At 45.2% G+C, this 416,475-nt stretch overlaps 3 protein-coding genes, 2 long non-coding RNA genes, 1 other non-coding gene and 4 pseudogenes across 68 annotated transcripts, besides 33 other annotated features; 6 read left to right on the top strand and 4 right to left on the bottom strand.

Annotated features, from left to right (window-relative positions):
* RN7SKP119 (RN7SK pseudogene 119) lies at window positions 6,320-6,548 on the bottom strand (annotated as a pseudogene).
* Window positions 15,730-16,406: an enhancer, noted in NCBI's record as "H3K27ac-H3K4me1 hESC enhancer chr2:47596083-47596759 (GRCh37/hg19 assembly coordinates)". NCBI's record gives its function as "activates a minimal SCP1, AML or CMV promoter by ChIP-STARR-seq in primed H9 embryonic stem cells {active_cell/tissue: H9 hESC(primed)}" and the evidence as "EXISTENCE:reporter gene assay evidence [ECO:0000049][PMID:30033119]".
* EPCAM (epithelial cell adhesion molecule) lies at window positions 16,097-33,806 on the top strand. The gene is made up of 9 exons (NM_002354.3): window positions 16,097-16,367; window positions 20,249-20,356; window positions 20,594-20,834; window positions 22,020-22,085; window positions 23,800-23,863; window positions 25,739-25,840; window positions 26,555-26,755; window positions 31,952-31,996; window positions 33,358-33,806. The coding sequence occupies exons 1-9, from the start codon at window positions 16,292-16,294 to the stop codon at window positions 33,397-33,399; spliced, it is 945 nt and encodes a 314-aa protein (NP_002345.2). The 5' UTR covers window positions 16,097-16,291; the 3' UTR covers window positions 33,400-33,806.
* Window positions 16,407-17,082: an enhancer, noted in NCBI's record as "H3K27ac-H3K4me1 hESC enhancer chr2:47596760-47597435 (GRCh37/hg19 assembly coordinates)". NCBI's record gives its function as "activates a minimal SCP1, AML or CMV promoter by ChIP-STARR-seq in naive and primed H9 embryonic stem cells {active_cell/tissue: H9 hESC(naive and primed)}" and the evidence as "EXISTENCE:reporter gene assay evidence [ECO:0000049][PMID:30033119]".
* Window positions 24,461-24,556, top strand: MIR559 (microRNA 559). Its single transcript, NR_030286.1, has one exon. It is a non-coding gene; the product is annotated as a microRNA 559 (primary transcript).
* Window positions 49,629-49,678: an enhancer, noted in NCBI's record as "active region_15732". NCBI's record gives its function as "activates an Ori minimal core promoter by ATAC-STARR-seq in GM12878 lymphoblastoid cells {active_cell/tissue: GM12878}" and the evidence as "EXISTENCE:reporter gene assay evidence [ECO:0000049][PMID:35858748]".
* Window positions 49,683-50,393: an enhancer, noted in NCBI's record as "OCT4-NANOG-H3K27ac hESC enhancer chr2:47630036-47630746 (GRCh37/hg19 assembly coordinates)". NCBI's record gives its function as "activates a minimal SCP1, AML or CMV promoter by ChIP-STARR-seq in naive H9 embryonic stem cells {active_cell/tissue: H9 hESC(naive)}" and the evidence as "EXISTENCE:reporter gene assay evidence [ECO:0000049][PMID:30033119]".
* MSH2 (mutS homolog 2) lies at window positions 49,853-356,616 on the top strand. 60 transcript variants are annotated; one of them, NR_176244.1, is made up of 23 exons: window positions 49,942-50,188; window positions 55,187-55,341; window positions 56,880-57,158; window positions 59,200-59,346; window positions 61,055-61,204; window positions 63,082-63,215; window positions 76,528-76,727; window positions 92,334-92,443; window positions 109,817-109,940; window positions 113,444-113,594; window positions 117,751-117,848; window positions 121,811-122,056; window positions 123,153-123,357; window positions 125,058-125,305; window positions 127,482-127,657; window positions 159,089-159,206; window positions 254,178-254,367; window positions 279,588-279,671; window positions 303,986-304,078; window positions 305,818-306,042; window positions 307,759-307,900; window positions 325,035-325,117; window positions 325,886-326,006. NR_176244.1 is itself a non-coding variant. In NM_001406633.1 (19 exons), exons 1-18 carry the CDS (start codon window positions 49,978-49,980, stop codon window positions 325,066-325,068), a joined length of 2,928 nt encoding a protein of 975 aa, NP_001393562.1. In that variant the 5' UTR covers window positions 49,942-49,977; the 3' UTR covers window positions 325,069-325,117; window positions 325,886-326,006. The 60 variants fall into 60 exon arrangements, 39 of the variants coding, with proteins under 39 accessions (NP_001245210.1, NP_001393562.1, NP_001393561.1 ...); NR_176248.1 differs by lacking the exons at window positions 303,986-304,078; window positions 305,818-306,042; NR_176241.1 differs by lacking the exons at window positions 254,178-254,367; window positions 279,588-279,671; window positions 303,986-304,078; window positions 305,818-306,042 and adding exons at window positions 310,157-310,268; window positions 312,131-312,184.
* Window positions 50,394-51,102: an enhancer, noted in NCBI's record as "H3K27ac hESC enhancer chr2:47630747-47631455 (GRCh37/hg19 assembly coordinates)". NCBI's record gives its function as "activates a minimal SCP1, AML or CMV promoter by ChIP-STARR-seq in naive H9 embryonic stem cells {active_cell/tissue: H9 hESC(naive)}" and the evidence as "EXISTENCE:reporter gene assay evidence [ECO:0000049][PMID:30033119]".
* Window positions 50,469-50,528: an enhancer, noted in NCBI's record as "active region_15733". NCBI's record gives its function as "activates an Ori minimal core promoter by ATAC-STARR-seq in GM12878 lymphoblastoid cells {active_cell/tissue: GM12878}" and the evidence as "EXISTENCE:reporter gene assay evidence [ECO:0000049][PMID:35858748]".
* Window positions 73,044-73,543: an enhancer, noted in NCBI's record as "H3K4me1 hESC enhancer chr2:47653397-47653896 (GRCh37/hg19 assembly coordinates)". NCBI's record gives its function as "activates a minimal SCP1, AML or CMV promoter by ChIP-STARR-seq in naive H9 embryonic stem cells {active_cell/tissue: H9 hESC(naive)}" and the evidence as "EXISTENCE:reporter gene assay evidence [ECO:0000049][PMID:30033119]".
* Window positions 119,488-119,652: a silencer, noted in NCBI's record as "fragment chr2:47699841-47700005 (GRCh37/hg19 assembly coordinates)". NCBI's record gives its function as "represses an EF-1alpha promoter that drives an FKBP-Casp9 reporter gene in an ReSE screen in phorbol 12-myristate 13-acetate-treated (for megakaryocytic differentiation) K562 erythroleukemia cells {active_cell/tissue: K562(+PMA)}" and the evidence as "EXISTENCE:reporter gene assay evidence [ECO:0000049][PMID:32094911]".
* Window positions 150,535-150,634: an enhancer, noted in NCBI's record as "active region_15734". NCBI's record gives its function as "activates an Ori minimal core promoter by ATAC-STARR-seq in GM12878 lymphoblastoid cells {active_cell/tissue: GM12878}" and the evidence as "EXISTENCE:reporter gene assay evidence [ECO:0000049][PMID:35858748]".
* On the bottom strand, window positions 156,076-217,771 carry KCNK12 (potassium two pore domain channel subfamily K member 12). Its single transcript, NM_022055.2, has 2 exons — window positions 216,727-217,771; window positions 156,076-168,594 (listed from the first exon to the last, which is right to left on the bottom strand). The coding sequence occupies exons 1-2, from the start codon at window positions 217,115-217,117 to the stop codon at window positions 167,693-167,695; spliced, it is 1,293 nt and encodes a 430-aa protein (NP_071338.1). The 5' UTR covers window positions 217,118-217,771; the 3' UTR covers window positions 156,076-167,692.
* Window positions 167,725-167,994: a silencer, noted in NCBI's record as "silent region_11464". NCBI's record gives its function as "represses an Ori minimal core promoter by ATAC-STARR-seq in GM12878 lymphoblastoid cells {active_cell/tissue: GM12878}" and the evidence as "EXISTENCE:reporter gene assay evidence [ECO:0000049][PMID:35858748]".
* MSH2-OT1 (MSH2 overlapping transcript 1) lies at window positions 174,323-175,950 on the top strand. Its single transcript, NR_120602.1, has 3 exons — window positions 174,323-174,590; window positions 175,087-175,154; window positions 175,853-175,950. It is a non-coding gene; the product is annotated as an MSH2 overlapping transcript 1 (long non-coding RNA).
* Window positions 181,421-181,936: an enhancer, noted in NCBI's record as "H3K27ac-H3K4me1 hESC enhancer chr2:47761774-47762289 (GRCh37/hg19 assembly coordinates)". NCBI's record gives its function as "activates a minimal SCP1, AML or CMV promoter by ChIP-STARR-seq in primed H9 embryonic stem cells {active_cell/tissue: H9 hESC(primed)}" and the evidence as "EXISTENCE:reporter gene assay evidence [ECO:0000049][PMID:30033119]".
* Window positions 216,142-217,011: an enhancer, noted in NCBI's record as "H3K27ac-H3K4me1 hESC enhancer chr2:47796495-47797364 (GRCh37/hg19 assembly coordinates)". NCBI's record gives its function as "activates a minimal SCP1, AML or CMV promoter by ChIP-STARR-seq in primed H9 embryonic stem cells {active_cell/tissue: H9 hESC(primed)}" and the evidence as "EXISTENCE:reporter gene assay evidence [ECO:0000049][PMID:30033119]".
* Window positions 218,165-218,695: an enhancer, noted in NCBI's record as "H3K4me1 hESC enhancer chr2:47798518-47799048 (GRCh37/hg19 assembly coordinates)". NCBI's record gives its function as "activates a minimal SCP1, AML or CMV promoter by ChIP-STARR-seq in primed H9 embryonic stem cells {active_cell/tissue: H9 hESC(primed)}" and the evidence as "EXISTENCE:reporter gene assay evidence [ECO:0000049][PMID:30033119]".
* Window positions 218,189-218,348: a silencer, noted in NCBI's record as "silent region_11465". NCBI's record gives its function as "represses an Ori minimal core promoter by ATAC-STARR-seq in GM12878 lymphoblastoid cells {active_cell/tissue: GM12878}" and the evidence as "EXISTENCE:reporter gene assay evidence [ECO:0000049][PMID:35858748]".
* Window positions 218,696-219,224: an enhancer, noted in NCBI's record as "H3K4me1 hESC enhancer chr2:47799049-47799577 (GRCh37/hg19 assembly coordinates)". NCBI's record gives its function as "activates a minimal SCP1, AML or CMV promoter by ChIP-STARR-seq in primed H9 embryonic stem cells {active_cell/tissue: H9 hESC(primed)}" and the evidence as "EXISTENCE:reporter gene assay evidence [ECO:0000049][PMID:30033119]".
* Window positions 239,916-240,210: a silencer, noted in NCBI's record as "tiled region #1309; HepG2 Repressive non-DNase unmatched - State 23:Low". NCBI's record gives its function as "represses a minimal TATA promoter and a strong SV40 promoter by Sharpr-MPRA in HepG2 cells {active_cell/tissue: HepG2}" and the evidence as "EXISTENCE:reporter gene assay evidence [ECO:0000049][PMID:27701403]".
* Window positions 305,100-305,159: an enhancer, noted in NCBI's record as "active region_15735". NCBI's record gives its function as "activates an Ori minimal core promoter by ATAC-STARR-seq in GM12878 lymphoblastoid cells {active_cell/tissue: GM12878}" and the evidence as "EXISTENCE:reporter gene assay evidence [ECO:0000049][PMID:35858748]".
* Window positions 305,290-305,339: an enhancer, noted in NCBI's record as "active region_15736". NCBI's record gives its function as "activates an Ori minimal core promoter by ATAC-STARR-seq in GM12878 lymphoblastoid cells {active_cell/tissue: GM12878}" and the evidence as "EXISTENCE:reporter gene assay evidence [ECO:0000049][PMID:35858748]".
* Window positions 310,774-311,275: an enhancer, noted in NCBI's record as "H3K27ac hESC enhancer chr2:47891127-47891628 (GRCh37/hg19 assembly coordinates)". NCBI's record gives its function as "activates a minimal SCP1, AML or CMV promoter by ChIP-STARR-seq in naive H9 embryonic stem cells {active_cell/tissue: H9 hESC(naive)}" and the evidence as "EXISTENCE:reporter gene assay evidence [ECO:0000049][PMID:30033119]".
* Window positions 311,276-311,775: an enhancer, noted in NCBI's record as "H3K27ac hESC enhancer chr2:47891629-47892128 (GRCh37/hg19 assembly coordinates)". NCBI's record gives its function as "activates a minimal SCP1, AML or CMV promoter by ChIP-STARR-seq in naive H9 embryonic stem cells {active_cell/tissue: H9 hESC(naive)}" and the evidence as "EXISTENCE:reporter gene assay evidence [ECO:0000049][PMID:30033119]".
* On the bottom strand, window positions 337,453-338,069 carry RPL18AP6 (ribosomal protein L18a pseudogene 6; annotated as a pseudogene).
* Window positions 337,748-338,414: an enhancer, noted in NCBI's record as "H3K27ac-H3K4me1 hESC enhancer chr2:47918101-47918767 (GRCh37/hg19 assembly coordinates)". NCBI's record gives its function as "activates a minimal SCP1, AML or CMV promoter by ChIP-STARR-seq in primed H9 embryonic stem cells {active_cell/tissue: H9 hESC(primed)}" and the evidence as "EXISTENCE:reporter gene assay evidence [ECO:0000049][PMID:30033119]".
* Window positions 341,318-341,861: an enhancer, noted in NCBI's record as "H3K27ac hESC enhancer chr2:47921671-47922214 (GRCh37/hg19 assembly coordinates)". NCBI's record gives its function as "activates a minimal SCP1, AML or CMV promoter by ChIP-STARR-seq in naive H9 embryonic stem cells {active_cell/tissue: H9 hESC(naive)}" and the evidence as "EXISTENCE:reporter gene assay evidence [ECO:0000049][PMID:30033119]".
* Window positions 342,283-342,332: a silencer, noted in NCBI's record as "silent region_11466". NCBI's record gives its function as "represses an Ori minimal core promoter by ATAC-STARR-seq in GM12878 lymphoblastoid cells {active_cell/tissue: GM12878}" and the evidence as "EXISTENCE:reporter gene assay evidence [ECO:0000049][PMID:35858748]".
* Window positions 342,951-343,495: an enhancer, noted in NCBI's record as "OCT4-NANOG-H3K27ac-H3K4me1 hESC enhancer chr2:47923304-47923848 (GRCh37/hg19 assembly coordinates)". NCBI's record gives its function as "activates a minimal SCP1, AML or CMV promoter by ChIP-STARR-seq in naive and primed H9 embryonic stem cells {active_cell/tissue: H9 hESC(naive and primed)}" and the evidence as "EXISTENCE:reporter gene assay evidence [ECO:0000049][PMID:30033119]".
* Window positions 343,496-344,039: an enhancer, noted in NCBI's record as "NANOG-H3K27ac-H3K4me1 hESC enhancer chr2:47923849-47924392 (GRCh37/hg19 assembly coordinates)". NCBI's record gives its function as "activates a minimal SCP1, AML or CMV promoter by ChIP-STARR-seq in naive H9 embryonic stem cells {active_cell/tissue: H9 hESC(naive)}" and the evidence as "EXISTENCE:reporter gene assay evidence [ECO:0000049][PMID:30033119]".
* Window positions 345,129-345,673: an enhancer, noted in NCBI's record as "OCT4-NANOG-H3K27ac hESC enhancer chr2:47925482-47926026 (GRCh37/hg19 assembly coordinates)". NCBI's record gives its function as "activates a minimal SCP1, AML or CMV promoter by ChIP-STARR-seq in naive and primed H9 embryonic stem cells {active_cell/tissue: H9 hESC(naive and primed)}" and the evidence as "EXISTENCE:reporter gene assay evidence [ECO:0000049][PMID:30033119]".
* Window positions 347,853-348,396: an enhancer, noted in NCBI's record as "H3K27ac hESC enhancer chr2:47928206-47928749 (GRCh37/hg19 assembly coordinates)". NCBI's record gives its function as "activates a minimal SCP1, AML or CMV promoter by ChIP-STARR-seq in primed H9 embryonic stem cells {active_cell/tissue: H9 hESC(primed)}" and the evidence as "EXISTENCE:reporter gene assay evidence [ECO:0000049][PMID:30033119]".
* On the top strand, window positions 352,254-352,822 carry NME2P2 (NME2 pseudogene 2; annotated as a pseudogene).
* Window positions 355,877-356,186: an enhancer, noted in NCBI's record as "active region_15737". NCBI's record gives its function as "activates an Ori minimal core promoter by ATAC-STARR-seq in GM12878 lymphoblastoid cells {active_cell/tissue: GM12878}" and the evidence as "EXISTENCE:reporter gene assay evidence [ECO:0000049][PMID:35858748]".
* Window positions 365,667-365,716: an enhancer, noted in NCBI's record as "active region_15738". NCBI's record gives its function as "activates an Ori minimal core promoter by ATAC-STARR-seq in GM12878 lymphoblastoid cells {active_cell/tissue: GM12878}" and the evidence as "EXISTENCE:reporter gene assay evidence [ECO:0000049][PMID:35858748]".
* Window positions 368,266-369,071: an enhancer, noted in NCBI's record as "NANOG-H3K27ac hESC enhancer chr2:47948619-47949424 (GRCh37/hg19 assembly coordinates)". NCBI's record gives its function as "activates a minimal SCP1, AML or CMV promoter by ChIP-STARR-seq in naive and primed H9 embryonic stem cells {active_cell/tissue: H9 hESC(naive and primed)}" and the evidence as "EXISTENCE:reporter gene assay evidence [ECO:0000049][PMID:30033119]".
* Window positions 371,031-371,480: an enhancer, noted in NCBI's record as "active region_15739". NCBI's record gives its function as "activates an Ori minimal core promoter by ATAC-STARR-seq in GM12878 lymphoblastoid cells {active_cell/tissue: GM12878}" and the evidence as "EXISTENCE:reporter gene assay evidence [ECO:0000049][PMID:35858748]".
* On the bottom strand, window positions 378,188-378,821 carry RBISP5 (RBIS pseudogene 5; annotated as a pseudogene).
* Window positions 394,932-395,085: a silencer, noted in NCBI's record as "fragment chr2:47975285-47975438 (GRCh37/hg19 assembly coordinates)". NCBI's record gives its function as "represses an EF-1alpha promoter that drives an FKBP-Casp9 reporter gene in an ReSE screen in HepG2 liver carcinoma cells {active_cell/tissue: HepG2}" and the evidence as "EXISTENCE:reporter gene assay evidence [ECO:0000049][PMID:32094911]".
* Window positions 398,999-399,098: an enhancer, noted in NCBI's record as "active region_15740". NCBI's record gives its function as "activates an Ori minimal core promoter by ATAC-STARR-seq in GM12878 lymphoblastoid cells {active_cell/tissue: GM12878}" and the evidence as "EXISTENCE:reporter gene assay evidence [ECO:0000049][PMID:35858748]".
* LOC105374589 (uncharacterized) lies at window positions 402,265-407,277 on the top strand. Of its 4 annotated transcripts, none has more exons than XR_940070.3 (3): window positions 402,265-402,433; window positions 404,475-404,579; window positions 406,993-407,277. It is a non-coding gene; the product is annotated as an uncharacterized LOC105374589 (long non-coding RNA). The 4 variants fall into 4 exon arrangements; XR_940067.3 differs by lacking the exon at window positions 402,265-402,433 and adding an exon at window positions 403,449-403,490; XR_940068.3 differs by lacking the exon at window positions 402,265-402,433 and adding an exon at window positions 403,449-403,490 and having other exon boundaries at window positions 407,047-407,277.
* The last annotated feature ends 9,198 nt before the right edge of the window (window positions 407,278-416,475 follow it).

Here is a 416,475-nt window from a genome sequence, read left to right on the forward strand (position 1 = left end):
TAGGCGTGAGCCACTGCTCTTGGCTGATTTTTGTATTTTTTGTAGAGATGGGGTTCCACCGTGTTGCCCGGGCTTCGCTTGCTTTTTTTAGATAAAATGTTGTCTCCAGGCCAGATGTGGTGGCTCACACTTGTAATCCCAGCGTTTTGAGAGGTCGAGGGGGGAGGATCACTTGAGCCTAGGAGTTTGAGACCAGCCTGGGCAGTATAGTGAGACCCCTGTTTCTACAAAAAATAAAAAATTAGCCAGGCGTGGTGTTTCGTACCAGCTACTTGGGAGGCTGAGGCAGGAGGATTGCTTGAGCCCAAGAGGCTGAAGCTGCAGTGAGCTGTGAGTGTGCCACTGGACTCCGGCCTGGGCAAGAGAGTGAGACTCTGTCTCAAAAACAAACAAACGTGGCCGGGTGCGGTGGCTCATACCTGTAATCCCGATACTTTGGGATGCTGAGGCGGGCGGATCACTTGAGGCCAGGAGTTCAAGACCAGCCCGGCCAACATGGCGAAACTCCATCTCTACTAAAAATTCAAAAATCAGCCAGATGTGGTGGTGTGTGCCTGTAGTCCCAGCTACTCGGGAGGCTGAGGCACGAGAATCACTTGAACCCAATAGGTGGGGGTTGCTGTGAGCCAAGATCATACGAATGTATTCCAGCCTGGGTGATAAGGCAAGATCTTGTCTCAAAACAAAAAACAATAACAACAACAACGAAAACACAAAGAACAAAACAAAACCAAAGAAACACAAACTTTGTCTCCAGAAGGCCTCTATTAGAATCTAAATACCTAACCTTCGAGGTGTAACTCACTAGCACGTTGTCTCTCTAACAGTTTCCTAGCAGACAGTTCAGGTCTAGGATTGTATCCAGGGACAGAGCTAGAGAAGCCGGAGCCCCACTGTGGGGATGCTGATGAGGCAGACCCCTCAGTGAGGCCAGTGAACAGATGAGTCCACTGGGCTGGGCACCTGTGAGATGGGGCAGAGGAACACCCAGATAGGTTAAAGGGCATCTTGACACAACCAGAGTTTATCTGTAGCATAGTCTTCACAAACCAAGCCAGAACCCAAGCCAGAGCCGCATGAGAGTGAATTCCCATCTGGCTTTGGGGGACAAATGACTCATCCAAGGCTACACTCAGCGCTGAGTGGTGACTGGGAGCCAGTGCGCTCTGCTGACTGCTCCACTTTCAGAAATACTTGCAGATCTCAATTATCTAATTGCAATTGCAACGAGAACCAAAGCAGGGGAGCAGAGACAAACAATTTCTGAGGTAACCAGATGGCTTTATTAACTCAAGTTCTCACCTAAAATTGCCCTCAAGAATCCTGTGGGAATGGGTTGCAGTGGTGTGGCCCTGGATTCACAACCGACAGAGCTTCTGAATTCTGAGTGATCTGTACACAAACACACCTCTGCCTGGGTTACACGGTAAGGGCCTCATGTACATAATCGCAGCATGCTTTCCTAGAAATCGCTTGGTAGCGTGATGGGTGGGATTCAGAAGTCAGCAGGAACCCAAAGTGAGTGGAGAGGTCATGGCCATGAGTCAGAGGCCTCTATCCTTCAGCAGCCTCCAACAGGAAGCAGACAGGGAAGGTTCCTATAGTTACAAGGGCTTGGCTGGTTTATTACTTTCATTCTAATGGGCGTTTTTATAAGACATAAGCAAAGTACGAAATATTTTATAGCCATTCGGAGAGGAAGTCCGCCACACATTTCAAAGAATGAATGCCCTCTGTAAGGATAAGCAGCTAACTACAAGCTTCTTTTGGAATTGACTAGAAGTTATTAAGTACCAAAGCTTATCTGATACTCAAATAAATATTTCTCTAAGTTTTGACTCTTGAGAGGTAAACTTCAAGGTTGACAGCACCGAGGCTATGTGGTATACTAAAAGGGTGTGGGATTTAGAGTCCCACAGACCTAGGATCAAGATTTATGGCCACCATTCACCAACACCAACAATAGGATCTTGGGTTTTACTTAATTTTGGTTAACTAGTTTTCTCATTTGTAAAATAAAAATAAATGATACCTAGCTCACAGTTTCTGTGAAGATTAAGTGAGATAATATGAAAGAAATCACATTGTACTTACCAAATGTTTCGTGTTCTTTTCTCTTCCTTCATATGTGTTAAGCTGAATTAACAAACTACTAAGTAAGATTTCTTTTTTTTTTTTTTTTCCCGAGACAGGGTCTTGCTCTGCCGCCCAGGCTGGAGTGCAGTGACATGATCATGGCTCACTACAGCCTTGACCTTCACCTCCCAGGTGCAAGCCATCCTCTCGCCTCAGCCTCTCATGTAGCTGGGACCACAGGCATAAACCACCATGCCTGGCCAATTTTTTTAATTTTTAGTAAAGACAGGGTCTCACTGTGTTGCCCAGGCTGGCCTCAAATTCCTGGGCTCTCCAATCACATTTGGGATTAGGTAAAAAATTAAAAACAAAAAAAAATAAAAAAAAACTTCTGGGCTCAAGTGTTCCTCCCACATCAGCCTCCCAAAGTGCTGGAATTACAGGGATGAGTCATAATGCCTGGCCTAAACCACTTACTCTTTTTTTTTTTTTTTTTGAGACGGAGTTTTGCTCTTGTTGCCCAGACTGGAGTGCAACGGCACAATCTTGGCTCACTGCAACCTCTGCCTTCCTAGTTCAAGTGATTCTCCTGCCTCAGCCTCCTGAGTAGCTGGGATTACAGGTGTGTGCCACCACGGCCAGCTAATTTTGTATTTTCAGTAGAGACGGGGTTTCTCCATGTTGGTAAGGCTGGTCTCGACTCCTGACCTCAGGTAATCCGCCTGCCTAGGCCTCCCAAAGTGCTGGGATTACAGGCATGAGCCACCATGCCCAGCCTTTTTGTTGTTGTTGTTGTTTTTGAGACAGGGTCTTGCTGTGTTGCCCAGGCTGGAGTGCAGTGGTACGAACTTGGCTCACTGCAACCTCTTCCTCCCAGGTTCAAGCCATTCTCCTGCTTCAGCCTTCCCAGTAGCTGGGACTACATGTGGGCACCACCGCACCTGACTAATTTTTGTGTTTTTAGTAGAGACAGGGTTTTACCATGTTGGCCAGGCTGGTCTCAAACTTCTTCTTTCTTTCTTTCTTTCTTTTTTTTTTTTTCCTTGAGACAGAGTCTCACTCTGTCACCCAGGCTGGAGTGCAGTGGCGTGATCTCGGCTCACTGCAACCTCCACCTCCTGGGATCAAGCAATTCTTCTGCCTCAGCCTCCCGAGTAGCTGGGACTATGGGCGCACGCCACCACATCCAGCTAATTTTTGTATTTTTAGTAGAGATGGGGTTTCACCATATTGGCTAGGCTGGTCTTGAACTTCTGACCTCAAGTGATCCACCCGCCTCAGCCTCCCAAAGTGCTGGGATTACAGGCATGAGCCACTGAGCCCAGCCCTACTAAGGAAGATTTCTGGCCAGTAGCCAAATAGGACTTTGAAAATCTTTAAGAATAGGAAGAATCTGAAAAATAATCTTCAAAAAAGAAAGCAGCATGTTTCATGAAAATGTGTAATTATGTATAACTGGTAGTGGCCAGCCAATGCTAATTCTACTAATTCTGTGTACTAGAGTTATCTATGTGGATATCTAGAAACTCCTCAAGGGAATGTGTGAGGATGGAGAATTCATCTTGTTGACCATGAATCTCTACAGAACTAAGTACAGAGCCTTATAGTTTGATAATTCATTGAAACAGAATCATTTTATATCCCCTTCGCACTAACTGGTTCTGAAATACCATTCTCCTTGGGTAATTTTGTTTTTTTGTTTTTTGTTTGTTTGAGACAGTCTCACTCCGTTGCCCAGGCTGGAGTACAGTGGTGGGCACTATATCGTCTCACTGCAACCTCCACCTCCTGGGTTCAAGTGATGCTCCTGCCTCAGCCAACCGAGTAGCTGGAATTACAGGCATGTGCCAGCACGCCCGGCCAATTTTTGTTTTTTTAGTACAGACGAAGTTTCACCATGCTGGGCAAGCTGGTCTTGAACTCCTGGCCTCAAGAGATCTGATTGCTTTGACCTCCCAAAGTGCAAGGATTACAGGCATGAGCCACTGTGCCTGGCCTCTTCAGGTAATTTTGGATCCCCTAAAGGCTCACTCACAGGCCGGCTCTCACATTTTTGCCCACACTTTATGTTCAAAACATGTATCAGTGGTTACCTATGCTTTCGGACAGAATATTCCTACAAGAGTGAGCCAGCTTGCACCACAGACAAGCCAAACTATGCCTGTGTCCTTATCTATCGCTGCATAATCCCAATGGTTAGTGATCTCCATTCCACGGACCCCGTGCTGTCTCATACAAAGCATTTCGGACTTAAGGATAGAAGCAAACTGCCATGTCCTCTATGCCATGATGCTTACTAATCCTTTACCACTCTGAGATTTTCTTGGAGCTATTTATAGCTGATTTTCCTGGGCTGACTTTCGACCAAAGAGGAGATGGAAACTTTGTTCTTAACAGTGCTCCAACTGTGTGATTCAACTTGGCTGCATTCCAGCAAGTTCTGTGAGTTGTTAATGGAGGTGAGAAAGGAGTGGGGTGGGGAGTCACAGGGATGCTAACTGTAGATCTGCTTTTTCTCTTTTTTTTAAATGTTTGTTTTTAGAGACAGGGTCTTGCTCTGTTGCTGAGCCTGGAGTGTAGTGGCATAATCATGGTTCGTTGAAGCCTCAAACTCCTGGGCTAAAACGATCCTCCCACCTCAGCCTCTCAAGTAGCTGGAACTACAGGTATGCATCACCAGGCCTGGCTAATTAAAAAAAAAAAATTTATAGAGACAGGGGTCTTGCTATGTTCCTCAGGCTGGTCTCAACTCCTGTCCTCAAGCAATCCTCTGACCTTAGCCTCCCAAAGTGCTGCAATTTCAGTTGTAAGCCACCATGCCCAGCCCTGCAGATTTGCTTTTTTTTTTTTTTTTTTTTGAGACGGAGTTTCGCTGTTGTTGTCTAGGCTGGAATGCAATGGTGCGATCTCTGCTCACCGCAACCTCTGCCTCTGGGGTTCAAGTGATTCTCCTGCCTTAGCCTCCTGAGCAGCTGGGATTACAGGCATGCACCACCACGCTCGGCTAATTTTGTGTTTTTAGTAGAGACGGGGTTTCTCCATGTTGGTCAGGCTGGTCTTGAACTCTCAACCTCAGGTGATCTGCCCACCTCAGCCTCCCAAAGTGCTGGGATTGCAGGCGTGAGTCACAGCGCCCAGCCTAGATTTGCTTTCTATAGGACTTTATATTGTCATCCTCATCACCACTATTTTAACAAGCTGCTAGTTTACCTAGTAAATCCTACATGAAATAGAAATGTGGTCATTATTGGCTGGTGCAGTGGCTCACGCCTGTAGTCCCAGCACTTTAGGAGGCCGAAGCGGGTCGATCACAAGGTCAGGAGTTCGAGACCAGCCTGGCCAACATGGTGAAACCTCGTCTCTACTAAAAATACAAAAATTAGCCAGGTGTGGTGGTGCGCACCTGCAATCCCAGCTACTGGGGAGGCTGAGGCAGGAGAATTGCTTGAACCCAGGAGGCAGAGGTTGCAGTGAGCTGAGATCGCGCCACTGCACTCCAGCCTGGGGGACAGAGCAAGACTCTGTCTGCGTGGGGGGGAAAAGGAAGAAGTTTGAGACCAGCCTGGACAACATGGTGAAATGCTGTCCCTGCTAAAAATACAAAAATTAGCCAGGCGTAGGCCGGGTGCGGTGGCTCACACCTGTAATCCCAGCACTTTGGGAGGCCAAGGCAGGCGGATCACAAGGTCAGGAGATTGAGACCATCTTGGCTAACACTGTGAAACGCCGTCTCTACTAAAAATACAAAAAAATTAGCCAGGTGTAGTGGCGGGCGCCTGTAGTCCCAGCTGCTGGGGAGGCTGAGGCAGGAGAATGGCGTGAACCCAGGAGGCAGAGCTTGCAGTGAGCCAAGATCATGCCACTGCACTCCAGCCTGGGCAACAGAGCGAGACTGTCTCAAAAAAAAAAAAAAAAAAAAAAAAAATTAGCCAGGCGTGGTGGCTGGCGGCTGCAATCCCAATCCCAGCTACTTGGGAGGCTGAGGCAGGAGAATCACTTGAACCCAGGAGGCAGAGGCTGCAGTGAGCCACGATCACACCACTGCGCTCCAGCCTGGGTGACAGAGCAAGACTCCATCTCAAAAAAAAAAAATGTGGTTATTACTTTATCTATTCACAACACTTCCCTACAGACTCCTGGAGTTCACCTTCTTTCCGTAAACAGGGAACCAACCAACAGACACGACATATCCTCCCTCTCCCACTACTCTATCCACATTCTTGGTTTCCTTTTTTCTTTCACTTCCTTCTGGAACTTGAGAGCTTGTTTGGAGGTTCTAGCAGGGGAGCACAGCTACTTGTATACCCTTGACTGAAGACCAGTCCTCTATCGGGGCTGGTCGTCCTCTTCGACCTAGCATGCAGCTTTGGGAGGGACGCACATGGAGCGGTGAGAGAGGAAGGAGACACCTACCTATCCAGCCAGATCAGCTGAATCAACCCTGGCGATCAATGGGGTGACAGATGTCGTAGGAACCTTATCAATCTGGGTATTCTGAGTCAGTTTCGTGTACAGTGATGATGATGATTATGTATAGCTCAGCCAGACTATGACACTTGACAACTCCCTCATCCTGAGTAGGAGTACAAATAAAATTAAGTTTGTGACATTTAGTTCATTCTTTTTTTTTTTTTTGAGGTGGAGTCTGGCTCTGTCACCCAGGCTGGAGTACAGTGGTGCAATCTCAGCTCACTGCAACCTCTGCCTGCTGGGTTCAAATGATTCTCCTGCCTAGCCTCCCAAGTACCTGGGATTACAGGCACACACCACTATGCCCGGCTAATTTTTTTTGTATTTTTAGTAGAGACGGGGTTTTGCCATGTTGGCCAGGCTGGTCAAGTGATCCAACTGTCTAGGTCTCCCAAAGTGCTGGGATTACAGGCATGAGCCACCACGCCAGGCCCGTTTAGTTCATTCTTACTACACACCTTGATTTTCCATGAACATCTCAGGAATCGGAACATACAGATAATTCCAGAAAGGAGAGGAATCTGTGTATTTTTCTTCTTTTGTTTCCTTATTATGCCTTGTGAGAGGCCAATGCATGAGTTTTTAACTAGGTCCATGAGAACCCACAGAGACAGCCTCGTTTGACCCAGTCTGGTTATCAGAAGAGGGAAGTTCCTTATAATTGTGTATGTATACCTGGTTGGTTCACAGATGTCCTTAAACATGAGAACGACTATGTCTGAAAAAAACTCTCAAGTTTCACCGGGGCTGTTGCACACCCTATAAATGACCCATCATAAAGACCTCACCCCTCTCTGATAGGATAAGGCAAAGGTTAAGGTCCATCCTGTTAGCCACACTCTATTTTCCTTCTAGCTAGGCCAGAACATAATATCTGGAACCAACTGTTCTCTCTCTCAGCTGGCTGTAAGAATGCTGTATGCTTTTTTTTTTTTTTTTTTTTGAGACAGGCTCTTGCTCTGTCGCCCAGGCTGGAGTGCAGTGGTGTGATCTCGGCTCACTGCAGCCTCTGCCTCCTGGGTTCAAACGATTCTCCTGCCCCAGCCTCCTGAGTAGCTGGGATTACAGGCACACGCCACCATGCCAGGCTAATTTTTATATTTTTAGTAGAGACAGGGTTTCACCATGTTGGCCAGGCTGGTCTCGAACTCCCGACTTCAGGTGATCCGCCCCCCTCGGCCTCCCAAAGGGCTGGGGTTACAGGCTGTATGCTTTTTATAGTGTTGGGTGGTTAAGTCTTACACAAAGTAAATGCCCAGTAAATACTTATTACTGGTCATGACTCAACCATTCAGGTTGTTACTAAGCTAAGACCAGTCACCCCATAGTCCCTGCCATACCATATGCTCCCAGAGAGAGCACTTCTGGCCCTCCCTATGATGGCTGCCACCACCACTACTTTGTGGGGAAGAATAGTCATCCTGACGGTTAGTCATCCCTAACCTTTGGACTAACTATTCACAATTCAGTTTAGGCTGATTTCTCTTTGCACCTTATATTCCTATGTGCCTCAGTCACTAGAAGAATAAGCCTTCTAGATCATCCAACATGGATAGATCATCAACAGTGGATACTATCCCAGTACCCTGAGTCCACTGCTAATCTGATCAAGCCCCTCTCCCTCTCCTTCCCAAATTCTTCAATGTGCCTTTGCAACTCCAGATCTGTCGCCATCAAATGTCTTTGTAGCCTCGTCCTCTTCTTTGAATGTTCCCTTCACCACTTGGCAATAAATGAACCTGGCTGTCCCTGAGCAGCCCATCTCCTGAGCAGTCCTCTGAGGTAGAAGCTGCTTTACTTTTCCCCTGACATTTCAGGCTCCTAAGGGCCAGGGGGTATAGTAGGTTTCCTACTTGCCATTTCCAAACTGTTCCTTGCCTCTCCTCCTTCAGACACGCAGCTTCTTTGAAGCCTCTCTGATGACCTCCTAACCTTCCAGCTCACTTACTCAAGAACTCCCACTGTCTCAGTTCTTCAACTGTATCTGACACCATTTCTCTCTTCTCTTATCTTCACTTCCCAACCTCACTTAAGTTCCAGGGCCCAGCATTTTTATTCCACATTTGCAAATACTGTCCACAACAAACTTATCCTTCTCTCTTCTATCGTATTTTATTTCTAAACAGAGTCTCGCTCTACAATAGTCACTTTTAAAATTATTTATTAGCCAGGCGAGGTGGTTCATGCCTGTAATCCCAGCATTTTGGGAGGCCAAAGCGGGCAGATCACCTGAGGTCAGGAGTTTGAGACCAGCCTGGCCAACATTGCGAAACCCCATCTCTACCAAAAATACAACAATTAGCCAGGTGTGGTGGCACGTGCCTATAATCCCAGCTACTCTGGAGGCTGAGGCAGGAGAATTGCTTGAACCTGGGAGGCGGAGGTTACACTGAGCTGAGATCACGCCACTGCACTCCAGCCTGGGCAACAGAGCGGGACTCTGTCTCAAAAAAAAAGACTACCATTCAGACCATTCAGCAAACTCCAGTGCCCAGGCGGCCTGGTCCTCCATCTCACCCTTCGCTCCATCTTGCCCTTAGCCTGAGCAACCCTGCACCCTGCTCCTTCTCCCCCTGGTCATTTGCGGTCACAGTGCACCAAGAGAAGAGGACGCCACCTTCCTGGTCTCATCCCTACTCAGGTGTGCACCCTTTGCTAGGGCCCGTGCCTCCACCCAGGTCAGAGCTTGGAGATTCACCCTCTTGCTTTCACGTTTAAATAAGATGCAAGCAAGGGCCGGGCGCAGTGGCTCACTCCTGTAATCCCAGCACATTGGGAGGCCGAGGCGGGTGGATCACGAGGTCAGGAGATCAAGACCATCCTGGCTAACACGGTGAAACTCCGTCTCTACTAAAAATACAAAAAATTAGCTGGGCGTGGTTGTGGGCGCCTGTATATTCCCAGCTACTCAGGAGGCTGAGGCAAGAGAATGGCGTGAACCCAGGAGGCGGAGCTTGCAGTGAGCCAAGATCACGCCACTGCACTCCAGCTTGGGCAACAGAGCCAGACTCCGTCCCAAAAAGAAAAAAAAAAGATGCAGGCAAAGGCTGCTGTAGAATAGGCGCTGCACACTTGCTCATAAGCACTTGGTAGAAGCACATAATAGGTGCTTAATATTTACTGAAAAGTCTAGTCCCTAGTAAGTGCCCAAAACCTGGTGAAAGGCCAGGTGCGGTGGCTCACGTCTGTAATCCCAGCACTTTGGGAGGCCAAGGCGGGTGGATCACCTGAGGTCAGGAGTTTGAGACCAGCCTGGCCAACATGGTGAAACCCGTCTCTACTAAAAATAAAAAAATTAGCTGGATATGGTAGCAAGCGCCTGTAGTCCCAGCTACTCGGGAGGGTGAAGCAGGAGAATTGCTTGAACCTGGGAGGTGGATGTTGCAGTGAGCCGAGATCGCGCCACTGCACTCCAGCCTGGGTGACAGAGTGAGACTCTGTCTCAAAAAAAAAAAAAACCACAAGCAAAACCTGGTGAAAATAAAGCACCTGTCAACAATGCTTGGTGCCCAATGCCTGGCACTTAATATATGCTCCATGAGTGGCAGTTATAATTGTTGCTATATTCTATCAGTGTTCCACACTAATTGACATAAACTTTACAAATATGCTGAGTTGGCCAGGTGCGGTGGCTCACACCTGTAATCCCAGCACTTTGGGAGGCAGAGGTGGGAGGATTACTTGAGTCCAGAAGTTCAAGACCAACCAGAGCAAGATGGCGACACCTCCAACTACATTAAAATAAATAAATAAATAAATAACATTCAAAATCCTAACCTTTCCTTAAGGCATTGTATAAGCTCACACCTGCCCTCTCTCAGTCACCACATCTCTCTCAATCACCAAACTCCAGCCCCATTGACCTCCTTTCTGTTCTTCCAGCATACCTTGTCCATCTTATCAATAGCAATATGACACATTAGGTCAAATGTGTTCCTGAAATCAAGGTAGGTTATTATTTAAAGCAGTAGCTCTCAGTCAAAAGTGGTATTGCCATTCTCAGAGGGCTGGGAAATGTGTGGAGACTTTTTTGAGGACTGTCAAAATGACTAAGGGGATTGAATGGGTAGAGGTTAATCTCCATGAAACGTTAAGAATATCCTATCTAAAATTCCAGTAGTGCTCCATGTAGAGACATTTAGTGCAAAACATTCTTGTGTCCACAAAAAGACTTGTGTAAGAATGTTCATAACAACTTTATTCATAATAGTCCCAAATTGGAAACATCCTGCATTTTGCTAATTTGCTGCATTACGTTGTTGTTGTTGTTGTTGTTGTTGAGATGGAATTTCGCTCCTGTTGCCCAGGCTGGAGTGCAATGGCAAGATCTCAGCTCACTGCAACCTCCGCCTCCTGGGTTCAAACGATTCTCCTGCCTCAGCCCCCTGAGTAGCTGGGATTACAGGCATGTGCCACCACACCCAGCTAATTTTGTATTTTTAGTAGAGACGGGGTTTCACCATGTTGGTCAGGGCGGTCTCAAACTCCCAACCTCAGGTGATCCACCTGCCTTGGCCTCCCAAAGTGCGGGGATTACAAGTGTGAGCCACTGCACTCGGCCTTGCTTTTAATTGTAATAGATATCACTTAATAAGCGTCTACATGTTAATTAACTAAACTTTAGTTTAAGTGCTTACTATATAGTGCTTTATATTTTACAAAAGAATTTAAAGTGGAAAAAGATATGAAAAAGGGCTTTTTTCATGGTAAAGGGTTAGAAGTTTGGCTTTTGGAAACAAAGCTAATTTTTAGGCTGGACGTGGTGGCTCACACCTGTAATCCCAGCACTTTGGGAGGCTGAGGCCAGTAGATTACTTGAGGTCAGGAGTTTGAGACCAGGCTGGTCAACATGGCAAAAACCCATCTCTACCAAAAATACAAAAATTAGCTGGGCGTGGTGGTGCATGCCTGTAATCCTAGCTACTCAGGAGGCTGAGGCATGAGAATTGCTTGAACCTGGGAGGCGGAGGTTGCAGCGAGCCAAGATCCTGCCACTGCACTCCAGCCTGGGTGACAGAGTGAGACTCCATGTCAAAAGAAAAAAAAAAGTTGGCCGGACGTGGTATCTCACACCTGTAATCCTAGCACTTTGGGAGGCTGAGGTGGGCAGATCACTTGAGGTCAGGGGTTCCAGACCAGCCTGGCCAACCTGGCAAAACCCCCGTCTCTACTAAAAATACAAAAATTAGCTGGGCCTGGTGGCATGTGCCTGTAATCCCAGCTACTTAGGAAGCTGAGGCAGGAGAATCGCTTGAACCCAGGAGGCAGAGGTTGCAGTGAGCCAAGATTGTGCCACAGCACTCCAGCCTGGGCAACAGAGTGACACTCCATCTAAAAAAAAAAAGAAAAGTTAATTTTTAATGACAGATACAATGACATGGTAGAAATTCTACATATACATTTACATATTATATATATATTAAGGTGAACTCTGAATGTACAGATGCAAACTATTGTTATAAACTTAAACCAACCAAATATTATCCCCCACTCTGTGGAGTATATCCTATGAACCCAGGTTCTTTGGGATATGTGAGAAAAACTAATGAACAAGTAGCATAAATATAAAACTATTAACAAAGAAGATCTAGAATAGAGAGGGATTTGCTGCATAGTGGTTAAGGACTTTTACTCTTCATTCTATATAAAGGACTTTTGTTTTCTACTCATCTATTACTCATGGGATAACAAAAATTTTTAGAACTGGTAGTCTAATTTTATATATATATATATATATATATATATATATATATATATATATATATATATATATATTTTTTTTTTTTTTTTTTTAGACAGAGTTTTGCTCTTGTTGCCCAGGCTGGAGTGCAATGGCATGATCTTCGCTCACCACAACCTCCGCCTCCTGGGTTCAAGTGATTCTCCTGCCTCAGCCTCCCAAGTATCTGGAATTACAGGCATGTGCCACCATGCCCAGCTAATTTTTATATTTTTAGTAGAGACAGGTTTTCACCAGGTTGCCCAGGCTGCTCTCAAACTCCTGACCTCAAGTGATCCACCCGCTTTGGCCTCCCAAAGTGCTGGGATTACAGGCGTGAGCCACCATGCCTAGCCTGAAAATATTAATAAATGTGCTTAAATATGGCACTAGAACTACAAAAGATTCACAATTAAAACATAAAACGAGTAATTTTGAGCAAAGAATGACAAATTGAGAAGGTGTTAATGAGGTACTAAAATAAACAATACCGGCCGGTGCAGTGGCTCATGCCTGTAATCCCAGCACTTTGGGAAGCTGAGGCGGGTGGATCACCTGAGGTCAGGAGTTCAAGACCAGCCTGGCCAACGTAGTGAAACCCGGTCTCTACTAAAAATACAAAAATTAGCCGGGCGAGGTGGCAGGCGCCTGTAATCACAGCTACTCGGGAGGCTGAGACAGGAGAATTGCTTGAACCCAGGAGGTGGAGGTTGCAGTGAGCTGAGAACACGCCATTGTACTCCAGCCTGGGTAACAAGATTGAAACTCTATCTTAAAAAAAAAAAAAAGGCGGACACGGTGGCTTGCACCTGTAATCCCAGCACTTTGGGAGGCCGAGGCAAGAGGATCACAAAGTCAGGAGATCAAGACCATCCTGGCCAACATGGTGAAACTCTGTCTCAACTGAAAATACAAAAATTAGCCGGGTGTGGTGGTGGGCGCCTGTAATCCCAGCTATTCAGGAGGCTGAGGCAGGAGAATTGCTTGAACCCAAGAGGTGGAGGTTGCAGTCCGCCAAGATCATGCCACTGCACTGCAGCTTGGGTGACAGAGCAAGACCCCATCTCAAAAAAAAAAAAAAAGAAAAAATACCCTGGATCAGCCGGGTGTGGTGGCTCAAGCCTGTAATCCCAGCACTTTGGGAGGCTGAGGTGGGCAGATCACCTGAGGTCAGGAGTTCAAGACCAGCCTGACCAACATGGAGAAACCCCATCTCTACTAAAAATACAAAAAATTAGCCGGACGTGGTGGCACATGCTTGTAATCCCAGCTACTCAGGAGGCTGAGGCAGGAGAATTGCCTGAATCCGGGAGGCGGAGGTTGTGGTGAGGTGAGATGATGCCATTGCACTCCAGCCTGGGCAACAAGAGCAAAACTCTGCCTCAAAAAAAGAAAGAAAAAAAAAAAAGAAAGAAAAGAAAAAATACCCTGGATGTATACTCAGATACAATGAGTCAGAGATTAGTCTGGTATTTTGTCATTTATTTAATAATTATGCTTACTCAATTCACTTTATTGTAATTAACAATAAATAGCTGTCCAGTTATAAGAAGATGAAGTTCTCCCGATTAGGTAAACAGATTTAGACCTCAGAATGGAACATTTTGCCAATAAAGCCACAATAACCAGTTAGTTTATTCTTGGGAAAAGTATATGTAATTTGGAGAAAGGCAAACTTCCTGAAAACATCCAAAATTCAGCAGACAACAAAAATCTGGTTAACTTGTTCCTGATTTGTTAGTACTATTCTTTTTTTTTTGTTTGTTTGTTTTTTTTTTTTGAGACGGAGTTTCGCTCTTGTTGCCCAGGCTGGAGTGCAATGGCGAAATGTTGGTTCACTGCAACCTCTGCCTCCCAGGTTCAAGTGATTCTCCTGCCTCAGTCTCCTGAGTAGCTGGGATTACAGGCGCCCGCCACCACGCCTGGCTAACTTCTTGTATTTTTAGTAGAGACGGGGTTTCACCATGTTGGCCAGGCTGGTCTCGAACTCCTGACCTTAGGTGATCCGCCCGCCTCGGCCTCCCAAAGTGCTGAGATTACAGGCATGAGCCACCGTACCTGGCCTAAATACCTTATTTCATATACCACGTGAAATTTAAATTATACAAAACAAATTATAGAGGTACTTAGAACAGCATGACTATTTACATTAATCAACTTGCCGGCACTTCAACAGAATACAACATAGAAATGATTGTTTTAATATAAACATAAGCTTTGATTTGACATATACTTGTAGAAATTAATCAAACTTAGCTGAATCTTAAAATTGCTTTTTTACCTTTCCTCTTTTTTTTTTATTTTTTTATTTTTTGAGATGGAGTCTTGCTCTGTTGCCAGACTGGAGTGCAGCGGTTTGGTCTCGGCTCACCGCAACCTCCGACTCTCTGGTTCAAGCGATTCTCCTGCCTCAGCCTCCTGAGTAGCTGGGATTACAGGTGCCTGCCACCACACCTGGCTACTTTTTGTATTTTTAGTTGAGATGGGTTTCACCATGTTGGCCAGGATGGTCTCGAACTCCTGACCTCGGATCTGCCCACCTGTGCCCCCAGCAAGGTGCTGGGATTACAAGCATGAGCCACCGTGCCCAGCCTCCTTTCCTCTTTTTAACTCTTACTTTTATGATTTCTTTAGTGGATAAAAAGCTTTTAAAAAATAGGTTACAATGATATTACAGCTAACAAAAAATAACATTTAAAAACACTAAATAGTATATATATGAAGTATTTATAATTATTTTAATATTGTAATAATATAGTGTGTTGTGATTTGAATTCATCTGCACGGAAATCGATTACTGTCCTTTCTTTCTATTTCCCTATATTTTCTTTCCGAAGGCGTCATCAACATTTTGGTTCTTTAATAGTAACCAAAACCCGAAATCATCTCGGTTCTCAGTATTTGGCTCTATGGGAACACCTTTTCTTTTCTCTCTTTTTTTTTTTTTTTGAGACGGAGTCTTGCTCCTGTCGCCCAGGCTGGAGTGTAATGGCACGATCTCTGCTCACTGCAACCTCAGCCTCCCCAGTAGCTGGGATTACAGGCATGCGCCACCACGCCCGGCTAATTTTGTATCTTTTAGTAGAGACGGCGTTCCTCCATGTTGGTCAGGCTGGTCTCGAACTTCAAACCTCAGGTGATCCGCCCGCCTCGGCCTCCCAAAGTGCTAGGATTACAGGCGTGAGCCACCGCGCTCAGCCTGGGAACACCTTTTCTTACATCTTCAAGTGCTAGAAATGCTTATGAAAACGAAAAAAGAATTATTAAGAGTAATTATAAAGAAACACTCATTTTCTTCCCAAGAGAGCCAAGATTTCTTCTTTCCTCTTCTTTCTTTTTTTTTTCTTTCTAATTTCAAAGGAGTATAATTAAATTGCCAGGTAAAAGCTCAAAGGTCTTTTTTATAGTGTTCTGGAAGGTTCTCTGCCTGTGTTTGTATTTCCTTTAGCCTCCACGTTCCTCTATCCAGTTCCCGCACCCTTCCCCCCAGGCCCCATTCTTCAAGGCTTCAGAGCAGCGCTCCTCCGGTTAAAAGGAAGTCTCAGCACAGAATCTTCAAACCTCCTCGGAGGCCACCAAAGATCCCTAACGCCGCCATGGAGACGAAGCACCTGGGGCGGGGCGGAGCGGGGCGCGCGGGCCCACACCTGTGGAGAGGGCCGCGCCCCAACTGCAGCGCCGGGGCTGGGGGAGGGGAGCCTACTCACTCCCCCAACTCCCGGGCGGTGACTCATCAACGAGCACCAGCGGCCAGAGGTGAGCAGTCCCGGGAAGGGGCCGAGAGGCGGGGCCGCCAGGTCGGGCAGGTGTGCGCTCCGCCCCGCCGCGCGCACAGAGCGCTAGTCCTTCGGCGAGCGAGCACCTTCGACGCGGTCCGGGGACCCCCTCGTCGCTGTCCTCCCGACGCGGACCCGCGTGCCCCAGGCCTCGCGCTGCCCGGCCGGCTCCTCGTGTCCCACTCCCGGCGCACGCCCTCCCGCGAGTCCCGGGCCCCTCCCGCGCCCCTCTTCTCGGCGCGCGCGCAGCATGGCGCCCCCGCAGGTCCTCGCGTTCGGGCTTCTGCTTGCCGCGGCGACGGCGACTTTTGCCGCAGCTCAGGAAGGTGAGGCGCGGATTGGAGCAGAGTTGTGGAGCTGGGCTGGGCTGGGGGGCAGCGGCCCCCGGCCCTCGGCCCCCGAAACGGGCATAATAGGGAGGGGACCAAGAGGCCGCGCTTTCCAGCGTGGAGACCGGACGGTGCGGCCGTGCTCCGGCTCAGGCCCTCCGCGCGGTAGGAAACGGCGAGGGCCGTCCCGGGGAGCAGCCTCACTTCGCAGCTTTGCTCGCCTTGGTAGGGAAATGGCCTTGGGCGGAGGCGGGGGACAGGCAGGGAACGGAGTGGCCACGTCCAGGTTTCCTGCGGCCACCGAACCGGTGCCTCGCGCCCTGGCGCACCCACGTCCTCGGTTCGGGGTGGACTTGGGGTTCCAAAACAGCCCCAGCCGGTGGCGGAGTCTTTACGACAGGGACCAGCGGGCTCGCCCTTGTCCTTGCAGCGGGCCCCGGATGTGGGCCTCAGGCGGGGACAGGCGCCCGCAGGGAGGCCTCCAGGGCCGCTATGCACCTGCGCGCGGCAGGCGGCCCGGACCACACAGGGCGTGTGGGTGTTTTCCCTTTTCTAAGGATCATATGAGTAATGCCAGGCTTATTGTAGGGAACGCAGAAATAATAACCGTAAAGAGTAAAAACATATAATCCCAGCATTTTGAGAATCCCATAATTAGTAATTAGGTGTATCTTTCTTTCTTTTTATTTATTTATTTAATTTTTTGAGACTGAGTCTTGCTCTGTCGCCCAAGCTGGAGTGCAATGGCGCGATCTCGGCTCACTGCAACTTTCGCCTCCCGGGTTCAAGTGATTCTCCTGCCTCAGCCTCCTGAGTAGAGTAGCTGGGATTACAGGCGCGCGCCACCACCCCCCGCTAATTTTTGTATTGTTAGTAGAGACGGGGTTTCTCCATGTTGGTCAGGCTGGTCTCTAACTCCTGAGCTCGTGATCCGCCCGCCTCGGCCTCCCAAAGTGCTGTGATTACAGGCGTGAGCCACCGTGCCCGGCCTATTTTATTTTTTTATTTGAAACAGCCTTGTTCTGTCACCCAGGCTGGAGTGCAATGGCAAGATCTTGACTCATTGTAGACTACGCCTCCCGGCCTCAGACCATCCTTCTGCGTCAGCCTTTATGCCTGGCTAATTTTTGTATTTATTATTTATTATTATTATTATTATTTTTGAGACAGAGTTTCGCTCTTGTTGCCCAGGCTGGAGTACAACGGCGCGATCTCATCTCACTGCAATTCAGGCGATTCTCCTGCCTCAGCCTCCCGAGTAGCTGGGACTACAGGCATGCACCACCACGGTCAGCTAATTTGTATTTTTTGTAGAGAGGGGTTTCGCCATGTTGGCCAGGCTGGTCTCGAACTCCTGACCTCAGGTGATCCACCGACCTTGGCCTCCCAAAGTGCTGGGATTACAGACGTCAGCCACAGTGCCAGCCGAATATTTGTATTTGTAGAGACGACATCTCACTATGTTGCCCAGGCTGGTCTCGAACTCCTGGGCTCAAGTGATCACTCCGTCTGGGCCTCCCAGAGTGCTGGGATTACAGGCGTGCATCACCACACCCGGCCTTAAAAACAAGATTTAAAATGGTGACTGGTATGTTGCACCGTTATTCAAATGTTAGACATGTAGTTTGATTTCAGTTTCTCTTAACTGTGGAATAAACAACTTGGCTGCCGTCTCTCTCTCTCTCTTTTTTTTGGAAACAGTGTCTCCGTCTGTCGTTCAGCCTGGAGTGCAGTGGCACATTTACATGTCACTGCGTCCTCCATTTCCCAGGCTCAAGCGATGCTCTTACTTGGACCTCCCAAAGTGCTGGGATTACAGGCATGAGCCACCGGTCCGGCATCTCTTGGTTTATTTGTAAGATGGTGCCTAGAAGTGGAGTGGCGTTTGCCAAAGGTCTCTGGAAGGGCTTTTACACTTTCACCAATGGAGTGGCCTAAATTCAGTAATTATACTCTCAAAGTAATGCAGTTTTAGTCAACTCATGTTTTTCTGGCTTCAATCTGGGACTACGTACTTAATGTTAAATTGCTTTAAAGTGGTCATAGCTGCTACAGGTTTGTGCTCAGAAAGTCTGCACCTGACTGGTCTGATTTAAATTTTACGCCCCTTAGGTATGAACAGTGTGTTTTAAACAAGTACAGGATGGGGCTGCAGAAGATTTAAACGCTTGAGAACAAGTGCTGTATTTTCCCCTTTTGTGACCCCAGTATTGAGTTTAGTGTTGGGCAGATTAAAGGTGGTTCATATCGACTATAACTTGAACAGGGAAAAATTGAAATCAACTTAGGGTACTTGGGATACGAAGGATCAATATAAAAACTCTGGTTTGTCATGCTAGCTTTTTCTTTTTTTTCCTCTTCAGTTGAACTGAGGAGATAGTTTTTGTTTTTAATGATTGTGCTCTTTTAACTAGACAAAAGGAATTAGATAGTCTTGCCTATTCGAAGTTAAATGAACTTTTGAGGTTGTTAAGGACAAAACTATTAAACTGACATCAATAATACAGAATGGGCTGCTTAGTATCACTTTCCTTATCAGGTACTAGGATTTAATTTAGTTAGGAAACTCACTTAAAGGGAGGACTATAACTGCAGTTGAAAGTGTAATTTTTCCAAGATATAAAATTGTTTAAAGATTGAATATATTCCTGTTAAGCCCCAAAGGAAACATCCCTCATTTAAGAAAATGGGGTGGGAGAGCAAGAGAAGGTGAGGATTCACAGATCCTAGAATTGGAATAGTTGATTTTTTTTTGTAAAAGAGGCGGTGACAGCCGGGCATGGTGGCTCACGTCTGTAATCCCAGCACTTTAGGAGGCCGAGGTGGGTGGGTTACCTGAGGTCAGGAGTCCTAGACCAGCCTGACCAACATGGTGAAAACCCGTCTCTACTAAAAATAGAAAAAAAAAGCCGGGCGCGGTGGCTGACACCTGTAATCCCAGCACTTTGGTAGGCCGAGGCGGACGGATCATGAGGTCAGGAGTTTGAGATCAGCCTGGCCATTATGCTGAAACCCCGTCTCTACTAAAAATACAAAAATTAGCCAGGTGTGGTGGCATACCCCTGTAGTCCCAGCTACTTGGGAGGCTGAGGCAGGAGAATCGCTTGATCCTGGGAGATGGATGTTGCAGTGAGCTGCGATTGTACCACTGCAATCCAGCCTGCACGACAGAGTGAGACTCTGTCTCAAGAAGAAAAACAAAAAAAGGCAGTGACTAACAGGGATGTTACTTAGCAGGACAGGACTGTGGAAGGAGCTAAGACTGGGAGTTTCACAAAGACAAAGCTAGAAATGATACTTGGAGAGCTGTGTTCTTGTTTTAAAAAAATTGTAACAGGAGGCCAGGCACAGTGGCTCATGCCTGTAATCCCAGCACTTTGGGAGGCTGAGGCAGGAGGATTGCTTGAGGCCAGGAGTTCAAAACCAGCCTGGGCAACATGGCGAAACCCCGTATCTACAAAAAGTTAAAAATTAGCCAGGCATGGTGGTGCATGGCTGTAGTCCCAGCTACTTGGGAGGCTGAGACAGGAGGATCACTTGAGCCCTGTAGGTCCATGCTGCAGTAAACCAAGATTGTGCCACTGCATTCCAGCCTGGGCCACAGAGTGAGACCCTATCTTTAAAAAAAAAAAAAAAAAAAAAAAAAAAAAACAGGAATGCATGCAGATTAAACTATGTGTCTGTATACAGTATGCAAACTTTAGCAAGTGCCAGGCACTTAGGCAGTAGTCTATAGCTGAAAAATAAAACATTCAGAACCACTTTTTAAGGTTTTGTGTCCTTGTAACTTTAGGCATTATTATTACAATATAACTTAGCTGGGACATGAGAGTTAATAGATCCACATTTTAAAGTAGATTTTTTTTTTAATTTTCTAGAATGTGTCTGTGAAAACTACAAGCTGGCCGTAAACTGCTTTGTGAATAATAATCGTCAATGCCAGTGTACTTCAGTTGGTGCACAAAATACTGTCATTTGCTCAAAGCGTGAGTAAAATATCCTAATTACCTGTAAGCTTTATTTTGACTTAATACTTCTTTAATTGATGTGCCTTGAGTTGGAAAGAGTTTTATTGGCTTAAATCTGAATCATGTTACAAAGTAAGTGTGGGAACACATAAATTTCAAATAATCTTTGACCCTGGAACTTTAGAGTTAATTTTTTTTTTCCCGTAATCATGAAATCAGTTATTTTTCAGTTTGGCATTAAGGTTTCTTTTTCAGTGGCTGCCAAATGTTTGGTGATGAAGGCAGAAATGAATGGCTCAAAACTTGGGAGAAGAGCAAAACCTGAAGGGGCCCTCCAGAACAATGATGGGCTTTATGATCCTGACTGCGATGAGAGCGGGCTCTTTAAGGCCAAGCAGTGCAACGGCACCTCCATGTGCTGGTGTGTGAACACTGCTGGGGTCAGAAGAACAGACAAGGACACTGAAATAACCTGCTCTGAGCGAGTGAGAACCTAGTGAGTGGGGCTGCCTATACTACTTGTTTTCATGCTGTTCAGATTCATTTAATTAAATTTATTTTTGATTATGTAATATGATTTCATGGTTTAGAATTCAGAAGATATGAGTGTCCAGTGAAAAGCTTCCTTCTCATTCCAGTCCCCCTCGCTACCCATTGGACCTCCACAGAATTGATGTTATTGATTATTCTATAACCTTCCAGAGATAGTTGATGAATTTGTTATATATCTGTTTTATTATTTTTACATAAATGATAGCATACTAGGTATAATTTTTCTTTTATATCTTTACTTAACATTATTCAGTATTTCATTGTTGCATTAGTAGTAAATGTATGTAATTTAACCTATGTATTTGCTTATTGATTGTGTTTTAAAAGTGAGATATGCTTGTTTTAGGGATTGTTTAATGAAAAGGCACAGAAACCCACTCAAGCTAGCTTAAGCAAAAAAAGACTTCATTGGAAGGGACTAGAAACTGGAAAGGATGTCAGGACCAAAGTGGGCACTTTGTTTTTCTGTTCTGGTCTTCTGGAGCCTCGTTGTCAGTTTTCTCTTTGTGCCCTTTCTTTTGTTTTTTCTTTTTTCTTTTCTTTTCTTTTTTTTTCGAGATGGAATTTCCACTCTTGTTGCCCAGGTTGGAGTGCAGTGGCACAATCTCAGCTCACTGCAACCTCTGCCTCCCGGGTTCAAGCAACTCTCCTGCCTTAGCCTCCTGAGTAGCTGGGACTACAGCTATACCACACCTGACTAATTTTTGTATTTTAGTAGAGATGGGGTTTCACCATGTTGGCCAGGCTGGTCTCCAACTCCTGACCTCAGGCAATCCACCCACCTCCACCTCCCAAAGTGTTGGATTACAGTTGTGAGCCACCATGCCCGGGCCTTTCATGCCTTTTCATCTTTTTAGTTGAACAGGGCATGACACTGCCAGCTAAACTTTGACTTAATGTGACTTTATGTATTGTGTCCAGAGAACAGAGGGTCAATATTAGAAAAGGTGTTCCCTCCTGGGTGTGTCCTTTATGAAGGATGTGTAAGGGAAGAAATTATAGGAATAGCTACTGCATAAATTTTTTTTCTCTTAGTCCTTATAATTCGAGAATTTTAGGATTAGCTTATTAGGAAAATAGTATGGAAGACTGAGTTATAGTCAACTGACATTGTCTTTTTACTTTATAGCTGGATCATCATTGAACTAAAACACAAAGCAAGAGAAAAACCTTATGATAGTAAAAGTTTGCGGACGTAAGTGCAATTAAATGCATCATATTCTTGCACAGTTGGTGGCTCAAATCTTCCATCCTACACCATTAGAAAAAGCAAGTCTAAATGCTTTTTTATATTTCTGAAAAATAAAGTTACTTGAAATAGAGTTGCAAGAATAGCACAGAGATTCTGGGAATACACTTCACTCAGATTCACCAATTAACATTTTGGCACATTTGCTTTTTATATGTGTATGTGTGGATGAATATGTGTGTGTGCTTTACATCAGTGTATCTATGCATGTATAAATATTTTTCCCAGAAGCACATGAGAGCAAGTTGTAGACATCAGGCCCCTTTACCCCTAAGTACTTCAGTGTATGTTTTCCTAAGAACAAAAGGCATTCTTTTATATAAACCACTATACAACGATCAAATTTAGGAAAAATTTTTTTTTTTTTTTTTAGACGGAGTCTCGCTCTGTCACCCAGGCTGGCGTGCAGTGGCGTGATCTCAGCTCACTGCAACCTGCGCCTGCCGGTTTCAAGCGATTCTCCTGCCTCAGCCTTCCAAGTAGCTGGGACTACAGGTGCCTGCCACTACGCCCTGCTAATTTTTGTAGTTTTAGTAGAAACAGGGTTTCACCATATTGGCCAGGCTGGTCTCGAACTCCTGAACTTGTGATCCTCCCGCCTCTGCCTCCCAAAGTGCTGCAATTACAGGTGTGAGCTTCCGCGCCCGGCCAGGAAATTTAACGTTATATCACGTTGTGCCCATTTTCCCAATATTGTCCTTTGTAGTAATTTTTCCCCTCTGATTCAGGACCCAGTCCAAGATCCATGTATCACATTTAGTTGTCATGACTCTTTAGTCTCTTAATATCGAACAGTTTCTTGGCCTTTCTTTGTCTTCCATGAACTTGCTATTTTTAAAGAGCATGGGCAAGTCATTATATATAATGTCCCTCAAATTTTGATTTGTCTGATATTTCCTCCTTTTTTTTTTTTTTTTTTGAGTTGGAGTTTTCCCTTTTGTTGCCCAGGCTGGAGTGCAATGGTGCAATCACGGCTCACCGCAACCTCTGCTTCCCGGATTCAAGCGATTCTCCTGCCTCAGCCTCCTGAGTAGCTGGGATTACAGGCGTGCGCCACCATGCCTGGCTAATTTTTTTTGTATTTTTAGTAGACACGGGGTTTCTCCACGTTGGTCAGGCTGGTCTCGAACTCCCAACCTCAGGTGATCTGCCCACCTCAGCATCCCAAAGTGCTGGGATTACAGGCATGAGCCACCTCACCCGAGCCTTGATGTTCCCTCTTAACTAAAAGCAGGTTATGCATTTTTGACAGGAAAACTACTTAAGCGATCTTGTGTCCTTTATAATACTTCACATTAGGAGTTGCATGATGTCAGCTTGTCCCTTTACTAGTAAAGTAAACTTTGGTTAAAGTGGTATCCACCAGGTTTTTCCACTGTGAAGTTACCATTCTCCCTTTGTAATCCATAAATAATCTATGGGCAGATACTTGGATACTAAGTAAATGTTCTTTTTCTAATTAAACTGGTACCCAGCAGTTTGAATATCAATGGATGATTCCAGCCTGAATCAATTATTATTATGATAGTTGCAAAATGGCAGAAAAATTTTAACTTTAATGACAGTTTTAGACCCTGAGCTGTCTGCTTAAAGAGTAGTGCTTCTTACTGTTGTGTGGTACAAACATTTTTTTTTAATACAGATTTTAAATTCTTTACAGTGCACTTCAGAAGGAGATCACAACGCGTTATCAACTGGATCCAAAATTTATCACGAGTATTTTGGTATGATTTTTTAATAAGTGAGCTTTAGCAGACAGTTGGTGAGACAGTATGTTTTGAGTATAAGGACAGCCAGTGATTTAAGTGGTGGTTAAATGCACTTACTGGAGCAACAGTTTCGGATCTGGGTACTTAATGTGAATTTCCTGTTACTGTTTTTTTTTGTTTGTTTGTTTCTTTAAGACAGACTATTGCTCTCTTCCCCAGGCTGGAGTGTCATGGCAAGATCTCGGCTCAATGTAACCTCTGCTTCCAAGGTTCAAGCAATTCTCATGCCTCAGCCTCCCGAGGAGCTGGGACTACAGGCACATGTCACCATGCCCAGCTAATTTTTGTATTTTTAGTGTCGGCGGGGTTTTGCTATGTTGGCCAGGCTGGTCTCGAACTCCTGGCCTCAAGTGATCTGTCTGCCTCAGCCTCTCAAAGTGTTGGGATTACAGGTGTGAGCCACCACGCCCGGCCCATTGTTTTTGGTTATCGTTGTTTTCCTTCCATAGCCTTTGAAAAGCCTAGTTTTACTCCTAAAGAAAACGTAGTATCTCTTAGTATCCCTAAAACATTTGAGTTTTCTTATCCTGGAGAACCTGTCCCTGTGGATGAGCTCCAGTAACATCTTAAAGTAAATATGCACCAAAATTACTTTTGGTAAATACAGTTTTGGTGCATATTTACTTTAGGATGTTACTGGAGCTCCCATCTTCTCTGCTTTAAGGAACTAGTCCTTAACTAGTTAGCCCTTACTTAACTCTTTAAACTCTGGTTTAAAAAATAAAAAGAAGCTTGAATAGTGTGACGGAACTCTTTAAAGGTAGTATGAATTTATTCAAGAGTCTTTAGAAAGAATGTACTTTTTTTACTCTTTAAAAACAAAATGATGGCCGGGCACGGTGGCTCACGCCTGTAATCCCAGCACTTTGGGAGGCCGAGGCAGGTGGATCACAAGATCAGGAGATCGAGACCATCGTGGCTAACACAGTGAAACCCTGTCTCTACTAAAAACATACAAAATAGCCGAATGTGGTGGTGGGCACCTGTAGTCCCAGCTACTCGGGAGGCTTGAGGCAGGAGTATGGCGTGAACCTGAGAGGCGGAGCTTGCAGTCAGCTGAGATTGTGCCACTGCACTCCAGCCTGGGCGACACAGCAAGACTCCGTCTCAAAAACAAAACAAAAAAACAACATGGAAAATGCATGCTGCGTTTTACCTTGCATTTCTTTTTCTTTTCTTTTTTTTTTTTTTTTTTTGAGACGGAGTTTCGCTCTTGTTGCCCAGGCTGGAGTGCAATGGCGCCATCTCGGCTCACCACGACTTTTGCCTCCCAGGTTCAAGCGATTCTCCTGCCTCAGCTTCCCTGGTAGCTGGGATTACAGGCAATGTGTCACCACGCCTGGCTAATTTTGTATTTTTAGTAGAGATGGGGTTTCTCCATGTTGGTCAGGCTGGTCTTGAACTCCGGACCTCAGGTGATCCGCCCACCTCAGCCTCCCAAAGTGCTGGGATTACAGGCATGAGCCACTGCACCCGGCCTTACCTTTCATTTCTTTAGTAATTTAGTTTTAAAGTAGTTCTAATCCAAATAAAATACTTTCATATCTTATTTAAAAATCTTTTCAATATAAGAAAATCCTCTTAGGAAAAATTGTACATTGTAATTATGTTTGGTTGCATGGCTGTCTTATTTCCCTTTGATAGATTTAGAGACCTCCCAAAGATTTCTTGATTAGTGATAAACTTAGTTATCCACTAATGGAAAGGAACAGTGATGCATGTAGATTATAGAAAATCAAACACTGAATATTCTGATTCTCAATTAATGTTATTTTCAAATGATTTTGATTATATTAGTATTAATTTGTATTATTCAATTTTTTTCCCCAGTATGAGAATAATGTTATCACTATTGATCTGGTTCAAAATTCTTCTCAAAAAACTCAGAATGATGTGGACATAGCTGATGTGGCTTATTATTTTGAAAAAGATGTGAGTATCATCTTCTTTATTCCTGTGTTCAGGAATGTAGTCTATCATGCCTCAATGAATTAAATATATTTCATCACCTTTTTATCCACTTACAGATCAACCAAATGGTTCGCTGCTGCCGTTAATTTTGTCCTCCCTGTCACTCACATGCATCTTGCTTGTTTGTATATTTATGCCTCTTATCAAATTGTTCTGCCTAAAATATCTCCCCTCTTTCTTATAATTCTTATTTATTATCTACTTGGTGGTTACTTAGTTTGTGCATATATGCTCCCCTATGATATTTATAATTTACACAAATAAAAGTCTGTTAAAAAAGACTGTAACTGATATGATTAAAATATTTTGTTGAAACTTTAATATATTATAGTGAGGTATTTTCTGCTGAAATATGAGGTTTGCTTCAAAATAATCTGGGCGGGGGTGAAAGGATGAAAGGAAGAAAAGATGAAGTAAGAGAGGCTATGTGTTGTTGGCCTTGCATCTGGGTGATAGGTACATGGGCATCATTGCACTACTCTTTCTACTTTCGTGTATGTTGAAAGGTTCCTGTAATAAACAGTTTTTTAAAGTTCCAATAAATTAGATTGTTATCACTAAAACCATAAAGATTCTTGGCAGCGGTTCTTTTGGCATACAATTTGTATGTAATTATATGTGGCCATGGTTGGTTTCCTTAAATATTTTTAATTCCTTTTCTCCTTTTCAATACAGGTTAAAGGTGAATCCTTGTTTCATTCTAAGAAAATGGACCTGACAGTAAATGGGGAACAACTGGATCTGGATCCTGGTCAAACTTTAATTTATTATGTTGATGAAAAAGCACCTGAATTCTCAATGCAGGGTCTAAAAGCTGGTGTTATTGCTGTTATTGTGGTTGTGGTGATAGCAGTTGTTGCTGGAATTGTTGTGCTGGTGAGTACAGAACAAGTAAAATTTCATTTAAGGGTATATTTTTTCAAGAAAAAGTAATAGTGGCTGGGCGCGGTGGCTCACCACACCTGTTATCCCTACACTTTGGGAGGCTGAGACAGGTGGATCACTTGAGCCCAGGAGTTTGAGACCACACTGGGCAACATGGTGAAACCTTATCTGTAGTAAAAATACAAAAATTAGTCAGATGTGATGGCTTGCACCTGTGGTCCCATCTACTTAGGAGGCTGATGTGGGAGTGGTCAGTTGAGTCCAGGAGGTCAAAGCTGCAGTGAGCCATGATCACACCACTGCACTCCAGCCTGGGCAACACAGCAGGACCCTGTCTCAAAAAGAAGAAAAAAGGAAATATGAAAAAGTAACATCCATATTCCAAAACATTCAGGGAAAAAAATCTTCATTTTTAAATAATTTTTTTATGGTGAATGAATCTATTGTATCTCTGGTCTCTTTTTACAAAAGTCATTTTATGAAGCAAGAAAGGATGCTAATATTAAAAAGCTTGTGGCTGTGCACCTCACAGGCCAGTTAAATTGCCATCTAGCAGCAAGCGTCTTTCAGTTGTCACTGCAAACAATTCAACACCTAGTGCAAAATACCTGAACCCCCAAACCACTCAATAAGATGGAACAACAGAACACAAAGTTAACGTTAGCCATACAAAAGAGTTAAAAGTGATATGTGAATCAATACTTCCAAGTAAAGATGAGCAAATTGAATTTAACAGTGCTTCAGCAAAAGAATGTATTGCTTGAAGAAGTGAAAGGTTTATTTTAGGAATGTAAGGATGCTTCGGTATCAAGAAATCTTACTAACACTGGCCAGGTGTGATGGCTCAGGCCTGTAATCGCAGCACTTTGGAAGGCTGAGGCGGGTAGATCACTTGAGATCAGAAGTTCGAGACCAGCCTGGCCAACATGGTGAAACCCTGTCTCTACTGAACATACAAAAAAATTAGCTGGGCGTGGTGGCACATGCCTGTAATCTATTCGGGAGGCTGAGGCAGGAGAATAGCTTGAACCTGGGAAGCAGAGGTTGTAGTGCGCCAAGATCATGCCACTGCACTCTAATCTGGGTGACAGAGCAAGACTCTGTCTCAAAAAAAAAAAAAAAAAAAAAAAAAAAAAGGCCAGGCACAGTGGCTCATGCCTGTAATCCCAGCACTTTGGGAGGCTGAGGCGGGTGGATCACCCGAGGTCGGGAGTTCGAGACCAGCCTGACCAACGTGGAGAAACCCCATCTCTACTAAAAATACAAAATTATCCGGGCATGGTGTCTCATGCCTGTAATCCCAGCTACTCAGGAGGCTGAGGCAGGAGAATCACTTGAACCCAGGAGGTGGAGGTTGCAGCTGAGATCATGCCATTGCACTCCAGCCTGAGCAACAAGAGTGAAACTCCGTCTCAAAAAAAAAAAAAAAAAAAAGAAATCTTACTAACACAACAGAATTCAGAAAGAGGTTTGAGGGTATTTAGGAACTTAGATTTCCAGTTCAATCAACCATGTTTGGCTATCCATCTGGAACAAAATGAAAGTTGAATTCCTATTTCACTCCACCAGGCTGGCCATATTGCCCAGCTGTGTGAGGGTGGCATGTCCAGAGCACAGTAGTAGGAAAGGCGTTGGGCAGTGTATCCATTTTCAAAGACATTTACATATTTAAAAATACAAAAAAGTAAACTCCCAAGAAAATTAATTGAGGGAATGTTTGTACAACCTTGTGGTAGGGGAAATTATGTAAGGCAAGAAATCTGGAATCCATGAAAGAAAAGATACATATATGTGTATGTATATTTTGAGAGAGGGTCTTGCTGTGTCACCCAGGCTGGAGTGCAGTAGCATGATCATAACTCACTGCAACCTCCAATTCCTGGACTTAAGTAATCCTCCTGACCTATCCTCCCAAGTAGCAAGGACTACAGGTATGTGCCACTATACCTGGCTAATTTTTTAATTTTTAGTAGAGACGAATTCTTGCTATGGCTGCCGAGGCTGGGCTTGAACTCCTAGGCTCAAGCAGTTCTTTTGGCTTAGCCTCCCAAACTGCTGGGATTACAGGCATGAGCCATTGCACCTAGTCCTATATATATATATTTTGGCTTCATTAAAATTAAGCATTTTATATGGCAAAGAAACTGTAAAGTAAAAAATAACGATGGGCATGAAAAAAATATGGCGCATAAAGCAAAAATGGATATTATACATAATATACAAAGAGTTCTTACAAATTGATGAGGAAACCTAAAGAAAGAATGACAACAGGTAGGGATAGACAGTTAATAGAAATTTCAGATGGCAAATGAACACAAGTGGTTAATGCTGGAAGTCTAATTGTTCTGTAGAAATAAATGAAAACACAAGTGCAATAAGGAAGCACATTGTTATTGTATCATAGCATTGCTTGTAAAGGTGAATCTGGCCAGGCGTGGTGGCTTACGCCTATAATCCCAGCACTTTGGGAGGCTGAGGTGGGCAGATCACCTGAGGCTGGGAGTCCGAGACCAGCCTGACCAACACGGAGAAACCCCGTCTCTACTAAAAATACAAAATGAGCCAGGCATGGTGGTGCATGCCTGTCATTCTGGCTACTCAGGAGGCTGAGGCAGGAGAGTCACTTGAACCCAGGAGGCAGAGGTTGTAGTGAGCCGAGATCATGTCATTGCACTCCAGCCTGGGCAACGAGAGCAAAACTCTGTCTCAAAAAATGAATAAAAACAACAACAAAAGTGAATCTGGAAAATAGCCTGAGTGTGTATCAGTAAGAGAGTAAATTATGTTTATTGTATCTACGATAGGGAATAATGTGAATGGTGAATGAGTTCGATCTTTATCTTTGGATCTGGAATGGTTGCTATGATGTTGATACAAGCTGTGCACAGGTGGTGATGATACTGCATGGTCCCATTTTTAGACCCCAAAACTTAGATGCATGTGTTTATATATGATATTTGTATTAGTGTGGAAAAGGAGGATGTGGAAGAATGCACACCAAACTGTTAAATTTCTTTCTTTTTTTTTTTTGGAATGGAGTCTCGCTGGCCGGACGTGGTGGCTCACTGCTGTAATCCCAGCACTTTGGGAGGCCAAGGCAGCTGGGTCACGAGGTCAGGAGATCGAGGCCATCCTGGCTAACACGGTGAAACCCTGTCTCTACTAAAAATACAAAAAATTAGCCAGGTGTGGTGGCGGGCACCTGTAATCCCAGCTACTTGGGAGGCTGAGGCAGGAGAATGGCGTGAACCTGGGAGGCGGAGCTTGCAGTGAGCCGAGATTGCACCACTGCACTCCAGCCTGGGTGACAGAGCGAGACTCCATCTGAAAAAAAAAAAAAAAAGAAAAGGAGTCTCTCTGTGTTGCCCTGGCTGGAGTGCAGTGTCATGATCTCGGCTCACTGCAGCCTCCACCTGCCGGGTTCAATTGATTCTCCTGCCTCACCCTCCCGAGTAGCCGGGACTACATGCAGAAGCCACCATGTCCAGCTAATTTTTGTATTTTTTGGTAGAGACAGGGTTTCACCATATTGGCCAGGCTGGTCTCGAACTCATCACCTCGTGATCCGCCTGCCTCGGCCTCTCAAAGTGCTAGGATTACAGGCATGAGCCACTGTGCCCGGCTTCTTCTTTTTTTTTTTTTTTTTTTTTTTTTTTTTTTTTTTTTTTTTTTTTGAGATGGAGTCTTGCTCTGTTGCCCAGGCTGGAGTGCAGTGGCACGATCTCGGCTCACTGCAACCTCCATCTCCCAGGTTCAAGCCATTTTCTTGCCTCAGCTTCCCAAGTAGCTGGGACTACAGGCGTGCACCACCATACCTGGCTAATTTTTTTGTATTTCTAGTAGAGATAGGGTTTCACCATGTTGGCCAGGCTGATCTCGAAATCCTGATGTCAGGTGATCTGCTCACTTCGGCCTCCCAAAGTGCTGTGATTATAGGCGTGAACCACCATGCCTGGCCTAAACTGTTAAATTTCTTTAAAGATTATTCATTGTTTCCTTTTTTTCTTTCTCTTTCTTTTCTGTTGTCCCATTGGATCCAGCATTGTTTTTGATTTTGATTTTTGTTTGTTTGTTTCACTTGTCGTGGTAGACTTTTTTTTGTTTAGTAGTGAAAGTTTTTATTTTATTTTATTTATTTATGGAGACAGAGTCTCCTTCTGTTGCCCAGGCTGGAGTGCAATGGTGCATGATCTTGGCTCACTGCAACCTCTGCCCCCCAGGTTCAAGCTATTCTCCTGCCTCAGCCTCCCGAGTAGATGGGATTACAGGCGCCTGCCACCACGCCTGGCTAATTTTTGTATCTTTAGTAGAGATGAGGTTTCACAATATTGGCCAGGCTGGTCTTGAACTCCTGACCTAAAGTGATCCACCCACCTCAGCCTCTGAAAGTGGTAAGATTACAGGCATGAGCCATCATGCCTGACCTATTTTATTTTATTTTAATTTTTTTTTAGAGATGGAGTCCCACTCTGTCGCCCAGGCTGGAGTGCAATGGCGCCATCTCGGCTCACTGCAACCTCTGCCTCTCGGGTTCAAGTGATTTTCCTGCTTCAGTCTCCCAAGTAGCTGGGATTACAGGCGACCACCACCGCGCCTGGCTAATTTTTTTGTTTTTTTAGTAGAGTCGGGGGGTTTCATCATGTTGGCCAGGCTGGTCTTGACCTCCTGACCTCAAGTGATCCGCCCACCTCGGCCCCACAAAGTACCGGTGAGCCACCACGCCCAGCCCACCTTATTTATTTTTAAGAGACAGGGTCTTACTCTGTAGCCCAGGCTGGAGAGCAGTGATGCCATCTCCACTCACTGCAACCTCTGCCTCCTGGGTTCAAGCAATTCTGGTGCCTTAGCCTCCTGAGTAGCTGGGACTACAGGTGCGTGCCATGACACCTGGCTAATTTTTGTATTTGTAGTAGAGATGGGGTTTCACCGTGTTGGCTGGGCTGGTCTGAAACTCCTGACCTCAGATGATCTTCCCGCTTCGGCCTCCCAAAGTGCCGGGATTACAGGCATGAGCCACTCCACTGGTGTGAAATTTTTAATTTAAGAAGCAATAAATGTTTATGGATAGATGTTAAAATTAGTTTTTTTTCAGATCAAAATTATGTCCATTAAAAGCATATATGTCTGTTTAGATAATCTTTTTTTGAATAGCAGTCCTAAAACAATAGTTGTCTTTCTTCCACTCAGGTTATTTCCAGAAAGAAGAGAATGGCAAAGTATGAGAAGGCTGAGGTAAATGGATTACTTACCTAAATAGAAAGGCCCTGTTGAATCTCTTACTCCTAATCACTCTACCTTCCTACACACTGATGCATTTCAGTTATACTGGAGTCCCTTTATACTGTTGTCTTTAGGGTCTTAGGGACAGTCTTAGAATGTACTCTTACCTAAATATTCTTGCGTGAGTTCCATGGCAGATCACCATCTGTTTTCTGCCTCATAGAAGAGTGGAATGGGAAGCCTATGGTTTTTATTCTACAAAGAGTCAACATCTAACAGAATCTTCTGAAGGCATACTCCAGTGGATTCACCTTGGAGAAACTCATTGTGACTGATGATCTGATTTATTATCTCTATGCCAGTGAAATAATCATTTAATATGAACTTAATTTGTCATAATCTATTGTGTACTAACTAGTCTATACTAGTGTGACATCAAAGTGTCAGATTGTTAGTGTGTTTCAGTCCCTTGGAATTGAATATGAACACTTATCCTTGAACCCTATCAATAACATTTTTCACATATCTCAATTTTTGTGTGTCTTTGTAGTTGTATGTGGGCCACTTACTAATATTTTAGCAAGTAATAAAAATAGAAACGTAAAGGAATATTGGAAAAAGTCTAATGGAACCAGAAAGTTCTAGCATTTTTTTCCCATTCTGTAGTAGGTCATCTGGTTTATTTGGTTTGGTGACCGCAAGTCTAGAAGACTAACCCTGAATTGAATGGTAACAGACAGGCAGAATGACAATGTAGTGTTGCAGTGCAGAGCAGTACAGACCTGGGTTTGGCTGGGCAAAATTATATAACTTCTTTAAGCCTCCATGTTTCCTCATCTGTAAAATGAGGATAATAGATAGTATGGACCTGTTGCAAGGATTAAACATAATCAGTGTAAAGTGTTGGTCCCATGCTTGCCACATAAGAAAATATTTGTCAACAGAGTGGTAGTTGTCATTATCATTGTCTCAGTTTGCCTGTAACTAGTTGTGTGATCTGAGACAAACACTAATTTTGAACTTGAGTTTCCCCACATGTAAAATGAAAGATTGATAATAGAAAGTAAATCAATTTTTTCTAGCATTAAAAATAGTATGCATTTAATAAAAATCTTATTCTTAATGATCTAGCTTACCTCCAACTTGCCCTAGTCACTTTGGCGATCTTGTCTCTAAATAGAACCTTGAAAACACTTAAATGTGTGTTTCCTTGCAATATAACTTTTTCTTTTTTTATTTAAATAAGTCTTATAAATGTGGGAAAAAATTATCTTGTGTTCCTTTAATTTCATTTTTATTTAATACTATTTTCAGAATGAACAAAAGATTGAAAAATTATTTAGAATTTTTTTCTGTGCTTTTTCCTGTTTCAGATAAAGGAGATGGGTGAGATGCATAGGGAACTCAATGCATAACTATATAATTTGAAGATTATAGAAGAAGGGAAATAGCAAATGGACACAAATTACAAATGTGTGTGCGTGGGACGAAGACATCTTTGAAGGTCATGAGTTTGTTAGTTTAACATCATATATTTGTAATAGTGAAACCTGTACTCAAAATATAAGCAGCTTGAAACTGGCTTTACCAATCTTGAAATTTGACCACAAGTGTCTTATATATGCAGATCTAATGTAAAATCCAGAACTTGGACTCCATCGTTAAAATTATTTATGTGTAACATTCAAATGTGTGCATTAAATATGCTTCCACAGTAAAATCTGAAAAACTGATTTGTGATTGAAAGCTGCCTTTCTATTTACTTGAGTCTTGTACATACATACTTTTTTATGAGCTATGAAATAAAACATTTTAAACTGAATTTCTTAACTTTGACATTTCAAATTTCTTCTTCTTTTTCTTTTCTTTTTTTTTTTTTTTTGAGATGGAGTCCCACTCTGTTGCCAGGCTGGAGTGCAGTGGCACAATCTCGGCTCACTGCAACTTCTGCCTCCTAGGTTCAAGCGATTCTTCTGCCTCAGCCTCCCGAGTAGCTGACTACAGGCGCCCACCACCATTCCTGGCTAATTTTTGTATTTTTAGTAGAGACAAAGTTTCACCATATTGGCCACGCTAGTCTCGAACTCCTGACCTCACGATCCACCCACCTCTACCTCCCATAGTGCTGGGGTTACAGGCGTGAGCCACCGCGCCCGGCCTCTTTTTTTCTTTTTGTTTTGTTTTTTCTTTTTTTTTTTGAGACAGGATCTTGCTCTGTGGCCTAGGCTGGAGTGTAGTGGTGCGATCTCAGCTCACTGCAGGATTCAAGCGATTCTCCTGCCTCAGCCTACCAAGTAGCTAGGATTACAGGCTCCCACTACCATGCCCGGCTAATTTTTGTATTTTTAGTAGAGAAAAGGTTTCTTTTTCTTTTTTCTTTTCTTTTTTTCTTTTTTTTTTTTTGGGGGGGTGAGACAGAGCCTAACTCTGTTGCCCAGGCTGGAGTGCAGTGGCACAATCTCAGCTCACTGCAACTTCTGCCTCCTGGGTTCAAGCAATTCTCCTGCCTCAGCTTCCCAAGTAGCTGGGACTACAGATGTGCACCACCATGCCCGGATTATTTTTGTATTTGTAGTAGAGACAGAGTTTCGCCATGTTGGCCAGGCTGATCTCGAACTCCTGACCTCAAGTGATCCACCCACCTTGGTCTCCCAAAGTGCTGGGATTACATGTGTGAGCCACCATGCCTGGTCCTATTTACTCTTTGTTAAGTGGAAGTGGATCATCATAAAGGTCTTGATCCTCATAGTTTTCACTTTGAGTAGGCTGAGGAAGAGGAAGGGTTGGTCTTGCTGTCTCTGGGTCGCAGAGGCAGAAGAGGTGGAGGAGGTAGAAGGGAGGCAGGTGCACACTGGGTGTAACTTTTATTGAAAAAAAATGTGTTCAAATATACCCGCACAATTCAAACCCATGTTCAGGGTCAATTGTAGTTGTGACAGACCCAATGACCCACAGAGTCTAAAATGTTTATTGGAAATGTTTGCTGACCCCTGCTCTAGGATGCTGGGGGAAAGCTATTCCTAGGTAGGTGTCTCAGCAGACATGGAAAGCAGCCTATAATATTGCCCCAGCAGGTGGGGTATGGAACAGATGCTCAGGGAGGCTGCTGGCTGCTGTCCACTGCAGGCCCAGAAGCGTCCTGGAGAAGCCACCCCATGCTGCAAGAGCCAGATCATGGAGCAGCCCTGGATGCTGCAGGAGCCTGTCAAGCCAGGACACCAGAGCTAGGAAACAAAACCTTCCTTTTCAGTGCCTCTCTAGCACCCTCTGCTGACAGAGCTTCAGATCCATTTTCACAGAGAGGTGCAAAGGGTGAATTTGTTTTTTAGGTTTGTGTGTGTGGTTTTGTTTTTTTTTTTTTGAGACGGAGTTTTCACTCTTGTCTCCCAGGCTGGAGTGCAATGGCATGATCTCAGCTCACTGCAACCTCCACCTCCCAGGTTCAAGTGATTCTCCTGCCTCAGCCTCCCAAGTAGCTGAGATTATAGGCACCCACCACTATACTTGGCTAAAATTTTTTTTTGTATTTTTAGTAGAGACGGGGTTTCACCTTGTTGGCCCAGGCTGGTCTTGAACTCCTGACTTCAGGTGATTCACCTGGCCTGAATTTGAACTAAGAGGCAATAAGTTAATAACTGGCACACTCTTCAACCCATTGCCTTCTAGACGCTGTCCTGTCTCTTCTGAAGCTACTTTCGCTAAGGTCAACACTGACCTGCTAATTGCTAGTGATCCTCTTCCCCCGGTGTTGAATCATTTGCTTTCTCTGCAGCCTGTCACCAGGATGACTTCCCCATTCTCTACCCCACTGTGTTTTCTTTTTTTTCCTTTGGCTTCACTGGTATGAATCTCTCCTGATTTTTTCCCTCTTCTACTGATTGTGTAATACTGATGTTCCCAGGATTTGTCCTTAGTTCTATTTTTCCTCCCTTTTTCTTCCTGGAGGATTTCATCCACTTTCTTGCCTTTATTACCTTCTGTGAGGCTCAATGAGAACAGAAGCACCATCTCCATTTCTGTTCTTTTTTCCTGAGATCTATAGTAAAGTATGTATATTTCACATAACTAGTTTTTAATGATTTGATCATCTTCATCCACAAACATATTTTATGGCTTGTATTCTCAGAATCAATTGATGGCATTGCCATGAACCAAGTCCCAAATTCCTTCTCTTTTACTTCCTCCATTGTTTTAGTCACCAGAGCCTGTGATCCTCCCCGAGAAACAAATGCTCCTCTAATCTGCCTTCTCTTACACACTTTCCCTGGTCTCTTTATAAACAATCTACTCCCTCTCCAGCCCAAACCTCATATTGCTCCCAGGATTATTTGCCTAAAGTTGATCACAGCACTTTTTTACAACATAAGATGTACCCCTTTCCCCTGCCAGAGGGGCATATATAAAGCCTTTCAGTGTGGCCCTGTAGTGTGAACCTTTTCTCCTTTTGTCTGTCTGGCATCCCATTTCCTCTGCAATTTGGGAAGAATTGTCTGCATGTTTTGTAAGAGCCAGGTCTCTACCTCCCTCTTTAGAAGTTTAAGGGCAGAGATCCTCTCATGGCTCTCAGCATCCAGGGCACAGGCACCCCCACATAGTACTTGGAATCTTGTGATGGAAAGAAGTAAGAACAGTTGAGAAAACACCCATGGGCAGTGGTGGCATGTGACCAATGGCAGTTATAGGCATGTTGCAGTGGTGGCATCCCAGCCCTTGGTCATCTCTGCCCTACATGACCCTGTGGCCATCCAGCTGTGGTTGCTCTGCTTGGCCTCCCTTGGCTGCTGATTCCTCTCCCCTCCCATTGCCAATACCCTGCTCCAGAGCTTTATCACATGCCTGGATTAATTTAATTTCCGACTTTCCCAATACCAAATTCTCCCCACTCTCAATCCTTTCCCAACGTCATTCCCAGAATAACTAAAATCTAGTCACAGTCTACCTTATTTCTCACTGTACCTCCAATACATCAAATTTTCCTGCATTTAAGATTTCCCTTCCCATTCCTCCAATGTTCCTTCTTTCCTTGCTTCCTTCCTTCCTTCCTTCCTTCCTCCCTCCCTCCCTCCCTCCCTCCCTATCTTCCTTTCTTCCCTTCTTTTTTTCTTTTTTTCCCTGGACAGGTCTTGGTCTCTTGCCCAGTCTGGAGTGCAGTGGCACAAACACAGCTCACTGCAACCTCTACCTTCAGGGCTGAAGTGATCCTCCCGCCTCAGCCTTCTGAGTATATGTAGGATCACAGGTGTGCACCACCACGCCTGGCTAATTTTTTAAATTTTTTTTTTTTTTTTTTTGAGTCAGAGTCTTGCTCTGTAGCCCAGGCTGGAGTGCAGTGGTGCAATCTTGGCTCGCTGCAACCTCTGCCTTCTGGGTTCAAGCGATTCTTGAGCCTCAGCCTCCTGAGTAGCTGGGATTACAGGCGCCCTCCACCACACCCAGCTAATTTGTTGTATTTTTAGTAGAGATAGGGTTTCACCATGTTGGCCAGGCTGAAATAATTTTATAATTTTTTTGTAGAGACAGGGTCTCACTGTGTTGCCCAGGAGTCTCGAACTCCTGGACACAAACCATCCTCCTACCTTGGAGGATGCAATACTGAAGTGTTAGGATTACAGGCGTGAGCCACTGTGCCTGGCCCCTCTGTCCTTTTATACCTTGACTTGGGTTCTATCCTGCCTTTGCTTATGTTCTTTCTTAGGCTTGGGAAACCCTCTGCTTAGTCAAGGCCTAGCAGAAGATCTTCTTTTACAAATCCTTTCACCACTTTAACCTCATCTTTTTCTACTATCAACACTCACAGCACTTTTGGTAGATACACTTTCCCAATTCTTTCCTATCATCCTAAGACATGTTCCCCCTCCCTCATTAAAAATTCCCACTGAAGGCTGGGTGCTATGGCTCACGCCTGTAGTCCCAGCACTTTGGAGGCCGAGGCCAGCGGATCACCTGAGGTCAGGAGTTTGAGACCAGCCTGACCAACATGGAGAAACCCCGTCTCTACTAAAAATACAAAAAATTAGCTGGGCATGGTGGTGCATGCCTGTAATCCCAGCTACTCAGGAGGCAGAGGCAGGAGAATTGCTTGAACCTGGGAGGTGGAAGTTGCGATGAGCCAAGATCACGCCATCACACTCCAGCCTGGGCGACAGAGCAAGACTCCGTCTCAAAGAAAAAAAATTCCCACTGAAGGCGGGGTGTGGCAGCTCAAGTCTGTAATCCTAGCACTTTGGGAGGCTGAGGTGAGAGGACTGCTTGAGGCCAGGAGTTCTAGACCACCTGAGCAACATGACAAGATGCACCATCTCTAAAAAAATAAAAATAAAAATTCCCACTGATCTTAGCCCTCTAACAAGCTACCATTGCCATCTCTTTTTCCTTCTTATCAAACTTTATTTTTTATTTATTTTTGAAATGGGGTCTCAGCCTGTCGCCCAGGCTGGAGTGCAGTGGCGCAATCTTGGCTTATGGCAACCTCCTGAGATGGGATAATTCCCTTGACCTTGACCCCCTTCGTGGGCAGGAACTGGAGTGGCTCCTTTCAGCCCACTGCTGGCCACTTTTTGGAAGAGGAAATGTGTGAGCAAGCAGTGTGGGAACCAGAGTGAGCGAATGCTGGAACTGGTTGGTCGGTCCTCTCTGGCAGGAGCAGGCTCTGTACAGCCCTGGCAGCAGCATCCAAGCCCCTGCCCTCTTGGCACCCGGGTTCTTGTCTGGCATCCAGGAAGAATCAGGACAAATGAATGGATTGAAGGGGTAGTGTATGTGGAGGATTTTACTGGGTGATGGAAATGGCCCTCAGTGGGATGGCAGCTAGAATGGGGATGGTGCAGGAGGTACCCTCCGAAGTTAGCTGCGTCTGCAGTCTCTGACACTCAGTAGCTTCTCTGCTCGCTGCCCAGGCGCTTATGTTGCTCTGCCAGCTGAAGTCATTATGGGCACAGGATAGGGGCATGGCAGGCCAAAAAGGTAACATTGGGCAGAAAAATGGGGTCAGCTGTTTTCACTTAGGGCCATGGTTCCAGGCCTTAGGGGTGGGGTTTGGCCAGTAGCCCAGCCATTCTGTATCACTCTGCGTCCCAGGCTTAAGCCACCCTCCTAACTCAGCCTCCCAAGTAACTGGGACTACAGGAACCCACCACCAAGTCTGGCCATTTTTTTTGTATTTTAGTAGAGATGGGGTTTTGCCATGTTGGCCAGGCTGGTCTTGAACTTCTGACCTCAGATGATCCACCCACCTCGGCCTCCCAAAGAGCTGGGATTACAGGCATGAGCCACTATGCCCGGCCCCTTTCTTATCAAACTTTAGAAGGGAACTAGCCCATTCTGCTTTCAGAATGAACTGTTCAACCTATATAGAGTTTCCGTTCCCCACGTCAACCAACCAAAGAGCTTTCTCAAAAAATGACTTAATGGCTGGGCGCGGTGGCTCATGCCTGTAATCCCAGCACTTTGGGAGGCCGAGGTGGGTGGATCACCTGAGGTTGGGAGTTCGAGACTAGCCTGACCAACATGGAGAAACCCCGTCTCTACTAAAAATACAAAATTAGCAGAACGTGGTGGCACATGCCTGTAATCTCAGCTACTCAGGAGGCTCAGGCAGAAGAATTGCTTGAACCCAGAAGGCAGAGGTTGCTGTGAGCTGAGATTGCCCATTGCACTCCAGCCTGGGCAACAAGAGCGAAACTGTATCTCAAAAAAAAAAAAAAAAAATTCAGATCCTTTGTCTATTTTTACTTTTTATTTTATTTATTTAGAGACAGGGTCTCGCTCTGTCCAGGCTGGAGTGCAGTGGCGCGATCTTGGCTCATTGCATTCTCCTCCTCCCGGGTTCAAGCCATTCTCCTGCCTCAGTCTCCCAAGTAGCTGGGATTACAGGCACCCACCACCACAGCTGGCTAATTTTTTGTGTTTTTTTAGTAGAGATGGGGTTTTTACCATGCTGGTCAGGCTGGTCTCAAATGCCTGACCTCCAGTGATCTGCCCGCCTCGGACTCCCAAAGTGCTGGGATTACAGGGGTGAGCCACTGTGCCCAGCCGCTTTGTCCATTTTTAAATTGAGTTCTTTATCTCCGTATTATTAAGATGTAAGATATATATGTTCTGGATACACAAGTCTATTATCAAGTATAAATTTTGAAAATAATTTCTTGGCTGGGTGCAGTGGCTCACGCCTGTAATCCCAACACTTTGGGAGGCCAAGGCAGGTGGATCACTTGAGGTCAGGGGTTTGAGACCAGCCTGGCCAACATGGTGAAACCCCGTCTCTACTAAAATACAAAAATTAGCTGGGCGTGGTGGTACACGCCTGTAATCCTAACTACTCAGGAGGCTGAGGTAGGAGAATCGCTGGAACCCGGAAGGCAGAGGTTGCAGTGAGCCGAGATTGTGCCGCTGCACTCCAGCCTACATGACAGAGCAAGACTCAGTCTCAAAAACAAAACAAAACAAAATTTCTCCGATAAATAAATAAATAAGTAAATAAATCAGTTTCAACACCAGCTGGTGCGGGGGGAGGGCAGAATAAATGGAAATGATTTCTCCAAGAAAATACAGAGAACATAAAAAGATACTCCACATTACTAGTCATTCGGGAAATGCAAATCAAAACACAGCAAGATACCATTTTCCACACACTAGGATAGTAATAATCAAGAACACAATATAATAACAAGCATTGGTGAAACTTTGGAGAAGTTGGAACCCTCACACATTGCTGATGAGAAAGTAAAATGTTGCAGTTGTTTTGGAAAATATTTTGGCAGTTACTCAAAATGTTAAACATAATCATATGGGTTGTAGTTTAACATAAGTATTACAGTTAAACATATGTTAAAAGGCTGGGCCTGGTGGCTCACGCCTGTAATCCCAGCACTTTGGGAGGCTGAGGCAGGCGGATCACCTGAGGTCGGGAAGTTCCAGACCAGCCTGACCAACATGGAGAAACTCCATTCTACTAAAAATACAAAATTAGCTGGGCGTGGTGGCACATGCCTGTAATCCCAGCTACTCAGAAGGCTGAGGCAGGAGAATCGCTTGAACCCGGGAGGTGGAAGTTGCGGTGAGCCGAGATCTCGCCATTGCACTCCAGCCTGGGCAACAAGAGTGAAACTACGTCTAAAAAAAAAAAAAAGTTAAAACTATGAGCCAGCAATTCCACTTCAAGTTATACATCTAAGGGCAATAAAAACATGTCCACATACAAACTTGTACACAAATGTTCACAGCAGCATTATTCATAATGGCCAAAGAGTGGAAATAACCCAAATGCCTATCAACTGATGAAGAGATAAATAAAATATAATATAGCCATACAGTGAAATATTTAGTAATAAAACGATGTGAAGTACTGATACATGCTACAACATGGATGAATGTTAAAAATATGCTAAATGAAAAAAGCCAGTCAATAAAGGCCCTATATTGTATGATTCCATTTATATGAAATGTCCAGAAGAGGCAAATCTATAGAGACAGAAAGTAGATTAGCGGTTGTCAAGGGCTGGGGAGGAGGATATGAAGAGTGACTGCTAATGAGTATGAGGTTTCTTTCTGGAGTGACAAACTTCTAAAATTAGATTGCAGTGATGATCATGCAACCCTGTTAATATACTAAAAGCTATTGAATTGTACACTTTAAGTGGGTGGATTGTATGGTATGTGAATTATATCTCCATAAAGCTGGGTTTTGTTTTTTGTTTTTTGTTTTTGTTTTTGAGACAGAGTCTTGCGCTGTCACCCAGGCTGGAGTGCAGTGGCGCAATCCCGGCTCACTGCAACCTCCGCCTCCTGGGTTCAAGCAATTCTCCTGCCTCAGCCTCCTGAGTAGCTGGGACTACAGGTGAGCACCACCACGCCAGGCTAATTTTTGTATTTTTAGCAGAGATAGGGTTTCACCATGTTGGCCAGCTGGTTTTGAACTTCTGGCTAACATGGTGAAACCCCATTTCTACTAAAAATACAAAAAATTAGCCGGATGTGGTGGCACCCTCCTGTAATCCCAGCTACTCGGGAGGCTGAGGCAGGAGAATAGCTTGAACCTGGGAGCTGGAGGTTGTAGTGGGCCAAGATTGCACCATTGCACTCCAGCTTGGGCAACAAGAGCGAAACTCTTGTCTAAAAAAAAAAAAAACCCACACACACACACAAGATTATTTAGGCCAAGTGGGGTTGCGTATGCCTGATGCCTGTAATCCCAGCACTTTGGGAGGCTGAGGCGGGCAGATCACCTGCGGTCAGGATTTCAAGACCAGCCTGGCCAACATGGCAAAACCCCATCTCTACTAAAAAAATATAAAAATAAGCCAGGCATGGTGGTGCGAGCCTGTAGTCCCAGCTACTTGGGAGGCTGAGGCAGGAGGATAGCTTGAACCTGGGAGGTGGAGGTTGCAGTGGACTGAGATTGAGCCACTGCACTCCAGCCTGGGTGACAGAGTGAGACTCCGTCTCAAAAACAAAACAAAACAAAACAAAAAAAAACCCAGCCATGTTGGGGTGATAATTTTACTGGATTCTATCAATCATGCTATGTCTTCCAGTTATATTTTTGCAAAATTCCTCTTAGTTATTTTCAGAAATTCAGATTACCATGTGGGAGTGGAAAGTATATAAAATATCTGTAAGACAACTGAGACATGAATAATACAGGGTTGTTGTGGGAGAATAGAAAACTCCAGGCAGGAGGCCGGGCATGGTAGCTCACACCTGTAATCCTGGCTCTTTGGAAGCTGAGGCAGGCAGATCACCTGAGGTCAGGAGTTCGAGATCAGCCTGGCCAACAGGGTGAAACCCTGTCTCTACTGAAAATACAAAGATTAGTCGGGCGCGGTGGTGCACACCTATAATCCCAGCTACTAGGGAGGCTGAGGCAGGAGAATTGCTTGAAACCGGGAGGCGTAGGTTGCAGTGAGCTGAGATTGCACCCCTGTACTCCAGCCTGGGCAACAGGGCAAGACTCTGTCTCAAAAACAAAAAAGAAAAAAGAAAATTCCAGACAGGCATTTCATATGACTAGTAAAAAGGAAACTGTTGAAATAGCTGCATAAGCTAGAGGCTGATTAGACCCTGAGAACCAGGATGTGGGCCAAGCTGGCCAGGTCCCACTGGATGTAACATGGCACTGGATTTGACCTAGGTTTCACCTGGAACCTCATTGTTTGCTCATTAACATATTCAGTCACACCCCCTCGGCACCATGACAGTTCCGAGAACACCTGTATTTGGTGTAAAAATGGGTGGCACCACAGTTCAAGAAATCTTCACCTTTTTCCAGAAATCTTCATGAATATTCCACTCCCTGGTAAAAAAAAAACAAAAAACAAAAAACAAAACCCATAAATAAAGAGGCCAGATGCAGTGGTTCATGTCTATAATCCCAGTACTTTGGGAGGCCAAGGTGGGTGGATCGCTTGATCCCTGGCGGTCGAGGCTGCATTGAGCCGTGATCGCTCCACTGCAATCCAGCCTAGGCAACAGAAAGAGACCCTGTCTCAAAACAAACAAACAAAACAGAAAAACAAAAACCCATAAGGATAGAAACCTCAAACCCCATAGCATGACATTCTTGAGTATGCTCACACTCCCCTTTCTTGAGTGCGTACTTCTCGATTTGCAATAAATCTCTGTACTTTCACTATTTTCCAATTCGTCCCTGAATTCCTTCTCATTTGGTGTCAAGAGCCTGGACACTGGCTGGGGTCAAAGTCCCACTGGAATCGTGGGACCTCCCCTAGTCCCCCGGTATCACAACTGTTTGATATACTTTTTTTTTTTTTAATATTTATTTATTGGCCAGGCACAGTGGCTCATGCCTGTAATCCCAGCTCCCTGGGAGGCCGAGGCGGGTGGATCACCTGAGGTCAGGAATTTGATACCAGCCTGGCCAACATGGTGAAACCCCGTCTCTACTGAAAATACAAAAATTAGCCAGGTGTGGTGGCGGGCGCCTGTACTCCCAGCTACTCGGGAGGCTGAGGCTGGAGAATCGCTTGAACCCAGGAGGTGGAGATTGCAGTGACTGGAGATCACGCCATTCCACTCCAGCCTGAGTGATAGGAGCGAAACTCTGTCTCGAGAAAAAAAAGCCGGCGTGGTGGTGCATGCCTCTAATCCCAGGTACTCGGGAGGCTGAGGCAGGAGAATTGCTTGAACCCCAGGGGCAGAGGTTGCAGTGAGCCGAGATCACGCCATTGCACTCCAGCCTGGACAACAACAGCAAAACTCTGTCTCAAAAAAAATAAAAAAGAAAAAATTATTTATTTATTTATTTTTGAGATGGAGTCTCACTCTGTTCTCAGCTCACTGCAACCTCTGCCTCCTGGGTTCAAGTGATTCTCCTGCCTCAGCCTCCCAAGTAGTTGGGATTACAGGCATGCATCACCACACCAACTAATTTTTTTTTTGAGACCAAATCTCACTCTGTTGTCCAGGCTGGAGTGCAGTGGAGCAATCTTGGCTCACTGCAACCTCTGCCACCTGGGTTTAAAGCGATTCTCCTGCCTCAGCCTCCCCAGTAGATGGGATTACAGGCGCCTGCCACTGCATCTGGCTAATTTTTGTATTTTTAGTAGAGATAGGGTTTCACCATCTTGGCCAGACTGGTCTTGAACTCCTAACCTCGTGATCCACCCACCTCGGCCTCCCAAAGTGCTGGGATTACAGGCCTGAGCCACCGCACCCAGCCTAATTTTTGTAATTTCCTTAGAAATGAGGTTTCACCATGTTGGCCAGGCTGGTCTTGAACTCATGACCTCAAATGATCCACCTGCCTTGGCCTCCTAAAGTGCTTGGATTACAGGGGTGAGCCACTGTGCCCGGCCCTGGCCTGATCTACTTTGAATAAGAATTTATCAGCCAGGCTCAGTGGCTCACTCCTGTAATCCCACTTTGGAAGGGCCTGGGCAGGTGGATTGCTTGAGCCCAGGAGTTCCAGACCAGTCTTAACATGGTGAAACCCTGTCTCTTCTAAAAATATAAAAATTAGTGGGGCGTGGTGGCCTGCACCTGTAGATGCAATTACTTGGGAGGCTGAGGTAAAAGAGTCACCTGAGCCTGGGGAAGTGGAGGCTTCAGTGAGCTCTGATCATACCACTGCAATCCAGCCTGGGCGACAGTTAGACCCTGTCTCAAAAAAAAAAAAAAAAAAATTAAAAAAAGAATTTATCATGAACAGTTAATACACGCACATGGTTGGAAACAAAGGATACTGTTAAAACAGTTTCAGCTGGGCGCAGTGGCTCACACCTGTAATCCCAGCACTTTGGGAGGCCGAGTTGGGTGGATCATGAGGTCAGGAGATCGAGACCATCCTGGCTAACACGGTGAAACCCCGTCTCTACTAAAAATACAGAAAAATTAGCCGGGAGTGGTGGCAGGCGCCTGGGAAGGCTGAGGCAGTAGAATGGAGTGAACCCAGGAGGCGGAGCTTGCAGTGAGCCGAGATCACACCACTGGAGTCCAGCCTGGGCGACCGAGCGAGACTCCGTCTCAAAAAACAAACAAACAAACAAACAAAAAAAGTTTCTTAGACAAATTGATTACAATTGCATATCAAATTTTAATTTCAAGCTTATTTCCTTTCCAAGCAGGCTAAATATTCCTCTTAGACATTTTGTAAAAAAGAAGCATATTAGAATCATCAGTATTAGCCTGGAGAAAGCAAACAATGTCTGGAATTATTAGCTATCTTCTAAGTCTAGTTAAAGGTAACTGTCTTGTGCCAAGACTGACAGTGAGCTAAATGAACTGTTTTTTTTTGAGACAGGATCTTGCTCTGCTGCCCAGGCTGGAGTGCAGTGGTGCTATCATAGCTCAATGCAGCCTTAAACACCTGGACTTAAGGAATTTTTCCACCTCGGCCTCCCAAGGATTACAGGTACATGCCTGGCTGGTTTTTTAAACTTTTTTTTTTTTTTTTGAGACAGAATCTTGCTCTGTTGCCCCCACTGGAGTGAAGTAGTGTGATCTTGGCTCACTGCAACCCCCACCTCCCGGGCTGAAGCTATCCTCCTGCCTCAGCCTCCCAAGCAAATAGAACTACAGGCATGTGCCACCAAGCCTGACTAATTTTTGCATTTTTAGTAGAGACAAGGTTTCACCATGTTGCTCAGGCTGGTCTTGAACTCCTGAGCTTAAGCGATCCTCCCACCTCAGCCTACCAAAGTGCTGGTATTACAGGCATGAGTCGCTGTGCCTGCCTTACAGTTTTTTGTAGAGATGAGATCTTGCTATGTTGCCAGGCTGGTCTCCAACTCCTGGGCTCAAGTGCTCCTCTGGCTTCAAGTCTTCTAAAATGTTGGGACTACAGGCATGAGGTACCATGCCTGGCCAGCTCATTAAAGTGTATCAGAAATGGTAGTAGCTTCTCTAAAGGGATAGCACATGACATCAGACTATAATACTCAGGTTTGAGGCTGGGTGTGGTGGCTCACACCTGTAATCCCAGCACTTTGGGAGGCCGAGGTGGGCGGATCACTTGAGATCAGGAGTTCCAGACCAGCCTGGCCAACGTTGTAAAACTCATCTCCACAAAAATTACAAAAATTAGCCAGGTGTGATGGTGTGCACTTGTAGTCCCAGCTATTTGGGAGGCTGAGGCAGGAGAATCACTTGAAACCAGGGCGGGTGGAGGTTGCAGTCAGCCGAGATTGTGCCACTGTACTCCAGCCTGGGAGACAGAGCGAGACTCTGAAAAAAATAAAAATATAAATATAAAATAAATAAAACTCAGGTCAGAAACACATCTTCTTTCTCAGTATACAGTCTTGCTGCAGATTCTGTAAGCACACAGACGGTTAAGCATACAGAATCTGGAAGAAGACTGGATTCTAGATCTATCACTTACTAGCTCTGTGATCTGGCGCAAGGCCAGGCAATTGAATTTTAATCTGTAGGCCCGAGATTTCTTTCTTTTTTTTTTTCTATGGAGACGGAGTCTCGCTCTGTCGCCCAGGCTGGAGTGTAATGGCGTGGTCTCGGCTCACTGCAACCTCTGCCTCCCGGATTCAAGCGATTCTCCTGTCTCAGCCTCCTGAGTAGCTGGGATTACAGGTGCCTGCCACCATGCCAGGGTAATTTTTGTATTTTTAGTAGAGACGGGGTTTCACCATGTTGGCCAGGCTGATCTTGACCCGCTGACCTCGGCCTCCCAAAGTGCTGGGATTACAGGCGTGAGCCACTGTGCCCACCAGAGATTTCTAAATTGAGCTGATTGTCAGGAACATCCAGGGAGCTTTCAAAAATGATTCCAGGCTGAGGCTGGGCGGGGTGGCTCATGCCTGTAATCTCAGCACTTGGGGAGGCCGAGGTGGGTGGATCACCGGAGGTTGGGAGTTTGAGACCAGCCTGACCAACTTGGAGAGACCCTATCTCTACTAAAAATACAAAAATTAGCTGGGCGTGGTGGCGCATGCCTGTAATCCCAGCTACTCAGAAGGCTGAGGCAGGAGAATTGCTTGAACCCAGGAAGTGGAGGTTGCAGTGAGCTGAGATTGTGCCATTGCACTCCAGCCTGGGCAACAAGAGCGAAACTCCATCTCAAAAAACAAACAAACAAACAAACAAAAAACAAAACCAAAAAAAAAAAAAATGATTCCAAGCTGGGCATGGTGGCTCACACCTGTAATCCCAGCACTTTGGGAGGCCGAGGCGGGCAGAACAGGAGGTCAAGAGATCGAGACCAGACCATCCTGGCCAACACAGTGAAACCCCGTCTCTCCTAAAAATACCAAAATTAGCTGGGGGTGGTGGTGCACACCTGTAGTCATAGCTACTTGGGAAGCTGAGGCAGGAGGATCGCCTGAACCCGGGAGGCAGTGAGCCGAGATTGCGCCACTGCACTCCAGTGTGGTGACAGAGCCAGACTTCCTCTCAAAAAAACAAACAAAGGTTCCAAGGCTCTACTCCAGAAATTAAGACCCATTATGTGTGGGCTGGGCACAGGAATATGTTTAAATCCCCCCCCACCTCCCCAGGGTGATTCTGCTGCTGAATTAGGTTTTGGAACCACTTCCATGGGGAAAGGGTAAACTAAACTGGAGAATGCAAAAACCTTTTTTTTTTTTTTTTTTTTTTTTGAGACAGAGTCTCACCCTGTTGCCCAGGCTGGAGTGCAATGGCGCGACCTCGGCTCACTGCAACCTCCACCTCCCAGGTTCAAGGGATTCTCCTGCCTCAGCCTCCCAAGTAGCTGGGATTACAGGTGCCCACCACTACACCCGGCTAATTTTGTGTGTGTTTTTAGTAGAGACGGAGGTTCACCATGTTAGTCAGGCTGGTCTCGAACTCCTGACCTCAGGTGATCTGCCCGCCTCGGCCTCCCAAAGTGCTGGGATTACAGGCGTGAGCCACCGCGCCCGGCCAGCAAAAACCTTTTCTAAGAGTTAATTTTGCAGGATGGATCCTGAGCTCCTTCAGGTGTTTGATAACATTTTATTTATTTTTTGAGACAGAGTCTCGCTCTGTCACCGAGGCTGGAGTGTAGTGGCGCGATCTTCGCTCACTGCCCCCTCCACCTCCCAGGTTCAAGAGATTCTCCTGCCTCAGCCTCTCGAGTAGCTGTGATTACAGGCGCCCACCACTATGCCCGGTAATTTTTGTATTTTTAGTAGAGACGGGGTTTCGCCATGTTGGCCAGGCTGGTCTCAAACTCCGGACCTCAGGTGATCCACCCGCGTTGGCCTCCCAATACGCTGGGATTACAGGCGTGAGCCACTGCGCCTGGCTGTTTGCTAACATTTTAAAATTTCAACCTTCCTCTTCCTTAACTGGTCTTCCCCTACCCCCCCTCAAGACGGGGTCTCTCGCTCTGTCGCCCCAGCTGCGGTGCAGTGGCGTGAACATAGCTGACGGCAGAAGACCTCCTGGGCTCAAACGATCCTCCTGGCTCGTGCTCCCAAAGTACTGGGATTATGGCGTGTGACACCACGCCTGGCGTCAAACGTTTGTCTTTTTATTTATTTTATTTTGTATTTTTTGAGACAGGGTTTTCAATCTGTCGCCCACGCTGGAGTGCAGTGGCACAATTTACGGCTCACCGCAGCCTCGACCTCCCGGGCTCAGGTGATCCTTTCGCCTCAGCCCTGCTAATATCTGGGATCACAGACGTGGGTTTTACCATGTTGCCCAGGATGGTGTCAATCTCCTGGGCTCAAGTGATCCGCCCACCTCGGCCTCCCAAATTGCTGGGATTACAGGCGTGAGCTACCGCGCCCTGCCACAAACGCATATCTTCTAACGTACCATTTCATTTACTTGCTATATTCATTATCTGAATTTTCTCATATTAGAATGTAAGCAGAATAAAGGCAGTGATTTTTCTTTTTACTGGCGATCCTCAGAGCCAAGAAGAGTCTGGGACATAGCAGGCCATATAAATGTTTTCGAATGAGTGAATCATCAACGAGTGGATGAAACGATAATGTGGCTAACAGGCAGCAGTAAGGAGGCTGTGTAGAATAAACCCGTAATCCCGATGTTGGCAGTTTGCTTAGAAAGAAAAAGGGAGGCAGTCGGAGAGGGGCACACGTTTTAACAAAATACTGGGAGGAGGAGGAAGGCTAGTTTTTTTTTTGTTTTCAAGTTTCCTTCTGATGTTACTCCCATGCTTCCGGGCACATTACGAGCTCAGTGCCTGCCGGAAATCTCCCACCTGGTGGCAACCTACCCTTGCATACACCCCACCCAGGGGCTTCAAGCCTTGCAGCTGAGTAAACACAGAAAGGAGCTCTACTAAGGATGCGCGTCTGCGGGTTTCCGCGCGACCTAGGCGCAGGCATGCGCAGTAGCTAAAGTCACCAGCGTGCGCGGGAAGCTGGGCCGCGTCTGCTTATGATTGGTTGCCGCGGCAGACTCCCACCCACCGAAACGCAGCCCTGGAAGCTGATTGGGTGTGGTCGCCGTGGCCGGACGCCGCTCGGGGGACGTGGGAGGGGAGGCGGGAAACAGCTTAGTGGGTGTGGGGTCGCGCATTTTCTTCAACCAGGAGGTGAGGAGGTTTCGACATGGCGGTGCAGCCGAAGGAGACGCTGCAGTTGGAGAGCGCGGCCGAGGTCGGCTTCGTGCGCTTCTTTCAGGGCATGCCGGAGAAGCCGACCACCACAGTGCGCCTTTTCGACCGGGGCGACTTCTATACGGCGCACGGCGAGGACGCGCTGCTGGCCGCCCGGGAGGTGTTCAAGACCCAGGGGGTGATCAAGTACATGGGGCCGGCAGGTGAGGGCCGGGACGGCGCGTGCTGGGGAGGGACCCGGGGCCTTGTGGCGCGGCTCCTTTCCCGCCTCAGAGAGTGGGCGGTGAGCAGCCTCTCCAGTGCGGAGGCACGGGGGCGGAACGTTGGTGCTTGTGCGGATTCCGCCGTCCCCAGGTTCTGCTTGGCTCCGGAGGGACGCCCCCCTCAGCCCTGAAACCCGTGCCTCTCCAGCCGCCCCGGATCTGAACTTGTGATCACGGAGTGTTTACGTCGTGCCAGGCATTTTAATGCATTGTTCTAGTTCATTTTCCAGCAGTCGCATTCCTCGCCTTGGCCCTACATGTAGCGCTCATTACAAACACGGCCAGAATCTCTTATTAACAAACAGCAGCCAGGAGTGAGATTTAAAATAGACTGGGGGTTTAGGAGACCCTTTTATGACACGTAATTCTGCTCCCACGACGCTCCCATTTATACCGCCGGTCCAGCTAAGGGTCTGGTAATGGAGCGCCGTTGAAGAGCAGTATGATGAAGTGGTCAGGACCAACGGACTCTGGAGCTGGGCTGCTTGGGATCAAGTCGCTGCCCCTCTGCTTATTAACGTGTGACCTTGGGCCAGTCATGGACGCTATCTGCTTCAGCTCAGCATTCAGTGCTCTCCGTCACCCGACCCCATCTATCCAGGATTATCTCTCCCTGGAAAGCTACAAACGTCTCACCCTATGTGGGCCAAATGTTCTGGATAGGCCTAGTTAACCTCTTCTCTCCCTGTTTTCTTTGCGCTTTCTTGCAGCTATGTAGTTATGCTAATGAAAAGAGCATCCTAGGGGGAGCAGAGTTGTGGATTCTAGTCCTGACTAGAGGACTAGTGCAAATGCGATACTCCTGATGAAAAATGTTTCATTCGTTAGATATAAATGTGTTAGGCAGGGTTATGGACACTAGATGAAAAAAGAAATACCTCTACTTTCATAGAGATCACTATTGGACAGCAAGGCAGAAATAATTACAATTCAAGTTGGAGGCTTATGGAGGTGAGCTTGTAAGAGGTTACAAGAGGCGCCAAGGCAGGATCGCCAAAGACGGAAGACTTTGGAAGAGTCTCATACAACGGAAGAGGCGTTATATGAGACACCAAAGTCCACGTTGAGTCTTGGTGGACTAGAAGTTTGCTAGGGAGAGGGCTTGAAACGAGGTAGATTGGCGTTGCTGGTGTAGAAAAGGAAGGAGACTGGCCCAGGTGGGTGGGGTTAGATGACCAAAGGCTTTTAGTGTGGTGTTGAGCTGTTGAAATTTTATGCTGTAGCCAATGAAAAGTCTGAAATGTTTTTTTTTTTTTTTTTTCTGAGACGGAGTCTTACTGTGTCGCCCAGGTTGGAGTTCAGTGGTGTAATCCTGGCTCACTGCAACCTCCACCTCCTGGGTTCAAGCGATTCTCCTGCCTCAGCCACCGGAGTAGCTGGGATTACAGGCACGTGCCACCACGCCTAGCTAATTTTTGTATTTTTAGTAGAGATGGGGTTTCACCATGTTGGCCAGGCTGGTCTCAAACTCCTGACCTCAAGTGATCCACCCACCTTGGCCTCCCGATGTGCTGGGATTACAGGTATTAGCCACTGCACCTGACCTACATAGATTTTACATAAGACTTTAAAACAGGGCGGGCGCAGTGACTCACGCTTGTAATCCCAGCACTTTGGGAGGCTGAGGTGGGCGGATCACAAGGTCAGGAGATCAAGACCATCCTGGCTAACATGGTGAAACCCTGTCTACACTAAAAATACAAAAATCCCAGCACTTTGGGAGGCTGAGGTGGGCGGATCACGAGGTCAGGAGATCCAGACCATCCTGGTTAACACTGTGAAACCCTGTCTCTACTAAAAATACAAAAAATTAGCTGGGTGCGGTGGCAGGTGTCTGTAGTCCCAGCTACTTGGGAGGCTGAGGCAGGAGAATGGTGTGAACCCGGAAGGCAGAGCTTGCAGTGAGCCGAGATTGTGCCACTGCACTCCAGCCTGGGCAACAGAGCGAGACTCCATCTCAAAAAAAAAAAAAAAAAAAAAAAAGACTTTAAAAAAAATTATAAGAAAGGACAGACCAAGTGCAGTGGTTCGTTCCAGCACTTAGGGATGCCAAGGTGGGAGGATTGCTTGATGCTAGGAGTTGAAGACTAGCCTGTGTAACATAGCGAGACCCATCTCTACAAAAAAATTAAAAAGTTACCTTTAGAACTTACGATTTTTATGTGTAGACTCCATATAAGCAGAGGGTCTATGCTTATTCACTATTTATTACCTTCCATAGTCCCTGCACATATAATAGGTGCTTCATAAACAATTTAATGAATGAATAAATTACTGAGAAAACACTGGAAGTTTTTGGGTTAGCATTGTGTTAGGTGCTTGATATGGTCTGGCTGTGTTCCCACCCTTATCTCATCTTGAATTCCCATGTTTTGTGGGAGGTACCTGGTGGGACATAATTGAATCATGTGGGCAGGTTTTTCCTGTGCTGTTCTCCTGGTAGTGAATAAGCCTCACAAGATCTGATGGTTTTAAAAATGGGAGTTTCCCTGCACAGGCTCTCTCTCTTTGCCTGCCGCCATCCATGTAAGATGTAACTTGCTCCTCCTTGCCTTCCTCAATGATTGTGAGGCCTCCTCAGCCATGTGGAACTGGCTGCAGAGTCATTAAACTTCGTTCTTTTGTAAATTGCCCAGTCTCAGGTATGTCTTTTTTTATTTTTTTTTGAGACAGAGTCTGGCTCTGTGGCTAGGCTGGAGTGCAGTGGTGCGATCTCGACTCACTGCAGCCTCCGCCTCCCGGGTTCAAGCGATTCTCCTGCCTCAGCCTCCCAAGTAGCTGGGACTATAGGTGCACGCCACCATGCCCAGCTAATTTTTGTATTTTTAATAGAGACGGAGTTTCACTGTGTTGGCCAGGATGGTCTTGATCTCTTGACCTCGTGATCTTCCCGCCTCCGCCTTCCAAAGAGCTGGGATTACCTACCCAGCTGGGTATGTCTTTATTAGCAGCGTGAAAACAGACTAAAACAGTAAACTGATACCAATAGAGTGGGATGCAGCTGAAAAGATACCCGAAAATATGGAAGCAACTTTGGAGCTGGGTAACAGGCAGAGGTCAGAGCAGTTTAGAGGGCTCAGAAGAAGACCAGAAAATGTGGGAAAGTTTGGAACTTCCTAGAGACTTGTTCAATGGCTTTGACCAAAATCCTGATAATGATATGGACAATGAAATCCAGGCTCATGTGGTCTCAGATGGAGATGAGGAACTTGTTGGGAACTGGAGCAAAGGTGACACTTGTTATGTTTTAGTAAAGAGACTGGTGGCATTTTGCCCTGCCCTAGAGATTTGTGGAGCTTTGAACTTGAGAGAAATGATTTTGGGTATCTGGTGGGAGAAATTTCTAAGCAGCAAAGCATTCAAGAGGTGACTTGGGTGCTGTTAAAGGCATTCAGTTTTAAAAGGGAAACAGCATGAAAGTTTGGAAAATTTGCAGCCTGACAATGTGATAGAAAAGAAAATCCCGTTTTCTGAGGAGAAATTCAAGCTAGCTACAGAAATTTGCATAAGTAATGAGGATCCCAATGTTAATCCCCAAGACAATGGGAAAAATGTTTCCAGGGCATGTCAGAGGCCTTCATGGCAGCCCCTCTCATCACAAGCCTAGAGGCCTAGGAGAAAAAAGTGATTTCATGGGCCAGCCCGGGGTCCCCATGCTGTGTGCAGCCTAGTGACTTGGTGCCCTGCATCCCAGCTGCCCCAGCTGTGGCTGAAAGGGGCCAACCTAGAGCTCAGGCCATGGCTTCAGAGGGTGCAAGCCTGAAACCTTGACAGCTTCCAGGTGGTGTTGAGCCTGCAGGTGCACAGAAATCAATAATTGAGGTTTGAGAATCTCTGCCTAGGTTTCAAAGATGTATGGAAACGCCTGCATGTCCAGGCAGAAGTTTGCTGCAGGGGTGGGGTGCTCATTGAGTTCCTCTGCTAGGGCAATGTAGAAGGGAAATGTAGGGTCAGAGCCCCCCCACAGAGTCCCTACTGGGGCACCACCTAGTGGAGCTGTGAAAAGAGGGCTACCATTCTCCAGACCTCAGAATGGTAGATCCACAGACAGCTTGCACCATGTGCCTGGAAAAGCTGTAGACACTTAACGCCATCTCATGAAAGCAACCAGGCAGTGTGCTGTACCCTGCAAAGCCACAGGGGCAGAGCTGTCCAAGGCTGTGGTTGCCCAGCTCTTGCATCCGCATGACCTGGACATGAGACATAGAGTCAAAGGAGATCATTTTGGAGCTTTAAGATTTGACTGCCATGCTGGATTTTGGACTTGCATGGGGCCTGTAGCCCCTTTGTTTTGGCCAATTTCTCCCATTTGGAATGGCTGTATTTACCCAATTCCTATACCCCATTGTATCTGGGAAGTAACTAACTTGCTTTTGATTTGACAGGCTCATATGCGGAAAGGACTTACCTTGTCTTGAATGAGACTTTGGACTGGAATTTTGAATTAATGCTGAAATGAGTTAAGGCTTTGGGGGACTGTTGGGAATGCATGATTGGTTTTGAAATGTGAGGACATGAGATTTGGGAGGGGTCATGGCAGAATGATATGGTTTGGCTATGTCCCCACCTAAATCCCATCTTGAATTCCCATGTATTGTGGGAGGGACCTGGTGGGAGATAGTTGAATCATGGGGATGGATCTTTCCCATGCTGTTGTGATAGTGAATAAGCCTCATGAGATCTGATGGTTTTAAAAACGGAAGTCTACCTGCACAAGCTCTTTCTTTGCCTGCTGCCATCCATGTAAGACATGACTTGTTCCTCCTTGCCTTCTGCCATGATTGTGAGACCTCCCCAGCCATGTGGAACTATAAGTCCAGTAAGCCTCTTTTTCTTCCCAGTCTCGGGTATGTCTTTATCAGCAGCATGAAGTCCAGCTAATACAGTGCTTGAACATGTAATATCTCAAATCTGTAATGTACTTTTTTTTTTTTTAAGGAGCAAAGAATCTGCAGAGTGTTGTGCTTAGTAAAATGAATTTTGAATCTTTTGTAAAAGATCTTCTTCTGGTTCGTCAGTATAGAGTTGAAGTTTATAAGAATAGAGCTGGAAATAAGGCATCCAAGGAGAATGATTGGTATTTGGCATATAAGGTAATTATCTTCCTTTTTAATTTACTTATTTTTTTAAGAGTAGAAAAATAAAAATGTGAAGAATTTAATTGTGTTTTAGTATTTTAAGTAGATTGTGATAGTAGAATGGTTTGAGACACTTTAATAGCAATTAGCATGTGGTTTTTAAAAAGTTGCAGTTTGGCTGGTCGCAGTGGCTCATGCTTGTAATCCCAGTATTTTGGGAGGCTGAGGCAGGTAGGTTGCCTGAGCCCAGGAGTTCAAGACCAGCCTGCCCAACGTGGTAAAGCCCCATCTCTACTGAAGATAAAAAAATTTAAAAAAATTAGCTGGGGCTATTGGCACACACCTGTGGTCCCAGCTAATCAAGAGGATGAGGTTAGAGGATCACTTGAGCCCAGGAGGTTGAGGTTACAGTTTAACTTTCAGAGGCCAAGGCAGGAGGATTGCTTGAGTCCAGGAGTTTGAGACCACCCTGGGGAATGTAGGGAGATCCCATCTCTATAGAGGGATAGATTAGATAGATAATTTCTGAGGGGAGGGGAGGGGGAGGGCCAGGGAAGGGGAGGGAAAGGGGAGGGGAGGGCAGGGCCAGCAGTAAGGTCATAATAGAGACATGTATCTGTAAGATCCTTATAATAGGTGAGGATGGCCACAAATTAGCGCCACAGATTTGTATTTTTAGTAGAGACAAGGTTTTACCATGTTGGCCAGGCTGGTCTTGAACTCCTGACCTCAAGTGATCCGCCTGCCTTGGCCTCCCAAAGTGCTGAGATTACAGATGTGAGCCACCATGCCCAACCACAAGCATTTATTTATTTATTTATTTATTTATTTATTTATTTATTTAGAGACAGTCTTGCTCTGTCGCCAGGCTGGAGTGCAGTGGCGCCATCTGGGCTCACTGCAAACTCTGACTCCCTGGTTCAAGCTTTTCTCCCGCCTCAGCCTCCCGAGTAGCTGGGATTACAGGTGCATGCTGCAACACCCGGCTAATTTTTGTATTTTTAGTAGAGATGGGGTTTCACCATGTTGGCCAGGACGGTCTCGATCTCCTGACCTCGTGATCCGCCTGCCTTGGCCTCCCAAAGTGTTGGGATTACAGGCGTGAGCCACAGCACTCAGCCAGTTATTTTTTTATAAGAAAACATTTTACTGGCCAGGCCTGGTGGCTCACACCTGTAATCCCAGCACTTTGGGAGGCCGAGGCAGGCGGATCACGAGGTCAGGAGTTCGAGACCAGCCTGGCCAACATGGTGAAACCCCATCTCTACTAAAAATACAAAAATTAGCCAGGCGTGGTGGTGTGCGCCTGTATTCCCAGCTACTGGGGAGGCTGAAGCAGGAGAATCGATTGAACCCTTGAGGCAGAGGTTGCAGTGAGTTGAGATCGCACCATTGCACTCTAGCCTGGGTGACAGAGCAAGACTTCATCTCAAAAAAAAGAGAAAACATTTTATTAATAAGGTTCATAGAGTTTGGATTTTTCCTTTTTGCTTATAAAATTTTAAAGTATGTTCAAGAGTTTGTTAAATTTTTAAAATTTTATTTTTACTTAGGCTTCTCCTGGCAATCTCTCTCAGTTTGAAGACATTCTCTTTGGTAACAATGATATGTCAGCTTCCATTGGTGTTGTGGGTGTTAAAATGTCCGCAGTTGATGGCCAGAGACAGGTTGGAGTTGGGTATGTGGATTCCATACAGAGGAAACTAGGACTGTGTGAATTCCCTGATAATGATCAGTTCTCCAATCTTGAGGCTCTCCTCATCCAGATTGGACCAAAGGAATGTGTTTTACCCGGAGGAGAGACTGCTGGAGACATGGGGAAACTGAGACAGGTAAGCAAATTGAGTCTAGTGATAGAGGAGATTCCAGGCCTAGGAAAGGCTCTTTAATTGACATGATACTGTTTCATTTAAGGAAAAATAATAAAAAAACTCTTTTTTTTGTATCTAATTAAAATAATGTTCTGATGTTTACAGAAACTTTGTATATTTAATTGGACATTAGAACAAGCTGTTTGTTGTGTAAGATTTATTTTACCTCAGATCTTTTCTCCCCCCTTTCCTTTCTGTCTTGTGTTCCAAAAGAGTAATTATTACGGTAAATATTACTGTAATTATGGATTTATCAAATAAGATGCAGTTCTTTAGCATTTTTTGATAAATCGAGTGGAACTTTAGCCTGTTATTTTACTATTTGTTTTATTTTAACTAAATTCTGATTGTGTCATTTTTTTTTTTTTTTTTTGGGACCGAGTCTCGCTCTGTCGCCCAGGCTGGAGTGCAGTGGTGCGATCTCGGCTCACTGCAACCTCTGCCTCCCAGGTTCAAGCAATTCTTCTGCCTCAGCCTCCTGAGTAGCTGGGATTACAGGTGTGTACCACCACACCCAGCTAATTTTTGTATTTTTAGTAGAGGTGAGGTTTCACCATCTTGGCCAGGCTGGTCTTGAACTCCTCACCTCGTGATCCACCCACCTGGGCCTCCCAAAGTGCTGGGATTACAGCCATGAGCCACCATGCTCGGCTTTGATTGTGTCATTTGTATAGGCATGTGGTTTATTATTTAGTTATTTTTTTTTTTTTCTTTGAGGTGGAGTATCACTCTTGGTGCCCAGGCTGGAGTGTAATGGCGTGATCTCAGCTCACTGCAACCTCTACCTCCTGGGTTCAAGCAATTCTCCTGCCCCAGCAGGAGTAGCTTGGGATTACAGGCATGCCCCACCACACCTGGCCAATTTTGTGTTTTTAGTAGAGACAGGGTTCCACCATGTTGGTCAGGCTGGTCTTGAACTCCTGACCTCAGGTGATCTGCCCACCTCAGCCTCCCAGAGTGCTGGGATTATAGGCATGAGCCACGGTGCCCAGCATATTTAGATTTTTTTTTTTTTGAGACTGAGTCTGACTCTGTCACCCAGGCTAGAGTGCAGTGGCACGATCCACGATCTTGGCTCACTGCAGCCTCCACCTTATGGGTTCAAGCGATTCTTCTGCCTCAGCCTCCCAAGTAGCTGGGACTGCAGGCACATGCCAACACGCCCGGCTTATTTTTGTATTTTTATAGAGACGGGGTTTCATCATATTGGTCAGGCTGGTCTCTAACTCCTGACCTTGTGATCCACCCGCCTTGGCCTCCCATAGTTCTGGGATTACAGGCATGAGCCACAGCGCCAGGCCTAGATGTTTCTTAAGGTATGTATCTCCCAAAGATTCTTTTTGTGGTCCTCAAGTACCATAAGCACCGCTGGAGATAACACATGTGATGGGCATTTTTAGCATAGATTGTATCTAAGCAACTTTCCACAAGTAATAGTTCTGTTAAGGGTTGTTATTGTGGCCGGGCGCGGTGGCTCACACCTGTAATCCTGGCACTTTGGGAAGCTGAGGCGGCCGGATCACCTGAGGTCAGGGATTCGAGACCAGCCTGTCCAATGTGCTGAAACCCTGTCTCTACTAAAAATGCAAAGAAAAAAAAAATCTAGCCAAGCATGGTGGCTTGCTCCTGTAATCCTAGCTACTTGGGAGGCTGAGGCAGGAGAATTGCTTGAACCTGGGAGGCAGAGGTAGCAGTGAGCCAAGATCGTGTCACCGCATTCCATCCTGGGCGACAGTGAGACTCTGTCTCAAAACAAAAAAAGAGTTGTTACCGTTGGGACTATTTTTTGAAAGCTTTATGTGAACGTAATTTTATATTTTGATGAAAATTTAGTTTATTGATGTAAAAAGTGTATCAGTACATCATATCAGTGTCTTGCACATTGTATAAACATTTAATGTAGGTGAATCTGTTATCACTATAGTTATCAATGTTATAATTTTCATTTTTGCTTTTCTTATTCCTTTTCTCATAGTAGTTTAAACTATTTCTTTCAAAATAGATAATTCAAAGAGGAGGAATTCTGATCACAGAAAGAAAAAAAGCTGACTTTTCCACAAAAGACATTTATCAGGACCTCAACCGGTTGTTGAAAGGCAAAAAGGGAGAGCAGATGAATAGTGCTGTATTGCCAGAAATGGAGAATCAGGTACATGGATTATAAATGTGAATTACAATATATATAATGTAAATATGTAATATATAATAAATAATATGTAAACTATAGTGACTTTTTAGAAGGATATTTCTGTCATATTTATCTCAAAACCTAAACTGTGTATCAATGATATTAAGCTTTTTTTTTTTTTTGAGACAGAGTTTCACTTTTGTTGCCCAGGCTGGAGTACAATGGCGCGATCTTGGCTCACCACATCCTCTGCCTCCCAGGTTCAAGTGATCCTCCTGCCTTGGCCTCCTGAGTAGCTGGGATTACAGGCATGTGCCACCACGCCTGGCTCATCTTTTTTGTATTTTTAGTAGAGATGGGGTTTCTCTATGTTGGTCAGGCTGGTCTCAAACTCCTGAACCTCAGGTGATCCGCCCGCCTCGGGCTTCCAAAGCGCTGAGATTGCAGGCATGAGCCACTGTGTCTGGCCTATTTTTATAGTTTATGTACTTGGAATTATATAATATATTCTGCCTAGCTTCTTTCATTCAATATTTGTAAGATTTATCCATATTATTGAGTGTAGTTGTGGATTTTTGCATTTATATTTCATAGCACGAGCATGTCAGAATTTATCCATTTTACTTCCCTTCTGCCCGCCACTGCTACTCTCCCCATTTTACCTTTTTTTTTGTTTTTTTGAGATGGAGTCTCAGAATTTCGCTCTGTCGCCCAGGCTGGAGTGCTGTGGCACGGTCTCAGCTCACTGCAACTTCTGCCTCTGGGTTCAGCTGCACGCCACCATGCCTGGCTAATTTTTGTATTTTCAGTAGAGGGGATTTTGCTATGTTGGCCAGGCTGGTCTTGAACTCCTGACCTCAGGTGATCCACCCACCTTGGCCTGCCAGAGTGCTGTGATTACAGGCGTGAACCACCGTGCCCGACCCCCATTCTAATTTTGATGGACATTTGGGTAATTTTCATTTTTGGCTGTTATAAATACTGCTGCAATTACAGTTAATTTTCACAGTTTTTTTTTTTTTTTTTTTTTTTTTTTTTTTTTGAGGTGAGTTTCGCTCTTGTTGCTCAGGCTGGAGTGCAGTGGTGCGATCTCAGCCCACTGCAACCTTCACCTTCTGGATTCAAGCAATTCTCCTTTCTCATCTCCTAAGTAGCTGGGGTTTACAGGCATGTGCCACCATGCCCAGCTAATTTTTGTATTTTAATTTCACAGTTCTGGAGGCTGGGAAGTTCAGAATTAAGGCACTGGCTGATCTGTTGTCTGGTGAGGGCCCACTTGTTCATAGATAACCATTTTCTCACTCTAACCTCACAAGGTTGAAAGGGCCTAATTTTTGTGTTTTTAGTAGAGACGGGGTTTCACTATGTTGGCTAGGCTGGTCTCAAACTCCTAGCCTCGAGTCATCCACCCGCCTCGTCCTCCCGGAGTGCTTGGATTACAGCATGAGCCACTGCGCCCGGCCCCCATTTTAGTTTTGATGGACATTTGGGTAATTTTCTTTTTTGGCTATTCTAAATAATGCTGCAATTACTGTTAATTTTCACCTTGTAAAAACCATTTTCAAATCTCAAGAGATTAACCTTTAGTTTTCTTGGTTTGGATTGGGAAGGAACACCAAGGAAAATGAGGGACTTCAGAATTTATTTTCATTTTGCATTTGTTTTTTAAAATCTTTAGAACTGGATCCAGTGGTATAGAAATCTTCGATTTTTAAATTCTTAATTTTAGGTTGCAGTTTCATCACTGTCTGCGGTAATCAAGTTTTTAGAACTCTTATCAGATGATTCCAACTTTGGACAGTTTGAACTGACTACTTTTGACTTCAGCCAGTATATGAAATTGGATATTGCAGCAGTCAGAGCCCTTAACCTTTTTCAGGTAAAAAAAAAAAAAAAAAAAAAAAAAAAGGGTTAAAAATGTTGAATGGTTAAAAAATGTTTTCATTGACATATACTGAAGAAGCTTATAAAGGAGCTAAAATATTTTGAAATATTATTATACTTGGATTAGATAACTAGCTTTAAATGGCTGTATTTTTCTCTCCCCTCCTCCACTCCACTTTTTAACTTTTTTTTTTTTAAGTCAGAGTCTCACTTGTTCCCTAGGCCAGAGTGCAGTGGCACAATCTCAGCCCACTCTAACCTCCACCTCCCAAGTAGTTGGGATTACAGTTGCCTGCCACCATGCCTGGTTAATTTTTATATTTTTAGTAGGGTTGCGGGGACAGGGTTTCACCATGTTGGCCAGGTTGGTCTCAAACTTCTGACCTTAGGTGATCCTCCCACCTCGGCTTCCCAAAGTGCTGGGATTACAGGCTTGAGCCATCGTGCCCAGCCTACTTTTTACTTTTTTAGAGACTGGGCTTGGTGGAGTGAAGTGGCAAGATCATAGCTCACTGCAGTATTGAACTCCTGGGCTCAAGCGATCTTCCTGCTTCAACCTCATGAGTAGCTGGGTCTACAGGCACAAGCCACCATGCTTGCCTAATTTTAAAATTTTTGCAGAGTTGGAGTTTCACAGTGTTGCCCAGGATGTTCGCTCACTCCTGACTTCAAGTGATTCTTCTGCCTTAGCCTCTAGAGTGGTAGCTGGGATTACAGGCATGAACCACCATGCTCTGCTATTTTTTTTCAAGGTTTTTTTTTTTTTTTTTTTTTTTGAGAGACTGGTATGACTATGTATGCTCCCTAGGCTGGAGTGCAGTGGCTATTCACAGGAAGTGCCATCAGAGTGTACTACAGCTTCAAACTCCTGGGCTCAAGCACTTCTATCATAGTCTCCAAAGTAGCTGGGACTACGAGTGTGTCTCATTGTGCCTTGCTCTCGAATTGCTTTTTTTTTTTTTTTCTGGTTTCAAGCTATCTATGTGGTATTAGTCCTCACTTTATGAATAATTTTGTATACTACTAATAGCAATTTTTTTTTTTTTTTTTTTTTTGAGACGGAGTCTCATTCTTGTCGCCCAGGCTGGAGTGCAGTGGTGTGATCTTAGCTCACTGCAACCTCTGCCTCTCCGGTTTGGGCAATTAGCTGGGATTAGAGGCGCCTGCCACCATGCCCAGCTAATTTTTGTATTTTTAGTAGACATGGGGTTTCATCTTGTTGGCTAGGCTGGACTCTAACTCCAGGTGATCTGCCTGCCTCGGCCTCCCAAATTGATGGGATTACAGGTGTAAACCACTGGGCCTGGCCTAGCAATTTAAAATGACATTCTAAGAAGTTTTATGTCTAAATCTGCAGTAAGTGGCTGGGTGACGTGGCTCATGCCTGTAATCCCAACGCTTTGGGAGTCCAGGGTGGGAGGATGACTTGAGGCCAGGAGTTGAGACCAGCCTGGGCAACATAGTGAGACTCTGTCTCTACAAAAGAAAAAATTAGCGGGGCTTAGTGGCGTGCGCCTGTAGTCTCAGCTACTCGAAAGGCTGAAGTGGGAGGATTCTTTGAGCCCCAAGGGTTCTGGCTTGCCGTGAGCCAGGATGGCACCACTGCACTCCAGTCTGGGCAATAGAGTCAGACCCTGTCTCAACAAATAAAATAAAACTGTAGTAATTATAAAGTGGTTTTGGCTGGGGGAGAAATGTACAGTTGAACATACGGATTAAGAGGTTGAAAGTTGGTCTTAGGAAGAGGAACTTTTTGTGGAAATTTCTTAATATTTGAAGAATATTATGTTATTGTTCCTCTGTTTTTCATGGCGTAGTAAGGTTTTCACTAATGAGCTTGCCATTCTTTCTATTTTATTTTTTGTTTACTAGGGTTCTGTTGAAGATACCACTGGCTCTCAGTCTCTGGCTGCCTTGCTGAATAAGTGTAAAACCCCTCAAGGACAAAGACTTGTTAACCAGTGGATTAAGCAGCCTCTCATGGATAAGAACAGAATAGAGGAGAGGTATGTTATTAGTTTATACTTTCGTTAGTTTTATGTAACCTGCAGTTACCCACATGATTATACCACTTATTGTAATATGCAGTTTTGGAAGTATATGTTACCATTTAACTGTACAGAGTACATAGTAATAGAGTGGTAATTATTTAGATTGATTAAAGAACTCATTTTTTTAAATAAGTTTTTTTTTTTTCACTATAAAAGTTTATTTTATTTGAGATGGTATGGTATCGAACATGTTCATATTGTGTGTAATCGTGGGTAAATTACTCAACCTTTATGTCATAGTTTCTTCACCTTTAAAATGACATTAATAAAAGAGCTACTTAATAGGATTATAAGCATGAGATGATTTAATATACATAAAATACTTACAGTCTGATATATAGGAAGCACTTAACTCTTTATCCTAGAAAAGATTTAAGGTGACCTTAACATATATGTCAGAAAATCTTTAAAATTGTGGAAATAAAAGGTTGTATAATTCTGCTATCCTAAAATTACTAGTATTTCAATATATTTTATTTTAGTCTTTTCTTTTAGATACAAGTTTTAAAACTTTTAAGTGAAGTGTAATATACGTAAGTACTGCTTGATGAATTTAAGGTGATTTCTAAAGCCAGGTTTGTTGGGGAAGAGGAGTGGGATTTAGTGATTTAGAACCAGAAATTGGGGCTGGGTGCGATGTCTCATGCCTATAATTCCAGAACTTCGGGAGGCCATAGTGGGAGAATTGTTTGTGCCCCGGAGTTCAAGACCAGCCTGGGCAACTCAGTGAGACGCCATCTCTACAAAAGAAAAAAAAAAAAAATTAGCTCAGTGTGGTGACATGTACCTGTAGCCCGAGCTACTCGGGAGGCTGAGGTGGGAATATCACCCTGGCCCAGAAGTTTGAGGCTGCAGTGGGCTATGATTGTGCCACTGAACTCCAGCCTGGGCAATGGAGTGAAACCCTGTCTCAAAAAACAAACAAAAAAAGAAACTGAGGCTGGGCACGGTGGCTCACACATATAATCCAGCACTTGGGGAGGTTGAGGCAGGATAATTGCTTGAGCCCAGGAGTTTGAGACCAGTCTGGGCAACAAAATGACACCCCATTTCTACCAAAAAAAAAATTGTTTAAAATTAGCTGGGCATGGTGGCATGTGCCTGTGGTCCCAGCTACATGGGAGGCTAAGGCTGGAGGATTGTTTAGCCCAGGAGGTTGAGGCTGCAGTGAGCCATATTCATGTCCCTGCACTCCAGCCTGGGTGACATAGTGAGACGCTGTCTCAAACAAAAATCAACAGGCCAGATGCAGTGGCTCACCCCTGTAATCCCAACACTTTGGGAGGCCGAGGTGGGTGGATTACTTGAGGTCAAGAGTTCGAGACCAGCCCGGCCAACATGGCGAAACCCCATCTCTACTAAAAATACAAAATTAGATGGGCATGGTGGTGTGTGCCTGTAATACCAGCTACTCTTGAGGCTGAGGCATGAGAATCGCTTGAGTTGGGAGGCAAAGGTTGCAGTGAGCCAAGATTGTGCCACTGCACTCTACCCTGGGTGAGAAACGAGATTTTGTATCAAACAAACAAACAAACAAAAAAAGACGCCCAAAATCAACAACAACAAAAACGATATTGGAATGATTGGATCCCCAAAGATAAATGTTTGAGGTGATGGATATCTCAGTTACCCTGAGTTAAGTATTATACATTGTATACGTGTATTAAAATATTACAAACCCCCAAATGTGTACAATTATGAGGTATCAATAAAAGAGATTGGAAGGACTGGGTAATTTGCAAGTAATTAAGGCAATTTACAATTTTTAATTTTTATTTGTGAATAAGTAGTTATACGTGTCAAAATTCAAAAAGGACAGGTGGATATACAGTGATAAGTCATCCCCCCTTCTCTGTCAGCTCCATAAAGAGCCCCTGTCTTGCATGGCTCCAGGGTCACATTTCCTATTGTATTTTGCCACCACCTGCCCTGGGAGCAACAGTGTTAGTTTCTTGAACATCCTTCCAAGCAGAGTCTGGGCCTACACAAGCAAAACAAGTATGTCTATTCTCTCTCCTCTTTAATTTTTTTAAAGGAAGTGATTGATAATTTAACACTCAAGCTATAGGTCATTGGTTATATTTTTAATTTCCAATTTATGGGAATAGAGGAAGTGTCAGTGATCCCCTTCTGGTTTAAGAACTGGAGGATGCATGTGTTTAGACCCTTTAGAAACCTGAAATGTCACCTAATATAATTATCAGAGTAACACTTTTTAGTAAGCAAGCTATCTATCAAAAGTAGGTTTTTGAAGAAGAGGGTAAGGAAAGGTTACTTTCATGGGACATAGCAATAATTTCTAAAATCTAATGGTTTTACAAGACTTGTTCATTAGAAGTAACATCTGTGAGGATGGCTTTATGAGTCAAAATATTATCTGCTTAATACCCCACCTGTAGGGTAAGAAGAAATGTTTTTTTCTTGGTGACAATTTTTAGCAGCAAGCGGGGAGGGCCTGTGGCTTCCAAGGCCAAACGTTGAAATACCACAGACTAGGAAGAAAAAGATCCACTCCTTATACAGGATTTGTTTGTTTCTTCTTTTTTCTTCATTTTTGTAGAGATGAGGTCTCACTATGTTGCCCAGGCTGGTCTCTCTTTTTTTTTTGAGCCCGAGTTTCACTCTTGACGCCCAGGCTGGAGTGCAGTGGTGTGATTTTGGCTCACCGCAACCTCTGCCTCCCGGGTTCAAGCGATTCTCCTGCCTCAGCCTTCCTGAGTAGCTGGGATTACAGGCATGCGCCACCACGTCCGGCTAATTTTGTATTTTTAGTAGAGATGGGTTTCTCCATGTGGGTCAGGCTGCTCTCGAACTCCCGGCCTCGGATGATCCACTTGCCTCGGCCTCCCACAGTGCTGGGATTACAGGCGTGAGCCACTGAGCCCAGCCATGCTGGTCTCAAGCAATCCACACCCACCTCAGCTTCCAAAAGTGCTGGCATTACAGGTGTGAGCCCCCGTGCCCAGCCTGTTTCTTATAATTATTCCTCTTTCTCAACTCTGTCTGCTGTGGTACCTCATGCTTCCTAGTTTAAGCCTTCTTGGGAGTTCTCAGGAGAAATCTGTTATCTCCCTTACTAAGCATTTGGGATTGATGTTCCTTCCAGGTTACTATAAAACCAAGTTTTTTTTGGTTCTTTTTTTTTTTTCTTTTAAAAGAAATGAGATTTTGTCATGGTTAGCCTGGTTTCAAACTCCCAAGCTCAAGTAATCCACCTTCCTTTGCCTCCCAAAGTGCTAGGATTACAGGCATGAACCACTACACCCGATCTGTACTGTTCCTCTTTCCATTCACTAAAACCTACTTGCAACTATGAGCATATGTTATTGCCATCTAGAAATGAGTTTCTAGGGACTTGTTCCTTTTTGTACTTTATTTAAACAGTCGAATTAGAAATTATTATTATCATTATTTATTTTTTGAGATGGAGTCTTGCTCTGTTGCCCAGGTTGGAGTGCAGTGGCGTGATCTCGGCTCACTGCAACCTCCACCTCCTGGGTTTAAGCGATTCTCCTGTCTCAGCCTCCCGAGTAGCTGGGACTACAGGCATGTACCACCACACCTGGCTAATTTTTATATTCTTAATAGAAACAGGGTTTCACTATTTTGGCCAGGCTGGTCTCGAACTCCTGACCTCAGATGATCCACTCACCTTGGCCTCCCAAAGTACTGGAATTATAGGCGTAAGCCACCGTGCCCGGCCAAAATTATTTATAATAAGCAAGGCATGGTGGCTTGTGCCTGAAGTCCCAGCTACTTGGGAAGCTGAGGCAGGAGGATCACAGGTTCAGGTCCACCCTGGGAAAATAGTGAGAACCTTCCCTATCCCCAGTCTTCAAAAAAGAAAAAAATTTGCTGGAGAAGGTCACACAATGCTGATAGGTCCCATTGTGCTTTCATGCTTTCTAGTTTTCAATGATAACTGGTTGTTACTTTTATTGTCTGACTCATTATAGTGACCAACTCCCGATTTTTTACTTTGCCTTAAGCCTTCAGCTATCTCCTACCTCTAAGCGGATGATTTCTTCCTTAACACTTAAAACCTCAAAATTTATCTGTACTTCCACTCTTTTACTCTCTGGCTCTTTCTCAGAAGAAGAAATAACACTTTTATTTCTTTTCAAAGCCAACCTTTCCATACTTTACTTGGAGACATATTTCTTTTTTTTTGTTTTGTTTTTGTGAGTGGAGTCTCACTCTGTCGCCTGGTCTGGAGTGCAATGGCGCAATCTCCACTCAGTGCAACCTCTGCCTCCCAGGTTCAAGCGATTCTCCTGCCTCAGCCTGCTGAGTACCTGGGCTTACAGGTTAGCACACCACACCCGGCCAAGTTTTGGGTTTTTAGTAGAGACAGGGTTTTGCCGTGTTGGCCAGGCTGGTCTCTAACTCCTGACCTCCCGATCCGCCCGCCTCAGGTGCAAGCCACCGCGCCCAGCCCTAGTGTAGCAATCTTAATCAGAAATATGTCTCTGGCTGGGCGAGGTGGCTCATGCCTATAATCCCAGCACTTTGGGAGGCCAAGGCAGGCAGATCACCTGAGGTCAGGAGTTCAAGACCAGCCTGACCAACATGGAGAAACCCTGTCTCTATTAAAAATACAAAATTAGCTGGGTGTGGTGGCATATGCCTGTAATCCCAGCTACTCAGGAGGCTGAGGCAGGAGAATCGCTTGAACCTGGGAGGCGGAGGTTGCGGTGAGCCAAGATCTCACCATTGCACTCCAGCCTAGGCAACGAGCAAAACTCCATCTCAAAAAAAAAAAAAAAAAAAAAAAGATTGCTATGTTAATCTTATTTATTTATTTATTTATTTTGAGACAGAGTCTCACACTATTGCCAGGGCTGGAGTGCAATGGCATAATCTTAGCTCACTGCAACCTCCGCCTCCCGGGTTCAGGTGATTCTCCTGCCTCAGCCTCCTGAGTAGCTGGGATTACAGGCGCCCGCCACCACGCCTGGCTTATTTTTTGTGTTTTTTAGTAGAGACGGGGTTTCACTACGTTGGCCAGGCTGGTCTTGAACTCCTGACCTTGTGATTTGCCCACCTCAGCCTCCCAAAGTGCTGGGATTACAGGCGTGAGCCACCGTGCCTGGCTTATGTTAATCTTATTTTATATAAAAAGAAATAATATTAAACTAGAAGGCAATAAAAATGCCAAATTCAATACACAAATTATTTTGTCAGCATTTCCACAAGAATAAACTATTTTATATGCTAACATATGTTCAATGTTCCTTACAGAATTCTGACATTAAAAATGAAAAATTACCAAAGCTTCAGATGAATCTATAAATGGACAAAAGAAAAAGCTTAAAAGGATAAAGAGCAACACTCCAAGTGCATGTATAAACATAAGGACTCTTGGGACTTAACCTTTTTAAAAATCTTTAGGCCTAGCACAGTATTTGCTATTTAATGTATCAAATGGGTGGTTTTGACTTCATTAATCCATATATAGGACAGATGAAAAAAAGAATTATAGACTTGTAATTACAGTTCTTTAGGAACCATATTTGCTCTCAGCCTTTTAAATACGCTGTCAGGCAATTCCAGTCAGCACTTTTGAAAAAAACCTACCTACCTACCTACCTACCTATCTATCTATCTATCTATCTAGAGACTGAGTTATAAGACTAGCTAGTTTTTGTATTTTTTGCAGAGACAGGATTTCATCATGTTTTCTAGGCTGTTCTTGAACTCCCAGGCTCAAGCCATCCACCCGCCTCAGCCTCCCAAAGCGCTGGGATTACAGGCGTGAGTCACCATGCCCAACCAATTCCAGTCAGCTCTTAAAATGAAAGCCTAGAAATGGTAGGGTTAAAGAGGGGACAGAATGTTGATTTTAAAATACCTAGAATTTGGCCAGGTGCAGTGGCTGTAACCCAGCACTTTGGGAGGCCAAGGTGGCCGGATTGCCTTGGCCTGCCTCAGCCTCCCAAAGTGCTGGGATTACAGGTGTGAGCTCAGGAGTTCGAGACCAGCCTGGGCAACACGGTGAAACCCCTTCTCTAGTAAAATACAAAAAATTAGCTGCATGTGGCGGCGTGCACCTGTGGTCCCAGTTACTTGGGAGGCTGAGGCAGGAGAATTGCTTGAACCTGGGAGGCAGAGGTTGCAGTGAGCTGAGATTGCGCCACTGCACTCCAGCCTGGGCAACAGAGTGAGACTCTGTCTCCAAAAAAAAAAAACCCCAAGAATTTGATTAATTCTGTTGGAATTTTAAGAGTTAACTGATCCCCAAAATGACTCAGCTGTATGCAATTTAATGCAATATTAATTCGCATGTTGACTCTCAGAATTGCATACAGCTGAGTCATTTTATTGAGTAGGATTGATAAGTATACTATGTTATGCCAACAGTAACTGTGATGCTTCTAAAATTGTGATTTTTAAATTGGCATTGTCACAGAAACAGCAGAGTAGTTGTTTTTTTCTTTAAGCTTCTTTTAGCCAGAAACATAAACTGAAACTGTAATTATTACTGCAATCGTATGTTGAATAGACTTGTGAAACTAGCAATTTATTAGGCTTTTAATGATATCTGGACCAAAGGCTGAGGGAGCTGTGCTGTGTGTATGTTGCTTTGTGCTTTGTTTTTTAGAAGCTTGTCGTTTCTTTGCCATTTTACTTCTTTCTTTTTTTTTGAGACGGAGTCTTGCTCTGTCCCCCAGGCTGGAGTGCAGTGGCGCAGTTTCCGCTCACTGCAAGCTCCGCCTCCTGGGTTCACTCCATTCTCCTGCTTCAGCCTCCCAAGTAGCTGGGACTACAGGCGCCCACCACCACGCCCGGCTAATTTTCTGTATTTTTTAGTAGAGATGGGGTTTCACCATGTTACCCAGGATGGTCTTGATCTTCTGACCTTGTGATCCGCCCGCCTCGGCCTCCCAAAGTGCTGGGATTACAGGCTTGAGCCACCACGCCTGGCCCATTACCCATTACTTGTTTCTTAATGTTACATTCTCTTTCCCTCTTTTTTTTTTTTTGTTTTTTGAGATGGAGTTTCGCTCTTGTTGCCCAGGCTGGAGTGCAACGGTGCCATTTTGGCCCACTGCAACCTCTGCCTCCCAGGTTCAAATGATTCTCCAGCCTCAGCCTCCCAAGTAGCTAGGATTACAGGCACCTGCCACCACGCCCAGCTAATTTTTGTATTTTTAGTAGAGATGGGGCTTTGCCATGTTGGCCAGGCTGGTCTTGAACTGCTGACCTCAGGTGATCTGTCTGCCTCAGCCTCCCAAAGTGCTGGGATTACAGGTGTGAGCCACTGCACCCAGTCCTTAATGCTACTTTATAGGTGAAAATTGTGAAATAACTTAAATTTCATTTTAATTAAAGTTAATTTTTGGGAAATTAACGAAAGGTTGACATTTTATTCTTTTGAATATTGCAGTTGTTATTTGGGTTTAAATTGGGGGGCTTAGGAAGGAAAGAAGCCTGATGGTTGTTTCTGAATTTTCTGAAAATTATGTTTGATATGCTGTATATGAAATCCAGCTTGGAGAGAATATGTCCATTGTTAAGGAAAAATTAATGAAGATTTGATCTAGATAAGGCATTCCAATCATTTGGAAGTGGTTTGAGTATCTTTTTTTCTTTTTTTAATTTGAGACAGAGTCTTGCTCTGTGGAGTGTAGTGGTGCAATCTTGGCTCACTGCATCCTCCACCTCCCGGGTTCAATCAAGCAATTCTCCTGCTTCAGCCTCCCGAGTAGCTGGGATTACAGGTATGGGCTACCATCCCCAGCTAATTTTTTTTTTTGGATGGAATCTTGCTCCCGTCGGGCAGGCTGGAGTGCAGTGGTGTGATCTCAGCTCACTGCAACCTCCACCTCCCAGTTTCAAGCGATTAAGTGATTCTCCTTCCTCAGCCTCCCGAGTAGCTGGGATTACAGGCGTGTGCCACCACGTCGCCACCACGTCTGGCTAATTTTTGTATTTTTAGTAGAGACAGGGTTTCGCCATGTTGGCCAGGCTGGTCATGAACTCCTGACCTCAGGTGATCCACCTGCTTGGCCTCCCAAAGTGCTAGGATTACAGGTGTGAGCCACTGTGCCTGGCTTAAGTTTTGTATTTTTAGTAGAGACGGTGTTCCATCATGTTGGTCAGGCTGGTGTCAAACTCCTGACCATGCGATCCGCCTGCCTCGGCCTCCCAAAGTGCTGAGATTACAGGCGAGAGCCACCGTGCCCGGCCTGTTTGAGTATCTTTTAAAACCAGTAAGGACAAACTAGAGGTGTCAGCTCTCTTCATGGGCTTTGGAGAAACAAGACAAAAAGGAAAGAGATGTTTCGCCGGGCGCGGTGGCTCACTCCTGTAATCCCAGCACTTTGGGAGGCTGAGGACAGCGGATCACCCGAGGTCAGGAGTCAAGACCAGAGCCATTGCACTCCAGCCTGGGCAACAAGAGCACAACTTTATCTCAAAAAAAAAAAAACCAAAAAAGAAACAGGAAAGAGATGTTTTGATTTTTTAAGTCTAGAGTGTTCTGTTCTTACTCTACAGCACTTAGCAGTAGTCCATCTATCCTCCTTGTTTGTTCTTTACAACAAAACCCCATTGGTTCTCTCTTACCAAGTTTGCTTTATTCTTGGTTTATCCTTTGTAAGATGTGAAAGGGATATGAAGAGCAAATAGGAAGTGTTACTCTTGCTGCTTGAGAGAAAGCTGTTTTACAATTTGTTGGCAAACAATTTGTAAAAGTACAACAAAAGTGTGCATTTTTGGCTTCTTATTTATGTTTTATCATTGCTATATCTCATAATTTGTGATTTTTAAAATAACTTTTTATTTGAAAAGCACTACAGGGTCACGTCATGTTTTTAAAAAATAAATTAAGAAGGTAAACACCCGTACTTCTACTTTACCTCTAGTCCTAGTCTATGGTGGTAATCAGTGTTAACAGTTTAGTTTGTGTTCTTACCCTTCCAGGGGTTTTTTTTCTCTATGTATACAGATATATGCATTTTTAAAAACATAGTTAACACTTAAAAACAATATGGGATCGTATTAGGAATACAATCTGTATTCCTTCCCAACAGTATATACAGTTTTTTTCCATTTCACTATGTATCTATTTATAAATTTTTTATTTCTAATAATTTCTCTTGAATAGGTGAGACATCATATAGTATAAAATTCAGTAGAAAATCAGTTTTTCAGAGGTACAAAATTGGCTGACTTTGCACAGACTCCTTTCATTTCACAGGTAGGGATGCACAGCCACCTCTTCCACCGACGAGAGGAAAGGATATGTGTGCCTGTGGGCTCTTCAACTCTGTTGATTAGTTATGATTTATTTTCTGGTCAGTTTGAGAGGAAACAGTGATAAAATACTGGGAACAGGGAAGAAGCATAAGATTATTATTGTTTTTTTTTTTTTTTTTGAGACAGAGTCTTGCTCAGTTGCCCAGGCTGGAGTGCAGTGGTGCGATCTTTGCTCACTGCAAGCTCCGCCTCCCGGGTCCATGCCATTCTCCTGCCTCAGCCTCCCGAGTAGCTGGGACTACAGGCGCCCGCCACCACGCCCTGCTAATTTTTTTTTTGTATTTTTAGTAGAGACAGGGTTTCACCATGTTAGCCAGGATGGTCTCGATTTCCTGACCTCGTGATCCACCCGCCTCGGCCTCCCAAAGTGCTGGGATTATAGGCGTGAACCACCGCGCCCAGCTTTAATTTTTTTTTTTTTTTTTTTTTTGAGACAGAGTCTTGCTCTGTCGCCCAGGCTGAAGTGCAGTGGCGCGATCTCGGCTTGCTGCAAGCTCCGCCTCCCAGGTTCACGCCATTCTCCTGCCTCAGCCTCCTGAGTAGCTGGGATTACAGGCACCCGTCACCATGCCCAGCTAATTACGGGACCTCGCTCTGTCGCCCGGGCTGGAGTGCAGTGGCACAGTCTCGCTCACTGCAATCTGGCAAGTGATTCTCTTGCCTCAGCCTCCAGAGTAGCTGGGACTACAGGTGTGCGCCGCTACGCCCAGCTAATTTTTGTATTTTTAGTAGAGATAGGGTTTCGCCATGTTGGTTGGCCAGGATGGTCTCGATCTCTTGACCTCGTGATCCGCCCTTCTCGGCCTCCCAAAGTGCTGGGATTACCGGTGTGAGCCATCGCACCTGGCCTTCCTACTTTATTAAGATACCTAAGGGATTTCTGTGATTGTTAGGATTCAAATTTCTGTGAGCATAAGAATCAAGCTGTGTGCATAATAATTGCATGGGATTTCACAGCTGGGCCCCATTCCCAGGGATTTTGTATTATCTACCTCCAAGTGATTTTGATGCTGGTGATCCTTGGACCAGACTTGGTGAAGCTCAATGCTTAGCTAGGAAAGCCCCAAAAATTTGCTTTATTGGATTGTGTAATTTGACTACATCCATTGTTTCTTTTTTCAAATGTAGAGTTATATGCCACAAAAATATTTTCCGTAGCAGTAGGCATCCTAATTAATCTCGATGTTTGTTTATAGCCCCATTGATGGGGCTATAAACTTGGCAGCAAATTGTTTTCCCACTAATTTGGCATTTTCCATAAATGTTTGTTTATAGCCCCATTGATGGGGCTATAAACTTGGCAGCAAATTGTTTTCCCACTAATTTGGCATTTTCCATAAAAAACACGTATCTGTTGTTAGCTGCCTAGACGTTAGCTGGACATGGTTTAGGTTACTTTTCTCTTAAAAAGTAAATTTTAATTCAAGTTCCTTTAAGCCAGCAGTCTCAACCTGGGGCAGTTTTTCCCTCCAGGGGACATTCAGCAGTGTCTAGAGACATTTTTGGTTGTCATGCTGAGGAAGAGAGTGTATAGTGGGTAGAATCCAGGGATGCTGTTAAGCATGGAACAGCCCCTTACAACAAAAAATTATGTAGCCTAAAATGGCAGTGTTGCCAAGATTGAGAAATTATGCTTTAAATGTGTTTTTATATATGGCCATTTTGTGTTTACTCTGGAGATAACATGCTTTTCCTCATATAACATGCTTGATAAACATTTTGGTAACACAGGAATTGTAAATGCTGGTGATGTCAGTAAATAGTTAAGAAATTTAGGGCTGTGCGCGGTGGCTCACGCCTGTAATCCCAGCACTTTGGGAGGCCGAGGCGGGTGGATCCCGAGGTCAGGAGATCGAGACCATCCTGGCTAACATGGTGAAACCCCGTCTCTACTAAAAATACAAAAAAATGAGCCGGGTGTGGTGGCAGGCACCTGTAGTCCCAGCTACTCAATTTAGAAAGCAGATTTGTTTCCTTTCTATACCTGTGTAATTTGAGGTTTAGTTTACTGTCACATCGTTTATAAACATAAGGAAGATCGTTGCTCATCTGATAGCATTCCGAACCTTGAGTCATCTGTAATGCCTATGGCCTCCAGAAAAGCTTCTCTAATACTGTACTTAGAGATGTGTAAAATATGTAGGAACATTTTCCCACCTTCGATTGTTAGTTTACCTTTCAGCTTCAGTAATTTACCTTTCAGCTATTACTTTAGTAACATCTTCAACATTGTTTTTCAAACTGCAAGGTGTGACCCAGTAGTGGGTCGTTAAATTAGTAGGTGACAGAGCATTTTTGAAGAATTAAATACAATAGAACATAGCAGAGTGGGCTCACGCCTGTAATCCCAGCACTTTGGGAGGCGAGGCTGGCAGGTCACAAGGTCGGCAGGTCACAAGGTCAGAAGATCGAGACCTTCCTGGCTCTAACATGGTGAAACCCCGTCTCTACTAATAGTACAAAAAATTAGCGGGGTGTGGTGGCATGCGTCTCTAGTCCCAGCTACTCAGGAGGCTGAGGCACGAGAATCACTTGAATCCGGGAGCTGGAGGTTGCAGTGAGCCGAGATTGCACCACTGCACTCCAGCCTCAGCAACAGAGCAAGACTATTTCAAAAAAAAAAAAAAAAAAAAAGAAAGAAAGAAAAAAAGAAAATAGAGTGTATCACATAATTAGAGTAGCAAGTATTGATTTGTGAAACCTATTTTAATCATAGATCTATGTATGTATGTGCTGGATTGTGATGTAAAGACATTTCTTGCTGTGGTTACACTGAAAAAAATGAAAAGTCACTGATTTCCAATAACTTACAGAAGCAGTATGAACTACATATTCTGTCGTTCTTGAAACAAGCTGAGATTTTATTGACTTTGGGAAGCAGTAGAATTATTTTAGTTTTTTAATTAACAGTTTTTGGCTTTGTACTGTCAAGAGGTAATTTTAGAAAGCATTCTAAAAATGTAAGTACTGGATTTGGCAACATTCTTGAACTGTAATTCTGTTTCGTTAAACATCACTATTTACATGTGCAACAGCGTGTCTGTAACAATGTCCCAGTAATGAAATTCTTTCTTCTATTTAAGGCATGTCTGTTTGATAAAAGTCAAACAAAATTGGGTATATGTCAGTGTCTTATGATACTGCTTAATTAAACATTAATTTGACTCTTAGCTAATCAGGAAATGTTTGCCTCACAGTCTTACAGAGCTTTCCACCTTCTAAAAAAGCTAACGTTTCAGAATAGATTCAGGATTCAACCTTCTTTCTGTCTTTTTTTTTTTTTGTTTGAGACAGAGTCTTGCTCTGTTGCCCAGGCTGGAGTACAGTGGCGCTATCTCGGCTCACTGCAACCTCCGCCTCCTGGGTTCAAGCAATTCTCCTGCCTCAGCCTCCCGAGTAGCCGGGGTTACAGGCGTGCGCCACCATGCCCAGCTAATTTTTTTGTATTTTTAGTAGAGACAGGGTTTCACCATGCTGGGTGGCCAGGCGGGTCTCAAACTTCTGACCTTGAGATCTGCCCACCGTGGCTTCCCAAAATGCTGGGATTATAGGCGTGAGCCACCGCACCTAGCCTAGATTCAGGCTGCTTCTTTTTTTTTTTTTTTTTGAGACAGAGTCTTGCTCTTGTTGCCCAGGCTGGAGTGCCATGGCATGATCTCAGTGCACCACAATCTCTGCTTCCCAGGTTTAAGCGATTCTCCTGCCTCAGCCTCCCAAGTAGATGGGATCACAGGCATGAGCCACCATGCCTGGCTAATTTTGTATTTTTTGTACAGACGGGGTTTCTCCATGTTGGTCAGGCCAGTCTCGAACTCCCTACCTCAGGTGATCTGCCTGCCTCGGCCTCTCAAAGTGCTGGGATTACAGGTGTGAGCCACTGCGCCCAGCAGATTCAAGCTTTTTAAATGGAATTTTGAGCTGATTTAGTTGAGACTTACGTGCTTAGTTGATAAATTTTAATTTTATACTAAAATATTTTACATTAATTCAAGTTAATTTATTTCAGATTGAATTTAGTGGAAGCTTTTGTAGAAGATGCAGAATTGAGGCAGACTTTACAAGAAGATTTACTTCGTCGATTCCCAGATCTTAACCGACTTGCCAAGAAGTTTCAAAGACAAGCAGCAAACTTACAAGATTGTTACCGACTCTATCAGGGTATAAATCAACTACCTAATGTTATACAGGCTCTGGAAAAACATGAAGGTAACAAGTGATTTTGTTTTTTTGTTTTCCTTCAACTCATACAATATATACTTGGCAATGTGCTGTCCTCATAAAGTTGGTGGTGGTGACTCACTCTTAGGACACATTCAGATTTCTTTTTTTTTTTTTTTTGAGAAGGAGTCTTGCTCCGTTGCCAAGGCTAGAGTGCAGTGGCACAATCTCAGCTCACTGCAACCTCTGCCTCCTGGGTTCAAGCGATTCTCCTGCCTCAGCTTCCTGAGTGGCTGGGATTACAGGCATGTGCCACCATGCCCGGCTAATTTTTGTACTTTTAGTTTTACCATGTTGGCCAGGTTCGTCTGGAACTCCCAATCTCAGGTGACCCACCTGCCTCGGCCTCCCAAAGTGCTGGGAGTACAGGCGTGAGCCACAGAGCCTGGCCATGTTCAGACTTCTAATAACAGGTTTGTATTGACTCTTAGCCTCATGGCAGAAGCCAAGAGACATGAGACAGCTTAGAAATTTTTGCTTTTTGGAAATGAATGTTAGAGTTACTGGTTTGTGATTAAGGCCTATTGCACTGACAGAGGCAGTGAAAAAGGGTTTGATTGCCAAGGAAGATTCACAGGGCCTAGAATGGCAGTGGTTATGCATCTACAGTTTATTACAGGAGAAGGATACAATCCAGTAGCAGGATTATGGTAAGGATATGCATCACAGTCAAAGGCTGTCATAGCAAGTCATCCAGAGAGTTCGGGTGCAAGTTCCAGTTTTCCTTTGTTGTGTAAAGTCTGTGGTGGGGTGCATTTTCTCTCTCAGAGCAGGATGTGTGCACAGGACACCTTGGAACCTAGGAGCCCAAAATAGAGTCTTCACTGGACTTTTTAATATTTTTCTTGTCAAGCGGACATGTTCCTGTTCTCTAACTAGCCTCTTCAGTGGAGGTCAGAGGAAGAGCCTCATTGAGACCAAGTGCAACTCATCAATCACATGAAACAATGCTGATAAATAAACCACCTAAATATCCCCTGACCCACAAATACAAAACAACACCATTCAATCAGTATTTTTCATGCCTTGATCAGGGGTCATTGCCATGCAGGAACTTTAACAAAACAGTACAGGCTAATAATAGAATTGTTGGAATTAACTCACACAGCACACCTATGAGAGAGAGTTAAGATAGAGGGTCTTGGTGGTCTCTAACAGTTGAATTCAAAGTGAAGTTACCAGAGTAAAGTGAGCAAAGACACATATTAGTACAATATTGGTAGATAAAATCACGTTGCTCTAATAAGCATAGTTTTAAACTTTAACCATGTTTCTCCAGTAATTTTAGTAATTATATTGTTGTTATGTCTAATACATAAAGCATTTTTTACTTTTTTAAAAAATTTTTAGGCAATGTGGGGTCCAAAGTAATTAAAAAAAAATTTTTTTAACATAAAGCATCTTAAAATTTTACTTAATCATGATCACTTAGAACCATTAAAACATACGTTTTGATATTATGGGGAAGCTTCGTTGTTCCTTTGTAGACAGACTTAAAGAAATACAACTTTATGATGACAAGATATAAGATAATTATAGATTTAAATTTTATAGAAACCTTTTCCCTTATCTAGTGCAAGAGGTAGCTAAGTGCTTATTTTCTCAAAGTACTGTGTTATAAAAAGTATTCCTAGTGTAGTCAAAGCTTCTCTTTAGACTGATAAAACTTAGAGCACCTGCATTTACTTCCAACAAAGCAGAATTAAAGAAAATGAGACTTGGCCGGGTACGTTTGTAATCCCAGCACTTTGGGAGGCCGAGGCAGGTGGATCATGAGGTTAGGAGATCAAGACCATTCTGGCTAACATGGTGAAACCCTGTCTCTACCAAAAATACAAAAAATTAGCTGACATGGTGGTGCGCACCTGTAGTCCCAGCTTCTCAGGTGGCTGAGGCAGGAGAATCGCTTGAACCCAGGAGGTGGAGGTTGCAGTGAGCTGAGATCACACCACTGCGCTCCAGCTTGGGCAACAAAAAAAAAAAAAAAAAAAAGAAAAAGAAAATGAGTCTTTACTGGCTGGGCACAGTGGCTCACACCTGTAATCCCAGCACTTTGGGAGACCGAGACGGGCAGATCACCTGAGGTCGGGCATTCGAGACCAGCCTGACCAATATGGAGAAACCCCATTTGTACTAAAAATACAAAATTAGCGGGGCGTGGTGGCGCATGCCTGTAATCCCAGCTATTCGGGAGGCTGAGGCAGGAGAATTGCCTGAACCCGGGAGGCGGAGGTTGCGGTGAGCAGAGATCGTGCCGTTGCACTCCATTCTGGGCAACAAGAGCGAAACTCTCCATCTCAAAAAAAAGAAAATGAGTCTATACTTTGCTGTTTTCATACTCTCTTAGTGTGGTGTAGGCAGCCATGTATCCCCCTTGTGCCTCTATTTCTCCATTCTGTGAATGAGTGTCTTCCACTGCTGTGCTTTTCTGATTCCGTAACCTTTGTTTGTTTGTTTGTTTGTTTGTTTGTTTGTTTTTTATTGATCATTCTTGGGTGTTTCTCGCAGAGGGGGATTTGGCAGGGTCACAGGACAATAGTGGAGGGAAGGTCAGCAGATAAACAAGTGAACAAAGGTCTCTGGTTTTCCTAGGCAGAGGACCCTGCGGCCTTCCGCAGTGTTTGTGTCCCTGGGTACTTGAGATTAGGGAGTGGTGATGACTCTTAATGAGCGTGCTGCCTTCAAGCATCTGTTTAACAAAGCACATCTTGCACCACCCTTAATCCGTTCAACCCTGAGTGGACACAGCACATGTTTCAGAGAGCACAGGGTTGGGGGTAAGGTCACAGATCAACAGGATCCCAAGGCAGAATAATTTTTCGTAGTACAGAACAAAATGAAAAGTCTCCCACGTCTACCTCTTTCTACACAGACACGGCAACCATCCGATTTCTCAATCTTTTCCCCACCTTTCCCCCCTTTCTATTCCACAAAACCGCCATTGTCATCATGGCCCGTTCTCAATGAGCTGTTGAGTACACCTCCCAGACGGGGTGGTGGCCGGGCAGAGGGGCTCCTCACTACCCAGTAGGGGCGGCCGGGCAGAGGCGCCCCTCACCTCCCGGACGGGGCGGCTGGCCGGGCGGGGGGCTGACCCCCCCCCCCCGCCTCCCTCCCGGACGGGGCGGCTGGCCAGGCGGGGGGCTGACCTCCCCGCCTCCCTCCCGGATGGGGTGGCTGGCCGGGTTGGGGGCTGACCCCCCGCACCTCCCTCCCGGATGGGGCGGCTGGCTGGGCAGAGGGGCTCCTCTCTTCCCAGTAGGGGCAGCCGGGCAGAGGCGCCCCTCACCTCCCGGATGGGGCGGCTGGCCGGGCGGGGGGCTGACCCCCCCACCTGCCTCCAGGACGGGGCGGCTGGCCGGGCAGAGCGGCTCCTCACTTCCCAGTAGGGGCGGCCAGGCAGAGGCGCCCCTCACCTCCCGGACGGGGCGGCTGGCCGGGCAGAGGGGCTCCTCTCTTCCCAGTAGGGGCGGCCGGGCAGAGGCGCCCCTCACCTCCCGGATGGGGCGGCTGGCCGGGCGGGGGGCTGACCCCCCCACATCCTTCCCGGACGGGGCGGCTGGCCGGGCAGAGGGTCTCCTCACTTCCCAGTAGGGGCGGCCGGGCAGAGGCGCCCCTCACCTCCCGGACGGGGCAGCTGGCCGGGCGGGGTGCTGACCCCCCCACCTCTCTCCTGGCTGGGCGGCTGGCTGGGCGGGGGGATGACCCCCCCATCTCCCTCCTGGATGGGGCGGCTGGCCGGGCGGGGGGCTAACCCCCCCACCTCCCTTCCGGACGGGGTGGCTGCCGGGCGCAGACGCTCCTCACTTCCCAGACGGAGTGGCTGCCGGGCGGAGGGGCTCCTCACTTCTCAGACGGTGTGGCTGCCGGGCGGAGGGGCTCCTCACTTCTCAGACGGGGCGGTTGCCAGGCAGAGGGTCTCCTCACTTCTCAGACGGGGCGGCCGGGCAGAGACGCTCCTCACATCCCAGACGGGGCGGCAGGGCAGAGGCGCTCCCCACATCTCAGACGATGGGCGGCCTGGTAGAGACGCTCCTCACTTCCTAGATGGGATGGCGGCCGGGCAGAGACGCTCCTCACTTTCCAGACTGGGCAGCCAGGCAGAGAGGCTCCTCACATCCCGGACGATGGGCGGCCAGGCAGAGATGCTCCTCACTTCCCAGACGGGGTGGCGGCCGGGCAGAGGCTGCAATCTCGGCACTTTGCGGGGCCAAGGCAGGCAGCTGGGAGGTGGAGGTTGTAGCGAACTGAGATCACGCCACTGCACCCCAGCCTGGGCACCATTGAGCACTGAGTGAACGCGACTCCGTCTGACATCCCGGCACCTCGGGAGGCCGAGGCTGGCGGATCACTCGCGGTTAGGAGCTGGAGACCAGCCCGGCCAACACAGCGAAACCCCGTCTCCACCAAAAAAATACCAAAACCAGTCAGGCGTGGCGGCGCGCACCTGCAATCGCAGGCACTCGGCAGGCTGAGGCAGGAGAATCAGGCAGGGAGGTTGTAGTGAGCCGAGATGGCAGCAGTACAGTCCAGCTTTGGCTCGGCATCAGGGGGAGACCATGGAAAGAGAGGGAGAGGGAGACCGTGGGGAGAGGGAGAGGAGGGAGAGGGAGAGGGAACCTTTTGTTTTATTCCAGTAGGACCAGCTAGAAACAGAAGGTGATTGACCAGTATTAGGGATGGAATCAGGGTACAATTATGGAGACAGGCTATCTAAACAATTCACTCTCACCATTTAAATCAGCTGTTTGATCATTTTTTTTCCATATATCTTTACCATCGCATAGTAAATAATATCCTTTTTATTTTCAAGAGGGAGTATTGGCCTTAAGTTAGGAACTCTCTTAATTTTTTTCCCCCATCATCCCACCCGCACTTCTTACTCCTTACTTCCTACTTGCTTTTATTCTTTACTGGCTCTTTACCACTGCGTATTTTTAGGTGCATACATCTATTTTTTAAAAAAGCACCCTTGTTCCTGGGTCCTCTTCCAGTACCATCTATTAATATATCTCTCTCCCTCTTTCCACTCCCAGCTGGGTTTCTGAAAGCGTGCACTTCCCATCTTCCATTCATTCATCTGGTTTCCAGCCCTGACCACAGTACTGAAATGGCATTTGCTAGGTGACCTTTATTTTTTTTTAAATCCAGTGAATGCGGTATAGTCCCCCCGCTTTTTTCTTTCTTTTTTTTTTTTTGTTTTTTGTTTTTTGTTTTTTTGAGACAGAGTTTTGCCCTTGTTGCCCAGGCTGGAGTACAATGGCGTGATATCGGCTCACGGCAACCTATGCCTCCCCAGGTTCAAGCGATTCTCCTGCTTCAGCCTCCCAAGTAGCTGGATTACAGGCACCTGCCACCACAGCTGGCTAATTTTGTATTTTTAGTAGAGATGGGTTTTCTCGATGTTGGTCAGGCTGGTTTCGAACTCCCGACCTGAGGTGATCCACACACCTCTGCCTCCCAAAGTGCTGGGATTACAGGTGTGAGCCACTGCGCCCAGCCTTGGTATAGTCTTTAACGAAAGTTCACTGATCTTGAAAATTTTGATCTTGAAACTCTTTTTTTTTTTTTTTTTTTTTTTTTTGAGATGGAGTCTTGCTCTGTCACCCAGGCTGGAGTGCAGTGGCACAATCTCAGCTCACTGCAACCTCCACCTCCCAGGTTCAAGCGATTCTCCTGCCTCAGTCTCCCGAGTAGCTAGGATTACAGGTGCCCACCACCATGCCTGGCTAATTTTTTGTATTTTTTTAGTAGAGATGGGGTTTCACTACATTGGCCAGGATGGTCTTGAACTCCTGACCTCATGATCCACCCACCTCGGACCTCCCAAAGTGCTAGGATTACAGGCGTGAGCCACCATGCCCAGCCTTGAAACTCTCCTAAGGTTATGTTAAACATTTTTGTATTCTTGGTTTTCTTTTTGTTCCATGGGTTATTTCTCTTTATCCTTCTTTTTAGCTTTCTTAAGTGTTCCTTTACCTTATCAAATTCTATTTTTGGCTCCCATTTCACTTAATAAGAGGAAAAGCTGGGATTTTTTTTTTTCTTTTGTGGAGACAGAGTCTCACTTTGTTGCCCAGGCTGGAGTGCAGTGGTGCGATCTCAGCTCACTCCAACCTCCGCCTTCTGGGTTCAAGCGATTCTTGTGCCTCAGCCTCCTGTGTAGCTGGGATTGCAGGCATGTGCCACCACGCCTGGCTAATTTTTGTATTTTTAGTAGAGATGGGGGTTTCACCATGTTGGCCAGGCTGGTCTCGAACTCTTGTCTTCCAAGTGATCTGCCTGCCTGGGCCTCCCAAAGTGCTGGGATAAATTTGAGCCATTGTGCTCGTCTAAGCTGGGATTCTTTGAATGAGTTCTTAGAGGCTTCCTGAAACTTTGTGCAACATTTTGTGTATGTGTATATTTTCTGGGGAAAGGATTTGTAACTTTCTATTTTTTGAGAGGGAGTCTCTGTGGCTCAGGGTGGAGTGCAGTGGTGTGATCTCGGCTCACTGTAACTTCTGCCTCCTGGTTCAAGTGATTCTCCTGCCTCAGGCTCCCAAGTACCTGGAATTACAGGCATGTGCTACCACACCTGGCTAATTTTGTATTTTTAGTAGAGACAGGGTTTCATTATGTTGGCCAGGCTGGGAATTTGTAACTTTCATCAGATATCCCAAGGGATATATGTCTTTCCTGGTAGAGAGGGAAGAAACAAAAAACGTGTGTAAATACCCTCCTCTCCCCCAGAAGGTAAGAAGTACTGCTCTGCACATTCCTTGGGTGATCTTTCTCACTCCCTGGGATAATTAAGGAAGTTAGGGATTGGGGTTGAGGGTAACTTGGCATCCTTCCCCAACCTCCCTGTATAGGCACAGTCTAATATACTTGATGACAGTTTGCAACAAGTCAACAATTTCCTACTTTTCTGGTGTTAGGTTTAAGTTATATAGACCTATGGTGATCATAACATTATCTAAATCAGATGCTTCACATTATAGGTCTTGCAGCTGATGTCCAGTTTAGGTGTTTGAAGTGGCTTAGCCTGGAAAATGTTACAGGGGAAAATCTGCTTTCCATGTGTTATGCTCAGAGCTGTGTTCTTTTCTTTTACACAATATGTTTGACATTTGTTGAATTTTAGGTGTACCCTGGTCATTAGGAACTCCCTAAAGGATCTCTGTGAGGTTTTAAAAAAACAAAACAAAACAAAAAAACAGTGGCATTTTGCAGAACTCAGTATAGCTCTTTACCATACTGACTGCAAGGAGAAAGTAAAAAGTGAGACTAATTTTGCAATTAGTCTCCCAAGTTTCTTTACAAGAAAATAGACCAAAGGTACTATGTTTAAAAGCAAAATCATGGCTTAAAAGTTTTTCTTTTTCTTAATATATTAATATATTGCTATAAATTGAGTATTGCTCTCTTGCTATCTTGTGTTTTTTTGGTTTTTGATTAACTCTAAGCTTAATGTTATTCCTGACAAATAAATAAATAAATAAATAAATAAATAAATAAAGTGAATTCAGAGAGACAGTAGAGGGCAGCAGCCGTTTAGAAAGTAGATTCACATTGAGTGATTACGGCTCTTTTAAATCTTTCTCCACTAAGAGATAGCTAATTTCCGAAAAGGTATACTTGGCCTCCCATATTCCTTATGTCTCTTAAAACTAAAAAAGCTGGGACAAAACTTAAAATAACAGTATTCTACGGTTAGGGCAAATTTCTGATACTGCTTAAAACAATTTACCGAGGTATCTTTATTTTTTTTTGAGACAGGGTTTCACTCTGTCACCCAGGCTGGAGTGCTGGAGCCTTGACCTCCTGGGCTCAGCTCAAGTGTTCCTCTCACCTCAGTCTGCCAAGTAGCTGGGACTACAGGCATGCACCATCATTCCCAACTAATTTTTTAAAATTTTTTGTAGAGATGGGGGTTTCATCATGTTGCCAGGCTGGTCTCGAACTCTTGGGCTCAAGCAATCTGCCCACCTCGTCCTCCCGAAGTACAGGGTTATAGGCATGAGCCACCACTCCCAGCCTCAGATTTTTTTATTGATGAATTTTATTATAACAGCTACAATACTGAGATGCATAACCCTTCCCTTTCCTGATACCCAGTTATCATCTGTTTCTGTTTAATACACTCCTTAAGTACCTCACATTTGCTATTCCCCTGCCCCCCATGGTCTATGCATCTTCTTCATTGAAGTGGTAGTAGTCTTTGTTAGCTCATCTGGTCATGTCATCAATTCAGAGCACATTACCTCTTTAGTTCAGAACACATTAATTGCTTCCCATAATCTTCAGGACACGGCCCCATTTCTTCACGTGGCTTGGCCATTGCTTCCCTGTTCAGCTTCCCCCACACTCCCTCACCTACACCTTCTGTCTCAGTATAGTACTGCTAGTCTCCAGACATGCCATGCCTTTTTATGCTTCTATGCGTGTTTTCCTGTCTTTAATGTCCTTGTCCATGTGATGAACCCCTACTCATTTTTCCAAGATTGAACTCAAATGTCACCTTTTCTGTGAGCTTCTCTGCTCTTCTCATGCAGAGTAGAAGTGTTTATCTCCATTGCCCTTGACCCTAAATAACAGTACATTAGTATAATAATCACATTTTTTACCTGTTTGTGTGCTTTCCTTCTAAATGGAGAATAAGAATATAAAAGTGATTTATTTGGCATTTCTGCAAAGGGAGATGATAAAAAGAATCTGCGTTACTTAGCCTTTTTAAAAAACCCTTAGCCTATGAAGGCTACTATTTAAGGTTTGGTTGGATTTTGTATGTTGGAAATATGTTCTTTAAATCTCATCTTCATCAGTTTATAAAAGCAATATAAGTTCTTTGTAGATCATTATCATGCCATCCAGATGTAGTCATTATTGTTTTGATATAGGTTGTTTCAGTCTTTAAACCAAATTATACACTGTTCCGCTGTAACTCTTGTTTTGAAAACAGATTTGTTCCAATGTGGGTGGTATATTAGGGAACAATTTGAGCATAATGTAAATTTTGAGTTTGCTTATGCACAAATCCCTAGGCAACACTAGGTGAATGCAGAAAAATGCATGCAGCTGAACTCAGCAGTGTAGATATATACAAAAGATACACATACACACGCTCTTCAAATACCTACCTTATTTTCCTGTATGTGTTATGAACCATACCCATTCACATCTGGTATTACAACTTTGCCACCCATTTCAGACAGTATTCCTTTGACCATTCTGCAGTAACTCAGAAGCTGCAGCCCTTTAGAAGTCTACTCCACTGTGGCTCACGTCTGTAATCCCAGCACTTTGGGAGGCCGAGGTGGGTGGATCATGAGGTCAGGAGATCAAGACCATCCTGGCTAACACGGTGAAACCCCGTCTCTACTAAAAAAAAATAGAAAAACCTAGCCGGGCGTGGTGGTGGGCATTTGTGGTCCCAGCTACTCGGGAGGCCGAGGCAGGAGAATGGCGTGAACCGGGGAGGCAGAGCTTGCAGTGAGCCAAGATTGCGCCACTGCACTCCAGCCTGGGCGACAGAGCGAGAGTCCGTCTCAAAAAAAAAAAAAAAGAAAAAAAGAAGGCCACTCCACAAGCAAACCGCAGATGTTTTGCAAGGTGACTTATTTATTGTAATAGTTGTGTATTTCTTAACCATTTCACATGTATAAAACTGTGCTACTACTTTTATGAGGTTCCTGTCTTTATTTTTTTTAACATGTCGCTGGTGAAGGTTCTGAGAGTTGTGGCTTGAACTCCAGTTTTCTCATAAGCACGGTTTTTTGTTGTTTTTTTTTGAAATGGTCTCGCTGTGTTCCCCAGGCTGGAGTGCAGTGGTGTGGTCTCGGCTTTCTGCAGCCTTGGCCTCCCAGCTTAAGCTATCCTCCCACCTCAAGCTATCCTCCCACCTCAGCCTCCCAAATAGCTGGGACTGCAGGCGTGAGCCTTTGCCCACCTAATTTTTATACTTTTGTAGAGACAGTTTTTCCATGTTGCCAGGCTGCTTTGGAACTCCTTAGCTCAAGCAATCAGCCCGCCTTCACCTCCCAAAGTGCTGGGATTACAGGTGTGTCCTACCACACCCAGACGGCTCTGGTATTTACTGCATAGTGTTCTGATTTTTAGGAATACATACGTTGCATTATATAGCAGAACTGGCTGTATTCAAAAGTCTAATAGAAAATATTGATAGGGTGATAATGTATATAGTACTAATTGTCAGTTGCCATAATTTAACTAATATTGTTTTACTTTTTACTTTTTTTTTTTTTGAGATGGGGCCTTGCTATATTACCTAGGCTGGTCTTGAACTCCTGAGCTCAAGGAATCCTCTTGCCTCAACCTCCTGAGGATGTTTGACATTTTTTGACTTTTTTTTTTTTTTTTTTGAGACGGAGTCTTGCTCTGTCTCCCAGGCTGGAGTGCAGTGGCATGATCTCGGCTCACTGCAGCCTCCACCTCCCGGGTTCAAGGGTTCAAGCACTTCTGCCTCAGCCTCCTGAGTAGCTAGGATTACAGGTGTGCACCACCACCACGGCTGATTTTTGTATTTTTAATAGAGATGGGGTTTCACCATGTTGGTCAGGCTGGTCTTGAACTCCTGACCTCGTGATCCTCCTGTGTCAGCCTCCCAAAGTGCTGTGGGTACAGGCGTGAGCCTCCATGCCGGCCGGCTTTTTGGCAATTTAAATAGTTACAGTTACCTATTATAATTGATATTTAGCTAACATCTATTTTTATTTTAATATTCCAGGAAATTATTATGCAGAAACTTTAAAGGTCTGTGTACTTCTCTGGTGTTTTGATTTTTTTTTTTTCTTTTTCTGTGAGTAATTTTCTAAAACTGGTTTCTAGGCCAGGCTATTTATGTCTTGCTTTTTATTTTTTTTGGCGATGGAGTCTCGCTTTGTTGCCCAGGCTGGAGTGCAGTGGCGCTATCTCATCTTGCTGCAACCTCTGCCTCCTGGGTTCAAGCAGTTATCCTGCCTCAGCCTCCCGAGTAGCTGGGACTACAGGCACATGCCACCACGCCTGGCTAGTTTTTTGTATTTTTAGTAGAGGTGGAGTTTCACCGTGTTGCCCAGGCTGGTCTGGAACTTCTGAGCTCAGGCAGTCTGCCTGCCTTGGCCTCCCAAAGTGCTAGGATTACAGGTGTAAGCCACTGCTCCCAGCCTTATTATTTTATTTTTATGGATTCGGGGTATATGTGCAGGTTTGTCCCATGGATATATTGTGTAATGGTGAGTTTTGGACTTCTGTTGTGCCCATGAACATTGTACCCAATAGGTGGTAATTTTTCAATTCTCATCCCTCTCTCTGCCTCTGCCCTTTTGGAGTTCCCAGTATCTGTTAATTCTCTCTGTATGTCCATGTGTACCCATTGTTTAGCTCCTCTATTTTTTATTTTATTTTATTTTATTTTTGAGACAAGAGTCTTGCTGTATCACCCAGGCTGGAGTGCAGTGGTGCAATCTCAGTTCACTGCAACCTTGGTCTCTGGGTTCAGATGATTCTCGTGCCTTAGCCTCCCGAGTAGCTGGAATTACAGGTCCGTGCCACGATGCCCGGCTAATTTTTGTATTTTCAGTAGAGGTGGAGTTTCGCCATGTTGGCCAGGCTGGCCTCAAACTCTTGGCCTGAAGCAATCCGCCTGCCTTGGCCTCCCAAAGTGCTGGGATTACGGTGTGAGCCACTGCTCCTGACCCCATATTTTTTCTTTTAATTATAAAGGTAATAATGTAAAAAGAAGTCAACTCCCAGTTTAACTCTAGCAGAGTAACCAGTGTTAATTTTTTTTTTTTTTTTTTTGAGACGGAGTCTTGCTCTATTTCCCAGGCTGGAGTGCAGTGATGCCATCTTGGCTCACTGCAACTTCTGCCTCCTGGGTTCAAGCCATTCTCGTGCCTCAGCTTCCTGAGTAGCTGAGATTATAGGCGCCCAGTGCCACGCCTGGCTAATTTGTGTATTTTTAGTAGAGATGGGGTTTCACCATGTTGGCTAGGCTGGTGTTGAACTCCTGACCTCGTGATCCACCCGCCTCGATGCTGGGATTACAGGCGTGAGCCACTGAGCCTGGCCAATCCATTCCTTTTTATGGCTGAGTAGTATTCCATTGTGTGTGTGTGTATATATACATATATATACACACATATACATATATATACACGTATATATGTATGTATGCGTATATATGTATGTGTGTGTGTATATATACACATATACATATATATACACCTATATATGTGGTATGTGTATATATATGTGGTATGTATATATATGTGGTATATATATGTGGTATGTGTATATATATATGTGGTATGTGTATATATATATGTATATATGTGTGTATATATGTGGTATGTATATATATATGTATATATGTGGTATGTATATATGTATATATGTGTGTCTGCATATATGTATATGTGTGTATATATACACGTATATGTGTATATATATACGTATATATGTGTATATATACATATATACGTATATATATACACACACACATATATATACACATATGCAGGCACACATATATATACATATATATATATACATACCACAGTTTCTTTATCCACTTGTTGATTCATGGGCATTTGGGTTGGTTCCACGTTTTTGCAATTGTGAATTGTGCTGCTATAAACATCCGTGTGCAAGTATCTTTTTTGTATAATGATATCTTTTCCCCTGGGTAGATACCCAGTAGTGGGATTGCTGGATCAACTGGTAGTTCTACTTTTAAGGAATCTCCACACTGTTTTCCTTAGTGGTTATACTGGTTTACATTCCCACCAGAAGTGTAGAAGTGTTCCCTGTTCACTGCATCCACACCAACATCTATTTTTGATTTTTTGATTATGGCCATTCTTGCAGGAGTAAGGTGGTATCGCATTGTGGTTTTGATTTACATTTCCCTGATCATTAGTGATGTTGAGCATTTTTTTATGTTTGTTTGCCATTTGTATATCTTCTTGAGAATTGTCTATTCATGTCCTTAGCCCATTTTTTGATAGGATTGTTTGTTTTTTTTCTTGCTAGTTTGTTTGAGCTTGTTGTAGATTCTGGTTATTAGTCCTTTGTCAGATTTATAGATTGTGAAGATTTTTTTCCCACTCTGTGGGTTGTCTGTTTTTGTCTGTTTCCTTCTGCTGACTGTTCCTTTTGCCATGCAAAAGCTCTTTTTTTTTGAGACAGAATCTCGCTCTGTCGGCCAGGCTGGTAACAAAGACACAGGTACTGGTAATAACTGCCATGGCTTATTGCCTACATTAATGATGAAAGCAAATGCTAAATTTCAGCTAGAGGCTAGAGAAAATAAGCCTGGAATTTTCTTTTATGTTTATATACTGCTATGAATACCAGGAGTCCTTGGGTTAAGACTGTAGGGCTTTCTAAAGCCTGTGATCACTAGTGGAGAATGTAGCTTTACAAAGTCTAGTTGGAAATTGGCAACTGGGGGTTAGTACAAGTTACAAGGAAGGGATGGAATTTAAGATGCTAGTGAAAGCTTGGAGGATAAGGGAGCAGGTGAACTCATAAGGAAGTTTATGAACTGAGAAGGGCTGCAGCAAAGTGGGCTCATGTGCTTGAGGAGCCAGAGGACATGTTGAGGGTGACATAGGTTCTGAAGTTCGTACAGATACTTATGCAGTATGGATTCTTGGAAAACCTTCTTTAGTCATGTGATAGAAAAATAACAGCTTATGGAAAAAACAGGGTTGAGGCAGACCTGAAAATACATGAAATTTTAAAAACCGCTTCTAACAGAAGCATAACAGACTGTAATAAAAACTGTGGCCTTCCTGGCATTTGCACCCAAACAACAGCATTAGCCAACTCTTTGAAGCCTTAGATCTGTGGCTCTTGTTTTCTCCTTTGAGGTGTAGGTCCTTGAGGGCATTTGCTTCTAATAGAGGCTAGTTTCATCAGAATTAAAAATCTGAACCATGGTATGAAATTCAATTCTTTTTTTTTTTTCTTTTTTGAAAACACTGGCAAATGTTTTGTATCCTTGAGCTTTCCCACATATCTTAACATAGTGAGTGGAAAGTACAGTGGCTGTTAAGCCAACTACTCTGAGGTCTTCACTGCTAAGGCTTACTCTTAATTGTGTGAGAGCTTAACCTTGATCCCTTTAAAACATTAATGGGCTAGAAAAAAAACCATTCATAAACCAGTGCCACCTCTGAATTTTGCTACCACAATTCCCTTATTTACCAATAGTGCATGAGCTAATTTGGAATAAAGAACTAGGCATTGTAGCACAACAGACATTATGTGGGCAAAGTGTTGTTTATATTCTGTCTAAATAGTGCTTCACATGTATGTACTATTTTCTAAATATGTATAGATGCTTTTGTGATTAATAATAAAACATGAATTCTTAAAACAATTTTGCTGACTTCATAGTAGCTTTTCACCGTTTTTTCAGTAGCTGCTAAAATTTCTGGAGAAGTTTGGGAACTATTGTTTTGGAGTGAAATGCAGTGTGTTAGATATCACTTGCAGAATTCTTCTAAGGGTATTTATTGGCGATTAGAAAAAAAATCCTTGTGTTATACCAGTAGTAATACAAAGTAATTGTTCAGCTTCTGTTAAGTGTAAAGGACTATACAAGTATTGTGTATAGTTATCTCATTTATTATTTTCTGGGTAGCTATTGTTATTATTACTTCGTACAAAAAGGGAAAAGGAGGCTCAAAGTATCATGCTCCAGATAACAGAGCCAGTAGGTAGCAGAGCTGGGATTGCTACCCAGGTCTCTAGTCCTGCTTTTTCACACTATATACTCATTGCTTCACTTACTCCTTCATACATGATTCCCCAGCATGTACTCTTTTTTTTTTTTTTTTTTTTTTGTTTGAGATAGAATCTCGCTCTCTGTTGCCCAGGCTGGCAGGCAGTAGTGTGATCTTGGGCTAACTGCAACCTCCATCTCCTGCATTCAAGCAGTTCTCCTGCTTCAACCTCCTGAGTAGCTGAGATTATAAGCCTATGCTACCACGCCTGGCTAATTTTTGTATTTTTAGCAGAGATGAGGTTTCGCCTTGTTGGCCAGGCTGGTCTCAAACTCCTGAACTCAAGTGATCTGCCCACCTCAGCCTCCGAAAGTGCTGGGATTATAGGCATGAGCCATCATGTCCGGCCTCCCCATCATGTACCCTTAAATACCATCAAGCACAGTTCCATTGTGTAAAAACTTGGCTTGATTTAACCTGTTAATTGGAACACTGTCATTAATGGAAATTAGGAATATGAGGTAAGCTAGAGGTTTTATTTTAATGACTTTGGGTTATTAAATCTATAAGAAATGAAATTCATTTAGTCATAATTAATGTCATGTTTCTGCATCTATATTACTTGTTGGGTTTACAGACGAGGTAGTGTATTATTAGTGGGAAGCTTTGAGTGCTACATCATCTCCCTTTCTATAAAATAAATTGAGTACGAAACAATTTGAATTAAAACACCTGAGTAAATAGTAACTTTGGAGACCTGCTGTACTATTTGTACCTTTTGGATCAAATGATGCTTGTTTATCTCAGTCAAAATTTTATGATTTGTATTCTGTAAAATGAGATCTTTTTATTTGTTTGTTTTACTACTTTCTTTTAGGAAAACACCAGAAATTATTGTTGGCAGTTTTTGTGACTCCTCTTACTGATCTTCGTTCTGACTTCTCCAAGTTTCAGGAAATGATAGAAACAACTTTAGATATGGATCAGGTATGCAATATACTTTTTAATTTAAGCAGTAGTTATTTTTAAAAAGCAAAGGCCACTTTAAGAAAGTTTGTAGATTTTTCTTTTTAGTATCTAATTGTAGCACCTTTGTGGACAGTGGATGTAATATTAAGTGACAGATGGGAAAAGGATTTTTAAAAAAATAGCAACTGTTTCAGTGGATGAAATAAAGATTATTAGCAGAGAAAATGAATATTGGGCATAACTGTCCTGGTGAAAGACAATCTCATAAATGAACAATTTCATAATTTCGTAAATGCAACTGCATTTTATTTTCAAAGAGAAGGAAAATTATAGTCACTGGAAACGGAAAGAGAAGTTAGAGGTAAACATAGGACACACAAGAAAACTTTCATTTTGTTTATTTTCTTGTTTTTCTTTTGAGACAGGGTTTCCCTCTGTTACCCAGGCTTAAGTGCAGTGACACTATCATAGTTCACTAACCCCTCAAATTCCTGGGTTCAAGTAATCCTCCTGCCTTAGCCTTAGTAGGTGTAAATACAGGTGTGTACCACCATGCCTGGCGAATTTTAAAAAAACTTTTTTATAGAGATGAGCTCTCGCCGTGTTGCCCAAGCTGGTCCTAAAACGCTGGCCTCAAGCTATCCTCCGGCCTCAGTCTTAGCCTCCCAAAATGCTGGGGTTTCAGTAGAAGCCACCATGCCGGGCCACTTCTGTTTCTTTTCCATGTAGAGTTCTTTGCAGGAGGAGGTTAGAATAGGTGTGCATCTCCTAAATAGTTGTCGAATATAACTAAAAAGTTAACCAGGACTCTAAATACTATTTACTTCTAAAATTTGTTAATTGGGAACATTTAGGGTTTAACTGATCTATATCTTATGTCTTTAACAATTTTGAATGATAATTATATGTAAAGTAAGAACAGTTTGTGAAATAGTTGAAAATATCCTTACATGAAAGTGAATTTTAAAGCACAGTTTATGTAATGTTAATGTTTTGTTTTGTATCTGTTAAAAATTTGTTTATATGAACAAGTTTACAGGTTTACTGTGGTGAGCCCGTTGAATATAGTGGGTTTTTTTTGTTTGTTTTGTTTTTGTTTTTGAGATGAAGTCTCACTCTTGTCCCGAGGCTGATGTGCAATGGCGCGATCTTGGCTCACTGCAACCTCTGCCTCCTGGGTTCAAGCGATTCTCCTGCCTTAGCCTCCCGAGTAGCTGGGATTATAGGCACCTGTCACCAAACCCGGCTAAGTTTTGTATTTTTGGTAGAGATGGGATCTCAGCATGTTGGCCAGGCTGGACTCAGGTGATCCGTCTGCCTCGGCCTCCCAAGTGCTGGGATTACAGGTGTGAGCCACCATGCCGAGCCTGAATATAGTGTTTTTAAGTTGCAGGACTTTAAAAATAATATTTTGAAATTTTTCTAAGTTAAATTCCCTGTTAAAATGGTCATGCAGGAATATACGCTTGCATTATTCATATTAGGGTAACTGTTTGGTTTGCTAGTTGTTAGATTCTTTGCATTCCTTTTTTTTTTTTTTTTTTTTTTTTTTTTTGAGACGGAGTTTCACTCTTTTTGACAAGGCTGGAGTGCAATGGCGCTATCTCGGCTCACCTCAACCTCCGCCTCCTGGGTTCAAGCGATTCTCCTGCCTCAGCCTCCCAAGTAGCTGGAATTACAGGAATACGCCACCAAGCCCGGCTAATTTTGTATTTTTAGTAGAGATGGGGTTTCTCCATGTTGGTCAGGCTGGTCTCAAACTCCCAGTCTCAGGTGATCAGCCCACCTCGGCCTCCCAAAGTGCTGGGATTACAGGAGTAATCCCCCACCCTTTTAAAAAAATGAGACAGAGTTTTATTCTGTCACCCAGGGTGGAGTGCAGTGGTGCGATCATGGTTCACCGCAGCCTTGAATCTGGGCTCAAGTGATCCTCCCACTTCAGCCTCCCAAGTAGTTGGAACCATAGATGTGCATCACCACACCTGGCTGATTTTTAAATTATTTGTAGAGATGAGGTCTTGCTTGTTGTCTAGGCTGGTCTTAAACTTCTGGGCTTCAGCAGTCCTCCTGCCTCAGCCTCCCAGAGTGCTGAGATGATAGACATGGGCCACTGCCCCTGGCCGCATTTTTCTTTTCTTTTCCTTTCTTTTTTTTTTTTTTTTTTTGAAACGGAGTTTTGCCATTGTCGCCCAGGCTGGAGTGCAGTGGCACGATCTCTGCTCACTGCAACCTCTGCCTCCCGAGTTCAAGCCATTCTTCTGCCTCAGCCTTCCAGTTATCTGGGATTACAGTCATGTGCCACCACGCCCAGCTAATTTTTGTATTTTTAGTAGAAACAGGGTTTCTCTATGTTGGTCAGGCTTGTCCCAAACTCCTGACCTCAGATGATCCACCTGCGTCTGCCTCCCAAAGTGCTGGGATTATAGGCGTGAGCCACCATGCCCGGCCCTAACTGCATTTTTCTTAGTATTTGTGGTTTGAGTTAATACTTGCCCTATGTGATGTTGATTTATTATTACTGGATCATTAAGTGAGGTTTAAAGAAGCTAAATGCCATTTGCTCTATGCCCTCTGGATTTTAAAAGTGCATGGGTGTGCACGTGTGTAGGTATAAATGTTTCCATATTCTAGTATATTCTGTGTCAGTGATAGAGCAGTCTTAGAGCTGTCTTTTCCATTTACTTGTAGGTTAAGAAGCCAAAAAAAGTTGTGTCATCATCCCGTTTAGGAAAACTTACATTTTGGCTATTGTTTCCTCTAGTGCTGCTATTAGTGGAATGATTTTAGGTGTTCAACTTTCAGATCAATGGGAGACAGAAATATTGTTCTGAGACATCTGGAAGCCGAATGTGTTTTATTCCTGCCTGTCTGAGGATGTGGTCTTGCCTTTGATAGGGCAAAGTTATTTGTAAACATTGCTTTAAATAAAAACATGTAAAGGTGTTTTTGATGGTTAACAAAAACTATGAGTATAATAGAGCCTAGTCCCTATTACGGACTGGTATTGATCTGGTGTGGGAAGAGTATTGAGCTTTTCAGTGTCACCTACCTGTATTCCCTTGAAGGGACCCAGAGCCCAGGCAAAGCTCTGCTGAGGTCGGGCGTGGTGGTTCACGCCTGTAATCCTAGCATTTTAGGAGACCAAGGCGGGTGGATCACCTGAGGTCAGGAGTTCAAGACCAGCCTAGCCAACATGGTGAAACCCTGTCTCTACTAAAAATACAAAAATTAGCTGGGTGTGGTGGTGCATGCCTGTAATCCCAGCTATCTGGGAGGCTGAGGCAAGAGAATTGCTTGAACCCAGGAGACGGAGGTTGCAATGAGCCGAGATCATGCCACTGCACTCTAGGTGGGTCCCTGAGTGAGACTCCATCTCAAAAAAAAAAACAAACAAAAAAAAAAAAAAAAAAAAACCTCTGCTGAAATGCTACAGTTAATTTTGCCATTTGTGGTCAGCATTCTTCTTCTAAATTGCTATAATCTTGCCTTCATATTATGTGTCTCAAATTTAAGCAGGTATCAGAATGTCCACGGGAACAAATTGCCATGGCTCTAAGCCCAGAATCAGATTCTTCAGATCTGGAGTAGGGCTGGGGAATTTGCATTTCTAACACACAAGTTTGTTGATGCTGTTTGTCTGGGGTCCACGCTTGCCTAACTTCTGATGTGATTTATTTCTGCCAGTTTCTTTTTTTGTTGTTGTTTTATTTTTTTGAGATGGAGTCTCGCTCTGTCACTCAGGCTAGGGTGCAGTGGCATGATCTTGGCTCACTGCAACCCCTGCCTCCTGGGTTCAAGCGATTCTCCTGCCTCAGCCTCCTGAGTAGCTGGGGTTATAGGCACACTGCACCACACCCAGCTAATTTTTGTATTTTTCGTAGAGACAGGGTTTCACCATGTTGGCCAGGCTGGTCTTGAACTCCTGACCTCAGGTGATCCATTGGCCTCGGCCTCCCAAAGTGCTCGGATTACAGGTGTGAGCCACCCACCATGCCTGGCCCTTCCTACCAATTTCTATCCTCCCTGAAATGCTGCACACTTAGGCAGTCACTGGACAATATCTGCCCCAAAATTGGTTTGTATAATTGAGAATATTTAAGAGGTTGTTAAAATTTGAACCACTTTCTATTCTTCTATTAAGTGTACACATCTATTAAAGATCCCCTTGTAGCTCTTTTTATCTGGGCCATCACATTTCTGCCCAGCAGATGCAGAGGCCCTGTCCTCTCTTCCACCTCCCCACTACCTCTCCTTCCCTACTTTTGGACTGTAAAAGCTGTCTTTCTGCAGTTAATTGTTTTATTCTTTGTAGGTTCTACTCGTTGATAATGTTATCTACTGCTATAATAATTACAGACGGCAACAGGATGATCAAATCTTGGATATTTTAAATTTACATTATGCCTTTTTTATTTTATTTTTTTAAAGTCTCTGCTTGACAGCAAATAAGCCTAACGTTCCCTAACAAATGATGATGTCCCATTAATGATTTGATGACTTCCTGTTTGTAGTTTTTATTTAGAGTGCTTGTGGGTAGTTTTTCATAACGACATTTAAAAATCAGGATATAAATAATTTTTTAAGTTTTTTTTTTAGGCGGGGCACAGTGGCTCACACCTGTAATTCCAGCATTTTGGGAGGCTGAGGTGGGCAGATCTTGTGAGGTCAGGAGTTCAACACCAGCCTGGCCAACAGGGCGACACCCCATTTCTACTAAAAATACAAAAATTAGGCCGGGTGCGGTGGCTCACACCTGTAATCCCAGCACTTTGGGAGGCCGAGGCAGGCAGATCACAAGGTCAGGAGATCGAGACCATCCTGGCTAACACGGTGAAACCCCATCTCTACTAAAAATGCAAAAAATTAGCCGGGCATGGTGGCAGGCGCCTATAGTCCCAGCTACTCGGAAGGCTGAGGCAGGAGAATGGCTTGAACCCAGGAGGTGGAGCTTGCAGTGAGCCGAGATGGCGCTGCTGCACTCCAACCTGGGCGAGAGTGCGAGACTCTGTCTCAAAAAAATAAACAAATAAAAAATAAAAAAATTAACCAGGCATGGTGGCGCATACCTGTAGTCCCAGCTACTTGGGAGGCTGGGACAGTAGAATCGCTTGAACTCGGGAGGTGGAGGTTGCAGTGAGCTGAGATCACCCACTGAACTCCAGCCTGGGCAACAGAGCAAGACTCTGTCTCCAAAAAAAAAAAATGTATTTTTCTTTGAAGCTTTTCTACTTTTAAATGTAATGTATAGTATTATAACAAGTGAACAAAATGATACAAAGAAGTATGGCGGGAAAGGTGTGGTAGAGATGGGAAAACATATTTCCTCCAGCCTCTTAGGTTCATTGGAGGAGCTTGGGAATTCAACTGACACACGACAGATTTACAGGAGAAAAGTTTTATTTCAAGTACACATGAGAGCTTCATAGAAAAGAAGTGAAGACCTAAAGAAACAGACTGGAGAGTTCATATGCCATTTTAATAAAGGATAATGTATTAGTCTGTTCTCATGCTGCTAATAAATACATACCCAAGACTGGGTAATTTATAAAGAAAAAGAGGTTTAATCGACTCACAATTGCACATGGCTGGGGAGGCCTTACAATCATGGCAGAAGGTAAAGGAGGAGCAAAGGCACATATTACATGGTGTCAGGCAAGAGAGTGTGTGCAGGGGAACTGCCCTTTATAAAACCATCAGATCTCGAGAGACTTATTCACCATCACAAGAACGGCATGGGAAAAACCTGCCCCCGTGATTCAATTACCTCCCACCGGGTCCCTCCCATGACACATGGGGATTATGGGAGCTACAACTCAAGATGAGATTTGGGTGGGGACACAGCCAAGACATATCAGATAATAAATTGTGGAGAGGCAGTAAGATTGAAGAAAAGAGGTTTGAGCTTCGAGGGGTGGTAAATTGTGGGAAGGTAATTATTTGGGGCAAACTAATGGCACATAAGGATTGTTTTAGTAAGGCTTGTTATGCATACCCAAAACAAGTGCCATCTCCAGTAATTTAAGAGTCTATGGTGATCAAGAGTAGTTCTCTTCCTGCTAGAAGAGGGGTGGGAGAGAACACCTTCACAAAGGGAAATTTATATTCTGCCTTCATGCAGAAAGGGGGCGAGCAGAGAGTTCCTACGTATACTGTTTCTTCATTATCTTCCTCTCAAAAGAATACTTAGGCTAAAGTGGCATGATTTGGGGTGACATTCTGATCCTCTTCAGTGACAATCCTTGATATTTTTCCTTCTTTCTCTCCAGGTAAACAGTGTTAACATCCTGGTATGCTTCCCCCAATTCCATTATACTAACTCTGTATTGTGGGTTAAAGATTTTTTACTTTGATCAGCAGTATTTGAAACATACCTGTTATACTAGATGTACTCTGACTGTAAAATAGTGGTCAGTGTTACTTCTTTAATGATGCTGTGGGATTAAAGGATTTTATTATAAATGCTGGGAAGAGCCTGGATTTGAGGAAGGTAAGCAGTGCAGTTAGGTGGATGTAGACTAGAAGAGGTCATTTGTTCTCATTTCATTGTTGCCCCTATGACATGCCCGTTTCTTTCTTTTTTTTCTTTTTTTTTTTGAGACGGCGTCTTGCTCTGTCGCCCAGGCTGGAGTGCAGTGGCGCAATCTCACCTCACTGCAAGCTCTGCCCCCCGGGTTCATGCCATTCTTCTGCGTCAGCCTCCCGAGTAGCTGGAACTACAGGCGCCTGCCACCATGCCCAGCTAATTTTTTGTATTTTCAGTAGACACGGGGTTTCACCATGTTGGCCAGGGTGGTCTCAATCTCCTCACCTCATGATCTGCCCGCCTCGGCCTCCCAAAGTGCTGGGATTACAGGCGTAAGCCACTGCACCCAGCCTACGTGCCCATTTCTTAAAGTAGAAAATTTAGTAGTTGATGATGTCAGGGAAGAAAAGCTTTTTCTCTGCCTTACGTTAAGTAGTTGGGGGCAAATTAAATTAATAAAAGACAGATTAGTGAGAGAAAAGGCTGTAAGAATTTGGACTTTATATACCATCATAATAGAGGAAGTAAAGGGAGATGAAGGGCACTTAAGGGAAAACAGATGACTTGTAGGAAAGATAAATGAACCCTTAAGAGAATAGATGAGAAATATGAAGGTTTTGTGACAATGTCTGTTTAGGTGGTTACTTCTCTTCTTGTTATGAGAGTCAGTCTTCTGGTTGCTGGAAACTGCTAGGAGATTTATAACAATTGGGCTCTTTCGAGAGGCTCTTCTTTTAAGCAGATAAGGGAGTTCACAAAAAAGCCTGTTCTCAAATGATTTCAGCACACACACACACACACTTACGACACAGTTAAGTACTGTGCCAGTAAGATGTGAGTTGTGCATTTCTTTTTTTTCTCTGAGTAGACTGTTTGAGGTTATTTATATCAGGACTTGTTATGCAGGTAACTGAAAACTCAACATAATCTAGGTTATGTAGTTAAAAGTATGGAGAGAAGGTAGGCTTTATTTAGAGTTGCTTGATCCTGTAGATCTCTTCTACCTTTTGTAATTTTAATTTCAACCAAGGATGGTTCCCTTTTTGGCCCTAGGACCAGTTAGCAGTTGGGGCACCATTCCAAGCAAGAGTCCTGCAGTTTGTAGTGATGGGACCATTTAAACAGTGATTGTGACCAGGGACATAGAATGGGATGATTGGCCCGAGGTAACCATGGTTGGGTATGGAGTCAGCTTCCCTGTAGGAAGAGATAGACAAAGTCTGAGCACTCCTGGGAAGGGGGAGGAAGGGAATAACTGTTGTGTAAATCATCAGCAGTGTCTACTAAGATACCATCTGTAACCATAGGCTTCTATGTTTTATAATATAAGGCTGTCTTTTAAATAAATCAGATTCCCTGTTAAAGATCTGTTCTAGATTCCCTAGGGGGTTGACCTCATATAGTATCTTCTTTTTCTTTGGTTACAAACTTTTAAACTTGTCTGAGGTTATAAGGTGAATTCAACTGTCCACTGTCAATGTAGATATTTTTAATGGATTTAGGGATTTAAATTACATGATTCAGAACCACTTTGAGGAAGTCTAGGGAATATCAGTTGTTTCTGTATAATTTCTGAAAGCTTCACTGTTTTCTAGGTGTGCACTTAATTCATGTGATGAAGGGAACAGTATTTACATGAGTGGTTTGGTTAATTTTTCCCCTCCTAAGCTTAGCTTTGTGTATCGTGCGTGCTTCCAGTGTTTTTGTGGCTGCTTTACATAAGTCTTTTAGAAGTATTTTCTATTTTTGAAGTAAATGTGGATCAAAACCACCCCAAGACAGGATTGAAAAAAAGACAGTTTTTCGCAAGAAAGTAAATAATTTTATTTAGCTTGGGACTTTAAATGATATGTCTTAAATGTAAACATTTCTATACTGCATTTTGGCCATCTTTTGATACTAGTTTTCAGATGCATATTGTTATTTCATTTATTATTGGAAAAGTAGTAACTTTAAACAAATTTTTATTGAAAATGCTGACAGAGGCCGAGTGTAGTAGCTCACACCTGTAATGTCAGCACTTTGGGAGGCCGAGGCGGGCGGATCACGAGCTCAGGAGATCAAGACCATCCTGGCTAACACGGTGAAACCCCGTCTGTACTAAAAATACAAAAAAATTAGCCGGGCATGGTGGCAGGTCCCTGTAGTCCCAGCTACTCAGGAGGCTGAGGCAGGAGCATGGCATGAATCTGGGAGGCGGAGCTTGCAGTGAGCCAAGATCGCGCTACTGCACTCCAGCCTGGGCAACAGAGCAAGACTCCATCTCAAAAAAAAAAAAAAAAAGAAAGAAAATGCTGACCAAAAAAAATGAAATAGTTTTAAAGAAGCCACAGTTGTGTGATCCTGATACAACTATATCATTATTGTATGAGTATATATGAGTTATAAAAATAGTATATGTAAATGCTTCATAATTTTTATTATTAGAAATGAAAAAGTATAACAAGGGGGGTATTCATATTCTCTCCACTTAGAATTAACCCTCAACATGTTGACATCTTTGTTTATAGTAATCCTTTTTTGTTTTTTTTGTTTTTTATTATACTTTAAGTTCTAGGGTACATGTGTACAATGTGCAGGTTTGTTACATATGTATACATGTGACATGTTGGTGTGTTGCACCCATTAACTCGTCATTTACATTAGGTATATCTCCTGATGCTATCCCTCCCCCCTCCCTCCACCCCTCAACAGGTGTGTGATGTTCCCCTTCCTGTGTCCAAGTGTCCTCATTGTTCAATTCCCACCTATGACTGAGAACATGCGGTGTTTGGTTTTTTGTCCTTGCGATAGTTTGCTGAGAATGATAGTTTCCAGCTTCATCCATTTCCCTACAAAGGACATGAACTCATCATTTTTTATGGCTGCATAGTATTCCATGGTGTATATGTGCCACATTTTCTTAATCTAGTCTGTCATTGTTGGACATTTGGGTTGATTCCAAGTCTTTGATGTTGTGAATAGTGCCGCAATAAACACACGTGTGCGTGAGCCTTTATAGCAGCATGATTTATAATCCTTTGGGTATATACCCAGTAATGGGATGGCTGGGTCCAATGGTATTTCTACTTCTAGATCCCTGAGGAATCGCCACAGTCTTCCACAATGGTTGAACTAGTTTACAGTCCCACCAACAGTGTAAAAGTGTTCCTATTTCTCCACATCGTCTCCAGCACCTGTCGTTTCCTGACTTTTTAATGATCGCCATTCTAACTGGTGTGAGATGGTATCTCATTGTGGTTTTGATTTGCATTTCTCTGATGGCCAGTGATGATGAGCTATAGAAATCCTTTTTAGAAACAACAGAGCCTTGTTGTAAAACAGGTAAATGTACGTGAGGACTTCAAAAAGTTTGTGGAAAAATGGAATTAAAAGATAAAATTTAAAAACACATTTTAAATTTATTTCCCAACATAAGCTCCTCAAGTTCAAGACACTTTTATAAATGATGATCTCAGCTGTTTAGTTCATCCGTAAAGAACTGAGGGTACTAGAAATTTTACCATGTCAATGCAGTCTCTTTACATTACTAACTAAAGAAAAATAGGTGCTCTTTAAAGATCTTTTAAGATTAGGAACAAAAAGAAGTCAGAAGAAGCCAAATCAAGGTGGATGCTTAACGACTTTCCATAGAAACTTACAAAATTGGCCTTGTTTGATGAGAAGAGCGTGCAGGAACGTTGTCATGGTGGAAAAGGACTTTGATGATGCTTTCCCTGGCATTTTTCTGCAAAAACTTGGGATAACTTTCTCAAAACACTCTAATAATAAGCAGAGCTTATGTTCTTTATCCCCCCAGAACATCAGCAAGCAAAATGCCTGAACATCCCAAAAAACTGTTGCCATGACCTTTGCCCTTGACTGGTCCACTTTTGCTTCGACTGGACCACTTCCATTTTTGGTAGCCATTGCTTTGATTGTGCTTTGTCTTCAGGATGGCATTGGTAAAGCCATGTTTTGGCTCCTGTTACAGTTCTTTGAAGAAATGCTTCAGGATCTTGATCCCTTGTTTAAATTTCTATGGAAAGCTCTGCTCCTGTCTGCAGTTAATCTGGGTGCAACAGTTTTGTCACCCATCAAGTGAAAAGTTTGTTCAGCTTTAATTTTTCAGTCAGAATTGTGTAAACTGGACCAATTGTTGAGATGCCTGTAGTGTTGGCTATTGTTTCTGCTGTTAGTCATTAGTTCTCTTCAATTAGGGAATGAACAAAATTAATTTTTCCTGAAAAATTGATGTGGATGGTCTGCCGCTGTGGGCTTCATCTTCGACATGGTCTCATCCCTTGTTAGAACAAGTTATCCGTTTGTAAACTGCTGATTTCCTAGGAGCATTGACCCCATAAAATTTTCATAAAGCATCAGTTATTTCATTATTCTTCTATGCAGACTTCACTATAAATTTGCTGTTTGGTCTTACTTCAATTTTAGCAGAACTCATACTGCTCTGACATCTAAACTGATGTCTTAGCCTTCATAGTGTCTCTGACTAGATCCTATTCAGACGTGTTATAGCAAATTAGTAAAGTTTATTTTGGTGCCAAAAACTTTTGAATCCACGCATAGTTTTTTCACAACACATTTTCCATGAACTTTTTGAAGACCCTTCATATATTATAAGAAGAAAGTTAAAAATATCCCCTGCATCTACTACTCAGAAATAACCACTGTTAACATTAAGTCTGTTCTCAACTCTAGGCATTATTGAGGGTTTTGAGGACAGGTCTTGAAAATTTCTATGGCTACCTTTTACTGGGTGGAGACTAGCATGTATAGTTGACCGCATAGGTTAATCCCTCCACTCAAAAAGCCACAATTTTAAAGTGTAGTATTCACTAGCATTTAGTATATTCACAGTGTTGTGAAATGACCACCACCATCTAGTTTGAAAATATTTCATCACAACCAAAAGAAAACCTCATATCTATTAGCGGTCTCTCCTGTTTCCCCAGACACCGGCAACCACTAATGTACTTTTTGTCTCTGTGGACTTGTCAGTTCTGGACATTTTATATAAATGGAATCATGTGACCTTTTATGATTGACCTCTTTCACTTAGTATAATGTTTTAGAGGCTCATCCACATTGTAGCATGTGTCAGTACTTCATTTCCTTGTGTATTGGTCCATTCTTGTACTGCTATAAAGAAATAGCTGAGACTGAGTAATTTATAAAGAAAAGAGGTTTAATTGGCTCATGGTTCTGCAGGCCGTACAGGAAGCATGATGATGGCACCTGCTCAGCTTCTGGGGAGGCCTCAGGAAATTTAAAATCATGGCAGAAGGGGAAGTGCGGCGTCTTACATGGTGGAGCAGGAGCAAGAGAGAGAAGGGGGAGGTGCTCCACACTTTTAAACAACTAGATCTCAGGACAAGTCAGTCACTATAATGAGAACAGCACCCAGGGGAAACCGCCCTCACGATCCAGTCACCTCTCACCAGGCTCCACCTCCAGCACTGGGGATTCCAGTTCCAATTCAACATGATACTTGGGTGGGGGCACATATCCAGACCATATCTCCTCGTATAGCTGAATAGTATTCCCTTATATGGACATACCACATTTATTATTAATTTATTGATTGATTGACAGGATCCTGCTCTGTTGTCCAGGCTGGAGTGCAGTGGTTTGAGCATAGCTCACTGCAGGCCTTGAATTCCTGGGCTCCAGTGATCCTCCCACCTCAGCCTCCTGCGTACCTGAGATTATAGGTGTGTGCCACCACACCTGGCTAATTTTTTTTATTTTTTAGCAGAGACAGGGTTTTTGCTATGTTTCCCAGGCTGGCTTTGAACTCCTGGGCTCAAGCAATCCTCCTGCCTTGGCTTCCCAAAGTTGTAGGATTACAAGTGTGAGTTTAGAGAGGTATAATTTCTTACTCAACTTCAAGTATTTTATTTCTCTTATCATTTGTTGTTTGGTTTGTTAATTATTTGGAAGTATATTTTTAAATTTCCAAGCTTAGTGTGTGTCAGTTTCATAAAAGTTCCCCATGTATTTAAAAATTGGATGTGTACTCTAATTTTGGGATTGCTTTTTCATTGTCTATATATGCTTGCTAATTTTTGATCTGCTGGGTTACTGAGAAGGATGTGGGTTTCTCCATCTAGTTCTATTTTTGGTTAATATGTTAGGCACAGAGCTGTTGTTTTTTTGTGGTGAATTGAATCTTCATCATTCTTTAGGGACTCTGTCCTTAATAATGCTTTTTTTGCCTTACATTTTGTTTCATTGTAAGAGAGCTATGTCAGAGTACTTTTTAAAACACTTTTTAATATGGTATATATTTTTTTCTTTTTTAATGAGGTTTTTTAACCGTAAGTTTAAGCAAAATAAAGCTTAATAACTGGATTTTATTTAGTTTTAAATTTAATTTGATTTTTTTTTTTTTGAGACTAAGTCTCACTCTGTCGCCCAGGCTGGGGTGCAGTGGTGCGATCTCAGCTCACTGCAGCCTCCGCCTCCCGGGTTTAAGTGATTCTCCTGCCTTAGCCTCCCTAGGAGCTGGGATTACAGGCGTGCGCCACCACGCCTGGCTAATTTTTGTATTTTTAGTAGAGGCGGGCTTTCACCATGTTGGCCAGTCTGGTCTCGAACTCCTGACCTCAGGTGATCCACCTGCCTCAGCCTCCCAAAGTGCTGGGATTACAGGCATGAGCCAACACTCCTGGCTAATTTAATTCGATTTTTTTAGTAGCAGTTTTAGTCTATTATGTTTGTTGTAGTTACTAGTATCTTTGGATTTATTTCTACCTAATTATTTGGTGATTCCTCTTCTTCCTGGTTCCACTTACACATTAAAAAAAAAAACAAAAAAAACTTAGAATAGAGATGGTGTCTCACTATGTTGTTCAGGCTGCTCTCAAACTCCAGGGCTCAAGTTATCCTCCTGCCTTGGCCTCCCAAAGTGCTGGGATTACAGGTATGAGCCACCATACCTGGTCCCCCTTGCCCATTCTGTTTTACTTTTGTATTGCTTGGGTTTCTAAAATTCCATTTTGTCCTCTCCCTTTGCTCTTCCCCAATCCTATCTCATCACACACACTGGTTTGGAAGATAGCCACTTTTTTTTTTCCAATGTGTTTACTTATCTTATCAGAGTCAAAAGCCTATCAGTATCTTCTCAGATATCCCAAAAAATACTAGGACCTTAAGACACCTAAAATCAGGTTACATTTCTTCATAATTGTCTAGTATTCTAGTTCTATCAGTTTTACCTCTCAGATCTCCATTCTGTAAGTCAATGTTAAGTTTAGATTTGTCCATATGCATACGAGTTTCTTTGGTATTCAATACTTCCTGTATATTTTTAAGAAGTTCCTTTGTTGGAGGTCTGTTAGGTTTTATTTGTTTGAAAATGTCTGTATTTCACCCTTGTTCTTGAAGGATGGTTTTTCTAGGTATACAGTTCTTTTTTTTTTTTCTTTGATACAGTTTTGCTCTTGTTGCCCAGGCTGGAGTGCAATGGTGCGATCTTGACTCACTGCAGCCTCCACCTCCCAGGTTCAAGTGATTCTCCTGCTTCAGCCTCTCGAGTAGCTGGGATTACAGGTGCCCACCATCACACCTGGCTAATTTTTGGTATTTTTAGTAGACGGGGTTTCACCATGCTGGCCAGGCTGGTCTTGAACTCCTGACCTCAGGTGATCTACCTACCTTGGCCTCCCAAAGTGCTAGGGTTACAGGCGTGAGCCACCGTGCCTGACAAAGGCCTAACTTTCCTTCCTCATTCTTTTCATCTTGTTTCTTGGTTTCATCATCCCATTTTTTAGTTTCTTTTCAGTCTCCTTTTGTGTAGCCTGAAGCAATAACTGTGTTTCTGATGCCTAGGTAAGTATACTGTAGGTAGGCTGATACTGTTCAGCTAGTACATAGTAGAAGTCAGATGTCACATTTTTAGAATACTCCAGTTCTAGATAAGAATACCTTGTTGGGTGATATATTTTATTATCCTGGATTGTTTGGCGGATGTAATGGATTGCTGAAGACGCCCAGTTTCCTGTGTGGCCCTTGAGTATTTATTTTAGTAAGTTAGAGGCTAGTTGTTCACTTTTCCCTTGTTTAACTGGGGACTCCTCAGCAGCCCTTTCAAAACAGTATAACCTCATCTGAGAAAGGAAAATGTAAGGATATTCATTAAGTTTTCTTCTCTCCAGATTTGGGATTATTTTTAGGAATTCTCAAGAGTTTTGTTGACTTACCAACTAGGTTTCTTGAAGATGGTGAGTGAGGATAGGAACTTGGCCTGGTTTGGCTCACCTCTCAGATTCATTGGAAGAGGCAAGTTCATTAGCACAGTTTCAGTCCACCATTACAGCATTTTTTTCCTGAATTATTATAAGTCTTAGTCAATATTTCCAGATAATCATCATTATCTGTTTAAATTACTGCACAGTATTCTATTTTACTGATGTACCATTGTGCAAATACTATGATGTTTTATTATTTTTAAGTTTTGCTATAACAGATAAGTCTGCAGAGATTTTATTCAGCTCTGTATTGTTTTGCTTCTGTTGCATTGTTTCCTCAGATTGAATTTCTAGGAGTAGAATTGCTATGTCAAAGAGAATAACAAGTATCTCTGAGCCTTGCCGCATACTGCTTTTTTCATTTTTAAAGGTTATACCAAGTTAGAGTCTCACTAGAACTGAATGAGTGTACTAATTTTACTGTAGCTAGTTTCTTTTTTTTTAAAAAAAAAAAAAGCTGTAGAATAATCTCAAGGTTGCTTAAATATTTCTGTCTTTTATTCTTACAGCATTTCCTGTGGATTAGTTCACTACTTATTTTCTTATCTGTGAGTTGTAAGTGCTTACACATGCCCACTTGATGACCTTGATGTTTTCTTACACATGGAAGCAAGTGCTTTTTGTAAAAGAATATATTAACCTTTATCTTTTTACATTTTGTGAAGCTTTTTTTTTAATGTTTCATCTTTTAAAAATTAGGTTTATTCAGAATTTTAAATTTTAATATTATATTGAATTTCTTTTGGTTGGTTTAAATTGAGAAAGTTATTTTATGTATATTCTCTTTTTTTGCTAGCTTTCTGTAATTTGATTTTAATTCCTTATTCCTTGCATAGTTTGCTTCTGGTATGTTAAAGTGTGCTCTCTCTAAGTGGGTAGTAATTAGGAACAATTTATCTCAACCTCATTTATTGAATGTTTTAAATCAAGAGAACGGACTCTGTTATATTAAGCTTCTATATATAATTGTCTGTTTCACTGTAATGCCTAGTAAGGATACACTTCATTCTTTTTTTAGATGTTCTTTCACAATTTCATGTAAATTTTAGTTGTTTTGTTTCAAAAAACAATTCCTATTGAACAATCTCTAGGAATAGATAGCTTAATAATAATATTAGATCTAGTTTTCTCTTTTCATAGTTTACCTCTTCTTTCTTTTCTTTCTTTTTTTTTTTTTTTTGAGACGGAGTCTCGCTGTGTCGCCCAGGCTGGAGTGCAGTGGTGCGATCTCTGCTCACAGCAAGCTCCGCCTCCCAGGTTCGCGCCATTCTCCTGCCTCAGCCTCCCAACTAGCTGGGACTACAGGTGCCCCCCACCACTCCTGGCTAATTTTTTTTTTTTTTTTTTTTTTTTTTTTTTTGTATTTTTAGTAGAGACAGGGTTTCATTGTGTTAGCCAGGATGGTCTCAATCTCCTGACCTCGTGATCCGCCCACCTCGGCCTCCCAAAGTGGATTACAGGCGTGAGCCACCGCGCCCAGCCTCTGTCTCTCTTTTCTTTTTCTTTTTCTTTTCTTTTCTTTTCTTTTCTTTTCTTTTCTTTTCTTTTCTTTTCTTTTCTTTCCTTTCCTTTCCTTTCCTTTCCTTTCCTTTCCTTTCCTTTTCTTTTCTTTCTTTTCTTTTCTTCTCTCTTCTCTTCTCTTCTCTTCTCTTCTCTGTCTTTTTTTGACGAGTCTCAGTATGTCACCTAGGCTGGAGTACAGTTGCACAATGTTGGCTCATTGCAACCTCTGCCTCCCTTGTTCAAGTGATTGTCCTGCCTCAGCCTGCCAAATAGCTGGGACTACAGGTGCGCACTGCTACGCCCGGCTAATTTTGTATTTTTAGTAGAGATGGGGTTTCACCATGTTGGCCAAGCCGGTCTCAAACTCCTGACCTCAAGAGATCCACCTGCCTCGGCCTCCCAAAGTGCTGGGATTACAAGTATGAGCCACGATGCCAGTCCAATTCTTGTGTAGTTTTTTAATCAGCTGAATTTAACATTCAAATTCTTCTTTTAAATCTTCCAATAGGCAGTTATCTTTATAAAGATCCTATATAATCAAGACTTTGTTTCTGAATATTTTATGTATGTTTTTGCTACTGTAAATGAGATCTATTTCTCATTGTGGTTTCTTGCTGTTATTACTGGTAAGAATTTAGTGAAACAAAGTACTTAAGAGTATGTCTTTAAATTGTGAGATTTTGATGAACTTTTAAGAAATAAAATTCTTTAGTTTCTTAGAGCTTTTTGAGATTTCTAAGGTAGATCCTTGGTTTGGGCAACATATAACTATTACAAGTTTTGCACATTGAACGTTATTTGGTAATTTTTAGAGAGGACATTTTAAATGTTTAGGAAAAATATAAATAAAATGTAGAATACTATTGGGGGCATATACATCATCAGCACTGTAACTGTTTCATATGAATCATTTTTGTACATATAGAACTCTAAAGTCCTAATGAACAGAATTTTACATTTCTATAAATAGAAAGTCCTTAATAGTTGTGACTGAATAACTTATGGATAGCAAATTATTTAACTGAAAACAGTAAAATTTAAGTGGGAGGAAATATTTGCTTTATAATTTCTGTCTTTACCCATTATTTATAGGATTTTGTCACTTTGTTCTGTTTGCAGGTGGAAAACCATGAATTCCTTGTAAAACCTTCATTTGATCCTAATCTCAGTGAATTAAGAGAAATAATGAATGACTTGGAAAAGAAGATGCAGTCAACATTAATAAGTGCAGCCAGAGATCTTGGTAAGAATGGGTCATTGGAGGTTGGAATAATTCTTTTGTCTATACACTGTATAGACAAAATATTGATGCCAGAATTATTTTATAAGTTCCCTGTCCCCAAGATGATGACTTCACATCTCTGTCAAACAGAAATCGCCCAACAGGCCCTTGTATGATGTCATTTAAACAAGCCCTATTTTAAATGTCACCTCCACTGGTAACAGGATACTCCTAGGAGGATCACCAAGCCCAATTCTTCTAGGAGTAGTGCATTGATTAGGCTTTGGGGTTTCCAAGCAGTTCATTAATGTCACTTTTGGAAAAAGTCTGTCTTTCATACCAGCTTATTAATTCCCTATGGGTTCACACGGTTTTTTTTCCTGGATTTTCATCAAACATGTGTAAGGTACTCAGTACAAAGAAGTTTAGAAATCCAGAACAAAGCAGTGTATTTAAGTAGTAGTAAACTTCCAGATAATCTGATGCCCATATCTACATATATAAAAAATTTGCAAATAGTTCTGTAGAGAGTCCAAACATGGAGTAGATCCCTAATTAAGAGCCTTTGCATTAAAGTCCACCTTCCTCATTTCATAGCTAAGGATATTGAGGCTCAGAGAGTTTATGTGTCTGGAGTTAAAGTTATTTTGTGTTTCCTTAATTTTTGACTTACTAGAAAGTTAAAGTACCTACAGATTTCTGTGTTTCACTATATGTTAACTTGCTTGGCTGGAAGTTTTTCTGCTGATAATTGGTTTTATGAAGGAAGAATCCTGTTAAGAATGCATCATTGGACTGGGTGTGGTGGCTCACGCCTGTAGTGATCCTAGCAGTTTGAGAGACCGAGGTGGGCAGATTGCTTGAGTCCAGGAGTTTGACACTAACCTGGGCAACATGATGAAACCCTGTCTCTACAACAAATACAAAAATTGGCCATACATGGTGGCACGCACCTGTGGTCCCAGCTACTCAGGAGGCTGAGGTGAGAGGATCACTTGAGCCAGGGAGGTTGAGGCTATAATGAGCCATAATTGCACTACTGCACTCCAGCCTGGGTGACAGGGTGAGATCCTGTCTCAAAATAAGAAAAGAGAATGCATCATTGGCCAGGCACAGTGACTCATGCCTATAATCCCAATACTTTAGGAGGATCACTTCAGCCCAGGAGTTCAAGACTAGCCTGTGCCACATAGACCACATTTCTACCAAAAATCAAAAGGAAAAAACTTGCTGGGTGTGGTGATGCACACCTGTGGTCCCAGCTACTCGGGAGGCTGAGGTGAGAGGATTGCTTTAGCTTAGGTGGTTGAGGCTGCAGTGAGCCATGATAGCACCACTGCATTCCATCCAGCCTGAGGGACGGAGTGAGAGCGACACCTTGTCTTTAAAAAAAAAAACAGAGGAATGCATCATAGTATATATTAAATTATTGCCTATTTTTTTATCTATTTTATTGAGTGCTAATAAGAAAATTAATGGCAAAAACTTGTTTTTTACAGTATAAATTAAGTTTAATTTCATTTTAAAATTAAGTAAATTTGTTTTATTAAAAAGTATGTTGAAAGCAACATAAATAGCACTCAAATTGAGACAGAAACTGTAACTGTAGTATAAGAAGCATTAGGCTGGGAATTGGGAAACACGAGTTCTAGTTGCAGCTTGGAAACTTTTTCTGAAGCTCTTTACAAATTACTTAATTTCTCTGGTTTTCACCACATTGTTCTATAGCATTAACATGTTGGATTCATTGCTTTAATTCTTAGACCTACGTGTCATCAGAAATGCCATTACACTTTGAGGATTTGAGCCTTATTTTAAATAAAGTTGTGATCCTCATGGCAGCCTAGGTTTACATGTGTTAAATAAACAGTATTCTGTAAATACCATTGTCTTTCATGTTTAGTGATGTTGCTGTTGTTAACACTGCAGTGAAATGCATATATAAGCAAACTACATTACATACTCATGAACATGGTCCTTTGTTTTGAAACTTTGATCACTGATTGTTCGCAGTCTTTCATTGTGGAACTACTCTTTCACTTTGAATGTTTTGAGAGGTTCCTTTGTTCAGATCAGTCCGATTTCGTTTCTGGGTGGGTCTCTACTTTCCCTTTTCTCACTGGTCAAGCGAGGTCTGTCTAATTGTTTGCTACTACTAACATTTGATGGCCACGCTTCAGCAAGTACATTTGTAGATTCTCTCTCTCTGTCTCTCTTAATTTGTGGTCTAGAGATCATATTGGTTAATGAAATTATGAAGAGGGAATGTATTTATAAAAACTCAAATTCTTGATGCAGAAGGTCTAGCTGATTGTGAACCCAAAATATCCGAGACAGGTCACAACCAATTTAGAAACTTTATTTTGCCAAGGTTAAGGATGCATCCATGACATAGTCTCACAAGGTTCTAATGACACATGCGCAAGGTGGTTAGGGTACAGCTTGGTTTTATACATTTTAGGGAGACATGAGACATCAGTCAACATGTGTAAGATGTACATTGATTCTATCCAGAAAGGCAGGACAACTTGAAGCAAGGGGCTTTCAGGTAATAAGTAGATAAGAGACAAAAGGTTGCATACTTTTGAGTCCTTGATCAGCCTTTCACTGAATAAACAAGCTTAGTCTTGTTAGTGAATCTGCGTTTTTACATAAACAGTAGGTCAGAGGAAGCAATCAGAAATGCATTTGTGTCAGGTGAGCCGAGGGATGACTTTCTGTCCCTCACCTGTGAAGATAAGCTATCAGTTTCCATTGCTAGGGTGAAATTCAACAGAATTGTTTGAGAGTGAACATCTGGAGGCCCACAAGGACTTTCCTTGTGGAGGGGAAGTATGTAGTGAGGGAAGTATGTAGTTTTTAAATCTTTGTCGCTATCTTATTTAGAAATAAGATGGAAGGCAGGTTTGTCTGACATAGTTCCCAGCTTGACTTTTCCCTCGGCTTAGTGATTTTGCGGTTCCGAGATTTATTTTCCTTTCACATATCAGTCAGATCATTTGGTTTGTGAAGTTTCCTATGCTTAACAGAAAATATGTGCACTAGTTTTCCTAGAGTTTCATTGTCAGAGTCTCAAGTTTTTGTTTGGAAATTGTATTTGGTCACATTAATTATACTCTATGTTAGTTCCAAAGAAATACCTTTGGTTAAGAAAAGAATTCTCATGCATAACTCCTCGAGGGTGGGGTTACACCTTAATCCATCCTCAGGTGCTCATGGTAATTGGGGCAAATATGTTGCCCAGTGCTGGTGCTCTGCAGCCTTGGATGGGTTTACCCAGAAAGCAGCTTTCAAGTCAGAAACTAACATTCATAAGGGAGTTAAGGATTTTATAAATAGATATCCATAATTCATGTAGTTTTCAAGTAAGTAGTATTTGAATCTTTTCTGGTTAGATAATAATTGTGAGTATGTTGTCATATAATAACAGTATGTTTTTCACTATTTAAATAATTTTAGAATTACATTGAAAAATGGTAGTAGGTATTTATGGAATACTTTTTCTTTTCTTCTTGATTATCAAGGCTTGGACCCTGGCAAACAGATTAAACTGGATTCCAGTGCACAGTTTGGATATTACTTTCGTGTAACCTGTAAGGAAGAAAAAGTCCTTCGTAACAATAAAAACTTTAGTACTGTAGATATCCAGAAGAATGGTGTTAAATTTACCAACAGGTTTGCAAGTCGTTATTATATTTTTAACCCTTTATTAATTCCCTAAATGCTCTAACATGATGTGAATGTTCTATGATAAGTTTTACTAATGTAGTCATCAGGTAAGAGTCAAGCTTTCTTCCATAGAGCAGTCAGCTGTCGCAACACCATTTGTTAAATAGTCCGTCTGTTCTCCATTGACTGAAGTGGTACTTTGGGTCTATTTTAAAGACTCTACTTTTACCTCGTCTCACCATTCTTTTGTCTACACAAAATATATTTTATCGCTTATTCTGTGTTACCATATCTATTAGAGCTAGTTCCCCCTCATATCTCTGCTTTAGTTATTTTCACATGTTTCTTTTATCTTTTTTTTTTTTGGAGATGGAGTCTCGCTCTGTTGCCCAGGCTGGAGTGCAGTGGCATGATCTCGGCTCACTGCAAGCTCCGCCTTCCGGGTTCACGCCATTCTCCTGCCTCAGCCTCCCGAGTAGCTGGGACTACAGGCGCCCGCCACTGCGCCCAGCTAATTTTTTGTATTTTTAGTAGAGACGGGGTTTCACCGTGGTCTCGATCTCCTGACCTCGTGATCCGCCTGCCTCTGCCTCCCAAAGTACTGGGATTACAGGTGTGAGCCACCGCGCCCAGCCTTATCTTTTTTTTTTTTCCCCCTGAGACAGAGTCTTGCTGTGTCGCCCAGGCTGGAGTGCAGTGACGCGCAGTCTTGACTCACTGCAGCCTCCACCTCCCGGATTCAAGCGATTCTCATGCTTCAGCTTCCTGAGTAGCTAGGATTATAGGCATGCACCACCACGCCTAGTTCATTTTTGTATTTTTAGTAGAGATGGGTTTTCACCATGTTGGACAGGCTGGTCTCGGACTCCTGGCCTCAAGTGATCCACCTGCCTCAGCTTCCCAAAGTGCTGAGATTACAGGTGTGAGCCACCGTGCCTGACCCACATGTTTATTTTTTCTAAGAAAACTTTACTATCATTTATCAAGTTAAGAAAATTATTCTGATATTTCAATTGGGTGTTTAAATTAGTTGAGGGAAATATGAGGCCATTCACTAGATGATAGGTTTTTTTTGTTTTAATCATGTTTCATGTTGAAACAAAAAAGTTTTTTCCTGCCAGTTTTCTGGCTAATCTCAGGAAGTCCCTGAAACAAATTATTGATAAGTAAAAAAAATTATTTAAAAAATTTTAAATTATATTTAAAATCTTCTGTGACTTATGGTGGGGGGAGGCTAAAGCCTTTCTCCTTCTGTACTGTTCTGGAAACTATGGCCTGTTCTACTCCCTCCCCTCCTGAATTTTCCCAGAACTTTACAGGTAGCTTTTATATATATGATCCCCTGTCGTCTGTTTAACAAGTACTTTGAGTGTCTATTATATGCAGACATTCTAGGTGTTCAGACACCCTAGTAATTAGTTTGTTCCTCATAATTCTCAGTAAAGAAGACATGTATATTTCTCATTTTATAGGTGAAGAAGCTAAGACTTTACTTTTCCTCAGTTAGACAGCTAGTGCTGGTGGGTGCCTAAACTTAGATCTTCCATTGCCAAATCTAGGTGTGTTGTTTTTCCAGCACACTAGAATCCTCCTGGTTCAAGAAATGTATATATTTTAGCTTGGATAAGATACAACTTTTGGAGTGTTCTAATCATCTTCAAGTTTTTCGTGGATTAGTTATAACATATGAAAAAAGATAGGGCTGAATGGGCCACATGATGCCAAAAGTGAAAAAGTCACTCACTAGATTATGACCTGCAGAATCTGGTCCTTGCCTGCCTCTGCTTTTATATTTTGCAGCTTGTCCCTTCACACAGTGGTCTCACTTTTATAATGTCTTTCCCTCATGCATTTCTTTAATTCTTTTTATTTGCCTGTTCCATAGTAGTCTGTTTGTGCTGCTACTTGCCCCTGTACTGTTCTTGAGCTATACATATACATGTCTGCTGTGCCATTGAGTGATTCCATCAAGGCCACAATTATCATCTTGATGAACTGATTTTCTCCCACTGCTGATAATTACTTCTCTCTCCTTTCTTTCTCCTTTACATCACCTCTTTTTGTTCTTAATTTCATTCCCTCCTTGATGCCAGTGAGTATTTTTTTCTTATTTTATTCTCATCTTCCTTGAGTATTGTTTATTTCAACCTCTTTTTTTTTTTTTTTTTTTGGAGAAGGGTTTGGCTTTGTCGCTCAGGCTGGAGTGCAGTGGCACAATTTTGGCCCACTGCAACCTCCACCTCCTGGGCTCAAGCCATCCCACCTCAGCCACCCAAGTAGCTGGGACTACAGGTGTTGCCCACTGCTTTGTATTTTTAATAGACACAGGATTTCCCCATGTTGCTCAGGCTGGTCTCGAACTCCTGGGCTCAAGCAGTCCACCTGCCTTGCCCTCCCAAAGTTCTGGGATTACAGGATTACAGATGCTGTGCCCGGCCCAACCTCTAATTTTAATTTTCTCTTCAAATTGTTCAATAAGATTTAGTTTCAAGACATTTTCCTGGCCGGGCATGGTGGCTTACGCCTATAATTTCAACACTTTGGGAGGCCGAGGCAGGTGGATCACTTGAGGTCAAGAGTTCAAGACCAGCCTGGCCAGCGTGGTGAAACCCCATCTCTACTAAAAAATACAAAAATTAGCCGGGTGTGGTGGTACATGCCTGTAATCGTAGCTATTGTGGAGGCCGAGGCATGAGAATCGCTTGAGCCCGGGAAGCAGAGGTTGCAGTGAGTTGAGATGACACCACTGAAATCCAGCCCGGGCAACAGAGTCAGACTACGTCTCAAAAAAAACAAAACAAGCTGGGCGCCGTGGCTCACGCCTGTAATCCCAGCACTTTGGGAGGCCGAGGCCGGTGGATCACGAGGTCAGGAGATCGAGACCATCCTGGCTAACACGGTGGTGAAACCCTACCTCTAGTAAAAATATAAAACATTAGCCGGGCGTAGTGGTTGGTGCCTGTAGTCCCAGCTACTCAGGAGGCTGAGGCAGGAGAATGGTGTGAAGCCGGGAGGCAGAGGTTGCAGTGAGCCTAGATCGCGCCACTGCACTTTAGCCTGGGTGACAGAACAAGACTCCGTCTCAAAAAAAAAACCATTTTTCTTATTTTGAAAACTTTTGGTATTGAAAGATATTTATACTACAGTAATGAGAAATACTGTGTGTGTGTATATATGTTTGTGTTTTTTTTTTTGTTTTTTTCTTTCTCTCTCTCTCTTTTTTTTTTTTTTGACAGAGTTTTGCTCCTGTTGTCCAGGCTGGAGTGCAGTGGTGCTATCTCGACTCACCACAACCTCTGCCTCCCGGGTTCAAGTGATTCTCCTCCCTCAGCCTCCCGAATAGCTGGGATTACAGGAATGTGCCACCACACCTAACTTTGTATTTTTAGTAGAGACGGGTTTTCCCCATGTTGGTCAGGCTGGTCTTGAACTCCTGACCTCAGGTGATCCACCTGCCTCGGCCTCCCAAAGTGCTGGGATTACAGGCACCCTGCCTGTGTTTGTGTTTTAAAAGGGGTAATAGCTTCAGTCTTTTTTTTCTTTCTCTGAGACGGAGTTTTAGTTTTGTTGCCCAGGCTGGAATGCAATGGTGTGTTCTTGGCTCACCACAACCTCCATTTCCTGGGTTCAAGCGATTCTCCTGCCTCAGCCTCCTGAGAAGCTGGGATTACAAGCACGCGCCACCATGCTGGGCTAATTTTTGTATTTTTAGTAGAGACGGGGTTTCTCCATGTTGGTCAGGCTGGTCTCGAACTCCTGACCTCAGGCAATCCACCGACCTCAGGTGATCCACCCGCCTCAGCCTCCCAAAGTTCTGGGGTTACAGGCGTGAGCCACCACGCCCGGCTGTCTTCAATCTTAAATAAGGATTCCATTTAAATATTTTGTAAAAGGACACAGATCACAGTTTTACTCAGGGGAATATAATTGTTATAGCAGGAATTGTGCCATTGCGCTATTCCAAACAGTGTAAAAGAACATTAATAAATTGAATTCTAACTACATTTGTCCCTAAGGAGTTGTTCGTTTTCCACTTGTATTTCCATTTTAATTATCATTATTTGGATGTTTCATAGGATACTTTGGATATGTTTCACGTAGTACACATTGCTTCTAGTACACATTTTAATATTTTTAATAAAACTGTTATTTCGATTTGCAGCAAATTGACTTCTTTAAATGAAGAGTATACCAAAAATAAAACAGAATATGAAGAAGCCCAGGATGCCATTGTTAAAGAAATTGTCAATATTTCTTCAGGTAAACTTAATAGAACTAATAATGTTCTGAATGTCACCTGGCTTTTGGTAACAGAAGAAAAATCATGATATTTGAAGTGTGTTTTGTTATTTTCGCAAGCCATTACATTCTGACTATTTAATATGTTAGGTTTCCTATATAAAATAAGGCATGGTATGTTACAGTAGGACACATAACTGGAAGTTACTCTTGCACATAGAAACAAAAAATGGCAGAAAAGCACAAAACTTACTATAGTTGTAACAGGGAAAGGAAACACTAGGGCCTACAACGTACTAATGTCTTGGGTCATCTATGGGCTCATGAGGCTCTAGGTTATGGAAGTAAATACCACTGAAAAGCAAATATTAATTACACATGAGGCAAGCCTTTTTGAGTTCTGTATGTCATTTTGTAGATTTTGAGTTCATTCTAGTGGCACCATTTGAGATCATTTTCATGTAATTAAAGGAACACAGCAACCTGGCACTGTGTTATTGCCCTTAGAATGGAATGAATATATGTTTAGCACAAGGTAGGAAGTGATGCGTTAAGTTGGAAGGCTTTGCCGATCATGGTGTGTATGTTGACTAACCTTTATTGTGCCTTTAAAAAATATACTCAAGAACTACCTTAACCAAGTAATTAAAGTCAAGATTACCAGTTGTGGGACAAATGACATGTACTTCCTGGTGTGATATAGAAGGAAGGACACAGTATCACCTATATAGTATTCTTGACCAGAATATTTAACCTGATTTTAAACAAGAAGTAAAAATTCAAATAAATTTAGATTGTGGTGCATTCAAGGCCTGAACTTTAATAAATGTCCATGTCACGGCAGCAAAAAAGAAATCAACAGGTCTTAAAGAGACAGGGCAACCAAACGCAGTAGGCAGTAGTTGATTAGATCCCAATTTAGAGGTTGGAGTTGGGGAATAGCTATAGAGGACACTATTGGGGCGAATTGAGAAAGTTTAATATGAGACAATATGGTGTTAGTGTCAGATTTCTTGTGTGAAATGGTAGTGTTATGATTAGGAGAATGTCCTTGTTCTCAGGATATGCATGCTAAATTATTTAAGGACAAATATTTTTTTAAAAGGTTATGTGCATGAGTAATTCTATAAATTGTGTTGCTATTATGAATTGTCATGGTAAATCAAAAGGAAACATAAAACTCAAAAGGTTTTATTTTAATACACTTTATGTATTGAAATGAATGGAATTGATTTGTAAAGATTACATTTTTGCTTGTTGGTGTCAGATAACTGTGACGTAATAATCTTTTGCTGAATTATGTTTCTTAGGCTAGATTTCATTTTAAAGAACCCTGTAAATACCATTTATTTGAACTGTGGATCTTCCTTAAAAAATAATATTTATTAAGCACCTAGCAGGGTAAAGTTTTTAGATTTTAACATTTAAATTGAAGGTTTTATATTAGAAGTCAACCTGAATTTAAATGAAACTTCTTCTTGGTCTGATATTACATATTATGAGCTATTTTTATTTAAAAATGTAATGGCGGCCAGACATGGTGATTCACACCTGTAATCCCAGCACTTTGGGAGGCTGAGCTGGGAGGATTGCTTAAGCCCAGAAGTTTGAGACCAGCCTAGCCAACATAGGGGGACCCCAACTCTACAAAAAAATCCAAAAAATATTAGCCGGCTGTGGTGGTACATGCCTGTAGTCCCAGCTACTCAGGAGGCTGAGGCAGGAGAATCACTTGAACCCAGGAGGTCGAGGGTGTGGTGAGCCATAATTATGCTACTGTACTTCAGCCTGGGCGACAGAGCAAGACTCCCATCTCAAAAAGTGTAATGGATCACTTTAATAATTTTCTATCATACAATTAAGTCATAAAAGGTCATGCTATTAAGAGCCAGTTATGTGACATGCCAAGTATAGACTCTTAATTAAGATGCTTTGGTTTGCTTTTTATTTATTTATTTATTTTTCAGATGGGGTCTTACCATGTTGCCCAGGCTTTAGTGCAGTGATGCGATCATGACTCACTGCAGCCTCAACCTCCTAGGTTCAAGGGATTCTCCCCACTTAGCCTCCCAAGTAGCTTGGGACTACTACATGTAGTAGTGCCACCACACCTGGTTAATTTTTTTTTAATTATCTTTTGTGGAGATGAAGTCTCACTCTGTTGCCCAGGCCAGACTCAAGCAGTCTTCCTGCCTTGGCCTCCGAAAGTGTTGGGATTACAGGCGTGAGCCACCCTGCCCAGCCTAGTTTTCTTTTTTTTACTATAAACTTATTCTTGTCAGTATGCTAGCAATTTTACAAGTTTTAAAGTAGTTATAGCAAGTACTTCACTCATGTTTAATTCTTAAAGGCTTCTATTGCTATATAATAGGGTAGTCTGAATTCTTCAAAAGTGTACTGAGGCCAGGTGCAGTAGCTCACACCTATAATCCCAGCATTTTGGGAGGCCGAGGCGGGTGGATCACCTGAGGTCAGGAGTTCGAAACTGGCCTAACCAACATGTTGAAACCCTGTCTTTACTAAAAGTACAAAAATTAGCTGGGTATGGTGGCAGGTGCCTGTAATCCCAGCTACTCAGGAGGCTGAGGCAGGAGAATCGCTTGAACCCAGGAGGCGGAGGTTGCAGTGAGCCAAGATCACACCATTGCACTCCAGCCTGGGCGACAGAGCAAGACTCTGTCTCCAAAAAAAAAAAAAAAAAAAAAAAAAAAAAGTATACTGAAACAGAGGAAGATAATTAGGTCTGCTTGGCCATTGTTAAGTTGATTTTTATTTTCAAAACATTTGATCACTGTTGTGGGGAACAAGGGAATAAAAAATAAGTTAAATTTCCAGCCCCTAGATTAAACTAATAATTTTTGGTTTTCCTAGAATTAAATGCTTTTATCTTGAATGTTCTGTGAAGCTTTTGACATGATTGATAGCTGTATGATAGTCTGAATGACATGTGGGTCATGCACCAGCCCCTCCAACCTGTTAACATTTAGAATCTATTCAGAAAAATTTAAGCATTGTTAATTTCCTTTGTTTTTTGTCTAGCATGTGTCAGATTTTTTTAAATGTATTTATTAATAGCTTTTAATGTTAATACTCTAGAACAGTAGAATCTTGAAAATGTTTTAAGTGACAATTAGAGATTTAAATTTATGCTGACATCCTCTGCATGTGATACTGATGAGGAAAGAAAGCCAAACTGTCTTACGGTCAGTTCGTACAATATACCAGGCCTTGATGGTCACATTTCAACTTGCTACCTTTTTGCTTACATTTTTCTTATGGTGATTTTGAGGTGTCATTCTGGTTTCTCAGATACTTAAAATATAGGAAAAGGTGTGTCTTAAAATTGAGAGAATGTCTTGGATAAGCAGCTGTGTAGTTTTATATTTTGCTGATAAGGGAAGGTACTCTATTTTTGTTTTTTGTGTGTTTTTGTTTGTTTGTTTTTGAGACAGAATTGCCCAGGCTGGAGTGCTGTGGCGCAATCTCAGCTTACTGCAACTTCCACCTTCTGGGTTCATGCAATTCTGGTGCCTCAGCCTCCCAAGTATCTGGGTTTACAGACATGCACCACCATACCTGGCTAATTTTTGTATTTTTGGTAGAGATGGGGTTTCGCCGTGTTACCAGGCTGGTCTTGAATTCCTGGCCCCATGTGATCCCCCGGCCTCATGCGATCTGCCCGCCTCAGCCTCCCTAAGTGCTGGGATTATAGGCGTGAGCCACCCAACCCAGCCAGTACTCTGTTTTTGATAGCTATTCACAATGGGAAAGGATGTAGCAACACATTTTAACCCTATGTTGAGTTTTAGGTGGGTTCCTTTGAAATTTTGTTAAGGCTAACTTTTGTTAATTTTTTTAAAAAAGTGTAAATTAGGAAATGGGTTTTGAATTCCCAAATGGGGGGATTAAATGTATTTTTACGGCTTATATCTGTTTATTATTCAGTATTCCTGTGTACATTTTCTGTTTTTATTTTTATACAGGCTATGTAGAACCAATGCAGACACTCAATGATGTGTTAGCTCAGCTAGATGCTGTTGTCAGCTTTGCTCACGTGTCAAATGGAGCACCTGTTCCATATGTACGACCAGCCATTTTGGAGAAAGGACAAGGAAGAATTATATTAAAAGCATCCAGGCATGCTTGTGTTGAAGTTCAAGATGAAATTGCATTTATTCCTAATGACGTATACTTTGAAAAAGATAAACAGATGTTCCACATCATTACTGGTAAAAAACCTGGTTTTTGGGCTTTGTGGGGGTAACGTTTTGTTTTTTTTTTTTTTTTTTTAATCTTGGAGTAGAAATATATTTAAAATTGATGGAGAAAATTCCCAGTTCTTAACATTAGAAAGGGAATATATTATTCTTACCAGTTAGTAATCTATTCACATTTGGTTTAGAGGGAAGATTTAGAAGGTGAGATAAAAGCTTGTGAGAGAATAGTGTATTCATGTGAAACTTCTTCCATGGGTTCAGAGCATTTAGAAACAAACATCCCTTCACACTCAAAGCTTACCTTTGAGCCAGTCCTCCAATAGTGAGGTCTTTGAAGGTCAGGCCAAATTGGCTGTGGGAGGACCTCAGGTTAGGATAGGAATTATTTTAAGACATGGCACTATATTCATGTGAAACTCGCAAAAACTAGCCTTGCATATAGGCTCATGTATCATGTCTCAGCTGAGATGTTTGAGAGATCTTAACTAGATTCTAGAAAACAAAAAAGGAAGTAGTTTTGGGGCAAATATATTTGGGAAACAGTTTATTGTATTTCCTTTCCCCAAATGGATTTTCAAGTTCTTCATATAATCTAACCCCAACAAATAAATTGCCTGTTTTTCAAAAGAAAGATCATGTCTTCAGGTTTTTGTGTGGGGTTTAAATGATTCGAAAGATTTGACCATACTGATACATTCACTAGTAACCTTAGTTACTAATGAGTAATGGTTTTGAGTTAATCAGTTAGGCCTGAACTACTTTTCTGGAAGTTAGTAAATTATCTCACAGGCAGCCCTGTGAGCCATGGGAAAATGTGTATATGGTCTTTCTAGGCCACAGTCAAATTACAGGTATATTTGTCATGGCTTCTCTTGATGAAAGGCCCAGTATCGGTTTGTCTGAAGATATATAATAGCATTGCTTTTGGGGGTAATATGGGCAGTAACTCTGTCCACATCTTTGGGCAGGCTGTGGTTCTGCCTTTATATGCTATGTCAGTGTAAACCTACGCGATTAATCATCAGTGTACAGTTTAGGACTAACAATCCATTTATTAGTAGCAGAAAGAAGTTTAAAATCTTGCTTTCTGATATAATTTGTTTTGTAGGCCCCAATATGGGAGGTAAATCAACATATATTCGACAAACTGGGGTGATAGTACTCATGGCCCAAATTGGGTGTTTTGTGCCATGTGAGTCAGCAGAAGTGTCCATTGTGGACTGCATCTTAGCCCGAGTAGGGGCTGGTGACAGTCAATTGAAAGGAGTCTCCACGTTCATGGCTGAAATGTTGGAAACTGCTTCTATCCTCAGGTAAGTGCATCTCCTAGTCCCTTGAAGATAGAAATGTATGTCTCTGTCCTGTGAGAAGGAAAAGTATATTTGCAGATTCTCATGTAAAAACATCTGAGAATGTTTGTCTTAGTTTAATAGTTGTTTTCCTGTGGACTTTATATACTTTGTATTGTCTTAAAAGAGTGATTGATGGTAGCTACGGAAAACTTTGATTTTTAAAATTGTCTCTTTAAGTAGACAATTTATAAGCTACTGGTACGAGTTCACCTTATAAATCTCCACTACCATGTTTTTGCTTGGACTGTTCACACTTCCTGGAATGGTCCTTCTTGCCGTTTATCCAACTTCTTTCTAATTTTTAAGTCCCTAATGATGGGAATTCTATTTCTGTAGTGATTTTTCTGGTCATACGACCGTAAGGTCATGGGTGTTTTTCTCTGAATTCCTCTTGAGATGCCTGTAACTTGAACCACGTTTTTATTCTAGACATTACTGAAATGTTTTGTCTTTATTTCACTTTTTAGGAGCTTCCTTGAAGGTAGGGACTATACCTTCTATTTCTTGGTATCTTTTTCTTTCTTTTTTTAAAAGTTTTTTAGAGAGACAGGGTCTCACTCTTTTGCCCAGACTGGTCTCGAACTCCTGGGCTCAGGTGATCTTCCTGCCTTGGCTTCCCAGAGTGCTGGGATTACAGGCATGAACCACCGTGATCCTCCTTATTTCTTAGTATCTTCTAAAGAACATTAAATATAGTAGGTGCCTAGTAAATTATGTATTGATTTAACTTCTTTGAGGTTCTGTTGTTTGTGAAGAATTATAAAAGCAATACAAATGTTTGTATAGTAATTAAGCAACAGGTTAATATTCATGACTTAAAAGATTAAAGAAATAAGCAAAACATGTTAGCTGGCAACTCACAGAAAAAGAATTAAATTGCCAATGAGCACACGAGCACATGAAAAATTAGCAAAAGTTTCACCCCTTTACATATATTTGGTTAAAATTGAGAAAAGAATAGTAATAGATGGTATTGGTAGGACTGTGGCAGGCACACAATTTACATGACCACCAAAAGTGTATGCAGGTATCCATGTCACCACACCCTGGTCTCATCTTCATTCAGTTTTATTTATTTTTTTTAATCTCGGCCTATTTGATTGGCACGAAATGAATGATAGCTGCCTTATTTGGAATTCCTTTGATTACTACTAGTGTGCTTGATAATGTAAAACAATATTCAAAATCTGTTTTTCCTTTCATCCGTTGTTTGTTCATGTTCATGACCTTTTTTTTTTTTTCCTATTCTCCTCCCTCCCTCCCTCCCTCCCTCCCTTCCTTCCTTCCCTCCTTCCCTCCTTCCCTCCCTCCCTCCCACACAAAGGTGTGTGCTACCATACCTGGCTAGTTTTTAATTTTTTTTTTTTTTTTTTTTTTTAGAGGCAAGGTCTCACTATGTTGCTCAGGCTGGTCTGGGCTCAAGTGATCCTCCCACCTCCGCCTTCCAAAGTGCTGGGATTACAGACGTGAGCCATCATGCCTGGCCCTTGCCCATTTTTCTATTGAAGTTTTAGTGCTTTTTATTGACTTTGTTTATATATTAAGATAATCCATTATGTTTGTGGCATATCCTTCCCAATGTATTGTCTTAATTTTGTTTTTGTATGTGTATGTTACCACATTTTATGTGATGGGAAATTTCATGTAATTATGTGCTTCAGGTCTGCAACCAAAGATTCATTAATAATCATAGATGAATTGGGAAGAGGAACTTCTACCTACGATGGATTTGGGTTAGCATGGGCTATATCAGAATACATTGCAACAAAGATTGGTGCTTTTTGCATGTTTGCAACCCATTTTCATGAACTTACTGCCTTGGCCAATCAGATACCAACTGTTAATAATCTACATGTCACAGCACTCACCACTGAAGAGACCTTAACTATGCTTTATCAGGTGAAGAAAGGTATGTACTATTGGAGTACTCTAAATTCAGAACTTGGTAATGGGAAACTTACTACCCTTGAAATCATCAGTAATTGCCTTATTCTAAGTTAGTATAAATTATTGATGTTGTTATAGAACCCATTTACCCCTTAATTCACAGTCTGGGGGTAGGAACATGTACATCATATTTCTGTATCTCATAGTAGGACCACTCATTCTAAAGCATTCACAGAAAGAATTATCTGTACTCTTTTTGGGACAGAATCTCGTTCTGTTGCCCAGGCTGGAGTGCGATCTCGGCTCACTGCAACCTCCGCCTCCCGGGTTCAAGCGATTCTCCTGCCTCAGCTTCCCGAGTAGCTGGGATTACAGGCGCCTGCCACCACACCTGGCTAATTTTTATATTTTTAGTAGAGACGGGGTTTCACCATGCTGGCCAGGCTGGTCTCGAATTCCTGACCTCAGGCAATCCACCCGTCTCGGCCTCCCAAAGTGCTGGGATTACAGGTGTGAGCCACCACGCCCGGCCAGAATTATCTGTACTCTTGAACATCACCATGGAGGCATTTTCTGCTACCTCCCATGGCAGTATGTTTTCTTGTTGAATTAGGATAACAAACAATATGCTTTCAAGTTCCAAAGTTCTAGCTGTTATTGTTTAACAAAATCTTCATTATAATTAGCTTATTTTGTGTTTAAGAGTGTGTTATAGAAACAGGTTCATTTAAAGCTGGGGGTTCCAGAAATCTTGAAATAGTAGTTATCACATGCAGAGTGACTTATCTGTTGTTGTTTCATCCTTTCAGGAAAGTTTGTCATTCGTGGGCTTGGGATCTAGTCAGATCCCTGTATTGATGAGATTCACATGTTATAAGGCTTTCAAAGGTTTTAAAAATCATACTATAAGGATTGATTTCACTAGTCACCAGAATAACTTTTTCAGATAGCGCTCTGATTTTCCACGAACACGTTTTTCTGCATCAGTTGGTTGCACATGAGTGAGATAATCTTGGTTCTTTATCCTTTGTTATTTGTACTTCATTGGGAATCCTTTTGAGTTAGTATATTTGAGTCATTATTATTATTGCTGTAGAATTCAGGAACTTTTAGTAGATCTGGCAGCATAAAATTTTGCTTTTAAATCATTGTTTGTGTTTTGTATGCTATAGAAATGGGTTCAGAATATTTTTTAAAAGGCCAGATGAAGTGTGAAGATAGAAAAACTTCATCCTTCACTGTGAATGTTTAACAAACATTTGCTTCTACTTTATTTTTGTTTGCTTCCTTTAGTTGTGCAAAGTATTCAGTTCTAGAATGCATGAGATATATGACAAAGCCAAAAAATTCTTTATAGTTGATAAATAATTGTGGCAAAAACAGCTGTATAGTAACTTTGCAAGCATCATTTGATTAAATGCTTAAAAAGTCTTGACTCAGTTTTAACTATTTCCTGCAAATAATCAATATTTAATTAAAGCTACTCCAAATTAGTGACACTTTACGTGTCTGTCTTTCTCCCTCCCCTTCTCCCTTCTCCCTTCCCCCTTCTCCCATTCTCCCATTCTCCCTTCTCTCTTCTTCCTTTCCTCTTCCCTTCCCTTCCCCTTTCCCTTCCCCCTTCCCTCTTCTCTTCCCCTCCCCCTTCCCATCCCCCATCCCTTCCCTTCCCCCATCCCTTTCCTTTCCCCTTCCCTTCCCTCCTCTTCCTCCTTCCCTTCCCCCTTCCTCCTTCCCTTCCCCCTTCCTCCTTCCCTTTCCTCTTCCCTTTCCCCTTCCCTTCCCCCTTCCCTTCCCTCTTCCCTTCCCCTTCCCCTTTCCCCTCCCCCTCTCCTCCCCTCCCTTACCTTCCCATGAAATGAGAAAGCCTCAGAGATAGTGGCTTGATTAATTTTTCTTTAGATTAAGATATTTGTCTAAGCCTTTAAGGTTTATCTATTGAGCTTTTTTGTCTCCTATTTTTATTTTTCCTACTATGTTTGTCGAGGATAAAATACAGCACTGTGTGCCAAGTCATAATCACTTTTCATTTGAGACTTAATTAAAATGCCTTTATTTTAATGATATATTTGGCTAATGTATTTGAAGTAATCCGAAATTAAGTTTTCTAATGACAAGGTGAGAAGGATAAATTCCATTTACATAAATTGCTGTCTCTTCTCATGCTGTCCCCTCACGCTTCCCCAAATTTCTTATAGGTGTCTGTGATCAAAGTTTTGGGATTCATGTTGCAGAGCTTGCTAATTTCCCTAAGCATGTAATAGAGTGTGCTAAACAGAAAGCCCTGGAACTTGAGGAGTTTCAGTATATTGGAGAATCGCAAGGATATGATATCATGGAACCAGCAGCAAAGAAGTGCTATCTGGAAAGAGAGGTTTGTCAGTTTGTTTTCATAGTTTAACTTAGCTTCTCTATTATTACATAAACAGGACACTAAGATGAAGGTTTTTTGTTGTTGTTTGTTTTCCTCTGTGTTTCTAGTGCTTATTTTTTAATCAGTTTTTTTGATGGCAAAGAATCTATCTCTGTGTTATTTTGATTTCTGCAGTATATACATCTGCATGATCAATATTCGATTTCAAGTACCAAAGTAGGAGTAAAGGAATATTAACCTAGGTTTAAAATTAGTCATTTCACTAAAATTAGTTATTATGGACGATAGATGTCTAGGTATATCTTTGTTCATAAACGAATATATCAAGTTCAGTTATTAAATTACACATTAGGTAAGAAAAGGACAAAGAAATAAAAAAGCATGATTCATAATTCCTGCCCTCTATTTGTCTAGAATTTAGTTGGGAAGATAAGAATAACGAACGTGACACAGAGAATAAAGTGGCATATGACAAATATTTATTCAAGAAAGCTATATGTGGACGGGATGTTTCAGTTCTCATGGGAGAAGTGGATTTTATGGTGCCTTTGAGTAATGGGTCATATTTGGGCGTTCACACAGAAAGACCCAAGCATATGCCTAATTTTTTATTATTATTATTTTTTATTTATTTATTTATTTTTTAGACGGAGTCTCGCTCTGTCGCCCAGGCTGGAGAGCAGGGGCGCGCGATCTCGGCTCACTGCAAACTCTGCCTCCTGGGTTCACACCATTCTCCTGCCTCAGGCTCCCGAGCAGCTGGGACTACAGGCGCCTGCCACCACGCCCGGCTAAATTTTTTGTATTTTTTAGTAGAGATGGGGTTTCACCGTGTTAGCCAGGATGGTCTCGATCTCCTGACCTCATGATCTGCCTGCCTTGGCCTCCCAAAGTGCCGGGATTACAGGAGTGGGCCACTGTGCCCGGCCCTTTTTTTTTTTTTTTTTTTTAAATTAGAGGATTACTAGTTCTCTTCAATTATAAAAATAAAAGAATCTTATTTCACTGCCTGGTCCTGGAAACATGTACTGCAATATACATTGTGACAACTTTTTACCTGTCATGTTTTTAGCTTTTACCTGTGAATGTCTTATCATTGTTCTTATCTGAAGGATAGATAGTTGCTACAATAATAATAGATGGTGTGTATGGTTTTTGAGCCTAAAAAGTGTAGTTTTATCTGTTGTACCTATACAAGCAGGAGAAATATAACTTGTTAATAATTTTAGGTATGGCAGGCTGCCATCCTAAATATGAAGTGGTCTTTGTATTTGCACTTTAATGTGTTGAAATCATAGCTTTCAGTGATCCAGGATTAGGCAGACTCTTTTATGCAATCTCTTGTTTCCAGTTAGAATAGAAGTCGTGTACTTTTGATAACATTAATTATAATATATTTTGAGCCCTGTGAGGTTGGTAACATTATTCCCATTTTATGAATGAGGAATGTGTGTTAAGGAGTTTGCCCAAGAGTCACATAGCAAGTCATAGTCATGCTCTCTGAAGCAGCAATAACTTGGCAATAAAATAAAAATGAAGCATCTTCTGTATGTGTTAACTTTTCAGTGACTGTTTATGCCTTCCAGTATTCTTTGTAAACCTTGAATTCTTTTTTTCACAGATGATTAAAGTTTATCAATTGTAAAGGTGGAGGAATTTGGGAACTAGACAGTGCACACATAAATAATAAATATGTTCTTCAAATATTGGGTGGGCTAATGTGGGAGGAGTTTGAGACCAGCCTGGGCAACATAGTGAGACCCTCGTCTCTAAAAATATGAAAAATAAAAAAAAAATTTTTTAAATGTGTGATATGTTTAGATGGAAATGAAACAATTTGTCACTGTCTAACATGACTTTTAGAAAAGATATTTTAATTACTAATGGGACATTCACATGTGTTTCAGCAAGGTGAAAAAATTATTCAGGAGTTCCTGTCCAAGGTGAAACAAATGCCCTTTACTGAAATGTCAGAAGAAAACATCACAATAAAGTTAAAACAGCTAAAAGCTGAAGTAATAGCAAAGAATAATAGCTTTGTAAATGAAATCATTTCACGAATAAAAGTTACTACGTGAAAAATCCCAGTAATGGAATGAAGGTAATATTGATAAGCTATTGTCTGTAATAGTTTTATATTGTTTTATATTAACCCTTTTTCCATAGTGTTAACTGTCAGTGCCCATGGGCTATCAACTTAATAAGATATTTAGTAATATTTTACTTTGAGGACATTTTCAAAGATTTTTATTTTGAAAAATGAGAGCTGTAACTGAGGACTGTTTGCAATTGACATAGGCAATAATAAGTGATGTGCTGAATTTTATAAATAAAATCATGTAGTTTGTGGAATTTGAGATGCATTGTAGTTCTTCGCAGTGTGACTTCAAATATTTTGGAAGAAACAAATAGCTCAGAGACCTCGTAAAATATCTTAAACTGGAGGGCTCCATGGAGATCATTGCGAGTGACTCCCCCAGAATGTCCATCTGTTGACAGGAGCCAGGCTGGCTGCATACGAATTAGCTAAGGAGCTTATTATATATCCAGAGTCCTACCGTGAGCCTCCATCCCGTCTGCCATTCTCCCATCCCTGGTCTATGATAAGACTTAGAAATCTGGATTTTAACAAAACGTTTCAGATTGAGAACCTTGATTTAGTCTACTTCTCCTATTTTACAATAAAGAGATGAAGCGGTTAAGAATTAGCTAATCCTACGCAAAGTGAGGGAAAAAGGACAGTCTTTTTAATAAATGCGGCGGGCTGGTGGGGTATCCATATAGGAAGAAATGACATTGGACCCCTACTCCATGTCATATATAAAAACCTCCACTTTGGGAGGCGAAGCAGGCAATCACTTGAACTCAGGAGATCAAGACCAGCCTGGACAACATGACGAAACCCCATCTCTACAAAAATAAATGCAAAAATTAGCCGGGCATAGTGGTGCTTGCCTGTAGTCCCAGCTACTCAGGAGGCTGAGGTGGGAGGATCACGTGATCTGGGAGAGGTTGAGGTTACAGTGAGCTGCACTCCATCCTGGGTAATACAGTGATAACTGTGTCTCAAACAAAACAAAACAAATCACCTTCAGTGATTTTTAGACCAAATGTACAAGGTAATACTCTCAAGGTTTTAATGTTTTATAGTTCTGCAGAAGATAACATAGGAAAATATTTTTATGTCCTTGGCTTTGGGAAGAATTTAAGTCACAGAAAAACACCATCCATAAAGTTTGACTTATTTAGCTATTTGAAATTAACAACTTCTATTAAAAGGCACCACAAGTGAAAAGACATGAATCGTAATGGAAGAACATACTGGTACGTTATAAAATATCAAAGAGTTGGGCATGGTGTCCCATGCTTGTAGTCCCAGCTACTCAGGAGGCTGAGGCAGGAGGATCACTTGAGCCCAGCAGTTCAAGTCTCAGCAGTTCAAGTCCAGCCTGGGCAATATAGCAAGACTGCATTTCTTTTCTTCTTCTTTTTTAATACCTGGAATAAAGAACTCCTATAAAATCACTAAGAAAAGGGGTCACTTAAGAATCTCATTAACAAAAAGAATTTGAATATTTTTCCAAGGAAGATATGCAAATGGACTGTAAGCACATGAAAAGATGCAGATCAGGGAAATGCAAGTCAAAACCACAATGAGCTACAACTTCACACTGATTACGATAGTTAAAATCAAAAAGTCAGATGGTAAGTACTGGCAAGGAAGTGGAGAAATTGAAACTGTCATGCGCTCTTGGTGCGAATGTAAAATGGTGCAGCTGCTTTGGAAAACAGTCTGGCAGTTCCTCAGACAATTCCACTCCAACGTATATCCAAGTGGAATCACAACATATGTCCCCACAAACTTGTACATAAATGTTTATAGCAGGATTATTCATAATAGCCAAAAGGTGGAAACAACCCGAATGTCCATCAGCAGATGAATGCATAAATGAAACGTGGTCTATCCATACAATGGAGTATATTATTGAGCCATTAAAGGAATGAAGTACTGGTACATGGTGCAGCTTAGATGAACCTTGGAAACATTGTGCTAAATGAAAGAAGCTGGTTACAAGAGTCAACACGTATGATTTCATTCATGTGAAAGTTCAGAATAGAGACAGCAGTAGAGACAAAGTAGCAGTTCAGGGTTGGTGCCAGGGAATAGGGGGTAGGTGGGGTGAAAGCTAAAGGATACGGTGTTTCTTTGTGAGATGGAAATTCTAAAATAGGTGATGTTTATACATGTCTGTGAATATACTAAAAACCATTGAATTGTACACATTAAATGGATGAATTGTATAGGAATTATATTTTAATAAAGCTATTTAAAAAAATCCAGACACTTCACCCAAGAGGAAATCTAAGTGGTCCATAAACATGAAAAGGTCTTTAATCACCAGTCAGAAAAATGAAAATGAAAACCATGCCAGGCCACCTCCCACCACCATAGTGACAAGCATTTCAAGTGTGGCAGTTCCAGCTGTTGTTGAGGATGTGGAATAACACTGGTAGGGGTGTTAAGATTATCTGGTGAAATTGAAAAGACGCATACGACCCAGCAATTCTGCTCTTAAGTGCATACTCTGGAGATGCTTTTGCCCATTGTGCTGCGAGATGTATACAAGAATGTTCCTAATACCTCCACACTGGAAACAACTCATCAGTGAAAATGAACTACAGCTACACAAAATGACATAGATGGAATCTTAAAACGTTTAGTAAAAGAAATGATACAAAAGGATACAGTTTTTTTTTCATTTATGTGAAGTTTAAGAATAGGTGGTATTGTTTAGGGATGCAGTCTTTGGGATGGCAACTGTAAAGAAAAAGTGATTGTGTTAATCAGAGTGATTGTCTTTAGGGAAATGGAGTGCTGATGGGGAGGGGGCACATTAGGGCTTCTGGAGGGCCACAGTTCTGGTTTTTAACCTGAGTGGTGGTTTTGCACGTGCTTGCTTTATAGTTAGCTGCAATTTTTTTTTTTAATGCAGTTAAAGTTTGGTATGAGAACAAATGTATGACCGATGAGTCCTTTCAGTTTACCAAGTTCTTTTTCGTCATCGTTAATTTAGAGTGGGTTACATCAGTTTTTCTTTTCTGGCTGCCAAAGGCTTAGGAAAAAGGCAAACTGACAGAGGAAGATTTTAAATGTAGAAATATTTATTGGTTTACAAATCCTTTTAATCACTTATACATGAAAAGCTTTCATATAATTCAAAAAGCAAATTTTAAATTCCAATGAAATAGTTCATCCCGTGGTTGTGAAAGAGTGTTTTTAGATTGCTGCACAGAAGCATGTTTAACGTGGAAATCAGCTCATGGTTTTAGTTGTTAGGGCTACAAGAAATTGGGGGAGACTTCATTCCAAGAAAACATGTAGTCTGTCAGGCTGTTTTCATTCCTCTAAAAGAGACAGTTTTCTAAGATGTTTTTGAAAATGAGAAAATACGTAATAGATCTGCTTAAGAAGTTTCAAACTTAATCTGTGCTTATTACATGAATATGCTAATGTAAAACCAGGCCTTCAGTTAGTGTTTCCTTCCTTTTAGAATGGTGTATGTAAAGCAAAATATAAACTAATTTCTGACCTGTCAAAGGTTTTTTCTTAAAATTTAAATTTATAATGTGGTTTGGTTTTTCTTTCCCACTCAAACATGAATTTGGGTAATACCAGAATAAAGCTGGATATATAAATTTTATCCAAAATTTAGAACTCTGTTGTTAAGAAATCTGTTGACCACATAACCATGTTTCTGAGAAAATACATGATTTTTTGCATCTTTAAAAAAAATTAGCACTAAGAAGCTAAGATGAAGTTGTTTTTGTAATTTGATTTTTTTTTCCTTAAAATACTGTTTTGGAGTTAAAAGTTGTAGCAAAACTGGTATAAGAAAGATGTTTTAAGATATATTTAAGTCTTGTCTCATACTCTATTGACTAAGCTAGCCCGGTGACTAGGGTAGATGTATTTAAAGAATAACTTTTCCCCCTTAAAATCTCAATATTCCACATCCTGTTAGACTTCTTGAGTATTAAATACATCTTCTATCCTTGGTCTTTCTGCATTTAGCTTTTTTGGGAAGTATGTTTTTACCCAAGCATATGGTATGAGCTGCTGATTCAGTATTGAGTGGCTCTTTAAGCTTGTTAGTTACATTCTGCTGATTAAAATGGTGTACAGAATAGTCAGGAAAAACCAGTCCCTGGTCTGAAATAAACAATGTTAATTAGCTTATGGGGAAGAACAAATGAGTAAGGAGAATTTTCATATACAAAGGAAATCTCTGATTGTCTTTCTGGACTCAGTGTGTTTGGGTTAAGGAGATAGGGTGCGGCTGGAGAAAATGATGAAAATGTTCAGAATGTTACATGTATTTTTACACTGAAACTGGAAGTGGAAGCCCAGTGTGATAGTTTTCTGCCCGATGTTGGCCTGTCTTCACACCCACACCACTTATCTTGATTGATAGAGCTACTACTTCCTCTTATACTGCTTCAGAAGTTAACCTCTGTGGTGCAGTGCTAGGATATCACAGAGGAAATAATCCCTTGTAGACAGTGTCTTGTTGCTGGGAGTTATCAGTGCCTCCTGTTCTCTCTAAGGAGGGCAATGGGAAGCCCTTTCCTTGCATTTGCTACAGCCGTTTCCTTGACCTCCCTGGAAGAACAGTATTTCATGGTGTCAGACAACATTCAGAACATGCTCAAATTAAATGTATGTCAGTATGCATTTGCTTTGGTGTGTGGTTTGTCCAAACCAAAGTGCCCATACATGTCTCTGGTCCAGCCATGTGGGAAATTCAGCAGTGGGGTGAACCATATGGAAATGGCAGGTGTTGGGCAGCCTTGACTGGACTGCCCTGGTCTTACTTCTGGATTTGGTGAGTAGAAGATCACACTGTTGCTTGCTGCCCTGGGTTCACCTCAAAGAGGGAAAGAAGAATTAGCAACTTAAATGGTTAAATTTAGAAACAAGAAAAAGTTCTGTCAGTGGGCAGTTTCTTACGTCTAACAAAAAAAACAACAGCAGTGAATTCTTTTGTGTTCAGAATTAACCAGTAAACACAACCTTAGCAATTAACCTATCACTATCACGATTGTTTATTTCCTGGAATTTTGTTGACAGAATTAGTCCAATAAATGTTATGAATAATAATTTTATGAATAGAGATAGGTTAATGCCAAATTAAGTATAATTGAATCTGAGACATTAATGCAACTGTTTTAAATTCAACCACTGACCTGCAATTTTTATATGCCTTGTCCATCCAGCAAGATACATTTTGTCCATTTTTTTCATGTTTAAAATTTAATATTTATTGTCAATTCCAGTGTGTTTCATTGCTAAACATCAGGCTCAGCCAAAGCAATCACGAAAATGACTCCACGTTGAATCTTTAACATCACAATGTGGATTAACAATTTGGCAACATTTGGCTGGGCGCGGTAGCTCACCTATAATCCCAGCACTTTGGGAGGCCGAGGCAGGTGGATCACGAGGTCAGGAGATCGAGACCATCCTGGCTAACACGGTGAAAACCCGTCTCTACTAAAAATACAAAAAGCCATGCATGGTGGCGGGTGCCTGTAGTCCCAGCTACTTGGGTGGCTGAGGCAGGAGAATGGCATGAACCTGGGAGGTGGAGCTTGCAGTGAGCTGAGATCGCGCCACTCCAGCCTGGGCAACAACAACAACAACAAAATTGGCAACATTAAATACTTTGTCAGTATCTGAAAAGTGCAAAGTACTGTGCTTGGCTCCCCAAAGGCTCCTCTTAATCCTGAAAGGCAGGTGCTTTTATTATCTTTTATCTTATTATCTACATTTTCCAGATGAGGAAACGTAGGTACAGAGGTTTAGTAACTTGCCCAGGTCACATAGCCAGTAAGTGGCAGAGCTGGGATTTGAACCCCAGTACCCTATCTCCAGCGAATCTGAGATGTACATGTGATAAATTTAATCTTTCTCAATAAATTATTAAGTGTCAAAGCAAGTGGTATGGGCAATGCACCAGGATTAAGAAAAACAGTGTGTGGTAAAGATGTAAAATATTTCTAATTCTGTTGTGGGCTGTGGCACTCCCGTGGAAGGCTTGCCACAGACACAGCCAGAGGCATCCACGTGGGCCCCTGCTGCACACCTGGTTTGCTGCTACCAAGGCTGCTCTCCCGAGGCTTGTTCACACAAAGGAAAGTGAGCAGCTAGGAAGCTGCATATTTGAAAGTTGACTAGTCACCAAATGCTGGCATCCAACCAAGTGATTGCATTGTACCCTGTTTGGATGAAAGATTGTGTTTAAATGAAAAGAGAGATGATGAGCCAGAAGTGTGGCAAATGAGTTAAAATAAATTGTCAGCAGTGTTTGAAGCAGGTTGCTGAGGGCTGGTGTCCTGAAATCCGGTCACTTGGAGGATGTATATGTTCCATCAGGGGCCGGAAATGTTTTATCCAAGCTTTAGGGAATAACCCTGGAGATTCTCTTCGTTACTCTACTGTTAAGTACGTGCTTACGGAGTAAACTTCGCATGACTAAGGTTTACAGGCCTGAATGTGCAACTGAGTTCAAGTAAGCAGCAATGTGGTGTATTAGGAAGACTGCTTGACTTGGGTTCTAATCCTTGCTTCACCACCTAGCTGTGTGACTTTAAACATCACTGTTTTTCCTCCTGCCTTCCTTCTGTAACTTAAGGGGGTTGGATTATTAGAGTTCTCAAATGCCATACCTTCAAGGCCAGGTGCAGGATGCAGAGAATAGTGGGTTAAAGTGAACACCTCAATGTAAAATCATTCAAAAATTTAAAAACATCACGGACCAAACAAATATGTCTTTAAATCTGAATTTGGTTAAAGGTCACAAGTTTATGCCCTTTGGAGTACTCTCTGACATTTTCATGATGATATGAAAGGATTTTTCCATACATACTCAAAAGGCGCTCACGCCTCTGTTGCAGTCAGTCTGGCCACTTCCAAATAGCCACCCCATGTTGGTCTCCACTTCTTCCCTCCCTCTTTAAGTGCTATGTTAATAATCTAGCTTATAATTCTCTAATCAGCAGTAGAGCACTTTGCTACTTTATTTTTTATTGTTAGGGGTGATCTTAGCAGCCCAAGTATGCTAAGTCTTAGAAATATTCATCAGTGATGTTTTTCCCTGAAGCTCGTTTGGTGACTGCTAAACTAGAACCAGAATTGGAGAAAAACGACCCTGTGAATTCCAAGCCAACAAAGCCGGGGAAGAGGCATTGAGCAACCTGTGGTTGCCTGAGAAACAAAAGGCAAGGTGGTTGGATGAAAGCAACACTTCCAAGCCTTTTCCAGCTTAACGAACATAAGTCTAGGTTTTGGGGAGAGCCTATCTTAGTGAGAGTGAACAAATAAAGTAGGCTGTATCTTTCAGAATTGGGTATGACTCAAATAACTTTTTTTTTTTTTTTTTTTTTTTTTTTTTTTGAGACAGTCTCACTCTGTTGCCTAGGCTGGAGTGCAGTGGCATGATCTCAGCTCACTGCAACCTCCACCTCCTGGGTTCAAGTGATTCTCCGGCCTCAGCCTCCCGACTAACTGGGATTATAGGCGCCCACCAGCACGCCCAGCTAATTTTTGTAGTTTTAGTAGAGACAGAGCTTTACCATGTTGGCCAGGCTGGTCTGGAACTCCTGACCTCAGGTGATCCACCCCCCTGGGCCTCCCAAAGTGCTGGGATTACAGGCGTGAGTCACTGTGCCTGGCCTCAAATAACTTTCAAGATTGAATAATAGTAGCTTGAAGCAAGTCTAGAGACGAGCCAGCTGGAGGACAGGGCCAGCAGGAAGGAGGTATGCAAGGAAAAACCTGCAATGAATGGACCTACTGTGTTTGAGGGTACTGAGAGGAGTTTGGGGTTGAATTAATACCTACAAAGCATCCACAAAGCAATTGGGAAGAAAGGGTAGGGGGACTATTAGGCCTAGTCATATCAAACTTTTTTTTTTTTAAAAAAGAGTAAATGTCATGATAGTATACTGCCCACCTCAATTGTAAAATTTTATTTTATTTCGTTTTTAGATGGAGTCTTGCACTGTCGCCCGGGCTGGAGTGCAATGGTGCGATCTCGGCTCACTGCAACCTCCGCCTCCTGGGTTCAAGCAATTCTGCTGCCTCAGCCTCCCAAGTAGCTGGCATTGCAGGCACCCGCCACCACGCCTAGCTAGTTTTTTTGTGTTTTTTGTTTTTTTTTTTTTTTTTTTTTTTTGAGACGGAGTCTCGCTCTGTCGCCCAGGCTGGAGTGCAGTGGCGGGATCTCGGCTCACTGCAAGCTCCGCCTCCCGGGTTCACGCCATTCTCCTGCCTCAGCCTCCCAAGTAGCTGGCACTACAGGCGCCCGCCACTACGCCCGGCTAATTTTTTGTATTTTTAGTAGAGACGGGGTTTCACCGTTTTAGCCGGGATGGTCTCGATCTCCTGACCTCGTGATCTGCCCGCCTCGGCCTCCCAAAGTGCTGGGATTACAGGCGTGAGCTACTACACCCAGCCAATTGTAAATTTTATTCATTTAAACACCAACAAGTGATTTAAGAACAATAATAAAATAACTGTAGCTGGTATGATGGCTCATGCCTGTAATTCCAGCTACTCAGGAGGCTGAGGTGAGAATTGATGAGGCCAGGAGTTCAAGACCAGCCTAGGCAACATAGTGAGACCCCCCCCCACCCCCGTCTCTAAAAAAATAATTAAAAAAAAAATAACTGGGCATGGTGGTAGTCCCAGCTACTTGGGAGGCTGAGGTGGGGAGGTTTGCTTGAGCCCAAGAGTTAAGGCTACAGTGAGCTGTGATCACTGCACTCCAGCCTGGGTGACAGAGCAAGACCCTGTTTCTAAAAAATAAAAATTATATTGGGATGATGGAAAGGTATAAATCTGCTCTTTCTGTAAGATGATGTCTAAAATTGGAAAATAAATAGTGGTATAAGCATGTTATTTAAAAATTTAGAGGTAAGTGATAGAGGATTGTGAAAGTGGCTACCTCTGGGACAGTGAACAGGGCAGCATTGAGAAGGGAGCTGCCATTTTTCATCATAAGCCTCATGATGATCCTATTTGATTTTTTTTAAAGATTTGTGTTCATAAAAATGAATATTGAAAGTGAATGCAGGAAAAAAACTGTCTAAAAGTATATTTAAACAGTGACATTCACTTTGCACATTGACACCTTAAGATAAATCCAATGCAATGTCATACTCTTACCCCAAATAAGTTGCATTGTAATGTAAGGTCATTCTCTTGGGGAGAATCTAAACTGACAGAAAAATCTGTCTTAAGGAGTACCTATGATCACAAAGTACTTCAAGCACCCTTTAAATTGTGATTAAAGATAATTTGTTGTTTAGAAATATATATACCTAGGTCTGGGGAGGAATAGAAGGGAAATGGAGAGTGACTGTTAAGGTTTCTTTGAGGGATGATGAAAACGTTCTAAAATTAAGTTGTGATAATTGCAAAACTATAAATATATTAGAAACCACTGAATTGCACATTTAAGTGGGCAAACTATTACGGCATATCAATTATATCCCAGTAAAGCTGTTTAAAAAATAGTAGCATAAATAAGATGTAATAATAGCCAACATTTGTTGGGAGCCAATAGCCTGAGTGACCAGCTCAGCATTCTTGATAACCACCCCCTTCTCCCTATCTCCTTTACTCAATAAATATGAAGGGCTCTAGAAGCTCAGGGCCCTTGTTCCCTAGAAGCAAGGAGCCCCCGACCCCTTCTTCCAAACACACTCTTTTGTCTTTGTCTTTATTCCCATGTTCATCCTCCTTTGTTCAGTCCAGCATGGTCTGTGGCAAACATTCAACAATCTCTAAGGTAGATAATATTATCCCATTTTATAAATGAAACGGGCCTAGAGGAGCTAAATGACTTTCTTAAGACCATCAGACATGAATAGATTAGAAATTATTTTTCTTTCATGTAAAAGAAGTCTGGAGGTAGGCTGTCTAGGGCTAGTAAGGTGGCTCCACGATTATGCAGCAGAGACCCTGGAACCTTTGAGTTGGTTTCTCCACTGTACATGGCTTCTCTCAAGGTCACCTCATGGCCCAAGATGACTGCCAGGGCTTCAACCAATGCATCCACATTTTAGGCAGCAAGAACGATGAGAGTGCAAAGATGCTTATCCCACCTTTAAAGAAACAAAAGTACACAGCTTCCACTTGCATCTTCCATGGGAGAACTGAGTCACACATCTATGCTGTTGGAGCCTAGGAAATGGAGTCTTCACTCCCAAAACTCATTTTGAAAAGCATTCGCGTTTTGTGAATGGCAAGGAGTTTCCGGTTTGGTGCTTGGTAAATGCTTTGAGATGATGATGTCTCTTCTGCCCACCATCTTCACAGCCTCACCTAGTCTTTCATATTTATTTCCGCTCAAAGCTTCATTTGGCCTCTGGTCTTCCTTCTCTTTCTCTCACAGCTTTTTTGGACTCTATCCTGTAATCGCTTTTCCACTGAATCCAACTAAACACTCAGTACCTTGTCTGTCTCGTTCATCGTGCTAGGCACAGTGCTAGGCTCTCAGGAAACATGCATGGAGTGTAGGTTCCTTGGGGGATGTGAATTATCAACACCCTTGAGCATGGCTGGAACGAATCGCCCCTCCCGAGGACAGACAGGTAGAGCCAGAGTGCAGGGCAGTCTCCCAGCTCGCTGGAGGCAGAGCTGGCCTGGAGCCTGGCCTCCTGACCCTCAGGTGCCTCCTCTCACCCTGAGCTTCCCAAACACCGATTTCCAGGCAAAGCCTCATCACACAACGATATTAAGTAAAGTAAAATAGGAACGGATAATAAATTTTTATGTATGCAGAAATTGTTTCTCTCCTCCCCTCCTCTTGGGGTTGATTAACTTAGCTGGAAGTAATGAACCTGAACTGATTTTTTGAGCACCAGATCTAAGTGGTAATTACTGAGTTGGTACCTTGTTTATAGACTTTCAGAAGACCGTAATACTTACTAAGAGAATCCTTTTCTCCTCTACTCCCACCAGTTTCTCCCTTGGCATGAGAACCGACAAACCAGAACATAAATGAGCTGGAGGAGAGAGCCCTTTCTTTTTTTTCTAGGAGTTGTGTCATATTTCTAAAGGGCAGCACTGTAAGTACTCTGCTCCCTTCAGGGAAGAAATTGTGCTTCCAGGACCCCTCACTGAGAGCAACGCCAGGGAAAGAATGGCCGGCTCAGGACTTCCATCGCGGTCATTGGCCAAACTCCTTCCTTCTGAGAATCTTACTGACAGAGGCCCCAGGGTCATCTCATGGGGCTTTCTGAGGCCAGTACTGCTTTCTTCTGACTTTCCTCAGTAGACATCTATGGCTCTTTTAATGACATTCTCTCTCCAACCTGCTTGGACTCCATCCACATCTTTCTTTGGGTTCCTCCTTCTATGAAGGAGACTCCTGTTTGTCCTCAACTGGCCTCTCCTGGGGTTCAAAGGCAGCCCTTCCTTCGAGTCTCTCGTGGGTTCGTGAGCACTCTACCTGCTTGTTTTTGGGTACTTGGTAAGCCCGGCATCACAATCTCCCCTGGAGCTAGTCCCATGGTGACACCTGCCCAGATTCTGTGGTCACCAGAGGTTTCAGGTGATGGTTCAGAGAGGGCACCGTTTCCCGGGAGGCTTGGGGACTTGGCAATTCATGGGCTTTATATTCTCTTGTATATCCCACCTGGGCCCTGGAAGCCCAGTAGCTAAGTGAGGAGAGGCACAACCTCCTGGCCTGAAGCTGAGTTGCTTCTATTCCACCTACAGGTTTTCCTCTCCCTGTTCCCTCTCCTGGAGCTTCCAGATCTCTGCCACCCTGTCCCCCTATTCACCCCAGTGATACAGGCAGCCCGAGGGCTGAGTTCTGTGACAGCACCCTCACCACTTCAAATATGCTGACATCGGTTCTTCAGGCCTGGGCCACTCACTGAGCAATTTGATCTTCCATTTATGCCTCTGCCCAGCTGCGTCCTGATCGGTGGCTCTGGCCTGCTCTCTTCTTGTCCTGGCTTCAGCCCTTGCGCCTGCCTCTGGCCAGCCGAGCTTCAACAGCCAGAGCACCAGCTCCTGCACAGGTCGAGGCTCAAGCCGTGGCAGGGCCCCTTCCCCAAGCAGTCTTCATCTCATGTAGCTGTGACAGTCCTTGGATGATCCGAGCTGGGAGGGGCTTCAAACAACTGTATCAAGTTCAAACCCTTGATTTAAATGTGAGGAAACCACCGACCCAAGGCCACACAGGTAGTGTGAGGTGGCCATTGCCAGGAAAGGAGGGATGGGCAGTTGTGTGCCCCATCCTGAGTGTCTCTGGCAGCTGGACTGGATGACCACCACTAAGCCTTCCACAAACTCAAATCTGCTTTGACAGTGAGGAGATACCTGATGTCTTGTTTGTTCCCCAGTCCCTCCCTGTCTTTGCTGGTTGCTGCTGCTACCAATCACATGGCCCGTTGTCCTGCCCACAGAAGTGGACCAATGACCCAAGCCATGTCATCAGCTTTAGATTCTGGGAACGAGAAGCTCTCCTTCCTCCATGATTATTGAGCTTGTATGCTGCTATAGCCGTCTGTGGGCATACCCCACCTCTACCTCTTCTCATCTTTGTGTACCCTACCCAGCCATCCCGGGGAGCCTATCAGCAGTGGGAAAGAATGAGATCAACATAGACGAACTATTCCATGTTGATGGGGAAAGGGGCATGGTGGAGCAAAAGTGAGCTGAGCACATTATTGGAGTCCTTGGGCTACGTCAGGGAGTCTCTAGGTCACCAAGCCAACCAGTTCCTTTTTGGCTTAAGCTGCTCTCTTATTCTCCTACACCAACTGGGTATCCAACAATGCAACCCAATCCTGACAATAACTATCCGGACGGCATAGGTTAAGGGCTTGGTCCCACAAGACTGTCCCCACTTCAGACATCAGCTGCAAAGAAGGTGCCCAGGCTACCCACATTTCTGCCCAACTGACTATAAATTTGGGGGTTCCCACCAGCCCTCTTCATGTTTGATAATTTGCTAGAACAACTCACCAAACTCAGGAAAGCACTTTACTTACTATTATTGGTTTATTATAAAGGCTAAAACTCAGGAACAGCCAAATGGAAGAGTTGCATAGGGCAAGGTATGGGGATGGGAGTAGGGGTGGCTCAGAACTACCATGTCTTCTTGGGATGCATTACCCTCCCAGCACCTTGACATGCTCAGCAACCTGTAAGCTCCCTGAAACTTTGCTTGGGAATTTTTTTTTTTTTTTTTTAGATTCCATTAAGTAGGCATGATTGATGAAATCACTGGCCATTAGTGATTGAACTCACACTCCAGACTAGGTGTGGTGGCTCCCATGTGTAATCCCAGAACTTTGGGAGGCTAAGGCAGGAGGATTGCTTGAGGTCAGGAGTTTGAGACCAGGCTAGCCAACATAGCAAGACCCGATCTTGACAAAAAAGAAAAAAAATTAACCAGTCATGGTGATGCAAACCTGTGGTCTCAGCTACCTGGGAGGCGGAGGTGGGAGGAGCCAAGGAGGTTGTTCTCTCTTGAGATTGGAGGGTGGGGCTGAAAATTCCAACCCTCTACACACAGGGTTAGTTCTGGCTACCAAACCCTGTCTTGAAGCTATCTAGGGTCACCTCATTAGCATAAACTCAAGTATAGTTGAAAGGGGCTCATTATAAGTAAGAAAATACACTTCCATCATTCAGGAAATTCTCAGGGTTTTAGGAGCTCTGTGCTAGGAAATGGAGACAAACACCAAACAAATTTTATATACCAGAAATGCTATAAGTGCAGTTTCTGTTGCCTGTGACCAAAGGGTCCCTGGATGGTTCAGGCACTGATGGAGCCAGAATGAAAACCCATGACAACCAACTCCTAATGGGCCTCATGTTCTGTGAACTACTCAGATTCCAAATGCATCAAAGACACCACTATTGAAGGCAAGTCTGATTGTTTTGTGGGCTCTTGCAGACCATAAATGTAGCCTTGCACGCGTGGGTTTGATCGAAGTGAGGTTCTATCAGTAACATGTGACTATGCCTCTTTCATAGGTTGTTGCTTCAAAGAGAAAAATAACCACTTCTGTGCTGTTCTATGTGTACGGCATCCAGCATGGGTGCTCAAGTAGAATGAAATAAATTCACCCAAGGGTCCCTACTCTGCCTCTGCACCTCAGACCTTTAACCTCATTTGTAGAAGGAGGGTGACAATCGAATCGATGTAATTTACCTATCTACTAATAATCAGAACTCTTTTGCTTTCAGGTGAGAGAAATGCAACCCATACCACCTTCTACCCTAAGAACCATCTGAGGTTAGGGGTGCTGATCCCAGGCCCAGCTGGGTTCTAAAACTGGAGGGGGGCATGCGGCCTCATCCTCCCTCGCTTCCTCTCTCATCCTGAGTGTCATCTTTGTCTTTCGGTTCCTTCATGTGGCAGGGGACGTGGCCACTGAAAGCAATAGGGTCAGATCCTTACAGTATCTTCTTTTTCTTTTCTTTTTTTTTTTTGAGATGGAGTCTCACACTGTCACCTGGGCTGGAGTGCAGTGGCACGATCTCGGCTCACTGCAACCTCCGCCTCCTGAGTTCACGTGATTCTCCTGCCTCAGCCTCCCGAGTAGCTGGGATTACAGGCACACACCACCATGCCCGGCTAATTTTTTTTTTTTTTGGGGGGACAGAGTCTTGCTCTGTAGCCTCGGCTAGAGTGCAGTGGTGCGATCTTGGCTCACTGCAACTTCTGCCTCCCGGGTTCAAATAATTCTCCTGCCTCAGCCTCCTGAGTAGCTGGGATTACAGGCGCCTGCCACCATGCCTGGCTAATTTTTGTACTTTTAGTAGAGACGGGGTTTCGCCATGTTGGCCAGGATGGTCTCAAACTCCTGACCTCAGGTGATCTGCCCGCCTTGGCCTTTCAAAGTGCTGGGATTACAGGCATGAGCCACTGCGCCTGGCCCTTACAGTATTTTCTCAGAGGGAAAGAAGGCCTCTGTCTTCAGGGGCCACCTTAGATCCCAGAAGGATTCTGACACCTGGACCAGAGGCAGAGACCGCCAGGGCAACTCTACCCGAACCAAGAGGAAGTGGGGACAGATACTCTCCTTTGACCAAAACTTTAATGAGGCTCGTCTGAGACCTTCCTGACCAGGCCCAGCCTATGTCCTTGCAGAATTCAGTTTGAGCAAGAATCCTGCCGAGTCAGGGCAGGGAAACGCCCCCAGCCTTGGTATCTGACCACTGTCTACATCTTATCAGCCTGATCTGCCTTCAGCAAGAGTCCTATTGGGTTGGTCTAACAGGATTCCCCTCTCCCCGATGTTTTCTCTCAGTTATTTTCCATTCACTGACCTCCACCCTGCTTCATGGCTGCAAGTCCCCACTTGCCCATGCTGTAGTCAGAATCGAGTGCAATCTCTCCCCACAACTGCAAGACCACACTGCAGTGCAGCTTGTTCCTCTGACCATGGCTCCCCTTGTGTAGTCTGCCTTACTATCCATAACAAGTGTCATGAATAATTTTTTCTTTAACAATACCCCCCTCCAGGCTGGGCACGGTGGCTCACACCTGTAATCCCAGAACTTTGGGAGACTGAGGCAGGAAGATCACTTGAGCCCAGGAGCTCAAGAACAGCCCAGGCAACATAGTGAAACCCTCTACAAAAAATGCAAAAATTAATGGGGTGTGGTGGTGTGTACCTGTAGTCCCAGCTACTCGGGAGGCTGAGGTAGGAGGATCACCTGAGCCCAGAAATTTGAGGCTGCAGTGAGCTGTGATCATGCCACTGAACTCCAGCCTGGGTGACAAGAGTGAGACCCTGTCCCAAAACAAACAAAAACAATAAAATAAAATATCCCCCTCCAAAAAAGTGAAGGGTTGACAGTCTGAGGAAAACAGCTTGTGTCTGCACATATATATTTTTTTTTAGGTAGAGTCTCACTCTGTTGCCCAGGCTGGAGGGCAATGGCATGATCTTGGCTCACTGCAACCTTTGCCTCCTGGTTCAAGTGATTCTCCTGCCTCAGCTTCCCAAGTAGCTGGAACTACGGGGTACATGCCACCACACCTGGCTAATTTTTGTATTTTTAGTAGAGATGGGATTTCACCATGTTGGCTAGGCTGGTCTTGAACTCCTGATCTCAAGTGATCCACCCATCTCAGCCTCCCAAAGTGCTGGGGTTACAGGTATGAGCCACCACACTCAGCCATCTGCACATTTCTTTATAGGAGACTTGTGAGGATTCTAGGAGAGAAGGCATGAGGAAAGCTGAGTACAGTGTCCAGCTCCCAGCAAATCCTCAACCAATGTCAGTTGCTGCCACAATGATGACGGCAGTGGTGATGAGGAGGGGAGGTGGGATGGGGAGTTGGGAGTTAATGTGCCCTGTGCTTTGATGAGGGCGGCCAGCGTGTAGCCCAGTGGAACTGCACTCCAGCCTGCAAGCTGCTACATGCCAGGGTGTGTGTGGTTTGTCTGCTCAGAGGGGTGCCTTGTTCTACTTCATGCTAAGGCACTGCAGGAGCTCTCAATGGTCCTGGGAAAAAGAGGATCTCCTTGTACTAAGGTATGAAGAGCTAAGTTCCTTTGCTCATCAAAGGCCAGAAGTGGGGAAATGATTTTAATGTCTTGTAAGAGATTGCCGAATTGGAGCACAATTTGCAACTGATGGTGTAGTGAAATGAGAAAGGTTTTGGAAAATCATTTCCAAGGCCCCAGAAGCTGCTGAGCCTGGATGGCTTTCTAAGTGGGAACTGAAACTGGCCCAGTTGTCCTATAGAACTGATGTTTACTGTTTTTTTGTTTTTATTTTTGTTTTTTTTTTTTTGATAGACTGTAGAAATGGAGCCTCCTGCTCTGAAAGGTTGAAACTTACATTTGTCTTATCTGAGTTCCTTCCTCAGGAAACTGACCCTCAGGCCTGGCAGATGTTATTAGGAACTGAAACTTACCAGATCACCACATCAGGGCAATGAGACACCAGACCCCTCACGCATCATGATTGCCTAAGCAACCATCTGTTGTTTGACCAACTCGTTTTCCTTACCTCTCCCTAATTCCTGTTTTCCCACATGTAGTTACAATTCTTCCCTGCCACATGAACTCCTAAATTCAGCTGGTCCAGCTGATCAATTTGAGACTGATCTCCCATCTCCTTGGCTGCAGCACCCAAATAAAGCCTTCTTCCCTAGCAATGTTCCTTGTCTCAGAGATCAGCTTTCTGTGCGGTGAGCAGCAGGACCTAGACTGAAGCCCTGGTGTTTCGGCAACAGAATCAGCCGCAGGCATCAGAGGCAGTGGGCACCTAACAATATTCTGTTGTTTTGAGCTTGGGGATCCAGGCAGATCCTTTGCCTCCTGAACTCGGCTGAGGGAGGCTCTGCTGAGTGAGGACGGCAAACATCTCTCAGAAGGGAACTAAAATCTATTGCACACTTGGTTTGTGGTCTACACTCTGCATGGATGATCTAATTTCATCTGTACACAACCGGTAATGCTCACAGACAAGAACAAGGAGGCTCAGAAAAGGAAAGTTATTCACTCAAGGACACTGAGTCGATGGAAGGAAGGAGGACTGGCTTCCACTGTGCCTCCTCACCTCCTGGGAGTGGCTCACAGAACAGTCACGATCACTGTCACTCTGGCACTCAGACAAGCTGGTTGTGTAGGCAAGGTGTGTGAAGTCCTCACAGCCAAGTAAGATAATACACAGAGATGTATATATGTATGTATTTATTTATTTATTTTGAGACAGTCTCCTCTGTCATCCAGGCTGGAGTGCAGTGGTGCAGTCATGGCTCACTGCAGCCTCGACCTCCCAGGCCCGAGCAATCCTCCCGCGTCAGCCGGCCAAGTAGCTCGGACTACAGGCACACGCCACCACATCCAGCTAATTTTTTATTTTTCATTTTTAACTTTTTTTTCAGAGATGGAGTCTTGCTCTGTCACCAGGCTAGAGTGCAGTGGTGTGATCTCAGCTCACTGCAACCTCCACCTCCCGGGTTCAAGCAGTTCTCCTGCCTCAGCCTCCCAAGTAGCTGGGACTACAGGCGTGCACCTCCTTGCCTGGCTAATTTTTGTATTTTTAGTAGAGATGGGGTTTCACCGTGTTAGCCAGGCTGGTCTCAAACTCCTGACCTCAGGCAATCCACCTGCCTCAACCTCCCAAAGTGCTGGAATTACAGGCATAAGCCACTGCGCCCGGCCTATTTTTCTATTTTTATTTCTTTTGAGATGGAGTCTTGCTCTGTTGCCCAGGCTGGAGTGCAGTGGCACGATCTCGACTCACTGCCACCTCTGCCTCCTGTGTTCGTGTGATTCTCCTGCCTCAGCCTCCTGAATAGCTGGGCCTACAGGCATGTGCCACCATGCCTGTCTAATTTTTGTATTTTTCGTAGAGACGGGGTTTTGCCATGTTGGCCAGGCTGGTCTCAAACTCCTGGACTCAAGTGATCCTCCTACCTTGACCTCCCAAAGTGCAGGGAGTACAGGTGTGAGCCACTGTGCCCTGCCTACACAGAGATTTAGAAAGCTAAAAGGACTCACCCAAACTCACACACTTGAGAAGTGGCAGAGTTGGGTCTTCTGTCTCTAAATCTACCACACCAAACAACTCAACTGGCAGCATTTTCTCAGCAACATCTTTGCAGGAACCTTGTGGTCAATTCCTCCTGCAGGGGTGAGTGGCAGCCTGCAGAGAGTTCTGTGAGTCAAGTGTTTCAACATATGGATGGATTGTTGTTTTTTACTGTGGCAACAAAAGGTGTGAGATTTTTGTCTTTCATCAGCTACAAACTACACTGTTGGTCAGGCACTTTTACTGGGAGATGTTTTTCCCCCGATTCTTCCTGGGGTGACTTGAAATGTGGGCAGGATCCAGGAGGTGGAGAGAGAGGGGTCTTTGAAGGGGTGGAGGTGGGCTGCTGACACTGAAGAGCTCTCAGCTGATTGACTCACCTGCACATGACTGTGTAGGGAATGTCTGGCCCAAGGAGGCTTCCTGTAATGTATCTATCATCTCTTCATTTAGCTCATTTTTTGGGTTTCAGAATCCCTCGTGGAAGGTCCATTTAAAATCTTGGAAGAAACCTGGGCTCTGCAGATTGTCCTCAGTGGAGCAACTAAGAGCTGAATACAGTAAAATGAAAGGCAAGACAAAGTCATTTCCTGGGTTAGGATAATTAGAATTTGAGTCACCTTCCTGTGTAAAAGGAAACAAACATTCTGATGGTCTTCATCAGGGAAAGAGAAATGTTTTATCAAATAAAGTGTAATCCTGGCAGTTGGCTTCAACTGAGGCTTGAAGAGAGGCCCGGGGTGTTTAATCTCCTGACATTTTCCCTGTACCTCTTTTATGACACTTTTCACTTTTTGCCAAGTTATTTATACCATAGCCTTTATAGTTAATTTTTGCTTCTAGATTATATATTTCCACTTCTGTGGACAACTTGCAGCAGTTTGTGCATAGTATGTATTCAAAAAATGAAAAAATATAAATACATGGATGAATTACTGAATGGATGGATAGGTGAGTGAATGGATGGATGAGTGGATGGATGGGTGGATGAGTGGATGGATGGATAAATGGATGGATGGGTGGATGGATGTATGGATGGATGGATGGATGGATGGATGGATGGATGGATGGATGGATAAATGGATGGATGGATGGATGGATGAGTGGATGGATGGATGGATGAGTGGATGGATGGATGGATGGATGGATGGATGGATGGATGGATAAATGGATGGATGGATGGATGGATGAGTGGATGGGTGGATGGATGGACGGATGAGTGGATGGATGGACGGATGGATGGATGGGCCCTGGTCATGTTCACATAAGAAAGGTTGAACTTGTGGGAGAGGAGGCAAAAAGAGGAAGTGATAGTCACTGAATGTGTGTGCTAGACAGTATGTCTGGCACTTTATAATCATTTTAGTTAATCCTCACAACAATGCAATAAGGTAGATTGCTTGTTTCCCCATTTCAAGATGTTGAAACTGATTCTCAGAGAGGTTAAAGAATTTGCTTAATGGGACCCTCATCTAGATCAGTCTGAATAGAAAGAACTACCAGACTCTTAAAGTCAGCCTAGCACCAAGTAGACACTAAAACATTGATTTTTGTGATGTTGTTTCCCAGAAACATTGAGTCAGAAAGCATGTGGATGCAGATTAAAGTGGAACAGGCTCGGCCATGACTGAGCATCTGCAGGAGGAGCTGAGGAAAGAGCTGGCCTCCTCAAGGCCTGGGTGACTCAACTGTCAGCCTCCAAAGCCCATTCCCCTCCTTCATTGGAGAGGAGTTTGAGGACAGTTGTGGTTGAACCCCCAGCAAAACTATTCCAAAACGCCGTGTGCTGGGGCAGGTGGGGCCTAGGCCAAGGCCATTTGGCCCTGCCTGCTGTGGCCCTTCTCCCCTCCCATGTCTTCCAGCCTTGCCTCCCCCACAGGCTGCAGATGACACCCTTCGCAGTGCTTATTCTGGAGTGTAAGAGCTGAGAGCAGGAGCTACCTGGGGGTTGAGGGGTGGGCAGGCTTTAGAGAAGGGGAGAGAAGAGGCCTCACTGTGGGAGCTGGGGGCTCCCAGGAGCCACATTTGCCAGGCTTGGCTTCAAGCTGACATCACTATCAGAGAAGACAGGTCTGGGGAATGAGAGGGCCCAGGAGTTCAGGAGCCCAAACTGTCATTCAGTTTTGGAAGCCGAATCCCCAGCACAATTGTCCACCTTGCTGGCAGCATCCTGGTTCCCAAAGCCTGTCAGCCCGGGGCTGCGGGCCTCTCTCTCACAAAGCCTTGTCTAGGTGACTTGGGAGGTGAGGCCCCTGTTGGTCAGCCCCGTTCCTGATGGAACAAGCCACCCTAACCGCTCTGTCCTCTCAGGTCAGGCTTCTGACAAGCCACAATGTGGGTGAGCCTTTGTGCACTGCCTGCCCACCTCTCACCAGGAGCCCTCTCTCCCCATGGCCTCAAGGTACCAGTGAGGCTTTTTTCTGTCTCAGCCTGGCCATAAGCAGCCCTCTGCAAGAGTTCCGTTACCAGTCATTTGCATTGTAGTATAAGTGGAAACCACAGAATCGCCTTCCTCCCCAGTTATTTATACTTCAAGTCATATTGTAGAGAGAAAATTTCTGTCAGCAAAAATCTCAGGAATCCTCCTCATTTCTATTTGTATGGCTTTCAATCGTTGACATGATTTTTTCACATATGTCATCTTCTGGGGATGGATTCGTATAACCCTGCTTCACTTGCTTCCCTGTGGGAGGCTCACTTGCTTCTCGACAGGCTCTGGAAGAACTAGGCAGTCTGGTACATGGTTGTGCAAGAACCCTTGAGGGGGCCTTGGAGTGTGTGCTTGGGCCCTGGAACTCATGCCTAGGATGGAGGGCTGAGATTGCCCCTTCCCATCCACCAGGGAGTTGACAAGGGGGAGAAGAAACTTCTTGTGAGCTTGCGATGACTTGTGGCACTTGCATCAGACCTTGGAGTTCCCTGGGGAGAGGCACTCTTGGGTATGACACTGTATAGTGCCACCTGATTGCCATTTGACCCAGTTTGGCCCTGGATCCTTGAGCAAGAGGGCTGGAAAGAAAGACAGGCCCACTTTTTGGGACACTATTAGGGTCTGTAGCATTGGTGGGGAGAGAATTCCCCCAACCCCCAAAAGAGCTGAAAATGAGACACGCGTGGAGGGGTGAAAGTGGAGTGTGGTCAACAGTGTGGTTACAGAGATGTGTGTCGGGGCCACTCCCACTCACCAGGGAGACTCATGAAGCAGAAGGGATGGGGCACAATGTGGCTTCCATAGGCACACCAAGCCACCTGGAGAGCGCATCAGCCCTTTGGGTACCCCCAAGCGGAAGGAGGTTGGGTCTTTGGGTCTGGGAACTTTGGTGCTTGTTCTGGTGGGAAGGGCAGGGAGTCAAGACCAGCTGTGTCTTCCACTGCTCTTCTTGTCCACTTTGGTTACTGGCCTCTGTTGGCATGAACTGGGGAGGCAGAGGCTACCTACAGACGAGGAACTGTGTGGAGTGCGAGTGTATGCAGTAAAGGGTTAGCTTAGCTGACTTGAGGTACTCACACCCATATTCCGAAGAAAAGACTGGCCCTCAGCCTGAGCCTCCGAAATAATCTCTAAGCCCTTAGAATACCCTGCTTTGTATTCAAAGAGTATCTTTGAATGCTGAACTTAGAACCACTCTAGAAAATGTATGCTAACAATGCGATTTATGATGAACACTTGTCTTTGTTCCCCTGGGGCCCTGGGCCACATTGTATCAGTTTGAGCCCTAGAGGGACAGAGAATGAGAAACTAAGATCAGTCATGCAGGTGCTCCAGGCCTATGTGACCAACCACCAATAAAAACCCTGAACATCAAGGCTCAAGTGAGCAATACAGCTGGTCCCAACTTACAGTGGTTCAACTTGTGAGTTTTGCACTCTACAATGGGTTTATTGGGACATAACCCAGTGGAGGAGGATCTGTACTTCATTCACATGTGTTGTCACATCATTACTGGGAGAATTAAGCACTGTCCACGTGAATCCACTGGGAGAGGATAACTGGAAGCTTGCACCTGGCTTCTCCTGGATTCTGCTCTGTACGCCTTTTTCCCTTGTTAATTTTAATCTGTATTCTTTCACTGTAGTAATCTACAACTATAAGCAGAATAGCTTTTCTGAGTTCTGTGAGTCTTTCTAGTGAATCATTGAATCCAAGGTGGTCTTGGGGACCTCTAACAAAAGATGTCTGGACCTGAACTTCCTGTTGTTTCAAAGATCCTATAGCAGGCTGTCTTACCAACTTTCAGCATCAAGAAGCTGGTGGAGAGTGGGTTAGTTTAAAAATGAAACTGGGGAGAGAGATGAAGCCGGGGGAAGATGCCGTGAAATCTCACCTTATAGGCAGCCTCTGATTCACCTGAGGGTTTTTCCTTGAATACTTTCTGGGTACAAGTATTTGAGACAGGTGATGTGCTGGTCACTTTATTCTCAGCTGCTTGTGGCCTAGCCCTAACATGGGCACTGGAAACAATGGGGGTAGGGGTTGATGATGGAGAAATGGGGAGTAAAGGGATTTAAAACTTTGAAAAACTGAGCTGTTTCCATGATTTGTCTCTTTTGATTCTCACAAAACCTTTATGAAATATGTGCTGACATTTTAAGCTCTCACTTATAGTGAGAAAAGCAATCTTCAGCAAGGTGATGACTTGTCCAAGGGAAGACATGGTCGCCCTTGTTCCTTGGGAGATTTTGTGCTCCCAGGGGAAAGCATAAGCCCTCAGGAGCCATGATGAGAACAGCTGTAGAACAGCAAGTGAACAGGTGTGTATCAGTCAGGATAGGCAAGGCTAAGCTGCAGTAATAAATAATCCCCGGATCTCAGTGGCGGAACATTGAGGAGGTTTATTTCTTCTTTATACAAATATGCTGTGGATCAGGATGACTCTCCAGGCAACTGTCTGTGGGACTGTCCAGGTGGGCTTGGATCACCTGGTGTTGGGCCTTGAAGTCGGTAATGGAGAGGACATGTTAGAAGAGAAGGAACTTACAAGCAGTGGGAGTGCAGCGCCCTTTTGTGGATAGGGGTCAAGGCAATGCTTTCCAAGGCTATGACTTGGTGTGGTCGAAAAAGTCAAGCAGTCTTCACTTTTTGCTGTGGTCCCAGCAAATCTGCTTCCAATCCAGGCTTCTCCCATATAAAAAGCCTCCTTTGTGTACAGTGAGTGAACTAGAACAGGGAGGAGATGCCAGTGGAGCTTGGCTTGCTCCTTCTGTGGCCAGCTGGCTTGTTTTACCACTGCCTTTGGGGTACAGTGGCAGCTGTGGCAAATCTCTCTGGAGTTTCTCTAGCGGGAGCGAAGCACCTAAAGCACATGGGTGCAGGAGCAGCCAGGCCTGCACCCATAGACATGGTACAGAGAGGAGCAGGGAAGCCCGCTGCCTGCAGACTTCAGGAGGAGAGAGGTAGGGGTGGTGCAGGGGAGAGGGCCTTAATGCCTTCAGGGAAAGGAGTCAAAGAGGAATACCCAGGAGACAACTAGACTTTAGAATTCTTGGGGCCAGAAACTTGATTCCACCTCTAGTGCTTTCTTTTAGATTTCTTTCTCTCTTTACTTTCTTTCTTTCTTTCTCTTTCTTTCTCTCTCTCTCTCTCTCTCCCTCCCTCCCTCCCTCCCTCCCTCTCTCTCTCTCTCTCTCTCTCTCTCTCTCCCTCCCTCTCTCTCCCTCTCTCTCTCTCTCTCCTTTCTCTCTCTCTCTTCTTAAGACTGGGTCTCGCAGTTGGGCACAGTGGCTCATACCTGTAATCCCAGCACTTTAGGAGGCTGAGGTGGGTACATCACATGAGGCCAGGAGTTCAAGACCAGGCTGGGCAACACTGTGAAACCCATCTCTACTAAAAACACAAAAATTTGCCAGGCATGGTGGCAGATGCCTGTAATCCCAGCTACTCAGGAGGCTGAGGCAGGAGAATCGCTTGAACCTGGCAGGTGGAAGTTGCAGTGAGCCGAGATTGCACTACTGCACTCTAGCCTGGGTAACAGAACAAGACTCTATCTCAAAAAAAAAATAAATAAATAAAATAAAAGGGATACCGGGTCTTGCTCTGTGTCCTAGGCTGGAGTACCATGGTGTGATCATGGCTCACTGCAGCCTCCACCTCCCGGGTTCAAGCAATTCTCCTGTCTCAGCCTCCCAAGTGAGTACCTGGGACCACAGGCATGTGCCACCATGCCTGGCTAATTTTTAAATTTTTTGTAGAGATGAGGTCTTGATACGTTGTCCAGGCTGGTCTTGAACTCCTGGGCCCAAGCAGTCCTCCCACTTTGGCCTCCTGAAGTGCTGGGGGTACAGGCGTGAGCCTCCACCTGGCCAGCCTCCAGTGCTTTTGCATCCTTCCTGTTAACTTGTGTAGGAATAAAACATTGTCACAATAAGATTTTTTTCCTTTTTATTGTTTTGATTTTTTAGCCAATGAGAAGGAAAATTCCTTATTAGGGAGGGCGAGGGTGAGGATATGTGGGGTGGGGAGAAGCGAACGTTCCAAGTTTCGAAAACAGCGACTCTCTCTTGGACTCTCTAGCCAGTAGAAACCTCCCTCCCACTCTCTTGCCCCAAGATCTGGTGCTTAGAAGAGAATCAAGGGAAGTTGGAACCCAGAAGACGGAGACAGATTGAGGGACTGCTGTGAAATGTTGGGGTGTTTGGTGAATAATATTAGAAGTTGGGCTGGCAGAGACCCTGTCACATAAACATTAAATCAACACTGGAGACTGAGCATTTGTTAGAAATGTAAGCGGGAATGGCAGAAAACTTGTTTTTAAGGGAAAGCATGTTACGGCTTATGTTCAGCCTCCATCCTCTGAAGGCAAAAGTTAGCAAAGTTGATGTATGGCGTTGCTTTTTCTGGGAACTTTATCTCGTTTGGTGGGGTTCCCATCTCTGTCTCCCAGGAGCCAAGACTTTCCCCTCCCTCTGCTCCAGCAGAAGCCAGTCTCAGGCAAGGCTCCCTGTACCTCATTTACACTTTGGTGTGAATATGTTATTGTAACCTCTCTCCTGGAGGTGTCTGCATTCCAAGACTGAACTTTTCTGTGAAAGTTACTGTCACTGTGAAAGGCAGTTCAGCCCCCAGGGATTGAAAAAGGAAATCATTTTGGGTAAGGGGACAGTTAGTCCAGATTTTTTCAGTTGCAAGTAAACCTAACTCAGCCAGTAGGCAAAGGGGGAAATTGCTGGTTTGAACTGGTGGGAAGAAAGCTGAGGAAACTCCTACACTTGGGGGAAGAACTGCAGGTGCCTGGCTGCAGGGAACGCAGCGGGGGCTCAGGACCAGGCAGATGCCCTGCCTCTGCTTCCCTTGGCACAGTGGCCTCCTTCTCCCTTCAAGTAGGCAGATGCTGCCTGTGGCAGAGGACAGCAGCTGATTGGCAGCCCAGCAGGGAGGATGTGGTAGACAGGCACTGAGCATCTCTTCTACCCTCCTTCTAGAGGGCTATCCTGTACTGTTGAGGCTAAAAGACTGAAAACCACATTTCCCAGCCTCTCTTGCAGCTACCAATCTGGATGAGAGTTAGATTCTACACATTAGATGCACTTTAGCAAGATTTTCAAAAGCAGATTGGAGAAGGAGCCCATGCTTCTGCTGGTTTTTTTTGCTGGCAAGTGAGGGGTTCTGTTTTTCCTGGAGTGACTTTATCATGGTGGCATCTGAAAAAGGCTATTTCTTGATCAGAGAGACAGCAACCCTCTCAGTGACCTAGTTCTGTGGGTGTGTCTCTCCTGAGAGTTAATCCCAGAGCTCAAACTAGAGCTCAACCCTAGAGTCTCTTCAGGCTTCCCAGGGGTGGGGGTGCATTTAACAGTCCAAGTTAAAGAGAAAATAAAGGCCATTAAAGACCAAACATTGAGCACTGAGTGAAAAAGTTTTATTGCCAAACAGGAAACCTGATTCAGGCCAGGGTCTTGGAAGGTTGTTCAGGATGAGATGGGGGAGGTGAAATGGGGTAGGTCTTTGAAAACCAACAGATTGCAAATTCTCTGTCCCATAGCAGGAAACCACAGTCTCTGATGTCAGCTGGCTGCCAACACGTCAGTTGTATCAGCATTAGCTGGCTGGAGGTGGCCTGCTGTGTGCAGATGGTACCTGGTGCAGGATTGTGGTGTCCAGGTGTCTCTCCTTAGCACATAAGACCCTGTCCGAGGACTGTGGCATGACGTGCTGGAGTCACGATTCTGTCACCCAGTCAGGTCATCAGTGTCAGAGAGCTAGGTGGCCAGGTTGGAGTTGATTGCCAATGATAGGTCTTTTTCTGCTTAAATCAGCTGGACTGGATTCTATTGCATTAACTTGACCCTGACTCATGCCGCCAGGCCTAATTTATAAACCAAGACAAGAAAGGGCTACTCCACCCCCTCCAATTTGTGTAAGGCCAGGGGACTTCCCCCCCACTCCCCAACCTGAGGCATGCACCCTCCCTTAGATCAATGGCTGTTTCTCTGAGAATGCGGAACCGTGATTAATCCAGCCTTGATGGGGAGGCAGCAGGAACTGTAGGCATTCTCACTTCACACCCATCCCAATCCCCTCCCCCTTGCTGTCCTCTTGTACAGAGGACTGAAAGCACAACACTCTCTCCCTCCCTCCCTTATAGGTGGTGACGATCATGTGACTCTCTTCTGGTCAATGAGATGCAGCAGAAAGTCCTAGGGAGGTCTAGGAAAAGTCCTGTTGGGAGAGAGCATTTTTTACCTTCTCCCTGCTACTTCTTGCTACTAGTAACATGGATGTGAGCCTTGGAGGGGTAGCTACCATCTGGCACCTGGGGTGGCAAGCCAACATGGAAAGGATGGCAGAGCGGGAAGGAGGAGCCAGCCTTACCGATGGCATCACTGTCACTGCGCTAGCCCCAGACCACCTGCTCCAGAGTTCTGGTTATGGTAATGAAATAAACCTTGATTTTTATTCCTTAAAACTACCCTTCAATGGGTTTTCTGTTCATTACAGTTGAATGCTTTCATAACTGATACAGGAGGGACCCTGTGATTGGCAGTTCCACTAGACTGCATGGAGATGGGTGGAGTTATCTAAAAGAACAGAGATAGTGTCCCTAGAAGAAGGGGACAGGAAAGCATCCTGGGTACACAAAAGTCAAGGCTCCAGGATCTGCCCTGGGGGCTATCTCAACACCCCTACACTCTCACCGCACGTATTTGGTCAGCTATGAATATGACCAACTCTCGTCGTTTATCTCTATTCAGTGGAACACAGCAGCACTGTGACCTGCCCACGAGAAGAAGGATTTTTAGAACTTATCTTAGGGCAATTTTAGGTAGAGGAGCAGACAAGATGGTGTACAGGAGAAACAGGTCTATTAACCCTGGTATTAATATTAACTGGCTGCCCAGAATAAATGAAGAATAGCTTATTCTTTGCCAGGTTGAAGATAGAAAAGGAATGAAGGGCCGGAGAAGTACAGCTGGGTGAAGCACAGAGCAGCCTAGTGCTTGGCATGGGACTCAGATCTGAAGCAGCCTCTCCGGGACTTCTCTGAGCCTGCCCCTGGTGGTATGACTGTGATATCCCTGCTTCTATAGTTGGCAACCAACATGTCCTAGCTCCTAGACCATAGAGGGCCAGATTCATGTCTCATTGACTGTGTAATCTCTGTGTGGCCCAGTACAGAGCATGCACACCGTAGGTTCTCACATATGTTTGTTGAGTGAATGAATACAATACCAAACGAATGGACAGGACAGAGCTGTGGGCTAGCAGGAAGGATATCTGGCTTTTGCTTGAATTAGCTAGTGAATTGCTGTGTGGCCTCCTTACTGAGCCTCATTTCCCTCTGTCTGCAGAGTCAAGCAAATCTTCCATTTTTTGTTCCCCTGCTGCCAGAGCATGGCAGAGTAAATGTGTGAGTTGAAGGGAGCAACCTCATGAGGTTTTGCTTTGTGTCTTAATTACAGCCATTTGTGGAATTAGGCTTTTAATATAAATATTTGTGTGCCTGCGCCTGCATATATGTATTTGGACCAATGCTCTCATGTGTGCAAATACATGTATTCTAAAGAAATCTGTCCAGAACCCCAGCATCTGTGGTGTCTGTGGTGGGAGGGGCTTCCATATTACAGAGAGATGCCCACAGTGCATGACGTTACCCGCACAGGTGTGACATCACAGGGTAACCAAATGCTTTTGCCCTGGGGGTGGGAGAGGGATGGGTGCACGGTGAACAGCAGGTGGGGGTCTTTCCATAGGGGATGAGGAAGACAAGGCCACTTGGAGGCAGAGGAGACCACAGTGGGGCATGATGGTTGGGGAAGGCCTTTTACTTCTGCCCCTTAAGGATGCCCTGGAATTCAGGCTTTCGGATCCCAGAGCTCTCATTAGAGCAGCCCTGCGTTGTAGACTTTTCTGCAGTGACAGAAATGTTCTATATCTGTGCTATCCAATATGGTAGCCACAAGTTACATGTGGCTATTGAACACTTGAAATGGGGTTAGTGCAATTGACGAGCTGAAAATGTAGTTTAAATTCACTTACATTTAAATAGCTGTGTGTGGCTTGTGGCTGCCTATTGGACTGTGCAGTTCTGGAGAATGGTACTTTACTTGTCCTTGGGGAAGCAGAAACAAATGAAAACGAGGATCTGGAGCTCATGAAGTTTCTCATGGGGTGGGGTATGTGTGTTGAAGCTGCACCTTCAGCAGGAACCTGGCCAGTCCTTAGTGGAGGACATTTCTTTCCATCCTGCATCCAGATGGCTGGTCCTGCTCCTCCCAGTCCATGGAGAAAAAAGAATTGAACAAACTGTCTAAGCTGGGTCAGGTACTCTGCAGATGTTTGCTGAGTATCGTTCTTGATGGAAATCCCCGTGGAACTCCTACATTTTCTCCTCTCTTCTCCTTCCTTTCAGAACCTCAGAGTGACAGAGCCAAAAGACCAGTGCCTCATTTTGCTGACATGGAAAAGGAAACTTCGTGGGGGAAAGAGATCTGCTTGCAGTCGGCCAGAGAGACAGAACCAGGGCAGTGGTGAGCTCTCATGACCTGGTGTCTGTTGCCTTCTGGTTAAGTTTTTCATTTGTAATTCTACAAACATCCCTTCTGTAAACATTTCCCTCAAAATGGAGCAGGAAGCTCTCAAAAATGGACCAGAAAGGGGTCAGGAATATAACTTTCTCTGCCCAGATTCCAGGACTTACAGTGAGAAAGCGCCTTCTGGGAACTTCACAATGGCTAAAGTGTGCTAATGGGATGATGTGCCCTTGTACACCCACTGCCTCTGAACTCTGCTCTGCATTGCTGAGCAAACTACATTTCCCAGAACTCCTTGTTGGATTCCTTCCAAACAGGTTTACCACTGGGAGAGCCTGTTGGTTGGGGAGGGCAGGAAGAGGGAGGAAAGAGGAAGGGACTCACTTCCTGTTTCCAGCTGAAGTCTAAATCAATCCACTATCAACAGGTAGCTATCATACTACCCTCATTGTCACCCCTCAGAGGTCCCACTGCAGCTGCATAATGTCCCCTCAGTGGCCTGAACATGAGATGAACAACACTCTTCTTGGGAGTACCAGCCTTGCTTGGTTCATGGCCACTTTTCCTGATTATCTTGCAGCTATATTAGGTCATGTGACAAAGTTCTGGCCAGTGGCAAGGGAACACAAGTGATAGGTACAGATAGAAGTGTCTGATACTACATAGATTATGCTTGCACTCACTCTTAAGAGAGAGACATGAACTTTTACCAACGGAAGCCAGTATTATTTTGAACCTCTGTTAGAGTGGCTTGAATCTGTATCCTAACTTGTATCCCTAATGTGTGACCCATGAAAATTAGCCAGGCAGCACCAGTTCCAAAGAAGCTCACACTCCCCTGCGGCTGCTTCTGCCAAGGTCACTGATATTTCCCTTTGCTAAATCTTGTGGGTGTTTTCTTCAGTCCTTGTCTTAATCACTCAGTGGCACTTGGCACTTATTCCTTCTTGAAACCCTTGTTTCCCTTGGCTTTGTGGCATCCTGTGCTCTTGGTTTTCTCCCATATCTCTGACCCTCTTTCCTTAGTCTTTTTTCTTCTTCCTCCTGTCCCTTAAATGCTGGTTGTGATCCTCTTTTTATCTCATTCTACACACTCACAGCCTGAGTAATTCACACCATCTTGATGCTGAGAACTTCCAAAATGTTGGTCTAGCCTGGGTCATTGTTATGAGCTCTAGACTCACAAGGCCAATTGCTTGGTGGGAACCCCTCCCCCATGGTTATCTCATGGGTCCCTGAAGTCCAACTTCTCCTTCATTGAACTCATCACCTCTTCTGTTCCTCCTCCTGGGTTCCCAGGCTCAGTGGTGGCACCACTGTCTACCTGGCTGCTTAGCCTGAGACCTGGCTCCGTCCCAATTCCTCTCTCTCAGTCTTATCATCCCCATCCAGGCAAATCATTGATTCTGTGGACCTACTCTTTCGGGTGTCCCTCAAATCTCTCCACGTCTCTGTGTTCTCACTAGCACTACCTTGGTCCACCCTGCCATCTGCTTTCCTCCTCCACTCCTGCATTCTGAGTCATTTTCGGCAGCACACGCATCCTTAAAACCCCTCCACTGGCTTGCCAGTGTCCTCAGGATTAGGCGAAAAGTCTTTGCTTTGTTTTACAAGGCCCTTCGCTATCTGGCCCCCTCATTACCTCCCTTGCTCTGCATGCTCCAGTCCTGCAGAACTACACACAGTTCCCCCAACAAGGCCCTGCTCTGTTCTTCCCACACACTGCTCCTCTGCCTGGGCCACTCTTCCTGCTCCTTGTCAGCAGGCTTGCTGCTCTCAGGCTCAGCATGGACAGCTGCTTCTGAGAGCCTTCTCTGCCTACCCAGGCTGGGTGGCTGCCTCTCTTTGGTGTGCCCATGGCAGCCCAGAATGCCTGGTGGACAGGGAGCCCTCAGCAGGCCGTACTGCAGCGCCCTGCCCCCGTCAGCCTCCAGGAGCCTGGAGTCCAGGGACATCAAGGGCGGTCCTGTCTTTCTCACCCTTGTCTCTCCAGCCCCTAACACAGGGGATGCCTGACCCCAAACTAGACGAGTTACTTGACCTCTCTGACCCAAGACAAAATGGGAGGAAAGTGCCAAATTTCCAAGATTGGCCAGGGGATTAAATAAGATAAATATGCAAGTCTCTTATCTGGGGGTCTGGCTTGGTAAATATAAAGTTCTTTTTTCTTTTCTTCCTTTTTCTTTTTTTTTTTTCTTTCTTTTTGAGACAGGGTCTTACTCTGTCACCAAGGCTGGAGTGCAGTGGCATGATCATGGCTCAATGAAACATCGACTTCCTGGGCTCAGGCGATCCTCCCACCTCAGCCCCCTGAGTCTCTTGGACTCCAGGCGTGCACCACCATGACTGGCTAATTTTTTGTATTTTTAGTAAAGACAGGGTTTCGACATGTTGCCTAGGCTGGTCTCGAACTCCTAGGCTAAAGTGATCCACTTGTCTCAGCCTCCCAAAGTGCTGGGATTATAGACATGAGCCACCATGCCCAGCTAAAAGTTCCTTTTTAAAATCTGCTTGTTAGATACACTCATAGAAAGGTAACTGGCCACAGAAGGGAGAGGAATGGCAGTCCATCCAGGGATCACTGGAGTGTCATATGAAATGTTATAGGAATCACAGGCCTTAGAACTTGAAAGGAACCCAAGGATCATCTAGGCTACTTTATGCAGGTAAAACAGCCACCTGTGCCCATCACATAGCTGGGGCACAGCTGGAGACCCCAACAGAGAGGAGAGCTGATGGGTGACGAGAAATCAGGCCTCTCCGCCACGGCAGCCTAGCTAATGGGTCTTGGCTGGAAGCTAACAGGAAGGCCTCTTTCCAGAAACACTGTAAGCCAGTGTTTCTCAGATTGCTGGGTGTAATTCATAGGCAGATCATGAAATCAGTTTAATAGCTTTGACCAGCATTAACCTATTTATGCCTAGCGTTCCCTTATTGGAACACTAAGTCTGTGAGAGTTATTTACATCCTACTGCTTAAGGTCATCGCCAAAATCTGATTTTTTACACAAAAAATTTGCAACCTCCAGCATAAATGGGTTAAAACAAGACAAAACAAAACAATACCAGAATGGAAAATAGTGCATGATCTGTACAGTATAGTTGTAGAAAACTTCTTGTTTTATCATTTGATGTCATGAAAGTCCCTGCTGTAGATAAAAGATGGAGCTTGTGCTTCTGAGTGGTCATGCTCAACAGGGTGGGGAGCCCAGGGGAGTGGGGAGTGATCGTATAGACAGAGGTGGGTGGGGCCAGTGTGAGCCTGATGGTCAATTACTTCTCATTTCTAGGGAAAATTGAAGGAAAAGAAGGAGGGGGATGTGGAGGGGAGAGAAGGCCTCAGTAGAGTTTGCACTATTATTAGGGCAAGTAAGCTGCTTCTGAAAAGAAGGGGTTTGCAAAGCCAACCCAGGCAAAAGCAATCTGCTGGAAGAACTTCATCCCCAGCTGACACTGTGGGAAGGACCCCATGCAGAAGCAATAGGGCAGCCTGGTCCCATATCCTCATGAAATGCCTCTTATAATTGTGACATCTTGCAATTGTGGAGGACTTTACACTTTTCGGAGTTCCTAGCCCCTCACTTATTTCTCGTAAGACCGCTGGGAGGTGGGGGGATGGTATCATCATCCCACTTTAGAGATGAGGAAACAGGATCAGAGTGAGCTAAATGACTGCCAGATCCAAAACTAGAATTCAGACCTCCTAGTTTCTAAGTGGACGCTCTTTCTACACCACCATAATGTGAGTGTTCTGTGTTTACAGGGTGTATTCAAGTCCATGACTGCCCATTAGAATCCCCCCAAAAAATTCCAGGACTGGCCTGAGTTGCTCCTTAGACCAATGAAATCAGACTCCTGGGAGTACGGCCCGGGCCTCGGGATCCTTTAAAGCTCCATTTGGAGAGCCTCGGGCACAGCCAGGTTGGATCCATCTCCCAGTCCCCCAGCCTTGGCTCAGCCTGGCCAAGCTGCCCAGGAGGTCCCTTGGTGCCCTGGGCTCTGTTTCACTGTTGTTTTGTAGAGCAACTTCCCAGTGATGCTGCCACTGGGCCCCATCCTAACAGTGAAGTCCCCCGGGCCCTCCTGAGAGGAGGTGTGAACTGGAAGATGGGGAGGCAGGCGGCTCTGACAGACAGAAAGCAAACAGCTCAGAGGGGTGGCAGGCTGCATTTTATTCATCGTTAATTTAAACACCCTTCAAGTCCTCTCTTGGAATGCTGCTCAGAAAAATAGATGTATTGTTTGAGAAACCCTGCAGGCTTGTCCCGCATGCTCTAGCCCCCTCCTGAGAGAACAGATAGCATAAAAAATGATTTGTAAAGCAAGGGGGAGCTTCCTTAGGGAAGAAGGGGAAGGGGAAGAGGGTTTGGGGCCAGGTCCGAGTGCAGAAATCCTCAATGCATGAGACTAGCGTGGAAGGTGTAGCAATTGTGCTCTGGGGTGCCTGAAAGTGCCAGAGCTGCTTCAGGGGCAAGAGTCCAGGCCCCAAGTCCATGCTGATGAGCCCACCCTGGGGGTCAGGAATGGCCTCAGCAGGCCCTCCCTCCCTCCCTCTCCACCCTACAAAGTGAGGAGCCTTGAGTCACCACCAGCACATTATACAACAATACAAGAACCCTGCAACAGATAAAGCCCCAGCGCCTCTTCTGGACTCAGATGCCCTAGGCTGGCTGTCTGGCTGTGCTTTCCAGACAGTGTGTATGTGGAATTGTGCTTTTTGTTTTTTAAGAATGTAAAAAGTTACAGTAAGATCGAACCACAGGGCCCGTCGCTCCTATGGTCTCTGCCTGACTGGGCTGCCGTCTGCCTCAGTTCCCCAGAAGCTTCTCCTTTGGCCATGAGGGCTCAGTCATCCCTCACCCCAGAGTCCACAGGAAGAGGGGGTCTGCTGGGAGGCCTGTCTGAAGGACGGAGGATCCTGGGTCAATTTAGCAGCTATTTTCCAGGGTTTGGCTTGGGTTTGGATGCTGGCTTCTGTGTGAAACCTGAATACATGCAAATTGTACATAAAACTCCCCCAAGGCAGAGAGGGATTTTCCAGGCCCTGGTACATCTCTAGAGAGTTAAAAATGGGAAATCTTTCTTCTTAAAGTGGCCCAGACTGAGACTTTTCCTTGGGGAAAAGGGTTAGTAGCTCTTTGTAAGGCTGGTGTGTATGTGTGTGTGTATATATATATACATATATGCATGATGCTGTGCAAATGCCCAGGGCTGTCTGGCATTTTCCACAAAATGAGAGCCTGAGATTGCCTAAGCCTTCTGATGCCTTCTCCAGGCCTGGAGGCACTGCTTCATTCAGAGGACACAAAGGCCTGACCACCTGGCTTTAGCAAGCTAGGACACCCAGGGTGGCTTCTTTACCTTTCTCCTCAGCTCTGAGAAGGCTGCTAGCCAAGACTCTGGATTCTCTGTGGCCACAGTCATATGGTGAGGGCCTCTTGGAGTTCATTCAAACTTTAAGGGAGCCCCACAGCACCGGCATGATGGGTAAGTCCAGGCCTAAGGTTAGGAAGCAAATCCTGGAGCATGAGGAAATTGTAGGCTACAGTGAGCTACCAGTGGTGTGCAAACTGGAGACCCCCAAGACAGTGAGAGAGGCCACAGCATCTGAGGGAATGGAGCTCTTTCTTGGCCTGAGGTTCAGAAGAACCTGCACCAAAGAAAGGCATCCCTATCAATGTCACTGTTCCTGAAATGATGGGAGAACCACATCCCTGCTTCAGGGAAGCAGTCCCTGTCGTCTGGGGCGCTGAGCCCTTTGGCCTGAGATGAAGGATGATGGTGTGATGTATCATGGCAGTGTGACTGAGACTGGATTGGGGGATGGGGACAGGGGAACATAGGCAAAAATACACATGTGCCACTGGATCCTGAGCTGCCATTGTACCTTGGAGGACTGGCGTTTCTCTGGGAAGTTGGGAGGTGGGAAGAGGAAGGGTCTCATTTTCCTGCCCCTTGAAACCATGCTTACCATTCCTTTAGAAGATTGCTCAAGCTGCCTCCAATTGCCTCTTTCCAAAACCAAAGCATAGGAAAACAAGTAAAAACAGCTGAGGCTGCAGCATAAGCAACTTAGGATAGAGTCTAGGAAGCACCGCCAACAGAGAAGACTGCCAAGAAACATTTTGAGTTTTTCTTCTCTGGAGGTGGGTCCTGGTTCCTCCCATGGAGACCACGATTCTGTGTAGTCCTGCACGCTGGGCGGGGGATTGCCTGGAGGTTTCTTTAGACCTGTCTAGCTCACACAGTCTTGATGCCTGGGTTTTAGGCTGCTGTACTGTTGCTGGGGCTCACTTCCTGTGGGTAGGCTGTTATTTTGCCCGCAGATCAAGTCCTCACTGTCTAGATGCCTCTATCATGGGGATCTCTTCTTCCCTCTCTGGATGGCTCTGATCCCCAAGTTATTTCCTGTTGCCTAGGTAACACCTCTAATTGGATGCCTTTTAATCGTTCCCTTTTTTAAAGGGATAAATGTGGATTTTATTTCCAGGTCCTGTCAGAGGGCCCTGCCCTAGAGAACACGTGCGCCCCTGCGTGGGCAATCCCTTCACTGTGACCGCAACCATGGGTTGGATGGGGGGCACTCACTGGGCTGGCCTGACAGTCACAGTGAATCCTGAAAGCATGGTTTTCACAGGAACCCACCTTCAGGATTTAGCAAGACTGACGTCTCTCCTGGCCAGCGCTGCTTCACTGGCTTCACCCCAGATTAGGGCCTGTGTTTAAAAACCAATCCCAACTCAAATCAGAAATTACCCAAAATAGCTGGAGAGTCACTGAGATCTCAGGTAAGCTTTCCCTTCCTGCCATGAACTAGAAGGGGAAAGAAGAGTTTGACATTCAAGTTTGACTCTAATGCTGGGTGCGTGAGCGCATGCGTGCATGTTTGTGTGTGTGTGTGTTCCACGCACATTTGCCAGGGAGAGAGATTTCACAGCATGGCTCCAGCTGGAGGCGGTGAGGCGGTGCTTTTCTAAGACTTCCTATCAGAAGCTGTGCATACTGGTGGGTCACGCCGTGCCTGTATAAACTCTGGCACCTGTCCTTGCCCTCATCATATATGAGAAAAATGGGCAGAGAGAGTGTTCGTTTACACCCCCAGACCACTATCCTTTCAATGAAGCCTGGGTATCTGGCCTTCCTCCAGGTCAGGGACCCCCTATGCTGCAGAAGGCAAGTCTGGGAGAATCTGTCCCTCAGCCCGAGAGCAAAACTGTAATCCTAACATTACTTCCATCCACCAGTTTCACCAGCTACCTCCCTCCTGCCTTCCTCTGCCTCCAATAGGCTGTGCATGGAGAAGACAAATCCTCTTGATAAACAATATTTAGAAAGGGATTCTATCTTTCCTGACCCCAAACACATCATGGCCTCTGGAGCCAAATACCCTGACATTTGCAAGATGGCTTCTTTTGGGTTCCTGGTGCTGCAGGCCCTGGTTCCCAAGGACGCAGCTGGCAGAGGTGCCTCCTTCAGAGGAGGAGGAGGAGAAGCTGGAGGGCTGCGCCCGGCAACCCCATGATCTCTTAAAGGGGGAAAAGTTGAACTGATCAACAGTAGTTAAGAAAAAAAAAATCCACACCAACAAATAAATATCTTGTCTGAGAAGACTCAGATATTCCTGGTTAATATTGAAAAGCACTGCTGTGGATGAGCTTGTGAAAGAAAGGACGGTTGGGGGATTCAAGATCTGCCGATCCGAGCCTGGAGATCAGCCAGCTAAAAGCCCAGCAGGGCTCCTGCAGCCTCACCGCTCCCCTCCTCACAGGTGCCCTGGACCGCCCACCATTAGAAGTAGCTGCCCTGTGCTCTGTGCTAAATGGACTAACTCTGAGCTGAGAAAGGCCAGCTAAGCCCCTCACCACTGCAATTTCCAAATCTGGGGGAAATGCCACAGTCCGCAAGTTGGTGCTATGTTTCATCTCATTGCATAATACTACACCATTCTCTGTGTGTAGTGGCTGTTCTATATATATACATCGGGAGGCAACATATGGCTGTCCCAACCCCCACCTGTCAAAACTGTGACTATATCACTTCTGACGACCAGAAGGAAGCTGCTAGGCTGGGCCAGGATTCTAAATGCTGAGGAGGTAATTCAGAGCCACGAAAAGTTGCACCATATGCTTTGGGGTTGCCGGCTGCTTCTGTGCATGGGGACGGGGTTTAGTGCCAGTCTGCAAAACCCTCCTCGCTGCGGTATGCCCTGGGTGTGGGCCTGGGGGGCCACGTTTTCTCTCCCTGAAGGAGAATCTGCTGGGGGCCACGGTTCTCCAAGAGGGGACTCACAAGGAACACAGGCGTCCCCAAAACCTGCCCTTGATAACATCAGGCCTGGCCAAATAGTATTTCTTTAAAAAAATTTTTTTTGTTTCATTTTATTGGATAAAGATTAAGAAAGCGCCAGCAGTGACTGAGAGAAGCAAACCACGCCCGGCGGCCCCGCGGCCTGGAGAGGGTCCCCGGCGCGGGCGGACGGGCGGTCTACCTGGAGGCGCTGGTCTCGGCCAGCCGGTTGTTCATGATGCCCAGCGCGCCCACGCCGCCCGAGAAGCCGTTCTGGCGCGTGTTGACGCACACGCTGCGCGGGTAGCCGTTGGCCGTCTCCGACAGCTGCTTCTGCAGCAGCGCCAGCGACACCTTGTTGGAGGCCGTGAGGTCGCGCATGGAGATGAGCTCGCCCGAGAGGCGGCGGCCCTCGGCGTCGCTGTCGCGGGCCGCGGGGTCGGCACCGAGCGCGGCCAGGCGGCGGCGCAGCCGGGAGCCTGGGGTGATGGCATTGCGCCGGGCCAGGGGCGCGCCAGGAGCCGGGCAGCAGCGCGCGCAGCAGCGGCAGCTCAGCTTGCGCAGCATCCAGTTGAGCACCTGCTTGATGAGGATGGAGATGACGTTGAAGAGCGAGTAAATGCAGCACACGCCGAGCAGGATGAAGAGGAAGTTGCCCAGGCGGTAGAGCCCCTGGTTCCGGTAGGCGGCGTGCTGGCTGCTCACCAGGTCCCCGAAGCCGATGGTGCTGAAGGTGACGAAGCAGAAGTAGAGCGAGTCCACGTAGTCCCAGCCCTCCACGCTGGTGTACATGGCCGAGGCGCAGCAGGACAGCAGCACGGCGAACAGGCCCAGGATGAGCAGCACGTGGTACACCGAGGGCTTCCAGCCCGCCAGGCTGTCGGCCTCCGAGAGCGCGGAGCCGCGGCGGAAGGTGGCGGGCAGCAGGCCGCTGCGGCGCAGCTGGCGCTCCCGGCAGGCGCGCATGATGAAGGCCAGCAGCGAGATGATGCGCTCCAGGAAGAGGTTGAAGAACAGGATGGTCCCAGCGCAGCCGAACAGCCCGTAGGCGATGAGGAAGGCCTTCCCGCCCACCGTCGCGGGGGTGGTCATGCCGAAACCTGTGGAGACAGGGCAGGGTCAGCGCGGTCCTGGCCGCGCAGGTGGTCCTCACTGGGCGAGGGTGGGGGGTGTGGGGGCGGGGGCATGCAGGTGCTTGCGCGGCTCCTATCTCGAGTGGCACCACTCAGGTGGAGGAAGAACAGCACTTAGTCATTTATCTCCCTTGGTGGCACTTAATAGGTTTCCTGATCTTGGCAGCCCCTAAACTGATGGAGGAGACATGGCCCTTCATCTTGGGGACCTATAAACCCAAGTGGTTGGGACAGGTAGTCACTAGGAAGGACCCATCATGACACAAAAAATAGAAACCACTGCTGCACAGGTGCAAACCACTGAGCTACCCACAAAGCCAACAAGGGACACCTGCTCTCCCACTCCTCCAAATTTTTTTTTAAAAACTGTCATCTTTATTTTAGTTCATAAATACATTAATATACTAGTCTAGGTGAGTTTTGTTGGGTGAATTACAAATATTTACATTAGAAATCAAAACCAACATAGATCTCTTCAAAGATATCTAGCTTCTTATGTGCTTGTGCACTTTTTATACCAGTCTTGTTACTTGGAAACTCCACTGCCTACTTGAGAATGGTGAAAAAAGCCAAGTAATCTTAGTGCTGTGACTAATTTTCACTTTACAGGCACTTCGAAAAGGCCTTTGGTCAAACGATCATATTTTCTTTTTTGGGGGGATAGGTTCTTTGTCACCCAGGCTGGATGCAGTGGTACAATCATAGCTCACTGCAGCTTTAAACTCCTGGGCTCAAGTGATCCTTCCACCTCAGCCTCCCAAGTGATAGGACTGCAGGTGTATGCCACCATGTCCAGTGAATTCTTTGTTATTTTTTCTAATGGCAGAGAAAGGACCATATTTTCTTAGTCTGCCAACATTTCATGCCTCTGGAATTGGGCCTAAGGCCAAGTGGGTAGTCCGTCACTTCCCTAGTTCTTACAGTGTGAATATGGGGTGACAAGAAAATGTGCATTTCAAATCAATTCCCAGATGACTCCAAAGTCTTACATACTAGAATAGCAGACTTTTCTGTTCAAAGGGCAGTTTTTAAAGAGTTGTCATATGTGCCCAATTTTTTTTCCCAAGTGTGCCATAGATTTTCGGTCCCTCCCTGTTATTAAAAAAAAAATCAGTTTACCAACTCTGCCTACTAACTAAAGGACCCCAAAATTAAGTGTCAGTGCTCAAAAGTCAACTGCAGCTCCTCTTCTTTCCTCAAGTTATTTGGAATTGTGAGTGAATCCGAGCCGAACAACTGTTGACTACGAGTTTTTCTCCAAAAGCCTGGTTTTTAAATGTAACCTGTAGTACACCTGGGCAGACAGCCTTGTTAGGGAAGCATTCCATAGGGCTTTGCCTTAATTGGGATTGTTCACTCTGGGACCAGGTAGAGTGTAACCAGGTAGCTAGAGTTAATGGTCTCTGAAAAGAGCTTTGTGAGGCTGACAAAAGGATTGCTTGAGAGTAGTCCACCCACACCCTTCAGAGACTGAGCATGGCTCTGCCATTGGGTGCCGGCTCCTTCTCAACCAAGGATCACCATCAGTCATCCTTGCTCACACTTGTGGCCAAAGAAAGGCTCTGGCCCAGCTGGGTCCTGTGCTGCTGGTATATCAAATTGCTTTGTTCTGGGAGGTCTATACAACTGCGTATTGCTTCAGGCCCTTATCGTTGTTAACTTACCACTTGTTCAAAGCACAGGCTTTAAGGGTGTCTTTATCAATTGATTTCTGCAGAAGGTGTGGCTGCCTGCCAGTGTGCTCGCCCATGCCATCCAGGGCAGTGCAGAGTGGCAGCTCTGCCTCTCAACTGAGCTCCCTGCCCAGTGCTGGCTGTGGTCTGTGGGACCCGTGGTTGCCTGACTCTGGTTATGGGAGGGGGTTTCATCTCTTGGTGGAAAGATTCACTTACTGCTTGGAGTCTGAGCTGAAAAAATGGATCATTTGAGCAGCACCATGATACTGTTCAGCAAGTCTGGCAGCGATCAGGGGCATCCCTGTTTAATTTGTGCCCTATGGCAGAAGGGCTACCTGTGCTCTGCCAGTGGGGTGGGGCCAGCCCTGGGAAAGTGGAGAAGAGTTTGTCCTATGTGGCTTACTAGTTTCCTAAACAGACTATAGAAAATATTTCTTGTAATACTTTCAGAGTACATTCCTTAAGCCTATGTGCTAACAATCATTTTCTAGACTGTCTGAAGGAAATGCCCAGTTGCCCGAGTGTGGTGTTGATCTTACGCTTAATGACTCAGGTGAGGGGAAAATCTTATGATGTTACCCATGTTGAGGAAGATGGATTATGTCCCTAGATTTACAGAAAGTGAAAAAAACCAAAATAGCTGTGTAACCAAGAACTTGATAGAGGGATTTTGCTACATTTTAAAGCCACACTCAAGTTCTTGAGTTTATAAAGAAATCAGCTCTGAATTTACATGGCTATAAGTGGAGTGGGAGTATATGTGTATATTTATAAAACGTTTTAGACCAGTAACCTAAATGTCTAACAACACAACTAAATGATTGTCTATTCATAAAAAGGAAAACTATACAGCAATTAAAAAGCATGAACCATAGCTACTTGAAACAACATGGATAAATCTCACAAAAAGAATGTGGAACAAAATAAGCTGGACACAAAATAATACATTCTGCATTATTCCATTAACATAAAATTCAAAATCAGGCCAAACTACAGCCTTTTTTAGGGATGCATGCATGGTTGGTAAAATTATAAGGGAAAGCAAGGAAGTAATTTTGATAAAAGTCAGAATTGGGATTTCCTCTAGAGCATGGCAGGGGGTAGTAGCTGAGAGGGGACATAGGGGACCTCTGGGGTGCTAGAAATGTTTTTGTTGACCTGGGTGGTAGTTACATGTGTGTTAGCTGTGTAATAATCTGTTAAATTGTATGTTTTGTGAGTTTTTTTGTACTCATAGTGAGAAAAAAATTTTAAACTTCTAGACTGTTAGAACTCTCAGATACCCAATTCTGACGTACCCATCACTGTATAGGTGAGGGAGTAGGGGCTGAGGGGCTGTGACCTGCATGTTGGGGACAGACTCCCACCTCTTTGTCCTGGCTTCAAGCCTGGTGCATAGATCGGTATACAGAACACTGCATCTACTCACTGAGGGAACACAAAGTCTCTTATAGAAGGATAACTCTGTTAAATTCCTAAGGTAATTGAAAATCCTGGGCCTGGAAAACCAATACTTTGTCTAACTAAGAAAATACTGAATTGGATTTTTCAGCTAAAGCCTCAAAGCTGAGAACAGTATGTGTACATTTCTCCCCATTCTAAAGAGAAGTTCCAGACACATCCATGCTGGACTTAATAAAACAGCAAAACAGGTCTGGGGCTAGCAACCCCCCACACCCCCACCTCCAGGCTGTACGGAAAGGCTGGGGATTGATGGGATCTTCCATCAGTTGGGAAGTTGTTATGGGTAGTTGTTGTGGCAGTGGAGAGTGCTGTGGATTCTTTCACTCACCCCCAGGCCAGGGGATGGTTGGAGCAGGGAAGGTCAAGAGGACTTATGGAGTGTCAGCAAGAGCCCGGCAGCTCACTTCCTAGCTGGCTGGGCACAGCCGCTCACAGGCCTACCCAGAGTGGAGCATGGTGAGGGTTCTGGGAGAACCCGGCAGTGTCCCCTGGAGTCCAGAGCTGTGCTGGAGAGTTCTCTGGGTGGGAGGCTGACTGGGGCAGCCCCCACAGGCAGGGGAGGAAGAGGGCAGTCCCAGGGGCCATCTGTACTTCAAGGGCTTGCTTCATCAGGAGATGTGAGGGTGACATGGGTCACCAGAGGGTGACAAGTGGATACTGAAAGGAAGAGATCTGAAGAGACTGCTCAAGAGGGCTGCCTGCTGGAGCAAGGGGGCCCTAGGAAGAAGAGGCTGAGGGGCAGAGGGCTGGGGACAGCATGAGAGGGAGTCACAGGAGGAGGGATGGAGAGGGCAGTGCCCACTCAGGGAATGGGGCAGGGAGTGGTCCCTGTGCAGGGCTCCCAAGGACCCATAAATAGATGCCGTGAAAGCACATATGCCTGTTCTAACAGGGAGCCTTGCAGCCCCACCAGCAAAAGTTAAGAAGGAATGATAGTGGCTCCAGTGATGTAAGATCACCCCCATGCCCCATCCACTGCGGGTCCCCTGAGCCATGTGTCAGCCCAGAGCTAGAGGGGGAGGCTAAATAAGCTCTGATTAGAAGTGAATTTGAAGATTTGATTAAACAACTGAGAACGAGTCTCAATCTTAAAACTGGTACTTAATTAACAACAACAACAACAACAAAAGAGGCCGGGCGTGATGGCTCATGCCTGTAATCCCAGCACTTTGGGAGGCCAAGGTGGGCAGGTCACTTGAGGTCAGGAGTTCAAGACCAGCCTGACCAATATGCAAAAACCCCGTCTCTCCTAAAAATACAAAAAAAAAAAAAAAATTAGCCAGGTGTGGCGGCGGGTGCCTGTAGTCCCAGCTACTCGGGAGGCTGAGGCAGGAGAATGCCGTGAACCCAGGAGGCGGAGCTTGCAGTGAGCCGAGATTGCGCCACTGCACTCCAGCCTGGGCAACAGAGTGAGACTCCCTCAGAAAAAAAAAAAAAAAGAGAAAGAAAGAAAAGAAACAAAGAAACTGGCTGAGCCTGGTGGCTCACGCCTGTAATCCCCAGCACTTTGGGAGGCCAAGGTGGGTGCATCACTTGAGGCCAGGAGTTCAAGACCAGCCTGGGCAACTTGGCGAAACTCCGTTTATACTAAAAATACAAAAATTAGCCGGGCATAGTGGAGTGCACTTGTAATCCCAGCTACTTGGGAGGCTAAGCCAGGAGAATCGCTTGAATCCGGGAGGCAGAGGTTGCAGTGAGCCAAGATCGCGCCACTGCCTTCCAGCCTGGGCGACAGAGCGAAACTCCGTCTCAAAAACAAACAAAAACCCCAAAACACAAAAAGACATAAAAACTATTTGGATAACTCTAGCATTTACCCAAGATGTTAAGGAATCTAAAAGGGAGTTCTTAAAGACAATAGATGAGACAAAGCCATTTCCAGTGTCGGCCCATTTAATAAACTGGTTCCACCTGGATTTTCTCTTCATTGTGGTGAAAGCCACCACCTAACAATGCTGGCCCTGCCTGCATCATCGCATGTCATCATGACAACCTATGGGGGAGAACAGCTCCATTCAACAGATGCAGAAACTGCAGGTTAAAGGGTGAAAAGCAGTTGCGAAGTCCCCACAGCTTGGAAATGGTGGAGCCGAGACTGAAACCCAGGTGTGCTAGCATCTAAAGTTCATGCTCTTTCCACCACATTAGACTGTATTCTGAGGGCACCAAGGAAGCTCCATTTTTCTTAAGAAACCAAATTGCAGTCCTCCAGGACCACAGCCAGGGGAGCATCTTCGTGGGAGAGTGGCTGCTGCTCAGAGTTGTGACTCCCATCCTTAAGAGTCCTCTGTCCTCTCTGGCCTCCTTTCTACTGATCATTGCTGTCCCCTTCACAGGGGAGAGGGGCCATGGCCTATCCCCTAAAGAGTCTGCCAAGGTAGACTCATAACCTCCCCGTGGCACAGCTCAGACAAGCTGGGCTATTTACATAAGACTTGACCCAGGGCTTGAGGACAGCGCGAGGAATGAGGTGCAGAGGAGACTGCTGCTTCTGGGTGACAGTCTGCCTGGCTGACCACAGCTGGGGTACTCATTGGCCTCTTGAGGCCCCCCACAGGCCTGCCCTGCCTGACCTACTCTTGTGAGGCCAAGGCCATCTCCTCCACTCTCTGGGGGCCTCTTCTGACTCCTCCAAACTCTTCCATGTCTGGACTCCTGGCTTCTGCCCAAGGCCATCTATTGGAGTTTGGGTTTCCAGTTGAGGATCTGCCTTTTTCCTGGATGACCAAACCTAGAATGTGACCGGCCTCATGCTCCCTCCTCACAAGGGTGTGGCTTTATCCGAGGGCCTCAGCAAGGCAACCAACACCAGACATGAAGCTGGTAAGACCAACATCCACCTATTCATTCCTTCAGCAAACATTTACTGTGGACAGCATCAGGTTGGCAGTATCATGCAAGGCTCAGAAATATGGTGGAAAACCAGACAGATGCAGTTCCTGTCCTCAGTCTCTAGGCTGCCTTCCTAGAGGCCCCTCACTGGGTTTCTTAGCAGTTTTGTACAGATCCTACCCCCTTTGCTGCCAGCAGGCTCACCTCTGGGACAGGGCGCATATAGTCTGGGCCAGAACTTGTCCTGGGGTCTTCTTACGGCCCTGGTTCAGCTTGCATTCAGCATAACAACTTAGCTAGGGAGTGCTGCAGGCCCCAAATGATGCTAAATACTAGACTAGCTGTGTAACACCATCTGCCCAGAATGAAGGGACAGGTGAGGCAGAAGGGTCTCCGACAGCGCACAGGGCAACCAGTGAAAGCGTCCTTACTGTCCTGTTCCTGAGGTCTCTCTGTGCCTGCTTTACTGCCCTTCGCTTTCCTACAGAGCACACTCAGCTCATCCTGGGAGACAAGGTGGGGGTGGAGGATGGTCCATCCTTCTTCCGCATCAAGGTCAGTAGGTTCAGAGCTCTGGGGGGGTGCTGAGACCCTGGGACAGGCTTCCTGCTGAGGGCACTGGGGCCTATGCTTGTGCCACTGCCTAGCCAGTTGCCTCCCAGAGTAGAGAAGCAGTCTCCCAAGCTCTTGCAATTTGTGGGGAGCCAAGCTGCTCTGGAGAGGGGCCTCAAAGCTTCAGCCAGAGAAAAGGCAAACCCAGCCACCCTGAGAATCTCCTCCTCCCCCTCAATCACACCCTGCAGAGGCGTGATCTGTCCCTGGGTTCGCACCAAGCCTGCTATTTTGTTTATGCCACAATTGATCTGCCATCCCAGTTTGCAAAGAGCAGACACTTGGGGGCTTTATTATGCCACTTTGACAAAAGCTGTGAAGCTCGTTCCCACAGCCTGTCTGGTGCCGCCTTCGCAAATGGGGCCCTGGTGATGGGGCCTTCGGAGTTCAGCTCAGAGAGCATGGAAGTGAGATGGAGAGGCCAGCACTGATCTGTATCGTGCAGCCCTGGGCGGCAGCCTCGGTTGGGCCCTTGACACACTCCTCCCATCCAGGCCCCCAGCCACCCTGTGAGGGAGGCACTATTACGCCCAAAAATGCAGGCAAGGAAATGGGCTGAGGGAGGGGAAGCATTCACTGAAGTTAGTTTGTACGTGGCTGAGCTGGCCCTGAAGCCCATGCCCTTTCCACTTGCCAGACAGATGGGAAGTCTTGACTCATTACCCGCTGGAGACTTTTCCTGCTGGGCTCTGCACTGTCAACTGTGAGAGAGGGAAATAAAACGTACTGTACAGTCCAATCTGGGATACTTCTGAGAGTGAAAGTGGCTCTACTAGTAATTACCCCAGGACAGCATGTATAAACCAGGGCTGTTCCAAGCAACTGGGACACATGATTAAAATGCAGATTCCATGGCAGGTCCCGCTCAGAGGTTTATTTAGTGGGTCAGAAAATGGGCCCAGGAATTTCATTTTAACAAATGTCTCCAGATAAATCTGATGTAAATGGAATATTCCTTTAAGAATGCCATTCCTTTAAGAAATAATGTTAATAAGGTATTCCAGATGACCCTATTGGTTGGAATCTGTCCAACTACAAATATTTTGATTTAAATTTCCATTGACCTAAAATTTTTGTGGTGGGCACTGCAGCTCTCTCCTTACCAATCATTCTCCCAGCCTGTACTATATTGAGTAGCAGCCAGGCTACTTGGAGAACAGACTGAACTCCAGGAATGGGCTCTATTAGTCTAGGCCAATCAGGATAATCCAGTTCCTTACCATGACTGGCTCAAGAATGGGTAGACCTAAGTCAATCAGTGCAGAGCATTTTCATGACTACAGAGAAACCATGGGAAGGCTGAGGCGTGGACTCAGTGGGCAGGGATGGAAAAAGACTCAGAAATACTGGGCATGGCCCATGGCTCATTAGGGTTGCCAGGTAAAATACAGAACACCCAGTTAAATATGACTTGGGTAAACAAGAAATCATTTTTTAAGTATAAGTATGTCCCAAATATTGCATAGGACATACTTATACTAAAATATAGTTGATTATCTGAAATTCAAATTTCACTGGGCATGCTGTCTTTTTATTTCCTAAACCTGGCAACCCTACTCATGACTCCACTTGTCAGCTTGGTACACTCCTCTGAGAAGCTTCTCCCAATATTCCCATCTCATTTGATCCTTCCTGACTGGCCAGTGTTGGGATTAAGAGCCTCACTTTAATCAAGGAACCCAAGGCTCACACAAGGCTGAGCCCTGCCCAGCCAGGCCAGCGGCCAGGCCTCCCCATGTCCCTCTCTCTCCTAACAGGGAGGAGTGGGAGATGGGGGAGGGCTGTGGGATGGAGGGCGGGGCTGCCAACAGCCTGCTCCGTGGCTGGAACTGCGACATCGCCTCTCTGGGAGTAGGAGTGGGCTTCTGGCCAGACTCAGTGGGGGAGGACTGGACACTTGAGAGGGCACTGGGCCAAAGACTTCCCTGGGACATGTGCCCCAGCCCTGGTACCTCAGGGCTGCACATGTCAGCCATCTCCATGTCACACCCCCGGGGAGGACAACCGACCACCGTGGACAAGCCCTGAACCTTTTGGGAAAGCTGGTGCTAAAAGAATAGCTGGAGAAGTCACTACTGAGGACTGAAAATGCGGAGGGTATAATAACTGCTGTTGTGTATCGAGCCTCACTATTTCCACGCACCGTGCCAAGTGCTGCACGCGTATCAATTCATTTAATCCTCACAACAACTGCATGAGGCTCCATGTTTTCACTGATTCCAAGTCACAGCTTTTTTCCTCTCATGTTAACATCTCTAAAATCGTGCATCTTACAGTCAATGGCCTGATAGTTTATTTGGCAGTATTTTAAATTCCTAATGGTACGTACCATGATGGTGTGTTCATAACCAATAGTGTCTTAGATTTGATGAACTATAGTGGGGATGATTATTGTCCCCAGTTGTGAGATTAGTAAACTGAGTTGCATTTAACAGATAAAGACATTGAAGTTCAGTAACTTGCCCAAGATCACAAAGCAAGCACATGGCAGAGATTTGAAACTAGAGGAAGGAGCTTGCAATGTGATAAAGCAGCAAATGTACAAGAGTTTGGAAGAAGGAGAGGTAGGTTGCTTTTGGCAAGAGCAGCAATTCTCAATTCTGGCTGCACAATAGAATCACCTGGGGAACTGAAAATAATCCCCAATCCCCGGGTGCATCCAGACCAGTTTAGGTCAACATCAGAACTGAGGCCTTCCTGGTGGAATGATTAGGAAAGACATATGGAAGAAGAGATATTTGTGTTCAGTCTTAACAACTGGGTGGGGCCGGGCACGGTGGCTCACACCTGTAATCCCAGCACTTTAGGAGGCTGAGGCGGTTGGATCGCTTGAGCCCAGGAGTTCAAGACCAGCCTGGGCAACATAGTGGGACCCCATTTCTACAAAAAATTTGAAAATCAGCTGGGCGTGGTGGCGTGTGCCTGTGGTCCTAGCTACTCAGGAGGCTGAAGTGAGAGGATGGCTTGAGCCCTGGAGGTCAAGGCTGCAGTGAGCCATGACTGCACCCTTGCACTCCAGCCTGGGTGACAGAGCAAGACCCTGTTTAAAAAAAAAAAAAAGATTAGGTGGGATTTCAAGAGATTGACAGGGAGCAGAGGCCTAGGCTTGGGAAAGGCATCCCCTGCTGGGACAGTGCAGTGCCCAGGGCCACTGGGCAGGGTGAGGGGGTTCAGCCTGCTGGTGAAGCCTGGCCCATAGGAAACGTCCAGTGACTCTGGCTGATGGAGCAGGGGAATCTGTGGAAGAAGGCAAGGGACAATGCTGGTGAGGCAGGAGAAGAGGGAATTGGGGTAACCAAAGGTTAAGGCGTAAAAACAGTGGGTGCAGCCAGTTCTAGGCAAGATTAGGCAGCACATAGGCCACATCCTCACTCCTGTGATAAGACAGAAGTTTCCACTTCAGCCTCTGATTGATTGTGGGCCAAGCTGTCACTTCAGCCTCTGATTGGTCACAGGCCAGTCCTTCATGGGGTGTAACTAACCCTAGGCCTCTAAAGGGCACCTAGGGGTGCTAGCAAATTCTTTTAGCTTTATAAAAACCCTGGGGAGAGGCAGAGGTTGCAGTGAGCTGAGATCATGTCACTGCACTCCAGCCTGGGTGACAAAGCGCGACTCCGTCTCAAAAAAAACCCCCAAAAACAAAAAACAATATTCATTCATTCAACAAACATTTATTTGCACACGGTGTAGCAGGCTGTCATAGGCATTAGGGATACAGCTTTAAACAAAACAGACAACATTGACTATCCTGGAGCACACATTCTAGTAACAATAAGCAAACAAACAAATTTGTAAATAGCATAAAAAAAAAAAACCCTGGGGAGCACTGCAGTAGAGAGGCTCTTGGGCCACCTGCTTGAGTCTGCTCCCACTTTGTGGAATGTACTTTTGCCTCAATAAATCTGTGCTTTTATTACTGCTTTTTTCTTTTTCTTTTTTTAAAGTTTATTCTTTGAGACAGGATCTTGCTCTGTCACCCAGGCTGGAGTGCAGTGGTATGATCTTAGTTCACTGCAACCTCTGCCCCCTGGGCTCAAGTGATCCTCCTGCCTCAGCCTCCAGAGTAGCTGGGACTACAGGCACCCACCACCACACCTGGCAACCGTTCTTTTGTTGCTTTGTCTTTCATTGCTTTATTCTTTTGTTGCTTTGTAAGGGTTTTTCTATTCTTTGTTTAACGTGCCAAGAACCTGGACAACTCACAGTCAAGGCGTTCCATCTGGTAACATTGGGAGCACCTCCTAGCCACCTGGGACTCAGGTTGACCCTACAGGAGCTTTGTGAAGTGAGCATTGCCTGGCACTTTTAGGTGCCAGCATCCAAGCCTAGCACCTGGCATTGTGCCCTGCTCTGTAGAAACTTCTAGGATCTGGTAAGCCTCATGTTCAGAAGACAAACTCAGCAAGTCTTAACTCCTGCAGGCTTGGGAAGGGCCTCCCTCGGAGAGCTGAGAGCAGAACTAGGAACAGGGACGGTGGTTTCAGGCTCTGGCGCCTCCACCTGCTAAGGAGGTGACATGGACACATTCCTTACCTTCTCGGACCCTCGCTTCTCCCTCTAAAAATGGCCCAATGCCCTACTTATTTATTTATTTTTTATTTTTTTGAGACAGGCTCACTCTGTCGCCCAGGCTGGAGTGCAGTGGTGTGATCTTGGCTCACTGCAACCTCCACCTCCCAGGTTCAAGCCATTCTCCTGCCACAGCCTCCCAAGTAGCTGGGACTACAGGTGCGTGCCACCACATCTGGCTAATTTTTGTATTTTTAGTAGAGACGGGGTTTTACCATGTTGGCCAGGCTGGTCTCCAACTCCTGACCTCAGGTGATCTGCCCACCTTGGCCTCCCAAAGTGCTGGGATTACATGAGTGCGCCACTGTGCCCGGCCCACTGCCCTACCTCTGAATGTCACTGTGAAGATTAAATGAGGATGTAGTTCCCACATGCATCCCACAGTGCCCGGGACATAGTAAGCTCCCCAAAAGCACCAAGCTTAGCTGGGAAGCACGATGGGTGAGGCATGGACCTTATTTCACAGCAAAGTGGCTCAGGTGAGGCAGGCAAGGAATGGGCAAATCACGACATGACATATGGATTTCCATGGCAGGGAAATGCCCCCGTAGGCACAGTCAAGCCTGGCTCTACCATTGGCTCGCCGTTCTCCTACCTCGCTGGGCCTCCATCTCCCCACCTCTGGCTCACTTCCTGCTTTGGCCCCTACGCTGGGTAGGAGGCCCGGCTAGAGGTTAGGCACCATCTTTTCCAGTCCCCAAAGTGAGAGTGTGTGTGTGTGGGAGAGATATTTTTAAATGGGGCTGTTGTGGAAAAGCTGAGACCGTGGGCTGCTCTATTTGTTGGCGCTTGCTGGTTTGTCTGATTTGCAGAGCTGGATGGACTGCTCCCTGAGGACAGAAGCTCTTGGTTTTCTTCCCTCCGAAGCCAGGCGTGGGGTGGGAGCATCCAGTGCACCCCTCTTGCATTGGGTGCGCAGTGATCCGGACAGAGAGGCTCCAGTCAGCCAGGCACAGAGAAAATGGCCCTCTGCCCCTGTTCTGCTTGTTTTTGTCTTGTTCTCTGGGGGCCTTTGAGGTGACTTTCTTCATTTGATGACAACAAGATGGGAGGCGGGGACAGCTGAGGTGGCAGGAGTAGGGGAGCTAGGGACAGAGGATGAACCCCACAGGCTCAGGCCAGTGACTTCTAACATTAGAGAGGTTTTGGTTAACTGGGAGCAAATGCAAGTGACTTCTTTGAATCGACTTTGTACCTCGGCACAGCCTTCCTTGCTAGCAGGGCTGACTTCAACCACCCCCCACTCTGTGCTTTATCTCTGGGATTAAGGTTTTCTCTCCTCACCAGAAATCATTCAGCAAAATGAGTTATTAAAAGCCGGTTAACCACTCCTGCCTCCGGGTAGCTCCCGTTTAACAACCTCTCCTGGGGAGCAGCTGTCAAGCTCGGCCCTGAGCTGGCGGGAAGATGACTCATTTACATACAGCCCGTCTCCAGGCCCCCCCCACCGCCACCCCAAGATCTGTCCCTGTCTCCCTGATGACTAATCCTTTCCAGGGATGAGATCACTGCCCCTTCTAACCCCCCCCCCCGCCCCCACACACAGAAAGAGCAGAGCCCTCATCTCAGCCCAGAATTTTGGGAGAAGACTAAATCCAAGACCAAGGGAGGCCTTTGATGGGACAAAGACGTGACTGATGAACCCGGAGTGAGGAGCAATGAGATGAAGAAAGCTCTGCCCACCTACCCCGTCCCTCACTCCTCCCTCCCACCTCAGGGCGCTCATGTGGGGCTTGTGTGGGGAACAGCTCCAGGGTCATACCACCTCTCAGAAGGGAGACAGACCAGCCAGGCGTGAGGTGACAGACCAGCGGGCAGCTCAGAGCAGCAAGACAATGTCAATTCAATCACTTTACCTCAATTCCTCTATCACACAGGAGGAGATTTTAAAAGGAAGTCTCTGGTGGTTTGTAAAGCAACAAATCCTGCTCTCAAGTGGATAGTTCCAAGCCCTCTCAATGAATTCAGTTTTATACACCTGGAGAAGCACAGCCTCGTCCTTTCCATGGAGCTACAAGCCACATCTGGGGGCGCTCAGTGCCCAGGCTGAGGGGGCACGCAGAGCCCTCGGGGACGACTCAATGCACAGAGGCCACTCCTTAAGGGCCCGGCTCCCTCAAACTGAGGTGTCCCCATGCTTGGTCTTCCCACAGAAGCCAGCCTGGTTGGCTGCTTCAAAGGAGGAATAAAGATGAGGAGCCATGATGCAAACAAACCCACACCTTTCAGCTGCAGCCAGGGAGGTGCTCTAGAGGCCCACGGAGAGCTGTGTGTCTGCTCTGCTAGCCCGACCTGCACCTGCCCTATGGGCTGGTAAAGGGGCTGCCCACAGCACCTCAGCACATGGGTCTCTCTCTCTTTTCATCCAGCCCAAAATGTCAAAGCACAAGGGTCTCTGTCAGGGCCTGGCTGTGGTCACTGGACTGCGGCTGAGGGGTAAGGTGCACCCCTCCTCTAATGGGGGCGCACCCCTCCTCTAATGGGGGTGGGGCTGGAGCTAATGGCACATTCCACTCTCAGCTGCCACACACAGATGGGGAGGTTGATGGCCCGCACACAGGAAGTGAGGGATGGTGGGGACTGAATTTATGGAGCCCCTATCCCAGACCAAGCACTCTGCTGGTACTTTCACAGGTGTAATCCCCAGAGCAGCTCCTGGGGGAGGTGTCATTATGCCGGTGAGGAAACCAAGGCTCAGAGAAGTAAGGCAGCACAGGTCCCAGCCCCACTCCACCTCTTGAGGCCTGACTCAGCCTTAGGTTCAGAGAATGCAACTGTGATTTTTCCCTGAGATGAGCATTCAATCATACTGCGCCAGGGTACTTGCTGTGGCCAAAACGCCTGCCCTGGATCTGTGGCATGACTTTGTGTCAGACCCTGTGCGATAGAAGGAGATGGAAGCTGAGGTTCAGAGACGTTAATGACCTTGAAGGTCAGGGTCACAGAAAATGGCACAACCGGGATTGCAACTCAGTTCTGCCCAATTTCAAATCTACCTTCCTGCCACCTCCTTGCCTTGCCTATTGTCCCCCTCCCTTCATATGACCTGGGACCCAGACTCCCTGGTTTTCTGGAAATATTCTCTCTCCTTTTGGCTCATTCTGTGCACTGTCCCAGTTGGTGGTATTGAGGCACAGCTCTGCCCAGATCACTCTCCAGCTCAGCTGCCCTGAGCTCCCCAGCCCCACCTTTCAAGGTCAGGAATGACTTATTTCCTTTTCTCTTCGCCTGTCTGAATCCTCGCCATCATCTGACAGCACTTTCAGCTCACCAGGCATTTAACTGTGTGCTGTCTTGTGACAGCCCCTGTCCTGACCATTGTCCCAGAGATTTAACCCTTTGTGTTTTTCTATGTTAGCTTGCCAGTGAGGACATGGCCCATGTCTTGGACTTCTTGCCACCCTCCAGAATGCAGGTCCTCAGGGAGCAGCTGCTAAATTCCCAACAGAACTGACAGTTTGTCCAGTGATCACCAGCAGACACTGTACCAGAAACATTGTCTCCATCTTAGTTTCAGTTAACTCAACATGTTTTTGAGACCTGCTGTGTGCCAGACATGAGGGCAGGGGAAGGAAGACTATGGTGAATAAGATTGCCCACAGACCTCCAGGAACACACCTGTAGTCAAAACACAATTGAGCTTACTGGCTCACTGCAATGAGGAAGCTTGGCCACCATGGATTCTGGGGCATCTCAGTCAGAGGGTATCAAAGAGGGCTAATTCTAGGAGTTGGGCTTGAGTTCTTGAGTTAGGTGATTTATGGAGGACTTAAGGAAGCAGGCTTCGCTCTGGATGGGATGCTGCCAAAGAGCGGAAGTACTTCTATGACTGGGCATCTTAATTCTTAGCTGGAAGATGGGAACGACATAGCGAGGCCAAGCTGTGATTGGCCAAGAAGCAGCAGTTGCTCATACTAACCAGATGAGGGATGTTTGGTCTTTTTAGTGGTTTGGACGATGTTCTTGTTTTGGTCTGTGTTTGGACATGATTATGGGGTGAATGGTCTTGTTTTTCTCTCACTCCATCTTGGTCATAAGGCGGCCTTGCCTGATCAGGGGTTCTGTGAAATGCTTATGCTCCATGGCAGATCCTCCCAGCCCCACTGTGAGTGCCAGGCCAGCTCTCGGCGCTCAGGGGCTGCCTTCATCTTTCTCAAAATGCTGCTGTGCTTTGCAGCCCATAATAGCATTTTACTGGATGCCATTCATTATTTTTTGTAAATGAAATTCTTTCCAAGTGTTCCAATTTACTTGGCTATATATGTGCATGTGTGCACACACGCGTACTTAATTCCGTACATGGAGCACACTGCTCAGTTGTGAAAATGGGTGATTTTCTTTCTTTTTTTTTTTTGAGATGGCATCTTGCTCTGTCGCCCAGGCTGGAGTGCACTGGCGCGATCTCAGCTCTCTGCAACCTCCGCCTCCCGGGTTCAAGTGATTCTCCTGCCTCAGCCTCCTGAGTAGCTGGGATTACAGGCGCCCACCACGACGCCCAGCTAATTTTTATATTTTTAATAGAGACAGGGTTTCATCATGTTGGCCAGGATGGTCTCAATCTCTTGACCTCGTGATCCGCCCGCCTCGGTCTCCCAAAGTGCTGGGATTACAGGCGTGAGCCACCGCGCCCAGCTGTGATTTTCATTTTAAGTTTCTTCTATTTGCTTTTATAAATATTTCACATTTTCTGTGGTGCAAATAGGATAGTTGCTACTTTTGAAACCGTAAGTTCACTCCCAACAAGCACTGTTAAGTTTATAAATAAAAATGAATAAGATATGATCCCTGTCCTCATACATAATGACCACAATGCCCTATGAAAATGACAGTAAGGGAGATGTCAGGGGATTCCGGGAAGCAAGAGAAGCGGTTTGGGAGGGTGCCCCAGAGCAGGTGCCATTGGAACTGAGTAGTGAAGATGCCTTAGCCAGGAGATGGAGGCAGTTGGGCACAAGGTCTGCAAGGTCCAGGTTGGCATTCAAGGGTTCAGGTGTCATGTGGATAAGACTTTCCAGGGAGCACGTGTGGTATGAGAATGAAGGCCCCTGAGGAACTTCAGTATCTAAAGGGCAGAAGAGGAGTCTATGAAGGAGACCACATTCATTCAACAAACATTTATTGAGGGCCTACTGTGGCCAGGAACTGTGCTAGGCCCTTGGGATTCAACAGTGATCTAAAAGACAAAGTCCCCTACCCTCAAGAAGCTTACATTTCAGTATGGGAGATGGAATAATAAACTACAAACAATTACGTGGCCTGTGAGAAAGTGGCAAGTACTACAAAAAATAAAAAATAGAGCAGGCTAAGAGGGTGAGGAGTGTGCGGGCAGGGAGGAGGCAGGTCATGGTTTTAAGTGGGGTGGGTCCAGGGAGGCCTCGTTAAGGAACGGATGTTTGATAAAGGACTAGGGTAAGAGTGTTTCAGGCTAGTCAACAGCACGAGCAAAGGCCCTGAGGCAGAGGGGCTGGAAACAGAGAAGAAAAGAGTGAAAAAGGACTGGGCATGGTGGCTCATGTCTGTAATCCCAGCACTTTGGGAGGCTGAGACAGGTGGATCACTTGAGGTCAGGAGTTTGAGACCAGCCTGGCCAACATGGTGAAACCCCGTCTCTACTAAAAATACAAAAATTAGCCAGGCATGGTGGTGCATGCCTGTAATCCCAGTTACTTGGAAGGCTGAGGCAGGAGAATCATTTGAACCCAGGAGGCAGAGGCTGCAGTGAGCCTAGACTGCACCACTGCACTCTAGCCTGGGTGACAGAGAAAACAATGGACAAAGAGATTAGCCAGCAAATCCCTCCTGCACACTTTCAGGGCAAAGTTTAGGTGATATAAATGTCCCTGAAATGAGAAAAACCATGACTTTCATTTGATTTTAATGTGAGGGAGAAACATAAACTAGTAGTTTTACAAAAAGAAAAAGAAATATAATATTCAAGTAGATTTCAAGCAACAGCAGATATGCTGAATTTATTTGATAACTGTCTTCTTTTTCTCTGTCAGCAGAGTCTCATGCAATTTTAAAAGGAAATTCGATGAAACGAACACCCATCAACATCTTTAATAGCTGCAAGCAATGTGGAGCAAATTTTTTGTCTTATTTAATGTGGTCATCACCATAACCCAGTAAAGACAATATCATCATTGCTCCCATTTTGTAGACAGGGAAACTGAATCCAGGATAAATAATGTAGCTTGCATGACACCAATCTTCCTCAAGTCTGAGCCAGAATTTATATCTCCCATTTCTCAACCTCATCTCTCAAGCCTATAATCTTTCAGTTATAAGAAGGGAAACACTTGAGGGTGTATCAGTTTGTGTTTTGTTCATAGTGTTTATATGCTCTCAATCAAGGACTGTTTATTAAAAAATTTTAGGAGGTGGTAGTCAAAAAGTGTCTCTGGCTGCAGTACTGGGGACAGACTGCAGGGGTGAGTTCAGCGAGTCTAGTTCAGAGGCTGTGGATCAAACAGGTGGGGTGGCCCAGACCAGGAGAGTAGCCAAAAGGGGACTAAGGAAGGGAGGCCAAAGGGAGGCCACAAACGCAGGAGAGGATGAAGGTGCTGAAGCTAGAGGCCATTCAGGAAGGAAGGAATGACGGGGCAAGGGGTCAGAAATTTCTAGAAGAATCTAGTAAGATGGAAACCTAACAGTCCTACTGGGATTTGGCAACTGGGAGGAAGCTGGCTCTGTGCAGGAAAGAAGGGGGCACCGCTGTGCGGACGCCAGACTGCGAAGGGCTGCAGAAGGAGCCGAAAGGGGAAGAAACGGACGCAGGTAGGGGTGGCTGCTGTTAAAGCCGCTTCCCGGGGAGGCCAAGGACATCCACAGCTGAAGTGCTCAGGACCATCCACAGCTGAAGTGCTCAGACACTGCGTTTTCTTTATCTCAGAGAGGCTGTGTGACTTGCCCACGTATGAGTACAGTGGCTAAATCACAAGCCCTGGAGTCAAGGGTTTAGGTTGATCCAGCCCCCACTACTCACTGGTGGCTGTCAGCAAGCTACTCGCTGTGCCTCAGTTTCCCCATCTATCAAGTAGACAGCACTGCCTTACAGATGGTTGTGGGGATCAGAGGGGAGGGGACAGCTGGCGGATTTAGCAGAGTACGTGGCACAGAGGAAACACTAAATATGCTTCTTCAGCTCCTTATCAAGGTTAGGCCTCCACAAAGGGTGGAGCAGGGAAGAGAAGGCCTCACCGGGCAGACCTATCTTGGAGAAGATACAAGCAATGGTGCTGAAGTTTCACAACAGTGTCAACCCCCTCCCTCATGTGTGTACTCACAGCTACTCACTTTCCTACTCTGTGCCAGCCATGAGGTGTAGTCACTGTGCCAGGGGGCTGAGTGTCCGGCCTGGGACGTGAGAGGGCATGGGCTCACCTGCTCAGGGTTTGAATGAGACCCCGGTAACCGCAGCAGTAAAGACCCCTCAAATGCCATCTCTAAATTAAAATGGGTGATCAGAAAATAGCAGGTGAACGATAGTGCCCTCACTGCCCACAGAAGTGCCTTCAGTCAGATTTAGCGCTCCATCTTCTGCCTTTCTGAAGGGACAGTGGAAGCATCCATTTGAAGACTCTTCCTGTGTCTTCTGCAAAACCAAAGAAAAGCCATCACTGCCGATGTCTCTCTTTAAAGATCTGTTAGGCTAGGCACGGTGGCTTATGCCTGTCATGCCAGCACTTTGGGAGGCCAAGGCAGGGGGATTGCTTGAGGCCAGGAGTTTGGGACCAGCCTGGGCAACATGGTGAGACTCCATCCCTAGAAACAATTAAAAACAAACAAACAAACAAACAAACAAAAGCAAGCTGGGCATGGTGGCTCACACCTGTAGTTCCAGCTACTCAGGAGGCTGAGGCAGGATTGTTTGAGCCCAGGAGGTCAAGGCTGGAGTGAGCTGTGATTCTACCACTGCACTCCAGCCTGGGCAACAGAGTGAGACCCTGTCTCTACATAAATCAGTAAGATCCATCTGTGCAATTCCTTCCTCCTAGAATTCAGAATCTGAGGTGCTGGTTTCCTGAGGACACTTGTGACTTGCTGCCTTTTATTGAACTCTGAGTGCCCTATTGCCCAGTTTGAGTGTTCCAATGGGAAGTGCAGAGCCACCGTGGCCATTCATTGCTGTAGAGCTGCGCCCCAGTACCTGATACATCCCTCACCCTTTTCCAATTGATTTTTAGCTTCCTTCATCCCTCCCTCTTTCCCTTGTCCTCTTCGTGTCCACAGGAAGCCTGTTGGGAGCCTGCTATGGCAAGTGCTGTGCTAGGACACGGTCCTGCACTCTTAGAGTTTGTGGTTCAGTTATTCCAGTTTCAGCACTTACATTCATTCAAATGCTTTGTGGAAGCAAGCTGGCTTTTAGTCACCAGCAATAGCAATTTCTGAAAATCACCAAGCCACACCAAATATATGAAATATCTTTCTCTAAGGTGGTCTTTAAAATTTGGGCTGACTCTCCTCCCTCTAGGAATGTTCTGATGAGTTTCAGTCTGAAGGCAGGGAGATGGTCTCGGTGACCTCCTGGGCCCCTGTTCTGCACTGAACTGTATGCCCATACATTCATAGGTTGAGATCGTAACACTCCAGTACCTCAGAATGTTACTGCATTGGTAGAAAGGCTTTTTAAAAAAGGGAATCAAGGTAAAACGAGGCCATTAGGGTGAGCCCTAATCCAATATGGCTGGTGTCCTCACAGGAAGAGTGTATTAAGATACAGACATACACAAGGAAAACCACGTGAAGATATGGAGAAGGTGGTTGTCTGCAAGCCAAGGAGAGAGTCCTCAGGAGAAACCAACCCTGCCAGCCCCTTGATCTTAGACTTCTGGCCTCCAGAATTGTGAGAAAATACATTTCCATTGTTTAAGTCCCCCAGTCCGTGGTACTTTGTTATGGCAGCCGGAAGGAGACTGGGGCCGCCTGTTTGCTTGGCTGCAGAAGCCCCACGTGGCTGCACCCTGGCTCATTCTGTTTTCTGTAGCAGCAGCAGCAGCAGCAGCGGCAGCAGGGAGCCCAGGATGCAAAGCTTGGTTTCTGAGCCCTGATCAGGAGGCTGTGTTTATATTTATCCTGCTAACTGCAGGGGACTGTTTATTCCCAGAGAAATAACCTCCTGGGCAGGATAGGGGCAGCCAAGGAACCAGCTGCTTCCATCAGGCCTGCTGGGCTCCTCCAGGTTCTCATCATACCACTTCTGTCGAGGCTCTCTCTGACGCAGCTCTCCTCACTCCACACCAGGCTTGGGCCCAGGGGCACAGCCTGGTCTTCCTGAGGATGCTCAGACGCAGGGACCGACTGCTCCTCACAAGCACCCTGGCACATGCACAGCCCAGGGACTGGAGCCTTCGCAAACAAGTCACAGTCCTAGTCTGAGATTCAGTGCAACACTAGGCGCTTAGTAGATGCTCAGTAAACAGAACAACAAGGATTTTCTTTTTTAGTTTTAAAACATTAGTCTACCCATGCCTTGATAAACTGTAAAATGCCTCTGCCACCCATTCTCCCTTCTTGCTCCCTTTCATGGGAGCTCTGAGGGGAAGGTCTCTGGGGTGGGTTCCAGCAACCCTGGGCCTGTTCTGGGGTCCTGCAGCCAGGTTGGGCTTTCAGGAGCCTATATTTCATCTGGGCCCCAGTCACACTACATAGATTTTTGTTTTATCACAGAAATCACTGCCACACTGTGACCCTTAAGGTCCTCAGCAGGGATGGCGCGAGGTGAGAGTATCAAAGCCAGGTGAGAGCACTCAGATGGCTTCTGCCTTTGAACGTGTGAGAAGCTCACTCATGCACAGCGACAAGCAAGAAAGACATGGGAAACTGACAGGTTTTCATCACTGGCTAGTGAAAACACATTTTATACTTCTGGGCCAACAAATACTTGGGTCAATTCACACATTGGCTTGAGAATGAGTTCTTTTTCTTTTTCTTTATTTATTTAGAGATGGGGTCTCACTGTGTTGCCAAGCCTGGAGTGCAGTGGCTACTCACAGGCACAATCATAACGCGCTACAGCCTCAAACCTCTGAGCTCAAGAGATCCTCCCACCTCAGCCTCCGAGTAGCTGGGACTGTAGGTGTGCACTACTGTGCTTGGCCAACGTGTTCTTTTTTGAGGTGGGAACTTTAATTTACTTGAGCAGATGTATCAACGTAGCTGTGAATAAGGAGCTACCAGGGCATTAGACTGCAGACTCTGACACAACCACCGTCACCACAATAAATAGCAACAACCACCACCACAACAAGCACAGACACCTACATTTTTTTTTTTTTTTTTAGCTTTGATTACTACACTGTGTTGCTTTCCTCACTGAGGCTTATGTGGGGTTTTCTGGTTTTAGGAATCATTTTCACACACGGTTTATTTACATTTCTTCACAACCACCTAGTGAGGTAAGCATTATCCTCGGTTTTTAGATGCACAATCTGAGGCTCAGAAAAGTGCAGTGTGAGGTCACTTTGTGAATAAGTCATAGAGGTAATGTCAGAATTTGGGTCAGAGACTCCACAAGGGCTGACCCTCCTTGCGGTTCTCTGAAGACACTGTAGAAACCCGTGGGAAGCTCTGCTGTATTGCTGGGTGCTCCTGTTCTGTGGCAAGACAACCTAGAAGGTGATAGGGGGTCTTCTCCGAGACATGTGCTCTGCTGGCTCTTTGGCAGAAAGGGCAGAGTCGGGGATCAGGACGGTCATGCAGGCTGGCACTGCCCAGGGGCTGATCTTCCAGGAGCTGGGCTAGCAAGCTCGGGATGGGGGATGGGTCATTCCCTCCTTCTCCCCACTGTCACTATAATTCTGGAGATCTGTAAAAGGATGTTTAACATGTTTAAAGTCTTTGTTTCCCATCCTTCTGCCAAGGATTGAGACATCGCCCACCCAGCTTCAATCCTCATAGCTACTTCTGCCACTGATGGGAGGAGGATTGAGGTTCTTTCTACCAAGGAGCCAGGAGGATGGCTGTCACTGCTCCTGGAAGCAGGGACTCCCAGATGTGGGGATAAGTACGCAGGGCCTGCCTTCCCTCCACTCTTGGTGGCTTCCAAAGGCCAACATTCTAGAAAGCCAACCACCCATGTCTCCTCTCTTTCTATTGGAGTGACTCTGCTGCTTCAACAGAGTATTAAAAACAAAGACAGCCTTCCACCCTGACGTCAGACACACAGACACACGAGCACGAGCATCTTGTACTACCCTGTGCCCCCATTCCCCATCAGCATACACGTGGTGTTTCGGGGATAAAGCTACACCAAAGGAACCCTCCCATACAGGCTTGGTACAGTCTCAGCCTGTAACGCTTCCCTTTCGAAGAGCTGTCCCTCCAGCAAGGCCTCATAACCCAGGGAACCCCTGGCATCTCTGCCGAGGGCATAAACCATATTAGCTCTGAATCATAAAGAATGTTTACTGAGAACCACATTTGGGAAGACCTTTCTCTTTCAAACCCTTTCTTCCCAGGCCCCCAGTGATGGCTAACACCATTGTTCGCAGCGTTCCTACTGAAACACATTGGTCGTGTGTACTTTCTTGTCTAACTCATAGATTGCAAAAGCTATAATTTCATGGGATTTGTTTTAAGCGCCCTTTTCTGGCAGATGTAGGCTCAGTATGAGCACTCTGTAATTTTCCAGCCTCCTAAATGGCCCCCTGGCAGCTTACATACCACATGGTGTAACCCACCCTTTTCCTATCCTGCAGACAACCCAATTACTCACACAGTCTTCACCAGGGCCCTCCTAGGTGGGTCCCCCAGGCTAGGTCCTGTGGGGGATGCAGTTGCACTTATAACAAACCATGGCACATCCTTTCTGAGGAATACTATGCATCCAACAAGAGGGATGCTTAGAAAGTTGATTCTGACATCACATACCAATACACAAAAACAAAACCCAAAATTCATCCAGAAAATAGACTCAAGGACAAAAAAATCCCTGGAGTACTATTTTAGTGGTGAAGCTAAAGGCTTTTTTTCCCTGTCACTTTTTTTGAGCTTCTCTCTTTTTCAAATGTTCTATAAGAAGTATCTGTTATTCGAGTGAATTAAAGACCACTCGTTTTGTCATTATTTTTAAAGGCAGAGTCTCACCGTCTGGGTGGGGAGGGAAGTCATACACAAGAGAGGAGATGGCAAGGTGCTAGGAGGTTAGATCATCACTGGCAGAAGGCAAATGAAGGAGGAGGCTCCATGAAGCCTGGATGATGAAGGTGGGCTCTGAAGAGGGAGTGGGCCTTAGATACATGAAGGGTAAAGGACAGGCAGGGATGCTCCAGGCAGGGAGAATGCTATGAATGAAGACTGGAGGGACAGTTCAGGGTCTTGCTGACTAGTTTGGCTGGAGGAAAGGCTGCAGTGAGGGTAGCATTAGCCACACTTGGGCTTGGAAAGGCTGGGGACCACTGAAATGCAAAGTAGCTTCCCCTGAAAGAAACCAGGGAGGCTGCTGTCAGAGAGTGGACCCTTTGGGAAGCCTGGATACAGATGGATGTCTTTTCCCAATTCAGTCATTTATAAGTAGCTCATATGTCTCTCAATTCCTCATCATTTTCGCAGCACCAACTTTGTGGGGGAGTAGGGGGACTAGCTGTGGAGTCAGGGACACCTGGGCTAGAATCTCAGCTCTGTCACTTGCTGGCTCTTTGATCTGAGAAAGCCATTGAGCCTCTTTTTGCCTCAATTTCCTCATCTGTAAATGAGATGTGAGCTGTGCTCACCTCCACAGGATGCTGATGAGGATTAAATGAGAAGAAGTGTGTAAAATGCTCAGCATAGTGCTAATAGCATGACCACCTCAAAATGCAAGCCATTTGTGCTAACTGATGGACAGCAAGGAACAGAATTTCTAAAGAGAGTAGATAAGAAAAAAATAGAGAAGAGGAGGTCATGGAATATAAAGCCGAGACTGAATTGCACTTAACTTCTTTTTTTTTTTTTTCTCAAATAATTTGCTCAGGGCTGGGGCAGCCAGTATCATCTACATGCTCTCTCCCTCAGGGAGGAACCCATCCAACACTAAACTTCCAGAGAAAGAGGCAACTATGGACAGGGAAAAGCTGTAAATGAAGCAAGTGTCATAAGTTCTTCAGTAACACCCTCTCTCTTATTCAAAAACTTCCAGTGGCTTCCTAGGGTCTAGAACTGTGAGTCCCAATGATCAGGCTTGGAATCCTTTGGGAACTCTGCAGTTATTGCAAAGGCATATCAATCTACTTGGTCACCAATTGTTGTTTGCAACCTTAACTTTCTCCTACATGGTTATGCTATTACTTTCCAAAAATATGTAAATGGTTTTCTGATGAAGATGCACTTAAAAGTGCTACTGAATTAATTCAGAGGACTTTGTGTGTCAATATGCATTTTCCCTATTAATTAACGGATACTGAAAGTACATGTAACTTCCATCATACAGGTGCTGTGAAACTATTCCTCGCATTTAAAGCGATTCTCATGTTTAAAAAGTTGGAAGCAGCCTAAGCAAAATGGCAAAGCCCCATCTCTACAAAAACTACAAAAATTAGACAGGTGTGGTAGCGAGCACCTATAGTCCCAGATACTGGGGAGGCTGAGGTGGGAGGATCTTTTGAGCCAGGGAGGTTGAGGCTGCAGTAAGCTGTGATCATGCCACTGCACTCCAGCCTGGGTGACAGAGAGAGACTCTCAGTGTCAAAAAAATAGTTGGGAGACTTCTGGTTCAAGATGATTATTTAATTACCTCAATTTACCTACTCTCCCTCTTAAGATCCTATTTAAATGATGGTAAAAGGACATAAAGGTGTAAACTAGCAATAACACAGGGAATGGGCAGAGGGTTTACAGTGGAAGGGCCCGAGAAGTTTCAACATGCTTGTGCAAGATGGACAGCTTGAGAGAGCTGTAACTGATGAAGGCAGGTGGAGAAACCCACAGCTCAGAGGGAGTACAGCTGAGAAGGGGAGGGAGGGAGGGGAACTGCCCTGAAGAACCCTGGAGAGACTTGGGTGTGGGAAAGGCCATATAGATAATGGGTAGCTGCCCACCCTCTGCCCCAAAAAGAAAGCCCGCAGTCCACAAGCCCCACCTATGCACACTGAGTTTCCAGTCCAATTTTCTATTTTTAATTCTTAAATGTGAGTGGACAGCCACAGTTCAGACATTTGAGGAAAGCCTGTAAGCCCTCTCTTGCAGCTCCTCCTAGCTTAGCCTCCTTCATCTTCAAGGGCACTGCGGCTCAATCTTCAGATCTCTTCTTTTCTGGCTCCCACGAACACGCCCTGGGACTCTGTGGTTCTAACCTTGACAGCAACTGAAATTACTCTCATGAGGAGTTTTACAAAATGCTAATTCATAAGCCCCCACTTCCAGAGAGAATGATACAGTTGGTTAGGGCACAACCTGGGCATCAAGGCTTAAAAACTCCCAGGTAATTTTAATATGCAGCCAGGGTTGAGAACCACTCTCCTAGGTGATCTTTTCTTTTTCTTTTTGCGTCTGGGTCTGGCTCTATTGCCCAGGCTGGAGTGCAATGGCACGATCATAGCTCACTGCATCCTTGAATTCCTGGCCTCAAGTGATCCTCCCACCTCAGCTTCCAGAGCCCCCTAGCTGACATTGGCAGGGCTTTATTTATTTATTTATTTACTTTTGAGATGGAGTCTCATTCTGTCACCCAGGCTGGAGTGCAGTACCATGATCTTGACTCACAGCAACCTCTGCCTCCCTGTTTCAAGCGAGTCTCCTGCCTCAGCCTCCCAAATAGCTGGGATTAGAGGCATCTGCCACCATACTTGGCGAATTTTTATATTTTTAGTAGAGAGGGGGTTTCACCGTGTTGGCCAGGCTGGTCTCGAACTCCTACCACATATAAGTGGTTCTCACTCCTGGCTACATATTAGAGTTGATATGGTTTGGATTTGTGTCCCTGCCCAAATCTCATGTTGAATTATAATCCCCAATGTTGGAGGAGGGGCGTGGTGGGAAGTGATTGGAACATGGGGGTGGATTTCCCCCTTGCCGTTCTCATGATAGTAAGTTCTCATGAGATCTGGTTGTTTAAAAGTGTGTAGCACCTTCCCCTTTGCTCTCTTCCTCCTGCTCCAGCCATGAAGGACGTGTCTGCTTCCTCTTTGCCTTCTGACATGATTGTAAGTTCCCTGAGGCCTCTCCTGCCAAGCTTCCTGTAGCTTGCAGAACCGTAAGCCAATTAATCTTCTTTTCTTTATAAATTACCCACTCTCAGGTATCTTCTTCAGTGATGATAACATTGCTTTAGCCAGGGTTAAGAACCAGTGGTCTATAGGCTGGCAAATCCCAAATTTGTATCTCAAACCCAACCTGTCCCTTGAGTTCTAGACTGGCCTATCCACTATCTAACTGGCACCCGGCTTGGAAGTGGAAAAGTCATTTCAGAATTAACATTTCCAAAACCAAGCTCTTGATTCTCCCTCCCAACCAGCCCCTCCTTGATTCCACTTCAGCCTTCCCTATCTCAGTAAATGGCAAATCCATCCTTGCAGTTGCTAAGGGCAAAAGTCTTAGAGCCCTTTTTTATTCTTTTGCTTTCTCTCACACCCTACATCTGATCCAGGAACAAATCGTGCCACCCTACTGTCAACACTTATCCAGATTCTACACACTGACTTTCGCTTCAGGCCACGAGGGCGTAGCTGAATCCAGACTTCCCTCCCACCATAATCAACCAGGAAACCGGAAAAAGTCTATGAGATAATTATTTTCAGACATTGGAAAAAAGGTAGTTCAGGATTATGGTCCCTGAGAGAAGGGAAACAAACAAGGTGAGCCCTTCAAAAGCCCTGGTTTTTGCCTGGTGGCAGCTTTCAGACAGCCATGGGAGTGGAGAGATCCAGACAGAGCCCAGAACTCTTGCTGAATTGAGGGGAGAGAAATTCAGGTTCAGGGAGGATAAAGCAGCTGTCACTGCTTAACTGCTGTAACTACTGTGGAGCACTGGAGAGGAAGGAACCATCAAGAAAAAGGACTCCAGAAATCTACTAGGGGTCCCTCTTTGTTACTCGCAAAGGTCTGAATAACAATCTGTGCAGGTACAGGGTAAAACCTAGAAAAAAATAAGACCAAGGAAAACAACTTCCAGGAAATCACAATTTCCAGAGAGCTGTAAACCAAACAATTTCCAGAGCCCTCACAAAGCCAGGAATCACCTGAGTTCCTATCAGTCAAAGGAGGAAAGGTTTCACTGAATCCACAAGGCATTCAGTAGAGACCCCAAAAAGGTTATTCTTTAATAGTGTGGCTCATCTAGTCCCAGAGAAAAGACTCCTTTAGACCTGCCTTTAAAAAGCTTAAAAACAAGTCTGGAAAATATCAACTGATCTATAAAGAACTGTCTGGCAGAACAAAGTCCAACCCTGCTTGAAAGAGTACAAAACAATCAAGCATCAACAATGTAAAATTCATGATGTTCTGATCTCTAATAAAAAATCAGATATGCAAAGAAGCAGGAAGATGTGACCCAGAAATAAGAGAAAAATAGTCAATAGAAACAGACCCAGAAATGCCAGAGATTATGGAATTAGCAAAGGCATTTAAATACCTGTTAAAATATGTAAAATATGCTCAAGATTTAAAGGAGAAACATAATGATGAGAAAAATGGGAAAAATTTTTTTAAAACCAAGTAGAATATCTCGAGATGAAAAATATAGGGGGCTGGGTGCGGTGGCTCACGCCTGTAATCCCAGCACTTTGGGAGGCCAAGATGGGCGGATCACGAGGTCAGGAGTTCGAGACCAGCCTGGCCAAAATGGTGAAACCCCGTCTCTACTAAAAATACAAAAATTAGCCAGGCGCAGTGGCGGGCGCCTGTAATTCTAGCTACTCAGGAGGCTGAGGCAGGAGAATTGCTTGAACCCAGGAGGCAGAGGTTGCAGTGAGCTGAGATCGCACCACTGCACTCCAGCCTGGGTGACTGAGCAAGACTCCACCTCGAAAAAAAAAAAAAGGAAAAATATCATGTCTGAAATGAAAAATTCACTGAATAGAGTTAACAACATACTAAAGACTGCTGAAAAAGGTTGAACTTGAAGACATAGCAATAGAACTATTCAAAATAAAGCACTGTAACCAAAAAAAGACTGAAAAGAGCCTCAGCTACCTGCAGAACAATGTAAATTAAGACTAACATATGTGCAGTTGGAGTTCAAAAAGAGAGGATAGGGTAGCAAAAATAATATTTGAAGCAATAATGTCAATCTTTCCAAATTTGAGAAAATTTATAAACACGCAGATCCAAGGAGCTCTATAAACACAAAGGAAACTACACAAAGGCACATCAAAATCAACTTGTTGAAAGTCAGGAATGAAGAGAAATCTTAACAGCAGCCAAAGAAAGGAGGCACAATTACTTACAGATAGAGAAAAATATTCACAGACTTTTTTTTTTTTTTTTTTTTTTGAGATGGAGTCTTGCTCTGTCACCCAGGCTGGAGTGCAGTGGCATGATCTTGGCTCTCTGCAACCTCTGCCTCCCGGGTTCAAGTGATTCTCCTGCCTCAGCCTCCCGAGTAGCTGGGATTACAAGCGTGTCCCACCATGCCCGGCTAATTTTTGTACTTTTAGTAGAGACAGGGTTTCACCATGCTGGCCAGGCTGGTCTCAAACTCCTGACCTCAAGTGACCCACCCGCCTCGGCCTCCCAAAGTGTTGGGATTACAGGTGTGAGCCACCACACCTGGCCACAGACGTCTTATCAGAAACTATGCAAGCCAGAAAACAATCTTTAAGGTGCTAAAAGAAACAGGAAAACAAAACAATGAAAAAAACCCCACACTTCAGTAAATATGCATTTCTTTTCTGAAAGATATAATCACTTCTCACTGCCTCCACCAAACATGCCCCGGTCCAAATCATCATCATCTCTCACCTGGAATATTTCAAAAGCCTGCTAATGAGTCCCCACACTTCTATATTTCCCCCGTACAGTTTTTTTTGAACAGCAATGAGTGGTCTTAGAAATCAGATCATGTTATGCCTCTTTTGTCTCCCTGCTTTTTTTAACCTAAGTTTTGCCTCAGGATCTAATCATGCTTCTTCTCAAAATCCTCCCGTGGCTCCCCATTTCACTCAGAGTAAAACCCAAAGGTCTTGCCGTGGCCTGGAGACCCTGCATGACCTAGTCTCTGGCTACTGCTCTGAGCTCACATTCTAACTCCCACTTGCCCCTCCTCCAAACACTATTCCAGACACACTGGCTTCCTTGCGGCTCCTCCAGCAAACCCTGCAAGCTCCTCCTAAGGGACCCTGGCACTGGCTGGAGCCCTCTTCCTCCAGGCAGCCACATGGCTCACTCCCTTACCTCATTCCAAGCCTCCACTCAGGGGTCACATCATCCAAGAGACCCTTTCAGACCACCCTACTTCCATCACTTTATTCTTACCCTGGTTTTGTTCTTTTTGCAGCATTTACCACCACCTGACATTTATTTGTATGTTTATTTTCTATCTCCCCCAACTAGAATGTTAGCTCCATAAGCTAGGGACTTTGTCTACTTGTTCACTGCTGTATCCCTGGGGATTTTCAGTTGCTGGCACATAGTGGAGCGCTCAAGAAATATTTGTTGAATAAATGGATCAATGGGAATCATGTTTTCTGGATGCCAAATTAGAATACAGGGCCTGCTAACTGTTCTGGAAAGTATGACGTGTGAAATCAGTATTACCCCCTACCCCACACGGCACCATATTTTTCTGGAGCTCTCCAGTTCTAGACTCGTTGACACATAAAAATATTTTGGTGCTAGTCCTGGGGAAGGCAGATTATTGGTTTAAGATTCAGTTCTAGCCACAGGCTGCACTGTGCATAAATCTAGGGGACTACATGGAGTTCTGAATGACATGTGTCTCACTACAGTGGCATTACAGAGAAAGCCTGGAAACATTACAAGGGAGTAGAGCCAGGGCCTTGTAGATACTGGCTCATTCAATCCTGCAACCCAGAGGAGCTGGGCCTCCTCCTGAAGGGCCTGCATCACCTCCTTCCTTCTTGTTTGGCCCTGGGGACGACCGGTGGTGGGGAGGTGGGGGGAAGGTCAGGAACTGAGATAGAATTTATCAGCGTGCTGGCTCCGAGTCTGCAGCTAGGATGCCCTTTAGCCACAAACAGCTATAAAAGAATAAGCTTTATGGAAAAACATTAAAAAAGAAATAAAGCAAGAATGTAGATGGAAGTGAAGGGGACTCTAGGGACAAAAATGCTATGAATTAAGGTCATTGCCACACACCAACCTCTGCTGCACCCCCGCCTCCACCAATGGTAGTGCCTTTCCCACCTGCAGGGCACAGGGGGCTGCCCTCAGCAATCTCCGAGCAGTGAGGGGAGGGCTGCCCTGCTGAGCCCAGCTTTGGAGGAGGGGTATCCTCCTCCAGCCTCAGCCTGCTTCATTCCCCACTTCCTTTGTGGCTGCAGCATCTTCAACTGCCTTCCCCCCATTATGAGACATGCCCACAAATCTCCAGATGCATTGTTAGAAACCCTGGGGCCCTGTAGAGCCTGGCGGCTCATGCCTGTAATCCCAACACTTTGGGAGGCTAAAGTGGACAGATTACTTGAGTCCAGGAGTTCGAGACCATCCTGGCCAACATGGTGAAACCCCATCTCTACTAAAAATACAAAAATTAGCTGGGCATGGTGGTGCATGTCTGTAATCCCAGCTACTCAGGAGGCTGAGGCACAAGAACCACTTGAACCCAGGAGGCAGAGGTTGCAGTGAGCAGGGATCGCACCACTCCACTCCAGCCTGGATGACAGAGTGAGACTCTGGCTCCAAAAAAAAGAAAAAAAAAGGAAAGAAATCCCCAGGCCCACGGTCAGCCCCTTTGCCTAGATCTTCCTGTGTGGGCATGATGTCAAGAAATGAGGGGGGAATGGAGAGCAAGAAGACCCAAGATCAGCAGAGGTCTTGTTGAGTCTTGTTGAGTGCCGATAACCAAATTCTGTCTTTGGCTCCTGAAAATATCTCTTACCCCTTTTCTTTTGCTCCTTTCCAAAGGCCACATGATCCCCCAGTTCCTATCCCTAGTCCCCTCTACCCAATTCATCCTGCCACAAATATTCAGCATCCTGGGCTGCCATATAAACAAATGAACAAACATTTACTGGTTCTCAGGCTATGCAAGGGTCCTCCCCATGACCCTGTGAGGTAGACCTCATTGCAAGAGTATATAGCTCTTCAGTCCAATGTGACGAATTCTGCTCTTTGTTTAAAGTGTGAACACCAGTAGCTATAAAATAAAATTATAACGCATAGATTATGAACCACTTAGAGCGCGTAAAGAAACAAGTCATGTTGGCAGTCCTCTTGAATAAGTTTGGAATCATATAGCAGTTCAGAGCTGAATATACAAACTAAGCACATATTCCTCAGTGATTTATCACTGATAGAGATATATAAGCTGTTTTTTTTGGTGGGGTGGGGGGGCACCCAGGATCTCACTCTGTCACCCAGGCAGAAGTACAGTGGTAAGCTCTTGATAAAGTGAGGGGACAGTTGATAATGGCCTGATTTAATGTTTGAGGTGAACAGCCAAAACAAGGGACTTCACAATTATCTGGTTGTTTGAAGGTAGTTCTAGAGACTAACAGTTTAGACTAACGAGGTTGCCTGACTTAACGGCATAACTATATAGTGACTAAAGTGCCAGAATCTTCTTCTAAAATAGTCATGATCACATTACACCCCTGTTCAAGAACTCCAGTGGTTTCCTGTTGCCCCCATACCAAGTTTAAATGTTTCCACCTGGCTTTCAAAGCCCTCCAATATGACCTTAACCTATTGAAGCAGTTTCACCTGTCATTGTTCCTTAACTTGCTTAAGGCAGGCTGGTCCTGACCTCACTCACACTGTTCTTTCAAACCTGCCTACCCTGCAACCTGAGAGGTGGCATCAGACATACTGGAAAGAACAAAAGATCTGGGGTCAGAGAACTCAGCTCAGGGTTTAGCTTTGCCACTTACATGTGAACTCAGCCAGATTATCTATTAATAAAAATATAAGCCCACATTAAAGTGCTTATGAAATACCAGGGCCAGACTAAGTACCTGCATTCATTGTCTCATATAATTCTCCCAACCACCACATGATACAGGTGTTATTATGATTCCCATTTTATAAATGTTAAAATGGAAGCTTTGGAAGTTCATCTATTCAACAAACACAAGGTACTGTGCTAGGCAATGGGAATATAATAGTGGACAAGAGAGACAAGAACCCTGTTCTCATGGAGCAGGGAGTGAGCAGAGGTCAGGGAACAAACAAACACATAAACACGTTATTTGCTCATGAACAGGATGATTTCCAAAAACGGTACATGTTCTAAGGACAATAAGGCAGAATAGTGTGAGGGACAGTGACTAGGGGTTAGTGGGGGACACTACTGTAATCAGGGGGACCAGGGAAGGCTCCTCAAGGGTGACATTTTAGCTTTAGATATGAGGCTTGAATGTGGTTAAGAGAAGTCAGCCATGCCGTGACTCACAGAGCAGTGCGCCAGGCAGCAGGAACAGCAAGTGTTAAGTGCCCAGAAGTCTGATCTGGGTAAGTCCAGCGTGGCTGTAGTGCATTGAGTGAAGGGGAAAGCAGTGCCAGTGAGGCTAAGAGGGGTCAGGGCCAAATTATGCAGGGCCTTGAGTGTCATGGTGAAGAGTCAGATTTTTTGCAACAGGAAGTCACTGAAGGATTTCAAACAAGCAAAGGACTTGGCCTGACTTCCGCTTTTAAAGATCTCTTTGGCTGTGTGTGAAGAACAGGCTGTCAAGGAGCATAGAGAAAGCTGGGGGATTGGTTAGAACGCTAACTTAGTTGCCCCAGCAAGAAATGATGGTGACAGCTGGAGTAGACTGGTCGTGATGGGCAGCGAGACAAGTGGATGGAATCAGAATGTATTATGCGGATTGAGCTGACAAGAGTTGATGATGAATTGGATATGAAAGTTTAGGAAAAAAAGAGGAATCAGGACAACTCTTTATATGGATGACATTTATTGATATGAAGACTCATGGAGCAGTGTACCAAGGAGCAGGAACAGCTTGTGAGGGGAACAGTCAAGAGTGGGATATAGCAGGAATCAGGAGTTCTATTTTGGGCTTTTAAAAGTTTTGATACATATTGAATATCCATGTGGAGATGTCAAGTGGGCAGTTGGACCCATGGTTCTGAAGCTTAGTGTAGAAGATGGGTTATTCATCAATAGATAAATGGGTTTAAAGCCAAAGGGTGTGAGGGGGATCAGAGTATGCCATCCCCAAATATGTCACTTTAGCACAAGGATTGTTTTGAGCTGCAGGCAATTTGGAAGCAGCAGATGCAAAGAAAGCTCCTTATCCTCCCCTATCTGCCTAAAGGCAGGACATAAATTTCCCTTTGCCAAGGTGTCCTCCTTACCCTCTCTGTACTCTTAATCACTGGGGACCCCACTGTCACTCTAGAGATTTTACAAGATTGAGTCTGCATAACAAACCTTACTAAAACCAAAGCTTATTCTCCATTAGTTTCCCTCCTATATTTATCTTCCCATAATTTACCACTTCTAGAAGTCCAAACTCCTTTTATCTCATCATTACTTCACAATTTATCACTCTTTGTTAAAATGGTATACAACTTCTTTTTAGGTAATTCCTTTTCTATGAAGGCCTCCATATGTATATGCAATAAATCTTTTCTCCTATTAATCTGTCTTTTAATTCAGGGCCCTAGCGGCTGAAAATAAGAAAATGTAGGGGAAAAGCTTTTCCTCTACAGGTGAGAGATTGTTTGGAGACAGTCCAGAGTGAGGACTGAGCATGGGGCCCTCTCATACTGAAAGGTCACATAGAGATCCAGCAAAAAGGACCAAGGAAAGCAGCCAGTGAGGATCAAGGACAGCATGATGTTCTGGAAGCCAAGAGAAAAGAGGAGTTTGAGGATAAATGGTCAGCCATGTCAAATGTTGCTGAGATGCTGAGGACAGGCAAGTCATCACTGGATTTTTTTAGGAAGGGGGCCACTAGGGACCTTACAATAACGTAGTCACTGGAAAGGTGGGGCTGGACTCCTGATTGAGGTGGATCCAGGGGAGAAGGGCAGGTGAGGGAGAGGTTGACTACTCTTCTCAGAAGCTTTCCTGTAAAGGAGGGCAGAGAAATGGGAAAGTAGCAGGAGGGTGATGCAGGGTCTATTAAGAAGGAAGAATATACATGTTTGCATACCGATGGAGTATAAATTAACAATGCATGGGGAGTGGGTAATGACAGGAACTAAGCCCTGGAGGAAGTTAGAGGAAGTGAGACCCAGTGAAGCTGGCATTTGTAAGTGGGCACTTCATCCACTGCCACAGGAGAGAAAGCAGCTCCACATGGTGGGTGGATTTAGGGGTGTGAAGATTACTTCTGATTACTTTTATTACCTCAATGGAGTGTGAAAGAAAGGTAGTTAGCAGAGAGTGAGGGGAATGGGAGGCTAAAGATGGAAGAGGGAGGATAAGTGGTGGACACAGTAGGAAGTACAGTGGGATGTGGGGGGTGCTGCCAGTGTGGAGTGTCCAGCTGGTACTCAGGGTCACCAATTTAAAGTTGGACCAGTCAGCATCTCTGCATAGTTTGTTAGCCATATTCAGCTGCTTGAGGGCAGATGAAGAATACGTGGGAAGTTGGTATTTTGATAGGGGTACAACATAGGGAGAGAGGGGCAAGGAAGTTAAGGGTCTCTGAAAAGGGAATGAATCCAAGCTGAGTTAAAAAAGAAATGCAGGCTCAAAGAAGATGGTGGAAAAATAAGAGTGGGAGTGTAAAGGACCTGTAGGTCTTACAGCCAAAGGATTATGATCTCACCCAAACAGGGTGATATCAGAGGATGGGAGCTGGAAGCATGGGAGGTGGTGGTCAGAGGTGAGATGTTTAGAGTCAAAAACTTTGAAGGTAATGCAGTTACTAGTAATAGCAAGGACATACATAGATAGAACCAAATGACCTGCTGGGGTGGGATGGAAAGAAATATGGTTATAGATGAGATGGTTAAGGAGCCCAGTTCTTGGATGCATCATCTGTGGGAGGCTGGAGAAGGCTGGAGAGGAACTCAGTGAGGCAGACTTCAGTGAATGGGCAGGAGATGCATGCTGGCAACCCCAATGACAGAGCTTGCTATGGTTTGAATGTCTCCTCCAAAACTTACGTTGAAATCCAATGGCTATTGTAAGACTTTTAAGAGGTGAGAACTTTAAGAGGTGATTGGATCATGTGGGTTCTGTTCTCATGAATGGATTAATGTCATCATCACTGGAGTGGGTTGGTTATTGCGGGAGTGGGCTCCTGATAAAAGGATGAGTTTGGGCTGATTCTGTCCTGCACTTGCTCACCATGTGATGCCTTCCACATGGATGACTCTTGCCAGATGCCAGAGCCCTCTATCATAAACTTCCCAGCCTCCAGAATGGTGAGTGAAATCAACTTTTTTTTGTTTGTTTTTTTTTAATAAATTACCCAGTCTGTGATATTCTGTTATGGAAGCAGAAAACAGACCAAGACAAGCTAAAATTCATACCCAAGACCAGGGCCCCCAGCATTCTCTCCCTAACCACTACATTGTACTGCAAATTGTCACTTGGCAATGCAGATTTCTTCATTCTTAAAATGGATACATGAATAATGCATACCTGCCCGGCTGAACAATGCACATCAAGGAGCTTTGTAAGGCAATTTCCGTATGTTAGGCATACAATCCAATCTCTGCTTGACTGCACCAAGAGGCCCGAACAACTCCAATCAGTACAGGTGTATGACCCACTTCAGCTCTTGTTATATACTCTGCTGAACTGCCTTCTGGGTCATGTATATTGCTCACTAATTTGATGTTAGGAACTGAGATGCCTTAGGGATTCGGGGACTGTGAAGGTAGAAACGGCAGTAAGGTGGACTTCATGCAGCTGCTGGGTTCCTGACATTGGTTACAAGTTACATCTCTCTTTAAATATAATGGGGTATGTTGCTGCTTACAGGAGCTTTGGAATGAATCCCTTTGAGAAGCAAAGCCTTCTTTTACAAAGCAGGTCATCATCTGATCATCATATTTTACTTTTTATAAAACAGGTGCCTAGGTAGAGTTGGGAATCTTGGAAACGGCCATTCATTCAAATTTACATTGATTCTGAAAATATTTCTGTAGCCCCTCCCATGTGCCATGCCCTGTGCCAGGCACTGGAGACATGGAGGGGAATGGAGGAGATAGCGTTCTCATCTTCCAGGAACCCAGAATCTGGCAAGAGAAGCAGATGCTAAGCACACAGTCACACAAGTGATTCCATGCCAAACCAGCAGGAAGTGTGGGGAGTGACAAAGAGGGTGCTGGCAGGGGCAGGCCCTGCAGTCCCACTTCTGCACTGACACAGGCAAGGACCTCTTCCCTGCCTGCCACTGAGGCTGCCAGACCTTCAGAATTAGCTCCCATGCAATCTCAGCTTTCTTTCCCGACCTTCCATTTTAGAAGAGAACCCAGCAATCCAAACCTGCATGGCCTCCAAAATGCACCCCGCCCCTAGGAAATGCCAACACACTCAGCACAGGCAGAGGCCCGTGCCTACCTTTCCCCCTCGCACCTGGGCTGTCCCTGCAGAATTCCTGGCAGGTCCTGGTGTTAGCAGCTAAACAGGCTCACACGAGGCGCTCAGAATTCAGAACACTTGGCAGCAGGGAAGAGGATCATGGCCATTTGGAAAGGATTAGAGAGGAGTCACGCGGAGTGCGATTCGGAGTTTGCGTTTATCTCAACTGAAACTTTCCAGAAAGCTAGGACAACTGATTCCAATAAAAGCTTCCCCAAGTATTTTTGGAGGCATTGTGATGGTGCTGGGCCGTGTGGGTGGGGGTGGCTTTTCCTGGTTTGTGGAATTGCATTTCATTACTGATTAAACTTCCGTCAAATGTGTGAAGCAACCTCCAGTTTCTAAGGAATGTGTCCTGGGCAGGTGAAGAGAAAAGGCAGAACCACTGGACTGAGAGGTGGAATTGAGCAGGGCCTCTTTATGGCTAAGAGATGTGGCCAAGGCCAGGGCCAGATAGGAAATCTGAGTCAGTGGGAAAACTAGGACCAGAAGCCCCCCTAGTTCAGAACTGAACTTTTCCTACTGCTTTCTGAGGGTAACAAGGGCTGAGGCTTAGAATTGTCTAGTTTGGTTTCAGTCCAGGGCAGGGTCAGGATAAGGACCCAGCTGACTCAGAGAGCCATGGAAACGCACTGCCAGGGAGGGGAGCTCCAGAATGAGCTGGCTGCCCTGCTGCACACCTGCCAGCCACTGAGAGAGCATTAAAGCAACGGCCCAGCAGAGGGGCTCATGCACAGCCAGCCCCTCCAGCTGTAGGAGTGGGGAGCCCAGCAGGGAGGCCCTGGGAGGTTCTGGAAACGTGGTCTGGGCCCAGCTTGCTCAGTTTTTATTTTTTGTTGTTAATTTCCAGCAGTCCAGGGTTTTCAGTTACTCATTCATTCCATCCACTCAACATATGTTGATTAATCACCTACTTTGTGCCAAGTATTATGCTCCATGATTGACAGAAATTACCTCTTTGCTGCACTTCGAAGTAGTCATTCAATGCATAGCTGCTGCCATGATGGTTATTATCATGTTATTAATTGTAACAGTGACAAGCACTACTAAGATGTAGCTTCTGAGGTGGAGAAAGAAGAAACTACGTTTTCTGCATACCTACTATGTGCTGGGCCCTGGGCCAGCTTTAGACACATCTTAACCCACTGAACGGTGGCTTACTTCGCAGATGGGGAAGCTGGCATAGAAACAAATGATTGGCACAGGTCTGAGGGCAGTAAGAGGGACTTCACAGTAGGTCCCTCTCTAGTGGCACCATTTGAGCTGGATCTTGAAGACTGATTTCACCTGGTAGAAAACAGGGAGGAAGGGAAGGGCATTCCAGGTGGAGAGTACAGCATATGTAACAGCCTAGAGGCTTAAAGTGCGAGGTAAGGGGGACAGAAGTTAAGGGTGGCTAGAGAAGAGAGTAGCACTGGCAGGCGCTTGGTGCAAGGTCTAGGCAGGGTCTGTTTCAGGACATGACCTTAGGCAGAGTCTCCCTCAAGCCAACCACCCTTCAGGAGGCGAGTTCTGAGCTGGCTATGTCCCCAGGCTTTCCTTGCTGGTGTGCTTAAGGGAGGCCCTCCTGTTTTTTTGGTTTTCTGTCCCGCCTGTCCATGCCCACTGCAGCTGTTTCCAGTGCAAGGCTGAGGGTTCTCAGGTCTGGGCGGGAGCTCGGTCCTCTTCAACAAGTTCCCAGAGTTCTGGTGAGCTCTGTGGGAAGCACGTGCTCTACCCTCTCCGATCTGGTTGGCAGCCTCCTTCACAGAGAGGTACTAGGTGGCGAAGGATGGGAAGCAGGCAGCCCTCGCTTTAGTGTAGCCACTGACACTGCCAGAAGCACAGCACAGCCAAATCCCAGAGTCCCCAAACTGTGCTTCAGCTCTCACTGATGCCTCCTCATCCTCCTCCTCCACCCACACAACCCTGCAGACCCCAGGCTGGGCTATGGTTCTTCCCCCTCTGTGGAACTGCACAATTCAGAGACAGCAGAGATCTTGAGCAGTCAGGAGCCGTGGATCCTCTATTCTGCCATTGACTGACTTGCTGTGTGATGCCAAGAAAGTTGCTTAACCTCTCTGAGCCTGTCATCTGTGAAATGGGATATAATTTTCTTTGCTGTCCTAGGATTTTTGGGAGCTTACTGAGTAAACACAGATAAAAACACAGTGAACTGGCAAACATGACATGTGGCAGGGAGGGGAGTCAATCAGGGAGACCAACAATGCCTCAGTTATCCCCCTCACTCCCCAGAACAAAGGCATTGGCTGCTGGCATGATGGAGAGTTTGGAAAGGGGAGATACTGGTGGGCTCTGTGGCCTCCCCTGGCCCCAGATCCTGTCCTGCTCCGGGAGGCTTCTGCCTGGGAAGGGGGTCCCGGTGCTTCCTCCACCCACCAGGGAGTCATGGTAGCCCTGGGGTGCAGGGAGCAGCAGCCTGGCACCCACACATGGGGCTATTTGCTGCAGTGCCTTCCTTCAGCGACCTTCACCCAGCAGCCATGACACTGGACCCACCTCAGAGAAGTGTGGCGGGACCTGGCCTCAGCCAGCATCTGGCTTCCCTGCTACTCTTCAACTCCATGACCTCCTCCTCAGCCTAAGCACTGCCAAGAGGCCTCAGCACACCTGGAAACAAGGAGGGTGGCCAGGATTGTGGCTGCCCAGGGCTCTGCTCCGGGTGTGGGGGGCAGAGAAGCACTGGATGTCACTGGTCTAACTCACCACTCAATCATTCATTCAGTTATCCACCAATTACATCCTTGACAATGATTAAAGAGCACTGCGCCTATGAGGGATGATTAAGATATTCTAGTTGAGGACCCAAAGAAAATGCATTTTCAAAAGTACCCTTCCAGGCTGGTTATGTAACAGCATAGGACACAACACACCCGAGAGGCAGTGACCAACCAGAGTGCAGCAGGTGCCACACAGCAGGGGGGCTGAGGCCCAGAGGACTGGACCATGCACAGGGTGGTGTGGCCGGGTGAGCTACAGGGAAGGAAATGTGCCTTGGCCTCCCCTCCTTCACAGAGAGGCAGGGCAGGGCTCACCAACAGGGTTGCCGAGATCTGGGGAGCAGATGCTACTCATGGTTACCAGGCACTGCACCCATGGGTTAGAGCCTTCAGTCTTTAAAGTAACCCCATGGGGTAAGAACCATCATGGTCTTCACTTTAGAGAGGAGGCAACTGAGGCAAGGAGAAGTATATCCACTCACCAGAACCACACAGTTTGAATACTTAAGAATTAGGACGTGAATCCAGGCAAGCAGGCTGGCTGCAGTGCTGGTGTGTTTAGAGTCGACACTAAACTATACTGGAAGGAAGGATATGAGCCAATAGTCTTCCCAGATATAAGAACATCTGAGCTAAGAAGGGGCTCAAAGGACCTTGGGCATTCCCTTCTTTTAGTAAGGGAGAAACTGAGGCACTGAATGGTGATATGTCCTGCCTAAAGCCACGCAGCCAGTTAGTGGCAGAGCCAGGTCTAGACTCCTAGTGCCTGACTCACCGCTGTTCTCTCTACCCTAGCGACTCCAAGTGCATCAGCATAGGCATTGCCAGGAGCTCATGAGGAATGCAGACTGTCAGGTCCCACCCCAGACCTACTCAACAGAAACTACTTGGTAAGCAGATTCCCAGGTGGTTCCAGGCACCTTACAGTTTGAAAAGCACTGCTGCATGCTATCCTACCTTCCTGGTCTGTAACATCTGTTGCTGTTGAGTATAAAGACACTGTGAACATTGTAAAATCTGCAATTACAAGATTCTGGATGCTTCATCCTGAGGTCACCTTGGAATGAGATCCTCTGGGATCTGGAGGAAGCAGATGGAGGAGAAACCCCAGGGCTCAATTTTTCTAAGGGCCCAGGCACACCAGTTACCACTGACCTGCTAGTAAGCCAGGAACTTAGCCCCATGTTGGGGGTTGGCCAAGCGCAGGGAGGAGGCAGCACTCACAAGACAGAGTCCGGAGCATTCTCCACCACAGCCAGTGGCCACTTGGAGAGGGGACCTAGAGTCCCCTGGTAGGTGGCTAGGGAATGGCAGGGTTTGGGGTAGAACTTCCTGGGGCCAGAGTCTCATAGCAGTGGTAGCCAAGAGTTGGCTTAGGGTGAGAGCCAAGGGGCTTCAGTACCCTTCTTCATTCTCTACCAGCACCTCCCCAACCTCCTGGAAACTGCTGTGCTTCCTGCAGTTTCAAGCCCCTCCACCCCCTGTTCCTCACCAACTCTCCCCGTGTAGAAACTCTGCAGAGAGTATGACCGTGTCTCTTAAAAAAACTTTGGTGAGGATCAGAGGCTGGACTCTGCCCAAAGCACCCACCTTGGGCTCCACACACTTTCCGGATTGCTGGCTGGTGGCCCCATGCAGAGCCCCCGACCCCGGAAAGTCAGTGGAACTGGACGGAAAAAATGGAAGGGCCAGAAAACTTGGGGAGGACTCCAGAGCTGGGGGTGACACAGGAATAGACCAACGGCCTTTTGTTGTTTCCAAGATCCTCTGAATCTGAGGCAGCCAAACAAGGCATGGGAGTGCTGCTCCAGGTGTCAGGGATGGGTACACTTACTGAACACTTACCCAAGGCTACCACCACCATCTCCAGATCAAGCAGGAGTTTTTACCCAAAGCCCCCTCACAAGTCACTCAGCCTGCCTTCTGCTCCTCAGATACCCACCCTTCTCTCCAGCTCCTCCCCTCTGTGCGTAGCGCAACACTCACCCCTTCTGGGAAGCCTTGGTGCCCTCTCAGAACTGTACTGGATTCTCTACTTGTCTATGTGAGCAGTGTGTGTGTGTGTCTGTGTGTGCTGTTTGTGTGAGAATTATGTGTGTAAGAAAGGGTGTGGGAGAGTGAGAGAGATACACCTACCTTTGGCAATATTGATGTAACTCTTCTAGGGAGGATGAGAGCGCAAGCTCTCAGGGAATCCCCCTTTGACTTGCTGGGTAACTTGGGCAACCTCTCCTCCTCTCTGAGCCTTGTGTAAAATGAGGAACAAGGGTAAATTCACCCGCTTTGGGCTGGTCTTGGAGATGCTCTAGGGCTCTTCAGAGAAGACTTCAGGGAGCGGGCGGCAACTGAGGAAAGGCCCACTGGTCCGGACTCCAGCCCCCACCCCTAATTACAGCAGCTCTGCTCCTATTTGCTATAATGGGCTGATTGTTGGCTTTTGTTGACAAAATGGTCTACATGCCTGGGGAAAGTTATGAAGGATCTTTGTGGTGCTTCCAGCTAGAATACTCTAGGAGTGTACCTTTGCTCCATTCGGCACAATTCTGAGCTGTTCGACGCGGAGGCCCTTGGGCATAGTCAAGACTGAGTGGAAATATGTTCTCTCTCAGCTGGCTTGGCCCAGGAATAGCGGCAGACCATTCCTGGGAGTCCAGGGGAGAGCAGGGGGATCCAGGTACCTTTCTTGTCTCAGTTTTTGATGGCCTGGCAGTGCCCCCACCTGTTTTTTCTTCTTACCTTTCTCCACTCTCCCAGAACTTCCCAAAGGAAGCTGCTCTCATTAAAACAAGGGAGGTTGAAGATCCTAACGCCACAGGCTTGTTCGGGAGGCAGCTCACCTCCTGGAACTGAGTGCAGTCCTGGAGAAAACCAAGTGGATGTGCGGCCCCTTTCCATGGAGCAATTAGGTGGATAACTGTCCAGTCGCTCCTAGGCTTTGTAGAGGCATAGGCTCAGATACAAAGAGACCAGACAGTCTCTCGCTCCAAAGGGGCTGGCCACAAGCACCATGAAGACAGCAGTACCCACTGACTCAGCAATTTCACCAGCTGGAAGTCATCCCAAGGAGATATCACAGAAAGAAAAGGCCATCTTGCGTAAAGATGATCACTGTGTCATTACTCAAAATAGCCCCAAACTGGGAAACACCCAGCTATCCAGCAATAGGGGTAGTGAATTACAGAACATCAACTAGATGGAATATTATGCACCCACTAAAATTAGACTACGTGAAAACACAGAAACAACATCAGTAATAAAATGTTAATAAAACAGAAGCAGCTCAGTACACATCAGTTAGTTTCCTTTCTTTTTCCTACAAAAGGCATGACAAGGAACTGCAGGGGAACGTGCAGACATGAAGAGTTGTGTTAGTGCAGTGGTATCATGAATGACTTGTTCTCTTATTCATATAATAAATATTGTTTACTATGGGCTAGGTCTGATGCTGGGTGCTGAGGATGGAGCAGTGAATGGTAATACATTTCCTGCTCTCCACCCAGAGTTTCAAATTTAAGGAGATATTTTCTTCCTAAATGTCCTTCAAAGCTGTCACAGCATCATCTTTCAATAAAAAATAGTTGATGAGACTGGGCATGGTGGCTGGTGGCTCCCGGGTGTAATCCCAGCACGCTGAAAGGCTGGGGTAGCAGGATTGCTTGAGCCCGGGAGTTTGACATCAGCCTGGGCAATGTAGCGAGGCCCTGTCTCTTAAAAAAAAAAAAAAGTAGCCAGGTGTGGTGATGTGTGCCTGTGATCCCAGCTTCTTGGGAGGCTGCGGTGGAAAGATTGCTTGTGCCCAGGAGGTTGAGGCTATGGTAAGCTGTGTTTGCACCACTGTACTCCAGCCTGGGCAATGGAGTAAGACTGTGTCTCTTTAAAAAAAAAAGTTGATGAGAGAAATACGCAAGGAAGGATGCGCCTCTCCTTCTGGATAATGTGTTTCATTCCAGATATCAAAACTATCTCCAGCTGGATTACATACATGTTAGAAGAAAGTTGAATGTAAATGTGGTAGTGACATTTTGGGCTTATAATGTCTTAGTTTCCTTTGTAGCAAAAAGAGTTTTAAAAATCCATGTTGAAAAAGAGGGAAAAAGTTAGGACTTGTTACTAATCTCGTGGCTGAATAATTAAGTGTGCCTAATTCTGAAAGTAGCAAGCTAAATTATGCAGTGCCAAAAGTGACAACTCTTATACCTACACCATCCCGTCTACAGCGGCATGATTTTAGCTTTATAGCTAAAAAACGCTGCCAGAAAACCTAATAAAAGGAAGCAAAAATATTTCTGTTTATATCAAGCTGCCATTTGAGAAAGATTTTAAAATATGTTCTTTCCTATGTGTAAATCTGACAGCAGATGCATAATTAAAACCCCAGTGGAGAGTTTCCATTTAATCTTTTCAAAGTTAACTGATAAACATCCTTTAGGATGTGAAGTGATGGGTTAATTCTGTTTGGATTGTTTGGAATATCTCTGAGCTGGAATACTGTCTTCAAGAATATTGTTTCGTGCTAAAAGAACACAAGACAGTTATCTTTATCTTTAGGAGTTCATACAATCACAGGAAGTGCAGACAACATGCCAAAGGCCACACATGCATCTATGATGAGTGATGCTTGTCTTAGATGTTTTTTAATTGGCAGAATGAATAAATGGATACATTCACATTAAAACAAACTTGATTTCAACCCCCAGGGAATATGTCACATAGCATAAATGGGAGAAATAATAATTACCCAGGATTTCAGTTCAGTGTAAGCAATCGGTATGAATAATTTAGACCACAAAGTGGATTTTTATTTCGCTTGAGCTATTCAGATTGACTTTCTACACAGCCTGAACGGCTGCTGAATAATCACAGGCAAAATTTTCCACTGGTACCGCACTGTGTAGACACACGTGTATCTACACGATTGCAAACTGCCCAGCTGTGGATACGGGGCCCTGTTCAAACCAAATATCAGGACAAACATTCTACTTCATTGTGGTGTTCCATGTAACCTTGAGTACACACAGCCATACCTGAACCTTTCATTACGTCTTCCACCAGGTGAAAGCCCATTCCTGCTCCTTCTTCCCCTCCTCTATACACATGTGCTCTCAAGAGTGTGTGTGTGCACGTGTGTACACACACACGTGCACACACACATACACACACTGGTGCAAAAAAGGGCAGAAAGCAAGTGACTTCTGTCCTTAGACCACAGTTTGCCAGAAGTTCTCCTACTTGCTAGTACCCCATCTCTGCCCTTTAGGCTGGCTTTTGCCTGTCTAGCTAACTAAGACCTGCCAGATGCTTCTAACTTGTCTGGCCTGTAAATCTGTCTTGTCCTTCAAGTTTTCTCTGGACTTAATCAGTTGATGACGTGACCAATAGACCAGCAGACCAGTCCCTGCCCTGGTTACACACACATACACTCTCTCTCACACTCAGACAGACAGACATTATTAAATATTGCAATCTCAAACAAGAACGTTCCCACCAATTATATGCATGAAATTGGTGGATATTGCACAACTTGGTTTCTGGACCTAGCTGAACCCCTCATTAACTGTGTGACCACTGACAAGTCCCCTAACCCTGTGCCACATGAGATTGGACCAAAAAGGTCCCCTTCTTGTTCTAATCATCTTCAGTGAGGATGGCCAAGATACGTTGCTCATAAATGCTGTGATCCAGCTGCCCATGTTGGAATATGCCTTAATCTCTGCCATGCAGAGTAAGCTTTAACCTTTCAAAATACAGCCTGATACATACAATCATGTTACGGAATGAATGGAAGGAAAGATTTCCAATACTAAAGTCTAGATGAATCACATATCTGGGTCTACACAACACACACACACATACGTATGTCCTTTTGATTAGGCAGTATAAATAGCTGAATCAAATCATTTTGTTCCCCTGAATTCCACAGCACTGTATGAACCATATACACTGTGATACTCACTCATCAAATAAAACTGAGTATGTGCTAATTTTCCTCTTCATTGGATAAAGAGTCAGATAAAGAATCCTGACTGCCCATTTTTTGTGGACTGAGGTTTTGCTCCCTGATCTGTTGAACCCATACAAGCATCAATAATAATAATAATAATTGTCTTTGAAGATTCAGGCCATTTAAGAGAAAGGAACTATGTAAGCAGAAGAGAAACTGACCTGTGGAGATCTTTACTTAAACCTCATCCAAATGCATTTTGCAAAGAGAAAGCTGAAATGCCAATTATGCTACTTGGGGATTCAGCAGAACTTATCTGACTGATGGAAGTGACCAATTTGAACCACTGACCCCAGAATATCCCAGCAGGGGCAATAATCAGCAGAGACCCTGCTACTTTTGTGGCTGTCTTGGCATCCTCACAGAGGCCTGGTTCAACCCTGAGCTGTACACAGGCTGGTTTAAATGTTTCCCCGCAGATTTTGGAAGCAACGTGCTGGGTCACTCGTAATATAACCACATGCTTCAGTGTAGCCCTCCTACATTGCTTGCCTACATCTGAAAACACGAATCAAGAAAGAGAATATAGCTCCTTTCCACTTGACTAAAGAACAGTCAATCCTGCCAGTAGACTAAAGGCTGGGGCATGGAACAATTTCCCAACACACTGACTTGATTTTGTGTAAACTGCTGAAAGAGAAGCTTTAGAAGCTGTGGCTGGGCTCAGAATCAGTGCCTCCAAAGGAGCACCGAATGACAGATTGATGGAGCTCATCAGAGAGGCACAGAGACCACAGGCCATTGGAATGGGGCCTTATTTGGATGGACTCATGGCCCAAAAAGGAAAGGGACACTGCCAACAGCTTCCCCTTTAGCCTGTGGGTTCCATTAGGAAGCCGGAACATGTCACTGGGAGAAAGTGCTATGACCACCCAATATGTGCACAGGTGCCTCTAGGTGGAAGAAAGGGAAAGGGCGTGTTTACAAGAAGAAGAGCACAAGTCAACAATGAGCTATGGATGCATGATGTCATCCTCTAGGACTAAGCATCCTTAGTACTTTTAAAGCACTTAAAAAAAAAAAAACTCTAGTTGCTATAGCAACTTGATGCAGCTCTTAAAAGGGGATTTTTTTTGAGGGGGTCATTTTATATCTTCTATCACCATAACAACATGATATAGCTTTTTAAAGGGTATTTTTATCCAATTTGTGTGTGCCTTGGACTTGGGCCATATTTGCCTTTTCTATTTAAAATAATCAGATCAAGCATGACACATGAAAAATCATTGAAGGCAAGGAAGTGCTTTCATAGACTATACATATACACTTAGAGAGACATCTCTAGCTGCTCATATGCTGCACATGGAGGCAGCCTCTCTCCCTGCCTCCAACCAGCCATCTGCTGTGGCTTATCCTGGGCAGTTACAGTCCATGCCTCTGTATCTGAACTGGCATACCAAACCACTCCAGAAGGTGTGTCTATGAAATCCCTCACTTCTCAAGCCCAGCAAATCCAGCCCCCTCCTCCAAAACTGCACAGGAGAGAGTGCCTTAGGGTGACTAGAGGTGTGACCAGCCAAGTGCCTTCTTCCATCCTGGGATTCAAAGCAGGAGTGGGGGGACACACACAGCCTTGTCAAGGTGATAAGCATGCGTTTCTGCTGCACTCTATACAGGTGAGTAACCGAGGGTGGGGGCTTTGTTTCACATGACACCCAGGGCCCAGGGAAAGTGGGGGATGGGAAAAGTGAGTGAGAGGAGAGGAAGAAAGAGGAATGAAGGGGTGGATGGAGAGCAGGGGTGGCTCCAGAATTTCTCCACAGGAGCTCAGAGGCAGCAATCTGGCCACAGAGGGAGGGGTGGGGGCCTGAAGGAGTATTGACACAGCATTCTTCATAAGGTTGAGAAAACGTGAACTGTTTATATCCAAAAAAAGAGAGAAGAGATGATGGAAAGAATAGGGGAACTATCCCTGCTCCCAGCTACCCCTTGGTACCACTAATGGTTGGAAAAAGTGGCAAGGGAACAAAAAAAGGGTCAAGAAATTGGAGAAGGGGCTGGGAGCTGGGGGAGAACACAAGGAAGGGAGGCAGAACAACAGCAGCTGAAGTCCTGGCCTCAGGCTAACGGGCTTTACTTTGGGGGGCGGTATAGACTGTAGGAGAAGCAAGTGGGAAGGAGATGTAGGGAAAGTGATCCTGGGGCAAGTGGTCACCCTCTCCAGGGTAAAGGAGTTAGAGGCCACTGAGGGAGAAAACAGGGTAAAAGAAGAAAGCGGGGGAGACTATGAAAAGAAATAAAAGCGCCGAGGGTGGAGGGAGAAGGGGCTTTTGAGATCATCCTGGAGAGGAAACTGAGGCCTGGGGGTTGTGGGTGGAAAACAGGAAGGAACCGGTAGCCCTTGGCACGTATTCTTAGAGGAGAAAACGGAGGCTCACAAAGGTCAGATCACAGAGCCGGCCAGTGTTGGAGCACAGGCGGCCCGGGGTGAGCGCCAGAGGTGGGCTTTCTTCCCTCACTGAAAGCCGGGAGGGAGAGAGAGAGAGAGAACGGGGGCCGGCGGAGAAGAGGGCGAGACGAAAGTAAGCAAAGGGACATTAGAAGGGAAGGCAGAGCCGAGGGACGCGGACCGAGCGGCCGAGCAGTGGAAAGGGCGGCAGGTGAAAGGCACAGAGAGGAAAGATGCGCGGGGGACGCGCCGCTCACCTATGGTTGACACCACGGTGCCCACGAAGTAGAAGGCGCCGGGGAAGTCCCAGCGCGGGCGCAGCGCGTCGGCGCGGACGCCGGCGGCCAGCGCGGCCTCGTAGTGCCGGAGGAAGGCGCGCAGCTCTGGCTCGGCCACGCCGTGCGCAGCGCTGAAGTTGCGCAGCGTGGCGCCCCAGCGCGCCCGCGCCTCCGCCTCGCCGGGGCTCTCGAGCGCCGAGAAGACTGTGGCACCCGCCACCAGGTAGAGGCCGATGAGCGCCGCCAGCAGCACGAAGCGGCCGGTGTCCTCGTTGAGGTGCGAACGGCGGCAGCAGCAGCAGCAGCAGGAGGGGCGCGGCAGGCGGCGGCGGCTACGGCGGGGCGGGGGCCGGGGGCTGCGGGAGGACATGGTCCGGAGCTCAGCCCCGGGGCCGGGGCGGCGCTCGGGGCCCGGGCCACGACATCCCCCCGGCGGGAGCAGGAGCGTGAGGATGGTGGCCAGGGGTCCGGGGCCGCCGCGGAGCCCCTCGCCGCCTTCGCAGAGCCCCTCGTCGCCTTCCCAGAGCCCGGACAGAGGGGCGCCTCCGCCTCCTCCCCGGCGCTCAGGCCACACGCGAGTCCCGTGGCCCAGCGGGTGCCCGGGCAGGGGCGCTCCTCTGCGCGCCCCGACGCCTCGCCGGCTCCCGCGGCTCCTTACCCGCCGCTCTCGGGCGCGGGGCTCCGCAGCTAGGCCCCTGCCGCCCGGTGGCCGGCGTCCGCGGGGCCCCGGGCCTCATACTCCTCTCCAGACAGGCCGCGGGCTGCGGGCGGGGTGGGCCGTGGATCCCGGGCGCCTAGGACCGGGACGCGGCAGCAAGGCGTGGAGAGAGCCCCCGGGGGCGTCCCATGAGGCGTTCGGGATCGGCGCCTCCTAGGTGCGGGCTGTGCGGGCAGTCCTGCTCCCGCCCCCGGGGCTGAGCTGGCGGCGTCGGCTTCAGAGCCTCGGAGCCGAGCCGAGTCCGGGGAAGCGCTCCTTTCTCAGCTCCAGCCGAAGAGCCGCCCGGCAGGGAGAGGCGGAGTCACTGGCGCCCGGGGCGGGGTGTTGGGGAGGGGTGAGTAGGGACAGGAGGGAGGGGGTGGAGAGTTGGGCTGCTGCGACGCCTCCCGGTGGCTCTGGCGGCACCAATGCGGGGCACCGGAGCAGGTGTCCGACTGCGGTGCGGGCTACCACTCCGCCGGGGAACCTCGTCTTGCTCCTCCCTGCGCTTCGCCTCTGGAATCTCTCCCTTATCTCATGCCGCGGTGAAACTTTGCTCAAGTTGGTGGTGCTCTGAGGTCTCCAGGGCTGGAGGCCGCGCGACGCGAATCGCCGACACTGGATTCTCGGGCGTTAGTCCGAAGTTTAAGTTCCCTTCGTTCACTCCTTTGCCCTGGATCGAACCGCAGCCCCAGGACGCAGCGGGTTCCACTGGAAACGGGGAATCGGGGAGAGGCGGTCGCTGGGCTCCGGGCGACCTGGGAACGAGGGCGTTTGCTCCCCCTCCCGACCGAGCGGGCGGCCGGCGTCAGCACCGCGGACAGCGCATCGGTGCCGCAGCCGCGGGCGGGCGCCGCTAGGGCTGCCAGGGGTCCGAGGCGCGGGCAAGGCTGCTCACCCCGCTGTGCTGTGCACCCCAAACCTTCCCTGTTTTCCTTTCTACCTCCCGTGTGCACCCCCCTACCCGCCACCCGAGGCAGGTGCGGTCGCTGAAGCAGGCTGCTGACAGGGCGGGGACGCTGCGGAATAGAGACGGGGGAGGAGTCAAGCGCGGGTAGGGGGCCAAGGTGCCACAGGGAGAAAGAGCCCAGGCCCGGCGGACTGCCGGGCTCCTCGCGCCACCCCAGCTCACCGACCCCTCTAGCCCGGGGCGGGGAATAACACCCTGGGTGCGGTAGAGAGTAGAGGAATAGAGGAGGTGTAGGGGAAGCTCACTGGCAGCTCCCCTGAGGCCGGCGCGGGGAACGGTGTGCTATGGAACGCCCCTGGGAAATGGTCGCCCCCCTACGCCCCACCGCGGCAGGAAAAGACGACGGATGCCCCGCGCGGCTGCGGGTGCTCCTCTGCTGGACACAAGCCGGCTTTGCCGGGGCCACAAAAGTTCTGGCGTGGAACACCCTCAGTACAGGCGGAAAATCATCCTCTTCGGGCAGCCAGCTCCTTCCCTGTCCTCCCGCTTACTATGGACTGCGGGAAGCAAGACCCTGGTGATGATATGATGGCAGAAAATAAAAATAATAATGGTGACTGTACTTAGATATCCCAGGTGGGTGAGCGGTGGCAAAAAGCAGACCCCTGCCCCCTGCCCTACCGCCCATTTCCAATCCCGGGCTAAGGTCAACCCAAAGTGGTGGCAGCAGCGTCAGTCAATTACGGGTCATAGTACTAAAAGTGTTCCCTCCACTACTCACTGAGCATTTCCCGCCTTCGAAACTAGGGCCGGTCGCAGACAGGAGAGCTGCTGAAAGCTGAAAGGCATTTGACTTGGGGTGTTGATTGTCCCAAACCAGGGTGCTCTGGAGATTTGGTTCTTCCCAGATATGCTGCCTCAGTTTATAGATGGAGCCAAGTACACTTCCCTCTGTGGTAGGGACAGATGGGTGGAAACTCCACCACCACCATTTCAGAACTAGGCTTCCTGGCACTGGATGGCATGTGGCTAGTTTTGCAGGGCTCTTCTTACAATGGGCCTAGGGTATCGTTGTGTGAGGGGGAGAATATCTTATCCACCAAGAAAGTCGAACCTCCCTCTTTTCTGGAGCACAGCAGAAGGTGTATACAAACACAAATTTTTGTTATTGCAGACTATTGTTATTATTGCCAAAACAGTCAACTCTTTCTCCAAGGCTTTGGCTCCCCTGGACTCTCCACAGATGCTGCCCTAGGCCCTGTTCCCCCAGTACCCCCACTCTTAACAGCTTCAGTACACAGTGAGGACAGCCCTGTCATGGACCTCTGGGGCTGGATTCCGCTTGGCTGGTCAGCTCTTGACAGAAGCCCTGAGATGTGTCATTCTAGGAGTTGCCCTGGAGACTCCAGATGTAACTGAAGGGCATTGCCAGGCCTCTCAGAGGCTATCTTTGCCCAGACTTCCCAAGCAAACACAGGGTGCTTCGCTGCAGTATTCTCTGCCTCTGGGACCAGTTCCTTGCCCAGTTGGCAGAAGGCCTGTCTTGTCCTCCAACTTGCTATTCTAGCTTGATTAGCAGCAAATCTCTGGCATCAATCTCAGCTCCGAATGACCTAATCAATTTGTGTAATAGGGAAATGATGAGTTCCCTGCACATAGGCACAGGATTTTTAGGGAACCAGCCCCGTGATAAATGCGGCTTTTGCCCACTAAATCAATATTTAAGCTACTGACTTCCAGCTGGCTATGCTCAGAGCCTTTACCTCAGCCCTGAATTGCTGCAATAGACTCCTAAGGACAAGGGCTTGCTTAGTGTCTCCCCGCTTAGGTCCATCCTGCCTGCACCTGCCAGTCATCGCTGTGATCATGCCCATCTGATATGATCATGTGATTGAAGTATCTAAACCACAGTCTCCAATGGCTCCCCTAAAGCTATAAAAATGTAGTCTTTAAACCCTTGAGGCTGCCATTCAAAGACCTTGATGAGGTGATTCCTAACAAATCATTCCAGCCTCTCCTTCTACTAACTTTTACTTATTCCCCAAGTACTCTATATCCAGCCCAATCACCAGGCCTTTACTTGTGCTGTGGCCCCTACTACAGCACTATCTTCTCTCTTCTCTCCAGCTCTTTACAAAAACCAGCTCAACTCAAGTTAGACATTTTTTCCAGAAAGTTTTTCCTTTGTAGGATGTTTTGAGCCAATCACTTTGATGCCATCTTTTCAACTCCATGATTATTGAATCTGCTATGCATGCAAAAATTTCAGATAAGACACGCAAATAGGTACGGCCTCTCTTTCTCTTTTCTGTCTCTCTCTGTGTGTCTTTCTGCCATACACACACACACACACACACACACACACACACACACACATGCACGCACATAAACACAATATAGGAGTGTTAACCCAGAAAATTAGGTAAGGTCAAATGGAACCAGTTGGCAACTCCACTCCTAGGTATATACCCAAGAAGATAAACAAAAATGTACCTTCACAAAAACTTGTACATGAATATTCATAGCAGCACCATTCATAATAGCCAAAAAGTAGAAAGTGATCAATCTGTAAGTCCATTAATTGATTAATAATAAATAAAATGTAGTATATACAATGACATATTTGGCAATAAGAAGGAATGAAGTACTAATATATACTACAATGTGCATAAATCTTGAAAACATACTAAATGAAAGAAGCCAGTCACAAAGGACCACATACTGTATGATTCCGTTTGTATAAAATATCCAGAATAGACAAATCTATAAAGACAAAACACTTAGTGGTTGCTTAGGGGTGGGGGTTCAGGAGAATGGTAGTGTCTGCTAATGGGGATGGGGTTTCTTTTGGAAGTGATAAAAATGTTCTAAAGTTGATTGTGGTGATGATTGCACAGCTCTGTAAATATACTAAAAAGCATTGAATTGTACACTTTAAATGAATGAAGTGTATGGTATGTGAGTTACATCTCAGTAAAGCTGTTAAAAAACAAATACAATGGACCAGGCATGGTGGCTCATGCCTCCAATCCCAGCACTTTGGGAGGCTGAGGCGGGTGGATCACGAGGTCAGGAGATCGAGACCATCCTGGCTAATACAGTGAAACCCTGTCTCTACTAAAAATACAAAAAAATTAGCTGGACTTGGTGGCAGGCACCTGTAATCCCAGCTACTCAGGAGACTGAGGCAGAGGAATTGCTTGAACCTGGGAGTCAAAGGTTGCAGTGAGCCGAGATCGCACCACTGCACCACTGTACTCCAGCCTGGGTGACGGAGAAAGACTCTGTCTCAAAAAAAAAAAAAAAAAAAAAAAAAAAAAAAAAAAGATATGAATTGAGATAATCTTTATCCAAAAAATGGAAACAAATTTATCCCAAGGAGGCCGGGTGCGGTGGCTCATGCCTGTAATCCCAGCACTTTGGGAGGCCGAGGCGGGCGGATCACGAGGTCAGGAGATTGAGACCATCCTGGCTAACACGGTGAAACCCCGTCTCTACTAAAAATACAAAAAATTAGCTGGGTGCAGTGGCGGGCGCCTGTAGTCCCAGCTACTCGGGAGCCTGAGGCAGGAGAATGGCGTGAACCCGGGAGGCGGAGCTTACAGTGAGCCGAGATCGGGCCACTGCACTCCAGCCTGGGCGACAGAGTGAGACTCCATCTCAAAAAAAAAAAAAAAGAAAGAAATTTATCCCAAGGAAAATAATTGCTTTTAGAAATGAGAAAATTTGAAACAATTTAGTTGTGTTACAGAGAAAATTATGAAATTAAATTTGAATAAAGGAGTTTCCTCCAAAATACTTTCTCTTAAAAATTAATCTGTGATGGTAAAATTTTGGTGACAAGTTTTGCATTCCAAGTAGTAGCAGATTCAAAATGTTCTGGTTGCCTTCAAACCTCTTTGATCTTCTTGTTCTCAGAACTCCTCTAGTACTCATTGTCTGCATTACTTATTGGCAATTAGCTGTGTAACGGGATACTTTTTTTTTTAAATATGGAGAAGATGGTTATCGCTATCCTGTGAAGGGTCAGTTGCGTTGCCTTCTTAGTAGTATAGATGCAGCAGCTCTTCTCCCCCCATTCTCCTGGAATTAGGTTTTTATAAAACCTTTTATGTTTTAAGTCATTTGGCAAATGTTTCCTCACACCATGTTTCACAGAGCTGGTAACTGGGAAGAAGTGAACCAGTTTTACCCAGGGCCTTCCAGAATGGAAGGGAAAGACATCTGATTTGTCTTCTGTGAATTTAAGATTAAGGGGTCTTGTTGAGAAAAGCATGGGGAGAGTCTGGTCACAGCCCAGGACCTGGGAGAAAGGCCCCTTGAAATAAAATTATTCTGGGGAAGCAGGAGTCTGACTGGAGGCTTAGACAAGGGTCTAAGTGCTTTGGTGACACAGGATGTAACTGATGCTGGATGCCCTGTAGTTCGATCTCCCTAGAACTGTATGGGATTTGAAGACAAGGGTTGAATCTGGACTTGTGACCTGAGAAGACAGTAGCCTTGGTGCCTGAAGTGGTTCCTTATGATAAAGTGCATCTTGAGTGGTAATAGGCAAGAAATGTCTCAAATGGTACAGCAGCACTTAACGATAACATTTGTAATAGCACTTACAATACTGTCCTCCTTTTCTTTCCATTGGCATTTGGAGGACAGGGTTCCTGTTGGACTGAAAAAAAACATGGGTAACGTGCCTCTATTTTCATATTGCTCTTATGTCTAGATGTTCTATCCATTATTGAAGGTGAAATATTGAGGTCTGCAACTACAAGAGTAAAACTATCTAGTTCTCCCTTCAATTATGTCAATGCTGGTGTCACATATTTTGAGGCTCTGTTGTTTGCTGCATATATGTTACAGTTGTTATAGCTTCTTGATGGATTTACCCTATTGTTAATAGAGATGGTGTCTGATTTACAATGGTTTGACTTGCAATTTTTTGGTTCTACAATGGTGTAAAACCATTGCACTTTTGACTTAATGTGTAGTAGTCAATAAATTACATTAAGATACTCAACACTTTAGTATACAATAAGCTTTGTGTTAGATTATTTTGCCCAATTGTAAGCTAATATACATTTTGGACTTAGGATATTTTCAATTAATGATGGAAATATAAAAGAATTTATCCCAAGGAAAATAATTTCTTTAAAATAAAAAAAAGGGAAAATTGGAAACAATTTAACTGTTCTATAGAGAAAATAATGAAATTAAATTTGGATGTAACCCTATCATAATTTGCGGAGCATCTGTATATGATGTCCTTTTTTGGTCTCTTATAATAAATTTTCTTTTTCAGACAGGGTCTCACTCCATTGCCCAGACAGAAGTGCAGTGGCACATTTATAGCTCACTGCAACCTAAAACTCCTGGGCTCAAGCAATCCTCCCACCTCATCCTCCCAAGAAGCTGGGACTATAGGCATGTACCACCATGCCTGGCTAATTTTCTTATTTTTTGTAGAGATAGGGTCTCACTATGTTGTCCAGGCTTGGTCTCTCAAAGTGCTAGGATTACAAGCATGAGCCACCACAACTGGCCTACAACAATTTTTGGCTTACAGTCCATTTTTTCTAGTATTTGTATAGCCACCCAGTTCTCTTTTGGTTACCGTTTGCATGGAATATCTTTTTCCATTCTTTCATTTTCAACCTATTTGTCCTTAGATCTTCAGTTAGTTTCTTGTAAACAGCATATAGTTGGGTCTTGAGACTATCTTATAACTCAACTTGTTAAAAATTTGTGACTGTTCAGCTGCTCTCTGGTTATTTCCAAATAACTGATGAACAGATTTTTATTGAGAACCTACCAGGTATAAAGCAGTGTACTATAAACTGTGTGTGTGTGTGTGTGTGTGTGTGTGTGTGTGTGTGTGTGTGTGTGTGATGAACCTTACTCTCCCTGCAAGAGCTTAGAGTCTGGCTGGGGTGATAAGATGCACATGTATGAAGCAGTAAGGACTATGATATAGCAGATACAGTTAGGAGCTGACTGTATGGTGCTGGTCACGGGAGGTCAGAGAAGGGAGCCTGTAACAAGGGCTGCAGGAGTCAGAGGAAGCTTTGGATAACAGGAAGAATGGGGGCAAGGCCTAACAGATGGGTAAGGTTTGGATTGACTGAAAGAGAGGGAACATCCCAACCAGGAGTATTGACCTGGGTGCAAATATAGAAGCAAGAAAAAACATATTGCGTTCAAGGAACTATGGTGGGCGCGTGTTGAGTATGGGTGAGAGGAGAGGGAAGAGTCTGTTTCTTATAATCCAGGACCTCCATTGGTGGCCTCTCAGCCTCTCAATACAACTTTAGGGCATAGATTAACCGACCCTGTGAAACCCAAAGGTTAGTTTTTTCCTTCTAAAATGAGAGTCGGATATATAATATATGTGGACTCTGGCTTGATGAAGCCAATTTTATGGCAAACTTTGTTTTCCCACAAACATGGCCACACTGAAAGGCACAAGCTATGTCTGCAGGGGAAAAGGAAGACAAATTGGGAACATACTGGGTGCAAAGTTGGGGGCTCTGGTATTAAAACCTCCTTGGGCTCAGTTGCCATATCTGTCTTTGTGAAGAATGCACTATGTCATCTTTAAGTCACCATAATATTTGAGGATTAATGAAGCTGATTGCTGCCTGTTGATAGGGAGTTTTGAAATGAAGACAAGAATCCCAGAGTGAAGAGGAGCCTTAAAGCTTTGAGGGCAACTCCTTATTTCCTAATCCTCTTGTGTAGAAAGTTGTGGGTTCCTTGTCTGAATGTCTTTATGGAGTCCTGTCTTCTAATGCTGAATCACTCTTTATTAAGAAGTGATTTTTTAAAAATGATTTTTAAATATCTATTTCAACTCTTTCTTATTTTAAAATCTAATCCAGATTTTTTTGTTCTCTAGGTAAGGCCATTCATGTGTTGATTTTTGTCTCAAATGGATTTTGATATAACTTTTTAAGACTGTATAAGTAATGCATAATTAAATTCTGATAAGACTTTTAAAAACTATATAAAGTAATGCATAATTAACTTAGAATAATTGGAAAATTCAGGAAAGCTAAAAATAAGAAAATAAGAATTACCCCCAATTCTATCACATTATGCACAGAAAATTACTGTTATCAATCATTTTAATGATCTTACTGCCTGGTTGGTTGGCTCTATCTGTCTATCTATCTACATATACATACACATATTTGATTTTAGTAAAGTTATAGGATATTTTACATACTATTTTAAACTTACTTTTTTATTTAACATCATACATCATTCAAGACATCTTTTGATTTAAACATATTTGTTGAGCACCTACTATGTGCCAAGCACTGTTCAAGGTACCTGAGATTGTTCAGTGAACATGGAGTTTATATTACTTTCATGTCAATAAATACATATGAAGTATCATTTGTTGGCATAGTGTACTCTAAAATAAAGTTTTAGCTGAATTTCACATTGGTAGATATTGCTGGATTCTTAAGATTTCCTACTCTTCTTCCCTCTTCTCTGTCTTTAGTTCATCACTCTCTTTTTTCCCCTATTAGAATATCAGCACATGTTTGAGTTTGGCTTCTCAATGAGACTTCTAGTTCCCACCCAAATCTCTGTTCAACCTCTTTTTTAGCAATAGAACTCCCATTTTATTTGAGATGTCACTGTGACCAGTTAAAAGACCCTATTTTCCATTCTCCCTTATAAGGTGAAACTGTATTTTTTAATTCTAGCAAAATATTATGTGGGTCTTCCAGGAAGGCTGCATAAAAGAAAGCTAATTCCACAGGAAGGGGGGCCCTTTTGCCCTTCTGCCATTTCTCCTTCCTCAGTCATGCTTCCTAGAATATAGATGTGATGACTGGGACTCCAGCTGCCATCTTGAATCATGAGGTGACTTTGAGGATGGAAGCCACAGTGTGAAGGAGCAAGTTCCTGCATGAATGAGTCTGAGATTGGAATTTAAACCTTCAAATGTGGTGAGACCATCAACAGGCCTGACCTTCATTTGCTTCCATTTTTTCCTCTTATCTCCCAATCTCCCCTCTTCTCTCAGGTATTTGTACCTTGTGTTCTCATCATGGTTGACTTTCCTGTGGGATTTTTCCCTCCACTTGGTTCCTCTATATTCTTGCAATTGGGAGAGATGAAATGTCAATAACTTTTCCAATCCAAAACCAATAGGCTGTCAGAACCAAGAGCAAAAACAAAGCAAGGGAGGAAGGCTTAGGAGAAAGATGCTAGAGGGTTGCCATAGCTAGTATTTCATCATTTGAATGAGTCAGGACTCTATGAATATTGAACTGATCGTTTTAGAGAGTTAGAATATTTGTTTTAGCTAGGCAACTCTAAAAAGGGGATGAGACCCAGAGGAGGAAAGAATGGAAGGTGGCATTGGAAGTAGATAGATTATGGAAGCAATGATTTTTATAATGAAACATTCTCATTTATTAACTTGTCTGTGGATTGTGAAACATGCAAAGACGAGATTTGTTCATTAGACATTAATTAAAACTGCAATGCTGAAAATGGATCACAGCATAGAACATGATGTTTGATGTAAATAAATGCGTAGGAAACTGGGGGTAACTGTTTTACTTGCTAATAGCCCAGAAATGAGCATTGGTGAGTGGGGAAATTGGAGGAGGGGTGTGTAGTAGGAGATGATGTGTGGAGGAGTAGCATTGGTGCAGTTAGGTGTGGGGATGGGTTGGGGAGAAGAGTCTTGGGGATGCCTTTCCAGGTATTACATGGGTCAATAGGGCTTCTAGGGGGAGGAATGTTTCTTGTGAATAGAAGGTCTTCTTTATAGTTGAGCACATGAGTGTGGTCAGTCAGCTTCCCTTTTTCTCCCTCCCTCCCTCCCTTTCTTCCTTCCTTCCTCCTATGTAACAATTTTTTTTTTTTTTTTTTTTTTTTTTTTTGAGACAGAGTCTCGCTCTATCGCCCAGGCTGGAGTGCAGTGGTGCAATCTCGGCTCACTGCAAGCTCTGCATCCCAGGTTCACGCCATTCTCCTGCTTCAGCCTCCCAAGTAGCTAGGACTACAGGTGCCCACCACCACGCCTGGCTAATTTTTTGTATTTTTTAGTAGAGACGGGGTTTCACTGTGTTAGCCAGGATGGTCTCCATCTCCTGACCTCGTGATCCACCCATGTCAGCTTTTAAACCTGTACTCTGTGCCAGGCACTGTGCTATTAAGGATCCTAACTCATTTAAAATTGCCTATATATTAATGACTGGGTAGGAGGGAGGGTGGGAGTACCATTAGGGGCTGTTGGAATAGCAGATAAAGAAACTAAGGCCCTGAAGGGCAGTCAGAGGTACTCACTTAGTAGTGCATTTGCAGTCTCCATCAACCCAACAATCCCCTGGGCCGGCTGGCCTTGAAGTGGATGGTATTCTACCTCCTTATAGTATTGGACCCTCCTGCATGCAAGTTCCTTGGGGCTCTTATTGAATATGCAGGCCTTTCTGTTCAGCATATTCAGCAACTCAGAGCCTCATAGTAGAACAATTGGAGGAGAATTGTCAGATGGTGATGAGGGAGAATGAAAGGGGAGACAGAAGACAAAAGCTGGAAAAGAGAACAGCTTGAGAAAGGTTTCCTGGAAAGTTGAAATCTTTGCATGCATATTGAGCAGGAGCAAAAGTGCTAAATAAATGCATTCTCAGACATTGATTACAATCTGGGTGGGGTTGTCTCACTGTATGAGCCCTCATTATGTTATACTTAAAAAGCATAATATACTGTAACCTGAGGGTAATAAGCCAGCCAAAGCACTTGCAGGATTCACCCTGGGAGCTATAGCCACCCTTAGCATTCTTCATAAGCAGATTTTATCAGGAGAAAACCTCAGGTTGGGGTAGAGGAGGCCCCACTGAGTGAAAATGCCAGGATTCGAGTGACTCTCTCCCCTCTTCCCGGTTCTCTTAACAGAAGCTATATCACAAAGGGCCCCAGGCTCATTGGAAGGATCCCAGTTTGGTTTGCTCATTTCTTTCTCCATCAAGTATTATGGAACACCAATTAAATACTAGATATGTGGCTAGATGCTGGATACAAGAGCCAAAATTGACTTGGTTTCTGCCTCATTCAGCTTCAGGATCAAAAGTTACACAAGTCAATGAAAAATGACCATGGTGACAATGGCTGTGAAGAAAGACTATGTTGTTTCAGGAGATGCATATAGGGATATTTGACTTAGGCAGGGCTGAGACAGGTAGGCATTGACCAGGAAGAGGGTAAGTGAATGACAGAGGGCAGCTGTGCAGCTTGGAATGGCATGCCAAGGCTGTTGGCAGGAGGAGAGAACTATGGAAGACCACTGTGAGGTCATTTGGGGCTGGGCAGAGGCCTGATCCTACAGGGCTTTGGAAGCCCTGTTACTGGAAAGGGGTCCCAGTCCAGACCCCAGGAGAAGGTTCTTGGATCTCGCGCAAGAAAGAATTCAGGGCGAGTTCATAGACTAAAGCAAAAGTAAGTTTATTAAGAAAGTAAAGGAATAAAGAATGGCTACTCCATAGACAGAGCAGCCCCGGGGGCTGCTGGTTGCCCATTTTTATGGTTATTTCTTGATTGTATGCTAAACAAGGGGTGAATTATTCATGCCTTCCCTTGTAGACCTTATAGGGTAACTTCCTGATGTTGCCATGGCATTTGTAAACTGTCAGGGCGTTGGTAGGAATGTAGCAGTGAGGATGACCAGAGGTCACTGTTGTCGCCATCTTGGTTTTGGTGGGTTTTAGCCAGCTTCTTTACTGCAAGCTGTTTTACCAGCAAGGTCTTTATGACCTGTATCTTGTGCCGATCTCCTGTCTCAACTTGTGACTTAGAATGCCTAACTGTCTGGGAATGTAGCCCACTAGGATTCAGCCTCATTTTATGCAGCTCCTATTCAAGATGGAGTTGCTCTGGTTCCAACACCTCTGACAGCCCCATAAGAATTCCTAAGAAAAAGGGGAAGCCATGGTGTTCTAAGCAGAGGGTGATGGACTCACCAGCTACTTCTGCCTCACCCAAGGTCTCATTGTGCATCAGGAGAAGGCTGTTCAGAGCCTTGACTCCCTCTCTCTTGCACTTGCCCCATCTGGGGATACCCAACTGCTGTTTGTCATGCGCATCTGTGTGAAGAGACCGCCAAACAGGCTTTGTGTGAGCAATAAAGCTTTTTAATCACCTGGGTGCAGGCAGGCTGAGTCTGAAAAGAGAGTCAGCAAAAGGTGGTGGGATTGTCATTAGTTCTTACAGGTTTGGGATAGGTGGTGGAGTTGGGAGCAATGTTTTGTGGGCAGGGGGTGGATCTTACAAAGTGCATTCTTAAGAGTCGGGAGAATATTACAAAGTACCTTCTTAAGGGCGGGGAAATATCACAAAGCACATTATCACAAGGGCCGGGGAGAATATTACAAAGCACCTTCTCAAGGGTGGGGAGGGTGTATTGTCAAAAAGTCAATTGATCAGTTACGGTGGGACAGGAACAAATCACAATGGTGGAATGTCATCAGTTAAGGCAGGAACTGGCTATTTTCACTTCTTTTGTGGATCTTCAGTTGCTTCAGGCCATCTGCATGTATACGTGCAGGTCACAGGGTATGTGATGGCTTAGCTTGGGCTCAGAGGCCTGACATTCCTGTCTTCTTATATTAATAAGAAAAACAAAACAAAATAGTGGTGAAGTGTTGGGGCGGCAAAAATTTTGGGGGGTGCTATGGAGATATAATGGGCGATGTTTCTCAGGGCTGCTTCAAGCGGGATTAGGGGTGGCGTGGGAACCTAGAGTGGGAGAGATTAAACTGAAGAAAGATTTTGGGATAAGGGGTGATATTGTAGGGTTGTTAGAAGGAGTATTTGTTGTATAGAATGGTTGGTGATGGCCTGGATGCGGTTTTGTATGAATTGAGAAACTAAATGGAACACACAAGGTCCAAATAAAAGATGAAGAAAAATAGGTATTAAAGGGCTAAGAAGTGGGAGTACCCAGGACATCCAATTAGAGAGTGTCCAAGGGGGTTCAGCATAATTATTTGCTTGGTTGGTGAGTTTTTGGGCTCTATCCTTGAGTTTTTTTATGTTGTCATGTACCAGGCCAGATTGATTTAGGTAAAAACAACACTCTTCATTTAAAAATATACAGAGTCCTCCTTTTTCAGCAGTGAGTAAATCAAGGCCTTGGCAGTTCCGGAGGACAACTGCAGCTAAAGAGTCAACCTGGGCTTGGAGGACAGATAAAGTTTGTGATATATCTGTAACGCTAGCAGAAAAGTCATTAGAGAGGCTGCGGAATGTTGTGACAGAGGTGGATATGCCTGCTATTCCAGTTCCAAGAGCAATAGTAGAGGCAGAAAGTCCTAGGCCTACAAGTGTAGGGATTAGTGGGATGACTCTTTTTTGTTGTGTTGGTGTCATGAGAGGGACAAGCAGTTGTTCATTCCCATCTGCAAACTGGATTTTGGGGGTAAGGAAGACTAGAGTACATGTGCCCATCCATTTGGCAGGTAGGCACATGTAGGTGGAAGAGCCACATAAAAAGAAGAGACCTTGTGTCAGGCAGAACTGGAAATGTAAAGTGAAAAAGTGAGACGGTGTACTCAAAGAGGAGTCCTGCACCTGAAATCTTAGAGATCCAGCAAGGGCAGCAGCCATTAGAGGTTATAATGGGGATTGATGGTGCAACTGCATAGAGGGAGAGGTTTGGTTTTCGTGGTATATGAGAAAGTGCATAGTGTCTATGACTAACCTTTCACTGCTATTCATGGGGCTTGGTATAAGCAAGCAAGAGGAGGGCCTAGGAGGAGATTCAGACAAGCAGGGGGAGGGTAGCCAAGGATGGAGTGAGATGCAGGGTAGGTGTCTTCCTTAACAATAGTGACTGCCAATGTTTTTTAGTTTGTTAATAATGATAGAGGGCTTATCAGTAATGTGAAGTTGGAACGCTCCCATCTCTTTGATAATGTGTGTGGCTGGGTTCTGGAGATAAAGAGTAAAGGAACGTTTGGACGGTGGAAGGTTGCCTAAAGGGATTCCAGTAGGCTGTTGTCGGGAGATGCATAAAGGAGCGGCAACAGGGATAGTTGTTTGTGTGGTTAGAGGTCCAAATATGGCGGGGTGGAGGGGGGTGGAATTGACATAAGGAGAAAGGTGCCGTAAATAGACGTGGAGAAGTGTGGCAGCTTGTTGGTGCAAAATATCTGGGGAGTTCTCACCAAATCTGCCTAGAAAGTAAAGAAGTTCCTCAGATGGGTAAAGATGAGGGCTATTAAAGGAGGTTCGGAGGTATAGGGAGACAGGAGAGTAGCCCAGTCAGCCTGTAGAGCAGGGATGGCTGTGTAAGAGTGGGAAGAAAGGGAAATGCATGGCCAACAATTATTTGCTAGAGAAGGATTGGAGGCAGTGAGGAGAGAGTGGGTGAGATTGATAGTGTGCTGGAGGTAACTAGGGAGAGGTAGAGAGTGACTGGAGAATGGGGGCAAGGATAAGAGTGAGTAGAAAAGTAAAAAAAAAGAAAGACCTTCATCAGGATAGAAGAATTGGAGTGTACCTTGCCACTGAAGATCTTCTATCCACTTCAAGAGAGACTTAGGGGTGGCGGTTTGAGGTAAAACCAGGAGATATCAGTTATGATGGTTTGGAGGAAAAGTGTGGTATTTACGATTAGTTGAGAATGGTGAATAGGAGTGTGACTAGACAGAAGATAGTAGGGATGACAAGTTTTTGGGGTGCAGTCCAAGTAGTGGGAGTGACTGTGTAAAGCCCTGTTGCAAAAAGTAGGGTAAGGATGAATAGACCTAATAGAATGAAGGGATGTATTAGGCTCATAAGGGTTATTACTGCTCTTCAGAAATGCGAGTGAGTTTAAGGGAAGTAGGGGAGAGTACTTGCAATTTCCAGGGGGAAGAGGAGAGATCAGGCTGGCTGTCTGATGGGCACAGCTTTATTCTGGAATGGTGAACCCAATGGGGAGGGTCCTGCAGGAGGACGGCAGTTGTGGTACTATAGATGACTAAGTAGGGTCCGGTCCATCGAGGTTGTAGAGTTTGAGGGGTCAGATTCTTAACAAGAACTGATCATCCAGCTAGGGTGTCTTCATATGGCTGGGAATCTGGAGTAGGCAAGAGAAGATTAGCAGCCTGGTGAATTTCCTGTCTAGCCTGATGGAGGACTGGAAGATAGTCGCACAGAAGGCTGGTGTCTGGGATGAAGTTGGGGCCGAGCAAGAAAGTGCGTCCGTATAAAAGTTCAAATGGACTATACCCTGTAGCATCTCAAGGACAAGCTCTAATTCTGAGAAGGGCAAGAGGTAAAAGTACTGCCCAGTCCTTTTTAAATTGGAGGCTGAGCTTGGTGAGGTGTGTCTTTAAAAGACCGTTAGTCCATTCTACCTTTCCTGAAGATTGAGGACAGTAAGGGGTATGAAGATTCCACTGAATACCAAGAGCCTGAGAAACTGCTTGGGTGATTTGACTAATAAAGGCCTGTCCGTTATTGGACTGTATAGAGGTGGGAAGTCCAAACCAAGGAATTATGTCTTACAGAAGGGAAGAAATTACCATGGTGGCCTTCTCAGACCCTGTGGGAAAGACCTCTACCCATCCAGTGAAAGTGTCTACCCAGACCAAGAGGTATTTTAGTTTCCTGACTCGGGGCATGTGAGTAAAGTCAATTTGCCAGTCCTGGGCAGGGGCAAATCCCCAAGCTTGATGTGTAGGGAAGCAGGTGGGGGTGGCGGGGAGGGGAGCCTGAACAATCCCTGAGGAGTAGTAGAATAGCAGATGGAACACTGAGAAGTGATTTCCTTGAGGATAGATTTCCATGAAAGAAAGGAAATGAGATATTCTAAGAGGTGGGCTAGCGGCTTGTAACCTACATGGAAGAGGTTATGAAATGACGGCAGAATAGAATGGGCCTTTGAGGCTGGAAGGAGATATTTTCCTTGGTCCAAGAACCATTTGCCTTGTGTGAGAAGAGATGGATAGATGGAGGTTTTAGTGGGAGAGTAGGTGGGAGTTACCAATGAGAAGGAGAAAAACTGGCCATGAGGGACAGAAGTTGTAATGCTCGCTGCTTCTTTAGCTACCTTATCAGCATAAGCGTTGCCCTGAGTGATGGGATCTGATGCCTTTTGATGGCCCTTGCAGTGAATGACTCCAGCTTCCTTTGGAAGTAAAGCGGCCTTGAGAAGAGTTTTTATTAAAGTGGCATTAATGATGGAGGACCCTTGCGTAGGGAGGAAACCTCTTTCAGCCCATATAACAGCATGGTGGTGCAGGATACGGAAGGCATATTTAGAGTCAGTATAAATATTGATGCGTAGTCCCTTTGCAAGAGTGAGGGCCCGAGTTAAGGCAATGAGTTTGGCTTGCTGAGAGGTAGTGGAGGGGGGCAGAGTGGCAGCTTCAATGATAGATGGAAGGTACTATAGCATAGCCTGCCTTTGCTGGTTAGTGGCGATTAGGCCTGGTAAAACTGCTGTCAATAAACCAAGTGTGATCAGGGTGAGGAACAAGAAAGAAGGAAATATGGGGAAATGGAGTGAATGGCAGGTGGATCAGAGAGATACAGTCATGGGGGTCAGATGTGGTATCCGGAATAATGTGGGAGGCCGGATTGAAGTCCAGGCCAGGAACAATGGTAATTGTGGGAGACTCAACAAAGAGTGAGTATAGCTGAAGGAGCCAGGGAGCAGAAACTATACATGTCAGGTGTGAGGAAGAAAATAGATTTTGGAAGTTATGAGAACTGTAGAGAGTGAGTTGAGCATAGTTTGTGATTTTGAGGGCCTCTAAAAGTATTAGGGTGGCGGCAGCTACTGCATGGAGACATGATGGCCAGCCTAAAACAGTAGGGTCAAGTTGTTTGGATGAAAGGCTACAGGGCATGGTCCCAGTCCTTGTGTAAGAATCCCGACTGCACAGCCCTGCACTTCTGCTGTGTGTAATGAAAAGGGTTGGGATGAGTCAGGGAGAGCTAGTGTGGGGGCAGTATTTAAAGCTGTCTTCAAGGAACGGAAAGAGGAGTGGGAAAAGGATTTAGGATCTATGGGGTCCCTTTGTGAGTTTATATAATGGTTTCCCTTTGTGAGTTTATATAATGGTTTTGTTAGGATGGCAAAACCAGGTATCCAAAGGTGAAAGTATCCAACCATGCCCAGGAAGGAAAGGAGTTGTTTTTTTATAGAAGGGTTTGGGGTTTGAGAGATCAGCCAGACATGACCGGCAGGGAGAGCATGTGTGTTTTCATGAAGAATTATGCCGAGGTAGGTAATGGATGGAGAAGAAATTTGAGCTTTGGAGGGGGATACCTAATATCCCTTGGAGAATAAATATTAAAGGAGCAGGAGGGTGTCTTGTTGAGAAGATTCAAAGGAGGGGCTACAAAGTAGAAGGTCATCAACATATTGAATAAGGTGAGAAGTGGAGGCGTGGAAAGAAAGTAAGTCATGAGAAAGAGCTTGGCTAAAGTAATGAGGGCTGTCACTGAAGCCTTGTGGCGGCAGTACAGCCCAGGTAAGCTGCTGGGACTGATGGGTGTCAGGGTCAGTCCAGGTAAAAGCAAAGAGAGGCTGGGATGAGGGGTGCAGGGGAATAGTGAAAAAAGCGTCTTTAACATCAAGAACGGAATAGTGAGTTGTGGAGGAAGGTATTGAGGACAAAAGAATGTATGGGTTGGGCACCACAAGGTGGATAGGCAAAACAATTTGGTTGATAAGGCACAGATCCTGAACTAACCCGTAAGACTTGTCCGGTTTTTGGACAGGTAAAATGGGGGAATTGTAAGGAGAGTTTATAGGCTTTAGAAGCCCATGCTGTAGCAGGCAAGTGATAACAGGCTTCAGTCCCCTTAAAGCCTGTTGTGGGATGGAATACTGGCGTTAAAGCAGGGTAAGGGTGATTAGGTTTTAATGGGATAATAATGGGTGTGTGATTGGTTGCCAGGGAGGGAGTAGAGGTGTCCCATACTTGTGGGTTAAGGTGGGGGGATACAAGAGAAAGACACAAAGGAAGCTTTGGGTTGGGGAGAAGGGCAGCAATGAGATGTGGTTGTAGTCCAGGGATAGTCAGGGAGCAGATAATTTTGTTAAAATGTCTCAACCTAATAAGGGAACTGGGCAGGTGGGGATAACTAAAAAGGAGTGCATAAAAGAATGTTGTCCAAGTTGGCACCAAAGTTTGGGAGTTTTAAGAGGTTTAGAAGCCTGGCCGTCAATAGCCACAACAGTTAAGGGGGCAAGGGAAACAGGCCCTTGAAAAGAAGGTAATGTGGAGTGGGTAGCCCCCGTATCAGTTAAAAAGGGGATGGACTTACCCTCCACTGTGAGTTACCTGAAGCTCGGCGTCTATGATGGTCCAGGGGGCCTCTGAGGCAATCAGGCAGCATCAGTCTTCAGCCGCTAAGCTGAGCAGATCTGGGAAGGACTCAGTCAGAGAGCCTTGGGCCAGAGCTCTAGAGGCTCTGGGAGTGGCTGCCAGGTGAGTTGGACAGTCCAATTTCCAGTGGGGTCCTGCACAGATGGGACACAGCTTAGGAGGAATCCCAGGCTGTGGGCATTCCTTGCACCAGTGACCAGATTTCTGGCACTTGAAGCAACATCCTGGGGGAGGAGGCCCTGGAGGAATGCCTGGCCACTGCAATTTAGGCGTTTTGAAGTTCTTGTGTGGTGGAGATGTGGCTGGGGTTTCTCTCACAGTGAAGGCAAGTAATTGCAATTCAGAAATATGTTGCTGCTTGGCTGCCTCTTCTCTATTATTGTACACCTTGAAGGCAAGGTTAATTAAGTCCTGTTGTGGGGTTTGAGGGCCGGAGCCTAGCTTTTGGAGTTTCTTTCTAGTGTCAGGAGCAGATTGAGTGATAAAATGCATATCGAGAATAAGACGGCCTTCTAGCCCTGCTGGGTCCAAGGCTGTAAAGCATCTCAGGGTTGCTGCTAAACAAACCATGAGCTGGGCTGGGTTTTCATCCTTTCCTTGGGTAGTTTCTTTAAGTTTGTCATAATTAACAGATTTGTATGCTGCCTTTTTAAGCCCTTCAACTAGGCAAGCAGTCATATAATCTCACCTAGCTATACCTGGGGGAATCTGCCTGATAGTTCCATTGGGGATCTTCTCGGGGAACTGCTCTAATGCCTTCCTGGAGGCCTGGCTCATGAAGCCGGTGGTTGTCAGTGTGAGATTGGGCTAGAGAAGAAACTCTTTCCTGTTCATCTGGGGAGAGAGTAGAAGTTAGGATGACATTTAAATCACTCCAGGTTAAATTGTAGGACAGAGTTAGATATTGGAATTCCTGTATATATTTAGCGGGATCTGATGAGAAAGAGCCTAAATGCTGGCTGATTTCAGAAAGCATTCAGAGAAAAAGGCACATGTACCCTGACTATGCCTTCAGCTCCAGCCACCTCTCTAAGAGGAAATTTTTGGGCAGGTGGGGAAGAGCTAGTCATGGAACGAAACTGTAAGCCAGACCAGGTGTGAGGAGGAGAGGTGATAGAAGGGTTGTAGAGTGGGGGAGCAGAGGCTGAAGAAGAGTTGGAACCTGATTCAGCCTGGCAGGGAGCAACCTGAGGAGGAGCAGTCTGGGGAGGAGGTGACAGGTCAGATGGGTCGGTAGAAAAGGAAGATTCAGAAGACTCAGCGATGCTTGGGGTTGGTACTGAAGGGACAGGTGGGAGGGAAAGAAGGAGGATTTGGGATGAGTTGCATTGGGAACAGAGACTAGGGAGGGAACAAAGTGTGAAAAATGCCTGGACATAAGGCACCTCAGACCACTTGTCCATTTTTTGACCAAAATTATCTAGGTCTTGTAGGATGGAGAAATCAAAAATGCCATTTTCTGGCCATTTAGAGCCATTATCAAGTTTGTGCTGGGGCCAAGTGGTATTGCAGAAGAAAATAATATGCTTAGGTTTTAGGTCAGACGAGAGTTGAAGAGGTTTTAAATTCTTGAGAACACAGGCTAAGGGAGAAGAAGGAGGAATGTAGGGTGGAAGGTTGCCCATAGTGAGGGAGGCAAGCCCAGAGAAAAGAGAGGATAGAGACACAGAGAGGGGGGTGGTACTTGCCACCCAGGGGAGGTGGTGCTTGCTACCCCAGGGAGGTGGTACTTGCCACCAAGGTGAAGGATCAAGGCAGGCGTCCCCGTGGTGATCAGACACCTCTGAAATGTGGGTGAATAATCAGGCAGGCATCCGCACAGTGATTAAACACCGAGGTAAGACTGTTTTCCTGAGTCCGTGACCAGCACCAGAGTTTTGGGTTCATGGATAAAGCACGTCTCCTCTGTCTCTACCAGAAAAAGAAAGGAACCAAAATTAAGGAAGAAAGAGATTGAAGGGTGGAAGGATGGTGAGAGAGATTGGAGAAGAGAATGAAAAGACCGCTTACCCGATTTGAAATTGGTGAGATGTTCCTTGGGCTGGCTGGTCTGAGGACCCGAGGTCATAGGTGGATCTTCTCACAGAGTGAGGGCGAGGACAGGGTACTGGTCTCCCGAAGGAGTCCTCCTGTCCCAGGTCTTTGGCACCAAATGTCATGCACGTCCGTGTGAGGAGACCACCAAACAGGCTTTGTGTGAGCAATAAAGCTTTTTAATCACCTGGGTGCAGGCGGGCTAAGTCCGAAAAGAGAGTCAGCAAAAGGTGGTGGGATTATCATTAGTTCTTATAGGTTTGGGATGGGTGGTGGAATTAGGAGCAATGTTTTTCAGGCAGGGTGTGGATCTTACAAAGTACATTCTTAAGGGCGGGGAGAATATTACAAAGTACCTTCTTAAGGGTGGGGGAATATCACAAAGTACATTATCACAAGGGTGGGGGAGGATATTAAAAAGTACCTTGTTAAGGTTGTGGGAATATCACAAAGTACATTATCGCAAGGGTCGGGGAGGATATTACAAAGTACCTTCTCAAGGGTGGGGAGAGTGTGTTGTCAAAAAGTCAATTGATCAGTTAGGATGGGGCAAGAACAAATCACAATGGTGGAATGTCATCAGTTAAGGCAGGAACTGGCTATTTTCACTTCTTTGGATCTTCAGTTGCTTCAGGCCATCTGGATGTATACGTGCAGGTCACAGGGTATATGATGGCTTAGCTTGGGCTCAGAGGCCTGACAGTGTTTATTCAGCCTTAGAAATTCCTCTCAAATGGATGTTTCCTTCTTCCTGAGCCTACTGCCTCTGCAAGAGTGGGAGGCCTAGCCTTTCCAAACCTGGACTGTTGCATCCTCCTGTTCCTCCACTTGACAGTCTTCCTCTGCAACCCACCGTCCATGGCTGGTTTCCTTCCTAAAACACACGCTGACCTTTGCCTGGCTCCCCAGAGCCTAGAGGAGCAATCCCAGTCTCATTTAAGGAGCCCTCAAGGCTCTGCTTTTTCTGACCTAACTTACCTGTTGCCTTGTCTCCTTTTTCCCCAAAATCTTCCTACCTTCCCTGTACATCTGATGCTTTAGCCCCAAGGACCTTCTTGGCCTTCCCCAAACAACACACCATCTCTGCTATTCTCTCTTCCTGGAATCCCCTTCCCTCTTTTTACTGGAAAACTGTAACCATAATAGGTCCATTGTCTGTTGTGTACAGCAAATCAATACACCAAGATACTGGGATGCAGCAGAGATAAGAGATTTAATCATAGAGTTGCCCAGAAAAGAGATGAGAGGGAACCTCAAATCCATCTCCCTGAGGAGTTTGGGGCTAGGGTTTTTAAGGGTTTTGGAGTGGGCCAAAGTGTGGAGACCATTGATTGGTCAAATAGTGCAGGGCGAAGTCATGGGACAGGGAACTGAAGAAACTGTATTCTTATGCTAATTCCATTTCTTTGTGGGAGTCTTCAAACTGGCTGGCATCAGCTATTTTGCTGGAATTTGGGATCTGAAAAACATCTTAAGCGATCCTTAAAAAAAAGCCTTATGATTCAAACGTCAGAAATCCTCTTTATAGAAACAATGGGTATGCAAGTGGTCAGGTGTCTTGTGCTAGGAGACTTATAGCAACAAGGAAGTGGGTCAAAGTGCAGCCTAATTAACGCTTAGTTATAACAATATTTCTGTACAGAATTCTTGTTAACCATGTGAGGATGGCGTCAACTCCTTTTCCTCTGTCAACATAGCAAAGGAAATGCCAGAACACTATTGGCTGTCCCAGGCAGGGTAATTCTGCTGCTGCAGGTCCTTTTCCCTGGCTGGACTGAACCTCTTGAGGGCAGATAGTCACATAGTACCTGGCCCATGGTGGATGCTCAAGGGATGATGAAAGGAGAGGTCACATGTTATATGCTCCCATTTTTGTGAAATTTCCAGAGTAAACAAATGTGTAGAGACAGAAAATAGATTAGTGGTTGCCAGGGGATAGGGGGAGGAGGGAACTGGAAGGTATGAGGTTTCTTTCTGGGGTAATGAAAATAGTCTGGAATTAGATAGTGGCGATGGTTGCCCAATATTGTGAATATACTAAAAACAATGGAATTGTATACTTTAAAATGGTTACAATGGTGAATTTTGTCGTAGATGAATTTTATCTGAATGTTTTTATTTTAAAAATGTTAAATAAAATTTATAGGAGGCCATTGATTGAGACTGAGCTCCTGCACTAGGCCCCTGTAGGCCAAGCCAAAATGGAATCCCTTGTGCTAAAGTCTCACATCACCAAACTGAAACTAAATTGTTTATCTTACCTTGCAAGGAATCAGGAGAAAGAGAGAGATAACAAGCAAATCCCCAAACAAGCCAGTGTTATTCCTCACGATAAGGAAGTCCCCTCTTCTTTAACCCTGAGGAAAGGAACCTAAAGTAACTTGATGCTAACCAATCCACTTTGTGTTCCCAGTTTCTGATTTTCTCAGCCTTTTCTGCCTGTAAAACCAACCTCCTCGGCTCAGCTCATCATAGGAATTTTCTAAATTATTGGAGGAGATGTCACCCCGATTCATGAATTGTAAACAAAAGCAAATTCGATCATTTAACTAAATTTGTTGTCATTTTGAATTTTGTCTTTTGACAGAAATGATGAAAAGATGAAGGAATAATAAAATACTTTTTCTTATTTTCTAATTTGCTTTTATCCCAGACCCTTTTTGTCATTCTTCAGCTACTCCCCCATGTGGAACTATTATAATCTAAATGAAAGTGTTTACTCAATCACAGACCACATCTGAATTATAATCAAATACCAATTAGCAGTCTTGGATTGATGGTGTCTGTTACTTTTGCTGTTTGTCCTTTTCCTGCTGAAGTAGAAACTCTGCAGGGAGAGAAGCTGTCTAGACCTGGTGGGTGTCATCTCTAATACATCCATCTGTCTACCTTGCTAGAGACCAAACTTGGACTAATCCCTGCAAAAGAAAAACCAGCAAGGAGAAAAGGCATCATTAGGAATGTAGTTTGTGACAAAAATAGCTCTTCAGAGCTTTTCACACACACACACGGGTTCATTTATTCATCATGAAAACCAGTGCGGGGCAAGGGGGTACCTTTTGATGGGGAAAAAAAGCTTCTGACCTGCCCTCACTAGTGAGTGGGCTGAGGGGGTGAGCTAGGCTCTTCTGACCTGTTGGTTATTTCTGCAGGATAAGGAGAGAGAATGTGTTGAGCTTTCTCTGAGTGAGGCTTGTGCCTGTTACTCTCATTATTTCACGAGTAGAGCCCAGTCTGCCTGGAACATTGGAAAACAACAGGACATACAAGCATTGAAGGCCCCACTGTGGCCACTTCAGGAGAAAATGGCAAAGACAAGTCCTGATTAATGAAGTCACCTATGACAACTCCACTTCAGACAATTAACTCAAGTTCCCATCTTCAGCTCCCGGAGAACTGAGACACATCATTAACTGTAAATTATAGTGACTCCTCCACCCTGAGGTGTCCTAAACATTCTTGTGACCAGAGAATTTTCAGCTGATAAACTTAAGATATGATAGAAAAAAATGGAGTTGGGGAACCAGTTACTCTATGAAAACTTTTGTAAGTAGTTTCCCATGGATTAATAAGAAAATCTCCGCTCATATTACACAAAGATAATTTCAACCCCATTATAGACACATGATGTTATTATTTGTGGTAAGCCAACATTTTCATGGCACATGCGATGTTGCCAGTGACAGAGCAGGAGCATTGCCATCTTGGACAAGCACTGCCATTTTAAAGTTCCCCTTGATCAAAAACTGCCTAAATCAAACCCAAAGGGCATCAGCCTAATGGCTAATGTCAGTATGACCATAAACCACAACTGACATCTCTGACCAGAAACATTCCAACCCTAAGATAAACCCCTCCCCGACCAAGGACATGCCAGCGCCAAGATAACCTCCCCTTTGACCGGAGAAATGTCAGCCCCAAGACAATCTCCTCTCCAACCAGAGACATTCCAACCCCACAATAAGCTTCTCCTCCACACAGAAACATTCCAAGCCTGTGATAAGCTCCCTCTCCCTGAACCCTTAAATATTCTTAGTCTGTCAGAGAGAGTGCTCCTGACCAAAATCAGCCAGAAGCCCCTCTCAGGTTTATTCTCCGAAATAAACCTATCTCTGACTGTTGAGCTGCTTTTTTTGTATTTCTTGTCTTCTTTCTTTAATTCTTACAGCAAGCACTATTTTAAGTGCTGTTGGTAAACTAACCCATTTAGTCTACACAGCAACCCTATAAGTAGATTACTGTTATCCCTTTTTACATATGAGGAAATCGAGGCACAGGTAATTTGCCCAAGGTTACACAACTAGCAAATGGCAGAGCTGGAATTTGAACTCAGGCCACCTGGGTCCAGAGTCCATTCAACAAACAGAGCTCACAGGGTTGTGTGGTTAGTGAGATGGGCAATCCATGCAAGCATGCAATTTGGGCCAAAAGGCTCCCAGTGCAGGACACAGCACACAGAAGTAAATCTGTGTTTAGTAGGATTTCACAGAAGAGTTATTTGTGATTGTGAAAAGCTTTCTGTTGTGCAGTTTTTGTTTTTTTTTTCCCCCAGAGAGGAAACAGATTACATGGACTATTTTCATATGTTTGTGAACTGGCCATTTGGGCCAGATTAAGGGGTCAGGCATTGGTGGGGAAGGGAGTGGAAGAGGTGGGGTCAGCCTCATTATCCAGCCCTTCCATCCTACAGAGCACTCCCCAAGGCTGCATTCTTCATTTGAATGCATTTCAAAGTGCAGCCTGATTAATGCTTAATTATAACAATATTTCTGTCCAGAATTCTTGTTAACCCTGTGAGGATGGCTTCAACTACTCTTCCTTTGTCAACATAGCGAAGGAAATGCCAGAACACCATTGGCTCTCCCAGGCAGAGTGTTTCTGCTGCTGCAGGTCCTATTCCCTGGCTGGACTGAACCCCTGGAGGCCGACACTCACACAGTGCTCAGCACATTCTTCAAATGAAGCATTCTTCATCCGCCTCCTGTGCCTTCCCCTGGCACACTGGATTCCTTTCACATTCAAAAAGACCTCACATCACCTCCCTGTTCTCTAGAGAGAAGTGCCCTGTTTCTTAAGCAAAGTGCTAAACAGAGATAGTTAAATAAATTTTCAAGTAAGTAAGAGAGGGCTTCGGTAGTTCCCTAATGTAGGGGCAAGCCCAAATTATTTTAAAATTGCATTGGAGAGACTCAGCAAATTCTGAGTATAAGTTGGATGCCTGCTGACTTGGGCCCAGACAAAAGACCTAGCACCCACCTTCTCCCTGCCCCACCCCACTCCCACCTCCTGGCTTCCCGAGAAGCTCAGCAGCTGTGCTAGTTCATCCAGGCCCAGGAACTGAGTGGAGAGGGGGGCTGGGGTCCCTGGGATGGGTCATTCCCAACTGCAGAGGACAGAAGCCTTCTGGAATAAAAGCCTTCTGCCAGGCATACCCCTTTGGTCAATCCATCACCAAGTCTATAATCAACACTAAAGTGGTCCTAATTGTGTGGGCTCAGGGAGTGCTGGGAAGGAAGACCTGGTGTGGGCACAGTGATCATGGAGGGAGGTCTTAGAAAGAGGGCTTGGATTCAAGTGTGAGAGAAATGGCAGCTCCCCATGAGGGAAGGGGCATGTTTTCTCTTTCTTACCAGCTGTATTCTCCTGATCCAAAATCATTATTCATCATCAAAATAAAATTCCAGAGGGCCAGCTTGTTCTGGCATGGCAAGGACAGTCAGATGACCTGAGGGGGCATAATGAGGGGAAGGATCATACAGTTAGTGGGGCTGAGACACTGGTGGCATTGGGACAGATGAGTGGAGATCACGCCTATGCCAAGGAACTCATCTTCCCCTCGTGCTGCAGCCTTCAAAAGTATCTCAGCACAAGAAGAGGGAGGGAGAAAGAAAAGCTACACTTTCCAGAGTCCTGGAGTGGACATTGGCTATTTCTTCCCACCCAGACTCCATTGCCCTTGAGGAACACCTCCTCCCCTTTCTCAGCCCCTCTGGTTTGGATGAGGCAGATCCTGTGATGCTCACCCCCAACCCTTGCCACAGGGTCAGACCAGGACCCACCCTGGCCAGTTAGAGCATTTTACCTGCCTGGCCTCAGGGACTGGCTCAGGCAAATGAGACTCAAATTAGGGGCTTTTGATGAATCCACTGGGAAAAGTGAAGCTTTCCTTCAGTGGGGATCACTAGCTCTAGGGATAATGTCTGATGGAAGGTCCAGAAGCCAGCACGTGGCCAAGCCTGCCGAGGGAGCAGCATTGAAGGATGGAGGGAGAGAGACCAAGTCCTGATGAGATCCTTCAAGTGCCTAGATTTGGAGGGCATGGAAGCCCACAAATTCATTTTTTTTTAAATTAACCATCTTAAAGTGAACAAATCTGTGATACCTAGTACATTCACAATGTTGTACAAACACCACCTCTAGCTCCAAAACACTTTCATCACCCCCGAATAAAACCCTGTGCTCATTTAGCGGTTACTCCCTATTCTGCCTCCCCCCAGCCCTGGCAACCACCAGCCTACTTTCTACTTCTACGAGTTTACCTGTTCTGGATATTTCACATAAACGGAATCATACAACATGTGATCTTTTGTGACTGGCTTCTTTCACTTAGCATAATGTTTTAGAGGTTCATCCACCTTATAGCATGGGTCAGTACTTCATTTGCTTGTATGGTGTATTAGTCCATTCTCGGGTTGCTATAAAGAAATAGCCAAGACTGGGTAATTTATAAAGAAAAGAGGTTTAAGTGGCTCACGGTTCCACAGGCTGTACAGAAAACATGACGCTGGCATCTGCTTGGCTTCTGGGGAGGCCTCAGGAAACTTACAGTCATGGCAGAAGGTGAAGGGGGAGCCAACACTTCACGTGGCCAAGCGGGAGCCAGAGAGAGTGAGGGGGAGGTGCTATATACTTTTAAACAACCAGATTTCATGAGAACTCACTCACTACTGTGAGGACAGTACCAAGCAGATGGTACTAAATCATTCATGAGAAATCCACCCTCATGACTCAATCACCTCCCACCAGGCTCCACCTCCAATATTGGGGATTACAGTTTGACATGAGATTTGGCAAGGACACAGATCCAAACCGTATCATATGGCTTAATATTATTCCTTTGTGTGGACATACCACATTATTTACTTATTTAGACACAGGGTCTCACTCTCACCCAGGCTGGAGCGCAGTGGGGTGATCATAGCTTGCCTAATTTAAAAAAACTTTTCTTTGTAGAGACAAGGGTCTTGCTATGTTGCCCAGGCTGGTCTTGAACTCCTGGCCTCAAGCAGTCCTCCTGCTTTGGGCTCCCAAACTGCTGGGATTACAAGAATAAGCCACTACACCTCGCCAACATACCACATTTTGTTTATTCATTCATCTGTTGATGGACGTTTATGTTGTTTCCACCTCTGGGCTATTGTGAACAGCACTGCTATTAGAATTCATATACGAGTATTTGTCTGAACACCTGTTTTCACTTTTGGGGGGTATATATCTAGGAATGGAATTTCTGGATCACGTGGTAATTCTGTGTTTAACTTTTTGAAGAACTGCCAGACTCTCACAGCATCTGAGCACAAATTCCTTTTTTATTGTCCCATTTGACTGAACAAGATCTCGTACATGCCAAGACTGAAACCTTTACTGTCCCAGGGCCTCCAGCAGAATGTCCCTCACTAGTTTGGAATTGTTCCTGGGCTGGTGACTGTGATGGTGCAATCCATAGCCCAGGAATGACCACAGCTAAGAAGCCTTGCCCCAAAACAGCCCCTTTGCAGCTGCTGGGGGAGGCCTGTCTGGCCAGTGACTGTCAGTCATTCTGTCTGTGCCTTCTGCCTGGATGGCCTCCCACAGAGCAGTGCTGAGAGGTCACTGGCTGGTTTGGGCTGAATTTCGGGTAGGGGCAAGGCTGTGGGATGGTCTGTCTCTCCATAGATCCAGGCCTTTGGATGGCCTTTTCCACCCGTCAGCAGGTATGGGAATGCCAAGTATAGGTGCTATGCTCTGAATGTTTGTGTCCCTCAAAATTCATGTGTTGATATCCTAACCCCCAAGTTGATAGTATTAGGAGGTGGGGTCTTTGGGAGGTCATTAAGTCACGAGGGTGGAGACCTCCTGAATGGGACTAGTGCCCTTATAAAAGAGGCCCCAGAGAGTGACCTTGCCTCTTCCACCATGTGAGAAGGTGCCACCTATGACAATGGGATCCCTCACCAGCTACCAAATCTGCCAGTGCCTTGATCTTGGACTTCCCAGCCTCCATGATGGTAAGAAGTAAATTTCGGTTGTGTATAAGCTGCCCAGTTTATGGTATTTTGTTATGGCAGTCTGAATAGACTAAGACGGTCGGGGGATAACCACGGAAAGAGAACCAAGGCCAGGACACTTGTACTTCACCTACCACCTATCCAGTATATGGCATTGAGGAAGTCACTTTCTGTCTCTGGGTTTCAGTTTCTCAAGTGACAAATGAGAGGGACCTATTAAATGATGACATTGACAGTCTCTGGTCCTGGGTGCATCTCACTCCATCCTGCTCTCCAGCTTTCCCCATCTCTCTGAATCTTCATAAAAGTCTAGGATTTTGCAGCTGGCAGGGGCCATGGAGATAATCCGGACCACCTGCCCTGGTGTCTCTTCTCATCTCTCAGAGCTCGCATGCTGGCCGCTGTGTGCCAGGCAGCTCCTGGAGGGCATTCATGATCAGCACCAGCATCTTCCTGTGGCTGTCCCAGCAGATAAAGCAGTTATTACTGATGGAGGGACAATGAGGTGTGCTCGCCACAACTGGCCTTAATGATGTTGGACTCCGCAGGATTGCCTTGGCTAGGCAGCTTCCTGTTTAAATGCAGGGCCTGGAGACACCAATTTCGTCTACACCAACAGCAGCATTGTAAGTGCCCTCAATGCCTGTTGCAGCAGCTGTGGAGTGCTGAGCAACATTTGGGGTGCATTTTCTGTGTCTTTCTTGTACACACACACACACACACACACACACAGAGCTATCATGAGGCTTGCCCTCTACTACATACACCTAAGAGTGCCCCTCTGTAATATTTCATCATTTTAATCAAATGTTCACTCTTTCACAACATGTATAAGTGTACTTGGTATACCAAAAAATGCTATCACAGAGTAAGGTGCTTTGTTATTATTGCTATTATAATTGCCCAATCCTTATAAATCCAAAAGATACAAATGACAACCTCCTAATTGCAATTTCAAGAGGAGTCTCAGTACCAAAACTTTGATGTTCATTCACATGGGAAATCTAATGCTCTTGGACTGGTATTTTAAATACAACATGATAGAGGCCAACACTTGGGCCCTTTCTGTGGGAGTGGGGCAGGCTGTGGTTTGAAGAACATCCTGTTCATGTCATGGACCCCTGCTTTTTGAAGGGCCACTCAATTGCCTTATTGAAAGATGGGTGCTGTATGATCCCTGGGGCTCCATGCCCCATCCCTAGGTGTCCTCTCAAGGAGCCGAGATTACCATGGCTATTGGTGGGCTGAGGGGCCTTGATGACAGGCAGCACCAAGGGGGCCTGGGTAATGAAGGGCAGTGAGGGGGTCAAGGACCTGTGTGGAGAAGACTTGGGCAGTGGCGTTCCTGCTTTTTAAGTGCTGCTGATGTTGGCAAGGGGAGGAAGGCAACGGATGAGGATGGGATAGGGGCAGGATGCGATGAAACGACCCCTAAGTAGTTCCTACCCCGAGATCCAGGGTCTGTGAGTAAAGCTCTGCAGCCCCTGAGGATTTGGGCCATATGGTTTCATCCTGCCCTGGGAGGCACCCTTAGGCCCTCATCTCTCAAGCCATCTGCATCTCCCCAGCCAGGAAAGGGTATGTGGTCTTCTCTGTAGAAGGTGGCACAAAGCAGGCACACAGTGCCACAAAAAGGCCTCGCTCTTGATTGACTCATCAATGCTGTGTGACATGTGAGGAGTGAGGATGTGTGCAGGAGACCCCTGCTCCCAGCACTGTGCTTACCCCACTGGCCCCCAGGCATTCTGCCAGCTGGGCAGAGCAGGACAGAGGCACAGAGAAGGTGAGGCGCTGTGTGTGTGGCTGTGTGCATTTGGGGACATCCATCCATCAATCCAGTCAGACCAGGGCAGGCTCTTCCTTGGGCCCCTTCTGTTCTGTCCCTTAGGCCAGGAATATGGAATGGCCAGGAATATAGACTGGCCAGGGCCACCGGAATCTGTGCTAACGGGAAAGGGCTAACAGAGCCTGACAGTGAGCCAGGGGTCTGCACAATGGAGAACTCTCCACTGGTACTGACCAGGAACCTGTGTTGCCCTTTGACCTAGGCAAAATAGACAGCTGCCTGTGTGGTAGATAGTGAAAATCAGAAAAGACTCCAGTGCCCCCTCAATGTAGTTCTCCTTTGTGCCTGATATCCCCTCATCAGCAGTTCTCACCTTTGAGTTTTAATGGATTCAAATGGATATGTTTCTGGAGAGGGGGAGGGTATCACACGTGAAGACCCTTCTCTTCAGCACTGTATTTCTCCCATGATAGAAGGGCCCTTAGCCCCCACCCCTGCTGCCCCCAAGGCCTAGAGCGTGGTAGGGGCAGGGTGCCTCAGTGGGACAGATGTGTAGAAGTCCAACCTTCTTGACTTCCTTGCTTTGCTGTGAGCATCACAGCAGTGCGCGAAGGAGGGGGCAGGCAGGGGAAAGGGGTAGGCTTGTGTGAATGGCTGCTGTGAATTTTAATTCAATTCAGTCTGGCTGGCTTACTGAATCAATGTTGGGAAAACATAGCGCTCTCCTGGGAGGAGAGGTGTTTGGTATAAATAGAAGGTATTATCATTAAGAGGCAATTAGGGGACGTCATGTCGCTCAATACAGCGCAAGGCAGCAGCCAGAGCCCCAGCCGTGGGCTGCAGAGCTACAAGGAACTGCTTTCATTTACTTGTCCCTGGAGAAAAAGACTTTCCTCCATTCCAGGGCTCTCTCTGGTCCCTTAGCCCCTTCTCTGCTGGATAAATTGAGCCACCTTATTCTCAGGGGTTGCTCGATGGGGTCGTAACCACACCAGTGAACTAACCATAGAAAGGGGTTACCATTCTCCACTCAAACTCTGAGCAAGAGCATTGCCTTCCCTCACATACCACCTTACTCTTTCTAAACAGCTTTATTGAGGTACAACTTACATAGCATACAATTTACCCATTTAAAGTATATGATTTGTCCAGGGGCGGTGACTCGCGCCTGTAATTTCAGCACTTTGGGAGGCTGAGGCAGGCAGATCACCTGAGGTCAGAAGTTTAAGACCAGCCTGGCCAACATGGTGAAACCGTGTCTCTACTAAAAATACAAAAACTTAGCCAGGAGTGGTGGCAGGTGCCTATAATCCCAGCTACTCGGGAGGCTGAGACAGGAGAGTTACTTGAACCCGGGAGGTGGAGGTTGCAGTGAGCTGAAGTCATGCCATTGCACTCTAGCCTAGGCAACAATAGTGAAACTCTGCCTCAAAAAAAAAATAATAATAATAAATAAAAAATAAAGTGTATGATTCAATGGTTTCTAGTATATTCACAGATATATGCAACCATCACCACAATTTTAGAACATTATCACCCCCAAAAAGAATTTTATATCCTTTAGCTGTCACCTGTCCATCTCCCCAACACATGCCAGTCCTAAGCAAAAACTAATCTACTTTCTGTCCCTACAGAGACTTATTCTGGACATTTTATGTAAATGGAATCATATCATATGTGGCCTTTATGACTGCCTTCTTTCACTTAAACATAATGTTTTCAAGGTTCATTTATGTTTTGGCATGTATCGTTAATTCCTTTTTATGGCTAAATAATATTCCACTGTATGGATATACTACGTTTTGTTTATCGGTTCATCAGTTACTGGGCAGGCATGTGGGTTATTTCTACCTTTTGACTACCATGAGCAAGTTTTTGTGTGGGCATATTTTTCCTTTCCCTTGGGAACATACCCAGGCGTGGAATTGCTGGGTCGTATGGTAACTCCATGTTTAATCATTTGAGGAGTTCCTTCTTGCTCTTTTTAAAAAAACTATTATTTTTTTTTTCCAGGACACAGAGATGCCAGAGAAATGCGGTCAGTTCTTCCTCCTCCTCGTTCTTAACAACACTTATTAAATAACTACTACTATTAACTGGGGACCTGCTGGGCAATCATTTAGCAAGTATCTCTTTAGCCCTTTTTATGTTCCAGGCACTGTTCTGGAAGCTGGGGGACAGCAGAATGGTGAATGGTGAGTCAGCGATGTTGCTTCACCACTATGAGGACTTTGGCTTTTACCCTGAATAGGATGCAAATAACTTGGAGGTTTGTTTTTTCTGTACAGGTTTATTGAGATATAATTGACAAAACTCAATAAACTACACACAAAGTGTACAATTTCATGAGTTTTGGTGTGTGTGTATATACACACGAAACCATCACCACCATCAAGATAATGAACATCTTCCCCCAAAAGCTTCATTGTTGTGCTTGGCGATTCCTCCCTCCTGCCTGTCTGTCCCTACCCACCTATCTTGAGTCAACCATTGAGCAAACTACAGATTAGTTGCATTTTCTAGAATGGAATAGTATGTGGTCTTTTTTAGTGTCGCTTTTAAAATTTGGCATAATTGTTTTGAGGTTTATCCATATTGTTGCTTATATTAGTAGTTCATTTCTTTTTATTGTTGACTAGTAGTTCATTCTATGGATGTGCCGCAATTTGTCTATCCATTCCCCAGTTGATGGACATTAGGGTTCTTCCATGTGGGATCTTATGGCAGATGTATGTTTAAGTTTATAAGAAACTATCAAACTGTTTTCCTAAGTGATTGTATTATTTTATACTCCCACCAGCAGTATATAAAAGTACTATCGATTGCAGTTTTTTTCCAACACTTGGAATGGCCCATCTTTTAAATTGTAACCATTCTAATAGGTATGTAATGATATCTCATCATGATTTAAATTTGCATTTCTCAGTGACTGGTGATGTTGAGCATCTTCTCATATGTTTGTTTGCCATCTGTTTATCTTCTTTAAAGAAGTGTCTGTCTAAATCTTCTGCTCTTTTTTTTTTAAGTTGGGTTTCATGTTTTCTTATTATCGAATTCAGAGAGTTCTTTATTAAGAGTCCTCTCAACAATGTTTTGTAGTTTCCAGCATGCATCTCTATAGGATATCTGTGCTCCCACATACCCTGGTGTGGAATCACCGCCTCCTGGGTGGGCTCAAGGCATATTGCTATGGTTACCCGCCAGGCACGGCGGCTCACGCCTGTAATCCCAGCACTTTGGGAGGCCAAGGCGGGCGGATCACCTGAGGTCGGGAGTTAAAGACCAGCCTGACCAACATGGAGAAACTTCGTCTCTACTGAAAATACAAAATTAGCCAGGTGTGGTGGCGCATGCTTGTAATCCCAGCTACTCAGGAGGCTGAGGCAGGAGAATCGCTTGAACCCGGGAGGCAGAGTTTGTGGTGAGCCGTGATCACGCCATTGCACTCTAGCCTAGGTAACAAGAGTGAAACTCTGTCTCAAAAAAAAAAAAAAAAAATAGTTACCCAATTGACTGATACAGCAAGAATTTTCTCCTGGGGCCACTTGCTGGGATCATGGAGATCCTTATTAATACATGGTATCAGCAGCTGCCTATTCTCCCTGCCAGGGAGTACCCTGTGGCCACCACAGGGAATGATGAGCCTTTCTGGCTGCCATCCTACAGACCTGCAAGAGCAGCCCAAGTGCCTTGGAGCTTTATGGCATCCAATTCCAAGTAGCAAGGTTAACCCTATAGGAGAGGAATAGCTTTTCCTCACCCATTGCTAGGTTCACAGCTGAGGTCCCGATAACAAAAGATAGATCAACAAGAGATCTATCAGATCAACAAGAGAAAAGATCAACAAGAGAAAAGTATAAAAGTATTTAGTAAGTTTTATGTGAAACCGATTACAGTTTATAAGGAAATGAAGACACAAAGAAACAGTAAAACCTGTGGATTTTTAATGCTAGGTTTGATGAAGAAGTGAATGACGGCGGTGAAGTATGATTGGATTAGAAGTATGATCTAATGCTAACAAACTAGGGGAGCTTAGCAAGGCCCATTTGTTTGGTTCCCCTCTGTGACCCTTTGTCTTCAGAGATGAGAATGTTCCTTACCTCTCACACGAGGGTCTTCTGATCCGCTGTAGGGGAGGGCAGAAAAATCTTTCCTAGATCAGATGGCCTGCTTCAGGGGAGAAGAGGGGAAGGTGAAAGTGATCTTCCTACTTCCACTGTTTTGCAAATGCCAAGATACCATATTTGGGGGTAGCATGCCCTGAACCCCATCAAGCCAATCTTTCAGAGAGCCAGCTCCTTCCTCCCACATGGCATTGTGCTTCCTGACATGGGCTTGTCAATGCAGCTCTGCCTGTGTCCCCTGAATCATTTTCTTGGCTACTACTATAACTTTTTCCAGGAACACACCCACAGATGAGAAATAGCTAGACCAATGTTGTTGATGCCAAAAGCCAAGAATTAGTGGTGGCAGGGTGAATCTGGAGCCCAGAAGAACTTCTGTGAATCTTCCACGGGGTGTTTCTAAGATTGGTCTACTCCCCTCCCCCATGCCCCATTATCTCATGCTGGGTTAAAACCATAGATGCCAGGCTCATCTCCTTGCCTCTAGACTCTTATCTTTAAGCATTGCTGCACAGTATGGGCCAGATTCATTCTCTTCTGTTACAATAACCATCATCTTGCTTCCCTGTTCAGGAACCATCCATGGCTGGGGACAGCGGCTCACGCCTGTAATCCTAGCACTTTGGGAGTTTGAGGCAGGTGGATCACTTGAGGTTAGGAGTTGGAAATGAGCCTGACCAACATGGTGAAACCCTGCCTCTACTAAAAATACAAAAAAATTAACCAGGCATGGTGGCAGGCACCTGTAATCCCAGCTACTTGGGAGGCTGAGGTAGGAGAATTGCATGAACCTGGGAGGTGGAGGTTGCAGTGAGCTGAGATTGCACCATTACACTCCAGCCTGGGTAACAGAGTAAGACTCCATCTCAGAAAGGAAAAAAAAAAAAAAAAAAGAACCATCCATGACTCCTCTGTGCCCTCAGGATGAGTTCTAAACTCTTGGCCTCATGTTCAAGAAAGCCCAACACCTGGTCCTTCCCTGTGTGTCCCAAATACTCTGCTCCAGCCAGCCCAGTTTTCTTGCAGGCCCCAGCATGCTCCTACCTCTAAGCATTTCTCATGTATGCCCTGTCCTGTCCCTCCCCACACCCACCTGCCCAAATCTCACCTCTCCTTAAAGGTCAGTGCGAATCCTAGTTTTCTATGAAGTGTTACCAACAATTATGGCCGACTTCACCATCTTCTGTTCCTTAGGGTTAATCAGAGGTTTTATTTTAGAACTTGCTTTCACTTTTATTAGTTCTATTAGTTCTTTATTAGTTATTAGTTCTATTTATCAGTTCTATTAGCTCCCTTTTAGTGAGGCTATGCTAGACACGACACATATACACACACACTTGTACTTTTTTTGCTTGGTTTATACATGTTGGTTCCTCATAAGAGTTGTTCTAACTCAAACAGCAAAAGTCTGGACTCCCAGAAACTCTGTTTGTAGATGCCAACATGGGGATTCAGAGAGCCCAGGTAACTTGCTCACGTCCTACAATGAGTGAGTGTTGTGGGTGGGCTTTGAGCCCATGCCCACCCCCTTCCTGCTCTCACATGACCTCCCATGGCCCTGGAGGACAGGCAGGGCTGAGAGCCTCGAGCTGCAGGGGAAGAGAACTGAAGCACAGAGAGGTTGCTCCCTTCAAGGACACATGGGAGCAAATGGCAACCAAACGTGGAAAGTGGGTCCATTTTAAAAAGAATTATAGAAAAACACTACATAAAATTTACTATTTTAACCTTTTTAAATGAATAATTTGGTGGCAATAAGTATACTCCCAATGTCGTACAACATCCTCACTATCTAATTCCAAAACATTTTCATCGCTCCGAAAGGAAACGTTGTACCCATTAAGCAGTCCCTCCCTGTTACCTCCTCCCCCAGCCCCTCATAACCATGAATCTGCCTGTGTCTCTGTGTATGTGCCCATTCTGGACATCTCAAAGAAGTGAAATCATATGATATGTGGCCTTGTGTTTCTAGGCTTTTTCACTGGGCCCTTTCATTTTAATGCTGCACTTGTGGTAGCTCATCTGGGTTGTAGTGAAAAATTATGTGTCAAGTGGCTGTATCAAAATGGAATGAACCTTTTCTCTTGCTGATCTCTCTTTTGTTATAGAGACCTCAGCTGTGATGTTGCTCAGCCTGGAATCTAGGTTTTCTGATGCCTATTGGTGAAGAAAATGCATCCCACTGCCTGCCCCAGTGCTTTAAGTTTGACCCCTAGCCTTGAATTGCCTCTATTTCATGAGGTCTATCTGTCTTCTTGCTTTTCTTCCAGACCCTACTCCCACCCGAAACACACAGCCCCTGACACAGAGCTGGGCATGTGTGGGCTCTCACTAGCGCTGGCTGAACTGCCTGCACCGGCAGGGCATCTGGCCTCCTTCAGCGGAGAGGGCCCAGCAAGCAGGACTCCGACCGCCTCCACTACTCCAGCTGAATTCCAGCCCCTGCTCTCCCGTCTCCAGGTCAGAACATCAGCATTTGAACTTGAGTACTTCCCCCATGCCTGTCCTGCGGGACTTGGGGCTTGTACTCCCTCTGAGGTTGGACCACCCTGAATTGGGGTTTTCCAGCTAGAAGAATCCCTCCACAGAAGCTTGAATTTTCCTTCTGTTCTCTCCTTTGCTCTGTACTTCTCAGCAAAAAGCATCACCTATAAATGTGAAGGCTGATTAATTCTAAGTCTGGGGCTAGTGTTAATACAGACACAGCTGGCGAGATACAGAATTAAATAAACACAAGGTCCTCTGCTGACTCAGCAGTTGGTGGAACAGGGGATAAGCCCTTGGGCATTCTAGAAAGTTCTGCCTGCCCAGTGGTAATTTTCCCTTTCAGGTTTCTTACCTGGAAAGAAATTCCCAGCCACTCTTGCCAGCCTGTCTATTTCACTAAGCCAGAGAACATATTTTGTTGTAAGAGATTTGAACATTACTTTCTGCTCTCAAGGGACCCCCCTCTATCAAGTCCAATTTTCTGTCCCTGCCTTTACCATTAGAGAGTCTCTTTGGTGGAGCAAGGCAGTACCCTCTCTATGCTTTTTTAGTGTCTGGTAGAGGCAGTGCCAAGGGGTGGCTGGGAGGATGGTTAGCTACCAGCTCCATTTCTTTTTTTTTTTTTTCTTTTTTTGAGAGAGAGTCTCACTCTGTTGCCCAGGCTGTAGTGCAGTGGCACAATCTCGGCTCACTGCAACCTCCGCTGCCCGTGTTCAAGCGATTCTCCTGCCTCAGCCTCCCAGGTAGCTGGGATCACAGGCACCTGCCACCGTGCCTGGCTAATTTTTGTAGTTTTTAGTAGAGATGGGGTTTCACCATCTTGGCCAAGCTGGTCTTGAACTCCTGACCTCGTGATCCACCTGCCTCAGCCTCCCAAAGTGCTGGGATTACAGGCATGAGCCACAGCGCCCGGCCGCCATTTGAGAATAAAAACACTGCACTTTATAATGCTAGCACTGTTTCCACCCAAATCTGCCATCGTCCTTCTTCCAACCAATTGCCCTCCCTAAATCCTTTCTAGATAGACATTCCGTAGTCACACCACCCCTCGTATGAATGAGTTGATCAGGCCTTTCCCTTTGCGGGAGGCACAGCTTGCAGGCCCATTTTAGTTGCTGGGTCTCTGCATCTCAAATTCTGGGCATGAATATGGGTAAATTTTTCATCTGTGTCCTACATGCCTCTGTGCACATGCAACGTGCAGACTGTTCACCCCTTCCAGGCAGCTTTCAGACTTTGCTTCACTGTGATCAGCAGTGGGTATAAGGGATGGTGTGCATGTACAGATCCCAAGTACAGCATTGGCTTGGGGTCTCATGCCCTCTGGCTTGTTCCTTAGGCTTTCATAGGCCTACATAAGTGACTGATGTATTTCCTCTCTTTTTTTTTTTCGGGGTCTTGCTCTATTATCCAGGCTGGAGTGCACTGGCACCATTATAGCTCACTCCAGCCTTGAATTCCTGGGCTCAAGCTCCTCCTGCCTCAGCTTCCTGAGTAGTTGGGACTACAGGTGCCTGGCACCAAGGCCACCTTGTATTTCCCCTCTTGCCACCTTACCCTGAATGTGATCTGAGATCCAACAGTTTCTTTCCTGGCCATTTTATTTGTTCAAATTGTTAGGCTGTTACAAAAGATGCTACAATGATCATCTTTGTGCCTTCCATCTGTCATTGAAGTAACCTCAATGGGAGCCATGCAGACAGGGAAGGATGTTCAGAATCCAGTTGGATTTAAATATATTCAAGAGGTGTGGCCCCGACAGATTGGAAGAGCATAAAAAGAATTCAGAATAGTATTAAGCAGTCAATAGAGGACTTTTAATGCAGAGGGGAAGGATCTGGGTTGCTGGTGAGGGGCTGGTTTTGTAAACTCAAATCAGGCTTGATAATTGGGGAAGATATAAAAGGTAAGGAAGATATAACCCAGAGCACAGGCTGTGAGACCACCCCATTTGGAGGGTTTGAACTGGGAATCACAAAGTTTAGGCACAACTTCTACATAATCGGGCTCAAGTTATTTGTTGTTGTCATGAGAAAAATTTTCCTGGGTGTCTATAGCTCCAGATCTCATGACCCAGCCAAAAATATGGTCTATGAGCAACCCAGCCTAACAAGAGGGTCATCCAATTTGCTTGGAATGTTAATCCCAATTTCTTGCAATGGTAAAAATATTTTTTTTTCTTAGTGAATTAGAGTCTTTAACCCAGAGGAAGTTTACACTTAATTGTGGATATAGGCCAGGCTTGGTGGCTCACGCCTGTAATCCCAGCCCTTTGGAAGGCCAAGACAGGTGGATCACTTGAGGCCAGGAGTTCAAGACTAGCCTGGCCAACATGGTGAAACCCCTGTCTCAACTAAAAATACAAAAATTAGCCGGGCATGGCGGCATGTTCCTGTAATCCCAGCTACTCAGGAGGCTGAGGCAGGAGAATTGCCTGAACCCAGGAGGTAGAGGTTGCAGTGGGCTGAGATTGAGCCACTGCACTCCAGCCTGGGTGACAGAGCAAGACTCCATCTCAAAACAAAACAAAACAAAATTAATTATGGATATAAAAATGCAAATAAAAATAATAATATTACTAGTTTTTTAAAAATTAAGTTTAGGAATAATCCATGTATATTTGGTGTTCTTAAAGTGCTTGTTAAGAGTAATTAATAAGTTAGCCTCATGAGATGGTCTTTTCCTACCCCTCCCCTACAGTGCTTAAAACAATAACAGCATTAATTTTGCTCTCTTTACGTAGCAAAATTGAGGCCTGCCCAATTTCAAGGGGAAGAGAAATAAAGCCCCACTTCTTCTTAGGGGGCAGGCAATATTGTAGTGGTCCTCCAGGGCCATCGGCTTCCCCTGACATTCCCCTTGAGTCCCTTTAGGTTTTCATTAACCCCTTCATCAAGATGCTTCCAGCCTCCATTGCCACCTAGTCCCAAGTTGCATTCTTTGGGTTTCATTATGGTAGTATCCCACTTCCAGGTATCTAAGTCTATGTCAAGTATTAATTGCTGAGCAATAAACCATCCCCAAACATAGTAGCTCAAAACAACTAATTTTTCTCATGGGTCTTCAATTTGGGGGAGACTTGGTGGGGATAGCTTATCTCTGCCCCACACCATACTAACTGGAGCAGCTTGAAGGCAGGGGCCTGGGTCCTCTGGAGGCGCAATCACTCACCGATCTGGCAGCTGGTCCTGGCTGTGGACTGGAGCCTTAGCTGGGGCCTTAGCCAGCAAATCTATACCTACCTTCCCCATGTGGCCTGGGCTTCCTCACACCATGGTGGCTGGGTTCCAAGGGCATGCGTCCTGAGAGAGGCAGGTATAAGCAATATATCCTGTTATGGCCTAGAGTCATGAACTACACAGCATTGCTTCCAGCACATTCTGCACAGAAGTAGTCACGAAGGCCCAGCCAATTTCAAAAGGAGGGAAAACAGACTCTGCCTTTTGGTTGGGAAGCAGCAGTGTTCTAGAAGAACACGTGGGACCAAGATGTGGCCATTTTGAGAAATTGTAATCTGTCACAATTTTGTACAGGTCTGTCATCGGCTGTGACCTACCCTGGGGTGGAGGGTGGTGGGGGGTGAATACAAACACCCAGGTGCTTTCGGCTGAGAAAAGGATCTGCAGTAACTGAAAGGTTATCTTCTTAAGATAGTCACTGGTATGGGGTGTTCATAATAAAGGCATATAGAAGTTGAGGAAGAGATGCTCAGAAATACTCAAGGGTAGGTTTAGGGCTTATGGGAAGCATCACCAGTGTCTGCTACAGGATAGTAAAACAAAATACTAGGCCCAGCATGGTGGCTCATGCTTGTAATCCCAGCACTTTGGGAGGCCGAGGAAGGCAGATCACTTGAGGTCAGGAGTTCCAGACCAGCCTGGCCAACATGGCAGAACCCCGTCTCTACTAAAATTACAAAAATTAGCCAGGCATGGTGGTGGGCACCTGTAGTCCCAGCTACTCAGGGGGCTGAGGCAGGAGAATAGCTTGAACCCAGAAGGTGGAGGTTGCAGTGAGCTGAGATCGCGCCACTGCACTCCAGCCTGGAAGAGAGTGAGACTCCATCTCAAAAAAAAAAAAAAAAAAATACTGTTGGTTCAGAAGTCAGGCCCAGCTGTAGTGGTTCGCATCTGTAATTCCAGCTCTTTGGGAGGCAGAGGCAAGAGATCACTTGAGGCCAGGAGTTCAAGACCTTGCTATGCGCAACATAGCAAGACCCAGTCTCTATGAAAAAGTTTTAAAAATTAGCCAGGTGGTATGCGCCTGAAGGCTAAGATGAGAGAATTGCTTGATCTCAGGAGTCTGAGGCTGCAGAGAGCTATGATCATACCATTGTACTCTAGCCTGGATGACAGAGTGAGAGCTTGATTCTACAAAAAAAAAAAAAAAAAAAAAAGTCAGGGTGAATTATATTCCCTCATGTGATCACAGAAGGCAGAGAAGAGGGAACCCGACATCTCAGTCTTTCAGGAAACATTAAGTGACAGAAAATGTGAACCTGAGATCGGCTTGGTGCCCTGCTATAACTGAGAGCTGGCCTGACCCCGTGTGTCCATCTCTCAAATCTTTCTGGTCTCTTCCCACTGAAGGGATGGACCAGTGGCTCTCCACTAAATCATGCCATCATTTTGTCATAACTTGTTTTGATCCAACATAGAGTGTAAATCAATCATTTTGTTTTTACACATGGTCCCATATGCACGCAAAATAAGGAAGTCTTTATCCACTGAACATATTGTTTAAATAACAGCTACCAAAATACATTTAAAGATCTTTATTGGGATACTAAGACTGTAGCATTTTGGGTATGGTGAACTAGCTTCTCTGAGAAAACAATAGGCAAGATCTTTTTTCTAAGGGTGAGTGGGTGGAAGGACGGAAGGTGGGCATGAAGTAGCTAAAGAGCACATGCCCCAGCTGTTAAAGCCAGGGTGTTTAATGTATTAGGTAAGACGGTGCCATGGAATAGAATTTTCCACTATAAAATTTTTCACTCTATACCAAACCTAGAAGTTTTTCTCCTACTGCCAAAACCTCACAGTAAGGTGAGGATAGACCCCTCCACCATCACAGTGTGGCTTTGAGGAAGGAAGTGAGGCCTCACAGAGGGCAGGGAAGGAGTGGGAGCCATTTCTAGACACAGAAGACATCCTTTATTCTAAAAAGTGGTCTCCTAAGGAGTCTGCCACCTCCAGTTCTGACATCACAGGGAGATGAGCCTGCCAAGCTGCCTCAGTTTCCTCAATGCAATGGTGACGTGACTGGTCTGAAGAGACACTTAGTGGGGAAGGAACACTCAAGGATCACTTGTGCTTGGCTGTTTAATTTGCGAACCACACCTCCCAGCCCTTGCCAGGAGGACTGGACAGGCCATGGCGCTCACATGATCTGACAGAAATATCCAGTGGGCATTTCTAGAGGTGGTCAGGCTCCAGCCTCTTTAAGCGCCCAGGTCTGTGGCTGTGACCTCCATGGCTAGATGCTGCCTATTTCTCTTCTAGATCAAGGCTTTCTTCTCCTGGTCCATCTCAGAATCTTTAATGGAGATAATGTAATATACAAAGTACCTTCTTTGAGAAAATTGCTCATGTAATTCCTGGCCTCTGTCTCCTTGGAAAAATAATGAATGGTCCCAAACCATAAGAGAAAGCCATTGTACAACCTCAACACACATGTCTGGGCAGCCCTAAGGAGAAGGACTGCCAACGCCGGAGAAATACAGCGACTTTCCATTGGATTTCAGGGTCATGCTTGGCCCAGCTGCTGTCTCTTTTTTCTTCTCTGGTGGAGGCCAAGGGACCCTTCAGATGGACTCTGGGATTTGTTGCTACAGCTGTCTCCTAGAGCAATGGAAAATGAACCAGATTTGGAAATGCAAGACCTGGGGACAGGCCCCAACTCCCCTCTTACTAGCTATGTAACTGGGGCAAATCCCTTAGCCTCTCTAAGCCTGCCTACCTATCCTCACAGGCTGGAGGTGGACCAGATGAGATGGCATGAGAAAGAGCCTGCTGGGTTCTAAAACTCTCTGTCTGGGCTGGGCGTGGTGGCTCACAGCTGTAATCCCAGCATTCTGGGAGGCCAAGCTGGATGGATTGCTTGAGGCCAGGAGTTTGAGACCATCCTGGCCAACATGGTGAAACCCTGTCTCTACTAAAAATACAAAAATTAGCCGGGCATGGTGGCACATGCCTGCGATCCCAGCTACTTGGGAGGCTGAAGCATGAGAGTCACTTGAACCCAAAAGGAGGAGATTCCTCCTGGACAAAATAAAACTTTCTGTCCATATATAGAAGATCGTAAGTGGCACTGGCTCAGCACAAGGCTTCAGGTTCCTCAATTTGGAACATTGAACAGATCAGGTTCTGAGTCCTCTGCAGGATCTTGAAGACAGAATTGACTATTCTCAGTTGACCCCTGGGCTTCCCTCGGGACAGGCTTTATAGCCTCACCCGCTTAATGCATCCCTGAAGCCTCTCAGGCACACAGCATCTCACAGCAGTGCTATTGAGGGTGGACTGTCTGTGGGTATGGGAATTCCATATGGGTGGGTATGATGGATCCCTCCTGCAACTGGCCACTAACACAGAATATAGAGAGCTGGCTTATGGAATTAACGAAGACCTCATAGAAAAGTGAAAATTGGGATGAAATGCCAACATAGCGCTGGGTGCTGAGATACGATCAGTGAACTCAAATTTGTGGCTGGTTTGAGCTGGGCACTCTCCCTCTTCAGCTGCCCAGAGCTCCCACCTACCAGAACCCACTCTCAGGAAAGGCCTGCTGTCAGCCAGTAACTTCCATCTTTGATATCAGTGGAAGTTACTTGACCCTTCTCCTGTGGGTGTCTGCACTCCCAATGCAGAATGGAAGGCATTGGTCCCAAGTTGAGGACCATCAGCCCTCAACTAGCATGTTAGGGATAATCTTTTGGGGCAGGAGGATTGCCCTGGTGTCCTTAAAATTCTTCCCTTTCTCTGTCTGAGTCAGGCTGGACTTGGAGAACCCTGAGATCTGGGCTGTGAAACGTCTCAGGGATTACTTTCCACTTTCGGATGAAATAAACAAATATAGAGAAGTGTCATCTCCTCCACCACTATAAAAATGGGGAGCCACCCAGCCCCCCAGGGCTCATCTGACAGCTGTAAACACCACCAGCTGAAACCCAGGTGGTGTGCTCAGCTTTCTGTTGAAAGAGGCACTTTAGAATGAGACCTTCTCAAGGTCAAAGGCCTTGAGTCCAGACTGGGAAAGAGCCCAATGTGCGGTGTGATTTCAGGGGCTGGGAAGGAAGCCTCCTCTCCCCACCACCAAACTTGAAAAAAAAAATAGTTCTAATCTGATCCTTGGGCTGTGTTTAAAATGCAAATTCCCCTGGGAGGGTCACAGTACTTTAAGTTTCTGGTGATTTACCTTGCAGTGTGAATGAGTCCCAGACCTATTCTTGGAAGTTTTTATTGGAATAACCAGGTGAGCTCTGAAGGATATTCAAGGACAGAGTTAGCTACGATAATAGAGTGCTGCTGGGGGCCGGGCAGGATTAGACACTAAAGTATATTTTCTCATGTTGGTCTCACAATAACTATGTAGAGTTGGGCTTATCCTTATTGTATAAACGAGGAAACTGAGGCACAGACAAGCAAATTATCTAAGATCAGTCAGCCAGGAGTAGACACAGCTGGGACTGGAAGCCAGGTCTGCTTGGCCCCAAAGCAGTGAGGATCTCATGGGCCTACACTCCTCTAAGGCAGAGGAGAGGAGGGTGCTGATAGTATCAGAAGGGAAGAATGGGATCCAAACAGCAGATGAAACATCATCAGGCTGTGAGCCTCCTAATGCACAGCTCCAGGGCTTCAAGGAGAGGCTGTTCCAAACCACCCTCAAGGCCACCATGTGCCCTGCACAGTGGGTGGTGCTCTGAGTCTAGAAAGGAGAAAACCTAGAGCAGTGGTTCTCAATCTTGGGTGTTGTCAGGGAGCTTGTGGACACACACATTGCTGGGCCCCATCCCCAGAATTTCTGACTCAGTAGGTCCAAAGGGAAGGGTCAAATTTGCAATTTACACAATATCCCAGGCGATGCTAACCCTGCTGATCTGGGGACCACACTTTGCAAACCACCTGAGTTAGTGCCCATCTCAAGGAGTTTCTCTCTGTTGAGGTCAAGATATGTACCGGTAACCAGCAGAGAGATTTAGTAGATGGGAGTGGGGGAAGCTGCTGTAATAAAGAGACCCTACAATAAATCAGTGGCTTAAAGAAGATCAAAGTTTCTCCCTTAGGTGACAGTCTGCAGTGGATGTTGTGGTGCACCACCCAGACCCTTTCTTCATCCATTTCCCCAGCTGCTGGGTGCATTGGTTGTTGAGGGCTCTTAGCTTAGTCCCTCTCTGGGAATTACCCTTGGAAAAAGGGGGCTGCCTCACCCAAGTTGTGCCCCTTTTGGGAGCAGCCTTTATCCAAAAAGGACTAGTAGGTATGGCGTAAAAAGTTTCCATCCCCATGCCTCAGTCTAGGACATCTTGGAAGGGCCATCCCAGGTCTAGAGCTCCCCACTGGATCAGTGCAGGGCTCTTGCCAAACTTCACTGTGGTTCAGTTTCTCCTGCCCTGCCACTTACAGGTGCTCCTCCTGAGAGCTTTCCCCAGCAAACCTCTTGGGGAGTCTGTTCCTAGTCAACTGATCTAAGATACAGTCAAAGTGAGCATTACTGGTTGGCAGGTAGCTTTGCTGCCCTTGATCATTGAGGGACCCAAGTTTTTTCCATCTTGTTCTTTATCCCTTCAGCTTTGTCCCAGGTTGAAGCCAGGTTGCAGGCCCCTCTGTGCTCCAGCTTTGTGGGAAATGGAAAGAGAATGTAGAGGAAACACACTGTGCCTTAAGACATCGGCCTGGAAGTGGCACACATCGCTTCTACCACTTCACTGTTTCTTAAAACATAGTCACGGGGCTCCACACAAGGAGGCTAGGAAGCACCCAGCAGCTGGGCAGCCTGGTAGGCTACGCCTGCTACTTTGGAAGAAGAGTAAAAGAGAGGGTGGTGGGTGGCCAGGAGTCTCCATGGCAACCTCTGAATAAGAATTTGTGTAGCCCTGAGAATCTGTACCACAAAGCTCGTTAGATAGGGCCGCAGGTGTGAGCCATTTACTGGGCACAAAGACCCCTACAGCACTGTCATTCATGTGGACAAAAATTTCTAGAGCTACTTAGGCATTGCTCACTAGGGACTCTCCATAAAAAGCAGCACTGCAGGTTTTGCACAATACTCTTGTGCTGGCCATAACTTGTCATTTCTTCTCCATTCAAGACAGCTTAGCTGGACATAAGTGAGACAAAGTAACACGACAGAGATAACCTTCAACAGACTCAGTCAAAGAAAATGATTCCCAAGCTTCAATTTTTTTTTTTATTAATCACAAATTACTTGTAAAAGTCTTCCATCTGATCAAGACGAGTGGTTGCCTGATTTTGCTTGTGCCCTCCCCACTTGAGAGCGGGGCAAGCAGTGTGGGTTTGACAGTGCCGACGGGGAGGGCTGGCTTATTGCACCCGGATAGGGCAGACAATCCTTGGCTGTCACGGAAGTCTTGTCAAAGGCCCAAGCAAAGGGTCACATCATACTGACCCTACCATCCCCCTGGCTTAGAGTTCACAGTCCGTCTTTGTTATAACTTTGCTGCAAACACCCTCAACTTGTTTGCCTCCCTCCCACTCTGACAAGCCTTTGTCTCCTCCATTCTGTGCCTGAGATGCCAAACATTGCTGGAGAGAATCTTATATTTGGGCCAATTCACTTAATGTTTATTACCCTAAACCTCAAATGTGCAGGCAACACCATGGGGCAGTTTTTGCCTTGCATGCCTCCTCAGGAAATTCCTGCACAGCTTCCCACTCAGCCCCCACATCCACTTTCCCTCTCCATTCCAGCCCTTTGCAGGCGCCTTGTTCTTCATGGAGAAAATAGAAAGCATTAGAGGAGACTCCTTCTCCAATCTCTCACCAATACCACCAGTGCCCACTGCACCTCACCCCAGTCTCTAGTTTCTGTCTAAGGCCAACCCCTCCTCTTGGTCTATAAATCTTATCCCCAAGTCCTGAGTTTACATTGGCAGCCCTGCCGGCAGACTCAATACTGAGCTGTCTGCTCAGCATCCGCACTGGGTGTCCAGTGGCAGAGGGAAAGCAAGGGCTGTGCTGGGGAGACGAGTGATGGGGAAAAGCTGTGGGAGGCCACCTCCACCAGGAGTGAGTGACCCACTGCCTCCCAAATACCTCTGATGGGAGGGTTATGCAAAGCCCCCCTCAATTCTACTCCCAACAGGCCACACTCTTTGGCCTTGGAGCCGATGGCCTCCCTGGAGGTGACTTCTAAGACTGGCTCTCTTCCCGAGCGGGTGGGAGAGTTGGGGCTAGGCTTCGGTGCTTGTCCTTCTCTATCTCAGGGGGTGCCAAATTGCCTGAGGCCCAAGCCGTGCCAGGGAAAATTTGCTGACAGGCCTGTGTCCCGGTGTCCCTTCTGGGGAAGGGAAGGGAGGCACCAGCTGGGTGAGGAGGGAGTGCTCTCGCAGAGGAGCCCCTCCCGCCTGCCCTGCCTGGGGGCGCCAAGAGCTCCAGGTTCTAGATCAGCAGCAGAGGCATCTCAGTAAGAAGCTGCCTGGTGCCGGGTGAGGGGCAGTCTCTTTACTCACCCTGCTCCTGGCCTGTCCTCTCTCCGACTCCCCACACTGTCCAACTGGTTTGTTCCTTGGCCAGCATCTGGGAGCCAATTTATTCAGCCCTGAGGTTTGTTTTGTTAAGGACTTTAAAATGTATTAAGAAATGCGCGAAGAGCTTTGTCATCACTTTTCCCTTTCTAACGTACCTGAGCAATTGGATCAGGAAGTCCTTGCCTGCCTGTCCTCCTGGCGGACCACCAGAGCTAGCCGAAGTCCCAAAATGGGGCAAGAAGGTAGGGCTGTGTCCCCTTCAAGCCACTCCTCTGGCCAAATAGCCTGGGCTGTAGCAATCTGAGCCAGGAGGGGTGTTCATGGAGGAGGGTGTGATGGCTCGTGGCTGTAATCCCAGCACTTTGGGAGGCCAAGGTGGGTGGATCACCTGAGGTCAGGAGTTTGAGACCAGCTTGGCCACCATGCCGAAACCCCATCTCTACTAAAAATACAAAAATTACCCGGGCATGGTGGTGCATGCCTGTAATCCCAGCTACTCAGTAGGCTGAGGCAGGAGAATCGCTTGAACCTGGAGGGCATAGACAAGAGGTGGGCCCAGGTCTCTCTTAGGAGTTCTCCCTGTGGCTGTGGAGAGAATGCCTGATGTTTCTCTCATCTTAGCCCAGGCACTGAAGAGAGAATGCTTGTCTCAAAATGAGTTCAGAGGCTTTTATGGATTCAGTTGTATCTCCCTCCAAAGAGGTATGTTGAAGTCCTAACCCCTGGTACCTCAGAATGTCACCTCACTTGGAAATAGCATTGTCATGGATATAATTAGTTAAGATGAAGTCACGTTGGAGGAAGGGTCCCTAATTTAATGTGAGTGGTATCTATTTTTTTTTTTTTTTTTGGCATGGTCTCACCGTGTCACCCAGGCTGGAGTGTAGTAGTGTGATCATAGCTCACTGCAGCCTTGAACTCCTGGGCTCAAGGGATCCTCCCATCTCAGCCTCCTGAGTAGCTGGGACTATTGTGACCTACCATGATGACTGGCTAATTTTAAAACAATATTTTTTAGAGATGGGGTCTTGCTATGTTGTCCAGGCTGGTCTCAAATTCCTGGCTCAAGCAGTCCTCCACCTTGGCCTCCCAAAGTACTGGGATTACAGATGTGAGCTACTGTGCCCAGCCTAATGTGACTGGTATTTTTAAAAGAAGAGGTCAGGCTGGGCATGATGGCTCATGGCTGTAATCCCAGAACTTTGGGAGGCCGAGGTGGGTGGATCACCTGAGGTCAGGAGTTTGAGACCAGCCTGGCCACCATGCCGAAACCCCATCTCTACTAAAAATACAAAAATTAACCGGGCATGGTGGTGCATGCCTGTAATCCCAACTACTCAGGAAGCTGAGGCAGGAGAATCGCTTGAACCTGGGGGGCGGAGGTTGCAGTGAGCCAAGATCGTGCCATTGCACTCCAGCCTGGGCAACAGAGCAAGACTCTGTCTCAAAAAATAAATAAATAAATAAATAAATAAATAAATAAAACAAAATAAAATAAAAGAAGAGGTCAGAGTCATGCAGGCTAAAGCCAGCCATTTGACAGTGGAGGCAGAGATGGCAGCAACACATCTCTCTGTAAGCCAAGGAATGCCAAAGGCACCAGAAGCCAGAGAGGCAAAGAAGGATTCTCCCCTACAGGTTTCTGAGGGAGCATGGCCCTGTCAACACCGTGACTTCAGATTTCTAGCCTCCAGAACTGGGAGATGATATATTTTTGTTGCTCTAAGCTACCCAGTTGTGGTGCTTTGTTACAGCAGCCCTAGAAAACTAATACAGAGTTGAAAGCAGCTTCACTCCGCAGCACCCATTTAAACAGGATTTATGTCGTCTGTGCACAGCCAGTTAATGGTCCAACACATCCTGGAGGTTCATCAGTCACTCCAGTCCTGAAAAGCCCTCGATGGAACCTAGTCACCATCAGGACAAGGAGGGTACCTGTGTGTCGAGCCCCACTAGGATCTTGGGCAGAGATCAGGCCTCTGGGGTCAGGGTGGTTAATAGACCTGGACCCTAATCCAGGCTTTCAATATGTGTTCTGCAAAGCCACATTAAGGGCCAACCCTGGGAAATCTATAAGATGCACTGTCTTACTCAAAGTTAATGTGCTTCAGATTAATGTCTCAGCAAAACAGCAGGTTATTATTAAAGGTCACAAACCTTTAAATAAAAGGTTCACAAACCTTCAGAGTTGACTAGAGAATATCTGACTCTATGAATGTTACATCTGTGAATGCTGAGGCTATGGCAATGAATGAGGTATCCTGATACATTCCAGCACATCTGCATCCTACCCTAAATGCCCTGGTTGGTCCTGGATGTGCAGACCTGTCCTCCTTTTCCATGCGTCATGCTTGGGGGCTCTGCTGCACAGCTCTCATGCACACCACCAACCCCATGAAAACTCAGCTCTCCCAAAACCACACCTGGCTAATCTGAGAAACAAATTCAGGTCCTCAGTAATAGTAACACGCCCCATTTGTTCACCTCCTATACCCTGCTCCAGGCAGCATTCCATTTTATCCTCACAATAACTCTGTGAAGTGGCCTGTTATCTCCTTCTTACAGATGAAAACACAGCAGCTCAGAGAGGTTGAGGAGTTGACCCAAGGTCACACAGCTGGTGATGGGCAGAGCTGGAACCAGCCCCAGTCCATGTGACTCCAAAGCTGCAGCTGTCTCCACTCTGTCCTGATGGGAGGGTCACTCTGCCCTCCTCCCAGGAGAGCTGCCTACTTCCCGACAGAGGCCTTTTACAAAATCATAATCCTTGAGAATTTTAGGCAATGTGACGTGCCATGGTTGGAAACCATTGGAGAGGCAAGTCCTTCTAGGGCAGTATTTATGCCTATGAATTCAGGAAAGTCTCAATGCTCAGTTCTGGGTCTATTTTTAGCTCCTCTCCATCTTGCCACTGGCCCAGGAGTGGCCTGAAACTCTGTTGGCCTCCTAGGGCAGCACTGCTGAGCAGATTGGGCTCCATCTATTGAAATGCTCATGGCATTTGAGATGAGGTGCTTTTCCCAATTAATTCTAACCTGTCAGTTTTGATTTTTTTCCTTTGAAGCCCAAATAACAACGTGTCACCTTTCTCGACAAAAAGCCAGCATTGGCGTTGACTTTTCTCTTTGGGCTAGACTCATGGAAGGTGCCAGAATCAGGGAACTGGAGCTTGTTTTTGTGTATATAGGGGAAAAAATCTTGGAGTTACATAGATCATGCAGGATCTATTCCATGGAAAGTAATGCAGCTATTACAATGCCAACGTATTTATTAACATGAAAAGGTGTTTATACTACATTGTGGAGTAACAAAAACTGTGTGTAGTATAATCCATTTTGTATTTCTTTTATCTACTTATCTGTTTTTTTTTTAATCCTAACTTTTCTCCCAAATTAAACATGTATATCAGCTCTTCAAGTGGGGGAAATTTTTTAAAAAAGAAAAGGAAAAGGAAAGAAAATACATACGTGTTTAAATTTATAAGTAAATTTAAATACTACAGCAAATTTACTGTTAAGTGTGGAGCTGTAACAGCAAACCCTGGCCCTGAATTTCAGTGGATACTGGTCTCTCAATCAGTTACAATAAACTTAACATTTGAATAAATTTCTGTGCGGACCCATATTCTATTTATTTAAACTTTTTTTTTTTTTTTCCCTGAGACAGTCTTGCTCTGTCGCCCAGGCTGGAGTGCAGTGGCTCGATCTTGGCTCACTGCAACCTCTGTCTCCCGGGTTCAAGAGGTTTTCCTGCCTCAGCCTCCCAAGTAGCTGGGATTACAGGCACCTGCCACCACACCCAGCTAATTTTCTGTATTTTTAATAGAGACGGAGTTTCGCCATGTTGGCCTGGCTGATCTCAAACTCCTGACCTTATCTGGAACTCTAATCTGCCCGCCTTAGCCTCCCAAAGTGCTGGGATTACAGACATGAGCCACTGCGCCAGGACTCATTTAAACATTTAAAAATTTTATTTTTATTGACATATAATAATTGTACATATTTATGGGGTACAATGTGATGTTCTAATACATGTATACATTGTGTAAAATTCAAATCAGGGTAATTAGCGTATCCTTCACTTCATACATTTATCATTTCTTTGTGGTACGAACATTTGAGATCCTTCTAGCTATTTTGAAATATACAATACAATATTGTTAACCATAGTCACCCTACTGTGCAATAGAACGCCAGAACTTATTTCTTCTATTTAATTAGTTGTTTAAATTTTTAAATTTTGAATTTTTGTGGGTATATAATATGTGTATATATTTATGGGGTACATAAGATATTTTGATACATACATGCAATGCATTATAATCATATCATGGGAAATGGGGTATCCATCAACTCAAGCATTTATGCTTTGTGTTACATACAATCCAATTATACTTTTAGTTATTTCTAAATGTACAATTAAATTGTTATCGACTATAGTCACACTGTTTTGCTGTCAATTACTAGGTCTTATTCATTCTAACTATTTTTTTCTGTACCCATTAATCATCCTGATCTATCCCCTATACCCGCACCACTAGCCTTCCCAGCCTCTAGTAACCATCCTTCCCTTCTCTATATCCATGAGTTCAATTGTTTTGATTTTTAGATCCCACAAATGAGTGACAACATGCAATGCTTTTTTTTTTCTGTACTTGGAGGGCTTATTTCACTTAACATAATGATCTCCAATTCCATGCATATTGTTGCAAATGACAGGATTAATTCTTTTTTTATGACTGAATAGTACTCCACTGTGTATATGTAGCATATTTTCTTCATCTATTCATCTGTTGATGGACACCAAGGGTGCTTCCAAATCTTGGCTATTGTGAACAGTGCAGCAACAAATATGGGAGTGCAGGTATCTCTTTGATATACTGATTTCCTTTTCATTGGGTATATACCCAGCAATGGGATTGCTGTATTGTATGGTAACTCTATTTTTAGTTTTTGGGAGAACGTCCAAACTGTTCTCCATAGTGGTCATACTAATTTACATTTCCACCAACAGTGCATGAGGGTTCCCTTTTCTCCACTTCCTCTCCAGCATGTATTACTGCCTGTCTTTTGGATGAAAGCTATTTTAACTGGTGTGAGATGATATCTCATTGTAGTTTTTTTGTTTTGTTTTGTTTTGAGACAGAGTCTTACTCTGTTGCCCAGGCTGGAGTGCAGTGGCACAATCTCAGCCCACTGCAACCTCCACCTCCTGGGTTCAATGATTCTCCTGCCTCAGCCTCCCAAGTAGCTGGGATTATAGGTGCCCACCACGCCCAGCTAATTTTTGTGTTTTTAGTAGAGACGGGGTTTCACCATGTTGGTCTTGAACTCCTGACCTCAAGTGATCTGTCAAGTGATCTGTCTGCCTCAGCCTCCCAAAGTGCTGGGTTTATAGGTGTGAGCCACTGCGTCCAGCCTCACTGTAGCTTTGATTTGCATTTCTCTGATGATCAGTGATGGGGAACACCTTTTCATATGCCTGTTTGCTATTGTATGTCTTCTTTTGAGAAATGTCTATTCAAATCTTTTGCCCATTTTTTTAGTTAGATTATTAGTTTTTTTTCCTATGAAGCTGTTTAAGCTCCTTATATACTCTGGTAATTAATACTTGTCAGATGAGTCGTTTGCAAATATTTTCCCCCATTGTGTGGGTTGTCTCTTCACTTTGTTGATTGTTTCCTTCACTATGCAGAAGCTTTTTAACTTGATGTGATCCCATTTGTCCATTTTTGATTTGGTTGCCTATGCTTGTGGGGTATTACTCAAGAAATTTTTGCCCAGACCAATGTCCTGGAGAGTTTCCCCAATGTTTTCTTGTAGTAGTTTTATAGTTTGAGGTCTTAAAGTCTTTAATTCATTTTGATTTAATTTTTGTATATGGCAAGAGGTTGGGGTTGAGTTTCAGTCTTCTGCATATAGATATTCAGTTTTCCCAGCACCATTTATTGAAGAGACTGTCTTTTCCCCAGTATATGTTCTTGGCACCTTTGTTGAAAATGAGTTCACTGTGGGTGTGTGGATTTGTTTCTGGGTTCTCTATTCTGTTTCATTGGTCTATATGTTTGTTTTTATGCCAGTACCATGCTGGTTAACAAAACTCTGTAGTATAGTTGAAAGTCAGGTAATGTGATTCCCCCGGATTTTTGGGTTTGTTTTTGTTTTTGTTTTTTGCTTAAGATAGCTTTGGCTATTCCGGGTCTTTTGTGTGGTTTTTTTTTTCTATTTCTGTGAAGAATGTCAGTATTTTGATAGGGATTGCATTGAATCTGTAGAGTGCTTTGGGTTGTATGGACATTTTAACAATATTGATTCTTTCAATTCACGAACATGAAATAGCTTTACTTTTTTTGGTGTTCTTTTCAATTTCTTTCATCAGTGTTTTATAGTTTTCATTGTAGAGATTTTTCATTTCTTTGGTTAATTCCTAGCTACTTAATTTTATTTGTGGCTACTTTAATGGAATTTTTTTTTTCATTTCTTTTTCAGATTGTTCGTTGTTGGCATATAGAAATGCTACTGATTTTTGTATGTTGATTTTGTATCCTGCAAATTTACTGAATTTGTTCACAAGTTTTAATAGTTTTTTGGCAGAGTCTTTAGGTTTTTCCAAATATAAGATCCTATCATCTGCACATAAAGATAGTTTGACTTCTTCCTTTCCAGCCTGGGTGCCCTTTATTTCTTCCTCTTGTCTGATTGCTCTAGCTAGGACTTCCAGTACTATGTTGAATAACAGTGGTGAAAGTGGGCATCCTTGTCATGTTCCAGATCTTAGAGGAAAGGCTTTCAGTTTTTCCCCATTCAGTATGTTATTAGCTGTGAGCCTGTCCCTTGTCTCTAATTGTAACTTTGTACTCACTGACCAACTTTTCCCTGCCCCTGCCTCCCTCATCCCCTCCCAAACTTCTAGTGGTCACTATTCTACTGTCTACTTCTATGAGATCAACTTCTTTAGATTCCAAATCTGAGTGAGATCATGTGATATGTGTCTTTCTGTGCATGGCTTATTTCACTTAATATAATGCCCTCTAGGTTCATCCTTGTTGCCATGAATGACAGGATTTCTTTCTTTTCTAAGGCTGAAGAATATTTCATTGTGTATATATATCACATTTTCTTCATCCATTTATCCATTGATGGACACTTAGGTTGGTTCCATATCTTGGCTATTGCGAGTAGAGCTGCAATGAACTTGGGAGCACAGATAACTCTTTGACACACTGACTTCCTTTCCTTTGGATATATACCCAGTAGTGGGATTGCTGGATCATATGGTAGTTCTATTTTTAATTTTTTGAGAAACCTCCATACCGTTTTCCATAATGGCTCTACTAATTAACGTTCCCACCAACAGCGTAGGAGGGTTCCCCTTTCTCCACATTTGTATCATTTGCTGTCTTGTTTTTTGATAGCAGCAATTTTAACAAGTGAGAGATAATACCTCACTGTGATTTTGATATGAATTTCCCCAATGATTAGTGATGTCCAGCAATTTTTCCTGTAACTTTTGGCCATCTGTATGTCTTCCTTTGAGAAATATCTATTCAAATCTTTTATCCTATTTCTAATTGGAATCTATTCAATTTTTACTTGATTTTCTCTTTAGAAAAACTTAAAACCCACAGAAAAATTGCAAGAATGGTGTACCATTACAATCAATACCCAAATTTCTTTCACCTAGTTGGATTGACTAGGATCATTTTGCCACATGTGCTGTCTCCATGTGGTTCTATATATGTCACCCCTCATCACCTAACACTGTGCTGAATAAATGAATGGCTGGAGTGGCAGAAAGGCCAGTCCTTAAAGGGCAAGGGGGGTCATACAGTGGGCACTATCTGAGGTCCAGTGGGTAGCTGGAGGAGAACCAGAAGCAGACAGACATCACAGGCAGAGAGCAGTGTAAGCAAAGGCTCAGAGGGTGGCCAGTGCAGAACTTCAAGGAGGATATAGATCTGGCCAACAGGATGTGAGAGGGAAGGTGGAGATGAGCCCGGAACTGGGGAGATTCCCAAAAGTCTCAGCTACAACCCAAAAGTGACAAAGTGTAAGGGGAGTGATATCATTTAGATCTGTGTCTCCACCAAATCTCATGTTGAGTTATAATCCCCAGTTGGAGGTGGGACCTTGTGGGAGGTGAATGGATCATGAGGGTAGAGTTCTGATAAAGGGGTTGGCACCATCCTCTTGGTGCTGTTCTTATAATAGTGAGTTCTTGTGAGAGCTGGTTGTTTAAAAGTGTGTGGCACCTCTCTGCCCCCCTCTCTTCCTCTCGCTCTGGCCATGTGAACTGCTGGCTTCCCCTTCCCCTTCTGCCATGATTGTATGTTTCCTGAGGCCTCCCCAGAATCCCAGCAGATGCTACCATGTTTCCTGTATAGCTTATGGAACTGTGAACCAATTAAACCTCTTTTCTTTGTAAATTACCCAGTTTCAGGTATTTCCTTATAGCAGTGCAAGAACAGACTAATAATACAGGGAGCCACTGAAAGGAGTAACGTGAGCAGTTTTGTGCATTTTATTTTATTTTATTTTATTTTATTTTATTTTATTTTATTATTTTATTTTATTTTATTTTTTTTATTTTATTTTGAGACAGAGTCTCGCTCTATTGCCCAGGCTGGAGTGCAGAGGCGTGATCTTGGCTTATTGCAACCTCCGCCTCTGGGGGTTCAAGCAATTCTCATGCTTCAGCCTTCCGAGCAGCTGGGATCACAGGCAAATGTAACCATGTCCAGCTAATTTTTGTGTAGAGATGGGGTCTCAGCATGTTGGCCAGGCTGGTCTTGAACTCCTGGCCTCAAGTGATCTGCCCACCTCGGCCTCCCAACGTGCTAGGATTACAGATGTGAGCCACCATGCCCAGCCAGTTGTGCGCATTTTAAAGATCTCTCTGCTACCATGATGAAGAGGGACTTTCAAGGTGCAGTTGGAGGGATGGAAGAGAAGACAAGTTATGGTCCAGGACAAAGACAAGGAGGCCTGAACAGGTGAGAGGGGCCAGAAGGATGTAGAATGAGTAGCTCTTGGAGTGACTGCCTGGGTGTGGTGAGGTGGGGAGGATTCAGGACAACTCCCAGGGTCTGGTCAGGAACACGTGACTAGAGGCCAGTGCTGTTTCTCCAGATGGGCAATACAGAGGAGAAGCCAGTGGTGAGGGAGTGGGGAGTGAAGGAGGCACTGACTTCAGTTTTTGATGCATGGAAGCTGAGTGGCCTATAAGACATTTAAATGGAACACCCAGCAGGCAGTTGAATCTGAATCTGGATCTCGGGGCCAAGACTGGTCTGGGGATGGAAATGTTGGAATCATAAGAGACTTATGGATAGGATGACCGCCATCCTGGATGGCAGGTGCAGCCCCTGTTCATGCCTATGTTCCAGCATATTTATTAATTGTTCCCTCTTTCACTTTTCCAGTTTGAGCAATATTTTGTTTTGTTTTGTAGAGATGGGGTCTCACTATGGTGCCCAGGCTAGTCTTGAACTCACGGCCACCTTAGCCTCCCAAAGTGGTAGGATTACAGGCATGAGCCACCGTGCCTTGCCAAGTTTGAACAATAATTAATACAGTCACCCTAAAAAGGGTAGATCAGTCACTCCCTGTATTCACCTAACACTTGCCACCCCTGGCCTGGCATGGTTCTGTGGGTGTTTCATGCTGTATGTGGTTAATCACTAGAGGTCTGTGGCCTCTGTTCTTGCGTATCTCCCACCGTTCTTCCCTTGCTATCTTTCAGGTAGATGGTGCCTAAGAAATATTTACCTGTCCCGTGGTTGAGAGATTCATAGGCCCCAACCTACTGAGGGGAGAGAAGGTGGGAGAAGCTCTATAAGTTATCTTACTGGAGGCTGGTGGATTAAGGGGCACCCTTGGACCAAGTCCCTACTACATATGGGATTTAGGAAATGTAGAGAGAAACAGGGAATCTAAAACATTCCCTGTTTTCATAACTGGCCCGTGCTGCTCCGCTTCCTTCACCCCTTGCGTGGGCTGTGACAGCTGGAGTGAGTTTGCAGGCCTCTCCCTTTCAGTGCCTCCTCAGAGGCAGTGTGGCTGCCTGGCTCTGAGTGAGACCTTTTGGAACCCACCCTGCTGACAAGAGCCACACCCTGACCGTCCTTGGACAAGCCCTGTCCACCTCCACCTTCTGCTGTTCCCCTCCATGTGGCCTTTGCTCCAGCCACATTCTGAACATATCCTGACCATGTTTGCCTTTGGGACCAGTAAAGCCCTTTTTCCGTACCCTCATTGCCCCTACTCCTATGTCTATTAAAATCTACCCACTTGGCTGGGCATGGTGGTGAGCCACCAGCGCATGGAGCACCTGTAATCCCAGCACTTTGGGAGGCTGAGGTGGGTGGATCACAAGGTCAGAAGATCGAGAACATCTTGGCCAACATGGTGAAACCCCATCTCTGCTAAAAATACAAAAATTAGCCAGGTGTGGTGGTGCATACCTGTAATCCCAGCTACTTGGGAGGCTGAGGCATGGAGAATCGCTTGAACTCGGGAGGCGGAGGTTGTAGTGAGCTGAGATTGCACCACTGCACTCCAGCCTGGGCAACAAGAGCAAGACTCCATCTTAAAAAAAAAAAAAAAAAATCTACCCACTCTTCAGAGCTGACTCAAACATGACCTGGTGCCTAGGAGACTGTCCTGGATTCTCCCTGCTGGAGGCAAGGCTCCCTTCATCCAGAACGCCACTGTGGTCCCCACTGCCTCCTTCATGGTTTCATCTGAGTTCTTGCCTTACTTACTGTTTGGAACTCAGGGTGGAGACGCTTTATTTTACATTTTTGCATTTCTCCATAATGCCAAACATGGGGGTAATTATGGTGTGTACAGACAACATGTGGAATGAACTGCCACATATTTTGTCTCCAGGTAAGAGGGCAGCATTAAGGGTTATGGAGCAGGAGGTAGCAGGGTGAAGGAATTTGCATTCATTCGTTCATTCATTCAGCAAATATTTATTGACAGCTTCTGTGTACTAGACACTATGTTCCATGGTACATTTAGAGAAATAAATCTTCAAGGACCTCATTATCTAAAGGAGAACAAAAAGGAGACATGTAAACAAAGAGTCACCAAACAATGCAATAAGCACCATAAAACAGCAAGGCCAAGTGCACAGATGGAGGAACCCATTCTGTCTCATGGAGTCTGGTAGCGTTTCACCAGAAAAGTAACATTTAAGCTGGGTCTTGAGGCATGCCTAGGAGGTCGCCAGGTATCAAGGAAAGGGTACTTTTTACTGTAGAGGGAACAATAAAAGCAAAAGCACTGAGCCCCAGAGAGGCTTGTGTAGTGGACTGGAAGGCATTCACTGGGGAAGAGGAGAAGACAATAAGCATGAGGGTAGGGGAGGCAAGGGAATGCCAGGAGATGAAGCAAGGGAGGGAGAAAGGAGCCTGACATTGCAGGCAGAGGGCAAGTTTTAAGGTGAGTGAAGTCCTGGTGACCACAGCAGCATTACAGGAATTACAGGCAAGTTTTCAGGTGAGTGAAGTCCTGGTGACCACAGTGGATTACAGGCATGAGCCACTGTGCCTTGCCAAGTTTGAACAATAATTAATACAGTCACCCTAAAAACGGTAGATCAGTCACTCCCTGTATTCACCTAACACTTACACAGAGTGGAAGAGAGATACGGTCCTGAGCACACAGCTGCTCCCCACCCGCATTTACCTGGGGCTTCCCTGAATTGTCAGTCATGACTGCCTTGCTTTGGATTGCAGCTCCCTGCAGGGAGCTGCCCACCTTACACCACTGAGTTGCTGGCAGCTGCCACAGAGGCCAGCCACCTCCTCACCGACTCTCCTGGACAAGCACTTCTGAGGACAGAGTCCTTGTCAGGGCTGGTTTCTTGGCTGAACCCTCCTTTGCCACCAACAGAGAGATGCCTGCACCCCTCAAGGGCAGGCAGATGGCTAGGCCTGCCCTCTCAGCTGGGCAGCACACTGGACTGGCCGTGCCCTTTCAAGTGTGCAGGAGTTGGCAGGAGCCTGCAAGCCAGTATCCACCCTCCCAGGTATCCACGCTTGGCAGCCTCACTTGTCTCCAGCCTGTGTTCTTGCAGATGAAACTAGCAGAAGGAAGGAGCTTGCTGCCAGTTGGCTCCCTAATTTTTTTTAAATCACAACTTTGATGTTTCCTAGTCTGCTGGGTGACACCAGTTGTCCTTGTTTATTACTGCTTAGTGCTCCCAAATGGTGTTGGTCAGCATGGAGTGCAGGGATTGTCTCCTTCTTCAGACCCTAGCACTTACCAGTCCCTGGTCCTTGCTGGCCTGCCTGGAGGCCTGTCTCGTTGTGAATGTTTACACAAATGGAAAATGTCAGTGTTTAATCTGTAAAGGGAGCCCAGATTGCAAAGCTCCAAAAAGAAACATCTAAAGGTGAGCATCCTTCCTCTAGGTGTGGGACATTACAATGTCACATCAACTCACATCTCCACATTCACTTAGCACCTCTGTGGGCAAGAGGATGGGGAAGGCTCCCTGAACTTCCAGAGCTTCCTAAAGAAAAAGACAAAGTTACAACTTGTAAAATCCCAGAGTCAGTGTCACAGTGCTGTGGCTAACTGAACTGTCAAGCAGATGCAACTTGCCCCAGGCATGGACAAAAAAGGTTTAGTGGGCTGGGCACAGTGGTTCACGCCTGTAATCCCAGCATTTTGAGAGGCCAAGGCGGGTGGATCACCTGAGGTCAGGAGTTGGAGACCAGCCTGGCCAACACGGTGAGACCCCCGTCTCTACTAAAAATACAAAAATTAGCCAGGCCTGGTGGTGCATGCCTATAATCCCAGATACTTGGGAGGCTAAAGCAGGGAGAATCGCTTGAACCTGGGAGGCAGAGATTGCAGTGAGCTGAGATCGCATCACTGCACTTCAGCCTGGGCGACAGAGTGAGACTCAGTCTTAAAAAAAAAAAAAAGTTCCCGATGAGTTAGGCTGGGAACTGGGGATGGATAGCGATGGGGAATGGATGGAGATGCTTCCAGGAGGAAAAGGACATGAGAGGTGGTGAGGAAATTTCATGCTAGAGTAATGATAGAACCAGAAGGCTGAGGGGAGAGCTCAGGAACATAGATGATGGGCAAGCCTGAGGGGGTGAGGAGACTTGAATACCTGTCCAGTGAGTTAAGCCCTTCTGTGCTCAGGAGAAGGGAGGCAGGCACACCCAGTCCTGGCTTTGCCACTAATCAGCCTGAGCCTTGGGCAAGATACTTCTCCCTCTGGGTCAGATGAGGGGGGTGGATCACAGCAAAGGTTCCCAACCAGGAGGACAGGGGTGCTTTACACATGCGCGCGTGCGCGCACACACACACACACACACACGCATGCATCTAGAGCTAGTTCTGGGGTATCTCTGGGGATGTTCCCTGGACATGTCTGGGTGTTTAAAGATGCTTGGTGCTTCTGGTGTGGATCACTGGCTGAAGTCATTTCTAAGATCCTGTTAGCTCTAAAATGACCATGTTTCTGAGGCACGAGTAGTTGGTGACATGGCCGGTGTGAAGAAATCACTGGCCAGCCCAGCACTGTCCTTTAAAACCAGAGGCTGTGGATTCACCTCATGTGTAGACAGTGCGACGGAATCACCGGGGTGATGCGGATAATTTCAGAACAAAGCTGGTGCTGGGGGCTGGGGGTGGAGAGAGCCTTTGGGCCTGAATGATCCAGATAATTGCAGTGCTGGTGATGCCCTCTCAGCATGCCCCAGGGTGGGTGGTGGGAGCCCATTAGTCATGGGGTGGGCTGAGGCGAGGTGGCTGAGGAACAGGGAATAAATAAAAGGAGTGAGCAGCCATGTCTCAAGCAGGCCTGCAAGGGCGGGGGTGGCTGCCAGTGTCCCAGGCAGGGTGGCTGAGACATGAGTCACACCCGGAGACGCTGACCTGGCAGCACCCAGCCTCTCTAGGAGAGGGAAGGAGGAGGCGGGCGCTGGGAGTTCTGAATGTCAGGATTGCCTCTTGCTGTATCCTTGGGCTTGAGATCTTTGTCATCCCTTATCACCACCCTTTGCAAAGCTACATGGTGGGGACACCTCTGTTCATAGCTCTTCTGCCACTCTTTATCCTTAGGCTATCAAAAGCTCTACTTCTACCTTAAGGGCCATAGCCACTCCGTTATCATTCTGGACCATAGTAACCAGAGCATTCTGACCTTTAGAGCTGCCCTATGTGACCATTCTCTGTTTTAGACAGCCGGCCTGGTGTGTGAATGGGAGGGAGGAATGAGCTTTGTTACTACCTTCTCAGCAACCTGCTTCTCCCCAAGGCCTCAGTTTGTTCTTGCTCCCCTTCAAGTGTAACCCATGGCCCATACAGGAGATCGTCTTCCCAGAGACGAAGGCTTTCCTAATGTTCAGAGAAGATCCAGACCCCCAACCCCTGGACAACATAGACAGCTCTTCAGGACGCCTGAAAAGCCAGCTATTGACAAATCTGCCTAACACTCTCGCAAACTCCATTTTCTACAGGGTGAGATGCAGACATCTTTCCATGACACCTGTGGATGCTCTACAATCTGGCCCAGGCTGACCATATCCTGCCTGGAGGGCCGGGTAAGTGGGGCACTCAGGCTTAGAACAGCCACATGCCTTCCCCTCCCTGTGGGACCCACTTCCAAGGGAGCCAGCCTGAGGCTTGCATCACTGTTTGGTCTCCTCCTACCCTTCCAGATCTTCCTGGTGCTGGAGTTAGTGCCCCCTTTTTTCTCAGCTGAGTCATGACCCTCACCCAGCCCAGCCCAGCCCCCTACCCTAGATCTGCTCCTACACCTGATTGATGCCCTGGCCTCAGGCAGGGCTGGAGCTTGGGGCTGGTGCCTCGGGCCTTCAGCCTTGCCCAGGGCAGCCTGGGCAGAAGCTGAGATTGGATGTCATTTGTCAACCTTGGCAGAGAAGTACTGAATGCGTCAAAATAATTGAAGGTTATTTGGTGCCTGTGGGAGGGATTTTTATTCCCAAGGATTCTGCTGGACCATTTGGGGCAGCCCTGTTTGGCTAGCTGAGGGTTCCTATGTTTTCCAACAATTGGATGTTTACAGTATCTGTGCTCTTGCTTTTTAAAAATGTCCTCATTTAGAATAGCTTCCTTTTTTTATATGTTTTCCTTTTTATCTTTTAAGTGGGAAATGGGAGGTGAGTATGAGGGGACAATTGTGAAGCTTGCCTGTGCTCCAAGTTAGGGACATGAGACCCCTTCACCCCTGGTTTTCCCCTGTAATCCTTCCAGAGCTATAGAGCTGAGCTTGTATTCAAGCCACAGACAGGGCCCTTGACCTTGAACCAGACAAGGCTGACAGCCCCGGAGCAGGAGCGCTGCTGTGAAATAACTCGGAGATATCCTCCCAGAGCAGTGAAGAGGCTGGAAGGAGTCAGGAAGCCTCAAATCCCCAGCCTCTGACTTACAAAGCACCCAGACCTCCCTCAGGACTAGACAGAGCAGCCATTTCACCCAGAGCTGCCTCCATTCCAGCACTGGGATGTGGTTGGTAATGTGAGATTCTCACTATCCAATGCCGCAATCAGAGCCATATGCGGCTATTTAAACCTCAATTTAAATGAATTAAAATTAAATAAAGTTTAAAAACCAGTTCCTCATCCACACTAGCCACATTTTAAGTGCTCATGAGCCACATGTGACTGGTGGCTGCCTCACTGGACAGCACAGGTTCAGAACACCTCCGTCATCACAGGGCTCTCTTGGCAGGATTTATGGGTCCCCTTTACGCTGAGCTGTCTACCCCTGTTGCCTAAATGCCTTTCCTACCTAACAGTAGCTGTTCAGTGGGTGCATTGGCCCTACAGACTCTCCCAAGCTTCTTTCTCCACCAGTAGAAGTAGCTATGTGGCCTTGTGAGGTCTCCCTTCTAGAAAGAACAGGTAGCATGCCTCTGACAACCACGTTGACCAGGTGACCTGCAAGCATCCCCAGGATCAACTAGCAACCTAAGATTTGCTGCCCAAACTAATGCTTCTCCCTGTCCAGTGGACACTTCTCAACTAGGCTGCCCTTCTGTGTCACTGCTGCTACTTAGTCACTCGTTGACTTTGGAAGAAGAGGCCCTTCAGAGGCTCCAATGACCAAGAACATTCCCTTCCCTACTCCTCAGTGTCACGCCCCGCCTCCTCCCAAGCATCACCATCACCAAAAATAAAACTGCCTTGGTATCCTTGCTGTAGTCCATGAAGCTTCTGTATTAGAATTACTTGGAAGGAAGAGGCTTGTTTAAAATGCAGATTTTGGCTGGGCGCGGTGGCTCACACCTGTAATCCCAGCACTTTGGGAGGCGGAGGCAGGTGGATCACCTGAGGTCAGGAGTCTGAGACTGCTCTACTAAAAATACAAAAATTAGCCGGGTGTGGTGGCGTGAGCCTGTAGCCCCAGCTACTCAGGAGGCTGAGACAGGAGAATTGCTTGAACCTGGGAGGCAGAGGTTTCAGTGAGCCGAGATCGCACCACTGCACTCCAGCCTGGGGGACAGAGAGAGACTCTGTCTCAAAAAAAAAAAAAAAAAAAAAAAAAAAAAAAAGGCCAATTTCTTCTCCCCACAGCAAGCCAATGGAATCAGAATCTCTGGGAGGTGGAGTCTACTGAATTTGAGACCCACTGCAAATGAGGAAGCCACACAGGAAGCACCTTGGGAGTCCTTGGAAACTAGAAATCAACCCCCTTTGCATTCTAAGGTCTCTGGTTTATTGCAGACCAGCTCTCCCCAGGGCTGAGAGCCAGATACTGGGAGCTTGTGGTAGTGGTGATGTGACAGAAATGTTCCCCATGGCCTCCTGTTGTCCTCCTGCCCACCCCCCACCTGCACACACACAGGTGCATACACATATCCACATGCACACACTACTCTCTCAGGAGGTCTGCTGGGAAACCAATACACTTTCAGAAAAGCCTGTTCCAACCCTGGCTTCGTGGGGCATGGTGAGCTCCTGGCCTTCTCTCACAGGCTCTTACTGGGGAGGAAAGATTTCTCTCCCTCACCCATCACTAGGTTTATGGCTGAGGCACCCATAGTAAAAGACAGATTAACAAGAAAAAAGCATACACATTTATTTAATATCTAGGTTTGACATGACATGGGAGCCTTCAGAAATGAAGACCCAAAGAAACAGGAAAACCTGTGTGTTTTTATGCTTAGGTTTGATAAAGAGTGGACAGTCGTGCAGATGTGGACAAAGGGGGTAATACACTAATTTATTACTATTCCAATGATAATAAACTGGCGGGAACTTAGCAGGGCCTGTTCAGAATATTCTCTGTGTCCCTGTGTCCTCAGAGATAAGAACATTCTTTTCTTGTGGGTATAGGGTGGGCACCTCATGTAAGGGTCTTATCACCTACTTCAGAGCAAGATCAAGGAATTCTTTTATGGCCTGCTTTAGGAGAAGCACGGAAGAGGGTCAGAGAGGCTTTTTGTTTCTGCTGCTTCCTCCAATGCCAAAGTGCCATATTTGGGATAGTCTGTTCTGAACCCCATCATCCTGCTGCATGAACCCCCCATGACCTGAGTCTCCTGCCTCAGAGAGACCTTTCTTTACTCTAAATCGGTGTTTTGAAATCTTTTTTAACCCTTGCCCCACTTTGGTGAACACAAAAGTCTGTCTCTGGGATTTTAATATGCCACTTTCTTCTCTCTTCATATCCTCCCCAAATATCCTGCAGTTTGTGTTACAGAAATAAGGTTTTCTCCTTATTTTCCAAATATAAAATTATATGCACACAATACTTGAAAGAGTATAAAGGTAGAGTATATTGCTAGAAAGAAAGTCATACTGCTAGACTCTAGCATGAGCCTGCATCAGAATCACCTCCAGGGCTTCTTAAAATACAGATTGCTGGGCCCTACCTCTGGAGTTTCTCATTCAGGGGGTCTGGGATGCCTGGGGGAACCACACTTTGAGAATCACTGCTCTAGAATGATGATACACACTCCCTAGGGCCAGAAGAAAGGCCAAGCCTTTAATACAACAGACACCAGATCATCTCATGGGGCTCCCGTCTCTCTCTGTGCTCCCTCCCTCTTCAGCGTGGGAGCATCTACCTGGGTCTCAGTAACACTGAGGGCCTCTCCTGGGTGAATCTCTGCATTGTTATGTAGACCAAGTCTCTATCTTGGCAAATACTTCACCCACTTCAGGGAGAAAGGAAAGAAAGAGGTGAGAAATGAAGAACCCTTTCTTGCCAGAGTGATATTGAGCACGTTTTCAAACTCCACATCCGGAAGGCTTAGGATATGTACATGGGGTGTGTGTGTGCGTGTGTGTGTGTGTGTGTGTGTGTATGTGAATGTGCACATGAGACACACATATATGTTTTTTGTTCCTGCGATTTCTGGGCACCATGTGCAGTAACCAAAGCAGAATATTCATCCTGTGAATCTGAACAGCATTAATGAAGAATGTAGGTCTCCTATTCCAGCCGGGACTCAGAGCGGAACAATGGCATAGCGTGCATATTTATTTAGGCCTTGGCATCTCAGCAATGAAAAAGTTCATGGAATAAATGAGCAAAAGATGGAGAACTTTTCTGCTCTGTGTTTATAGGTTTCAGCTGTTCCCAAACCATCCATCTTGAGCTCTCACCGTAAAGCAGGCAAACAGCCCTTTGACGCGCACATCTTGAAAGTTTTACACTATTTATTTTTTCCTCTGGGAAACAATCTAGGTCTCTGCCACTGAGGCTGTCAGGCAGTAACAGAGTGCCTGAGCTCATTCAATTGTTTATGAGGCTTTCTCTGAAATCCTTCGCCCTTTCCTACGGATGGGAAAAGCAATGAAAAATCTCTTAGCAACAACCGAGCAGGGCTCATCTGTCCTCCCTGTCCTGATGCTGCCTCCTGTTTAGTATTTATCACTAAACAGGGATAGTGATAAATGGCTCAGCTGGTCCCTTTCTACCTGGGGCTGGAGCATTACACTCAGTTCAAGAAAGGAACTTTAAGAGGAGAATGACCCATATGGTGAAGAGCTTTAAATTATGCCTTACAAGGAAAGACAGAGGGAACTTGGAAGGTGTAATCTAGAGGTGGACACTACCCCTTGTCATCAAATATCCAAAGAGCTGTTAGGTAGAAGCACCTTGAACTTGCTTCCTGTGGCTCTTAAGGGAAGTCCTATGATGTTCAGGGTTTGCCAGGGTTCCCTCCTCTACCAGGCATTAACGTTAGCGGAGACTCTTTTCTCTTCTTCTTCTCTCTCTAGGCAATCTCATTTCTTCTCATGGCTTTAAATATCATCTTTAGGCTGATGACTCTCAAGTGTATATGCCTAGCCCAGATCACTTTTCTAAAATGAGAGCTTGGATATTCAGCTGCCTACTCACGTCTCCACTTGCTGTCTCTCTGACATCTCCAACTTCATATGTGTAAAAGTGAACCCTTGATCTGGACCCCCTAACCCAAATCTTATCCTCCCACCATTTTCCCCATCTCAGTAAATGGCACCAGCCTCCACCCAGTTGTCAAGTCAGGAATCTGGGTGTCATTCCTGGCATTTCCTTCTCATTCACACCTCACATCCAATCCATCACCAAGTTCTGTTTATTCCACCTCCAAAATATTCATTGAGCTCCTCTATTCCTCTCCACCTTCATATCCACCACCCTCATTGAAGCTGCCATCATCTCTCATGGGGACTATTACAAATGCCCTCTAACTACTCTTCTTGCTTCCATGTTACCTGCCATCCTCCCATCCAACAGCCAGAGAGACACCTGAAAACTCAACATCTGACCATGTCATTCCCCTGCTTAAAACCCTTCAATGGGCTGGGCACGGTGGCTCATATCTGTAATCCAGCACTTAGGAAGGCTGAGATGGGAGGATCATTTGAGTCTAGGAGCTCAAGACCAGCCTGGGCAACATAGTGAGACTTCGTCTCTACAAAAAATGTAAAAACAAAAATTCATTCAATGGTGTCTGTTGCAGTTAGATAAAGTCCAGGCTCCTTCTGAGATGCACAGGGTCCTGCATAATCTCTCTTCCCTCATCTGGTACCACCCTCCCCACTGCTCTACACGGGAGCCACACTGGCCTTTTCAGCTCTTCAAATGTACCGAGCTCCTTCCTGACACCTCTGCCTTGATTTGCCGTCCCCCAGCGCCCCCTCCCCTCAGTCTTTTAGTTCTCATCTCACATGCCATCTTTCCAAAGAAGCCATCAATTTTAGTTATCTTTTGCTGCAAAACAAACCATCCCAAAACTTAGTGGTTAAAAACAACAACCATCTTATTTCTTGTAATTCTGTGAGTTGCCTGGGGCTTAGCGGGATGGTTCTTCTGCTGATCTTGCCTGTCAGGTGTTCACAGTGAGATGGCACCTGGGGCAGAAACATTCAAGATGGCTTCACTCACATGTCTGCCATCATGGCAGGAACATCTCACCTGGTACACTGGGATGGCTGGGCCTCTCTGTGTCACCACAGGGCTCACTCTCCCAGTGGATTCTTCATATGATCTCTCCCAACAAGATGACCACACTGATTTGGGGCTGGAATTATCCCATTAAAAACTTTGTTAGAATAGAGAGCTGTGGATATTGGATATGTATACTTGTTAGTGTGAATAAATGGTTCCCAGGAGTGAATGGTGTAGTATACTGGAAAAGAACAAGGCTTTGGAGTCCAAAGTTCAAATCCCATCTCTACCATGTATGATTCTTGCTTATTCATTAAGGCTACTTTGGTTACTAACAATAGAAATGGATTCTGGCGAACTTAAGCCAAAAAGGGTGAATTTATTAGAATGTATTAGAGTTCTTCAGAAAAACAGAATCCGTAGGATGGATATATATATATATATATATATATATATATATACAGAGAGAGAGAGAGAGAGAGAGAGAGAAAGAAAGAGAGAGATTTACCAGGAGGGATTGGCACACACAATTATGAAGGCTGAGAAATCTCACAATCTGCCATCTGTAAGCTGGAGGCCCAGGAACAGCAGTGGTGCAATTCCAGTCCAAACCCCAAAGCTGGAGAACTAGGGAGTGGGAGGGGGGAGGTGAAGGGGATGGGTAGGATATAAGATCTGGTCTGAGTCAGAAAGTCCAAGAACCAGGAGCACAGATATCCAAGAGCGGGAAAACCTGGATGTCTCGGCTCAGACAGCAAGAAAATATACACTTCCCCTGCTTTTTTATTCCATTCAGGCCCTCAGCAGATTTGATTGTGCCCACCTGCACTGGCAAGGACGATCTTCCTTAGTCAGTCTACCAATTCAAATGCTAATCTCTTCTGGAAACACTCTCACAGACACACCCAGAAATAATGTTTTACCAGCTATATCATAGACCAGTCAAGTTAACACATAAAACTAACTATTACAGATCACATGGAAGGGTTGACAACCATGACTCAGCAGTAGGAGCCTTTTTTCCAGAGTGTTGCTACTAACCTTTCTCAACCTTAATGATTTCTGTGTCTCTCTCTCATTCTTTAAAGTCTTTTTTTTTTTTTTTTTTTTTTTTGAGACAGAGATTCGCTCTTGTTGCCGAGGCTGAAGTGCAATGGAACAATCTCGGCTCACCACAACCTTCACCTCCTGGGTTCAAGCAATTCTCCTGCCTCAGCCTCCTGAGTAGCTGGGATTACAGGTGCCTGCCACCACGCCCGGCTAATTTTGTATTTTTAGTAGAGACGGGGTTTCACCATGTTGGTCAGGCTGGTCTCGAACTCCTGACCTCAGGTGATCCACCCGCTTCAGCCTCCCAAAGTGCTGGGATTACAGGCGTTGAGCCACTGTGCCTGGCCTCTAATTTTAAGTCTTACATTTTCATCTGTCTCAAGACTGTTTGACCCAGCTTGGTTCAAGTATCAAATTCCTTGGTCGGGCCAGGCACAGTGGCTCACACCTGTAATCCCAGCACTTTGGGAGGCCAAAGCGGGTGGATCACCTGAGGTCAGGAGTTCGAGACCAGCCTGGCCAACATGGTGAAACCCCATCTCTAATAAAAATACAAAAATTAGTCGGGCATGGTGGCGGGTGCCTGTAATCCCAACTACTTGGGGGGCTGAGGCAGGAGAATCACTTGAACCTGAAAGGTGGAGGTTGCAGTGAGCTGAGATTTTGCTACTGCACTCCAGCCTGAGCAACAAGAACAAAACTCTGCCTCAAAAAAAAAAAAAAAAAAATTCCTTCATTGGCCAACCAGCTAAGGCTACAGGGTACAGTTACATGGTACAGGGCAGGCTGCCAGGGGCGCCGGAGGATGGGGTACACAGCCAGGAAAGGGAAATCAGCGTGAGGCAGGTGGGGAACCCAAGATGGGTCAACTACACTAGGTCAAGTTACTGGTAAGCCTCAGTTTTCTTACATATAAGGTAGGATAATCTACTTCTTAAAGTTATTGTAAGGATTAATCAAAATAATGTCAAAAAGTGCCTAACACATAGTAAACACTAAGTTTATGGTTAAGTGTTGTTATTTTTAAAAAACAGTGTATTTTATTTATTTTATATTTTTTAAAGAGATGGGGTTCTTGCTGTGTTGCCCAGGCTGGTCTCAAACTCCTGGACTCAAGCGATCCTCCCACCTCAGCTTCCCAAAGTGCTGGGAAAAATAATTTTAATACTGGTGAAGAACTGAATGAACTAGTAATAGCTTCAAAACATCATCATAATCTTAAAGAAAGGTTCTGGGCTCACCTTATACTTGTCTTGATCCAGCCCTGGAATCAGCCATTTCTCCAAGGAGCTCTCATTCCTTTTATGAAAAATGGTATTCAAAAACCAAGACCTGGTCCCTAGATGTGCTCACTGCTATTAGGGTGTCACTGTTTCCAGGTGTTCTTAGGGGACAGAGCTGGGGAACACACATGTGCACACACACATTTATAATGTATAATGTATAATTATACATTATAACACATAATTATTATGTATAATGTGTGCACACACACATTATTTGGCATTGATGGGCGTTCATTTCCCTCCAGCAGAGTAAGACAGAGAAGATGCAGCCTGAGTGGTTTCCCTTCTTTAAAAAAAAAAAATCTGTTGGTGAAAGCTGCTTTCTTGTGTAGCTTTAATTTGCATTTCTCTTACTGTGAGTGAGTTCGAGCATCTTTTCAGAGACTTAAAGCTGGTTGTATTTCTCTTTCCTTGAGTGGTTGGTGCACAATCTTTACCCATGTTTTTATTGGCTTATTGTTCTTTTATTCTTGTTATTATCGTGATCATTGTTGATTTAGAACCTCTAAATGTGATGGCACTTAGCCCTATATGAGTCATAAATATTTTTCCCAATTGGTCACTTATCTATTGACTTTTTTGAAGATAGTTTGCCATGCAGATAGTCTTTGTTATATAATCACATGTACCACTGTTTTATAGCTTTCTAGGTTGTTTTACACCAACAAAAGATTACTAAAATTCATTTCCTTATGGTTTCTTCTAGTATGTGCTTTTAAATTTTGTTTATTTATACATTTAGATACTGGACACATTTGAAACGTATACTAATCCAACTTCATTTTTTTCGCAGAGGGCAACCCCATATATTGAATAATTTCTCTTTCCTTCCTGGTTTGAAATGCTGCCTTTCGTGCACGTTACATTCCTATAACTTCTGCATTTGGGCCTATTTCTGGGATTTCTGTTCTGGTCCATGGATCTCTCACTTTATCTCCCCTATGTCTCTGGCCACTCCTTCTCAGCCTCCTTTTCTGGCCCCTCCTGCCTTCCCCTCCCCTCCTCTTTGTCGCAGCGTCCCCTCCTGTTCTATCAAGACACATTTTCCTTCTCTGTCCCACGCTGATTTCATCGGCTTCAGGGCTTCCATATCAGCTTGGGCTGAAACTAATGTGGCATTTGTATCTCTAGCCTGGCACCCTCTCCTGAACTACAGACTCATGGAGCCAGTGTCCTCTCAGGGGCTCCACTTGGAAGCTTAATCTGCATTTTGAAAATAGCACTTCCTAACCCAAACTCCTGCTGCTCCCCAGAACCTGCTGCCACCACAACATTCTCGGGAAACAGTAGCTCCGTTCTCTCTATAGCTCGAGTCAGAACTCCATGTCTTTGATGACTCCTCTCTCTCTCTCTTTTTTTTTTTTTTGAGACGGAGTTTCACTCTTGTCACCCAGGCTGGAGGGCAATGGCGTAGTCTCGGCTCACTGCAACCTCCACTTCCCAGGTTCAAGCAGTTCTCCTGCCTCAGCCTCCCGAGTAGCTGGGATTACAGGCACCTGCCACCATGCCTGGCTAATTTTTGTATTTTTAGTACAGACGGGGTTTCGCCACGTTGGCCAGGCTGGTCTAGAACTCCTGACCTCAGGTGATCAGCCAGTCTTAGGCTTCCAAAATGTTGGGATTACAGGCGTGAGCCACTGCACCCAGCCGACTCCTCTCTTCTTTGCGACATCCACGCCTATTAAGTCCTGTCAGCTCCATTCTCAAATAGACCCAGAGTTGAACCAGCTCCCCGTCCCATCATCTGTCTCTCCCCGGGCTATGGAAATAGCTCCTAATCCATCTTTCCATGGCATCCCTGGTTTCACCCCCTGACCCCAGGTCCACTCTCCTCTCATCAGCCAGAGCGATGCTCTTAAAATGTAAGTCTGATCATGTCCTCTTCTGTGCAAAACCTGTAGTGGTTCCCAAAGTCCCACAGAAGCCCCAAAAGCCTACCTGACATGGTCCCCAGCTAACTCTTGGATCTTTATCCTCTTCCATGAATCCACTCTTGCTGGGCACTCCGGTCTTCCTTCTGTTCCTTGAACACACAGCAGGACTCCTGTCTCTACCAATGCATCTTCTTTGAATAACTGTATATAAACCTATCGACTTAAACTTCTATAAGACTTACATAAGCTTTAGACTTATGTAGACATAGAAGTTGATCATATATGATACTTGGACATACATTTAAACATGTAAGAAAAATGAAGCTGGACACGGTGACTCACACCTGTAATCCCAGCTGTAATCTACTGAAAATAGAAAAATTAGCCCGGCTGGTGGTGCGCACCTGCAATCCCAGCTGAGGTTGAGGCATGAGGACCGCTTGAGTGTGGGAGGTGGAGGTTACAACGAGCTGAGATTGCACCACTGCACTCCAGCCTGGGTGACAGAGCAAGGCTCTGCTAAAAACAAAAAACAAAAACCTAAAAAGATAAGCAAAATTGAAATTGACGGTAGTCCTAAAATTTCCTCATATTCAGAGCTTATCTCTTCTGAATCTTATTTTGATTCTGACCATTGATGTTCTTGTTTTTCCAAACAACATTGTTCTCTGTGCCTTCAAGAGTGCTCGTTTGATGGTACAGCATTTTTTAAAAGAGTGCCCTACTATTGCCTCCAGGCCTTCTTCCAAGCTTCCAACAATCTTGGCTAGTGCTGTGTATATGGACAGGTGAGGACAACTGCGTCATGACTGTCACCTCGATGACAGGGATGTAAGACACACCTCGATTTCAGAGATGTGTAATTGTAAAAACAACAACAACAACAACAAACAGGAAACAGAATCAGTGAATTATGGTACTCTCTGGTTGGGCTAATTCCCTCTACTTACTCTTCTTTTCCACAATTTTTTCTAGTTATTTTTGCTTATTTTTCCTTTATGAGTAAAGTCAGGGAATGTTATTTGTATAAATAGATGACAAAAAATGGCAAATAAATAAACAATAATAGAAGGCAGAATCAGACCTAATTACTTGGTTAATTATTTCACGTACCAATTCTAAGTGCCTTTTGCCTCAGAGTGGAATTAACAGATACCAGGTAGTCCCCCTACCCTCATCCCATGCTCTTGGCCAATATTGCTAATTCATCAAGGTCCTATTTTTCACTGATACCAGTGGAGGCCTTAGACTCTTTCTCAGCGCAGCATTCCAAGTGGCCATTACCAGTTGATTAGAGTTGGTAAATGGAATTAAATTCTCCAAAGCCAACAGTCACCCAAGGCATGTGGATATGAAAAGTAGAGAAGTCTAAATCTGTTATCAGTTCTTCAACAATGCAGGATGCATCACTACCCTTCCTTTGGGACAAATCATATCCCTGTATCAACTGAAGGACATTAAAGGACTTCCCCATCACCACATATACACAGCTAGACCAACTGAGTTCAGAGCCCTGGACTACCCATAAGTCGAGTCATGCAAGACTCCTCTTTAGCAAAGCAGAAAGGCCAGCTATTTTTAGTTCTACAGTGTTCTCTTTTCCCAGCCTGAAGTGTTCAGCACCTCCGCTTAGGCTCCGATTCACATTGAAGAGTAAATGACTGCTAGCCCAATCAGACCCTCCCAGGAGCCCAACACCTTTTCATAAGCAGTGCTTCTGAATCATCTGGGCATCTTGTTGCAATGCAGACTGTGGTTGGGTAAGCCCGGAGTTGGGCTTGGTAATGCTGGTTCAAAGACCAGAGAAGCAAGGTGCTAAGTATATTTGTCAGCTCATAACAAAATACCACAGTCTGGTGGCTTAAGCAACAGAAATTTACTTCTCACAGTTATGGAGGCTAGAAGTCCAAGACCAAGGTGCCAACAAGGTAGTATTTATTATGATGAGGCCTCTCCTCTTCGCTTGTAGGCAGCCACCATCATGTTGTGCTCTCATATAGCCTCTTTCTTGTGCAAGTGAGGAGACAGAGTGAACTCTGGTCTCATAAGGACACGAATCCTATCAGATCACAGCCCCATCTTTAGAACCTCATTTAACCTTAATTACTTCCTTAGAGGCCCTATCTCCAATTACAGTCACCCTGGGGGTTAGGGCTTCAACATATGTATCCCAGTGGGAGGACACAGTCAGTCCATAACTAAGGAACAGAACACTGGGGAGAAAAATCCTACTTTGTTGGGACACTGGAAAATGCGAGTATTCTCTGGACACCTACACCAGCCTCTCCTCAACACCTGAAGCAACCAACCTGGAGGATTCATCAGTGACTAAGGCCAGCAATGTTGTGTTGCTGGCAGGAAAGATCCATTGTCTAATTATGAATCTCAGCATCCTAGAATTATGGGGAGAAGCCAGTTCTCAATTCGTTTTAACAGAGCTTCTCTCTGTAGCAGTTCCAGCCAAATAAGCCAACTCTGCAGGTTCCAGGCAAAGAAGGGTTTGTTATGGGCTATATTTAGTGCCCAGGTGGCAGGTGGGTATCTGCCATGCTGAGCCCAGCACTACATGCTCACCACTGCAGCATGTCAGGATGACTCCCAAGGGCTTTTGTGGCAACATGGAAGTTCCCATGGCCAGGTGCCTCCCCCTCTACCCTGGATGGCTTTGGAAAACCTGCCTCAGGTGTCACTGTGCCTTTTTATGGGCACCATGCACTGGACCTACTGGCTTTGTAAAGGCCTGCAGAAATGCTCTGGTTTGAATGTGTCTCCCAAAAGTCATATGTTGGAAACTTAATCCCCAATGGAGCAGTGTTGAGAGATAAGGCCTAAGGGGGATGTGTTTAGGTCACGAGGGTTTCTCATGAATGGATTAATGTTGATTATAAAAAGGGCTTGAGCTGGGTGAGGTAGCTCATGCCTGTAATCCCAGCACTTTGGGAGGCTGAGGCGGGCAGATCACTTGAGATCAGGAGTTCGAGACCAGCCTGGCCAACATGGTGAAACTCTATCTCTACTAAAAATACAAAAATTAGCCAGGCTGGTGGCAGACGCCTGTAATCCCAGCTGCTCAGGAGGCTGAGGCAGGAGAATTGCTTGAACCTGGGAGGCAGAGGTTGCAGTGAGCCAAGAACACGCCATTGCATTCCAGCCTGAGCGACAGAGCGAGACTCCATCTCAAAAAATAATAATAAAAAAATAAAAAATAAAAATAAATAGGCCGGGCACGGTGGCTCACGCCTGTAATCCCAGCACTTTGGGAAGCCGAGGCAGGCAGATCATGAGGTCAGGAGATCAAGACCATCCTGGCTAACACAGTGAAACCCTGTCTCTACTAAAAATACAAAGAATTAGCCAGGCGTGGTGGCGGGTGCCTGTAGTCCCAGCTACTCAGGAGGCTGAGGCAGGAGAATGGCGTGAACCTGGGAGGCAGAGCTTGCAGTGAGCCAAGATCGCGCCACTGCACTCCAGCCTGGGTGACAGAGCGAGACTCCATCTCAAAATAAATAAATAAATAAAATTTAAAAATAAATAAATAAATAAAAAGGGCTTGGGTCTAGGGGTTCACTCTCTTGCCTTCTCTTGACCTTCTGCTTTTCTCCATGGGATGGTGCAGAAAGAAGGCCCTTGCCAGATGACAGCCCCTCACTCTTGAACTTCCTAGCCTTCAGAAGCCCAGAGAAGATATATAGCCACTTAATCACTGTGCATTCATTCATCCAATAGTAATTGAGCACCTACTCTGCCCTAGGCATTGGGCTTAGCCTTGGCCACACAGCAGTGAGCAACAATGGATATTCTTTTTTTGTTTTTTTTTTTTTCTTTTTGAGACAGAGTTTCACTCTTGTTGCCTAGGCTGGAGTGCAATGACATGATCTTGGCTCACTGCAACGTCTACCTTCTGGGTTCAAGTGATTCTGCTACCTCAGCTTCCCAAGTAGCTGGGATTACAGGCCTGTGCCACCACACCTGGCTAATTTTGTATTTTTAATAGAGATGGGGTTTCACCATGTAGGTCAGGCTGGTCTTGAACTCCTGACCTCAAGTGATCCACCTGCCTTGGCCTCCCAAAGTGTTGGGATTACAGGCATGAGCCACCATGCCTGGCCTAACAATGGATATTCTTAACTGCCTCGTGGGGCACACAGAAGTCAGGCACAGCTGCTAAGCAGATGTTAACAGGACCACTTGGAACCAGTGGGAGTTGCTGAGAAGTAGAGGTGGGGTTATTGGTCACAGGAAGGGGTATGTCTTAGTTCATTTTGTGCTACTGTAACAGAATGTCTGAGACTGGGTAATTTATAAAGAACAGAGTTTTATTGTAATACAATTCTGGAGGCTGGGAAGTCCAAGGTTTAGGGGCTTACATCTGGCAAGTGCCTTCTTGCTGCATTATAACATAGCAGAAGGCATCACGTTGCGGGTGGGGAACATCCACTTCCAAGATGGTTCCTCACATGCCTGCCAAGTTAGTGCTGGTTGCTGCCTAGCGGCCTCAGTTCATCACCACAAGAACTCCACAGGGCTAAGTGTCCTCCTGACATGGTGGCTATATTCCTCCAGAGGAGGCAATCCAAGAGAGCACAAACTAGAAATCACAATGTCTCATATGACCTAGCCTTGGAATTCAATTCGCACTATGTCATTTCTGTAACGTCCTGTTGGTTACACAGATCGACTCTACTCAATGAGGGAGAGGCCTATACAGTGGTATGAGGACCATGAGGTGAGGATCACTGGGGGGCCATCCTAGAAGCTGGCTACCAAGGGCTCAGGTGTCATGCTCTGTATGTAAGTATGAATTCAGAGGAGGGAACAGTCTCTGGGATAACTAGGATTGGTTTAATGAAAGAGGTTGACTTGCTCTGTATCCTGAAGGGTAAGTAGCAACTGGAGAGTTGTCCGTGGATGAAGGGACATCAGTCCAGGAGGGAGCACAGCATGAGCAAAGGCATAGAGGCAGCAACGGGCATCGTGAATTGTGAATCAGAGAGGAGAGTGGAATGGCTGGAGCAGCAAGTGCACGTAGTAAAGTAAAGGTAATAACACAATGGAGTTGGGTGACATCAAAGTTAAGAGGGCTTTGGAAGCCAGGCAGTGGCGTTCAGTTTTGATGGGTTGTTAAGGATCAATGATGAGTGCTACAATGGTCATGATGATGAAAGTGGTGCTTCAGGAAGCATAATCTAGGGACAGCATATAGACACCTCAGCCTGGGGAGAGACTAAAGGCAGAGGCAGGAGCCTTGACCTTATGAGAAGCTGAATTAAGATACTGGAATTAAGAATGGAAAAGGAGTGGGGCGTGGTGGCTCATGCCTGTAATCCCAGCACTTCGGGAGGCCAAGGCGGGCTGGTCACTCAAGGCCAGGAATTCAAGACCAGCCTGGCCAACATGTTGAAATCCCATCTCTACTAAAACTACAAAAATCAGCTGAGCGTGGTGGTGGGTGCCTGTAGTTCCAGCAACTAGGGAGCCTGAGGCATGAGAATCGCTTCAACCTGGAAGGTGGAGGTTGCAGTGAGCTGAGATCATGTCTCTGCACTCCAGCGTTGGTGACAAAGTTAGACTCTGTCTCAAAAAGGAAAAAAAAAAAAAGAATGGAAAAGGAGGCAGAGTTTTAAGTGTTACTACAAATGAAGAATTGACACTACCCCCAATAGACTGGGACCCGGAGGCTGGGATAAGATGGATTGAAACTCACTTTCTCCATGGTCAAAATGGAGAAGTAGCACTTGCTGTGTTCACCTCCTGGAACTGAGCTGAGCATCACATGAGACAATGGCTGTGAAACCACTTGGATAGGAGAGAAGTTTTAAACACCAAAGGGATTATTGTTATATGAATGATCCACTTGTAGATAGTACTTATTTTAGGACTGAGGGAGGTAAGGTTTGGGGAAGAATAGGGCATATCTGTGAACATGTCTGCCCAGCTCCTCCTCCCTCTAACCTTCCAACCTGATGGATCTCAAACCTAACCCAAATCTTCCCCCCTTTCTTAGTCTTTGCCCACCTTTCTCCCAATGACCCAGCTTCAATCTGGGCACCTGACTCCAGGTATCTTAGGGATCTGAAATGTTCTTTTTCACTCTACTCTACTACAAGCACACAATAGTCAGAAGACTGTGCCAGGGAGTGTGTTTGCCCTGGCTAGCTCTGGCCAGTTACTGCTATTGGCTGCGCAGCTTGGGAGACTGGGTCATGTGGGGCCTGAAGCTGTACCAGAAATGGCCTAGTCAGGAGACACTGACCCAACTGGTGGGCTCTGACCTGCAGTGTCTTAATCTTCACATCTGTCTAATGTCTTCTGGCCCACTCAGTTCCTTGCCAGAAGTTAATCTGCAGTGAAAACAAAGCTGTCTCCTCTTCACTGTGCTCACCCTTCACTGTCCTGTGTTATGCTATAGACTGAATGTTTGTTTGTGTCCCCCACAAATTCACATGTTGAAACCTAATCCCCAAGGTGATGCTGTTGAGGTGAGGCCTTTGGGAGGTGATTAGGTCATGAGGGCAGAGCCCTCATGAATGAAATTGGTGGCCCTATAGAAGAGACCCCAGAGAGCTCCCTCACCTCCCTCCACCATGTGAGGACACAGTGCAAAGACAGCCGTCTATGAACTAGGTTACAGGCCCTCACCAGACACTGAATATGCTGGTGCCTTGATCTTGGACTTCGCAACCCCTAGAACTGTGAGAAATCAATTTTATTGTTTCTAAGCTACGCAGGCTATGGTATTCTGTTACAGCAGCCTGATTGGGCTGAGACCTGTTAACCATGATGAGATTCTGGATTTATACTGCCCTCGTCATTTCCAATACTTTCACAAACATTATCATGAGGGCGTGTATAGCAAAGGTTAGCACTGTTATGCATGGGTTGAAATCCCAGCTTCCCAACTTGCCAACCAATTACTTTGTTCTGCAGGCCTTGGTCTCCTCATCTATGAAATGGGATAGCAATAAGCCTTACCTCTGTGAGTAGCTGTGAGGATTGGCTGAGGCTCCCTGGGGTGCCTGGAGCGTCATGGCAATGGGGCAAGGCCCTCCACTCAAAGTGCCTGTAGGCTGGTTGGAGAGATGTGTGAAAAGAAAAAAGTTGGCTTTTTTGGGCTGCCTGGGCTTTTGTTAATAAATTTCCAGTGGGACGTTTCCGCACTTGCCTTTTTTTAGAGACATGAAGAGAGGAGAATTGAAAACATTTCCTATGTTGAAATGAAAGGCACTATTTAATCTTGTCACCATCTGCCTTGCTCCAGGCTGGGAGCCCACAGGCCCGGCTCCCTGTTTCCTAGCGACAGGGCCGCACACCTTTCTTGGTGCAGCAAAACGCACACCTTCCCCGGTGGAGAAAAACATTCCCTAGGCAACTGCAGGGAAGGCTCTTGCGCAGGGAACTGGGAAGGAGCTGCCCCAGACCACAAGTGTGGCCCAGCCTTCCCTGGGCATTTTTCTCCAACCAAACAGGACACCCTATTCTCCCTTCCCAGAGCCACACGGCAGCAGGGGCAGCCCTTAATTGATTTATGAAGTCCTTGAAGTGACCCTCAGTGCCCCAAGTCCCCTCTTCTTCCTCAGCAAAGGTTTTGGGGCTGCCATAACAAAATACCACAGATTAGGTGGCTCACAATGACAGAAACTTATTTTCTCTCAGCCGTGGAGACCAGAGGTTCAAAATTAAGGTGTCTGCAGGTCTGGTTCTTTCCATGCCCGTCTTCTAGCTCCTGGTGGCTCCACCAATCCTTGGGGCTCCCTAGCCTGAAGGTACATCGTTCCAGTCTCCTCCAGCATCACGTGCCTTTACTCTCTGTGTCTCCTGTCCTGTCTCTCTCTCTCTGTCTTTTTTTTTTCTTTTTTTGAGACAGTGTCTCGCCCTATCCCCCAGGCTGGAGTGCAGTGGTGTGATCTCGGCTCACTGCAACCTCTGCCTCCCGGGTTCAAGAGATTCTCCTGCCTCAGCCTCCCAAGTAGCTGGGATTACAGGCACATGCCACCATGCCCAGCTAATTTTTGTGTTTTTAGTAGAAATGGGGTTTTGCCATGTTGGACAGGCTGGTCTCAAGCTCCTGTCCTAAGGTGATCCACCCGCCTCAGCCTCACAAAGTGCTGGGATTACAGGTGTAAGCCACTGCACCCGTCTGTCATTGGATTTAGAACCCACTCAAATCCAGGCTGTTCCCACCTTGAGATCCTTACTGCATCTGCAGAGACCCTTTTTCTAAATGCAATCACATCCTGAGGTTCTGGATGGATATAATTTTTGGAAGGACCACGATTCAACCCACTGCAGGGGCTATCATTTTACCTGGACTCCTCCTGTCTGGGAGAAAAGATTTAATAAGCTACTGGGAGAGATAGTATGTGGGATACACCTTCATCCATGGCCAAGGGGTGTATATTTTGAAAGTGGGTCTCAGGACAGGGGAACACCCTAACCAAAGAGGACGTCACCCACTTGGTAGAGTATTAGGTATGGTGATATTTTCTGGCTGGTGCCTTCCTGGTTATCTTGCTGCTCATAGAGAACCAGCCATGCCCTGTGCAGCTGTGTAAACAGGAGAGGGTCACCAGCATGGTTCTCCTAGCGGGGAGGCTCCTGTGCCTCTGTCTGCTTCCTGCAGGGCTCTGTCGAAGCCCTTCTTCCTCTGGGGCAGGGTGCCGGTCACTTGAGTGCCCCACCGGTGGTTCTGGCCCACTTGGAATTGGGTGTGTAAGGGGCTCTGGAAAGGACTGCTGCTCTTGACCTTCCCATTTGCTGACAAGACAGCAGCCTGCAAATCCAAGTGGGTCCCCAGTTCCCCAAATATCCCTCGAACTGAGGGCTAAAATCTGGCCATCTGAAATCCATGTCTTTTTGTTCTTATTTTTATTTTTTAAAATGTCATTTGCAAAAACAAAACAAAACAAAACCCCGAAAACACCCCACAAAATGATCACATGTGTTTATTTTTATTTGAACAGGTATTACATTCTTATAGTTCCAGATTCAAAAGGAACAAAAGGATATTCTGTGAAAATTCTCCCTCCCACTCCTGTCTCTCAACCACCTGGTTTAGCTCTCCAGAAACCATCAATATTTCAGCTTTCAGTATTTTGTATTTTCCAGAGATATATGTACAGTCATATATTTTCTTTTCCCCTTCTTCTCTGCATAAATGACGGCTACTATACCTAGTTTTGTAACTTGCTGTTTTCACCTCACAATATTTTCGAGGGTCTTTCCATATCAGCCAAACACAGCCTGACCGTATTTGTATTAAGCTGCAGAAACATCCATTGATACTCCAGTTGATAATCTATTGCTGTGTGAGCATTACCCAATCCCCTACTGATGGATACATAGACTGTTTCCCTATGTTCCCTGCGGCAATGAATAACTATATATGCTCAGGTCATGCATGTGTGGGAATAAATCTATAAGGATAATTGCTAGAAGTGGCATATCTGGGCTTCCCCTCACTCTGCCACAGAGCTTTCAGGCCCTGGACTACATGGCACAGCTTCCAAGGACCCGGCTGGTTTATTTTAAGATGATACGTGCTTGATAGTGCATGAAGGTGGAAATGTGAAACCCACTTTGATGTGGTAGTTACCATTGCGGCGCATTAACGCTGATGTGATTCAAAAGACCATATAATTTTTATGCTGCTATTAAACCTGCCACAAGCTGAAGCCTTGCCTGGTGCAACGTCTGTGTCGAGGCACCTCAGGGTGGACTGGTGCTGGGGATGGCAAGCCTGGGTCCTAGCTCCAGCTCTGCTCCATGAGACAGGGCCAAGTCACTCACCCTTCCTGAGACAGTATGTTAATCCCTTGCAGAGCTTACTGCAAGCCATGCCCCTAGTAGCAATCACATTGCATTTATTAATAGAGCAGGGTGGACAGATCTGTGGGGCCTGGCCCTGCAGACCCAGAAGGTGGAGGAGAGCTTCTGTGGAGCTACCAGGTACAGGTGGAGAGGGCAGGTGTCTGTGAGGATTTTCTGCCTAGAGGGAGATCTTGGATATTGACAACGAACATTTTCCGGGTACTTTACAAAGTGCTTTCTCGTACACTTTCTCAGTTAATGTGAGCTTCCGTCAGAGTCTTCGTTTCAGCAGATTTAAGCAGAAAAAGTAATCTAGAAAGTATTTGGGGGTGTGGGTAGCTCACAGAATTGCCGTAAATTTGAAGCATGAAGCTCAGAAATCAGGTGGGAACCAAGGGAAGAGAAGGCAGCCAGAAGCACAAATCACTCCCCAGGAATGAGAAGGTGAGGACCACACAGCTTCAGACGCTGGATCTTACCATGGGCAGCCTGGCCACATCCCATGCTGGATACCTGTCAACGCCAGATGACCTGTCACCGCAAACTGTCATCCCGTTGCCCCCTCAGCCACCTCGTGGGCCTAAGGGGCCTCCTCTGTGCCTGCTTTTTTATATTACTCACTCCAGAATTAATAACCCTCCTGCCCAGATCCCCAAAGTAAGGCCTGGATCATAGCTGGCACCTTGACTATCAGGGAGGTGGAAAAAAGTGGGTGTCCTTTTCAGCCTACAATGTGCCCATAAAGAGTTCTAGAGAAGGAATCTTCAATCCTATGGAAGTTGGATTGGATGTAGGGCAGAAAAGGGCAACTGTCTACAACCAGCTTGCATGAACACCTTGGAGTCTGGGTTATTATAAACTTATCCTACTTATTGAAGGATGCTGGGGGAGGGGGCTTTATATGAATCAGGGCTACTGAGATCTTTATATCGGGACCTCTGTGCAGCTCTGTCCTGACAACGTCACTTATTGCTCACGATTGGCATACCATTAGGGGATTGTTGGCCATCCCCTCTTCCCTCCATTCTTTCCTATGGGGCTAAAGGCAGGGAGGTGGGTCTCAAGTGGATGTGAGACCTAGAGCACACTCCCACATCCACTTGAAACTCATAGCCCTTACACTGTCATAGTCGTCCCTTTAAACCATAAAATAATGCTCTGTTTGTTTGTCCTTTGCAAAATATTTGCTGGGAAACAAAGACCTTCAGTAGAAGCACAAGATTTTAAAGAGAGGAATGAAAGATGTAGCGAGGGGAAAAGAGCCAGGCTGGGAGGTGCACAGTTCACGCTGCATGGTTCAGCCTCAGTGCCGTGAGCTCTGTGCACGAGGACAGTGCTGAGCAAGGCATGCCTGTGTCCCCACTGGACAGCTGAAGAGACTCAGGCAGAGCATGGACAGACCTAGTTCAGAGCCTGGCTGCACATAGTAGGCCCTCAATGAGAGGTGATGATGATGGTGGTGGTGACGGCAGAGCGAGGACTCACTTTGTCCAACGACTACATATTACAGATGTCAGGTTCACGACTATGCCAAAGGTCATGTTGAGGTCCAGAAGGAGTGGGTGGATGAGCAGAAAGAACATTCAGGGGACTGTAGGCAGGTGAATGATTTTATTCAGCAGCAGCTCACATCAGCAGCTTTCTCACACTGTCTGCCTTGTCTGGGCTGCTTCAGCTGGCAGCTCCCACATACAGCTGTGTGACCGGCTCTCCCCTGCCTTCAGGGTCAGCAGCTTAACTCTTTCACTCTCTGGGCACTAGGGGGCCAAGCTGTGTCCTGGCTTTCCCCGTCCGTCTCCAAAAACGGACATCTCTGGCTCTGTCTCTTTCTCTGGGCACCAGCGCACCTGCACAGGGTCAACAGGGCAGTTGTACCTTTTACAGACAATAGTGGCATAGAGCCAAGTGATGACGTTCCCACGTTATAGCTACATGGCTGTGATAACAAGTGGAGTTATACGCCTGCGGTCTATGCTGAGTCACGTGGGATGTAAACATCCTACCTTGGCCTAACCTTGACCAAAGCACAGCCATGTTCCTTACAACAGATAAGGAAGCCAAGACACAGAGCGAGGGCCAGCGAGCTTTCCGGGGTGATCAGTAGGAAGGGGCAAGAAAGGGTTAAATCGTGGCCCAACACGCTTGCCACTGCAGCTAGATGCTGACACAGGTGATGGTAACAAGGCCCTAGAACTCTAACGGGAAGATGAGTCATCGGGGGGGGGGTCATTAAAATGCAGGCTCTGATTCAGTAGGCCTGGGGGCATTTCCAACCACACCTGGGGGCTGCTGGTCCCAGGCTGCACTTTGAGGAGCTGGGCTCTAGCAGCAGTTTGCCTCCCTGGGAGCACATTAGAATCACTTGGGGAGATTTCACAAATTACTGATGCTTGAGACCCGAGATTCTAATTTAATTTGAGGTGGTTACAGGGTCAGAGGTCGTTTTTAAAGGTTCTCAAGTGTGTCTTATGTACAGTCAAGTTGAGAAGGGCTGTGTGAGTGGCTTGAAAACCATTGGTCGCCTGTGAAGAGGGCTTTTGAGAGCACCTGCAAGGACCGCCTCTCCTTCCTTCCAGCTGCTGCTTTGCTTGTGGGGCAAAGGCTCTCAGTCCGCAGTTCCAGCTAAGTTTAAATATGCAAATACCTCCGAAATGGCAAAGGTGAGGGCTTCTCTGAAGCGTGGCTCCTCACAGCAGGGCCTTCCACAATGAAGGGAAAGTGTACACAAGTGGGCTAGAGCAAGGAGGTAGCCTCCACGACTGCACACTTCTGCTGCTGGCCAAGTGACCCCCAGTTTAGGAGATATGACGTTTGGTGAGCACACGTCAGGACTGACCTGATTGAGGTTTGATACCAGAAGGCTGGAGAAGGGGTGCTGGCACAGAAAAGATGCAACGAAGGAGACTCCCCAGGTAGTCCTGTCTCTGGTTCCTTGAGTTCTACCTTTCCCTCAAGGGCCTCTCTCTCCAGCCACTGCTGCCAGCATGACATTCTCCCAGGGGGCCTGGTTTCCCTTTAAGGTTGTGGCCTTAAAGTGATAATCCCACCCCAGCACACCTACAGCAGGCTGTAATTATCAAGGGGGTTGACATACCACTCAAATCAAAGGCAGAACCAAAAGAAGTAAGTACTCCAAAGGAAAGGACATGGACTGAAGGGCTCTGGTGGTCGGAGGAGGTAGGGAAATACACTATTCTATGTCTTCTTGGAAATTGACAAGGCCCATTAGCAGATTCAGGTTCTGGGAAGTCCTGTGGGAAGTAAACCCAATGAGCTTTGTTCACACTAGTGTCGCCGAGTTCATTTGGCCACGGAACCCTCTTATGGCAGAATAACTCTTTATGTCTGCAAGGCCTGCTTTGGAATTGTGGATCTACTTTCCTGGAGGCTCAGCAACAAGACTGCTGCCCAAATGCCTCCGATCTGGAGGTGCAGGTCTGGCTGGAGGCTGAGGTGTGGCCTTCATCACCTCTCAGCAGCCCTGCAGCCCAGAGAGCCCTCTGTGCCCTTCTTGGGGGACTCAAAAAAGTATAGGGCGCAGGAATGGAGCGTCCACTCCACCGCTCTTATATCTGACTGAGGTGTTAAGAGTATGAGCTGTGTCATCAGGGACCAGGCTTCAAGTCCTGGCTGTACTGCTTACTAGCTGTGTGGCCTTGGACAAACTTAACTCCTCTGGGCCTCTGTTCCCTCACTGGTAAAAAAGGAATCGCTCCTACCTCAGAGTGTTGTTGTGAGAACCAATGAGACAGCTTATATAAAGTACTTAGCACACTGCCTAGCAGATAACAGTTCATAAAATGTTTTTCTAAAATGTTTTGTTTGACCAAAGTAGTTGGCATGAAAAAAAAAACTTTTGTTGTGCCAGTCTCTCCCCATGCAATCCCACCTGTCCTTGGAGGCCAACGCCAGTGCGTCTCCCAGGAAAGCCTTTCTTGACTCCCTGACCCTCACGGAGTGGACCCTTCTCTGTGCATTTGACCATGCTCTGCCTTGCTCCTGGGCCATCTCCCTGAGGGTGAGGGGCCATGCTAGAGGAAGTCTAGGCTGCATAAATGCCGAAACAGTGGTGGATCTAGCACATGAAGAGTTGAGAGCCTGGGAACTAGGGGAGGTGTCCCTCCTTCTTGAACTGTGGGGCTGAAGGGGAACTGTCAGCCTTGAGTTTGCCTCTGAGGTAGCCCCTTTCTTGCTATGAAGAAACCTGTTGTGGTCATTTGACTCATTCTCTGTGTATGCAGCCCTGCATACTTTGGTGTTATTCCTGTTGCAAAAGTCCCGATACTTTTCTCCGTCACTGATGTTTTGTTTTGAGACAGGGTCTTGCTCTGTTGCCCAGGCTGGAGTGCAATGGCACAATTAGCTCATTGCAGCCTTGACCTCCTGGGTTCAAGCTATCCTCCCACCTCAGCCTCCCAAGTAGCTGGTACTACAGGCGCACTCCATCATGCCTGGCTAACATATTTATATTCTGTTTGTTTGTTTGTTTTTTAGAGACAGGGTCTCACTCTATTGCCCAGGCTGATCTCGCACTCCTAGGCTCAAGCAATTCTCCTGCCTTGGCCTCCCAAAGTGATGGGATTACAGGTATGAGCCACTGCACCTGGCCTGTCAGTAATTTGATTATTTTTTAAGATCAACTGGATGACCAGGTGCTCTCAGAGACTACATTTTTGTAGCCTGAAGTCAGTATTTATGGTTTCCGTATAAGGAGGCTTTGGAGAGACACTAAAAGACAAAAGTCAAAGCCCTGAATGCTGACTGCTGTGCACTGCCTGACGCCCCTGCACCACTGAGCGGGTGTGGAGGATGCAGGGTCTCCCTCTGAGATCCTGGCAGGAAGGGAAGCTTGCCTGAGTCTTGTCTTGCCAGGGACTCTGCTCTTTCTGGACAATTTCTCAGAGCTCTAGACCCCTTCTCTGGAGGAAGACCTTCATTACCACCCCAGCCCACCCATACCCCATCCCAGGGTGAATGGAGGCTGGAGCTGGTTTCTTCTTCCTCTGACAGTGTCAGCTGGGTCCCTGCTGCAGTGAGTACTGGAGCTGAGCCCAGTGGGGTCCAGGTGTGGTCTGAGGAGCCATGGAGGCACAGCAAAGTCATCTCCACATTCCACCCAGCCCCTTGTGGAGCAAGGCAGCTCTGCTCCCACCAGGCAATCAGGCAAAGATTCACTAAGTGGGATCCAGCAACTCAGCCACACCCAGAGGCTTCCATGGCTCCTATATTCCACAGGGCTGCCAGGGCACCAGGGGAGAAGGGGAATCCTGATCTGAGACCTGGCCAAGCTGTGTCATCTACTGCCTGTGTCCAGACAACATAAACTGTCTGAGTCCTTAGGCAGGGTCTTTTCTGAATGACGGTTCATCCCACTGAAGTCACTCCTGAGTGAGTCTCAGAATCATGAACAGAGGAATTGTGAAACCTGGTGACTCCCAGGGAGGTCAAATGTTTTGCCCCAAAGCCTCAGCTCGTTAAGGGAACTAGTGGGGTTGGAACTCAAGTCTCCCAAACATTTGGGTCTCTCCCTCTCACTGCCGCGGACTGTTGATGACCAGAAAGGAGACACTGTTTCCACACGGCCCCCACTTGAGAGCCCACACACAGGCAGGCATTCGTGTTAGCATAGCCGCCTCCCCTCCAGACCTGGAGTCCACATGTTAGGTATGAATACCCACATATGTGCACATGTGCACATTTCTTTCTTCTCTGCTTTCAAACAGCAGAGTTTGAGAAATGGAAACCAAGGAACTGCTTTGGTTCTTGATTTTCACTCTGTCCTCCTACCCAGCCTCCTACCCGGCCTCTACCCTCCTACCTGGGCCTGCAGTAACTGCTGCTGGTAACTTGGGGATTCCCAGAAGGGAAGGGGTTGGAGCTTGTATGTACCTTCTTCCCAGGGGAGAGGGGAGGGGTGATGTAGGCAACTTAGAGGAAAGTAAATGACTTGGGGAAAGATGGATGAGCCTAAGAAGAGTAGGTGACAGCCAGTGACAAAGTCTGTCTTGGTATGGTGTCTACCCCCTGTCTCCTGTCCTGTGACATGGGCCAGTATTCCCCTGGTTGATGAGATTCCTGGGGAGGAGACTCATGACCATGGTGTTCTGGTTGGAGGATCTGTCTTTTGGCCGATAAGGGGAGCTCAGAGAACGCCTCTGCCTGCATCTGCTGTCTCCCACGTGCCCTTGGTTGCAAGCAATCAACATACCAAAGTGGCATATTTTGGGGTGGCATTTCCTTTCCTAAACTCCCTCAAACCCAACTCCACCGTCTCCCCCTCCTGCCTGCCTGCTCCCTCTACCCTGATAAAATGATGATGCATTTAGAAGATGAACGATTGCCTGGACCCAAGTGGAACTGCAGAGGACACCCCTACCCAGACCTCCAGTCCCAGCCTGACGTCAGAGGGGATCCGGTCAGAGAGACCTAGTGCCGAGAGGAGCAGAGAGCCCCGAGGGAAGGCTCCAGGGCCCAGGCAAAGCCTTTTTGGCACTACCCCTGCAACACACATGGGTGCCCTGAGGCTGATGGCATTGTCCTCTAAGAGCCAGGTAGATCCCTTCCAGCATCTTGATTGGTGGCTGTCCTCAAGGGGTAACTTTGTAGCCTAGAGCAAGGCCAGGTTGTGATAGTCCTGAAACTTCACCATTAGTGCTTCTAGAGGCACATCTTCACCCCAGACTGTAAATGCACACCCATAGTCAGACAAAATAAGGAGTGTGCCCTGAGGAGACCCACACATGTTGGTAGCCTTTGCCTTGAGGCCCTGGCCATATCCCATGGGGCTGGCAACTCGGTGTACGGCTGCAAATGGGGAGGATTCAGCTTGGGTCAGGCAGAAGAGCATTTTTTTTTTTTTTTTTTTGAGACGAAGTCTTGCTCTGTCCCCCAGGCTGGAGTGCAGTGGTGGGATCTCAGCTCACTGTAATCTCCACCTCCTGCCTCCACCTCTAATTCTTGTCCTTCAGCCTCCTGAGTGGCTGGAATTACAGGTGTGCGCCACCACGCCCGGCTAATTTTTGTATTTCTAGTAGAGACGGGGTTTCACCATGTTGGCCAGGCTGGTCTCTAACTCCCAACCTCAGGTAATCCACCCGCCACAGCGCTGGCCAGGAAGAATATCATTTGATTGTACAGGGTTCTGTCCAGCAAGGCATGCCTCTAGATTTGGGGTGGGGGTAAATGTTCAGTGGATCCAAGAGCCTCAGTGTGGGGAGGTGATGCAGACCCCATCCCCCATTTAACGATTTCCCTAGGGCTAACCCCACGCACAACCCAGAGCATCAGATTTATATCTCAGAAGTTCAACTTTTACTGTACCTCACCACACGTGGCTTGCAGGTCATACATCATTGCCTTCTGTTCTGTTTCCCTTTGAAAAGGTCTATCTTTTCGCTTGGCTGGGATAACTGTCTCCTTATTTTTGTCAACTCCTGGAACTTTTTTTCCTGTGGCTCTAACTTTGCCGTTGTGGCCTGACACAGAAATGTTTCATCTTGAAGGTCTAGAAAAAGCAATGTTTTCTTCTAGCATAACTTGATTCTGTAATCTTGGCTTTTCCTGATATGTCGGAATTGTTCCATGTAACCAGGGGACTTCTCATGCTGTTACTAAGAGCTATTATGCCCTTCCTCAAGGTACTAGTTTTCTTGTTTACATTCCTTAATGTAGTGTATACACATAGCCCTAGACACACTCTGCTTGTGTCTAATTAAATTCAAGTACCTTTTTCATCAGGTTTGACTTCCCAGTTAGCTAAACAGTCTTCCCATAAGGAGAAGCAGTCACAGTACAGGCGGTTCTTCTTTACCTTTTTGGTAACTGGCCTAAAAAACACACACACAGTTTTTCCATTTTATCAAGATAATTCCAGCATTGTCTTTATTAGGTTGAGTACTTAGAAAAGCTGACCTGTAAAAGGGTTAAGGTTTTTACATCCATGTAACTTTCTGTATTGTTTTTAAGGTCTTTTGATGATCACTCTGGTTAAACAAATAAGTATTGTTTTATAATGACCTGTGATTCTGTTTTTATCAAGTGTTTGGAAACTTTTGACATCTTTGATAGGTTTCCCCAGCATCAAAATACTAAATTAAGTCTTTTTGGCCTAGAATTAACTTTGGCATTTTCAAGTTAGGCCCCTGGAAATCTTCAAAGAATGTATCTCTCATCCTGTAGAGATATTAAATGATTAGACTTATTTGGTAAATTGTATGGAATACAGATTATTTTTTCTTTTTCTTTTTCTTTTTTTTTTTTGAGACAAGGTGTCATTCTGTCACCCAGGCTGGAGTGCAATGCCACGATCTCGGCTCACTGCAACCTCTGCCTCCTGGACTCAAGCGATCCTCCTACCTCAACCTCCCAAGTAGCTGGGACCACAGACTCATGCCACCATGCCTGGCTAAGGTAAATTGTATGGGAGGAAATTGTCAAATGATAATTGATGCTAGATCTTCTTTCAGTTACATTTATTGATATAAATGTTCCCCAAATTATATAATGTTATAAAAATCTAAAATGTTATCAGTCATAATTTTGTTATGTTAAATCTTTTCTAAAGTTATATTTGTATAGGTATGTTATTAATGTGAATATTCTAATGATTATATTAAATTTATCAAAGTCTTGACGATCCTGATGTGATATGGTCAGTCATAATTCTGGTTGTTATCTTAAAATGCTGCACATAATAGAAATAATTAAATTTCTTTGTCAGTTGAACACTTTCATAGATTTAACCATGGCTATTTTAAGTTGTCGTCATCCACAGCTATTTTATTTTATTTTATTTTATTTTATTTTATTTTATTTTATTTTATTTTATTTTATTTTATTTTTTGAGACAGAGTCTCACTGTTACCTAGGCTGGAGTACAGTGGCACAATCTCGGCTCACTGAAGCCTCTGCCTTCTAGATTCAAGAGATTCTTGTGCCTCAGCCTCCCGCGTAGCTAGGATTAGAGGCACGTGCCACCATGCCTGGCTAATTTTTGTATTTTTGGTAGAGACATGGTTTCACCATGTTTGCCAGGCCAGTCTCAAACTAGCCTCAAGTCATCTACCTGCCTTGGCTTCCCAAAGTTCTGGGATTACAGGACAGGTATGAGCCACCATGCCTGGCCTGTCATTCATGCTATTGTTTTAAATTCTTCTCTAAAAGCATTTGCAGTGATCTATAGTCCTAAATTGATTTTCATGAAGAATACTCTAATGGGTATTCCTGAATACAGATTTCTGATAACTTTAACATCAATGGACTAAAGAAAAACTTTCAGAACGCCCGGGCATGGTGGCTCACGCCTGTAATCCCAGCACTTTGGGAGGCCAAGGAGGGTGGATCACCTGAGGTCAGGAGTTCAAGACCAGCCTGGCCAACATGGTGAAACCCTGCCTTACTAAAAGAAATACAAAAAAAATTAGCCAGGTGTGGTGGCACGCACCTGTAAATCTCAGGAGGCTGAGGCAGAAGAATCACTTGAACTTAGGAGGTGGAGGTTGCAGTGAGCCAAGATCGCGCCACTGCACTCCAGCCTGGGCGACAGAGTGAGACTCTGTCTCACACACACACACACACACACACACACACACAAAATCGAGAGGATATTTCCTGTCATAGTTGAAGTGTGCACTGGCTTTAAGTTCCCTGCCTCTAGACCCTATTTTCCTGCCTCACCTCCTCCAACTTTCCATCCACCCCTGCCAAACTCTTTTCTTTCCTATTCCAGACCCTCAGTCACTTGAGCTTTTGGCTCCACTGATCTCAAGGGACTGAGGGTCCCCCAGGTCAACTCTCTGAAGCTGAAAAGGAAAAGGGTTAATTAGAAATAACTGGATATTTTATCCACTCAGATGGTCTTTGGAGACATTCAGACAGCTGCTAGAGTCTCCTCAGTAATTGCCTAAAATTTAGTCCACAGCCTCCATATGACCTCTGATAATAAGCAAATAACACCAAAACTCCTTCTGGGAGAAAATATATCCTTTCTCCGTGCCTTTAATATGTAAATTTTCTACCCTGTCTTCTCTAGGACCTAAGCAGCATCTTTTTGAGATGCAAATTTTGGGGAGAAGATGCTCAGAAGAAGGTGGGGGAGGGGAGAAAGCTATTTAGAAACCAACTGGCATTTTTAAAAATTTCAAGTCTTTACCACAAGTAGTAAAAAGCTTTATCCATCTGAGAGAGTAATCTTAACTTATTCCATCTGCCAGAAACATAATTTAGATCCAATTACTCTTTTATAAACTAGGGAGTTTTATGTTACGGTACCTGGCACATGGCTAAAATTTTTAAATAAAAACTTGAAGATTTCTGTTTGCATCTATCTGTTTATGTATATCTGTGTATGTATAGTATGCATATGTGGTGTTTTCTCTACCTCTGGATGGTACTGCCAAATACCAAACTCGTATTGAGTGCTCTTATGTTCATGGCAATAAAGTTATTTGTACAAATTCAATTAAAATCTGTTCTCCTTTTAACAAGATACAATTGGTAAAAGGCCTTCACTGGGATGTCATAGTTGAGAATGATGTGCATAGAATCAGATTTGACTAGATAAGTTTTAAGAAGCTAAGGTTAAATTTGTGGACTCAATAAAACCCCTTGGAAAAAAAAAATCCTGGTACTTTGCATGCAGGGTTCTTTTACATGATTCCCTTACAGGTGAGTAAGGCAAGTCACTTCCGGTCAGATCCAGGAACCTCAGGATAATTTGGGGACCTCGATAAGAGAGGAATTCACCCAGATCTATATGTATTACAGGGAAAATCTGACGGTAAGTCTATAACTTGGCTTCCTAGCCTAGAGTGACTTTTAAAATTATACTCTAAGATTCCTTATGAGAAGTTCTAGCAAAGCAGATTTTAAAAGAGCATATATGATCAATCTATTCTTTCTGTGCTTCTGTAAATAAGTAGGCCAAATACAATGATTCTAAACTGACTTTTGCAAACAAATTAGTCTTACTGTGATTATCTGTGATTGAAATAGGGGTTACTTTAGAGAGAAAAATTATGTTTCAAGAGAGAATTACACTGCATCGTTATTAGATTTGTTAAATCAAGTTTAGCCTAAAGCTGCCTTATTACATATTTCAATACACTTGGTCTCTACCAGAGAGCTCCCCCTTTTTCCTCTAACCATTGGCAACTCAAAACCCAAAATCCAATCTCATGACTTTTGAGTTTATAGTAGGGTGAGAAAACGGTATGTGCTATCTTACCAGGCAACACCAGAATCCTGCTTAGAAAGGAAATTGTCTTGGTTTAGGAAAATACTGTTACAACCATCTGGTTATGAGAAGGTAGGCCCCGAGGCAGGACCTGGAAGGAAGAAGCTGTAGAAAGTGAGGGCTGAATTTCTTTTCACAAGACATGGCAGAATGGGATGGGGCTGGGGGAAGCATTTGCTCATGAAAGGGGAAGGGCAGAGAGACCCAGTGACATGGCAGAAGCAGGTTGGCAGATGCACAGTAGAGACTTTTAAACACAAGCTGTCTACGTTTTAAGATGTTTGTGTAAATTTCCTCCACTTCTTTCAGTACTTCAGTAAAGTTTTCTAAGGCCAAAATAGCCTTTATTTTTATGTATTTATTTATTTTTGAGATGAAGTCTTGCTCTGTTGCCCAGGTTGGAGTGCAGTGGCACGATCTTGGCTCACTGCAACCTTCACCTCCCAGGTTCAAGCGATTCTACTGCCTCAGCCTCCTGAGTTGCTGGGATTACGGGCGCATGCCACCATGCCCGGCTAATGTTTGTATTTTTAGTAGACAAGGGGTTTCACCATGTTGGCCAGGCTGGTCTTGAACTCCTGACCTTAGGTGATCCACCCACCTTGGCCTCCCAAAGTGCTGGGATTACAGGCATGAGCCACCATGCCCGGCCCAAAAGAGCCTTTGGTGTGTGCCTTTTTACTTTTGCTTTTGCCTTTATTTGTTTTAAGATAAGCCAAGGAGAGGGGCCAAGTTCTGTGGCTGGCACAGGGCAGGGTGAGCACATTTGGGATGAAGAGATGCCTTATAAACTGCATCTGTTTCGGGGAGCCTGGAACCTGAGGTGAGTACGACACTCAGTGTTTCTCTAAGTGCTTTTCTGAACACTTTGCTCATAACTTCGTTTAATCCTCACAACAATCCAATGAGGTATAGGTCATTAACCTCGTTTTACAGATGAGGAACCCGAGGCACAGAGAGGTTACCTAACTTGCCCAAGTTCACACAGATGGTGAATTAGCATTCCAACCCAGGCAGCCTGACTCCACAGTCCCTATTCTACTCACTGAGCCACACTGCCCCCTATCCTCAGCCGGTCTGCAGTGAGATTATAAAGTCTGCCTTCTTGCCAAGAATGCAAAGAAAACTCTGGACAGGAATGGGAGTTCAAGGAGTTCTTATTGAACTCTGATGGGGACAGGGTGACCCCAGGTCACACTTGGGCTGTCCCTTGTCATTCCATTGGTCCGTGCCCTCTTCCCAACTCGGCTGGCTCCTGGAGGGTACTATCGGTACAATGTGCCTTTACCAAATAATATCATACCCCACATTTGTAGTGGGATTTATACTTTGTCTATGGCCTTTCCCATATATGATCTAATTTAATTCACACAATGATAGACAGAAATCATTGTCTCTATTTACAGATGAGGAAATTGAGGCTTAGAGAAGCCGCATGGCTTGCCTGCATCATATAGCTGGTAAGTGACAGAATTCTGAGCTGGAACATAAGAATTTTTTTCTTTCTGTTCCTCTGTGCTCCTCAGTAGTTTAACTTATTTTAAAACAGTACCACATCCCCCTCCCCTCAAGAAACTACTGTCTAATTTTCTTTCCATTTTGAAAGCACAGGCCCCCTTTGCAAATGGTCTTTTTTTTTTTTTTTTTTTTTTGAGACGGAGTCTCGCTCTGTCACCCAGGCTGGAGTGCAGTGGCACAATCTCGGCTCACTGCAAGCTCCGCCTCCCGGGTTCACGCCATTCTCCTGCCTCAGCCTCCCGAGTAGCTGGGACTACAGGTGTCTGCCACCACACTCAGCTAATTTTTTGTATTTTTAGTAGAGATGGGGTTTCGCCATGTTAGCCAGGATGGTCTGGATCTCCTGACCTTGTGATCCACCCACCTCGGCCTCCCAAAGTGCTGGGATTACAGGCGTGAGCCAGCGCACCCGGCCTGCAAATGGTCCTGAGCTGGAAATACACAGTATCAGGATTATTTCCTCAGCTTCAGGGCAAGACTCCTTGGGATTCAGCATTAACCACTAATCTTGGGTTTGTCCTTCCTGAAAAAGACTCTGGTCACGGGATAATTGTTGCACGTTCATCCCCAAGGCCATTTTTATATAAGTGCAGAGTTGACACTCAAGCTCTCGCTGTTCTGATTAACATTGCTCCTTGCAAAGAAAGAAAAATGGCCTTCGATTAACTTCTGCTCCAGCTCAGAGACAGCCCAGTCCAATCAAAAGCCACTTTAGCTAAGGGAGAAAGGGGTGGCACAGAGCAGCCATCTCCCTGATCCTAATTGATTTTTTCCTTCCAATTTCTCCTTTATTTAAGAACCTCTTCCTCAGAAATGATAGACTGATGGCATTGTCTTGTATCCAGGGACCTTCTCAGCAAATGCATCCAAGGCTTTGAACAAAGGGGCAGCTGTCCATCTAAATGCTGCAGGCTTTCACAATCATGAGGTGTAGGAAATACTACCCAAAAATATGGCATCTTGGAAACAGAAAAAAGCAGAAGGAGAAAGGTCACTCTCACCTTCCCCTGCCCTTCTTGCCTGAAGACTTTCATGTGACAATTGTCCTACCCTATACCCAGAGGAAAGGAATGTCACACAGAGATGCCACAAAGCACCTGAGCAAACAGATCTTGCTGAGTTCCCCCCAGTTTATTCCCATTAGGTCATGTCCTTCTGTCTTCCCATCATGCTTCTGTATGACTGTCTATTCTTCAGACCTAAGCATAAATATTCACAGATTTCCTTGTTTCATTGGGTCTTCATTTCTGAAGATTCTTGTGTCACATAAAACTTGTATTAAGCAAATGTTTTATGCTTTTCTCTTATTAATCTATCTTTTGTTAGAGGGGTTTCAGCTATGAATCTATCTATGAATGAGGAAAATATATTACTTTTTCTCCCTTACAAAAAGGCACCCACTCCCAAGAAACTAGAATCAGGCCAGTCGCGGTGGCTCATGCCTGTAATCCCAGCACTTTGGGAGGCCAAGGCAGGTGGATCACTTGAGGTCAGGAGTTTGAGACCAGCCTGGCCAACATGGTGAAACCCTGTCTCTACTAAAAATACAAAAAATTAGCCAGGCGTAGTGGCCCACACCTGTAATCCCAGCTACTTAGGAGGCTGAGGCAGGAGAATCACTTGAACTCGGGAGGTGGAGGTTGCAGTGAGCCAAGATCTGCCACTGCACTCTAGCCTGGGCAACAGAGCAAGACTCCGTCTCAAAAAAATAAAATCAAGCATTTCTTGAGTACCCAGGGCATGCTTCAAGCCATACTTGATGCCAGGGAAGGCAAAGACATGGTCCCTGCCCTTGAGGAGCTCACAGGCAAGTATAAGGGGAGTGTAGCGGGGATGCAGCTAATACACAGGAAGAATTGCAAGGAAAACAGTCTGGAGATCAGAGAAGAGAGTTAATGATGGCTGTGCTGCTACTGGGGAGGCTTTTGGGAGGAGTAAAACTTCATTTGAGCCTTGAAGCTCTCATTCATTCAACATGAGCTTCCAGAACATGCCAGGCCCTGGGGAAATAGCAGCAAAGGGAACAGATAAAAATTCCTGCCATCCTGGTGTGGAGAGGGACAATAAGAAAACTATAGAGCAAATTGGAAGACATTGAGTGTGGAGAAGTGAAGCAAGGCACGACTTGGGGTCAGGAAGAGGTTGCAGTTTTAGAAGAGGTATCCAAAGAAAGCCTCACTGCGAAAACAAGTTTTGAGGCCAGGCGCGGTGGCTCATGCCTATAATCCCAGTACTTTGGGAGGCCGAAGCAGGCAGATCACGAGGTCAGGAGTTTGAGACCAGCCTGGCCAGCATGGTGAAACCCCGTCTCTACTAAAATACAAAAAATTAGCCAGGCATGGTGGTGTGTGCCTGTAGTCCCAGCTACTCAGGAGGCTGAGGCAGGAGGACTGCTTGAACCTGGCAGGCAGAGGTTGCAGTGAGCTGAGATCACACCACTGCCCTCCAGCCTGGGTGACAGAGCGAGACTCCATCTAAAACAAAACAACAACAACAACAACAAAAAAAAAAAAAAAAAAAAACAGAAAACAAGCTTTATGTCAAAGTCTGAGGGAGGTAAGGGAGCAGGCCTTGCGGATATGTTCTAGGACGAAGCAACAGAAAGGTCAAAGGAGATGAGCTGGTGTGTGCCTGGAGTTTCTGAGAAATGGCAAAGTTAGAGGATGGACTCTCTCCTGGCCAGGGGCTATGAGGAGGGGAGGATCTGTTTGTTTTTTCAAAGGAGTTCCTCTGGGAGCAATACCGGAAGCATCTGGAAACCTCCACTTCAGCTACCTGGGTGTGTGGGCAGCAGAGTTGGCTAGAAGGTGGGTGTGGGGGAGGAGGGGCAAAATTATGCAGTGGTCTCAGCAGCCACTTTGCTCTTCAAGGGACACTGTGTAAGAGTCAGGAGCAGAGGAGAAGACAAGATCAGACTTTGGTTTTAAAGGGATTACTCTGTGTTACAAACAGACTAGAGGGGGCCATGATGAAAGCAGGCAGAAACATTGTTACCAAGCAGTGGGCTTACTGCCTGGCATGCATAGAAAGCCAATGCTGCCAGGTGTGGTGGCTCACGCCTGTAATCCCAGCACTTTGGGAGGCCAAGGCGGGTGGATCATGAGGTCAGGAGATTAAGACCATCCTGGCTAACACAGTGAAACCCCGTCTCTACTAAAAGTACAAAAAAAATTAGCCGGGTGTGGTGGCGGGCTCCTGTAGTCCCAGCTACTCAGGAGGCTGAGGCAGGAGAATGGCGTGAACCCGGGAGGTGGAGCTTGCAATGAGCTGAGATCGCACCACTGCACTCCAGCCTGGGCGACAGAGCAAGACTCCGTCTCGGAAAAAAAAAAATAGAATTTGCAGGAGTTCTAGAACAGTATGGGCAACATAGCGAGACACTGTCTCTACAAAATAAATAAATAAATAAGCTGGGCATGGTAGCACAGAGCTGTAGTCCCAGCTACTTGAGAAACTGAGACGGGAGGATCCCTTGAGCCCAGGAGGTCAAGGCTGCAATGAGGTATGATGGCACCACTGCACTGTAGCCTGGGTGAAGCAAAACTCCATCCCAAAATATAAATAAATAAATAAATAATTAAAGCCAATGCTATGGCACTGGCTTCTCAGAAAAGAAAGGCTTTAGTGCAAGGTGGACCAGCAAGGAGACAGGAGACGCAGCTCAAATGTGTCTCTGCGATTTGAGGTCTGGGGAAAGCTTTAAGGAGCTGATGTGCAAGGGAAAATATTATAGACGTTGGGTTGGCAGGGTCTGATTGGAGAGCTTCAAATGTGATCATTTATGGTAAGGTATGTGGAGGCAGATTTCAGCATCAGATTTTCCTGGCCAATGGACCCTCACTTCTGAAAGAGTTTTGGTGTTCAGGTTCTGGTCATATATTTCTGGTTCCATAGGAAGAAACCATTGGTTCTAAGTGTCGTTAGAGGTCAAAGCTTTTTCTATTGTGCATGCCCAAGCTACATCACTTGCAGTTTGGGCTGTGTTATACCTAAAAGATAACTAGACTGCAGTTACATTAAGCACAAGAGAGTTGGTAAGTGCATGCTTAATTTAAAAGAAACTGCCAAACCATGTTCCAAAGTGACTGCACATTTTGCATTCCCAACAGCAATGTGTGAGGGGCCATTTGTTCCACTGTAGGGACTGAGGGAAAGCTTCTCCTTCATCCTCTGAAGGTTTGCTGAAAAGCAACTGACAAAAGACAAATGAATAGAAGAAAAGACAGACAAAATTTAATGTCCATAGCACAGGGAAATTGCAAGAGAATGATGACTCAATAACCCAATGGGGTACAGAGGCATATGTACCCTTTTTGATAGAGTAAGGGGAGGTAAGAGAAATGTGGCAATTTTGGGGATAGTACATGATAGTTAGAGGAATGTAATGGCCTTGGAGAACATATAATGGCCGAGGACTAAGTTTATTGGGCCCGCAAAGCAGACAATAGTTTGTGACAAAAATCTGTTCAGGTGTGTTGACAGACTTCAGTCTCTCTTCCTGAGATGTGAGTTAAATTAATGAAAACTCAGGGAAGAAACCAGAAGTAATAGTTTTCTTCTTTGGCAGGTTCAGACTTTAGGTAGATAAGGGAATAGCAGAGTAAAGCTTCTTCCACCATCTGCTGGTCTCCAAGGGCCTTTAATTCATTAATTGTTGAGAGAGGACCTCACTCTGGCACCCAGGCTGGAGTGCAGTGGTGCTGTCTTGGCTCACTGCAACCTTGACCTTCTGGGCTCCAGTGATCCTCCCACCTCAGCCTCCTAAGAAGCTGGGAGTACAGGCACGTGCCACAATGCCCAGCCAACTTTTTGTGTATATATATATATATATATATATATATATATATATATATATATATATTTTTTTTTTTTTTTTTTTGATAGAGACAGGGTTTTGCCATGTTGCCCAGCCTGATCTCAAACTCCTGAGCTCAAGCGATCAGCCCACCTCAGCCTCCCAAAGTGCTGACATTATAGCCACACGCGCAGCCATTAATATAAAGTAATCTGCAATACTACGGTGCCATATTTTGGGATGAAATTCCCTAGTCTCCTTCATTTCCCCAGTCTGAAACTTCCCTAGAAGTTTTGTACACTATAAGTTGAGTTATGGTTGTGGAGAGAGAAATCAGGTTAGTAACTGAGTGGTAAAATATCCAATTAAACCAGTCTCTCATTTCTGGGAATAGGCCAGTCCAATTAAACAGTTGTGTCTCATTTTAGAAAATGGAGTTGCAGATGGGATCTCAAAGCTAGGCCTCTATATATGACGCAGGCAAATATATCCTTAATAGGAGGCATTTTTATGGAAACAGAAGAAAAACAAAGGCCAATGTCTGGAGTGGTCTACGAACTAGTCCCTCTAGAGTCTGGAAGACAGTTAGGTCAGAAGACCAGTAGCTAGCTGACAGATTTTTTCTAGATTACAGTTGGCATGTAAATTTTCTTCAAATATAAGCTGTTGCATTGATTCTTTTTCAAAACCAAGTTTATTAGCTTAGGCTTGTAAGGCCTCATGAAAAAGACAGTTTTAATTTCAGTGAGTCCAAGTCAGAAAATTGGGATAAAAATTTGGAAAAGTTAGTTTGTAGACTTATAGCCAGGAAAATATTCAGGGTTCAGTACAAATTGTAGGCAAATAATGCAAATTCAAAAACAATGAACAGGGCTGGACTCTTACAACAGGTACACTATAGTTTTCTTCTGAAACATATTTTTCTCCTCTCCAGTTGTCATTTCTACCAAATCATAGTAAGATCAATTTCTTTGCAAAATAAGTTTAGTCTTTGGCCTGATTACATACATAAGTTTAGCAAGAATAGTGATTTATCTTATAGGCTCTTTTTTTTTTTTTTGAGATGGAGTCTCACTCTCTCGCATAGGCTGGAGTGCAGTGGCGCGATCTCAGCTCACTGCAACCTCCATCTCCTGGGTTCAAGCGATTGTCCTGCCTCGGCCTCCCTAGTAGCTGGGACTACAGGTGTGTTCCACCAGGCCCAGATAATTTTTGTGTTTTTAGTAGAGACGGGGTTTTGCCATGTTGGCCAGGCTGCTCCCAAACTTCTGACCTCAGGTGATCCACTCGCATCAGCCTCCCAAAGTGTTGGGATTACAGGTGTGAGCCACCATGCCTGGCCAATATAGGCTGTTTTTAAAAGCTTTGCTGGAACTTTTCATAAGGAATCTCAGATTAGACTTTTTAAAGCCTCTCAAGGCTACGAAGCCAAGCCAAGGATTTGACTCATCCTTAGACTATGTCTGTAACACCTGTACAAACTGGATTAATTTCTCTCTTCTTGAGATCCCCAAAATATCCTGAAGTTCCTAGGCCTGTCAGAAAGTGGCATTCTTTACTTACCACAGGGCAACCATGTGAACCATGTATTTAAGGTACTAGGCCAGTTTTTCCAGGAACTTCTATTGGCTTCATAATGCCAACCTCAATTTTTTAAAGCTGTTTGGTCATATCTGAAAATATGACATTCCAGTCAAAGCTTCAGTAAAAAAGAACAAAAACAAACAACAGAATGTCTCCAATCGTGTTGTTAGAAGAACAGATTATTGAACTTATACAAATAAATTTTTATAGTAAACTATATTGCCTTGTACTTACTATATTGCCATAAAATATGAATACTCACAAATAGTTTCCAAATTCTGAAAAAATCAGGCATAAAGAAACATCCGGCCGGGCGCGGTGGCTCACGCCTGTAATCCCAGCACTTTGGGAGGCCGAGGCGGGCGGATCACGAGGTCAGGAGATCGAGACCATCCCGGCTAAAACGGTGAAACCTCGTCTCTACTAAAAATACAAAAAATTAGCCGGGCGTAGTGGCGGGCGCCTGTAGTCCCAGCTACTTGGGAGGCTGAGGCAGGAGAATGGCGTTAACCCGGGAGGCGGAGCTTGCAGTGAGCCGAGATCCCGCCACTGCACTCCAGCCTGGGCGACAGAGCGAGACTCTGTCTCAAAAAAAAAAAAAAAAAGAAACATCCATGTTTCAATTTTGTTCATAAAAGTATACTTTATATGGCTGGGCACGGTGGCTCACCCCTGTAATCCCAGCACTTTGGGAGGCCGAGGCAGGCGGATAACGAGGTCAGGAGATCGAGACCATCCTGACTAACACAGTGAAACCCCTTCGTTCGGGCATGGTGGCAGATGCCTGTAGTCCCAGCTACTCGGGAGGCTGAGGCAGGAGAATGGTGTGAACCCGGGAGGCGGAGCTTGCAGTGAGCCAAGATCGTACCACTACACTCCAGCCTGGGCAGCAGAGCAAGATTCTGTCTCAAAAAAAAAAAAAAAAAAAAAAAAAAAAAAGAACAAGTATACTTTATATTATTCCTGTAAAGCTTAAGAGGAAAAAAAAAAGTTTCCTTAACTCCGGAAAACAAAAAGAACAAAACATAAAAAGAATCAGCAATGTTTCAAACAAAAAAGTCATTAAAAATCATTTTAGTCCTTCATCATTTCAGTCCCATGTGATTAATTCTTTTACTTCTTCTTCTTCTTTTTTCCTTTTTTTTTTTCGAGACGGAGTCTTGCTCTGTCACCCAGGCTGGAGTGCAGTAGTGCGACCTTGGTTCACTGCAACCTCTGCCTCCCGGGTTCAAGCAATTCTCCTGCCTCAGCCTCCCAAGTAGCTCGGATTACAGGCGCCTGCCACCACCACACCAAGCTAAGTTTTGTATTTTCAGTAGACATGGGGTTTCACCATGTTGGCTAAATTGGTCTCCAACTCCTGACCTCGTGATCCGCCCGCCTCGGCCTCTCAAAGTGCTGGGATTACAGGCGTGAGCCACCATGCCCAGGCTTCTTCTTGTTTTAAATAGAGACAGGGTCTCACTATGTTGCCCAGGCTGTCTCAAATACCTGAGCTCAAGTGATCCTCCCTTCTCGGCCTGCCAAAGAGCTGGGGTTACAGGCATGAGCCACTGTGCTCAGCTGCATGTAATTAATTCTTGTTCTATTTGTGGTTAGGTTAGTCTAAGCTTTATGAGTCCAGTTTTGTGGGGGTTTTTTTCATTAGCGTTATGGAAATTTTCACCCAGTTTAATGATAGGATCTCAAAGTTGTCAGAAACCTGTATTTGTCAGCATTCTTTCCATCCTTTCCGTGAACCTCCTTGAAGAAGCAATACTTAAGGATTTGTAAAGAGTTTTCAGGGGGGAAAAAAAGCATCCAAATAAAGCTTGTTGTCTATTTAACTGTGGACAACAAGATTTTAAATGCTCATGGTTAAAGATATGATAAAAATTCATAATAATAATCATGCAATTGATGAGGAAATTTGGCTATTTCTGTAGCAAACAACAATTTAACATTAGAATTATGACTGATGGTACGTACTAAAACATAGATTTCTAGGAATCTCATATGCTTTTGGAACACACATTAATAACACACCTGTACAAGGATACTCACACCTGTACAAGGATACTCACACCTGTACAAGGATTATTTATTTGACAGTGCTTCTTGTATGATGCAGATTGTACTTCCCAGCCTCCCTTGCATCGGGGGGGAAGTGAGGCACCAAATTCTAGCCAATGAGATGAGGTATTTGAGCCAATAGCCAATGAGGTAGTTGAGAGCTGTTCCCAAAGCCTGCTTTACAGGGCTGCTAGCTCGTCCTCTTTGACCTTTCTCAATGTCCTCTCCATCTGGCTTGTTCCACGGAACATGAAAACCACCTTAGACCACACCCTAAAGATGACAGATGCCAGAGCTAGAAGGACCCTGAGCGCCTGGCACCATGGAGTGCTCTAGCAGCCCCCGGACTGCCAACCTCCCAACTTCTTGAGAGAGAAAGGGACATAATTTCTCGTTGGTTTATGCCATCACTGTTTGCTGTGTTGTTGTTGTTGTTGTTACTCTCATCTGAACTATTGTTGAACATCATCTGAACTGATATGGGGAGTGGTTGCCTAACAGATAACCAACAGTGTCTGCTGTTAAGAGCTTCTTGGAGGCCAGGCATGACGGCTCATCCCTGTAATCCCAACTCTCTGGGAGGCTGAGGTAGGAGGATCACTTGAGGCCGGGATTTGAAGACCAGCCTGGACAACATAGTGAGACTCCATCTCTACAAAAAAATTCTAAAAAAAAGTTAGCTAGGCACGGTGGTATACGCTTTCAGTCCCAGCTACTCAGGAGGTTGAGGAGCGAGGATCACCAGAGCCCAGCAGATCGAGGCTGCAGTGAGCCATGATTGTGTTGCTGCACTCCAGCCTGGGTGACAGAGTGAGACCCTGTCTGGAAAAAAAAAAAAAAAGAGCTTCTTGGAAGAGGGCACATAACTTAGCCTCCAGATGAGTAGGATATAGAGAATCAGGGACCAGAACAGTGAACATTCTAGAGTGAGGCAGGATAAGAAGTGAGCCTGGCTTAGAGGCCCAGATTGCAGAGGGTTAGTGGGGCCAGATTGTAGGAAGACTTTGACCATTCCATTGAGACGTGTGCTGGTCCTTCTAAGCCAGGAGAATCTGGACTATTTTGAATGGCCCCTGGAGAAAGCTCATCCCTGTGTTTAACTTAAATGTACCATGTTTCAGTTTGAATCTCTCTTGCCTTATTCACAGTGGATCAAGCCTGGCTTCACCACAGGAAAGCTGAGCCTCTATGTTCCCTTCAACATTATTAAATGTCACCCTCTATCACCACACAGACAGGAAAAGCCCATTTCTTAAAATGATTAAAGCCTCAGTCTTAACCTGTCACATCTAGTACTCAAGATATGGGATTGTCATCCCAAACATCCAAATCCCAGACCAGACTGAAGGAACTGGCAAGGGCAGGAGCCCATCTCCTTCCTTAGCACCTGGCCAAGGCCTGGCCAGAGCTGGGCTCTTCCTTGTTGAGCAACGCCTTCCTCCCTTCCATCTCCCTTCACTCTGCACCAGAGGAGCCAGGAACTAGACCCAACCCCCTCCGGCAGCTGAGCCTAGCTGGACACATGGCAGAACTGTCCAGAGGGGAGTTCATGTCCTGTCCTCCCTCCTGCTTCTCAGAAGCCTCCCTGATATCAATTATCTGAGAGGCAAGACCATAAACCACTGGAACAGCCAGTCCCAGAGTCAAGAGAACATCTTCACTCTTCTGAGCTGCCCAGGCCCCCAGGCCCAGCTGCCAAGGATTTTCTGCACCTTGAAGTGCAAAACAAACAAGTGTTACTGTTTTCATGTGAACTACCTCAATGCACTCTGCTGGCCTTGCACTGGGGCTTTGTAGGTGTATGACTGGGGGAAAAAAGACAGAGCTTTTTCCCTGAGGTCAATCAATGTGCTCTGGACACTGGCCAAGGATGCCTGGTAGCTGGTTCTGTTCAGTTGCAGGGAGGCAGTGAGGGCAGATGGGGAAGAAGGAAGGAGGGTGGGATGGGGGTGCTATTCTCCACCTAGGGATCTGCAGGTCACTGCCCTGAGCACCATTCCCAGCCTTTTCCCACCAAGGACACCTGGGAAGATTTTATCTAGAAGGCAAACTGGATTTTTTTCTAATAATCAATTTGCTTCCAAGTTTTCCTTACCTAGAAGCCATTCTAGTCACCAAGCCAGCTTCAGGTGAGTATGAAATGAACAAGGTTGTTACACAGGTGATGTAATTCCAGCTCAAAGTAAAGAGGCTGGGGCTTCAGTTCGCAGGACAGCCTCATCCTGGGGAATGTTAAGATTTCATTTAGGCTTTATGGAATACTGAAAGTATCTATCTGGTGGGAAATAAAAATAAAATCCTCAGTCCCCCAACCGAATGAACGAACCCCCTCTTGGCCAAGGAGATGGCAGAGAAACCTTGAAAACTGAGTTCCTGGCCATGGCAGCATGGGGGGCTGGACACGCCTCGTTATACCCCCTCCCTCACTACTGCCATTAGGCTTTCTTCCCTAAGGGTTCAACAGAAACCAGCCCTTTTGAAAGACTCACTCCACTGCTGATTTCAACCAGCCACATGACTGCCCTCTCTTTTGCAGTTTCCACGCAATGGGCCAGAATTCCTTCCTGATAAGAGACCACTAACCACAAAGTGGTGTTGGCCATCTATGGACGCTGCAGACAGGGTTTTCGTGTCCTCTGCTTCACCTTTTGACATCAGAAAGTGGAAAACTCCACCCTGAGATCATGCTAACCCTACTGTTTTTTGTACATGTGACCCATGAAGGGGCATGAAGCTCAGTTATGCATGTGTAGGTTTCTCCATTCATAAATGTTCATCACTCCTCTTGTAGCTTATTAAATATGTATATTCAACCACCCTGCTCAGCATAAATTTCTGCTCCCTTTACCCCTCCCTTAAAGTGCCTGTTTCTGGCTTCTGGCCAGAGGCTACAGTTCCCAGCCCATCAGAATGGCCACCCTGCATGCTGCAGCTCTTTATAAGAAACAAAGCTCTGCTTTCCAAATTTATGAACCTTGTCATTCTTCAGTGGACACCGGCAACATCCCCTCCATTCCCACCCTGACTCTTGCCTAGGTTGAGAACCGGGGCCTTAACTCCAAGAAATGACTTTAGGCCAGGTGCATTAGCTCACACCTGTAATCCCAGGACTTTGGGAGGCCCAGACAGGAGGATTGCTTGAACCCAGAAGTTCAAGATGAGCCTGGGCAACATGGTGAAACCCTGTCTCTACAAAAAAAAAATCCAAAAAATTAGCTGGGTGTGGTGGTGTGCACCTGTGGTCCCAGCTACTTGGGAGGCTGAGGTGGGAGAATCACTTGAGCCTGGGCAAGAGAGTGAGAACTTGTCTCAAAAAAAAAAAAAAAAAAAAGAAAGAAAAAGAAAGAAAAGAAAAGAAAAGAAAAAAAAGAAATGACTTTGTACTGCAGCCCTTTGAGCAAGTGTTTCAGTCTGTCATTCAGAGCATCCCAGGGTACCCCGATCATCTGCAGTGTCTCAGGGTGAGTCCTGACCTAGGGTGTCACATTCCTAGAAATTCCAGCAAGCTCTTCCTACACCCAATGGATAGTGGGAAAAGCAGGGTATGTGTTTGCAGTGGAGTGTGGAAAGGGGGAGGGGGCTTTGGTATCTTGAGAAAGCTAATTTCATAACTAATTAAATCAGAAAAGATGTGGAAAATCCTAGCACCAATTTCCAATCCTCTTCACAACATTCCTCATACCTTCAGATGGCACAAAGTGTTGTTTTATACAAAGAGGAGAATAGTAGGTGTTCTGAGACTTTCTCCATCTCTGAGAGGTACTAAGTATGCTTGGGTTTCAAGTTCTTCTCCCTCCCTTACTTACTGTGTGATCTTGGGCACATTACTCAGCCTCTCAGGACCTTATTTACTTACCTGAAAAACAGTGTTGTTCTGAACATCAAATGAAAAATTCACATAGAGCATTTAGTGTCTGTGACATATAATAAGCATTCAAGGCATGGTAACTCTTACTATCTCATTTATCACAAATAATATTCTCTGCCTTTATTATCCTCTCCTCCCACCCCCATCTCCTCCCAAGAGGCTGACATGTGACTCCTGGTCTGCCAGGAGCAATGCCTTCCCTGCTGGAGCTCCCGGAGGGCAGGGAGATGTCCCCTCTTTCCTCTGTGCCACCCATCCCCATTTCTCCACACCATGCCAGTGCTGGACTCAACTTGATGAGGACTCCCTGACCGCTGATGTATTATCTAACAGCATCAAACTTGGGAGATTTTCCTGCAGGAACCCTTGAATCTGTTGTCAGTTTGAAGGAGGCAAGCAATTCCAACTGAGAAAAGTCACCCAGGGAAAGGGTGTAAAGGGGGCAAGACTTTTGGGAGGGCATCACATCTCCATCTGGTGCTTCATTTCCTAGGCCTGAAATTCATTGCTTGTGTACCCAGAAGTGATCAGTCTCTACAGATCATCTCACATAGCCAAGCTCACAAAGATTGACAGGTGAGACAAGCACATGGAAAGCCAAATGGTCACCAGAGGTTGCTTGGTGGGTGTTAGACTCTGGGTAGGTAAAGAGTGTTTGATGATCCTAATGGCTGAAATCAGCAGAGAGCTCAATATAAGGCCTCTATATTGCAGCATTCCAGGGGGTGCCATTCTCATGGTTGATGATGAAAAGAGAGCCCCTTCCTGTGGAGTTGTTCAGTGCACACAGCCCTTCCCAGACCCCAGTCCTGAGAAAACAAGAAATTCAAAATCTAAGCTGTTGGAAGAATAAATTATTGTGAGCTTTAAAGAATGATTAAAAGCCTGAGTCCCATGACAGGCAGCTATAACCTAGGCAGTTGCAAACTTTATTTTCTCTGATTATGGATTAAGCCTTCTTCCTTGCCTACATTGTTTTGTAAAATGCTGTAAATGGCTGAAGGGTGCCAGGGAAGACCCCTTTTCTCTTACTGTTGACTTTCTTTTCTTTTCCTTTCTTTCTTCCTTTTTTTTTTTTTTTTTTTTTGGTTGACTTTCATTATCAATCTCCCTCTTACCTTTCTCACACAAAGACTTCATAGCTACCACATTTTAAGATGGAATGTTAAATATACCCTTTTGAGTTGGAAAGAAAATGAAAACTAGATGTAAAAAAAAAAAAAAAGAAAGAAAACAGGCCATAGTGAGGGAAACCATACTGTAACTAACTAGTTAGTTCATTGTAACTCTTAAGCCAACCTTGCATTGAAAACATTGTAATCCTATTAAACTTCTTTGTTGCAGTGGCTCACGCCTGTAATCCCAGCACTTTGGGAGGATGAGGCAGGAGGATCATCTGAATTCAGGAGTTCGAGACCAGCCTGGCCAACATGGTGAAACCCCGTTTCTACTAAAAATACAAAAATTAGCCTGGTGTGGTGGTGGGTACCTGTAATCCCAGCTACTGGGGAGGCTGAGACATGAGAATCTCTTGAACCTGGGAGGCGAAGGTTTCAGTGAGCTGAGATCGCGCCACTGCACTTCAGCCTAGGTGACAGAGCAAGACCCTGTCTCAAAAAAAAAAAAAAAAAATGCTCTTCATTGAATACTCCTGATATGTCAAGGAAGATGCAACCTGAGAACTGAGCGAAACTTAGCAACATGGAGGGCGTTGGCAAGCTCAAAATTCAGTGGAGGGGGTATAAACCTGATTGGAAGGTTCAAAAGAAAATGGACGGAGAGGAATCAATGAGAAAAATGGGGTAGCAGTTGAAGGGGGATATGGATCAAGAGAGAAAAGCAACTTTTTTTAGCTGAGAAATTATATTTATAATATTTGTTAGAACATATTATTTTCATAATATTTGTATGTTATGGAGAGTGATCCAGTAAAGAAGAAAGTATGCTGATGTAGGGAGGAGGAACCATTGCTGAGTTCTTGAATTGATGGGCAGAGCAGGGTCTCAGGCACAAGTGGAAAGGGAAGATTAACTTTATGAAAACGGAGGCAGTTCATCTATAGTAATAGCCAGGAAGGCAGAGGTCATGGCACTGATGCAGGTAGGTGGGTAACTGAAGTGATGAGAGAGTCTGAAGATGTTCTTACTTCAATTTTCTTGGCAAAATAGAAAGGTATGTACATACATGCATGTTCATGTATGTTTATGTAAGCAAACACCAGGAGTCTAGTCTATAGTAGCATCTGGCTACTTAGGTGAGCATGACAGTGAGGAGAGAGATCCATAAAGTGACTGCCTACAGAGCTGGCTGCACTCCAGGAATCAGCCATCAAAGACGGGGAAGGGTCCGACCAGGCAGGACAGAACACTTTCAGTGGTGATCCTGCATGGGAGGGACAGCAGCAAGCAACCCTTCTCTGTGAGGACTGACCCCTGGGAGTGAGTGGGCTGTGGAACTCATCGCAAAAGGGTGGGATCTTCAGGAGAACTCTGAAATATCAGTTTGAATATTAAAAGAGAAGTGTCCTTATTTTGTTACCCAAAATGACAAATCAGAATATCTTGGTTATACTTATTTCCATATTCTCTGGGTATTTTGAAGATAACTGAAGTATGTACTTAACACCTTAGCAAGTACCTGGGTTACGGTAAGTGTCTGGTAACTCACAGCCATTGTGGTGATGATAATATCATTGGATGCCCATTCATCCACAATGGTTGATCCTGGGGGTGAGGGACTGTCTTATTTTCCATCATAGCATAGTCCCTGACACTTGAAAGGAAAGCAACATTTGTTAAATTGATAAACAAAAATGATTGAATCCCTGTGATCTACAGTGGTCTGGGAACGCATCATAGAGGAAGTAAGCTGGACCTTAAAAAATTAATTTTCCTGCTTTCTATTTCCATATGTTATCTACTCTAGGGTGAGGGTTCAACCCTTTGGGTTTCATTTACTTTGTTTATTTTTTATTTATTTAGTTTTTGAGACTGAGTCTCACTCTTTCACCCAGGCTGGAGTGCAGTGGCACGATCTAGGCTCACTGCAACCTCCACCTCCTGGGTTCAAGCAATTCTTCTGCCTCAGCCTCCCGAGTAGCTGGGATTACAGATGTCCACCACCACACTTGGTTAATTTTTTGTATTTTTAGTAGAGATGGGGTTTCACCATGTTGGCCAGGCTGGTCTCAAACTCCTGACCTCAGGTGATCCGCCCGCCTTGGCTTCCCAAAGTGGTATTACAGACATGAGCCACTGTGCCCAGCCAGGTTTCATTTACGTTAGTTGTAAAGTAGTGATCCTTGCTCCTGAGATTGGGGCCATCTGAAGGCATATGTCCTTAGAGGTCTCTGAGGGCTTTCTGAAGGAAGCAGTGGATGCATCTCTCAGCTCCAGGTCTGATGTTCCCTGAACAACACTTGTGAACATTTACTGTGGTTTTGGGGATCGCTACCTGGGTGTTGACAGCAGCTGTACGTCGGGGCCTCAGCCCTAAATGTTCGGTTGTTACTTCAAATCCATCAAAATGTCAGGGTTTTCAGGAAAGCCACTGAGATGCCATTTCAAAGGCTTCAGTGGGAATGTGCCTTTCTTTCACTTGCCAAACTGTTAAAGCATTAGCTTGTTCAAGTTGCAAGGCCCTTAAAACCATCCATGGATTTCATGGTGTGTTTCTGGTGGTTGGTGTCAGTCCTATATTCTCCTGTTACTGTATTGCTGCTCCCCACTTTCCACCCTTACAAGCCACCACAATCTGTACCAGCAGCTCAAAATGTATGTCATCACTTGAGAGATGACAGGGCTGTGAGGTTCTTACAAATCATCTAGGCCTCATTCTCTCCATCTGTTATCACCCGATGGGTTTGTCCTGCCCACTGCACAGATGAAACCAATTCACAGAGACCATAGCATTTCAGTAAAGAGTTTAATTAATGTAAGGCCACCAAGTGGCAGGACTGGAATTATTACTCAAATCAGTCTCCCCAAGAACTCAGAGGCCAGAGATTTTATGGAAAATTTTGTGGCCATAGGGCTAGGGAATGCTGCTGATTGGCTGGAAATTAAATATCAGAGAAGTGAGGAAAATGGTCCCCATATGTTGCATCTGCCTCTGGGTGGGGGCCACAGGACCAGTTGAGTTATGAGTCACAGGTCCAGGTGTGGTCAGTCTGTTACCAGAATGCAAAAGTCTGGAAAACATCTCAAAAGACCAATTTTAGGACCAGGCATGGTGGCTCACACCTGTAATCCCAGCACTTTGACTGCTTGAGGCCAGGAGGATCGCTTGAGGCCAGGAGGATCGCTTGAGGCCAGGAGTTTGAGACCAGCCTGGGCAATACTGCAAAACTCCTCTTCACCAAAAGAAAAAATAAAAATAAAAATAAGCTGGGTGCAGATCTGCAAGTCTGTAGTCCTAGCTACTCGGGAGGCTGAGGCAGGAAGATCACTTGAGCCCAGGAGTTCGAAGCTGCAGTGAGCTATGATGGTGACACTGTACTCCAGCCTGGGAGATGGAGCAAGACCATGTCTCTTAAAGAGAGAGAGAAAGAGAGAGAGAGGAAGAAAATCAGAGCTAGATGATAGAGCAGTAAAAACAGATTGTATCTAGGACTATTACAATGCAGGAAAGATACCTCAGTATAGAACTGGGCTGAATTCCAAATACAACATGAACAACTGGAGATTTATAGCTAAAGAGCAGAGTAGGAGGTCAGTGGATCAAAAATTACTAAGAGAAAATAACAAGAGTCAAGGGAGGCTGGGCGCGGTGGCTCACGCCTGTAATCACAGCACTTTGGGAGGCCGAGGCAGGCAGATCACCTGAGTTTGAGACCAGCCTGGCCAACATGGTGAAACCCCGTCCCTACTAAAAAAATAAAAATTAGCTGGGCGTGGTGACGGGCACCTGTAATCCCAGCTACTCAGGAGGCTGAGGCAGGAGAATGGTTTGAATCTGAGAGGCAGAGGCTGCAGTGATTGCACCATTGCACTCCAGCCTGGGTGACAAGAGGGAAATTCTGTATCAAAAAAAAAAAAAAGAGTCAAGGGGATTCTGGTTAAAAAGACCTTACAGGATTCTTGATGGAGACCGACCAGGGTGACCAGATGTCACCTGGGGAGTGGTGGAGAATGGGAAATGTGGTCAGATATGGAGGGTAGGGGTTCTGGCTAAACCAATTTAGCAGGACTCTTGCTAAAACTGGGCAAGGCAAAGATGGACAGGGAAGCCCAATGGTTGAAGACTAGTTGAGAAGACAGCTCAGAAGAGCCTGACTAGCCCAAGCACGGTGGCTCACGCCTGTAATCTCAGCACTTGGGGAGGCCAAGGCGGGCAGATCACCTGAGCTCAGGAGTTCGAGACCAGCCTGGCCAACACGGTGAAACCCCATCTCTACTAAAAATACAAAATATTAGCTGGGCATGGTGGCGCATGCCTGTAGTCCGAGCTACTCGGGAGGCTGAGGCAGGAGAATTGCTTGAACCCGGCAGGTGGAGGTTGCAGTGAGCCAAGATCGTGCCATTGCCCTCCAGCCTGGGTGACAAAGCCAAAGCCAGACTCCATCTCAAAAAAAAAAAAAAAAAAAAAAAAGAGCCTGACTGACTAAAGTTTGGTCAAGTAGAAAGTCTTTGTTAAGGTAGAGGGGAGGGAAGTGAGTAAGGCTGTAAAAGGACAAGATGAGGCATCCTTGTGGTGATGAACTTGCTCTGCATCTTGACTGTATCAAGGTCAAACCTGGTTGTGATCATGCATTACAGTTGTGTGAAATGTTATTGTTAGAAGAAACTGAGTAAAGGATACACAGGGTCTCTATTATTTCTTATAAGTGCATGTGAATCTATAATTACCTCAAATTATGAAGTTACTTAAAAGCAGCATTTGAGAAGTTGGGTATTTATAGGCAATTTAATAAAGAAACATTAAAATAAGATTGCATATATATTTTATATATATATATGTTAATACCCTATAGAACAGTAAATTGAAAGCTTTGGGGTTATCTTTTATTGTATACATAAATCACATGCATTTCTGTAACACTCAAATCTTCAGGTTAATATGCTACTTCACAGAATCTGAGCCGTTAATAGTAAATAGCAAAACCAAACAAAGGCATACCATATTCACCTTAATAAAATAATGCTTAAAAGTACAGGTAGTGAATAGAAAAAAAAAACACCAAAAAAAAAAAGCATTTAAAAAACCCCAAGCAGGCCGGGCGCGATGGCTCACGCGTGTAATCCCAACACTTTGGGAGGCCAAGGCAGGTGGATCACAAGGTCAGGAGATTGAGACCATCCTGGCTAACACAGTGAAACCCCGTCTCTACTAAAAATACAAAAAAAAAATTAGCCAGGCGTGGTGGCAGGCGCCTGTAGGCCCATCTACTCTGGAGGCTGAGGCAGGAGAATGACATGAACCCAGGAGGCGGAGCTTGCAGTGAGCCAAGATTGTGCCATTGCACTCCAGCCTGGGCAACAGAGTGAGACTCTATCTCAAAAAAATAAAAAATAAATAAAATAAATAAAAAACCCCAAACAACAAAAACAGTAAAGACAGTAATCTTGGCCATATTTAGAGGTTTCAAATATATATATATATATTTGCCTTTTTTAGTTTTTCTTTATATATATATATATTTGCCTTTTTTTAGTTTTTCTTTTTTAAAATTTTATATATATAAAATTATATGTCATATATAAAATTATATATAAACAGCAAATATACTTTGGATTCTGTGAAATTTCAGGCTTCTAGGGCTGCCCACCTCTCCTCACATGGCCTAGTTCTTGTAGAGATATCCCAGATCCCAAGATGTTCAACACTCCCCTACTCCCCTCCATTTCCCACAGCCCCTGGGTTCTCACCCTATCTTCACCTATAGGTAATCCATCTCAGTTAAGATTTAGCAGGTGGTAGGGGTGAGTACCAATAGTTCTTCCCTCTGAACACATCTTTTATGCTCAGGAAAAAGAACAAGTATTTTTCTCTTCACTTAGTCTCTCAAAAGGAAGGTAATAACCAAGCCAGCGAGATCCAATGCATTGCTCAACTTGCCTAGAGAAGATTGTCTGCCCCGAAAGCATCCCCCAAAAACCATGTGAGGAAGTCCACTGGGTGCTCTGCCCTGCCTGCAAGACCCTGGGCATCCCCCCAACTTCCTCCTGGCCTTGCCCAAGCACCATCAGCTCTCCAGAGTATCCACGTCAGCCTGGCACCATCCACCAGAGTTTCAGCTCTGGGACACAGCAGCAAAGGCCCAGCCTTGAAACCAAAGAGAATCCATTAGGGAAATTAATGTGTCCAATAACTGCTGCCTCTATTTTTATTAGAACAAACTTGCTCAGGAATGGGGAATCTGTCCCTGTGGACAGCTTTTCTGGACAAGCATACTGTCTCTATCTTGTTTCTGAGATTAAAGTGGCCTCTTTATTAGAAAAGTGGTGATTTGGCCGAGCATGGTGGCTCACGCATGTAATCCTAGCACATTGGGAGGCCGAGGCGGGTGGATCATGAGGTCAGGAGATCGAGACAATCCTGGCCAATACGGTGAAACCCCGTCTCTACTAAAAATACAAAAATTAGCTGGGCGTGGTGGCAGGCGCCTGTAGTCCCAGCTACTCGGGAGGCTGAGGTAGGAGAATGGCTTGAATCCGGGAGGCGGAGGTTGCAGTGAGCCGAGATTGCGCCCTGCATTCCAACCTGGGCAACAGAGCTAGACTCTGTCTCAAAAAAAAAAAAAAAAAAAAGAAAGAAAAGTGGTGCTTCCAGCAGAGGTTTCCTTCTTCCAGCACCACTGACAGGCTCCAGTTACCCCACATCTGACCCTCTCAGACATTGGGAGGAGGAGACAGCGTGAATGGGAGGCTCAAGGGCTAGTCTCCTGCAGGGTGAGTCCTGAGCCACTGACCTGGGCTCGGTGCACTCAGGGCCACAGCCTCCTCCCTATATTGGGTTCAGGGTTTACAGTAGGTGCTCACTAAAGAATGCGTATTCAGATTAATCTGACCCCTGGTATTTTCTTTCACACTCAGCTTCTCTCAGCCTCTCCTTCTGCATTGTCCTCCCAGAATGATTAAGCCATTCTCTTTTGAGGGTTCTATTGCTGGTCACTGTTGAAAGATTTTTTTAAAGGTAAAATCATGATACTCATACAAACATAAAATAAACAGTTGTCAAATATTTTATTTAACTCATTAATTAATGAGAGAAGCAGTAGGATGGTAGAAATGATTCAAAGGAGAAGTCAAAGAACACGCATACACATAGGCAAATGGAATACTAAAATGAATTTCCAAAAACAAGCAAAATTGGTCAATGTCTGTATGTATTCCGCTGGGCAAAGTTCATTGGCATTTCTATGGACAAGGATCACTTGCAGTACTCTCAGGTCAGAAAATGAAACACTTACAGAACCTGGAAGAGTACCTGGCACAGGACATAGGACATCCGGAAATTTCTCCATATTCCAACGTCTTTCACAATTTTTTCTGACACCTTCAATTGAAAACAGGCCAGAAACCACATGGCCACCGGGACATTATCAAGCTTCTACCACCCTCACAAGCTGGTCTCTGGTTCTTTTCCTCATGGGCTCTCCAGCTGCCCTAGTCATAACAGCAGGAATTAGAGCAAAACCTTGGGCTGCTGCGGTGGCTAATGCCTGTAATCCCAGCACTTTGGGAGGCTAAGGCTGGAGGACCTCTTGAGCCCAGGTGTTCAAGACCAGCCTGGGCAATATAGTGAGAACCTGTGTCTAAATTTAAAAAAATTTTTTTTTTGAGACAGTCTTGCTCTGTCACCCAGGCTGGAGTGCAGTGGCATGATCTGGGCTTACTGCAACCTCCGTCTCCTGAGTTCAAGTGATTCTTCTCTCTCAGGAACCCCCAACCCCCGCCGCCATCATGCCCAGCTAATTTTTTGTGTTTTTAGTACAGATGGGGCTTCACCATTTTGGCCAGGCTGGTCTTGAAGTCCTGAGCTCAGGTGATCTGCCCGTCTTGGCCTCCCAAAGTGCTAGGATTACCGACACCACTGCACCTGGCCAAAAACATTTTTTTTTTATTTAAAAAAAGGCAAAACCTTCTCAGCTCCTTCTGCTCCCTTGCTGGACCTCCATAGGTTGTAGTCATATCTCAGTTATAGCCCCTTGTATTTCCTTACACTGTTATCTGTTTTCTTGTTCCTCCACCCACTCGACTATGAGCTCTTGTGGGACATGACCCCTGGTTTTGTTTGTTTGTTTGTTTGTTTAACACAAGGTCTCACTCTGTCACCCAGACTAGAGTGCAGTGATGCGATCATGGCTCACTGCAGCCTCAACCTCCTGAGCTCAGGTGATCCTCCCACCTCAGCCTCCCGAGTAGCTGGGGACTACATGTGCACGCCATCATGCCCAGCTAATTTTTAAATTTTTTGTAGAGACAGGATCTCACTATGTTGCCCTGCCTCTCCTTCTGTATGGTCCTCCCCAAATGATTAAGCCATTCTCTTTGTGGGATTCTATTGCTGGTCGCTGCTGAAAGATTTTTTTTAAAGGTAAAATGATGATACTCATACAAATATAAAACAAACAGATGTCAAAGATTTTATTTAACTCATTAATTAATGGTTGTGAACTCCTGGACTCAAGCAAACATTCCACCTTGGCCTCCCAAAGTGCTGGGATTACAGGCATAAGCCCACACCCATCCAAAACCCATGTCTTATTGTCTTTGGCCAGAATGAATAAATGTATCAGTCTGAGTCCCATCAAGAGAGAAAAAAAACAGTAGTTCAAATAGAAAAAGTTTAATATAAAGAATTATTAACCATAGGCTGGGCACGATGGCTTATGCCTGTAATCCTGGTACTTTGGGAGGCCGAGGCAGGTGGATCACCTGAGGTCAGGAGTTCGAGACCAGCCTGGCCAACATGGTGAAACCCCGTCTCTACTAAAAATACAAAAATTAGCTGGGCATGGTGGTAGGCGCCTGTAGTCTCAGCTGCTCAGGGGGGCTGAGGCAGGAGAATCGCTTGAACCCGAGAAGGGAAGGTTGCAGTGAGCTGAGATTGCACCATTGCACTCCAGCCTGGGGGACAAGAGTGAGACTTCGTCTCAAAAAAAAAACACAAAAAACAAAAAACAAAGAATTACTAACCATAACATGGAATTAGACAGAGTAACCAGAGGTGGGGTAGTAAGAAATAAAAAGAATAAAAAAGAATATAGGAATAGCAGATATAATTGATGTGATAATGGCAGATTAATATTCTTAGGCCTCTGAGCCCAAGCCTGTGCTTATACATCCAGATGGCCTGAGGCAACTGGAGAATCACAAAAGAAGTGAAAATGGCCGGTTCCTGCCTTAACTGATGACATTACCTTATGAAATTCCTTCTCTTGGCTCAGAAGCTCCCCCACTGAGCACCTTGAGACCCCCTTTGACTATAATTTTCCACTACCTACCCAAATCCTATAAAACTGCCCCATCCCTAAGTCCCTTTGCTGACTCTCTTTTTGGACTCAGCCCACCTGCACCCAGGTGATTAAAAAGCTTTATTGCTCACACAAAGCCTGTTTGGTGGTCTCTTTACATGGATGTGCATGACAAATATAATATAAAAAGCCACCACCCCAGGGCTGAGATGTAGTACTTACCCTTGGGCTGAGATATAGGCCTTGCTGGAGAAGCATGGCTGTGACTCACTAAATATCAGAGACCTCACTGAGGTGCCATGCCAGTGGAACATGCTAGAAATCTGTCTTCTGGGGTGCTGGGGAGAAGGCTGTTCACAGGGAAGTAACTCAGTGCAGACAGTTCGCTACAAAACCATCAGAATTGGATACAGGGGAAAGCTACTGTACTAGGTGCTGCTGATTACACATTGCAAGAGACAGATACTGAGGAATCCAGCTGTGCTGCTGGAGTCTGGAGAAGCTTCAAGCACTGAAGGAGCTGTGCTGGAGAAGCCACCCTTGCTGCTGGCGTGAGGCACTGGGAAACCACATCCACCGCAGAAGCCTGGTGCTGGGGCAGGCCTCGCACACCGCAGGGGCCTGCAGAGCTGGCAATGGAACCAGGAAGCAAAACCCTTTTCCTCCTGCACTCATTCTTCCCTGGCCTCTACTGACAATTAAGTGCCAGATGGCAAAGGAACAAAATAAAGAAATACTTAAAAGGCCCAGATACGTTTTCACAGAGCAGGCAAAAAAGAATGGCTTTGGAGCTGACAGGCAAAATACCAATAACCAGCACAGACTTCCGGTTCCATTCCTCAGTACATCCACCAATTCCACCCTGCAGGCCAAGCTCATCCAACCCACCTTATTTTGTTGTTCATGTTCTGTTTTGTTTTGTTTTAGGCTTTTAGCAACCTGAAGCCATGGTTTTTAGTTTCTGTCTCTAGTGAAAAGCAGAAAAGAGAGATAAAGAAGGGGCTTTGTTAGCCCAGCCAGAAACAGAAACTAAGAACCCATGGCTGTGTTCTCTCTCGGACACCCCTGTTTAGGCCATTTCCTGCTACTGATTACCTGTTGAATGAAGAATGAATGGCCAGGTGTGGTGGCTCACTATAATCTCAGCACTTTGGGAGGCCAATGTGTGCAGAGGAAGCGGGGGCAGGAGTAGGGGAAATCACTTGAGGTCAGGAGTTTGAGACCAGCCTGGCCAACATGATAAAACCCTGTCTCTACTAAAAATACAAAAATTAGTCAGCCATGGTGGTGGGCGCCTGTAATCCCAGCTACTCAGGAAGCTGAGGCAGGAGAATCGCTTGAACCCAGGAGGCCGAGGTTGCAGTGAGCTGAGATCGCACCACTGCACTCCAGCCTGGGCAACAGAGCGAGACTCTGTCTCAAAAAATAAAAATAAAAAAAATAAATAAAGAATAAATGATGAAGAGTTAAGGGAAGAGCAGTGGTCTGGAAGGATCAGTTATTTGGACGCCTCCTCATCAGAAGTGAGTCATTTACATCTCAGAGACTGTCTAGGCTGAGCGACTTCCTTTGTTTTTGAGTGCCCACCTCTGCAGAGGAAATGCCTCTTTGGGAGCATTTCCCATGCTATAGGGGAGGGACTTCCAAACTGAATTACTCTCCTTTTCCTCAGCCAAAACGCATCTTCATGCCTCATATTTTTTCTTTTCAAAAATACATCCTACTTTTCTTACCAAATATGCACATAGAGGTGTTTTTGCTTATTTTTTTAAATAATGCTATTTTTCAATGTGGCACAGGACATGTTTGCTAACCAAATATCATTCATTCCTCTATAGTAAGTGAACAATAGATAAGTATATACTTATGTGAGGCAATTAATGCTTCAGTATATCTCCTTGTTTGGAAATAATCTATGAATGCAATGAATATCCATCATTTAACTTAGCAAAACTCTAAGGGTGAAAGATACCAAAGAGAGTTGTAGAATTATTATAATTCTCATCATTTTTTGAGACAGGGTCTTGCTCTGTCACCAAGGGTGGAGTGCAGTGGCACGATTACAGCTCACTGCAGTCTTGACCTTCCATGCTCAAGTGATCCTCCTATCACAGCCTCCTGAGTAGCTGGGACCACAGGTGCATGACACCACGCCCAGCTAACTAATTTGTTTGTAGACACAGGTTCCAACTGTGTTGCCCAGGCAGTCTCAAACTCCTGGGCTCAAGCAATCCTCCCACCTTGGCCTCCTAAAGTGCTGGAGTTACAAGCATGAGGTATGAGCCACCATGCTCAGCCTGGAGAATTATTTTTAAATAAACATATTACAAAACATAATGATTGGTGAAAAGATAAACAGATGTGAGATAGAAGCTTATAAATTAACTCAGCTGTTTTTAAACAATCTTGCTTGGATTAATCATAAAAATTCCATGAGACATAAACAGCTAGCCATCATCTTAAATTATTTTCTTGCTGATAAATTTTTTTTTCTGGGGCGTTCCTGAGTTTATTTGGGGCACACCCGGGCGAGGGCCCTGCACCTAGAAGAAGGTGTTGGGCCTCTTGGTGGTGAAGCGTGGCTTGTGCTGACGGCGCAGGACCCGGTGGGGCAGCGGGAACTTGATCTTGGAGTCGTGGAACTGCTTGACAGCCGGCCGGCGGCACTTGCTGGCCGCGATCTCCTCCACCTTCATGATCTGAATGGAGTGGGCCCGGCCGCCGTGCCGGGCGCTCATGTCTCGGTAGCACCGGGTGACAGCGCCTGCGGTGGTCAGGTCCCGGTATTCCCGGTACATGTTGTGGGTGCCGCTCCGGGAGTCATAGCGCAGCCAGATCCCGAAGTTCTTCACCCGCAAGGGGAACTTCTCAAACACCTGCCCACAGTAGACAATCTCCCCTGAAGACTTCTTCATCTTCTTTAACTGAGATACGAAGTACCAGAAGCGGGACTTGGCGACGACATGATTAGGCGCAAAGATTCGCATGCGGTAGAGGGGTGGTGTGTGGCATTTGGGGGTGGGCAGGCAGCGACCCACTACTTTGTACTCTCGTAGTGTGCCCGAGGCCTTCATGGCGTGCTCTCCGCGTTCGCCGCCACCCGCAAAAGGAGACTTGCTGATAAATTTTGTAACATAAAAACAACAGGAACGGCTGGGCGCGGTGGCTCACGCTTATAATCCCAGCACTTCAGGAGGCTGAGGCGGGTGTATCACCTGAGGTCAAGAGTTTGAGACCAGCCTGGCCAACATGATAAAACCCCGTCTCTGCTAAAAATATAAAATTAGACAGGCGTGGTGGCTTGTGCCTGTAATCCCAGCTACTCAGGAGACTGAGGCAGGAGAATTGCTTGAACCTGGGAGACGGAGGTTGCGGTGAGCTGAGATCGCACCACTGCACTCCAGCCTGGGCAACAAAAGTGAAACTGTCTCAAAAAAAAAAAAAAAAAAGAAAGAAAGAAAGAAAAGATGTGATTGACAAAAAAAAAAAAAAAATTTGGTTATTTCTGTGACGTACAAAAATTTAACATAATAATCATTATAATTGATAACATTTACTAAGACATATCAGAATTTTAGGAATCTCACACAATTTTGGAACACATATTAACAACACATTTATACAAATAGAACTCAGAGAAAGTTAAACGCCATTTCTTACTTGACAATGCTTCCTGTGTGACATTTACATACAAAATAAACTTAGTGTGTCTCTCTTGAACTTCCAGCGGCTCTTTTTGGAACTTGAAATTTAATTTTAGGAAGTTTGTTAAATATGAAAGGTTTAAAACATTTTATCAAAATAGGATCACAGGTCACTGTAAAATAATAATCATTCATTGAGCCAAAGTGATAATTCAAAGATTTCAAAAAGCAAAAACTTTACTCTTTGATAGAGAAGAGTCTCATTTTCCCAACAATCAAAAGACCTAATAAAGACAGCATGAGGCAAACAAAGTCTGTCTCTCCCTCTCCCCTCATTTTTTTCAGTATACTTAAAAGTAAACAAAAATCTATTATTACCCCTTATTAATACTAGATGAAAATCTTTTTCAAAATTCTACCTTTGCATCAGTGTATTATTAATGGCAAAGCTAATTTTAACAAAACCTTATAACAAATTCACCCAAATTCAATCAGTTTGACCATACACAATAAGAGTTCCATAAACCTTTTAGAACCTCTTATAATTTTTTTCATTCTCTTTCTTTTAGCTTTTTATATGCATTCCATTTTATCTATCATTCCTTTTATTTCTTAAATTTCTTTTTATTTATGTATTTATTTATGTATTGAGACTGAGTCTCTCTCTCTCTGTCACTCAGACTAGAGTGCAGTGGTGCAATCTCAGCTCACTGCTGCCTCAGCCTTCTGGGCTCAGGTGATCCTCCCATCTCAGCCTCCTGAGTAGCTGGGACTATAGGCATGTGGCACCATGCCTGGCTCATTTTCTGTAGAGAGGGGGTTTTGTCATGTTGCCCATGGCTGGATATCTGTTGTTTTTTTTTCCTTGGTTTTTTTTTTTTTTTTGAGATGGAGTCTTGCTCTGTCGCCCAGGCTGGAGTACAGTGGTGTGATCTCAGCTCGCTGCAACCTCTGCCTCCCGGGTTCAATTGATTCTCCTGCCTCAGCCTCCCTAGCAGCTGGGATTACAGGTGCCCAACACCAAGCCCAGCTAATTTGTGTATTTTTAGTAGAGATGGGGTTTTGCCATATTGGCTGGGCTGGTCTCGAAATCTTTATCTCAGTTAATCCACCAACCTCAGCCTCCCAAAGTGCTGGGATTACAGGCGTGAGCCACCACACCTGACCCTAATTTTTTTATCTTTTTGAGACAGGGTCTCACTCTGTTGCCCAGGCTGAGTGCAGTGATGTCATCACAGTTCACTGCAGCCTTGACCTCCCAGGTTCAATTGATCCTCCCACCTCAGCCTTCCAAGTAGCTGGGACTACAGGCATGCACCACCAAGCCCAGCTAAAAATATGTATTATTTAATTTGTCTCAGCAAAACTCTAAGGGTATAGAGTTACCAAAAAGATTTTAGAAACTTTTTTTTAACTCTTTCTTTCTCTCTCTGTATAGGAGACAGGGGTCTCACTTTGCTGTCTAAGCTGGACTAAAACTCCTGGAATCAAATGATCCTCCCACCTCAGCCTCTTGAGTAGCTGAAACTACAGGCGTATGCCACCACGCTTGCCTCTGAGAAACCTTTTTAAGAAAACACATTATAAAACATAACTATTATTAAAAGTTCATTGTAGGCCAGGCAAGGTGGTTCATGCCTATAATCCCAACACATTGGGAAGCTAAGGCAGGAGGATTGCTTGAGCCCCGGAGGTTGAGGCTGCAGTAAGGTATGTTCATACCACTGCACTCCAGCCTGGGCAACAAAGCAAGACCTTGTCTCAAAAAAAGAAAGTCCATTTGTAAACTTTTATCTCATTGACATTTATTTATTCTTAACAATTGTGTTTGAAAAATTGTATGAGACATGAAACAAATCTAGTCATTATCTCAAGTTAAATTTTTTATTAACTATTTTTATATGTTAGGCAAGTATCAAAAAAGCAAGAACTTTGAAGTTAAATACATGTATAGTTTGCTGATAAGTCAAAAGACATAGTTCTTTTTTTTATTAAACCAACAATATTAAACTAGTCCTTGGCCAGGCGCAGTGGCTCACGCCTGTAATCCCAACACTTTGGAAGGCTGAGGCGGATGGATCACCTGAGGTTAGGAATTTGAGACCAGCCTGGCCAACATGGTGAAACCCTGTGTCTACTAAAAATACAAAAAATTAGCTGGGCGTGGCGGTGCACCCCTGTAATCCCAGCTACTCTGGAGGCTGAGGCAGGAGAATTCCTTGAACCCAGAAGGTGAAGGTTGCAGTGAGCACTGCACTCCAGTCTGGGTGACAGAGCAAGACTTGGTCTAAAAAAAAAATTAAATATAAACCAAAAGACTGCTAAAGTCACATTAACTGGTGTCTTGTGAAAGGGTCATATATACAAAGTGACCCTGATAAGCAGAAGGAGCCAGGAAACTGAAGAAGAAGGGAGACAAGTCCAGCTTGTCATCATAGAGGTGATTTTATTGGGGAACTTACAGACAGAAGTGTGGTGTTGGGCAACCACAAGACAGATCGACCAGGAGTGGTGGCTCACACCTGTAATTCCAGAACTTTGGGAGGCCAAGATGGGTGGATCGCTTGAGCCCAGGAGTCCAAGCCTGGGCAACAGAGCGAGACTCCATGTCAAAAAAAAAAAGAGGGAAGAGGGCCAACAGAGCATTTGCAGTTTTTAGGGCCCAGTAATAATATATGAAAGGCAGGCACAGCGGGAAAACAGAACATCTAGATCTTTAAAAATCAATTCCGGACGGGCGCGGTGGCTCACGCCTGTAATCCCACACTTTGGGAGGCCGAGGTGGGTGGATCACGAGGTCAGGAGTTCAAGACCAGCCTGGCCAAGATGGTGAAACCCTGTCTCTACTAACAATACAACAATTAGTCGGGCGCAGTGGCAGGAGCCTGTAATCCTAGCTACTCGGGAGGCTGAGGCAGGAGAATCGCTTAAACCCAGGGGGCGGAGGTTGCAGTGAGCTGACATCTCCCCACTGCACTCCAGCCTGGGCAACAGAGTGATACTCTGTCTCAAAAAAAAAAAAAAAGAAAAGAAAAAAAAAATCAAAGATTCCACTTTTACACTGAAACCCAAGACCCTAAAAAGAGGAAAATACCACAGGAGGCTGCACAACACTTCCACAGTGCACCTCACTACAAAGATATTCCCCCGAAGCTGGTGGGTGACCCACTGCCAATCAGCCCACTTTGTGACCAGCCCACCTCCCATGGGAATCTTGTCCGTTGGTGGTGAGTGCTCTTACAGCCTCTAAGTGTTCAAACCATGCCTTTCTTAAGTAAACGTGCAAAGAAGAAAGTAGCCCCCTGCAGTAATAACCATTCATTGAAACTGTTATCGGCCACCTCTAAAACTGCAGCTTTCATCAGCAACTAGCCAGCCATCACACACACAAAGGTCAAGTTCTTTCTCACACTACAGCTTACTCCCTGGTACCCTCAAAAGCCAAGGAGAGAGGGGGCCCAGAAGAGGGTTGCCCTTTTCACACTTGAATGCAAAGGGTTTTATAAGAAACCTATGAGGGCTAGGCATCTCATTTGCATAAGATGTGAATTTTTGGTAGCTCCACTCCATCATCCTAATGTGCACCTGGGCCCTTAGCTTGAGTTACTCCAGATTGCTTTATTCCCCTTACTGCGCATGTGTCAGGGGACGGAATTTTGCATTGCAGGCATGTCTGCAAGGGCAAGTCACCTGTGTAGCCTTTCTTATCTATGCGGCAGTGGGCATGTCTTAGGGAAGCCCCTCTGTATGAGTTCCCTTATCTGTGCCTGCAGCATGCAGCATGATTTTTTTTTTTTTTTTTTTTTTTGAGACAGAGTCTCACTCTGTCGCCCAGGCTGGAGTGCAGTGGCGTGGTCTCGGCTCACCGCAAACTCCGCCTCCTGGGTTCACACCATTCTCCTGCCTCAATCTCCCAAGTAGCTGGGACTACAGGCACCCACCACCACGCCCAGCTAATTTTTTTTTTTTTTGTATTTTTTAGTAGAGATGGGGTTTCGCCATGTTAGCCAGGATGGTCTGGATCTCCTGACCTCGTGATCCGCCCGCCTGTGCCTCCCAAAGTGTTGGGATTACAGGCGTGAGCCACTGTGCCCAGCCTCCAGCATGATTTTTTTAGGCCGTTCTTTTGTTTGAAAGAATTCAACTAAGGATCCACTCTGCCTGCCTGACCGGTTTCTTCCTTTCTTCTCTCTCATCGGGTCCCGAGTTCCCATGACTGCAGCTTCCAGAAGAGCAGAGCTTTGGTATCCTACTCACAGCGCCAAAACTGCAGGGGCCAAGGTAAAACTTGCCCTTTACCCTCTGAAGGTTTGCTGAAAAATCAACTAACAATAGCAGATTTATTGGCGAAAAGGAATACAAATTTATTAGCGTGCATATGGGAGAGAACCACAGAGTGATTATCCCTACCATGCAATGGGGTTCTGAAGCTTGTATGTCATCTTGAGGTTCCAGAAAGAATGGGGGCTTTGGTTGTGGCAAAACAGGTTCTGGGAGGGGGAGGAGGCCTGACTAGCAAAGGTGGTCTTGTTATGCAGATGAAACCTCACAGGTAGCAGTCCTCAGAATAGATGATAAATGTTTCTTTTGAAACCACCTTTGCAAAAATTCTAACAGTGAGAAGATTATGACAGTGAAAGAGATCTGACCTAACCAACCCCATCTTGCCTCTAACCTTCAAACTGCCCTTAATCATTCCTGGACTTAGACCAACCTAACTTTGGGAGACATTTAGTTTATAGTTTAAATGATAATAACCCTTACCCAAAACTAAATCACCTTTGTAAAGCTAATGAGAGACTACCAGGTTAGGAGGATGTGAGCAGGCTGAATTCTAAGGTGTAAACATAAACAATTACCAGCCATTATGCTGGAGGTCATAAGATTTGCAACTCTCCCAGTTACTCCTGCAGATAACATCACTATTACTTTTAATCGCAAAAACTGCAATTATTTTGCACCAACCTAATAGAACCTAAGATTGGTCTTTTGTTGTTGTTTTGTTTTTGTTTTTGAGACAGAGTTTCGCTCATGTTGCCCAGGCTGGAGTGCAATGGTGCGATCTCGGCTCACCACAACCTCCGCCTTCCAGGTTCAAGTCATTTTCCTGCCTCAGCCTCCCAAGTAGCTGGGATTACAGGCATGTGCCACCATGCCCGGCTAATTTTGTATTTTTAGTAGGCTAATACTAATTTTAGTATTTTGGTCAGGCTGGTCTCGAATTCCTGACCTCAGGTGATCCTCCCACCTTGGCCTCCCAAAGTGCTGGGATTACAGGTATGGGCCACTGCGCACAGCCAAGATTGGTCTTTTGAGATATCTTTTCAGGTTTTTGCATTTCTGACTAACGATGAACCAATGGCTCCACTGAGACCTGCTGATCTCTGCCACCTGGTCATGTGGCCCCACCCAGAAATAGGCTCCCTGGCCTGCCAAACTATCCTTAAAAACCCTAACCTCTGAATTTTTCAGGGAGATTGATTTGAGTAATAATTCAGTCTTCCACGTGGCGTGGCCAGCCTTGTATCTATTAAACTCTTTCTTTATTGCAATGCTGTGGTCTCAGTGAATTGGTTTTGCCTGTGCAGTGGGCAGGACGAACCCATCAGGTGGTTACACTTTCAGACTTTTAAAGGTGTCAGACTGAAACTGTTGTACTTGAGCGAGTTAGAGAAAACGCCACACTTGTAGACGAATTAAGAGTCTGTTTATTTAGCCAGCGGCCAAGAGACGGCTAACGCTCAAAGTTCTTTAGACCCCAAAGAAGGAGCTAAATTTTCTTTTATACTTTGGTTTAGAAGGGGAGGGGGGGGTCTAGTTAAAACAATTTTACAGAAGTAAAGTAGGCAAAAAAGTTAAAAGGATAAATGGTTACAGGAAAGTAAACAGTTCCAGGTGCAGGGGCTTTAAGACTATTACAAGGTGATAGACGCGGGGCTTTGGGCGTTATTAATCGGGCGTTATTAATGGGACGAATTCCTGGGAACTGCGGATATAGCTCACCACAGCATCTTATCAGTTCATTGCATTCTTGGATGTGCTGGGAGTCAGCTTGCACAGGTTAAGTCCTTGAGGAAGGGGCTGCCAGTGAAAGAGCCAAGATGGAGTCTGCCTGGCTCTCTTAGCTAAGGGAGAGTCAATTCAGGTGGAAACAAGGCTAGGTGATTAAAGGAAAGGGAGAGTCTAAAAACAGGGTTAGTAAAAACAAGGTTAGGCATTACAAAACTGCCTTTGCAAAAATCATAACTGAGGAAATTATGACAGTGAAAAAGGTCAGACCTCACTGATTCCACATTGCTTCTAGCCTCTAAGCTGTCTGTTCATTCCTGGGTGTAGGCTGAGCTAGTCTTGGGAAGGAATTTAGTTTATAGTTTAAACTCTGAACCAACAAAATTGACAATAGCACTTTCTGGAAAAAAACCCTTGCTTGCGTGGAGACCAGTCTGTCTTTGTAGGACTAACTTTCATGCACGTCCGTGTGAAGAGACCACTAAACAGGCTTTGTGTGAGCAATAATGCTTTTAATTACCTGGGTGCAGGCGGGCTGAGTCCGAAAAGACAGTCAGCGAAGGGAGATGGGGTGGGGCCGTTTTATAGGATTTGGGTAGGTAAAGGAAAAAGGGGGGTTGTTCTCTGGCGGGCTGGAGTGGGGGTCACAAGGTACTCAGTGGGGGGGCTTTTGAGCCAGGATGAGCCAGGAGAAGGAATTTCACAAGACAATGTCATCAGTTAAGGCAGGAGCAGGCCATTTTCACTTCTTTTGTGGTGGAATGTCATCAGTTAAGGCAGGAACCGGCCATCTGGATGTGTACGTGCAGGTCTCAGGGGATATGATGGCTTGGCTTGGGCTCAGAGGCCTGACATAATTAGCCACAAGATTAGAAATTATGATTTAGGAGCCATGCAGTCTCTGGCTGGAAGAGTCTCAACCTCCCCAAATTGCTTCTGGGAATAAGATCACTGTTGCAAAACCTAAGATCAGTGTTTGAGATATTTTGCAGACCCTGCATTCCAATGCAGCAGATGACACCACTCAGACTGCTAATCTGGCTCAACCAGTCCTGTGATCCCATCCAGGAACAGAAGTCAGCAAGAACTCACTTCAACCCCCTGTAATTTTATCTTCAATCCGACCAATCAACACTCCCTACTTCCTGAGCCCATACCTGCCAAATAATCCTTAAAAACGCTGATCCCTGAATGCTCAGGGAGACTGATTTGAGTAATAATAAAACTCCAGTCTTCCACACAGACGGCTGTGCATGAATTACTCTTTCACCATTGCAATTCCGCTGTCTTGATAAATTCGCTCTGTCTAGGCAGTGAACAAGGTGAACCCACTGGGTGGTTACAAGACTCTCAGTTAATCTTTCCTAGATTCAGAGAAGGGAAGGCTTTAGAGGAAAGAGAAAATGCAGAGAAAAATGGCTGCATTAACGCAGATTTTCTCTACAGATGCAAATCTTCCGCACAAAAGACAGCTTTGCAGGGCTGCTTCTGTTTGCAGGCCCTCTGAACAGCCATCTCAAAACATGTCAAAGAAGTATATCTTGGGGTGAGATATTTTAATTTCCTTCCTATACATGGGAAATAGCCCAGAGAAAATGTGTAACTCTCCAAGAGGTAGCTTAGAATTCAGGCTTATATTGCATCTTCAGCTAAAAATCAAAGGAAAAAAGTATGGGGGATGCTGGTTATAAGGATATGACCAGGAAAAGCATGGTAAACAAAATTAAAGTTTATCATGCAGATTTAATTTGGTGCCTTCTCCATTGAAAAGAGTTTCCTATGATTTAGTTACCCTTCTCTTCCTGGTGCAGAGAGGGAGACACCCTTACAAATGGAGATTTTCTTTATAGATGTAAATTTCCCTTACAAAAGGGTAACTTCTACTCTGTTTTTAGAGCTTCTCCTGTGTCTGCTGTTTCTCAAAATAATCAGCTCAAAATAGCCTTTATGCCAAAGAGGCATATTTTGGGGTGGCACATTCTGGTCTCCTACACTACCCATTTAAATATTGTCCTTTACCTCCCATTATAGCCTTCATTTTTTGTATTAAATATATTTACTTTTATGGAGATAGTAGATGGTATAAATTTTCTGTTTTTACTTGACAGAGTAAACCTTGCCAACCTTACTGAGAAAGTATACTTCTCAAAAAGTTAAAAAAACATGAATCTCATGCAAATAAAAAAATGAGCACATGTCACATGTTTAGTTAACTCATTAATGAAGGAACCAGCAAAATGGTAAGGCTAGTTCAAAGAGAATTAAAGAGAGTGAAGCCTTTATAGCGGCTAAAGGAAAGAATGTTTGCAAAAGTTTGCCAATTTAGATACAAAACTGGATAATTTTTTTTCTTTTTGAAACTGAGTCTCACTATGTCACCCAGGCTGAAGTGCAGTGGTGCAATCTCGGCTCACTGCAAACTCTGCCTCCTGGGTTCAAGCGATTCTCCTGCATCAACCTCCCAAGTAGCTGAGATTACAGGCACCCACTACCATGCCCAGCTGATTTTTGTATTTTTAGTAGAGATGGGTTTTCACCATCTTTGCTAGGCTGGTCTCAAACTACCAATCTCAGGTGATCCACCGCCCCCTCTGCCTCCCAAAGTGCTGGGATTATAGGCATGAGACACTGTGCCAGTGAAAACTGGCTTATAGTCTACATTAACTGTCACCTTTGGGATTGTCTTCTCTAAAGGACAGAAATAATCAGCATCTGTATAGGACAAAATTAATTTAAATTCCTACTCGTTTTCTACCAGCTAGTCTTCTAGTTAAATACTGTACTCAATAGATTAGCAATTCAAACGAAGGCACATACCCCTAGCCGATCAGATAATCCTTGGGTATGTTTACTAGACAAAGCCCAGTAGCACCCTGAGAAGAAAGGTAGTAATCCCTTTTCCCTATTTCCAAGTTTTGGAAATCTTTCCTTAATGTGCTTTTGGTCACCTAATGGTATTGAGTTTTCTTTGTATCTTTCTTTGTTTGTTTTATTTTTAAATTTTACTGATCCACCCCAAAACTTTAGAACTATTCACTCTAGGAAATGTTTTACATAAGATTTTATTGAAGAAAAATAAAAGTAGCTGGGCATGGTGGTACATACCTGTAATCCTAGTTATTTGGGAAGCTGAGGCAGGAGGATAACTTGAGCCCAGGAGTTTGAGACCAGACTGAACAATAGAGGGACCATGCCTAAAAAAAAAAAAAAAAAAAAGGGAGAGGGAAGAAACATCAAATAAAAATGTTTACAAGAGGCATTTTCTTTTTTTTCCTTTTTTTGAGACAAGGTCTCGCTCTGTCACCCAGGCTGGAGTGCAGTGGCGTGACGCCAGCTCACTGCAACCTCCGCTTTCTGGGTTCCATGCCCGGCTAATTTTTTTGTATTTTTTTTTTTTTAGTAGAGATAGGGTTTCACCAGGTTGGCCAGGCCAGTCTTGAACTCCTGGCCTCAAGTGATCCACCCACCTCAGCCTCCCAAATTGCTGGAATTACAGGCGTGAGCCACCATGCCTGGCCTTCAAGAGGCATTTTCTACTCATTCAATATGAAAAATAGCTTTATTGTATCTCTTGGAAACAGTATATGTTCTCACAACTTTTATAACCTCCCTTGTAGAGTAGAGAAATATTAATGGCAAAATTGACTCTCTTTTTAATCGCTGAACCTATTTAAGAAGGACTTTCTAGGCCGGGTGCGGTGGCTCACGCCTGTAATCCCAGCACTTTGGGAGGCCGAGGCAGGCGGATCATGAGGTCAGGAGATCGAGACCGTCCTGGCTAACATGGTGAAACCCCGTCTCTACTAAAAATACAAAAAATTAGCCGGGCGTGGTGGTGGGCGTCTATAGGCCCAGCTATTCTGGAGGCTGAGGCAGGAGAATGGCATTAACCCAGGAGGCAGAGCTTGCAGTGAGCCGAGATGGCGCCACTGCACTCCAGCCTGGGTGACAGAGCGATACTCCGTCTCAAAAAAAAAAAAAAAAGACTTTCTAGTCTTCTTCCTGGATTGAGATCTCCAGGCCCCAGTTTATCCTGCTAAGGCAGCTCATACTGACTTAGACACTGACTTAAGGGATTTACTGGCAAAACCTCAAAAGAAATGGGGCCCCAGAGGGTCATGATGGGGTAATATTTGGGGGCCAGTGGGAGAAGGGCCCAGAAAAGAAGGCAGGGTTTGGGGCATTGTAATTCTGCAGAGACCCATGCCAAAAGTCCAAGAGTGCTCAGGTGAGATCCTTAAGATAGTAGGGGTAAACTTAACTTTTGAAAACATGGAGCTTTCAAAGCAGCCTATTGGGCTTAGAGAATTTAAAAGGAAAGCATTTCCCTTAAGGACCTAGTCCTTTCTAGATAACTGAGGGCAGGGGATAATATGTCACAGGAGTCCGTCCTCTGCCTCCAAGTCATTATGGGTCCAAGTGGCTGTTATGCTAATGGCACAGTCTACCAAATAAATGTTTTTTCCCTCGTGAATGGCATATATGCCTTCTGAAAATAATGCTTCTATCCATAAGAGTGGCTAATGGTGGGGATTTTAGATACTACATCAAACCAGTGGTACTGATGTTACTGGATGGTATAGTGGGTGGCCTATCACTACCAGTTCCTGTTGTAGCAGACCAAAATGCCACCCCAAAACATGACTGTAGGAGACCAGAATATGCCACCCCAAAATGCGTCTCTTTGACATAAGGACTATTTACAGCTGATATTTTTGAGAAACAGCAGACACAGGAAAAGGTCTGAAAACAGTAAAAATTGCTCTTTTGTAAGGGAAATTTACATCTATAAAGGAAATCTCCATTTATAATGCTGTCTCCTCTCTGTACCAGGAAGAGAAAGATGACTAAATCACAGGAAATTCTTATTGTAACTGAGGAGCTTAGTGGCTTAGCCTCAAACTTTTTTTTCGGCTGGGCACAGAGGCTCACACCTGTAATCCCAGCACTTTGGGAGGCTGAGGCGGGTGGGTCACCTGATGTCAGGAGTTTGAGACCAGTCTGGCCAACATGGTGAAACCCCATCTCTACTAAAAATACAAAAATTAGCTAGGCGTGGTGGTGGGCGCCTGTAGTGCCAGCTACTTCTCCAGCTACTGAGGCAGGAGAATCGCTTGAACCCAAGAGGCAGAGGTTGCAGTGAGCCGAGCATGCCACTGCACTCCAGCCTGGGCAACAGAGTGAGACTCCACGTCAGGAAAAAAAAAAAAAAGTTTTTGTCAAAGATAAACATCAAAACATTCCTCAAAATCAAACTCTGTCTTAAAAAAAAAAAAAAGACAACTTTTTTTTCTTTAAAACTTTTTTTCCAGCCAGGCGTAGTGGCTTATGCCTGTAATCTCAGCACTTTGGGAGGCCGAGGTGGGCAGATCACTTGAGGTCAGGAGTTCAAGACCAGCCTGGCCAACATGGTGAAACCTGTCTCTACTAAAAATACAAAAACTAGCCAGGCTTGGTGGTGCATGCCTGTAATCCCAGCTACTTGGGAGGCTGAGGCAGAAGAATCACTTGAAACCAGGAGACGAAGTTTGCAGCAAGCCAAGATGGTGCCACTGCACTCCAGCCTGGGCAACAGAGCGAGACTCTGTCTCAAAAAAATAAATAAATAAGAAATAAAACATTTTTTTCTTTTTCCATTTGCTCTTCTCCCTGCCCTACCCAGTTTCAAGATGTAGTTCTGAGATAAACTTTACAGCCTCGGAATGTTCCACACTCACTTATCTGGTCATATATTTGCTTCAACGCTTCAGGGGTCAGATCTTGATATGGACCTGACATCTCCAGAAGTCTCACTCTAACAAAAGATGACTTCAAGGCTGGAACCTATTCCTGGCTACTAGATTGACTGTGATTAATTTATAACCTGGTAGGACCCACGATGGCACCAACCCCTTCACCAGAAGGAACAATAATTCAAGATGAGCCATGGGAGCAAATCACACAGCATGGCAGCTCCCAGTCCTCCTGCCTCTTCTGCATTCCAGACCTGCTCTTTAAAAACCTGGGCATTCCCTCCACAAATTGAAGAGTGGAATTTTTTTTCACCTGCTCTTCCTCTTGCTGGCACAGATCATAAAGTCTTGCTCTCTTTCTATCACATCTCATTATTATTTTGGCTTCTTTCTACAAGCAAGGAGCAGCAGGCCCTTTTACATTACCATTAGTGAAGGCACTTGAGTTAAATCCGCACAACGAATCTTACTCTTGCCTGTAATCCCAGCACTTTGGAAAGCCAAGGCGGGTGGATCACCTGAGGTCAGGAGTTCGAGACCAGCCTGGCCAATGTGGTAAAACCTATCTCTACTAAAAATACAAAAAATTGGCCAGGTGTGGTGGTGGGGGCCTGTAATCCCAGCTACTCAAGAGGCTGAGGCAGGAGAATAGTTTGAACCCGGGAGGCGGAAGTTGCAGTGACCCGAGATCATACCACTGCACTGTAGCCTGGGCAACAAGAGCAAAACTCTGTCTCAAAAAAAAAAACCAAATCGTACTCTTGTTTACCATACTTTTCCTGGTCATCTTCCCATAACCAGTCATCAACAGATGATAGTACTTAAGCTTGAATTCTAAATCACCTCTAAATCAATCTAAATGAAATGAGATTTCATCATTTTTCTGGGTGTCTCCCATGTGTACATGATATGTACATGTTAATAAACTTCTGTTTGTTTTTCTTTTATTAGTCTGTCTTTTGTTACAGAAGGCTCCAGCTAAAAACTTGGAAAGGGTAAAGGAAATATTTTTGTCCTACATTATGCTGTCCAGTAAGATAGCCACTCACCACATGTGGCTGTTGAGTGCTTGGAACGTGGCCAGTACAAAATATACAAAGTGTAAAATACACATCAGATTTCAAAGCCTTACTGTGAAAAAAAAGTAAAATATCTCATCAATAACTTTATATTGATCATATGTTAAAATGACATTTTGGATATACTGAGCTAAATATCATTATTTTTTATTTTTATTTTTTTTGAGACGGAGTTTTACTCTGTCTCCCAGGCTGGAGTGCAATGGTGCAATCTCGGCTCACTGCAACCTCTGCCTCCTGGGTTCAAGTGATTCTCCTGCCTCAGCCTCCCAAGTAGCTGGGATTACAGGCACCTGCCACTGTGCCCAGGTAATTTTTTTTTTGTACTTTTTAGTAGAGTCAGGGTTTCACCATGTTGGCTAGGCTGGTCTCGAACACATGACCTCAGGTGATCCACCCACCTTGGCCTCCCAGAGTGCTAGGATTCCAGGCATGAGCCACCAGCCAATATATTATTAAAAATAATTTCTTGCTGGGCATGTTGGCTTATGCCTGTAAGTAATCCCAGCATTTTGGGAGACTGAGGTGGGCAAATCACCTGAGGTCAGGAGTTTGAGACCAGCCTGGCCCACATAGTGAAACCCTGAATCTACTAAAAATACAAAAAATTAGCTGGGTTTGGTGGTGCGTGCCTGTAATCTCAGCTACTTGGGAGGCTAAGGCAGGAGAATTGCTTGAATCTGGGAGACAGAGGTTGCGGTGGGCCAAGATAGCGCCACTGCACTCCAGCCTTAGCAACAAGAGCACAACTCCATCTCAAAATAATAATAATAATTTCTTGGCTCCAAGTCTCAGCTCCCGCACCACCTGACACTGTCAGATCCTCAGGCCATGGCCAACACTGAGAGCATCATTATCAATCCGAGTGCTGTTCAGCACAGCCTGGTGGGTGAAATCATCAAATACTCTGAGCAGAAGGGATTCTACCTGGTGACCATGAAGTTCCTTCGGGCCTCTGAGAAACCCCTGAAGTAGCACTACACTAACCTGAAAGACCACCCATTCTTCCCGGACCTTTCTGAGCACAAGGTCCATTTTGTGGATGGATTGTCTTTCCCCCTTAGGTCTGAGTGCTCAAGCAGATCGTGGCGTATTCATTAGTGTATCCCAGTGCCTGGCACATATTAGGCGCTCAATATAAGTGAAGTACATGAACTCAGGGCAGGTTGTGGCCATGGTCCTGGAGGGGCTGAATGTGGCAAAGACAGGGCTAAGGATGCTTGGGGAGACCAATTCATTGGGCTCTATGCTAGAGACTATTATTCGCAGGGACTTCTGCGCTAAAATAGGCGGGAACGTCATTGGTGGCAGTGATTCATTACAAAGTGCTGGCAAAGAAATGGCTTAAAGAAGAAGAACTGGTTGACTACAAATCTCGTGCCTATGACTAGATCTATGAATAAAAGGAGGTCAAAGCAGCAGTCTGCCTCGACGCCGTTCCTGGGTCCCTAGACACAGCTCTTCATCCCATTGACTTGGAGGCAATAGGATGAATCCTTCTTTACTAATAAAGCCTTTGGAAACTGGAGGCAAAACTTACTTTGTTTCTTTCTACTTTTAAAAATGTGTGTACTGGAAATGTTAAAATGACACAAGTGGCTGGCATTACCTTCCTGTTGGACAGTGCTGGACCACTATCATCTGCTGGCTTCCCACAGCTCTTAAGGTGCAGCAACTCCCAAGCCTGTCATTCCTCCCACCTGCCTTGACAGCCTCATCTGGCACTCATTTGTAGGATGGATGTCTGTTGTCCCAGGTAGTGGTTACTCCATTCATCTCCATCCATGCTCTGTGCAATCAGTGATACGGGAACACACTGTGGAACTGGGGAATCAGGGACTTGGAATTTAATCCCAACATTGCCACTAACTTGCTATGGGACCAGGCAAGTCCCTTAACCAACCCCCACCCAACCCTGCTGTTTTACCTTCCCCACTTTAATTATATAGCCTGAGTGAGACCAACTCCAATATCCCTTCCTGCTCTAGAGGTTCTGTTTTTCCCTTTTTTTTTTTTTTTTTTTTTTGACAAAGTCTTGCTCTGTTATCCAGGTTGGAGAGCAGTGGTGCCATCTCAGCTGACTGCAACCTCTGCCTCCTGGGCTCAAGCAATTTTCCTGCCTCAGCCTCCCAAGTAGCTGGGACCACAGGCATGTGCCACCACACCTAGCTAATTTTTGTATTTGTTGTAAAGATGGGGTTTCACCATGTTGCCCAGGCTAGTCTTGAACTCCTGAGCTCAAGCAATGTGCCTACCTCCATGAGCCACCACACCCGGCCTAGAGGTTCTGTTTCTTTACAGGAGCCTCGGGCCATGTACGTTCTGCTTGGGGATAAAAGGAGAAAAAGGAACTCTTAAAATTATTGTTGGGGCTGGGCTCAGTAGCTCACACCTGTAATCCCAACCCTTTGGAGGCTGAGGCGGGCATATCATCTGAGGTCAGGAGTTCAAGACCAGCCTGGCCAACATGGTGAAATCCGCCTCTACTAAAAATACAAAAATAAGCCAGGCATGGTGGCGGGCACCTGCAATTCCAGCTACTTGGGAGGCTGAAGCACAAGAACCACTTCAACTTGGGAGCCAGGAGTTGCAGTGTGCTGAGATTGCTCTGTTACAGTGAGCCAAGATCATGTCACTGCACCCCAGCCTGGGTGACAGAGCAAGAGACTCTGTCTCAAAAAAAAAAAAAAAGTTATTCTTGGCTGGCCACGGTGGCTCGTGCTTATAATCCCAGCACTTTGAGGAGCCAAGGTGGGAGGATCACTTTAGCCCAGGAGTTTGAGACAAGCCTGGACGATATAGCAAGACCCCGTCTCTACTTTGTATTATATAATTTTTAAAAATAAAAATAATAAAATTATGATTGTTATTTGGCGACCTGTATCCTTTGTCTAGATAAGCAACTGGAGGAGGTACACCAGGCCTGTCTTTTTGACCCTGGGCCCGAATGGTGACTTTTAAGCTTGCTGCATTTCACCCAGGCAAAGTAGGTTCTGCTGCCAGGCTTTTGCCCCCATCAGTCCCTCTCTATCAACATTCATTCAGCCAACTTATATTGAGTGCCTAATATGTGTGAGGCACTGGGATACACTGATGAATACACCACGATCTGCTTGAGCACTCAGACCTGAGGGGCAAAGACAGTCCATCCACAGACAACCGTAATGCAAGGTGTACCTTGTGCTCAGGAAGCTGTTCCTGCTAAGGGGGCTGGGGGTCAGGGAAGGTTTCCTGGGGGAGGGCCACCTGTGCTGTGTTTCGTGGGGTAGGTGGGAGTTAGCCAGCTGAAGAGAAGTGGGAGAGGGAAGGCATTCCAGGCAGTGGGAACAGCTTGAGCAAAGACACAGAAGCAAGGCACAGCTTGGTGTGGGCCGGAATTCTAAGTCCTCTAGTGTTGTTGGAGCTTAAAATTCAGTGGTAGGAGAGGAAGCTGGAGAGGTGGGCAGGAGGCTCTGCTTCAGGGCAGCACTTAGAATTCCTGAGGACATCCAGGCCCACTGCCTGGTTCATTTTCCCTACCTCTTGCCTTCTTTTTTCCTGGTTTAGGAAAGATACAAAATTCTTGTGTGCAGCCTCTTTTGGACTCCAGCTCTTGTTCTCTCGCTGAATCCCACCGCCACCCCTTCAAGTCATCGGCTGTGATTCACCTGTGGGTTTCTGAAGGCTAGAAGCTTCCACAATGAGCCAGGAAACAAGTTCTGATTGGCTGGGAACAGACCTCTGCTCCAAGATTCAGGGCTGGCAGTATTCCTTCTGTTCTGGTGGCTCGATCTTCATTGCTTTCCTCTGGACTTGTAAGTTATTCCAACAAACCCCAGCTGCTCTGCAGTGAAATGTTCCAAATAATTAATATTTCTGCAGGAATTACCTTGTAAAAGATATGTGCTTTTAAGTATTTGGTTATTGTGCAAATGTTTTTGACTACCTTTTGTGGCCAATTTTCTCCTTCAGCGGGCTCATGTATAATTTTAGATAAAAGTACAAGGAAATTATGATTCCATAATCATAAGTCTACTTTCAGCAATACACGTATCTTCAGAGAATCTCAGCCTCCCTGCAGCATCCTCCTGGTGCACAGAAAAACTGCTGAATTCTGGCAAGATACTCAAAGGATTCTGACGGGTGACCATCTCAGGCCGGAGATATGCCCAACCAACTGGAAAAGCAGAGACAGCCATGGACAGATCTGCTGACGCTAAAGTTTATAGACAGCTGAGGTGCAACCCATATAATCACCCAGATGTTATTAGGCCATGATCATTCTGTAGTAAGCTACCTCCCTTCTGTGTTTCCTCTCACCTGACAGCCTATTGTGGGCACTTTCAAGGCCCCACTGTGTCCAAATCACACCACCACCAAAGCTCACAGAAGCACGCTGGTAGATTTCTCCTCTTTGGTGGTTTCCCATGACCAGCCAAGGGAAATACCCAACAATCATTCTCAGTGTGCACAGATTTACCTTCAGCTTTTTTGGTTATATTGTCATTATTATTTTCTTTGTCCAGTGGGAGAGTTAAGGGGCCTGCTATGGACTGAACTCTGTCCCCCTCAAATTCATATGTTGAAGCCCCAACCTTCAACATGACTATATTTGAAAACAGTCCCTTTATGGAGGTAAAGTTAAATGAGATCATAAGAGTGGGGCCCTTGTTCGATAGAACTGGTGTCCTTACAAGAAGAGGAAGAGGCTGAGTGCAGTGGCTCAAGCCTATAATCCCAGCACTTTGGGAAGCTGAGGCAGGAGGTACGCTTGGGCCCAGGAGTTCAAGACCAGCTTGGGCAACATAACAAGACCCTATCTCTACAGAAAAAAATTAAAAATTAACCAGGTGTGATGGCATGTGCTTGTGGTACCAGCTACTCAGGAGGCTGAGATGGGTGGATGGCTTGAGCCTGGGAGGTCAAGGTTGCAGTGAGCTGTGATAGCACTGCACTCCAGCCTGGGTAACAGAGCAAGACCCTGTCCCTCCCCACACCACCCCAACTCCCCCCAAAAAGGAAGAGATACCAGAGTGCACTCTCTCGATCTCTCTCTCTCTCTTCCACGTGAGGACACAGAAGAAAAAAAAAAAAGCCCATCTGCAAGGCAGGAAGACGGCCTTCAACAGCAACGAAATCAGTCAGCACCTTGGTTTGGACTGCTTGGTCTCCAGAACGAGGGAAAATAAATTAAAATAAATGTCTGTAGAATTAAGCCACCCAGTCTATGATGTTTCACGACAGCAGCCCAAGCAGATGAATACAGGGCTATTCATTCATTCCCCACTTATTGAGCATCTTCTATGAGGCATTCTGATGGTTAATTTTAGGTGTCAACTTGACTGGGCTGAGGGATGCCCAGATGACTGGTAAAACATTATTTCTGGATGTGTCTGTAGGTATTTCTGTGAAAGATGAGCATTTAATCAGTAGACTAAGTAAAGATCTGTCCTCACTAATGAGATTAGGCATCATCCAATTCATAGGGAGCCTAAATAAGACAAAAAGTTGGCGAAAAAGTGAATTTGCTCTCTTGTCTGGGGCTCAGACATCCATCTTCTCCTGCCCTTGGATAATGGAGCTCCTGGCTCTTGGGACTTACACCAGGCCCAATAGATGAGAAGCCCCATCCTTCCCCACTGTCTTTATATCCCCAAACTCCTGGCTAGTGTGCAACAGTGTGGCATGGACTACTCTATTCCTTGCTTTAACAATTGAGTTTACTGCAGAGGTGTAAAATATTCATGCTGAGAAAGGCCTGGGAAGCTTCAGTGAATGCTTCCCAGCAGTCTGGCTGTGCCAGAGGCTTGAAGTCAGGGAGAAAATGAACTGCCTCCTCCTCCTTCTGTGAAGCAGTGCTGGGAGAAGCACATAGTTCTCAAGAGAACACAGTGGCCTGAGCATGCTCTGAGCAGTGGTTCCCAAAGGAGGGTTTAGGAAAAAGCCGAGTCGGGACCCTGGGGAGAGACTGTGGCCCCTACTAGAGGGGTCTTCCGAGGCCACGTTTCTATGATGACCTGGAGAATCCAGGAGATCAGTGGGAAGGGAGCTGCCTCCAGAGGGATTCACCTGCCACCTGAACCAGAAGGAGGCAAAGATGAAGCAGTGGGGAGGCCCTTCTTGGCTGGTAAATCCTCCTGGGTCAGGCACTTGTAGGAGCAGCCCTGTGGGATGGAATTGAACTCATTACTTTTACAACATGCCAAGGACAGGGCCAGGTGCTGGAGATACAACCAAGAATAAAATGCAGCACCTGTTCTCCACAGTTAAGTTAAAAGCACAGACTCGAACAGACAAAATACAACTTGGCTTAGTAGTGGAAGAGCACACTGCACCAAACTGGTTGTCCAGCAAGAGGGGACTGAATTAATAATCTGTGATCTGTCTATACCGAGTAATACCAAGAAACTGTTGAAAAAAATAAGGCATTGCTTATTTTATGATCTGAAATGATGCACAAGAAATATGAAGTAGAAAAGCAATGGGAGCTTCCAGGTAGCTGAATTCCTAGAGGGTGGCAAGCCAGAGAGGGCGAGGAAGCTCTGCACCTCTTCCCTCATACGTGCCCTGTGCATTTCGTCATCTAAATCTTTAAGGACAAAGCAAAAAAACTGCCTGACTTCTTGGCTGACAATTTGGGCTGGATACTGGTTTCTTCCTATTATAATAATTATTGCTTTATAAATTCAGGTATATAAGGCCGGGCGCAGTGGTTCACACCCATAATCCCAGCACTTTGGGAGGCTGAGGCAGGTGGATCACTTGAGCTCAGGAGTTAGAGACCAGCCTGGCCAACATGGCAAAACCCCATCTCTACAAGAAATACAAAAATTAGCTGGGCATGGTGACACGCACCTGTAGTCCCAGCTACTTGGGAGGCTGAGGTGGGAGAATTGCTTGAGCCCAGGAGGTTGAGGTTGCACTAAGTTGAGATTGTGCCACAGCACTCCAGCCTGGGCAACACAGTGAAACCCTGTCTCAAAAAAAAAAAAAAAAAAAAATTTCAGGTATATTAAAAAAAACCTAGGCCTGATGTGGTGGCTCACGCATGTAATCCCAGCACTTTGGGAGGCTGAGCCCAAAGGCTGAGCACTTTGGGAGAATAGCTTGAGCCCAGGAGTTCAAGACCAGCCTGGGCAACATAGTGAGACCCTGTCTCTACAAAAGAAAAAATTTTTTTAATTAGCTGGGCATGGTGGTAAGCACATGTGGTCCCAGTTAGTCAGGAAGCTGAGGTGGGAGGATGGTTTGAGCCCAGGAGGTCAAGGATGTAGTGAGACATGATTGTGCCACTGTACTCCAGCCTAGGTGACAGAGCAAGACCCTATCTCAAAAAATAAATAAATACATATATATATATATATAAAATAAAAATTTTAAAATGAGAAAATCTAAAAAGCAAAGCATAAAAACAATATACACAACAGTTTCTAGGATGGAAAAGTTCACTGGGTTGCCCAGGTCAAAACTTATCTATAGCAGCCGGGCACGGTGGCTCACACCTGTAATCCCAGCACTTTGGGAGGCCAAGGCAGGCAGATCACAAGGTCAGGAGTTTGAGACCAGCCTTGCCAACATGGTGAAACCCCATCTCTACTAAAAATATAAAAATTAGCTGGGCGTGGTGGTGTGTGCCTGTAATCCCAGCTATTGGGGAGGCTGAGGCAGGAGAATGGCTTATACCCAGGAGGTGGGTGAACCAAGATCGTGCCACTGCACTCCAGCCTGGGTGAAAGAGTAAGAATCCATCTCAAAAACAAAACAAAACTAATCTACAATTGGTGGGCAAATAGGAAGCACTTGCCTCCAGGGTGCAGGTGGGCCAAGGTTAGTGGGTGGGAGTACAGAGGGAATCAAGGCATTAGGAACCAACTTAGCAGCAGGACATGTGATGCCTAGGTTGCATGGTATCCATGTTAGGAGGGTCATGGGGAACAACTATTTGGGGTGCAGGTGGGCCGGGGCTAGTAGATGGATACACAGAGGGAATCAGGACACCATGAGCCCACTGGCTGGCAGAGCAGCCTGAGGCCTAGGATGCATGGCATCCACTTTGGAAGGACTGCAGTGAGGTGGTTACCAGGCTGGAGCCAGCAAGCTCACTGAGGAACTTTGTGCATTGGACACGTGGTTGTCAGTCATGCAACAAGAGCAAACAAACATACGGGCAAAAATGGAAGCACTGGAGGCCAGCAGGGTGGCACACGCCTATAATCTCAGTGACTCGGGAGGCTGAAGCAGGAGGATCACTCAAGGCCAGGAGTTTGAGACCTGCCCAAACAACACAGTGGGATTCTGTCTCTAAAGTAAAAAGTAAAAAAAAGCCGGGCACGGTGGCTCATGCCTATAATCGCAGCACTTTGGGAGGCCGAGGCAGGTGTTCAAGAGGTCAGGAGTTCAAGACCAGCCTGACCAACATGATGAAACCCCATCTCTACTAAAAATACAAAATTAGCCAGATGTGGTGGCACATGCTTGTAATCCCAGCTACTCGGGAGGCTGAAGGCTGAGGCTGGAGACTCGCTGGAACCCGAGAAGCAGAGATTGCAGTGAGACAAGATCACGCCATTGCATTCCAGCCTGGGCAACAAGAGCAAAACTCCATCTCAAAAAAAAAAAAAGGTTAAAAAAAATATATAGCCAGGCATAGGGGTGCATGCCTGTAGTCCTAGCTACCAAGGAGGCTGAGGCAGGAGAATCCCTTGAGCCTAGAAGCTTAAGGTTGCAGTAAGCTATGACTGGACGACTGCACTCTAACCTGGGTGACAGAGCAAGACCCTATCTCTAAGTGAAAAAAAAAAAAAAAAAAAAAAAAGAAGCACTGGAACCAGGAGAAAGCCAATTTTTCCTACAAAGTCCCTCTAGCCTCCTCTTCTAACAAAAACTAACACTGTTGTCATTGCAAAAGAGAAATGCTTAAAAGATCCAGTTCATTATCACAGAGGCAGATTATGAAAGGTTGATTTAGCACTTAGACACAATAAATTGATACCTAAGTAGCACAGCAGTCAAGGACTTTAAAATAGCTATTATGGCTGGGCATGGTGGCTCACACCTGTAATCCCAGCACTTTGGGACGCCGAGGCCAGCTGATCGCCTGAGGTCAGGAGTTCAAGGCCAGCCTGGCCAACATAGTGAAACCCCATCTCTACCAAAAAATACAAAAATTAGCCAGGCATGGTGGCGCGCACCTGTAGTCCCAGCTACTTGGGAGGCTGAGGCACAAGAATCGCTTAAACCTGGAAGGGGGAGGTTGCAGTGAGTCCAGCCTGGGTGACAGAGTGAGACTCTGTCTCAAAAAAAGAAAAAGAAAAAGAAAAAAAACAGCTATTATGAATATTTTCAGAGATGTAAAGGAAAAGGCAATTACAATGACTAAGCAAATGGAGAATCTTAGCAGAGAAATGAAAACTATAAAAAAGGACCAAAGAGAGTTAGGTTTCTAGATGGGAATAGTTAGTTGATTTTTGACAAAGGATTCAGAGCAATTCAATAAGGAAATAAAAGTTTTCAACACTTTGTACTGAAACAACTGGACAAACATATGGGGAAAAAATGGACTTACCACCACATATAGAAATTAATTTAAGATGGTTCATGAATGTAGACAGAAAAGCTTAAAACTATAAAGCTTCTAGAATAAAATATAGGAGAATATCATAATCTTGGGCTAGACAAATATTTCTTACACTCAGAAAGGAGTAACCAGGCCAGGTGTGGTGGCTCACACCTGTGGTCCCTGTACTTTGGGAGGCCAAGTTGGGAGGATTGCTAGAACCCAGGAGTTCAAGACCAGCCTGGGCAACATACTGAGATCCCATCTCATTTTAAAAAAGGGACGGTGGGGAGTAACCATAAAGAAAGTTGATAAATTTGATTTCATCAAAATTAAAAACTTCAGTTCATCAAAAGACATCAAGAAAATGAAAAGAGCTGGGCATGGTGGCTCACACCTGTAATCTCAACACATTGGGAAGCCAAGGCAGGAGGATCACATAAGGCCAGGAGTTTGAGACCAACCTGGGTAACATAGTGAGAGCCTCGTCTCTATAGAAACTTTTTTTTTTTTTTTTTTTTTTTTTTTTAAGACAGAATCTCACTCTCTTGCCCAGGCTGGAATGCAGTGGCAAGATGTCGACTCAACACAACCTCTGCTTCCCGGGTTCAAGCAATTCTCCTGCCTCAGCCTCCCAAGTAGCTGGGATTACGGGGGCCCACCACCATGCCCAGCTAATTTTTGTATTTTTAGTAGAGATGGGGTTTCACCATCTTGGCCAGACTGGTCTTGAACTCCTGACCTCATGATCCACCCGCCTTGGCCTCCCAACGTGCTGGGATTACAGGCGTGAGCCACCGTGCCCAGCTGAAAATTTTTTTTAAATTAGCCAGCAGTGGTGGTATGTGCCTGTAGTTCTAGCTACTTGGGAGGCTGAGGTGGGAGGATTGCTTGAGCTCAGGAGTTTGAGGCTGCAGTGAGCTATGATCACACCATCACACTCCAACCCGGGTGACAGAGTAGGACCTTGTCTCTAAAACTAAATAAATTAATTTAAATTAAAATTTAAAAAATTTTTTAAAAGAAAATGGAAACATAAGCCATAGGCTAGGATGTGCCTATATCCCATGCCATATTTGTAACTCATATTTCTGACAAATAACTTGTATCCAGATTATGTAAAGAATTCATACAGCAATTTTAAAGAAACAACACAATAAAAATAGTGAAAAGACTTGAACAGACACTTCACAAAGAAAGTGGGCTGGGCATGATGACACATGTCTGTAATCCCAGCACTTTCGGAGGCTAAGGTGGGCTGATAGCTTGAGCTCAAGAGTTCAAGACCAGCCTGGGCAACGTGGTGAAACCTTGTCTCTACAAAAAAATACAAAAATTAGGCAAAGTGGCACACACCTGTAATCCCAGCTACTCAGGGCTGAGGCACGAGAATCGCTTGAACCGAGGAGGCAAAGGTTGCAGTGAGCCTAGATTGTGCCATTGCACTCTGTCCTGGGCAACACAGTCTCAAAAAAAAAGGGATATGCAAATGACCAGTAAGTGCATGAAAAGGTATACGTTACTCCTCAGACAAATAAACATTAAAACCGCAATGAACTATATACCATTTTGCACCGCTATAATGACTAAAATTCAAAAGACAGACGATAACAAATGTTAGCAAAGATGTACAGCAGTTGGAATTCTCATTAAATGCTCATAAAAATGTAAAATGATACAACCACTTTGGAAAACAGTTTGGCAATTTCTTATAAAGTTAGGCAGTTAAACATACACCTACTCTATGACCTAGCATTTCCACTTTTAAGTATTTACCAAGATAAATGAAACTATCCACAAAAATACTTGTGTCCAAATGTTCATAGTAACCTTATTTCTACTAGACCAAACTGGGAAACAACCCAACTGTCCTTAAACAGATGAATTGTGATAAAAATTGTGATATATCCATACTATGATGTCTAACTCAACATTAAAATGGAAAAAAAATTTGGCCAGGCCCAATGGCTTGTGCTACTTGGCCAAGAAAGTTCTATATCTTGATTGAAGTTGTGGGCAGCACGCCATCCAGGTGCCGAGGCAAGAGACCCAGGGCATGAGCTGTTCCAGTATAATAAAATATATGAAACAACAAGAGTTATACTAGATCTGAGTTATACTAGATCTAGATCTAGACGTGATTATATATGAATATCATTAATCATTAGTTTGTAGCAATTACTCTTTATTCCAATATTTTAATAATCCTTGCTCTATAATCATAACTTAGGAAAAACCAGGCCATACAGAGATAGGAGCTGAGGGGACATAGTGAGAAGTGACCAGAAGACAAGAGTGTGAGCCTTCCGTTATGCCCGGACACGGCCACCAGAGGCCTCCTTGGCCTAGCGGTAATGCCAGCATCTGGGAAGACACCCATTGCCAAGCAGACTGTGGTCTAGCAGTAGCGTCAGTGCCAAGGAAAAACACCCACTACTTAGCAGACCAGGAAAGGGAGTCTCCCTTTCCCCGGGGGAGTTTAGAGAAGACTCTACTCCTCCACCTCTTGTGGAGGGCCTGACATCAGTCAGGCCCACCCGCAGTTATCCGGAGGCCTAACCGTCTCCCTGTGATGCTGTGCTTCAGTGGTCATGCTCTTAGTCCGCTTTCATGTTCCATCCTGTACACCTGGCTCTACCTTTTAGATAGCAGTAGCAAAATTAGTGAAAGTACTAAAAGTCTCTGATATGCAGAAATAATGGTGTAAGCTGTCTCTCCCTCTCTCTCTCTCTGTCTCTCTGCCTCGGATGCCTGGCAGGGAAGGGCCCCCTGTCCAGTGGACACGTGACCCACGTGAGCTTACTTATCATTGGAGATGGCTCACACTCCTTACCCTGCCCCTTTGTCTTGTATCCAATAAATATCAGTGCAGCCTGGCATTCGGGGCCACTACCGGTCTCTGCGTCTTGGTGGTAGTGGTCCCCTGGGCCCAGCTGTCTTGTCTTTTATCTTTTTATCTTGTGTCTGTATTTTTACAATCTCTCATTTCTGCACATGGGGAGAAAAACCCACCGACCCTTTGGGTCTGGACCCTACAGAGGTGATGGTTAGATGGGAATATGCATTTGTCATAACTCATTAAGGGCCAGGCACAGTGGCTCACAGCTGTGATCCTGGCACTTTGGGAGTCTGAGGTGGGATCACTTGAGGCCAGGAGTTCCAGATCAGCCTGGGAAACAAAGTGAGACCCCTTGTCCCTAAAAAAAAATTTAAAAATTAGCTAGGCAAGGTGGTACACGCCTGTGGTCCCAACAACTCAAAAGGCTAAGGTGGGAGGATGACTTGAGCCTAGGAGTTCAAGGCTATAGTGAGCCATGATTGCACCACTGCACTCCAGCCTGAGTGACAGAGCAAGATCCTGTCTCCAAAGAGAAAAAAAACCAACTCATTGAGCTATCTAGTTTAAATATGCAGTTTATTGTTTGTAAATTATATCTGAATAAATTTTACTTTATTTATTTTTAGAGACAGGGTCTCACTCTGTCACCCAGGCTGGAGTGCAGTGGTACCATCACGGCTGCCTGCATGCAGCCTTGCCCTCCTGGGCTCAAGCCATTCTCTTACCTCAGCCTCCCAAGTTGCTGGGACCACAGGCATCCACCACCATGCCCAGCTAATTTTTAAATTATCTGTAGAGATGAGGTTGCACTATGTTGCCCAGGCTGATCTCAAACTCCTGGCCTCAAGCAATTCTCCCACCTCGGCCCCCCAAAGTACTGAGATTATAGATGTGAGCCACTGAGCCTGCCTAAATTTGACTTCATAAAAAGAATTATTTGGCAACCACTAGATGCCAGGTTTGTAAGCTGAGAAGAAAGAATGAACAAAGAGGAAATAGTTGAAGATATAGGAGAAAAGGGATAGCAGACAAGGTCCCTGAGAAAGCGAGAAGGAAGGAAACTCAGAGCCCAGACGGAGGAGTTTGCCATGGCTGATGCAGTGAACTCTGAGGCACAAGGGAAGGCAGGCAATGGGAGAGGGAGCTGACTAGAAACAGGTAGAAGGGGCTGGGCATGATGGTTCATGCCTGTAATCCCAGCACTCTGGGCAGCTGAGATGAGAAGATTGCTTGAGGCCAGGAGTTCAACACCAGCCTGAGCAACATAGTGAGACCTCATCTCTATTTAATTTAATGTATATATGACCGTCAGGCCATGCCATAGCCCCGCTGAGCCTGGCGACCTTGGATCTTCAATCTCCCCAAGAATGGAATTTCTCCAGCATTGCTCAGTAACCTGGAGGAGGAGGCAGAGAGTCCAGAGTTTGGGGAGTTGAGGTCGGGCATGGTGGCTCATGCCTGTAACCCCAGCACTTTGGGAGGCCAAGGCGGATCAGCTGAGGTCAGGAGTTTGAGACAAGCCTGGGCCAACATGGTAAAACCCCGTCTCTACTAAGAATACAAAAATTAGCTGGACATGGTGGCAGGCGCCTGTAGTCCCAGCTACTCAGGAGGCTGAGGCAGGAGAATTGCTTGAACCCAGGAGGTGGAGGTTTCAGTGAGCTGAGATCATGCCACTGCACTCCAGCCTGGGCAACAGAGCAAGACTCCATCTCAAAAAAAAAAAAAAAAAAAAAAAAAAGTTTGGGGAGTTTAAAGCAGGTGGCATGAAAGAAAAAAATGGTTAGAGTTGGAGGCATTGACAGGTAACTTGGAAGACACAGCCTTCGGAGGGCTCAGCTGGGTGGGGAAGGAAGTGAAGCCAGGAGGAGCATAGGTAAAGAAAAGGGAAAGCTTGAGGGGCAGGTGGAACAAGTAAGAGTCTGGGGGTAGGAGATGGTGGTTAGGCTGGATTTGGAACTGAAATTCTCTTTAGCTTCTGTCTGCTCCTCTTTAGCTCACAGACAAAGCATTTAAGATTTCTTTGACAACCTGCGTTTCAGTAAATTCCACATATTTGTTGAAAGCCTATTGTATAGGAATCTGAACTGTCTTGTAAAGGGAAGTTTGTGTAGGTTGTTTCTGCCTAGTAGAAGATAAATTCTCCTGCAGCTGTATTCATACAGCTCTGTATCCTCCCACTTCAGCAGCAAACGTCACACTGCATCTTTAAGTCGATAACCTAAATATATATCTCACACCCTTTAGTCCACAGTTTCACTTTTAAGAATTTATTCTTATGAGTGTGTTTGCATATGTGTGCAACGACTTCGATACAAGAGTATTCATTTGAATACCATTTGTAATAGCAGTCCTAGGAGGGCTGACATCACTGAGAGGCTGGTTTAATAAATAATGGCACTTCTGTGCAATGGCATGCCATTGCATTCATCACAACAACAGGAAAATGATTTGGGTACTGATATGAACTTATTTTAAAAATGTATTACTTAGCCTGGGCACCATAGGGAGACTATGTCTCATTCATATATATTAGAGACTCCTGTAGTCCCAACAGCTTGATAGGCTGAGGTGAGAGGATCGCTTGAGCCCAGGAGGTTGAGGTTATAGTGAGCTATGATACCCACTGCATTCTAGCTTGGGCTTCAGAGTGATAACCTGTATCAAAAAAAAAAAAAAAAAAAAAGGAAAGAAAAAAGAAATGTATTGCTTACAGTGAAAATGAAAATAGGGCACAGAACAGGGGCAATGGTGTTTTATCTTTTCTATAAAAATAAAAAACACATATACACTTAGGAACTGGTGTCACTCCTGAGGCAGGATAGGGAGGAGGGACCTTTACAATTTTATGTGATTTTACCCTTAAAATTTGAGGAGAAAGTGAGAGAGAGAGGAAGAGAGACTTCACTTGTTAGTTTCTGGAGGGACAGGGAAAAGTACGACCTACAAAATGAAGCTCTAATGGTGGAATTTCAGGACTTGAACCCCCCGGCATCCCTCAGTAGTCACTATGCTGCTGACCTCTATCCAGCACCTCCCAGAGCTGATAGAAGATATGTCGCTGGCTCTAAACGACTGGACTTAAGAGGCCAGGCCTCTGGAAAGGGGGATGCATAAAGCATCTATGTACAAACACCTCACCAATCCATCACTGAGCTACTCAGCAACCTCACCAGAACATAGCTGAGAATCAAAACTTTTGGTTTTCTTGAGACAGGGTTTCACTCTATTGCTCAGGCTGGAGTGCAGTGGTGCAAGCACGACTCACTGCAGCCTTGACCTCCCAGGGTTAAGCAATCCTCCCACCCCACCCTCCCAGTAGCTGGCACCACAAGCATGTGCCACCAGACCCAGCTAATTTTTTTTCTTTTCTCTTTTTTGAGATGAGTTCTCACCATGTTGTCCAGGCTGGTCTTGAACTCCTGGCTTCAAGTGATCCTCCTGCCTCAGCCTCCCAGATTACTGGGATTACAGGTATGAGCCACTGCACTCTGCCCAGAACTTTTTTTTCTACTGACTCTGAAGTGTTACCATAGATGATACTGAAACTCATACATTTCCTTGCTCCTCAGTCAGAGCCCATGTTCCCCTTCTGGGGATCCACTTGGCCCTCCAGAATAAGTGTGAAGATTATTTTAAACCGAAGACACTAGAGATACAGCAGATGCAGAAAGAAGCCTTTTTGGAACTTCCTTTATTTCACTAAAAGGAAGAGCCTTCTGGGAGTAAAGTTGCCATAAATCTCCTCTCCAGAGGAGCTCACTCCCAGGAAGAACACCAACCACTCATGTAGACAAACATAAACATCAGCAACAAACTCCCATCTCTTCCATTTGTTTCTCTAAAAGTCCATTTGTCTTTCCTCAAATGTCCATGTGTCTTTCCCATAGAAGCCTTTCTCTCGCTCTCTTTTCCTTATTAGGTTGAGATCAATGAGCTTCTTTATCTGAACGTTCCTGCATGCATATAAATAAAACTTGTTTTCTTTTTCTTTTTTTTTTTTTTTTTTGAGACTGAGTCTCGCTCTGTCGCCCAGGCTGGAGTGTAGTGGCGCGATCTCAGCTCACTGCAACCTTTGAACCTACCGGGTTCAAGCAATTCTCTGCCTCAGCCTCCCTAGTAGCTGGGATTATAGGCGCCCGCCACCACGCCTGGCTAATTTTTTTGTATTTTTAGTAGAGGCGGGGTTTCATCATGTTGGCCAGCCTAGTCTTGAACTCCTGACCTCGTGATTCACCTACCTCGGCCTCCCAAAGTGCTGTGATTACAGGTGTGAGCCACCGTACCCAGCCAACTTGTTTTCTTTTTCTGTTTTGTTTTTGAGAGAGGCTTTTGCTCTGCTGCCCAGGCTGGAGTGCAGTGGCACAATCATGGCTCGCTGCAGCCTCAACCTCCTGGGCTTAAGCAATCCTTCTACCGCAGCATCCTGCATAGCTGACACTACAGACGCATGCCACCATGCCTGGCTAATTATGGGATCTCACTTTGTTGCCCAGGCTGGTCTTGAACCCCTGGGCTGAAGCGATCCTCCCACCTTAGCCTCCCAAAATGCCAGGATTAAAGGCGTGAGCCACCTCGCCCGGCCAAACTTGTTTTATTTTTGCCTGTTTATCTGTCTATTGTCAGTTAATTTGCGGGCCCCTGATCATTGGACCTAAGTCCTCAGTAGAGAAAAAGATTTTTATCCCATAAACCTTCCATACGGAGTTTTTAACTAAGCCTGGTTAACAAATTTTCTTTTTCTTTCTTTTTTTTTTTTTAATTGATCATTCTTGGGCGTTTCTCGCAGAGGGGGATTTGGCAGGGTCACAGGACAATAGTGGAGGGAAGGTCAGCAGATAAACAAGTGAACAAAGGTCTCTGGTTTTCCTAGGCAGAGGACCCTGCGGCCTTCCGCAGTGTTTGTGTCCCTGGGTATTTGAGATTAGGGAGTGGTGATGACTCTTAACGAGCATGCTGCCTTCAAGCATCTGTTTAACAAAGCACATCTTGCACCGCCCTTAATCCATTCACTGGTTAACAAATTTTCAAGCCAATGGGGAAAACAGCAAATTACAAGGGGAGAAAGAGATGATTTCAGGCAGAAGCCTTCCTTCAACTTCATTGTGACGGATGACAACCTAGCGTTGGAAGGAGAGAAAAAAAAATCCATTTAAAAAAATAAAAAAGCCAGGCATGGTGGCTCACGCCTGTAATCCCAGCACGGAGGCCGAGGCAGGAGGACCCCTTGAAGTCAGGAGTTCAAGACCAGCCTGGCCAACATGGTGAAACCCCGTCTCTACTAAAAATACAAAAATTAGCTGGGCATGGTGGTGCGTGCCTGTAATCCCAGCTACTGAGGAGGCTGATGTGCGAGAATCGCTTGAACCCAGGAGGTAGAGGTTGCAATGAGCTGAGATCATGCACTCCAGCCTGGATGACAGAGTGAGACTCTGTCGCGAAAAACAAGCCAGGAACAGCAGCTTGTGTCTGTAATTCGAGCACTTTGGGTGGCCACGTCAGGAGGATCTCTTGAGCCCAGGAGTTCAAGACCAGCCTGGGCAACATAGTGGGACCCCCATCTCTACAAAAAAATGAAAAATAAAAAAAAATTAGCCAGGTGTGGTGGTGCGTGCCTATAGTCCTCCCAGTTTCTTAGGAGGCTGAGGTGGGAGGATCACTTGACCCCAGGAGTTCAAGTTTGCAGTGAGCTATGTTTGCGCCACTGCACTTCAGCCTAAGCAACAAAGTGAGACCCTGTCTCAAAAATAAAAAAATTAAAAATAAGAACTTCCAAGAAGTCCAGAATCTGCCATTCTGCATGCCTTCTTGGATGTCATGAGAGCATTAGAGTTGCCTCACAATCCAGGTATTTTCTTAATTACAAAAGACTTTAAACCACCCCTCTGTCTTTTGGAGAGCCTTCCCGCTCCTGCAGTTGGCCAGTATTTACAATCAGACTCCGAAGTTTTCCAAGCTGCCATGATCCTTCAAGCTAACAAGAAACAACAAACAGCTGGGGAATATGTCTCTTCAACCTGCTTCTTTGACTTTAACAGAGCCTCACCTGTAGAGAAGTGGGGCCTTGGGATCTGGGAGCTGCTCCAGAACCCCCAACCTCTAGTCCTGCCAGGGAACAGCAACCTATCCAAGCCCTACTACCCAAGAACCCATCTTTCTTGTAAATCCTACACAGAAGATGCAGCCCCACCCTCCAAAACCAAGGGACCACTCAGTCCTGCTGACTCTATCCTCCGAAGCTTCTTGGATCAGCCCCTCCCACCAACCCTTCTGCTATTTCCATGTTTCAGACCTTCAGATGTTCTACCTCCAGCTAGAGCAACATCCTTCTAACTCCAGGCTTCTTCTGGTCCATTGAGATGACATAAGTCACTTCAGTTTACCACCTTCCAAAGACTCCCCATCACCTTCTGGTTAAAGTCCAACACCCTTGAAATGGCATTCATGGCCCTTCATGGAGCTCTCCTGGCCTGCCTGACCTCTCACCACCTCCTGCCTTGCACTTCACTGCGTACAGTCACTACACTGTCTAATATGGTAGCCACCAGCTGCAAGCAGCTCTTTAAATTTCATTATTTGATTTTAGACAGGGTCTCACTCTATCACTGAGGCTGGAGGGTAGTGGCGTGATGACGGCTTACGGCAGCCTCACCCTCCCAGGCTCAAGGGATCCTCTCACCTCGGCCTCCTGAGTAGCTAGGACTACAGGCATGCACCATCACGCCCGGCTAATTTTTTATTTTTTGTAGAGATGGGGTCTCACTATGTTGCCCAGGCTGGTCTTGAATTCCTGTGCTCAAGCAATCCTCACATCTTAGCCTCCCAAAGTGCTAGGATTACAGGCCTGAACCACTGTGCCTGGCCTAAGTTTTAGTTAAAATAAAATTAAAAATTTAGTTTCTCAGTTGCACTATCCACATTTCAAGTGCTTACTAGCTAGAGATTGCATACTGGACAGCATAGAAATAGAACATTCCCATCAACACAGACTTTTACTAGACAGCATTCCTCTAGAAACACCCAAGTGTTTTTATTTTTTTGCACACATCATGCTGTCTTGCCCTGCCAGGTCTTTGCTCATGCCTCTGCCCAAAAGATGCTTTCTTTTATCTTTTCACATGGGTGAGGCTTCGAGACTCAGCTCACAGGTCATCTCTAAGAAGACTTATTCGAATCTCCAGGCTGGGGCAAGTGCTTGGTTCCTGTGTTCTAATAGTTCCTTGTGTTAACTAATCTCTATCTGACCACTTAGCATTTGCTGATACTTCTGTCTCCTCCATAAGACTCTGAGTTCCTCTGGGGCAGGGCCGTGTCTTCGTCAACTCTGTATCCCCAGTGCCTGGCACAAAGCAGGTGTCCTTTGCCGTTGGTCGAACTCATCTGAGTGGAACTGTCAGTGGTGCATGACCATAGAACAGTACAAGTTTAATTGTGTATTAGTAAAGACTCCTATGTAGAGAGAAACAACCTCAACTCAAACCAGTCAAGAGAAAAGAGGAAGTAATGGTTCAATAATTGGGAAGCCCCAGGTTGGTTCTGACTTCATGCATGACTGGATCCAGTGGCTCAACACACGTTACCAGGGCCTGGTTCCCTCCCCAGCTCTTGGCTCTGTTGACTGCCCTGTAACATCCCTCTCAGGCAAGATGACCACGAGTACTGTTGGTCCTTAGTATCTCCAATTTAGCAACCTCAGTGAAGAGAGAAATTCTCTCTCAATTATCTACTTAGTGGTCTCCAGGATGATCCTGTTTGGCCTTGATTTGGTTGTGTGCCCTCCCTCCATGAATCACTGTGGACTGTGAAAAGGAGTAGTTTGTTTGGCTGTGTCATCCTGGCTTACGTGTCTGTTCCTGGGGTGAGAGTGGGGGAGATGAGTATATACGAGCATCATGATTGACAGCTTCACAGGCCACCTGGAAAAAGAAGGCGTTACCCAAAGGAACCAGAAGAATAGATTGCAGGAATAGTGGGAGATAGGGGCTTTACCTCCCACAGGCCCCGCTGCCCATTTGGAGATAGGAGGCAGGGTCAGCTGCTCTCTCAGTGACCTGGACTCCTGCTTGCTTTCTCTTGCCCTTTGTACTTTTCCCATGTAGACCAGAGTCCACTAACCCTCAGATTTCAAGCCACCAATCAGCAGGCTGCAAAGGATCTTGAATTTAGAAGATTTTGCTGGCCCGGAAATACATAGTGATGGAGCTTTGAAAGACAATGGGCCGGGCATAGTGGCTTAGGCCACCCATCACTTTGGGGGGCCAAGGCGGGCAGATCACTTGAGGCCAGGAGTTCGAGACCAGCCTGGCTAGCACAGCAAAACCCCATCTCTACTAAAGATACAAAAATTAAGCAGGTTTGGTGGCGCATGCCTGTAATCCCCAGCTCTTGGCTCTGTTGACTGCCCTGTAACATCCCTCTCAGGCAAGATGAACACGAGTACTGTTGGTCCTTAGTATCTCCAATTTAGCAACCTCAGGAGGCTGAGGCACGAGAATTACTTGAACCCGAGACGGAGGTTGCAGTGAGCTGAGATTGCGCCACTGAACTCCAACCTGAACAACAGAGTGAAACTCTGTCCCAAAAAAAAAGAAGAAGAAAGAAAAAAACTGGCCTCACTCTGGAAAGAACGCTTGTAGAATTTGCCAGCTCTGGTCAAGGACCTACAAGCTGTTGTAACCTTCCTGTTTTTCATGCATTTAAAAAATTAGCTGGGCATAGTGGCTCATGCCTGTAACCCCAGCACTTTGGGAGGCTAAGGCAGAAGGATCGCTTGAGGTCAGGAGTTCAAGACCAGACTGGGCAACATAGGGAAATCCCATCTCTATAATTTTTTTTTTTTTTTATTAACCAGGCATGGTGGAGTGGGCCTGTAATCCTAGCTGCCCAGGAGACTGAGGCGGGAGTATTTCTCAAGCCCAGGGATTCAAGGCTACAGTGAGCTATGATTGCATCACTACACTGCAGCCTGGGCTTCAGAGTAAGACTCTGTCTCTAAAAAAAAAAGAATAGAAAAAATTTTTAAGGTATAATTTACATACAGTAAAATTCACCCTTTTTAGTGTATAGCATTGTGAGTTTTGACTATAGTCATCCACCGCAGTCAAGATGTAAATCAGTTCCCTCAGCCACAGTTCCCTGGGCCCAGTTATAGCCAAACTTTCCCCAGGCCCTGTCCCTGGCAACTACTGATCTGTTTTCTATCCCCATAGTTTTTATTTTTTATTATTAATTTTTTTATTTTAGAGATGGGGTCTCACTCTCTTATCCAGGCTGGAATTCAGTTGTATGATCACAGCTCACAGCAGCCTCAAACTCCTGGGCTCAAGCAATTCTCCTGCTTTGGCCTACTGAGTAGCTGGGACTACAGGCTTGTGCCACCATGCCCAGCTAATTTAAAAAAACAAAAAACAAAACAAAAAAAAAACTTTTTTGTAGATTGGGGGTCTCACCGTTACCATCTTGCCCAGGATGATCTCCAACTCCTGGCCTCAAGTGAGCTTCCCACCTTGGCCTCCCAAAGTGTGGGGATTACAGGCATGAGCCACCTCCCCTGTCCCTGTCCCTATAGTTTTAACTTTTCCAAAATATATAAATGGAAACATAAGGTATGAAGGTTTTGAGTTTAGCTTCTTTCATTTAGCATAAGACAATTGATACATGTCCATGATGCTCTATACATCAATAGTCATTCCTTTTTATTGCTAAATAACACTTCACTGATGGATGTACCACATATTAGTTATGCTCTGATTTAGGTACATCTGGGTTTTTTCCAATTTTTTTCATTTATGAATAAAGCTGCTATAAACATAGATTTTCTCTTTTAAAAAATTGTTTTGGGGACAGGGACTGGTCTCACTATGTTGCTCAGGCTGATCCGAAACTCCTGGACTCAAGCAATTCTCCCACCTCAGCCTCCTGAGTAGTTGGGACTACAGGTACACACCAGCATCCCCAGCTATAAATTTTCATTTCTCTTGGGTAAATACCTAGGAGTGGGATTTCTGGGTTTTATGATAAATGTTGAAATTTATATGAAACTGCCAAATTGTTTCCCAAAGAGACTATATTATTCTGTATGGCTACTACATTATATGAGCATTGCAGTCACTGTGCATTCTTGCCAGAACTTGGGTTTGTTGGTTTTTTTTTTTTTTAAGCTATTCTAATAGATGTGTAGTGGTATTACACTTTGGTTTTAATTTGCATTTCCCTAATGACTAATCATGTTTAACATTTTAGCAGCCGGGTGCAGTGGCTTATGCCTGTAATCCTAGCACTTTAGGAGGTTAAGCCAGATGGATCACTTAAGCCCAAAAATTTAAGACCAGCTTGGGCAACATAGTGAGACCCCATCTCTCAAAAAAAATTAAAAATTAACTGGGCATGGTGGTATGCACCTGTAGTCCCAGCTACTCGGAAGGCTGAGGTGAGAGGATGGCTGAAGCTGGGGAGGTCGAGGCTGCAGTGAGCCGAGATTGCACTGCTACACTCCAGCCTGGAAAACAGAGTGAGACCCTGTCTCAAGAAAAGAAAAAAATATTTTTTGCATGTATTTATTTGCCATCCATATATCATCTTTGTGGAAGTGTCCATTCAAATACATTTTTTTTTTCAGACAGGTTTTCACTCTGTTGCCCAGGCTGAGTGCAGTGGGGGCGATTACCAGGTTGTTACTGGAAAGGGGTCCCAATCCAGGCCCTAAGACGATGTTCTTGGATCTCGCACAATAAAGAATTTGAGGTGAATCCATAAAGTGAAAGCAAGTTTATTCAGAAAGTAAAGGAATAAAAGAATGGCTACTCCAGAGGCAGAGCAGCCCCAAGGGCTGCTGGTTGCCCATTTTTATGGTTATTTCTCGATTACATGCTAAATAAGTGGTGGATTATTCATGCCTCCCCTTTTTGGACCATATAGGGTAGCTTTCTGACGTTGCCATGACATTTGTAAACTGTCATGGCGCTGGTGGGAGTGTAGCAGTGAGAAAGACCAGAGATCACTCTTGTAGCCTTCTTGGTTTTGGTGGGTTTTAGCCAGCTTCTTTACTGCGACCTGTTTTAGCAGCAAGGTCTTTATCACCTGTATCTTGTGCTGATCTCCTATCTTATCCTGTGACTTAGAATGCCTTAACTTCCTGGGAATGCAGCCCAGCAGGTCTCAACCTTATTTTACCCAGCCCCTATTCAAGATGGAGTTGTTCCGGTCCAAACACCTCTGACAAGGTGAGGTCAGAGCCCTGGCATCAGAAAGTGGTTGACTTGCAGGTTGGTAAGAAGAATCTACTGACAGCAGAATAGATTTGAAAAGTCAAGTTTTATTAGATAGAAAGTACACTGCAGAAAAGTGCAGCCAGGCGCATCATTAAGAGAACTGAGCACGCCATGGTGGATTTTCCTTAGGGATATTTATGGACCTTAAAGCGAGAGTTTAAGGGTACTTCAGACCATATTAGTGCACATAGGTCATGATTATTGATTACATTTGCAGACATTTTGGTGTCTTAATGTCAGCAAGGGTTGCACAATGAGTTTCAACATGCATGCATTCTGGAGATGTATAGAAATTCTAGTTATTTATAAATTTTGGGGAAAGAGGCCTGGAACCAGATGCTGACTTTAGGTAACAGGGAAGGCTAATTACTTCTAAATTCCTCAGATAAGGAGTTTTGTCTCTGGATGGCCTGCTTGATGGTAACCAGGTGATCTTTGTTCTTCTGAGTGATCACAGCTCACTGTAGCCTTGACTTCCCTGGCTCAAACGATCCTCCCCACTCAGCCTTCTGAGTAGCTGGAACGACAGGCATGTGCCACCATATTTTTTGTGGAGACGGGATGTCGCCATGTTGCCCAAGCTGGTCTTGAATTCCTGGGCTCAAGCAATCTGCCTGCCTTGGCCTCCCAAAATGTTAATATTATAGGTATGAGCCACTGTGTCTGGCTCATTTCTCATCTTTTAAAGTAGGGTTGACTTTTTATTATTGAGTTTTCTGAGTTCTCTACATATTCTGGATTCAAGTCCTTTATCAGATATAAGTTTTGCAAAAAAAAAAAAAAGCGTCTCTCCATTTGTGGCTTTTCTTTTTGTTCTTTCAACAGTGTCTTTTGAAGAGAAGTTCTTCAAGTTCTTTTGAAGAGAAGTCCAAGTTATTGATTTTTTCTTTTACGAGCTGTACTTTTGGTGTCATATCTAAGAAATCGTGGCCTAACCCAAGCTCACAAATGTTTTATCCTAGAAGTTTTACAGTTTTAGGTTTTACATTTATGTCTATGATCCATTTTGAATTAATTTTTATGGGGTGTGAAGTATAGATTGAGATTCATTTTTTTGCACCTGGATGTCTAATTGTTCCATCTCCATTCCTTAAATACACTGTACTTTTCCCATTGAATTATTTTTGTCTGTTTGTCAAAAATCAGTTGACCATATACGTATGTAACAGGACTGCTAGGTTTGTATGCCTGCTGCCACAGCAACAGGCCAATACACTGACAGCAAGTTTTGCAGCAGAGAAAGAGTTTAATAATTCCAAAGCGCCAAACAAGGAAACAGGAGGAATTCTCAAGCCTCAAATCCATTTTCTCTAGGTTTTCTGGGCAAAGGTTTTTAAGGGGATCATGGAGGGTGAAGGGCTAGAAAACTGGGGTCATTGATTGGTTGGAGTAAAGTGAACGAAATAATCAGAATGTGTTGACCCAGTGCAGTGGCTTACGCCTATAGTCCCAGCACTTTGGGAGGCTGAGGCAGGCAGATCACCTGAGGTCAGGAGTTCAAGACCTGCCTGGACTACATGGTGAAACCCCATCTCTACTAAAAATACAAAAGTTAGCTGGGCATGGTGGCGCATGCCTATAGATCCAGTTACTCAGGAGGCTGAGGCAGGAGAATCACTTGAACCCAGGAGCAGGAGGTTGCAGTGAGCCGAGATTGCGCCGTTGCACTCCAGCCTGGGCAACAGAGTGAGACACTGTCTCAAAATAATAATAATAATAATAATAATAATAATCAGGATGTGGAAACTGCATTCTTCCATGAATCAGCTTTCTGCTGGGCCCCTCAGAACAGCTGGTATGGGTAGTTTTGTTGTATGCAAAACCCAAAGGAGAAACTCCATGGGAAACTTAGCATCTCACAAGGCCTTAGATTTCATCTACAGAATGGAAAGAGAACAGTCTTGTGACAAGGACTACCAACATCCTGGGGTAGTAAGCAAAGAGCAGCCACAAGGGAGTGGGCCAAAGAGCGAGCTGGCTTAATGATCACTGCTAACTGTGCTGCAAGCCTAGTTGAATTTTTTCCTCTCTTAATCGATTTTATAAAGTTTTCCTGGGGACAGTTGCATGCATGGATCTATTTCTGGGCTCTTTATTCTATTCCATTAATCTGTATGTCTCTCCTTTCTCCAATATCACACTGTGTTGACTACTGTATCTTTACGTAAAATGTAGAAAGTAGAGTGGGTTCAACAACATTATTCTTCTTTTTCAAAATTGTTTTAACTATTCTAGTTCTTTTGCCTTTTGCCTTTTTTTTTTTTTTTTTAATTATTATTATTTGAGACAAGGTCTGGCTCTGTCATCCAGGCTGGAGTGGGGTGGCTCAATCTCGGCTCCCTGCAACCTCCTCCTCCCGGGCTCAAGCCATTCTTCCACCTCACCCTCCCAAGTAGCTAATTGTTTTTTTTTTTTTTTTTGGACGGAGTTTTGCTCTTGTTGCCCAGGCTGGAGTGCAATGCCTCGATCTCAGCTCACCACAACCTCCGCCTCCTGGGTTTAAGCGATTCTCCTGCCTCAGCCTACTGTGTAGGTGGGATTACAGGCATGCGCCACCATGCCCAGCTAATTTTGTATTTTAGTAGAGATGGGGTTTCTCCATGTTGGTCAGGCTGGTCTCAAATTCCCGACCTCGGGTGATCCACTCGCCTCGGCCTCCCAAAGTACTGGGGTTACAGGCATGAGCCGCTGTGCCTGGCCTTTTTTTTTTTTTTTTTTTTTTGAGGCAGAGTCTCACTCTGTCACCCAAGCAGGAATGCAGTGGTGTGTTCTTGGGTCACTGCAGCCTCCGCCTCCCAGGTTCAAGTGGTTTTCATGTCTCAGCCTCCCAAGTAGCTGGGATTACAGGGGGTACCACCACTCTTGGCTAATTTTTGTATTTTTAGTAGAGACAGGGTTTCACCATGTTGGCCAGGCTTGGCCAGGCCAGGCTTGAGCTCAAACTCATGAGCTCAAGAAATCCACCCATCTTGGCCTCGCAAAATGCTGGGATTACAGGTGTGAGCCACCATGCCTGACCCAATATATATTTTATTGATTTATGTATGTATTTATTTTTTGTATAAAACATGTAATTTGTTGGTCTTTGTGTGGAATTAGATGCATCACCACTATACTACAACTGAGCCATTAATTTTGTAGCTTCACCAACATTAACTGGTTTGCTTTCATGACACTGCAGAGGAATCAATTCTTTCTGTAGATGTTCAAGAGAAAGGCCTTTTGAGAAATGTGCAAGTTCCTTTTGTACATTTACAAAAGCTTTATTTACTCTGTTAGCTTTTTCATCATTCATAATGTTTATCTTCTTAAGATTAGTGGTGGTCGGGCATGGTGGCTCACGCCTGTAATCCTAGCACTTTGGGAGGCCAAGGCAGGTGGGTCACCTGAGGTCAGGAGTTCAAGACCAGGCTGGCCAACCTGGTGAAATCCCATCTCTACTAAAAATACAAAAATTAGCCAGGCATTATGGCAGGTGCCTATAATCCCAGCTACAAAGAAGGCTGAGGCAGGAGAATCGCTTGAACCCGGGAGGCAGAGGTTGCGGTGAGCCAAGATTGCGCCATTGCACTCCATACACTCCAGCCTGGGTGACAAGAGTGAAACTCTGTCTCAAAAAAAACAAAAAAAAAAAAAAAAAAAAAAAACAAGATTAGTGGTAACTGGTTTTGCTTTGTTTTTAGCCCCAAAGTTTTTTTTCGCTGGCTATGTGAAATACATTCCTGGATTTCTGCCCTCTTAATTTGTTCTTGGCCCTTGTCAGGAATTTAATACTTGCATGCAGCTTCTTCAGCTCCAGTTGACACCATCTGTTTTTTGGGGTTTTGGTATTTTGTTTTGTTTTTTTCTGAGATGGAGTCTTGCTCTGTCACCCAGGCTGGAGTGCAGTGGCGCTATCTTGGCTCACTACAACCTCTGCCTCCCAGGTTCATGCAATTCTCCTGTCTCAGCCTCCCAAGTAGCTGGGATTACCGCCACACGCCACCACGCCTGGCTATTTTTTTGTATTTTTAGTAGAGATGGGGTTTCACCATGTTAGCCAGGATGGTCTCCATCTCCTGACCTTGTGATACGCCTGCGTCAGCCTCCAAAAGTGCTGGGATTACAGGCATGAGCCACCGCTCCCGGCCTGGCCCAATCTATATTTTAGAATCAGCATACCGACTCCATTTTTCTGTAAGGGACCACAGGCTTACAGGGGCTCCCTGATTAGAATCCACACCAGTGTTCACGATTTATCCAGAGGTAGTTCTAGTATAGGGTGAAGGAAATCAAAATATTTTACCCCAAAATATATTTCTTTGACATATTTTGAAATGGTTGCTTCAGGGCCAGCAAACAGACAGGTCCTTGCAAAGCTATTTTTTTCTGGGGAAAATTTGCATCTGTAGAGAATCTCTACTAATGCAGCCAGGCCTTCCTTTTCTACAAATTTTCCATATCTAAGAGAGATTAACTGAGTCTGACACCTTGAAAGGTCTGAAAAAAGACCTTCGCCATATGTTCATTGCGGCACTATTCACAATAGCAAAGACATGGAATCAACCCAAACGCCCATCAGTGACAGACTGGATAAAGAAAATGTGGTACATATACACCATGGAATACTATGCAACCACAAAAAAAACAAGATCATGTCCTTTGCAGGGACATAGATGGAGCTGGAAGCCATTATCCTCAGCAAATTCTTGCAGGAACTGAAAACCAAACACCATATGTTCTCACTTATAAGTGGGAGCTGAACAGTGAGAACACATGGACACAGGGAGGGGAACAACACACTCTGGGGTCTGTCAAGAGGTGGTGTTGGGGTAGGGAGAGCATTAGGAAAAATAGCTAATGCATGCTGAGCTGAGTAGCTATGTGATGGGTTGATCTGTGCAGCAAACCACGATGGCACACATTTACCTATGTAACAAACCTGCACATCCGGCACATGCATCCTGAAACTTAAAATAAAAATAAAAATTTAAATTAAAAAAAAAAAGGCTTTTACCATCTATCTTCTCTGAGGACTGCTACCTATGAGGCCTCATCTATATAACAAAGCCATCTTTGCAAGCCAGGCCTCTTTCTTTCTCCCTTTCACACCATGTCTTGCTACTAAACATGATTTACCAACGTAAACTGTTTGGGGCCATACTCTTAGCCTGCATTCTTTTTGTAACCTCAAGATGGTATATAAGTTTCTATATCTTATTGTTGGGTTGAGTCTTCATTCCAAAGGCTCCCATGTAAATACATTAAATAAATTTATATGTCTTTCCTTCTATTAATAAATTTGCCTCATGTCAGTAGTTTTTCAGTGAACTTTTAGGGGCCAATGGTCATGACCCCCACAAGGGTGATGGGCAAGTGCACGATTCTAGAACCGGACTGCTCAGTCTCAAATCCTAGCTCTAATTCTTACTAAAACTTGGGAAAGTTACCTGACATCCTTGTGCCTCAATTTCCTGTTCTGTAAAATGGAGAAAATGTAATACCTATTTCATAGGATCTTTGTGAGGACTGCAGTAACGCATGAAAAACAGAACAGAGCCTGGCATGTAGTAAGCCCTTGATAAGTGTCAACTATTATTTGCCTTATCTTTACCTATCTCAGTTTTTGTCCTTCTCTTCTTACCCCTGATAAGTCTGCAACTGTTAAATGGCTGATTTTTCTTTTGAAGACACTTCTTAGGCTTTTAAGTCATTTAATAGTCAGCTTACCACATTGCCATGGCCCTCCTGGAAGATCCATATACAGATGGCCTCCAACTTATGAGGGTTCAACTTACAGTTTTTAGACTTTATAATAATGTGAATTTGATATACATTCAGTAGAAACTGTACTTTTCCCAGGCTAGCCATATGTGGTATGATACTCTCTCAAGATCCTGGGTAGCAGCGATCACGAGGGTAAACAACTGGTACCCTACAGTGTACTGTGTTCCCAGTGTTTGGGGATATTGTGTTTTATGCTTTCACGTCTCATTATGTCTGCAAAATGCCCATTTGTGTCTCCTGCCTCTGGTGAGAAGAGGAAGGCAATTACCCTTGAGATGGAACTCAAGATCTTAATTCCTCAGCATGAAGGTGGTAAGGAAGTAATGGCCATCTCAGGCAAGTTAGGACTTTCACATTCCATAATTTCCACCTTCTTAAAGGAAAGAAGTGCATAAGTGATGTAGTGAAATGATCAGCCTTGGTTAAATCCACTGTCATCACAAAGAAAAGAGGTGAGCTGACTGATGATATGGAAAAATTACTTGTCATGTGAATGGAAGACCAGATACAGAAGCACATGCCACTTCGCCTTCTGATGATCCAGGCTAAGGCAAGAAGACTTTTCAATACTTTAAAAGAACGTGCTGATGATCCGTTGGATATGTAAAAGTTTATAGCAAGTCATGGGTAGTTCCAACACTTCAAAAGTTGTCATCATTTTCATAATGCAGAGGTCAGCAGTGAGGCCACAATTGCAGATACTAAATGTGCCAAAGCTTTTAAAGAAGAGCTGTGTAAGATAATTGTAAATAAGAAATACTTGTGAGAGCAAATATTTAATGCCAATGAAACAAGCTTATTCTGGAAGCGTATCCTAGAGCATCCATACATTCATCAAGAGTACAGGAAGATGCCAGGATTCAAGGCATTCAAAGACCTTATAATGCTGTTTTTGGGTGGAAATGTTGCATGGTTCAAATTCTCCACTTGGAGAACCCTAGAGCATTCAAGAATGTGAATAAGCATATACTTAGTTCCTTTTTATTACTGCCATAACAAGAAAGCCTGGATTACAAGCCTTGAAAACAAGTCAGCACTGTTTTCAGACTACTTTTTGAACTGTGTTACGCTATTGACAAGAGGATATTGTAGGCAAAACAGCATCTGATTCAAGATTCTTCTGATCTTAGACAATGTTCCAGGGTACCCACACCATATCATCAACACGCATCCTGATGTAAAGGTTGTGTATTGTCACTGAACACAATTACACTCATTCAGTCAAAGAACCAAGGTGCAATAGCTGCATTCAAAGCATACTATTTATGCCAAACGTTCACATAGGCTGTTGAAGCAGTGGAATCTGGCCAGACTCTCCAAGAGTTTTGGAAAGGTTTTAACATTCTAAATACTATCTGGAACATTGCTTCAGCTTGGGAAGAAGTCACACAGCAATGCATGAACGGCATTTGGAAGAAAGTTTAAAAGACATATGTTGAACACATTCAAAGGCTTTAACAAAAATTCTGCTGTTGATGAAATAGTAAGTAACAAGATATTAGTGCTTGGGAAACAGCTAGAATTAGACATCAATAAAGAGGATATTCATGAGCTTGTTGGCACTGAGGCTGAAGAGCTTTCTAATGAGGAACTGATCAAACTGGGGGAAGAAATAAGTGAAGAAGCTGAGGCAGAAGAAGAAGAAGTTATACCTGAGGCACCAAGAACATTCACAGCAAAGAAACTGGAGGAGGCGTTTGCTACTATCAGCAGTGGGGTATAAACCTTAGAAGAAATGGATATCACTGGATCCATTTTCCACACAATCTTTACTGAAGATTTGTAAGAACTGACAGGGAGTTACAACATGCTCTAGCTTGCTATACAGAAATACGTAATGAAAAGAAGAAACAAACTTTACAGTCAAAACTTAGTATCTTCCTGAAGAACAGGATGCCTGCTAAACCAACAATAAGTGTCCATGCCTCAGTGCCTTCTGCCAGCTATTCTCAACCCTCATCAGAAGAGAGAGAAATTTATCACCTTGTCACTGTAGCATCCCTATCATCCAGCAATTAATTTTAGTTCAATGCTTCAAACATTCTTCAAGCCCAATGTGCTTTCAGTTATGCACATTAATGGTGAGGACCCATACAAGGATTCTGTCTTTCACTTTCAGTACAGTGTTCATAAATTACATGAGCTAGGCCAGGTGCAGTGGCTCACACCTGTAATCTCAGCACTTTGAGAGGCCGTGGCGGGTGATCACTTGAGGCCAGGAGTTCGAGACTAGCCTGGCCAACATGGGGAAAACCTATCTCTACTAAAAATACAAAAATAAGCTGGGCATAATGGTGTGTTCCTGTAATCCCAGCTACTTGGGAGGCTGAGGCAGGAGAATCATTTGAACCTAGGAGGCAGAGGTTGCAGTGAATCGAGATCGCGCCACTGCACTCCAGCCTGGGCAACAGAGTGAGACTCCGTCTTAACAAAAAAATAAAAAATAAAAAATTACAGGAGATATTCACACTTTATTATAAAATAGGCTTTGCATTTCATGATATTGGCCAACTATAGGATAATATCTGAGCACAGTTAAGGCAAGCAGGCTAAGCTATGATGTTTGGTAGTTTAGGTGAATTAAATGCGTTTTTTACTTATGATGGATTTATCAGGACATAACTTCATTGTAAGTCAAGGAGCATCTCTATAGATTTTTTTTTCGCCTTAGTTATTCATTCTCAATAATTACATATTACAGAAAATCTGCTTTGTGAGTTATACAATTTGGCTGGTAGTGAAAGGTGACCAGCTGAGTTCTGATTACCGTGTCCCACACCACCACACTAAAGGCCAGGGTACATGTATGACCCCAGAATTGTCTGACAAGCAAGGCCTGTGCTTCTCCTCTTGGATTCATTCCATTCTTCCTCCATTCGCTTGGGATATCCCCAATGGAGGGGACTTGATCTGTCTGGTTTCATCAGGAAATCCTCAATATTGGAAACTCCTTCTTTCATAGGACCAGGAGTTGTCCAAGAGTAAGGTCTCAGTGCTTCAAATCCATCAGAGATTTCCCAGAGAGGTATTTCTATCTGTCCACTGGAATGGGATCATTGAAGAGTGGGGGCTATGTCTACTCCGAGGCTGAATACTTTTTTTCTAAATACTTTAATATTTTTACCACTGTCAACAGAAAACAATCAAGAGGCTCAGACTCTAATCTAAAGAGAGTTTATTCAAGCACAAAGTGTAAGGACTGCTGCCTGGGAAGCACAGATTCCAAAGAATGAAAGAAAGTCAGTGTTCTGAAGTGTAGAAGGTTGGAATTGTTTACATAGATAAAGTTTAGGGAAACTTAACAGAATTTCAACATCTTTCTGTTTTTGTTTTGTTTTGTTTAGAAACACCCTGTTGCCCAGGCTGGAGTGCAGTGATGCAATCATAGCTCACAATGGCCTCGAACTCCTGGGCTCAAGCCATCCTCCCGTGTCAGACTCCCAAGTAGCTGGGATTACAGGTATGCACCACCATGCTTGGCTTCAACATCTTTCTATATAAGGCTTAATGCGTAGTTACAATGATTCTATTAGCCAAGGGGGACTTTTCCTTTTGGGAAAGGTATTGTTAACATCCCACAGTGAAGATGTAAATCATGGGGTATTTTGCACCATCTGGTCTCAGTGATGTACAGGACAATGAAAGAGGCAGTAACTCTGCAACATTTTGTGATTTGTGATTGGAAGTGGAGAGGTCTAGTCTCTGATCTCTCCTAGTCATTTACAGAATAAGAACAATGAGGAAGAGAGTTAATCTATAATCTAAGAAACAGAATGGTAATCATGCTATGTGACTCAGTCTCCAGGGCTTATGGCAAAATAAATTTAGGTGGCCCTGAAACTTTATTTTCTTTTACACCATCATAGTTCTAAAATGGATTGCTTTTCCCTGACTTCTTTTTTTTTTTTTTTTGAAATGGAGTTTCACTCTTTCACCCAGGCTAGAGTGCAGTCGCGCGATCTTGATTCACTGCAACCTACATCCCCTGGGTTCAAGCAATTCTCCTGCCTCAGCCTCCTGAGTAGCTGGGATTATAGGTGCCCACCAACACACCCAGCTAATTTTTGTATTTTTAGTAGAGATGGGGTTTTGCCATGTTGGCCAGGCTGGTCTCAAACTCCTGACCTCAAGTGATCCACCCACGTCGGCCTCCCAAAGTGCTGGGATTACAGGCATAAGCCACCACGTCCAAACTTTCCTGCCTTCTTGAAAAGAATTCACTGAGTATCATTTAACCTTTCTTTGATAATTGAAAGCTATAGTCATACATACCAATGGCTGTAGGGTGATGTCGTGATTGGGGCCATGTAAAGCATGCAGGTTGTTTATGCTGAAGGCAACCAAAAATATGCCACCCCAAAATATACTTCTTTGGCATATTTTGAGATGGCTATTCTGAGGGGCTGCAAACACGAGAATAGTCCTGAAAAACTGTCTTTTGTGGGGGAGACTTGCATCTGTAGAGGAAATCAACGTTAGTGGAGTGAAGTAAACAGCAGATGCGAACAGGCTTTCTCTGAAGCCCCCTTATCCGAATTTAGGAAAGGCTGACTCACAGGAAAAGGAGAGCAAAGGTCTGGCAGACACCTTACCCCAGGCTGCCACCTATTTTTTCTGAGAGCTGCTACCTTTTGGGGTTTTATCTGCATAAAAAGACAGCCTTTCCCTGCCTTGCTTTCCTCCCTTCATTGTTCCATAACCCATGAGGCTACCTCCATCCCAAGAGTCCCCAAACCCCTATCATTTCTGTAATCTCTGAATGGTATTAAAACTTCAGCCATCTGACCCCTCCTTTGAGTCTCATACTGTGTGTATAGCTCCTATGATCATATGCACATTAAGTTTGTATACCTTTTTCTCCTATTGGTCTATCTTTTGTTATAGAGGTATCCCAGCTAAGAAGTTATTAGGATTGAGAAAATAAATTATATTTTTTCTCCCTTTCAATACCCTGCTGTAAGCTGAAAATAAATTTCTTTTTTCTTTTTTCTTTCTTTTTTTTTTTTTTTTAAGACGGAGTCTCGTTCTGTCACCCAGGCAAGAGCGCAATGGCACAATCTTGGCTCATTGCAACCTCCACATCCCAGGTTCAAGCGATTCTTGTGCCTTAGCTTCCTGAGTAGCTGGGATTACAGACATGCACCACCACGCCTGGCTAATTTTTGTATTTTTAGCAGAGACGAGGTTTCACCATGTTGGCTGGGCTGGTCTCAAACTCCTGACCTCAAGTGATCCACTGCCTTGGCCTCCCAAAATGCTGGGATTACAGGTGTGAACCACTGTGCCCGGCCTGACATATTTTTAAATGGCCTTGCAAAGCTGTCTCCTGTGGAGAAAATCTATATTCTGTAGAGAACCCCCTCTCCTTTGCAAGTTTTTTCCTGATCCAGGAAAGAATTAACTAAGAGTCTGGCACATCTTAAGGCCTCATAAAAGACATTTACTATCTATTCTACAAATAAGAACTTTGGTCTCCACAACCCGTTAGGCCAGGTTGCACTGTGTTAGCGCATTCTTGCATTGCTATAAAGAAATACCTGGCCAGGCACAGTGATTCATGCCTGTAATCCCAGCACTTTGGGAGGCCAAAGCAGGTGGATCACTTGAGGTCAGGAGTTCGAGACCAGCCTGGCCAACATGGTGAGACCCCGTCTCTATTAAAAATACAAAAGTTAGCTGGGCATGGTGGCAGGTGCCTGTAATCCCAGCTACTTGGGAGGCTGAAGCATGAGAATCACTTGAACCCAGGAGGTGGAGGTTGCAGTGAGCCGAGATTGTGCCACTGCACTCCAGCCTGGGCGACATGGCAAGACTCTGTCTCAAAAAATAAATAAATAAATAAATAAATAAATAAATAAATACCTGAGACTGGGTAATTTTTATATATATAAAAAAGAGGTTTAATTTGCTCATGGTTCTGTAGGCTGTACAAGCATGGCACCAACATCTGCTGAGCTTCTAGGGAGGCCTTGGGGAGCTTTTACTCATGACAGAAGGCAAAGCAGGAGCAGGCATGTCACATGGCAAGAGAGGGAGCAAGAGCCGGGGGGAGGGGCGTGATGCCATACACTTTTAAACAACCAGGTCTCATGAGAAGTCACTCACTATCGTGAAGACAGCACCAAGCCATGAGGGATCCACCCCCAAGACCCAAATGCCTCCCACCAGGCCCGACTTCCAACATTGGTGATTATATCTCAACCTGAGATTTTGGGGGACAAATATCCAAACTATTTCAACCCCTTATCTTAACCCAGACACTCCTTTCTATTGATTGCAGGTCTTTAAATAATAACCCTTTCAACCAATTGCCAATCAGAAAATCTCTGAATTTATCTATGACTTGTGAGCCACAGGTTCATGCTCTACCACCTTTCTGAATCAAACCAATGCATAACTTACATGCATTGATTGATATCTTATGTCTCCCTGAAACATATAAAACCAAGTTATAATCCAATCATCATGGGCACATGTTCTCAGAACCTCTTGAGACTGTGCCTTGGGCCTTGGTCACTCATGTTTGGCTCAGAATAAACCTCTTTAAATATTTTACAGAGTTTGACTCTCTTTGTCGACACTGCCCTAATGTCTTGAAGGAAACCAAAATATTCCAGTCCAAAATACACTTCTTTGGCATATTTCCTTTTTTTTTTTTTTTTTTGAGGTGGAGTTTCACTCTTGTTGCCCAGGCTGGAGTGCAATGGTGCCATCCCGGCTCACTGCAACCTCCGCCTCCTGGGTTCAAGCGATTCTCCTGCCTCAGCCTCCTGAGTAGCTGGGATTACAGGTGCCCACCGCCACGCCCAGCTGAATTTTTTCATTTTTAGTAGAGAGGGGGTTTCACCAGGTTGGCCAGGCTGGTCTCGAACTCCTGACCTCAGGTGATCCGCCTGCCTCGGCCTCCCAAAGTACTGGGATTACAGGCGTAAGCACCGCACCTGGCCCTCTTTGGCATATTTCAAGATGGCTATTCAGAAGGGCGGAAATACACAAAGAGCTTAAAAGCCATCTCCTTATGAGAAAGATTTGCATCTGCAGCAAGAATCTGCATTGATGCCACCAGGCTGTTTCTGAAGCCCTCCCCTATCTGGATCTGGGCAAGATTAGAAAGTCTGACACCTTAAAAGTCTGAAAGAAACATCTACCTTCTATTCTTTCTGAGGGCTGCTACCTGTAAGGTTTCATCTGCATAACATGTTCTCCCTATCCCAGAACGTGTTTTGCCACAATCCAAGGTGGCATTCCTTCTGTAACCTCAAGATGGTACACAAGCTTCTGAACCCCATGAAAGGGTGGGAGTAATCACTCTGTGGTTCTCCTTGTGCACATTAATAAATCTGTACGTCATTTCTTCTGAGAAAAGAAAAACAGCTGACAGAAGTCTGAGCTGTGTGAGATATGCAGGTCCAGAGAGACACGAGTATGGGACTTCAGTCACACCTCACCACATGCATCCATGTCTGAGGGCAATTGCTTAAAGTCATTTTGTTCCTGATTAGCTGCCTCATCCATTATCTTCATGTCCCTGGACAAAGAACAATGGATAGCCAATCAATAGCTTATGTTATTTAAATGTAAATTCTTGGTAAAGAATTTAGGAACTGCCTCTTCTTTTCCTTTAAAAATCAACTCGTATCTGTTGCTAATCAGAGGGCAACTTGAATCTATGCTCCCAGGTTGGAGTCCTCAAGCTTGGCCCAAATAAACTCTACTTACATTATGTTGGCCTCAGCTTCTTCCTTTTAGGTTGACTAATCTGGTGAAATTGGCAGGATTCAAAGTAACTCCCCTCAACCACCCTGTGTTTCTCTCTGAAAGTGATACTGGGTACCAGCATGAACATTCCCTCCAGTGTCCCATCTGATGTTTTGGGTGAGTTCTCCTGAATTAGAACCTCCCACTCTTTGATTGAAGGTCCAAACGTTGTTTGAACTATTTTTCAAACCCTCTCTGTCCTGGGGAGAGCTTCGGGCTTTGCCTTTGAACAGGACCTTTGAGTAAAAAGCTCTTCAGGGAACTACCTTTTTTCTCCCTCTGCCTTGGGATCAGGGGTTCTGGTCAAAGTTTTTCTACCCCTGTGACACAGCAGAATTTTTGATCAAAAGATTGACAGTTAGGTACTGGTGGTTTCATTTTGTTGGGGCTCAGAAACCAATACCCCAAAAGATAGCATTTTGACAGATTGAAATTGAGAAGCCTCAAGGTCTCTCTGACCTCTCCCTCCCACCACTGTCTCCCCTGTAGAGGCTGAAGTTCCTTTATCTGCTTAAGATCCAGACCCACCAAGGAGAACGATTGTTTTTTGCTTCCCCTCCCTGTTTTCTCATTATCTATTGCAGAAAATAAGACCAAGGCGTAAACACACCTGAACAGACCCGTTTTAATGACAGTTTCCAAGGATCATTTAAATTTCAAAGCGAACTATTTACAAGTTCATCTCTGTTGCCAGATCCATTCATTCTCCCTAATAATCCCCTCAACAGAATTCTTCTTCTCCCCACCTCCATAACCTGTTTTGCCAGGATCGAAGTCCCCATTCTTTCTGTAACCTCAAGATGGCATATAACCTTCCATTTGTGGAGAGTTCTTAGCATGAGAGAGAGAGAGAAAAATAAGATGGTATCTGAGCTTCTGTACTCATTAGGAGGTTGGGTCTTCATGCTGAAGGCTCCTGTGTATACACGTCAAACAAATCTGTATGGCTTTTCTCCTATTAATCAATCTGCCTTATGTCAGTGATTTTTCAGCAAACCTTTAGGGGACCAAGGGCTTTGGCCCCCATAGTTTCATAGAGCATGCTTTTAAGATTGCAGCTCAGCCAGGCACGGTGCCTCACATCTGAAATCCCAGCACTTTGGGAGGCCAAAGTGGGAGGATTGCTTAATCCCAGGAGTTCGGGGCTGCAGTGAGCTGTGATCACGCCACTATGCTCCAACCTGGCCAACAGAGCACGACCTTGTCTCAAAAAAAAGAAAAAAAAAAAAGGTGGCTGCTGTTTTCCATCACTTGAAAATGTGGACTTAGCCTTTCATTTGTGACCAGTTCCTGTTAGTTCCTAACTGAAACGTGTACCCCCTTTTTGCTCTTCTGGACACGTATAACACGTCTGGTTTCCCATGCCTTGATCACTGTGCTGCCACATGGTAGTTAGAGACAGTGTGAGACATGTCACACTTTGACCTTAAACACATTCCCCCATTGGCCACTTTTGAAAAGTTCTTAAATTATGGGAAATCAGCTTCAAAATCTAAGCACTCTTTTTAGAAATACCAGCTGGATTTACGTATAACCCTTACAGGTGTCTTCTTGTAAATATCTAGGAAAAGTGGGCTCGCTTAACCTGGGACACTCAAAAGCAGCAGAAGCCAAAGTAGGGATCTTCTGAAATGTCTGAAATAATTCAGCTGGGTGCCATGGCTCACACTTGTAATATCGGCATTTTGGGAGGCCGAGGTGAGAGGACCACTTGAGCCCAGGAATTTGAGACCATCCTGGGCAACATAGTGAGACCTTTTCTCTACAAAAAATAAAAAAATAAGTGGGAGGATCACTTGAGCCCCACAGGTCGAGGCTGCAATAAGCCGTGATCACACCACTGCACTCCCGCCTGGGTTGACAGAGTGAGACCTTTCCTCAAAAAATAATAATAATAACAATAATTCATTTGCATTCACAACTAGAAAAAAAGCTGGTTTTAAAACCAGACACACTGAATGGGAGACCTAATTTATGTTTTTCCTGGCTGAAATCTGATAATAAGAGATTCAAAAAGATTCTTTTTGAGAGTTCTATGGGAAGAAGTCATCTTCACTAAAAGTTGATATTTAGTACTGGGAGCAGTGGTTCACTGCTACAATCCCAACACTTGGCGAAGAATTGATAGCGGCAGGAGGCAGGCCAATGTCTAGGCAGATGGAGGTGGGGTCCCCTGTGAAACCCCATCTTCAATCCAAAGAGTTTAAAGCCTGAAAGCCAAGCTACAAGTCAAGTCTACAGACTGGGTTGGGAATCTCTCTTCCCATTTGGTGCACTTTCCTCTGTTTGATCCTCACCGTTCACCTATTTTACATATCCTACCCTTCCCTAATTGTTTTTTTTACACTGTCTTCCCCACCTTTGAGTGGTGTCTTTCTTTTGGGTCTTTTGCATACTCACAAACCAGTCACCACACACAAACCACACACCACACACAAACCACACACCACACACAAGAACCTGGGACCCACCAAACAGTAGGGGATGAAAGGAGCTGTAAGCTGTAGCCCTCCCATCCTTTGCCAGTGCCAGGCAGCTGCCCCACATGATGGGAAGCGGCTTGCAGAGCCAAGCCAGCTGGGAGCCATGGGCTGGAGTGGGGTGGTGGGAAGAAATAAGCAGAGGCCCTGACAGCCACAGAAGTTTCCAGCTGGCAAAGTGAGGCTGAGAAAAATCCTGCATCAGAAAGAATGAGGCAGGAGGATTACTTGAGGCCAGGAGTTCAAGACCAGCCTAGGCAACATAGCAAACCCCGTCTCTACAAAAAATGTTAAAAAAAAAAAAAATATATATATATATATATATATATATATATATATATATATATATATATATATATATATATATATAGTCAGGCATGGTGGCACAGACCTGTAGTCCTAGCTACCCAGGGGGCTGTGTTAGGAGGATCGTTGAGCCCAGGAGTTCAAGGTTTCAATGAGCTGGAGATCGTTGAGCCCAGGAGTTCAAGGTTTCAATGAGCTGGATTATGCCACTGCTTTCAGTCTGGGTGACAGAGCAAGACCTTGTCTCAAAAAAAAAAAAAAAAAAAAAAAAAAAGCTGATATTTAGGCTATAATTTTTTTGAGAATAAAATATTTCTTCTTTTTCCTTTTTTGGATTCTGTTTCTGGGATTTTTCTCAGTCAGCTAAAGCCCCTTTTTAAATGTGTTTGATCCCACTGTTTGCTTCCTATCTTATTGGCATGATTTTTGCTGAGAAAAATGTAAAACTTCATTGGCCTTTTTGAAAGCGGAAAATCTTCCCAAATTGGCTCCTCTAAGACTTGTTCTTCTATTTTCTTCCACATCTGCTTCTCCTTCCTTTTGTCATTTTCAATACCACATGAAGCTTAGAAGAGACTTCTAATGACCCTGAGACCCCTTGAAGAACACAGAACACAGCACCACTCACCTGCTTTTTGGAGTTTCTGTTTTCCTTATGGAGTCTGAAGTGTTGTGGGCAATTTCTTTCAGGTCTAAAGCTCTATTCCTTTTTGCATTGTATCGCCTAATCTCTTTGGTTTTAGTGGGTTCCATGAGTTGCTTTGTGCTGTGAGCGGGAACCTGACGTTTGTGTGTGCACTGGTTGACAAGTCACTGGTGAAGGCTGCAGTTTTGGAAATGGCTGACAGGGGATACAATGAATGGTTGCTACTGCAGGCAGGGCACACTTTTCTTTGTGCATTTAGATGAGAAAGGCATCATTTGAACACTTCAAAGGTGTAAGACTGCTCATCATTGAGGGATAAGACTCCCATGGGGGATAGGCTAGAATGGGTTTATTGGGTCACCCACCGCATGGCTGGTCTCATGGCATTTCCAACTTTTGGGGACCCAGGATGCAGTAAAAATGGGACCCTTGATTTTTAAAAATTTCGATGCCCTGCCTTCCAGTTGTGCCTGCTTTTCACATTTAAATATTTGACCCTGAAGACTACAAATGCTTCCCTTGCCCTATTCACTAAAGGGTTCCACCCTAAAGTCAGTAATCTAATTAAGCAGAAACAAGCTAAATTGAAAAGACCACCTATCTAACTAGATTGGTATTTAAAATAAGACCTGTGGCATTTAGCTGGCTATTTTGTAACACTTTGTAAAATAAATATCTGTAAAGGAAATCTCAATTTTTAAGAGCATCGTCCTACACTCAAGCCACAAGAAAACTTTTATAATGGGAAAGATATTGCTTAAAGTTTACACAACAGGCTGGGCATGGTGGCTCACGCCTGTAATTCCAGCATTTTGGGAGGCCAAAGTGGCCAGATCACTAGAGGTCAGGAGTTTGGGACCAACCTGGCCAACATGGTGAAACCTCATCTCCACTAAAAATTAGCCAGGTGTGGTAGCCTGTAATTGCAGCTCCTCTGCAGGCTGACGCAGGAAAATCATGTGAACCCAGGAGACGGAGGTTGCAGTGAGCGGAGATTGTGCCACTGCATTCCAGCCTGGGTGACAGAGCAAAACTCCATCTCAAAAAAAAAAAAAAAAAAAAAAAAAAAGAAGACTTTTCCAAAAGGAACACCTGTAAGTCCAAGAGAGCCATGTTAGGCTTATCTGGTATGTTAAAAGTGTACAGGAAACACTGTCAAGTAAGAAATATTTGTATAACTATGTTATTGATATGTTAATATACTTTGGATCAGTGTCCCCAACAAATCTCATGTTAAATTGTAATCCCCAGTATTGGAGATGGAGCCTGGTGGGAGGTGATTTGATCATGGGGGCGGAGTTCTCATGAATGGGTTAGCACCATCCCGTTGGAACTATTCCTGTGATAGTGAGTGAGTTATCATCAGATCTGGTTGTTAAAAGTTTGTAGCAACCCCCACCCTTCCTACTCCAGCCATGCAAGATGTGCCTGCTTCCCCTTCACCTTCCACCATGATTGTAAGTTTCCTGAGGCCTCTGAAGAAGCAGAAGTTGCTATGCTTCCTGCACAGCCTGCAGAACCATGAGCCAATTAAACCTCTTTTCTTTATAAATTACCTAGTCTCAGGTATTTCTTTATAGCCCATAATGGACTAATTGGTACTGAGGAGTAGGTCATTGCTATAAAGACACCTGAAAATGCAGAAGCAGCTTTGGAACTGGGTAACAAACAGGGGTTGGAACAGTTTTGAGGGCTCAGAAGAAGACAGGAAGATGAGGGAAAATTTGGAACTTCCTAGAGACTTGTTAAATTGTTGTGACCAAAATGCTTATAGTGATATGGACAATGAAGTCCAGGCTTAGGAGGTCTCAGATGGAAATGAGGAACTTTTTGGTAACTGGAGCAAAGGTCACTTTTGTTATGCCTTAGCAAAGAACTTGGAGGCATTGTGCCCCTGCCCTAGGGATCTATGGAACTTTGAACTTGAGAATGATGACTTAGGGTATCTGGTGAAAAAAATTTATAAGCAGCAAAGTGTTCAAGAGGTAGCCTGGCTGCTTCTAACCACTGATTCCCATATGCATGAGTAAAGAAATGATGTAAACCTGAAACTTATATTGAAAAGGGAAGCAGGATGGGCACAGTGGCTCATGCGTGTAATCCTAGAATTTTGGGAGGCCAAGGCAGACAGATCACTTGAGCCCAGGAGTTCAAGACTAGCCTGGGCAACATGGACAAACCCTGTCTCTATAAAATAAATAAATAAATAAGTAGCCAGGTGTGGTGGCACACGCCTATAGTCTCTGCCACTCAGAAGGCTGAGCCCAGGAGGTCAAGGCTGTGCAAGGCAATGATTGTGCCACTGCACTCTAGCCTGAGTGACAGAGACCCTGTCTCAAAACTAAATAAATAAAAAGTAAAAGGGAAGCAAAGCATAAAAGCTTGAAAAATTTGGAGCCTGGCCATGTGGTAGAAAAGAAAAGCCCACTGGCCAGGTGTGGTGGCTCACGCCTGTAATCCCAGCACTTTGGGAGGCCAAGGCAGGGAGATCATGAGGTCAGGAGTTCGAGACCAGCCTGGCCAACATGATGAAACCCCGTCTCTACTAAAAATACAAAAATTAGCTGGGTGTGGTGGCACATGCCTATAATCCCAGCTCCTCAAGAGGCTGAGGCAGGAGAATCATTTGAACCGAGGAGGTGAAGATTGCAGTGAGCCAAGGTCGTGCCATTGCACTCCAGCCTGGGTGACAGTGAGAGACTCCAACTCAAAAAAAAAGAAAAGAAAAGAAAAGGAAAGAAAAGCCCACCTTCGGGGAGCAATTAAAGCCAGCTGCATAAATTTTGCGTAACTAAAAAGAAGGTAAATGCTAATAGTGAAGACAATGGGGAAAGGGCCTTGAAGACATTTCACAGACATTCACCACAGCCCTTTTCATCAGAGGTCTGGAGACTTAGAAGGGAAGAATGGTTTCCTGGGCCAGGCCCAGGGCCCCATCACTCTGCACAGCCTCAGGACACAGCTCCCTGCATCCCAACCACTCCAGTTCCAGCCTTGGCTCAAAAGGTCCCAGGTACAGCGTGGGTTACTACTTCAGAGAGTGCAAGCCAGAAGCCTTGGTGGTTTCCACAGAGTGTTAAGCATCCAGGTGTGCAGAGTGCAAGAGCTGAGGCTTGGGAGCCTCTGCCTAGATTTCAGAGGATGTATGGAAAAGACTGGATGTCCACTCAGAAGCCTGCCACAGGGGTGGAGCCCTCATGGAGAACCACTTCTGGGGCAGTGCGGTGGGGAAATATGGGGGTTAGAGCTCCCTCACAGAGCCCCCATTGGGCACTTCCCTGTAGAGCTGTGAGAAGAGGACCAATATCCTCCAGACCCCAGAATGGTAGATCCACTGACAGCTTGCACCCTGCACTTGGAAAAGCTGCAGGCACTCAACATCAGCCCTTGAGAGCAGCCCTGGAAAGCCACAGAAGCAGGACTGCCCAAGGCTTTGGAATACCACCCCTTGCAACAGTATGCCCTGAATGTGCGACATGGAGTCAACAGAGATTATTTTGGAGCTTTAAGATTTAATGACCACCCTGCTGGATTTCAAACTTGCATGAGGCCTGTAGCCCCTTTCTTTTGACCCATTTCTCCCTTTTGGAATGGGAGCATTTATCCAATGCCTGTACCCTCATGGTATCTTGGAAGTAACTAACTTGTTTTTGATTTTATAGGCTCATAGGCAGAAGGGACTTGTCTTGTCTCAGATGAGATTTTAGACTTTGGTCTTTTGACCTAATGCTGGAATAAGTTAAGACTTTGGGGGACTGTTGGGATTACAGGTGCACACCACCACTCCCAGCTAATTTTTTTTTTTTTTTGTATTTTTAGTAGAGATGAAGTTTCACCATGTTGGCCAGGCTGGTCTTTAACTCCTGACCTCAAGTGATCCACCCGCCTCTGCCTCCCAAAGTGCTGGGATTACAGGCGTGAGCCACCATGCCCAGCCATGAACACAAGTTTCTGATAACTTTGGAGATCATATCATTGGATTAAGTTAAAACTTTCAGAATTCTAATAAACTGATGCATCATTCATGAATATTGCTAACCCAACATCAAGCAGAACAGGAATCAATTATATGGAACTGATCTGATAAAGGGATAAAATGGCTTTTATGACTTTTTATTTGAAACACTGCTGATTGCTTTTATATTTTGTTCTGCAGAATCAATAAAACTTTTGTCTTTTGAGTAATTTATAGCTTATAGACATAGAGTAAAAGATACATTTATTAGCAAAATGGAAACATTTACCTGTCTCTCTCTACCTGATTTCTCCAAAGTTTAAAAATTATTCATGAGTATTCTTATTTTATGGCAATCTAGTTATTAGCATAAGTTTAATAAGAATCTATTCTTCTTGTAAAAAAAAAAAAGAATCTGTTCTTCTTGTAACAAAGCACAGTTGGAGACACTGGTTGTTTTATTAAGGGTTTGACTGAAATATCACATTTTCAGATATGACCAGACAGCTTTAAGGAACTAGGATTGACATTAGGAAGCCAATAAACACCCTTGGAAAAACTGGCCCCATACTTTAAATTTACAGTTCACATGGTTGCCTTGAAGTAAATAAAGAATGTCACTTTCTTTTTCTGATTATTATTTTTTTGAAACAGGATCTCATTCTATCACCCAGGCTGGAGTGCAGTGGCACTCCATCATAGCTCACTGCAGCTTTGAACTCCTAGGCTCAAGCGATCCTCCCATCTTAACCTCCCAAGTACCTGGGACTACAGGCATGCACCACCATGCCCAACTAATTAAAAAAAAAATTTTTTTTTGTAGAGAAGAGGTCTCACTATGTTGCTCAGGCTGGTCTTGAACTCCTAGGCTGAAGCAATCCACGCACATTGGCCTCCCAAAATCTTGGGATTACAGGCATGAGCCACCACACCTGGCCAAGAATGTCACTTTCTGAGAGGCTCAGGAACCTCAGGATATTATGGACACCTGGAGAAAAGAGGAAATCACCCAATTTGTACATATATTACAGGTTCAGTCTAATGGTGAATCCTTGGCTTGGCTTCAAAGTCTTGAAGCTTTTAAAAGTCTAATTTGAAATTCCTTATGAAAGTTCTAGCAGGCTGGGTGCAATGGCTCATGCTTGTAATTGCAGCATTTTGGGAGGTCAAGGCAGGAGGAATGCTTGAGCTCAGAAGTTCAAGATCAGCCTGGGAAACATGGTAAAACCCTGTCTCTACAAAAAATACAAAAATTAGCTGGGCATGTTGGTGCATGCCTGTAATCTCAGCTACTCAGAAGGTTGAGGTGATAGGATCGCCTGAGCTCGGGAGGTTGAGGCTAGAGTGAGCTGAGATCATGCCACTGCACTCCAGCCTTGGCAACACGGTGAGACCCTATCGTAAGGTAAAAAAAGGTAAGGTAAGGTAAGGTAAGGTAAGTTAGTTCCAGCAAAGCCAACTTAAAAGAGCCTGTATGGCCATTACTATTCTTGTTGTACCTTATCAGGCAACATATAATACTAAAACTTGCTTTTGAGGCAGAGTCTTGCTCTGTCACCCAGGCTGCAGTGCAGTGGCACGATCTCGGCTCACTGCAACCTCTGCCTCCTGGGTTCAAGTGATTCTCGTGCTTCAACCTCCCAAGGAGCTGGGACTACAGGTGCACGTCACCACATCCAGCTAATTTTCGTATCTTTAGCAGAGACAGGGTTTTGCCATGTTGGCCAGGCTGGTTTTGAACTCCTGACCTCAGATGATCTGCCCACCTTGGCCTCCCAAAATGCTGAAATTACAGGCATGAGCCACAGAACCTGGTCTGAGACAACTGTTTAAAGTCATTTTGTTCCTGACTAGCTGCCCTATCCATTATCTTCATGTTCCTGGACAAAGAACAATGGATAGCCAAACAATAGCTTATGTTATTTTAATGTAAATTCTTGGTAAAGAATTTAGGACCTGCCTCTTCTTTTCCTTTAGAAACATACTTGTAACTGTTGCTAATCAGAGTGTATATTCAAGGCAACTTGAATATATGTTCCCAGGTTTCAATCCTTAAGCTTGGCTCAATTAAACTCTCTATTTATATTAATTTTGCCTTGGAGCCTGGCAGGGTGGCTCATGCCTGTAATCCCAGCACTTTGGGAGGCCACGATGTGGGGCATCACCTGAGATCAGGAGTTTGAGACCAGCCTGGCCAACATGGTGAAACCCCATCTCTACTAAAAATACAAAAATTAGCTGGGCGTGGTGGCAGCTGCCTGTAATCCCAGCTACTCTGGAAGCTGAGGCAGGAGAATCACTTGATCCTGGGAGGTGGAGGTTACAGTGAGCCAAGATCTTGCCATTGCACTCCAGCCTGGGTGACAGAGTGAGAATTTGCCTCAAAATAAACAAACAGTGAACTCCGCCTCAAAATAAACAAACAAAAATAATAATTTTGCCTCAGGTTCCTCTTTTTAGGTTGACATATCTGTTAATCTACCTTTTGTGAGTTGACTTGTCAGAAGGGGACGGGGAAGTTTTTTTTGGCCCACATGTGGCGAATGTGTTACTGGTGGGTCAGCAGCAACCTCAATTCCTGCCTCCTCAGAAGAAAGAATTTGAGTGAGGGGCGTAAGGCAGGTTTATGAGCAGGAGTGAAGGCAAGTTTTAGAGCAGGAGTGAAAGTTTGTTTAAAAAGCTTTAGAGGAGGAATGAAAGGAAGTCAAGTCCACTTAGAAGAGGCCCAAGCGGGTGACTTGAGAGATCAGTGTGCAGTTTGACCTTATGGCTAGGGGTTTTATACATTGGCACACTTCCAGGGTCTCGTTAATTCTCCCTGTTTCTCGTTGGGGTGGGCCGTCTGCATGTACATGCCTGAGGCCACTTGCCCAACTCCTGAGATCTTATCAGGAAGCTGCCGATCACCTGTTTCGGTGTTTTCTATCTATTAGGAGACTGTGCTTCCCTGGCGCTGGCTGTGACCAATTATTATTTTAGAGAGACAGGTTGACAACTGCCTGACCATCACGATGGTCACCTGATATTTTTGGTGTGTGGGCTCTGCTTAGGCCCGACCAGCTCCCTGCTGTAACACACATAGTCTAATGGACTTTCCTGCAGATTAAGTGCATGTGCTTCCTCCTTGGGCCCTGCTGATGCTACCAGTTTCAGGGCCCATCTCTTTGGTTCTCTAAGGTAAAAAATGAACCTGGAAATTAGCAATGTTTCACTATTAACAGCGCTAACAATGAGAAAGAAAAGAGACAGGAGCCAGCCTGGCACCCAGAGCCAGGCTGTAGTGTTCTGCTGTTGAACACTGATGCTCAGGGAACATCAACAGAAGACAAGGCCCCTTTGAGAGTGACAAAGAACAAAACTGTTCATTCCGTCATCATTTCACAACACAGACCAAACAAGAACATTGCCCAAACCACAAAAATGAACAAAAGTCCCTGTTTCTGTCTCATAGGAGTGAGTGGTGCTTCTTTTTCAATTACAGCTTTAGCCTCAGTTTGTTCTTCTAGATAAGAAATATTAAGATTCCAGCTGAGCCGGGCACGGTGACTCACGCCTGTAATCCCAGCACTTTGGGAGGCCGAGGTGGGTGGATCACCTGAGGCTGGGAGTTCCAGACCAGCCTGACCAACATGGAGAAATCCCATCTCTACTAAAAATACAAAATTAGCCGGGTGTGGTGGCTCATGCCTGTAATCCCAGCTACTCGGGAGCCTGAGGCAGGAGAATCGGTTGAACCCGGGAGGCGGAGTTTGCAGTGAGCCGAGATTGCGCCATTGCACTCCAGCCTGGGCAACAAAAGTGAAACTCCAACTCAAAAAAAAAAAAAAAAAAAAAAAGAAAAAAGAAAAAGATTCCAGCTGAGCACAGTGACTCATGCCTGTAGTCTCAGCTACTTGGGAGGCCGTGGTGGGAGGATCACTTGAGCCTGGCAGGTAGAGGCTGCAGTGAGCTGTGACAGCCTGAGTGACAGAGTAAGACTCTGTCTCTTAAAAATAAAAAAAAATTATTAAAAAATAAATAAATATTAATTCTCAATAGAGCCAGGTAATGGTTTACACCTGTAATCCCAGCTACTGGGAAGACTGGGGTGGGAGGATTGCTAGAGACCAGGAGTTCAAGACCAGCCTGGGTAACATAGTGAGACCCTGTCTCTATAAAAACAAAAAACATAAGATCACGCCACTGCACTCCAGCCTGGGTGACAGAGCGAGACTTGTCTCAAACAAACAAACAAACAAAACCCTGTAGTCTCAGCTACTTGGGAGAAGAAGGGAGGAGAATTGCTTGAGCCCAGGAGTTCAAGGCTGTAGTGAGCTGTGATTGCACCACTGCATTATAGCCTGATCTCACTCTGTCACCCAGGCTGGAGTGCAGTAGCACAATCTAGGCTCACTGCAACCTCTGCCTCCCAGGCTCAAGGGATCCTCCCACCTCAGCCTCCCAAGCAGCTGGGAACACAGGCGTGTGCCATCACACCCAGCTAATATTTTTTTTTTTTTTTTTTTTTAAGTAGAGATAGGGTTTCGTCATGTTGCCCAGGCCGGTCTTGAACTCCTGAGCTCAAGTGATCTACCTGCCTCAGCCTCCCAAAGTGCTGGGATTACAGGCATGAGCCATTGAGCCCTGCCAAAAAGATTCTTAATAGAATTACACCCACTTTCTGACAGTATCTAATCCAGAGCAAAGCCTGTTTCTTTGATCACTCCTCAAAATCACATAACAGAAGCCCAAATTCTTAATAAATTCATAGTATGCAGTTCTGCAAGTTTTGAGATACAATGTTTAATGCAAAGGGGAGGATCCCACTGGAATTACAGGAACCACAGCAGGGCTATTGGGAAGCTTTCTGTGTCTCTCAGATCTCAAACCTTTGTAGAAACCTGTTTGTGCTTAAAATGTGGGTGAGGAGTACTCATGAACTAGACTTATATATTTTGGATCAACACAAACTCCAATTAGGAATATGATATTTTCTGCCCCCCTCCCACTCCCACACTCCAGATTATCCTGAGAGAGTAATATGTTTAGTTGTATTGCACTAAGGAGAAAAAAAAAATGAAACTGCTCCAAGAATTATTAGTAGAGCAATGTCTGCCAATAATGATTGCTTCAATAATGGAGCCCAAAATAGAATGGACAAAAAATAAAGCTGTTGAGACGTCTACAGGTTTGGTTTCAGCAAGTGTCTGCCACTATTTAGAAGACATAAAAATAAACTTCGCAATGAGCAAGTAGTGTTTTATTTCTGTAGGGGAAGTATTTATCATTTAACCCATTTCCTTTCCTTTATTAAACACAAAGGCTGGACCCAGTGGCTCATATCTGTAATCCCAGCACTCTGGGAGGCTGAGGCAGAAGGATTGCCTGAGCCCAGGAGTTTGAGACCAGCCTAGGCAACATGGCAAGACCTCATCTCAAAAAATATATAAAATAAAATAAATTTTTAAAAAAGCAACAGGAAGCGTCTTACTCTTTTGGAAGATAACAGCGTAGAGTATAAAAATACATCTGAGCTTTGTGTACATGTGAAGCTATTTGGTCCATTGTAGCTAAAAGTTTGAATTTTGGGCTAATGTTTTGTTTATTTATAGGGTCGTGCACTATCGCCCAGACTAGAGTGCAGTGGCATGATCATAGCTCACTGCAGCCTCCAACTTCTGGGCTCAAACAATCCTCCTGGTTCAGCCTCCTGAGTAGCTAAGACTACAGGTGTGGGTGACCATGCCCAGCTAATTTTTTTTTTTTTTTTTTTTTGAGACACGGTTTCCCTCGGTTGCCCAGGTTGGAGTGTAGTGGTGCCATCACAGTTCACTGCAGCCTCAACCTCCCAGGCTCAAGCAATCTTCCCATTTCAGCCTCCCAAATAGCTAGGACTACAGGTGTGTACTACCATGCATGGCTAATGTTTTCATTTTTTTGTAGAGACCAGGTCTCCCTATGTTGCCCAGTCTGGTCTCAAACTCCTGGGCTCAAGAAATCCTTCTGCCTGGGATTCCCATAGTGCTGGGATTACAGGCATGAACCACCAAGCCCAACCTGATTTTTTAATTTTAATTTTTCTTTTCTTTTGCAGAGGTGGGGGGGGTGGGGGGGCGGTTCTCACTGTGCTGCTCAGGCTGGTCTCGAACTCCTGGCCTCAAGTGATCCTCCCAGCTTGGCCTCCTAATGTGCTGGGATTACAGACATGCGCCACCATTCCTGGCCAGGCTAATGTTTTAAATGTAAAATAAGAGTATTGATAGTCCAGACGTTGTGTTGCATTTTATTCTTCTGTGCCCATGGTCATTTCAGAAGGAACTTACGGTTCCTTGAAGCAGAAAGTAAATTTGCATTTCATAGTGAGTTGGAGATGAGAGCAAGCTGGGAACCCACAGCAGGGAGCGCTGTCTCCTTCTTCCCATCTTATTTTCTCAGGAACTTGGTGGATCAGGAAGAAGCCTCAGACTGGAGCCCATGGTAATTTTCCATTCTCCTGGAGACAGTATTCCTTGTTGCTATGCCTCTATAATGCCCCATATCTGCCTACGAGCAGAAGGAAATAATTATTTTCTTCTCTATGGCAGTGTTTTGGTTTTCATTCCTTACTGAGCTATTGTTAAGTCATGGAATTGTCAGGGGAAATCATTTTAATCTCTTTAGGGGTGTTTTACAAGCCCCTGAAGGTGATTCAAGTACATCCAGGTAATATTTCACTACTAAATTAGAGGATGAATGAGCTGTTAGAAAAACTCATTTGCTGTGTAACTTGACTGTCTCTATCTCTAGAGGTGGCCCCCAGCTGAATGCCTGGCTGACAGGCACGGCCTCCTCCCGGCTGGCTCCCCTCCTGCTGCCTTGGAAACAGCTGCAGCCCCCATTTTTGCTCTCCCCTGGCTCACTCCTAATCCCTGCTGCTGTCTTAACTGCTAACTGACTAGAGCTCTGGAAAACCACAGTGGGAGGGTTTGCAATTAAAGATATCAGAAAAACTTGTGAGAATCAAAGAGCTGCAGTATTGTGGTGGGATTATAGGCAGGGAGGCTGATGTTCTGCGGCAGGAGTAGGTAGCAAGGTAGATTGCTCCAAGGATCTTCACTTTGCTTTACCTGCTTCCAACCTGAAGAGCTTTCAGATTTTTTTTTAACTTTTATTTTTTGTCTATTCATTTTTTTTTTTTTTTTGGACACAGTGTCTCACTCTGTTGCCCAGGCTGGGGTGTAGTGGTGTGATCATGGCTCACTACAGCCTCGACTTCCCCAAGCCCAGATGATCCTCCCACCTCAGCCTCCCGATTAGGTAGGACTACTACAGGCATGCTCCACCATGCTTGGCTAATTACTTTATATATATATATATATATATATATATATATATATATATATATATATATTTTTTTTTTTTTTTTTCCAGAGACGGAGTCTTGCTCTGTCACCCAGGCTGGAGTGCAGTGGTGCGATCGCAGCTCTCTGTAACCTCTGTCTCCCTGGTTCAAGTGATTCTTCTGCCTCAGCCTCCCAAGTAGCTGGGATTACAGGTGCGTACCACCATGCCCGGCTGATTTTTTTTGTGTTTTTAATACAGACGGGGTTTCACCATGTTGGCCAAGCTGGTCTTAAACTGCTGACTTCAGGTGATCCACCCACCTCGGCCTCCTAAAGTGCTGGGATTACAGGCGTGAGCCATCATGCCCAGCCTGCCTGGCTACTTATTTTATTCTTTTTTTTTTTTTTTTTTTTTTTTTGAGACAGAGTCTCACTCTGTCATCTAGGCTGGAGCGCAGTGGCACAATCTCAGCTCACTGCAACCTCTGCCTCCCGAGTTCAAGCGATTCTCCTGCCTCAGCCTCCTGAGTAGCTGGGATTACAGGCACATGCCACCACACTCGGCTAATTTTTGTATTTTTAGTAGAGACAGGGTTTCACCATGTTGACCAGGCTGGTCTCGAACTCCTGACCTCAAGTGATCCACCTGCTTTGGCCTTCCAAAGTGCTGGGATTACAGGAATGACCTACCACACCCAGCCTGGCTAATTTTAATATACTTTTTTTTTTTTTTGAGATGGAGTCTCGCTCTGTCACCCAGGCTGGAGTGCAGGGGAACGATCTCGGCTCACTGCAACCTCCGCCTCCCAGATTCAAGCTATTCTCCTGCCTCAGCCTCCCAAGTAGCTGGAACTACAGGCGCCCACCACCACACCCAGCTAGTTTTTGTATTTTTAGTAGAGATGGAGTTTCACCATATTGGCCAGGCTTGTCTCGATCTCCTGATCTCGTGATCTGCCTGCCTTGGCCTCCCAAAGTGCTGGGATTATAGGCGTGAGCCACCGCACCTGGCCTAATACACATTTTTTAATAGAGACAGGATCTCCTATGTTTCCCAGGCTGTTCTTAAACTCCTGGGCTCAAGTAATCCTCCTACCTTCACCCCACAAAGTGGTGGGATTACAGGTGTGAGCCACTGCACCTGGCCTTCTGAAGCGCTTTTAAACTTGCAGGTTTTCTACTTTCCTACCTTCCAGAAACTCCTCCTACCCATGGAATCTGCCAGCAGTTGGATTCTTGACTATCTTTAGGACTTTTCCTAATCTCACCTTCTCCATCTGTGAAATGGAAATAATCAAAGGGTAAGCTGACTTGCAGTCCTGGTCGGGCCACTAATTGGAAAGGGTGAAGGGAGCCAAGATATTTCCAAAAGGTGGAAAAAGCCTTTTTTTTGGTAAGACAGAGTCACCCAGGCTAGAGTGCAGTGGCGCAATCTCGGCTCATTGTAACCCTCTGCCTCCTGGGTTCAAGTGATTCTAATGCCTCAGCATCCCAAGCAGTTGGAATTACAGGCGTACACCACCATGCCCAGCTAATTTTTGTATTTTAGTAGAGATGGGGTTTCACCATGTTGGCCAGGCTGGTCTCAAATTCCTGACCTCAAGCAATCCGCCCACCAAGGCCTCCCAAAGTGCTGGCATTACAGGTGTGAGCCACTGCGCCCAGCCAAAAAAGACTCGTTATAAAACTTTTTCCTTGAGAACCCAGAATTGAACAGTATGCTCTTGGAAATAATTATTAATGTATTCTGTTTTCTCAGAGCAATATGACAGAATCCCTGCTTTATTACCCTGACCCAATCAAAGCTCACAGATCAGAAGAACTGGGAAGAAACTCAAAGACCATTTAATTAGGGGCTCTCAATTCGGTTGCTCATTATAATCACTTACTGAGGTTTTTAAAAAACACCTTGCCCGAGCCTCAACCTAAGACCAGTTATTAATACATCAGAGTCTCTGGAGGGGGCCGGAGGCTACTTTTGCTAAAGCTCTCTAGGTGACTTCCGTGTCCACCCAGGGCCAAGCGCCATGGTTCTGGTCCAACAATCTCTAAACAAGGATAAAATAACCTGGGAAGGTTACATGAGTCAAACCAAAGTCTCATAGCAAGCCAGGTACCATGGCTCGCGTCTGTAATCCCAGCACTTTGGGAGGCTGAGGAGGGAGGATTGCTTGAGCCCAAGAGTTCAAGACCAGCCTGGGCAACATAGTGAGACCCTGTCTCTATAAAAAGTTTAAAAAAAAAGAAAGTAAGAAAATTAGCTGAGCATGGTGGTGTGCACTTTGGGAGGCTGAGGAGGGAGGATTGCTTGAGCCCAAGAGTTCAAGACCAGCCTGGGCAACATAGTGGGACCCTGTCTCTACAAAAAGTGAAAAAAAAAGAAAGAAAGAAAGCAAAATTAGCTGAGTGTGGTGGTGCACACCTGTAGTCCCAGCTACTCACAAGGCTCAGGTGGGAGAACTGCTCTAGAGACTGAAAGTCTTTTCCCCTTGTCTTGTTGCTTCTCTAAAAATTTATCGTTCTTTGTTGAAGATGTTATATAAGCTGGAATTGAAAGCCACCTCTCGGCATGGTGGCTCAAACCTATAATCCCAGCACTTTTGGAGGCCAAGGCAGGCAGATCACCTGAGGTCAGGAGTTTGAGACCAGCCTAGCCAACATGGTGAACTGGACTCCTGCCTGGGTGACAGAAGGAGACCCCATCTCAAAACGACAACAATAAAAGTCTTGTAGCAATAGGAGAGTATGGCTTGTGGCAGCTGTAGGGGAGGAAAATTATTTTTTTCCTCAACTCCCATAGGTTCTTGGTTGGAATGGACCCCTGTAATGAAAGACAGATTAACAAGAGAAAAACGAACAGAAGTTTATTAGCATGTATATTTCATATATACATGGGAAACACTCAGAGAATGAGCAGTTCTCAAAGAGGTGGCTTTCAATTCCAGCTTATATAACATCTTCAACAAAGAATGGTAAATTTTGGGCCAGGCATGCTGGCTCACCCCTGTAATCCCAGCACTTTGAGAGGCCAAGGTGGGCGGATCACTTGAGGATAGGAGTTCGAGACCAGCCTGGCCAACATGGTGAAACGCTGTCTCTACTAAAAATACAACAACTAGCTGAGCATTGTAGTGGCACCTGTAGTCCCAGCTACTTGGGAGGCTGAAGCAAGGAGAATCACTTGAACCTGTAAGGCAGAGTTGCAGTGAGCTGAGACTGTGCCACTGCACTCCAGGCTGGGCAACAAGAGCAAGACTCCATCTCAAAAAAAAAAAAAAAAACAAATTAGCCGTGCTTGGTTGTGGGTGCCTGTAATCCCAGCTACTTGGGAGACTGAGGCAGGAGAATAGCTTGAACCTGGGAGGCAGAGGTTGCAGTGAGCCAAGATTGTGCCACTGCCCTCCAGCCTGGGCGACAGAGAGAGACTCTGTCTCAAAAAAAAAAAAAAAAAGGATTGGTAAATTTATTTTTAGAGAGACAACAAGATAAGGGGAAAAGACTTTGAGTCTCCAGGGGTTACAACTTAGGGGAAGGCAAATAAATGGCAGATAAAGATAAGTTAGGAAAGCTTGTTAATTAGATTCTTCTGGAGCCATCTCTAGGCCCTTAAGGGTGTTAAGTTGTCTTCAGTGGTTAGTTAACCTTTGTCCTCCCTGATAGAAAGGTGGGTGCGGGATACGTTTTGTCTCTGTCTATGTACATCCTGCTTTTCAGTAAACACAAGGAGGGCAGAGAGTTCTCCTGCATCTGCTACTTTCTTGCCTTCAGCTCAACAATCCTTCTGTGAAAGAGGCATATTTTGTGGTGCTATGTGCTGATCTTCCACACAGCCAAATGGAGGCAGAGGTCACAGAGGAACTAGAAGGATGGAAAACTGCAGGAGAGTCTCGTTGCCATCACTCAGTCAATCAACCAGTTTTGGATACCTGCCATGTGCCAAGCCCTGACTGCAGTAAAAAGGATACCAAAATAAATTACTTACTGCTCTCAAAAAGCAAACCGTTTGCTGGCAGACTTGATCATATACCAATGACTGGAGGAAGGGGAAAGTGAGCTTTATGGTCAAAGACGTTCAATGGCAATATTTTATTTACTTATTTATTTATTTTTGAGACAGAATTTTGCTCTTGTTGCCCAGGCTGGAGTGCAATGGCGCGATCTCAGCTCACAGCAACCTCCGCCTCTCGGGTTCAAGCGATTCTCCTGCGTCAGCCTCCCGAGTAGCTGGGATTACAGGCATGTGCCACCACACCCTACTAATTTTGTATTTTTAGTAGAGACGGGGTTTCTCCATGTTGGTCAGGCTGGCCTCAAACTCCTGACCTCAGGTGATCCACCTGCCTCGGCCTCCCAAAGTGCTGGGATTACAGGCGTGAGCCACCGCGCCCAGTCTGGCAATATTTATAATAGTGGAAAACAGAAAACAATTGTTCAGTAGTGTAAAAGTTTTTTTTTTTTTTGAGATGGAGTCTCGCTCTGTTGCCCAGGCTGGAGCGCAGTGGTGCAATCTCGGCTCACTGCAACCTCTACCTCCTGGGTTCAAGCGATTCTCCTGTCTCAGCCTCCCGAGTAGCTGGGATTACACGTGCCTGTCACAATGCCCAGTCAATTTTTTTTTTGTATTTTTAGTAGAGACAGGGTTTCGCTGTGTTGGCCAGGCTGGTCTGGAACTCCGACCTGAGATGATCCACCTGCCTCGACCTCCCAAAGTGCTAGGATTACAGGCATGAGCCATCACGCCCAGACCAGAAATTTCTTAAATAAACACTAGCTTATATTTGTTACTGGAAAGGGGTCACAATTCAGACCCCAAGAGAGGGTTCTTGGATCTCACTCAGGAAAGAATTTGGGGCTGGACATGGTGGCTCACACCTGTAATCCCAGCACTTTGGGGAGGCCGAGGGAGGCAGATGACTTGAGGTTAGGAGTTTGAGACCAGTCTGGCCAACACAGTGAAACCCCATCTCTACTAAAAATACAAAAATTAGACAGGCGTGGTACTGAGCGCCTGTAATCCCAGCTACTTGAGAGGCTGAGGCAAGAGAATCGCTTGAACCCAGGAGGCAGAGGTTCCAGTGAGTCGAGACTGTACCATTGTACTCCAGCCTGGGCAACAAGAGCGAGACTCTATCTCAAAAAAAATAAATAAAAATAAAAGAAAGAAAGAAAGAATTCGGGGCGAGTCCACAGAGTAAAATGAAAGCAAGTTTATTAGAGAAGTAAAGAAACAAAAGAATGGCTACTCCATAGGCAGAACAGCTCCAAAGCCTGCTGGTTGACTTTTTTTTTGAGACAGTCACACTCTGTCACCCAGGCTGGAGTGCAGTACAGCTCACTGCAACCTCTGCCTCCTAGGTTCAAGTGATTCTCATGCCTCAGCCTCCCCAGTAGCTGGGATTACAGGTGTGCGCCGCCACACCAGGGCTAATTTTTGTATTTTTAGTAGAGGCAGGGTTTCACATTGTTGGCCAGGCTGGCCTCAAACTCCTGACCTCAGGTGATCCACCCACCTCGGCCTCCCAAAGTGCTGGGATTACAGGTGTGAGCCACCAATCCTGGCCTGGTTGACTATTTTTAATGGTTATTTCTTGATTATATGCTAAGCAAGGGGTAGATTATTTATGAGTTTTCCAGGAAAGGGGTGGGGAATTTCCAGAACAGAGGGTTTCTCTTCCTTTTAGACCATGTAGAGTAACTTCGAGTCATTGCCATAGCATGTATAAACTGTCATGGTGCTGGTGGGAGTGTTGTTTAGTATGCTAATGCATTATAATTAGCATATAATGTACAGCGAGGGTGACCAGAGGTCACTCCCATTGTCATCTTGGATTCGGAGAGATTGCGCCAGCTTCTTTACCGCATCCTATTTTATCAGCAGGGTCTTGGTGACCTGTATCTTATGACCTCCTGTCTTATCCTATGACTAAGAATGCCTGACCTCCTTCCAATGCAGCCTGGCAGGTCTCAGCCTCATTTTACCCAGCGCTTCTTCAAGATGGAGTCACTCTGGTTCGAATGCCTCTGACATGTTTACTTGATGCAATATTTTGGAGCCATTAAGCTCAGTTGTCCAAAGAGATTTTAATATCACAAGGAAATGCCCTCACTGTAAGTAGAGAAATCAGATATGAAATTGTACATAAGCTATGATCCTAAGTTAGATGCACAGACAAAAAGGCTAAAACACACCAAAATGTTAACAGGTACTGGGAACAGGGTACTTGAGTTGTTGAGAATGGGATGCTTCATTTTCACTTCTTCCTTCCTTTTCTGTTTTTCAATTGTTATTATTGTATTAGTCAGCGTTCTCTAGAGGGACAGAACTAATAGGACATATATATACATATATGTATAGGAGTTTATTAAGTATTAACTTACATGATCACAAGATCCCATAATAGGCTGTCTGCAAGTTGAGGAGCAAGGATAGCTACGCCAAGCCCCGAAACTGAAGCCCCACATTGGAGTCCAATGTTCAAGGACAGGAAGCATCCAGCAGGGGAGAAAGATGTAGGCTGGGAGGCTAGGCCAGTTTCTCCTCTTCATGTTTTTCTGCCTGTTTTATATTCACTGGCAACTGATTAGATTGTGCCCACCAGATTAAGGGTGAGTCTGCCTTCCCCAGCCTACTGACTCAAATGTTAATCTCTTTTGGCAACACCCTCACAGACACACCCAGGATCAATACTTTGTATCCTTCAATCCAATCAAGTTGACACTCAGTATTAACCATCACAATTATTATTACCTTTTTTTCTTGTGTTAGGGTCTCATTCTGTAGCTTAGGCTGGAGTGCAGTGGTGAGAACATGGCTCACTGCAGCCTCGGACTGCTGTGCTCAAGTGATTCTCCCACCTAAGTTTTCAAGTATCTGGGACCACAGGTGCATGCCACCACACTTGGCTAATTTTTAAAAATTTTTTTTGTAGAGACAGGGTCTCTCTCTGTTGCCTAGGCTGGTCTTGAACTCCTGGGCTCCAGCAACCCACCTACCTCAGCCTCCCAGAGTGCTGGGATTACAGGCGTGAGCCACTGCATCCAGCCAGTTTAATTTTTTTTAGAGATGGGGACACGGGTTTTGTGAAGGGTCTGCTAATGGGCTATCTGGAAAGTCAGAACACAGGTCTCTTGTTTTTGAGTCTTGATCTGGGTAGGTCTGCAGTCTGCATGCCTGGGCCGGCCTGAGGAATAGAGGGGAGGCTGTGGTGAGTGGGGAGGTGCCTATTCTGGGAGGGCTGGGCTTCACTGGAGACCTGGGGTTCGCTCCCCATCCTTCCCACCCTCCCAGGCAGGAATGGAGACTGGTGAGCTGCACACCTTCCAACGAAGTGATGCAGGGACGTGCCTGTAGGGGATGGGCTCCTTGAAATTATCACCAAAACAGGCTGGGCGCAGTGGCTCTTGCCTGTGATCCCAGCACTTTGGGAGGCTGAGGCGGGCAGAGTACAAGGTCAGGAGTTCAAGACCAGCCTGGCCAATATGGTGAAACCCCGTCTCTATTAAAAATACAAAAACAATTAGCCAGATATGGTGGTGGGCGCCTGTAGTCCCAGCTACTCGAGAAGCTGATGTAGGAGAATTGCTTGAACCCTGGAGGCAGAGGTTGCAGTTAGCCGAGATCACACCACTGCACTCCAGGCTGGGTGACAGAGCAAGACTCCGTCTCAAAAAAAAAAAAAAAAAAAAAGAAATTATCACTAAAACAATCTTTGAAACAAACCTAGGTTTGTTTTGCCTGAGGTGAGGCAAAACACTACCTGAACAAAATTTTAGGAGGTTCTGGCAGAGAGAGGGCAGTCTGGTTTAAGGTGGGCATTTCAACGCACAGACTTCATTAAAATTGGGTGAGAAGCATCTTACAATAGTTTAGATTAATGGATACAGCAAAGCAAGGGTTTAGAGGCAAGGATATTGAAGAGTCTTGGGGAGTGAACTGTCCTTTGATATTTCCTATTAAATAACTGAACACTGGCCGGGTGTGATGGTTCATGCCTGAAATACCAGCACTTTGAGAGGCCGAGACGGGCAGATCACTTGAGGTCAGGAGTTTGAGACCAGCCTGGTCAACATGGTGAAACCCCGTCTCTACTAAAAATACAAAAATTAGCTGGGCTTGGTGGCGCATGCCTGTAATCCCAGCTACTTGGGACCCTGAGGCAGGAGAATCTCTTGAATCCGGGAGATGGAGCTTGTAGTGAGCTGAGATCGCGCCACTGCACTACAGCCTGGGCAATAGAGCGAGACTCCGTCTCAAAAACAAAAACAAAACCAAAAACACAAATAATCGAACACTTTGATGTTCATGTAAATCAGGATTTTTCCATCTCAGCCCTTTTGATATTTGGGGCTAAATAATTCTTTGTGGGGGTGGGGGGTGCTCTCCTGTGCATTGCAGAATCTTTAACAGCATCCCTGGACTCTACTCAGTAGATGTGGGTAGCACCACCAGCACCATCCCAGTCTGACAACCTCAGATGTCTCCAAATGTCCCGGGAGAGGGGGGTGCATTTAGATTTTAATGTCTTTCAGGAAGTTCCTGGAATGAATAAAGTCATTTGCAACTTTTATCGTTCTTGCCAAGAGTTTCCTATAATAGTAAAATCACATTGATAAAAACAGTGGAAGAGTAAAGTAATGTTGATACAGACTACAAGCCTGGTTGGGGAAGATGGTTTAGGCTCGCACTCACACCCTCGGCTCAGCCTGCTGCCTTGCGTCTCCCAGTCCTGTGGGGTTTGGACTTCTGTCTCCTAGTCTCCTATTCATGGTCAGCTTTGTCCTAGAAGAGATTACATCTCTAAAGTCCACAACCAGGCTGGGCACCGGTGGCTCACGTCTGTAATCCCAGCATTTTGGGAGGCCGAGGCTGGCGGATCACTCGAGGTCAGGAGTTTGAGACCAGCCTGGCCAACATGGCAAAACCCTGCCTCTGTTAAAATACAAAAATTAGCCAGACACAGTGGTGTGTGCCTGTGTGTGCCCCAGCTACTTGGGAGGATGAGGCAGGAGAGTCGCCCGAACTTCTGAACTGCAAAGGCAGTTTCAGAAGTTATCCTAACCCATTTCTGTGCTGAAGCTCAGAAAAAAGGAGGACCACTCCTGCCACTCAGTGAATGTATTAAAGAAAAAAATGCTTCATGACACTCGTTGAAGATAGTTAGGCAAACTTTATTAAAGGAGGGACTAGGAAGATAGCTATAGAAACCACTGCAATGGGCTGCTGAAGTTGGGGAGAGATTGGGAGACTGAGCTCAACTCCAAACACAGCACTGCAAGTAGGAATGTATAGCCAAGGAGCAGTGGGGGGCAGAGGTGGGTGATGCATGGAAATTATTAAGAGGAAACATTGGGGGAAGGGGATATCCTGGCTAAACTGATCTGACAGGATTCTTGTTGAAGGCAAGCAGGGTGATCAGACATTACCCAGAGTGCGGCGGAGGATGAGGAACCTCATTAGATATTGTCAACCTAAAAGGAAGAGGCTGAGGCACAAAATATAAAGAGTTTACTTGAGCCAAACTGAGGACAGCTGCCTGGAAGACTCAGACCCAAGTAACCCTTGGATATGGGCTTTGTTTGATCTTTGTCACAAGCAAGTTTTTAAAGGCAAAAACGGAGGCTAGGGAGCAGGCTGATACAAAGTTGTTTGTGGGCCAGGCCCAGTGGCTCATGCCTGTAATCCCAGCACTTTGGGAGGCCGAGGAGGGCAGAACATCAGGTCAAGAGATCGAGACCATCCTGGCCAACACGGTGAAACCCCGTCTCTACTAAAAATACAAAAATTAGCTGGGCGTGCTGGTGCGCACCTGTAGCCCCAGCTACTCGGGGGGCCTGAGGCAGGAGAATCACCTGAACCCAGGAGGCGGAGGTTGCAGTGAGCCAAGATCACACCACTGCACTCTAGCCTGGTGACAGAGCAAGACACCGTCTCAAAAAAACAAAACAAAACAAAACAAAAAAACCCACAAAGTTGTTTGTCAGGAATTCTTCTCATTGGTTGACAGAAATAGCATTGATTAATGATTGGCTATACATTGTTAAGCTATAGGGCGTGGTAACAATGTCTAGGACGGCATTATTAGGTTAATTTATAGCTACTTATGGCAATAGCAAGCCGTTTCAAGAGATGAAGGCATAGCTCAAAGAGGGTAGTTAGGGCATGATTGCTTGTCTCATTTTAGAGTCTCTCTGGGAGTGATAATTTAAAAGAACTCACCTCCTAAAATAAAAGTGATCAGGGTCGGGCGCCGTGGCTCATGCCTGTAATTCCAGTACTTTGGGAGGCCGAGGCGGGTGGATCACCTGAGGTCAGGAGTTCGAGACCAGCGTGGCCAACATGGTGAAACCCCGTCTCTCCTAAAAATACAAAAATATTAACTGGGCCTGGTGGCGTGTGCCTGTAATCCCAGCTACTCGGAAGGCTGAGGCAGGAGAATCACTTGAACCTGGCAGGCGGAGGTTGCGGTGAGCCGAGATCTCGCCATTGCACTCCAGCCTGTGTGCAAAGAGGGAGATGCCATATCAAAAAAAATAAAAGTGATCAGATATTGGCCGGGCGCGGTGGTTTGTGCCTGTAATCCCAGCACTTTGGGAGGCTGAGGCAGGAGGATCACCTAAGGTTGGGAATTCCAGACCAGCATGGCCAACATGGTGAAATTCCATCTCTACTAAAAAAAAAAAAAAAAAAAATACAAAAATTAGCCTGGAATGGTGGCGCACGCCTGTAAACCCAGCTACTTCAGAGGCTGAGGCAGAATTGCTTGAGCCCCAGAGGTGGAGGTTGCAGTGAGCCAAGATCATGCCACTGCACTCCAGCCTGGGCAACAGAAGCGAAACTCTGTCTGAAAAAAAAAAAAAGTGATCAGATATCAAAGGTAGGGAATTCTTGCTCAACTGACTTAGGATTCTTGTAAAAATTGGATGATGCAAGCCGGGCACCATGGCCAAAGCAGAAGGATCATTTGAGGCCAGGAGTTTAAAACCAGCTTGGGCAACATAGTGAGACTCCCATCTCTACCAAAAAAAATATATTTTTTTAATTAGCTAGATGTAGTAATGTGAGCATTAGTCCTAGCTATTCGGGAGGCTGGGGTGGGAGGATCCCTTGAGCCCAGGGGTTTGAGGTTGCAGAGATAACACAGAAACCCAAAAGTCAAGCCTAGCTGGAAAAGAGCTCAGAAGTGCCTGAGTAGAGTTTGGTCAAGTAGAGAATTTTTGTCAAAAGTGAGGCTGGAATCCCAATGCAAAGGTCTGATTCCAAAATAGGGTCGCCAAATTTAGCAAAACTATTGCGCTGGACATAAGCTAAAAAAAAGTATACCTTTCCACAAAAGATGGTGGCCTAGGGAAAAAAATACTATTTGTTTATCTGAAATTCAAATTTAAGTACATGTCTCTTTTCAATACTCCTTCTCTGACCTTGCGTGGTGCTTGCCTTTGGGATTAGGGCGAGGGGTGTGGGGGTGCCGGCCACTGAACTGGAAGACCAGGGGCCAGACCCTGGAGCCCAGGGACAGTGGGAAGATGAAAGAGGGGCTGCAAAGCCCAGTCGCGCGAGCTTGTTCCGGCGCCTGGTCAAGAGTGCCCTCTGGTGGCCACACGGCGCCCTGCACCCGCAACCAGCGCAGCCCAAGCAGTGGGGACCCGGCCTCTGAGGCGGACACCTGTTCTTGGTTCTGACCTCTACTAAGAGCACAAGTCCGCCCCGGGACTGTAGAGAAGGAAGCCGGGAGGACAGGACAAGTTCAGAGCCACCTGGGATAGACTTTTCAAACCAGTTGTCTTAACTGGAGGCTCTGATCCGCTCCCTGCCAAGGGTCAGCCACTGTCTTGCCGGGGCGGCTGATCTGCAAGATCCTCATACCCCTGAATTTTCAAGGCCCGAAGGAGCAAACGGCTGATATCTGCTCTTCCTCAAACCTCTCGCTGCCCACCACCCTCCTGGCCCCTCTGCTCACTTCCAGGGTGTGGGAAGTCAAATCAAAACTGAGGGCAAGCCGCCGCAGTGGCACGTGCCTGTAGTCCCAGCCACACAGGAAGGAGTGGGAAAGAGGTGGGAATCGCTTGACCCCAGGACTTCCAGACTGCCCAGCGCTGTGATCAGGCCTGTGAACAGCTACTGTACTCCAGCCTGGGCAAAGCAGCAGGACCCTGTTTCTAAACAGGTGAATAAGTGAATTAATACAATTAAGAAAGAAAAAACGGCCAGGCGAGGTGGCTCACACCTGTAATCCCAGCACTTTGGGAAGCCTAGGTGGGCAGATCACAAGGTCAGGAGTTTGAGACCAGCCTGCACAACATAGCAAAACCCTGTCTCTACTAAAAATACGAAAATTAGCCTGGTGTGTTGGCATGCGCCTGTAGTCCCAGCTACCCGGGAAGCTGAGGCAGAAGAATCATTTGAATCCAGGAGGTGGAGGTTGCAGTGAGCCGAGATCGCGCCACTGCACTCCACCCTGGGCGACAGAGTGAGACTCTGTCTCAAAAAACACACACACACACAAAAACAGTCACATAGAAATGTGATTGGACAAAAGGGGGTGTGACCTAAGAGTAATAGATTAGGAGGAGCTCAGCTAGGCCTGTTTGTTCAAATTCTTTTGTGTCTCTGTATGATATTCCTTCTCTCTAGGTATGGGGTAGGACACCTGTCACAGGAGGATCTTCAAGGGAGAAGGGAGGAGGTCAGAGAGTGACCTTGCTAGTTTTTAGGGTTTGTTTCCAGGAAGAGGAGTTCTAGTTTCTCTGACCCACTTTAGGAGAGAAAGGCGAATGGGAGAAAGGAAGTCAGGAGTTCAGAGAAAACTTATTGCTTCTGCAGCCCTCTCAATCTCCTGAAGCTCAAAATACCCTGCATTCCAAGGTGCCATACTTTGGGGCATCATGTTCTGAGCCCAGTGGCAAACATGATCCACATGGGCCCTGTTTTCTTGGGGCTGTTGAGGAGACAGGGGTGGACATAAATCGTCACACAGGGCCGGGCACGGTGGCTCATGCCCGTAATCCTGGCACTTTGGGAGGCCGAGGTGGGCAGATTGCGTAAGCTCAGGAGTTCAAGACCAGCTTTGGGCAACATGGCAAAAACCCATCTCTACAAAAAATACAAAAATTAGTTCGGCATGGTGACGGGTCCCTGTAATTCCAGCTGCTCAGGAGGCTGAGGAAGAATTGCTTGAAACTGGGAGGCAGAGGTTGCAG

This window comes from Homo sapiens, chromosome 2 (genome assembly GCF_000001405.40).
Source record: "Homo sapiens chromosome 2, GRCh38.p14 Primary Assembly".
Taxonomy (NCBI): domain Eukaryota; kingdom Metazoa; phylum Chordata; class Mammalia; order Primates; family Hominidae; genus Homo; species Homo sapiens.

Bases quoted from the DNA above. Each gene is read 5' to 3' on its own strand.
- KCNK12 (NM_022055.2), bottom strand. From the start codon at position 217,117: ATGTCCTCCCGCAGCCCCCGGCCCCCGCCCCGCCGTAGCCGCCGCCGC. The intron at 168,595-216,726 runs GTGAGCGGCGCG...CTGTCTCCACAG, and splicing joins CACCGTGGTGTCAACCATAG to GTTTCGGCATGACCACCCCC.
- MSH2 (NM_001406674.1), top strand. From the start codon at position 49,978: ATGGCGGTGCAGCCGAAGGAGACGCTGCAGTTGGAGAGCGCGGCCGAG. The intron at 109,941-113,443 runs GTAAGAATGGGT...TTGATTATCAAG, and splicing joins AAGTGCAGCCAGAGATCTTG to GCTTGGACCCTGGCAAACAG. The intron at 127,658-159,088 runs GTTTGTCAGTTT...CCTTCCTTTCAG, and splicing joins AGTGCTATCTGGAAAGAGAG to AACCTCAGAGTGACAGAGCC.
- EPCAM (NM_002354.3), top strand. From the start codon at position 16,292: ATGGCGCCCCCGCAGGTCCTCGCGTTCGGGCTTCTGCTTGCCGCGGCG. The intron at 26,756-31,951 runs GTGAGTACAGAA...TCTTCCACTCAG, and splicing joins TTGCTGGAATTGTTGTGCTG to GTTATTTCCAGAAAGAAGAG. The intron at 31,997-33,357 runs GTAAATGGATTA...TTCCTGTTTCAG, and splicing joins CAAAGTATGAGAAGGCTGAG to ATAAAGGAGATGGGTGAGAT.